At 50.8% G+C, this 498,389-nt stretch overlaps 15 protein-coding genes, 5 long non-coding RNA genes and 1 other non-coding gene across 38 annotated transcripts; 10 read left to right on the top strand and 11 right to left on the bottom strand.

The window, feature by feature from the left end:
* Nucleotides 1-61,096: 61,096 nt before the first annotated feature.
* LLPH (LLP homolog, long-term synaptic facilitation factor) lies at nt 61,097-65,799 on the bottom strand. Its single transcript, XM_062609428.1, has 2 exons — nt 65,583-65,799; nt 61,097-61,571 (listed from the first exon to the last, which is right to left on the bottom strand). Exons 1-2 carry the CDS (start codon nt 65,764-65,766, stop codon nt 61,408-61,410), a joined length of 348 nt encoding a protein of 115 aa, XP_062465412.1. The 5' UTR covers nt 65,767-65,799; the 3' UTR covers nt 61,097-61,407.
* Nucleotides 65,800-66,885: 1,086 nt separating this feature from the next.
* Nucleotides 66,886-75,259, bottom strand: TMBIM4 (transmembrane BAX inhibitor motif containing 4). Its single transcript, XM_062609427.1, has 7 exons — nt 75,116-75,259; nt 72,882-72,990; nt 71,483-71,588; nt 69,939-69,972; nt 68,849-68,966; nt 68,316-68,361; nt 66,886-67,754 (listed from the first exon to the last, which is right to left on the bottom strand). The coding sequence occupies exons 1-7, from the start codon at nt 75,210-75,212 to the stop codon at nt 67,548-67,550; spliced, it is 717 nt and encodes a 238-aa protein (XP_062465411.1). The 5' UTR covers nt 75,213-75,259; the 3' UTR covers nt 66,886-67,547.
* A 34,393-nt stretch (nt 75,260-109,652) lies between these two features.
* On the bottom strand, nt 109,653-148,467 carry FLNC (filamin C). 2 transcript variants are annotated; one of them, XM_062609442.1, is made up of 47 exons: nt 146,898-148,467; nt 144,172-144,420; nt 143,712-143,809; nt 143,187-143,337; nt 142,188-142,306; nt 142,019-142,096; nt 141,106-141,268; nt 140,096-140,296; nt 139,002-139,139; nt 138,164-138,290; nt 136,887-137,023; nt 136,047-136,240; nt 135,399-135,512; nt 134,569-134,712; nt 134,146-134,269; nt 133,305-133,465; nt 133,130-133,220; nt 132,323-132,492; nt 131,660-131,777; nt 130,927-131,189; nt 129,613-130,210; nt 128,758-128,931; nt 127,945-128,107; nt 126,914-127,074; nt 126,260-126,427; nt 125,447-125,570; nt 125,207-125,363; nt 124,501-124,690; nt 123,094-123,117; nt 122,755-123,002; nt 121,557-121,644; nt 121,310-121,450; nt 121,019-121,147; nt 120,723-120,896; nt 119,889-120,050; nt 119,210-119,413; nt 118,279-118,431; nt 118,074-118,196; nt 116,818-117,060; nt 115,565-115,834; nt 114,666-114,803; nt 114,463-114,578; nt 113,795-113,924; nt 112,822-112,998; nt 111,806-112,024; nt 110,665-110,877; nt 109,653-109,890 (listed from the first exon to the last, which is right to left on the bottom strand). In XM_062609442.1, exons 1-47 carry the CDS (start codon nt 147,232-147,234, stop codon nt 109,703-109,705), a joined length of 8,052 nt encoding a protein of 2,683 aa, XP_062465426.1. In that variant the 5' UTR covers nt 147,235-148,467; the 3' UTR covers nt 109,653-109,702. The 2 variants fall into 2 exon arrangements, with proteins under 2 accessions (XP_062465426.1, XP_062465427.1); XM_062609443.1 differs by lacking the exon at nt 123,094-123,117.
* A 4,701-nt stretch (nt 148,468-153,168) lies between these two features.
* TRNAP-AGG (transfer RNA proline (anticodon AGG)) lies at nt 153,169-153,240 on the bottom strand. Its single transcript has one exon. It is a non-coding gene; the product is annotated as a tRNA-Pro (tRNA).
* A 983-nt stretch (nt 153,241-154,223) lies between these two features.
* Nucleotides 154,224-160,146, top strand: OPN1SW (opsin 1, short wave sensitive). The gene is made up of 5 exons (XM_062609424.1): nt 154,224-154,569; nt 155,888-156,056; nt 156,532-156,697; nt 158,351-158,590; nt 159,984-160,146. The coding sequence occupies exons 1-5, from the start codon at nt 154,224-154,226 to the stop codon at nt 160,104-160,106; spliced, it is 1,044 nt and encodes a 347-aa protein (XP_062465408.1). The 3' UTR covers nt 160,107-160,146.
* An 861-nt stretch (nt 160,147-161,007) lies between these two features.
* On the bottom strand, nt 161,008-174,876 carry CALU (calumenin). Of its 2 annotated transcripts, none has more exons than XM_062609485.1 (7): nt 174,775-174,876; nt 170,892-171,128; nt 167,079-167,272; nt 163,468-163,634; nt 163,234-163,294; nt 162,578-162,777; nt 161,008-162,408 (listed from the first exon to the last, which is right to left on the bottom strand). In XM_062609485.1, the coding sequence occupies exons 2-7, from the start codon at nt 171,110-171,112 to the stop codon at nt 162,304-162,306; spliced, it is 948 nt and encodes a 315-aa protein (XP_062465469.1). In that variant the 5' UTR covers nt 171,113-171,128; nt 174,775-174,876; the 3' UTR covers nt 161,008-162,303. The 2 variants fall into 2 exon arrangements, with proteins under 2 accessions (XP_062465469.1, XP_062465467.1); XM_062609483.1 differs by lacking the exon at nt 167,079-167,272 and adding an exon at nt 167,343-167,536 and having other exon boundaries at nt 174,775-174,875.
* Nucleotides 163,641-165,727, bottom strand: LOC134159001 (uncharacterized). 2 transcript variants are annotated; one of them, XR_009962984.1, is made up of 3 exons: nt 164,205-165,727; nt 164,041-164,101; nt 163,641-163,974 (listed from the first exon to the last, which is right to left on the bottom strand). It is a non-coding gene; the product is annotated as an uncharacterized LOC134159001 (long non-coding RNA). The 2 variants fall into 2 exon arrangements; XR_009962983.1 differs by having other exon boundaries at nt 164,041-164,121; nt 164,223-165,727.
* Nucleotides 174,877-183,672: 8,796 nt separating the features above from the next.
* Nucleotides 183,673-191,081, top strand: IRF5 (interferon regulatory factor 5). Its single transcript, XM_062609474.1, has 9 exons — nt 183,673-183,777; nt 186,096-186,287; nt 186,900-187,089; nt 187,669-187,724; nt 187,829-187,853; nt 187,935-188,174; nt 188,712-189,101; nt 190,033-190,151; nt 190,222-191,081. The coding sequence occupies exons 1-9, from the start codon at nt 183,688-183,690 to the stop codon at nt 190,462-190,464; spliced, it is 1,545 nt and encodes a 514-aa protein (XP_062465458.1). The 5' UTR covers nt 183,673-183,687; the 3' UTR covers nt 190,465-191,081.
* A 278-nt stretch (nt 191,082-191,359) lies between these two features.
* TNPO3 (transportin 3) lies at nt 191,360-219,642 on the bottom strand. 3 transcript variants are annotated; one of them, XM_062609452.1, is made up of 23 exons: nt 219,421-219,642; nt 211,562-211,762; nt 210,052-210,125; nt 209,591-209,747; nt 204,798-204,941; nt 202,944-203,119; nt 201,665-201,803; nt 200,007-200,153; nt 199,351-199,458; nt 198,936-199,027; nt 198,080-198,219; nt 197,804-197,995; nt 197,003-197,094; nt 196,027-196,103; nt 195,685-195,745; nt 195,147-195,287; nt 193,583-193,699; nt 193,134-193,228; nt 192,837-192,993; nt 192,487-192,654; nt 192,256-192,368; nt 191,730-191,815; nt 191,360-191,615 (listed from the first exon to the last, which is right to left on the bottom strand). In XM_062609452.1, exons 1-22 carry the CDS (start codon nt 219,541-219,543, stop codon nt 191,755-191,757), a joined length of 2,775 nt encoding a protein of 924 aa, XP_062465436.1. In that variant the 5' UTR covers nt 219,544-219,642; the 3' UTR covers nt 191,360-191,615; nt 191,730-191,754. The 3 variants fall into 3 exon arrangements, with proteins under 3 accessions (XP_062465436.1, XP_062465434.1, XP_062465435.1); XM_062609450.1 differs by having other exon boundaries at nt 191,360-191,595; XM_062609451.1 differs by having other exon boundaries at nt 191,360-191,591.
* Nucleotides 219,643-225,302: 5,660 nt separating this feature from the next.
* LOC134158967 (uncharacterized) lies at nt 225,303-228,323 on the top strand. The gene is made up of 5 exons (XM_062609423.1): nt 225,303-225,376; nt 225,969-226,038; nt 226,730-227,101; nt 227,224-227,343; nt 228,131-228,323. Exons 2-5 carry the CDS (start codon nt 225,993-225,995, stop codon nt 228,196-228,198), a joined length of 606 nt encoding a protein of 201 aa, XP_062465407.1. The 5' UTR covers nt 225,303-225,376; nt 225,969-225,992; the 3' UTR covers nt 228,199-228,323.
* Nucleotides 228,324-229,028: 705 nt separating this feature from the next.
* Nucleotides 229,029-231,820, bottom strand: LOC134159000 (uncharacterized). The gene is made up of 3 exons (XR_009962982.1): nt 231,637-231,820; nt 229,357-229,841; nt 229,029-229,312 (listed from the first exon to the last, which is right to left on the bottom strand). It is a non-coding gene; the product is annotated as an uncharacterized LOC134159000 (long non-coding RNA).
* On the top strand, nt 230,681-233,742 carry TSPAN33 (tetraspanin 33). Of its 2 annotated transcripts, XM_062609479.1 has the most exons (8): nt 230,683-230,855; nt 231,656-231,713; nt 231,818-231,945; nt 232,047-232,121; nt 232,203-232,298; nt 232,415-232,543; nt 232,662-232,823; nt 233,010-233,256. In XM_062609479.1, the coding sequence occupies exons 1-8, from the start codon at nt 230,751-230,753 to the stop codon at nt 233,109-233,111; spliced, it is 855 nt and encodes a 284-aa protein (XP_062465463.1). In that variant the 5' UTR covers nt 230,683-230,750; the 3' UTR covers nt 233,112-233,256. The 2 variants fall into 2 exon arrangements, with proteins under 2 accessions (XP_062465462.1, XP_062465463.1); XM_062609478.1 differs by having other exon boundaries at nt 230,681-230,855; nt 232,415-232,823; nt 233,010-233,742.
* On the bottom strand, nt 233,465-235,468 carry LOC134159003 (uncharacterized). The gene is made up of 3 exons (XR_009962986.1): nt 235,395-235,468; nt 234,460-235,187; nt 233,465-233,577 (listed from the first exon to the last, which is right to left on the bottom strand). It is a non-coding gene; the product is annotated as an uncharacterized LOC134159003 (long non-coding RNA).
* An 861-nt stretch (nt 235,469-236,329) lies between these two features.
* Nucleotides 236,330-244,315, top strand: SMO (smoothened, frizzled class receptor). Its single transcript, XM_062609453.1, has 12 exons — nt 236,330-236,796; nt 238,474-238,679; nt 239,445-239,654; nt 239,734-239,906; nt 240,058-240,277; nt 240,369-240,492; nt 240,575-240,667; nt 240,864-240,972; nt 241,182-241,367; nt 241,665-241,813; nt 242,509-242,643; nt 242,752-244,315. The coding sequence occupies exons 1-12, from the start codon at nt 236,538-236,540 to the stop codon at nt 243,279-243,281; spliced, it is 2,394 nt and encodes a 797-aa protein (XP_062465437.1). The 5' UTR covers nt 236,330-236,537; the 3' UTR covers nt 243,282-244,315.
* Nucleotides 244,316-250,782: 6,467 nt separating this feature from the next.
* Nucleotides 250,783-328,601, top strand: AHCYL2 (adenosylhomocysteinase like 2). Of its 3 annotated transcripts, none has more exons than XM_062609461.1 (17): nt 250,783-251,218; nt 300,768-300,876; nt 304,559-304,702; nt 305,127-305,227; nt 306,246-306,348; nt 307,426-307,520; nt 312,980-313,086; nt 314,580-314,696; nt 318,500-318,563; nt 319,612-319,700; nt 321,173-321,243; nt 321,381-321,475; nt 322,786-322,884; nt 323,321-323,389; nt 323,465-323,543; nt 324,223-324,343; nt 325,934-328,601. In XM_062609461.1, the coding sequence occupies exons 1-17, from the start codon at nt 250,820-250,822 to the stop codon at nt 325,938-325,940; spliced, it is 1,869 nt and encodes a 622-aa protein (XP_062465445.1). In that variant the 5' UTR covers nt 250,783-250,819; the 3' UTR covers nt 325,941-328,601. The 3 variants fall into 3 exon arrangements, with proteins under 3 accessions (XP_062465445.1, XP_062465447.1, XP_062465446.1); XM_062609463.1 differs by lacking the exon at nt 250,783-251,218 and adding an exon at nt 291,263-291,852; XM_062609462.1 differs by lacking the exon at nt 250,783-251,218 and adding an exon at nt 296,456-296,608.
* A 1,598-nt stretch (nt 328,602-330,199) lies between these two features.
* On the top strand, nt 330,200-352,206 carry STRIP2 (striatin interacting protein 2). The gene is made up of 21 exons (XM_062609425.1): nt 330,200-330,370; nt 331,896-331,965; nt 333,276-333,350; nt 333,436-333,570; nt 333,761-333,881; nt 334,582-334,650; nt 334,746-334,852; nt 334,952-335,079; nt 335,666-335,854; nt 337,064-337,287; nt 338,242-338,307; nt 338,895-338,958; nt 339,966-340,037; nt 340,310-340,384; nt 340,875-340,972; nt 341,387-341,513; nt 343,003-343,103; nt 344,286-344,352; nt 347,675-347,779; nt 348,613-348,817; nt 351,810-352,206. Exons 1-21 carry the CDS (start codon nt 330,200-330,202, stop codon nt 352,058-352,060), a joined length of 2,520 nt encoding a protein of 839 aa, XP_062465409.1. The 3' UTR covers nt 352,061-352,206.
* Nucleotides 352,207-358,929: 6,723 nt separating this feature from the next.
* Nucleotides 358,930-363,024, top strand: SMKR1 (small lysine rich protein 1). 2 transcript variants are annotated; one of them, XM_062609494.1, is made up of 3 exons: nt 358,930-358,947; nt 359,864-359,919; nt 362,473-363,024. In XM_062609494.1, exons 2-3 carry the CDS (start codon nt 359,917-359,919, stop codon nt 362,671-362,673), a joined length of 204 nt encoding a protein of 67 aa, XP_062465478.1. In that variant the 5' UTR covers nt 358,930-358,947; nt 359,864-359,916; the 3' UTR covers nt 362,674-363,024. The 2 variants fall into 2 exon arrangements, with proteins under 2 accessions (XP_062465478.1, XP_062465477.1); XM_062609493.1 differs by lacking the exons at nt 358,930-358,947; nt 359,864-359,919 and adding an exon at nt 361,702-361,895.
* A 381-nt stretch (nt 363,025-363,405) lies between these two features.
* LOC134159002 (uncharacterized) lies at nt 363,406-372,137 on the top strand. Its single transcript, XR_009962985.1, has 4 exons — nt 363,406-363,680; nt 366,836-366,995; nt 369,721-369,860; nt 370,941-372,137. It is a non-coding gene; the product is annotated as an uncharacterized LOC134159002 (long non-coding RNA).
* A 655-nt stretch (nt 372,138-372,792) lies between these two features.
* Nucleotides 372,793-388,275, bottom strand: LOC134158999 (uncharacterized). Its single transcript, XR_009962981.1, has 2 exons — nt 388,064-388,275; nt 372,793-373,361 (listed from the first exon to the last, which is right to left on the bottom strand). It is a non-coding gene; the product is annotated as an uncharacterized LOC134158999 (long non-coding RNA).
* On the top strand, nt 374,649-449,155 carry NRF1 (nuclear respiratory factor 1). 8 transcript variants are annotated; one of them, XM_062609465.1, is made up of 13 exons: nt 374,650-374,879; nt 392,695-392,926; nt 399,939-400,053; nt 402,467-402,593; nt 403,165-403,305; nt 411,115-411,273; nt 412,598-412,795; nt 415,220-415,321; nt 417,445-417,594; nt 418,805-418,962; nt 423,971-424,095; nt 438,154-438,210; nt 447,206-449,155. In XM_062609465.1, the coding sequence occupies exons 2-13, from the start codon at nt 392,704-392,706 to the stop codon at nt 447,367-447,369; spliced, it is 1,719 nt and encodes a 572-aa protein (XP_062465449.1). In that variant the 5' UTR covers nt 374,650-374,879; nt 392,695-392,703; the 3' UTR covers nt 447,370-449,155. The 8 variants fall into 8 exon arrangements, with proteins under 8 accessions (XP_062465451.1, XP_062465449.1, XP_062465452.1 ...); XM_062609466.1 differs by lacking the exon at nt 374,650-374,879 and adding an exon at nt 391,956-392,572; XM_062609467.1 differs by lacking the exons at nt 438,154-438,210; nt 447,206-449,155 and adding an exon at nt 428,406-428,810 and having other exon boundaries at nt 374,649-374,879.
* Nucleotides 449,156-463,657: 14,502 nt separating this feature from the next.
* UBE2H (ubiquitin conjugating enzyme E2 H) lies at nt 463,658-490,817 on the bottom strand. 2 transcript variants are annotated; one of them, XM_062609488.1, is made up of 7 exons: nt 490,314-490,817; nt 489,580-489,654; nt 478,459-478,595; nt 477,655-477,694; nt 477,146-477,198; nt 472,319-472,447; nt 463,658-466,029 (listed from the first exon to the last, which is right to left on the bottom strand). In XM_062609488.1, the coding sequence occupies exons 4-7, from the start codon at nt 477,687-477,689 to the stop codon at nt 465,905-465,907; spliced, it is 342 nt and encodes a 113-aa protein (XP_062465472.1). In that variant the 5' UTR covers nt 477,690-477,694; nt 478,459-478,595; nt 489,580-489,654; nt 490,314-490,817; the 3' UTR covers nt 463,658-465,904. The 2 variants fall into 2 exon arrangements, with proteins under 2 accessions (XP_062465472.1, XP_062465471.1); XM_062609487.1 differs by lacking the exon at nt 478,459-478,595 and having other exon boundaries at nt 490,314-490,808.
* Nucleotides 490,818-498,389: the final 7,572 nt, after the last annotated feature.

The following is a 498,389-nucleotide window of genomic DNA, read 5'->3' as shown; positions in this document are numbered from 1 at the left end:
CAAACATATGCTACATTAAGGCACACTATTAAAATAATCAGTGACAGAAAATAACAAATGAAAGCTGGGTGGATCTGAAAAACCAATGGCAGGCAGAAACATTCATTAGCCAGAGAGGAAACCTAGCAAATGCAGAAGTCCCATCGAAAAACAAGATTACATTACGTTATGTATGAATGTCAGCTACAAAACATCGTGTGGGACCACCAAAGATTAGGATTTTAATCGTAGGGGGGTTTAAGTCAGAAAATTAATTAAATATATATAGTCCCTTAAGGCATTTTATTCTTAGTTCAGGGTGTAGGCAGAAAAATAAGCACGTTTTTATTACATTGGAACACATTTGCCATAAACCCACCGTTTTTAGCAATATCACATAATTAAACAAAACAAAAATTTATATTTTAAAACAAATCATCTCAGCAGATGCATAGAAGGAGTTACTTTGGTCCTATGTACCTGAAGAGTATTGTCTTTAAAGCTACAACATAGTCTAAGATAGGGTTTCTGTGAGGCCTGACATGCTCTAAAGGTGTTCACAGTGCATTAACACTCCTAGACTGCAGCTGTGCTTGGGGCCAAGACAAATTAATCTCTATCTAAGCGCTGTTAATAAGACTGTTTTCACCAAAGATTGGTAATGTGCTCTCTTTGGGAAGGTTTAGGTCTGGCATTTATATCCCAACAAACACAGAGCAACTTCCGTGAGATCCAAGGCCTGCGGAATGTCACCTGCTGGCATCTGCCTCTGCGATGCAGACTTTTGGTCTCCCCAAAACAAGGAAAGACGGGAGAAAAGCAGAACCAAATATGGTTGTTGTTGTGTGACCAGCAATGTCCTGGAGATCCACCCCACTGCCCAGTTATAGTCCCCATAGGTCTCAGAGGCACCACAATGGCATGTCAACAGGTCACCTTGCTTCTTTGTGGGGAGAAAGGCGTCTTGCTCTAAACAAGACTGTGCGTGGCAAAGCTGATGGCACAGAGCTTGACTTTGAGGTGGCCATAACAAAAACCCCACTCTCACCTTTACAAACAGTTTCATAGAATCATAGAATAGTTTGGGTTGGAAAGGACCTTAAGATCATCAGGTTCCAACCCCCCTGCCATGGGCAGGGACACCTCACACTAAACCATCTAGCCAAAGGCTTCTTCCAGCCTCGCCTTGAACACTGCCAGGGATGGAGCATTCACAACCTCCCTGGGCAACCCATTCCAGTGCCTCACCAGCCTTACAGGAAATAATTTCCTCCTTAGATCCAATCTAAACTTCCCCTGTTTAAGTTTTAACCCATTACCCCTTGTCCTGTCACTACAGTCCCTAATGAAGAGTCCCTCCCCAGCATCCCTATAGGCCCCCTTCAGATACTGGAAGCTGCTATGAGGTCTCCACGCAGCCTTCTCTTCTCCAGGCTGAACAGCCCCAACTTCCTCAGCCTATCTTCATAATATGCGTCTGTTTGCCTTTGGGTGCATGGAGCTCTACCACAGACCATAATTGTGACTGTGTCTTCGTAACACTTTAAAAAAAGGGGTAATTTTTTTTAGATTTTTCAAAATCTGCTGGTGATTCTCCATAACACATGATTCTGGCACACTCAGCAAAGCGTTCTATTGCACTTAAAACAACAGTACAGCAATGACACAGCACAGGGTAAGAATGAATGTCAGAAGCCTCATGTTATCCAGACCAGTAAGGACATTTGTTTTGTAAATAAGTTTCAGAGCGTCACTATTCACAGTTTTATAGGGGCAAAAGTTACAGCTTCTGATTAAAATCCTTAGAATTACATTGCTTCCTCAGCACTTCATTATCCGTGCCGGGAATGGAAGCTGGCTTCCTTCTGTCAGAATTTGACACAAAACACCTCGATTCAGTTATACGTGTGTATTACATGAGAACAGTCCCCACCCTTCTTAACCAATACGTATGATTAAATGTCATAGCCCTTGATTTTGATAGGAAATAGGCTTAAGAAAGGAAAATAGGAAGTTTTCATTTCCTGTGCAGCACAGGAAGCATTCATAATCTTCTGTCTATCCCCTTTCCCTTAACAACATCAAGGCTGTTCCCATTCTTTTCAGTAATTAGCCTTGACCTGGAAAAGTTGACCTCTACTATTGCAGTTTTTTTTCATGAAGTCTTGACTTAGATCAGCTTGTAGTGCATCGATTTACCTTTGTACCTTTCTGAACTCAGCATTATGGGGAATCTCAAAGGCTTAAATACACACCCGGGATGGGCAGCCCTGCAAGTAACTGTGGATCAGTAATGACTTTTCTGGTAACACCAAAATCTGCAAAATCGTTGAGGCTAAATAGGCACAAATGGGGTGCACATGAATGACAGAGGCAGCGAAGAAAACAGTGCTAGGGAGTTGGCTGAAATCTTACTGGAGTTGCTTATGGCAATGAGTGTTAGCAGTAAGTAATCTCTTTCATGGAAGTAAAGACCAGCCAAAGTTGCAACCTCTGTTCTGTATGCAGAAACTAGTGAGAGACATTTTATTGTTATTACAGTAAATTATATGCAAAAAACCCCACCCAAAAGGCAAGAGAAAAACAGAAGCAAAGAAAGGAGCAACAGAACAATTGCAGACAGCACCTGGAGCATTGCCAGAGGAAAGCTTAGCAAGAGTGCTTTTGTGAGACCTCACCTGGAGTATTGTGTGCAGTTCTGGTGTCCTCAACATAAAAAGGACATGGAACTGTTGGAACAAGTCCAGAGGAGGCCACGAGGATGATCAGGGGACTGGAGCACCTCCTGTATGGAGATAGGCTGAGAAAGTTGGGGCTGTTCAGCCTGGAGAAGAGAAGGCTGCGTGGAGACCTCATAGCAGCCTTCCAGTATCTGAAGGGGGCCTATAGGGATGCTGGGGAGGGACTGTTCATTAGGGACTGCAGTGATAGGACAAGGGGTAACGGGTTAAAACTGAAACAGGGGAAGTTTAGATGGGATATAAGGAGGAAATTCTTTCCTGTTAGGGTGGTGAGGCACTGGAATGGGTTGCCCAGGGAAGTTGTGAATGCTCCATCCCTGGCAGTGTTCAAGGCCAGGTTGGACAGAGCCTTGGGTGAGATGGTTTAGTGTGAGGTGTCCCTGCCCATGGCAGGGGGGTTGGAACCTGATGAACTTAAGGTCCTTTCCAACCCTAACTACTCTATGATTCTATGATGATTCTATGATCTAAGAGCAAACTACAAAGACTAAACCTATGAGCAGAGAAGCTGCACATGGCTCCTTGGTCCATTCCTTCTCTGCTCAGGAGGCTGGATTCAGTGCCTTCCTCATAAACACACAGGCTGAGGTCAAGCAACCCCTGACTTAATTTGTCTTTGTAAATGAAATTAAATCCAGTACCCTAAATTTTGGCTAACTGCTTGGCTTGGAAATGGAAGAATCTTCAGTCATATGTCCATATGCAGAACAGACCAGAGGGCATTCCAGAGTGTATCAGCAGGTTGGGACCGCTGCCCCTATTTACACCAGCTCTTTGAGGTGGAAGGCTGCTGGTACTGTTCTGTTTACACATCTTATTTCTCCTCTGCTCAACTACTTCATGGTAATTCAGAGGCTAACTCGCAGCTCCTAATAAACGTAGCATTCTGCTGTTTGTTTTAGCACAGCTGTGAGTTACTTTAGAAAATGAAAAATGAGGGAACAGGTCAATAAATTATTTAGCAGTAGCTCCTCCCTGCCTGCTCCACACTGTCACAGCTAATGCACCAACTCCATTGCTCTCTACAACAGAGTTGCTTTGAAATACTCTCCCTGGTAAAATCAGGGCTTTCTTCTGAAGCGCCTTCGAAAGCTCACCAAGCATGGTGAGCTTTGTCAAGCATGTGTCACAATGCAGGCCCTCGTTCTAAGTGATGCTGATCATCCTGCCCCAGGGACCTGAGAGACTTAGCACTTTGCAAGATATGGCCTTGAATTTGGTCTCACTTTAGTTCCTTCTCTAAGGCTGCTGTACTGTATATAGAGCATTAAATTGGTTTACATGAGGTTTCCCTTTCTCCCGTTGTTCAGGCCTTCAGTAAAAACTATCCAAGGGAGTCTAAGCAGAGAAAAGCCAATCTTCACCTAAGGAGTTTCAAAAAGTCCTTATTTTTGTAAGTCCACTGCATCAGCACCAGCCCCACAATGCCGTGATGGGTGATTAAGTTGTAGGGATGTGATTTCACACTGCAGGGAAGGTGGTGCACAGAGATGTACCCAAGGTGAACCACACAACATTTTCCAATGACAAAAGTCTGAAGGCTTCCCTGTTCTGAGGGGACTGAGTCCCTCAGTGACAGAGCCCCGAAACAACATCAGCAGTGCAAACCTTTGGGGTAAGCTCTTCTCCCTCACCACGTGCACAAGGGCAGTTATAGACACTTTGATAGAATCAGTAAAATGAGCACGTGTTCTTGTGGTCTATGGAGGTGTAGGGGATTGTACTGAAGCAGCCGCACCGTGCTTTCAGTTGAGGCAAAAAGCCACAAGCCAAGGAGGGTTGACCGCAGGAAGCAGTGGGACAGTCATGAACAAGAGAGTACACTGATGTGTTCAGTGCTGATAGATAGTGAGAATTTTTTCCCCATGAAGGTCAAAAGAGTAGCCAAATTAAACAGGTTTTCTACATTTGGAAGATTTAGTCATTTAAAACCTAGATGTCTCATCTAAGGTTTTCATCAGACAGAGGGCAATTCATTCTTTCCTAAATATATGGATTTGAGCTGGGTGGTATGAATCACCGATCCCCCCCCACTGACTGTTCAGGAAGCTGAGAGAGTGGTGTTAACCTAGCTTCAAAAACAAAAATGGGAATATGAGTCATTTCCAATTACATTGTTGAGAGCTCCTACTCATGGGCAATTGCTCTAACCCTTGCACTCCTCTTCCAGATGTGTCTCCAAAGGGAAATAAGCCACTTGTCGTCATCACATACACAGGTGCATAAAATCCAGAATAGGGTTTAGGCTCTGTGTCCCAGTTTCACAGAAACACCTAACTTCAGGCTGGGAAAGGGACAGTCAGTCTAGACAGACATCTCCCCTCTGAGCCAGCAGAACCCGCTGCCTGGAGCAGGAAGGCATTTCCATACCTGTCCCTTGAATGTGACATGTCAAAGGCTAGAGTCATTTCAGACTTAAAGCTTAGCTTAGAGGTATTTATTCACATGCACCAGTTCCTCTTTTGATGCCCCTAGTAGATTAGGGGCACTAAGATCATACATGCTTTGACATTCTGTCATACAAGGCTGTCACATACCTGCAAGGAGATACTCATTTCTTATATTGTCAGCTCAAGCCTCAAACAAACATAAGCATACATCTAAACCACGGAAATAAAGGGCAAAAATGCATTTTCCACTTAAAATCACCTGGAAGAATTCATTAAATTAGAAAGGCTAATTAGAGGTCTAGACTAAAGAATTTGTGTGTCCTCAATCACAAGCCATTCTTTCAAAGCATACTTCTACACAAAACGGACTTCCTTATCTTCCTAAAATGTCTCACTGTGGTGAATGCAGCACCTACATGACTTAATTTCAGGCTCCTTCTGTCCAGTCGCATTTCTTGCAGGCTGAGGATAAGAAGCAGGAGAAAATGCTCAAGATTTAAAATTTAGAGTGGAGAACAACTATCTCATCGGAGCCCTGCTCCTCAGTGAGTGCACTTGTGTCACAGACATCATAGAATCACAGAATCACAGAATAGTTAGGGTTGGAAAGGACCTTAAGATCATCCAGTTCCAACCCCCCTGCTATGGGCAGGGACACCTCACACTAAACCATATCACCCAAGGCTTCATCCAACCTGGCCTTCAACACCACCAGGGATGAAGCATTCACAAGCTCCCTGGGCAACCCATTCCAGTGCCTCACCACCCTAACAGGAAAGAACATCACGGACAAATAGTTCAAGTAAGATCCAGCAGCTTCTGTGAGACCTGGAAAGTTTCTCAGCGTTGCTCTTCCTGATTTGGAGTAGGTGATGGCATTGGGGTATGGGAGACTGCAAGCCCACACCTGATCGGATTCCCTCAGCTATAGATAATATTGCAGTTAAACATGCCAGCCACTTCCTGTGGTTTGGATTGGGTCATTAAAAACCAATATTCCTTTCTAGCAGCACTGCTGTTGGGCTCTGTCCTGCTGCGCTGATTCTGCCCTGTGCTGGGTTGAGCTTGAGTGAAAACTATATGGTCAAGCCTTTGAAAGGAACCTAAACGTCCATCTTTGCAGCCCATTAACAAGGGTATAAAAGGAGGCTTTTGAATTACCCCTGTCCAGAATGTGATGTCATAACAAAACAACATCGGGAAATAATAAAAATGGGATGCACTTTTTTCACTGTAAATCCTACGTGTCAGCTTCCCAGATGGTGTGAGTCTGTGGAGCTTTGTGAAATCAAGGAAACCACTCTGCCTAATGCTACTGAAGGAGCCGGCCTCGGGCCAAAACACTGAGAAGGGGGATGCAGCAGAAGTCATACCTAACAGTGCTTCCTTGGAGATGGCGGTAGGTTCTCTAAAGGCCCATCTGAACACTTAGACTAGGTCGCAATGAGATCCAGTTGGAAGGCAGAACTGTACCATCATTGTAGAAGGATCACAAGGAATGACCCTGCAGAAACGAGTTGCACTCATTTGAACGCAATACGTATGAGAAAACTTCCAAGCCTTCTGAGATTCTTTTCTTTCAGAATTCATGCATTACACAAAACACATTCATGCTGTCTTAGATATCTCATGGGTTGTGGTATCTTCAAAACCACCCAAAACATATGTTCTGCCTTCAAGTGTTTTCGGAGTCAGAGCCTGAACTTGACAGGATACTCCACACTGGGTGTTACTATGTGGAAACAGTACTTACTTCCCCATATGGAATTAATTTCAATAGGCGCTATCAATTCTATATGAATCAAAAGCCTCCTCTTCTTTCCAGCCTTGGGATGGTCTGGATTGAAAGGCTGGATGTCCTCAAAAGCAATAAACCATAGACAGCAGGGGGTTTCTTTGCACCCTGCTTTGAAAACCTTTTGAAAACCTCTCTCATCTATATGCTGTATCCCAAAACCACGTCCCGGGTAAAAACAGAGATGGTGCCAACCCCACAGCTACACCGCATCCCTGTGCTGCCCCCCCAGCACCATGCACACCACCTCTTCCTCCTCATCCTGAAGGTGATGGTGACACCAGGGCAGGGATGCTGTCTGTCACGGAGGTGGCCAGGCTGAGCACCCCACCAGAAAGCACATTGGGAAGGAAGTCCTGGCTGCAGCGGTGGCCATGGCATCAACAGAGCCGTGCTCTTACCTTCAGCGCTTTGCTGAATCATAACTTTACAACCCTGTCAGATCACAAGAACAAGCGCATATGGGAAAGGAAAGAAAGAAAAGAAAAATACGAACAGGAACACTAAAAGTAATATCTAACAACCAGCTATCACTTTCCAAATATTTTTCTTCTATTAATTTTAAGGGCAAAATCATTTGGTGGTAAATGGGGAATAAACTAAAACCATCTGCACCCTGCTAGGCAGCTGTCAGAAAGCCAAGCGAGCTCTTTGGGTATATGGGCCTGATGTTTAAATCCACTGAAGCTATTCCAACAGTGTCAAGCACACTGGTGAGAGCCCTTTCCAAGCACCACGTGCAAGAGGCCAACTCTATTGTTATGGGAACAATATTGCTAAGATTAGAAAGGTGCGGTAGAAAAACCACTAAAATGATACAGGTTTGCAAGGAATGAGTCGTGTCAGGAGATGAGTCATATGGCATCCATCTATTTTAGAATAAAAGGAAACTAGGAGGGCACAGAAGAGATCTCATGGATTGATGGATAGGATGCCTAACACAGTATGTAATTTAAAATTACAGAGGTCCAGACTTGAGCAGAAAGGGAGGGCAGCCGCCTAGGAACAATTTGAGAAGAATATCTTAATCCAAGAGGTAGTTAGCAGATAGCCTCATGGCTAACTTTGGCAGTTTGATCTAAGCAGCAAACACCAGCAGCCCTGGAGGAGGGAAAGGCTTTTTGAAAAGGAGTAAACTTAAGAGTATGTCCCATCAACTAGATTTTTGAGAGAAGGTTAATGAGGAATAGGTTCATCTGTCCTTCCTCAGTTTAAAAGTGCAGCTCTCCATGGATGGTAAAGTCCTGCCTGGCTGCTAATGCTCGTGTGTTAAGTAAACACAGCTTCTCTTCAGAACATTAGGATAGTGTAACAGTACTTTGCTGGGGCAAATCTAAAAGGTACCTTACTCATTTTACAGGATCCACGTTATCTGGGGAGGAGGCAGAAGGGTCAGAATCTATGCTGCAAGGTACTGAAAACACTTCATCTGAAGATTTTGTAACTCTACTGGTACAACCAGTGATTCAGCTGGAATAAACATAAATATTGCTATTCTCCATAAATTTAATATTTTTATCCTACTGAGCACTCTTTGAGGATGGGTAAAAAAGGATTATTTCTTTTAATCTGTTTTAGATACCCAGCCACCTCCTCTCTCCTTGCTCACACAGTGTAGAGAAGGGCACAGAAAAGTGCTGAGCAGCCTTCCCTGTATCCTACAGCATTGCTGATGCGCACAGTCTGATGCCAGCACCCTTTCTTCACGGAGAAAATAGCACAAGGGTGAAGTGGGAGCCCTCCCATTGAGTTTCACAGGCCCATGCCTCGCCTGCCCTTCTCAGGCCAAAGCCTGGAGTAAATACAGAGATTTGCACTGAACTCCAGGCATTTGGGAATACACATTGCCTGAACAGCAATGCTTTGCCAATTGCTGCCTCTCTCCTTCGCTCTTTCACTGCGCAGCCGGAAGGGGCAGAATAGAAACTTCACTCGCATGCTGGCCACTGTGGTTTGGGCTATCTGTCATGTCTGGTTTCATACAGCTGTACCTTATCCAGAGCCACAGATCCACCTTCCAAACTGGCCTTCACTGGAACACTTAGCTGTAAGCCTGCAAACAGGTTTTCCTGAATGCACAGAGCAAACAGTGCTGGACCAAGGAGATGAAGATGATGGGCTATGGGGAAGAAAATGGTGGGAGGCAACGTGTGAGACAGAGGAAGAAAAAAGCAAGTTAGAGCTGAACCTTCAGGAATCAGAAAGGAAAAAGAAAACCAACCCAAAAGAAGGGGTGTGAAGGCACATGAGGCTGGAGGTACAGAGCCACTTCTGCTGGGCACAAATCTGTGCTGCTGCTAGAGGCAATCCCTCCTCTCCCATCTCCTCAGCTCGTTTCCAACATTTCCCTGCTCAGTATAAGCTGGCTGGACACAAGTAAAACAGCGAAAGTAGAGATGCCATCCTGTGGTGCAGTTCAGGGGCAGCCACGGAATGATCTGTGTGCTCAGGCAGGACCAGCAATGGAGCCAGGAGGGTGGCACTGGATCTGTGACAGATTTGAGTACTCAGAAGCAGCAGGGGCTGTCAGGGTAGCTCTTGTGTGGATGAACAGGACATCCCAAGCCCTGCAAGCACCCACCTTGCCATGGCTCACTACAATGTCTGGAGAAGCCCATCTTAGTCGGCACCGACCTTAATAAGGAAAGCAAACCTTGTGTTTCAATGCACTGATTCTTGGATGAAAGCACTGGACTGGATTTTTCCAGTGAGGACCTTGGGCTCTACAACCACTCTGCTCCCCCTTGGATGCTGAGGTAGCTCCTCCTGGACAATCCCCATGAGCACACACGACTGCACGTACCTGAAGTCACCAGCATTGGCACCCTGCAAAATTTAATAGCCACACCTCCAGACCTCCCCAACTCTGGTGTTGTGCAAACCTGATGAATGCCATGGAGAGAGATGCATTCTCCAGTGCCTATGAACTGGACTGCAGCCCTCAGCAGGAGACACAAATGTTTCTATTAATTTCCAGAGGAAGATTCCTGAACTCTGGGGAACTCCAAAAACACAGCTTTTTTCTATTTTACCCTGTAGAGCTGTTATGTGGGAAAGTGACTCTATTCTGTTTCATCCTGTAGAGGCATTGCATGGGAAAGCGAAGGCTTTATTTTAAAGGTTGTTCCCCTTCTTTCTTCAGCCTCTTTTTGTCAGTGTGTTTCCCAGAACAGGTGCTTGTCTCTGGGCAAAGAGCAGCCTTTTATTAGCACCTCTATTCCATGACCTGCATTAGTTATTGCGACTAAATGAGATTCTCACATGAAGTTTCTCTAGTCAATGTGGGAAGCCAAAGCTGAGAGCCGGCTTGCACTGCACTTGGTGAGGTCCCCATTGGATGTGCTGTACCTAAACTTTCAGAGACCTGGGGCAAACTTTGATTCAAAGGGACTGGGATAGGATAAATTGGAATTTAATTGGAATTAACCTCCCCTCCCCAACCTATTCTTTCTTGAGTTCTCCTTTGACCTTGCAGCATTGACCATCTCTCCTTCTCTTGCATCTGCAAACAGCACCTCTTGCGAAGCTTTCCCGTTAGAGTGCACATAACGATAGCACTTCAGAACCCGTTGTAATGCCCTGGGTTTTCATTACTACTTTAATAATATCTGCTTCTAGCAGAAGGAAGTGAAATTGTAAGAAAAAGGATTAAAACAGCATGGGAGAGAACAAACAATATGGACATGGTGAACTTTTCTTCCTGGGTTTTATTAGTAAACTACAGTAATAGCAGCGTGTTAATTGTTGAGAAATCACCCTTCTGCTCTTAATTCCATGCCCCTGAGCAGAGCCTGTATTGCTGCTGAGAAAAACCATTAGCTCCACATCCATCTGTAATTTGTGGAGACATGCAGTAAAACTGTAGTAATCTTGGATTACAGCAGATTGCTAACTCTCACCACTCTCACCCTCCTGTTCCATGGTCATGTCCTACCCTGACGTTACAGCAGGCAGGGACCTGTTTGTAGCCGCAGGGTTTGTGCTTGTCTGAACCCGGGAAATGTTCAGAAGGGCTTGCATGGACTTGCTGCAGCATTCTGGAAAGCTTTTTAGAACTGAGTATGTGAAATCCCATTCATTCTTTAAAGGGCCAAGCTTTTTAAAGTGTGGTACAATCTCTGACCGAAATCAGACTTCACTATATCGGACGGAAAGAGTCTTCCTAAACCTTTGGGGAGGTGAACCTTTTTGCTCTGGTACTCAGCAAACAGACTTCTTTTCCTAAGTGCTCCGAAAATGGTTTTGCCACAGACCCACTGTATTTCTTGAATCAAGCTATAAGCCAAAAGAACCTTACTGTGAAAGTTCATGAGCATTTTTCTGTGAAGCACAAGTCAAACAACACATCAAAGCCACACACTGAAAAGAAAAAGAATTTGGGGGGGGGGGGGGGGGGGGGGGGAACAGCATGTTCTAGGTGGGAAACCTATTTAGGGCAATTTAGAAAAATGCTTTAATAGCTTCTTAATAAAAAAGGTAATTACTCCACCCCAATGAATACAGTGTATACATATTACTATTTCAGCTTTACAGTAAATGCTGGTCTTCCAGTACTTTAGCAGTCACATCACAGAGCAGTTTGAAAGGAGGTGCAGGGCTTCATACTAACAGCGAAACCCATCTGCTAAATGCTCTTAGAATAAAGCAAACGCCTCTGAGTTTTGCCTGTAAGTTTGCTGGAGCCAGGATTTCCTCCTTTCCTGCAGAGAATAAGGGTAGTTACTGCGCCAGCTGGTTCTGACCACTAGCCCAGCTCCAAATAGAGGGTGAATGGGGAAAGCCTTTTTGCATGGTGGGGAGCAGGCAGGGTTGGGAGCAGCTGTAAGAAAGGGTGCTGGGATGCAGTTTTCCCTGAGCTTCTCCATGCTCCTGTGTTCAGAAACACAGGAAAGGACCACCTGCTGCTCATCCCCAAAATGCAGCCCCTCCATCCTTGCCATGTAAGGATGGAGTGAATGTGTTTGTTGAGGTCCAACGCAATAGTCCAAGTGGTGGGAGCAAGTGATGGGACCCCTCTAACATGTTGTTAGAGAGGTCATCTGATACTTCATACACATGGAGGGACCAACTAGTGGGAAAGCCAGGCTGCCAGACCGAAGCGTGAGGGCAGCATTAGTGCTCGCGACAGCAGCACCATTTGGGAAGGGCAGTGTTAGAAGCACTGAGCAAGACTGGGTCAACGATTTCTGGTTTGTATTTCCCATAAAACGCTAGCTCGGGAATCACGTACAGTATCTCACATGTGGTGGGTTAGGGTAAAGCTGTGGGATGCCTTCCCTGGATGATTTAGGAGCCCACGCTGCAGGCGAAGGCACTGATCTTTATGATCTGCAGTCACTGCCAGTCTCTCCTGCTGCTTGCACGCCCTGCCCAAAGCCTGCTCCCTCCTGGGTGAGGATCAATCCAGCAGGAACGAGTGGTGAGCCCAGACAGATTCCTTTCAGAGAAGGAGAAAAATCTTCCTTTTCCCCCTGATTGGGTGCCATGGCAGACCCTGCACTTCTGGACCAGTGGATCAAGCTGGGCTGCTTGGACCCACCAGGGACGTCAGCAAGACTGAAGTGTTTGGGATCTGCCGTGTTAGCACAGCTCAGGGAATGTATACGGGTCTAAAAAGACACGAGAAAGGTGGCTCTTCCCCTCGCACTGCTCATGACCAGTTCGCTTTGCCATCCCATAAGGATGGACTCTTTTTTATAAGAGCAAATAGTGATAAGACAAGGGACAATGGCTTTAAACTGACAGAGGGCAGACTTAGATTAGATATAAAGAAGTTCTTTATTGTGAGGATGCTGAGGCACTGGCACAGGGTGTCCAGAGAAGCTGTGGCTGCCCCATCCCTGGCAGTGTTCAAGGCCAGGTTGGACACCGGGGCTTGGAGCAAGCTGCTCTAGTGGAAGGTGTCCCTGCCTGTGACAGGGGGTTGGAACCGGATGAGCTTTAAGGTCCCTTCCAACACAAACCAGTCTGGGAGTCTATGATTCTATGACTAAACATGACTCTGATACCAAAGTTATGGTGTTCAGACGGATGGGGTAGGTCTGGATTCTGGTCCCTCTGTGACTTCTGCTTTTCTACCGTGACTCACTAATTACTTAGCATCTGCTCTGGACACTTTGGAAATCCTAATCTTGATATGCCTAAGTACTCACACACCTTCCTGACATCTTCTGCTGGGTGAGACCAGGGCGGGATACCAAAATGGCAGTGTCTAACTCTCTCATGCCATTGGAAAGCCGCCACTAAAGCTGTTCATGAAGTTATTGCTCTTCTCATACAACAGCTATTCAATTGCTGAGTATAACTGGGCTGAACGCATATTGAAACAGCTAAACACACACCAAATATGGCCAAGAAATGCTTGATCATAAATACATCAGTTTTGGAATAGTCTCATAACAGTATGGGATCTTAAAGTTTTTGGGAAAGGAAGGTTATGCATGAGATAGTTATTACGTTGTAAAGAAATTGCATTTCAACTATTAATGGGAAAAATAAATCATGTTTCTGGTACTGTGAAAATAAGATTTTGAAACAAAAAAAGGAGATGAACATAGTATGGGATGGGAATGGGATGAAAACACTGAGCTACACCAGAGCTGGTTTTAAAACATTTCCAGCTGAAGCAGTCACATACTGTTGTCTTAACTTGGCAATACGTACAGAAAATGGCTCCCAGCAAGGACTGAAGGCTGGTTACAGGCTGGCACCAAGCATACTCAAAGGGATGTCAAGGTCTGGATAATCATAGTTAATAACAGTTTACACCAACAAGTCACAGGGGTGCACCCAAATGTGCCTCATATGTCCCAGTCTGCGTAAACCACTAAACTTCTGCGTCAACCCTTTGGACCTGACAGCCCTTTGGGCAGATGCTCACTGCCACAAGCCATCGGCCTGGACATATTGCCACATAGTCCCAATCCATGTGGTGTTTGTGGTGCTTGCTGCCGAGCTGATGGGACTGCCCCGTGCAGCCGACACCTTTAATGTGGACCACTATTTTTTAGTATATTGAAACACTTGTAAAGCACTTTGCAACAATAAATCTTGTCATTATTTATGACATTTCCCCCACCTCATCTCTCAGTGTGATTATATAATTTTAAAATAAATATTATCAGTTTATACTTTCATTAAAAGTCTATATATGATCTTCTACATCCCCAAGGCATTCGCTGAAGTCATAATTGTTACCAGTATGTGACGTAAGAATTCAAGCCCATAAAAACCATTCATAGACACTTTGCAGCATGTGCTGTTTATTTGGGGTTCCATTAAATGTATTTTGTTGCCATACTTTGCAACCATTAAAGAGTAAACAGTTTCAAAGGATTGCTTGATAGGAGGCTTCTGTTTTAAGCGGATCTTGGGTATTTGTGGGAAATCACTGACAAAAATGTGCCTAATTGATCCATCACGGTGTGCATCTTTTCAACTCCTGATTCCGCTCTGCAGGTACATCGCAGTCCTGCAGGGTGTTTTGGTGGGATGGAAAAGGGACTATGTGGGCTTCCCTGTATCTTTTCACTGCTTAGCACAGTGAGGCAAGCATTCACCATGGCTTGCTGTGTCCTTGCTCTGGTTTCACTGGAGAACTGTGGGGCGCAGGCAGCCTTCTGCTGATGGCTGCATTGCCATGCAATGCTCTTGAAACCCAAAAGGTCTCTAGGCCTGGCACATTCCTGGTCCTCTCACAACAGCAAAATATTCATTAGGAATCTTTGTCTTTCGCACCCTTCTGGTTTCTTCATCACAGTTTTTTCCCTAGTTTCACTGCCAGAGGCAGCTTGTCCCACTTTCTGATTCTGAATGCTGCTGCATTTGCAGTGAATGGCTGAACAAGATGAGCAGATGTAAAATTAATATTTCAGCTTTGTTTCTGTCCTGGGTTCAGCATTAGCAGTCATTTTTGCTCCTTCTTAGCAGCTGGTGCAGTGCTGTGGTTTTGACTTTCAGTCTGGGAACAGTGCTGATAACACCGATGTTTTTAGTTACTGCTCAGTAATGTTTACTCTGACCAAGGACTTTCTGAGCCTCATGCTCTGCCAGGGAGGAGGGGAAGTTGGGAGGAAGTAGAGACAGAACACCTGACCCAAACTGACCAAAACGGTATTCCATACCACAGCACGTCATGCCCACTATATAAACTGGGGGCTTTTGAACACATTTTCATAATAGCATCGTGAAAAAGATTTCCACCATTTTACCACCCAAAACAACTAGCCTTGCGAAATCCATTTTTTTTGTCTTACTGAGTTGTATAAAAACCTTGATGAAAGCTGCAAGTCAGTCATATCTCTTCACTTTCAGAGATTGTTCCATTGACACTGTTTCATTATTCAGGCAGTTTTAGTTCTATTTGTTATTATATTGTTATCAGAGATAAACAGAAAAGAGGTAGACTCACATGTAAGCACCAAATTATGGCCCTGGTCAAAAGCAGAGCACACGACTACTGTGACTTTGATGCATTTGCTATTCTTAGGCTAAAGTATTCCTGGATTTTATAAAAGAACAGTTTTATCTCCGGTTTTTGCTTTCTACCAAAGTCCCAGTGCTACAGGCTAACAACTGAATAACTGAATGCACATGGATAATTTCACTAAATTCAATGGAATATGCATGTCTGGAGACTAATGTGTATAAAAATGCCTACAAATGGTGGCTTACACTTTACTTGACTAACAGACTTATCTTTCAACAACGTTTAATACCTAACATTCCTATTACTGTGACATAAAATCACTTAATTTTTTTTCCCCTTTCCTATTTTGGAAGGAAAGTGTGCATAGCAGAAACCTATCAGGAATACGGTTCACTGCTGCTATTATTTTGCCAGACTGCAGAACTGTTCGTTGTAAGCCAACATTTTCCTCATTTGCCATTGTTACAAATTGTAACAGATGAATTTTGTGGCACTAAATCATAAGAGAAAACAAACAACATTGAATTAGAAACCCAACACTTACTGCTGGCACCAAAACCAGCATTTCAGCAGACAATTAGCACATCTGATGTTTGCGGCTCCAGATACATTCTCATTAGAAGCTGGTTCCCAACCAGCATGCTGCTCCAACAAAGGCAAATTAGATACAAAGAGGACCCAATTCTGGTCCTGCTGTAACCACTGGCAAACTCCCACAGTTTTCAATAATCAACTAGATTGGGTCCACAATGCAGACGTTAGATATACCATGAAAGAATGAGTGTCTGGAATTTATTATGCAGCAGATATGCCACCAAACTGGAAATTTCACATAGGGGGAGAAAAAAAAATCACATTGTGCTTTCAGCTTGGATAGGTTGGAAATGATGTAATAGAAGCATTATGATTTATAACAAATTTATGAGCTATGCAAGCAAGCCATTCTCCAGGGATATATGTGGTAAATGAAGAATACCAGTGGCAAATAGAATTTACATCAAAGCAATCCTGCAGACCTTAAACACTTCTTACTCTATTCATGACCTTTGTTAGTACACAGAAGTAGAATGCAGTTTAACATAATGCTAATGTTTACCTAAAATGAAACATTTCTGCTTAAATGGCTACTGAAAATGAGATGAGAACTTCACATAAGCTACACAACATGTATTTTTGACATTATGCACCACTATTTGAAAGCAAGTTGCCTTTAAAGGCTGAAGTAAGCTCATTGAGTCAATACGCTTCAACGCAAAGAACTGCTTTTCTGATGAAATCCCTGCAGTGCACCTCAAAAGGCATGACGTGAAGCTACGTGCAATGTGGATGCAGGCTCAGGCAGGTTTTCAGCTCCCTTTTGCGTGGACGCTAGCCCACATAGCAGAGGGCAGCATGTAATTCACAGCTAACAGCGAACTCCTCCTGCGGGGATATCGATTTCTGTGCCACTGGCCCCAAACTGAAGTTATATGTGCTCCTATAAGGAGAGGACCTGCAGTCACAGGGTAGTTTCCAGGGAATTTTTCCTGCAGTTTTTGTATTACCAGGCCTGGTCTATGAAGAAACACTGTGTAGTAGGAACTACAGGCAATACCAGGCAAAACTCTGCATCATACTGGCACACTAGGCAGTTGGCAAGGGATATGTGTGAAGGCAGAAGGAGAGCTAGAGGGGTGAAAAAGCCTCAGCAGGGCCATGCAGCAGATCACTCTCTCCTTTGCATTGCACTGAGAAAACCAGTGAAAACACTTATCACCTCCCTTGTGCTCTTTCCAAAGCAGGGCAGCTTTATTATGTTTTTTGGGCCTTGCACTAATCCATAGTGTCCAGGCTAGAGCAGTGCTGGCTGTGCCTCACCAATGGTTTTCCTGACCCAGCAATCAAGGTCTCTTGGTTTTTTGTGGATGATGTATGCATCTTTCTTGCACAGGCTCAGAATTCTGAAAATTCTCTAGAAAATTCCCTAGAAATTCTGCTTCCTTTTCCCCTCCTCGATAAAGGTTTATAGATCAAGAGGTATTTCTTTTGCCAGTGTTGGACTTGTTTGTCCAAGCATCAGTGAATCCAGGATATGCTCTTTGGCTAGGTGTTGTCGGGGAGAACACTAAAACACTGCAAGCCCTCTAGAAGCTGAACTATGTCCAAAGGAACATTGATGGTAATAAACATCTCTTGTTGCCAGCAGGTAAAGGGAGGTGATCCTTTCCCTCAGCACTGTTGGGGCCACATCTGGAGCACTGTGTTGAGATCTAGGGCCCCATTAAAAGAGAGCCGTGGACGTACTGGAGAGAGTTCAATAAAGTGCCGCAAAGATGATGAAGGGACAGGAACATCTTTCCTATGGGGAAATGGTGAGAGAGCTGGGGCTGTTCAGCCTGGGGAAGAGAAGGCTCAGGGGCGATCTTATCAGTGCATATAAATAGCTGAAGGAAAGGTGCAAGGAAGATAGAGACAGGCTCTTTTCAGTGGTGCCCAGTGACAGGATGAGAGGCCATGGGTACAAAATGCAGCACAGGAGGTTCCTCATGAACACCAGGAAATGGTTTTTCACTGTGAGGATGACCCAGCACTGGCATAAGTTGTCCAGAGAGTTTGTAGAGTCTCCATCCATGGAAGTATTCAAAAGCTACCTGGACACAGTCCTGGGGAACCTGCTGCAGGTGGCTCTGCTTGGGCAGTGGGGGTTGGACAAGATGACCAACAAGAGGTCCCTTCCAACCTCAACCATTCTGCAATTCTGTGACAACCCTGGCAGTGTACCTCCTCTGGTGGTTCCACCAGCATCTTCAGAGCCCCAGCCTCTTTTAAAGCCCTTGGGGACCCACTGAACTTCTTAAACACTGAATCCTTTACATAACTACGTATCCTAATGTCTGTTTATCTTTGTATTTGTTCATCGTATCTCTTTAAGCATAAGAAAAGCACTTTTGGTTCTCACATTGAGAAGTGTAAAGAGGAGCTGTGTCAGGTGGTCCCAGAACCTCGCAGCTTTTCATAGAAGTGAGTACATTTGAAAGTATGTTTGTGTGTCATATATCCAGTGACACCAGTAGAGCTCAACTCTTTCTTGGCAGCTGGGACATAGCAAAGGTGCCTGCCAGGCTTATTGCAGCTGTTTCACAGGGAATGAAACTGTGACCTGCTATGCCTTTCACATGTAAGTGGCAATAGATGGTCAGAAAATGAGATCTGAGGAAAAAAAAAGTAAAATTAAATTATCTGTCAGCATCAAAAGGAGCGTGACCAGCAGGTCGAAGGAGGTGATCCTGCCCCTCTACTCTGCTCTCGTGAGACCTCACTTGGGGTCTTGTGTGCAGTTCTGGTGTCCTCAACATAAAAAGGACATGGAACTGTTGGAACAAGTCCAGAGGAGGCCACAAGGATGAGCAGGGAACTGGAGCACCTCCTGTATGAAGACAGGCTGAGGAAGTTGGGGCTGTTCAGCCTGGAGAAGAGAAGGCTGCGTGGAGACCTCATAGCAGCTTCCAGTGTCTGAAGGGGGCCTATAGGGATGCTGGGGAGGGACTCTTCATTAGGGACTGTAGTGACAGGACAAGGGGGAATGGTTAAAACTTAAACAGGGGAAGTTTAGGTTGGATATAAGGAGGAAATTCTTTCCTGTTCGGATGGTGAGGCACTGGAATGGGTTGCCCAGGGAGGTTGTGAATGCTCCATCCCTGGCAGTGTCACCCAGAGCCTTGGGTGAGATGGTTTAGTGTGAGGTGTCCCTGCCCATGGCAGGGGGGGTGGAACTGGATGATCTTAAGGTCCTTTCCAACCCTAACTATTCTATGATTCTAAAAGTCAGATGTTCCAAAAAAGTGGTAAATGCTCTGTTCAGGGCCAGGTTGGACAGAGCCTTGGGCGACATGTTCTAGTGTGACAAGTCCCTGCCCACTGCAGGGGGTTGGAACTAGATGATCTTAGGGTCCTTTCCAACCCTAACTATTCTGTGATTCTATGTGCCTCTGAAAATCACAAAAATGGAAGACTGAAGACTGCTTCCTCCCCTACATCTCTAAGTTGCATTTTCCTAAAACTGAAATACATGCCACCAAAGACTTACACATTTTTGAGCAGAAGCTCCGTGATCAGCTTTCGCAGAAGACCCACAACGATTCAGTGATCACACAAGCCAAATGAAAACAACTGTTGGAAGTTTTACTCATCCCCAAATCCTATAGAACTGCTTCAGACTGCAAATTCTCTCCTATTGATGGAGTTGGGTAGCAATTGTGCAGTTATCCAGTGCCTCCAGGAACTGGGTGCACCATCCTAAGGCACAGGAACTGAAGGAAATGAGAGCAGAGCTTTGAATCTGGATCCCTCCGTCTGAAGAGGAGCTGTCTGAGGGGGTTATTCCACTAAGATTGCTCCTGCCATTCTTTTAACATTCAGTCACCCAGCAGGAGGCTGAACAGTTTTTAAGTCTTCATGAAAACAATGGTATATTTATCTCAGACATAATCAACAAAGGGAAAGAAAGATGCTACAAATGTAAGCTATTCAAACGTAAGTGTAATGTTGGATGTCAAACAATAGCATATTGTAAGTAATATCAGAAAAGGTTTACTCCTATAGCAACATTTAGGGAAAACATATGATAACAATAAAAATTATTTCCACAACCTTTTCACCACTTGTTCCATGTGGGAACAATAAGTGATACTCCTGCTCTACATTTTTAAAGAAATATTCATCACAAATCATACGTTACAAGCTTTGTGCACTGAGCCTCTATTGTGCGTGTCTTCTCCGTTACTACGTTTCTGGAACATGAGATGTATTATGAACACCAATGTGTAAACTCCACTCGGGCTCATTTAAAGCCATTTCAAAGGGCTGTTCTAGCCCTGAGATCTACCAGGATTAAGGGAACTGGTTGGTTTTGTGTCATCTTCCCTTAGTTGCCATTCAGGCACAAATATTCCAATTTGTTCTTTTTTAAATCAACACCGGATGAGACCATTAAATAATATACATTCGTTAAACAGATCATGGTCATGATCTGCATCAAGGCACTGCCAAGAACATATATGTGTGCATTATTGCTTAGTTCCGTGCTCTGGCTTACTTTTTTAAGCCTGTGTCAATTCACAGCAACAGTTTTGCAGCCAGAAGAAAGTGGATGAGCAATGGGTTTTGTTTTATTAAAGGACTCCTCCAGTGGCAAGACACATGCCTCTATCAGTAAGCTCAATGAGCAGAAATATTACAGTGTCTTGCTTTTCTATGCTTTTCATCTGAAGACCACAAAAGCTTTTGCAAACTTGGATTATGTCAGTCCTTGCTACAGCCCTCACAAGAGGTAAAAGCGTACGATGGCTCTTGTACAGATGGCTAAACTGATGCAAAGAGAGCTCGAGGGCACAATTATATGAGCTGCAATCACACCTTTGATGGCAGCATGGATGTTAAGACTTGGTCCAGATCACACAGTCAAACTGTGGCAAAGCTTGACACGAAATCAACAGCAATTCCTTTGTTCTAGTCTGGCCTCCTTGGGCTGGGTTTCATTACACTGCTTTGCTCATATCCCTTTCTCTTAAATACTGGACTAGATCAGACAATGAGATTTTTATGAAATGTAAAGTCTTCTTCTCAACTCCCTAAATCATTTTTAAAAGAGGGATGGTTCAGCGATTGCATCTTGTGTTCGTAGCCTGCCCTCACATTTCAGATAACAAGGCTGATGTTTCTTTCTGCTTCTCCCTGTATTTCATGTTGCCGAAAATAGCTTTTAAATATGAGATTTTTGCCTATATGAAAAGCAGAAATTGCAGCAGAGCAGAAAAGCACAAAGACTCAGAGAAGCGGTGTTTTACTCCTCCACTTTCTTTTCCTCTCCCTCGCTCTCAGAGTTATACCCAGGTTTAACTGAAGCTGGGGAGTGTAAAGGAGCCTTGTTGTAACATTGCTTTCTATGTTCCCTTTTGTATTTGAAGATTTTGAGCTTAAAATCAAAGCCACACATTTGCAAGTGGCCAGACCTAAGTGCCCCTAAGCCTTTCCTAGCCGGAGGTAGTCTGGCAAAAGGATCTACTTCACACTAGGTTATTTTTACTGGTTCATTTCTAAATTCAGAGTTGATAAAGTGTCAATTTTTCTTCTACTGTAAATCAAGGTACCCTGGCCTTTGGAATTAGCTCCAAATTGTTGGTCTGGACATGAACTTCACAGCGAGTTCCTCCTCTATCCTGGCTGACATTTTCCCATTAATTTCTTTTTCCCTTTCATCCATTCATTGGCTGATGAGCCTATAAATACACTTCATCTGCTTTTACTTTGCTTTTTAAGCATAAACCAATACTGAACACATTGACTTGATTATGTCCAGAGGCAAAAGCCTTGCATGTTTCTTAAGTCACAGCAATAGCTTGAAACTTGACTTTTTGCTCCTTTGGTCTTTTAGGATAATCAGTGGGTCACCTCCTTCTACACCCAGAGTAAATAGTGTCATGCAGAAGAAATGCCATCTTTGAAAAGCAATAAACACCATCACCAAACAGAGCAGAGGGCAGAAGAGCACAGGAAAGCAGTAAATAGTGACCAGGTGCTCCCCTGCTCCCTGCCCCGGTACACTTTGCAGGCTGCAGGAGTTTCCTTCCCTGCCCCCCCAGGAGACCTCTGCCCTCCCCAATTTCTCCTGCTGTATAGCAGTCGATTCTTTCTGGGAGGTGCTGTCAATTTTACTCACAGCCTGTGACATCCCCTACCTAAATTGACACTTCCTTCCTCTGATTTTAGTTTCCAGGCACCCTTCTTCAATAGAGTCATTTGGCTCAACACATGCAGAGGGCTAAAACCCCTGTTAGGATCCCAAGAGATTTTCTCCTACCTAACTCTTCTCTGGTGGCAGAGGTTTGGTATCTCAGTGGGTTTTAAAAGCTGCAGTTTGTCAGCATCTTTGACTTTTACATGGTGAGACCACACCACAGGCTCAGCTTGATCAGTGGTCACCACCATAGCCCTGCCTGCAGCTGTAGTGGCTGGAGCTGATCTTGCCAGCAGGCCCTAGGGTGGATAATGCCCCACACAGGCAAGCCATGGCCAAGAAGCTCATAAGGGGTGGCAAAGCATGATGATATGTGACCAAGGCCCTCATTACTTGGAGGAGGCATCTCCTGCTTGGGGAGTGCTCCCAGAGCTGCTCCAGACAAAAGCCCACACTAGACAGGATGCTCAAATTGAGATCCACCAAGTTAAGGAAAAGCTAGGTACACCCGTCTGCTGGAGACAGCCTCTGCAGGAGGCAGCAATGAAGCACAGGGGCCAAGCCAGAGGGATGAGTCTTATCTAGCACGATCACAGCTGCACCAGTGTGGCACACAGAGCGATAAGCTGAATGGGATGTGGCAGGCATAGGGAACATAATGTATATCCTGTTGTGTATTATCACAAGATCTTCTTCTTCCTGCCTCCTCCCTGGAGTTCTTTTAAAAGGAGATTCACTGGGAAGTAGCTGTCCTAAAACAAGAAATGTAAAACCTGTAGTACATTGTGGATAAGAATCGCAGACAGGAATCAGATTGTAGAAAGTGGTTCGCTTCTGACATTGATTAAAATTACATTTACATACATTAAAATTACGTTCTGCATTATCTTTGCTTTCCCAGATGGTTTAGCAGATTTAAGTCCTACAAAGAAGTTAAGTCTCTCGCTAGCAAACGTATTGCAACAAGCTTGATCAAATGATAGCTCTGATTCTTAATGCAAGTACCACAGCAAAAGTAGCATTCCTCATACATCAGCAACTACAGTCAGAGAAATTTATCCAAATCCCAGAGGAATCACAGAAACTTTCTCATTGCTTTCAGGGGGGTTTGGATTAAGTCTTCATTTTGTTTCAAGTCCCAGCCCTCAGCAACGCATGCATCACAAAGGATGATTATAGCCCATCTCCAGACGAGGTTTCCCATGGAAAGCAGCAGTTCAGCCTTCATGATAACAGCAACGCTGCTGGAATAACAGGATGCAAAACATCCTCTGGAAAGTGTGCGAGTGCTCCTTCTCTCTTGTGAGCTTGGCAGCGTGTGTTTAAGCTACTGCTGAGAGCTTTCCTGTAAATTTCATCAAAGGGGACACTGGGTCCTAGTTCAAGCAAATAATCTAAATCATGCCCCTTTCCAGGCTAGAGGACTGTAGTTGGTTTTACTTTGTTTACATTTAATTACATGATCTGTTGTATTCTGGTCATGAATGGCATTAAAATAATCTATCAGTAATAAGCAAACAAATCAAGAGTGAAAGAAGATGAAAAACGGGCCCAAGCTACCAGAATTCCAAGATGAAATGGTAAATAAATCCCCTGTCCTCCCTATCAAGTTTTCACAGATTTCAACAGAAAAGGCATATGGAGCTGAGGCTCTGACAGGGAGCTTGGCCCCTCTTCCCACTGGCCTCCAAGGTACTGGAAGTTTTTTATTCCAGCTGCTTGTCAGTATCTGTAGCACAGTGGCTTCCTTAAAACAAACTTTCCAAGGGAAGTACTAGACTTGTGCTATTTATCTACATTTTATTGTGTGTGAAGATAGCTTCGAAAGCTCCATAGCTTCTGTTGTTGCCTCCCCTTCGTGTAATCAGTACAAATCGCATCTAATTCAATCCCAGCTAAGCAAAAGGGACGTGGATGCCTTTCCTAGATAACGACAGGCCAGATGCTTTGTGGTACCAGTTTTCCCCCCTTGGCACCCTCTTCCAGCAGCATGGAGCCCACGGGCATGGCTCTGTGTGGCTGCGACCCTTCCCCACCCTCACTTCAGTAGTCCCTTGGTGAAAGGTCCCAAAAGGGACCTTCAGCAATTCCCAGAACATTGCCTTCATACAATTGTTTGCTACCTTCTTCCTCCTCTTCTTCTATCCTCATCCCCTCTACACCTGACTTATTTTTCCTGCCTTATTTTTCCTTTAGCTCTTCCCTTCCTGAATAGGCTTCCTGTGACCATGATGAGGGGAGATGCAACGTGCCTTTTGCCACCACCCCTACCTGCGCGGATGCTGCCTGCAGACCCCATTGCACCTTGCGAGCCTGGGTGAGGTGTCAGTGTGAGTGTGGTGGCAAAGGGCTATCTGCAGTGTGGGCTTTGAAACCTCACCGGCAGGCGCTGCCAAGCCAACCCACCAGCAACAGGGTGCAAGTAGCACGACCACGCCATGGTGGTGGGTTCCTGGGGTTCCCAAAACACATGATCTGACTGAGAGCGTGCGTATGAAAGAAGTTCAAATGGCAACACAGGCTTGTCTGCACGGTCCAGGATGCAACAGAACATGTCTCTGGGAGAGCTCAGCATGTGAGCTTTGAGACCACGCAACCCTATGCTCACTACTGTGTCCTTGGGAAGACTGTTCGGCTTTAATATATCTGTACAGCACTTGCATGCCAATAGCATGGCATAAACAGCAGCAGTGTTTTTCAGCTATACAATCCTAGCTCGTGAAATAGCATTAAAATACTTAGCGTGATGTGTCCCTGGCTGTGGCAAGGAGGGGTTGGAACTGGATGATCTCAAGATCCTTTCCAACCGTAACCATTCTATGATGCTATGATTAAAATCCCATGCGGAGAGAAGGAGCGAGTGCATTCTCCCACCAACCAGACTTCGGCTGGCCTTGGAGGGTGTGTGGGTGCCAAGTCTGTGGGAAGATTAAAAACACAAAGTACCCAGTATTGGTATGTCCTTGCAATATACACAGCGCTGTGACATGTCACCCATCCCGGCTGCCCCGTGTTATTTATAACTGCCTACGTGGCTGATTCATGTCTCCTGAAAACTGACTGCCGTGGCCTTGTTTTGAAAGGAATGCAGGGTCCCACTCCCCCAGCAGCTCCTGCCGGACCTCTTCTTCTCTCATTTATTAATTCATTCCCTGCCAAGAACAGCACAGTGATGTAATAACGAAATGTGCTTTGAAATCAACATGATATAAAGGACTTCTGCAAGGCTTCAGGCCGGCAAAGCACTTAAACACACGCGTGACTTTCAGCATGCAAGCGGTAGTCTCGTTGGTTTCAACAACGCTACACATGTGCTTAAGTGCTTTGCTGGACCGGGGCCCACATTTGACAGACAACTCAGGTTCTGCCTCAGACAAAGAACCTCTTTGACACAGGATTTCTTGCAGAAAACCCTGGAGTTTCATGTAATCCTTAGAACCCAGTGCAGAGCCAGTGCTGAGCCCACAGGAGCTGATAGCGGGACTCCCATTGGTTTTGGTGATGGGGGGGCTTTTGCTCGAGATGTAGAGCTGGGCACACATTGATCTTGCTCTGTCCTTCTGACTAGGGAAAAGGAATTACACCGTTAGTTTTTGTCAAAGAATCACAGATAAAAATAACTGACTTTTATTGGTCACAGGCCATGTATGTGGTAGCTGAGCAGACTTTAGCTGTGTTATTCTTGCAGGGAAGTCTAAAGAAGTGATTCTCTTGTCTTACAAACATAGACCTGTCAAGGTTGAACCGTTATGTTCAATGTCATCCTAAGCAAAACTGACGTTCTATTTACTCATTTTGTACCACCAGAGTGTCAGCTCAGCAATGATGAAAGCTGTCAGTAGGATCAACAAACAGTGTAAAAACACTGAGCTGCCAGTGCAAGTTCCTGTTTTGTTGAACATGTTAGCTTGAGTGAAGCCTTGCCTGAATGTTTTGATGGTTTTGTGGCTTATTTTCACTAATCAATTGCTCGGCTTTTATCCTCTGGAGGCAAACAAAGTAATTGACAAATAAAATGGCTCTAAGTCAGTCAGTCAGTCAGTCCTTCTGCCAAGATGTCGAAAGTCACCCTCTTAAAGAACAGATTAACCCAGGTCTAACCTCAGGAAGATGGCGCGCTTGAAAGAAATGACCTCTGCTGTTCACCTGTAGAGAAGGATGTGTGCTGCAAAGGCTGTTGGAAGCTCTGCCTCCATCCGTTTATTCAAAAGGAAGAGGAAGGGACAAGAAGGGAAAGAAGGGGAAAAAGCTACTCAGGCTTTTCAGACTTCTTCTCAAACCTCAAAGCTTAACTTAGGTTGGCCTGCAAATTTTATTGCTTTGTTCACACACAAAATTTAGTGCTGGAAGCCCCTGAGGCAGGTTCAGACAAATAATTTTCTCTTGCTGCCAAAGAGAGAGAAGAACTTTTTCCTCAATTACATGGACATAGAACGCGACGCCACTAAATCCAAGACTTGCGAAAAGACAGATACGGGGCTGTCGTTCAAGATGGGTCACCAGTGGGGTGTTTCTAGACAAAGAAATAGCATTGCGCTCTCTGTCCTATAAGTAAAAATAGCTGGGGCTTGCTCTGTGGTGAGTTTTAAATCACTTTCATGACAGCTATTGCCTTTCCTGACAGAGAAGACCATCAATAGAACTAAAGCTGCATGGACTTTTTACGGAAGAAATGCACTTGCTGCAATGCATTTCTTGAGGCAAGCATCAAAACAATCAAAAAAGCAATTGTATTTGCACGCAGGCAAGGCTGATCCTGCAGGAGAGCACCTGAGCCTACAGACACAGCCGCTCCTGGAATGAAAACTCCGTGCAGGAGGGCTGCATGGCACCACCAGCGCTTGCCTTTATGTGCCGACTTTGTTGGCAGGACCTGCCCTTTTGTCACAATGCTTACATTAGGCCTGGTCAAAAATAGATCATGTAAGTATGTCACTGAATGTCTGATGTTCACAGGCTCGTTTTCACCATGGTAGCAGATTAGATTTCTATGGCTTCAAGTAGTCATACCCTAAGTACCTTGCGGCATTCGGAGTCAAAAGTTTATCTCATTCTTCTCAAAAAGTCCAGAAGCCAGGGAGAATTTAATTTCTTTTTCAAAGTCACCTTGCAGTCGTTACTTGCCATGCTTATAAAAGCTCCTGGAGCAAATAAAAGCTCTCTGCCCATCCTAAGCCAGAAACCTCTCCTTTTGCTTACAGAAATTTACATAAGATTACTGAAAAGGGTAAAGTCTGAAAATTATTCCATGTTTTCCAACTATGAAACACTGTTTTAATTATAATTTCTGTCCATAAGCCCACCGCATTTATATTCTTTTACCATGAAAGTTACAATAACATTGACAACATGCAAGTGATGTTTTTGAGTTTAATGCTGAGTATGTAAAGACAGGGTCATGAAAGCTGCTTCCAGAGTAACTTTGGGTCCAGTCTGGATGCAGGTTTTTTATTCAAGATTCTCTTTATCATGCAAAGTTTCAATTTTTTTTCTGGTAGGAAAGAAAAAAAACAAATGAAGTTTTCTTTGTTTTGTGCCCTTAATGACGATGATTTTTGCTGACCAGGTAAAATCTGGTAACAGTCTGATAGTTTGTGCCAGGGACGAGCAGCCATTGATACACTTGATTCTCTCATGTAGGGGACACTTCTATTTGGTTCCCGGAACATCCCTAATTTTAACAAAAAAAAGTCTTCTTAAATATGCTTTCAAAGCATTCCATTGCGATCATCTGCACAGTTTGTTCTGTTCCTCTCATGCTTCCGTGCTGCTGTAGCACTTAGTGTGAAGCATGCTTTGTAGTGACATTGTTCAGCAGAAGTCCTCAGCAGATTCCTTTAAGCCTCAAAGTCTTCCCTCTATAAGAGATCAATAGCAGGGGTCTGTACTCCTCTCAGAAAGCAACAGGATTCTATCTATACTAAACAGCCATTTTCCAGAATGTCCTTTTAATATTTTGTTGTTGTTGTTGTTCTTAAAAAAATAAAAAAATAAAGCAAACAGAAAAAGGAAAAAAGGAGAAATTATTTAGTCTGACAAATGCTCTAACGGGGCATACTTGGCTTTACCTTAAGTGACCACCTACTCTGTAGGTATGTAATGAAGCTGAAGTATCAGAGGGACAACATCTGGCAAAGGCTTGTGAATTACAGTTTTCTTTTGCAAGTGGAAAACCATATCCTGCACCAGGTCTCAGTGGGGTTTAATGCTGTCAGAGCATACAAGGTTTGTTTTGATCTGTTATGGAGTAACACACATAGCTTTCAGTTCACACTAATAACATCCCTGTGCCTGGGGTATACTCCAATCCAGAGGCTACTAATTAAAGGTTAGAATTAACCAAACACAGTTCCTTCACAAAACATATGAAACTTATTAAAACTTAAAAGTGACAGCTGGTTCTCAATATAAGCAAAGCAAAGAATGCAAGAGTATTGTGGAGGGTTATTTAAGCCCATTTTATTTCAGCATATTAAAAATTTCCTGTGTCTGCCAGCTCAGCACATAACATTTTAATGTTTCATGTGAAAACACAGCAAACTTTTAAAGAATCAATTATCAGTCCTGCATATCATAAAATAAATCCTGTTTTCAGCTTTTTATGTTGTTGTGATCTGAAGGATCTTGGTTTTTTTTGAAAGTTCACAATGCAAAAAAGCAGAGCAGCACAACAGTGTTGAGAGCCACCTTTCATTTATTTCAGTTACCAGCCAAGCATCTTGGGTTCTAACCTCACAAAAAGGGGTACTCAGACAAATGGGGCTGTAGCAGCTATTTAAAGTTTATAATGCAATTTCAATGGGTAAGAACAATCAGGCACTCCTATACTAACAAGACTTGATCTAGAAGCAGAAAACCCCCTTGAAATAGGGGGAGTGACCTACAAAGAGGGTAACCTGCTTTTATGCTCTTTGCTTCCGTAAGCCAGCGCTGAAGGTGTGCTACAAGTGTTATGCAATTTATGTGCCCACTAGATCCTCCTATTTATGTTTTAAAAATGCACCCTCATTAAGCCCTCCAGTGTTATCCATGATCTTTGAAGTAAATGCTTTTGGTGCAGATAGGCTATCTCTGTTGGCAGAGCCTCCTTTCCTCAGCAGAGAGTGTCTTCAGCATGTTGCAGCCTGTACCCTCAGCCTGATAATGTCTTCACGTGGAGCTTAATGAACTCATTACTCTTAGTGCTGTTGTAGCAAGATAGCTTGTAAATGTACTTATTTTTAATTAGGTCTATTTAGCTGTGTGAATTTAATTATATAAGACTAATTAATTAATGTAATTGAAGACCTCATAAGGATAGGGCTTCTCAAACTGGCAAAACACACCTTTGTCTGATCCTTCTGTTCCCAAGATTAATTAAGGGAGACCTGGAAATAGCAGCTTCCAAGCTGGTAGAAAAACTTAAAATCTGTTGAGGAATAATAGTTACTGTAAGGGATTTTTCCTTAACAGTGATTTTTCTCACTACTTCACCTCAGTAGAAAGAAAATAAAAGGTAAGACTACAAAATCTGCACTTGTAAGCTGTTTAAAATTGGGTTAGGGTCCTATAGCTTCTAATTAAAAGATAAGAGCTGAAATCACTGAACATAGATGTATGTTATTAAACTGCGCACGTGTTGGTTTACAGCCAACACAAACCTTCCTCCCACAGGCTCCTTTTTTTCTTCGGATCAAGCTGAAACATTACAAAATCAACACCGCCGCACATTCATGCAGCTCCGAGCACAACGGGGCTCTGCACCGGGGCTGGGGCTCCTGGGTGCTATGGGAAAACTATTAGTCCCCAGTAACAAATGCTCTTAAACATAGCAGTGAGTGTTACACCTCTCCTAGCAGAGCTGGACCCCAAAGGCCATAGCTAAGACAGGGAGATCTTCACCACTGCATGAGGTTAAACAGTGCTTTCTTCTAGCAAGTTGGTACAATTTAGGTAGCATTGAATATGTGCAATAATGTAGGCTCTGAGAGTACTAGTCTGGTTTTTACCTAACAGTAGTTATCCTTGTTATTCTCCTTAAGAACAGGTGGAGTGTTTTAAAAGTTCTGAAAACAAACCCAACATGAGAGGAAAGGTGATAGTTACATAGCTCTGTCCTTCCTCTCCTTCCCACTGCCAGTTCAGCATGGACAAACCTCATCCCCTGAACTGACATCATCGCATCCTTCAGATCAAGCCCCTGTCTCAGCCTGGATAATAAAATCTGCCAGACAACGGTATGGTCCATGGTCACGAGGGCCGCTGTCCAGAGGGAAAAAGGACCTGTGTTGCCAGCTGATTCCCTGAGGACTGCTGATAGCTACGTGCTAGCTGGACCACAGGCAAGCTGTGTGATTGAAGAGCAAGTTTAACCATTTAAAAGGAAGTGGTAACATGAAAAGCCATTTCAAATAGTGTGTCCTTTAGGAATAAGCAGGTGCTGAGGCTGTCTGTTTCTGGCTTTCGCAAGAACACAGTATACATACCATATGCCTACCATAAATTAATGTCTATATGCCATTTTAGCTATTACCTATCACACATTAGCATCACCTACACGTAGCAGGCTGGAAATGAGCTTGGATCTTTGATGGAAGAATGAGCATTCAGTTTCCTGAGTGCATCCCACCTCTGAGATCCATGAACCAGAAAACATACACTGCTTTAGGTTAGAGATTATCAGGAGCTACCCACAGCTACGGCAGCCTTGGGTACCACACTGAGGAAAGCCTGGGTGAGCTGCTGCTGAGTGCTCACACATGGCGTGTTCCAGCCCTATTGCAAAGTATTTGGCATGGGGCTTCCTTGGGCACCATGTCATAATGGTAGCTTTTGGTAGCTTTTTTGATCAAAGTGCCCAAAATAACAAGAACGCTCTTCTGCAGGCTGTCAGTCTCAGTTTTATAGCATGACATAAGGATGTATCCCATCACATCCTATTGGGCTTGGTAGGAGGGTGCATGGAGATGCTTGAGGGTTCAAAGTTTCCTTTGATATCCTCCATGTAGAGGAAGCTTTTATGGCTAAATAAACTCACAAAGGGTTGGATAGTTCAGAGTCTGACAGGGTGACAAAGTATGCAGTAGTATTCAGCTCTGTATTAAGTTCTGCCACTTTCCCATTTACGATTTGTTATTCCTTTTCATAGTTAAGACTGTCTTAGAAGGGCTTAATATAGAAAGTAAGGTTTGTTTTCTTTTCTTTTCTGTCCTCAGCAAGGAAAAGAGATGTTTATATCTGATGTATTGGTTATTGTATTGCCACATTTTTCACTCCAAGGAATTGATCTCTCAGAGGCTAAACATTGCAATAGGTAAAAACCTAAACGCTCACCTGCAGTGAGCTTCAAAAAGTTCTCTCCATTTGAGCTGTCAGTCACGTACTGGGGAATGAGCATCGATGCATGGTGATGAATATGTTCTTTCTGCACAAAAAATGAATATTATGCTAAAGCAACTAGCCTCAACCTAAAAGAAATACAATTTAAAATTGTTATGCAACAGATCTTAGCCACCATACTACAAAGCAAACTACAAGGGAACGTAATGGTGCATTGCTCCTGTCAGTCAACACTCTTCTCTCTGCCAAGCATTTCTAAATGTCACAGGAATGTAGTTCATGTGTTTCACAGATTATGAGCTACTTTTCCCAGTGTTTTGACCACCAGAAACAACAGCATCCAAATGCAACCCAATGGTAATTCAAACAAGACTGCAGTCCCTATTACATTATAGGTATAGCACTAGAGTGGGAAAAAATAGATGTGTGACTGTACAAGTCCAAAGAATGCCATAATGATTTCTACCATACGGAAGAAAAGTTAGAGGAAATAAAGTGGCAAGATGAAGAGAAACACAATTAGCGGGGCTGAGCCTCAAATTGCTTTGATGGATACTGCTTATCTTCAGAGTGAGCTCTGGATGCCCAGCTGAGTACACAGTCTGTATATTGTCTGTAACTTTGATCGTTTTACGGAGAAGTGTGCCAAAACTTTGTACTAATTGCATCTACAGAAAGGATATACATATAAAAATAAATTATATATAGAGAGAGAGAGCATTGTGATATGTCCTCCAAAAAAAGCAAAGAGAGAAGGAAGCACGTTATAGAGGCAGTTCTCCTGGAGACCTGCAGCACTCTGCCCTTCCAACTATTCTGGTAGAGTACGTACACAAAGTCTTACCTTATTATCACAGATAGTTCCAAAGATGCTCTCTGATCACTCCAGTAATGTAGAAAATAATCTTATCCAGGATTATAGACACAGATTTTAAGTAGCCAAATTGTGCCACGCAGGCACACAACTAGCTAATTATGGAAGAGAACATTCTTTAGACAAAAAAGCTTCAGATCATTACTATTATTTCCCCTTCCATACCCTTAACCGGATTGTGAACCTTCCATCCTAAATGTGAATTTCTTGCCTTCCTGGTGGATGAGAAGCTCAACATGACCCAGCAGTGTGCACTCACAGCCCAGAAAGCCAACCATATCCTGGGCTGCATCAAAAGGAGCGTGACCAGCAGGGCGAAGGAGGTGATCCTGCCCCTCTGCTCTGCTCTTGTGAGACCTCACCTGGAGCACTGCGTGCAGTTCTGGTGTCCTCAATATAAAAAGGACATGGAACTGTTGGAACAAGTCCAGAGGAGGGCCACGAGGATGATCAGGGGACTGGAGCACCTCCTGTATGAAGACAGGCTGAGAAAGCTGAGATTGTTCAGCCTGGAGAAGAGAAGGCTCCAGGGAGACCTTAGAGCAGCCTTCAGTACCTAAAGGGAGTCTACAGGAAATCTGGAGTGGGGCTTTTTACAAGGGCATGAAGTGACAGGACAAGGGGGAATGGCTTTAAACTGAAAGAGGGGAGATTTAGATTAGACATTAGGAAGATTAGACTGATTGTGAGGGTGCTGAGGCGCTGACACAGGGTGCCCAGAGTATCTGTATCTGTCCCATCCCTGTCAGGGTTCAAGGCCAGGTTGGACGAGGTTTGGAGCAACCTGCTCTAGTGGAGGGTGTCCCTGCCCATAGCAGGGGGGTTGGAGCTAGGTCCATTCCAACCTGAAACATTCTAAGATTCTATGATTCTTTTTTCTATACACAGCACTTCCAACCAGACCTTGAACTGCAAATATGTAAAACCGGTTTTGTTAGAAGGTGCTTACCCAAATGTCTCTGGATTTAACGTAAGCTTGCTTGCTTAACCTCTCAGAGGTCAAGATGCTTTGTAATAACTAGATTTCATGACAAAGAGGAGGTCAGGTAGTATGGTGAGGACCTGGGTATAAAATCTGGAGGAAGCTTGTGTAATGCCCAAGGGACCGGGAGAAAGAGGAGAAGGAAGAGCCTGGCATTTCCAGGATGAAGTCTAAATTTGTCAGCAGAGTGACTCACATGAGTCTCTGTTTGAAACAGCGTTATAATGGCAGCTATGAGGAAGCACTGGAAAATATCCAAACACTTAAAGAAAGTGAGATTAGAATTACAGAATGGAAAGCTCTTGTGGTCTTTTTTCACAGGAAATAGCTTCTATTTCAGTCCGACTGAATTGCTGAAGTAACTGATATCACGCAGAAGATGTACCTGCTGACACACAGGGTTTAGGTGGTGCCCTTCGTTTACCTTGACTTGCCCCATATGCTACAACCCCCAGGTCACCGACAGTTGCATACGAAAGCAATACCACTAAAGCCTTCAAGGGCCCCAAATGAGTCACTGCTCCATGTTTGTGTTTTCTTTTGTCTGTATTTAACAGACGTGGGGAAGGTCTTTTCCAGATGGCTTGCTCTTGTGACGTGCAATACTGACCATACACAGCAGATCTGATGGCAGTTTTCAAATGTGATTACAAACCATGGATGAAGGCATGAAATTAATCTCTGTTTGAAGCTAGCACCTACCCGTCTGGAGTGGTCCAGAGTTAATCCCTGGCCATGACCTCAGCACTCTTCACTGCTCTGCCACTTTAAGCACCTATTCCCAGCCCCCAGGGAGACTGTGGCTGGGAAAATTCACCCTGAAGTGTCCGAAGTGGTGTTGAACACACCGTGCAAGTGTCTCCTCTGGTCCCAAGGAGGCATCCCTGTACCTCCTTTACCAATGGACTTCTTTTGCTTGGTGCCCTTGGGCCAGTGCTGCGGTTGGCTGAGTGGATGTGGTGCAGCAGGAATGGTAGAAGAAAAATGGTGTGTCCCAGGCCCTGCTTCCCATTGTCTTTATCTACAGGCTGAAATAAATTCATAAGGAGACTTGGAAATGGGGACCAGACCAAGAGGTTGCCCTGCTTCCAGTCAATGTCCTTTACTATAAGATTAGAGAAATAGCTTCTCTTTAGCAGGATCTTCCAGATCCACGAGGTTTTAATATCTCTCTGCAGCTTCAGTGGGATGCTTTGCTCTAGAATAGCCTAAATCTGGTGGCCAAAGCACTCGGCTGAGTACTGAAGCTGAAGTTTCAGGCCCCTTGAACCTAGGAGAACCTAGAGCAAACATCTCCTTCCTGGGCAAGCCACCAAGCCACTCTGTCAAAGGGGACAAACAGCACTAGTGTTTCCAGAGAGACCAATGATTATTATGAAACTTATGCCTAAAAAATTGCTTTTATTTGCTGAATCTCGCTTTTGCAGGTGCGGCATTTCTCACATCCACAGTCAGCAGGTTCTTCACTGCAACTCTGGCCTGAGCACCCACAACCTTCCTCTGTCCCCTGCCTGTGGTGTCCATCTCAGCAACCCCAGGGCTTCACCTACACCACTTCACTGACTTTTCATCGTGATGTTAAACTGGCAGTGTCTCTGGCCATGCACCAGGGCTCCCAAACCAGGACCATGCCAGAAAGATTTGAGGTCTTCAGCGTTCAAGTAGAGCTGGGAAGAAGGGAGAGGAACTCCTTAGGTTGCTGTGACAGATGTAATCTGCACTTCAGGTCCTGATGCTAAGAGTTAACTGATGTACAGGAGGTTAGGGTTAAGCCGCTTGCTTAACAGTGTTACTGCTCACTTGTGCTTACTCAACAAATGCGTGCTCAACATTTATCGTGCTTGCCGGAACAGGGTGGGAGGACCAAGGCTATTGATAGGAGGAGGGAACGGTAACTCCTGTTCTCTGGACCCCTAAACTGACTGAAATCAGCTTTGCGGTTTGGACAGTGACTAAATCACCAGGGAACATGCGCAATGACTAGAGATGAAGAGTTCAGGGAAGACTCGTTTACTTCATCTTGAGACCCTCGCCCATGACCACCAAGAGACACTACACAAGCCAGGACCTCTTACCTCATTATAATATGGAGCAGTGGTAGGTCATGAATATGTATAGGTGTGTTGCATGAATATGTAATAGTTTAGAGGATAAATACAGAGAAGAACAACGCTGGGATGCACATGCCTTTGGAGGAGCGATCCCCCATGCGCCTCAGCACTGAATAAAGCATACCTGCTTTACAACTTTAATGAGTTGTGGAGTCTACCCGCACATCAGTCCCAGGCTCATCCCTTCTAACTTAACCCAGGTGCCTGAATTTGGAGCCTGGTCACTCTAGGTTCCCTTGACAGCCCCTGGAGAGAAAGTGGGAGAAGGCAAGCAGGGGGTTGAGGTTGCTACTCTCCTGCCTACTGCTAAGGGAGCCACAGGGCTCTGCCTCTCATTTGGGGAGTCACCACAGCCCCATGGGGAGAGAAGGAGCATGACTGGCGCTGGGAACCTCTCTGAGTCTGGAATTGCTGTTCCCAATCTCCCCCAGCATTTCAGGCCCTCACCATACCAATAACTTCTTTCTTCAAAACAGACCTTTCTTTGCATAGCGGGTGTCTCAATGCAAGCAAAGTTGATAGAATCCAATCCCAGTGAATGAGAGTCTGCCCTTGTTGGGGGACAATGGGTCAGCGTTCTTCCTGCCCGCTGGAAGGTGCACACGCAGCCCTTGCTGCAGCACTGCTCCTCTGCAAAACCTGGGCTGAAGGGGACCCTAACTTCCACAACCCAAAGCATTCAGGTAATTATTCAGGGTTTCCACCAAGGCCCTACAGGGTGGCGGCCCACCACAATTCCATTTTTTACCCCTACACATTTCCTTCCCGGGAAGCCTCCACCCACCATTAACTTTGTCTGAGATAATGCCAAAAGCAACAAAGTTGGCTTTTTTTTAACAGAAAACATTCAAGCCCCTACCACAGAAACCACCTGATGGCTCAGTTTTCGCTCTTCCTTAAAAATCCTGTGGATAACTCCGATTAAATACGAAGGCAAAAGAAAATAGGTGGATTGCTGCGTACAGGAGGTGCAGAACCTGCAGCTTTGCCTCAAACTGGCTGGTTTCTGGCACTACTGTTTTCTGAAGAAAACATCTAGGCACAGAGTAAACAGTTTAGAACAAGGGAGGGGTTGAGGGTGATAGGAATGCCAAGTGGAGGATGAGCCAAATCCACATTTCCTACCAGCTCCTGAAAATAAGTGGAGCTTTCTCAGATCTGAGCGGGTGTAGGTGTCAAATCAGGGGGGGGAAGTAGTGTAATAGCGGGGAGTGTATTAGTAATATGTCCTTAGAAATCATAATAAGGCTGAATCACAAGTTACTCAGCACTTTCCCCATTTATAATCTCGAAAGCTTGTTATGACTAATGCAATAGGCACTGACCTGGCTCAGCATATAGCTCTTTAAACAAACACAGGCGCTGCGGGGCCAAATCACTGTGTGCCAGGGCTTGCACCACCTAATTTGAGTTGCCTGTTACGGATAGGGGAGTCTTGGCCTTTTCCCTGGGTGCTGTGCTCCAGCACACAGGGGGAGTTAGTGGTCTTTGGAGATGCACCAGAAAAACCTGCACTGAGGAGAAAGAGGGTTTGGAGGCTAGCCTCCCTGCTTCAAAAGCAGAGCAAGCCTGCTTTTTTATGCCCTCAACAACCAGCTGGCAGTGGCAGCTATGTTTCTGCATGCAGCAACGCAGGGGCAGGAGTGCTCATTCAGCATGTGGGAAACCCCAACTCGATTTCCATGCCTGCTTGCAGCAGCTCAGGCTCCTGCCCTCCCTGCAGATGGGGGAGCCATTAGGTAAGATGTATAAGATGCTGGAGGAAACGCCTGGATTCCTTCCTCCTGAGGAGCACAAAGATGCATCAGCTCCTTCTTCCTGGCAGAGCGATTTCTACTTTTCTTAAGCAACAGGATTTGCCCCAGCAAGGGCAGAGCACATGGAAAACTGATCAGGGGATTAGCCCCATCTTGCATGCATGGGGTAACCACAGGACAGCCAGCACCATTGTGCTCCTTATCCTGCTTCTGTTGGGTATTGGAAGAGCTGTTGCTGAGTTAGTGAGCGACCTGCTGGATTAGGCACAATATGACAAGGAGAAATGCCTCATGCACAGGTTCCAGGAGACCTTCAGTCCCAGGCAGATGCCCACATGCCCAGACATCTCAGAGGTCACCTTCTCCATGGCAGGAGATGAGCTACCCGTGCCCAGGGCTTGGAAACGGACCGGTTTCGTGCCCTGTGGCACCAAGCAGTGGAGGAGCAGCAGATCTGAGGCTCTCAGCCTTAGAACAGCTTCCCAAATCCTTTCTGATTCCTGTTGGAAGTGCTTGGGCTTACCATGAATATGAGCTTTAATGATTTACTTCTTCTCACCGTTCTGTTCAGAAAGAGCAACCTGCTGTGCACGGCTGAGGCTGCAACCTGCTTCTGTTTTGAACTGCAAAGCTTTTCCCGCTATTACACATGCACAGGGCTGGGTTTTTTCCTAATTCAAGGAAAGGGAATGCACCACAATTAAAAATATAAAAGTTCTATTTGATTGCTTTCAGTTGATGCACTTTCTGCAGAAAAGGATTAGTGCCGTACTGCAAACACACCCTCCTCATGGAAAAATAAGTAGGAATTCTTGTGTTTTGCCACACACACACATTTAGTGGTTCAGCAGGCAGTATCTGAATCTCTCTCCACTGCTGCTGCTAACTTCATGCACAGTCTGCATTAGCAGAGACACCAGCTCCAAAGATATGTCCGTAAGTAACCATTTGTAGTACACAGCTTCAAAAAGGAAGGAAAGATGTGAAAATTAATCCAGTTGCCTAGGAATCTGCATTTTCTCCATCCCTGTAACACCTGAGCACCTCACCACCAGAAAGGCCTTCGTTCTGCCACCATCCTCATGTGGCAGGGAAGTGCTATTATCCTCTTAACGCAGTTTCCTTGGGAAACCAGGTTTATGCAACCACAGCACCCACCTGCCTGTCAACTTTTGGCCAATTTCAACCGAATTTAACATCATTTAACAGGACCACGGCTAGCTCAGCCTGGGGCACACAGGGTGTCCCTGCCTTACCGGGGTGCACACTCAGGGGTGCAGGCACAGCTTGAGCAGCAGCTGCCTATGAACCCTGTTTGCTTGTGTGAAAAGCAGCCAGGACAGGTCGGGAAAGGTGTCTCAGCTGATTCCTTTGCCCAAGGCTGGTTACCTGCTGCCACCATGAAGGCAGCTGAGGTAACAGGGTATGTCCTCCCCACCTATGCTGTGGCTCAGTGCATGCTTGCATCAGTGTCCATAGGAGCAAGAGCCTAAACTTTCTCCCCAGTGTTACTAATGGCATTGCATCCGTGTAATGTCAGTGTCAGACCTACATCTGCCACAGGGGATGCTTGTATCCCAAATAGCATGCACCATGGCAGGAAGGTATTTGTAGCAGAATCAGGAACTGAGCCCATTGTTAAGCAATTCAGATCAGTGCCTTAACCTCAAGCCTATCCTGTTTCTACCTTTGTACATTGGCAATTAAAGGAAAAGTCAACAATAGAATGATTTTCTGTGGGGACACCATTCTGTGCTTTGCTAATTGTGGATGATCCTTAGGTACTGCTGTGTACTTGGTATGTCCCAAAGGAACAGACTGCCTGCAAGAAGCTATCAAACAAAACAGGGTCAGACCTTCAAAATGTGTTTTGCTTATCAGTCCTTATAATTCACACACTCATACAAGGAGCCTCTCCACTGCCTTTCCCTAATCCTCACAGGTAAAATGGCAGAGAGCATACATGCGTAGCACTATGTGATGGATGTTTCTTAGGCCTGTGTTAGAACTCTTCCTATCAAAATGAACAGTCACCACATATACATATACTGAGCAAATGAATGGAAGTATTTTGCTTTTTGTCTTTGTAAATGGCTTAAACAAAATTCAGCGATCTGTGACAAATTAGGATTAAAATTAGCAAAATCATAATTCTATAATATAGCACCCCCAGATTTCTTCACAAGGCTGAAGTTCTCCATTACCTGCTCTGAAGAAAGATAAGAAAAACACGACATCCTCAATGAATTAGAAAGAGTCTTCAGTATTTACCTGTCTGACAGATGAAGGTTAAGTATTCTTAGGAGTGTGGTATTCTGACATCAGTTTGACAACACTACGCTCTGAACTGTACTTAAAACTAAATCCTTCCTTCTTTCATTATTCCGTCATGATGATAATGTGACTAATGTGAACTACAACACTATACTTCATGTCCAAAGCTAAAAAATTGATAAAAATGGAGGGGATATATTTCAATCTTTGTTAATGGGCCTGTCCTTTTTTTAACCCCACCTAAAATGCAACCAAAATAAAACAGACACAAGGACTGGTCCACATAGCACTGACAAACCTTGCTTTGTTGCAGTGAATAGATCTTGCTTAAAGCACGTTAGCTGATCTGCTGCTATTTTATGCTGTCAACATAAAACACACCCTAGTATAAGTGTACAAAAAAAAAGGGATTGTTTTGATTCCTCATGAAGCTCCATCTTCATGGCATGGCTACGCATTTTCTGCTGAAGATCGTCTGAAGTTTCGGTTCTAAAATTGCTAAGCATTTACTCAAAGCAAGCGAGTGTTTAAACAGTGTGTGTCTTATGTTTTCCTGTATCACATATTATAATTCCCATCTGATTTAATATAATCCACTTCTAGTAACTTAGAAACTAATTCTCTTTTAACTGGGGGTCTCAGAGAAAACATCAGTTTTTATTTCATTTTGTATTTTCTTAACAGCTAAAATGTACTTAAATAGCCAAGAAAAGGAATCTGAACTTGTTAGAACATATTTCCACTTAACACAAACAAATAATTCTTTTAGATAGATTGGATATAAGGAGGAAATTCTTTCCTGTAAGGGTGGTGAGGCACTGGAATGGGTTGCCCAGGGAGGTTGTGAATGCTCCATCCCTGGCAGTGTTCAAGGCCAGGTTGGACAGAGCCTTGGGTGCCATGGTTTAGTGTGAGGTGTCCCTGCCCATGGCAGGGGGATTGGAACTTGATGACCTTAAGGTCCTTTCCAACCCTAACTATTCGATGATTCTATGAAAATATTCCATTTATTTTCCAGCTGGAACTGACCCATTCTATTTTATGTGATGATTCAGTTACAACTCAACAAAACATATGGGCAAGGTCAGATTTTATTTTGAAATAGGATGATCTCTACATTGTGGTACCTTTAATGGCTTGCTTATAGCTTTTTTCCTTCCCTTTCTTTTACAAATCACTTGTAGTTTCTTAAAGTGTCTGTTTAAAAGCTTCCCTGCACAAAAAGAAAGAGCATGAAAGAGCTGCTTATATCTTTAACATCAGGAAATGCATGTAGTAAGAACATAATAAGTAATAAAACCGGTGTTGCTAGAGAAATAAATATAGCACTTTTGCCTGGGTTAAAAGTCAGATGTAAGGAAGTGCTGAGCATCCTTACTTCCTATAGAATCACTCATCCTTCCTCTACTGATCCTGTTTCCAGAAAGGCTGTTAATAAGTCTGAGAAAGGATGTGGCAGCAAAAGATGGTAAAACACTCGAACACATGTGCATTGTACACCTTTCTACTGAGAGCAGCATTTACTTCACAAAGAGAGAAAAGCAATGTCCAATGAAGAAAAGTAACCCACCGGTTTCCATAATTGCAGTGAGGCTTAGGTAATGCGCTGTGCACTGCTTGATTTAAAACGTTCAAATATTAGAAGAAGTTTTCTATAGCATAGTGTTCCTATCAAAGTGAAATGACTCATAAGAATGCTCAATTCAAACCAGATGGGCATAAACACTCACGGAAAAAAATCCAGATATTTCGAGGTCAGCATGGGTCTTCGTAAAAATGAAGACCTTGTCTGAGTTACTGAGAAATGAACTTCAGTGACAAAAAGGAAAACAAGAGAAAGTATTAGTGATTTTATTTTAATTATACAAGCCACTGCCAATTAGGAGAACTAACATTTACAGGACTTTACATTGCCGTTTTAATTTGAAAAAGATGGCTGTGGCAGTCCCCAGCCTTCAGACAAACAGCAGCACGGTGTCCCCGCACGGGGAGGGAGCGAGGGATGTGGGAGCTCAGAAAAGCCAGGCTAATATTGTGCAACTATCCCTGTGCTTCCCACCAAGGAGTAACCCTGATTATGGATTTATACGGGACAGAAATCTCCCGCCCCAGCCCAGCGGCATGATGCCAGCCTTCTCTTCCCTTTGAACCAGATCACAGAGGGGGGAAAGAACTCTGATTCCTGCTATCATAGCAAAAAAGTTCATACCACCCAACACTGCTGCTGCTCTGTTGTCAAACGTGTGTGTTGTTCTGTTTTCCTTCCCTTGTTTCATCCGTCGCTCTCGACCATTTACAGATTGTCTGGAGCATGTGCTTATTTTAAACTTTTATACCGTACCAGAAGAAAAATATGTGGGCTCAAAATTAATATTGTTTTTGACTTATGGTGAAATTCCAGTAATGTTTAACTTGGATCACTAGGCCTGCGCATTCTACAGAGAGGAGAAAGGAATAGTCTTTGAGCTGAAATGTGTAATGGGAGTTCCCTACTGTTTTGTTGCTCAGTTCTTGGACAACAAGAAAAATGATGAGCATATAACTTATTCCTTTTAAAATATACAGACTAACTAAGTGGAGAAAATAAGGGATCTACCCATGCCATAAGCTATAAAGGCTTATGTTTGCATCCCTGTTCCCTGATTAATTTGTTAACCGCTACCATTCAACCTCCTAATAAAAAATGATTGTTCAATGCATATTACTGTCAACGATTTTACATTGCAAACCATAACCTCTTGGGGCACAAGTCAGCAAAAGATATGTGTCGCTTCCATCGTGCAGAAGCCCACACAACGCCGTGGAAAATGATATTTCTGGGGCCTCCTGCGAGAGGAACATCATTTTATTTTGCAGAAAAAAAAAGATGCCTGTATTTGGCCTGTGTGTTACTGCCATTAGCAGCATTCTAAGACCAACGGTAAGGGGTAAAACTTGGCCCCATCAGCATCATTCAAGAGCTTTGCTGGTGGGGTTAGGGAAGCAAGCGTTGCCTGCAATGTGCAGGGTGATGTTTTGCAGGGCAAGCTCCAGAGCTGTCATTACAGGATCCTGAAGGCTGCATAATGCAAATATTATTCATCTTCCCTTTGGTGGCTCTTTAAGACTGATCCTTTGTTTTGCTGTAAGTAAAAACACTGCTTGGAGATCAGACCTCTTCACCAAGAATTGCTGCACACATCTAATTAGGACGCTCACCTTTCAAATGTTTTGGGTCCTGACAGATCTCTTCAGATTAAATGAATGACTGTCACAAGTGGGATACTTGGAGCATTTGTTCTTAACAAAAATGCTTTCATGTTTCACTTTCTAAGACATTGAATATCGTTTGTATTCTCTCACTGCAAAATGACAGTCCTCATCCACCAACCCACACAACTACTCTATTACCCCTTTGTTTCATCTTCATACTGCTTTGAGTTGAACACGATTAGACATCATTTCCTGTTAATATTATTACTATGGTATAGAACAATTATTGGCAAATGTTTTGCTAGCCTCCAGTCCAAAATGTCCTCTTCATGCTGTTCAGGTCCAAACCACCAAAACCCCTCCCTGACAAAGGATATAAACTGTCAGAAAGACAACAAAAGAATTCCCCAGCTCTGGCACATCACAGAACCAAAAGAAAACCACAGGACTCTTGGCACTTCCAAAAAACCATGCAGTGACTGTTCATTTCACTGTACCTCATAGCTGGCACCTGGTCTAGCACAAGAAGTCCGCATACACGCATAAATACATATATGCATACGCATGCATAAATGCACACCCTTCTGTAATGAACATTGCTCCTCCAGCATCCCCATGGATAGGCCTAAATATTTCAGAGAGGAACGGGAGAAAAACATGATGGTCTGGGACATTCAGACGAGCACTGTGAGCTGGAAAGTTAAGGGACTTTGTGTATGATTTCGTATACCTTGGCATTGCTAAAGGTGTAATGGAACTGCTATCCCAAATGAGAGTGGGAGCACACAAGGCACCTTCTCTGAGCACCCTGGAAGTCACTGGGGTCAATCAAAACAAAGCTGACCATAATGATGCTCAGAAGCCTGAGGGCGAGGGAAGAGCGTGATAGGGAAGAGCTAGCAAAGTCAGACCACCAGAGCACACCCTAGAAGAACTGGCAGGAGAGCCCAAGTGCAGGCTCTGATGGGCCAGAAAACCAAGGCACAACTTCCAAGGAGGTAAACTTTGGTGTCCCCAAAACTGTGGGCAGGTCATGGGAACGGTTAGAGAGATGCCAGGCTCAGCAGTCAGACACAGCAAAGGAGCACTGAGATCACTGCACACTGAAGGGCTGTCAGAAGGCTGCTGGGGTGAAGTAGGTAAGGGAGGACTCATCTCTCTGCTCCCTGAAAGGACACAACTGCTGACAAAAGAAAGACATAATAACCTGGCAGAAAAAGAAAGGCTGTGGGAGGGAGAAGACATCAGGAAATCAGTCTGTGTGCAGAAGACTAGCAGGTCAGCTGTGCTGGCAGCATCTTCATAAATATTTCTCTTAATGCTGAAGCAGTTTAGTTTTATAAGCATGGGATCCTCTCATGTGGTTACTGAGCAGGAATCAAAGACTTTGTGGCTCAGCACTGCCCTCTTTTTTATTGTGCTTTCTTGAACATCCTGGGGTCACGCAGCCTCAGCAATCACACCAGGGCTGAAGACTGGGACCACTCCCTTCTTCTCACACCGCTCCCCCAGTGAAGGGGACCAAGGGTGGGCAGCCCTGGGTCACAGAAATCCCCCTGAAAGGGGGATCTGAGGAGGAAAATGAGACCAGGAGGCTGCTGGGGGGAAATGGGCAGGAAAATATTCTGCAGAGCTACAGAGCTCAACTGAGATGCAGCAGCTCGGGCTCAGCGTTGAGCATCACTGGGGGATGCTGTCCTGTCCTCATCCCCCTGCCCACCCAGCTGGACCACTACAGAGGGACAGCCCTCCTGCCTGCACCAGTTGTCCTCCTACTTCTCATCGCCATCTCCTACTTCTCCCCACCTCGTGTCGTCCTCATGGTCCCAAACCCAGGAGCAGCACTGCAAAAGGGGAGCTAGGCAGAGCCAAAAGCCCAGCAAGGGCAGAGCATCCCTAAAGGACAGAGAGGACAAAGCCTAAGAGACGAGGATTGGCTCTGGGACAAGCAGAAAAGAGAATGTGTGTGCCATCTGAAACCGAGGGAAAACCAAGGAGAGCTGGCCGTTCATTTTTCTTGCGTATCTGGCTGGTGTCACTTTCTGGTTTTCTTGACACAATTTTTGAGCTACAACTAATGGGAATTTTCCAACACCAAAAAAACAAGCAAACCAAACAAAGCAGCCCTGCAGGATTATTGCAACAGGAAAGGGGGAGAGGCAGGCTTGTGAGGAGGAAAGAGCAAGACTGCAAATGGAACGCCCTTATCTGCTCTTTTGTTAGATGATTTTAAAATAGCTGTGACCCTTTTTTAGTTGTTATTTCTTTGTTGGGGTGGTAAAAGAGACAAAAACCTGTGTTTGAGCAGGGCTATGCCTAAGCTTATTTCTAATTTCTGGTTCATAAAATGAACCAAACAATTCTGGTTCCCCAATTGCTCTGACCAGTGTGCCTGAGCCCTCACCTGCCTCAGGACATGGCTGGGGAGGCATCATGATCCCCCTGGTGGGAAATACCTTTAGGGAAACCACATGGCAGTGATGTGCTAGCTCCATCTGCAAAACACCCATGGGGCTGCTGTAGTGCCATGGTCTTCCCCACTGCCAGCGTGGAGAGGAGAGGTCTTCTCTGGAGAGCTGCAGGCAATATAGCCTCCTTCACGGTGAATCCCCAGCCCTGCTGAGGAAAGGACCCTAGCAGTCCATCGGACATCAAGCAGCCAAAGGTTTCACTCCACCACTCGATTACTAACACGGTTTGTAAAACCAGAATAGATATGGTTCAGCACACGTCTCCGGGTGATCTCAGATGGCTGCTTCTCTGTTCTAGGAAAATTATTTGCTATCCGAAAAACGCCTCCCAAAGTTTCACACCTTTGTCTTTTTTTGCATCCTCTGTTGTTATTTAAAGCCTCTACAGATGGACAAGACCCCAGTCAGGTCAGCCAGCACGCCGGGGCAGCATAAGGCTGTTCTCCAGCAAGCATTTATTATGGTCTTGTTTAGACTAGTTTCACATGATCTGAACAACGAGGTTTCTGCCACTTCCCCAGGGAGAGCAGTCAGCAAGTTCATACCACTGACCACAGGAAGGCTTCTCCTCATTTTCTTCAGCCCTTACCTTCCTTTTTCATACGTTTCTTTCCGTTTACACTCTTATGTCTATTTATCGTGAGATTTTCCCCTCTGTTACACCTATCGCTATAGCCCCCCTTGCTCCATGGAACACAGAGTTTTTAAGACCAGGTATGCTGCCAGCATTACCCCTACATGACCCTCTGTGTAATCCCCACTACAAGAATGAGCATCCCTTTCTCCCCCAGCTGTCCCTGTTCTGGCGTGCTCTTCTCTAACAATTCCTTGGATTTTACAGTGCTTTCTGTTAATCACTGGCCTGCAGTACAGAAGCGGTATCGCAGGTGTGATCATACAAGGCAAGAATTCCTTCCTCCGCTCACCTGTATGCTGCCTTTTGAAACACATACCCAGACTCCAAAGAGAGTTTTTGCCGGCAGAAGGCATAAGAGATTCACTTCTCATTTACTGCCAGCTACCTCCACCAAATGTCTCTTGATCATCCTGCTTTCTGTACTTCCACAGCCGACTGAATGTGTTTCAGAGTATTCCTGTCCCATGGAGTCACTTGGGTTTTTCCAGCTCACTGCAGCTTATAACTTCTTAAACATAAAAAAGAAAGTTGCCCCGTAATTGTTTATTCTCTGTAACAAACAGTGAACAGGGAAGCAAATGAACCTTACATAAATAAAACACGAGGTATGAGTACAACATATATAGAGACAGGGCTAGCAGAGTAACTTCCTCGTAGGAGGAATGTTTGGGCTTTGCCAACACTAAACAAATCGGACAGATTCTATTAATGAAGTCACTCGGAGTGTCAGGTCTTAGGAGTCAGCCTTCCTCGGTTGTGTTATGGAAAGCAGAACCTGCTGTTCCAGGACCACATGAAGTAGGAGTGTCAAGAGTGTTAAGCATTTCTCCATTGAATTAAAATACAAGTGCAGAGGCAGCGCTAAACAACACGTCGGTTTACAGGAAACATGTTGCACGTGTTCGCGCAAGAAAAACAAACAGAATCAAAACATAAAGAAATCATTTTCTGTGTCTGCTTCGCAATCAAGTGTGCAGAGCTCCACAGTTTGCTCGTACTATTTATAAAAGAAAGTAACGCAAAGCTGGTGAGTTGAAAACAGAGGGAAATCAAGACAAAAGCTAGCCCAATAACCACAAATGGAAGGGATCATCTTGTCAATTGAGAAGAAACATGAGGAATTTGAGTATCAGTTTTTTCCCTAAACCCTGAATGCTGATGGCTCCATCATGCTTTAATTTTCTACCCCTACACATGCCCTACACTTTCACTTCATTTCAAAGGGGAGTCCCTCTCTGAAATGGCACTGTAAACATTTCATTGTGGGGTCCCACGCTGGACGTCTGTCAGTGATTTTCAAAGCAAAACTGCTCTGTTAACAAGTAGAAACCAGATTTCTTTCTGTTTATTTCTCAGCATTGTAGGCAGTATGAAAAGCAAGCTCGATGCTTTCAGATTCATAGAATCATAGAACAGTTTGGGTTGGAAAGGACCTTAAGATCATCCAGTTCCAACCCCCCTGCCATGGGCAGGGACACCTCACACTAAACCATGGCACCCAAGACTCTGTCCAACCTGGCCTTGAACACCGCAAAGCATGGAGCATTCACAACTTCCATGGGGAGCCTATTCCAGTGCCTCACCACCCTCACAGTAAAAAATTTCTTCCTTAAATCCAATCTAAACTTCCCCTGTTCAAGTTTTACCCCGTTACCCCTTGTCCTGTCACTACAGTCCCTAATGAAGAGTCCATCCCCAGCATCATCCTCAATAAAGACTGGCATTTGGGGTGAACCCACTGATGGAAGAAGGACTGGATTAGGATCTGGTTTGCCCCTCTGCTGCAGGGTCACCATGGCTGAGAAGGATAAACACTGCCAGGGCAGTGTGGACTCCATACTGCAAACCTCTGATGGTTGCTTGAAGTCCTTTTTCCATGAGGTTATCATTCATGGAGCTCTGCTGGCAAAGCGGTGGTTTCAGCACTCACTAATCCACTTTCATGCAAACTCTACCAGGTTAGCTTAGGTGGTTTAAACTGAATTAGCCCTGCTGCTGTTGCCTAAAGCAAATTAGGAGATACTTATATCATTTCTCCAGCCAAAAAGAGTTAACAGGGAGCAGTGAGAGGAGGGAAGCCTTTTAGCAGGCGCTGAGAGACCTAGAAATCATCACCCTGAAGCCTTAGCCTTTGGCAGGCCACAACTCAACACCCAGCCAGATGGCTTATCTCCACTTGCCTCCTTACCTGTATAACATCACTGTCCTCCACCTGGACATTTCCAGAGCTCCAGTGAATATTCCAGATTTCAGTAACCAGAAACCATTTGGAGAAGAATCAGGATGCCAAATCCTGGGGAAAGAAGGGCACGTGCCCTGTGGCCATCCAGTTAACAGAGCTATGATGCTGTGGAAGACCGCTTGCTCAGATTAGTGATGTTTACCATCATAACAATACCACTCTCCAGGCTGCCCAGCTCACAGCTAACTGGCATCCTGACTTCTCTCCAAGGCAAACAATTATCATGAGTGGAGAGAGGAAAGGGAGAAGAGAAATCACAGTGTGGAGAAAATGGGAGGTACTGGTACGGAAAGAAGGGGCTCGGAAAACCCTTCTGTAAAGGTATTACACTGGATTTTGCTAATAGTGTTTGCAAGGCAGAGAGACTCATGTTAGTCCCAGCTCAGCCACCCAAGCATTCGCTCCTGTGAGCCTAATTTAAACACATCACATACTTGCATGTCTCACCGAATGACATCCCAACACTGCAAGTACTAGTCACGACACAAAATAAAGTGCATTCCCAAATGTTACAGGAGCTAGGATGGACTTGGGCTTGTGTTGAAGCACTTTGCTGAACCAGACAATAACAACACTACCATTTATAACGTTTGATAAAGAGACATTGTGTAATGTGGTAAAGATGAGAGAGGAACTAAAAACTTACCTCTCTAATAAGGAGCTATGCTACTAGTATTAAGGTAGATGCTTCCACCTAGTGACTTACAGCAGTAGCTTATAGATTTTTACTTCAGAAGGCTGGACAGCAGCTGCAGCAGAAAATGAAATTATAGAAAATTATAATTCATCTTCTGTAGTCAAGAAGAGACACAGAAACATACCTGATAGAGGAGGTCTGTGCATTCAGACACCAGGAATACTCAGCGCATCCTTCCCACAGACAGCGCTGACCCAGTGCGCGCACTCTGATTCACCCCTGGATAAACGGCCACCCCCCTATGTCTGGCTGTGCTACTGATAATTCTGCCTCCTCCAAGCCAACACATGGCAGAGCAGGAAGGATAACTCCCGGTGAGAGGAGGTGTTTCTGACATCCAGCAGCAGGGAGGTCACCAGGATGGTGACTCCATCAAAGGTACTGCTGAACTTTCCCTTCAGTTTTAAAACGTGAGAGCTGTAGGGTTTTTTGTGGTCTTTAGTAGTACAAACACACATGTGCTAGGGCTGCATTAGCAGCAGCAGCAGGTTCAGAGGTCAGTACTGTTATCCTCCTCTACGCTATCTTCCTCTTCACAGACTCACGGGAATTATACCCATCTGCATGTGTAAAAGTTACTGACTAGAGTCCTTACAGTGAACCTCAGCAAAAGACGTAAGTTCCAAAACAGAGAAGTGCTCAATGTTAAGCTTCCAGATCACACGCTTCAGCAGCGATCTTCAGGCTTTGATGCCTAATGATGCTTTACAATCAACAGGGAGCAATAAGCAACTCTGCAACAAAGAGTCAGAGTCTGCTGATCAGGCAGCTGCCTAAAATCAATCTCATCTACTTCAAGATGTATCCTGAATCCTGTCCTTCTCTGGAAGTGCCACACAAACAGGAGATGTCTCTTCACCTGGCATCCACCAAGAAGCTCTCTAGAGGACTGGCTCCTGCTTACATCCTTTCTCCTAAAAACTTCACTTGTCATTTCAGACACTGACAGAGGAGAAGCCCCACTAATGCAGTAGTTTCAAAGTTAACATAAGACATAAATTCTGCTTTCAAGGAGTCAAGCCCTTCTATCCTGTTACCCTATGGCTTCAGCTACCAGGTTGTGGCTGGGAGGGAAAGAGGAAATTCTGGGGGAGAAACATGGGCATCCCCATCCTAAAGGTCTAACCTAAGTAACTCACCCAAGGCTTTCACTGTAGTTAGCAGACAGAAGTGGGCAGAGGACAACACGTCAGTAGATGCAGAAGTAGTCAACAGAAATTAAATATCCCCTTGAGCTGTCCCTTATTTCCTCCGCTGATTGAAAGGAGAGCTAAGGATAACCAGCTCTGATTAAAGTGTCTAACATAACGAACCTCAAGCTGGAGCAAATGCATGCTGCTTTGATTTCCCAGCTGCGTTTAAGTGCTATCAGTCTGCAATAATTTTGGACATGACCAGAAACACCATTATAGGCACCGAGTGAATATGAGAACCCAACAGAGAACAATGTAGGAAGCTTTGGGAGCAGCTGCTGGGTCTTTTTGTCTCACAGTTTTAAAGCTAGGGCTCCCATTTCTGTACAGTTCCTCCTCTGTATTCCTGGTTTCCATCGAGCCTCATTTTTCTTTGGCTCTGACTTTATTCCCTGTGGTCATTGGGACTGACCTATAAGGCAGGGAGCAATCTACCCTGAGCAGATAAGTACCAACCTTATCTTGAAGCTATGGTTTACCTGTTTGAAGTTAAACAAGTATCTGTATGTTTAGCTGACTCAGGACCTAAACCAGCAAACAAATGGCACTGACAAAAGAACTCAATGACCTTGCCTCCCCCAGGGTGAGAAATCAAAAGACAGTGGCAAAAAATACTCACTTGAAAACGTTTATAAAGTTTGAAGTTAGTAGGGTGCCCCAAAGTATGACAGTTTTTATGGAGAAAACAGGTTTACTCAATTTGATAGGTGATGTATAATCCGTACATAGCTTCACTTCTCAGGAACTTCTGTAACAAAGCCAATTCCCATGCTAAAAGGCTCGGGGCACTCCCATCATTTAATGTATTCCTATTCTCTTGTTGTACAGCTGTACTTGTTGCAGTGTTAGTGGTTTTGCTAGCTTGTCCTCTCTCATTTATGCTTTGCTGAACCAACGCATAAGTATCAGCCAGAGCTTCGTGAACACTGTTTGCTAAAACACTGCTCTAGATCTCGCTGGGTTCGGGAAAGAAGGGAATGCATATTATCATCTGGCAACTTCTTGCTATTTCATGCAAATGGCTTGTTAGTTGTACTCCAATAAGAGTGTCAAGGCATCTCAAAATGTAAACAACCCAAAACGTCACCATCAAGCACGGAGAACTCGGCAAAGTTGTGTGTCCTCGAGATTATTGCTGGTCATTTCAATGAGGGCAGGGAGACATGGGAAACAACCTTCTATCAGCTGTGTAGGGAAACAAGGGCTTTGGTCACCACCTCCCCATCACCTTTAAAGGTCATTGCCTTTAACGACCACAACCTTCTGAGCTACTCACCAGTCGCGAAGCCAAGCAGGGCTATGTCCTTCATCCCATCAGAAGCACTTCAAGCCACTGGGGGAAATGTAAAACACTTCTTCAAAGCTCTTGTTCTCCCAGATTTATACTGTACTCAAATTCTATCTACGGTTACGGAAATCTCTGTATTTTATTAAAGTAAAAACTTTGAATTTAGAATGTTTGAATGTTTAACAATACTACTGTGTGGGTAATGCATTCACACATGCATAGGCACACATATGTTAAGGTGGGGTGTTTTTAATGTTATAATCTATAAAAACAAAACATAATTTATTGACGTGCAGAAGATCTATTTTCGTATCCCTTCTTCTGACAGTTTCTCCCTCATGCACATGGGTTGCATGAATGATATTTATAACAGCACTGTTTTGATCTGATAGAGCTTCGGTGAATTTACTGCTGTGCCTGTCCCACTGTAATTGAACATGACGAGAACCAGAAGAATCTGCAGTTTTATTTTGGGCTGTATAGGGGGTTTTATAGTTTTTTTCTATGGTTTTTTATAGGTTTTTTTTTAATAGTTTTTTGCTCACTCCCTTTTCTCATGGATGGGGTCTGCAGCTAAGGACAACCTGCACATTCTGCAACAACAGAGAGCTGTTAGGCTGCAGGACTTGCAGGCTGAGATGAATTGCTCCTTTGATCAAAACCAGAGTCAATTTGCCCTGGCTAATAATTGGTTTGTCAAGGGTAAAAAAAAAAACAAAAAAAACCAAAAAAAACCAGCTTTTTTTTCTTTATGAAAGAAATGTAATCTGTCCCTGCATGTAATTAATAGTTGTAGTGCTCACAAATAACATACACTGCATACAACCATTTGTCTTCCTATTTTAAAGGTGCTGCTGTATTTCCAAGAATTTATAGGATTTTTAAATGCACGAGCATTTCCTCTTTGTTGAGGGAAACGTTTCCTCCTCTTCAGATTTTCTCCCTAACACTGCATATAAATACGAAACAATTGTCTCAATTGCTTTGGATGGCTCTGAGGAAAGATAAATAGAATTGAGGTTTCACCCCACTAAGGGGGAAAGCTGCTTGGGCACTCACTTAGTAATTAAAGTTTTAATTTTAGGGTAAGCACTTGGCAGCTACAATCAAATGTAAAATGCCTTTCAATGATTAGCTTTGCTTTTTCTCAGAAGGGTTTTTACCCAATAATGTATTTTTGCTGATCTCAAACACAACCATATTGCAAAAAGCAATTGCTAAAGAACAAAGGGATTAACTGAAGGCTTCTGTCAGGTGAGCAACGTGTTCCTTTTGTCAAGTTTGAAGGTACTCCCCACTCAGCTTCCCTGAAGTGCACGAACAAAACTGCAATCCCAGTAATTCCTACTAGAATCCAAGCAAGCTCTTTGTTGTTTTCCAGAACATATCCAACTTTATTAGCAATCACCAGATGGGATCCCAGCGTAACCTCAGGGAAGAAAACTAATGGCTCTCCCATCAAGTCGTATTTGGATATGATCCAGTCACTGTTAACACACACAAATTCACCAGGAGTCCCTGAGTCCAAACCCTGCTCAGTGCAAAAAGATACTTGGGAAAGATCATTTTGAAAATCATTTTGTTTCCTTCCACAGCAAATTCACGTTACAGCTAAAAGTGAATGAAAGCTCGGGGTCCTCTGTTTCTCATGAAGCGATCTCTAAAGAGATCAGAGCAGACCAGAAGCTGCATTCGTTGGGTTGCATTTTTGTGTTAGTGAGGTTTCTGACAGAAATAAGGTCCTAAAATGTAGAGCCTGGGAATGGAAAACGACATTATAATAATGATATTTTGAAACTTGTTTCAAATGCATTTAGGAATTTAATTTGCATTTGAAAACGTTTTACAAAAACTGTTCGCACCTTTTGTCTTCATTTGGTGCTCTTTAACGAAAGCTGGAACTTCAGCTTCTCTATTTCATTTTTATTTCTTAGGCTTTAATCTTTGTTTCCTGGCAAACCAACAGCAAAACTCCCATTCACCAAAACTGGCAAATCCAGTCACAACATATATTTAGTTTATTTGTAGAGATTTATGCAAATTAAATCTAGCTGTAACTCACTCGTTTTTTCAAGTACGAATCCACTTCTCCAAGGTAAGCAACATTCATTTTCTTATAGCCTAAAAAATGTTTTTCAGGTTCAAATATTATTCCATAAATTCATTCAGCTGTAACACCGTGTATTTGGCTTTTTTTAATCAGTGTTTAAACAGAGTCTTTGTTCTCTGCGGTTTTATTACAAAGTGAATCTTGCGTTTCAAAAACGTTTTTTCCTCTCTAATAATTTTATATTATTTCACATTATCTTACTCCTGAAATGCTTCAGATTATGTTATTTTTCTCAGCTTCAATGAAAGCCCCAGGAATGGATGCATTTGTTGTAACACTGTTTGTTGGTAGAAACCCAATTTTTTTCCCCTTATACATCCCTAAAAATAAAACCACCTTTTTGTGTGCGTGTGCAAAAGCATAGAAAACAGGTTGTGTAGGCTGAAAACTAACCCTGCCCTAACACAAACAGTTATCCCTTTTGGTGTTTCTGAGGTTACTTTTAGAATTCTAAAAACCCCAATTCATTTTTAACCCTGCGAAAGTGCTGGTTTAAATTATTGCACGTAATTACTCTGGGACAATGAAAACAACCCAGGCATTTTTTACTTGTCTCTGGTCAGCTTCACTCCTGGGTTTCCCTGACACAGGGACCCGAGTTGAAATCACCACGTGGAGGCTTTAAAATCCAAATAAACCAAGCAACTATAAAACAACGCTCTTTCCACCGGGGTTCTGAAATGTTCACTCAGACTTGATAAAAGGCTTTTCAAGAGCCTTCCTTTTAAACAGAAAATACCACCTATCAGGAGAAATCACGGATCCCTTTGTGTCCTTGCCTGGAAGAATTACAAGTTTAAGAAAAAGAAAGGAAATGGGAAAGGATTGGTTTGCGGAAGCATTCACATCAAACAGCACTTTCAGTGTATCTTCAGAGGAAAGCTGAAATCCGTAAAAACACGAAGTGGTTTTGCACATTTAAACGTCGTGGGTTGTTTTTTTAATCGGGACAAAACATCTGACGATAACCCCAGCAGCTTTCCAGGCAGGCGGGGAAACAGCGAAGCCGTGAGCACCAGAAACACGCACAGCAACGCACCCGCGGAGGCTATCGCAGTACTCTGCAACACACGCAGCCCGAAGCGTTTTCCCGCAGGTCGTACACGCCCCGATTGGAAACGAATGATGTTTCTTAAACGAAAAAGCGCCGTTCGGGGCGTTAGGGATGCGATCTGTCACACAGACGGACCGCGGGCTGCGGACGCGATCGAAGGGCGCCCAGAGGCTGCTCGGGCTCCCTCCCGCCGGAGCTCCCCTCTAGCGCCACCTACCGGGCAGCGGCTGCCAAAGCAAAGCCCGTGGGGTGCGCGGAGGGGCCCGACGTGCCTGGCCCTGCTCCTAGCTCAGGTAGCGGTCCTGTCGGCTCCTGGTCGGTGGGTCAATAGTCACAGCATCCTTCTCAAGGCGTCCAGAGCCGGTGCGCTTGGTGGTGCCAGTAACATGTGGAAGCCCCTAACTCATCGCTGTCACTGTTGAATTTGAATGGCTCATTGAGGAGGTGATGCCATCGAGCACTGTGATGCATAATCCAGTCTATCTGGCGAATTTGGATGGTGCTGTTACGTACAACGTGATACACTGCCTGGCACGCTTCTTGTTTCCTTCTCCTCCCATCACCATTACAGGAGAACCACCAGACACGGATTTAGTTCTCACGGCTGAGAGCATGTGTCAGGAACTGGTCAAGGAGATACACAAAAAGCTTCTTTTCCATAGGGGGAAAATATATAAATAAATAAAAAAATACGTCCTCAAACTCTAATCTCTCTACAATTAGCAGGGATACAGTTCTGGAGATAAACTTTGACAGCATGGATTAAGGACATGCATTGGCTGTTAGCATCTTACTGGTTGGCAAAAGAAACAGAACTGCAAGTTGGTTTGGTTTTTGTTAAGTTTTATAACAATCTTTCTAAAATACCAGACACTTAGAGGGTTTAGCAGATTAGTATTTAACTTAAACAGCAAGCAAAACAAGAACAAGATATCCCCATGTAATTTTCTCCCTTAAGAGAGACAAAGAGAAGGCTTACGGCTTGACTTGCACTTGGTTACCTCTTTAAAAGGGGTGGATAAAAACACAGGCTTACATAAACACACCATACACCATGTCCTAAAGTTGTTGCATCAACAGACCAACCCATAATCTTTCCCATGGATGATTCTACACCCTGGTCTTCCATTCAAGGAACTAGTTTTTTCCCCTCTTCAACAGAGCAACAGCTGATGCCCAGATGAGCAGCCCAGGGAACTGCTAGTACATGTCCCTTGCTTTGGCTGCAGTTGCTCTAGGATAAGCTTGCCTAACCTTGCATCATCTTCACAAGAACCCAGAAGCCTTAAGATCATTTAGGAGAGAGAAAATAATCCATGTGTCTGAGGACATCAGGCTGCAGTTCAGGTCAATTTGCAGCTCCACTATCAGCTTCCCACATAACCTGGGGCACTTGGGCTCTGGCTTCTTCCTTTGCATCCCCTGACAATGTCATGGGGGGGCAGGAACTTTAGGAAAAACAACTTATCTTACCTTTCTAAATTATTCTTCACAAGCAATTTAAACATCTTTTTGCATATGTTCTTTATATTCATGCCCTAAGTTGGATTTTGCATTTGGGGTGAGGATATTCGTGATCACAATCTAAACCTGAGGCTCTGTGAGCAAGAACCTGTTGATGCACGGCCCTCCCTGTAATTCTCCACAGGTTATCTTTTGAATTCACTTGGGAGACAACGTGCAGCTCTGATCTGCTCTGCACCAAGTTGTGTCCCAGTTTGCAGAAGCAAGACAGGCATAAATTAACAGCAGCAGGCCAGGAAGAGCAATCAACAGATGGAGAAAGCTCTTGTTCCATACACAGACCTTACAATCCATCACGGCCGAATATACAGAATGTCTCTTGTCAAAGGAATTCAGACTCAGGGCAGCAAGCTGCAACACAGAATAGCTGTTGCACCTACACGTTATGCATTTGTCAGGCTTCCAAAAAGAGACATTATGTGTGTTTCACGTAACAGCAACAGGTATGAATGGATCAGCTGGGCTGAGTTGGATGAGCAGTACTGACACAATGCATACGCTTTTGGTTGCTGAAATACTGTTCACAAACCTGATTTTCTGGTTAAAGGCTAAAGTTTACAAATGCTACAAAATCTACATCTAGACTTCAGAAGCCTTGCAAGAAAACGAACTGGAATTAGAGAGAAAAGATGTTAAATAACAGTTTACCAAACCAGAATCTAACTCATAAGCTTCAGAGTCTTCTGAATGGTGACTAGACTGAAATTAGAAGAAAACAAGTCACTGACTGTTTGTTGTCTGCTCACAAGTCCTTCGTAAAGCAGGCCTCGTGCTACCTTGTGTAGGACCCTCGCCACAACTCCCTCTGTTGCCATACCACGTGTTGTTTCTAACATTTCAGACCTCTTCTATCAATACGTGTGCACCAGAAAAATTACAGACCTGAGAGAGTGACGTTAAAGCGATTGGGAAGAGGAAAAGGGGCAGCACAAAAGTCATCCTCTTTCCATTCTACCTTCTCTTTTGCTCTGAGTACTGCTTCTATTGATAAGGGAAAGCTGAAAACGGAACACCAGAATAGGGCAGGAAGAATAAAAGGACACTGGCATGGGGGCCTTGCCACAACCATTCAGTGTTTATTAAACAGAAGAAAGTTGTCAGTTCTCTCTCTTTTTTAGCTCAGGAAAAAGAATTAATATCCCAAAGTCTATTTCACCTGAAGTAGGAAATCATGAACTGGGCTGTAGAGCTGGAGGAGGGAAGGGGAAACGTTCCTGCAGCAGTGAGCTATCAGATGGCTCCCTGAAGCTTAACCCTTAGATAAATTAAAACTGATGGCAAAACCCTGGTCTGAAGAGAGCAGTTCATAGTTACTGCTTCAGACTCTAATCATCCCCAGAGCTGCCCTAATCCAATGAAGACGATGTCACGAGAGGAATGCATTGTCCCGAACCTCTCAGGTTTATGCAGTGCTAAGGCTGTAGTCCTAAAATCTCTAGTACCAGTCAGGTTCACACTACAAATCTGGTGCAGGTCAGACATTCAGCTTCCATCAAATTCACTAGAACTCATGTGACTCTTTGAGCTGCAAGAGGAAAGGGTAGCACGGTAGAAACAGATATACAGCATGGAACCTTTGTATAGATAAAGGAGGGCTACTTCTGGTTTTGTTGCTTTGGTTTTTAAATCCTGTGACCATGCATCAGAGGAGCACTTTGCATCAGGTGGCTATGACATTCTTCCTCCAATGCCAGACATCTCAAACCAGATTCAGTGTACTCTATAACCACAACATGGGCTGCAGATAAACCCAAAGATAAAGCAAACTGAAAGACTCCCTAAAAGCTTGCATCTGACTATGTACACCAGTGAAGCCTATGTTGTCAGAGGGCTACAGGAAAACTTAATGTGGACTGTAAGAACACTGACCTAAGTTATTCCAACACCATACCCTCCTGTGAGCAACACTTTAAAACCCACTATTCAATGCATTTGCTTGACTTCATCTCCGGATCCTCTCCCTGTCTGCAAAACATTGCACTGCATGGTGGCTGTGCTGCTAGAGCCACAGCAGAGAAGGTAGCACAGGATGTCAGAGCTTAAGCAAGGAACTGTCTCACACAACCCTGCCTTCCCCAGCTATTTGTTCCCAGTCTCACATTGCCTCCTACTGACAATGCTTCTTTTGTACAGTAAGGCTGTAAACTGATCCAGATTAAAAATATGGGGGGAAATAGGAATATTTTTAATGTACAGGATAGATTAGGTTAGATAAATTAGATTTTTAATGTACAGGATAGAGTAGTTCCCCCAGTCACCTGACTACACAACACAGAAAACGTGGTGTTCCAGAACTCTGGAACTCTACCAGAAAACCCAAGCCCATGAACTGCATTATCACCACCACCAGTTATTTTAGGGACTTGAAACAACTCAATTTAAAACCAAGACTTGCACACTGTGTCAAAAAGGGCAGACCATTGTTGTCTTCTGCCAACACTCTGCAGGACGTTTAGCAATTTGTTAATGCAATTTTTATACTGTATACATACACATTTTATACACATACACTTCAATAAAATGGCAGCATGTAAACCTTTCAGTTCTGACATTAATGCTTGTCGTTTAGAACACCCCATATTATTTCCCCTACCTTTTGCAGGTCCATGAAATGCAACTACCACAGCACTTTGCAGGTAGGTGGCAGCTGCAGCCATAGGAGATTTCAACAAAGCAGTTTTGTAATAGCACAGTTGTTAAGAAACCAACCCCAACTCTCACACCACAATGTCAGTAACACACTTTTAGACCTGCATCAGTTTGTTTAACTGCAAACTCTTCTCCCTCAATCGCAACCTAAAAAAAAAAAAAAATTAGTTTTAAAGATCAACAAATTATAACTCCATTAGAATGCTTAGAGGCAGATAGCTTATTTTGCAAGTCCCTCTGAAGACTTTAAAACATGTATTTCAGCCCAAACCTGTTTTATTTTCTAAAGAAACACAAATTATTTTTTTCACTAGCTGATCAAACAGAACATGTTTCAGATTCAGTGATGTAAATCAAACACCCACTGACAACTAAAGATTTGGTATTCATATCCAAAAAATACAGCTGTTGAAGGACATTCCAAATACAGAATTGCAGCAGCCACATGCAGTACATGTGCTGTATGTGTATACCTACAAATCCTAGCAGGCAAAATTTCCCTGCTGCATCTATGACTCCACCTGCGAGGTTACACCTCTGCTGCACATTAACCAGGTCCTGCTGCCTGTCTACAAGGGAGCCTGCTGCCCAGTTTACAGATCCCACTCAACCAGCCTCACAGCATACTTCCCAACTCACAGAGCACTCTGTAATACTGCATGCAGCACACCGGTACTAAACTAAGACCTACCTCCCAGTAAAGACTGGGGTTTATTCCTTTCTTATTCTCTGTTTCAGCTCAAAAATCAAACAGGATATCTCAAAATATCTGTAGTTTAAGTGAACCTGTTTGACTTTATCCTGGACACCATAAAGGAAATACCTCACACAGCCAGTATTGTTTCAGCTGGTAGGAAGTTAACTGCTAAATAAAACATCAGTGCAGCATCTGCTGTCTCACTTGAGATTCAAAATCTTAATCTGGTCATAAAAGCAGTAACTAATAAGTTTGTGCAACCAAGCTCTAGGGCAAAGTCATAAAAGCAGAAATGAGCGTTCAGTTGTGTAGGCAATTTTATCTGTGAGAAAGGGGCAGACGGAGAACTGGAACACCTCCGGAGAGGAGTGGGTAAGGCAAGTACAGTTGTGGCAGCCTCAATCAAGATGAGAGTACGGCTGTGTACCTAAAGAATGAAAATAAACTGGCTCTGAAGCAGTACAGTTAAATGGGACAACTTTACCAGTGTGACTATCTCCAAGCAGGAAAACCAGTCTCTTTCCCCAACAGGAGGTGCTTGAAAATCTGATTTACAAACAAGCATGTCAAAAAAAGCACTGTGCTTACCCCATACAAAAAACCCCAAGTCGTGAGTGTTTAAACCCAAGCAGCTTATCTGTACAACTCTCCAAAGCACACCCTAAGCAAAATACATCATTAAAACAGTAAAGAAATATAAACTGACTGTTCATTCAATTTCTGGATAATAAACCTTAAATAAAACTTTCCTGTGTTCGTAAATTTTAAAGTAGCACTAATCTAAATGCTAACATTTTTTATACCAAAATCTAGACCCACTTAGTCAATAAAAAATTGAGACTGGAATCTGGTTTTTAGCAGGTTATTATCAACTTAATGGAAGTACTTTTAAAGTACAAAGTTATTAATCCTATATAACTTGGTAAACTTTGACCTATGCATCTTAACCAAGTGTCATTAACTGTCAACATGTGCGAGAGAAAAGAAGATGCACTGGTATTTCCTCCAACAAACTGTAGTTCTTTACCTGAGGAACAGAATACTTTTCTCCTAACAAAAAGAATACTAAAAACCCCACTGTATTTTTCCCAAAAAAACTAGATTTTCTATCAGGATGAGTTGTTCTTGGTGGATTTTAGCATAGTATAAGCTAGTGTGATTACTTTTAAAGCAATATATCCTATTTCATGTGCCCAAGTTACCACAACAGGCACATATCACAATTTGTGGTCCATTACAAAGCATGGATTCCACCTTGGATGAAGCTGGACACAGGTTATGCTCTGCACTGATGAATGGTACTTCAACAGGCAACATCCAGCAGGACTGGTAGTGTAATTGTTTCCATCCTTGAAATGAGAGACATTTTAAAAACACAAGCTTTCAGGGCAACTAGTTCGTGCATCTGTCATCACATGTTATTGCCAAGTAATATGCAACCAACTGTAGCTGATCACACATAAATGGCATCTGTTACGCCACCATGCAACATTTTATCCTATGCCCACCTTGTAAAACATGACAGACAAGTACCATTTTAGGAAGAACAAAAACTGTACTAAAACTTGGAAAAGATCTTAAATAAAAACTATTTTATTTCCAATCTGTGCATTTGCATTCCCTCATATTAATGATTTTTACTTTCAGTTATTTAGTTCCTACAATATTTCAGTTGCAGACAGCAGCAAAATACTTCTTTGTTCCAACAACCTTCTCTTTGCGAGCTGAAGTCAGTAAAAAGACAAAGTGTCAGCTAACAGAAGTTTTACAAAGCCGTGGAGTTGGTTTCAGTGTATAATCTCATCCAAATTGCATGTCAAAAGCCCATTTTCATTAAATACCAGATGTTAAAGGCAACACAACTGCACAACAAAAGTGATTTTACAGAAGAATTTAAAGGTTATGGTGACTTTACACAAAAAAATCCTTTGGTTAAATTTACTAAAAGATAAGTTACACTGACAAAGACCACAGTATAAAAAACATTTACAGCTTTATTATTTTTAGGATTTCCTTCAGCATTTTCAACATTACAATATAAAAGATGAAGACCCTTCCCCCTCAACAAAACAGATCACAACAGACAGTCTACTCAAAGGCACTCAGCTTGATTTAAGTTTGTTAGACACCAAGTTGATACTGCTGTCATCACTTTCTGGCCCAACACTCTCTTAAAAAATTCATGCAACACAATGTATTATATTTGGTGGCCAAGCACAAAAATATAATGTATTATTTGGGATAATTATTTTGCAAGTAAAATATTCATGATCTTACAAAACTGCAATTTTACCAGACTAGGCCTTTGGCCAATTTTGATTTTTTTTTCCCCTTAACACGCTGTGCCTTAAGCTTCTTTCTCTGCCTGGAATTCATCCATATTGGGTACTGTCCATGCTGGTCTAGAAGAGTTTTTTTGTTCCGTTTATTATCTACGTCCATTTTGCAGTCATCTGAAAAAAAAAAAGTTATTTGAGTAAAATGAGTAAAATACATGAATCAGCTTCACAGAAGCTATCTTGTTACCAGATTTCCCAAAACGATGAAAACATACCTCCACACAAGAGTATCTGTATGGAAAAAGCTGAAAGCTTTATACTCTGAAAGCAGTTTCCAAACCAATACAACTGCAACCCAGGAACTTCAAGAGCTGATAGTAAATATGCAGAATTTTCCCTCAAGACCCATGTCTGGGAAAAGCACCTTATACTTTCACTGCCATCTGCTCCAGTACCATGTATAAAAACATTGTGTGTGGTCTCCATCAAAAGCTACAACCAAACCGGAAGCTACAGGCTTACTGAAACATATGCACAATTAAATACTTTTTATGATGTAATCTAAAATTAATTTGAGTGGAAGACAAAGAGACAGGTAACGATAAAATAAAAGGAAAAGCTAAAATACAATGATGGTATAAAGCACAAGGGAGACAGTGAGGCTGTGTTTGCCTCAAGAAGTCAGCACAAGGTCAAGTCTAATATAGTCAGAGACAGAAATAAAGGATTAACTCAATATGTCCCAGCAGTGTGTGTTCACAGCCCAGAAAGCCAACTGTATCCTGGGCTCCATCAAAAGGAGCATGACCAGCAGGTTGAAGGAGGTGATCCTGCCCCTCTACTCTGCTCTTGTGAAAGACCTCACTTGGAGCATTGTGTGCAGCTCTGGACCTGCTCAAGCGAGTCCAGAGGACACAAAAGATCATCAGAAGGCTAGAGCACCTCTCCTATGAAGACAAGCTGAGAGAGCTGGGGTTATTCAGCCTGGAGAAGAGAAGGCTCCAGGGACACCTTAAAGCAGCATTCTAGCTCCTAAAAGGGGCCCACAAGAAATCTGAAGAGGGACTTTTCACATGGGCATCTAGTGATAAGACAAGAAAGGGTGCCTTTAAACTGAAAGAGGGTAGTTAGATTAGATACTAGGAAGAAATTCTTCACTTTGAGGGTGGCGAGACACTGGAACAGGGCTGTCTAGAGAAGCTGCGGCTGTCCCCAACCCTGGAAGTGCTCAAGGCCAGGCTGGATGGGGCTTTGAGCAGTCTGGTCAGGTGGAATGTGTCCCTTCCCATAATAGGGAGGCCGGATCTAGGTGATCTTTAAGGTCCCTTCCAACACAAACCATGCTATGATTAATCTCTAGGACCAGGAAGACAGCTGGTGACATGGTCATGCTCAAGAACAGTGCCCCCAGTTAGGTAACACCACATGAATGCCATGTCTCATTCCATGTACAACTCTAAAGGCTTTATCCCGAGTTTTATGAACAGGAAAAAAAAGACTTTATCTTCTGCCTGTTGGGAAGTTGGGAAACAAAAAAGTCCAACAAACTACTTGAAGCATGCTGACAGTCTACCTGGATGTGCAGCACAAGTCTGTGCTTAGGGAACCCTGAAGTTGAGATACAAATACTTGCAGTCAGCAAAGAATCAGCACACAGGCCTGCTGGCACAGCCAAAGCTGATCCAGCATGGGACAGGCAGCACAAAAAGTCCCAGCTCCAGAAACCTCCTGAGATGTCAGAGAAACACATGAGACTTTCTTAACAGCAATCTTTTCCAAATGTCATGGGAGAGATGGCCTCCAACAACAAAATACAAGAAATCCTACCACCCCAAGAAAACCAGCTCTACGTAAGTAATCTTCTCTGATTCTTGTCCTGTCATATGACTGAGGTTCACTGTTAACACAAATTCTGACTGCAAAAAAGCACACCCACAGTGTCAGCTACAACACAGACTAAATGAAGAAATACTTCTGGACAAAAAGTACCTGTTGCTCATGCAGCACAACGTTTTCATCATACTTTGCAATCTCAAGGATGCTACGGGAATTGGCAATAGGAAGAAACCTACTGAACAGAAGTGGTGCAAGGACACAAAGAAAACCTATCAAAAGGTTTAAAGACAAAAAGAAAATGACCAAGAAAAAACCCAAAAGTTGTAGGTTATCCAAGCACACTCAATAGATATCATTATAATGAAAAAAATCTGTGCCTGCCCACAAAGTTTTAAAAAACATTTTTGACCAAAGGCTATCCAGATCTTATTTTTTTTTTCCTAACAACAAAAACTGAAATTATTTCACAAGACAAGAAAATGTCCCTAATGTACACCTATATATTTTCTTGGGCTGCAAAATTATTTACCTGTCTACAAAAAGTGCATATTCTGAATGAAGCTATCATCTACTTCAGTCCTTACAACTATGTGAATTCCCCTGCACAGACAGCTAGTGCTGAAAAGTCCTCTCAAAGAAGACACTATAATTTTCACAAAACTTGTAGATGCTTTCTGAAATATATGTATTCTTAGGTATGTCTAAGGCTGCTATCTCTCTACAAAGGGCAAGTGAAACTGGCCACTTGTAGAAAAGTTGCCAGCAGAGTTGGAAGGGGGTGCAGGAATGACAGCCAGCCAGGCATCTGCTTCAGAAACTAGGTTTAAGACAACACTGTTTCCTACAGCTCCAGCATCAGAAGGCTGACAGTGTTTCAAAACATTCTGGAAAGGCAATTCTAATAATCCCATAAAGAACAACTTTTACATCTGGCACACAAATCAGAACCATGGATAAAACTACAAATTATACTCCAAGCCACCCTTAACTGGGCAAGTACTTTTATATAGCATTCTATTTCCATTTTCAATACAGTTCAGAGGGTCTGCTATTCAACCTCACACCACCTGTTTCTCCTAATGCCAGAAGCACTGACAGAACTGGCTGCATGACTGACAGTGACTACTAGCATTATTCTATATCCCCACTGTGACCTCCCAAGAGTCTTCTGCATGCCACATAAAAAGCCCATATGTGCAATATCCTAACAGCTTAAGTGGCAAAAACTGGAGAAGCAAAATGTACTATGATTTAGTCTGGACTGCAGTTTTGGAAAGAGAATGTGTCCTTCTGACTCCTGTCCAGTACATACCCACTTAAAACCTTTGTTTCCACTTCCTGGATTACTTCCTTTACATCCTACCCACAGACCATACAGGAAGGTGGCATCATCCCTAGACAGCTAACAATACCCGTTCCTGCACCATGTGCAGTGCAGCATTAATTAGCACATAAAACCAAGGTCCTTGCTACACTTACCTTGAAACAGTACGTTTAAAAAAGGGGGAGGAGGGAAATCACCCTATTAATGATAAAATATCCACAAAATTACATTACATTTAGGTCCGACTTTTATAGAATCATAGAATAGTTAGGGTTGGAAAGGATCTTAAGAGCATCTAGTTCCAACCCCCCTGCCATGGGCAGGGACATCTCACACTAAACCATGCTACCCAAGGCTTCATCCAACCTGGCCTTTAACACTGCCAGGGATGGAGCAGTCACAACTTCTTTGGACAACCCATTCCAGTGCCTCACCACCCTTACAGTAAAGAACTTCTTCCTTATGTCCAATCTTATATCCAGTTCCTTGTATGTTTAGTGTCCTCCTTAAACTAGGAGGGAATTAATACCCTATCTCCACTTTAGCAGCAAATACAATGCTGTGATTAGAACAGCTTCTAAACTGTCTCCACAAAGAAACGACTCTTGATAAGATACTACATATTTTAATCACGCTAATAAGCTTGTTCCACAAGCGACTGGATGCACAGAGAAGCCATTATGCAAAGTGACCAGATTCAATGATTTAAATAGCATCTTATGGCCGTAAAAGATAACGATTTGGTCTTCCAACTCAGTAATCCCAACCTGTACTAACTGTATGCACGATCACGACAGTGGAAGTCACAGGAACACCGATAAGCAATACCGATAAGCAAGGACGCCCCGACACGTGGATGACTGCAACACAAAAAAACCCGTGGTACACCGAAAACCACGCTAGAAACGGCGTGGGAGAGGAGGCGGGGAGGGCCTGGGCCCGCTCAGCTCCCGCCGCGGCCCGTTCCGGTTGGCGGCGGGGCCCTCCCCGCGGCTGAGGCAGCGGCCCGCGAGAGCCCAACTCACCGCGCGGCGGCTCGAGGACCTTCTGCGGCGGCAGCACAGTCGCCACCTCCTTGACCTCCTCCATGACGACATCAGCGTTGGCTCCCAAGATCTTTTTCAGCCTCTCCAGCTCCTTGGGCGCGTTCTTCTTCCTCTTCTCGGCCCGCATCTTCCTCCTCCACTTGCTCCTCAGGCTCTTTGCCATGTCGGGAGCGCAGGCCAGACGGACGCGGCGAGGGAGCGCGCGGCACAGGAGCCGTTAACGGCGGCGCATGCGCCACGGGCACACGGCCCCCAGCCGACCGCGGCCCCGGTACGTTGCGCTCCCTGCCTGCGCATGCGCGGGCTGACCGGATAAGCCCCGCCCATCCAGCATGGCGCCGCAGGCTCTACCGTAATACTCCGCTGCCGCCGCTCTGCCCTCGGTGTGTGTTAAATACACACACGTACCCCTTCGTGAGTGCAGTTTTATTCGTAGCTGCTGCCACACGCGTCTTAATGAAACCCCAGCAGAGGAGAGAAAGCCTCATGCTTGCCCAAAGCAATCTGCACTTGTGCTTCAGGGGGTCCAGGAAAGGGCAACGCAGTCTGGAGAACGTGAGGAACGGCTGAGGGAGCTCGGCTTTATCTTTGGAGGAGGCTCCGTGGGGACCTTATGGCTCCCTACAACGACGTGAAAGGAGGCTGTAGGGAGGTGGAGGTATGTCTCCTTTCTCACCTGACAAGTGACAGAACAAGAGGAAACGGCCTCAAGCTGTGCCGGGGGGGTTTAGGCTGGATATGAGGCAAAATCTCTTCACCAAAGGTGTGCTCAGCTATTGGAACAGGCTGCCCAGGGCAGCGGTGGTATCACCATCCCTGGAAGTGCTCAGAAAACATGTAGCTGTGGCCCTTAGTGACATGGTTTAGTGGTGGACTTGGCAGTCCTGAGGTAATGGTTGGACCTGATGATCTTAAAAGGTCTTTTCCAACCTGGTTGATTCTCCGATTCCATAATTCAATAGTCAAGTTCCAGCATGGAAAGCATCCATAGTGACTTCCTGTGGCAGGACATGTGATGTTTACCAAGCCCTGCATTGTCTTTTTGTTAACCTGGCAGGACAGGCAAGCAGGAACAACACCTGGACTTCAATACTGTGAGGCAACAAAGCCTTTCAAAACTGTTTGTACCCTGCCTGCCATTCCAGAAGCTCAACAGGTTGGAAAGCAGCCACGTCACAGCACCATTTCCCTGCCAGCACAAAATGCCTGTCAGGTACAGGGCCATTGTGCTCTGTCCTTTTCAGCATTCTGAAGTTCTCCAGCCTCAACTGCAAGAACAGACTGAAGTTATTCCGATTTTTATTGACAGGCAATTAACCTTCATCTACATAAAATGATAAATGCCAGAATCCATCTCCAAATGATTTTCCAGAACACTAAAATTAGGCAATAAATAACACTTCAATGAAGAACATTCCCTTTAACCTCTGAGCTTCCAGAACAACCTGACAGCCCGGAACAAGAACAGAGTATCTCTTTTACAGAGAGCATTCCATTTTACCAAACAAAAACTAGAAACAAAAAAAAAAATTAGCTTAGTAAAACATTGCAAGATGGTAAGCTCAGGCTACCCTTACATGGTACACATGCTTGTAATACCATAGGAAACATTTCTAGCAGCTACAGAACAGCAGACAAGGCCTTCTTCTAGAGCAAACAGAAGCTGGCAAATTTTTAATCATGAATTCTGTCAAGTGCAAAGGAAGTGATTCAAAAAGTGACTGAAACGACGACAGCATGGTAACTACATAAAATATATAATCTAAAAAAGAACCGTAGCTACATTAAAAAGCCTTTTCTTCTTTTCCTAAGGAGAGAGAAATATTCATGGAATGAAAAAGTAATAAAGACTCAGACTCTAGAAGGCTCTAGAACAACACAGTCTGCAGACCATCCAAACGCCTCACTTTTCATAACGCTATAGGCAAACCACATCGCCTTTGACTATTTTTTATTAAAAGCCTCCAGTAAGCGTAGTAGGTGCAGGAACAGGTTGATGATGTCCAAGTAGAGGTTGATTGCAGCCAGTATGTACTCTTCAGGGGATAATTTGTGCATCAGCAAATGAGTGTCATAAATAATAAATCCACAGAATAGAAGAGCTCCAGCAGCAGCAAACACCAACTCTATTGTCTCACTATAGAAAAACAGCTGGAGGCAAATGAAACAGAGAAAAAAAATTGTAAATGTAATTTTCTTTTTAATATTAAAATCCCTGCATATTGATATGTCACACTTAAAATAAGGATGCACACTTTCTTTTTACTGTTATGGACACATAAATATGATATTGTGATGACATTTCAGTGTTCTTATTTCATACAGTCCTCAGTTCCACAATCTCTTTAACTGAGTAAAAATGTCTCCACTCAAAAGAGAGGAAGCTCTGGTCTCCAGAGTATTAAGAGCAGAAAAATCAGAAGAACAAAACACAATTAAACCCCCAATCTCCTTTCCATTGTCTCAATCAAGTAGTGGGTCTCAACTGATAAATTTTGTCAATTGATGCAAATACTTTTACATTAAGAACAGCATCCAACAAAAATCTGAACTAGAAACAAATGGTTAAAAGATCACCAGCATGATCTATAATGGATCTGGTTAGGGATTTTCATTCATTAAGTTATATTGCACTGTCTAAAACCTTTTTGTTACACTAGAATAAGAGTTTTATGTTAAAGAATATTTTTTAACCTTGAAAAAGTATCTTACCCTCAAGAAACCCGACAAGATTAAAATCCACAAACAAGTGAAGAGGCTGAAAAAAACACATCCAACTGTGAGCAACAATACATTTCCTTTTAAATTTTACTTACAATCTTTTCCCTTCTTCTAAGACCTCTTCACATTATATTTGGTAAGTAACTGCCTACAATTCTTAGATGCCAGGTTTTCATTGGTGTGAGCAGTAAAACTCAGTTTTATAAAGCTGTCAAAAGCTATGTTCTAACTGCTTTTTAAAAACTATGTGGAGCAGCTGCCTTCTCACTCAGTGAAAAACCCAGATAAACTAGTTTTCTAGTCTAATAGTACAGTTTTAGGATTGATAATCACAGAAAATAATTTCTTACCAAGAAAGCAGAACCACATAAAATTAATAATTTACTGAGTTAACACCCTCACCCCCCTTGAAGCAGGTTCTATTGACCTGCATTTCTTATTATATCTGCAAAGCTCGCTTTGAAAAAGGAAAAATCATCTGAACAAAACAAGAAAAAAAAAAAATCATCAATATGACAACATACCCTGCTCCAAATCTGCTGAAGTCTCGCTTTGACTGCAAGGTATATGCAGTCAGTCCAAGAAATACAGCAGTAGTAAGAATAAAGGCTTGCAAGACGATGGAGACATCATAGAAACTCACTATAAACAGAAAAAGTAAAGTGTCATTTAAAGAACACTATACTACATATTTGTGAAGTTATCTTTTGAGGAAACAGAAGTTTAAACTTTCACAGACAGGAAAAAAAAATCTTAACTGTGAACAAAAAAAAAAAGTAAATTATGCCTGAATTTGTCTTTGCACTTCAAAATCATGATCATAGAACTCACAGACCTTGCACTAGCTAAGTTTGTCACCTTATAGCTATAGATTCTTAAATGGAAATAATAGATCTTCCCTAATCGCAATTAAAAAAAGAAAAAAATGTATTTTAAGCAGAGATGTGAGAGATCTTAAAGGAAAAGCTATCTGAATTTTTCATGATACTGAAACAAGGGAAAAAAAAATCAGTCCTATGCAAAGGCTCATAAAGTTTTGCCTAGACAGGAAAGATAAGAAAATAAGTGGAACCTTTTTCTTCCCTCCTTCCTCCTTAATTCTTCCCTCTTTCCTTTCCCTAAACAATTATTTTTTTTTCCTCAGGAGACCACAAGCCACAACAAGGAGGTTTCATCTTAAGCCAGAAGCTGTAGTGGAAGGTGATGACTTGCCTGCACGCTGCTCCATCTCAACCCTGACAACAAAGTACAGAACTCTCCAAACTCTGGAGGAAACTGAGGGAGAAAATAAGGATATTTCACTTGCCGATCAGCTCTGCTCAGAGCTGCTTTACAGGAAAGAACAGATGACTGACTCTACAGAAAGAACAGATGACAGCTCGTTTCTGACTTCAGGTTTGTACAGTTTCAGTTCTGGATCAGAATCCAGCTTCCTCCCTTGATTCCCTGTTTTTTGCTAAACTCATATCACTGTCATTAAATTTTTCAAACAAATATTCAAAATATTATCATTTTAGTCACATCTAGGAAATCTCAGATGCCAGTTAGTACAACATACTGGATTCCTCTTCCAATTTCCTTATGGAATCAGACAACAGGACGGCTACCATTTACCTGTAATAGCAACTGTCAGTGCTTCCAGCAGGGTCTACAAAAAGTAAAAACAAAAAATTACAAGGATGAAAAAAAAACCAACAAAACAGACCACAAAACACTTACATGGAGACTTCACGCACAATGAGTCCATTCTGCTACATAATCCCAGCATGCATTACCTTAGCTCTCTTGCTAAATCTTTGTATATGAAAACACGTTTAGTTTTCAACAAGAAAATGGCAATCATAGTGTCCAACTGTGCCAGAAGCTGTTGTGCTACATACAAAGAACACAACATAAACTGAAAATGAATGAGAGACAGCCCCTATACAAAAATGCTATTTAGATTTTCCACTCAAAGCACACAGCATTCTTATCACACTTCTTACACACTATTCAAGGGGCTATAAAATTAATACACTCAATGTCTTGTTAGACAGCTAAGTGTCTGCATCAGCTTCCTTTTCCCACTTGGCCTTGTTTTGAAAGAGCTAACTTTAAAACCACACATATCGATGTCTGGGCTGAAGGCTAGTATGGGCCCTGAGTTTTTCTAAAAGATAATTTCAAATTAAGTTTCATTACAATAAAATGTGAGAAAAGTCTCTATGTTGCGAACCAAGAGCCCAGAAATAACAGAATATTTAACCCATATTCTGTTTAGATTGATTTATCACAGGTTTGACTCCTACTATTCCTACACAATGTAATATTTACACTGTCATACCACAAACTCCCACATCGCATTTGGCCAAACTATTACATCACTCCTTGTCACAGCTGAACTTGCTGAAAGTTTTTAAACGTTTTACTCTCCTGCAAGAGTTCAAAACTCACGAAGCATACAACTGTGTTACCATTAGTCTTATTTACTTACACAGCAAACCCTGTTGTATCACAAATGTAATTCAGGCAGCTCCTAAAGCATCAAATTCTAATTGTGCTACTGTGACTTCTTTCCAAAAGACTGATTTGCTACATAAGACAAAATATCCAAGATCAACATTCAGCCCGTATCTAGAAATCTGCAACATCAGGCAGGAGCCTGGAATTTGAGGACAGCTCTGAGTGACCTGTCTGTGTTCAAACCATGCCCAGAATTCAGCATCAAAAAGCCAACAATTAAAGAAAGAAACACGTGTGGCTGGTTGTATTTGGATCTTTGCTGGAGGCTGGCCAATAAATAAGGTGACAGAAATGCCTCCTCCTTTCCTACTGAGCAATATAATAGAAAAAAATCACTAACTTAACAGAACAATGAGAGCAGATGGACAGATATAATTAAACACACAAAGGGTAGGCAGGGGGAAGCTTGCTCAATCTGATTCCAAGTTCTAACACTCTTCCTAAAAAGATACTGGAAGAAACCTGACATAGAGGCTCTCCAGAAACAAGTTGTGAACAGGATCTCCAAGAAGTAACTCAGGCTTTTGGAAGTATATAGGGCATCTTTTGAGGAATACAAGAAAAACCAATTACCCACCACTAGTTTGCTTCAAGGAGTTCATCACAATGAAAGATATTCTAGGGACTATTAAAATTGAATTTATATAAATACTTACAAATCCAAAAAGCAGGTATAAATTAACAGGATGCTGGTGTCTGTAGAGGGTCAGTGCCACTATTATAGCCAAAGATCCCAAACCAGATAGCAAAAGCAAGGCAGGCCTGTAAAGTTCCATGCAAAAAGTCATCAAAATTTGAAAGAAGCATCTGGAAGACTAAAAACCAGTTTATATCAAAGTAATTTTTAAGTGATCACCTAGATAAAGTACTGCTGCATATAGCTAAAGGAAATGTAAAGCAAGTTTTACAATAAAACTGATTGAAAACATACCACTATAATCAGTTAAATATAGTACAATCACAAGACATTTTTTTCATACTGAAACTGAACACTGGGCAGGAGTTCATCACCTGGAAATGAACCCGTATGAAGAAGAAAATCCATCTGTGCTAAACAAACAGTATTAAAGAACATGTAATATTTTAACCTATTAAGAATGCCACATTCAGGGAACTGGCTTTAGTAAGCACCTGAGTGCAACAAACGTGGGCACTAACTGCACCAAAGGAAATTAGTACTGAACAGTAAGTACCCCTAGAATTAAATCATCCAAGCAGCCCTCCAAACAAAAACTGCACCATAATCAATCACAAAATTGCAACACTTCTAAGTGAGCAGGATGATTTGAAATAATCAGATTTCAGTAGAAAACTGTAGTTTTACAACCTCTGTTGCATACAGTACAGATTATACAGAAACATTTATACAGCATTTAATACTCCTTTTCCATCTGGGCTTTGAAATGAAAGCAAAAGCAAAGTCTGAAAGTACACTTGGGCAAAACCAGAAACTGGATTCAGTGCTCTCCACCAAGTTGTTCTTTACCCCTGCCCATCCACCACAGTTTGGGTTTTGAGACTTGTTTTTTTCCCATGAAAATCTGAGAGGCAGAAAGAAGTAAGCCCACGGGAATTTTAGCAGACCAGTTTTCTGGAAATCAAAAACCAACAACAACCAAAACAAAACAAAAGAAGATGGGGGAAGGGGAGAAAAAAGACATGATTCAGCTTTTTGGAACAGGTACCTAAACAACAGCATTCCAAACAGATGAAAAGTAAAAGTAGATACTTAGACCATAAACCAAGAACTGTCAATAATTGAGATGTTCTCCAATTCATATATAGGTTTTCATAGCATAATTATTATACCAAGCACTATTAACAAAATATTGATTAAAATAAACTTTTCTAATAAAGATAAATTCTAACAATAAACCAAGGGGGAAAATGTCAAGAGAAGAAAAGTTACTTCCTAATCAGGTTACAAAATTTCTATCACAGAATCAAAACACAGGGTATAAAAATGATTAGTAATATGAAAGTGTTCCAGAGCAACAAACTACATAAACTACACTTAACACAGGATAAGCAGCTCCATTTCATTTTAGTATTTACCTTTCATGAACAAATGCCTGCACTCCAGTATAGTACAGAAAAATTGCTGATGTTACTGTGGTCAGAAGAACTTGAATGGAAAGAATGCTGTAGACTTTTCGTAGAAAAGCTAGAATAAGGAAAATAAAAATGAAATCATTTTTGATTTACACTTACAAAGTTCAATAGTAATTCAGATAAAAGTTTTCTATTTGGTAAGGAATCACTAGAAACTATCCAGTGAAAATGCAGAGCTAAATGGAAAGAAGCTCTTTCTCCTTAAAAAATTGCAAATTCCAGGAAAATTACATTTATTCCTGGACAACAGTATTTAAACAATAACAAAACAAATGCAAAAAACATTTGCAAGGAGCTTATTTCAGACTCTTTAAAAAACTACATATACCTAATTTCACTAAGAAACTGATAACAGTGTAAAATCTCCATCACGTTAGTGGTATCTAATGGACATAAATGAAGAAAGATTAACTAGCAAGTTCCCTGGAAGACAAAAACTGCCATAAAAGTTGGAAAAACATGTACGGTAGTATCTATCTGATTGAGCTTTCACCATGTTAAATGTAATTTATCATAATATGTAACTTGCATCATACTGAACGGGTACATACAGATACAGACTTAGAAGAATAAAAATTAAAAATCCCAGAATTAAGCCAACAGGCTTCATAGTTCTAGAATTTTGAAGAGTGGTTTGGCACATGCAAATATGTCATACAGATACTCCCCATACGGAAGGAGACCAAACCCATTAGGTAAAATGCTCTGAAGAGTAAGCTTATGGAGATAATGGATTCAGTCTTTAGTAGCACAGCCTAAACAAGTTTAAAAGCACATACTATGAGAAGCTGAATAACCTGTGTGCAGCAGGAAAAGTTAAACATACTTGTAAGCCATGAGGGACTGGGGCCTATTTTGTTCTAATAAACTGAACAAACCTGGAAGCAGCCTGCTAGCTACCACAGCCTTCTCCCCATATTACTAAATGCATCGGCAATTCTGCTGAATGCAAGAGCTCTTTTATGTTGTTTATTTTCCAAACAAGATAAAACTTTATTTTCATAGGAAAAGGCCTCCAGTTTATCAGAAATATCTAATGAAAAATTCACAGCACACAGCTGTTTTTATTCCAAGATATACCAAATAACCCCCTAACTATTCCACCAAGAATCGCTGATTAGACACCATATACAAGAGCATTTGAGACCTGCGTATTAACAGCAAAGCAATACTTCACAACCACTAGTATGAAAAGGACATGGAACTGTTGGAACAAGTCCAGAGGAGGGCCACGAGGATGATCAGGGGACTGGAGCACCTCCCGTACGAAGACAGGCTGAGGAAGTTGGGGCTGTTCAGCCTGGAGAAGAGAAGGCTGCATGGAGACCTCATAGCAGCCTTCCAGTATCTGAAGGGGGCCTATAGGGATGCTGGGGAGGGACTCTTCATTAGGGACTGTAGTAATAGGACAAGGGGTAACGGGTTAAAACTTAAACAGAGGAAGGTTAGATTTGAATATAAGGAGGACATTCTTTGCTGTCAGGGTGGTGAGGCACTGGAATGGGTTGCCCAGGGAGGCTGTGAATGCTCCATCCCTGGCAGTGTTCAAGGCCAGGCTGGAGAGAGCCTTGGGTGCCATGGTTTAGTGTGAGGTGTCCCTGCCCATGGCAGGGGGGATGGAAATGGATGATCTTAAGGTCCTTTCCAACCCTAACTATTCTATGATTCTATGACCTTATAGCACACAAACACTTCAGTGGAAGAGACAGCATTTCAGCCCCTCACAGATAAAACTCATCTCTGTCAGTATCCTGCTTAAACTGCTCTAACAGGCACCAATTTTGGCAGGTATGCACCTCATGCATGATGTCTGGGCTTCAAAACGCATCACTTCGGGGAAAATAAAGTTTATTATATATTGGTTTAATCCCTCTGATAATAAAACGTGCCCCCTCTACGCTTAATGACAGAATCTATAGCCGGAAACTGATCTTCCTTGCTGCTACCTCCGCCTCTATCACTGACAGTCAACCTGGGCCAAGCAGGGCCCTGGCTCCCCACTCGCAGGTGGTTAAAACACCGCGCAGAACCCGAGCCCAGCGGAACGCCACAGACGGCGGGGCCAACAGACAGCAACAGCGGGAGCGCCGGGGCACGACCCAGCCGGGGGGGACGGGCAGCGGGGCCTGTCCGCAGGGGCCTGGAGGGGGGGTGTCGGTCTTATCCCCGGTCCCTACCCATGCGGATGTGCACGCTGGCCGAGGCCACGTTGCTGCCATAATTGAAGTCATCTTCAATGGAGCTCCGCGGGTAGAGCTGCTCCGCCGCCGCCATCGCCGCCGCCGCCTCCCGCACCAACGGCCGCAACCTCCCCGGTTCCGGGCGGGGCCGTCGCACACCGCACCCCGCCGAGCAGGGCTCTCTGTCGAGCGGCCGAGCTGCTCGATCGCGGCGGCTTGGCCCGCCCAGGGAGCGCTGTGGGGCGGCCGTGCCCCGCCGGTAACAGCGGGGAGTTGCGGTTCTGTGCGGGGCGGGCAGGGGCTGCAGCGGGAGGGAGGATGAGGAGAGCGGTGTGCGCGGCGGTGACACCGCGAGGGGAGAGCCACCCGCGTCGTTTGGCCTTCACGTGCGGTGTCCGCGTGGGTAGAGCGGCACTGGGTTTACTGTGGAGACGTCTGCTCACACCGGGCTGCACCAGAGCTGCCCTGAGCGCTGCGCCGCGGCTCGAGGGAGCGCGGTGGTTGTGTTTGCCTGGAGGGGAGGAGGCGCAAAAGCACACAACGAAATCGGTTCTCAGTAACGTTAATTTTGATGGTGTGGAATGGAAAATAACTGCGGTGCTTGAAGGGAGTTGACATAGTTTTAGGTCCTTAGTACAAAAAGTGTATGAAAAGCAGAATAGAAGAACAGGACCTGGGGATGGGGAGTGTCTGGGACTAGCAGATGTTTAGGATGGGAGCAGTTTAACTGATAAGTAGAAGGACAGGATGATTGCTATGTCTGTAATGTTAACTAAGCTGGTTATGAAGATTGTTGGGAAAAGTAAACGACCCTCAAAGACCACCATCACATTTTTGTATGGATGCCGGAAGCTGTCCGGGAAATGATGTAATTCTTGTGTAGCCTCATCAATATGTATGTATGCCCAGGGACTATATAAGAATGGCCTGAGTAGCAATATGGGGTCACACGTTAGGAGGAGCTATCCCCCGTGTCTCCTGGCGCTGCAATAAAGAATACCTGCTTGTCAACTTGAAACTCTGCTGGCGAGTTTGTGCCTGGAGATTTCCTTGAGCACCGCTTCCTGTGTCTGTTGTGGGTATGACAGGTCTGGAAAGGAAGTTCCAGTAACTTTTTACCTTGTGAAAAGTGAACAAGTAAGCAAACTTCACTTGTGTTCACCTGGGATTCACGTCTAGCTACCATGCAGAACGAGTTCTCCAGCAAGCCGGGGCTGTCCCCAGCTGCAAACACACAACTGCAGTCAGGATTATCCAGTAAAAGAAGCTTCGGGTGTTAATGCTCTCTCTCCCTCAGTGTATATCCCACTAGAGATGCGTTTCACTTCCATAAACCCTTACTACAAAAGAGCTGTCTTCTCATTTTGTGTCCTGTCCTTCAAAGTCAACTCAGTTTCATTCAGTAGAGCACAAAGATGCTCAATGTTTCTCAGATTACCACGTAGCACTTTGTACAATCAGATTTTGTACTCATGGAATTGCTCCCGTTTCCCCTCCCTCCTCCCAATTGCCCAATATGGTAGCTAGCATTTAGGAATCCACAAAACGCAAGATTTTGGGATGTGGGATGGGGAGTGCAATATGTTATTCTTTAACTTGTGAATATCACCTAATGCCTACCAAGAAACTGAAGTGATAGACACTTTAGAAATGTATGCAATAGATTAGACTGAATGTGCTTTTAAAAATTGGAAAAAAGGTGGAAGGAGGTGATGCTGCCCCTCTACTCTCGTGAGACCTCACCTGGAGTATTGTGTGCAGTTCTGGTGTCCTCAACGTAAAAAGGACATGGAACTGTTGGAACAAGTCCAGAGAAGGGCCACAAGGATGAGCAGGGGACTGGAGCACCTCCTGTATGGAGATAGGCTGAGGAAGTTGGGGCTGTTCAGCCTGGAGAAGAGAAGGCTGCATGGAGACCTCCTAGCAGCCTTCCAGTATCTGAAAGGGGCCTATAGGGATGCTGGGGAGGGACTCTTCATTAGGGACTGTAGTGACAGGACAAGGGGTAACGGGTTAAAACTTAAACAGGGGAAGTTTAGATTGGATATAAGGAGGAAATTCTTTCCTATTAGGGTGGTGAGGCACTGGAATGGGTTGCCCAGGGAGGTTGTGAATGCTCCATCCCTGGCAGTGTTCAAGACCAGGTTGGACGAAGCCTTGGGTGATATGGTTTAGTGTGAGGTGTCCCTGCCCATAGCAGGGGGGTTGGAACTAGATGATCTTAAGGTCCTTTCCAACCCTAACTATTGTATGATTCTATGATTCTAAAATAGTGGCCTCTGCTGTATTCAGATTCTCCAGGGAGAAGTAGATAAATCCTATGATTCCATGATGAAATAATTTTGAGCAAAGTTCTACCGAGTTGACTGAAGATACTACATTTCAGTTGCAGATACGAAAAATATGAGCATGACTCTATAATCTGGGAGGTGATACCTGGGAATAAAGGGTTAATATCATGCCTGCTTGCTTAAGCGGTCATTGTGCTTGGTGAAGCAGAACCATAGGAGTCAAAGTTGCTAGAATTGTGAAGCGGAATTGTAGGAGTTACAGCTGCTAGGCAGAATTGTAGTAGATAAGATTCATAGCTTAACGTTTAAAACATTCTTATTTAAATAGCATCCATAGAAAGAAAAGGAACAAAAGATAACCAGAGTAACAAAATTTGCAAACTTGACAAGTTTCTGCTTTAAGATACATAAAACCAGCTTGTACCAAACCTGAGGTTTGGACAGGAGCTGAAACCCTATTGAGTCTGCTTGAAAGCAAGAGGTTGCTCGCAGTGATGAAGAGGAACTACAGGCCTTCATCCCCACGACCCCCTAACGACCACCACCAGGAGGCACTGCGCAGGCGCATCAATGGGACGAATGCCAGAAAACTAATTATAATACTAGACGGGAATAGGTTTTGCATATGTATTAGGCGTGAAGCAATCTCATTTTTTATGTAATCATTATATGTAATATAAACAAACTGAGTGGCAAAGGAAGGGCGCGCATGCCTTTGGAGGTACAATCCCCCATGCGCCTCAGCGCTGAATAAAGCATACCTACTTTACAACTTCGATGAGTTGTGGAGTCTGCCTGCGTATCAGAGGTGTTTATGGTTTTCCTAATGTCATTTTGCATTTTTAGTTGCTGCAGACCAGTATCTTTCAGCGTCAATCCTGAATTTGGAGATTTATGCTTTGCTTTCATTGCTGAATAATAGCTTTTGAAATAATGATGCTGTCTGCTTTCTTGTGCATGGCTCTGCAGAAGAACAGCACTGATGTTTTCCCAGAAGAAGCATTTAGAGTTCTGGACAAAGCATCCAGGGTTGCCTTCTCCTAAAACATGCAGTGCAGTTTTCTTTAAAATGCCTGTTAGAGGTAGCCTCATTTCTGTGTGAGAAACAGAAAACTTCAGAGCATTGCTGCGGGGTTGACTCCTGCAAATAGCTTAGGCCTGGAGGTGGTTGGAGGAGAGATGTTAATAGTCATCTTCAAGTCCTTTTTAAAAGGCTGTTTCAGTTCTCCTGCTGTGGAGAAAGTAGGACCACATAGAGGTAGCGCGGCTTAAACTGCAGGAAGGAAGATTCAGGGTGAAAAACTGAGAACTTTTTGAGGGTAATCAGGGCAAAGCTGTGGAACAGCTAGCCTGGGCTTTAGGCACAGGCTAGGAGATAAGAGGTTGCAGGAAACAGGCATGTGCGCCTTTGCTCTTTCACACACCCACCTCCTGCGTGGAAGATGTTGATCTGATGTAAGCCAGTGGGCTTATTTCAGAAAGGCAGGAGACAAAGCAGCAAATGATGCAGTGACGTTGCTCACAAGCACAGTCTGCCAGGGTGGGAATGGAAAAATTATTTGCATCTGCAATACTGATAAAGCCTGCAATTTTCGTGCCGAAAGAGAGCATCATTTGTGTCTTAAGGTATTTTTCTGTTACCTGCAGGCTCACACAGAATGCACTGTGCAGTGAGCAGCTCTTTGGAGTCACTGAACTGAATGAAGGTATAATAACACCGAGCCTGGCTGGGTTTTTTCAATGGCTTTGCAACTTTCCATTCCTCACTTGGGAAAGTATACCTTATAAAATGCTAAATATGCCTTATAAAAAGCAAAGTATGTTTTACATTGCTTTTCTTTTCTGTATTTGATGTTTCCATAAACATACCTCCATTACACTGTTTTTATTTGAAACCACTGCAGTCCCACAGTGACTTGCTTGGGACTGGCTAGACGCTTCCACTCTGCGTGCGTGCATGCAGGGATGAAAGAGCTTTCTGTTCTCCAGGTTCTGGTTTGGACTCCGGTATGGGGAAAGGAAGCTCGCTCTGACTAGAGCCCTGGTTGAGGGCCACAACCTCCTCTGTGCCTTTTGTCTGCGTTAGAATTGGTGGCTTTGCTGGAAAAGTCCATCTGGTGCTCGGAGGTCCTTGGGAAAGGTACTTGGAGCGTCGCCAGGATTCTGCTTCTTTCCAGAGGATTGTTTTTAAGTCACTGTGCCAGAGCCCCTTTGCTTGCTGCAGCTTCGAGCAGTGCTCCTGGAGTGACCTCTCTCAGCATCGCTTTGATATACATCTGTGTATCTTCACATCATCGTGACTGTTGTTGAGGCAGGACACAGTGGTCTCCTCTTCCCAGACTGCAAAGTCTGTGACCTCTGCATGGCTCCATACAAATGCACGAGGCACAACTGCTGTAATGCTGCTGGAGTGCAGGGTGTGCAGTTACAGGAGTACGTAGTCACACGTGGGGCCCTGTGGCTGCCTGCCAGCCTTTCAACAAGGAGGTAACATCCAGGCAACCTGTGTTAGGAACAGCACGGTGTACACAGTTCAGATGCGGAGTGATGTGGGAAAACAGAGAAGTTTGATTATATAGGTGCATCCGCATGACCATTAACCATTAATTTATCCCCAGGTGAACTTTGTTCTCTTAATTTTGAAACAGCTGGTTAGTTAAGCTAGAGGGATCATTTTATTGTGTGGCCCTGAGGAATCTTAATTTGGAGAAACTTTGGAGTTACTGTGACATCATCGTTGCACTCAAAATATGAAGTTTTCCATAAGAAGTGGAGACAATCGTGTAATTGAGAAGTTCTTCCAGATTATATTTCAAAATACACAGTACATAGCTGCAAAAGTGTCATGATGTTCTTATGGGGCAGGAGAATAACTGAGAAACTCAGGGACAGATGTGCCATCTGTTGTTCTGAAATCCCTGATAGTGGCTTTTCAAATCCACTCATCAGGGGAAGAAAGTTTATCTTCTTTAGTACTTGTAGTTTTGTGAGAAAGGCTCTACCCTCTCACAAGTAGGTCACCAAACCAACCTTTCATTATTCCAGAAGGAAAAGCATCTCCCAATGTTCTTTCAGTTTGCTTGAGCCCTCATCTTTGCCTAATGATATGTATAATCTTTTTTCCTATTAAATCCCATCTCCCATATGTATTTTTTCGTTATACCTAGCCATACTGTAACTTGATTAGCTCCGTTATTTTTTTCACTGTGTTTTGTTGGTAAAACACACCAGGTTAGTTTTGGGTCGTGGAGTCACTGGAGGATAGAAAAGAAATGAGTTGTGGCTAGGAATGGAGCTAGCTGGTAACCTTAGTCCATGAATGTGAGAGTATATGAGCTTACCTGCCAGGGAGCACAGTGAGGAGGTTAACTCCCTGGACCTCTATTTTAAGGTCTTGTAATGGATGAGGGAGTTGATTTCCTCTCATGACTGAGAACCGTAACGAAGGATGTTGTCTGCCGCAGTGTATTCGGCAGAGTATATAGGTTTGTGTTCATCATGACTGTTTGTTGGAAAGAGGCAGGAAAACAGAGGTGTGCAGGTGGTTTCATGACCTTCATACCTGGCCAACGCTCTGAGAGTGGACAACAGTGAGATCATGAGAAACTGCACTGTCCCACGAGTAACCGATTAGAGGTCTGGTATAAAGCTGTAAAAGCAGGACCCTCTTGTGGCCATGAGAAATGACTCGCCTACGGGTGGAAGCAGCGCATAGGGATCTTCCCCATTACCTGAGACTCCTGGCATTAGCTGCAGTGGGGCTTCCCAGCTGGAAGTGTGGGCCTGGATTGTGATTCAGTGGTAACTGGTGATGTATTTCTTCTTAATCTCTGTTCTCTCTGTACAGTACTGATCTAATGCATTGCTAACTTTGGTACTTTACTTACATAGCTATATCTCTGATTTGCCATATTGTGCTTATTCACTATATACAGGGAGAGATTTACCAATTCACATTAGTGTGCTTGCTTTTAGCGTGCTTATTGGCTTTAGTGTGCTTGTTTAATAAACTCTGCATATTATACAGCTAAGTGTGTGGTCACTTTGTGGCGTACCCTGTCAGCAGAACAGGACTTGGAACAGCTTTTGAACAGACATGTTGGTTTGACTGATGCAATTTGGCGAGACATTTTGAGTGCAGTCAGTCTGGGTATGTTTCCCTTTGAAAGCAGGACTTCAGGATCAATATATCTCTGCAATTAATAAGGTAGTGCTGGTTGTTGATAAATTAATACTAACATTAAGCCTTCTTCCAAGGTGTTTGTCCATTTATGCAAGTCTCATTTTTCAAGGATGCAATCTTATTTTGACAAAGTGAGGTTTTTTATATTTTAAGGTCAGGATCCAGCTGGAAGTTGTCCATGCTTGTAATCCCACCTTTGTTATTTTAGTAACTGCTGAAGTATAAAGAAGAGCATTGTCATTTTATTCCACATGTAAGACTGGATCCTGTGGAAATAAGAGTGCTAACACTGATGGCTCAGTTATAGGCAAGAAGGTGGTGGTGGTGTTGTTTTGTTTTGTTTGCCATGGAGGTAATGTTACAGACTGCCTTTGTAGAAGAGGAAGCAATCTTGAATTTGTTTCTCTGGGTGAAACATCAAGACATACCCTGCTTCGACTCTGCTAATATTTATCTTCCGTTTCAGTTCAGTAGTGAGAGCTGCTTGAATTTTGGGAGTGTCATATGGAGTCTGTTTATAAAACACTCCTTTTTCCATACAAATTCCAATGGACTTTAATTGTCTTCACTGGACAGCCTATGTCACCTGCAATGGCTAGTCATTCTGCCACCTAAAACCCGACTCTATTCATATCAATTAGTTTATCTAAACCTTTGAGCTTGTTTTGACAGAAACACTTTAAGTTCTGAACCAGTATTTTCCTGGCATTTTGAAAAGCTTATTTCTGTTTGAATGTCTGGTAGAACGGGATCCTGACAAGAGCCTCCACATGGAACAACAGTAACAGTCTGTATGATGTTAAAGGAAGAAAATACTGCCTTTAAAATGCTTTTGAAGCTGTTGTTCAGATCTGCTCTGCAGAGATTGAAGAGCAGCTCCAGATGATGATAGCTCCATTTGATAACTCCTGATGATGATAACTGCATTTAGGTGTCTAAAATAAGGCATCTACATGCGTACACACGCAGGTTAACCCCAATGTGGCTACCTGCAACTCCTGCGATTCCCTGAATAGGGTCTGGGAAAGACAGCTGAGATGTTCAGTCTTTCACTTGCCTTAAGGCAAAAATGACAAGGGCACCAAGAGGACTTTGGGCCATGAGGTGCTGTTACCCATTGAGTAGCCCTTAGCTTTCCCACAGTTTTTTTCCACAGCTAATGGGCTTTCAAGACACTTGCTGGAGCTTCATGGCATTGAAAAATACAGAGGGAAGGACAAAAGTGGTGTGAGGGGTTTGTTCTGGTGCTGATGGAACAGAACTGCTGGCAGCCTCATGCAGGCTCCTCAGGAAGTGAGTCAGTGGCAGATATCCTTTGCTTATGCACAAGGTTAATTGTTTAGTTGTGTGAAGCAGACCAGCATTAAGTCTCAATAGACATGTGCCAGATATGTAGTTACTACTCATCTGCATGAGGCAGAAACAAAGATCCTAATGCAGATACTGCAAATTACTTCCATGTTGCTTCAAGGTGCCTTTCTGGAGGTCAGAAAAGAATAGCAGAGATCCCTAAATACCACACTTGGGCCAGCAAAAGTGAAAAGAGTTGAAGAGAGGTCTCTCACCTGAGTGGTAATTAACGTTTAAATACCATTTTTAAGAACATTAGTGAGTCTTGTGTAATCTTGACATTCTCAGGTACTAGTAGGAACAACAGCGGTGGATTAGTCAGCCAGAGGTTTGTGAAATCACTATTGAATTTTTAGCTAGATCTAGATACTCCTTTCGAAACCTGCTTTTGAGTGATGTGCCTGAGAACTGTTATTCATTGATGTGTGTAACCTTCGTAGAGATTATGGCCTGGGCAGTCATCTTTGTTGAATCCAGCACTTTGTCAGCACTCGTCAGCATCATCCCCGCTTGTCCTCTGAAGATGTTTGGACAAACCCTGCCTCGTGCAAAAAACTTCCCAGATTTTGGTTTGGAAGTGGAATTGGGGTAAGGTCTTTCCAGAGCTTTTAAGGACTAAGATGTATTAACGCTAAGGGTTGATGCTGTGACTTGAAAAGCAGAAGCATCACTTCTGCAGTGACAAAGCAGCTCAGCCGGCCCTGCTCATTTAAAAAGAATGTATTATGTATGACACTCTATGTCCAACCTTGTAGGTTTTTGCCTCCAAGGGTGTGTGTTGTCCAGTTCAGTAAAAAAATCAGCTGTGCTGCCTTCTCCAGAAGGATGTCTCCACTAAAAGGTGAGCAGTCTAAAGAGTGGATTTACACTCCAGAGACCTGTGATCTCTGTGGTAGCTGTCAGCCCACTACCACTTGGGATCAAAACGTCCACACTGTGGTTGTTAACATCCGCCTTTAGAATATGTGCTAGTTGAGTGGACTGTAGCATGCAGGTCCTGCCGTGGTCTTGCAAAAAGGGTCCTGTGCTAAGACAAACAGCTGTGCTTGAGCTCTCTCACTCCTAAAAGGGAGGCACCTAAGTTATCTAAACAGGGGAAGGAGAGATACCCTTTATGTCTTTTGCTTTTCAGGAAAGCACAACTGCATCAAATGTACAGGTCAATTTAATTTAAGGGAAGATATTTTTGACAGTAGTGTTTGATTTTAAACCTGTTTCAGAAAACGTTGATGCTGAGCATGCACAAAAGCAGCCAGAATTATGTAGTGGTGGTAGTCGTGTGGAAAAAATGAGTGACCCACGTAAATTTCTGCTGTAATGAGTGAGATCTTACTGACCATTCTGTAAGCATGCATCATTTGGGGCACATCTGCATTGTATTACATCCTAATCCAGGTATTCGACACTGCTTTGGGGTTTTACAGATTCTTGCCTGAGAAAAACAGGTTTAAAAATTATTTTAGACAATGCTTGTCTCTGTATCTTAATGAGTCAGTCATCAAAGTGATTGATTCATTAAATCGAATACTTGGTGTTAGACATCTAATCTAATTAGAAATGTAATATCTCTGCTAAAATATCGAACACATTCATTAATGCTTGCCAACAAAATAATCGTACCTGCAAGTGAACCCATTCAGTGGTGCTTTTGTGGCCAAAATACCTAATTGTTCACGACTGTTGTGCAGATCCTTTCCTTAAGTACTATGTCCAAAGTTAGCAGCCATGTTTTAGATGCGACCATTTTTCCTTCAACTGAAAATCACACCTGAGACAGGATTCTGCTTAATCATCTCTGTGAGGCCTCTGAAGGGAAGGACGGATGTGATAGTTGAAGTATTAACGTAACTATAGTTATTGATGAGTCTTCCGATTACCTTAAGTTTTGGGGTACCTGGCCCTTTGTATTCAAACATTAATTTCTCCTTTTCCAAGCATAGCTATAACAAGGAGAGAGGGATCTCTCAGCTGGCTTCCGAAGCATCACTTTCAAGGTCTTTTGTAAGTAGTGGATCTCAGTCTGAAGACTCCCATGCTCTACTATATAGCAAGACTGAAATACCTGATTATATGTGACTGTGGTGCAAGTCGTTGCAGGCGTGTTTTACCTTCATAAACTACCCCAACTATTCTGTAGCTTTTCTCAGAGAAGCGTGGAGCAGCAGAGCTTTGGGCACATACACGTTCTGCTTGGGGGACCGTTTGTAGCAGTGGTTATGAGGATCTGGCTGCTTGTAGACAAGAGCTTTCTGGAAGCCACTTTGCAACATACACCTTTTTTTAACTCATGTTTTTATTTGGCTGTGCTGAATTTTGTAGAGAAATTAAGGCACTTCACAGGAATTGTAATGGTGCACTGATAAAAACACATAGAACTCAGTGGGGTTTCTCTCTTTTTTTTTTTAGGAAGCAATTAGTATAGTACACATCCCTGAATCTCATCAGTAAGGTAGAAAATACTTAAATACACTTTGATTGACAGTTTCTAGCAGCACCAATGTGGGAAAAGATGCTTTTTGTCAGCCCCACATGCAATTGTAATTCTCACTGAATTTTTTTCTGTAAATAGGTTGATGCTGGGAATCTAGTTTGAGAGGCTCACATGCTGTCCTGAAATTTATGCTTCCCATGATGGCAATAAATTACAAAACTCATGTTAAGTGCCTTGGGGTTCTCAGAATACAAATGCGGATTTTTCCTTCGGAGGCTTACTGTCGCTCTGCATATGTGAAGTTTGTTACTTATATAGAGAGCAGAAAGCAAACACAAAACTGCTGCATTTTTGTGATTTTACATGTTTTAATTCATCAACAATCTAGCAATGTGTAGACACCATTTATGGTATCACTGATAGTGTTTCTAAACACCGACTAACCTTAGCACAGTTTTATTTTGGCTGTGAAACTGTAGCTTCATCTCCTAGCTACATCAGCCTAAGCATTAGATGTGTACCACTGTGTCCCGTCCCACTGATACCGCTGTCCTGAAGTGACAAAGGATAAAGATTCTACTTTAATCAATAAAAATTAACACTGGGACTGAGTTTTTCTGCGATAGAAGTGTCTTTTATGTGAAAAGCTCTTGATTAACAAAACGCCAAACAGGTTTCTGACAATAAGAAAGGGGATTAGTGCATCAAAATATGTATTGCTTTCAAGTGCATTTTTTAAATTAATATATATATAAAATACATGATTTTTAAATAGCAGAAAAAGAAAAGATTTTGCTTTCCTGATTAAGTCCATTACCAACTCAGCAGCATCACTCTTGTGACACAGATGAAAAAGTGGGCTGGTGTGAAACATCTCTGTGATATTTGTCTTTGTGAGATATTCTGGATACACACCCAAAGGACGAACAAATCATCCACTGTATCTCTGGCAACATAAACCACTGAACAGCAGTAATGCTCTTCTGTTTACATGGCTTCATTTCTTTGCATTTGGTACGTTCTAAAAATGCATTACCACCTCGTTGAGTCCCAGCAGTGCTTGCTCTTGATCGCGGTGCCAGTGCTGTGACCTGTGGTATCTGACAGAGGGAAAATCCCCTGCAAGGAAGTCTCACTTTTCTCTCTGTGTCACAGTCCCAGAGCAGCTTCAGCATCCTTGTACCACTCTCTTTTCAATTTCCCTATTTTTAATCCCGTGGACGCATCAGTGGAAAGACTGTAATAGTGGTGACAAAAACCTTACAGCGCCATATCAACTTTCAACCATCAGAGATACAACAGAAGAATTCAGTGGAAACTTGCTGGCTGGAGAGGAAAAGATTTTTGGAGTCCACAGAGCTGAGACTCAGAATCAAAACTATGCTACTGATTGTTTTGAAGCAGGTATAAGGTAGAAATAATGCTGCTGCATGAAAACAAGGTTGTTGCCTTAATAAGATCTTGCTCAGTATTTCTCTATCAGCTTAACTTTCTTAGGCAATGTATCTTGTACATGGGTAAGTGAGGGCTTCCAAAGAATGGCTTGGTGCTGAAGATACTACTGTACTGTTTCTGGCAGTGGTTTTGATCTGCACTAGCTTTAAGGCTATTACCTGGGCAGTTTCAAAGACTTCACATGGAAGTGTTGGACTGGATCCAACAGTGGGTTATGGTAGTCCAAAGTGTGTTTAAAATACAAATATAAATAACAAATAAAATAAGGTTGAATTTTGGTTTCATATTGACAGTTGAATGTTTTAATAATCTGTGATCCTTCTTAATGTCCAAAACATTCATTTTTTTGCACAGTCCCATTCAGGAATCGTATGCTGTTTCTAGTTTTCTTTATTTGCCAGTGCTTAGGAGTACAGTAACCCAGGGACTGACCTTGCTCTAATTCAAAGTATGCTCAGGAACAGCTTGAAAACATCTTGGAAACAGTGCATGTGTCAGCCTCAACCCTCCTGGTCATGTTGAGGTTAGACTTCAGTATGCTTTAAATGATAATAGTTTTCCTGCAAGTCTGGCTAAAAAGAAACATCACGAGCAGCGCAACATTAAATAATACAGGGTTTATGCAGTTTGGGGTGAGTATGTACTCTGTACAGATGGGGGCTAGGATAACGAAGTGGGGTTCAGTGGAGCTGTGCCCTCATAATCCACCATGCGTGTGTGTGGTCTTTGGGTGGCAGCAGTGGTAGCCACCCCTTTGAGCTAGCAGGCCAGGCAGGTGGTGCTGTGTGTACTCGGAGTCTTAATTTTATCTATGGTTTTTTTGATGTGGGCTTTTGGAGGTTCCAGGTGGATTTAATACGAGGAAAATTTTCACTAAATGACTTGAAGTTTCACTCCCTGGGATAAATGTGTGGAATACAACAAGAGAAGAAGGGAAACTTGCCTTTTGCTGTCAAGAATGTTACAAATAACTCAATGGCTAGTGGCATTTGGAGGTGATAGAAAATATCTGCACATGGCTTTATTTAATTGATGTACATATGAAAATACTGTAATGATTTTCTTGGGCTTTGTTATGTGGGGTTGTCTTGCAGTTTTTCAGCAATGACTGAGAATTAGAATCATAGAATAGAATCATAGAATAGTTAGGGTTGGAAAGGACCTGAAGATCATCCAGTTCCAACCCCCCTGCCATGGGCAGGGACACCTCACACTAAACCATGTCACTCAAGGCTTCGTCCAACCTGGCCTTGAACACTGCCAGGGATGGAGCATTCACAACCTCCCCGGCCAACCCATTCCAGTGCCTCACCACCCTAACAGGAAAGAATCTCCTCCTTATATCCAGTCTAAACTTCCCCTGTTTAAGTTTTAACCTGTTACCCCTTATCCTGTCACTACAGTCCCTAATGAAGAGTCTCTCCCCAGCATCCCTACAGGCCCCCTTCAGACATTGGAAGGCTGCTATGAGGTCTCCACGCAGCCTTCTCTTCTCCAGGCTGAACAGCCTCAACTTTCTCAGCCTTCCTGAGGAGGCTGCCATTGAAGCTTAAGAGCCACAGGCTGTTTGTGTGCTGGTTCCTGGGGGGACTTGCTATCAGTCTGATTTCTGTTAAAGATTGCTTCATTAAAATGTAATTGCAGAAGAAACGGTACTAATTAGCATACATGTGCTCCCATGAACTGTAGTTTATTCCCATTCATTATGGATAAAAGTGTGACCTGGGTCTCTGACAGCCGTCCTGGAAACATTCCCAACACGAGCCCTCCTGGGATCTTGTGGCTGCCTGCAAGCAAAGGAAAAGGAAAAGGAAAAGTCTTTGGTATCTTCCCTGGCATATGTTTGTTCTTACCTTTTGTTCTGGCAAAACCACTCTTCTTCTGTGTTCCCCTGTGGCCCAAGTATTGGATGGAAATGAGGTAAATGACTTTGCATTTTCCCTTTACGATAGAGGAATTGCATCCCACATTAACAAGTCTGAAAGACATCTGTGCACTGTAATTCACATACTGATTATGTATGTTTCCTGGCTAATAGATAGAGAAAACATGAAGAAACAGTGGAAACCCTTTCATTCAGAAACTGAAGTGTTGCAGTTGTGAGTTGATCTTATGTTTCAGCTTTTCCTTTTCACATTAGCTTCTTGCCAAGCTGCATGTAAACCTCCTTTGTCTACAAAATGCAACCTTTCCAGGAGTGAAGTATTCCAGGGGTTAGCTGAAACCAGTCTTAACAGTGCTATTCTTCTGGCTTCATGCCTATGGAAGTTGTTAATGGCTGGAATTTATGTCACAGAACACATAATAATTTGTTAGAAGAAACTGGATTCAGTCACAGCACAGGCATTTTTCTCTTCCTGTCATTATATTTTGTGAGGACTTACTTATTTCCTGCAGTCCCAGCCCATGTGAAGAAGAGAGTGATAGAATTTCTGAGTAATTTTTCTGAGAATACATTTATACTCCGGATGACCTTTGGAGCAAACTTGAACTATGAGATTTTCCCACATATTTATAGCCCTGGCCATGCATCTTTGCCAGCAAATCTTACAGGCTTTATCCACCAAACATTTATTTATGGTAAAAAAACAACTTGCACGTGAAACGCTAAAGTAGAAGCTACATTACATTTGAAGTTAAGCTTGCATTTATAGTCTTATTTTTTCTGTATCGTCATCAGCCAATGTTAAATTCAAATTCATAAAACATTTACCTAAGATGACTCTTTACTTCATTTAACGACTTTCTGTGCTGATAAGTCCATGGGTCCTGATGAGATCCACCCACGGGTCCTGGAGGAGCTGGCAAATGAAGTTAGAGAAATCATGGCAGTCAGGTGAAGTTCCCAACGACTGGAAAAAGGGAAATATAACCCCCATTTTCAAGAAGGGGAAAATGGATGACCCAGGGAATTACAGAGCAGTCAGTCTCACCTCTGTGCCTGGCAAAATCTTGGAGCAGATTCTCCTGGAAGGCATGCTAAGGCACATGAAAAACAACAAGGTGCTTGGTGACAGCCAGCATGGCTTCACTAAGGGGAAATCCTGCCTGACCAGTTTGGTGGCCTTCTATGATGGGGCTACAGAACTGATGGACAGGGGTAGAGCAGTTGATGTCATCTACCTGGACTTGTGCAAAGCGTTCGACACTGTCCCACACGACATCCTTGTCTCTAAATTGGAGAGACATCAATTTGATGGATGGACCACTCAGCGGATAAAGAACTGGCTGGATGGCCGCACTCAAAGAGTTGTGGTCAATGGCTCAATGTCCGGCTGGAGACCAGTAACAAGTGGCATCCCTCAGGGATGGGTGTTGGGACTGGTCTCGTTCAACATCTTTGTCGCTGCCATGGGCAGTGGGATTGAGTGCGCCCTCAGCAAGTTTGCTGATGACACCAAGCTGTGTGGTTCGGTTGATACCCTGGAGGGAAAGAATGCCATCCAGAGGGACCTCGACACACTTGTGAGGTGGGCTGATGCCAACCTCATGAAGTTTAACCATGACAAGTGCAAGGTCCTACACCTGGGTCAGAGCAATCCCAGGCACAGCTACAGGTTGGGCAGAGAAGAGATTCAGAGCAGCCCTGCAGAGAAGGACTTGGGGGTGTTGGTTGATGAGAAAATGAACATGAGCCGGCCTCAGTGTGCACTTGCAGCCCAGAAAGCAACCGTATCCTGGGCTGCATCAAAAGGAGCGTGACCAGCAGGTCCAAGGAGGTGATCCTGCCCCTCTACTCTGCTCTCGTGAGACCTCACCTGGAGCATTGTGTGCAGTTCTGGTGTCCTCAACATAAAAAGGACATGGAACTGTTGGAACAAGTCCAGAGGAGTCCATGAGGATGATCAGGGGACTGGAGCACCTCCTGTATGAAGACAGGCTGAGAAAGTTGGGGCTGTTCAGCCTGGAGAAGAGAAGGCTCCAGGGAGACCTCAGAGCAGCCTTCCAGTATCTGAAGGGGGCCTACAAGGATGCTGGGGAGGGACTCTTCATTAGAGACTGTAGTGACAGGACAAGGGGTAATGGGTTAAAACTTAAACAGGGGACATTTAGATTGGATATAAGGAGGAAATTCTTTCCTGTTAGGGTGGTGAGGCACTGGAATGGGTTGCCCAGGGAGGTTGTGAATGCTCCATCCCTGGCAGTGTTCAAGGCCAGGTTGGAAGAAGCCTTGGGTGATATGGCTTAGTGTGAGGTGTCCCTGCCCATGGCAGGGGGGATGGAACTGGATGATCTTCAGGTCCTTTCCAACCCTAACTATTCTATGATTCTATTATTCTATAACTATCATCTGTGATTTTCCTGAGAGCACACTGGCCTATATAAAATACTGGTCCTTTCTACAGAGTGATCAAGGATTCAAAACTGCCCCATGCATAGGTTTCTTCATCCAAGCTTACTTGAACTAGGTGGATATTTCTCAGAGAATTGGCTGTTCTGTTTTATATTAAGAAAAAGCAATGTAGAATTTTCAATTTACAAATAAATACTGTCAAATCCATTTTGTGTCAGACTTTCTAAAACTATTTGCTTATACATTACAAGGTATCCTGCTTCTGAAAATGTTTGCTGGAGACCACTTTTGCTTTGAGAATTTGTTCTGGATTTATGGTTGGGATTTTCGGCTTCCATGTGTGGCTACACAGCGCTCTGTACATCTCTTCATGCTGTTGGCAGCAGGGCTGTTAACATTCCTTCCACCCTGGGCAATGCCCGTGTAAGCTGGTTCTTGGTACGTATCGCCAGATGATGCTCCTGAAGAACCTTGAACATGCATGAAGGAGGAACACTCACATGTGATTGAGCAGAGGCCTCCATGGAGCGATACCTGAAGAGTCCAGGGGCAGACTGCGTTGGGCAGTACAGCTGTGCTACAGGCGAGAGGCATGGAGGAAGTTCTGCTCTCCAAAGGTTTACATTAACTCATGGTTTCCTTGAGCAATGACCGTGAAAGTCTGTTCAGGCCACAACCCAGCAGTGCCATTAAGAACTGTTTCTTTTCAGACATACCTTTAAGTCTGGTCTCAAAATACACATTGAAGTGCTTTGCTGAAGTGGGGATTTAGTGTAACACCTGTGATACCTTATAGGCTGGGTTTATGCACCGCAGGCATTGAAGAGGGTCAAATGGGAGATCATTTATCCTAATTACTGTGATGTAAGAGAAGTAGCAAGGGGTAGAGAGGCAAAAAATTATTTAATCTTGCCATATACAGACCAAAAGCATTTTCAGCACCCTTTCAAGATGTGTGATGGCACTTAATCTTCCATGTCTGTCAGTCCTTTTATACTGTGCTAGAAATGGATTTGCCCTGTCAGCATTAGCTGAGAAAGCCTTGTTGCCAATAACTGAAACCTGCAATAGCAATAGATTTTTCCTGAGATTAAATGGACTTTGAGCACAGCTTGATGTAAAACACTCTGTTAGCACTGGTGTTCGTACTAACCCAATCTCTTCAATGTCTGCTTTAAGGATTTCTATTTCTCTAAAGGTAAGAAGGTGTTGAGAGTCTTACTATTGCGAATTCATCTGTACTTCTTCAGCAGTACTGTCATTATTTTGTATTGAAAAAGAGCAATATGAACTTCTGCCCCACCTGAAAACGTTGCAAGGTTCTTTCTTATTTTTGATGATAAAACTCAACTGTGTGGAATGTAATGAAGAAAACAAACCATTCAAGTGGAGGGAATGTAGAGCAGAATGTACATCAAAGCCCTTCAGTGAACACCCAGTCTATATTCAAAACCAGAGGGGCAGCAACTAACATGCTGGGGGGGTTAAGATTGTCATTTGTTGTGCTTTTTGAAGTGGAATTTTTGTATTATACAGAGTACCTACATCCTCAGCGCGTCTGTTTTTACAGTGAAGGTCCTAGCAAACAAGTGTGAATATATCAATAGGAGTAGCAAAAGCTTTTCAGTGTTTGCATACTATTCAGGTCTGCACTGGTTTATATGTGGCAGAATAGCAAGGTGTGTCATAGAAATGACATTTTCCTCTATGGTACATAGTATGCATACATGGACAGAGCAGTAGAAACTAGTATGGTACGACACGTATGTAGAAAGTGACTGCTCCATAGAGTACAACTGTTTAATTCTGTTCAAAATTGTTTGGTTTCTGATGTTTGGGTAATCATTTACTCACTCAGTGTGACTCAGTTGTGTAGTCTTGTGAAGAGCTCTTAGCATGAAAGGCATTGAAGTGACCTGGTGCTCCAACAGGGGACCCCAGCTGAGCTCAGCCAGGTAAGATAGGTAACATACAGGTGGTCCTGTCCCCAGCCCTGTCCCTGGCTGTGGACCCTGAACAATCAGGGGTAGGACAAGGGGTGATTATTTAAACTGAAAAAGAGTAGGTTTGGATGAAATATAAGGAATAAATTCTTCCCTGTGAGGGTGCTGAGGTGCTGGCACAGGGTGCCCAGAGGAGCTGTGGCTGCCCCATCCCTGGCAGTGTTCAAGGCCAGGTTGGACACAGGGGCTTGGAGCAATCTGCTCTAGTGGAAGATGTCCCTGCCCGTGGCAGGGGTTGGAGCTGGAGGAGCTTTAAGGTCCCTCCCAACCCAAACCATTCTATGATTTGATGAATTATATAGCCAGTCTAAGCCTCTTTTTTCAACTTATGCCACTTGTCTCTTGTTCTTTCACTGTGTACTGCAGGGGAAAGCCTGCCTGTCTTCCTGGTAACCTCCTCACAGGTACTGGATGAAGTCCCCTGAAGCTGTGTCTTTCCCAGGATGAGGAAGCCCTGATCTCCCAGCCTCTTTTCCCCGTGCAGGCTCTCCAGGTCTGACTGTTGTGGTGGCCCTGTGCTAAATTTCCTGCAGTTTATTGATTTCTTCTTGCACCGGGGGACCCAGGTCCAGGTGTGTTATTCTAGATGCACTCTAAAAACCACTTGATTTTAGTTGGGCCATCTCTCTGATTTGTCTCAGCCAAAGGCTGCAAAAGCACTGGTGCCAGCGAAAGTCAAGGAGGAGAGCCAGGCTGCTAAGGGCAGTGAGGAGAGCAGAACTGCCCTTGCTGGCAGCAGTGTGTGCTGAGAACACCTTATACAGCTCTTGCGCGGCGTTGGGAAAGGTGTCAGCTTGGGGTTGCCCGTGAGGACAGTCTCCTCTTCTTGCACTGGGGAGGCAATTCAGGCACTAAAGGGCTTTGATTACCCGTTTCCATCGACTCCCCAAGTTTCGTGCCATCTGTTCCACGCACGGGTTGTATTTCCAGAGGTAAACCCCAGGCGGCAGCAGCATCATAGCTTTTGTAGCGGATCCTGGTCTTGGAGCGAGCCTTCCTTGTGCCACCGCGCATTAGAGCTTGTGAACGAGAGGTCCTTGTGCTAAACAATATTAGCAGCTCATCAGCCTACCGAGGAGTGAACCCTGGCTGATTTAGTGATGCGCAGATGTCATTTGGATGTGCTGCATCCACATTTTAAACACTGATCCAAACAATGCATGTCTTTATATCATGTAAGATGAATTTGAGTTACTTTGTGTTGATAATGTGCTTGATCTGAGTAAATTCCCTTAGAGCACTCTGTGAAACATTTCCTGTCTCCTTTGAGCTAGATAGTGGTCCAATTCCTGATCTCTTCTATGTGACCATTCGTGATCAGAAAGGAAGGAGGAAGGTATTAAAAGGATCACTAAAAGGGCAGAAGGAAATACAGAAGGGAGAAACCTGGGAGTGGAACAAGCAACAGAAAGTTAGAAGAAAACATGTTGGAAGATGTAGGAACTCAGATGGAGAATACACAAGGGAGGAAAAAGCTTGAGCTTGGTTGGAGTAAGAGCTGTTTCTCAGAGCTCCTTTGTTGGGACTCTTGAACACCTGCAGTTCCCTTGCACTGGTTGAAGACAGTGTCACAGAGATCAGCTTTGGGATGTCCGGCTCTTGCAGTGACTTTGTCTCTCCATCTAATTGCTTTTTGAGGCAGTGGGCACTGGAAAGTTCTCCTGTACTTTGAGTTTCACTGCCACGATCTTTGAAGTCTTTCACACAGTTTCTTCTTTCAGGCTCCTGCCATTCAAAGTGTACCTGTAGAAAACAATAAGCACCAAACCTTTCTGTTCTCTTCTCCCAAAGCAGGCAAGTGAGCGAAGAGCATTCCTCCTGAGCGCAGTGGTCTTGAATTCGTATTCCTGTGACTGGGCAGAAACAGAAAACAATTTAAGGAACAGCAGAAGAACTGCCACAGAAAGGGGACTGGGAATGGGCCGTTTCTCAGGCCTAGCCCCCAAAAGACCCTGCTTCCTGATACCCACAAGAGCTTGCAACCTGTTTTTTTACTTGGCTGCAGCATTAGAAAAAGATTCTCATAGTCTTATGGCAGTGAATGGACACCAAATGACTGGAAAAGGGAGAAAATAATGAATTTATACAGTTTTAATGGACTCTGGTGTATTTTTGGTACATCTGCTGTGCTTGATGGTGATGACAACAGTGGTTTTGATGCTGCAGTGTCCATCTGTTCATGTCACCTTGGCCTGATTTAGGTGCAGGTGAAGCTGGTATTTGGAGAAGAAAGCGGGTGTAAGGGGACCGCGGTCTGAGAAAGGGGCAGTCCCGCTCCCTGCTCCTACTTTAAGCTATCCCTCAGTGCAGCACTAGAGAGGGGAGTAGAGAACTACAGCCTTAGCTGTATCCTCTGCCAAGGACTAGGATGAGAAACAAGGGACTAGTTTGCGTCCACATGTACCATCTCTTGCTGTGTGGGACTCGTGATGGGAAGGAATGGTAGTACACTCCATTGCTGTTTTAGAGACTGCTGACAGGTATGGGTAATGCTGCTGCTCAGCACAGTTTGCAGAATGGATCTGAGAAGCAGAGAAAGTAGGATGGAGTGATGCTGTGCAGTGTCAATGTGATGGTGGCATCTCAAAGCTGCTGGGGGTTTTTCAGTGGTGGGTGATCTCAGTAGGTCTCCCAGGTCAGCATCCTAAAAACCCTGCATCTTGTCGTGCAGCAGGCAGGTAGGGGAGCAAGGCCAGATGTCTCAGGTGGTGCCCTGAAGATGCAAGGGATGCCTATGGACAGAACACCACCTAGACCGATGTCATACCTGAGCAGACCCTACTTGAGCCCCTGTTGCTCAGATCAGCCAGGCTCTGACCTGGGAGAGGTCCCACAGGCAAGAGCAGCTGCTCGATCTGCAGCACAGCCAGGCACAGCCACAAAACTGGGTGGGCTCCCTGGACCAGGGCTGCTGAATCTCAGTGCAGAACAGAGCAGGGGTCTAATTGCAGTGCTGTCTGCTGAACCCATCCTCCTCCAGCACCGCTGCTCCTCTCTCTGGTCCTTCTTGTCCTAGCCACCAGTGGTGGTGGGAAGTAAACATTTCCTCTGGGCAAGATGATAGGTGATTTTGCATCGCAGGTGAAGTATGTATGGCTCCAGTTGCTTCAATACTGGGAAGAATGGGATGAAGGGTAAAAGAACCTCACAGGAGTATTTCCTCCCATAGGAGGAATAACAGTTTTCTCCATATAACAGTTTTCTAGAAACTTCTGAGTTATTTCTGAGTAACACGTACAAATAGCCCTTTGTAAAAATTAATTATTCACTGGAGATTATTTTAGGTCATTTCATAAAGGCATGGCCTAATTAAAATACAATTGCCCGTCTATTAAATACCTGATTTGCCTGTATTTCTTTATGTTTCATTATTAAGAAGCACAGTGTTTTAAACTGTGACTTGGCTTCAGCATGGGATTTATATTAATGTATCATTGTTGGGTTTACTGGTACTTGTGAGAATTGTGAGGTTTCCTTGGACAGCCTAAGAGATCTTTTGCACAAACTGCTTGTCTGCCCTTTTAAACTTGCGTGACTTCTTCCACTTTGGGGAGAAATCATTTAAAAGTTTCCAGATTTGCATGCATTACTGCACATGAATGAGCACTTTCGTTTACTTGGAGTCTCTTACAAGGTTGTCTGTGCTCCCACACACTGTATCTTGCTCTTGTGTATTTGAAGGGAAAGTTTCTAGAAAGCATTGGTTAAGTCACTGTGAAGTATGAGGCAGTCTACACAGGGGAAAGGACTTAACTCCAGTAAGAAAGCTAAACTGATTAGAAAGTAGGAGAAATATTTGGATGAATCTGGAGTGTACAAGGTGACTCAGACTGGTTTCCAGCATGTTGTACTTCTGCTGCAGTGGGAGGACTACAGGGTCACAAACGGCCATATAAGTATGAGCCCAAGGGAAAGGCTGTTTCCTTGCGATGTGAAGCCCAGCATCTCCGGCTTTCTCTGCAGTGGGAAGTTTTAGAGGTGTTTTAGCAATGTGGCAACAGCACTGGTGCTTAAAATGGTGCAGGCGCTGCTGCGGATAGGCTTCGGGTGCTGCAGCAGGGCGTCACAGGAATCTGTCCACGGCAGGTCCCCACATCGCAGCTCCTATCAAAATCCCCCGGCTCTGCTGCTGGGCTTCACCAGCAGGAAAACCAGAGGGAATGCCTGCTGCGGAGACACTGAAGGAGCTGCCAGGAGCTTGGGGATGACCAGCGCATGTTTAAAGCAACAGCCACGGCACAAGCGTGCCTTCGGGCCAGTATGGCCCAAGGAACAGCATAGATGTTTTCAGGTACATAATTACTGTCTCCAACTTCATCAAGACTGCTCGGTTTAAGTTTCCAAAGGGCCAGTGTCACAAAACTGTGACAGCTCTATGTCTCATGCAGGACTGATTTGTGACAGAATGGCCAAGAGCTTTAAAAGGCTCTGGCTTTCCAGCCCTCTTCCTTGGAGGAAGGGGAGCATCTTTCTCTAGAGAGACATGAGTTTATAGGATGCATTTTACTATTGATTCAGACACAGTGATAAGCAGTGCATACACATATATATGCACTCTTCCCCCTTTTCTGTCAGTAGTTATACATGAATTTTAGATGTATACAGAGAAACAGCAAAGTCACAGAAGCAGAGCACAGCAGAATAAGTCCTGCAACAGCTGAGACAGGCTGTGGTCCAGAGCCTGCCCTGAGAAGGTACAATCAATGCAGAACTTCACTGATTTCAATGAGACGGCACACACGTTCTTCACAAATCAGGATTTTAAATAAGGTGGAAGAGGATACAGTGAAATGAAAGACATAAAAACCCTCCAAAACCAGAACAGCACAGAGATCACTGTATGCTAGCACAGATCGCAAGAGAGAAGAGAGGCACCATACAACAGCTACCCAAAAAGTTGTGGGGAAAATAGGAACTTTCCAGACAGTTGTCCTGGGTTCCGCAGTAGCAGTCATGTTTTTCCTTTGTGTTAACTGGTACAGTGCTGTGTTTTGACTTCCAGTTTGAGAACAGTGTTGGTGAAGCCGATGTTCTCGGTTGTTGCTAAGTGATGTTTACCCTGACCAAGGACTCTGTGAGGCTCATGCTCTGCCAGGGAGGAGGGGAGGCTGTGAGGAAGCAGAGACGGGGCGCCTGACCCGGGCTAGCCGGGGAGGTATTCCATACCACAGCACGTCATGCCCGGGGTGAGGGGTAACTGGGAGTGACCCGGAAGGAGAGGGGTTTTCCGGGGGGAGCTCGTTTCTCTTGGCCGGTGGTATCGTATTCTCTTCCCTTGTTATTTTCCCTTATCATTGTTGTAGCTGATAGTAGCGGTGGTGATTTGTTGCTGGACTGTTTTTGTCTCAACCCGTAGGAGTTGCACTCTCTCGATCCTCCTCCCCGTTCCTCCGGGAGCGGGGAAGGGGAGAGCCCCGGTGCGGGGAGGCGGGGGGGGGGGGGAGACGGACACGGACCTCGATTGTTGTCAGCTCGGCACCACTCACTGGGAGTGAGTGAACAAGCTACCTGACTGGGTTTAAACCACGACAGTTCTTTTTGGCGCCCAACGTGGGGCACGAAGGGTTGAGATGAAGAACCAATGAATTCACCACCCGGTCCAGAATCTGATCAGGAGTCATCATCACATGACGAAGAAGAAGAAGAAGAGGTAACTTCTCGACCTCGGACCTCAACCGAGCTGCGGAATATGCGAAAAGATTTTACCCGTCAACCAGGGGAGCACATCATCACCTGGTTACTCCGATGCTGGGACAATGGGGCTGATGGTCACGAACTAGAAGGTACAGAAGCCAAGCAGCTGGGATCACTTGCTAGAGAAGGGGGAATTGACAAAGCAATTGCAAGAGAGAAAAAGTCCCTCAGCCTTTGGAGGAGGCTCTTGGCAGCTGTGAAAGAAAGGTTTCCGTACAAGGACGATGTTACGAGGCGTTCGGCCAAGTGGAATACTATAGACAAAGGCATCCAGTCTCTGAGGGAATCGGCCATCGTAGAGATGATCTATCACATCAAGCCGAATAACGGGGATACACCTATAGATCCAGATGAAGTTGAATGTACACGACCCATGTGGCGAAAACTTACACGGAATGCACCGTCATCATATGCCCATTCATTGGCAACAGTAACCTGGAATGACATAGTACCACTAACAGTGGATGAAATGGTTCATAAACTCCGAGAGTTCGAAGACAATCTCACCCCTTCCATCATCTCAGCTGTGAAAAAACTGTCCCAGGACATCGAACAATTGAAGGACAATCTATCTGATTTATCCGGCTCCTCACGTGTACCAACACGCGTCTCAGCTATTAACAAAAGGCGTCCTATTGTTCAAGAGAGGAGATACAGGAGGTATACGCCACGGGGTACCCTATGGTTTTACCTGCTGGATCACGGAGAAGACATGACAAAGTGGGATGGAAAACCTACTTCAGCTTTGGAGGAACGGGTGAGTGAACTGAAGAGGGGAGCAAGGGCCAAGACTGATCGTCCCATGAGAGCTACGGCTTCAGTCTCTGGTGATCAGTTTCCCAGATGGAGTGGAAGAGCTGATTTTACTCCAGCTCCTGTGATAACGAAGAATAATCCCTTTCAACACGACTTAAGTGTCCAATGCTGTGACGACTGTTAGAGGGGCCCTGCCTCCAGCCAGGTGGAGGTAGGGGACAATCGGATTTACTGGACTGTGTGGATCAGATGGCCTGGCACATCAGTCCCACAGAAGTATAAGGCTCTAGTAGATACCGGTGCACAGTGTACCCTGATGCCATCAAGCTGTCAAGGGGTGGAACCCATCTATATTTCTGGAGTAACAGGAGGATCCCAAGAGTTGACTGTGCTGGAGGCTGAAATCAGCCTGACTGGGAGGGAATGGCAAAAGCACCCTATTGTGACTGGTCCAGAGGCTCCATGCATTCTCGGCATAGACTACCTCAAGAGAGGGTACTTCAAAGACCCAAAAGGGTACCCGTGGGCTTTTGGTATTGCTGCTTTGGAGACTGAGGAAATTGAGCAGCTGTCCACCTTGCCTGGTCTCTCAGAAGATCCCTCTGCTGTGGGGTTGCTGAAAGTTGAAGAACAACAAGTGCCAATTGCGACCACAACAGTGCACCGGCGGCAATATCACACCAACCGAGACTCCCTGATTCCCATCCATCAGCTGATCCGTAGACTGGAGAGTCAGGGGGTGATCAGCAGGACCCGCTCACCCTTCAATAGCCCCATATGGCCAGTGCGAAAGTCTGATGGAGAATGGAGACTAACAGTAGACTATCGTGGCCTGAATGAAGTCACACCACCATTGAGTGCTGCCGTACCGGACATGCTAGAACTTCAGTATGAACTAGAGTCAAAGGCAGCCAAGTGGTATGCCACGATTGATATTGCCAATGCATTTTTCTCAATCCCTTTGGCAGCAGAGTGCAGGCCACAGTTTGCTTTTACTTGGAGGGGTGTCCAGTTCACTTGGAACCGACTGCCCCAGGGGTGGAAACACAGCCCTACCATTTGCCATGGACTGATCCAGAATGCGCTGGAACAGGGGCAAGCTCCAGAACACCTGCAATACATTGATGACATTATTGTGTGGGGCGATACAGCGGAAGAAGTCTTTGAGAAAGGGAGGAAAATAATCCAAATCCTGCTGAAAGCCGGTTTTGCCATAAAACGGAGTAAGGTCAAGGGACCTGCACAGGAGATTCAATTTTTGGGAATAAAATGGCAAGATGGACGTAGACAGATCCCCACAGATGTGATCAACAAGATAACAGCAATGTCTCCACCAACTAATAAGAAAGAAACGCAAGCTTTCTTGGGTGCAGTGGGGTTCTGGAGAATGCACATCCCAAATTACAGTTCGATTGTAAGCCCTCTCTATCATGTGACCCGGAAGAAGAATGATTTTAAATGGGGCCCTGAGCAGCAACAAGCCTTTGAGCAAATTAAACGCGAGATAGTTCATGCAGTAGCCCTTGGACCAGTCCGGACCGGACCAGATGTAAAAAATGTACTGTACACTGCAGCTGGGGAGAACGGTCCTACCTGGAGCCTCTGGCAGAAAGCTCCAGGGGAGACTCGAGGCCGACCCCTCGGCTTTTGGAGTCGGGGATATAAAGGATCTGAGGCCAGCTATACCCCAACTGAGAAAGAGATACTGGCAGCCTATGAAGGGGTTCGAGCTGCTTCGGAAGTGATTGGCACTGAAGCACAGCTCCTTCTGGCACCCCGGCTGCCCGTGCTGGGCTGGATGTTCAAAGGCAGGGTCTCCTCTACACATCATGCAACCGATGCTACATGGAGTAAATGGGCTGCACTAATTACACAACGAACTCGAATAGGAAATCCCAGTCGTCCAGGCATTCTAGAAGTCATCATGGACTGGCCAGAGGGCAAAGATTTCGGAATGTCACCAGAGGAGGAGGTGATGCGCGCTGAAGAGGCCCCGCCATATAATAAACTGTCAGAAAGTGAAAAGCAGTATGCCTTGTTTACTGATGGCTCTTGCCGTATTGTGGGAAAACATCGGAGATGGAAGGCAGCTGTATGGAGTCCTGGACGACAAGTTGCAGAAACTGCTGACGGAGAGGGTGAATCGAGTCAGTTTGCCGAGGTGAAAGCCATCCAGCTGGCCCTGGACATTGCTGAACGAGAAAAGTGGCCAGTACTTTATCTCTATACTGACTCATGGATGGTGGCAAATGCCCTGTGGGGGTGGTTGAAGCAGTGGAAGCAGAGCAACTGGCAACACAGAGGTAAACCCATCTGGGCTGCTGCACTGTGGAAAGATATTGCTGCCAGGGTGCAGAACCTGGTGGTGAAGGTACGTCATGTAGATGCCCATGTACCCAAGAGTCGGGCCCCTGAGGAACACCAGAACAACCAACAAGTGGATAAAGCGGCTAAGATTGAAGTGGCTCAGATGGACTTAGATTGGCAACATAAAGGTGAATTATTTTTGGCCCGGTGGGCCCATGACACTTCAGGCCATCAGGACAGAGATGCAACATATAGATGGGCCCGTGACCGAGGGGTGGACTTAACAATGGACACTATTGCCCAGGTTATTCATGAGTGTGAAACATGTGCTGCAATTAAACAAGCCAAGCGGTTAAAGCCTCTTTGGTATGGAGGACGATGGTTGAAGTATAAATATGGGGAGGCCTGGCAGATTGACTATATCACACTGCCACCAACCCGCCAAGGCAAGCACCATGTGCTTACCATGGTGGAAGCAACCACCGGGTGGCTGGAAACATACGCCGTGCCCCATGCCACTGCCCGGAACACCATCCTGGGCCTTGAGAAACAGATTTTGTGGCGACACGGCACCCCAGAGAGAATTGAGTCAGACAATGGGACTCATTTCCGGAATAACCTTATAGATATTTGGGCCAAAGAGCATGGCATTGAGTGGGTATATCACATCCCCTACCATGCACCAGCCTCTGGGAAAATCGAACGGTACAATGGGCTGTTAAAAACTACACTGAGAGCGATGGGTGGGGGAACTTTCAAGCATTGGGATACACACTTACCAAAGGCCACCTGGTTGGTCAACACCAGAGGATCTGCCAACAGGGCTGGCCCAGCCCAGTCAGAACTGTTACATATTGTAGAGGGGGACAAAGTTCCCGTGGTGCATATGAAGAATTTGCTGGGGAAGACAGTCTGGGTAATTCCTGCTTCAGGTAAAGGCAAACCCACTCGTGGGATTGCTTTTGCTCAGGGACCTGGATATACTTGGTGGGTAATGCGGGAAGATGGGGAAGTCCGATGTATACCTCAAGGGGATTTGATTTTAGGGGAAAACAGCCAGTGAACTCAATTGTATGCTGTTGCCTGCTGTGTAATGCTTTTATAGCCCATCAACTAGATGTCTCCAGGTCACCAGCGACTGGCCCTGACTTCCCTCCAGCCATCATCCCAACAGAGAATGAACTTTGAACATCATGGACCGAATGGACTCGGCAGCATTATAGGGATTGGTCCATGCACTAAGAAAATTATTTTTCCTCTTGGTCTGTATGTATATGGATGTATATATGTGGGAGAGCGATGGTGTATTGAAAATGTGGGATCTGAGCACGACGTGAATGGTATGGAATAAGGGGTGGATAATGTCCTGGGTTCCGCAGTAGCAGTCATGTTTTTCCTTTGTGTTAACTGGTACAGTGCTGTGTTTTGACTTCCAGTTTGAGAACAGTGTTGGTGAAGCCGATGTTCTCGGTTGTTGCTAAGTGATGTTGACCCTGACCAAGGACTCTGTGAGGCTCATGCTCTGCCAGGGAGGAGGGGAAGCTGTGAGGAAGCAGAGACGGGGCGCCTGACCCGGGCTAGCCGGGGAGGTATTCCATACCACAGCACGTCATGCCCGGGGTGAGGGGTAACTGGGAGTTACCCGGAAGGACAGGGGCTTCCGTGTGGAGCTCGTTTCTCTTGGCCGGTGGTATCGTATTCTCTTCCCTTGTTATTTTCCCTTATCATTGTTGTAGCTGATAGTAGCGGTGGTGATTTGTTGCTGGACTGTTTTTGTCTCAACCCGTAGGAGTTGCACTCTCTCGATCCTCCTCCCCGTTCCTCCGGGAGCGGGGAAGGGGAGAGCCCCGGTGCGGGGAGGCGGGGGGGGGAGACGGACACGGACCTCGATTGTTGTCAGCTCGGCACCACTCACTGGGAGTGAGTGAACAAGCTACCTGACTGGGTTTAAACCACGACAACAGTGAAAGGAGCAATGTAAAATCACAGTTCATAGCACAAGACATCATACAAGCACAATTAAAGCTGCCCAGTAACACTGGCTTATAGTTTTGAAGCTGCAGAGCTGCAGCCTGTATAAAAACGTTCCATTTGATACATAGCTGCAACAGATGTACAAACCCTGTTTCCTAAGATGTGAATATGGATGTATAATGGGGTAGCATCAAGCTAAAACAATCTCATCTTGCTGAAGCTTCCGCTAACTGTAAAGCAAAGTGAACACCAAGGCAACGCTCAGTGTTGGCCGGGACCCCACTGTACTTGGCACACTGTGAATGGAGACCCTGAAAGCCCAGTGCCTTAGAGAGTTTACAACCTAAATAAAATAAACCAGGTGTTAGAAATCAATCCATGACCCATGGAAATTAACACAAGGTTTGCACTGATTTCAGCGAGGCTGGGTATTAGCCAGGCTCTCTGTGCAGTGTAAGGAGTGCAGTGTAAGCCACTTTGTTATCCAGCCTTTCTCCATAATGCAAGATCTAGGATTTCCTTAAATCCTTTACTGCTATTGACCTCAGGTGCAACTTTTAGACAGTACCATTTTTATTACTCATATTGGCAAAGAACTCACTAGTTTCCTTAGGAATGGGTGTATTTAGCAACGATTCACAGTTTTCCTCTTGAGTCCACCTTTTAACGCATGACAATGGCATCTCTTTAGCTGCTTAGTCAAAATGTCACACTAGGTCATGCTTCACACAGGCATCTATACGTATTACATTCATACCATTCCCATACCCCAAATAAATAGAGTAAAATTCACCTAAGAACATTGTGAGCCAAATAAACAGTTTTCTGGCAGGCAGGCAAGCAGAAATGCAAAGCAGTTCACAGAATAAGGGACAAGAAGGTAATTTACCAGAAGGGGGTCATCCCAGGAAGGGGAGAAAACGTTCAGCAACAAACGGATGTGTGCAACTCGGGATGCATGCGGGTTAGGAAGAACAATCCAGGTAGGATTTAGACACAGTATTAGGCAAAACTTTAGGAAGATGATAGAAGGAACATCAACTCCATCCCCAACCTATTCGAAGTAAAGACCTTCCATCGAATGCTGGAACGGGAAACATGCAGCCTTAAGATGTGAAAAAAGACTCATTCCAGCTGAAGAATGGGACCAAGGAAGAAAGGAAGATCTGTAGGATTTTTCCCCTTGTTTTTTTGTATTTGGGGTTTTGTTTGTGGTTTGGGATATTTTTTTTAGTAAAGCTTTCTTGTGGCATTGAAACGAGAATTGACCCAAAGTTTCTGCCAAGGCAATGACTGCGGGTGAGGAACCACGAGCCGCTAGCAACGCAGGAGCGAGGTTAAGGATTTAATAACACTTCCAAGATCACAAATCAGCCCTCTGTGAATGTACACTCCTGTAAAGGGTAATCCAACGACAGGAATCTGAGCTGGGACGTCGACACTGAACTGAGTATTAATGTGGGCAGCAGCGAGGTCCATCTAAGTAAGGCAGATATGGAGATCTATGAGGTGCAGACCTTGCCCATACAACAAAATCTTCTCTCGCTTTATTCCTCACTGTGCTCCCCTCATCTTTCTTGAACAAGCAACATCTCTGTTTCAAGGTCTTATCCAATCCCGGGGGGCCTCAGGGTGCCTGTGGGGTGCTCAGGTTCTCCCAGGTCTGTTTCAGGAAGGGGAAGAGGAAGAGGATGGTGGAGGCCATGATGAAGAGGATGGAGGGCTTGAGGCTGATGGTGCTGTCTTGGGGAGGGACAGGGACAGGGTCCATGATACCGCACACGGTGGCTCCCCCAAACCCCTGTGTGCCCCCCCCCCACCCCGTAACTGGCCCAGGGTCCCCTCGTGGTTGGGGTCAGAGACGTCAATGGAGTCATCAAAGCAGGGGGAGATGCTGAAGGGGTTCTGGCCCCCAGGGCACCTGCAGGGGGCAGGAAGTGGGGGACAGATGCAGGCATGTGGGGACATGGGGACATCGGCAGGACTGGGGCACTGGGACATGGCCAGGGGGACAATGGGGACATGGGGCAGAGGGAAATGGCTGGGGGGTACTGGGGACATGGACAAGGGGACACTGGGGACAATGGGGACATGGCCATGGGGGCAATTACAGGGACAAGGGGTACCTGGCCATGGGTACAGGGGGGACATTGCCAGGGGGCATTAGGGAATATGGACAAGGGGACAAGGGGGACATGGCCATGGGAACAGGAGCCATTGGGACATGGTCATAGGGACGGGGGGGTACATGGGCTGGTGGGACATGGCCTGGGGGCAATGGGGACGTGCAAGCTGTTTGTTCACACGTGCACCCGGCTGCACCTCTGCACACACGTGTGTGTGTGACCCCTCACGTGTGCATGTGCCCTTCACCCCCTCAGTACCCCCCCTGCTCCCTGGGGTGCGGGTGTCCCGCATAGCATGTCCCAGCCCAGCCGCCCCATGACCCATAGTGTAACCCTGCCCCATGTTCCTGCGCCCCATAGAGTGTCCTTATCCCGCCCTCCCTGTGCCCCAGTGAGTTCCCACCCATGTCCCAAGCCTTATAGCTTGTCCCCACCTCATGGCGTGTCCCTTCCCTGTGCTCCATAGTGTGTTCCTCCCTCACCCTGTGCCCCATAGCATGTCCCCATCCATGTCCCTGTCTCCTTGTCCCCCATAGAATGTCCCCACACTATGTCCCTGTCCCCCCCATGCCCCACCGCCCATCTCCCACCCCCCGCAGCCCCACAGAGCACAGGAGGCCACCAGTGGTGACAGCCCGTGTTGGGGCCGCGTGTCCCTGGGGGGGGGCCAGACCCGTTTGGGGACAGGGATGGGGCAGGAGTGGGCATGGAGCAGGCAGGGAACGGGCACGGACCGGCAGGAGGGGACGGGGAGCAGGCAAGAACGAGGCAGGGATGGGCAGGGAGCAGGCGGAGTGCGGCAGGAGCAGGCAGGACCAGTCAGGATCACACAGCATCACCGAGGATCAGGCAGGATCACGCAGCCCTGTGGCAGCACTTCCTGTTCCAGCGCTGCTGACCCAGACTCACGGGAGCCTCAATGCCCCCCCCCCCCCAAGTCAGCACCGCAGGGGGGGTCTGAGGCCCCAGGGGAAGGATTAGGAGCCCTAGGGAGGAATTTTGGGGTCCAAAGAGGGGATTTGGGGGTCTCAAGGGGGGTTTTGAGGTCCATGGGGGCTTGTTGAGTTCCCCGGAGGGTGCTGATGACCCCGCAGGTGGGGTTTAGGACCCCGGGAGTGTTTTGGAGTCCCCAGGAGGGTATTTAGGACCTCTGGGGGTGTTTGAGGCCCCGGGGGATGGTTGGGGTCCCAGAGGAGGGGCTTAGGACACCACAGGGGGTTTAGGACTGGTGTGTGGGCAGACTCCACAACTCATTAAAGTTGTAAAGTAGGTATGCTTTATTCAGCACTGAGGCGCATGGGGGATCGCTCCTCCAAAGGCATGCGCACCTCAGCGTCGTTTCCCCTTTACATTTATCCTCCATGAGGTTGCATAACCCACCTATACATATTCATATCCTATCCCTGCTCCATATTACAATGAGCTAAGAAGTCCTTTGCGCCTGCGTAGTGCCTCCTGGTGGTCGTGAGCGAGGGACTCGAGATGAAGTAAACGAGTCTTCCTCGAGCCTGAACTCTTCACCTCTGGTCATTACGCATGCTCCCTGGAGCCTTGGTCATTGTCCAAAGCGCAGAGCCAATTTCAGCCAGCCTAGGCGTGCAAAGGACTGGAATCAAGTCACAGTCCCTACTTCTTAACAATAGCTATGTCCTTGTATCTTGTTCTAGCATACACGGCGAGCACTGTAAGCATGAACAAGCAGTGATATTGTTGAGCAAGAGGTTTGACCTACCCCCTTGTACATTGCAAATACAATAAGCACGAGCAAGCAGTAACACATAAGTAAGCAGCTTGACCTACCCCCCCGTACATCGGTTAACCCTTCGCATCAAAGACCTCAATGGGGAGGAAATTGGGTTTCCCAGGCAGGGCTGAGGTCTCCCGGGGTGGTTCCAAGGGGGCTCCATGGAGGTTGATTTGGAGAAATCTCCAGGCACAAACTCACCCACAAAGTTTCAAGTTGACAAGCAGGTATTCTTTATTGCAGCGCCGGGAGACACGGGGGATAGCTCCTCCTAACGTGTGACCCCGTATTGCCATGCAGGCCATCCTTATATGGTCAGTGGGCATACATACATATTGATGAGGCTACACATGAATTACATCATTTCCCAGAGTTTTTGCTTACAAAAATGTGGTGGTGGTCTTTGAGGGTCATTTACTTTTCCCAACAATCTTCATAACCAGCTTAATTAACATTACAGACATAGCAATCATCCCGTCCTTCTACTTATCAGTTAGTTAAACTGCTCCCATCCTGGACATCTGCTAGTCCCAGATACTCCCCATCCCCAGGTCCAGTTTTTCTATTCTGCTTTTCATACACTTTTTGTCCTAAGATGCTAAGGACCTAAAACTATGTCAACTCCCTTCAAGCACCGCAGTTATTTCCCATTCCAAAGCCATCAAAATTAACGTTACTTAGAACTGATTACACTGTGTACTTTTGCGCCTCCTTGTCTCAGAGGGGATCTCGAGCACGGCGGGCAGCGCCCGGCAGTGAGGCCCCCACGGCGTGCCCGGATGGGCTCGGCCACGCACCGGCTGATCAGGATGATGCCGGTGTCCTCCCGGCTCAGGAAGCTCCTGCGGGCGGGCCGGGGGCTCCCATCAGCACCCGGACCCCCTCACCCCTCCCCGGTGTGTGTGTGTGTGTCTGTGGGACCCCAGAAGTTGGGCTTGCGGTGCTTGTCCCGCTCGCCGATGCCGCCCAGCAGGAACCCGCTCACCGTGTCCTCACCGCCATCAGCCCCCCGCGCCAAGACACGGCGGCGACCGGCACTAGGACCCGGCCGCCACCGGCGCCGCCGGGAACCGGGGCAGGCCACGCCCCCTGCCCCCCCCCGGAGCCACGCCTCCACCGCGATGACCACGCCCCCCTGTCGGTCGCTCTCCCGCGGGTACCGCCCCTCCCACACCCATGGCCCCGCCCCCGCGGGTCCCGGTGTCATCCGGAGTCACCAGTGGGTCCTGGCGGGGGCTCAGCCGCACCCCAGCACCCTGCCCTGGTGCCCCAGCACCCCAGCATCCTGCCCCGGACTCCCCCTCCCGAGGACCTCCTCTGAACCCCAGGGCTCTACCATGGCCCCCCCCCCCCCAGGACCCCACTATCCTGTCCCAGACACCCCCTCTGCCCCTCCTGGACCCCAGCATCCTACCATGATGCCCCCCATATCCATTCAGTACCACAGTATCCTGCCCCAGAACTCTCAGGATCCCCCTGGACTGTGATAGCCAACGGGAGGACCCCTCCCCTCCTGCCCCAAACACCCCATCACCCCAGTATGCCCCCTCACGACTCCAGTACCTCACTCCAGCATCCCAGAACCCCAGCATCCTGCCCTGAAGCCCCCCCATATCCTGTCCCAGACTGCACAGCATCCCTCTGGACTGTGATATCTTAAGGCAGGATCCCCAACCAGGACCCAACTGTCATGCCCCAAACCCTCTGTCACCCCAGTATCTCCCCCGAGGACCACAGTATCTTGTCCCACATCCCCCTACTCCCTTCTAGGACCCCAATATCCCACCCCAGTACCCTACTCTATGACACCTATTCTGTCCTGGATACCCCCAGCACTCTCAGGACCCTAATATCCTGCCCCACACTCCCTTAATGCCCCTGGTACCCCAATATCCCACCCCATATCCCCCAGTGACCACAGCCCCCGACTCTCCCAGTGCTTTATTGGTGCCCCACACAGCGCTAGGTGCCAGGGGTCAGGGCACAGTGACGCGGTAGGGGCTGCCAGGGACATTGTCCTCTCCCCAGCGCAGGATCAGGACGTAGTCCCCCTTCTCCTTCACCGTGTAGGTCACATTGTAGACCCGGTTGCCCACGTGCTTGACGTACACCTCCTCGCAGGGGGTCTTGGGGCCATGCACCCCCACCATCAGCATGTTGGTACCTGGGGGGGGCAGAGCCGGGCCCTCAGGATCACCTGGAGGGGCTGGGACACACACACCCCCACACACCCCACACTGGAGCAGGGAGACCCCGACCACAGCATCTGCTTCTGGGACACCCTGAACCATCACAGCCCCTGCTACAGGGCCCCCAAAACCCATCGTATCCCATCCCAGGATCCCCCAGGTCCTCCTTGGGACCCCCATGACCCATCACCTCTTCCCCCCAGCGCCCCCGGAACACCCCAGGACCCCTTTGGGATCCTTCCTGACCCATCACGTCCCCTTCCAGAACCCTCCAGTATACCCTTGGGTCCCTCCCAACCCATCCCATCCCACCCCATCCCAGCACGCCCTGGGACCCTCCTAACCCATCCCATCCCATCCCAGGATCACCACTGGACCCCTCAGAAACACCTCATGGGTCCCACCAAAACCCATCCTATCCTCTTCCAGCACCCCCTGGGACCCCCAAACCCATCCCATCCCCTCCCAGGACCCCCTGGCATGCCTCAGAACCCATCCCGACCCCTTCTAGCTCCCCCAAGGACCAATCACACTCCTCCTAAGACCCCCCCAAGGACTCATCACATCCAGACCCAGGACCCCCCAGAGCCCTCTTGAACTCATCATATCCCCTCCTAAGACCCCCCCACGACCCATCACATCCCCTTCCAGAACCCCCAAGGACCCCTTTGCCCCCCCCAGCCCCATCATATCCCCTCCCGGTATCCCCCATAGCCCATCCCATCCCCTCCCCGGACCCCCCCACGCACCGGCCTTGCTGCAGTCCACGGTGAAGTGGTTCTTCTGGCCCAGGAAGGCGGTCGCCAGCCCCGGTCCCCGCGCCACCACCTTGCCCGCGTCCGACGAGAACTTGGGGAGCGCCCCGAAGGCGGGGGGGGCCCGCGCTGCCCCCCCCCGCGTCACCGTCTCCACCAGCACCGTGGAGGTCTCGTGCAGGCTGTGACCCCCCGAGAGGCGCGGGCCTGGGGAGAGGGGGGGCAGCGTCATCAGACACCCCCAAACCCAATGGGAGCACCCTCAAATCCCATAGGGACAGTCCTAACACTGTGGGGACACACCAAACCCCATAGTGACACCCTAAACCCAATGGGGACACCCCAAATCCTGTTGGACACCCTCAAACCTCATGGGAACAACCCCCAGCACCATGGGGATGCCCCAAACCCAATGGGGAGACCCCCAGATTCCATGGAGATACTCCCAAACTCCATGGGGTCACCCCAAATTCCATAGGGACAACCCCCAGCTCCATGAGGACAACCCCAAACCCTATGGGGACATCCCTCAACTCCATGAGGGCATCCCCAAACCCTATGAGGACACCCTCCAACTCCATAGGGACACCCCTGTCATGTCAACTTGGGGGTTCTCCATCATGTCACCACAGGGAACCTCGATTATGTCACCCCGAGGACCCCTCAATCATGTCACAATGGGGACCTTGGGGAACCCCATCATGTCACCTTGGGGAACCCCACTGTGTCATCCCAGGGACTCCCCATTATGTCACCTTGGAGCCCCCCCCCCATTGTGTCAACCTGGGGTCCCTCTGCCACAACACCCTTGGGACCCCCCATAACATCACCTTGGGGACCCCCATCATGTCACCCCTGGGGTCCTCCATCCCATCACCTTTGGAAGGGACCCTCAATCCCACCACGCTGGGGATCCCCCACCATGTCACAATGGGGAGCCCCTGTCACAACACCTTTGGGGCCCCCCCATCTCATCATCCTGGGGCCCCCAAGCATGTCACAGTGGGGACCCCCCCCATTATGTCATCCTTGGTACTCCCTTTCACATCACCTTGGGGTCCTCCACCACACCACCCTTGGGTCTCCCCCCTCCACCCCAGGCACCCTCCATGTGTGTCCCCCCCCGTATCCCTACCGGTGACCTTGGCCTTGAAGGGGCTGCCCACGATGTGGTGGGGGCCGCCGTACTTGATGGAGATGAGGTAGTTGCCGGGGGCCATGGGGGTGTAGGTGACGCGGTGCCCCTCGGCGCACTCCACGCAGTCCAGCTTCACCTTGGAGGGGCCGTCGATGGTGACGGACAGAGCCCCAGGGCCCGCGTTGGCCGTTTGCACCAGGAACTCGGAGCACACCCCTGCGGGGACAGCGCCATGGGTGGCACCGCCATGGGGACACGGCACCGGGGACACCAGCCTTGAGATGTGGCCCCACTGACACCAGCCCAAGACATGGTCCCGGTGCCACCACCATTGCCACCAGACATGGCCATGTCCTACAGTGCCATCACCCTAAGACATGGTCCCATTGACACCACAAAATGGCCGTGGCCCCAGTGCCACCACCCCAAGATGTGGCCCCATTGTCACCAGCCATGGCCTCATTGTCATCACACCAAGCCATGGCTCGATGCCAGGTTGTGTCCTCACTGCCACCTTCCCATGGCCACATCCCCATTGCCACCACCCCGGGCTGTATCACCGTACCATGGCCATGTCCCTGCTGCCACCACCCTATAGCTACACTCCTACAGCCACATCTCATTGCCACCACCTCAGAGCCATGTCTCTATGACCATGGCCATGTCCTCATGCGCATGGCCACATCTCCATCGCCACCCTCCACGGCCACAGCATTAACCATGACCATGGCCATGGCCACCACCCCATAGCTACACCCATACAGCCACATCTCATTGCCACCACCTCAGAGCCACATTCCTATGACCATGGCCACGGCATTGACCATGACCATGACCATGACCATGACCATGACCATGACCATGACCATGACCATGACCGTGGCCACCACCCCATAGCTATAACCCTCCAGCCACATCCCTATGGCCATGGCCATGTCCCCATCACCACCCTCCATGGCATTAACCATGACCATGGCCACCTCCCCAGTGCCATCGCTGCCCACGGGGGTCACCTGTGACGCCGCCCTCGAGGCCGGGCCCATAGGCGGTGACGAGGCCGGGGTCCCCGGCCTGGCCCTGCTCCCCGACGCGGATGTTGAAGGGGCTCCCGGGTACATGGCGCCCATTGAAGCGCAGGTCAATGGAGTGCACCCCGTTCTCACGTGGCAGGAACCCGATCGAGTACTTGTCTGGGGGGACACCGGGTCACACACTGCCATGGCCCTGTGGCACCGTGGCCCCACACATCTACATCTCCATACTCCAGCATCCCCATGTCCCCCCACACCCTCTGTCCCTGTGCTTGTGTCCTCATGTCCCCACACCCCATGGCCTTGTTTCCTGTGTGTCCAAGCCCCATGTCCCCATGTTCCTGTATTCCCGTGCCCCTTATCCCCATGTCCCCACACCACGTGTCCCTGTGTCCCGATGCCCCCATGTCCCAACACCCCATATTGCATGTCCCCAAGTCCCATGTTCCAGTGTTCCTATGTTCCCATCCATATCCCATCTCCCCATGTCCTGTTATCCCCCATAATGCTGTCCCCATATCCCCCCACTGTCCCATGTCCCATAACCCCCCTCATGTCCCATGTCCCCATGTCCCATGTCTCATATCCCATATCCCCCCTCATGTCCCATGTCTCATATCCCATATCCCCCCTCATGTCCCATGTCCAATGTCCCATGTCCCATATCCCCCCTCATGTTCCATGTCCCATATCCCCCCCCTCATGTTTCATGTCCACCTGTCCCATATCCCCCCTCATGTCCCATGTCCCATATCCCCCCCATGTCCCAATTCTCATATCCCATATCCCCCCTCATGTCCCATGTCCCATATCCCCCTCATGTCCCAATTCTTATATCCCATATCCCCCCTCATGTCCCATGTCCTATGTCCCATGTCGCATATCCCCCCTCATGTCCCCATATCCCCCCTCATGTCCCATATCCCCCCTCATGTCCCCATGCCCCGTGCCCCACCGCTGTCCAGCTCGCACACGCAGCACTCCTGCACCGTGCCCCCCGGGGTGTGCACTTTGGCGTCGATGACCCCACGCGCCCCATTGAGCTGCACCGCGAAGGACGCGGGCTGGTTCACCGTCACCTCCTCCTGCGGGGACACACGTGGCACCATGGACACAGCGGGGGACTCCGGTGTGGCACCAAGGGTGGCGTGGAGGGGTCCCAAGGGTGACAGGGAGGGGATGGAGGTGGCATCAAGGGTGCCACAGGGGTGCGCGGTGGCCCAGGGGTGGTGTGGAGGTGATACAGGGGACACCCAGAGGTGACACAGAGCACAGAGATGGCACCAGGGAAGGGATGGAGAGGTCCCAAGGGACACGGGGGACCCAGGGGTGACACAGGGTGGTACCGGGGAGGGGCCCAAGGGTGCCACAGGGGTGCTAGAGGGTGACACCCGGAGGTGCCACAGGGGTAACATCAGGGGTGGGATGGGGATTCCCAAGGTGCCGTGTGGGCTCAGAGGTGGCACCAAGGATGCCATTAGGGCATCCTAAGTGTCCCATATGGACATAGGGTGGCCCAGGTCTGACCTGGCTCTGCCTGGGGACCCCATGGGCTCAGCGTAACATGGGATGGGGGTGACACCGGGATGCCCATGGGGGGTGATGCTGGGGGTGCCCATGTACCTGCAGGCTGGTGACAGTGAGGCGCCGGGCATCGTCCGAGGGCGATGCCACCGGCACCACAAAGGGGCTGTCGGGGATGTGCTCCTCATTGAACTTGATGGAGACCTCGTAGTCACCTGAGGGGGACACACAGGGGTCACCCTGGCTCTGGGGGGCTCCAAGCACCCCGGGGAGGGGGGGTCAGGGGGTCCCCATGCCCATACCCGGCTCCTGCACGAGGTAGGAGACGCCGCAGGACCCGTCCTTGCGGTCCTCAAAGGAGATCTCGGCCTTGCTGGGCCCTTCGACGGCGATGGAGAGGCCCCCGGCACCTGCCTCCCGTGTCCAGATGCTAAACTCGGCTGGGGGGGACATAGGGGTGATGAGGGGGTCCCCCAGCACCCTGCACCGCATCCCACCAGTGCACACATAGCACCCCCATAAGCACCCATATAACCCTCATTGCACCCTTATCCCCCCATTGCACCCATAAGCCTTCCATTGCATCCATATCCACTCACTGCACCCATATAATGCCCGCTGCACCCATATATCTCCCATTGCACCCATAACCCCTCCATAGCACCCACATGCCCCCATTGTATTCATCTCCCCCCATTTCCCCCATATCTGCCCATTGCATCCATCTCCTCTTATCCGCTCCATACCTGTCTCCTCCCATACTCCCCATCTGCCCATACCCTCTATCTCCTCTCTATCATCCATCTCCCCCCATAGCACCCATATTCCCCATTGCCCTCACACCCAGTCTTCCCCCCAGCATCCATATCTTACCTCACACCCCCATCTCCCCCCATACCCACCATATCCGCTGTGCCCCATGTCCCCATATCCTCATCTCTCTCATACCCCCCCATTTCCCACCGTACCCTCCTATCACCCCTATCCCTCCCCAGCACCCACCTCTCCACATAGCACCCATATCGCCCCAAGAACCCATATCCCTTCCACACCTCCCATCTTCCCCCATACCCCCCAGCACCCATCTCTGCCCATAACCCCATCTCCCCCCATACCCTCAATACCCCCCATTGCACCCATATTCCCCATCCCCAGCACCTATCTCTCCCTATACCCCCCATCTCCCCCGTACACCCCATACCTGGCACTCCGGCGACGCCACGCTGGAGGCCGGTGCCCCCCGCCCGCACCTTGTGTGCGCCGCCCTCGCCCAGCGGCCCCACGGTGAACTGGAAGGGGCTGCCGGGCACGTGCTGCCCGCGGTACTTGACGCTCACGGTGTGCGGGCCCATCTCCTGCGGCACGAACCGCACGCTGTACACCCCGGCGGCGCCCGCCACCACCTCGGCCTCGAAGCGCTGCCCCGAGGGGCTCAGCACGTGCGCACACAGCTCCTGTGGGGAGCCCTCGCCTGTGGGGGGGACACACAGAGAGTCACCAGGGCACCAATGGCACCCCATCAACCCATCACCGCAGTGCTGGGCCATCCCAGTGCACAGCAACACCAGTGCCAGGACACCCTGACACTAGGGCACCAATGGTACCCCAGCACTCCATCACCATGCACCCCATCATCCCAGTACTGGGACAACCCAGCACCCAGTACCACAGTACTGGGGCACCCCAGGGCATAGCAACACCAGTGCCAGGACACCCTGACACTAGGGCACCAATGGTACCCCAGCACTCCATCACCATGCCACCCCATCATCCCAGTACGGGGACAACCCAGCACCCAGCACCACAGTACTGGGGCACCCCAAGGCACAGCAACACCAGTGCCAGGACACCCTGACACTAGGGCACCAATGGTACCCCAGCACTCCATCACCATGCCACCCCATAAGCCCAGTATTGGGACAACCCAGCACCACAGTACTGGGGCACCCCAGGGCACAGCAACACCAGTGCCAGCACACACTGACAATGGTACCCCAGCACTCCATCACCATGCCACCCCATCATCCCAGTACTGGGACAACCCAGCACCCAGCACCACAGTACTGGGGCACCCCAGGGCATAGCAACACCAGTGCCAGGATACCCTAACACCAGGGCACCAACTGAACCCCAGAACCCCATCACCATGCACCCCATCACCCCAGTGTTCAGGCACCCCAGCACATGGCAAACACAGTGCTACAGCACCCGGACACCAGGGCACACACCACCCCGTCACCCTGGCACCCCATTCCCCCATCACCTTGGTGCCAGGGCACCCTGACATTTCAGCACCATGTCACCCTGGCACCCCAATACCAGGCACCAGGGGGGTGCTGGCCCTTGTGCAAGGGTACAGAGTCCCCATGAGCACACACGGCCCCCTTGCAAGGGCGCTCTGCTGCACCCAGCCCCGGTCCCTTGCGCAAGCCCCCGGTGCCCCCCTGCACGCACCGTCCTGGCTGCGGGCGATGGTGCCGAAGGGGCCGAGGCCGTCACGGGGCAGGAAGCTCGGGAACGCCGACGGGAAGGGGTCGGCGCCGACGCGCGTGGACTCCTCGACGCGCACCTCTCGCGTGGTCTCCCCGCCCCGGGTCTTGCTGATCTCGGTGCGCTCCGTGCGCGTGTACGTGTGGCTGCTGCGCGTGAAGCTGCGAGAGAGCCGCTCCTGCGCGGACACCATCTGGAACCAGCTCCCTGCCACGGGGACAGAACGGGACACGGGGACATGGAGCCATGGAGGAATGGAGATGGGGATGGAGTCATGGAGAGATGACAACAGGGATGGAAACAGGGATGGACATGGGGATGGAGATATCAAGGGATGGAGAGGTGGAGGGATGGAGACAAGGATGTTGAAGAGGATGGAGGAGGGGAAGGAGACAGGAAAGGAAACGTGGAGGGATGGAAATATGGAGGGGTGAAGACATGGAGGGGTGAAGACATGGAGGGGTGAAGACATGGAGGGGTGAAGACATGGAGGGGTGAAGACATGGAGGGGTGAAGACATGGAGGGGTGAAGACATGGAGGGGTGAAGACATGGAGGGGTAGAGATGTCAGGGACATAGGGATGGAGGCAGGTGAGGGAGACGCGGATGGAGACAGGGATGAATGGAGACAAGGATGGAGATGGGTTGAAGACATGGAGGGATAGAGGCATGGATGGAGGCATGGAGGGACATACAGATAGAGGCACAAGGATGGACACAGGGATGGATGCAGGAATAGATGTGGATATGTGATGGATAAAGGGGTGGAAGGATGCGAGGATGAATGAAAACAGGGATGGTGAGAGACAGGGTTGAAAGCAGGGATGGAAGTAGTGGTGGATGCAGGGATGGGTAGGCACAAGAATGGAGACATGGATGAACACACGATGGACATGGGTATAGATACAGGGGTAGAGAGATGCAGGGGTGAGTGCAGGGATGGATGGGCACGGTGATGGTCACATGGATGAACAAATATTGGGTGGATGGGAGCAAGGATGGATGGAGACAGTGATGGATGGACACACAGATGTGTGGACACACAGATCACCACCAGCACAAGCAGCCACACATGGACAGACCCACCAGTGGATGAAGGCACGAACAGATGAGGAGAGAAGGAATAAGAAGGTGGAAATCAGCTGGAGTGGTCAGGATGGGTCCCTGTGTCCATCCCTACAGAGGGTGATGATGAGGAGGAGGATGGGGCCATTCCCTACCTGGGATCTTGAGGTTGAGGTCGCAGGTGCTGCCGATGGTGGCAATGGAGGGCGCCTGCCGCCGGCGCGTGATGCTTTCCTTCATGCGGCCCTCACCCGTCACCTTCACCGTGAAGGGGCTCCCTGTGGGTCACAGGCACCTCAGGACATGGCCACCAGGAGGGGCCCCATGTCCCCAGCCCCCAGTGTCCCCCCGTGTCCCCACCTGGGACATGCTTGTCAGCGAACTTGATGTTGATGATGTAGTTGCCGGGCTCAGTGGGGCAATAGGTCACCTTGCAGGTCCCATCCTCCATGTCTTCGCAGTTGATGTCCACCTTGCTGGGGCCCTCAATGGACAGGCCCAGCCCGCCATAGCCTGGGGAACCACAGGGACATGATCAGTGGTGTCCCACTGATAGTGTCACCATCCTGGCCATGGTCATGCCATGGCCACCATCCTCATCCTATTCCATCCCATCTCATCCTGACCATAGCCATGCCACAGCCATGGTCACCACAGCATCACCCTCTAGGCTATGGCTACACCATGGCCACCATCCCTTCCTGTCCATAGCCATATCATGGCCACCACCCCATGCTGGCCTTGGTCACCACCTCATCTGGGCCTTGGCCATGCCACCACCATGGCCACCATTCACCTTCTGCCTCAGACACCATCTCACATTGGCCATAGCCAGTACTAGACCCAAGCCATAACCATGGCCACCATCCCATCCTGGCCTTGCCCATGTCTCCATCCCATTTCAGCTGCGGCCATGGCCACCATCTCATCCCAGACATGATCATCATCCCATCCTGGCTATGCCCACCATCTCATCCCAATCACAACTAAAGCCATCATCTCACCCTAGCCATGGCCATTGGTCACCATCTTATGCCAACCATGATCGTGGTCTCCATCCCATCCTCACTGTGGCACACCACAGCCATAACTGTGGCCACCACCCCATACTTATATTGACCACAGCCAGCACATGACCATGGCCACCATCCCATCTTGGCCATGACCATGATCACCATTTCATCCCAGCCATGACTATGGCCTCCCTCCCAACCTGGCCATGGCCACCACCCCATCCCACTGACCACCCCACAGTCCCCCCAGCCCATGGCCCCATGGATCATGGTCTCACCAGCACTGCGTGTGTCCACAATGAACTCAGCCACCTCGAAGGTGTGCCCTTCCACCAGCCCCTTGCCCCACACCTTCACCCTGCTGGCGTCCCCGATCTCTGACTGCCCCACCAGGATCTTGAAGGGGCTGTTGGTGACGTGCTGCCCACTCTTCTTCACGCTCACCACGTGCTCACCCACCTCCTTGGGTGTGAAGGAGATACCTGGAGGGGGGAAACACCATCAGACACCTCCATCTGCCCATGGCCTCCACCTCCAGCCTCTGGCCATCTCCAGGCCCTGGCCACAACCCCCATACGCTGACCCATGGCCACTGAGCCCTGGGCATCCAATACCCCAAAGCCACACATCCATCTGACCTACAGCCCTGTTGTCCCCTGTCCCACATCCCCAGGTACCACATCCCCATGCCTGTGTACCCACTACCCCCTCTCCGTGTCCCAGTTCTTCTGTCCCCACATCCCCATGTCCCATATCCTCACATCCCATATCCCTATGTCCCATGTCCCCATATCCCTAAGTCCCATGTTCCCCATGTCCCATGTCCCCCATGTCCCCATATCCCCATGTCCCATGTTCCCCATGTCCCCATATCCCAAATCTCCATGTCCCATGTGCCCATATCCCATATCCCACATCCCCATATCCCCCATTCCACATATCCCCTGTCTCCCGCACCGATGTGGCGGTTGGGCAGCCTCTTGAGCAGGCAGGGCTCCTCGGTGCCGGATGGGGCTCTGATGCTGGCCGTCAGGAGGCTCAGATCCGTCTCTGTGATCTTCAGGGACACATCCGTGGAGGTGCCCACGTTGAGCTGGGACGTCCGCATGGAGTCGTCCCCTGGGGAGCTGCTGTCAGTGGGGCCATCCACATGGCCATGGGATGGGGTCCCCAAGGGCCAGCAAGATACCTGTGGCCATGGGATGATGTCCCCAAGGACCAGTGATGTCCCTAGGGCTATGTTATAAGGTCCTGGTGGCCAGGGATGGACAGGGGCACCACGGTTTTTTGATGGGGTCCCAGTGGCCATGCAGGAGTCCCCATGACCACGTAGATGTCCCCATAACCACACAGGGGACACATAACCATACAGAAGACCCAAGGACCTTGGTAGGACCTCCAAAGCCCCATGAAGTCCTTATGGCCATGCGGTGGTGCTCTGGTGGCCAGGGATGGACAGGGACACCACGTCTATGTGGTAGGTCCCCATAACCACACAGGGGTCCCCACGGCCACACAAAGCTCCCAGAGGACCTTGTTGGAATCCCCAGGAACATGGCTAGTCCTTCCTCACCAGTGATCTTGGCAATGAAGGGGCTGCCTTTATGGTGGCCACAGCCAACACATGACCTTGACCACCATCCCACTTGGCCATGGCCACCATCCCATCCTTGCCATGGCCATGGTCACCATCTGATTCCAGCCATGACCACGGTCCCCATGACCCTGCAGGTGTCCCCATGACCACACAGAGCTCCCAAGGACCTCAGTGGGCCCTGGGTCCCATCTCACCAGTGATCTTGGCGGTGAAGGGGCTGCCCGGGATGTGTTTGTCATCGAAGCGCACGATGATGTTGTAGTCCCCGGGCGCAGTGGGCAGGTAGGACACGGTGCACGTCCCGTCCTTGTTGTCCTGGCACGTGATCTCCGCCTTGGATGGACCTTCCACTGCCAGAGAGAGCCCACCTACGGGACACAGCGTTGCCAGTTAGGAGCCACTGAGGGTCTCCAACCCCTTCCCAGCCCTTTACTAGTGTCATTGAGGAGGTCCCAGGACCCTCTTGGTGCCTCCTTTGGCCACTGCTCACCCTCGCCAGCGTCCTTGGTGACGATGGTGAAGGTACAAGGCTTGTTGACCATCCCATGGCTCAACCCTGGCCCGTAGGCGCTCACATGCCGGGGGTTGATGGCATCCACATAGAACTGGAGGGGACTCCCTGGAGACACAAAGAGCATTGGTCAAAGCCCCCCGTGGGGACACCCCACACCATGATGGGCTGCTCAAGGCAGGGCTGCTCAACCCAAGGTGGGATCCACCTTGCTCAGCCACCTTCCAGTGCCCCTCAGTGCCTCCCAGTGCCCCCAGTTTGATGCCTCACCAGGGATGTGGTTGCCATCATAGCGGATGTCCATCTCGTGCAGACCCTTCTCAGTGGGAGCGTAGCGCACAGTCACCGTCCCGTCCTTGTTGTCAGTGATGTTGGGTCGTGCCGTCTTCCCCGAGGGCATCCGCACCTCCCCTACAGTCACCAGGTCAACCGGTTGTCACCATGGGGCTGGGTCCTGCCCCACCATGCCCTACGGCGTGGTCAGTGCCCCCCACACTGAGGTCTCTCCACCCCGTACCTGTGATCTCGCCCTTCTGCACTGTGAAGGGGATGACCAGGTTGAAGGGCCGCAGGTTCTCAGTGGTGGCTGGGGGCTCTTCTGTGGCCTGAGGTGTGGGGCACAGAGGAGGGGTGAGGAACCAGGTACCCATGGGGAGCTGCCAACACTACTGTGCCCATCGTGGACCCAAAGCTCTGCCCTATGGTGTCCACCATGGTCTCCCAACTCTATGGTTATCATCCTGGCCCCAACTCCATGGTGACCATCATGGTCTCCCAACCTCATGATGCCCATTATAGCCCCAGATCTCTGCCCCATCATGACCACCATGGTCTAAACTCTTCACCCCACAGTGCCCACCATGGATCTCCTAAATCTAGGATGACCACTATGGCCCCAACTCTTCCCCAAGATCTCTTCATCATGATCTTCCAACCCTACAATGGCTACCATGGCCCCAGCTCTCTGCCCTATAGCACTTATCATAGACTCCCAACCCCACAGTGCCCACCATGCTCTCCCAACTCCATGAAGACCACTATGGCTCCAGCTCTCTCCGCCATTGTGCTCCTCATGGTCTCTCAACTTCATGGTGCCCCTTATAGTCTCACAACCCCATGATAAATCCCACCATGGTGTCAGCTTTCTGCCCCATGGCACCCACCATGCTCTCCCTCCTCCATAGTCCTCATTGTGATCTCCCAACTCCTTGGTGCCCATCATTCTCCCAAGGCCACAATGGTCACTTTGGCCCCAACTCTCTAGCCTACAGCACCCGTCATAGACTCCCAACCCCTTGGTGCCCACCATACTCGCCCAACTCCATGAAGACCACCATGGCCCCAGCTCTCTGTCCCATGGTGCCCACCATGCTCTTCCAACTCCATGGTGCCCATTACGGTCTCCTAACTCCATGGTGCCCATTACAGTCTCCCTACTCCATGGTGCCCATTACGGTCTCCCAGCCCAATGACATCCACCATGATGCCAGCTCTCTGCCCCATGGCACTCACCATGGTCTCCAAACCCCATGGTGCCCACCAAGGTCTCCCAGCCCTATGGTGCCCATCATGGTCTCCTAGCTCCTTGGTGGCTACTGTGGCCCCAGCTCTATGCCCTATAGTACCCATCATAGACCCCCAACCCCATGGTGACCACCACGGCCCCAACTCTCTGCCCCATCCTCCCAACCCCACATGGCCCCACCATCACGCACCAGGACGTGGAAGGGGCTGTTGGGGACGTGCTCGCCCCCGAAGCGGATGGTGATCACGTATTTCCCGGGCTCGGGCGCTGTGTAGTAGATGTCGAAGGTGCCGTCGTGGTTCTCCACCACATCCACGTCCAGCTCAGCCCCGTCGGGGGTGGACACTTTGCAGGTCACCTTTCCCTGCCCGGCCGCTTTGGCGTCCACCGTGATCACCGTCTCCTCCCCGATCTGGATGGTGGGGCCCAGGCAGGCGCCTGGAGCAGGTTTGGGGGGGGGGTCACGGTCATGGGGACACATCTCTAGCCCCACAAGTGACCTCCCCAGCCCAGCCCCGGCAGCACTTACCCAGGCCATGGCCCCCAATGGACACTGCGGAGAGACCAGGGAGAGGCACGTGAGAAGGGGCAGGAGCAGGGAGGGGGCCATGGGGCAGCACAGGGGGATCCATAGGGCAAAGTTGGGAGCCAGGGATCAGCACAGGGATGCCATGGGGCAGCAGGATGTGGCATGCAGATGCCATGGGTCAGTAAAGGATGGCATAGGGAAGGATGGAGATGCTACGGGGCAGCCCAGGGATGCTGTGGGTCAGAGAGAGCTGTTGTGGGGCAGAGTAGGGGTGCTGTGAGACAATGAGGAGATGCCATGGGGCATTGTGGAGATGTTGTGGGGCAGCACAGGGATGCTGTAGGGCAGTACAAGGAATACCGTAGGGCAGCAAGGGGGTACCATGAATCAGCAGGGGCTGCCATAGGACAGTGAAGAGATGCTATAGGTCAGCCATGGGGCAGGGTAGAGATGCCATAGGGCAGCATGGGGATGATATGGGTCACTGGAAGTCAGTATGGGTCAGCAGGGGCTGCCATGGGGCAGTGGGGGGACGCCATAGGGCAGGATGGGTCAGTGTGGGTCAGCACAGGGCTGCTATAGGTCAACATAGACATGCTACGGGTCAGTGTAGGTCAGGATGGAGATGCTATGGGTGAGCACAGGGATGCTATCATCAGTGTGGACACACCGTGGCTCAGTGTGGACATGCTGTAAGTCAGCACAAGGCTACTATGGGTCAGTATGTGTGCTATGGGGTGCTATATGGGTCAGTGTGTGTGCTATGGGGTGCTATGGGTCAGTGTGTTTGCTATGGGATGCTATGAGTCAGTGTGTTTGCTATGGGATGCTATGGGTCAGTGTGTGTGCTCTGGGATGCTATGGGTCAGTGTGTGTGCTCTGGGATGCTATGGGTCAGTGTGTGTGCTATGGGATGCTATGGGTCAGTGCGTGTGCTATGGGATGCTATGGGTCAGTGTGTGTGCTCTGGGATGCTATGGGTCAGTGCGTGTGCTCTGGGATGCTATGGGTCAGTGCGTGTGCCATGGGATGCTATGGGTCAGTGTGTTTGCCATGGGATGCTATGGGTCAGTGCGTGTGCTCTGGGATGCTATGGGTCAGTGTGTTTGCCATGGGATGCTATGGGTCAGTGTGTGTGCTCTGGGATGCTATGGGTCAGTGTGTGTGCTATGGGATGCTATGGGTCAGTGTGTGTGCTATGGGATGCTATGGGTCAGTGTGTGTGCTCTGGGATGCTATGGGTCAGTGTGCTTGCTATGGGTCAGTGTGTGTGCTCTGGGATGCTATGGGTCAGTGCGTGTGCTATGGGATGCTATGGGTCAGTGCGTGTGCTATGGGATGCTATGGGTCAGTGTGTTTGCCATGGGATGCTATGGGTCAGTGTGCGCTGTGGGTCAGTGCATGTACCTGTGACGAGGCACTTGCTGGCGTCGCCCGCGGGCACGGCGTGGGTACGGAAGGGCGAGCGCGGGATCTCGTCACCGCCGTACTTGACGGTGCTGGTGTAGCGCCCGGGCAGCGCTGGCACGTAGGACACCGCGTACGTCCCGTCCCCATTGTCCCGGATCGATGACGCCGTCGGCTGCCCCTCGGGGTCCTGCAGCACCCAGCAGGGTCAGGGCACACGTATGGGGCACAGGTGCCCTCCAGGGCTCAGCACCCAATGGCATGGGGAACAGGGCTCAGGACCCAAAGACAGGTGCCAAGGCACTTTATGGGTCCCAGCACCATAATGGGTCCCTGCCCGATATGGGTCCCAGCACCCAACACAGCATGCAATGGTGTGGGTTCTAGAGCTGCATATAGGTCTCAGCACTCAATGGCAGGGGTGCCAGGGCACCATATGGGTCTCGGCACCCAATGGCATGGGTGCTAGAGTTACATATGGGTCTCAGCACCCATATGGCCAGGTCACCACATGGGTCTCGAGGCCTAGTGGTTTGGGTGCCAGAGCTACCTGTAAGTCTCAGCACCCAATGGCACGGTTGCCAGGTCAACCTGTGGATCTCAGCACCCAATACAACGGGTTCTAGAGCTACACATGGCTCTCAATACTCAATGTCATGGGTGCTGGAGGTGTACATGGGTCTCAACGGGTCCCATGGGTGCTCACCAGGATCTGGACAGTGAGCAGCCCCTCGCCGGCGTCGCGGGCGTCGATGGTGAACTCCACGGGCAGGCTGGCAGGGACACCGGTGGGGCTGAGCCCAGGGCCACTGGCTCTCACCTTGCTGGCGTCATGGCCCGGCACTGCCTGCAGCTTGAAGGGGCTGCAGAGGACATGCAGGTCAGTGGGGTGCTGGGACCCACAGCCCCTGGGGGTCCCATGGTCACCCCACAGCAGGCTCCTCACCTGCGCGGGACCTCCTGGTCAGCGTATTTGATGGTCACGGTGTAGGGGCCATCGGTGGACGGGGTGTAGTTGACTTTGTGGGTGCCATCACCATTGTCACGGACCTCAACCGGCTCTGGTAGACCTGGGGAGAGGCGGTCAGTGGGGCTGGGGGACCCTAAGGAGGGGGCGATCTATAGGGTTGAGCACCCTATGGAGCAGGACAACCTACAGAGAGTAGGATCGATGGAGCTGGACACCCTATGGAACATGGGGTCTATGGAATTAGATACCCTATTGAGTAGGACACTCCATGAAGAAGGGCATCCATGGGGTTGGACACCATATAGAATAGAACACCATATGGAGCAGGACAGCCCATAGAGGGTTTCAACACCATAGATCCCATCCTATCGCATAGATAGAACATAGATGGTGTAGAACATCCTATAGAGGGTGGTTCTGTGGGGCTGGAGACCCTATGGAGAAGGTCATCCATGGGGTTGGACACACTATAGAGCAGGAGACCCTACGGAGCATGGGATCTATGGGGTAGGACACCCTGTGGAGGGTAGAATCTATGAGGTTAGGCATCCCTATGGAGAAGGGCATCCGTGGGACTGGACACCAGGGAGTGTGTGCTCTATGGAGCAGGACATCCTACAAAGCACAACACCCTATAGATGGTGGGATCTATGGGGTAGGACAGCCCATGGAGAAGAGCATCCATGGAGCAGGATAGCCCATGGAGCAAGACATCCCAAGCACAAATCACCCATGGTGACCACCCTCCCTCCATGCCCCCCATCCCCACGAGTTCCCGTCCCCATGTACCAGAGGGTCCCAGCAGGGTGACCTCGAGCGGCGCCAGCCCCGCGGCACTGCAGTCCACTGTGAAGGTCTGGGGCACCCGCGCCCTCACGGTGGGGCCCAGACCTGGCCCCGAGCACTTCACCTTGCTGGGGTCCACCACGTCCTTCACCGGCACCCGGAATGGGCTCCCTGTGGGGTCAGTGTGGGCAGGGGGACAACAAGGGCATGGGGTCAGATTGTCCATGGGATCAGAGTGCCCATGGGGTCAACATGGCCGTGGGATCAACATATCTATAAGGTCAACATGGGCATGGGGTCAATATGTCCATGTGGTCATTGTGGCCATGGGGAGAACATTGCAATGAGGTCAACAGGGCCATGGGTCAATGTGGCCATGGGATGAACATATTCACAGGGTCAACATGGCCATGGGGCCACCAAAGCCATGGCCATGCGGCCAGCACAGTAGTGGGGTCCACATGGCCATAGGACCAGCCCATGGTTTTGGGGTCGGCATGGGGTGGACATGGGGCCAGTAAAGCCACATGGTGGTGGCCATCAGGGGTCAGCACACCCATACCCACCCCCAGCACCCAGGGAGCCCTTTCCAAGCCCCAGCCCCATGGAGGGTCCCACAGCCCCACATTCCCCCCCAGGACCCCACTGCCCACGCACCAGGGATGGGGTGGCCGCCGAAGGTGATGTTGACATCGTAGTCGCCCGGTGTGAAGGGGATGTACTCCACCATGCAGCTCCCGTCCTTGTTGTCCTTGCAGGACATCTTGGCCTCGGAGGGACCCTCGATGGCCAGGCCCAGCCCTCCGGTGCCCGCGCCCCTGCAGAGGGGACACAGATCAGGGGGGTGCCAGGGGTGGGGGGGATGTAGACATAGTGGGGAGATGGAGGTGCCACATCCAACATAAAGGACAGAGGTGGCACAGCCCCATTGCAAGAGGATGAAGGTGTCAGGTTAGTGGCATGGGCATGAGGCGGCACATGCACGGGAGGGGATGGAGGTGCCACATCACATGCAAGGGGATGGAGGTGGCACATCCAAAGGCAAGAGATGGAGGTGCCAGGTTGGTGACACAGCAAGGAGGTGGCACACCAATGAGAAGAGATGAAGGTAGAAGGTTGGTGTCATGGTGGATGCACCTCCATAGATGGAGGCACCACATCCAATGGCAAGAATCAGAGGTGGCACATTCATAGAGTGGGATGGAGGTGGCACAATAAATGGCAAGAGACGGAGGTGATGAGTTTGTTACTCGAGTGGGATGGAGGTGGTCTCTACTGTGAAGCTCTTGGTGTGTTGGTGAGTCAATGTGTTGGGTTGTTGTTGGGGTGTTGTTGATGTGTTGGGTTGGGGGTGGTGTGCTGGTGGTGGTGTGCTGGAGGTGATGTGCTGTGGATGTGTTGGGTTATTGTTGGGGTGTAGTTGGTATGTTGGGTTGTTGCCAGGTTGGTGTTGGGTGGTTATTGGGTTGCTGTTGCATTCACCTGGTCTCCACAGTGAAGTGATTGGGTGTTGGTGTGCCTATGTGTTGGGTGGTTGTTGGGCTGCTGTTGTGTTATTGGTGTGCTGTTGTTGCTGGGTTGCTGTTGGGTTGCTGTTGTGTTACTGTTGCGTTGCTGTTGATGGGTTGCTGTTGTATTGTTGTTGTTGGCTTGCTGTTGTGTTATTGATGTGTTGCTGTTGCACTCACCTGGTCTCCACAGTGAAGCGGTTGGCTTTCCCCACAAGGCCGCCCTCCAGGCCAGGCCCGTGCGCCCTCACACGAGTGGGGTCACAGCCCTCGGCCACAGCCACGCGGAATGGGCTCTTGGGCACCGGCACCTCATCGTACATCACCTCCACACGGTGCACACCTGGGACACGGGGACAACAGGACACAGCGTCAGAGCAGGAGGACACGGGGTATGACCCTGGTTGGGTTCTGGGGGGTCTCAAGAGGTTCTGGGGTCCCTGGTTGGGTTTTGGTGGGTTTCAGGGAGTTTGAGAGTCACTGGATGGGATTTCTGGGAGGTCTCAGAGGGCTTGGAGGTCCCCGGTTGCAGTTTAAGAAGGATCTTGGTGGTTTGGGAGTTCCCTGGGTGGGTTTTGGGGCATCTCAAGGGCTTTGGAGGTATCTGATTGGTGTTTGGGAGGGTTTCAAGGGAATTTATGGGTCCCTGACTGTTGGTTTGGGGGATCTCAAGGGGTTTATGGGTCCCTAGTTGGGTTTTGAGGGATCTCAAAGGCTTTGAAGGCCCATGGTTGGGTTTTGGGGGGTCTCAAGAGGTCTGGAAGTATCTGGTTGAGTTTTGAAGAAGATCTCGGTGTTTTGAGGGGTCCCTGGTTAGGTTTTAAGGGATCTCAATGGCTTTGAAGGCCCATGGTTGGGGTCTTAGAGGGTCTTAAGGCGTTTTGGGCATCCCTGACCATGCTGCTGCATGATCCCTGGCTCTGGGTGCCCATGGGGATGTCTGTGGCCAGGGGGCTTCCCACAGGACGTGACTATGGGGTGCTGGAGTCTCACCATCCTCGTAGGGGGTGTACTCCACGCGGTAGGTGCCGTCGCCAAGGTCGGTGACAAAGGTGTCAGTCTTGGCGCCCGAGGGGTTGATCACCCGCGTGGTGACATGGGGCCCCCCCGTCTTGGTGAGCGCCCGTGCGTCCACCGTGAAGTCGGTGCTCACCTCACGCAGCACCCCTGCAAGACAGGACTCAGCACCCACCCGGCGAGCACAGTGGGTGCCCACACAGGGGTGGTGCCTGTGGGGCTGCCCTAGGGGGCTCTGTGGAATGGGGAGGGCAGGGGTGGCCATGGGGGTGAGATGGTCATGCAAGGGTATGGTGGCCATGGGGAGCTCCATGAGGAGAAGACATCCATGGGGAAGGCCATGAGGTGGACCTGTCCATGGGGAGGAAACAGCCATGGAGATATCCATGGGGTGGACAAGTCTATGGGGATGGCTATGGAGAGTAGATAATAGGGATGGCCATAGAGATGGCCACGGGAAGGACATGTCCATGGGGATGGCCATGAGGAGATGGCCATTGGGAGGATGTGTCAATAAAATGGACATGGCCATGGGGAAGACATGACCATGAGAATGTCCATGAAATGGAGATGGCCAAGGGGAAGATGTATCCATGGGAAGGACATGTTCATCAGGAGATGGCCATGGGTATGGGTAGGACACAGACATGGAGAGGACACGAGGAGATGACCATGGGAAAGAGATGGCCATGGACAGAAGACGGTCATAGAGAAGACATGCCTATGGGAATGGCCATGGGGAAGACACATCCATGGGGAGGAGATGGCCATAAGCAGAAGGTGCCCATGGGGAACAGCTACCCATGGGCAGGACCTTCCTCTTGCCCTCACCTCGTGGTTCCACTCCTTTCCCATAGACCTTGACACCGCTGGTGTCCACAGCCGGATCCACGGTGACGTGCACTGGGAACTTGGGCACAGCGCGCCCCCCGTACTTGATGGTGATGGTGTAGGCGCCGGCGCAGGCCGGGGTGTAGGTGATGGTGTAGGTGCCGTCGCGGTTGTTTTGGATCAGCACCTCCGCCTTCACCCCCGCTTCTGAGATGATCTCAATGGTGAGCTCAGCCTCGCCGGCTTTGGAGCAGTCCACCATGAAGGTGGCCACCTCGCCTGCCTTGCCGTGCTCCAGCCCGGGGCCGCTGGCCGTCACCTTGTCCGGGTCGAACACCGGTGTGACCACGGCCTTGAAGGGGCTGCCCGGGATGTGCTGGTCGGCGAAGAGGATGTTGATGGTGTAGTCGCCGGGCTCGGTGGGCAGGTAGGACACGGCACACGAGCCGTCCCCATTGTCCTGGCACTCGATCTTGGCCTCGCACGGACCCTCCACCGTCAGCCCCAGGCCCCCGGTGCCGGCACCTTTGGTGTCGATGGTGAATGGGGCCGGGGTGTTCACGCGCCCGCCCTGGAGACCCGGCCCAAAGGCGCTCACCTGTGAGTGTGAGAGACAGGGGATGAGGATGCAAGGAATGGGGTGACCATGGGGAGGGTTCAAGGGATGGAGGTGAGGTGGGGAGGGTGTGAGGGATGAACGTGATGGAGGTGAAGGTGCAAGGGATGGGATGGCAATGGGAAAGGCGCAAAGGCTGGGAATCTGAGAAGGTGGAGTGGTGCAAGGGATGGAGACGGTGGTGAGCATGCAAGGGATGGACATTTTGGCATTAAGTGTGCAAGGCAAGAGCCTGCCAGTGACAAGGGTGCAAGGGATGAGTGTGCCGGCCGTAAGTGTGAAAGGGATGGGGGGATCTGAAAAGGGGAGGTTGCAAGGGGTGGAATTCGGCAGGTGACTGTGCAAGAGATGGAGTGTCAATGGGGAGCGTGCAAGGGGCGTTGTGCTGGTGGTACGCGTGCAAGGGATGGAGCGATGGAGGGGAGGGTGCAAGGGATGGGTGCTAGAAGTGAGTGTGCAATGCAAGAGCATGCCAGTGGTGAGGGTGCAAGGGATGGGGTGACAACGGGGAGGGTGCAAGGAGCACCCACAGGCAGCGTGAGCGTGCAAGAAGCACAAGGGGCTCAGTGGTGCCCATGCTGTGGGTCAGTCGTGCGAAGGGGGTATCTCTGGTGCCCAGAGGGGATCAGTGGGTGCCCATGGTGGGGTTCAGTTGTGCAAAGGGGGTGTCAGTGGTGCCCCGGGGTCCTCGCACTCACCTTGTGTGGGTCGGGGGGCAGCAGTGCCTCCACGGGGAAGGGGCTCCCGGGCACCGGGTGCCCATCGTAGGTGACGTGGACGCGGTGGGGCCCCTCCTCGGAGGGGGTGAAGGTGACCGGGTGGGCGCCGCCGGGGGGTGGTGGGGCCACCCTACAGGGCACGGGGCGGCCCGAGGGGCCGGTCACAGACACCTCCACCCGGCCCTGGCCCCCTGCGCCCTGCGCCTGCACCGAGAACTGCTGCGCCTGCCCCACGGACGCCTCTGTGGGGGGATACGGGGGTCAGGGGGGATCATCATTGACACAGGGGTCCCACCACCCCAGAGCGACCATAGACAAGAGGGTCCCACCCCAGGGGGCACCTATCCCACAGAATACAGCCATACCCAAGTGTCTCCAAACAAAGGGTGCACCTTACCCAAGGGTGCCCCCCCCAAGGGTGCACACCATAACCAAGTGTCCCACCCATGCTGTACCCCATACACAAGTGTCTCCCCACCCCAAGGTTTCTCCCACTCCATAGTGCAACTCACACTTAAAGATGGTGTCCCCCGCACCCCATGGTGCCCCATAATGAATAGAGCACTCTCCAAGTGTCCCCTCCACTCCATGGGACACCCCACACACCAGTGTCCCCCTCACCCAAGAGTGTCCCCCACCACCCCAGGGTGCCTCATACCCAAGGGTATCCCTACCCCAGGGTGCCCCCCAACCGCAGGGCCCCATCACTCACTGCTGTTGAGCCCCTGCACCTTGACCTTGCTGAGCTGCAGGGGTGGGGCCACAGTGACAGGGAAGGGGCTGCGCGGGATCTGGTCACCCCCATAGGTGACAGCCACGGACAGGGGTCCCTGCAGGGGGTGATGGACACAATGGGGATGGGGTGTCAGGAATTGGGTCAGTTGCGTGCCCCATGGGGAGGGGGGGGTCAATGAGGGTGCCTTTATGGGGTGCACATGGGGATGAAGTGCCCATGGGGTGCCCCATGGTGGTGAGCCCACAGTGGCACCTCATAAGGGCAGGCCTGTGAGATACCCCATGGGGATGGGGTGCACATGAGGATGAGGTGTCAATGGAGATGGGGTGTCAATGGCACACCCCACAAGGATGGGGTGTCCTTATGGCGACAGGGTTGCCCATAGGGGTGCCCCAAGGGGATAAGGTACCCTTGGATGCCCATGGGGTGTCAATAGGGATGGGATGCTCATGGGGATGGGTTGTCAATGGAGGTGCCCATGAGGATGGGGCTCCCCAAGGGGATAGAGTGGCCCGTGGGGATGGGGATCCTCACGGGGATGGAGTGGGCAGTGGGGATGGGGTGCCCATGGTGGTACCCATGGGGGCAGCCCTATGGGCGTGGGGTGTCCATGTGGCACCCATGGGTGCCGGCCCATACCTGCTGCAGCGCCGTGTACTTGACAGTGTAGGTGTAGTCGTGGTTGTCGATGAGCTCGAAGTCGGTGACAGCAGGGCCCGGCCCCGGCCCCCCAAAGTGCACGTCCAGGGGGGCTTTGCCTGCACCCCGCGTCTGCACCGTGAAGTGCGTCGGCTGCCCCACCTCCACGCCTGCACGCGGGGACACAGCATGGGGACAGCATCAGCATCATGCTGAGCGCACACATGGACCCACAGCACCCGGACCCATGGCACCCAGCATCCCTGCTCTAGAGCACCCAACTGCACGGCAGCCAGCACCACAGCGCCCAGAGCCACATAAATACAGAACCCATAGACCCCACAGCACCATCCATCTATGCCCCACAGCACCCACAGCACTCACACGCATAGCACCCGTGTCCCACAGCACCCTGAGTCTCTGCCCTACAGCACCCAACCCTACAGCACCCAGAGCCACATACCCACAGCACCATTCTCCCCACAGCACCCATCTTCACAGCACCATCCAAGTCCAGCCCCACAGCACCTAGCCCTATGGTTAGGGTCTCAGTCCTATGGCACCCATCCCCACAGCACCCAGGGTCCCTCCCCCATGGCACCCAGCCCCACAACACCAAGGGATCTGTATCCAAAGCACGCAACCCCACAGCACCCATAAGACATTGCCTTACAACATCCATCCTTACAACACCCATCCCTATAGCACCCAGAGCCACATCCCCTCAACACCCATCCCTACAGCACCCATGGTCGCTGCTCCACAGCACCCACCCCTGTAGCACCCCTCCCTGCCCCATGCCCTCACCTGTCCGGCTGAGCCCGGGCCCCTCAGCCTTGACCTTGGAGGCGTCATGGGATGGGTCCACCTTGATGCGGAAGGGGCTGCTGGGGATCTCCTGCAGGACAGGCAGTGGCTCAGTGGGGGCGGGGACACCCCTATAACCCTGGGGGGTGACCCCGCGCCGTGGGGATGGGGGTACCTGGTTGGCAAACAGCACCATGATGGTGTAGAGCCCCGCGCCCGGTGGCGTGTACTTCACCGTGAACGTGTCGTTGTCGTTCTTGATGATGTCGAAGTCGATGTCGGCCTCCACCGGCCCCACCACACCTGGGGCACACTTGATCCCGATGCTCACATCGCCTGCAGGGTGGGCACGGAGGGTGTCAGGGATGGGTCACCCCGGGGTGGTGGTGATAGAGGAGGGGAGAGGGGATGTGACGTGGGATTGGGACTGGGGATGGAACAGGGACAACTGGATGAGAGGCCAAGACCAGGGATGGCGGACCAGGGACAGTGGACCAGGACCACAAATAATGAACCATGGATGGTGAATGATGGTCCAGGGAAATGGATCAAGACCATGGATGATGGACCAGGAATGATGGATCAGGATCAGGGACGTTAGACCAAGTCCAGGGACAATGGACCAGAGATTATGGACCAATACCAGGGATGTTGTACCAGGAATGACAGACCAGGACCAGGGATGATGGACCATGACCATGGACAATGGTCCAGGAGTGATGGACCAATACCAGGGATGATGGACCAGGACCGGGGACAATGGACCATGACCAGGTACAATGGACTGGAGATGATGGACTAAGACCAGGGATGATGGACCATGACCATGGACAACGGTCCAGGAGTGATGGACCAAGACCAGAGTTGCTGGACCAGGACCGGGGACAATGGACCATGACCAGGGACAATGGACTGGAGATGGACTAAGAGCAGGGATGATGGACCAGGGACACTGAACCATGTCAAGGGGCCAGGTTGCAGTGCAGTGCCCACAGCGGTGTCCCAGGGGTGCTCACCCTGCCCGGCCTCGCTGCAGTCCACAGTGAAGTAGGTGGGTTCATTGGCCTTGAGCCCTGTCTTCTCCACACCCGGCCCATAGACCTTCACCCGCCCAGGGTGGCTGCCCTCGCCCACCGCCACCTGTGGGCACGGCACTGGGGTCACTGCTCCTGCCAGCACCCCATAGACAACAGCACCCCAAAGACCACACATCAACACCCCGCCTGGCACTCTCAACCCCACCTCTGACACTTCATGGGACTCCCAACACCCATGAGACCTCCATGTCCACCACATGGGACCCCATCCCTCCCCAGCACCCCACAGGTCTGGGATCCCCATCTCCATGGCCATAGGATGCCTATCTCCATCCTTAGCACCCCATCCCTATAGGACCCCCATCTCCATCACCCCTCCAACCAACACCCCATGGCACGCACCCGGAAGGGGCTGCGGGGGGTGTTGACGCCACCCCAGGTGACGATGATGGTGTGCTTGATGGCCTTGGTGGGCACGTACACACAGTGGTAGGTGCCGTCACCGTTGTCCTTCACCTTGATGTCGATGGGGAAGCCCTCGGCGTCCTGCAGGCATCAGAAGAGGTGAGGGGACCCATTGGCACCCAATGGTGCCCAATGGGACCTACTGGAACCCAACAGGACCCAATGTCACCCAATGGCTCTCAGTGGCTTGCAACAGGACCCAACATCCCCCACTGGAACCCAATGGCTCCTAATAGGACCCAATGGCTCCCACCAGGACCCAATGACACCCAATAGCACCCAGTGGCATACAATGGGACCCAAGGGGACCAAATGACTCCCAATGGGACCTAACAGCACCCAATAGCTCCCAACTCCCAGCTAGATCCAATGACACTCAATGGCTGCCAACAGGACTCAACGGGGCCCAGTAGCACCCAACGGCATACAATAGGACCCAATGGGACCAAATGACTCCCAATGGGACCTAACAGCTCCCAACTCGCAGCTGGATCCAATGACACTCAATGGCTGCCAACAGGACTCAGTGGGACCCAATGGGACTCAAAGGCTCCCAATGGCTCCCAGGGGGACCCAACAGCACCTGGTGGGACCCAACACCACCCAGTGGGATCCAATAGCTCTTAACATGACTCAGAGGGACCCAATGGCTCCCAACAGCACCCAATTAGACCCAGCGGATTCCAATGGCTCTTAACAGGACCCAGTCGAACCCAATGCCACCCAAAGGGACTCAAGGGCACTCAATGGCTCCACCATCTCCTTACCTGTGCATAGAGCTTGAGAGGCCCTTTGCCGGCGCCGCGGGTGTCGATGGTGAACTCTGCCGGGCGCTCCACGATGCAGCCGCTGGGCTCCAGCCCCGGCCCAAAGGCCTTCACCTGTGAGTGGGGATCAGGCTGGCTCCGGCACCTCCAGCACCAATGGAGAGTGCAATGGGGTGCAACGGGGTGCAGTAGGGCACTATGGGGCACAGTGGGGTGCTATAGGGTGCAAAGAGGTACACTGGGGTGCAGAAGTGTGCTATGGGGCACAGCTGGGTGCTATGAGGTGGTATGGGGCACATGAGGGTGCAATGAGGTGCATTGGGGCACAGAATGGTGTTATGGGGCATAGAAGGGTGCTATGGGGAATAGTGGGATGCTATGGGGTACCATGGGTTGCAGCAGGGTGCTATGGGGCACAGCAAGGTGCAGTGAGATGCTATGGGGGTGTTATGGGGAACAACAGGATGCAATGAGGTGCTGTGGGTTGTAATGAGGTGCAATGAATTGTTACGGGGTGCAGCAGGGTGCTGTAGTGTGCTATGGGGTGCAATGAGGTGCTATGTGGCACAGAAAGGTGCAATAAAGCGCTACGAGGTACAATGAGGTGCTACAGGGTGCTATGGGGCTCCATGGGGTGCAGGGCAGCACCTTGTCAGGCCAGGAGTCCCTGGGGGCGGGCAGGATGTGCGCGATGAAGGGGCTGTCCTTGATGTCCTCGTCGTCGCACACCACGTGCACGGCGTAGTCCCCGGGCTCCGTGGGCCAGTACCGCACATCGCAGGAGCCGTCCCCGCGGTCGTCACACTCGATGCGCGCCTGTGACGGGCCCTCGATGGAGAACCCTGCGCAGGGCGCCAGGGGTAACCCAGGGACAGGGTGGGGGAACCCGTGTCCGTGTCCCATCATGGTGACACCCCGGCCACGGTGACCCCCTTCCCATGCCCATGTCCTCACCATGTCACCCACCCCGTAACCGCATCCGCACCGTGGTGTCCTCCAACCCGTACCCGTGTCCCCACCGTGGTGTCACCCACTTGGTGTCCCCACCATGGGGTCACCCACTTGGTGTCCCCACCTTCGTGTCACCCACTTGGTGTCCCCACCGTGGTGCCACGCACCCTATGATGTCCTCCAGCCCATGTGCGTGTCCCCACCGTGGTGACACCCACCTTATGGTGTGTTCCAGCCCATGCCCACATCTTCACCATCCCATGGTGTCACCCACCCCATACCCATATCCACCACCCCATATACCCACCCCACGGTGCTCCCCACTCCACACCCACATCCCCATTAAGATGTCACTCGATCTCCGTGTCCTCACCATGATGCCACCCACCCCATGTCTACCTCCCCACCATGGTGTCCCCCACCCCATGTCTGCACCATGGTGTCCCTGCCCATGATAGCACCTACCCCATGCCCATGTCCCCACCACATGCATCCCACCCCACACCCATGTCCCCCCTCAGTGTCCCCATGTCTCACCCAGGGTCCCCACTTCGGTGCCCACAGCCTCCACCACGAAGTCAGCCGAGGCGCCCACGGTGCCGCCCTCCAGTCCCGGCCCCCAGGCCCGCACCTTCTGCCACCCGGGCGCGGGGGACACCTGCACCTCGAATGGGCTGCGCAGCATCGCACGCATGTTACATGTGTCATACGTGTCACACGTGTCATACGTGTCACACATCACATGTCACGTGTCATATATGTCACACGTGTCATAGATGTCACACATCACATGTCACGTGTCATACATGTCACACCACATGTCACATGTCATACATGTCATACATGTCACACATCACATGTCACGTGTCATACATGCCACACATCGCATGTCATGTGTCATACATGTCACATATGTCATAGATGTCACACATCGCATGTCACCTGTCATACATGTCACACGTGTCATAGATGTCACACATCACATGTCATACATGTCACACATCACATGTCACACATGTCACGTGTCATACATGCCACACATCGTGTGTCATACATGTCACACATCACATGTCACACATGTCACATGTCATACATGTCACACATGTCACACGTGTCATACATGCCACACATCACATGTCACATGTCATACATGTCACACATCACATGGCACGTGTCATACATGTCACACGTCTCATACATGTCACACATCGCATGTCACGTGTCATACATGTCACATGTCATAGATGTCACACATCGCATGTCACATGTCATACATGTCACACGTGTCATACATGTCACACCTCACGTGTCATACATGTCACGTGTCATACATATCAGATGCATCATGTCACACATCGCATGTCACGTGTCATACATCGCATGTCACATGTGTCATACATAGCACACATGTCATACATAATCACACATTACATGTCACATGTGTCATACATGTCACACACCACATCACATCACACATGTCACGCATGGCCTCATGCAGCCCTTGCACACCCAGCACACCCCACATGCCCCTTGTGCACCCCACTCATTCCTTATGCACTCCTCACCCCTTGCACATACTGCAACCCCCTGCGCCTACCACATGGCCCATGCACGCCCTTTACACACCCCTCATGCCCCCCACTTGCTCCTTGTGCGCCCCCTCACACCCCCCTTGCACCTATAACAACCCCTCGTTCCGATCACACACCCCTTGCACACCCCCCCATGCACACCCGCCCGCCCCCGGGGTTGACCCACGGACGGGGATGTCCCATGGGCGGGGGGTGACCCACGGATAGGGGGTGCTGACTGACCTGCGGGGGATGGCGTAGCCCCCCCAGGTAATGGCCACCTGGTACTTGCCGGGCACCAAGGGGCGATACTCGCACTCGTAGACGCCGTCACCCACGTCCCGCACCGTCACCGGCTCCTCCGTGCCCTCTGCGGGGGAACGGGAGTCAGTGGGGGCACCCCCATGGGGCACCCCACAGGGGGCCCACATGGGGGATCCAATTACACAGCCCTGATGGGCACCCACTGAGGTGTCCACCAACCACCGCGTGCATGAGGACCCCACAGTGATGGACCCCACCCTGGGCACCCCTATGAGCCCTCCCAGCCGTGCACCCCACTATGGGCACTCCCAAATATGCACCCATCCCACCCATGGGCACCTCCATGGCGATTCCCAACCATGGGCACCCCAATACTGGTCCCAAACCACGTATATCCCTCCATTGGGACTTCCCAGTGATGGACACCCCAACCCCAAATCTGGACACCCCTATGGACCCCACCAACCATGAACCCACCTGCGGGACCCCTATAGCCCCACAGCCATGGCCCCTCTCAAAAACCCCCCTATCATGAACCACCCATGGGATACCCCAACTAGGGGCACCCCCAAGACACCCCCCAACCATGTGCATCCATCCCATGGGCACCCATATTGCCCACAGCCATGAACTATGGATGCCTCCACCAGTCATGGACCCCCAACCGTGCACCCACCCCACAGGCACCTCCAAAGCACCTCAGCCATGCACCCACCACCCGTGGGCACCTCTGTTGCCCCCAGCCATTAACCATGGGTACCACCCAACCATGAACACCCCCATGTGTCCCCCGCCATGGGTGCCCCCCATCACTCACTGGGCCCCTTGACGACCACGCGCAGGTCCCCGGTGCCGGCACCCTTGGTGTGCACCTTGAAATCGGCCACTTCCTGCACCCGAACCCCCTTGGGCTGCAGCCCCCGGCCCGTGGCGCGGCACGCGGATGGGGTGCACGCTGCGGGGGCGCAGGAGACATGGAACAACATGGAATGACATGGAATAGCACAGAACAATGGGGGGTGATGCGGAGTGACGTGGCACCAAATGATGCAGCATGATGCACGATGACGTGGGATAACATGGCACCGAATGACGTGGAATGACATAGCATGACATGGCACAGAATGATAGGGGATGGCATGGAGTGACATGGAATGACACGGGATGACATGGCACCCTCAGCACCCACACCACCTGGGAGCCTGGGAAGGGCTATGCGACACCGGGGTAGGAGCATGGGGGACACTCTAGGGACATACGAGATCCATGGGGACACCCTGAGCCATAAGGGTGCTGTTAGGGACACCCCGGTGACACCCTGTGCACAAACAGATCCCATGGGAACAGCCTGGGCACAGAGGGGTGATACCCGGGGACAGGGGTGTGGGGATAAGGGACCCACAGGGACACCCAGGGCCACCTTGGAACCATGAGGACAACCTGAGGACAACGGGGTGCCCTGGGGCCATCTTAGGGCATAAGGGACCCATAGGGACACCCTAGGGATAGAAGGGTGCTATGGGGTCTCTAGCTGCTTTAGGGATTCATGGGGACACCCTGGGGCTTTAGAGACCCACAGGGACACCCTAAGGACAAGAAGGTGCCATGGGATCTTCAGCAGCATGAGACCCATGGGGACACCATAGGGACATAAAGATGCTATAGGGATTCCCAGGGGACACCATGGGAACCAGTGGGTGCCATGGGGCACTCTGTGGACATAAAGGTGCTATGAGGTCCCCAAGTACTTAAGGGTGCCATGGGGACACCCTAGGGCACAAGGGACCCATGGGGACGCCCTGGGGACATGAAGATGCTATAGGGTCCCCAAAGGCATAAGGGCACCTTGGGGACAGCCTGGACCCATGGGGACACGTGGTGAGACGATGGGGACCCTGGGCCAGGTCTCACCTTCAGCCACGTGGACGCTGAAGGGGCTCTTGGGGATGTTGGAGCCGGCGAAGGTGACGCAGACGGTGTGAGTGCCCTCCAGCACGGGCCGGTACGTGCAGCGGAAGATGTTGTCCCCCTTGTCCTCCAGCATCACCTCCACCGTGTCCCGCCGGCCCTGGGGGTCCACGATCACCACCCCGACATCCCCTGGGCCAGCACCTGCGCCGCAGGGACACGCTCAGACATTGCCACGGCACCAGTGCCACCGGGAGAGCATGGGCTCAGAGCCACGGGGACATGCAGTGGCCATGGCACCACAAGGACATGGTCCCAAGTGTCACCATGAGGACATGGTCCCAAGTGTCACCATGAGGACATGGTCCGGGAGCCACTAAGCCTTCCATGACCATGTTATCATGAAGACATGGCCTCAGTGCCACCAGGCCATGCCATGTCCATGGCACCCTGAGGACGTAGTCTCAAGTGCCACTAATCCACACCATTTCTCATGCCACCACGAGGATACAGCACCAGAACCACCAGGCTATGCCACAGCCATGTCGTCACAAGGACATGGCCTTAGTGCCACCCAGCACCTCCATGGCCACACCATCACAAAGGCATAGTCCCAAGTGCCACTAAGCCGTGCCATGGCCACACCACCGAGGGAAGAGGGCACCCAAGCCACCATGCCATGGGCTGGGCCACCACATGGCCATGGCCTTAGTGGCACCCAGCACCACCAAGAGGACACGTCCCTCCAGCCACCAGGTCATGCCATGGCCATGGCATCATGAGGACATGTCCCCATGGCACCATGAAGATGTGGCCCCACAGACACCAGGCTACACCACGGCCATGCCACCGTGAGAAACAGAGCCATCAGCCATCCCATGGCCACGGCACCATGGGGACACGGCTTCGGTGCCACCCAGCACCACCACGTCCATGGCACCAGGAGGACACGGGCTCGATGCCACCAGCCCCGCCATGCCCACAGCGCCAGGAGGCCCAAGCTCAGCACCCACCCGCGGTGTAGATGTCGAAGTAGGTGGGTTTGTTGGCCACGTTGCCGGTGGGCTCCAGGCCGGGGCCGCGTGCCGTCACCTTGCCCGCGTCGCCCAACGCCATGGCCACGGAGACCCCAAAGGGGCTCCTGTCGATGTTCTGCCCCGCGAACAGCACCGTCACCTGCAGTGGGGAGGCACGGAGGTCAGGGTGCCCTCGACTGGCACCATGGGGGGACACAATGGGAACCCCGGTTCCATGTGCTGAGGGGTGGCCCCAGCACTGACACCCAAAGGTGCCTTCATGGACACTAATGGGAACCCCAAGGGACACCCCTATTGCATTGTCCCCTCATGGACCCCCATGAAACCACCCAGGACCCTTCAGTATGGCCCTCAGGGAGCCGCAAAAGTCCCCTCAGGGTTCCCCTATTGCAATATCCCCCCCCAGAGACCCCCAAAGGCCCTCCACTGGACCTTAATGGGACTCTAAAGGTTCCCCTATTGCAATGCCCTCCCCCAGCAACCCCCAAAGACCCTTCAATGGACCCTAATGGGTCCCCCAACGGTCTCCCCAAGGTTCTCCTATTGCAATGTCTCCCCAAGGATCCCCCCGAAGGCCCCCAGTGGACACCCAGAGACCCTAATGGGACCCCAGGGGAATCCCCAGTGCAATACCCAAGGGGATCCCTAATAGGGTCCTTATGCCACCCACCCAGAGACCCCCCAAAACCCCCCAATGGACCCTAATGGAACCCTCTAGTGGTCTCCCCAAGGTCTCCCTATTGCAATGCCCCCCCCCCCCGCAACCCCCGCAACCCCCAATAGACCTTAGTGTGACCCCAAAGGAACCAGTGCAATACACAAGAGAGATCCTAACTAGGTCCATATGCCCCCCGCCCATAGACCCCCAGCACCCATGGGTGCCCCTCACCTTGTGCATCCCAGCCACCTTGGGCACATACGTGACGCTGTACGTCCTCTTCTTGTCGTTGTTGGGCACCACCTTGGCCTGGGCAAGGGGGGGATCGCAGAACAGGGGTGATGAGACCTGGGTACCCAGTGGGGGGGGAAGGGGGGGGCACCCCAGGGGTACCCCTTACCTCCTCGGTGTGGCCTTCAGGGTCCTCCACGTAGACCAGGACCTCACCGACACCAGCGTCCAGGGTCTCCACCGTGAAGTGCGCCGGCTGCAGCACCACGTTCCCCTGCGGCTCGATGCCTACGGCGCCAGGGGGGAGTCAGGGGGGGCCCACAGGGACCCAGGGTGGGTGCCAGCACCAGGGGCACCCATGGACATCAATGGATTGGGGTGGTGTAGGGGGGGCAGAGGGACCGGGGCAGCCTGGGGATCCAAGGGGGTCACTGGGTATGGGGGGGACCCTGGTTACCAAACAGGGGGGGTCTCTGGGTATGGATGGTACTTTGGGATGTCACTGGGCATAGACAGGACCTTAGAGTTCTTTGGGGTGTCCCTGCACATGGGGGGGACCCTGGGGCGGTCTAAGGGTGTCCCAGGGTATGGGTGGCATTTTGGGGGACCCTGGGGTGTCCCCACATGTGGGTGGCACCCTAAGGGGTGCAAGAGTGTCATTGGAGGACCCTGGGGTGCTCCTGCTCATTGGGGGGGGGGGCCTGGGGTACCCCTTGGGTATCCATGGGTATAGATGGCACCTTGGGGTATCCCTGGTCATGGTGGGGACCCCGGGCATAGGTGGCACCTTGTGTGATCCTGGGGTGTCAATGGGCACGTAGGACCCTGGGGAGACCCAAGGGTTGTCCCTTGGGTACCCTTGGGTATAGGTGACACTTAGGGGTGTCCTTGAGTGTGGGTGGCACCATGGGGGACCCTGGGGTGCCCCCGGCTTGGGTGATACCTTGGGTGTCAAGGAAAAGGTCCCTGTTCTTGGAGTTCCCCATCCCACATCACCCCACACCCCCTCTTCATGTCCCCCTGTATCCCCTTGTTTCCCCCCGTGTCCCTATGTCCCCACCAGTGTCCCCCCTCTCCCCATGTTTTCCCCCCGGATTCCCTTGTGTCCCTATGTGTATGTGTGTTCCCAATGTCCCACCCAGTGCCCCCCATGTCCCCATTCCCATACCGGGCCCATATGCACGGGCACGAGCGGGCTGGGGCTGCCGTGGCCTGAGGGGCGCCCCGGGCTTGAGCTTGGCCTTGGGGAACTGGGACAGGTAGGTCATGACCGAGTGCTCGTCCACGTTGGGGTCCACGATCTCCTCGGGGGCGATCACCTGGGGGCACCCAACAGCACCCGTCAGAGCGCCTGGGGCACACAGCGACCTCTATGGGGACCCCCTGCACCACCCTCCCCAGCAGCACCCACCCAGGGGTGGTTTGTGTCATGGGGCACCCCAAGGGACCACTCTGCACCCCCCAGGGCCCCCCTAAGCCCACGGGCACCCCCCCATACCCAGGGACAACCTGAGGACCCTCCTGTACTCACAGGGACCCTCCATGCCCATAGATCCCCCCATGGAACCCCAATGATTGGGGACCCCAACACCCAGAGACACCCCCGGGGACCCCCCAGTTCCCCATGATGGGACTCCCCAGCACCCCCTGCCCCATGCCATGGGGACACCAGTGCCCCCAGTACCCCCCGCACCTGGGGCACCCCGAGCCAATCGTCCGCCTGCTGCATGGCCTCGCGCGCGTTCTGCACCGGCTGGTTCGGGTCCCAGCTCTCCCAGTCTGGGCACAGGCCTGCGAAAAGGGGGGGGTCAGCACCACAGGGACACCCCCAGAGCTCTCCAGTGTCCTCCTCACCCCTAAGGTGCTCCCCAAGACCCCTTTACACACCCCAGCCACCCCCCAAGCCCCATCTGCCCCCAATCAGACCCACCTAATACCCCCAAAGACCCCTCTAAACCCCCCCAAGACGCCTCTGAGCCCCCGATACACCCCAAGACACATCTAAGACGCCCACAAAGATCCTTCTAAGCACCCCTCATCTAAGACTCCTCTACCCACCCCAAGACCCTCCTAAGCCCCCTCTGCCACCCCTCTAAGACCCTCCCCAGCCCCACCTGCCCCCCATAGCCCCCCATGCCCCCGTGGCCGCTGACCGGGCGCGCAGTTGTCCACCAGCGCTCCCAGCGCCTTCCCGTCCTGCCAGTCCCGGTGGAAGTTGGTGATGGGCAACTGCGGGACCTTGTGCTGGATCCAGCCCAGCAGCCGCTGCTTCGGCGTCTGCCGCCGCGCCTCCTCCTCCTCCTCGTCCTCCCACATGGGCATGGAGATGGAGTAGTGCAGGATCAGCGTCCACACCAGCCCCAGGATCAGCTTCAGGTTCCCGTCCACGATCGCTTTGCTGTCTGTAGGGCGGGGGAGCCGTCACCCACCGGACACCCCCATCGCCGGCATCGGGGCGCCCCACACCGTGGGAACACCCCAAGACAGCAGGGCAGGGGGGTACGGTTACCCCATTGCAGCGGGAGGAGGGGGGCACCCCAAAACCATGGGGACACCCTGAGTCCATGGAGCAGGGACCTGACACCATGGGGGCACCCCGAAACCATAGGGCAGGGGCTGACAGACCATCGTCAGCACGGGGACACCCCGAAAGCATAGGGTAGGGACCTGACACCACACCACCGTCATCGGGGCACTCCAAACCATGGGGAAGGTACCTGGCACCATGGGGACACCCCAAAACTATGGGAACACCCAAAATCCCTGGGGAAAGGGACCCTGAACCCTTTGGGACACCCTAAAACCATGGGACAGGGGCCCTGACACTATGAGGATACCCCAACACCATGGGACAAGGATGAGGGGTTCCTGTGACCCTGGGACACCCCAAAACCATGATGGGGACATCAAAAAACCCTGCGACAAGAATATGGGGTCCCACCACCCTGGGGCAGCCCAGAACATGGGAAAGGGTCCCTGTCACCCTCGTATGAGGCTGCGGACACCCCAAAACCCCCAAGGCAAGTATGGGGGCCCCTGCCACCTTGGAGACACCCCTAGAACACGGGCAGGGGTGCCTGCCACCCCAATACCAAGAGGGGGACACCCCAATACCCCCCCCACTGCTCCCCTGTCTCAGCAGAGCACCCCACAGCACCCCGACCCCCAGACCCCCAAAATCCCACCAGACAGTGCTGGGGGGGGGGGGGGTGACGGGGGGGGGGGTCACACCCTGACAGCACCATGGGGGTCCCCCCACAAAGCACCGTCACAACAGCTTGGGGGAGCTCTAAACCCCCCAGCACCATGGGGATCGCCATCAAAGCACCGTGGGGGCCCCTTGGCCCCTCCCCCAGCACCTTAGGGTTCCCCCCCATACCACTATGGGGGTCCCATGACCTCCCATAGGCTCGGGGGTCCCCCCACAAGGCACATTGGGGGTCTCCCTGCGGTGCCCCCGCAGCACCCTGGGGACCCCTGACCCTTGCGAGGGGTCCCTGGATGGGGAAACTGAGGCATTGGGGGGGGGGGGTGAACAGAGGGTGGGGGAGGGGAGCCCCAGGCATTCCGCCCCTCCCCCCCTCCAGCCCTGCGCGCGGACCCCGCGTACCGGCCCCTCCCCCTCCTCCACAGCCCCTCCCCCCAGCCCCCCCCCATCAGCGATCGTGTTTCGGGCACGAACCCGCTGCAGATGCGGCCCCCCCCAACATCTGGGCACGAGGGGGGGGGGAGGGGGGAGTGTGCAAGGGGGGGCACGAGTGAGTGTGCAAGGGGGGGGGGTGTGAAATCGTCACCCCCCATGAGCAGGTGGGTGGGAGGTGAGGGTGCAAACGGGCGTGCAAGGGCCCTGCACACGAGGTGAGCGTGCAAGGGGTGAACCCACCAGCGCAGGCCCCGAGCTCAGCGCGGCCGCCCCTTGCGTGGCCCCTTTGCACACTCACCCCCGGCTCCGTTTGTGCTTGCTCTTTGCTCTTGCACGCTCAGCATCACCCCTGGCCTCGCACACTCACCCTTCATTTCACCCCATCACCCGCACACACTCACCCCTCACTGCCTCTCGGCCATCACTCCCACCCTTGCACACTCACCCTTCTGCCACCCCTACCCTTGCACACTCACTCCACCCCAAACCCCTCACCTTTGTACACTCACCCCTCTTAACCCCTCCATCACTTCTACCCCTGCGCGCTCACCCCTCATTTCACCCCACCACACTCACACTCACCCTTCTATCACCTCTGCCTTTGCACACTCACCCTTCATTCCCACACCACCCCAACGCTTGCACACTCACCCCACACTCTCACTCCTCTGCCAACACCATCTCCTCTACCCTTACACAACCACCCCTTCCCTTGCACACTTATCCCTCACTCCACCCCATCACCTTCACACACTCACCCGTCATTCCCACTTGTCCATCAGCCCTGGCCTTGCACACTCACCCTCACCCCTTACTCCCACTCTTTCATCACCCTTATACTCGCACACTCACTCCCACATCACCCCAACCCTCACACACTCCCCCTTCACTCCCACTCACCATCACCCCCCCTTGCACGCTCACTCTTGTCCATCACCCCAACCCTTCACTCTCACCCTTACCCTTCTATCACCCCTTTCGCACTCACCCTTTACTCCCTCTTATCCGTTATCCCTTCCCTCACACACCCACCCTTCACTCCCAAATCACCCCTTCCCTTGCACACTCATCCCTCATTCCACCCCATCACCCTCACACGCTCACCCTTCACTCCCTCTTATCCATCACCCCAACCCGTGCTCACTCACCTTTCTATCATCACCCCCCTTTCACACTCACCCTCACTCCATCCAAACCCTCTCTCCCATCCCCATCTCACCCCCGTCGCACGCTCACCGATGGACACCAGCTTGATGTGCTCCCGCTCCAGGAACTCGAGGGCCACGGAGACGTTCTCCAGCTTCATCTGTCGGAAGTTGGGGCGCGGGTGGTACTTGCGGCCCATCTTCTTCTGGCTGAGCACCTCGAGCAGCGCGATGAGGCGCAGCCCGTCGCTCAGGTCCCGCTGCAGGTCCCCGATGCGCTTGTGCACGCACTTGAGGTGCTCGTTGCACCAGCGCGTGAACGTGTTCTGCTGGATCTTCTTCCACGGCGCATCCTCCGCCAGGTCCTTCTCGGTGGCCGGCAGCTCCTCGGGCTCCTCGCCCGGCTGAGCCTCCAGTGTGGAGTTCATGCTGCTGGCGATGGGGGGCCTGGGGGTGATGGGGTGGTGCTGAGGCCCAAATGGGGGAGGCTTGGGTTGGGTGTTGGGGTCCTTATGGGGGTGCTGAGGGAGGGTCAGTGTCCCAGGAGAGGGTCCTGGGTGGGTGATGGGGGTCCTGTATGGGTAACAAGGTCCTGGGTGATGGTTCTAGGTTGATATTGGGGTCCTTATGGAGGTCCTGGCTGTGTATCGGGGTCCTTATAGTAGTTTTGGGTTGGTATCAGTGTCCTTAGCGGGGTACTGGGTGGGTATGAGGGTCCTTATGGGGACCCTTATGGGTATCAGGGTCTTTATGGGGGCCCTGGGTGGGTATCAAGATCCTTATAGAGATCCTGGGTGGGTATTGGGATCCTTATGGGGGGATTGGGTGGGTATCGGGGTCCTTATGGGGGTCCTAGGAGAGGATCAATGTCTGCGGGGAGGACCAAATGGGGCCCTGGGTTAGTACCTGTGTCCTGTGGGGGGTCCTGGGTTGGTTTCGGTGTCCTGTGTGTGAGGCCCAAATAGGGGTCCTGGATCAGTACTGGGGTCCCGGGTTGGGGGTCAGTGTCCTGGGTGGCGGTTCCAAGTTGGTGGCCCAAATGAGGGTCCCGGATGAGAAGCCGAAGGAGGGATCCCGGATCAGTATCAGGGTCGTGGGTCAGTACCCGTGTCCTTGGGGGGGGGGGGGGGTCCCAAATCAGTGCCGGTGTCCCAGGTGGAGGTCCCGGATCAGTGCCAGTATCCTGGATGAGGGCCCTGGATCTGTATCGGTGTCCTGTGGGGGGTCCCAAGTCAGTCCCAGTGCCGGGAGAGGGGTCCCGGATCACCCCCGGTGTCCTGAAGGAGTCCTGGGCCAGTCCCAGTATCCCAGCTGGGGGGCTCCCTCCTCAATCCCGGCGTCCCGATGAAGGTCCCGTCTCAATCCCGATATCCCGACTGGGAGGGTCCCGGCTCGATCCCGGTGTCCCGGTTGGGGGGGGGGGTGTCACGGGCGGGTCCCGGTTCCCGGCTCAGTCCCGGTGCCGGGGGCGGTTGTCCTGGGGCAATCCCGGCGCGAGTTCCCGGTAGCGGAGCTGGTTCCCAGTGGGAGCAGGGTCCGGTCTGATCCCGCTCTGTTCGCGGTCGGTTCGCAGCCGGAGCGGGGCTCAGTGGGATCCCGGCCGCAGCAAGAGCGAGGTCCGGTCGGTTCCCGGTGCGTTCCCGGTCGGAGCAGGGTCCGTGTGTCCGGTGTGTCCCGGGGGGCGGCGGCTTTAAGCGCTGCCCCGGCCCGCCCCGCATGGGCCGGCCCGGGGGGGCGGGAGTGACCGCACCCGCTATTTATAGCCCTGCCGCACCCCCCTGGGCCCGCACCCTCAAACCAGCACCAACCGGCACCGGTACCCCCAAACCCCAGACACCGGCACCCCCAAACACCGACACCCCCAGACACCGGCACCCACAGACACCGGCACCCCCAAACGCCAACACCCCAAACACCAGCTCCTCCAAAATCTGTCAAGCTGAAACACCGGTAACCCCAAACTTTGGCACCCCCGTACCCCGAAACCCCCGTGCCCTGAAACACCAACACCCCAAACTCCAGCACCGCAATAGCCCAGACACCCCAACACCCCATTATCCCGATCTACCCGTAGCCTGACACCCCAAAACCCAGCACCCTGATACACGGGTACCACTCTGGGTGCCCCAACACCCCAGCACCCAAGGAACCCCAATAACCAGCACCCCGATACCTGGCACCCCAATATCCTATTACCCTAGCTATTAGGCACCAGGGCACCCCAATACCTGGCACCCTGAGCACCCCAATACATGGCACCCAGCACCCCAATACCCCAGCACCCTGACACCTCTGGCACCAGGGCACCCCAATACCTGGCACCCAATACCCCGGGGCCCCTTGAGCACCCCCTTATCTGCCACCCAGCACCCCAATACCATGAGCACCCCAATGCACCCCAGCACCATTCACACTCCAAACCTCCCCCCAGGAAACTCACTCACTCTGGACCCCCTAAAGCCTGCTGGGCTCCCCCAGTGCCCCCCAACATCTTGGTGCCCCCCCCTTTGGTGCTTGTTTAAGGGGGACACACTTGGGTGAGTGCCCAGTGCTCCACATCCGGGTCCTTCATGGGGGGTGATCTGGGGGGGGGATGATATCAGCTTCCCCCCAGTTCCGGTGTGTCACCAGCCCTGGAAGCTTCCAGTGGGTGCAGGGGGAGCACCCATGGGTGGTGATGGGGGGGGGGGGGTTCAGGAGTTGGGGTCCTCCCCATGGCACCCCCCCACTTTGTGACTCAGTTTCCCTGGGGGGGGGCACCCTGCAGTGATGGGGGGTGACAAAGAGGGTGACAAAGGGGGTGACAAAGCAGGGGGTGGCTGGGAGGGGGCACGGTCCCTGGCGCCTGCGCCAGCACCTATAAATAACCCATGGAGTCACAGCCACGCACCCGGCACCCAAAATACCCGGGGAGGGGGGGGACAAGTCCTGGCTGGGGGGGGTCACACACACACACACAGACACATTGGGGTGCACTCATGGGTGACACCCCCATCCCAAGGACAGGGAACGGTGTATAGGGTTCAGGGTGCTCCACTGGGGGGCAGTGGGATGGGAGGTGGCCAGTTGCTCCAATGCTTCAGGAAGAGGAAGATGATGGTGGAGGCCATGATGAAGAGGGTGGGGGGCTTGAGGCTGATGGTGCTGTCTTGGGGAGGGACAGGGACAGGGTCCATGATACCACACACGGTGGCTCCCCCAAACCCCTGTGTGCCCCCCCCCCCCACCCCCCGTACCTGGCCCAGGGTCCCCTCGTGGTTGGGGTCAGCGAAGTCGATGGAGTCATCGAAGCAGGGGGAGACGCTGAAGGGGTTCTGGCCCCTGGGGCACCTGCAGGGGGCAGGAGGTGGGGGACAGATGCAGGCATGTGGGGACATGGGGACACCAGCAGGACTGGGGCACTGGGACATGGCCAGGGGACAATGGGGACATGGCCATGGGGCAGAGGGAAATGACTGGGGAGTACTGGGGACATGGACAAGGGGACACTGGGGACAATGGGGACATGGCCATGGGGGCAATTACAGGGACAAGGGGTACCTGGCCATGGGTACAGGGGGGACATTGCCAGGGGGCATAGGGGATATGGACAAGGGGACAAAGGGGACATGGCCATGGGAACAGGAGCCATTGGGACACGGTCATGGGGACGGGGGCGGGGGAACATGGGCTGGTGGGACATGGCCTGAGGGCAGTGGGGATGTGAATGGGGCCATACCCAGGAGGGAACAACCATGGGGCCATGTAGGTCCTGGGGGGTCCCATGGGGTCTGTGGGTCCAGTGAGTTCGATGGGTGCTGTGGGTGGTACCGGTGGCAGCAGACGTGGTGGCAGTGCTGAAGCTGCCCTCCCCTGGGCAGGGTGCTGGGGCAGAGCTGCAGCGCACAGGGCTCCTTCTCCAGGTTCCTGCGGCACCGGCGGCAGCACCAGCTCCTCTGCACGGCCCATGAGGCACACCTCAGCCCCACAGCACACACCTCAGCCCCACAGCACCCACCTCAGCCCCACAGCACCCACCTCAGCCCCACAGCACCCACCTCAGCCCCACAGCACCCACCTCAGCCCTACAGCAGCCCCATGGCACCCACCCCATGGCATCAGCCCCGCCATGGCAAACACCCCCTGTACCACAATGTCCACCACCCCACCACCCCATGTCCACCACTGCCCCGTGCCATGCCCACCACCCCATGAGCACCATCCCACCACAGCTACCGCTCACCACACCATGCCCACCACCCATCCCACTGCCCCACGTTCACCATCCCGTTGCTCAATGACCACGTTCTCACCATGGCCACCATCCCACCACGCCATGCCCACCATCCATCCCGCTATGGCAACCTTCACACCCCACAGTGCCCCCCATTGCTCCTCGCGCGGGGCTGAGATCCCGTCCCACAGTGCCTGCAGGCTCTCTGGGAGCACTGCTACTGACACCGCATAGCTCTGCATGGCACCCACCTCGGGTACCTGCAGCACCCATAGACCTGCTGAACTCAGTGTCCCTGGCACTGGCACCAGCACTGATACCAGCCTATGGGTGCCCCTCCTTTGGGTGACCAACCCTGGGGTGCCCACAGCGCCTACAGTCCCACTGGGAACAGCGTCATCAACAGGGGATGGACATGGGGACCAGCACCCACCCACGGGGACATCCTCGGGGGGGACCAGCCCTGTGGGGTACCCGCAGCACCTGCAGGTCCGCTGCGCACAGCATCACCAACAGGGTCACCATCACCAGCCCTGTGGGTGCCCCTGTTTAGGGTGACCAGCCTTGGGGAGACCAGTCCTGGGGTGACTTTTACCCTGAGGTTGCCAATACCTATGGGTACCCCTCTTTGGGGTGCCCATCATTGAGATGTCTATCCATAAAGGATGCCAATATTATGGGTGACCCTCTTTGGGGTGTCCCTCCTTGGGGTGACCACCCCTTGGGTGACCAGCAATGAGGTGACCATTGTTGATGTGCCGTCCTTATGGGGTGCCAATAGTAATGGGTGCCCCACTTTAGGGTGCTCATCCCTGAGGTGCTGGTACCAATGGGTGCCCATCTTTGGGGTGCCAGGCCTAGGGGTGTCAATACCTATGGGTGCCCTTCTTTGGTGTTCCACTTCTTATGCTGTAGCCTTCCTTATGGTTGTCCCAAGTATTGATGCTCATCCTTATGGGATGTCCCTCACCCTGGGGGTGCCAGTACCTGGGAGTACCTCTCTTTGGGGTGCCCCTCCTTATGGGTTTCCCTGTTTAGGGTGACCAGCCTTGGGGAGACCAGTCCTGGGGTGACCTTTACCCTGAGGCTGCCAATACCTATGGGTGCCCTTCTTTGGGGTGCCCATCATTGAGGTGCTCATCCTTATTGGGTGCTCCTGCTTAGGATGCCCATTGTGGAGGGTGCCCGCTCCCATGGGTGTCCGTTTTAGGGGGTACCCATTTGGGGGTGCCCTCCCTGGGTGGGGGTCCCACTGCAGCACTTACTGCCCATGGACGGGGACTCTTTGAGCTCCATGCCCACCCCCCCGCCCGCAGACCGGGTGTTCCTAAGTCATGGGGGACTGACCCAGTACAGCCCAGTACAGCCCAGTATGACTCATTACAGCCCTATATGACCCAGTACAACCCGTATGACCCACTCCAACCTAGTATAGCCCAGTCCAACCCAACGCAATATGGTACAACCCGGTGCAGTCCAGTCCTGTATAACCAAGTACAGCCCAGTACAGTGTGTTTTGGTACAGTACAACCAGACCTGACCCAGTACAGACCAGTACAGACCAGTACAGCCTGGGACAGCCCAGTATGTCCCAGTAAAGCCCAGTAAAGCCTGGTATTCTCTAGTACAGCTCTGTACAGTATGGTTTGGTACAGTACAATACAACCAGACCTGACCCAGTACAGCCCGCTATGACCCAGTCCAGCCCAGTCAGACCAGTACAGTATGGTACAGCCCAGTACAACCCAGCACAGCATGGTTTGGTACAGTACAACCAGCACTGACCCAGTACAGCCCAGTATGACACAGTATGGTCCAGTATAGCCTGGTCCAGTATGGTACAGTCCAGTACACTCCAGTACAGCGTGGTACATCCCAGTAGACTCCAGTACAGCCCAGTACAGCATAATACAGTATGGTTTGGTACGGTGCAGCACAACCACCACCCCACTTCTCTGCACCAGCCTTTATATGAACCCCCAAGCCCGGGGGGAGCGGGGTGGGGGGGGGAGCCCAAACGCCCTTAATCCCCCCGCTAAGAGGCTTGTGCTCATGCTTCCTGCCCCACTGAGGCCCCACGGCGAGGGAGGGACAGGAAGTGGGGTGCATGAAGGGGGGCGGAGGGGGGAGAAGGAGAAGAAAAAGATGTGGGCTCGTCCGGGATTTGAACCCGGGACCTCTCGCACCCTAAGCGAGAATCATACCCCTAGACCAACGAGCCGCTATGTGGGAGTGCGGCGCGGCTGCGTGCTGCGGGGGGGGAACGAGAAACACCCGCATGGCGGGGACACCCCTGAACGTGAATCCCAAATGAACCCCCAATGAACCCCAAATGAGCACACACCCCTGCAGGGAACCCCAAAGTGACCCCTAAAAGGGCACCCCAAAATGAACACACAGACCCGGCAGTGCAGCCCTAAAGTGACCCCCCCCAAAAAGTGCACCCCAAAGTCATCCCCCCATCAATGCATCCCCCCGTAATGCATCCCCGATAGTGCACTCCTCAGCGCTGCACCCCCAAAGTGAATAAACAGCCATGCATCCTCGGCCCTGCACCCCAAAGTGATGCCCCCTGAAATGCACCCCCAATCGTGCACACCCAGCAGTGCACCCCCAAAGTGATCCCCAGCCATGAGCTCTTCAGCAATGCACTCCCTAGAAGTGCACCCCCAAAGTGAATGCTCCCCTGCAGTGCACCCCCAAAGTAACCCCCAACTATGCACCTCCAAAGTGCCCCCTCATTAATCCCTCCCCCAGGGTCCTCTCCACCTCTACCCATCCCCTTGGGGCTCTAGGACCACCCTGAGGTTGCCCATGGTCCCACACTGGGGGCACCCCATCACCCCTTCTCCCCCCAAGTCACCCCTGACCAACATCACCCACCTTGGGGTCCCTGCTGTGTCCCTGGGGTGTGAGTGCCCCAGACTCCTCCTTTACTCCCCAAATCCCCTTTACTCCCCCCAAACCCTTTTTTACTCCGCCTTTACCCCCCAAAATCCCTCGGGAGCCCCACAATCGCCTCAGCCCGGGTTAAGGAGCAGGATTAGGACCTGAGCCGGGCTTAGCCCCTCCTAATCCCCAAGTTTGCCCCTGGCTGAAGCCCTGATCCCTCCTCAGCCCATAAGCGGCTTTGGGACAAGGGTATATGAGAAGGGGAGGGCTGGGACCCCCAAGCCCCCCCCCCCTTCAGCCACCCCGAGCACGATGTCGGGTGAGGAGGAGTTCTACCTGTTCAAGAACGGGTCCGTCGGTGGCCCCTGGGATGGTCCCCAGTACCACATCGCCCCGCCATGGGCCTTCTACCTGCAGACGGCCTTCATGGGCTTCGTGCTCCTGGTGGGCACCCCCCTGAACGCCATCGTGCTGGTGGTCACCATCAAGTACAAGAAGCTGAGGCAGCCGCTCAACTACATCCTGGTGAACATCTCCTTCTGCGGGTTCCTCGCCTGCATCTTCTGCATCTTCACCGTCTTCGTCTCCAGCTCGCAGGGCTATTTCGTCTTCGGCAAGCACGTCTGTGCCTTTGAGGGCTTCATGGGGGCCACTGCAGGTAGGTGGCCGGGGGGGTGGCCATGGTCATACAGGGGAGCTGGAGGTGGGGGTGACCACTGAGGGCTGGAAGAGTTGGGTTGGACACCATCAACTTGTAGGGTTGGAGGAGTTGGGGTGACCACCAGGGTCTGGGGGGGCTGGAAGACAGGGTGACCACCATCATCTAGTAGGGTTGGAGGAGTTGGGGTGACCATGATGGACCGATGGGGGTGGAAGACTTGGGGTAGACACCATCATCTTGTAGGGCTATAGGATTTGGGGTGACTGTCATGGTCTGGTGGGGCTCACGGTAGGGTTGACGGTGGTCTGGGTGGGTTGGAGGAGATGCGGTGACCACCATGGCCTAATGGGGCTTGACCACCGTGGTCTGCTGGAACTATAGGTGTTGAGGTGACCACTATAATCTGGTGGGGCTGGAGGAGTTGGAGTGACCACCATGGTCTGAGGTAGGTGGTTGAGGTAGGGTTGATCTCCACGGTCTTGCAGACCTGTTGGAGTTGGGGTGATCACTATAACCTGGTGGGGCTGTAGGCAGGGGTGACCACCATGGTCTACTGGGGTTTAGGAGTTGGGGTGACCCCCATCATCTGGTAGTGCTGGAAGTAGGGTGACTGCTGGAGCTCTGGGGGTTGAGGTGACCACTGCAATCTGGTGGACTTGGGGTGATCACTGTGCCTTTCTACACCTGTAGGAGTTGGAGTGACCATGATAGACTGGTGCGGCTGTAGGTAGGGGTGACCACCATCATGTGCTGGGGCTGTAGGAGCTGGGGTGACCATCATGCTCTTCTGGACCTATAGGAGTTGGGGTGACCACTATAACCTGGTAGGGCTGGAGGAGTTGAGGTGACCACCATGGTCTGATTGGGCTCGAGGTCAGGTTGACCACCATGGTCTACTGGACCTATAGGAGTTGAGGTGACCACCATGGTCTGATTGGGCTCGAGGTCAGGTTGACCACCATGGTCTACTGGACCTATAGGAGTTGAAGTGACCACCACGGTCTGATTGGGCTCAAGGTAGGGTTGACCACTGGGGTCTGCTGGACCTGTAGGAGTTGAAGTGACCATGATCAGCTGGTGGGTAGTTGATCATGGTGGGTAGTTGATCATGCCGGTAGGTAGGGGTGACCACCATCATCTGATGGGGCTCAGAGGTGTCGGGTTGGTCTGACTGGGATCAAGGCAAGGTTGACCACCAGGGTCTACTGGACCCATAGGAGTTAGTTTGAACCCCATGGTCTGGTGGGGCTGCCCGAGCTGGGTGAGCTTGTGCTGGCTCCGATGCTGGTCCGAGCCTCCTCCGCGGTGTCCCCAGGGCTGGTCACGGGCTGGTCCTTGGCCTTCCTGGCCTTCGAGCGCTACATCGTCATCTGCAAGCCCCTGGGCAACTTCCGCTTCACCTCCAAGCACGCACTCGTGGTCGTGGTGGCCACGTGGGTCATCGGCATCGGCGTCGCCATCCCTCCATTCTTCGGGTGGAGCAGGTGGGACATGGGGGTGATAACATGGGGGGACAGGGGGGGCACTGGGGGATAGAGAGGGGTATGGGGTGACATTAGGGTGCCATAGGATGACATAAGGGTGCCATGGAGTGCCACTGAGGTAGCATGGAGGTGACACAGGATGACAGAGGGTGACATGGAGTGACATGGAGGGGTATGAGGTGACGTGAGGTGACACGGGGTGAAATGGGTAGCACTATGGTGACATAGGAGTGACACAGGAGAGTCATAAGGTGACATTAGAGTGACACAGATATGCCATGGAGTGCCACAGGGGTGCCATAGGGTTCCATGGGAATGCCATAGGGTACCATGGGAATCCCATAGGGGTGCCATAGGGTACCATGGGATACCACTGGGATGCCATAGGGATACCATAGGGTGCCATGGGGATGCCATAGGGGTACCACGGGGTGCTGTGGGGTGTCAGGTGCGGTGCTGAGTGCGGTGCCTACAGGTACGTGCCCGAGGGGCTGCAGTGCTCCTGCGGCCCCGACTGGTACACGGTGGGCACCAAGTACCGCAGCGAGTACTACACATGGTTCCTCTTCATCTTCTGCTTCATCGTGCCCCTGTCCCTCATCATCTTCTCCTACTCACAGCTGCTCAGCGCCCTGCGTGCCGTGAGTGCTGCACCGGGATGGGACAGGATGGGAGGGAGGGATGGACCTGGAGGGATGGAGACTGAGGGATGGGGATGGAGGTGGAGATGGTGGAATGAAGGAAAGTAGGGATGGCCAAAGGAGGAGAGAGAGTGCTGCTGGGTAGGAGGGAGGGAAGGAGTGATGGAGAAATGGAGATGGAGATGGAGGGAAGGAGAGATGGAAAGATAGATGGAGCAATGGAGAGATGAAGGGAAGGAAGGAAGGAGGAAGGAGAGATGGCCAAAGGAAGGGAGGGAGGGAGGGAGCAAAAGAGGGATGGGAAGCAGCAGAGATGTAGGGATGTAGATCTAGGGAGAGAGACAGAGGGAGGAAGGGAGGTGGGATGGAGATGGAGATGTGGGGAAGGAGAGATGGAGATGGAGGCAGGATGGGGCAGGAAGGAGGCAGAATGGATGTGGGATGGATGCAGGTGCCCGCGGGTGTCCGTGCCTGGGTGGAGGTAGGATGGATGTAGGTCAGATGAATAAATACAGGGTGGATGGATGGATGTGGGATGGATGCAGGTGTCGGTGCCTGGTTACAAGTGGAATGGATGGATACGAGATGAAAATGGGATGGGTGGATATGGGACAGATATGGGATGGATGGATGCAGGATAGACACAGGTGTTGGTGCCAGGGTGCAGGTGGATGGATGGAGGTGGGATAGATGCAGGATGGATGGATATGGGATGGATGGATACAGGATGGACAGAGGTAGGATGGATGCAGGGTGGATATGGGATGAATGGGGGTGGTTCCCATGGGTGTCAGTGCCCAGGTGCAGGTGGGATGGATGAATACACGATGGATGGATACTGGATGGATGGATGGATGCAGGATGGGTACGGGATGGATGGATGTGGGATGGAAGGATGTGGGATGGGTACAGAATGGATGGATGCAGGATGGGTACGGGATGGATGGATGTGGGATGGGTATGGGATGAATGGATGCAGGATGGGTATGGGATGGATGGATGTGGGATGGGTATGGGACAGATGGATGTGGGATGGGTATGGGATGAATGGATGTGGGATGGGTATGGGATGGATGGATGTGGGATGGGTATGGGATGGATGGATGTGGGATGGGTACGGGATGGATGGATGCAGGACGGGTATGGGATGGGTGGATGTGGGATGGGTACACGATGAATGGATGCGGGATGGGTACGGTATGGATGGATGGATGCGGGATGGGTATGGGATGGATGGATGCAGGATGGGTATGGGATGGATGGACGCGGGACGGGTACGGGATGGATGGATGCGGGATGGGTACAGTATGGGATGGATGGATGTGGGATGGGTACGGGATGGATGGATGCGAGATGGGTACGGTATGGATGGATGGATGTGGAATGGGTACAGGATGGATGGATGCGGGATGGGTACGGGATGGATGGATGCAGGATGGGTACGGGATGGATGGATGCGGGATGAGTACGGGATGGATGGATGCGGGATGAGTACGGGATGGATGGATGCGGGATGGGTACGGGATGGATGGATGGATGTGGGATGGGTACAGGACAGATGGATGCAGGATGGGTATGGGATGGATGGATGTGGGATGGGTACAGGATGGATGGATGGATGCAGGATGGGGTTGGTCCCCGTGCCTGGCGCAGGTGGCTGCACAGCAGCAGGAGTCGGCCACGACGCAGAAGGCGGAGCGGGAAGTGTCGCGCATGGTGGTGGTGATGGTGGGGTCCTTCTGCGTCTGCTACGTGCCCTACGCGGCCCTGGCCATGTACATGGTGAACAACCGCGAGCACGGCATCGACCTGCGCCTCGTCACCATCCCCGCCTTCTTCTCCAAGAGCTCCTGCATCTACAACCCCATCATCTACTGCTTCATGAACAAACAGGTGACACCCAGGGACACGGACACCACGGGGCACGGCAGGGACGTCCAGGGACACGCAGGGAAAGCCGGGTGGTGGGGACAGCACAAGACACATGGAAAATGGGGACACCATGGGACACAAGGGCAACGGGGACACCCCGGGGCATCCAAGGACATCTGGCGAGCAGACACACCCCAGGACACCCAGATAATGGGAACATCATGGGATACACAGATGATGGGGACACCTGGACAATGTCCTGTCGTGAGACACCTGGATAATGGGGACACCATGGGGTACACGGACGATGGGGACATCTGCTTGAGAATATGTGGGGACCAGGGACATCATGGGATATAAGGATGATGGGAACATCTAAGCAAGGTTGGGCTATGGGGACACCACAGGACACAGACAGTGGGCACATCCAGGGACACATGGACAATGGGGACATCCAGGGGATGGGGAACATCTGGAGACCAGGGACATTCCTGGACACATGGGCAATGGAGCATTGTGGGACACAAGCATGATGGGGACATCCAAGGAAACCTGGATGATGGGGCCATCATGACAATGGGAACACCCCGAGGTGCTCAAGGACATCTGGGGACCTGGGACATGTGGATGATGGGGACATCATGGGACACATGGACAGTGGGGACACCCAGGGGTTCAAGAACATCGGGGGACATAAGGATGATAGGGACATGCATAGAAACCTGGGTGATGGGGACACCCAGGGACACACAGACAGTGGGCACATCGAGAGACATCAGGGCAATGGGGACACATTGGGGTGCTCAAGGACATCTGGGGAGGGGGCCACCCCAGGACACCAGGGGAATGGGGACATCACAAGGCACACCAGTAATGGGGACACCATGGGTTTGATGGAGACATCCAATAGCTCAAGAATATCTGGGGACCAGAGGCACCATGGGACATAACGATGATGGGGACACCCCTGGCTGCCCAAGTATATCCAAAGACACCAGGGCAACGGAGACACCACAGGACACATGGATGATGGGGACATCCCAGGACACCAGGGCAATGGGGACACACTGGGGTACCCAAAGACATCCATGGACCAGGAATGTTGGGGACATTTTTGGACCAGGATCACCCAGGGATGCCTATGGAGACCAGGGACACACAGGGACTGAGGACATGAAGGAGCACCTAGACACCGGGGACACCCTGGGTTGCCCATGGGGACAAGGATGACTCAGGGATGCCCATGGAGTGGGAACCATGAACACCTTGGGATGGGCACGAGGGACACTTGGGCATGCCCAGGCCATCTCCACATCCTCTGAGCCAGGAGATGGGACCAAGGTGCCACCAAAGGGGTAGAAGATGGTGCCAGGGATGGGGACCATGGGGCTGATCCCCTCCATTCCCCCCGCAGTTCCGCGGCTGCATCATGGAGATGGTCTGTGGAAAGCCCATGACGGATGACTCGGATGTGTCCAGCTCTGCCCAGAGGACAGAGGTCTCCTCTGTGTCCTCCAGCCAGGTCAGCCCCAGCTGAGGAGCCGCCAGCCACAGCCCCCCCCGCTATGGGGCTGGGGCCACCCCAGGATGTAGGTGCTGGTGGAACAATAAAGCACCACCCTGGTCCCAATTCAGTGAGGAGCTTCTGTGGCCCCACAATGGGGTGGGGATGGGGGGACTATGTGTGGGGCTCAGCCCCACAGTGCTGTGTGCCATGGAGGTGTCACTGTGGGGCTCTGCACCATTGGCCTGCCCAGGACACACAGGCAGGGATGTGGGATGATGTCCACCATCCATCCATGCGGCTGAGCTGCTCATCTGTGGGGCTGAGGTGGTTCTGGACCCCTCATCCATGGGGCTGGAGTGCTTCTGGATCTCATCTATGAGGCTGGGGTGGTCCTGAGACCCCCACACATGGGGCTGGGCTGGATCCCAGCATGAGATTGAGGCAAGGATGGATCCCATCCATAGGGTTGGGGTGAAGCTGGGGCCTCATCCATGGGGCTGTGGTGGTTCTGAGCCCCATATCCATGGGGCTGGGGTGGTTCTGAGCCCCACAGCCATGGAGCTGGGGCAAGACTGGATCCCACCCATAGGGCTGGTGTGCGGTTGAACCACATCCAAGGGGCTGGGGTGGTGCTGGGAGCTCATCTATGGGGCTGGAGCAGGACTGGATCCCATCCACAGGGCTGGGAACCAGTGGGCAAGACCCCCCCAGCCCCACACATTCCCTCATGGTCTCTGGACCCCCCCATCCCAACTCATGGCGGGGGTGGGAAGCGATTCTGGAGCCACATCCACCCTCTCCAGCCACGTAACCACTTCCAAAGGAAGCGATGCCATTGGTGCCCATCCTGCTCCAGGCAAGCCAAGGGGTGGGCACCCCTGCAGGGCCTGACTTTGGGATAAAGCCAAAGGAATTCCATTAGGAGGCAGCGTGGGGTGGATGGAGCCGGGATTTATTGAGCCACAGTTGGACACAACTGAACCCATCCCAACAAACACCCAGGGAATAAACATGGTGGGATGAGGGGACAGGAATTTGGGAAGGAAATTAGTGTTTGGAGTCATTAATGCTGCTCCCAGTTTCAAATCCATTTGGGAAGAGGAAGTTGGAGTCAAATCCCAGACCGGGATCACTGCATCCACCACTGAGCTCTACCCAAATCCAACTGGGAAGAGCACCTATCCCTGTGGTTGGTGGTTTAACCCCTGGAGTGGGATTGAGGGCAGAATCCGGGTGGATTTTCCATACATCCCCTCAACCAGTGACTGGCACCAACCTCTCAACCAGAGTCAGATCCATGTTGATGCCAGCTGGTGCCAGGATGGAATCATGACATTCCCGGATCCACGTGGTTTAAAAACAAGGGAATTATGGATAATATTAATATTAACATTATTCATCATCATCCTGCCCTGGCTGGGCCGTTTCTCCTCGGAATGGGGGTGTTTGGCTGGATTAAAGGCACTTGGAGCAACATTCCGGGGTGGAAAAGAGGGAAAACACTTGGATGGGCAACAAGAAGCCACCACCACATTGATGGTTCATTAACAGGCCCATTAATGACTGGAGGACACGATGGTGGCCAACTGAAGCCAATGGAGAGGGAGTTTGGTGGTTCCAGCTCTTCCAGCAAGACAAGAGCGGTTGGGTTGGCCAAGCTGGGTCCATCCCAATCCTGGCTCTACTCCAGCTCTGGTTTAGTGCTGGGTTTCCATCAGGTTCAATGGATTTTGGGCTTAGTAAAGTCAATTACTTGGGTCTTGATTGGTTGAGTTTGTTGGAGTCCACCCCAAGGAGGAAAGGCCAAGAGCGAGGGTGGGTGAAGGGGAAGCCAGGAGGTGGCTTCCTGGGAGGAGGAGGAGGAGGAGGAGGAGGAGGAGGAGGAGGAGGAGGAGAAGTTCCTTCACGTCACACGGAACCCTCCTAGTATAAAACCCAGACAACGTGGCTCAAACCACTAGAGAATGAGTCAATCTAAAAAAAAACACCCCCCAAAAACCCCCAACTGAACCCCAAAAGCGCCGTTAAGAAGTGTTGGGTCTCCCAACGGCATCTCCCCATCCCTTCGGGAAGGAAGGAGGAGATGGAAAGAGGACGGGAAGAGAGGGTTTCGTTGGCGACATTGCACCTCAGTGCCTGACCCCACCGGGCTCGGGAGCCCCCAAACGTTTCCGACCATCAATCCCAGGAATTGGAAGCAATAAATTACGTGGGAATGGCTCCAGGCTCAGAACTCGTCGTGTCTCACCAAGGCCTCCCCGAAGTCCGTGGCCTGGCTCCCCACAAACAGGTCGTACTTCTCCACGATCTCCTCCTTGGTCAATTTGCCATCCTGCAGGGAAAGAGGGATATTCCCATCCTCAGCCCTCCATCGCATCCCATTTTCCCATGGTTCTCCCTTCTTTTGGTCTACCAAACCCAACTCAACCCCTCCATGGATGCTCAGCACAACGCTGGTGGGACACCCAAGCGTCGTCCTCACACCACGGTGCCATTCCCACCTTGTTCTGGTCGGATTCGTAGACAAGGTGCCGCGCTTCCGCCTCGGCGTGGTCGTAATCGGAAGGGAGGATCCAGTCTTTGGTTTCCTCTTTGTCCATCCTGCCGTCGTGGTTCTTATCCCGGAATTCCACAAACTGCTCCCGCTCCGTTTTCACCCACTCGGGTTCGTCGGCATCACCGTCGTGGCTGTACATGTCACCTATAGGACACAATTATCTGCTTGGACACCATCCCAACACCTCTTCCCAAGGGAAGAGCCACCGCTGAGATGCCTCTGTTGATGGACACGTTGACAAGATGCCCCCTTCCACCTTCAAGTATTCACTTTATATCCCTAAATCCCTCTCCAAACCCACATGGAAAGGAAAGCAGCATTTCTCCTGATGTATTTTGGAGTTAGCAGCCCCCCACCACGGATAAATCCCAAGTTTTGGGCAGATATAGCCATCCCTCTGGGATCTGGGAGCTGCTTTTCCCATCCTGAGCCCCCAGTACCAGGATATAACACAGGAATCCCACCATGAGGTCAAAGCAAGGTCTAAAGTCAGGAGGTCAAGAGAGATAAAATTCCAAGGGGGGAAGGGATGGGACAGCACATTCCAGCAGCAAATTTCAGGCTGGATGAAGCAAAGAAGGGACAACAGTGATATCTCACCTATGTACTCCTCCAGGTCAATGAAACCATCTCCATTCTTGTCTATGTCCTCCATGGTTTCCTGCAAGGAGAGGATGGTGGGTCCCATGGAATCCCCCTCCTTTCCCAGCACTGATCCAGCCACAGGATGTCCAAAACCCCCCAGTATCCAGGATCTTACCACAGGCCAGCTCCTGGTGCCCACCCAACCTTCTCCATCTGCTTGCTCAGTAGCAGCAGGAGGAGGCCACCCACCTGCACAACAATGTCCTTCATGTAGTCGTACTCCTCAGGGTGCAGGAAGGCCGTGAACTCCTCCTTGGTGGCTGTCAGGTCCCCATCCTTGTCAGCCAGCTTGAAGCGCCGCTCATCCCGCACCATCATCTGCTTGTAGTTGAAGCCATCGTCAGGGTCCGGGTCATCTGAGGGGAAGAAAGGAGCCAGGGGTCAGCTTGGTCAGGGGGAGGTGGCTCATGGGCATCAGAAGCACAACACAATATCAGCAGCGTGACCTGAGGCTCCTCAATGCAACTTCAACATCCTCAATGCTCAACCCAACCTCAACCTCTTCAATGCAACCTCAAGCTCCTCAATTCAACTCCCTCAACCTCAACTCAATCCCAATGTCTCAATGTCCTCCACTGAACCCCAAACTCAACATCCTCAATTGCCTCAACCCAACCCCAACCTCAATCCCAGTATCTCCAACTTAACCTTCTCAACCCAACCCCAACATCCTCAATCCCAACACCTCAATATCAACTTAACCTCAACCCCAACATCTCCAACTCAACCTTCTCAACCTAACTCCAACATCCTCAATTCAACCTCAACCCCAATATCCTCAATGTCCTCCACTGAGCCGCAGCCTCAACATCTCCAACCCAACCTTCTCAGCCCAACCCCAACCTCAACATCCACAACTCAATCCCAACATCTCCAGCTCATGCTTCTCAACCCAACCCCAGCACCCTCAATGTCCTCTTCTGAACCCCAACCTCAACCCCAACATCTCCAACTCAACCTCAACCCAACCCCAACATCCTCAACATCCTCCACTCAGTTCCAACCCCAACATCCCCACCTCAACCCCCTCAACCCAACCCCACCCTCCTAACCCCTGTCCACAGCAGCCTCACTTTTATCTGCCAGCAGCTACCACATCCCTCCTGCACCAGCCCCAGCAGGAGCTGCCGGGAGCAGCATTCCCAGATCCCTGCTGGACCCAGGGAGCCATGGCAGGGTGGGGGGGGGTTATTTTGGCTGCCACGGGCCCGGCGGCTCAGCCCGGGCTATTTCTGGAGCAGAATGTGTAAGGGGATATTGCTCCAAAGCCCGGGATCCATCACCCACAGCAGGAATAGCTGGGCACATATGGACACCCGATATAGCCACAGCGACAGCAGGATACCGGCAGCAGCTTTGTTTGGGAAGCCTATAGGGAAAAGAGGGATGGAAGAGGCTGGAGCCGAAGGTGAAGTTAAGCAAGAGCCAAGGCCTGGACTAAGATCAGGCTCAGTCCCTTCCCTGTTTGCATCCAGTACAAAAGGGGGGATTCAGCTGCTCTAAAGCACAATTAAACCTCATGTTTCCTATTGTATTCCCGAGGTTTCACCCCAAAAGCAAAGGAAAACCATAGGATTGGATTGAGCTTTAACTGAGAAGCGAGCAAGATGCTGGTTTAACTGGATTTGGGGCTTAAGCTGCCCCCAAATACTTGGAATTTTAGTCCCTCTGACCCTGGTGGCACAAGGGAAATGTCTTCCAGGGCAGGTGGAGGGATTGAGAGCCAGGGAATGACTCTGGAGCAATTCCACAAGCTCCAGTTTTATAGGAGAAACAGGGATATTTGGGGTTTAGCAGCCAGCAGTGAGAGCCTGGGGGGGGGCTGAAAGAGGGAAAAAATATGTGTTATTATTATTAGAGTTCCTATTTTCAGGAAGTTTTAAAGGGAGTTTCACTCCCAGATGCAGCTTTGGGACTCTTTCCACTTCAGCATCACATTTTATCTTTGGATGCTTGGGAATGGATTGAAACCTGGCACCAACTTGCTCTGAGCTGCTTCATCCCGACAGCGGGTGACTAAAACCATCCCAAATCCACCCAAAAGCATTGCTCCAGGATGACAAAAGGCCGGCATTCCTGCAACCCTCAGCAGAGCAGCAGGGAGGGAGGTGCCTCGGCTCCCACGCGCCGGGATTGGGATGTGCTCGCTCCAGGCCGGGATCAGAGGCCTCTTGGCCGCCTCTCAACTCTCCCGAGGTATTTCCAGAGGCATTTCCAACGCTGCTCTGGGTGGAGAGGGGAGCAGGGAGGGGAGAGCTTTGTGCTCTGCTCCAGCAGAGAGGAGAGGTGGAAAAGCGATTCCAGCTGATACAAGGAGCGTGGAAGCGCGGCATTAGGCAGGAGAATGGGGAGATTGGGATGCTCCCGGTGTTCCATATGGGTAAATATGTGGGAGCAGCTTGATGAGCATGTGCCAAGGGCACTTGGCAGCAGACACCAGGCCTTGGTGGCACCTGAGTGCCCTGAGGCACTCCCCTCTCTTGCTATTGAAGCTTAGGAACTGGTTTCCTCACCGAGGTTCTCCTCACTAAGGGGGTTTAACCCATTAAGGTGGGGTTTATGAAGGATTGTACACCCCCAGCTCATAAAACCCACTGCATGGACCCCAAAAGGCACAATCAAACCATCCTAGGACCTTTCCTCCTGCTTGAAGCCTGGATTTAGAGGAGGAGATAGGCCAGACCTTCTCAACACCCAACTAATGGATAAGAGAAGCTGTCCCAGCCCTGAGGAGCTCAGTGAGACCTGGTGGGGTTTTGGGGGGCTCATTTCTCCAGCCAAACCTCAACCTTCCCCCCAGTTCCTTCCAAAGAAGCCTAGAAACAGGGATGATGGATGAGGCAAGAGCCTCCATAGGTCCTGCAGAGCATTTGACCATCTTTGGCAATATTTAGTCAATGAAAACCTTATCTCATGCTCTCAAGCTGGAGCTCATCACACCATATATGTCAGCGTTCCAAGAGGCAGGAACAACTGGCAGAGGAGCTGGGAGAGCTTCCTCATGTCTTAACCCCCGAAGAGCTTCTTCTTACTTCACTCCTTGGGGTGGTTTAAGTCCTCATGGGGGCTCCTGACCTAAGTGGCAAAACCTACAAGCTCTGTGGATAAGGGGAATAGATAGGGGGATATCCCCTTGATAAGGGGAAGGAGGGAGATGTGCACAAGGAGAAGACTCTTTGCTAAAGATCTTCCAACGATTTAGGTGGAGACACCCAGAAAGAGGCTTCTACAGCCAGGGGTTAGTTGGTGTCTCTCTGCAGGGGCTAAATGCCACCAGGAGCTTGAAATTCAGAAGCAAGAAGGTAGAATTTAGATGGGATCTGAGGGAGTTCTTCACTATGAGGGTGGTGGGACACGGAATGGTTTGAACTCCAGCTGCCCCATCCCTGGCAGTGTTCAAGGCCAGGTTGGACACAGGGGCTTAGAGCAACCTGCTCTAGTGGAAGGTGTCCCTGCCTGTGGCAGGGGGGTGGAAATGGAGGAGTTTTAAGGTCCCTTCCAACACAAACCATTCTCTGATTACATAATTCCATGCCAAGAAGCACTCCACAAGGGCCTTGCCCCCAACTGAGCGTTGAGCTCCATTCCATAGTGAAGCACATCAATAAAGCAGAGTTAAAGCCACGTGCTGATGCCCAACTTCACTCAGGGGATGGTTTCTCCCCCATCTTTAGTTTTCCCTTTGATTAATGCCACCAGAAGGTCAATTTGGAGTTTTGGGAGGGGGGAGGCTGGAGCTCCTCATACCTCTGCTTTATTGATTCGAGCCCACCACCAGCCGGGGCCACCTCGTCCCTTACCGAGGTACGTGCCATACGTCACGTTCCTGTACTCATCCCAGGAGATAAATCCATCTTGGTTCATGTCAAACTCCTGCCACTGCCGTTCCACACTGTCATACACGTATTTCTTCTGGGCCTTCTTAATCCAGGCTTTGAGCTCCCCCTCGGTCACAAACCCATCCTTATCCGTGTCTATTTTAGCTACAATCACTCTACAAAAACAAAACAGCAAGTTTCAAGCGCCGGCTCCATACAGGTTGTATCCCATGAGTAGGAACCTACCTAAGATGTAGCCGTAGGTGGCATTTTTATACTCCTCCCATGAAATAAGGCCGTCCTCATTGAGGTCGTGCCCCTTCCACTGCCGCTCTACGTCCTCGTAGATCCACCGTTTTTGGGCAAACTTAATCCAGGCTTTGAGCTCCTCCACCGTTACAAACCCGTCCTTGTCTTCATCTATCTTACTTACAATCTTTCTGTGGGGAACGCAGAGAAAAATCCAGCACAAGTTAAAGGAAATGAAGGGGTTGGGTCTATACGGACAGGCCAAGGTGGTTCATCCCCGTGACCACATGGAGAACTTGTCTGTACAACTAAGGGGTGGCTGAGGTGGTTGAACCTCCTTTGCTCACTGCTGAGCACATCAGGGGTTGTGCTCTTTGGGAATGAGGTGTTTTAGGGCGGAATGTTTGCTCCTTAGACATTGGGAAATGAATCTGTTTACACTTCGGGGTGTTAGTGCATGAGAAGCTCAACAGAATCCATCGTGTGCTGCACCCCCAGAGCGTGAGCAGCAGCTCAGGGAGGGGATCCTCCCCCTCTGCTGTGCTCTGGGGAGACCCCCCCTGCAGTCCTGATCCAGCTCTGGGGCAGCAGCACAAGAGGGACGTGGAGCTGTTGGAGCGAGTGCAGAGGAGGCCACGGAGATGCTGCGAGGGCTGGAGCAGCTCTGCTCTGGAGCCAGGCTGAGAGAGCTGGGCTGGGTCAGCCTGGACAAGAGAAGGCTCCTGAAGGGGAGACCTGAGAGCAGCTCCAGTGCCTAAAGGGGCTGCAGGAAAGCTGGAGAGGGGCTTTGGACAAAGGCCTGTAGGGACAGGCCAAGGGCAATGGCTTTAACCTGCCAGAGGGGAGACTGAGATGAGCTCTTAGGCAGAAGCTCTTCCCTGTGAGGGTGCTGAGGCGCTGGCACAGGGTGCCCAGAGAAGCTGTGGCTGCCCCATCCCTGGCAGTGTTCAAGGCCAGGTTGGACACAGGGGCTTGGAGCAAGCTGCTCTAGTGGAAGGTGTCCCTGCCCGTGGCAGGGGTTTGGAATTGGAGGAGCTTTAAGGTCCCTTCCAACACAAACCAGTCTGCGAGTCTAAACTGGGAAGGAACACAAAGGCTGTCTCTGGGGCTGAGCACACCCTCCCAGGGCACTGGTGGGACACATCCAGGTCCAATCCCACCCGTTTATCCTGAGGCAGAAACCGGAGCCGCTGGCACGGGGCCGCTGTTATTTATAGCAGCAGCTGTGAGGGAGGAATGTGGATCCATAGGCAGATGCACACGGGCCAGGAGGGGGGAGAGGGTCTGCTTCAGCCTCACCATTCCTCATGGTTTACTCCTAGGAGCAGCCGTGGGGTTTGCAGGGTGCGGGGCCGGCACAACACATCACAGTGCTGGGTGCTGAAGCCCAGGGATGAGAGCTCCAAAGTGTTCTTATCACACAAAGCAAAGCCCACAGATGGCCCAAAGGGCATTCCCAAAAGATGGAGAACTGGGATAAAACCATTAAAGATGTTTGGGTTGCTTAGAGAAGTGTCTTTACACTCAATTTAACCAGTTTGATGACCATGCACCGTGTTTTGGATGCCAGAACCACTTTAATACACATTATTCCTGACTGGTGGGCATCATCCTTCTCTGGATTATCCCACAATGGGCTCTGAGGACTGGACTCCCTGGGGAATTTCCCCCAGCTGCTTCTCGGTGTTAAATCAGAGCCATTGTGGTTTCTGTGATACCAAAGTGCGTGGTGGTGGCAGCAGCAGGAGGTGACAGAGCAGAGGCTACACCAGGAGGCTGGGACAGGGGCAGATACCACATGAACCCACTTTTTGTGGGAATTCTGGCCAGGAATGATGGAACACAGCCCCCAGCTGCAACCTAAGGGGCTGCTGGGCACCGGGACAAGGCTACATTGGAGCAGGACCAGCCTTCGAGCTGGTCTAGCGGCTTCGTGCCCAAGCCCGAAGTTCCCAGGCCGGTTTCCCAGGGCAGGAGCCACCAAATCCATGAGTTTTAGGCAAAATAATCCCGTACTCTAGCACTTTGGTCACGGAGGGAGGGGGTGGCAGCAGCTGCTCTGCAGGGCAGGCAGCTGGAAGGAAGGAAGAGGATTTGTGTGCTCTGTGCTATCACTGAGAAACTCAGAGCATTCCCAGAGCGTTGCCTTGATCCTGAAGCTTTTAAGGAACAACCAGAGCAGGGGAACGCTGTTCTGAAATCCCGATGACCTCAAGAAACAGGGAAAAGAGCCATAGTGAAAGGAGCCTGGAAAACCAGGTCCTTCCCACAGCCTTAAAGCCACGGCGCCATCAAAACATTCCAAGTGGAAAGTCTGAGGCAGCCCCGCTCCCAGCTGCCAGCTTGTTCCAGGAGATAACTCAGCAGAACAATGGAATTACAAAGCGTGGAGCAGTGAACACAGCCTCAGGGTCAGGAAAACAATCCCGGGAGGGGGGGAATTCCCAGTGTATCCCTATATCCCAGAGCTACATGTTGCCCTTTTGCATCCGCTCCGGCTTTTAGGGGGAGGGAGAGCTTCTTTCCAAGCTGTTTTCCTTGTAAAAAAACACCTGGATTGTCAATTTTGAAGTTTCGTGGCTGATATGGACGGATCCAAAGGGGTTTTCCCAGTTTAGAGCCTCAGGGTAGGGGGGAAATTCCCATTCCAGCCTCTAGAAAAGCCTCTTTTATAGGAGGTGGCATTGGCTTTGCCTCACCTTTAGCATGAGCCGGCAGCCTGGACGGTCCATATGGATGTTAAAGCACATGGGAATGCTCAGGTTTTGCCTGGCAAATCCAGGGCTGGAATTAGATGAGCTCTAAGGCCACTTCCAAGCCAAACCGTGGGGAAAAAATAGGGAAAACAGAGGGAAACCAGGCAAAACTGGAGGGTTAACAGGCAGTTTGGATGGTGACAAACCAAGACCTTCAGCCTGACATGGTGAGGAACATCCCACCACAAAGCCAAGCCTTTTCCATAGGTTTAAGCTTTCCTAAGCCCATTGGGAACAACTGGGAGAGCAGCTGCTGTCGGGAGCACAAAGGAGGAGGTTGTAGTGCTCTGGATCCAGGGATTTGCCAGGGCTGGAGCTGGGAGTCTCCAATAACCCCCGCTGCTGATGGCTGCAGGTGGGAAGGGGGGAAAAAAACACTGGAGGAGAAGTCAGTTTTCAAGGGATTGCCTGTCTTCCCTGACTTGTGGCTCTCCAGCTGCTTCCCAAGTGGGAATAACAACATACAGGAATCCCATGGGCCTTCCAGTGGTAACTGGAGCCCTGTGAGGTCATTTGGAGTACGGCAAAGTGGGGGACGCTTCATATCACATGGAATTCCTAAGGTTTGGGGGCTTAGGAGCAAGTGGGAATGGTTGGGATGACTCAAATTGACCTTGAAGGCCAAGCCCAACATCTCCAGTGGAGAACTCAGCACCCTGCATGCTAAAATGATGCTTTCATGGGTCTACCCGAGACAGCTCAAGGTGCAAAAGACAGAGGTGAAGGCCAAGGTGAGGGTCATGGCCCAGGTGATCCATGCTGGATCGGTTCCTTCCCAACGTGGCCTTACCCCAGCCTCTCCTTGCTCTCCTCCGGCGTGAGCTGGTCGAAGGTCTTGGCCTCATCAGCGCCCAGGAAGGCATCATGGTCATAGTCGAAGCTCTGGGCATCGTCGTGGACCTTGTCGCTGAGCTGGGGCTCGTGGTGGACTCGGTCCTTCTTCTCCGTGGGCTTGGAGGAGATGCAGAGCATGGACAGAGACAGGCACAGCAGGAGCTGAGGGATGCTCATGGTGGCTCCGAGGCACCTGCGGGACAGGGAAGATCCAGGAGGTAACTAAGGGAGGATAAAGGAGGGATTCTGGCATCAGAATGGGCAGAGATGAGGGGTTGGCGCTGGATGAGTGCGAAAAGTAGAGTTCATCCAGGTTTTGCACTCAAAGTGAGGCGTTACTGTGGGATATGTCAGGAAAATGATGGATTAATCCGGGTTATGTGGGAAAATGATGACTTCATCCAGTTTATATGGGAAAAAAAAAAAAGGAATTAGTCCATAATTATCTAGGTAAAATGAGTTAATCCAGGTTATGTGGGCATAGTGATGGATTGATATGGATTATCCAGGCAAAATCATGATTAATATGGATTATCCAGACAAAGTGATATATCAGTGCAGATTATCTGGGAAAAAATGATGGATTAATGGAGACTCTATGGGAAAAATCATTAATCCAGGTTATCCAGGCAAAGTGATGAATTAGTTCAGTTTATGCAAGCAGAATGAGGAATTATTATGGATTACCTAGGAAGAAATGATGAATAGATCCAGATTATGGGAGCAAAATGATTTATTAATACTGATTATCCCAGCAGAATGACGAATCCAGGTTATCCAGGCAGAATGATGGATTAATCCAGGGCATGTGGGCAAAATTCCTACAGATTTACCAGGTAAATTTATATACAGATTATATGGGAAAAGGATTATTTAATATAGGATATCTGGGCAAAATGCTTATTTAAATCAGGTTATGGGGACAAAGTGAGGAATTAATGGGGATTATCCAGGTAAAGTGATACATTAGGACAGATTATCCAGGGAAAGTGATGAGCTAACACAGATTATGTAGGAAAAACACTGAATTAAACCAGGTTACCCAGCCAAAGTGATGAATTCATTAAGGTTATGTGGGCAAAGTGATGAATTAACACAGGTTAACTGGGAAGAACAGTGAATTGATCCAGTTATGTGGACACAGTGATGAATGAATCCAGGTTATCCAGGCAAAGTGATAAAATAATCCATATTATATGCTCAGAACAATAAAATTAATCCAGTTATGTGGGGAAAATGATGAATTAATCCAGATTACTGGTGCCTGGTTACAGACAACACAGGTCTCAGAGCTTCCTGGTGCCCACGGAACCCCTCTGAAGTGCCCCATCCCACCTCATTCTCCACATAGAATTCCATTGGTGTGATCCTGCCCCAAAACTGCCTAAATTGATATTTTCCCCGGTGGAAATGAGAAGTTTAAGTGTCCATGCAGCTCAAATCACTCACAGAGGTCAGAAAGGAGAAGCAGGAGAGAGGGGGGAAGTGTTTCTAATGGAATAAAAGGAGTTTCCTGCCTCGAGGGGTTACTCTCGGTGTGAGGGCAAAGGAATTCCTTTTATTTAAGTCATTCCCATTAATCTGTGCTTGGGATGAGGTGGAGGAGTCCACTGAATCCCCAGGGATTTATCCAGATGCATTTATCTGCACAGGCTGAGGCACTGAAGGAGAGAAGCCAAATGCTGAGGAGGCTGGAGCATTGCCAGGTTTCCTGTTGGGAAAGCTGGAAACCAGGAGGAGAACCCAAAAGCAAGAGGAATCTCATTGCCACGACGGCATCCAGCAACATGAGGATGCTGAGGGGAGACGGATGGGATGAGGGTGGAAGGCTGAAGAGAATGAGGAAGGATACGTGGAGCCAACCAGAGGGGGAATTATGACATTGGATGTAGGGATAGGACACGGTGAATGGCTTTAAATAGGACAGCAGGGAGAAGATCTTCACTATTAGGGTGGTGGGACACAGAGAAGCTGTGGCTGTCCCATCCCTGGCAGCATCCAAGGCCTGGTTGGATGGGGCTTGGAAGGACTGGAAAGGGGATGAGGAACAACCCTCTTTGCGATCCAAGCTCAATCCACATGGAAAACCCACAATTCCCATCCACCTCTGATGCAATTCAGCATGGCCATGACCTCGGGAATGCCACCAGATCTGTATTTACACACAGACCAGGCTCTGGCTCGCTCTGAGCACATCCCAGTGCTGAAACCTCCTGCTCGTCCCAAGAGCAGCCCGGCCTGGAGCATGGGCTGACCTGGAATACTGGAAAGAGCCTGATTTCTATCTCCAATGTCCACACGGAGCAGCCTGGAGATTGCTGAAAGGGACAACCTGACCTCAGAGCCACATCCTGGCCTGGTGCCAGGCGCTGGGAGGCAGGAGCCTCATCTCTGCAGGTGGAAGATGCAGGTTTAGTGCTTGCAATGATGAAACCCCCACAGATCAGCCCATTATGCATCATCAGTTCACAGTTGTGCTGCTCCACCAATGGGATTGAGTCCCAAGATCCCAAATTTTCCTTGGAGCTCTGCGTTTTAGGAAGCAATGAGGCTTTGAGGGGTGTTACATGTTACTCCACAGGGAAGCAAACCACAAACCAAGGATATGGTGGCAACGCTTCCCCCTGTTCCCAGATAAAAGGGTCTTGGCAGCAAACCACAGGGAAGTGGGAAGCAGCAATTAGCAGTGGGAAGTGTTCCCTTGGAGCAGGGTCTCCCGAGGAACTGGGGACTGTGGCTGGTTTGGCTGAGATGCTGCTGGAGAAAACAGGATTCCATGCTGGGCTTGGGGTTGATGTGATATTCCAAGTGGATCCACAGGTGAAAACCCCTTTGGAAGCCTGGATCCAAACCTGGAAGCTCAGCTAACCTCATGGAATAAAGCCCTACAGAGGAGAGAATTAGGCTGAAATTTGGCAATTAGAAGCTAGTTTGGTTTGGAAGAGGTTCAGGCTGTCAGGTAAACCTGGCTCACCAGACAATGGGCTGAACTGGGGAATTCCAAGCATCTGTTTTGGCTTGGAAAGGGTCTGGGCTGCCAGGTAAACCTGGACCACCTGCTAACTGGCTGGAATGTGGGAATTAGCCCCTCTTTTGGCTTGGAAAGGGTCTGGGCTGCCAGGTAAACCCAGGTCACCTCTGCAGCGCCCGTTACAACCAGCCACAGCACCGAACGGCCAGGGGGATACAATGGGAGACACGGTGGGGGGTACACAGAGCCCTGCACCGGTCACAGCTCCTTCGGAAGTCCCTTTGATAAGCTATCAGCAGCGTGTGGTATCACCAGCGGCACCGACTGAGGCCTTATCTCACCCATGGGGCTTATCGGGCGCTAAAATATAACAGGGAGGTGGGGGGGAAACCCCATTTGCACCCCAAAACAACCGCTCACAGAGGAACCGGCCGGGCCCCGGTTGGTCACACTGAGGATGATGGACGGCGGGGGACGAGCCCCCCACACCCCCTCTGCAGCCCGTTATCCCGGTGCTGGATGGGGACACCGGGATCAAGCACCTGGGCCGGGGTTCCAAGATGAGGACGGACCCCGTCGTTCCCCCGGGATGCTTCAGGGACCGCGGGAGGGAGCAGCCGGCTGCTCTGCCCCCAATCCCTATGGGAACAACACTGGAAATGGGGTGCGGGGGTCACACAGTGATGCCCCCCCCCCCCGCCTTGTTCCCATAGCGACCAGCCCCGGCGGCGCTCCGAGGCCCAGCGCGGCCGGTCCCGCGGCACCGCTCGCACACAGCGGTCCCGGCCGCTGCCTTCCCCCCGAGGGCCGCGTCCCGCCCTCCCCGGCCCCGCTCCGCTCCGCTCCCGCCGCCCGGCCCAGTCCTCACCGTGACCGGAGCCGCCGCCGCCCGCTCTGCCTCAGCCGCTCCCGCCGACCGGAAGCAGGCGCCGCGCCACGCCGCACGGAACCCCCCGACACCGCGCGATGACCAATCAGAACGCCGCTCCGCCTCTCCCGCGGCTACGATCCGCGTTCTCATTGGTGGGTTCAGCTGTCCATCCTCTATTCCGCCCGCCCACGCTCCTCTCTCCCCCCGCCCCTTCGCTCCGGTTCACCGCCACCCCTCCCTGCGCCGTAGCCCCTCCCACCCGGAGGGAGCCGCGGACGTTGATTGGCTGGAAAGCGCCACGTCCTCACCCGCGCGCCGGCAGGCGGCCACGCCCACAGCTCTGGCGCGCTCCTCACCGCGCATGCGCCGCGGGAAAGTTGGCGCGGGGGCGCGGGCTGCGGTGGCGGGAAAGGGGGTGAGGCGCCACGTTGTGCGGGTGAATGGCGATGGAGGCTGTGGGGTCCAGGCATTAACACTGACCGTGCCATAAGCACCGCATCCCTGCCCTATAGACCCTGAAGCGGTGGTGACCCCACCACAGCCTGTCCCAGTGCTTCACTTCCCATTCCATGAGGAAATGTTCCATAATCTCCAGTCTAAAACCTCCCTTGGTGCAGGTTGAGGCAGTTTTCTCCCATCCTGTGTATAGAGTTGAGTCACCTCACGCTGCTTTGTGTCTGTTTTGTCTCTAGCCTCTATGTATCCCATTCCATGTCCCATAGCAATAGAAGCAACAGACTCTGGGCTGCCTCGTGGAATCTCTAGGGAATGGGGATGCTCTCCTTTGTATCCCATTCCCTGCCCAGAGAAGCCTCCAGACCCATGGAACCTACTACCTCCTTCATCCTCCCGCCTCTCCCGTGTCCCTCCCTATCCCCATTCCTCTCTGAAGCCCCTTCCCTGATGGAACCCAACACAAACTCAACCCCAGCACTTTCTTTTGTTTTATTTGGGAAAAGCCCTGGAATCCAGGGTCAGTTTGACTGTGTACCTGCCCTAAAACCCTGTTCAATGTGGATCTGTGCTGTCCCATCCCTGGCAGTGGTCAAGGCCAGGCTGGATGGGGCTTGGAGCAACTTGCTCTAGTGGAAGGTGTCACTTCCAACCCAAACCATTCCCTGATGTTTTGTGTCTGCCTTCAGCCTGTTCCCTGGCCCTGCTCCATGTCATTCCCAGAGCGCAGGTCCATGGCATGGAGCCCATCACGAGCGTGTGGTGACTGCATCGATCCCAAAAATAGCTCTGGAGAGTGCGCAGGGATCCAATGCCGGGAGCCGGGAGCCACAGCCCCATCACTGCTGCGTGACCCCATCAGGAGGGAATGTCTCAGTCTAGCACATCCCCCCAGCAGCATCACATCACCATTTCACTCCATGACACATCCCGGCTCCCAGTCCAAATATCAGCGTGGATGAGGTCAAGCCTTAATCCCGTTGGATGCGGTTCAGGCGATGAGACGCGTGTGTCCACATCAGCACTGGCTCCTCTTGGAGTCACTGGGAAGAAATAGGCACTTTCCAGGGCATGATTCATCTCATCCCGCAGCAAATGCCTAAATTAGGGCAGAGGAATGATCCCAGAAGAGCTAGTTTCTCTGGAGGGAGCTGATCCGCACCATCCCTGGCAGATCCTCATACCAGATAGTGCAGGACGCTGAGATAATTCCCACCAGGATCAAGCTGACACATTAAATCCCATCCCAACCATTAGGTCATGGGCTCAAAGGGCTGGTGTGGAAGTTCCTTAAAGCACTCAACGCTTCATCCTCCTTTGGTATCTCTGAATATTGGAAGATCTCAAGGAGATAATGGGATGTGTAAGGATACATCCCTGTTCCACACTGGGGGTTAATGGTATGTGGTGAACCTGGTATGGGATCAGAAGATAATGGGTTAAAACTGGTTTAGATTGGATGTAGGGAAGAGTTACCCTGTGAGGGTGCCTGGGACAGGGGAATGGGATGATGGAGAAGCTGCCCCATCCCTGGCAGTGCTCAAGGCCAGGTTGGACACAGGGGCTTGGAGCAAGCTGCTCTGGTGGAAGGTGTCCCTGCCTGTGGCAGAGGCTAGAGCTGGAGGAGCTTTAAGGTCCCTCCCAACCCAAACCATCCCAAGATCAATTCTGTATAAGAATCCTGGTTTTCCAAGGATTGATCACACATTGGACTCTTCCAGAACCATGGAATCAAGAGCACATGTTACTGATTAACTGGCTTTTCATTTGTCACCATGTTCACCTCTGCTCTGGGCAGCAGAGGGTTTGGACCCATTGACCTTGGTGCCTGGACAAAGCAGAGGGAATTCCATCATCCCATTGGCCCATCCATCACCACCCCCACCCCCTAGCACCAAGCCATGGACCTGGCTCAGGTGCTGGTTTCAGCTCAAAATCTTTGTGAGCCCCTAGAGAAACATCTCTGGAGGTGAATCCATGATGGAGAGGGACCAGGAGCCTCCTGCGGGCTGACCCAGCCCAGCTCTCTCAGCCTGGCTCTAGAGCAGAGCTGCTCCAGCCCTCACAGTATCTCCATGGCCTCGCTCCAGCAGCTCCATGTCCCTCTTGTGCTGCTGCCCCAGAGCGCTGAGCCCCTCACTCACCAATCCCCAAAGTCAAACCTGATTCATTCCCGATGTCTATGGAGCAAACACTGCCCCTAAACCACCTCAGTCCCAAAGAACACAGTGAGCAAAGGGGGTGCCACCACCTCAACCATCCCTTGGTTGTATGGATGAGTTGTCCATGCGGTTGCATTCCCATCACTGGGATTAAACTGCCTCAGTTCACCCCAACAAGAAACCAACATATAAGACTGCCCAAACACACTCCAGTAGCTCATTCCTGGTTTATTTGGGAATAAGGCTCCTGAAGGGGAGACCTTAGAGCAGCTCCAGTGCCTAAAGGGGCTGCAGGAAAGCTGGAGAGGGGCTTTGGACAAGGGCCTGTAGGGCCAGGCCAAGGGGAATGGCTTTAACCTGCCAGAGGGGAGACTGAGATGAGCTCTTAGGCAGAAGCTCTTCCCTGTGAGGGTGCTGAGGCGCTGGCACAGGGTGCCCAGAGAAGCTGTGGCTTCTTCCCATGACGCCTGTGTGACAAAGCCTGAACCCAGAGCCAGGCCCTTGGCTCCTCCCGGGATCCACGTGGATAAATCCTTGCTCGGATCAGCCCCGTCACCGCGCTGGCACTGGGGGGGGGTTATAAATACCCTCCATGAGCCGTGCCAGGAGGTGCTGAGAGGGGACAAGCACAAGCCCGCCCTGGGAACAGGCGCAGAACAACCCATGGGATCACGGCATGGGATGATGGGAAATTAAAGCTCCTCCAGTCCCAACCCCTGCCACGGGCAGGGACACCTCACACTAGAGCAGGTTGCTCCAAGCCCCTGTGTCCAACCTGGCCTTGAACACTGCCAGGGATGGGGCAGCTTCTCCATCACCCATCCCAGTGTCCCGGCACCCTCACAGGGATAACTCGCCTCTGATTTCCCATCTCAACCTCCCCTCTCTCAGCTCGAACCCATTCCCTGCTCTGTTCCAGAGCCTGGGGGTGTCGGAGGAGCCAAAATCCCGCTGCCCGGAGCCGGGATGAGTGCAGGCTTTAATATAGCCATGAGCAGCACATCCCAGGGTCAGCGCCCGGGGGCATAGGAATGCCCCAGCTAATCCCGACGGCTATTTAGGGAAGCAGAGCAGAAGGAGGCCCTTTGCACAGCGTCCTGGCATTCCTCCGCGTCCCGCCTGGCTGCATTCCCAGCCCGGCACCCGCTCCTTCCCGGCCGCTCCGGGACCAAACCAGCACGGATCCGGGATGGAGGGGAGCGGGCCCTCACCCCACAGGCACTAACATCCATAGGGATGGGTGAGGAGCGGGTCCCCGGCCGCTCCTCCGCCCTCCCGCGGCGCTCGGGGCAGTGGGATGATCCGTCGGGAAGGCATTCGAAGCCGGTGATCTCAGGGAGCAGCAATGCGAGGGAGCTGCCAACGCGCTGCTGGAGCCCCGGGAGCGCCGCTTCCACAGGGAGAAATGTCCTTGTCCGTGCACGGAGCCGTAACCGGGCACTCGGAGTGGGGCTCCGGACAGGGGATGAGGGTGGGAATGATGCTTCCAGCTCATCCCTGCTCCCACTGCGAGCAGGGTGCGTGCCAAAGGGGTGCTGAACCCCCCAAACCCCTCCTGCTTCCCATCCCAAACAGCTTGCTGCGGGCACAGTGGAGGGGAGCACGGAATGAGTGTGAAATGCCTGAAACTTGGATTAGGATTTGTTTTCCTGGGTGGTTTTTTAAGGAATAAAGGAGTTCTGTGCTCTTGACCTTGCCCCCTCCACTGGGACGTGTCCTCTTCCCGATGCTGTTGAATGAAGCTGCCTTCCCATGCTCCGGGGTGTTGGATTTTCCCATCCCCTGGCTCTCTGCTGAATCAGGGATCTTAAGCCAAAACCAATAGAGAAAACAGGGAATTCCTGTTTCCGGAGTAGATTGATTGAATTAAAGCCATTTAAATCATTCCAGTGAATCTCCAGCTAAACCCTCCAATGAATCCCAGCCCGTAACCGTGGTGTTTGCCTGTTTTAATCAGTTCCTTATGGATACTACCAGGGAGCAGCGACCGGGATGTGCCCACATCCCAGCGCAAGGGATGGGAATCCCCTGAGGCCAACCGTGTGTCCCCAGAGGGGCCATCCCAATGCTGCAGGATACCCTGGACTCAATCCATGGATCCCTCCTCCACCTCTGGTGCTGAGGAGCCAAAGCAAAGCTGATCCAGTCTCCCTCTCCTGGAAAACCGGGATATTTCTGCATCATTTCAGCCTCTCAAGCACACAACACCCTTAAGGAGCTCTTTGCCGTGGTGCTTCCACGTTATTCCTCCAAAGGGAAGACAGCAGCACCCCAGTGGCACATGGGGTCTGGTGCTGGTGCCTGCCACATGGGGACCCCTCTTGGTGCTTCCTGACTGAGCTCATCCCTTAAATCAGTGCCGGGATCCGGCCTTGGGATGGATTCAGCCGCCGGGAGTTAAACACAAGCAGCTCCTGCCCATAAAAAGAAAAGGGCTTTGGGCTTGGAATCACGGAGCCGCGCACGCAAGCAGCGGGGAATGCTCCCGAAGGATGGGTGCTGGGAGAAGGGACCTGGCACCGGCCTCACAGCGGGGCTTCATCCCTGCCCTCCGAGGGGGAAACACGCTCAAAGCTTCACTTTGTGTGATTCCACTCTTTGGGAACACGGTCCTGCTGCCCAACACGCATCCCGGACCTGGGGTTAGGACTATGGAAGTGGTGGTGTCCATCTATTCATCAAGCGGGCCACAGATTCCTGCCTATCTCATGGCACTGGGGCAGAGCTGCTCCAGTCAGGGCACAGCCCAAACTGATGGTCCCTGGGAGCCGACTGGACATTCCCTCCTGGAATGGGGTGAGGAAACCAGGATCAGGACACCAAATCACCTGCAGAATCAGCATTGGGACCCACTGGAGGAGCCTGAATGAGGGGAAGGAAAAAAAGGAAGTCATTCCCATTGGAAAGCCACATGTTCCAGGCAGGAAGACGAACATCACCTCGCTGGAGACATGGCCCGGGAGATCAAATCCACACTTAAAGGGTTGGGTAAGGAGGTGTTTGCATGAGAACAAAGCCAATCCCACCGGTGACCATGTATCTACTGCACAGGAAAACGAGGTGCTGAGGTTCTCCTCATGGATCTCCTCATTGTCCTTGTCATTAGCACTGGGTGCAGTGCTGGTGTCCTCAGCATAAAAAGGACATGGAGCTGCTGGAGCAAATCCAGAGGAGGCCACAAGGATGCTCAGGGGCTGCAGCACCTCCTGTATGGAGACAGGCTGAGAACACTGGAGATGTTGAGCCTGGAGAAGAGAAGCTGTGTGGAGACCTCAGAGCAGCTTCCAGTGTCTGAAGGGGGCTCCGAGGATGCTGGGGAGGGACTCTTCATTTGGGACTGTAGTGACAGGACAAGGGGTGAGGGGTTCAAAGTGAAACAGGGGAAGTTCAGGTTGGAGATAAGGCAGAAGTTCTTCCCTGTGAGGGTGCTGAGGCGCTGGCACAGGGTGCCCAGAGAAGCTGTGACTGCCTCATCCCTGGCAGTGTTCAAGGCCAGGTTGGACACAGGGGCTTGGAGCAAGCTGCTCTAGTGGAAGGGTTGGAACTGGGTGAGCTTTAATGTCCCTTCCAACACAAACCATTCTGTGATCCGTCCTTTCCTCTTCTCCTTCATTCACCACCCACAACGCCCTCAAGCACTTCCGATGTCCCCAGGATCCATCCTTCTGTCCACCCTTAGGTTGATCTCCACCAGCCGGACGGCACGGAGCAGGACAGCGACCTGGGAGCAGGCATGGGCCAGGATGTCCATGAGGGGATCCCCCAGGTCCTGGAGGCCACGGAGGAGCTGGAGCAGGAACAGCAGCAGTGGCTGCAGGAGGCTGCTGAACGTGGCCACCAGGAGGGGCTTCAGGACGTGGTCACCAATGGCTGTCACCAGCCCCACCAGCAGCACCTGCAGAGAGGGGGGTTTGGGTTGAAATACTTGGGTTTGGGGGGTATTTGGTGGCTTTTGGTGGCCTGAGGCGTGGTGGGGACACTGTGAGGAGCAAGTTAATGGCAAGGACCTCCCCAGTCTTCTGAGAGACACCAAAACCGAGACCAAGAGGCAAGAATCTCACTATGGGAGAAGATGGAGGTAACTGAAGAACATGCAGCTTCTCCTCCCAAAACTGGAGTGTTCTGACATGGAAATACCCACAGGAAAGGAAGGAGAAGGTTCGTCCTCAGGGTGGTCACCACCCCTCATCACCTCCTTTTGCCTTGTCCCCACTGAGCCACCCCAGACCGGGCATATCAATGGTGGGATGGTTCCTGGTTTCGTGATGTCACCGGGGGGGTTGGAGAGGAAACCTTCTGGGGCAGCCTCAAACACGGTTCCCGTTGCACCCAACCTGCTCAAGGCCAGGCTGGACACAGGGGCTTGGAGCAACCTGCTCTAGTGGAAGGTGTCCCTGCCCATGGCAGGGGTTGGAACTGGAGGAGCTTTAAGGTCTCTTCCATCCAAAACCGTTCCATGATTCCACCATCAACCATTTTGTCTTTCTGGCCTTGGGGCTTTGGGTTTCTTTAGAGAACAAGCCCATAAACATCTCCACGCTGAGCCTGAGCTTCAACAAGCCGCAGATCATCAAGGCAAAGGGGACTGATGGATAAAACTCAACAGAGATTCAATAAGATGGAGGAGCCTCCATTTGAGGCTGGAGGGACCAAGTTCTCACCTGGACCACGGATTCACCAAGGAACCGAACCAGCTCGAGCAAGAAGGCAGCGAAACCATTGACCAGAAGCCGTGGGATGGCGAAGCATTCCCTCAGCTTGTGCTGAAGCATCTGCTTGGAGCTGTCATGGAGAGAAGGAGACGTGAACCCACGGAATGAATGGAGCCCAGGACAGCAGCGGTCTTGAGGAGCACTTGGATGTCACAGAAGCCTGGAATGGTTTGTGTTGGAAGGGACCTTAAAGCTCCTCCACTTCCAACCCTTTGCCATGGGCAGGGACACCTTCCACTAGAGTAGCTTGCTCCAAGCCCCTGTGTCCAACCTGGCCTTGAACACTGCCAGGGACGGGGCAGCCACAGCTTCTCTGGGCACCCTGTTGTCTCACCAGTGCACACTGGAGCATCTCCCACCCAAGCTGGTTTTGAACCATCCTGGAGGCACCATCCCCAGTGCTGCGGGACCTGGATAATGATGGGATGCCTGGAAAACCCCCTGGAAGAGAGGTGTTTCTCATCCTGCATCCAGCTCTGGGGCAGCAGCACAAGAGGGACGTGGAGCTGTTGGAGCAAGTGCAGAGGAGGCCATGGAGATGCTGCGAGGGCTGGAGCAGCTCTGCTCTGGAGCCAGGCTGAGAGAGCTGGGCTGGGTCAGCCTGGAGAAGAGAAGGCTCCTGAAGGGGACACCTGAGAGCAGCTCCAGTGCCTAAAGGGGCCAGGTTGGACGGGGCTTAGTGGAAGGAGGCCATCAAATCCGGGATGAGAAGGAGCCAAAGGGGGTGTCTTACCGCCCTTTAATTAACTGATGATTCAGTAACTCCGTGCCCTGAGGCACCCGCCGCATTCCCGGAGGTGGGAATGCCGCGCGCTCCCTCTCACGGCCGCCGGGAGAGACTGAACCGAGATTTCCCCTGCCATGAATACAAACAGGGCTGGAAAACGCTGGGAGGGGGGAACCGGTGCCGGGTCGGGAGCAGAACACGCTCTTGGGGACGGTTTCCGTTCCCGGTGGATGGAGCGAAGGGGGAAGCGTTTCCTCTGGGATTTCATGCGGATAACCCCAAAATACTTTTTTTTTCCCCGAAAATAAGAAAATGAAAAGGAAAGTGAACTCTCTGCACTTCCCGGAGCGGGTGGGAACGGGGGTGGGGAGGGGGAAACCCCCCGCCCGTCCCGTTTCCTTCCCCTTTCCCCAACCCTCTGCCCGGAAGCACCTAAAAATACGTGGAAAAGCCCCAGATTTGCAAGTTAAAACCGCGGTTCTCCCCAGAAGGGGAAGCGCGCCCGGCCCCGCACCACGTCACCCCCAGCGCCCCCCCCCCGGGACACCCCCGGTACCGGTCTTGGGGTCTGCTCCAGGGGCCGGGACGGGGGGAACCGGCGGGGGCCCCAACAGCATCGCGCTGACGCCGACGGCGGCGTGGCGCGCCATGAGCCATGAGGGGGGGCGCGCCACTGGCTAAGCCACGCCCACACGGCGAGGCCACGCCCATCATGCGCATGAAACCACGCCTACCACTTGAAAGCGTATTCATAACCCAAGCCACGCCCATCACGTTGCCAGGCAACAGCCCCCGCTGATGGGCGGGGCTAAGGGGTAAAGACACGCCCACGGGTGCGTGACAGCGAGAGCAGCCAATGAGAGCAGAGGGAGAGGCCCCGCCCTCGCCCCGCGCCGCGCCCACGCGGAAGCGCCGAGCAGCGGCAGCGAGCGCGGGCTGGAGCGCGGTGAGTCCCGGAGCCGGTTCCGACGGGTGGGACCGTGTGTGACCGTTTGTGACCGTGTGTGACCGTGTGTGACCGTTTGTGTCCGTGTGTGACCGTTTGTGACCGTGTGTGACCGTTTGTGACCGTGTGTGACCGTTTGTGATCATGTGTGACCGTGTGTGTGTGTGTGACCGTGTGTCCATGTGTGTCCATGTAACCGTGTGTGTCTGTGTGTGACCATCTGTGATCATGTGTGTGACCGTGTAACCATGTGTGTCCGTGTGTCTGTGACCATCTGTGTGACCGTTTGTGATCATGTGTGTGACCGTGTGTGACCATTTGTGTCCGTGTGTGTCCATGTGTGACCATCTGTAATCATGTGTGTGACCGTGTGTGTGTGTGTGACCGTGTAACCATGTGTGTCCGTGTGTCTGTGACCATCTGTGTGACCGTTTGTGATCATGTGTGTGACCGTGTGTGACCGTTTGTGTCCGTGTGTGTCCATGTGTGACCGTCTGTGATCATGTGTGTGACCGTGTGTGTCCATGTGTGACCGTGTAACCGTGTGTATCCGTGTGTCTGTGACCACCTGTGTGACCGTTTGTGTCCGTGTGTGTCCATGTGTGACCATCTGTGATCATGTGTGTGACCGTGTGTGTCCATGTGTGACCGTGTAACCATGTGTATCCGTGTGTCTGTGACCACCTGTGTGACCGTTTGTGATCATGTGTGTGCCCGTGTGTCTGTGTCCATGCCCTGTGTCCCAGTCCCATATCCCCATATCCTCATGTCCCCATATCCCCATGTCCCATATCCCATGTCCATGTCCCCATTACCATGTCCCACGTTCATTTCCCCACACGCACATCCCATATTCCATGCCCGTGTCCCCATGTCCCATGCCCATATATCCCCACACCCCCTTGTCCCCCATCAGTTTCGTTTCTCTGCAGCAGCTGCAGGTTCTGCTTTCGGGTGCTGGCTCACGCGCGTGCCCCCACCCATGCCATGAGCTGCCCAGGCCTCAGCCCTCACACACGTGTCACAGGGCACATGGGCCTCAGCACCTCGTACCCCCGCACACACACCTCACAACCCAGCCAGGCTTCAGCCCCTCACACGTGTCATGAGCCACGTGGGCTCAGCCGCTCGTGCACACACACACACACACACACACACACACATTGCACACACACATTGCACACACACACATTGCACACACACACACACACACACACGTGTCATGAGCTGGCAGAGCCTCAGCCCCTCATTCGCACCTGTCACAAGTTAGCCAGGTCTCAGACCCTCACCCATGTCCCACAGCTGTGTCCTGTGTCCCTTAGCCTGTTATCCTGTATCCGTTAGCCCGTGTTATCCCATGTCCTGTGTCCCTTAGCCCATGTTATCCTGTGTCCTGTGTCCCTTAGCCTGTGTTATCCCATGTCCTGTGTCCCTTAGCCTGTTATCCTGTATCCATTAGCCCATGTTATCCTGTGTCCTGTGTCCCTTAGCCCGTGTTATCCCATGTCCTGTGTCCCTTAGCCCATGTTATCCTGTGTCCTGTGTCCCTTAGCCTGTGTTATCCCATGTCCTGTGTCCCTTAGCCCATGTTATCCTGTGTCCTGTGTCCCTTAGCCTGTGTTATCCCATGTCCTGTGTCCCTTAGCCTGTTATCCTGTATCCGTTAGCCCATGTTATCCTGTGTCCTGTGTCCCTTAGCCCGTGTTATCCTGTGTCCTGTGTCCCTTAGCTCGTGTTATCCTGTGTCCTGTGTCCCTTAGCCCATGTTATCCCCTGCCCTGTGTCCCTTAGCCCGTGTTATCCCATGTCCTGTGTCCCTTAGCCTGTTATCCTGTGTCAGTTAGCCCATGTCCTGTGTCCCTCAGCCCATGTTATCCCATGTCCCTTAGCTCATGTTATCCCATGTCCCTTATCCCATGTTATCCCGTGTCCCTCAGCCCATTATCCCATGTTCCTTAGCTCATGTTAACCTCTGTCCCTCAGCCCATGTTATCCCATGTCCCTTATCCCACATTATCCCGTGTCCCTCAGCCCCCGTTATCCCATGTCCCTTAGCTCGTGTTAACCTGTGTCCCTTATCCCACATTATCCCATGCCCCTTAGCTCGTGTTAACCTGTGTCCCTTAGCCTGTGTTATCCCATGTCCCTCAGCCCATGTTATCCCATGTCCCTTATCCCACATTATCCCATGTCCCTTAGCCTGTGTTAACCTGTCCCCCTCAGCCCATGTTATCCCATGTCCCTTATCCCACATTATCCCATGTCCCTTAGCTCGTGTTAACCCGTGTCCCTCAGCCCATGTTACCCCTGTCCCTCAGCCCCCATCACCCCACGGGATGAGCGCCCCTCCGCGCCGCGTGCGGCTGCGGCCCTGGCTGGAGGCGCAGGTCAGCAGCCGGCGCTTCCCGGGCCTGCGCTGGCTCGACCCCGGGCGCCGCCGCTTCGCCATCCCCTGGAGACACGCGACCCGCGGCCCCCCGGAGCCCCCCGACCAGCACAGCATCTTCAAGGTGAGCGGCGGGGGCACGGGGGTGACAACGGGGACACATGGGCGGATACGTGAGGGAGGCGATGGGGTGAGAAGGGGACATAGGGTGACAATGGGGATGGGGGATAGGGGTGACAAGAGGGACATGGGGGACGTGGGCTGGGGGTAGTGGAGGGACAATTGGGATGTGGGGTACAAGACGGAGGTGATGACATAGGCTAGGAATGATGGGGTGACATGGAGAATGGGGTGATGAGGACATGGTAGATGAGGAGATGATGGGGTGACATGGGAAACAGGGAATAGGGGTGATAGTGGGAACCCAGGATTGGGTGACAGGGAAGATGGGGTGACAAGGGGGACGTGGGGGACACAAGATGGAGGTGACGGGGTGGCAAGAGGGACACAGAACGGGGGTGATGGGATGACCAGGGGGATGTGGGATGACAGCGAGGGGGTGATGAGGAAGAGGTGGGAGATGGGGGTGATGGGATGAGAAGGGAACTCGGGCCGGGGGTGCAGGCACTATGGGGTGACCATGGGGACCCGGCATGTGGGTGCAGGCGCTATGGGGTGACCGTGGGGACCCGGCATGTGGGTGCAGGCGCTATGGGGTGACAGTGGGGCTCCGCAGGCGTGGGCACAGGAGACAGGGCGGTTCCGGGAGGGGCAGGACGAGCCAGACCCCGCCAAGTGGAAGGCAAACCTGCGCTGCGCACTCAACAAGAGCCGTGACTTCCGCCTCCTCTTCGATGGCACCAAAGCGGTGCCGCTGCGGCCCTACAAAGTCTATGAGCTCTGTGACCGGCCCCCCCGTGGCACCGGTAACGGGGGACAGGGGGAACTGGGGGTTTTGGGGCATCCCGGGGCGGGGGGGCAGCACCACACAAGGAGGCAGCACCCTCTGAAGCTCCAGCACCCCATAAGGATGCAGCACCCCATGAGTCCCTCACACCCCATAAAGATCCAGTACCCCATGAGTCCCCCACATCCCATAAAGACCCAGCACCCTACAGTACCCCAGCACCCCAGGACGCTTCAGGTGCCCCATAGTGACCTGACACCCCATGAATCCCCTACACCCCAAGAGGCTTCAGCACCCCAAAAAGCTTCAGCACCCCACAAGGACCCCACATCCTGCGGTGCCCTAGCACCCCATAGGGACCCAGGACCCCTCAAAGCCCCTGCACCCCAGAAGGCAGCATAACCCTATGAAGCTCCAGCAAACCACAAGTCCCTGGCACCCCATGAGGTCCCAGCACCCTACAAGTCCCCAGCACCCTGTGGAGCCTCAACACTCCACAAGTCCTTAGCACCCCACAGCTCCCCCTGCACCCCAAAATGCCCCAGCACCCTATAACCCTCCTGCACCCTAAGCCCCCCCCATCCATCTCCCCTTGCAGATGGGGGGCCTGAGGACGACTACGACTATGCTGAGGAGGAGGAAGATGTCAACCAGGTACCTGGTGATGAGGTGTCAGGGTGGGGGGACCCCAAAGTGGGGACCCGTTGGGGGTGTCCCTGCACCCCAAATCCCCATAACCACCCGTTGTCCCCCTGCAGCTGCAGATGACAGCTCTGAGCATCAGTGGTGAGTGGGGGCAATGGAGGGACATGGGGAGCATCAATGGGACCATGGTCACCCTCTGACCCCTGCTCTGTGCCCTAGATACCCATCACAGGGGGGGGGACCTCCTGCCCCCTTTCAGCAGTGGCTGCTCCATGGGACCCTTCTTGCCACCCCCCCTGGCTGCGGAGCTGGGGAGCACGCATGGGACCCTGGTGGAGTTAGGGGGTGCTCACGGGACCCCCAAGCTGCCCCCCCTGGGGCCGCCACCTGCCTGCCCACTGGAGCCACCCCTGGAGGACCCCATCCCCAACCTGCTCATCAGCCCCCACATGCTGCCACGTGAGGACAGGGGCACTGGGGGGTGGCCATGGGCATGGGGTGACAATGGGTTGGCCACGGGTGGGACTGGCTATAGGGCGGATGGTTGGAGGTGGCCATGGAAGTGCTTGGAGGTGGATGGTTGTGGGTGTGGGGTAGTTGGATGGAGGTGGCCATGTGCATGGGGTGGCCATGGAGTGGCCATGGAGTGGATAGATGGAGGTGGCTGTAAGTGTGGGATGGCCATAGGGTGGCTGGTTGTAGGTGGCCATAGGTGTGAGGTGGTTGCATGGAGGTGACCATGGGTGGTGGGTGGCCATGGGGCAGCTGAAGGAGGTGGCTGTAAGCGTGGGGTGGCCATAGGTGGAAGGTTGCCATGGCTTGTCTGGAGGTGGTAGCCACGGGGTGGCCACGTGTATGGCGTAGTTGGATGGAGATGGCCATTGGTGTGGGGTGCCTATGGGTGGCAGGTTGCCATGGGGTGCCTGGAGCCGGTGTCCATGGCTGCGTGTGCCCATGGCTTGCTCCCCACCCCTCACCTCTGCGTGGCCCCGGCAGTGACAGACCTGGAGCTGCAGTTCCAGTACCGCGGGCGCCAGGTCTGCGTGCTCACCGTCAGCAACGCGCAGGGGTGCCGCCTGTTCCACGGCAGCCTGGAGCCCAGCGCCGCGCAGGAGGAGCTCTTTGGGCCGCCGGCGCTGGAGCAGGTCCGGTTCCCGGCCACCGACGCCATCCCCAACGAGAAGCAGCGCTTCTACACGCACCAGCTCCTGGACGCGCTGGACCGCGGCCTCATCCTGGAGCTGCAGGGCCAGGATCTCTTTGCCACGCGCCTCTGCCAGTGCAAGGTGTTCTGGACGGGGCCCTGCGCCACGCACCGCGCCGGCCCCAACCCCATCGAGAGGGAGAAGAAGACCAAGCTCTTCAGCCTCGAGGGGTTCCTCAACGGTGGGAGGAGAATGGGGCTACGTGAGGATGTTGGGGGAGATGGGGGGGACACGAGGTGGCACATGGGGATGTGGCGGGATGAGGTTGTGATGGGGAGATAGGGCCATGGTGGGACCAGCTTGGAATGGGGGACACCAGGTGGCCCATAGGGATGTGGTAGGAGCAGACTGGGATGAGAGAACACCAGGCAGAACATGGGAATATGGTGGGACCAGGTTGGGATAGGGGACACCAAGTGGCAGACAGGGATTTGGTGAGACCGCGTTGGGACAGTGGGACACCAGGTGGCCCATAGGATGTAGTGGGACCAGACTGGGATGGGAGGACACCAGGCAGGATATGGGGATGTGGTGGGACACCACATGGCATACAAGGATGGGGTGGGACAAGGTTGAGATGGGGGACAACAGTGAGGATGGTGGTGGGATCGGGTTGGGATGGGGAACACCAGGCAGCACGTAGGGACGTAGTGACACCAGTATGGGATGGGGGACATGAGATGGCACATAGGGATGTGGTGGGACCACAGTGGGATGGGGAGACACCAGGCAGCATGTGGGAATATGGTGGGGCACCATCTGGCACACAGAGGCGTGGTGGGATCGGGTTGGGATGGGGTACATCAGGCAACACATGGGGCCATGGTGGGACCAGGTTGTAATGGAGGACACCGGTGTGGATGGTGTTGGGACCAGGTTCGGAGGGAGGACACCAGGCAGCACATGGGGATGCGGTGGATCCAGGTTGGCTTGGGGGCCACTATGTGTCACACAGCGATGCGGTGGGACAAGGCTGGAATGGGGAACACCAGGCAGCACAAAGGGACATGGTGGGACAAGGCTGGGATAGGAGCACACCACCAGAGATGCTGGTGGGACGCACCGATGGGATGTCCCATCCTGCCCCTCACCACGGTGCCCAACCCCTGCAGGCCTCATCCTCTTCCAGAAGGGCCAAACCACCACCCCCCCACCCTTTGAGATCTTCCTGTGCTTTGGGGAGGAGTGGCCGGACCAGAAGCCCAAGGAGAAGAAGCTGATCACGGTGCAGGTGAGGGGCCGGGAGGACACGGGGGGGGTCCCGGGGTCGCACCGTGCTGACCGTGGTGGTGATTCCCAAGGTGGTGCCAGTGGCGGCGCGGCTGCTGCTGGAGATGTTCTCGGGGGAGTTATCCTGGTCGGCCGACAGCATCCCGCTCCACATCTCCCATCCGGACCTCAAGGACAAGATGGTGGAACAGTTCAAGGAGCTTCACAAGCTTTGGCAGAGCCAGCAGCGGCTGCCACCACCACCACCACCACCACCGGTGATGGCACAACCAGCGTCTGGCCCCGCCGCTGGTACCTGGGTGCTGCCCCAGTGATGTGGAGGGACACAGGGAGGTGGGAAGCACCACCATGAAGGCCTTTGGGGTGGTGACCCTCCATCCTGGCACCATCCAGGGCGATGGAGCTGGGCCACCCATCCCGATCCCTTGGGTGCCACCACCTCCTTGGTGCAGCGTGGAGGTGGGATGAGGCCACGCTGGACCTGGAACCCCCTCAAGCTGGAGTTGTGGCCACCAGCTCAAGCTCCTCAATGAGGAAGCTCCCATGAGCTTGGAGAGAAGACCCAGGGCGGGATTTGGGGTTTTCAGTTCTCTTTGTTCCAGGTTTTTTGTGGTTTTTATTGTTCTCGAGATGGCTACAACACCCCTGGAGGGCCCAGCATGCGCCCCAGCCCCGGCCCCGCGCGCAGCTCCACCCCGCCATGAAACCCAGAGAACCCCAAATCAAACCAAAGAAAACCCCAAAACAAGAAAAAAAAACCCCAAAATAGAATATATATTTCAAGAGTCTGGCCTGCCTGCGTCTTCTCCAGGAGGTCACCACCAGGCAGGACGCGGCAGCGCAGGGAGGACCGAGCCGTGGCCTTCCACTAAACCTACTTTAAACCCTGACCTTGTCTCAAATAATGCTCAATTCTTGCTTTTCTTGGTCATTTTTTGCTGCTTTTCCAATTTTTTTTTGGTGTGTCTCCATAGCACAAAGTTCTTCCTCTTCGTGCTCTTCTACCGAGCGAATCCGTTTCCCTCTGGTTGGTGTTTTGGTGGTGAGGGGTTGGTTGAGCTGGTTGTTGAGTTGAGCTGGTCGTCGAGTTCAGTTGGTTGCTCTGTTGGTTGTGTGGTTGAGTCGGTTGGGTTTGTTGAGTTGACTGGTTGACTTGGTGGTTGAGTTGGCTGGGTTGAGTTGATTGGTTGGTTGAGTTGGGCTGGTTCATTGGTTGAGCGGTTGACTGGGTTGGGTTGAACTGTGGTTGAGTGGTTGGTTGGTTGGGTTTTCTTCTCCCCTCCCTATTGTTTGGTTTCTCGTTTCGGGAGCCGACCTTCAGGAAGTGAATCCGCCGGGATACTCGCGCTGTCCTCCCGCCAGCTACAGGCAGTGGAAGAGCCCCGTGGCCACGATGAACTTTGCTGATGGTGGGACACATTCTTGGGGTTTTCTTTGTTTCCTGTCTTTGAATTCGAAGACATTCCTGGGCATGTTGGGAAGAGAAAGGCAAGTCCCTCTTCCCATCTGCCTCTTCTGGGTTGGCACAGCACCATGGATGTGACCAGCACCCACTTGTGGTCTCACTGGTGGCTCTTACCTGGGAGACAGGCGCCATGCCGGAGCTATCGGAACAGGCGGGTGAAGTCCCTCAGAGCCCAACACACTTGTCTACATTCCTCACCGCTGCAAGACAATGGGCAGGACATCAGGGAGACATCATGGGGTGATGTTAAGGGGATATTTGGGAAGTGGGAATGGTGTCCTGCACCCGGCATGGGACGTCTTGAGGGTACACGATAGTGACCAGGAGCATGGCAGTTTGGCACTGGGATGGTGGGCAATGGCAAATGTTGGATTTGTGGTCAAAAGCCCCCATGACCATCACTGGAGGGGACACATAACACGAACCCAGCTCTGAAGGGCTCATAAGACCAGATAAACATGCTCAGTGATGGAAAGGGCAACATTGTGCCCCTCAAAGCAAGGCTTTGGGAGTGTTCAAGGCCAGGTGGAACGGGGCTTGGAGCAACCTGCTCTAGTGGAAGGTGTCCCTGCCTGCGTCAGAGGGTTGGAACTGGATGTTTTAAAGTCCCTTCCAATCCAGCCCATCCCATGACTCTCACCTCGTGACCTGCTTGTGGAAGTCCGTGAGCTGTTTGTGTGTAACCTGGATGGCTCCTCCCGTCGTTTCCTTTGGTAGACCCTTCAGTGAGTTCTCCAGCCAGCGACAGAAGGTCTGCAGGAAGCAGGACATAACTGAGGCTATGGAGCCACAGCCAGCTCCTGCATCCTGGTTTGGGGAAGTTTTGGGATCCATCCATGCCCGTCACCACCTCCCCATGCTGTCCCCTCACCGGCCGGTCGATCTGCATGATCTCCCAGAGCACCTCGGCGACGTCAGGCAGGGTATAGGGTGGGAGGCAGAAGCAGCACGTGTGCAGGAGCTGGTTGACAAGCTGCTGGCCCAGTTGGTTCATCACCTGGTTGATGAGCTCCTTTCGCACTTCAAAGTCTTCCTCATGCTGCGGGAGGAAGGAGAAAGGGGGTGAGAAGAGCCTGGGGATGGGGACACGGTGCTCCTTGCTTGATGGCTTGGCTACAGCAGTGGGACAACGCTCATGGGGGACCACAATGGCAAAGGATGATGAGAATGGCATTCCAGCTCCATGGAGGAAGACCTTCCCCACTGAGGAACACAACTCACATCATTGGCCACCCCGGTGTGGATGAGATCCCGTAGGAACTTCATAACGCTGCAGTTGGCATCCCGGTGATCCAAGGTGGTGGCAGCAATGGCCCATTGCAGGATGGGGATCATCACTTGGCTCCGTAGCAAGGTGACAGGGCTGCGCTGGATAAACCTGGCCAGGAAGAGCACACACAGTCACCACCACCCTGCCCATCCCCAGGAGAAGGCAGGACCTTCTCCCACTCTATGACTGCCCCCATGGGTGCTTGAGGACCAAAGCTGGGGTGTCCCGGTGCAGCAGAACGTGGTTACCTGGCTGCTAGTCGAAAGAGGTCATCCACGGTGTCGGGGTGGTTCTGAAGGCCGTTGGGTTGCTCTAGGAGTTGGAAGGTAGGGATGCACAGAGCCTAGGACAAGGGTTGTGGGGAATCCATTAGTTGGGATTACACACCAAACTGCTCTGATCTCTCTGACAGGGAGATGTCCAGCATGGACCACAACAGAGTGGATCAGGCCCTGGGTTCTCCCAACAGCCACCATTTACATTGGATATTAGGAATTCCTTCACCCAAAGGGCTGTCCAGCATTGAAAGAGGCTGCCCATGGCAGTGGTGGGGTCATCATCCCTGGAGGGGTTTAAGAGACGAGTAGATGTGGCACTTGGGGACATGGTTTAGTGGTGGGCTGGGTTAATGGTTGGACTCAATGGTCTTAAAGATCTTCTCCACTCTGTCCACTGGGTGGTTGAGGTGGGAACCCACCTGCAGCATGTCGAGCAGCCCCTGCCTGCAGCCTTCCTCCATGCCGTACTCGTCCACCAAGATGCTGCCCAGGTAGAGGAAACAGGAGTGCTGGTGGGCCCTGTAGACATTCACCATCTGTGGGGAGACACAGGAGACACTCCATGGTGAACCATGGGAGGATGAAGCCATCTGGTGACCTCCCAGCATCTCGAACAGGATCTCCATGATGTTCCCACCATCTCCCTTGAGAAAATCCAGCTCTTGTTGAGCACCAAGACAACATCCCAGCTTGAAAGACCTTCCCCCAGCCCCATGGGATGGTCTGAAGTACTTGCTCTGGTCTCAATCTGGTCCTTCAGAGCACCTCCATTCTGCAGCTCCCAAAGCCAACACAGCTTCTCCTTGCTTTTCACCCTTCCTTAGCCCCATGGAAGCACAAAGAGGACACCCAATGTCGGACTGAAGAGTCACCTCTTCAAGGAGCCTCACCGTATGGAGTTTCACACATACCTTTCAAATCACAGCTACACCTACAGGGCTCCAGCCTACAGAGCTCCAGGCAGAGCTCAGCTCTTTCCTGCAGCTAAAAGGCTCTCTCTGCTCCTCAAGGATTTATGTAGGAGCTTCCCAAGACCACCAGCATCTACCACAGCCTGGCCATGCACCACTGTGTGACCAGCTGCCCACACGACCAACTGGAGACTGGTAACAACTGATGTCCCTAGGGGGTTCGTGTTGGACTAATCCTGTTCAACATCTTTGTCGTGACATGGACAATGGGATCAAGCAGCCTCAGTGAGTTTGTGATGACACCAAGCTGTGTGGTGTGGTCAACGTGCTGGAGGGAAGAGATGGGATCTAGAGGGACCTGGACACACTTGAGATGTGGCCAGTACTTGAGCTCAGAGTCCCCTATGTGCTGGGCTGCATCAAAAGGAGTATGAGCAGCAGGTTGACGGAGGGGATTCTGCCCCTCTGCTCTGGTGAGACCCCACTTGCAGCACTGTGTGCAGTGCTGGTGTCCTCAGCATCAGAAGGACATGGAGCTGTTGGAGCAAATCCAGAGGAGGCCACAAGGATGATCAGGGGCTGGAGCAGCTCCTGTATGGAGACAGGCTGAGAACACTGGGGCTGTTCAGCCTGGAGAAGAGAAGCTGCGTGGAGACCTCAGAGCAGCTTCCAGGGCTACGAGGATGCTGGGGAGGGACTCTTCATCAGGGACTGGAGTGATAGGACATGGGGTGATGGGTTCAAACTGAAACAGGGGGAGTTCAGGCTGGAGATAAGGCAGAAGCTCTTCCCTGTGAGGGTGCTGAGGCGCTGGCACAGGGTGCCCAGAGAAGCTGTGGCTGCCCCATCCCTGGCAGTGTTCAAGGCCAGGTTGGACACAGGGGCTTGGAGCAAGCTGCTCTAGTGGAAGGTGTCCCTGCCCGTGGCAGGGGGTTGGAATTGGAGGAGCTTTAAGGTCCCTTCCAACACAACCCAGTCTGGGATTCTGTTGTTCTAAGAGGTTTCTGGATGCAACCCCCAAGCCAGGGGTGTTGGGGGGGAGAAGAAGGTGCTGAGGAGGTGGTGTCCATACCTGGGTGACGAGGGGCTGCAGCAGGGCAGCAGAGCCTTTGCCCACGCAGCGCACGGCAAAGCGCAGGCAGCGGCAGCACCGCTCCACGATGCGGTTATCGGCACTGTGCTTGTTCAGGGTCTCCGACAGCACGGGCCAGATCTGGGGGTGGGGACATGGGAGAGGGGTTAAAGCTCAACCTGGTACATGGGGTATCCCCATCACGTCACCCTCATCCCTGTACCCTCACGTAGATGCCACTCGTGTCCCAAACCGAGGGGCACCTCTGTTCTGGGACACATAAATCAGCTTTATGGAGGAGTAAGAACCTCAAGAGTAGGTTAACACCTCCAGTGCTCCAAACCTCACAAGAGAAGGGACGTTAAAGAACCTGGGACATTCCCAGGGTCAGGTGGGGTTTGAAGACCCAAATCCCTGCTTCCAGGAGGGAAGGGGCTCCACCAGCAGCTCCTCTCCCCAATACAGAGGTGATGTTGGAGACTTCCATCCATCCCCCTGTGGAAATTCCTTCCCCAAATCCATCCCCAGCAGCACTTACTTCCTGAATGACTTTTTGGCACGGATGGATCTGTCCATTTTCTACAATGGGGTTGGTGTGTCTGTGGAAAGGAGTGAAGATTCCATGTTATCTTTATCAAACGCGTGGGTTTGGTGGCCAGAAGATGGGTTTGGAGCCCCAAGCACCCACCAAGGCTGCTGGAAAAGGACCAAAAACTGCCTTAGAGGGTCTGGAAAACCTTCAACCTGGTAAAGAAGGCCATAAGAAGAAGAACTCCGTTCTTTTTGGGTCTAGAAGGAAATGAGCCACCACTAACTGGGTTTAAGTCCTGGGACGGTCAGGTTGGACTCACAACTCATGTCCCAGCCCCTTGTTCCTTACCTAAATATGACAGCGAGTCGATCCAGGGGCACAGTAGGGTCTGAGGAGAGGCCATTGCTTGGCTCCTGAGAGAGCAGCTGGAAAACAAGGGAAAATAATGGGATCTGGGGACTTTGGGCAGCCCCACTCCAAATGAAGACTGAATAAACACTGCCTGGCACCAGAGCCCACCAGCAGCACCTTCACATCTCCTCTGGACCCGAGCAGAGCAGACAGCTCCTCAGCCCTTACCCAGGCAGCTCCTAGCCTCAGCCACATGCATGAGGTTATTCTGAAAGCTCAGAGCAGCTTCTTTTCACCTCCTCCCCATTCAGAACCTATTCAAAGGGGTCTCTGAAGGAGAATGGAGAAGAACCAAGGTGGAAGAGAAGCCTGGGAGCTGCTAGGAGCGGGCAGGAGCTCTGCGGAACCCCTCTTGTGCAGCTCCAGGTCACCCTGAAAAGACACAGGATGGACACATCCCTTTTCTTGACGCTTCCCTCCCTCTTCCTTGCCATTATCTGAGATTTCTACTCTGTTATCGTGGATCTGCACGGAAGTGTCACTAAGGGCTACCATGTTTTGGCGACAGGCGGAATGTGACCTTCTGGGACTATGTGTGCAACAGGGGGGTCAAATTCCCATGTCCATCCTGGAGATGCAGGGTAAATAAGAGCTGCCAACTGCATTCAAGGTAGCTTCAGGAAGGCTTTTTGGCTTCTAGCACCTAAACTGACGTCTAGGGACTATTTTCTTCTCATTTAACCCATCCCATGCTCTTCCAGCTATATAGTTCTCATCCAGAAGAGACTTAGGGACAAGTTTGGTCTCAGTTCTGGTCTCCTCATACACCTCTGACTTTGAGGACACACAACTGCTGCAGCAGATCAAGCCACCAGGCAAAGATGGAACCACAGCAACTTGATGGTCTCCATCCATCCCACCCAAACCAGTGATGGACAAGGAGCAGGTCAAGGTAGCTCCAACCAGGATATACCTTCCTGAGCGCCATCACTTGCACGGCACAGAGTTCACTGAGGCATTCTGCTATCTTCTCCAAGGGGAGCCTGGCCAGGACCAAGGCTGTCCCTGCAAGGCAAGACAAGACAGGCTCAAGGAGCAGGAATGCAATGTGGGAATGTGGCTGGGGAAACACAGCATGAGGGAGGTTCTCAAACAGCTCTAGGGAAAATCTTCCTGAGACTGAAACATGCTTCTGTGCAGCCTGTTCTTGGATGGAACCAGACACCAAAATACCTCTGTAGGGTGAGAAGAAGGAAGGGAATCTGGAATGTGGGAGAATTCGAATGATCCTTGACAGGACAAGAGGAAATGGCTTTAACCTGCCAGAGGGGAGACTCAGATGAGCTCTTAGGCAGAAGCTCTTCCCTGTGAGGGTGCTGAGGCGCTGGCACAGGGTGCCCAGAGAAGCTGTGGCTGCCCCATCCCTGGCAGTGTTCAAGGCCAGGTTGGACACAGGGGCTTGGAGCAAGCTGCTCTAGTGGAAGGTGTCCCTGCCTGTGGCAGGGGTTGGAAGTGGATGAGCTTTAAGATCTCTTCCAACACAAACCATTCCAGGATTCTATGATTTCAAAGTGTTTTCCTCTTACATTTCAAGTTCAGAGCAGGGATGGAGATAGATAATAAACCCATGAAGTGTCTTTTCTACCTCCTAACCGAAGAGAAGACTAAAGGGGACACATGGGGTGCCTCAGGACAAGCTGAGCCACTCTCATCGAAGAAAACCCATGTGAAAACAGGCTTGACCCCCAAAATACCCCCAGCTTGATGTGCTCACCCTTGAGGAGCCCCACAGCAGCCTCTGGGGAGAGCGTGAAGGAGTCGAGGGACCGGGCGATCTCCAGCAGCCCATTGAAGTGCTGAGCCATGTGGTCCCGGCACACGGAGCAGATGTTGTGGATGGCCTTGGCCGCCGCTGAAGCCAACCTCCTGTCACACAGCCCCTTCATCAGGTACCCCAGCACGGGATCTGCAGAGGGAGGGAGGTGAGGAGGGTCCTGGAGCCCCTGCCTGGCCATGGGGCAGCGCGGTGGGGTGGCAGGAGGAGACTCACCCAGGAACTGAGGGTTTCTGTCCACCACCTCGCTCATCTCGCCCACCAGCTCGATGCTGGTGTAGCGCACGGCCGTGTGCACTGTCTCAGGGAGGCGAACCACTCCCTCCAGCACCTCCACCAGCGTCGGGTTGTTCTCCCTGGGCAGGGGAAGAGGCAGCCAAGGTGGGCTCCATGGATCAGTTCCATGGGGAAGGTGTTGTAATGAACATGGTCTGACTGCTGGGTTGCTTGGAACCAGCTGGGTAAACACTGTGGTGGGGTGGGTGTTGTTGATGTGGGTTGGGTACAAGCCTCCTGGGAGACCTTAGAGCAGCTCCAGTGCCTAAATGGGCTGCAGGAAAGCTGCAGAGGGGCTTTGGACAAGGGCCTGTAGGGACAGGCCAAGGGGAATGGCTTTAACCTGCCAGAGGGGAGACTGAGATGAGCTCTTAGGCAGAAGCTCTTCCCTGTGAGGGTGCTGAGGCGCTGGCACAGGGTGCCCAGAGAAGCTGTGGCTGCCCCATCCCTGGCAGTGTTCAAGGCCAGGTTGGACACAGGGGCTTGGAGCAAGCTGCTCTAGTGGAAGGTGTCCCTGGAGGTTGGACTCAATGATCTTTAAGTTCCCTTCCAACCAAAACCATTCCATGATTCCATTATTCAAGTCCCCAGTGCATGCAGAAGAGACCCAAGAAGGCCCAACTGCTTCACACAGTCCCAGCTCCATGCTGGACCCATATTCCTGGCCAGGAAGCTGAAACCTCCAAGAAAGAGCCATGCTATGATTCCATATTAGTGGTGTCCCCACAAAACTCACTTGGAGGCAGGTCCTGACCCCACAGCCCCTACAGACACGAGCAGTGTGGTCATCACTCACTGGTCAACGCTCTTGGCTATGGAGGCCATGATGAAGAGGACAGCTTCCGTCACCTCCCAGGGGGGGTTCCCATCCTTCAGCGTGGCATAGAGCTGCAAGGGAGACGATTGGTCATAGAAGAAGCTACAAACACATCTCAGGGATATGTGGTTGTGAATCCCACCCTGTGAGAGCACCACGTGCTCCTCACCTCCTCCCATACACCTGAAACACCAGGCTCCAGGCGTGGACCTGCACAATGCACACACAACCCTGGAATGCTGGGACCACAGGAGCTTTCCCATGTGGTGTGAGGCCTCCTGATCCTCCTGGAACTGTCTCCTCCACCTACTTCACTTCCTTGTGCATGAGATGTGTGTGACCTCCTCCTCATCCCAAAGGCCATCAGTGCTTCATGATGCTCCTGCAAACCCACCTGAGCAAAGCACTCCACTGAGCCCACCAAGAAGATGAGGTCTTTGACCAGGTCCGAGACCCGCATCCGGAACTCCCCAAAGTCATCTGTCTCCTCTGGGACACCTTCCTAAAGGGATGAATAACAGGGTGTGAAGCTCAGAGGAATCCAGGTTCTCACTCAATCACAGAAGATGATCACAGAAGATCCATCATTCCTGCCCTCTTCTCCCTGGATTAAGCTACTGAAGGGTATTTGAAGGAGATCCATGCACACACACTGTGTATTCCTGCTCCAAAACATAGATGAAGCGATGGGAATCAAGGGGATGAGGAGCTTCAAGGAGGATAAAGCACCCCACAAGGAGGAAGAGCTGTGACTTATGCAAGCTTTATCCTGACCAAAACACCCCTGAGCAGGGAATGAAACAAGTCCCAAAGTGGGAACAACCTAGGGGAAAGCAGGAGAGGGTCATCCTGCAGGAACCAGACACCAGGTAGCTCTGTTAGGACAAGACTTCATGAGAAGAGCTTTAACACAACAGTTCTCATCACTCCCAATTGTCCCTCTCTGCGGTAACTCCTGAGCCCTACAGCTATGGAAGGTCAGCAGTGAGGATGGGCACATCCCACCATCCCAGCTGCTTCTAGAGGGAAGGAAAACCAAGGCAGCCTTACGTGGTCTGAGTCAAGCTGGCAGTGTCTGGCCAGGGCATGGAGAAGGCGCTGGATGTAGGCTTTGAAGATGCTGTGGATGATGGCATCATCCGTCTTGTAGAGGTGCTCCCCAAGTCTGTACCAGAAGTTAAAGGAAATTTCTACCACCTATTTGGGGAGAAAACTTGTTACCAACACAATTCTCTCTCCTCTTTGCTCTGCTGATGCTCCCTAAACCTCTCTGCATCTGGGGTACCACCAAGTCCAATCAGTGCTTCACCACGAGGAGCAGCTCCAAAAGGGATCTGAAACAGGCTGAGTGCACCTGAAAGCCTGTGAGCAGTGAAGCTCTTCTGCAAACCTAACACTGGAGCACAAGAAACATCTCTTCCTGCCATCACCTCCTTTCACATCATTAAACCTGCCGGGAGGAGGTTTTAATCTGCCTGATCCTGGCAGGATTTGTGCCCTTCTGCTGTCTCTGCTCATCCATCAGGAGGTGTTTAACACTTAGCCTGACCCAATGAGCTACAGAGCATTTTGCTCTCCCCACCAGAGCCACACTGGTGGAAGGATTTCACCACCTACAGCTGATCCTCACCAACCACAGCCTTGCATCTGATGGCCTGATGGCCACCACGGGGTTGGGCTAACAACATGAGGGAGATGGCAACACCATACAGAAGCAAACATCTCCAAGAGAGCAGCTCAGGCTGGAATGGGATGTTGCTCCAAAGCCTGCTCTGGACAGGGCATTAGCTCAGTCTAGACCCACCTCCCATCCATCACTTGAGGGACTGCATCCCCCCCTTAAGTACAGAAGGAAGGACGAGCATCCCAAAAATCCCAGTTGGCACCCCTCTGCTCCCCACATTGGATTGAGCCCCTCCACAAAGGAACCTCCATCTGCTGAAGTCTTACAGTGCCTAAAGGGGCTGCAGGAAAGCTGGAGAGGGGCTTTGGACAAGGGCCTGCAGGGACAGACCAAGGTGAATGGCTTTAACCTGCCAGAGGGGAGACTGAGATGAGCTCTTAGGCAGAAGCTCTTTGCTGTGAGGGTGCTGAGGCGCTGGCACAGGGTGCCCAGAGAAGCTGTGGCTGCCCCATCCCTGGCAGTGTTCAAGGCCAGGTTGGACACAGGGGCTTGGAGCAAGCTGCTCTAGTGGAAGGTGTCCCTGCCTGTGGCAGAGGGTTGGAATTGGAGGAGCTTTAAGCTCCCTTCCAACACAAACCATCCCGTGAAATCACCCAGGGATCAGCTACTAGGATTTAGCAAAGCTTTGGAAGAATAAATTGGGGTTTTAAGGAGCTCATCTTACACATAAAGCTCTGTACTTAAGGCAGGGTATTTGGGAAGCTCTGATGCACAACGTCTTTTCACTTCCTCAGAGGGCAAGTTTCCCTGAGCCACACTGCAACCCCCACAGAACTTCACTTGCACACGTGCAGAGAACACTAGGGAGGGTTTTGGTGCTGTACTCACAGCCCCACAAATCCAGAGGCTGGGAAAGGGAAGCAGAGCTGGATTCCTGCCTCAAAACCCAGAGCTGGTGCTCCAAAGCCAGCAGCTCACAGGAACTGAATCCTCCCAAGAATTGGCCATAGAAGAGGAAGGTTTCCTTCCTGCTGACTCAACTCTGGAGCAGTGAGAGCTGGTGAGGACAGGAACCCTGACTCACCTCGTACTGCGGGTGTCCCGCACAGATGAGCAGCAGCTCCAGCGTCCTCAGGTCTCCCAGCCCTTGGCCTGGGGTGCACACTATCTTATCCAGGAAGGTCTCGCAGAGCTCGGTGAACACACGGCAGTAGTTGAGCACCCTGGGGAGGAAAAGCAGCAAGTCAGAGGGATGGACGTGGGATCACGCAGCCCAGCACGGAGAGGTTGGGGCTGCGCAGGTAACACACTCCTGAGCTTCAGCTCAGGCCAAGAAACACCAAGTTCTGCTTCAGCTTTCAGTTAGCAGCTGGGAAACAAAAAGGGGAACTTGGCTTTGCTCAGTTAGGTGAAAACACCCAGTTCCAGTCAGCAAATGTTATGAAATTCTCACATCACCCATTGCAGCTGAGAAGACTTCTCTAAATCCACAGCATGGGGCAGGGGGACATGTGAGCAGCTTGGGTCTAAGGCAGCCCCATGAAGATGCCAAGTTTCAGAAGGCAAAGGTACAAACCTGCTTTAAAAGTACACCCAGAATGTCCCGAAGCCCAAGCACTGGGTGGCACTGCTCTTCTGATAGAAACAGTTCAGTGCTGGAGTTTGAGATGATCTATGAGCCTACTCTGCTTGAACATGGTAATGAAGGCAAAGGGGAATGGCTTTAACCTGCCAAAGGGGAGACTGAGATGAGCTCTTAGGCAGAAGCTCTTCCCTGTGAGGGTGCTGAGGTGCTGGCACAGGGTGCCCAGAGAAGCTGTGGCACAAACTGGCCTGGAATCAACTGGGGCTGAAGGTCGGGGGGGGCCCATCAGAGCAGCAAGGTTTTGTGGCTGCAAACATGCGTAGAGCACGCAGGTCAATGTGCTCCATCAAAGTATGATGGCTTCTGTTTCTCCTGAGACAAGAATGAGGAGCTCTTGACCCAGTGGCACATCCAGTGGGAATAGCTGACCTGGGTGTGGGTATCTGGAACAACAGGTTGCTTCTAAACTCTATTTTAAGGCTGGTAAAGCATCAGCTGCAGCTCAGGACGCTTCCTTGCACTTAACCAGCCCCAGGGAACACCAACACCACACCCAGAGCTGCTGACAGTCCAAACTTGAGCCCAGCCTCATGCCTGGAGCATAAACTGGTGCACCAAGGCCAAGGAAGTCATCTGCACACTTGTCTTTGCTCCACAGACACTTATTTGCATTGCAGACTTCAGAGTGCTGCATGGAAACCAACACCAACTGCATACAGGTGCCAGCACAGTTAATGCTGGTGCTTCTCCTCCCTTCCCAGGTTGGAGGCTCACTCACTTGTCCAGGTCCTCCCGTGCTACAGCCATGTGATAGGCACTCTCCAGGGTGAGGACCCCCTGGAAGAGCTGCAGGGCCAGGGGCAGGTTGGTCTCCACGTTCTCGATGGCATAGAGGGCTGAGCACACACAGTCCGAAGCAGCTTCATGGAGGTTTGATGATGTCTTGTCTTGTTGCTGCAAGGAAGGAAGGAGAAGAGCCCAATGATCGTGTTCTGGAGTGACATGGTGATGGACACACAGGGGTTTGTTCTTCTTGTGCCCAAGATCCATTGTAGAGGTTCAAAACTCCCCACAACTCACTCCCACCAGCCCTGCAAAGCCTGTGCTGCTTCACCAGCCTGGACGCTTGAGGTCCAAACTGACCCCATCCCACTGAGTCTTCCTTGAGGGAGGGGAAAACCCCATCTGAAATCCATGGAAGCTCAGAAGGAAAGAAAACACAAGTGCTGTTCCTCAGGGGTTGCGTTGGGACTGATCCTATTCAACATCTTTGTTGATGACACAGACAGCAGGATCGAGCACCCTCAGTGAGCCTGCTGATGACACTGAGCTGTGTAGTGGGGTCATGCAGGAGGGAAGGGATGGGATCCAGAGGGAGGCAACTGAATCCAGCTCTGGAGCAACAGCAAAAGAGGGACATGGAGCTGCTGGAGCGAGTGCAGAGGAGGCCATGGAGATGCTGCAAGGGCTGGAGCAGCTCTGCCCTGGAGCCAGGCTGAGAGAGCTGGGCTGGGTCAGCCTGGAGAAGGCTCCTGAAGGGGTGAAGGGGAGACCTTAGAGCAGCTCCAGTGCCTAAAGGGGCTGCAGGAAAGCTGGAGAGCGGCTTTGGACAAGGGCCTGTAGGGACAGGACAAGGGGAATGGCTTTAACCTGCCAGAGGGGAGACTGAGGTGAGCTCTTAGGCAGAAGCTCTTCCCTGTGAGGGTGCTGAGGCGCTGGCACAGGGTGCCCAGAGAAGCTGTGGCTGCCCCATCCCTGGCAGTGTTCAAGGCCAGGTTGGACACAGGGGCTTGGAGCAAGCTGCTCTAGTGGAAGGTGTCCCTGCCCATGGCAGGGGTTGGGACTGGAGGAGCTTTAAGCTCTCTTCCAACACAAACAAGGCTGGGATTCTGTGATCTTGTACTCTCTGCTGCTGAGTGCAGTCCATGGAGGTGGAAGGCTCACTGATGGCAGCACAGCAGGAAGGTTCCTGCAGCCCAACACCTCCCTCTCTACAGCAGCTCTGCCTCAGCCCAACACACTACAGGCAGCAGTGACCTCTGCTGTCCCCAGCTGCTTGTGTCCTTCCAGCTCCACAGGAAAAGCCAAGATTCCCAGGGGAGCATGGAATGATCTCATAGGGGTGGGCTGCTGAGCTGGGTGGTTGAGTTCAATCAAGTCAGGGCATCTGCTCAGGAGAGATGTCACAGTCTTTCCAAGAACAGGGAATGGTTCTCAGCTCTGGGCTCATATTCCCTGGATCAATCCAGAAGAAGGGCAGGAAAGAGTAAAACCAAAGGAGCTGCAGAGCCTCTTCCTTCCACACAAACAGCCAAACACACATGATGTTCTGCGATGTTCTGCAAAAGCTCTCAGAATACTTTTGGTCCATCAGCTTTGTCTCCACATCAAATTCCTGCACTAAGGACCAAGTACACAGGCAGAGGAAACTCCTAAGGGTACTTTTGGTTTCTCCCTTGGGAGCTTGCTCTTCCCTGCCTGCTAGCAGAGCAGGCAACCTGCCTTGCGGAGCTGATGGAGGTAAAAAAGCAAGCAGTGGATTGCTACTCGAGAGAGGAGGGATGAAACCCACCTTCCCCACCTCCTGGTCCTCAAAGCCCATCAAACCCTCATTGCCAAGAGGAATACTCACCAGCACCTCGAACAGGAGTGACAGCAACTTGCTGTTTGCCATGAAGGTGCTGTCCAGGACGCCCAGGTTGAACCAGCTCCCCAGGCACCGGAAGATCTTGATGAGCATCTTCTCGTCATTGCCTGCTTTCTCCACACATGTCATCTACAGCAGGACAAGGAGGAACCAGTTAGGAACCCAACAGGTAACCCCACAAGCAAAATAACATCTAGTTCTTGGAAAGCCATCCTGGAGTGTCCACAGTTAGCATGAAGAACTCCTCCATGAATCTGGCAAGACAAAGGGAGCCTGGGACAGTCAGGACAGACCCCTCCAAGAGCACACACAGCATGAGTTGGGGCAATCCCAAGCACAAACACACGCTGGGAAGAGGATGGATGGAGCAGCCCTGAGGAGGATTTGGCTGCCCCATCCCTGGCAGTGTTCAAGGCCAGGTTGGACACAGGGGCTTGGAGCAAGCTGCTCTAGTGGAAGGTGTCCCTGCCCGTGGCAGGGGTTGGAACTGGAGGAGTTTTAAGGTCCCTTCCAACCCAAACCACTTTGGGATTCTACGAGTGTCCTATCAAGCAGCACTTTTAGACCCATGTGGAAGCAAGAAAAGCACTTTGAGTGTTTTCACTCATTCCCAGTTTCCTACAGGATCCTATCTCAGACCAGTGGAGCATGGACACAAACGAGTTTCCTACATGATAAGCCCCTAAACTCAATCCCATCTCACTTTACGTTTCTCATCACAAAACAACCATTGCCAAAGAGAAGATGGGTCATGAGGGTCAGATTCACCCCAAAGGCCACCTTGATGACCTGTGAACCATCCTTCCCTTGCCAGGCTGAGGGAAAGGAAGAAGAGGTGGACAGGAAGGACCTGGAGAAGGATCCCAGACTCCCTTTCTCCCAGAAGAGAGCCCGGATTGGCCAAGCAATCCTGACCAGGAGATCCTCCTCACTTGACACTTCAAGCCTGAAGGTAGAATGTTGCACTTCATCACAGTATCCTTTCGTAGATCCCCTTTTTGTCACTCAAGAAAGAGAATTTAGCATTTAAATCCTATGGAGAAGAATTAATTTTGGGATTTACTATGAAAGCTCCTGGTAGAAGCAGAGGAAATCTGAACAGAAACTCTTATGACAGCACTATGTCCCTTGGTGACCCTCACATTGTGCTGGTGAGGCTGGGAGCAGCCAGTGCAAGGTGACACTGCCTGTCTCACTGATGTGACAGCCAGGCTTCTCCCACATGTCCTAGGGAAGGGCTGGAAATTGCTGGGAGGGATGGCAGGACTGCAGGAGGGATGGTGCAGGGACTGCAGGAAGGTGAAAAGGGTTTCAGGAGTGAGAAAGGACTCATACAAACTCAAGCCTAAGGAAAAGGTGACACGGGGCTCCCCCAGTGGCTGTGCTGGTCATGGCATGGAGCTCTGCTGGGGAAAATACAGGGGGAAGAGTCTTCTCAAGAAGGTCTGAGCTGCTGTGGAGCAGAGGGAACAGCTCAACTGTGTGACTGCATGTGGAGGATAAGAGGAAATGGCCCCAAGTTGTGCCAAGGGAAGTGGAGACTGGATATGGGGAAAAATGTCTTCACTGAAAGCACGGCCAGAGGAGGCCATGGAGATGCTGCGAGGGCTGGAGCAGCTCTGCTCTGGAGCCAGGCTGAGAGAGCTGGGCTGGGTCAGCCTGGAGAAGAGAAGGCTCCTGAACGGGAGACCTGAGAGCAGCTCCAGTGCCTAAAGGGGCTGCAGGAAAGCTGGAGAGGGGCTTTGGACAAGGGCCTGTAGGGCCAGGCCAAGGGGAATGGCTTTAACCTGCCCGAGGGGAGACTGAGATGAGCTCTTAGGCAGAAGCTCTTCCCTGTGAGGGTGCGCTGGCACAGGGTGCCCAGAGGAGCTGTGGCTGCCCCATCCCTGGCAGTGTTCGAGGCCAGGTTGGACACAGGGGCTTGGAGCAAGCTGCTCTAGTGGAAGGTGTCCCTGCCCGTGGCAGGGTTGGAACTGGAGGAGCTTTAAGGTCCCTTCCAACCCAAACAAGGCTGGGATTCTGTGATCCTCAAGAGCACAGTTCCTTCTATCTACATCAGCTACAACTCAGGGAACACTGACCAGGAGGATGGGAATGTGGGTGGAAGAAAAACGGGTGACCACAGACCCATGAGTGCAGGGCAGCCAAGCACAGGAAGATCGGGCTGCAGAGCAGAGGAACGGCTGCTGATGAGGTGCTGCAATGGAACACCCCAAACCCTGAGTCCATCTGGAGCCTGGTGTCATTCACAAGTAGCTCAGTGGAATCACAGGCTTGTGACATGCTGCTGAGGGGATGTCATCTTTCTTTCTTTAGATAAGCAGCATGAAAGGGTAGACATTGATGGGAAGCTCTAGGGACTATGGCACATGCTCCATTTGAAGCCTGAGACAGGGTTGGCTGCTCTTTTATGGGGTTGGATGCTCTTTTATGGAGCTCAAACAACACCAAAGAACACGAGAAGCTTCCCTGGCAAGGCAGGAGCTGGCAAGGAGCATTTCTTTTCAGTCCACGAAGAGATTTATCTCAATGCTTATTCTCTGCTCCCCAAACTTGCTTTCTTTTGGGGTCCACAATAGTCTTGTTCTTTGAGAGCAGGAATAGTCCCTGAATGGAGAAACCTTTGGAGAACCACCAGGAGATTCAGCTACAGTGTCCTGTTTGCCAAACACCAAGCGTAACCTGCAGCAAATGTATAACCTCAGCTTACCACAGCATGGTCAGAAACTGGGCATGTTCTTAGGTCTGAAAGTGAGAAGACAGAGAAAACCCAGGGTTTTAGTATCTGAATGCCTTGCTTCTAAGATACTTGAAGTTCAACAAGGCCAAGGAGCTACAAGAAACCTGGAGAGGGGCTTTGGACAAGGGCCTGTAGGGACAGGACAAGGGCAATGGCTTTAACCTGCCAGAGGGAAGACTGAGATGAGCTCTTAGGCAGGAGCTCTTCCCTGTGAGGGTGCTGAGGCGCTGGCACAGGGTGCCCAGAGAAGCTGTGGCTGCCCCATCCCTGGCAGTGTTCAAGGCCAGGTTGGACACAGGGGCTTGGAGCAAGCTGCTCTAGTGGAAGGTGTCCCTGCCCGTGGCAGGGGTTGGAGCTGGAGGAGCTTTAAGGTCCCTTCTAACACAAACCAGTCTGGGATTCTGTGATATATCAAGACACAAGATGTCTTTGGGGCAGAGTCTAGTTGGAGGCCTGTAACCAGTGGAGTGCCTCAGGGGTCAGTACTGGGACCAGTATTATTTAATATATTCATCAACGATTTAGATGAGGGAATTGAGTGTACTATTAGCAAGTTTGCTGATGACGCTAAGCTGAGAGGAGTGGCTGACACGCCAGAAGGCTGTGCTGCCATCCAGCGTGACCTGGACAGGCTGGAGAGTTTGGCAGGGAATAACTTGATGAAATATAACAAGGGAAAGGTTAGAGTCCTGCATCTGGGCAGGAACAACCCCAGGTTCCAGTATAGGTTGGGGAACGACCTGTTAGAGAGCAGTGTAGGGGAGAGGGACCTGGGGGTCCTAGTGGACGACAGGATGACCATGAGCCAACACTGTGCCCTTGTGGCCAAGAAGGCCAGTGGCATCCTGGGGTGTATTAGAAGGGGGGTGGTTAGTAGGTCGAGAGAGGTCCTCCTTCCCCTCTACTCTGCCCTGGTGAGACCGCATCTGGAATATTGTGTCCAGTTCTGGGCCCCTCAGTTCAAGAAGGACAGGGACCTGCTGGAGAGAGTCCAGCGCAGGGCAATGAAGATGATTAAGGGAGCTGAGCATCTCCCTTATGAGGAAAGACTGAGGGAGCTGGGTCTCTATAGTTTAGAGAAGAGGAGACTGAGGGGTGACCTTATTAGTGTCTATAAATATATAAAGGGGGAGTGTCACGAGGATGGAGCCAGGCTCTACTCAGTGGTAAACAATGATAGGACAAGGGGTAATGGGTACAAACTGGAACACAAGAGGTTCCACTTAAACTTGAGAAGAAACTTCTCAGTGAGGGTGACGGAACACTGGAACAGGCTGCCCAGGGAGGTTGTGGAATCTCCTTCCCTGGAGACATTCAAAACCCGCCTGGACACATTCCTGTGTAACATTATCTAGGAGTTCCTGCTCTGGCAGGGGGATTGGACTAGATGATCTTTTGAGGTCCCTTCCAATCTCTAACATACTGTGATACTGTGAAGATGTGGAGATCTCAAGATGATGACCTAGAGACCTACATACACACACCCATAATGGGCTGAAGTAATTTCTGGCTTAGCCCTCAAACAACACAAAACTAGTGCAGCCTGCACAGGAATCCCAGCTTAGCCAACGACTGGACCTAAAATCTAGGAGACTAAAGAGCTCTTCCTGAACTTACAGCACAGAATGCTGGAAGAGAAACCTCCATACTTGGTTCCACCAATGAAATCAACGCAGTGCCCACAGGGACACTCTGGTTGAGAGGATGAGACAGCTGAGTTCCCAGAACTAGCTCTGTTATCAAACCAGTGCTGACAACAAGAACCTGACTCTGATTTTGTTCTGCTTGGAACTGAAATATATAAAACCATCTTGTTTCATACATCCAACCTGGAATAGCCTGGACCAGTGATGTGGAGGGGGAGAAGAATGATGGAGCCTCATCTACAAAACCCATGTAGATGAGGCCCTCAGTGCTATGGGTTAGTGGTGGCCTTGGCAGTGCTGGGGAACAGTTGGACTTGATGATTTGGTTCCAAGAAGCTGGATGAAACTCCCCAGCAGCTGACCACTGCCTGGTCACTCTCTGGTCTCCTTACCAGCAGAGAGACGACCGTGCTGGAGTAATAGGCCAGATCCTCTATGATCTCGGTGCGGCGGTTGGCTCCGATGCGCAGGGACCGGCTGTGCACCTCCTCCGGCAGCACCGTGAGGATCTCCAGCAGGAAGGGGAGTGATGTGACATCATTGCTGTACCTGGAGCAATGGGGAGGGAGGACGGGCTGTGAGGGCAGGTGACAAACAAGTGCTCAAGGCCAGGTTGGACACAGGGGCTTGGAGCGATCTGCTCTAGGGGAAGGTGTCCATGCCCATGGCAAGGGTTGGAGCTGGATGAGCTTTAAGATCCCTCCCAACGCAAACCAGCCTGGGATACTATGAAAGAAAAGCTTTCTGTATCATGGGCTCTTTGCTGCTGGCGGCCTTTTTGGACTATGCAGCTCCACCCCCTCCCCAGTTACTCAAGGATCAATTTAAGAGTTTGATACAAAGATTTACTCACTTTTCCACCAGTGTTTGTACGCAGCCTTTCCAAGAAGCCATCTGCAGGGCAAGGTCTGCTATTGCTAAAGCAAGCTGGAAGGAGAAGAGGGAAATGGGTTCAAAGTGAAATAGGGGAGATTGAGGTTAGATCTTAGGCACAAGTTCATCCCTGTGAGGGTGCTGAGGCACTGGCACAGGGTGCCCAGAGAAGCTGTGGCTGCCCCATCCCTGGCAGTGTTCAAGGCCAGGCTGGACACAGGGGCTTGGAGCAAGCTGCTCTAGTGGAAGGTGTCCCTGCCCGTGGCAGGGGTTGGAACTGAAGGAGCTTTGATAGGCTGAGAAAGTTGGGGCTGTTCAGCCTGGAGAAGACCTCATAGCAGCCTTCCAGTATCTGAAGGGGGCTACAAGGATGCTGGGGAGGGACTCTTCATTAGGGATTGTAGTGGTAGAAGGGGTAACGGGTTGAAACTTAAACAGGGGAAGTTTAGATTGGATATAATGAGGAAATTCTTTACTGTAAGGGTGGTGAGGCACTGGAATGGGTTGCCCAGGGAGGTTGTGAATGCTCCATCCCTGGCAGTGTTCAAGGCCAGGTTGGACAGAGCCTTGGGTGACATGGTTTAGTGGGAGGTGTCCCCACCCATGGCAGGGGGGGTTGGAACCTGATGATCTTAAGGTCCTTTCCAACCCAAACTATTCTATGATTCTATGATTCTGTTCTATCTTAAGGCCCTTTCCAACCCAAACCATTCCATGATTCCACATTTCTATAAATAAAACAGCATATTAAGTGTCGGGACTGATACAATCTGCCCAACAGCTCAGGAGAAGGGGTTCTGTGACCATCAGAGCAGTGCTCAGCATGGGATACTCATCCACATTATCCGTGCCTTGTGCATGATCCCTGTGGAACACCCAGCCCCAGTGGGGTGGTATTACTTGATGAAGCTATTTAAGGGTTGAACAGGCAACTCTGCCTCAGTCTGTGCAGTGTCGGACACCCCTATGCCACAGGAATTTATGGATAATGAGAATGAAGGGATTTCCAAGGACATGCCAGCACCCTGGGGGAAATCCTCCTGGATATCCAGGGCGCTGCTGGGCAGATCACTACTCTGTCTGCATTGCAGAGCACAAAGGACAGACCAGGAAGAGTTATTCCTCCTCTCAGCCTCTCCAAACAGCAAAGAAGAGGATAAAGGATTGATTTAACCAAAGGAACTAAATAATGAAGGAATTATGTACTGGGAAATGCAATGGAGGTGGCTGCAGGCATCAACCTTCCCAGTTGTCCATGATGGAGAAAAAGCAACCAAGGGGTTTGCCTCAGTAGAAGTCAAAATGGCAAGAGGTGGAGGTGGCCACCATCAGCATCAATTCTTCCTCCCTCAAGCACCCCACTGGAATGGCTCTGGCAGGGCTGTGACACCCGCCTGGTACCAGCCTGCTCCCAGTGGGAAGTTAGGACCAGCCCTCGCTGGTCATGGACATTGAGAGCAGCTTCTTCCACGCCTCTGCTCAGCACCCACCTGGGTTACGATGACCGGTGACAGGTCTTTCAAGTTCTGGATGTGGGACAGCAATGAGTCCCGTAGGGAAGCGTGGGAATCCGTGGGGAGTTCATAGAAGGAAGTTTGGATCTTCATCTTCATGGTCTGTGCCGCAAAGTAGCAGGATTCCACATCCTGATGGATCTGCAGCAGCTGGTCAGAGATCTCCCAAGCGTGGACCTGCAGGAAGCACAGCCAGTAAGTGAAACCCAAATTCCCTTTGGGAATGATGACGAAAATGGATCCTCTCCCCCAAAATCCCACCCTGATTCTCATCAGGAGAGTCCATTCGCGTTGCCTTCACATCTCAAGTGATGGAGCTGGTTAATGAAGGCACTGGGGCTGTGACACCCACCCAAGGAGCTGAAGGAGCTCCCAGCACCAGTGCTGATGCTCATGGCCTCAGTTACCACAAGCCCTTCAGGAGAGCAGGTTAGAGAGTGATCTGATGCTCACCCTTGCAGTGAAGAGCATGGAGAGACGGTTTTGGGCTAAGGTGGACAATTTGGACAATTCTTGAGCCCATTACACAGCAATGGAAGCAGAAAGAGCCCAGCAAGGGAGAAATGGGGAAAGGATGGGATAAAAACCTCTTCGGGTCACAGTAATGGCATGTAATTGCAAAACTGAAGCCACCAGCCCTGTCCAAGAGCACAGGCTGGGACTGGAGAAGCTGCTGCACATGATGGATGTGCCAAAGAGTTTGGAGGAGGGCCAGCAGTGAGGGAGATGAGCATCTGCCAGGCCTGTGTGAGACTGAAGGCACCAGAAGTTACAAGGAGAGCACTGGGTGAGCCACAGGACCCATAGGCACAGCCCGCGCCACCCTCACCTCACCAGGGTGGGCTCCACATCACAGCACAAGCACTGTTCAGAGCTGCTGAAGCACTCACTACCTAGGGTTTGGTAGGAAAATGAAGCCAGGAAAGCTTGGCTGGGTCACCAATTGTCACCAAACCCCACCACTGCCGCAGCACATCAGCATGGCTTGGGAAGAAACACTTGGATTAAGGGTCTCCTGTTGAGGAATGCTTCAGAGGACTCAGATGATCCAACTGTCTTCCCTTCCCAAACATCAGCAATATTCCAGCTCTGGAAACATCATTCAGCTTTTCCTTAAAAATTAAGGTTTTATTTTTCCACAGCACTTGAAATCTGCATAGTTGATCTTGAAATAGTCAATCTACATCATGTGTGTGACCAACACTGAGCGCCTCGGCCAACTCCTTGGACCAGCACCCCAAAAGCTGCTACACACAAGCCATGGGCACCCAGAAGGAACACGGTGACCACGTCCAACACTTACCAGACTGTTTGCTATCACTATAATCACTGTTAGAAGGAACCTTAAAGCTCCTCCAGCTCCAACCCCTGCCACAGGCAGGGACACCTTCCACTAGAGCAGCTTGCTCCAAGCCCCTGTGTCCAACCTGGCCTTGAACACTGCCAGGGATGGGGCAGCCACAGCTTCTCTGGGCACCCTGTGCCAGCGCCTCAGCACCCTCACAGGGAAGAGCTTCTGCCTAAGAGCTCATCTTAATCTCCCCTTGGGCAGATTAAAGTCATTCCCCTTGTTCTGTCCCTACTTTCAATAGGTGCTCACCAAGCTTTGAAGCCCATGATGGTCAAGGAGAGCATCCTTCCAGAGCTGCCTCCTTCCAGACATGCTCCTTCCCTCCTACCAGGCTTTGATCCTTCTTTTCCAGCTGCCTCTGTGCCCAGGGGCTGTCAAATGAGCTTTCTCCTTTAACTTCAGCTATTATTAGTTTAGCTTTAAGGTCCCTTCCAACCCAAACCATTCCATTCATATCGCTTATGTGTTGGCTTATGCACCTTTAGACAAAAGGTTCCAGAACTTTGTAAGGAGGAAGTTCTTTACTGTAAGGATGGTGAGGCACTGGAATGGGTTGCCCAAGGAAGTTGTGAATGCTCCATCCCTGGTGGTGTTCAAGACCAGGTTGGACAGAGCCTTGGGTGACATGGTTTAGTGTGAGGTGTCCCTGCCCATGGCAGGGGGTTTAGAACTGGGTGATCTTAAGGTCCTTTCCAACCCAAACCATTCTGTGATTCTAAGAGCATCCTCCATTGGAAGATGATGTCCTGTGGCCATCAGGCTGTGTGAGGAGGATCTTCACCAACCACCTCAAGGCCTGTGGGTGATACTCACCTTCCTACTGAGAAGATATGACATCATGGGGTGGAAGAGGCTGCTCTGCAAGCCTACAATCCACCTTGTCTTGGCAGATTGGAAAGGAAAAGCTTGTTCCTTGTTTCCCACATGAACTCTTGGCTCCAGCTGGATTTCCAGAGTTCCATGAAGATGAACCAAGCAGCCTGGTGACAACATCCCCTTCCCTACCCACAGACGGTGACACCCACAAGGACCTTGTAACTGCTAGTTCAAACTGAAGCAGCCTTGGCTTTCCACCCAAATTACATTTCAGTTTGGTGGCCCAACACCTTCAGCATCCTACCACATGGACCCTTCCAGAGTAAAGGTGCTCATCTGCAGACTGTTGTACTTGAGGGTCAACACCAACCCTGTTATGAACAGCTCACATGTGATGCTACTAGTATTTACAAAAGGATTTTTACCTACAGTCGAGGCTGTTCTTCAGTCAGAAGCAAAAGTGATCCTGAAGAGACACAATGAAGCTTTCATGGAGGAAGGAGCTGCTGTTCCCACCTCTATGGATGAGTCCATGGGCTTCAAGCTCACCTTCCTCCAGTCCCATGGGATCTATGTGCACAGAGTCTTGCTCACAAGTGTAACATTTATTTTTACCATTGATCCAGCTCCACACTGGGGTTCAAGCCTGACTTTTCATGTAAGAATTGAGCAATAAAAGAAGGCACATAAGGCAAGAAGCCAGCTCAAGGCCTTGTCACTGAGCTCTGAAGACCATCACCCAAAGAGCTCTGCCCAGCACCCACCTTCCAGAGGCAGATAAAGCCCAAACCCCCACATTGAAGGGTGGAATATCTGCAGCTTAGGGTTGGAAAGAACCTTAAGATCATCAAGTTCCAACCCCCCTGCCATGGGCAGGGACACCTCCCACTAAACCATGGCACCCAAGGCTCTGTCCAACCTGCCCTTGAACACTGCCAGGGATGGGGCAGCCACAGCTTCTCTGGGCACCCTGTGCCAGTGCCTCAGCACCCTCACAGGGAAGAGCTTCTGCCTAAGAGCTCATCTCAGTCTCCCCTATTTCACTTTGAACCCATTTCCCTCTTCTCCTTCCAGCTTGCTTTAGCAATAGCAGACCTTGCCCTGCAGATGGCTTCTTGGAAAGGCTGCGTACAAACACTGGTGGAAAAGTGAGTAAATCTTTGCATCAAACTCTTAAATTGATCCTTGAGTGAATGGGGAGGGGGTGGAGCTGCATAGTCCAAAAAGGCCCCCAGCAGCAAAGAGCCCATGATACAGAAAGTTTCTCTTTCATAGTATCCCAGCCTGGTTTGGGTTGGGAGGGATCTTAAAGCTCATCCAGCTCCAACCCTTGCCATGGGCATGGACACCTTCCCCTAGAGCAGATTGCTCCAAGCCCCTGTGTCCAACCTGGCCTTGAGCACTTGTTTGTCACCTGCCCTCACAGCCCGTCCTCCCTCCCCGTTGCCTGAGGAGATCCTCAGGCAGCCTCAATTATTACGGCTCACTTTCAGGCCAAAGCTGGTTTGAGCTGTGAAAACAGGAGGATTCCCACCTGAGAGGTACCCACAAAGTGTTCCTCTTCCAGAAAAGAGCTCTCTGTGTCCACTCCTTGGCCAAGCAGCATCTCCAAGATGCCCAAGGTCACGATTCCCAAGCCAAGGCAGCTGCAAACCCTTCATCTATTGAGCAGCCTCTCCCTAAGGTCTCATAAAGGCTTTTGAAGGCCGGTTCTAATGGACATCACTACACTGAGCTCCAGCTTTAGGCAGAGAAGGAGCCTTCCAAGACAAGTCTTCTGCTCAACAAGACTCTGAAGATGCCTTGAGAGGGCCACTCAAGGTGACACCTTCCAGGGGAGACCCTGACAGCCAGGCTTGGGTCTGTTACAGAGGAATACAGACAGCAGCTTGTGTGCTGGAGAGGTGGTGGCACCACGAAGCTGGGGTTGGTCATGGATTGGTCATGACTGGGGTTGGTCATGGATTCCAGCAAAGAGCCCTGGAATATCCTTCCTTTTCCAAATGGAAAGGGAAGAATGGGCCTATTGAACACCAGACAAAGAGATGGACACCAAACCAGCACAAAGTGTGAGTTGTAGGTGCTGTCAGAATCAAGAGCTTCCACCTGAAAAGGAAAGTTTTGCTGTGGAGCTGCAGGTAAAGCCTTCTTGCAGAGGCAGCTTTTCCTTCTAAACTTCCACCAACTGGTTTAACTTGTCTGTTCCCCCCAAATTCCTCTTCCCTGGAAGGATTCAACTGCTTCCATGGGCAAGCTTCACCACGGAGGATCTATGTTGTAGCCAGGAAGACTTTGAGAAGACAGCAGAGAAACCTAAACCACAGAATCAGGTGGGAAGCAGCAGCCTGGAGGTCTCTGCTCAAAGCAGAAGCAACTTCAGTCAAGCCCATTCAGGGCAGCTGTGAAGATCTCCAAGGATGGAGACTTCCTCACCCTGGTCTTTGTGCCAGGGTTTATCCACCTTAATGCAGCTTAGGGGCAACCTGGTCTCCTAAATCCCAAACCCCACTGATTTCCATCCGGTCATCCCAAGGCTGATCCATGAGGTGTTCATATCCAGGAGAAAGGAATTTGAGTTGGCCTTTGATGTTGAAGTCCCTGTTTCTCCACCCAACCAAGATCCCTTGCAAGCAGCCCTGCCTCCAGAACATTAACTGCTCCTCCAACATGGCACCATCCATGAACTCGCTGTGGTGGATCTGTCCTGTCATCCAGTATCTACACTATTATGGATCCTTGAGGAATGTCACTTAACTGGCCACCAGCTGGACTTCAGGTCGATGACCACTGCTGTTTGAGCCCAACCACCAGGTCCATCTCTCTGGTTACTGCAGGACAATGTGTTGGAAGCCTTGCTAAACGCCACGGAAAAGGACATCCATTGCTCTCCCCAGCCACCACATCAGCCAGCTTAGCACAGGAGGCTACCTGGGTGGGCAGGAAACGTGTGTTCTCCAATGCCAGGCCAGAAGGCACGTCATTCTCTCTGCCCCAGCCTTTCCTACCCATTGCTTTTGATATGAGCAGCTCATGAAATGATGCTTTGAGACCCGTGCTGCCTCTGGATGTGCCCAAATGGACTTCCAGATGTCCTGCCACAGCTTTAAGGTCCCTTCCAACCCCAACCAGTGTGGGATTCTATGAGCAGACAACCCCAGACCTGCAGGGTGATGCTGCTGAGATGCAGCTTCACCATAATTTCACCTCTATACCCACCAGTAAGACTCCAAGGGATGTTCTACCACAGTCAATGGTTCCTTGTACCCCACAGCTCCCATCTACCACAGGGTTAAAACCACTGATGCCACCACAACAATTACCACCTCAAGCTGCTTCAGTAGGTCACTACAGAGCTCCCAGCATCACCTCTTCTTTTCTGGCCTTGAGCAGGTCCCATGTGTTATCTGTCTGGATGTTAATGCTATCAAAGTGCTCCTGGAAGTTGGAATACACTCAGTGAAGAGGTGATGGATGAAATCAGGTGATTTCCCAGAGCATCCAAAAGGCTGGGAAATCACTGGGATTAATCCTAATTCTGAAAGGATCAGGCCAAATAAGCACAACTAAAACTGAGAAGCAGAAATGCTGTTAATCTGGAGTCAAACTAAGGCACTGCTTGAGTTTAAACGACCCTGGTACATACAACAGTCAGTCCAAGGAGGGAAGAGATTCCTGAAAGCATTTCTCTTGAGTGGTATTCCTCTCTGAAAAGGAAAGGGATCCCTTTGGTTTCCAGGGCACCCATGGTTTACATTAAAAACAACCTGGATGACACAGAGAAGAGCCAAAGAAACCACAACAGAGCAAAACCAACCCCAACACTTGCCACAGAAAGAGAGATCCTGACCTTACGGGTGCTCAGGGAGTTAAAAGTCCTCAACACTCCCAGCTCTGCTCCTGGTGGGACACTTTGTACCCAATGTATCCAGTGTTTGTATCCAGTGTGTGTGGATAGAGATGAGCTCTTAGGCAGAAGCTCTTCCCTGTGAGGGTGCTGAGGCGCTGGCACAGGGTGCCCAGAGAAGCTGTGGCTGCCCCATCCCTGGCAGTGTTCAAGGCCAGGTTGGACACAGGGGCTTGGAGCAAGCTGCTCTAGTGGAAGGTGTCCCTGCCTGTGGCAGGGGTTGGAGCTGGAGGAGCTTTAAGGTCCCTTCCAACTGCAGAGTCAATACCTCCCCTTGTGCTCTAAGGTCAGAGTCCTTAGGGTGCTCTGGGTGCCCTCAGGCAGCAAGCATAGCACTCACTCCCGCAAGCACAGATTTGGGTGGTTTCTGGAACAAAAAGTAGCTCTGAAATAGTAATTTCCCTCTTTTTTTAACCCAAATGAGATCTGTATAATTTCTAATGTATATATCTGTATATTTATAATATATACATGGGTATAACCACATCCAGCAGCGCTCAGATCCACCAAAGAACCACCATAGGATTGGACCTACCACTGAGCCCCCCCATGGGACCCAAATTCTCCCCAAGTGCTTTCCAAACGACAAAGCCCCTTCCCAAGAGGATAACACATGGGAAGCAGCTGCTTAAATCCACAGACACACACACACACAAGTGATGGGTTTCCAGGTGCAGAAACAAACCCTGCTGCAAATTCAGGGCGGAACAGGAGTGAAGTAGGAAGGAAAAAAGGGGAAAAACCAGGAGTTTGTGTAAAAAGAGATCCAACAGCCCATGGGAAGCTGATGGAGATGATGGGGCTCCAGGAAGCGTGTGTGGGAAGCATGGAGGGAAAATATCCCATAGGATGAAGAGCCCAGCAGGGAGAAAAGGGAGGAAAAGGGGTTGTGGGGAAGAGCAGAGGGGGAAAACTGCTCCAGGGTGGCACAGGCTGGGAACAAGGAGCGATGCTCTAGGAGGAGCTATGGGCTTTGGAGAGGAGAAGCAAAGCCACCTCCAGGTTACAACCCAAAGGGAGCAAATCTGCTTCCACCAGGATGACGTGAGGAAACAAAACACACGTCAGCGCCCACATTTAGGCTCTTTGGGGTGAAGTTTGGAGTGAAGGAGCTCACTGTGCATCACATAGAGACTCCAGAGAGCAGGAATGGGGCTTTGGATCCATCATTGACAGAAAACAGACGTTATCTCCCAGGTTTCGCTCTTTAGAGTGAAGTTTGGGGTGAAGGAGCTCAACATACGCCACATATCAACTCCAGAGCGCAGGAATGGAGCTCTGGATCCATCACTGACACATTAATTCCCAGGTTTAGGCTCTTTAGGGTGAGGTTTGAGGTGAAGCAGCTCGCTATCTGTCACATAGGAGACTCCAGAGCACAGGAATGGGGCTTTGGACCCATCACTGACCCCTCAATGCCTCTGGGACAGGCGGGCGATGCCCCCCATCTCCCTCACCCCAAACAGCGGGATACGCTCAGGATAAATCCACATTGCAATCCCCCACACCCCTCCTGGCACCATTTCCTCCCCCCATGCACAGCGAGGGCTCATCCCAACCCCCTCATCCCGTCATTCCCGTTGTTGTGTTGGGAAGCAAACCCCGATCACAAGAGGGTCCGGGGGGGGGGGGGGGGGGAAACGGGGGGGGTTATCCCCAAAGCCGCGTTACCCCCATAACGCCCCCAGGGAGCCCGGCCGCGCCTCACGGGCACTGCTGCGGGGATGGAGCGGGGGGGATCACCGGGTCCCCGCCGGGCCTCACCGATCGCTGGAGCTCTCCCAGCCAGCAGCTCGCCCGCTCCTTGCCGCTGGGGTCGGGGTCGTGGTAGAGCGCCTGCACGGCCTGGTACACGACCTGCAGCCCCGGCTTCCCGCCGCCCTCCATGGCCGCGTCCGCTCAGCGCCAGCCTCCGCCCGCCGCCATGTCCGGGCCCCGCGCTCCGGTACCGGGCCGGGACCGTGCACCCGCGCAGCGCGGCACTCACCCCCCCACCCCCCCCCCCGGAAACACGCGGCCGCTTCCTTCCGTTCCGCTGCGATCCGTTCCGCTTCCTCCCGTCCTTTCCGCTTACTCCCGGCACCGCTCGGTACCGGTACGATCAAACCCGGAGCGGTGCATCCACGCTCGCCCCTCGCCGTTAACCGCCGGTTCCGCCCGCACCGGCTCCGTCCGCACCGGCCCCGCGGGGCTCCTGCGGGTGCGTTGCTCAAAGCTGTCCGGGCGGGCGCGGCCACACGCGGAAGGAGCCCGCGGGCACTCCCCAACCTGCGGCGACGGCACCGGGGGGCTCCGGGCGCAGGATGGGCCCGTTACCGGAGCTGTGACCCCCCCATCCGGACCGTGACACAGCACCAGACCGGGCACGGTGCTATGGGACCGGCCACCCCTGGACACATAGACCGGGATGGGGGGGTCCCACCGCCCCCCCCCCCATCAACCCGTCCCATGGGGCCCTACTGGGGTACCACCGCCCCCCCAGTCCTGTCACTGCCTCCCACAAGGGCTCTGTATCCCCCAGTCCTGTGCCTCCATCCCACCACACCTCCCAATGCTGTCACCATGTGCAGCCGGGGCCCCATTGCCCCCAGTCCCATCATCCCATCCCATTGGAGTCCCACCTTCCCCCAGTCCCGTTAGCCCATGCAACCAGGGTCCTGTCACATGTCACACCCCCCAAATCCCATCTCTCCATCCCACTGGGTGCCCCCACAACCCCAGTCCCATTACCCCATCCCCTCGGGGTCCCACATCCCCCCTCACTGTTCAATCACTGCATCCCAATGCCCTACTGCAGCCCCATCTCCCCGTCCCACTGGAATGCCACAGCTCCCCCAGTCCTGTTACCCCCTCTCACCAGGTACCCACTGCCATCCAATCCTGTCACCCCATCCCAATGCCTCCTCCAGGCCCAAGGAGGTTCCACCAAGGAGGTTCCTCCCAGTCCCATCTCTCCATCCCACTGGGTGCCCCCACACCCCCAGTCCCATTACCCCATCCCATTGGGGCCCCACTACCCCCAGTCCTGTTCCTCCACACCCCACACCCCACACCCCCCCCCGAGTCCCATCACCCATCCCAGCCCCATCACCCCACCCCACTGGGGTCCCACACTCCCTGTCACCTCATTCCACTGGAGTCCTACCACCCCCAGGCTCCCATCCCAGCCTGGCCCACTGTGCCCCCACCATTCCCGCTGTTCCCAACAGCCCAGCCCAGGGTTATCCCAGTCTCCTTCCCAACTCTATTCCCAGCCCCTGGGGTCCCCTTATCTCCTGCAGTGGCCTCCCATGAGCCCCCCAGCCCCATAGGGCCACCTCAGCTCCACAGGTGCTTCTCTCCCTGTTTTAGGGAAGGGACTGACCTGCGAGATCTCCTCCCCAGAGCCCTCATCCCACTGAAAACTGGGGAGGAATAACAGGATCTGCAGGGATGTGACCCCAGGAAAGAAGATGGGGTTGCACTTGCAGGTCCAGACCAGGTCCCCTTGGAGTGAAGGAGCTGCTGCAGCAACCCCAGGCTTTGGCTCTGCTTTGTCCCAGGGGATGAGGCTTTGACTCCAGGGATATGGAGTGAGCAGAAGCCCCACATTGGGACTGATGCTGATTTTCCTGCTTCCCTTATGTCCCCCTCCCCAGCAAACCCCTCATGGTGGGTCCATGTGGTGTTTCCATACTGGACACAGCACCAGAGTCACCAGCCCTTCGCCATCCAGTGGGATCTTTGGGTCTGGATTTGACTCGTTCCCATCAATGTGTCCAGCCAGATGATGAGAAAGAGCAAATCCAGACCCCAGTGTCCCACTGGGGACACACAGTGAGCCAGATCCCCCGTTCCCAGCACTGAGCTGCCTCCAGGCCCATGTTCCGGCTCCAAACATGGATGTGGGGCTGATCCAGACCCGAATTCCACCTCCAGTGGGGGACTGGCGCCCCTTTGTCAAAACCAAATGATCTGGCACAAAAAGGAAGGAACAAGACCCAAAATGGAGCCATTTATGGGGTTTCCTGCAGGAAGAGTGGGGGAGACGGTTTAGTGTGAGGTGTCCCTGCCCATGGCAGGGGGGGTGGAACTGGATGATCTTAAGGTCCTTTCCAACCCAAACTATTCTATGATTCTATAAGAGGGTTTGGGACTGGCCAGTCAAGCAGCTTCCTGCATCCAGAAACTTTGGGATCCATCCCAGTTATTATATCAATATATTCATGAAGGATAAACCAAATCCCAGAGCAGAAGTTCATGGGGCACTTGGGTGACAAATCCTGATCAAATCCCAACAAATCGCACTGGAAATGCATCCAGGTGGTATTTAAGGGAATGGACTCTCCTGGTAGGGTCTGGAGAAGGTGTAACCACATCCCAGCCCATCCAGAAGGGAAGTGGGTATCCATCAAGCCATGACCCAACCTCTATTGAGTCCTCTACATAGACCTCTTCAGCCTACATGGAGGAGTCATGGAAGGAGGATGCCATCGGGATTGTGGCAATGAGCTCCCCATAGAGCCCAGTTCACTTCTATATGGTCTGGGTGCACCTTGGGGTGGCAATATTCTCCATGGTGGTGGTCACCATGGGATGAAGCTCTGCTGGCTTCCTCCCTGTTGGATACTGGAGCCATCGCTGGAGATGCACCCTTAAGTTATGGACCCTGTTCTCCATCCTTGAAAGACGGGGGGATTCTTCTTCTCCCCAGGGAATTACACAGCCAAGCACAATCCAGACGATGCTGATGCTCACAGCGCACCATGATGGGTCAAAGAGGACACCCAGGACGTGATGGCTTGGTCTGATGATGCAAGTCTAGGGCATGGATCATGGATCCAGGTGGAACCATCAAGCAGATCCCTTGTCCAAAGGACCTTGAAAGCGTTGGTGTTGGTCTCTCGAGGAGCACACTCACTCTCCCCATCTCCAATGGCGCAATGGTCAGGCGGCTCTGTGCCCACCTTAGGACAACCTGAGGGCTGGTAGATCCTTGTGGTCCTCATGGCAAGTATTTGTAACATAGACTCCCGATAAATGGGAGGTTTGGGATTAGGACCATGGTTTCTACCCCATCAGACAATGGATCCTGTTTCTAAAGATGGACAGAGATGGGCTGAAGCCCAAGGAATGTGGTGCCTCTCCAACATCCCTCATCATCCCCAGCACAATGGTTTTCCTGAAGGGACTGCTTAAAACTCAACTGTGAGTTGGCTCTTGGACCTGGGAGCCCCAAACCTCAACCACCTGTATGATGGTTATCTTGATGGTAGGGTCACTGCTTTCGCCAACTGGTAGACTATGATGGTCTTCATTGGCTGATCTGGACAGCTTTTGATGACAACTGTGGTGGAACCTGGACTTCAGGTATAAATGATCATAGGATCGTCGAATCCCAGCCTTGTTTGTGTTGGAAGGGATCTTAAAGCTCATCCAGTTCCAACCCCCTGCCACAGGCAGGGACACCTTCCACTAGAGGAGCTTGCTCCAAGCCCCTGTGCCCAACCTGGCCTTGAACACTGCCAGGGATGGGGCAGCCACAGCTTCTCTGAGCACCGCTCCATAGTAAAGAATGAGGACTATCAGTTGCCTGCTGGGTGAACCATCCCGGCTCATCTCCACAAGAAGACCATTCTCCTTCCAAACACCTCCTTGCAGCTCCACACGGGAGGTAGGCAGCTGTCGGAGAAATGAGCATCTCCTTCCCCAGCAGTGGGCAGTGAAACCATCTGTTGTTACTCAGGTTGTCTCCCCCAGATCCTTGGTCTGACCTTATCCCTCATCCTCCTCCTTGGCAATGAGCCTGGAGCCGAAACCAATGTGTGGGCCACCAGGAGCACCCGAAGGAGAGGAGTTTGAGGGAAAACTCCTTTGATTTCCTTGCCCTCTCGTGATCGTTGTTGTATACTGATCAGATCACATCCAGTGATGACAATCATGCTCCTGCCTTCTCCTGATTCAATCAGGCCATCAACCCGTCAGGCACCAGCACAGGTTATCCAAGGAAGCTGTGAATGCTCCATCCCTGGCAGTGATGGATAAATATATAGTGTATGCTATATACTATCTACTATGTAATATATAACATATAATAAAAATACAACTACTGCGTATGTTCTATGCAATATAAAAAGACCAAGATTCTAATTTCTGCCTGAAACACACAACAAATTATTATCGTGTATTTTTGGCAGCGTTGCATCCACTTACATCACCAGCTGCAATTATCCAGTGACTTATAATCTGATGATATTGGCTTTATTCTTGGTTTTGTATATACACATATATATGTATCCACTTGCTTTCCTAGTGCTAATTTTGTAGTGACTTGCAGTAGAGATGTGACATTATTATTTTCTACTCTATTCTATTTGAATTCCACCATTATATTATATATTATAATACATTATTACATTATATTATATTATATTATATTATAATGTTACATTATGCTATGTTACATTATATTATACATTCTATCTCATTATATTACATCTTTTACATTGTAATATCATATCCTCAATATGTTATTTTGCATACAGTGTGAAAATATCAATATAATACTTTTTGTATGTACCATGCAACGGGTTGTTGCTGTACAGTTCTGTAATTAATGCCACCAGTTTGAATTACCTAATAACTTGCAATATATATTTATTCTCTATCTCTAGGTCTATATCTATATCTACATCTTTATCTATATATCTACATGTATCTTTATCTCTCTATATATATTTGTATCTATATATCTATACCTATATCTATATGTCTATATACACACACTTGCTTTCCTGGGGTAATTTTGCACTGACTTTAGTAGACAGATGTGATACTATTCTGCTCTGTTCTGATCTAATTTTAGAGCATATAAATGTATATTTTATACCCTAAGAATATAAGTATTTTCTGTTATGTGTTCAATATGAAAATCGAAATATTCTGCTGTTGTATGTAATATAAATCAGATTGGTGCTGTATGTTTTTGGAAGTGTTGTATCCACTTACATCACCAGCTGCAATTACCTAATAACTTGTAATACATTCATATTTACTTCATTCTTGTTATATCTGTATAGATTAAATATAGATATATTTATAGATTAAAATTAAATCTAAATATTTATTACATTAAATGTTAAATATATATAAGATATAAATGGCCACATTTATATCTTCTTATCGATATATTTATGCATGTATCTGTATCTCCTTGCTTTCCTAGAGGTCATTTTGGGGTTATCTGTAATAAAGGTGTGATTTATTCTGTTCTGCTCTTATGTGTCCCATTTATTCTGTCAGAGTCTAGTCTCATATCGTATCGATTACGTTGTATTAGGTGATGTGACGTACTATGATGACGTCATGTGACGTAACGTGACGTGTCTCTCCCGTCACGGACACACTGGAGCGGTCACCCCCGGCCGCGGGCAGCAGTAGGCGGGTCTCACCCGTGGTGGGCGGGGCAAGGACGGGGTGGGGTCCGGGCCGTATATGTGGGCGTGGCCTATGGTGAGAGGGGCGGGGCTTTGTAATGATGGGGCGTGGCCTCGGGGGGTTCGGACTGCGCCTGTGGGCGTGGTTCAATCTTGCGAGAGGCGGGGCTTGGCCGTGGAGGGGCGGGCCCGGGCGGTGGCTGTGGGCGGGTCCTGTGCATGAAGGGGCGGGGCCGGACGGTGGCGCCGCCGCGGCTCTGGGGGCTCAGCGCGACGCCGGAGAGCGGGCGCGTCCGGACACCACGGTGAGGGGCGGGGGCGGGAGCGGTTCCGCGTGTGCCCCCCCCCGCCCGGCTCCGCTCCCCAGCCGTGACGGGAGCTGCCGGACCCCAGAGCATCCCTGGGGCGGGAGCTGCTGCCCACTGCCCGGCCCTGTACCGCCCTATAGATACCCCAGACCCACCCCTATAGACCTGCCCCAGACCCACCCCTATAGACCTGCCCCAGACCTGCGCTATAGCTGCCCCAGCTCCTGCTATCTGACTGTCACAGACCTTCCCCTATATGTACCCCATAGACCCTGCCCTTTGTGTACCTCAGACCCTTCTCTATAGCTGCTGTAGCGTCTGCCCTGTAGGTATACCAGACCCTCCCCTATAAATACCTCATCCCCTGCCCATTAGCTGCCCCAGTCCCTGTCCTATATGTACCCCAGACCCTGCCCTATAACTATCCCAGACCCTGCTCTCCAGCTGCCCCAGACCCTGCTCTACAAGCACCTCCCCTGCCTTCCCCAGCCGTACCCTGCCCCTGCCTGCCCCAGCAGGTCCCCCCTCCACCATGGGGATCTGATTTCGGGGTGTCCCATTGATGGGGGTGATACATTCGGTTTCTCAGGTGGTGGGTCCGGATGCCGGCAGGATGGTGCTGGTCCCCATCGTGGTGCTCTGGGCCCTGGCTGCTGCAGGTACCCCCGAGCAGTGGGGTAGGGGGTCCAGGACAGAGCCCTCCCATCACCCCTCCCTGAGGACCCCCATATGTGGGCACGATGGAGTCCCAGGGGCAGGGGCGAGGCGGCCGCAGGCAGGGGAGCCGTTCCCTGCATGGTGGTGACTCATGGGGCGGCTCTTGGCATCCCCGGGCTCTCGGCCTTGGCAGGAGCCGCTGCTCAGCCCTATGTGCCAGCACCTGGCTTTAATGGGTCCCCTGTCCCAGCCCAGTGCCAGGACCCAGGATCCAATGTGTCCTGCTATCCTATGGGGTGTCCAGCTCCATCCCACCCCTATATCCCCATATCTGGGCTCCTGGTGGTACTGGAGCATGGGATGGGTGACCCCACTGTGTCCCCCCAACCCTGTGCCAGGACCCAGCATCAATGTTGCCCCTGTGCCAGCACCAAGGATCCAACAGGGTCCCCCGTGTCCCACTATCCCATGGGGTGTCTTGCTACATCCCACCCCTAAATGCCCATCCCTGGAGCATGGTGATCCCACTGTGTCCCTCCAGTCCTGTGTCAGCACCCAGGATCTAACAGGGACACCTCTATCTCACTATCCCATGGGGTATCTGGCTCTATCCCACCCCATATCCCCATCCCAGGGCTCCTGGTTGACTGGATCATGGGATGTGTGACCCCACTGTGTTCCCCCACCCCACAGACCAGCCCCCCGTCACCATCACCGCGTCCATCGGGGATGACGCCTGCCTGCCCTGCAGCACCCAGCCTTGGGGTCACCTGCGGGGGGTCACCCTCAGCTGCACCCACCACAATGGGACCCACCAACCCATTCCCGTCCTCCGGCACCGCCTGGGCTGGCTCCCACCGGAGCCGGGCTGGAGCCCACCAGAGGAGCCCGACAACCGCTTTAGGGGCCGGGTGTCCTTCTGCGCCGGGGGGCCGGAGGGCGCCGGCCTGGCCCTGCTCCTGAGGAACCTCAGCGATCCCGACTTCGGGAATTACTCCTGCTACGTGGCCGGTGCTGCCCCCCCGCAGCTCCTCTGCAGCCTGGTCCTGCAGCCCACGGCGGGCGGTGAGTGGGGCTGGTGATGGGGAGGCGAGGGGGCAGCACACGGAGCAGCCGCTGGGTGGGATCTGCACTTTGGGGGTACCACAGGCTGGGGGGTCCCATCCTGTCCCTGTGATGCTCCGCAGAGGTGCCCAGGGGCGCGGAGCCGGACATGATCACGGTGGTGTGCGTCCTCGTGGCTGCCTTCACGGCGGTGGCCATCGGGGTGGTGATGTGCTGCCGCTGCGGGTGCTGCGGGAGGCGAGGTGGGTGCTGCGGCGGGGGGGTGTGTGGTGTGGTGTGTGTGTGTCCATTGGGGACATCCCGTTTGGTTGGCGTGGGATTTGGGGAAGGGGGAGTGGTCTGATCCTGGATGCTTGGTGAAGGTAGAGCTGGGATGGGGAGGAGACGGGGATGGGGTTGGGATGGAATGGGGACAGATTAGAATGGGAACAGGGTCGGGATTGGGATGGGATTGGAATAGGGACTGGGGCGGGATGGGATGAGGACAGAGATGGGGACGGGATTTGGATGGGGATGAGACTGGGATGGGGATGGGCTGCAATATGAATGGGAACAGGATAGGGATGGGTATGGGGACAGGCTGAGATGGGGACAGGGATGGGGAAGGGATTAGGATATTGATGAGACTGGGATGGGGATGGAAGCAGGCTGGGATTTGGATGGGGACAGGATGGGGATGAGATTGGCATGGGGACGGACCTGTGATAGGGATGGGAATGGGATGGGTTTGGGAGGGGGACAGGATGGGAATGGGATGGGATTGGGATGGGGACAGGATGGGAATGGAGATGGGCTCGGTGGAGATGGGATGGGGATGGGCTGGGATAGGAATGAGATGGGGATGTGGATAGGGACGGGAATGGGGACAAGGATGGGAACAGGATGGGATTAGGAATGGGAACTGGGATGGGGATGGAAACAGGACAGGGATGTGGGTGGGAGCAGCTCTGCGTGGGGCACCCATGAGTGGCACATGGGGGTCCCACGGTCCCGTCTCACCATCACCCCCATCGCGGGTGGGCGGAGCAGGAGGAGGAGGAGCAGGAGCAGGAGCAGCACCGGTGGCTCTGGGTGACATGAAAAGTTCCAGTGTCTGAGGCCACCCCAGCCCCAGCAGCTCCGGTGTGCCCAGGACAGCATGCGGCCCCGGCTCCTTCAATAGGATCTGGGGGGACAAGGACCCTGGGTGGGGGGCAGGATGGGTGCTGGGGGTGTGGAGGGGCAGTCCCCAAATAAAGCCATTGCTCTGGAGAGGGAGATGACCCCTCCTTACCGGGGCACCCCTGCCTGCACCCCACATTCCAGCAGGGTATAGGGGTCCGGGAGCAGGGATGGGGAAAGGGGGAGCTGGGGTCGGGAAGGGCTGTGAGGGTCCCGGGGGGTGGGGATGGGACACGGGGGTCCGGGGGGACATGGGGGGTCTCGGTGCTGGGAAGGAATGTGGGGGTCCCGGTTGACGGGGGTGTCCCCAAGCTCCCCCGAAACCCCGCGCCCGCCGAGCCGCGCTGACGACGGCGGGAAGGGATGGCCACGCCCATGTCCCCGCCCCATCCAATCACATCCTGATCACGGCCCCTGGTCACGCCCCCTCTGCCTTGGCCACGCCCCCGTCCTTGCCCGTGTCCCGCAGCGCGGTGGCGGCAGCGGGGCGTTTCTGTCCGTGAGCCCCCGTGTCCCCTCTCGGTCCCGGCCCTATCCCGGTCCCGGCCCACCCCCGCAGCCGGTCCCTCCCTCCCGCAGCGGGGTGCACAGACCCGTCCGTTCAGCGGCGCAGCAGCGCCCGCCCCTGGGCACACACGTGTGCAGGCACACGCATGGACAGGCACACACGTGTGTCCAGGCGCTCCCTGCCCCACGGCCAGCCAGCTCCCGGCTTCCCGGGCACGGGGATGTACGGGTCTGACGGGTGGACACAGAGTCATAGAAACACAGAATCAGCCAGGTGGGAAAAGCCCTTTAAGCTCATCCAGCCCAACCGTTCCCAGCACTGCCAAGGCCACCACTAACCCATGGCACTGAGGCCTCGTCTCCACGGTGTGTGAACACTTGCAGGGACGGTGACTGCAGCCCTGCCCTGGGCAGCCTGTTCCAATGCCTGAGCACCCTCTGGGGAAGGAATTGTTCCTCAGCTCCATCTAAACCTGCCCTGGTGCAGCTTGAGGCCGTTTCCTCTTGTCCCATCCCTTGTTCCTTGGGAGCGGAGATCTAGATCTGATGGATGGACACAGAGATCTGGTGGGTGGACACATAAATACAATGGGTAGACACACAGATCTGCTGAGGGGTACACAGATATCACATGTGGAGGTACAGGTCTGATGGATGAACGGATAGATGTGATGAGAGGACAGTGCCTCCTTGTGCCAACACAGGCACCTTCATCTTCCTCACAGGGGCAGAACCAGTGCTGTGAGGACCAGGGTACGTTCAGCCCCACCAGGACCTCATGGGCTGCCCGAGGTGGCTCTTTGGAGACCCACAGCCATCACTCATGGCATTCTGGGGCCATGGGGGGGTTCTTCCATCAGCATTCATAGCAAACACCTCCTGGGGTGGTGGGGCCAGGGAGTGGCTCCCTGGTGACATGTGGTGGATGCCATCACTGGTGGCCTTGGTGACCCTAAGAGCAAGAAGAGGGGTTTTGGTTTCAGTTCCTCTGCCCCAAGCTCTGTCCTTCCTCTGGGAAGGGCCATGATGGCACCAGCGGCTGCTCCTTGGGGATTTCCAGCCCTAATAAACCCTGGGGGAGAAGAGTAACAGTAATAGATAGGATAGTAAATAGGATAATAGATAACAATGTGAGGGGACTCTCCCCTAGGCAAAGAGGACCCGCCCCATGTGCCTCGGGGATAGGGCAACGGGTGTGTGTGTGTGGTGTGTGACACAGCAGACACACCAAATTAAGGGAAATGGGAAGAAAACCACCAAAACTTCCCATTTTAAACTCAGCTCATAGATTTTAGCAGCAGGGAGAGGAAGTGCCAGGCTTTGGCCTCCAAATCCCCCATATCTGTGAGGTCACTGGGACAGAGCATCAGCACTGTTGGGTTTGGGGTGATTTCTGCAAATCCGGGGTCAGAGGCTCGGCTTTGCCCTTTCAGGGAACTCCCAAATCTCCCCATCTGGGTGCGTTTCAGGACTGAAGGATCTCCTGCACCCCAGCTGTCCCCTTGTGTCCCCCTGAGGGCTGTCACAAAGCCATCCTGCCAGGACGGGGGTCTCTGGGGCAGGGACAGCATGATTCGGGCGGTTTTGGGGCTGCGGGATCAGCCAGGAGGGATTCAGCTTGTCAGTCAGCAATGATGGACAAACAGGGTGCGCTGGCCCTTTAAGGCGGAGGTGCGCTGGCCCTTTAACCCGTGAACAGGTGCGGCGGGGGTCTGTGTGTGAGTACCCGGCGGCAGCTGAGCGACGGAGCGAAGAACCAATAGGACAGCAGAATAGGCTGGACGGACCAATGAGCGGAGCGGCCGAAGGAGGAGGCGGGCCCTGGTGCTCCCCAGCGCTGCGAGGTCTGTAGGCTAGGGGACTGGTTCGGTTTCGTTCGGCTCCTTTCGGTTCCGTTCGCTCCGCTCCGTTCGGCCTAGTTCGGCTCCGTTCGGCTCGGCTCGGTTCCGTTCGGCCCGGTTCGGCTCCCCTCGGCTCGGCCATGGAGAGTCCGGAGGCGGGGGCCACGGTGTCCCCCGAGGAGGATTTCTCCTTCGTGAGCCCCATAGTGAAGTTCGTGCTCTTCTTCTTCAACATGCTCTTCTGGGTGAGTGACACCGGGGTCCCCCATACCAGGGGGGTGTCACCGGGGGCCCCCCATACTGAGGTACCCACCAGGAACCCCCATCTCGGGGGCTCACCAAGGACCCTCACCCTTAAGGCTGTCCCAATTACTGCACCCCATGGGACACCCCCATCCCAGGATTCCCCCCATCCCACGACTCTCTTTATCACTGGGGCTATGCGGGGGTCGGCTCGGCTGGGTCCCCCCACCCCACAAGGGCTTTTGGGGTACCTTATGCTCATGCTGTCACCCATGGGTGCCCCCCGTGGAAGACACCCCCCCAAACCTGTTGCTTTCTGCACCCTTTGGGGTGCCACAGCCCTTTTGAGGGTGTCCCCCATCCAAAACAGGGCCACTGGGGTGAGTGGCTGTCACCCATTAGGTGCCATCGACACCCAAACCACATCTCTTGGGCACCTTTGGGCCCCCCATGAGCAATTTGACATGTTGGGGGGGGTGTGAGTTTATACATTATTTTTTCTTTTATATTTTGGGGGTATTTTTTAATGTTTTAATGGTTGTTTTTATAGTTTTGGTTTTTTTTTGGAAGTGGGGACTTTCTGGAGGGGTGTTTCCGTGTTTCAGATCCCATCTTTGAGGAAGCTTCTTGCTTCCGACAAGCCACATCCCTGTGTTGGGCTCTGTGTCCCCTCCCCAGCCAGCTCCATATGGGGTATACAAGGGGAGACTGAGGCAGCAGGTCTGACCGTGAGGGCCCACTTCCAGCCCTGAATCCATGGGGATGGCAGCCAGTGGTGCCCACCCATGGTCTTGCTCTGCAGGTGATCTCCATGGTGATGGTGGCAGTGGGGGTCTATGCCTGGCTGCTGAAGCACGCAGGTGAGGTTGGGGGGCTCGGGGGGACACAACACTGAGGCTCCTCAGTGCCCCCCCTGCTCTGGTGGGGGTGTTGGAGTGCCGGTGGTGATGGCTCACCATGGCAGAGGCGACCATGGCGTGCCTGGTGGTGGACCCCGCCATCCTCCTCATCGTGGTCGGTGTCCTCACCTTCCTCATTGCCTTCTGTGGCTGCATTGGCTCCTTACGGGAGAACATCGTCCTGCTGCAGGCGGTGAGTCCATGGGCACGTGGGGACCTCCCCTGGGCCACCCCACGAGACTGGGGCCACTTTGTTGTGATCCTCCCTGGCCATCACACTCCTCTCGCCCGCAGTTCTCCATCTGCCTGGCCATCATCTTCTTCCTGCAGCTGGTCGCTGGCGTGCTGGGCTTTGTCTTCTCCGATAAGGTGACTGCTGGAGGGGTCAGGGGCTGAGGGACCCCAAGCCTGTCCCATTGGGTGGTGGCATCACTGATGTCCCTGTTGCAGGCACGCGGGAAGGTCAGTGAGATCATCAATGGTGCCATCGTGCACTACCGGGATGACCTGGACCTGCAGAACCTCATTGACTTTGGGCAGAAGGAGGTGCGCGGTGTGGATCTCGTGGCTCAGGCTGAAATCCATGAGGTCAGGGATGTCAAGTGACTTCTCTGTGGGGATTTGGGGTCATGGTGAAGCCCCGTGTCCTCTCTCCGTCACAGTTCAGCTGCTGTGGGGGTATCTCCTACAAGGACTGGTCCCAGAACATGTACTTCAACTGCACCACGGACAACCCCAGCCGGGAACGCTGCTCTGTCCCCTTCTCCTGCTGCCTGCCGGATGACGACGAGGTGAGGCTGGTGTCCTCCTGGGAGATCTGCTCCTCCTCTTCCATTCTGTGGATGGGGGCAGAGCTCCCAGAAGAGGCAGGGACGCCCCAGTCCAGCCGGGTGCGGTTTTTGTCCCCAGGTTGTCATCAACACCATGTGTGGACATGGCATACAGGCCATGGGCTATGTGGAGGCCAGCGCTGTCATCTACACCCATGGCTGCATCGACAGCTTGGTCAACTGGATCAACAGGAACCTCTTCCTGCTGGGGGGCATTGCGCTGGGGCTGGCAGCCCCACAGGTAACGGGGGGGGGGGGGGCATTTGGGAGATACCTTAATGATGTGTCACACTGCAGCCCCAGGGGAGGCAGGGTTTGGGGTGGTGGGATGTTGTCCTTGCCAGGAGCCATGTCACCCACTTGTAGGACAGTGGGGTGATATCCTCCTGTTGTACCCCGTCATCTTCTTCCTCTCCCTCATCCACAGCTGGTGGGCATCCTGCTGGCTCAGATCCTCATCAGCCAGATCAGAGACCAGATCAAACTGCAGCTCTACAACCAGCAGCACCGGGCAGACCCCTTGTACTGATCCCAGTGCATTGCAGCGTCTGTCCCTGCCAGGACATCCAAACCCTGGATCCATAGGAAGAGCTGAAGGGACTGTGCTGGAGAAGAGGAAGGCTGGAGCTATGGATGCTGGATCTGTGCACTGTGGCCGGGCTTAGCTGGGACATACCAAGCTGCTGTGCCCTGTTTGGGGGACCAAACTGCTGTCTCTCTGTCTGTCCTGGGGGACTCCAAGCTGGTGTGCATATTGTGCTTGAAGCACTGGGATGTGCTTCCCATCTCCGATGCCCTCGTGGAGATGGGCATTTGTCTGTCAGTCCGTCCATGCCCTGAGCTGCCTTTATCCGGGCCACTTCTGGCTCCAGAACTGGGTAAGTTCTTCCAATCACTGGTGCCACAAACCCCATTGGCATCCTGCGGGTGACCCATGAGACAGTTGAGGGCTTTGCTTGCTGGCTGGGAGCAGGAGCCATCAGCAGTGTGTCTACCTGGAAGAAAGAGGAAGAGGAGGGTGTCCTGCCCAGTGCTGACCCATGGGTGCTTCCTTAGCCCAGGGCTGGGGTCCCATGTCTGCCCCCAGGAGGGCTCAAACACCTCCATGGGGTGCTGAACCCCTTGTGGAAGGGGGAATAAAGAGATGAGGCTGGGCCCTGTGGTCCTGTGCGGCTCTGTGTGGTGGTGACAGGACAATGGCGGGGGGGGACGGCGGGACGGCACTGGGGGACAAGGTCCTTCCTATGCAGCACCCCCATCACCTCAGTAGCGTTATGGCTGCAGCACCTCAAAAAGAAGGGGGATGAAGGGGACAAGGGGCAGCACAGCCAGGGAGAAGACATCAGAGAACCCTCTGCTGCTCGTTGGAGCCGTCACAAACTCTGTGAGGAGGGTTTGCCTGTTTAGTTCTTTTCCTCCTCCTCGGGCTGGGTGGTCCTGTCACGGGGGGAGTCGGGATATTGGGATGCGGCCGGGAGCTGCCAAGTGCTGGCTCCCGCCTGTCCCTGATCCCCTCTGCCATCCCCTGTCCGGGTGCTGCAGGAAAACTATCCCAAACTCTGCCCCTGGATGATGTTCCCCCCCAAAAAAGGGGGTTTTCACCCCAAAGAGCACCTTCTAAAAGGTGCCCCCCCCAGCAACTTCTCTCCCCAAAAAGCAGTTGTTCTCCCCCCACCCAAAAGCCACTTCACCCTGTACCAAATGTGACTTGGCACCCAAAAGAGCAATTTCACCCCCAAAAGTGATCACTTCTCTGAAGGACAACCCCTCCAAAGAGTGTGGAGGTTTCTTCCCCCCAAAAAGTGACTTCTGCCCAAAACAGTGAGTTCTCACCAAAAAGTAGCTGCTCTCCAAGAATGGTCCCCCTCCCAACTTACTTTTGTCTCCAGAAAGGGACTTTTCTCCCCCAAAAGCAGCTCTGCTCTCCCCAAGAGGGACTTTTGTCACTAGAAAGGAACTTTTCTCCCCCCCCCAGAAGTTGCTTTTATCAACAAAAAAGTGACTTTTCCTTCCCCAAAAATAACTTGTCTCCATCCCCAAATAGTTTCCTCCCCCTAAAAGGGACTTCTCTCCCAAACATGCAACTTCTTTCCCCCACAAAAGTGGCTTTTATTTCCCAAGGTAACTTTCCCCGCCCCCCAAAACTTTGCTCCCCCTCCAAAAAGGATGTTTGTCCCCCAAAAGCAACTTTTCTCCTCCTGAAAGTGGCTTTTCTTCACCCCAAAATGACTTTTCCTCTCCCAAAAGTAACTTCCCCCTCAAAACCAAGTGTCTTTTCTCCCTGAAAAAGCAATTTTTGTCCCTCAAAAGTGACTTTTCTTCCCCTAAAAGTAACTTTCCTGCCCTCAAAAGGGACTTTCCATCCCCAAACTGCCTTTTGTCCCCCAAAAGTAACTTTTGTCCCCCAAAACCAACTTTTCCCTCTGCAATAGTGACTCTTATCCCCCAAAATGTGATTTTTCTTCCCTTAAAAGTAGCTTCCTCCCCTCCAAGTAACTTTTCTCACCCAAGAGTGTCTTCTCTCCCAATAAAGCACCTTTTGTCCCCTAAACCTGACTTTTCTCCCCTCCCAAACGCAACTTTTCCACTCCAAAAAGCGATTTTTCTTCCCCAAAAGGAACCTTCTTCCCAAAAAGGTACTTTTTTGAATAAAAAGAAACTTTTCTCACCCCCAAAAAGGACCTTTTGTTCCCTAAAAAGCAACTTTCGTCCCCCAAAAGTGGCTTTTCTCCCACCAAAGTAACTTCCCAATCCCAAATGCAGTTTTTGTCCTCTAAGCAGCAGCTATTCCTCCTCAAAAGTAACATTCAACCCTCCCCAAAAAGTTACTTTTTGCCCCAAAAAGAAACTTTTCTCACCTAATAAAGCACCTTTTGTTCCCCAAAAGCTACTTTTGTCCCCAAAAGTTGACTTTTCACCCCCAAAGTGCTTTTTCTCCTTCAAAAAACCACCTTTTCTTCCACAAAAGCAACTCTCCCCCTGAAAAAAAGTGAGCTTCCCCTTCCCAAATCTAACTTTCCTCCCCTAGAAGTGACTTCTCTCCCTTGAAAACAACTTTTCTCCTCTGGAAAAGTGACTTTTCTGCCCCAGAAAGCAACTTTACCCCCTAAAAGTAACTTTTTTTGTCTCCAAAACAACTTTTATCCCCCTAGAAAAGCAATTTTCCCCCTCAAAATCAGCTCCCCTGTCCCAAATCTTTCCTCTCTCAAAACTAAACCCTTCTCCTCCAATCCCAAACTCCTCCCCTTCCAAAGCCGCTCTTCCTCTCCCCAAAGCGCCTTCTCCCTCCCCAAAAACGAGCTTTTCCCTCACAAAACCCAATATTTACCCCTCAGAACCCCACTTTCCCCTCCCAAAACCCCATCATTTCCCCTCCCCAAACCCAACATTTCCCCTCAAAAACCCACTTCCCCATCACAAATCTCCACTTTCCACTCACAAACCCCAACATTTCCCCCTCAAACCCCAACTTTCCCTCACAAACCCCCACATTTCCCCCTCCAAACCCCACTTTTCCCTCACAAACCCCATCCTTTATCCCTCAAACCCCACTTTCCCCTCACAAACCCCATCCTTTATCCCTCAAGCCCCAACTTTCCCCCCTCAGGAGACCACCCCTTTCCCTTCTCCCCGAGCGCGACCCCCCGCCTCAAACTCCACTTTCCTCCCCAAAACCCCTCCCCTTCCCTGTCCGCTGCAAGAAAAAGTAACTTTTTCCTCACAAAAAGGCACTTTTTTCCCTCACAAACACCCGGTCCCCGCCCCGCTCTCCTCAGCCCGCCCCGGCGGGGGGCGCGGGGCCGTGGCGGGCCGGGCCGCGCTACGCTGAGGGGGAAGAAGAAGAAGAAGGAGGAGGAGGAGGAGCGGGGCCGCTCCGCTCCCCTCCCGGCGAGCTCAACAAAGGGCGGCGGGGCATGGCGGGCGGCGGGGTCGCGTAGCGCCGGTGCGGGCCGGGATGGCGGCGCAGGGCGGCGGGTGGCGGTGGGCGCTGGCGCTGGGCATGGCGCTGGCCCTGGGCGGCCGCCGCTGCCCCGCCGCCCCGCTCCTCAACGCTTCGGCCGTGCCCGAGCGCTGCCGCCGCGCCGCGTCCTGCGAGCAGCTGCGGTTCGGCTCCTGCCTGGGCTCGGCGCTGCCCTACGCCGCCACCTCCACGTTGTTGGCCACGGACTCGGCTTCGCAGGAGGAGGCGCACGGGAAGCTCCTGCTCTGGTCCGGTACGGGACGCACCGGGGCGAGGCCCGCGCCGGGCCGGGCGCTGGCGGGGAGCGGGGGCTGCGGGCGGGTAAAGGGGAGCCCGGAGCGCTGTGGAGGAGCGCAGGGGGTGGAATGCGGTGCAGGGAAGCACAGCAGGGGCATGGGGAGGGGGCTGTACGGAGCGGGATTGGGATAGGGATAGGTGCAGCATAGGAAACTCGGTAACGGGGGCCTGGAGATGGGGACAGTGTAGAGGGGAGCTGTATAATGGGGGATAGTATAGAGAGGGAGCAGTAGAGATAGCTGTATAGTAGGGAATTGGGGATGGGGACAGTACAGAGGGGAGCTGTATAGTGGGAGATGAGATATGAGTATCTTACAGAAGGCTGTATGGACTGGGCTGGAGATGGGTGCAGTGTGCAGAGGGAGCAGTATAGCAGGGGACGGGATGGGTGCAATACAGATAGCTGTATAGCAGGGAATTGGGGATGGGGACAGTACAGAGGGGAGCTGTATAGTGGGAGATAGGGGACGAGTGTCTTACAGGAGGCTGTATGGATGGGGCTGGAGATGGGTGCAGCGTAGAGAGGAGCAGTATAGTGGGGAGCAGTCTAGGAAGGTGTATAGAAAGGGACTAGAGATGGTACAGTGTAAACGGGAGCAGTATAGCAGGGGACTGGGGGACACATACAGTATGGAAAGTTCTATAGCAGGGCACAGGGGATGGGTGCAGTACAGATAGCTGTATAGCAGGGGGTTGGGGATGGGACAGTATAGAAGGGAGCAATGTGTAATGGTGGATAAGGGATGAGTATGGTATAGAAAGGTGTGTGGAAAGGGACTGCAGCTGGGTACGGAGTAGAGGGGAGCAGTATAGCAGGGTATGATACAGAAAACTAATAGGGGACAGAGATGGGACAAAGATGGGTGCAGTATGGGGGGAGTAGTATAGCAGGGGATTGGGGATGAGTACAATATAGGAAACTATAGTAAGGGCAAAAGATGGGTACAGTGTAGAGAAGAGCTGTATAGTGGCGGATTTGGGATGGGTACAGTATAGAAATCTGTATAGCAGGGTTATGGAGATGGGTACAGTGTAGACAGGGGCAGTATAGTAGGGGTCTGAGCTGGGTACAATATAGAGAAGGAGCAGTATAGCAGGGGACAGGGCATGAGTATGACAGAAAGCTGTATAAAATGGGCCTGGGGGTGGGTACAGTGTAGAGAGGAGCAGTACAGCGGGGGACTGTGGATAGGTACAGTACAGAGGGGAGTAGTATAGTGGGGAACAGGGGATGGGGTATAGCATATAAGAGAGCAGTATAGCAGGGAACTAGGTACAGTATAGAGGAGCAGCATAGCAGAGGACTGGGCACAGTATAGAGGGTAAGGGGACTGGGGATGGGCACAGTCATGGGGACAGTATGGAGGGGAGCAGTATAATGGGGGACCATGAAGGGGTACTGTACATATACCTGTACAGCAATGGGCCGGGGATGGGTACAGTATGGAGGGCAGCAGTAGAGCAGGGACTGCGGCTGAGTCCATGTGGCAGGGGAACAGCACCCCAGAGGTACCATAGAGGGGTCCTGGTGCTGAGCTGATGGGTGCATGGTGGGGCCTGCCCCATCCCATCCCCATGTGTGGGGCCACAGCAGCCATGTCCATGCAGGGTGGTGACAGCGTTGTCCCCACAGGCCTGCGTAACGCCCCGCGCTGCTGGGACGTCATCCAGCCCCTGCTCTGTGCTGTCTACATGCCCAAGTGCGAGGACGGGCAGGTGGAGCTGCCCAGCCAGACCCTGTGCCAGGCCACCCGGGCACCATGCACCATCGTGGAGCGTGAGCGTGGATGGCCAGACTTCCTCAAGTGCACCACAGACCGCTTCCCTGAGGGATGCCCGGTACGGGGGGACACCACGGGCTCCATGTCCCATTTAGTGACAGACCTGAACGTGAGCTTGTGCTCAGGCGGCCAAGGAGCCACCAGTATCCTGGCCTGTACCAGCACCAGTGTGGCAGTAGGGCTAGGGCAGTGACTGTGCCCCTGCACTGGGCACTGGTGAGGCTGCACCTTGAATCCTGTGTTCAGTTCTGGGCCCTTCACTGCAAGAGAGACATTGAGGTGCTGGAGTGGGGCCAGAGAAGGGCAATGGAGCTGGTGCAGAGCCTGGAGCACAAATGTGATGGGCAAGGGTTGAGGGACCTGGGGGGTTCAGTCTGGAGAAGAGAAGGCTCAGGGGGGACCTGATGGCTCCCTCCAACTGCCTGAGAGGAGGATGGAGCCAGGAGGGGCTGGGCTCTGCTCCCAAGGAACAAGGGATGGGACAAGAGGAAACGGCCTCAAGCTGCACCAGGGCAGGTTTAGATGGAGCTGAGGAACAATTCCTTCCCCAGAGGGTGCTCAGGCATTGGAACAGGCTGCCCAGGGCAGGGCTGCAGTCACTGTCCCTGCAAGTGTTCACACAGCGTGGAGACGAGGCCTCAGTGCTATGGGTTAGTGGTGGCCTTGGCAGTGCTTTTCCAGCCTGGCTGATTCCATGATTCTCAGGGAGCAGTAGGAGCAGGGAAATGCCATCTGTTCCCAGCCCTCCATGGGGGACTGGTGTCCACACCCTTCACCATGAGGGTGCTGCCTCCTCCTCATGGCCTCACTTCTCCTCCGGCAGAACGAGGTGCAGAACATCAAGTTCAACAGCTCGGGGCAGTGTGAGGCACCGCTGGTGAGGACAGACAACCCCAAGAGCTGGTATGAGGACGTGGAGGGTTGTGGCATCCAGTGCCAAAACCCACTCTTCACAGAGAAGGAGCACCGTGAGATGCACGTCTACATCGCTGCCTTCAGCTCCGTCACCATCTTCTGCACCTTCTTCACCCTGGTGAGACATGGGGGGACATAGGGTGGGGTCCCCAAAAGTGGACCGGGCTCCAAGCTGTCCCTTTGTCCTCCTCCACCAGGCCACATTTGTTGCTGACTGGAGGAACTCCAACCGCTACCCAGCTGTCATCCTCTTCTACATCAACGCCTGCTTCTTCGTGGGCAGCATCGGTTGGTTGGCGCAGTTCATGGATGGGGCCCGTGATGAGATCGTGTGCCGGGCTGATGGCACCATGCGGCTGGGAGAGCCCACGTACGTGTCACCTCCAACCCCATCCCACCACTGCCACGTTCCAGAAGGTCTCCTCTGGCTCCTCCATGCCTCTTGGAAGGGGTGGAGATCTCCTTCCTCCTCCCTGTCCTGTTGTGCAGTTGGTGATGCTCTTGTCTCACCTCATCCATAGCTCCAACGAGACGCTCTCCTGCGTCATCATCTTCGTCATCGTTTACTACTCGCTGATGTCGGGTGTCATCTGGTTTGTCATGCTGACCTACGCCTGGCACACCTCCTTCAAGGCACTGGGCACCACCTACCAGCCGCTGGTGGGCAAGACCTCCTACTTCCACCTCATCACCTGGTCCATCCCCTTCGTCCTCACCGTGGCCATCCTGGCCGTGGCACAGGTACCGGCACTGCGATCCTGTATCCTGGTGGTGACATGCACAGGGAGAGGTGGCCACAGCCACCTCACTCCTTTTGTCCCCATCTCCCCAGGTGGATGGTGACTCTGTCAGTGGCATCTGCTTTGTGGGGTACAAGAACTACCGGTACCGGGCCGGCTTTGTCCTGGCGCCCATTGGGCTTGTCCTTGTCGTGGGTGGCTACTTCCTCATCCAGGGTAGGTTTGGGCTCACCCTGCCATGGGGATGGGGTGACTGTGGGTGTCCCCTAGCCCTGACCACCTCATCCCTCTCCCACAGGGGTCATGACGCTCTTCTCCATCAAGAGCAACCACCCTGGGCTGCTCAGCGAGAAGGCAGCCAGCAAGATCAATGAGACCATGCTGCGCCTGGGTGAGTGCTGCTCCACAGGCACTGTTTCCATGGGGATTTGAGTGGGAAAGGGGACATCGTGCTCCCTGGAAACCCCAGTGGTCCCATCCCACATCCTGGGGGTGCCTGCAGTGGGGGATGAAGCTGTAGTGATGGATCATGGCTCCTGTTGTCACTGGGGTCCAGCTAAACTGGGGATGTCCCACTTCTCTTCCAGGCATCTTTGGCTTCTTGGCCTTTGGCTTTGTCTTCATCACTTTTGGTTGCCACTTCTATGACTTCTTCAACCAGGCGGAGTGGGAACGCAGCTTTCGGGAATATGTGCTGTGAGTGGGACAGGGACAAGGATGGGGATGGGGATGTGGACGGGAACAGGAGGGCAAGTGGGATCCTAGGACGTTGAATTTAGTGGTGGACATGGAGAAGTGGAGGAGTCCCATGTCCCCCACCAGCATTCCCACCACATCTCACTTTGCAGAGGTGTGTCACTGGGTGTCCCCTCCTTATGGCCAGCGTCCCCTGTCTGTCCCCGCAGGTGTGAGGCCAACGTGACCATCGCCACGCAGACCAACAAGCCCATCCCTGACTGCGAGATCAAGAACCGGCCGAGCCTGCTGGTGGAGAAGATCAACCTCTTTGCCATGTTCGGCACTGGCATCTCCATGAGCACATGGGTCTGGACCAAGGCCACGCTGCTCATCTGGAGGCGCACATGGTGCAGGTAGGACCCCAAGGATGTCAGCCCATCCTGCCCCATCCAGCATCCTGAGACGCTGGAGCTTGTCCCCAGGCTTTTGTCCCTCAATGAGTTGTGGGCTCACAGTAGGTGGCAGTGTAGGAATGGGGTGGCCTCTCTCACTCTGCAGGCATCTCATGTCCTCCTTGTGGGACACCTCCATCTGCAGGGGACCCATCCAGCTCAGTCCTATCACTTAGTGTCCCTGTCCAGAGGGAGATGGGGAGGGTCTCTTGTGCCTGGGCCACCCCATATCTCTGCTGTGACCTGCTGTGTCCCCAGGCTGACGGGGCAGAGCGATGACCAACCCAAGAGGATCAAGAAGAGCAAGATGATTGCAAAGGCCTTCTCCAAGCGCAAGGAGCTGTTGCGTGACCCAGGCCAGGAGCTATCCTTCAGCATGCACACCGTGACACATGATGGCCCTGTGGGTATGTGTGCTGGGCTGCATCAGAAGGAGTGTAAGCAGAAGGTCCAGGGAGGTCCTGGGAGCAGGTCTGGGGAGATCCTGCCCCTCTGCTCTGCAAGACCCCACCTGCAGCACTGTGTGCAGTTCTGGTGTCCTGAACATAAGAAGGACACAGAGCTGTTGGAGCAAGTCCAGAGGAGGCCACGAGGATGGTTGGGGCTGAAGCAGCTCCCATATGGAGACAGGCTGAGAACATTGGGGCTGTTCAGCCTGGAGAAGAGAAACCACGTGGAGACCTCAGAGCAGCTTCCAGTGTCTGAAGGGGCCTACAAGGATGCTGGAGAGGGACCCTTCATCAGGGACTGGAGTGATAGGATAAGGGGTGAGGGGGTCAAACTGAAACAGGGGAGATTGAGATGAGCTCTTAGGCAGAAGCTCTTCCCTGTGAGGGTGCTGAGGCGCTGGCACAGGGTGCCCAGAGAAGCTGTGGCTGCCCCATCCCTGGCAGTGTTCAAGGCCAGGTTGGGCACAGGGGCTTGGAGCAAGCTGCTCTAGTGGAAGGTGTCCCTGCCCGTGGCAGGGGATTGGAACTGGAGGAGCTTTAAGGTCCCTCCCAACCCAAACCATTCCACGATTCTGTGTTGGAGGGGCACATCTCAGCAGCTCCCTGGTGTCCCCATTATCCCCCATTGACCAGGCTCTCTGTTGTCCTTGCAGCCGGTTTAGCATTTGACATCAACGAGCCATCAGCTGACGTGTCCTCAGCGTGGGCCCAGCACGTCACCAAGATGGTGGCCAGGAGGGGAGCCATCCTGCCCCAGGACATCTCCGTGACACCCGTGGCAACACCTGGCAAGTCCTTGGGGACCATGTTGGAGGGGAGGGATGAGGAGGGCTGGGAGGTGCTGGGGGGACACAGGGCAGCATGTGGCCACTCTCACCCCATTCCACATCCCACAGTGCCACCAGAGGAGAGAGCCAACCTCTGGGTGGTTGAAGCCGACGTCTCCCCTGAGCTGCAGAAGCGCAGTGGCCGCAGGAAGAAGAGGAGGAAGAAGAAGAAGAAGGGGGTGAGCCCGGACCCCGAGCGCTGCCTAGGGGGTTCCGCAGCCCCCTTAGCACCCAGCACCGTCCCCCACCTGCCCCGGCTGCCACCCCAGCCCTGCCTGGTCACCTTTGACCCCGACATGCTCCCGGGGCTCCCACCTGAAGCCGCCTTCGCCGGGCGACCATGGGACAACCGCCGCAGAGCCAAGGTCCTGCACCTCATCAGCAACCCCTTCTGCCCCGAGGGCGGCTCCCCGGAGGAGGAGAGGCCCAGCCCCAGCACCGGGCACCAGCAGCACAACGGGGCTCCGCTGTGGCTCCCCAGGCCGGACCCCCGTGCTGGGGGGATGAGGACTCAGGGCCGTCGGGCCGCCTTGGGCCCCATCCACTCCCGGACCAACCTGGTGGATGCAGAGCTGCTGGATGCTGATTCGGACTTTTGAGCTTGGTGGGATGTTGTGAGCAGATGGGGGTGGCCCTAAAGCCTCATCCAGTGCCAGCAGCTTGTGAGGAGACTTAGAAGCCCATCCTGACCCACTGAGCTCGGTCCTGAGCATCCCTCCAGCCTGGCCACTGCTGATTTCAACCCTTGGAGGACTGTGTCACTCCCCAGGCAGACTCAATTCACATCCCAGCCCAGCGAGATGCCAAAAGAAAGGTTTTGGGGTATCCCCACGGCATCACTGTGAGAAGAGAAACTGCATGTTGGTGGAACAAACCCCGTCCAGGTCCTGCAGGGATCTATGGAGAAGGGGGACACTGCCTTGCCCCCCAGGACAGCGGTACCAGGCAGCGGGTGAGCGCAGCTCAGGGTGGATTTTGGGGAGCTGCATCCCACACCTTGGGGTGCTGGGACCTGCTGCCACCCCTCACTCTCTCCCCCACTGTGAGTAGATGGTACGTAGAGCTTCCACACACGTGTGCCAATAGTTGTGTAATACACCGAGCCGTGGTGCTGCAGCTGAGTGGGATGAGCTGATCCCTGCTCACAGGGTGTAGCAGCACCCTGGGGTGCGCCCGTTTCTCTCTGGGTGCACCCCTCATTCCTTCAGGGGTCCAAAAGTGCCTTCCAGCTCCCCAGAGAGCTGCACCAGACCTATACCACAGGGTTGGTGGGCTGGTGGTCCCTGACCAGGGGAGGTGGGGAGTCACTTTGGGGTGCTCCCTGAGCCATGATGCCTAAACCAGGACCCAAACCAGGCGCTCTCGGGGTGCACCCACCCCCTGAGCAAAGCTTTTTGTTATGTTTTTAACTAAACCTCCCCCAGTTTACACTAAACCCAGACAAGTGCTGGGGTAGGAGGGCTCCAGTCCCTGCTGGTGTTTTCTATTTGTCCATTACCCCCCAAATCATCTTTATCAAACCCCAGTAGGCTCCTGGTGTTCCCTCTATCCCAGTGACCTCCATGGGTGCCTTTTTTTGCTGTGTAAAGGAAAACTCTCCTGTATCAGTATTAAATTTACCACATTTCCAGTGCCAGCGACCGCCCTGGGCTCTTTGGGGAGGGGAAACGTTGCTGACTCCTAAAAGGGCTCCAAATGCCCTAAAAATGATCTTGGACTGTTTAAACCCAGCTTTAAACTGCTTTAAAACCGGCTTTAACACCCGGTCCTGGCTATTTTGCCAGCAGAAGGCACATAGGAGGGGCTGGAAGTACCTGTGGGTGCTATGAGGACTGTTTGAGGGGACAGTTGATGGGTTTTGGCAGCAAACTGGGGAGGTGGGGGGGGTTCCATTGCCAGCAGATGGCACTAGGGGTTTAGATATCCCCACACCCACCCTGGACACCCCGGTTTTGGGGTGCTGTGGGTGCCTCAGGCAGAGCAGGGACACCCCCGTGCTGTGTACATGGTACTTTTGGGGACAGAACGTTTGCTTTTCAGAAGGTCCTTTTGATTTCACGCGGTTATCCCAGAGACCAGGGACCTCTTTTGAGATTTGGGTGGAATTGGGCACTGCAAGTTGCATTTCCCAAGGGATTTGGCCACTTTTGCTCTGTCCTGGGGTGGGTAAGCAGCGGGAAGGCAGACAGGTTCATCCAGGGTGAAGCTAAATGGTTTTCTGTCTTGTCTTTGTTTTTGTGGGCATTCTTTAATCTCTCTATATTTTAATTTTAGGGCCATTTCCCCCCCCCTTTTAATCTATATTTTATTTTTATGGACTTTTTTATCCTCTTTTTCCATCTCTATTTTATTTTTATGGGTTTCTCTATGAAAAACAAAACGAGTTTGTAGCAGCTGCTCCTCACTGATAATGGTGTTTAGAGACAAATAGCTAAAATCCTTAATTCTGGAAACAATAGGAGACATCCCAACCCCACCACATTCCTTCTTTTCATCCCAGATATCAAAAAAAAACCCTGGATTTGGCTTGGGCACATAATGTGGGACCGGGAAGGGGATGGGGTACAGGGGACAATCCTGCTCTGCACTGTGTCCTCTGAACCTCTCCCCAAGAGCATCTCATCCTTTGGGCTCCCTCAGTGTTGGGAAGTTTTAAGGACCTGAGGGACAAATCTTGTAACAGTCTTCCAAAACCTAAAGGGATGAGCTTTAGGGTCCCTTCCAACCCAAACCATTCATGATTATGACTCTGTGACCCTGTGCCTAGACATGGAATCATAGAGTCTCATTTCCTTATGAAATTGGCTTCAAATAATAACTGGAAGATACTAAAGCTGTTGCACACTGGGAGGTAGGCAGAGGGAAGGGCTCTTTGCTGCTTTGTAATGTAAAGCGGATACTCAAATACTGCTCCTCACTGAAAGGGAAAAGGATAATAAGCAGGAGGATGCTATTAACGTGATCATTTGAGCTCTCCCCTTTCCTACCTGAGGATGCTCCATGTACAGCTGAGGAAATTAATTGGGTTTGGCCAATGAAGAGGCTGAGCAGGTGAAACCTGCAGATACATGGAATAACAGTATCCCAGACTGGTTTGGGTTGGAAGGGACCTTAAAGCTCATCCAGTTCCAATCCCTGCCATGGGCAGGGACACCTTCCACTAGAGCAGCTTGCTCCAAGCCCCTCTGTCCAACCTGGCCTTGAACACTGCCAGGGATGGGGCAGCCACAGCTTCTCTGGGCACCCTGTGCCAGTGCCTCAGCACCCTCACAGGGAAGAGCTGCTGCCTAAGAGCTCATCCCAGTCTCCCCTCTGGCAGGTTAAAGCCATTCCCCTTGGCCTGTCCCTGCAGGCCCTTGTCCAAGGCCCCTCTCTGGGTTTCCTGCAGCCCCTTTAGGCACTGGAGCTGCTCTCAGGTCTCCCCTTCAGGAGCCTTCTCTTCTCCAGGCTGACCCAGCCCAGCTCTCTCAGCCTGGCTCCAGAGCAGAGCTGCTCCAGCCCTTGCAGCATCTCCATGGCCTCCTCTGGCCTCGCTCCAACAGCTCCACGTCCCTCTTGTGCTGCTGCCCCAGAGCTGGATCAGGACTGCAGGGGGGGTCTCCCCAGAGCACAGCAGAGGGGCAGGATCCCCTCCCTGAGCTGCTGCTCACGCTCTGGGGGTGCAGCCCAGCACATGGAGGGGTTCTGGGCTCAAGTGCACACTGAAGCCAGGTCTTGGGGAGCCTCTCCTCACCCAGCACCCCCAAAGTGTTGTGCATGAGTCTGTCCATCTGTCAGGCGTCCCCTGTGCTGTGCTCAGTGAGAGGCTGTAACTGACAGGTGAAGACTGCAAAGACTTCATATAAATTAAGTGTGGTGAGAGGAATTCCACACTCGTGGGCATCCCTATCCCAGTGTTCTGCCTTTAAGTGGTTTTGGAGGTTCGGGAGATGAAACCACAGAGGGTCTCCCATCTGAACAGCCCAAGAGTGTTCATCAGGGCCAGGCAGGAAGTTTCTAAGGAATGTGGATCCTATTCATGAGGAATACATTTAACCATTTGCCCCTGGGGACAGACGTTGGCACTGTCTGTCCATCTGATTGCCTTTGCTGTAATTAAATGAGTCAAAACTACTACAGCGTGGGCTGGTCCTGGGGACGTGGCCAGAACAAATCAATAACTGCAGGAAAATGGGATTGCTCCTGTCAAATATCCAAATGCCATTAGGTGGGGATGGGCTGAATCAGCTGATATTCCTATCTGTTATCCCAGAGGTGTAGTTAGAAGAGCTGATGTTGTAGGGTGGTGTTGACTTCTGGTTTGGGATTATATATATCACAGTGAGAGCACAACCATGTCTTTCATCTTACAGTGGGGTATTGGAGTCTTGAATTGAGAAACTTCCATAGAAATATCCTTTTTCCCCCTTTTCTTCGTGTCTGGAAGCTTCAGCCTTTGTAGTGGTGCTGGGTGAGCTCTGCAGCTGGATCTTCATATGCCACAGGGCTGTTCTGTTCCCTTTAAATGGGATCAAGGAGGCACAAAGGATCCATACGAGCACTCCTGCCCGCCATCCCAAACCCCAGCACACATCTGGCTGCTGGCTCCATGTTCCAGGGCTGCTTTTAGGATTGAACATCACAAGAATGGGCAAATCCAGACTGGGAAGGTCTGTTTGTGCTCTGCTGACCCAGTAACTAGCCTGGTTTTCTCCCAGTCAGGTGCCCAGCATCACCATACACCTCAGATGCCCTGCCTCCATTCCAGGATCCTGCAGCTATCTGACTCCTGTCTATCTTAACTTCATTTTTGTGGTCATCCTTAGGCTGAGAAAGGGCTGTTGAGCCTGGAGAAGAGAAGCTGCATGGAGACCTCAGGGCAGCTTCCAGTGTCTGAAGGGGGCTACAAGGATGCTGGAGAGGGACTCTTCATCAGGGACTGGAGTGATGGGACAAGGAGCGATGGGTTCAAACTGAAACAGGGGAAGTTCATGTTGGAGATAAGGAAAAAGTTCTTGCCTGTGAGGATGCTGAGGCGCTGGCACAGGGTGCCCAGAGAAGCTGTGGCTGCCCCATCCCTGGCAGTGTTCAAGGCCAGGTTGGACACAGGGGCTTGGAGCAAGCTGCTCTAGTGGAAGGTGTCCCTGCCCGTGGCAGGGGGCTGGAACTGGAGGAGCTGCAAGGTCCCTTCCACCCAAACCATTCCATGATTCTCTGATTCTACCCTTGGTAGCAGAAACCAGCCCATCACCCATGCAGATCTACACGCAGCCACGTCTCTCAAGGCACAGACTCACCTCTCAAAGGCTGCTCTGTGTGAAGGTGTCCCACCTCTCCCAGGCAGCAGCACTCCTGCCCTGCTGCCCGTCTCCGGTGCCTGTGCCGTGCTGCACACAGGGAAGGAGCCAGGCTCTCACAGAGCCCCGATTGTTCCAACTGCTCCATCCTCCCTCAAACCAAACGGCCTCCTCCTTCCTCTCCTGATAGCCCTTGTTTTCCCAGATAAATCCTCCAGCCCAGCCCAGCATATTGCTCTGGTCGTGTGGGGTGTTTGCTGGAGCTTTGGCAAGCTCTGATGGCTTGATCATTCCAAAAGGAGAGAGGGGGGTGAGTGTGGAGAAGATCCTGTACTGAGCCGGGACCAAACTCAGGGTCAGGATTTTGCCCAAGTATCAGTTTCCCCCTCCGGTCAGGCAGGTTTTGGTCAGATTGTGGGATCCACAGCACTAGGAAATGGTAATATCTGCAGGATTTCTGCCTTGGGCATCAGGACAAGCTGCACTCTGCAGCAGAAGCACAATGCTGCAGGAGCTAGGGCTATACATGGATCCTGCTCTTCTCTGATGGCTCAAGTGTGTCTCTAGGGGAAGGGATATTCATCTTCTCCCACTCCAAATCCCTCCCACAGCAGCTTTTAAAGAGTTTTGTTCTCAGAGACCCTTTCTGAGCCTGCAATCTGCCTGAGACAGCTTTCTGATCCTAGGGAATGCTGTGCTGTGAGACCCGCACACACATTCTGGTTTCACCACAGAAAGGAAACGGCATTAGTTGGATGAAGTCAAACCTTCCATGCACAAAGGGATGTGCTGCTTCTCCTTTAACTTCAATCCCCTTCACACATTCCTCCCTTCATCCTCTCCCTGTCTCTGGTATTGTTCTGCTCACCTCCGTCCAGTTCAGCTGCTACCTGGATATAATATAATCAATATTAGATATAATATTCATATAATATATATGATATATAACATATATATTGAAAGCATTTTTCCTCCTGTTCCCAGTGAGTTTTTACAAACTGGTCATCAGCTGCCAACCAGGTTCTTTCTATCCAAGCATCAAACCCTCCTTTGGCTTCTTGGGTCTTGCTGCCCCTTGATTGCTGCCTCCTGATTTAGCGGGTGCTTCTTTGGGTTCCTCCTCTCCCTGTGCCTCATCTCACAGCCAGCTCATCCCAACCACAGCTCAACTCAAAGATTCCGGGCAGCAGGTGGTAACTTGGGAATCAGAAACTCTCCTGGTCATTGCAATCTTGTCTTAATTTTATCCTTAATGTTTCTGATTCATGGGGGTTCTGGTTGATCCTGGTATTCCACAGTATTTCCTGCTTCTCCCTTTAACAGCGTCTTGTTGCACTTGGGCCACACCAACCCCCTGCAACGCTCCAGGCTTGGGGAAGAGTGGCTGGAAACTGCTCATGGAACAGGACCTGGGGGTGCTGAATGATGGAGCTGAACGTGAGCAGCTTGTGCCCAGGCAGCCAGGAAGCCACCAGCATCCTGGCCTGTACGAGCACAAGTGCGGCAGCAGGGCCAGGGCAATGACTGTGCCCCTGCACTGGGCACTGGTGAGGCTGCACCTTGAATCCTGTGTTCAGTTCTGGGCCCCTCACTGCAAGAGAGACATTGAGGTGCTGGAGCGGGGCCAGAGAAGGGCAATGGAGCTGGTGCAGGGCCTGGAGCACAAGTGTGATGGGGAAGGGCTGAGGGACATGGGGGGTTCAGTCTGGAGAAGAGAAGGCTCAGGGGGCACCTGATGGCTCCCTCCAACTGCCTGAGAGGAGGATGGAGCCAGGAGGGGCTGGGCTCTGCTCCCAAGGAACAAGGAATGGGACAAGAGGAAACGGCCTCAAGCTGCACCAGGGCAGGTTTAGATGGAGCTGAGGAACAATTCCTTCCCCAAAGGGTGCTCAGGCATTGGAACAGGCTGCCCAGGGCAGGGCTGCAGTCACCGTCCCTGCAAGTGTTCACACAGCGTGGAGACGAGGCCTCAGTGCCATGGGTTAGTGGTGGCCTTGGCAGGGCTGGGAAGGGTTGGGCTGGATGAGCTTAAAGGGCTTTTCCAGCCTGGCTGATTCTATGATTCCATGATCTGCCACACCTCTCCTGCTTGGCCACTCACATCCCCTTTGATATCAAGGAACTTTCCTTTTGCTTTCAACCATCCCAATACGTTGGATACGAGCTCCTGCCCTTCAAATGAGATAGTAATATGGAATACAGCCCAAAATGCACAAGATTTCAGTCCTTGGCTTGTGCCTAGAGACCACATTAATCCTAATATGATAAAAGTAAGAGGATGTGTATGACTTCCCTTTCCCTAAATGAAGCTTACCTGATGAGCCGGATTTAGGCCATCGGGGGTCATTAGTGACATTTGTCTGTCCTTGTGCCCCTGACCCACAGAGGGGCCCTGTGGCAGGACACCGCGTTTTCCGGCTATCCAGTGTGAGCACCTCTTGGTTTCCGTGGGGTTTTGCTTGTGAAGGAGCAGTGCCAGACCCCTGTCTGGTGCTCACACACCTGCGGCAGCCAAAACACATCAAAATCCATTAAAACGTGAAAAACCACCCAAGTTTCTGCACAGGGCAGGGGGCGGTGAGGACAACTCCTACCACGGCTGCACCTCCTGCCGCCGCCGCCATTTTGCGGCTCTGCCCCCTCCCCACCAGGCGTCTCCCCCTTCAGGACTACATTTCCCAGAAGCCCCCGCGGTGCAGCGCGGGCCGGTAGGGCGCTGGGAATGCAGCGCGGAGGCTGCAGGGAGTTGTAGTCCCGTCGCGGTGGCGGGCGGGAGGACTGCGGGTCCCGGCATATCCCGCGGCGCTGAGGGGCGGGCGCGGGGCGGTCCGCGCTCGGTAGAGCCGGAGGCGGTGGCGGCGATGTCGGTGCAGGTGGCGGCCCCGGCGGTGGAGCTGAAGGAGCTGAGCGGCCCCATGGATAAAGCGGCGGGGCCGCCGTGTGAGCCGGTGACCGCTCACCCTCCCGGGCACGGCGTGGCCGCGGCTCCCTGCCCGCTGTCGGCCACCGAGCGTGAGGCGGCCCTGGCGCCGTCGTGCAGCGAGCGGCCTCCCGGGAGCGGCTGCCCCGGGCTGTCGTCCTCCGCCGCCGGGCTGCCTCCGGGAGCCGCCAAGGTGCCGCAGGCTTCCGCTATGAAGCGGAGCGACCCGCATCACCCCCAGCACCGGCACCGCGACGGCGACGACAGCAGCGGGGCCGCGGCCGAGGCGCTTGTCAGTCCCGACGGCACCGTCAGCGAGGCGCCGCGCACCGTCAAGAAGGTAACGGGGAGGGATGGGAGGGAGAACCCGTCCGTGGGCGTGGGGAACCCGCACCCGCACCGGGCCATCCCCGGCGGACACCCCTACACACTGGAGAGGGGGAACCGTCCCGGTGCATGGGGACACGGTGTTGCCTCCCTCCCCACAGGGCCTGGCGCGGTGCGGGGGTCCCGGTATGGGGTGTTGGTGTGCCCCGGGCTGCACCCTGTGGCCGTGGGTTGCTTCTAAGCAGTGGCTGTGCTTTGGGGACATGCTCCTCCGGGGCCATGGGGTCCCATCTGCTCTTTGTGTGCCTCTGCCCTTGTGGATATATGTGGGGTGCACATGCAAACGTGGGCTCTGGATGTGCCCATGGACGTGTATGACCAGCAGGTGAGGGTCCGTGTTAGTGGTATGTATGCCTGGAGATGTGCCTCCCTTGTAGGGTGCGTGCTTGCTTACTTGCACAGCGGTGTACAAGGACTGTAGGTGCACAATGGTTGTGTGCACACCCTGCTCTGGGTGTGTGTGGGTTGTGGGAAGCACCGGTGCCAGGTACGTGAGCTCCGGGGTGTGTGTGGGTTCACGTTGGGTTCATGTCCCTGGGGTTATCTGCTTGCTTGGAAATAGAGATACGTGCCAGATAAAAACCTATAGAGCTGCCTGTGCCACTGGTACCCGAGGGATAACAAGGTTCCGGCTTGGATGTATGTGTGCACAGGCGTGTACCTGTGTGTATCGCTGTGTGCACACACCCGGGGTGCCCTGTGCCTGTGTCCTGGCGCCGGTGTGTCGAGGTGCGCATAGAGACCACGTGGATCATTGTCTGCCTGGTGACTGTGCACCTATGGACGTGGCAGAGCAGCACCTCTGTGCATATAGGCACACATGTATGTGCGTGCTCAGGCGTGCGCTTGTGCCTTTACATGTATGTCTGTGTATTGCTGTATCCTCACAGACACAGATGGGTTCAGACGTGCGCAGGCAGCCCTGTGTCATGTGTAGGCATTTGCAGGCAGATGATGTCCATGCTGTGACCTGTTTGTGTAGATACATCCATACGTATCTGAGCTCCTCAGGTGGATGTTCCCATGGATGGAAATGCTCCCTGTAGCAGGGGTGTGTATGTACTCTCCTGCAGATACGGCCATATGTCCTTCCATTGATGGATGTAGAGAAACTCATGTTTTCCACAGAGTGGAAGCAACCTGAGGGCACCTCTCCCTTTGGAAATCTTGGGAGAACGATTTCTCCACCATGGTGAAAGAACCTTTTGGGGAATATAGGGGGAAAAGTGTTGTAATGGGAGCCTCCTGACTTGTGAAACTTTGAGGTGAAGACTTCATGGACATCTGGGTGAAATTCCACCCTCTTTCACCATCTCCCTAATACTTCCTCTCCCTTCTGAAGGCCAGGATGAGGGAGTTTGTCTCCATAACTGTGTGGCTTGCCTGAAATTGGAGTCTCTCGTACAGGCTCTGTAGGGAGGAATGTGTCCCTGTAAAGAGGAGACTGAATCAAAGGCTTCTTCATCCATTTAGAACTCCCTGCTGGGGGGACAGTTCCTTGGTAAAGGACATTTTTCCTCTAAGACTGTGATTTCCACCACTGGTGTCTGGAGCTCTCTCCATTTCATACACTAATCCCATATCTCTATTTTTAGAGATGCTCCAGGGTATTCATACTTATCCTCAAGTGTCTTTAATACTTCTAAACCCTTAGTCTTTTTCTTTGGTAAAACAACAGAAAGGGGTTTCTCCTTGCACCCCCTCCTGGAGTCCAGCACACCTCTGGTGAGAGGAGACCAACATCAGATGACACGTTTGTATCACTGACTCTAGGAGTGAAGGGCTGTATTGATGGGATTGAGCACCCTCATCAGGTTTCCTGGTGACACTGAGCTGTGTGGTGTAGTCAACACACTGGAGGGAAAGGATGGAATCCAGAGGGATGCAGCTGCATCCAGCACTGGGGGCAACAACATAGGGAGCTGCTGGAGTGAGTGCAGAGGAGGCAGCAGAGGTGCTGCGAGGGCTGGAGCAACTCTGCTCTGGAGCTAGGCTGAGAGAGCTGGGCTGGGTCAGCCTGGAGAAGAGAAGGCTCCTGAAGGGGAGACCTTAGAGCAGCCTAAAGGGGCTCCAGGAAACTTGGAGAGGGGCTTTGGACAGGGGCCTGTAGGGCCAGGCCAAGGGGAATGGCTTTAACCTGCCCGAGGGGAGACTGAGATGAGCTCTTAGGCAGAAGCTCTTCCCTGTGAGGGTGCTGAGGCGCTGGCACAGGGTGCCCAGAGAAGCTGTGGCTGCCCCATCCCTGGCAGTGTTCAAGGCCAGGTTGGACACAGGGGCTTGGAGCAAGCTGCTCTGGTGCAAGGTGTCCCTGCCTGTGGCAAGGGGTTGGAACTGGAGGAGCTTTAAGATCCCTTCCACCCAAAACATTTTGTGATAGTGGGTTCGAAGGAGGTGATCCTGCCCCTCTACTCTGCTCTCGTGAGACCTCACTTGGAGTATTGTGTGCAGTTCTGGTGTCCTCAACATAAAAAGGACATGGAACTGTTGGAAAAAGTCCAGAGGAGGCCACAAGGATGATCAGGGGACTGGAGCACCTCCTGTATGAAGACAGGCTGAGGAAGTTGGGGCTGTTCAGCCTGGAGAAGAGAAGGCTGCGTGGAAACCTCATTGCAGCCTTCCAGCATCTGAAGGGGGCCTATAGGGATGCTGGGGAGGGACTCTTCATTAGGGACTGTAGTGATAGGACAAGGGGTAATGGGTTCAAACTGAAACGAGGGATGTTTAGATTGGATATAAGGAGGAAGTTGTTCTTTACTGTAAGGGTGGTGAGGCACTGGACTGGGTTGCCCAGGGAAGTTGTGAATGCTGCATCCCTGGCAGTGTTCAAGGCCATGCTGGGTAGAGCCTTGGATGACATGGTTTAGTGTGAGATGTCACTGCCCATGGCGGGGGGGGGGGGGGAAGGACGGGATGACTGGAGGAGCTTAAAGTCCTTTCCAACCCAAACTATTCTGTGATGGGGCTGTTGTCTTAAAACGTCTTGAAGGAATCTGCATCACTCTCCCTGGTTGCCCCTGACAGCAGCAGAGGGTGCCTTGTTAAGAGAAGTGCTGGATGCCAGGCTTTCAGGAGAAGCCTGGATGCGGGAGGAGCAGCCAGGGAGCTGATGGAGCAGCACAGCTCCCAGCTGGCTCCCGCTGCGGTGGGTGCTGGGTTTGGTTCGGAGCCGACAATCTGGTCTCTGAAGGAAGCGGGATGTGTTGATGGAGGGTTTCTGGGAGGACGTACTGTTCCCTCTCCTTCTCCTCGCTATTGCTGCTTTCCTCTGTGTGTTCCAGAAACAGGAGAGGCTGTTGGGCACCTCATTTATCAGATTTATGAGTCCCAAGTCCTTTCTGCTGGTCCTTAGGAAGTCCTGTTATTTAAATACACCATCATATTTGGTCGCCATGAAAGTGTTCCCATCCCTGTGCCTGAAAATTGGGCACGTGGAGCTGAAGCATCTGTTGGAAGAAGGTTCAGTACAAAAATAAGTCTAAAAGAAACAGATAAATTTCCTATTAGTTGGATGCCGTAGATCTTTAGGACCTGGAATAAAGGTGAAAGTCTGTTTAAAAGAGATAAGAAGGTCATCTCAACTTGGTAGTGAAATGAATTGAGCTGTAGTTCTTCACAGTGTATGCCTGGAAGACAAAATTTCTGTAGTTTTTTCTTGACTGGTTAATAGATTGAAAATACTGGGGTCTTGTGTTGTGTTTTTTATCCCTTTCCTTGAAGTTTTAACATGTGTTCTTGGAAAACTGTGACCAAATGTTTATTTCATAGGTCTGACACCAGCACAGAGTTGCCGGTGAATAGCTGTGATTGTTCTTTCTTTTACCACTCCCAGTTGAAAACTGTTTGTATGTTGTCCTGTCCCTACAGGCCCTTGTCCAAAGCCCCTCTCCAGCTTTCCTGCAACCCCTTTAGGCACTGGAGCTGGTCTGAGGTCTCTCCTTCAGGAGCCTTCTCTTCTCCAGGCTGACCCAGCCCAGCTCTCTCAGCCTGGCTCCAGAGCAGAGCTGCTCCAGCCCTCGCAGCATCTCCATGGCCTCCTCTGCACTCGCTCCAACAGCTCCACGTCCCTCTTGTGCTGCTGCCCCAGAGCTGGATCAGGACTGTAGGGGATTCTCCCCGGAGCGCAGCAGAGGGGCAGGATCCCCTCCCTGAGCTGCTGCTCACGCTCTGGGGGTGCAGCCCAGCACATGAGGGGGTTCTGGGCTCAAGCACACACTGAAGCCAGGTCATGGGGAGCCTCTCCTCACCCAGCACCCCCAAGTCTTTCTTCTCAGGGCTGCTCCATCCAGTCTCCCTCCCCAGCCTGTAGTTTTCCTTGGAAACAAGATCTCTGTAATCATGTTTTTGTTCTCTTTGTGTTCCTGCTGTTGATCTGCTCTCTCAGGAAATGGCTAGAAGGCCTCATTTCTGAGATGACATTGGACTTGACTTTTACAGCCGTCTCTGACTAATGGATGTGGCTGTGACCTTTACGTGCATCGACACAGGTAGATTTAGCCAGCCGCTGGTTGTCTGCCGCTGCCTCGGAGCTCGCTGCCTCTGACGTGGGCTGGTGAGAGGCTCTTTGACCTGTAACTGAGGTGTGGGCTCATGGCCTGAGCTTCAGTGGTGGCTCAGATCTTTTCCTGCCTCTGGCTGCATATCCTGACCCTCCCTTCTTCCCCTCCTGCCAAGACCTCACATGGCTCCAAGATGAGGCAGCTCAAACTGCATTAACCTTTCACTTGGGGTTAGTTTTCTCTTGGTATGATTCCTTCCAATGCGGGGTCAAGGAGGAGCTGGGAATGGTGTGGGAGAAGCGGGAGGGTGATGGGAGGGATGGAAAGGCCTCTCCAGCAGCGGCTGGATGCTGATTTGGCTTGGTCAGGACACCAGTCTGTGTGGTGGGATGCTGCAGCAACTGCCTGGGGTGACTCAGGAGATGCGTCCTCATTCCTGGAGCCAGGGCAGCCATGGAGCTGAGTAACAGTTCCAGGTGTCTTGGGCTAAACTCATTCTTGATGTGAGTCAAAGCCCTGAGGCACATGAACCGTTCAGTGCTTTAGATTTGAATGGGGTTTTGATGATTAGATGATCATTCATTCGCTTTAGGGGGTGGTGGCCATGTAAGTTTTGGGCTGATTCTTGAGGCATTCCCAGATCAAAGCATCCAAAAGCAACAGAACTTGTGGAAACACTGGTATGTGTGGGAGCCAGCAAGGAGCTGTAATTAAGCCTCCCAAAGTGATTAGCTGGGAGGTCTTAACCTTGTAATGACACTCTGCCCCCATAAGAAGAGCATGCATTCAACCAGATGCACTTCTTGGTTTAATGATTTTTAACTACTTGGCAAGTGAGGGTTGCTGAACACTCCTGGGACAGCAATTGTGTGGCTGTGAGTTGTATATTAAACACATACCAGTTAAAAGCAAAAGGTTATTATTTTATTGTCCCAGCCACTCTGTATGGAAAGCTCAGGCAACTCTTTGAATTTCCAGCTGTGTCCCTTTGCTCCTTGGCATCATTAACGCAGAGGGTTTAGCACTGGAAGGGATTGATTCGCTGTTGTTGCTGTGGACTTGTTTAGAGTGGCTTGAGCAGAGCACAGGTTGTTTTCCCAGTGCTCTGCCTCCTCTGCAGTGCCAGTGGCTGTGGAAAACTGAGGTACAGTTTCATGAGGTGCATAATGTCACTGCTTGGGGATAACCTTCCTGAAACTCCTCACTCGAAAAGCCTTTGGAGAAGGGATTACAGCACACTAAATGCCTGCTGCTCGCTGCACTGGTGCATCAGCTGACTGAAAGCTGCTGGGAGGGCTCGTTCCACTAAGACCAGCCGTGACTCTCCTGTGGCTTGTCTAAACGCTGATTCTGACCTTGGCTCCCAGCAGGTTTCATTGCCTGCAATGAAAACTGAGCTTTTCCCTTGTGAATAGAAATTCCTTGTGACATTCCCATGTTGTTTTGTGGGGCAGAGGGGTTAGTTTGGCTCCGTGCTTGTGCATTGGTTCTCTGTTGTGTTTCACTCTAACCCCTAGTGATCACTTCTACTGGGTAATAAATGTTTCCCCCTGAGGCTTAATGCCCAAGAACTGCTCGTGATGAGTGTGGTTTGAATTCAATTTAGGAAAATCTTATCATTGGAGGCCATATGCTTTTATTTCCTTTAATGCTCGGGGTCTGTCACCCTGTGCGTGTGTACAGGTTTATTTTAGAAGGTGTCTGCATGTGACTGCTTGGGGTTGTGGAGAGATCAATACATCAGCCTTTGGGATGGAGGCTCAGAGCAGAAAAGATGTTGAGGGGAGAGAAAAGGATAGGAAAATACTGGCTGTGAATGGGAGTAAATGCCAGGTTGTAACACTTCAGTAACACTGAACTGAGAGGCTGGGTGCAGTCCAGGGCACCTCAGACTTTCCCACTGTCAGTGGCAAGCTCATGTTTGCCAAGAGGCTGTGGCACTGTAGCTCTGTGTTCTTCTCAGGTGTTGAAACACATCACGATCTTTGTGTCTGTATCTTTCCTGGAGGGACAGAACCTTCTGTTTGAATTTACAAGCAATTAAAAGTCTTGTCTTAACTTTGCCCTTCACTTGATGCATGAAAGATGAGCAAGAGAAAGCAATTGGGACTTTCAGAGCCATGTTTGACCTTTTAGGCTTTCTTTTATACTCTAGTGACTTGTAAGCCAGTGTGGTGATTTAAGTCAAACATGGGAGAGAAGGAGGTAAAACTGCAAAGGAAGGAACGAGTTCAGCTGGGACAGGCAGTTTGGACCTGCAGTGCTGGTTACATTGAAGGAAACCAAAGATTGAAAGGATGGAAGTGCTCCAAATGTGCAGACCTGCTGCAGCAGAAGGGCACAAACTCAGCCACATAATTATCTTGTAGATCGTGCAATTATGGAATGGTTTAGGTTGGAAGGGCCCTTACAGCTCATCCATTTCCAGCCCCCTGCCACGGACAGGGACACCTTCCATTAGAGGAGGTTGCTCCAAGCCCTGTCCAACCTGGGCCTTGAACGCTTCCATTTCATTCTGTGGCTTCTCAAGATAGAAATTGAGGCATTTCAGTGCCTTTTTTTTTTTTTCCTTTAACTGCAGACCTGAACACAGAGGATTTGATGCAAGAATATTTAAAGCCTATTTTATCCTTAATTCACCCTTTTCCTCCTGTTGCTCACTTGAAGCCCTGGAACATGACAGTTCTGATGGGACTCAAAGGAAGCAACCTCCAGTGTTTTTATTTAGAGGCTGGGCCTTATTTCTGGGGCTGTCTCCCTTCCATTCATCATTCAGATTCATACCTTGCCTGCAGCTCCTGTCTCTACATTGGGATTTTAAGAGCCCAGCTATTGCACTTCAAGGAGGATGTTTCCTTCACGTGGCTGAGGTTCTGCTCATGGACCTCTGCTTTCAATCTGCAAAACTGAAGAAGAGAGCAAATAGCAAAGCAGGAGCCTTCCAGTGCCTAAAGGGGCTACAAGAAACCTGAAGAGGGGCTTTGGCCAAGCGCCTGTAGGGACAGTACAAGGGGAATGGCTTTAACCTGACTTGTGTGACTTTCCACAGACTCAGTGACCAGCAGAACATCCCTGAAGTGAAGGACATTTCCAGGCTCTTTCCCCAGAATCAAATGGTCAGGCTTGTGGTCTCTTTCTGCCCAAGATGAAAGGCTGCACATGTAATACTGGAGGGCTGCAGAAGCAGCCAGGGTGGGTGAGAGCCTGGAATTAACATTCCTCTGCCCCCTTGAGAAGCTCAGGAATGCTGAATGTGTGTTTTCCAGCCTTTATAGACATGGAGTCGCTTCATCTCGGGTTGTAGCACTGAATTGATTGATGCACTGAAATGCCTCTTGTCCGTATGTTTGGGATTTGATTATGAAGTGGAGATGCTGTGACCTTTTTCCCCATGTGTGTCACTATTAAATACCTCTGTCATGGAAGGATAGTTCCCACCAACTTCACTTGGAGCTGCAAGTGCTTCACTTGTCTCCTACTCCTGGATCGGGAGCCATGACGTGATGATGATCTTACAGTTCGTGGTCTGATGTGAGAAGCTGACGGAGGGTGAACTTTTCTGCCTGCTGTTGCCTCAGACGTGCCCAAACAGATGCAGCCAGAGCAGTTCAGCTGCACATGCTGAATTGGTCCCAGATGAGTCACTTTGTGTCTTGTTCCCTTCAGGATACATCAGCACAATGCTTGCTGTGAGCCCACAGCAGCACTGTGCTGCTTTTGGACTGGAGCTGGCATCTGTCCATCCATCTCCAGCTCCAGTCTGTCTGCACCTCCTTGCATAGACTTGTCTATAACAACTCTGGCAAATTAAAATAGAGAATTTAATTACATGGATCATCATTTAACAGCTTAATCAACCCCCTCATTCTTCTTGAAGCCTCCTGCCTCTTTCTCTCTGTCCCTTTGCAGATTCCCAACAGCAAAGCATCAGCAAATCCAACCCTAGTGTTCTGTCCACTGATGGAGATAAGTTCTGTGTGTGTGACTTCAGGCTGAATGATTAACCTTCAGTCTGTGTTTTTGGTCAGCTTTAATGTTTTTCTAAAAGCATTTTAGCATTTTCCAATGTGAAGTGTTGAGTACTGCAGTGCTCAAACCTTGCTTTAAATTGCAGGGGTGGCAGCATTGGAACTCCAGGTATTGTTCCTTTCTCCTGACAGGCAGCTGCATTTTTCATGAGTGTCAGAAAGAGGAGGGAAGTCAGTTGAAAAATGCACTGCTTTCCCAGAAGTGCTGAACCACTCTTATTCCCAATTTTATTCCAAAAACATGTCCTTAAAAACAGAAGCAGCATGACCATGACTTCGGCTGGCAGTTAGGAAGCTTTGCTGTTTGCTTTGCAGAGGTGAAATGATTGATGCTGAATCCTCAAGTTGTGTGAGAAAACCCTGGGAATGGTCCGTTTCCATAAAAATGACTCCAAGACCAATTTGACAAACCAACTTTAATGTGGTCCATGCTGGTATCTGTTCCCATCAAGCGTTGTTCCCAGCTACCCAAAAGCTTGCTGACTCAGATTTGGAGTTGTCTCCATGACCTCAGTGTTTAGGGAGGTGGGGAAATCTGCTTGGATCCCTTTCAGCATCAGACAAGAGCGTTTATTGGTTGCAGAATGCGCTAACATGGGTTTGTGGATTTTGTTATTTCTTACTTTAAACCCCAAATTTCTACCTTCCAGGATGAGGGATTGCTGCTGTAACTTCCAGGATTTCACATCCACCAGCTGGGTGTTAATGGAAGTGGCTTTCTGTAATACTAAACTGCCCTGATCTTTCTGCTCTTCACTGGCATTAAATCTCACTCCTGACTTGGTATCTGCTGTTATTATCTGAGTAGATAATAAAATCAGAGAATCCCAGACTAGTTTGGTTTGAAGGGACCTTAAAGCTCCTCCAGTTCCAACCCCAGCCATGGGCAGGGACACCTTCCACTAGAGCAGCTTGCTCCAAGCCCCTGTGTCCAACCTGGCCTTGAACACTGCCAGGGATGGGGCAGCCACAGCTTCTCTGGGCACCCTGTGCCAGCGCCTCAGCACCCTCACAGGGAAGAATCACTTAGGTTAGAGAAGACCCTTAAGATTGAGTCCAGTTATTAACCCAGCACCGCCAAGGTCACCACTAAACCATGTCACTAAATGCCACATCTACATGTTCCCATCCTCCAGGGACTGTGACTCCACCACTGCCCAGGGCAGCCTGTTCTAATGCCTGACAACCCTTTGGGTGAAGCAATGCTTCCTAATCTCCAGTCTAAACCTTCCCTGGCACAACTTGAGGCAGTTTCCTCTTGTCCCATCACTTGTTAAACTGACCCTGGGCACTGAGGCTTTCCAGCCTTTTCATGATGTAGGAGGAGATGGGGTATGGACACAGAAGGTCTTGGCTTGGAAAGGAGCGGATAGACAATGTGATTGATGTCCTGGTCTGGTCAGAGATGGAGGATTTGGTTGAAGGTCCTGCAGTGCCGAGGTGTTCACATCAGGATGCAGCTCCCAAGGGCTGGAATATCAACTAATACTCTTTTCCCATTTCCTCTTTCTGCTTTAACCCAGCTATTTTTCTTCTCTAGAACCTGAAGTTGGTGGGCTCAGCACTGCTGCAAAGGCTGAACAAGCAACACTTTCTCCTTGTAAAGCAGTGACTTTATTGCAGTATCCCAGGCCTGGATCCTTCCAAAGCAGCATTCCTTTTACTGCATTTGGATCAAAGTCATCATAACTTACCTGTTAAGAGCTAGAAATGATTTTGAATGTGGCCAGAAATGAAAGATTCTGAGCTTCCACGTGACAAAGCTCTAACAGCATCCCAGAGCTCTGCAGGAATATCACCTCTTTCCTCTGCTTCCTTCCTCTGTGATCTATTCCCTGTGCTCTGATGTGTGTTGGGTTCTAACCTGCAGCCACTGAGGCTAATGACTGCAGAGCTGCAGCTTAGGGGCAGGTATTTCAGACTGCAGTGTTTTGAACACTGCTGAGAGATCTACATGGAAAATGTTATTTAAAGCATGAAGAGAGGACTCGGGAGGTTTTGGTACCACTTTGGCTTCCTGCTGCCATCATTATTTCCTAACCTCAGTGTCAGTTTTAGCTGGTGGGGAAAACAAACAGCTCTGGAGAGGAGAAAAACCAGGCAACAGAACACAGTGCAAGAAATGCTGAATATCAGACTGTGCCTGGTTTTGTTGTCTTTGTAATGTGTTTGAATAATGCATAGATGAGCACAACACGAGCAGAACAAATGAGGCTTCAGTGCACGGTTGTGGGAGGGGAAGTCTCATAAACTGCTGTTTTCTTCCTTGCTGGAGCAGTGTCCAGGTAACGTCCCCAGTGCTCCTGGTGTTCAGGACTCCTCTCAGGTTAATGATACCTACTCATTCTATCAATGCTTTTGAATTTCTTCATAGAATCCCAGGAGAGTTTGTGTTGGAAGGGACCGTAAAGCTGACCCAGTTCCAACCCCTGCCACAGGCAGGGACACCTTCCACTAGAGCAGCTTGCTCCAAGCCCCTGTGTCCAGCCTGGCCTTGAACACTGCCAGGGATGGGGCAGCCACAGCTTCTCTGGGCACCCTGTGCCAGCGCCTCAGCACCCTCACAGGGAAGAGCTTCTGCCTAAGAGCTCATCCCAGTCTCCCCTCTGGCAGGTTAAAGCCATTGCCCTTGGCCTGTCCCTACAGGCCCCTGTCCAAAGCCCCTCTCCAGGTTTCCTGTAGCCCCCTTAGGCACTGGAGCTGCTCTCAGGTCTTCCCTTCAGGAGCCTTCTCTTCTCCAGGCTGACCCAGCCCAGCTCTCCCAGCCTGGCTCCAGAGCAGAGCTGCTCCAGCCCTTGCAGCATCTCTGTGGCCTCCTCTGGCCTCGCTCCAACAGCTCCACATCCCTCTTGTGTTTTTACAGACCTGAGGCCCCAAAGCTAGACTAGAATAGATCTTGGGGAGTTTCTTTGTCCAGTTTGTTGCTCATTACAGTTGCATTTAGGTTACAGGAATATCTTCCAAACAACTTTTCCAGCCATGCTGTGGAGCAAAGAAGAAACTTTGACATTGCAGTTTGAAACCTCTTCATAGACTCTTGTGGCAAACATTCCATGGTCCCTGCCCATGGCAGGGGGTTGGAACTAGGTGATTTTAAGGTCCTTTTCAACCCTAGCTGTTCTGTGGTTCTATGTTTGATGCTCCAGGGTTGCCATGTTGGTTCTCCTGATAACCAGGGGTAGATCTTTTGGCAATTTTGACTTGATAGGATGTCGTTGTACTTCGTTTTCTTTGTAAGAAAAGTGAGAGGACCATGTGTGACTAAATAGTATTTAATCCTGGTTCTGCTCTGCCTTGGGCTCATCCATGGTTTCCACATAGATAAGAGTAATGGAGCACTGGCTGGAGACAGAGGCAAAAGAAACATCTGCCTGGAATAAAACAGGTTTGGGGTATTTTTTTTCCCCCTTTTCCTTCTTTTTGCATCAACATCCTCTGCAATAATGAAGCTTTGAAGTTGGTTTAAATTGGGTTATTCAGTGCTAATGGGATGCAAGATTCCTGATTAATGGTGTGGAGTTGGGAGACTACCTGGAGCTAGGATGGAATTAAAGTCACCGTGGCAACCATTGTAATGAAAATAGACTTCCTTGGGAAGCAGGAGTGTGTGTCCCAGTATGTGTCCCAGTATGTGTCCCTGTGTTGGCTCCATTCCCTCCTGCCCTGGTTGTATGAAGTAGTTGGTGTTTGGGGAGACTGTGCTGATGTTTGAGCGCATCCTTTGTGAGCTGCCCTGTGCTGCTACTCTGCTGCTTTTTACCCGCTCCACCTCCTTCCAGTTCCCATCTGGAATGATTATATCTGGATATTCCAGCCCTTGAATCCAGCTTGTTGGAATGAGCTCAGTGTCTACCAAAGCACACGAGTGTTGTAACGGTGAGGATCAGTGTGTGGGTTTAAGGTGGTGAGGATCAGTGTGTGGGTTTAAGGTGGTAAGCACAGCTCACTCATGCCTAAAGGCTCCTCCTTTAGGTTGTGTAATTGAGGCCAATGATCCCATCTTCTGGCATTGTGAAAACACACAACACTGGTTTGGTGCTGTTGTTTGGCAAGTTCAACCATCTGAAGTGGCTGTTGCCATAAGGCTGCAGAGTGGAGGAGCAGCACAATAATGATGGAGAAATCCTGAAATGTCAAAGGTTGTCTGATTTTTTTTCAGGGTAGCCTCATAGCATTGAAGTGTTGTCATGCTACATTGTACTTTCAAACCCCCAAACTTCTTTTCTGTATTTTTTAACCTGTTGTTCATGTGCAACTTGTGTTATTTACAAGTGAAAAATCATCTGGACATTTCTCTTAATGCCTTCAACATGTTCAGTGGCTCCTTCTTCCTTTTATTTATCAACCAGTATTTCTCACTTGTGACTCCTCAGTTGATATTTAAATGTTTTTCTGTTTATGGAGCAAGTAGTTTGCTAGCTTCATAGAATCACAGAATCCTGGAATGGTTTGGGTTGGAAGGGACCTTAAAGCTGGTCCAGCGCCAACCCCTGCAGGGGGACACCTTCCACTAGAGCAGCTTGCTCCAAGCCCCTGTGTCCAACCTGGCCTTGAGCACTGCCAGGGATGGGGCAGCCACAGCTTCTCTGGGCACCCTGTGCCAGCGCCTCAGCACCCTCATGGTAAGTGTTACAAGGGCCTGTAGGGACAGGCCAAGGGGAATGGCTTTAACCTGCCACAGGGGAGATTGAGATGAGCTCTTAGGCAGAAGCTCTTCCCTGTGATGGTACTGAGGCTCTGGCACATTTTGCCTTCATCACTGGGAAGTGCTTTGCACACAAACCACTCTGTTAACACCTTTCACACAGATTGTCTCCCATAATGTTTAAGCTGAATATGCTCCAAATTGATACAGCAGAGGGAGGAAAAGAAAAGGAGAAAATAAACCCCCAGCCCTAAACTAGCTTCAAGTCTCACTTGTTCTTATGTTAAATCCCCATCATCTGAGATGAGGAGGAGTCTGGGAAAGCCTCCTATGTGGTGAGGGCTGTTTTAAGAGCAGTTGCTGGGTGGTGTGGAGGGATCAGGGAATTGCATTGGTAGGGAAGAGGTGGGAGGCTGGAATGGATCCCTGGGGAGACTTCAGCAATAAGAACAACTTAAAGTGAGCAGCAATCCAGGAACGAGTCCTGTTTTGTTGATGAATGTGTTTGTGTGGCTGCAGCCTGTGTTGGTACTGCTATCAAGAGCAGCTCTGTGCGTGTCGTGGGTGCAAAAGAGCTGAGGTTAAAGCAGAGCAGGCTGTTTTAATGGCATTTCTGGGGTGAGGTGCTGCAATCCTCATGTTCCAGCTCTGGTTTTCTGACCCCTGACTGACCACTGGTAATCCAACTGTGCTGTCAAATAGTGCTGGGTTGTAGCTGCAGTGTGTCTGAGCAGTGCCGAGAGCTGCAGCAGGGCAGGAAGCCTTCAGCAGGGAGCTGGGCATGTGTCACACTGGAAAACAAGAAGCATGTCCCTTTAAAGGAGGGCTGTGTGGAATTCCTACAGGAGAAGCATCTTAAGAGATAAGTGCATCCTTCATCCTGCAGTTAACAAAGAGAGGAGCAGAGGAGTGGGTGCCAAATGGGTCTTTAAGTGGAAGCAAAGCCTGAAGCATTGGGTGCTGAAGGTTGTGTCTCTGCTCATGTAGTTTGAAAACTGTTTCTGTGGTTACAGAGCAAACAGGATCAGACAGAGGCAGAGCATGTAACAGAGCAGAGGAGGCTCATTGGTGGTTACACTGGGGATATGTGGGCTGGAGAAAGGGCTGCCTGGCTACAGATGAGGACTTGCATGTGTTCATGGCTTGAGAGACCTCCAGGTGCCTTCAAATGGCCAAGGAGCAGAAGACCTGGGAAGCAGAAGTTGCTTTCTGGCCTCCGAGGAGGGGGAAAGAAGGAGAATCAAAAGAGAACTGCAGTGTTGTGAAGGGAACTGCTTCAAGGGGTTGCTTGAGGTTGTTCCTTCTCCCTCACTGACCAGCACAGAAGGGCTGAAGTGTCAGTTCCCGAAGGAAGGAGCTTTCACAAACCTCACTTCCCTCAGTGTTTTCTTGGCTCATTCGTGAGCACAGCACTGAAAGCCTTTTGTTCCTGTGCTGTTCAGTCCACTTGTGAGGTGGAATGCAAGAAAGAGTTTGCTGTGGTCTGTACTTCGCTGTGGTCTGAGGCTGGACGTGCAGCATCAGTTCTCAGCCAAGTGGCAGAGAGAGGAATTGCTGCGAGGGTGGTGGGGCGCTGGCACAGGTTGGGACGAGCCAAGGGGGAATGGCTTTAACCTGCCAGAGGGGAGACTGAGATGAGCTCTTAGGCAGAAGCTCTTCCCTGTGAGGGTGCTGAGGCGCTGGCACAGGGTGCCCAGAGAAGCTGTGGCTGCCCCATCCCTGGCAGTGTTCAAGGCCAGGTTGGACACAGGGGCTTGGAGCAAGCTGCTCTAGTGGAAGGTGTCCCTGCCCGTGGCAGGGGTTGGAATGGGATGAGCTTTAGGATCCCTTCCAACTCAAACCATTCCTTGGCTCTATGAAGAGATAGATTTAAACTCTCACTGTTGAGGACTGAAACCTTCTGCTGATCTCAGGGGTAGGAAGAGGCTCTTGGAAATGGGAAAGTAAGGAAGCGAGAAGGAGAGAATCTTCCTGTGACTCTGAACTTTGCTGTCTTATGGTTTTGAGATGACCTTGAGCAAATTGCTTTAGCTCTGTGTACCTTTCTGTTATCACAAGATGAGATGATATCAGTTATCTCTTACAAGCAGAGTGGAGGCTGGATGAGCACTTACCCTGTGCTCTGAGCTGGGTTTGCTGCTGGTTGAAGACCGTTTGCAATTACAACAGAGATGAAGTGATAAATCCAGTTGATGCTTCATTTTTACCCGGCATCTCACTGTAACTCCATGTGCCTTCCCAGCTCTGTCTCCTGAAACACTTATGTGTCTGCTGAATTATTCCACACTCCAGATTGCTTCCTGCCTGTTCCTGTTTTGCCTGGACTCCAGCCAGTTCTCCTCTTCTACCACCACCACCGGGCCAACACAGGCTTTGGGCCTCATTTCCGGACATCCAAGGAGTTAAGGGAAGGGTGAATGTATCCTGAAGAGATAGGAAGGAGCCATTTGGGTGTGGAGACGCTTCGCTTTCAGCTGCCCTGTGCTCATGCTGTTCCAGGATATCTTTTGAGCTTTTAATAGGGAACAGCCCCCTGAATTCCAAAGATTTGAGTTCTAAACCAGTTACATTAATTGGGGATGACTCAAACATCCATAAAAGTGTCTGTGATAAATCTCTACCTCTGAAGCTCTGCAGTTTATTGCTTATAGAAGTCATTTTAGTGGGGCTCAAAGTGGAATCGGTGTCTTTGAGGCAGTGAAGTGCCCTGTGTGGAGCACAGCGTTGCTGCACTGATGGAAGGATGATCTGGGGGTTCATACCATTTGACTGCAGGAATGTGGTGCCCAGCCACTGTCCTCCAGAGGCTTTTGGGTTAGCAACCTGCTTATCTCCTCACCACAGCAAAGATGCTGCTCAGCATCTAAAGATACACGGACTTTGAGTTTGCTCTTCAGTTTTCCTTCACTTTTTATTGTTAATCTAAACAAGCTGCAACATTTTCTGGTTTCTCTGGGGCAGATGCAGCAAAACGACCACAAATGAGTCATGAGGCTGCCTGAACATGCATTTTCACTCAGTGTTGTTCATGATACAACCTCCATGCTATGTGTTCTGATGCCTCAGCTGACTTCAGAGAGATGTTAGTTGCTAACACAATGATTAAAACACACCGAAGATGCTGCTTCTCTGATCAGTCACATGAAAACTCCAACCAAAGTGTGTTTGGGGAGCACTTGTGGGGAAGTTTGGACAGTAACAATGCTCTGACTGATGCACCAAGTGATTTTGGGGCATGATTTTGGGATTCTCTGCCTCAAGTAACGCAGTGGCAAAGCTGGGGAGGTGTGTGTGGACCTGCTGAGAGCTTCCTGGCTGAAGCTGAACCCAGACAATGGTCGCTTTATGCTTCAGGGACTCTGAGCTGCTTTTTTCTCGTGTTTATTTGTTCTTTGTTTCCTGCTCTTTGTCGTTTGTCTGAAGGAACAGAACGTTACTGCTGGTGGCATTGATTCAAGGGACCATTTGGTAGCATTACTGAGGCAGCATTGCTGTATTTACGCGCACAACCAGGGGACTGCATCAGGTGGGGCTCAGGTGCTCCACAAATGAGTTAAAAAGGCACCCTTGAAAATACCTTGGAATGAGGCCTTCATCTTCATTCAGCAGATGGAAGCTGTTATGGGTTATATTAAATGACCTTGTTTTTGAGATTGTCTGAATTCTGCTCTTTCAGTGGTTTCTCCGGACTTCCATAACTGGATTTAGGTTTCTATGGTAACTTCTTCTCAGACTGGTTTGTGTTGGAAGGGACCTTAAAGCTCCTCCAGTTCCAACCCCTTGCCACGGGCATGGACACCTTCCACTAGAGCAGCTTGCTCCAAGCCCCTGTGTCCAGCCTGGCCTTGAACACTGCCAGGGATGGGGCAGCCACAGCTTCTCTGGGCACCCTGTGCCAGCGCCTCAGCACCCTCCCAGGGAAGAGCTTCTGCCTAAGAGCTCATCTCAGTCTCCCCTCTGGCAGGTTAAAGCCATTCCCCTTGGCCTGTCCCTACATCCCTTGTCCCAAGCCCCTCTCCAGCTTTCCTGCAGCCCCTTTAGGCACTGGAGCTGCTCTCAGGTCTCCCCTTCAGGAGCCTTCTCTTCTCCAGGCTGACCCAGCCCAGCTCTCTCAGCCTGGCTTCAGAGCAGAGCTGCTCCAGCCCTCGCAGCATCTCCATGGCCTCCTCTGCACTCGCTCCAACAGCTCCACGTCCCTCTGGTGCTGCTGCCCCAGAGCTGGATCAGGACTGCCGGGGGGGTCTCCCCAGAGCACAGCAGAGGGGCAGGATCCCCTCCCTGAGCTGCTGCTCGTGCCCTGGGGGTGGTTGGTGCCAAATTGTGGGTGTTTTATTTTGTATGTAGTTTTGTAGGCAGGGGATGAGCATCCTTGTGTCTCTGATAGCTCAACTTTGCCTTTCTTTGTGAAGCATTCAGACACATAACTGCCTTTAACTGTCCATCCCTCGACCTTGCTGGAGGCATCAGGGAGGCTGGATCTGTCTTCACCTCTGACTTACAGCAGACTATGTTAAATTGACTTTGCCTACATGTTATTAACTTAGCATGCTGGTGAAGTGCTGCCATTAGCTTCTGCTGAGTTTCCTGTAGAAATGGTGACCTCAGGTGGAAAGGGTGAGGTAGGAATCATTGTTATAGCCACTATTCTGCCAGTGAGAACCTTCTCCCCTCTTCACCTCAGAGTTGGGCAAGAGTGTGAATCATCTCGACCCCTTACTACTGCCTGAAGGAGACCTTGCTCCTACTTGTGTGCTCCACACCCTTCCTCATTGCTGCATTGCTCCATGGTTTTACTGGGTTGCCTTGCAAAAACGCATTGGAGGCTTGGTGGGGAGGATGTCAGTGGAGCTGGGATGAGTTGAATGGGTTTATAGAAGGCTCTGTTGGATGCAGAGCTAATCAGGAGAAGAGGAGGAGGAGGAACTATTCCCTTTTGGTGCCATAAGGCTGCTGGATTGGATCAAGCAGCCTCATAACTTCATCAAGTTTATTAACATCAAGTGCTGGAAGAGCTCTCACATTACAATGGAGTGAGGGTGTTGTGAGCTTTGAAAGGCTGTTGTAGAAAGTTCTGAGCGTTGGAGTTCTCTAATAAATGTCCCCCCATTGCTGAGGAGCTCAGGGACTCAGTGATTTATGTTCTGCAGCACCTATATTTAGGTGTGAGCAAGAAGGTGAAGAACTGCTGAAGCTGCCTTTGTATTCTGAGAAATAGAAAGGTTTCGAGAAGCTGGATAATCCTTAAATCCACCAACACAGCGGCCAGGGCTTAATGGTTCTGGGAAGCTTTTTGGAGAAGTAGTAGTTCACAGTGCCCCTGAAGCCACCATGGCATGCGTGCATCCAGGTGATTGAAGAGCACCTGTATTAAAGTCCCTCTTGATTCTGTGCACAGCAGATAGCATTTTAATGGAGTTCTGAACCAAAATGTGTTTCTTCTTGAGATGGATCCTTTTGCCTCTTTAACAAGTCCAGATCCTTATTGTCCCACCTGCTCGGCTGTCCTGTAAATGAGTGATGGTGTTTCGCTAATAGAATCCCAAACTGGTTTGTGTTGAAGGGACCTTAAAGCTCCTCGAGTTCCAACCCCCTGCCATGGGCAGGGACACCTTCCACTAGAGCAGGTTGGTCCAAGCCCTTGTGTCCAACCTGGCCTTGAGCACTGCCAGGGATGGGGCAGCCACAGCTTCTCTGGGCACCCTGTGCCAGCGCCTCAGCACCCTCACAGGGAAGAGCTTCTGCCTAAGAGCTTATCTCAGTCTCCCCTCTGACAGGTTAAAGCCATTGTAATGCATATAGACCATAATGGTTGAGCATCTAGTTGCACACTTTCCTTCTGCTTTTGTAGTAGCAGGTGCAAATTGAAGGTCTGGAAGAAGGTGGTGGGTAATACACTGGAGGAGACTTCAAGAACTGTTGAGGCTTTGATTATTTTGGGGTATTTGAATATAATTCCATGACTATTTTGATGAGATCTTTATGTTTTAAAGACCCCAGTTTCTTATTGTCTGTCATCTTACTTGCTGCTACCACAGGTGAAAGAGCTGATTGTTCTTCATGAGGACAAGGAGAAAGTTTGAATATTTCACTTGTGTTCCCAAGTTGGGTGTTGAAGTAAGTGTTACCTCTCAGGGAGGCTGGAAAAGGATGAGAAATGAGATGGAGTGTATAGAAATTCAGGTGGCACAGGGTTATGTTGGTTGGGTCCTCTCCATCACAGATTGTCCTGAGAACACTCTATCTCCTCTGACCTAGGAAGAAAATGAACTCTATCGTAGCCAAACCAGGGCATCTCTTATCTTTCTGTGGAATTTTGCCTTTGTTGTTCATCTCTACAGGTAACTTAATGCTGGCAGAGGTGATTTTCCAGCATCATCCAAATACCTCTTTGGTAACTGTCCCTTTTTAGAATCATAGAATCATAGAATAGTTTGGGTTGGAAAGATCATCAGGTTCCGAGCCCCCTGCCATGGGCAGGGACACCTCACACTAAACCGTGCCATCCAAGGCTCTGTCCAACCTGGCCTTGAACACTGCCAGGGATGGAGCATTCACAACCTCCCTGGGCAACCCATTCCAGTGCCTCACCACCCTTACAGTAAAGAACTTCTTCCTTAGATCCAATCTAAACTTCCCCTGTTTAAGTTTTAACCCGTTACCCCTTGTCATATCACCACAGTCCCTAATGAAGAGTCTCTCCCCAGCATCCCTATAGGCCCCCTTCAGATACTGGAAGCTGCTCTGAGGTCTCCACGCAGCCTTCTCTTCTCCAGGCTGAACAGCCCCAACTTTCTCAGCCTGTCTTCATGCAGGAGGTGCTCCAGTCCCCTGATCATCCTCGTGGCCATCCTCTGGAATTTTTAGCCATTTATTGGGCTTCTTCCAGGGAGAACAGACCATGTTTCTGTTTGTAGCACGTTCTGTGTTGGGTTCAGGTCTGACGGCATTTGCATCTTGGGGGCAGGATGAGCTGCTCAGTGTTGTAGGGCTGTGTTACCATGCACATTGCTATAAATCTTTTGCCTTTGAAAATTACATTTGCTGAGACTATTATAGTATAGAGCTGCCAGGCTGCAATAAAGCCCATCATTTCTGTCTGCATTTATCACTGATGTGTGCAAGAGGAAACCAAACTCGTCATTTCATCCCTCCCTGTTGCCCACTGAGGCTGACAGACTCCACTCACTAAAAATATCAGTGCTTTTGGGTTAACTGCTTCAAGGGCTGGTTTCAGCTTTGCTGCCAAATGACCTTTTGCTGCCTCTAAAAGAGCAAACCAGCAGAGAAGCACAGAATGGTTTGGCTTGGAAGGGACCTTAAAGCTTATCCAGTGCCAGAGTAGTCTCTTATTGTCCCATGGAGGCTCATTTAAAGCCCAGCATCACTCCAGAGCTCACTTTAACCATTAGTGAGAGAGGATTGTGCAAGATTAACACCATCTATTTGATTTGAGGTAAAGCTGCTCGGAAACAAGGTGTTACCCTGCATTAGCTCCTGCTAGAGCCATTATTTATCACTGCAAGTGTGATGACTTTGCAGTTCCTTTTAACAGGCTATGTTCACCAGAGGCTGTTTTGTAAGTGCTTCACATGGGTATGATAAATAGAGGGATGATAAATAGGAGCAGGGAGGCTGCATTAGCTGTGTTGCTGCTGCCGTTTCAGAGTGCTACTCCATCAAAAGGAGACCTGACAGTGTGGTAACTGCTTTGGAAAAGCAGTAGCAGAATAAGCCCCAGTGAAGGTGCACAGCTGGTGTTTGTGATACAGAGAGCTAGGGCTCAGGAACTTGTGCTGTCATTGCTGTCAGCTGACACAAGAAATAGCAGAAAGAAGCATGAGCAGCAGCTCAGGGAGGGATCCTGCCCCTCTGCTGTGCTCCGGGGAGACACCACCACCCCCCCCCCCCCCAGCAGTCCTGATCCAGTTCTGGGGCAGCAGCACAAGAGGGACGTGGAGATGTTGGAGCGAGTGCAGAGGAGGCCATGGAGATGCTGCGAGGGCTGGAGCAGCTCTGCTCTGGAGCCAGGCTGAGAGAGCTGGGCTGGGTCAGCCTGGAGAAGAGAAGGCTCCTGAAGGGGAGACCTGAGAGCAGCTCCAGTGCCTGAAGGGGCTGCAGGAAAGCTGGAGAGGGGCTTTGGACAAGGGCCTGTAGGGACAGGCCAAGGGGAATGGCTTTAACCTGCCCGAGGGGAGACTGAGATGAGCTCTTAGGCAGAAGCTCTTCCCTGTGAGGGTGCTGAGGCGCTGGCACAGGGTGCCCAGAGAAGCTGTGGCTGCCCCATCCCTGGCAGTGTTCAAGGCCAGGTTGGACACAGGGGCTTGGAGCAAGCTGCTTTAGTGGAAGGTGTCCCTGCCCATGGCAGGGGTTGGAGCTGGAGGAGCTTTAAGGTCCCTTCCAACCAAAACCATTCCATGATTCTATGGCAGGTTTTATTTGAACCTGAAACCTCACCCTTAGGTGGCTCCAGCTGATGCACAAATGCAGTCTGCTTGGAGAACACCGAGCTGGCTTATCAGCTCTCCATAAAAGATCAAATCAGATTTAAGGTCTTGATCCTTTTCTTCATGGTAATCCCCAGCCTGATCCCAGGATGTCTAGATTCCTGCGTGGAATTCTCCAAGGAACATTTGATGAGCTTTGGTGCTATCAAACCCTTTTCCAGTAAGGATGGCTGTTTTGTTAGGGATCTGATGTCATGTTGCTGAACCACATACACAGCAGCATCTGAATTACAGAACTAATCCATAAACTACTGATGGTGCCAAAGGCAAGATGCATTTCTTGGGGAAGAAGATGAAAACAAACTTGACAGACGTGGAGAAATGTAACTCACATTATTGGCAAGCGCAGAGCTCTGGTGAGAAGCACTCTGTAGATGCCATGCATGGTATGACAATTACTCAGATAAGGCTTGATGCTTTGCAGACCTCTGCTTGATGATATTCCCAAATTGCCGAAGAGGCAAGGCATGTGTTTGCTGTAGGAGATCATGAGAGCAGCCTTCAGGGGAGAGCTGTGGGCATCTCCTCTCGCTGGGCATCTGTGGATGAATGTTTAACACCTGTCCCTTTGAGCACAGATCTTGTGCTCCATAGTCTCCTGAGCTTAAGGGATCTTGTGGTGCTCCAGCGCAGTGAATCCTTCTGCTCCACTGTCGATCTGTGGCGTTTCATTGTGGTTGGGATATATTGACCTTCCAATGCAGTTGTCTTCTATTTGCACTGCAGGCATCCGTTAGTTTCTTCCAAGAAACAGCGTTTTTTGCCCAAGCAGTCAAGAGGGAAAGCTCTAGGGGGACAATGGGGAATGGCTTTAACCTGCCAGAGGGGAGACTGAGATGAGCTCTTAGGCAGAAGCTCTTCCCTGTGAGGGTGCTGAAGCGCTGGCACAGGGTGCCCAGAGAAGCTGTGGCTGCCCCATCCCTGGCAGTGTTCAAGGCCAGGTTGGACACAGGGGCTTGGAGCAAGCTGCTCTAGTGGAAGGTGTCCCTGCCTGTGGCAGGGGTTGGAACTGGAGGAGCTTTAAGGTCCTTTCCAACCCAAATCAGGCTGGGATCTCCAGATTTTGCAGTAGAGGCACAAGCCATTCATCATGAGGCTACCTGGGTACAGACCTTGCTTTCTCTTTGTGCTCTAGGTTATAGCCATTGCTTTCTAATAACTTCAGGTGACTTTCACAGAAGAAATGTCTTTAAATTTCTTTCTCCAAGTGCAGTTTGGTGTTAACTTTTCCTAAGTTAGTATCAGTGATGCGACTAGTTCAGCTGCCCCCAATGGAGCACTTTCCTTTCTAGTTCTTACTTGGCTTTGAAGGTGGTGGCAGAGTAAATAAAGGAGAGTGGAGCAGTGATGAGCAATGATGTGGAGCTGATATAATCCCATTTACTGGAACCCTTTCTCTCCTATTGGTGACTGTCACCAATGGTGTTAGGGAAAGAAACATCAAAGGGTTTGATAGCTGAGTTGATACCAGCTGTTCCTGAGGGTGAAGAACTGCCAGTTAACTGAGTCTTCACCTTTATCTCCTCCCCCAAATGAACTGGGAAGCTGAATATAAAGTGGTATCATAACCTGTGCCCAAGTGGAGAGCTGCTTTAAAACAAGCTTTGTCTTTCCTTTCCCTGGAGAAGGCCAAGTAACCAACTTGTTTTCACTCCCATTCCTCCATGCAAAGGTTGCTTTGGGTTTTATATGTCTCTATTTAAATTAACCACAATGAAAACGCAGTTGGTGCTTTTGCATTTCATAGAGATGACTCTCTATGCCCTTGAGGGCAGTGGGTCACTCCCTGTTACTTAACTCACCCATGGATTTCTGACCACCTTCAGCAGCACAACAGGGATGTGCATTAATCCCAACCACTCTTATCTGAGGCTTGGTTACAGCTCCTGGATTAAAAAGGGGTTGGATCTCTCCTGCTCATCCAAGCACTGGCATAGATGGACAGGCAGAACCTTCCGAGCACCGAGGTGCAGAGTCTGTGCGTTAAATAGAACTGCTGGGCATGCTCTTCAGTGCAGAGCACAGTCTCTACAAACAGAGAATCATAGAACCCCAGATTGGTTTGTGTTGAAGGGACCTTAAAGCTCATCCAGCTCTAACCCCTTGCCATGGGCAGGGACACCTTCCACTAGAGCAGGTTGCCCCAAGCCCCGTCCAGCCTATGTGTAAAATGTTGGTTTAGGTTATTGGTCCCAGTATGAGGTTGTTCTCCATCAGGTGAGAAAGATGAAGTTAGTCTCGGATCTGGAATTGTCCCCTTGTTTCCAGGATAAAGCAGGCTTTCCTTATTTCATCCTTCTCTCCTTCTGAAATATTTCCAAAGGCGTTTTGGACCCAAACCTGATCTCAAGAGCAACTTCCTGAGGCTGTCTTCTGTAAGGCTCTGAAGAAATGGGGGTACTTTTTTAGGGGTGAGCCATCCCAGGTTGTACCCTGGGCTGGGAATGCAGAGGAAATGCTGCCCTTTTCCCAGACTGCTTTAGCTAGCATTTGGGATTCAGCAGTGTGGGATGCTCGGGTAGAGATCAGTGGTAAAACCCCCTCAAACAGTGTTCTTCCAAAGCCATTTGGAGCAGCAGTTTATGAAGTGTGGCTGCAGTAGAGGGAATCACCTCTTAGTCTAATGAGAAACCACTTGGAGCAGGTAAATTGTCACAACCAGCTTCTGATATTCATAGATGTCCTTGTACAGACAGTTTTGGGGTCTGGATTATGGCCTGTTCCTGTGATTTGAGTGCCGTAGACAAATGATAAAGGCACTTAAAAGTATTTTGGTGTTTCTTTAAAGGATTTGGCTGCTTTTTCACTATAGAAGTAGTATTTTTACACTGTGGTTGATCCTAAAGACTTAAACTGAAATCTGAACCTTACATTGGGTACAGATGTGGAACCACATCTCAGAAGAGCTTTCAGGACACATCCAAAGCCTGGTCTCTCTTCTGGACTAACAAGTAAGTGGAGCCTTTGCAGCAATCCCGACTAAATGGCTCTTGAAAGTGGACTGTAAAGGTCTTGCTGCAGCTGCAGTTGAGTGAACAGGAGCTCAGCAGTCGGGTAATTCCCAGTAATTCCAATCCCCTCTTCAGAGCTGTCATTAGGGAGGTTTCTGTGCTGCAATACAGCCTGAGCTGCCCACACCCGGGTTCTTCTGCAGAGCAGGAGCTGCTGGAGAAGTCAGGAACAATGTTGGGGGGAAAGCGTTTGGAGCTGCTTTGAAAGGAAACCATTGGGGCCTGAAGGTTAGATCTGTATTAACCACAGAAAGGGTCACTGGAGTACTTGGTTGTGCTGTGAGAAGTGAGATAAAATCTGGGCGCACCTTCTGGAGCTGGTCTTTATTCACAGCTCCTCAATGCTAAATTGCTGCTGCTATTGTTGAAGGGCTCATTCTCACTGTTCCTTTCCTTTGCTCCAGAGATTAGGACACACCCCAACCCCCTTTTTAATCTTTGGAGCTCTTTAAACTGCTTTGTTTGATTCTGCAGATGCAGAACACGGGAAGGGTAAGTTGTTCCCTGTGAGGTTGGTTCACTCTGTGCTTCTCAAGAGCTGCTTCAGCTCCAGCCTCTTCTGATGCTGTCCTGAGGCAATGGGCAGAGGTGGGTGATTGTCGCTTGTGCCACAGCTTCTCTGCCAGCGCCTCAGCACCCTCACAGGGAAGAGCTTCTGCCTAAGAGCTCATCTCAGTCTCCCCTCTAGCAGGTTAAAGCCATTCCCCTTGGCCTGTCCCTACAGGCCCTTGTCCAAAGCCCCTCTCCAGCTTTCCTGCAGCCCCTTCAGGCACTGGAGCTGCTCTCAGGTCTCCCCTTCAGGAGCCTTCTCTTCTCCAGGCTGACCCAGCCCAGCTCTCTCAGCCTGGCTCCAGAGCAGAGCTGCTCCAGCCCTCACAGCATCTCCATGGCCTCCTCTGGCCTCGCTCCAACAGGTCCATTATATATATATAATAGACCATATAATTACATGGTGTATTCATGCATAGACCTCATGTGATTCCTGCTGCTATAGTGAGTGGTATCAAGTGAAATCCTAGGCTTTTTTTTTTTTTTTGACTGTTGTCATCAGTTCTTGATGGTTTTAATCTAAAGGCCATTTAATTTCTCTCATTTATTGTTTACTTTGGCATCTCCTGCTTTGTTTCCACAAACAATACACTATTGTTTTTTAATGTATAAATCGTTTATAAATGAATGAACATAGTTGTGAGCTTAGATCAGTGTTTTGGGGGCAAACCTTTAACCTGGTGCAGTCCAACTCTTCCCTGTGAGGGTGCTGAGGCGCTGGCACAGGGTGCCCAGAGAAGCTGTGGCTGCCCCATCCCTGGCAGTGTTCAAGGCCAGGTTGGAGACAGGGGCTTGGAGCAAGCTGCTCTAGTGGAAGGTGTCCCTGCCCGTGGCAGGGGGCTGGAACTGGATGAGCTTTAAGGTCCCTTCAACCCAAACCATTCTGGAATTTCATGTAAGACATTGCTGAGGTGATATTATTTGTTTAACACCTTTTCCTTGTGTGTATTACAAATAGTTAATCAGCCCTTTTTAAGCTCCCATCATTCTGCACATCTCTTTATCTCAAGTAGGAACATCAGAGGAGCTCACAAACATCAGATGCATTTTCTTCTGTTAGGGAGATTATAGACAGATACTTGCTGAGATCCAAATGGTTCAGCTCTTAACCTCCCTGTGCAGAGGCAGTTCTGATTACCTCTTCCCACATCCCCATTAACTTGGCCTTTTCACCAGGCTTTCCCTGTCCCTTTATTAAGCCCACACACATTTTGATGCTTCAGACTTTCTCTTCCATTATCTCGGTAGGTTACGTTTAAATGTGTGGATGTGCTTTGTTCAAACGGGTGGTACTTAGAAATCTTTGTCTTTTAAATTGCTCCTTTCAATTTTGCTTCTGCCTTATTCATTAAAGCCCATTTCCATCTCCTTATTCATTAAATCCATTTCTAAGCATCTCCTACGAACCCTGCTGAACACAGAGACAGAGCTGAAGTTCAGCTACAGGGAGTTTTGCTGTGGCACTTTTAAAGGGCTCAGATTCTCCAATGAGCCATGAAAATTCCCAAAGACTTTGGCTTCCCAATTTTCTTGGAAGTTATTATTTTATTGTCACTTTAGGGATGGGGGAGCTGAAATGGAGAGAGACTGAAGGTTCTGAAGGAGGTTTTGATGCCCATTCAAACCAGAGATTATCAAAGTATATTTGACAGGCTGAGAGAGCTGGGCTGGGTCAGCCTGGAGAAGAGAAGGCTCCTGAAGGGGAGACCTTAGAGCAGCTCCAGTGCCTAAAGGGGCTGCAGGAAAGCTGGAGAGGGGCTTTGGACAGGGGCCTGTAGGGACAGGCCAAGGGGAATGGCATTAACCTGCCAGAGGGGAGACTGAGATGAGCTCTTAGGCAGAAGCTCTTCCCTGTGAGGGTGCTGAGGTGCTGGCACAGGGTGCCCAGAGAAGCTGTGGCTGCCCCATCCCTGGCAGTGTTCAAGGCCAGGTTGGACACAGGGGCTTGGAGCAAGCTGCTCTAGTGGAAGGTGTCCCTGCCCATGCCAGGGCTTGGAGCTGGAGAAGCTTTAAGCTCCCTTCCACCCAAGCCATTCTATGATAAAATGACTTCCATAGTAGGTTACCAAGCCAGCTCATTCTGACATATACCACCACGGACAGATGAAAATATCTTCATCCCTGTGTGACATATCAGACCTGCAGCACTTTGGGGAGACAATTTCAGTCCCTGGGGGAATCTGCAGTCTCTATAGAAATCTGTGGATGGGGGAGCAGCACATATGAAGGCAGCGAATTGACATGCATGGCAAGACTTGCAGCATTAGTCATGTTCTGCTTGAGAAGGGGCTATTAACTGGAATATCTGTCTTCGAAAGATCTGTACACAGCTGCCAAAATTGTCTGGAATCTTGTCTTTTTAAAGTGGTATTTTATATAAGCAGACAATTCTGAATCCAAGGTAATTTTAAGACATTTAGAGTCTTAAATGGATAGCTCAGGATCAATAGAATAACTCATAGATTCTCCTTGTGATCAACATGGACATTTTACAGAGCAGGGATGAGAAGAGAGGAGGAACTCAAGCACCAGCTTGGCCACTACCTTGTTCTGCTTGCATAGCCAGTCCCTTTGGAAAACAAGCGATGCAGGTTGCTCCTTCAGGGCTCAATGTGCCTCAGGCCTCAGTTCCCTCACCATGACCTGCATGTGTGCATGGAAATGGATGAGGAAAACCACGCAGTGCATCACCTCCTCCTCTTCAGCCCCTTTTCATGGGGTGATGGAGGCCTCAGTATTGCAGGGGGGATCTCCCCAGAGCGCAGCAGAGGGGCAGGATCCCCTCCTTGAGCTGCTGCTCACGTTCTGGGGGTGCAGCCCAGCACACGGGGGGCGGTTCTGGGCTCAAGCACACACTGAATCTGGGTCATGGCGAGCTTCTCATCACCCCACACCTGACTTCAACTCATTTGGACTAAACCACATGGGGAGCACCCAAAAGTCTTTCACTGGGCAGACTGGAGGTGCTGTTACATTGACTGGGTTGGCTGCTATGAGTGGCCAGGGGTGGTAACATCAGCTCTTGTACCTGCAGTCACTGTGCATCCCCAGTCCTGCCAAAACCCGTGGGGTTTAACATTTTTTCCATTAAAACCAAGGAAGTAATCCATAAATAAAGGCTGTGTTACAATGAAGACTCTGTAAGTAACGGGATGCTTTTAGCAGTCATTTCTTGGTTAGGATCTGGTACATGCAGTACCTACTTGGTTTCTGTACTGATTCGCTTTCATAATTGTCTGTGTATTAGTACAAGAGCAGGGACAGTTTGACAGAGGAAAGCAGATGGAAGAACACCAGATTTGAGGAGACCACAGGAACAGGGAAAGCTCTGGAAAAGGACACCCAGTACTTGTAGTGAAGATAACCAGGCTCTGAAACTCTCCTCATTATTTCCCCCTTAAATTATTACATGCTTTTAGTTGTAAGTGGGCATGAAAGCTGAGAATAGCTTCTGATTTAAATACATTCCAACTGCTCTGGGTCTCAGTATGGCTTTTTAATCTGGGAATAGTGCTCCATTGCAGGTGTGGGAGCACCATGTCCCACCCAGCACAGAGCCTTTGCTTTGTCCCATCAGGTACCTCCTTTCAGCTCCAGTCTCTTACATGTGTAACCAACTGTACAGTGGGTTTTCTGTGTGGAGCATTAGGGGAGTTACCCACAGGAGCCATAGGGAATCCACTGAGTTTTCCAAGTGTATAATGAAGCTGTTGAGTGTTGATGTGTGGAAATGGATACTCTGGGTCATGCAGCCCTGTGGCTGTGTTCAGCTGCACACTGCGGTATGCAGTGAGGTTTCAAACCAAGTGACACTTATGGAGGTGAAACCAGAGCAGCAGCACTGGGAATGGGGCATCTTAGTGTTGTCCATACTAGAATTCCCCCTGGAATCCCCAATTCAGGTGTAACTGTCTATGTAATGTGTAGTGTTGTGAGCACTGTAGGAGCCATCTTTCTGCAGTACATTACTGGGACAACATGTCCATGGGGTTTTGGTCGTCACTTGAGAGTCTGCAGCCTCGTGATACTCTGTAGATGACTACAGAAAGGAAATGTGTTATTGATAAGATAATACGTTTGGGTTTGTGTAGTCAGTAACCTGATATAGTTGGTTTTAAGTTAAATCATAGAATGGTTTGTGTTGGAAGAGACCTTAAAGCTCATCCAGTTCCAACCCCAGCCATGGGCAGGGACACCTTCCACTAGAGCACCTTTCTCCAAGCCCCTGTGTCCAACCTGGCCTTGAACACTGCCAGGGATGGGGCAGCCACAGCTTCTCTGGGCACCCTGTGCCAGCGCCTCAGCACTCTCCCAGGGAAGAGCTCCTGCCTAAGAGCTCATCTCGGTCTCCCCTCTAATAAATATACTCCGTGAGTAGCTCAGTCATCACAAAACCCAATCCCTTAAGGCAGGGTTTCCCATTTCTTCACATCCCTGGGGCTTGCAGCAACCTGCTCTAGTGGAAGGTGTCCCTGGCCGTGGCAGGGGGTTGGAAGTGGGGGAGCTGTAAGGTCCCTTCCAACCCTTTCTGTGGTTCTATGTTATTCAGGCAAAAGCTTTTCAATCTGCAGTTCATTAAACCCCAGTGCTCAGCACCGGGCATGCTTCAGAACCAATCTGTGTGCAGAAATCAAATCCATCACCCTCACACACTACTCAACCTGCCTGAAAGCAGTAGATGTTCCTGTGTGTAACGCTCCCTGCTCCCAGCCCACAGAACTCCCCCTTTCTCCAGGAGGCAGCGACTCTGATGTAGTCCCAGGCACCAGCTCACCCAGACGCTGCCGCACGTGTGGCTGCTGCTTGGGAACCGCATGATGCAGAGCTCCAGGCAGCGAGGACACCGCGTCCTGTGTAGGAGGCAGGGAAGGTGGTGATGAGTGCTCTGCTCCGCTCCTTGCCAGCGTGCGTAGCGGTTACTCTAATAGTGATGGGAGAACAGAATGAGGGGATCCATCACAGGGTTGATAGCAGAAAAGCCACAGCGTGCGTTCCTATGTGGTGCTGCTCCAACAAAGCTGAATAGCTGTGTGTGAAACCAGGAATCCTGTGCTTCCAATATGGAGCCAGGCTGAGAGAGCTGGGCTGGGTCAGCCTGGAGAAGAGAGGGCTCCTGAAGGGGAGACCTTAGAGCAGCTCCAGGAAAGCTGGAGAGGGGCTTTGGACAAGGGCCTGTAGGGCCAGGCCAAGGGGAATGGCTTTAACCTGCCAGAGGGGAGACTGAGATGAGCTCTTAGGCAGAAGCTCTTCCCTGTGAGGGTGCTGAGGCGCTGGCACAGGGTGCCCAGAGAAGCTGTGGCTGCCCCATTCCTGGCAGTGTTCAAGGCCAGGTTGGACACAGGGGCTTGGAGCAAGCTGCTCTAGTGGAAGGTGTCCCTGCCTGTGGCAGTGGGTTGGAACTGGAGGAGCTTTAAGGTCCCTTCCATCCCAAACCAGGCTGTGATTATATGATTCCAAGATCTTAATCTAAATTTACCAAGATCTCACACCAAGAGAGTAAAGCTTAAATGGTTTTAGAATGTCATTAGAGCTCCCTCAATCCAGTTACTGCTTCTGTGTTGCTCCGTGTAGTGATGGTAGCAGTTGAAGGACACAAGGCAGGGTATGTGGTGCCTGGACACTGAGTATCCTGTTGGATCATTCAAGATTTACAGCACTGACATCTCGTCTTCTGCAGGAATATCCCCTTACATGGTCTGTAATATATGCTGTGAATGGTTTATTCATTCCTGCAAGGCAGTATTAGCATCTGAGCTCTGATCTCATCTGTCACTCTGGAAACAAGCCCTTGGTTCAAAGTCAGCAGCACCTCAGCACATGCAGCAGCTGTAGGTGATGTGCCCTTTGCTCTCACATGGTCAGAAGCCACTTGGGTCATTCTTTGGGTGGAAATTGCTCTTGAACAGACATCAGTTGGGTTTTGTGTTGGTGCAGGCAGGGCAGAGAAGAGTCATACTCTGCTGCTGCAGCGTGAACCTGGAGTAAACTGATACTGCTGCTCTGGGGTTATGTAGGGCAAAGCCTGGCATGTTCTTAGGACCTGTTCTTGCAGGGGGTGTTTCCTAAACCGCTCATGAAATGCCTCTGGGACTGGGAGCTAATATTAATTTACAGCTTGGCTTATCCTTAAAAACCTTCCCAAGTGTGAGTGACAGCAAAGCTTTAATCTGCTGGAGGCAACTTGTTTCTGTCACGAAGGCAACGGCTCTTGTTCTGCTGAGTCGAGTCTTTGGCAGTTCATGGGATCCCAGACTGGTTTGTGTTGGAAGAAACCTTAAAGCTCCTCCAGTTCCAACCCCTGCCACAGGCAGGGACACCTTCCACTAGAGCAGCTTGCTCCAAGGCCCTGTGTCCAACCTGGCCTTGAACACTGCCAGGGATGGGGCAGCCCCAGCTTCTCTGGGCACCCTGTGCCAGCGATGGTTTGGGTTTCCTGGGCTGGATCAGGTTTGCTTTTTGCAGAGTCGGAGACGACTTGTCCTGTGAGAGCCAACCTGCCCTCAGTGATGGCACTGACCCTGAAAACGCAGCCCTTCCTGGGAGTAAAAGCAGCTATGGCTGCTCCATCCCTGGCAGTGTTCAAGGCCAGGTTGGACACAGGGGCTTGGAGCAAGCTGCTCTAGTGGAAGGTGTCCCTGCCTGTGGCAGGGGTTGGAACTGGATGAGCTTTAAGTTCCTTTCTAACCCAAACCATTCCATGATTCTCCAAATATTAAAGGACAGTTTCTTCATTGGATTTTTTGCTTCCTTTAGAATTCTCAGTCCTTGCACCATGAATTCCATGTGTTTTAACCACCTGTCACCTCATGTATCCCATTCCCAGGCATGGGAGTAAATGCTAAACCCACGTACAAAGACTAAAGCATTTTCCTTTTAAACTGTCAGAGCGTTCTGGTTTAGAGAGAGAAATTGTTAGTAATCCCTCATTAGTCTCATTTGAACTATCCCACATGGATTTAAATGTTCTGCTTGAGCTTTCAGTGCCCTTGAAGAAAGCTTCGTTGATTTACCTGCACCTCTCATTCCTCTTTGCCTATAAAGTTGGGTTCATTACACTTTGTTGGAGCGTTTGGTGGCTCTCATTGCAGTGACATGAGGAGAGCTCCCCTTTGCTCCAAGTGGGGTGATGTCTCCACACAGAAACTCAGGGGGCTGTTGACTATGCAGGTTTTGATAATGGCTCCTTAAGCATCCAAAGTATAAAAATACCTTCATTTTCAACCTGATTGCTGTTAGATTTGGTTAGAACAACTTGCAAAGCGTGGGTTGTGATGGGTTTTACTGAGGGTGGGAGAGGAAGGGAGTCTCTGGTGTATCCCAGCCCTTGAGAGCTACAGGGGGGAAGGGAAATCAGGAACCAACAGGGTAGAAAATCACTGTAAGTGGGATGGAAACGTGCTGCTGTGTGTGTTTTCCAGAGCTGTCTTCAAAAGAAGGGCATAAATCTGATGAGGAAAATAATTCCCTTGCTGTTAAGGTCAGGTTTCTGATGCAGTGTTTTAGATAGATCTGGTTTTAGATGTAGCATCATTGGTGGATGCAGTTGGTTCATGACTGCTTGGGATGAAGAGACAAGCTGAATAAACCATTCCTGACCCTGAGGAGTCTGGAGATCCCACGTCCAGCCCTTGGAAGCAGGAGGTTGTTAGAGAAAATTCATGTTTAAGAGCAGGCTTGAGCTTCTCAAGGGCTTTCTGTGGACTGAGGCATTGAACAGAAGTGTTCACCAAGAGCTTTTGTTCCTCTTGGGCTGTTGTAGCCAACACACGTGCTCCCTGTGTTGTGCTGGATGCTAAAGGCTTGGAATGCCTCAATTAATGGATGTTAATGGCCCTTGTCAGACTTGATTTCACTGAGGCCTCATTAACCTGGAGGAAGTACAGAGCAGAAAGCTCCCTTGTTTCATTTACTGGAGCCGCTTCCCTCCCTCTCAGAGGACATTTATTCTGTACCCACTGGGGTTTGCTTTATTTCCCTTCCCAATAACTCTGTATTAATAAAGGGAGTTTGTAATTACTGTGCTCTGTTCATAAAACACAGACTGGTTTGTGTGGGAAGAGACCTTAAAGCTTCTCCAGTTCCAACCCCCTGCCATGGGTAGGGACACCTTCCACTAGAGCAGCTTGCTCCAAGCCCCTGTCCAACCTGGCCTTGAACACTGCCAGGGATGGGGCAGCCAAGGTTCTCTGGGCACCCTGTGCCAACGCCTCAGCACCCTCACAGGGATGAGCTTCTGCCTAAGAGCTCATCTCAGTCTCCCCTCTGGCAGGTTAAAGCCATTCCCCTTGGCCTGGCCCTACAGGCCCTTGTCCCAAGCCCCTCTCCAGCTTTCCTGGAGCCCCTTTAGGCACTGGAGCTGCTCTAAGGTCTCTTCAGGAGCCTTCTCTTCTCCAGGCTGACCCAGCCCAGCTCTCTCAGCCTTTCCTCACACACTGCCCAGTCCTTGGATTATCTTTGTGTCCCTTCTCTGTACCCTCTCCAACCCATCCACATCTTTTTCGTATAGCAGGGACCAAAACTGAGTACAGTACTCCAGGTGTGGCCTGACAAGCACTGAATAGAGTGGACATCTTTATCTCTGCTGCTGATGCCCTTGTTGATGTTCCCCATTATCCCATTGACTTTCTTTGTTGCAGCAGCACACTCTTCCCCCATATTGAGCTTGTGTCCTACAGGACCACCAGATCCTTTTTTCCAGAGCTGATCCCCCAGGTAGATCCCAACCTCTGCTGCACTCCTGGATTGTGTTTTCCCAGGTGCAAGACCTTCTGCTTGTCCTTGCTGAACTTCATGAGGTTCTTGTGAGCCCACTCTTCCAGCCCAGAATGACTGCTGTGACAGAAAGCTTGACTTAGAGCCTTAAAGAATAAAGAATCCAAACTGGGGAGGGAGGGAGGGATGGAGGGATGGATGGATGATAGCTTATATTTTAAGTATTGATAATGTGGTTTCTGCAAGTATCTTTATTTCTGGTAGCAGCAGTTAACCCACAGCATGTCCCAGGAGGTTCATGGAGTCTTCATATACTGAAGAACTTCCCTTATGCCAAGAGGATGATTTTGCTGAGGGTATTGAGCAGACTCAGTAGGAACTTGATGACAAGGGGGACCCAACAGGCCAAAGTAAAGGCAGGAAAACTGGTAATCTGGTGGTTTATAACGGAAAGTTCTAAATGGGATTAACCCTAAGGGTAAGCAGTCAGGGGAATTAGTGGAGGAAGATGTGTGTGAGCCAAACATAGGCTTATAGACCTGGCTTAGATGTGCTAAACAGGGGTCAGCTCTGTGGTCAGTTGGGTTTAATACCCATTAAAGATGTCACATGGTGGTGGAGCATAGTTGAGATGGGTTGAGATGGTTCCAATTCGGACCATGGGAAAGTGAAGACCCAACATCCATCACTGGGGATTGAGGTGCTGTCTGAGGCTCTAATCTCCATGTGATCAAGGACTTTTAACGGGATTAGTAAAGACTCCTTAACACTGGGGTGGGATGTACTCAGTGGTGTAGAACTCATGAGCATCTTGCCTGGACAAAGCGCTGTGGCTCTGCCCTGAGGAGGTGCCAACCTCCAGAGGCTGAGTGAGATCATGGGGCTAAACCCTGTGTTTGGGGTAGATTTCAGATAAACCCTCGGTTGTGTTTGCCGCACACTTGACTCAGACTGTGCCTCACGTGTCTCTGTGTCAATCTATGAGCACAACAGCAATGTTAGATGAACAAAAATTCTTTCTTCTCCTTACTGCAGCCCCTGCTGTTGGATCTCCTCCTGCCCAGTTGCTTTCTGCCCTTAGAGACTGTGCAGGATGAAGCAGTGTTTGGAGCAGAGCTGCATTTGAAGCTTTTCCTTTTCAGACCCTATAGCTTCCTTCCCATGGGAAAACAGAAAGCCAGGGAAGGATGCCCTGTCATTACGCGTTCAGGGGCTGTTTCTCATTACACCAAGGTCCACTGGTTAAAGCTTTGCTCATTCACTTCATTTCCCTCTTTTGTCTGACAGCACTGAGGATTGGCATTCCCAGCTCCGGTTCGGCACGTTGGCATTTCCCTCAGCAGCCCGGGATCTATGTGTGGGAGGTGGGATTTCTCAGGGATGCGGGAAGCTGGAGTGAGTCTGCAGTGAGACAACCCCATCAGTCTGCTGCTGTCATCTCACAGCTGGAGGGGACGTGCTCTGCTGCGTGACGTTCCTGGGACTAAATGGGGATCTGCTTATGGAGATAGGCTTTGTTTGCATGGAGTCATGGAATGGGTGGGTTGGAAGGGAGCTTAAAGGTCACCCAGTTCCAACCCCCTTGTCCAAAGCCCCTCTCCAGCTTTCCTGCAGCCCCTTTAGGCACTGGAGCTGCTCTAAGGTTTCCCCTTAAGGAGCCCTCTCTTCTCCAGGCTGACCCAGCCCAGCTCTCTCAGCCTGGCTCCAGAGCAGAGCTGCTCCAGCCCTTGCAGCATCCTCATCATCATCTTCATTCAGTAAGAGATTTGTAGCTGTTAAATAACTCATGTCCCTTGAAGCTCATGTGCAAGTCAACATCTTTTGTAGATATAAACACAATACCTAGACCATTATATACTTAAATATATACACATTAGTTACACCATTGTAGCTAAATATGATACCAGGAGCTACTCCTGTCTGTGAAGATGGTCCTTGCTTGGACTTCAGCCCTAACTGGAGATCGTCCTACCTAAAACTAAAGCCCAGCCTTTAGTTTCTGCACGCTCTTTAACTAAGCTTAGTTGATGGTTCAGAGAGTCAACAGAGCTATGGGTATTCAGGGATTGGGCTCTCTGCAAGGCAGAGGGTGAGACAGAGCTGCCAGAGTGGAGTAAGTTGGCAGTAAAATGAGTTCTAGTAAGTATTTTAGTAGGTGAGGAGGGTGAAGAGCTGATATGAGCAGATTCTGTAGGTGTCACTGAAGAGCCTAAAAGGGAAGAGCTTCCAAATGTAGTTTTCTCCTGTGGGGAAGAGGATTTGCTTTACACTGCCTCTCTCATGCAGTAACTTGTACTCTTCTTGCCTGTGGGGCCAGGCGGTGACCTGTTTGTGTTAAAAATACCAACTGTCTTTCTATCTGTTGTGCTGTGCTGGAGCCCTGAGTTGTTCCCTGGTTCACTGCACCCACATAGCCCCAAGGATGAGTGAAAATGGTTGTAAAACCACTGCTGGAGTCTTGGAAGAGCTTTGTGCACTAGTATTGCAAAATGGGAGAGACTTTGGACAAGGGCCTGTAGGGACAGGCCAAGCGGAATGGCTTTAACCTGCCAGAGGGGAGACTGAGATGAGCTCTTAGGCAGAAGCTCTTCCCTGTGAGGGTGCTGAGGCACTGGCACAGGGTGCCCAGAGAAGCTGTGGCTGCCCCATCCCTGGCAGTGTTCAAGGCCAGGTTGGACACAGGGGCTTGGAGCAAGCTGCTCTAGTGGAAGGTGTCCCTGCCTGTGGCAGGGGGTTGGAACTGGAGGAGCTTTAAGGTCCCTTCCAACCCAAACCAGTCTGGGATTGTATAATGGAAATGCTCAGTCCAAGGTCTTAACAGTCTGGGCTGTAGCAATATTCATGGTAAACTGATACTCCATAAACCCGAAAGTTCTGTAGGAGTTATGTATCTCCTGTAAAGACAGTGCTGATGTTAACTTGGCAGGAAGGCTTAAAACGGGACAATTCAGAACCTGCTCTTTGAACACCAGCACTGGGAGAATGGAGGCATCCCACGTTCTCCGGGTGCTGCTGGGAGGGCATCTCCCACCTGATTGGGTTGTGCCACAGTGGGACGAGGGGTGAGGGTTTTAGGAGAGTTTGAGACATCCAGGTTGTGTTACCATCAGCTCAGGGACACCAGGATGCACACAGGGACTCATAGGTGAAGGTTACTAACCTCTTGCCGATCTCCACTGATTCTCCAAACAGCTCATGCTTGAAGGTCGGAAGATGCTTCTACAAATGCCCCCACGTGAAGCCGATCAAAGGCTTCTTGGTTTTCTTCCATTTCCCTTTACAGCTCAGGGCTTAAACTTGGTGACCTTTTCCGCAGGCTCTCGCTCCCCCTCGTGTCTGAGCAAGGCTCATGCAGCCCTCCATCCTGCATGGATTTCTCACCACCTGGTTCTTCCACCACGGGCCATCCTGTTCTCATGATGCTGCTGCAACAGCGCTCAAAGCAAGTCACTGAATTAGACCCAGCTTCTCAGCAGAGACATCAAAGCGCATAGTTAGGTGTATTTGAACAATAATTCTGATTCTCTGCTCAGGGTTTTGCTCCTGTTTAGCTTTCAGTGCCTGGAAGGTTCATTTGGCCTGGGGACCATTTCATCTCTGCTGAAGGAGGTTTTTCAAAGCTTTTCCTAGTTGTTAACACTTCTCCTGGAGCTTTTCCTTAGCACTGAGCAACATTCCAAGCAGGTCCATGCTGATATCCTTTAGTGTTAATAATGAATATTGATTTGTGTGATGGATGTTAGAAGCCACCAGCCACAGGCAACATTGGGGAACATCAGGTAGAGTTTGTTTCAGTGTGGTTTCAGTGTCTTCCCCTCTCACATGAAGGGAGAGGTGAAAGTTAAAGCCCCTGTGTCCAACCTGGCCTTGAACCCTGCCGGGGATGGGGCAGCCACAGCTTCTCTGGGCACCCTGTGGCAGCGCCTCAGCACCCTCACAGGGAAGAGCTTCTGCCTGAGAGCTCATCTCACAGTCTCCCCTCTGGCAGGTTAAAGCCATTCCCCTTGTCCTGTCCCTAAGGGAGTGTCTAGGATAAGGCTGCTTGTGACTGTCTGTTGCAGCTCTAGGCTCTGAAGGTCCCTGGAGCTGGTGGTGGTGGCAGCTGTTGTAAGGAACAACCTTTGCTGTAAGAGTAGGTAAGACAGCATCTGATGGTGAACCTTAAAAAGAAGTTTTGGAAGGTATGATTGTTATATGGGGGCTGAGATGGGGTTTGCTTTAGAGCCAGGAAGGTTTATGAGGGTGCTGAGGCACTGGCACAGGGTGCCCAGAGAAGCTGTGGCTGCCCCATCCCTGGCAGTGTTCAAGGCCAGGTTGGACACAGGGGCTCGGAGCAAGCTGCTCTAGTGGAACTGGAGGAGCTTTAAGGTCCCTTCCAACCCAACCCATTCCATGATTCTGATGTATTGGAGGAGCCTGGGGGATGTTTGTGCTGGGACAGCTCATGTTCTGGGAATCACTTTGCTGGCTCTATGGGAATATGGATGCTGTGCAAATCCAGTACATCTGGTGCCTGATGGTGTGTTGGGTCTGGTGGGAACATCTGAGATGTCTAACCCATGCAGGACCAGGGTTCAGTGCTATGTCCTGGTACAGGAGGGGATGTTACCACCCTCCACAGCTGAACTGCTGTGTGAGTGCCTCCATAAAGAGTTTGTCCTGGCTCAAGTTAAGCTCAGTGCATTGTGGAGATGGGAATGTCATGGCTTGAAGGCAGCACAGAACGGAAGCTTCTTTCAGTCTGGTGAGCTTGCCAATAGAGTGAAAATATGGCCCTAAAAAATAACAAAATCCTCTCAGTTTATTCTACCAGGCTGAGGAAGTGATGGAGGCAAAGCAGATCTGCTCAGCCTGGGTTGTGTGGGGTGTGTACCCAGAGCTGAGTCACCCCTCTTGGACTTGTTCTCACCTGCAGCCTCCTGCCACCCTGTGTAGCCAGAAGCAGCACCTCCAACATCTCCAGTGTTTGAATAGTTCAGTTGATGAGAGTGAGGAGGGAAGTGGGAGCTGCCTCTGTCTATGCAGGTGTGCTGGGAGCCCAGTTGAACGTGTCTGCTGGTGGAGTGCAAGAAGGTGGCTCACAAACAAGTGAGCAAGTTCTTTGTAGCGTAGGAGGAAGCCGTGGAAGGGGGGTTTGTGTCAGCGGATGTCCCAAGTGAAATGCTTTTTGTGAAGAAAAGTAAACCGAGGCAATGTTTGTGCAAGCTGAGGAGCTGCCAGAAGGGGGATCTCCATGAGCATCTGTGGTTAGATGCTGCTAGCCCCACCTTCACTTCACCCTGTTTGCTCTGCAGGTGGAAATGTAGTGATGAAATCCCAAAGTGGGCTCAGAAAACAGTCAGAGGTGGCTCATGAATTCCTGAGGGTGGAATCTGTTACTTGGGAGACCTTAGAGCAGCTCCAGTGCCTAAAGGGGCTACAAGAAACCTGGAGAGGGGCTTTGGACAAGGGCCTGTAGGGACAGGCCAAGGGGAATGGCTTTAACCTGCCAGAGGGGAGACTGAGATGAGCTCTTAGGCAGAAGCTCTTCCCTGTGAGGGTGCTGAGGTGCTGGCACAGGGTGCCCAGAGAAGCTGTGGCTGTCCCATCCCTGGCAGTGTTCAAGGCCAGGTTGGACACAGGCTTGGAGCAAGCTGCTCTAGTGGAAGGTGTCCCTGCCCGTGGCAGGGGTTGGAACTGGAGGAGCTTTAAGGTCCCTTCTAACACAAGTCTGGGATTCTATAAACTGGAGAGGTGTCAGTTGATTGCAAACCTCAACTCAGCTCTTCAGCACTGCAAAGAGGCAACATGTTGTTTGTATCCCAGTCCGGGCTGTTGCAGAGCTGCTGGCTTTGGACCTTTGGAGGAAGAGCAGGAGATCTCGTTGCGATTGTTCTGTCCCCAAGATCTTCCTTTCTGTGCTGTTTGCCTTCTGCAGAGCAAGGGCTGCGTGTGCTCAGCAGAGGGAGCTGCAGCCCACCAGCCTGCTCCATCCCTGATCCGTCCCTCAGACCTAAATGTGAACCACTTAAAATGATTCATCTGGTTCTCTGCGAGGCCACGGGGTTCTGAAGTTCATTTCTAACTCCGTGGAGCTTGAAGCTGGAAGCTCTTCAGCATTAGAGGAGTCCAAATGCTGTTTTATTTGCAGTTGCATGTAGTTTTGATGGTGATAGTCCTCATTGCAGGAGACTTAAGTATAGCTCTTAGATCTTGCTGCTATATGGACCAGGGCATTAGGATTATGGTGTCACAGTGCTAGGGACAGAGGTAGGTGATGGATGGACATCTCCACGCCATGGTGAGGTTGATCCTGTTTTCTCTCAACTCAACCATGGAGCAGAGCCGGGGACAGTGAAATGACGGCTGCAGAAATGGGCTGGATCTGAGCTCTTCATCCAGGGCTGGACTGTGACCAGAAATGAGGAACTGAGCTGCTCATCTCCCCCCTGGACACTTGGCTGGTTCCTAACGAAGACCTCAGTTGGGGGAAGATCTGTCCAGTGAACTCCTGGTGAGCAGCTCAAGAGCAGGGAGCTTTCTTGGCTGCATCCCGCTGCATCCAGCTGCATCCCCTTTACCAAACAAATGTGAGTGTGGAGGGTGTCACCTATGGAGAAGTGGGACAGCAATGCCTCTGCTTTCCATATCCCTGAGTGGATGGTGAGTTATTTAGCTTCTTACATAGCTGATGGCTGCTTCATGTCAGGAGGGATCTTCAGATCTCCACCTTGGGATGCGGTGGTGTTTAGCTGGAATGAGGGTCCTTAAAGTCTGATATTATGAGGACCCTTAGATGTCCTCCCCTGCCAGCACAGCATCGTTCTTCAGCATGAGCTGAAGGTGAAGAAGTGATGGAGGAATGGTCCCCAGGGGCCACCCCACCACCCATATTAAGAACTGATCTTTATAGCAGTTCAGGAGCAGCAGGGAGCAGGAGAGGGAGAAAGCTCAAAGAGACTTTGAATTTCATCAGGATCAACACAGCAGATCCTGTTTTTTTTTTCCACCTACTTTAATTTTGATTATCAATTTAGATCCTGTCATTGGAGTGAACCCTCTAAAACAAGACACCCGTGAGGCCACTGTGTGCTGCTCAGCTTCCATTTGGTGGTTAAACTGGGTAGGAGAGATACCAGCAAATACGAAACCTCACTTTGCGCCTCTGGTGGCAAGAATTCCCAAAGCAGCTGAAAATACAGTGACATTGCTCCAAAAAGCAGGATGTGCTGCTCGGGAAGCAGGAGGTTGTGTGGCAGCTCTGTGGGTCTCCCGAGGCTCTCTGAGGTGTCCTGTGCTCCAGAAATGCTCATGGTACTTGAGAAGCACTGAACTCCTCCATCAGGGTTTTTTGTGCTTTCCCAGGTCTCTGCTCTCATCTCCCACTTCTATTTTTGAGCTCATCCCTCTTGGTAGTTCTAAAAATACTGAAATCACTCCAAAAGTGGATGTTCTTGTGCTCCTGGAGAGGTGTTGCTGCTTTGATCTCTATCTGCAGAGCCTGTGCAAGGTGATAGGATTCAAACTTTGCTATTCCCTTTTATATCCAAATTGATTCCCCCCCCCCCCCCCCCGTCATGTTTTTAAGCTTTATTTGGGTAAGATTACACTTTATTCTGCTTTTCATTCATCTTTTACAGACTGAATTAGGACAAGGGGTGAGGGGTTCAAACTGAAACAGGGGAAGTTCAGGTTGGAGATAAGGCAGAAGCTCTTCACTGCCAGGGTGCTGAGGCGCTGGCACAGGGTGCCCAGAGAAGCTGTGGCTGCCCAATCCCTGGCAGTGTTCAAGGCCAGGTTGGACACAGGGGCTCGGAGCAAGCTGCTCTAGTGGAAGGTGTCCCTGCCCATGGCAGGGATTGGAACTGGAGGAGCTTTAAGGTCCCTTCCAACCCAAACCAGTGAGGGATTCTGCGAATTCCAATGTGGATTTCTCAGTGCTGATCGTAAAACGTGGAGTTCTGCTTCAAAACAAGCAGCAAACTTCTCCCTATGGATCTGTCTCCCTCTGTAATAGTTTCCTTTATGGAACTGGTGCTGCTGGGGCAGGACCAGATGACATTAAGTAGACCTTATGGCCACAGCACTCCTCCTGCGGCATGGGTATATGACTTTGTATGTGCTTTACAGCTGCTGTGACATCCAGCTCCATCTCAAAGGCCTTAAGGTCATGTTCTGCAGCAATGGTTTTAATCAGGGTTGTAACATTTGCATTTCATGTGGTTTCTGAACAGCCACATTGCAACAAATAATCAGCTTAAGCTTTAAAATGTTCATTATCTTTAAAGGTCATTATTCAAATGGACATCTATGTCTTGATGTTCTCACCAAGGTTGAGCATTTACTGCAGACACCTCTTGTTATTAACCAAATATTGACAAAATGGATTATTAAAGGATAATAATAATCCCTTCTGCATTGCTTCTTGGAAGAGGAGGATACAATATGAGTTCTCCGTGTTCTGTGGTTCTAATGGTTGAGAGGAGATTGATTGGTTTTAGGTCTTCAGAACTGCATCAAGGCTGTGATATAGAGGTTTGGGGTTTTACAGACCTGAGCAACAGCATAAGCTGAAGTCATTTAATGTGCTGTGAGCCAAATATGGGGTCAGAGTGCTTCACTTACTGGGTAAACCCCTGAACTTTCTGACTAAGAGAAGCTGCATGGGGACCTCAGAGCAGCTTCAGTGTCTGAAGGGGGCTGCAAGGATGCTGGCCTTGAGCACTGCCAGGGATGGGGCAGCCACAGCTTCTCTGGGCACCCTGTGCCAGCGCCTCAGCACCCTCACAGGGAAGAGCTTCTGCCTAAGAGCTCATCTCAGTCTCTCCTCTGGCAGGTTAAAAATCAGCCTTAACTCCACATCCTCAAGCTGTTTTCCAGAAGGAAGATGCCAAAGGGTTAAGTGTTTGTGTTAATCCCAGAATTGGGTTCCATGTGACCTTTCGCCTGGAGAACTGGAATCTTAAACACTTTGAGCTCCAGTGAAAGTTTTGGCTCAGTGAGCAGCACTGTCAGGATTACATATTAGTTTAAGGCATGTGGAACTATAGAACAAATGAGTTTGGACAGTCCCTTTCTTGAAGTGATATGATCTGGGAGGTGGATTAGCAGAACAGGAGCTGCCTGCGTTGTTCAAGCTGATGGTTGCCGATTGTTTCAAGCATCATGGAATCACAGGTTGATTTGGGTTGGAAGGGACCTTAAGGCTCATCCAGTTCCAACCCCCTGCCACGGGCAGGGACACCTTCCACTAGAGCAGTTTGCTCCAAACCTTGTCCAGCCTGGCCTTCAGCATGCTCAGTTGCCTTTGAGATGCCAGCACCCCATTTCTCCATGCACATCTTTGGTTTCACAAGGGAAAGTGGAGCAGGAGATGCAGTATCTGGCTTGGGCAGGTCACGTGCTGGAGGAAACCAGCTTTTCCTTCATGAATAGGGATGAGAGGGCAGGAGGAGGTTTCATATGGGAGCTGCAAGCCCTGGTGAGACATCAGAACAGTTGCGTTGGTCCTTTCCATTCTAGACACTGTGAAATCATTTCTCTTACAATCTTCATACTTTTTTATTTAAACAAAATAACAATTAAATTCACCTTATCACTTGGCATAGAATCATAGAATTATGCAATGTTTTGGACTGGAAAGGACCTTAAGATCATCAGGTTCCAACCCCCCTGCCGTGAGCAGGGATGCCTCACACTAGACCATGCCACCCAAGGCTCTGTCCTGCCTGGCCTTGAACACTGCTAGGGATGGATGAGATGTTTTCCCTGGCAGTTTGTCACATGAGGAACCCAGCAGTGACAGCTCTTGAAGACCACAGACTTGACCTGCTCTATCGTACACTGGGAGATTTTAATCAGCTCCAGAACTTGCCTTTTATGTCCCAAGGTTGGTGCAGGGGGATTTGAAAGGTGTAAGCAAGGCTGGAGAGCTTGTGGGATTTAATCACACAGAAAACTCTTCTTTCCTCCCTTTGTTCCTTCAAAACAAACAAATATCCATGGCTAAGAACACATTTAAGACACTGCCACTACTGAAACACTGCCTTGTGTAATCCAGGCGTTCAGAAAGATGGTTGCTCCTGCACATTGCTCAAGTGATGAAGTGTGAGCTCAGAGCCCAGAACCCCACTGTGTGCTGGGCTGCACCCCCAGAGCATGAGCAGCAGCTCAGGGAGGGGATCCTGCCCCTCTGCTGTGCTCTGGGGACCCCCCTGCAGCCCTGATCCAGCTCTGGGGCAGCAGCACAAGAGGGACGTGGAGCTGTTGGAGCGAGTGCAGAGGAGACCATGGAGATGCTGCAAGGGCTGGAGCAGCTCTGCTCTGGAGCCAGGCTGAGAGAGCTGGGCTGGGTCAGCCTGGAGAAGAGAAGGCTCCTGAAGGGGAGACCTGAGAGCAGCTCCAGTGCCTACAGGGGCTACAGGAAACCCAGAGAGGGGCTTTGGACAAGGGCCTGTAGGGACAGGCCAAGGGAATGGCTTTAACCTGCCAGAGGGGAGACTGAGATGAGCTCTTAGGCAGAAGCTCTTCCCTGTGAGGGTGCTGAGGCGCTGGCACAGGGTGCCCAGAGAAGCTGTGGCTGCCCCATCCCTGTCAGTGTTCAAGGCCAGGTTGGACACAGGGGCTTGGAGCAAGCTGCTCTAGTGGAAGGTGTCCCTGCCTGTGGCAGGGGTTGGAGCTGGAGGAGCTTTAAGGCCCCTTCCAACCCAAAGTAGTCTGGGATTCTAGGAGGAATGGTCCAACATGGGAACAGCAAGGTGGGTGTCAGAGTCTGGACCCTTCCAAGGACGAACTCTGCACTTGCTGCCACAGGGGGCCAACATAATTACCCCCCCCCCCCCCTTTTGCTATCTAACAAATGCCTTTTTGTTTTAGTTCCTCATTAGTTAATTTTCTCTTAATGAGTCTCTGTTAATGGAACCATTTGCCATTGGGGAAAATCAAAGTGGAGGGGGAGAGCCCAGGTAGAAAGGAGCCTGATTAGCAAGTAAATTGCAGTGAGCAGGGCAATGTTCTGGCTCTCTAAACCAGCTATTATTATGCACACACCAGCCAGGCCACCTGGAACACGGACACGGAGTGTTTGGAGGTCAGGAAAACTCTGTAATTCACCCTAAAACACAAGTAGGGCTTGTTTGGTGTAATGCCTCTTTGCATCTTAGGGTCCTTTCCTGCCAAACTAAAGGTTGTTTGCAAATCCCAGCAATTCCCCATCCCTCCTCCCTCCTTCTCTCCCTCCTTCCCTCCACCCTGCAGCTGAAACCAGAGCAGGCAGGATCGGGCTCGGCAGGGCTGGGAGCTATAAATGGGGGGACAGCCCTTGTCCTGGTGGGACACGGTGCGGAAGTGCTGCGCTGGTGCCGTCATGTTGAGCAAGAAGAAATACAACGTGAACGGGGACTCAGGGATTAAAGCCCAGGTGAGGGCACTATTTAGTACCAAAATAGCACTTTTCTATTTAAAAGTACATTTGTTTCTCTTTATATCCTTCTTTCCCCCCTCTTTTCCTTCCTATTTCCCCCATTCTGGAGCTGACTTCCCCCCTACTTAGAGAAAATCCCAATCCCCAGATCACTTCATTTCCCTTGCAAGCAGGAGGTTCGAAGTGATGAAGTGTTGAGGCAAACATGTTTCTCCAGGGTTGTTCTTCAGAGCACCGTGATGGAGGAGTCCATGAGTAGGGAAATAACCCAGGAAAACCTCGGATGATGAGACTTGGAGCGCGGTGAAGGAGCATAGAGCAGCTCTTTGTGGTAGGAACCCCAGGTGGAAGTGAGACTGAACTCATGTGAAATGTAATGAGCACCTGCAATTAGAAGCCATTAACCCCTTGTGCCTCTGCAGGTGAGCTTTGCAGCTTCAACTGGGTTTATTCCTGCTGCAAGCTGAAAGCAGCAGCACTTGCGTAGCTGCAGAACAGGTTGGACTCCTAAATTCAAGCTGCTGCAGCCCTCAGCGGCTTCACAGCCTCTCCTTTGAGCTTTAGATGGGCAAAGTTGCCTTTACCTTCAGAAATGTTTCAGTGTGAGCTGAATGAGTGTAGCCTGGAGCCAAATCACGCTTCTGGTCCCTGTCTTGAATGCCCCCATCTTTAAAGCAAGGCTGGAACATGGTGTGTTGTGTTGTGTTGTGCCATCAGTTGCCTTGTGCCATTTGGTAGGGATTTAAGCCAGAGTTTTGGTCTGGGTAAGCAAGGTCTGGTTTGCTCCTTCTGGCGGGATGGAGGGTGCATTGCTGAGATATCAACTCAAAACCAAAGATGTGTTGTGAGAACTGGCTTAAGGGTTTATTCCTACTGGTACCTTGTTCCTTTCACATGGCCATGGAATACGAAACAGCATTGGTACTGAAGATATCCTAAACAAATCAAATTCCAGTGTCCGTGCCGCTGTCTTTGTTACTCAGAGGATAAAGGCAAAAGGTGGTGGTGACCTAAGATCAGACCTGAGCCTTGACCTGGCCTCCTCTTCTGCTGTTTCCTTCCATCTTGGCAGTCAGTGCCTTGTTCAGCTAGAGCCACTCCAGCCTGTGGCAGCGTTTAAAGGGTTGAAACCCTTAAAGGGGTGGGGGCAGGGTTTATTGTAAAGTCTGGTTCAAGAGGAGAAAGACTTGGGGGTGCTGGCTGAGGAGGAGCTCCCCATGACCTGGCTTCAGTGTGCTCTTGAGCCCAGAACCCCCCTGTGTGCTGGGCTGCACCCCCTGAGCGTGAGCAGCAGCTCAGGGAGGGGATCCTGCCCCTCTGCTGTGCTCTGGGGAGACCCCCCCTGCAGTCCTGATCCAGCACTGGGGCAGCAGCACAAGAGGGACGTGGAGCTGTTGGAGCGAGTGCAGAGGAGGCCACGGAGATGCTGCGAGGGCTGGAGCAGCTCTGCTCTGGAGCCAGGCTGAGAGAGCTGGGCTGGGTCAGCCTGGAGAAGAGAAGGCTCCTGAAGGGGAGACCTTAGAGCAGCTCCAGTGCCTAAAGGGGCTGCAGGAAAGCTGGAGAGGGGCTTTGGACAAGGGCCTGTAGGGACAGGACAAGGGGAATGGCTTTAACCTGCCAGAGGGGAGACGGAGATGAGCTCTTAGGCAGAAGCTCTTCCCTGTGAGGGTGCTGAGGCACTGGCACAGGGTGCCCAGAGAAGCTGTGGCTGCCCCATCCTTTTAAGGTCCCTTCCAATACAAACCAGTCTGGGATTCTATGGTTGATTTTTGGCACATCCCTGCCTGTGGGTCTTGGCTGTGGTACAACTTTGAGAGCTCTGAATGCAATTCCCAGTCTTAATGTATCACTTGAAATAATTGCATTGAATGTCCTTGAAGAGATGATATTGGAAAGGGAAATATTAATTATAATAGGAATTATTCCTCTTTTGCTACACTTCCAGCCCATCTCCCTTTGCCAGGAACATCAGCTCCCTCAAATACCCTGATGTTTGATGAAGCTGCTGAGCTGTCGAGGGATTTGCTTTACAGGAAGCAGAACCTAAACTAAATCCCTCCAAAATAAGGTGATTTCAGGCCAACAGCTTCTCAGGCAAGGGATATAAAGAAAGCTGGGGGGGGTGTGTGCAAAGACCCAGTTCCACCAGGATCAGAGGTGGAACCACGACTCCTGGCTGTAATCTGAGTTTGATGTGGGGGGTTTTCCCTCCCCTGTGTGTTTCCTGAGCCAATGTCCTTCTCTTGTTTGGTTTAAGATTAGCAGGAGCAAGCCCCCATGTGCTGCTGCAAATCCTCTCCCAGGTCCTTGCTCCAGCAGCTTGGAATGGCTGTCCCTGGGCCAGCTCGCATTTGGGTTCACAGGGGACCCTGCATTAGCCACCTGAGAGCCCCCCCCCTCCTCACCTTTGTCCTTTACTTGGTGGCCTGAAAGCCAGGTACTAACTGAGCATCACCAGCCCTGCTCAAGGGCACTGTCAAGTGTCACTGCTCGAGCTTAAATTGGAGTTCCCAGAATGGGATCAAATTCTTTCTGGTTTGATGACTCCTTTAAAACTACTCAAAATACCCTCAAGGGGTTGTTAATGCACTCAATTAAAGGCTTTAGTGTTTGGGGATGTGAATACTTAACCCTGTTGGATCAGATGGAGTCAGTTTCTACTCATAGCAAAGTCCAAGGAGATTTGCAGTTGGAAGTTGTGTTTCCAATTTCACAAAATCCCAGACTGGTTTGTGTCAGAAGGGACCTTAAAGCTCCTCCAGTTCCAACCCCTGCCACGGGCAGGGACACCTTCCACTAGAGCAGCTTGCTCCAAGCCCCTGTGTCCAACCTGGCCTTGAACACTGCCAGGGATGGGGCAGCCACAGCTTCTCTGGGCACCCTGTGCCAGCGCCTCAGCACCCTCACAGGGAAGAGCTTCTGCCTAAGAGCTCATCTCAGTCTCCCCTCTGGCAGGTTAAAGCCATTCCCCTTGGCCTGGCCCTACAGGCCCTCTCCAAATAACGAAGGAGTTCCGTCTCAGGAATCCATGAGCTGTCTCTGACCATGATCTGAGCCCACTTTGGGATTCCATCACTACATTTCTACCTGCAAAGCAAACAGGGTGAAGTGAAGGTGGGGCTGGCAGCATCTCACTGCAGATGCTCATGGGGATCCTCCTTCTCAGCTGGGAAGGTCTCGCAGCTCATCAGCCTGCACAAGCAGTGCCTTGGTTTACTGTTCTTCACACAAAGCATTTTATATGGGGCATTAGCCTGGTTGTGCTCAGCTGCTCCTAAACCCGCTGCGGGTCTTGGGGCTTCACAGATGTTCATCTGGAATCTGAAATCTTCATTCCTTGGTGATGACTGACATGGAAACAGGCTTGAGTCTTCATCTCCAGTTGAGCAGGTTGCTGTTTGTCACCCACAGCAATGAAACGAGCTCCACTGCAACAGGATAGACACAAAATGCCCCAAAACATTGGTGTTAGGTCCATGGCTGTGGTGTTATTGTAGGTGTTGCTGGTGAATGATAGTGCAGGTGCTCTTCAACTTGGATAATTACACTTTGCCAGCCTGTGTATCGATTCATTTACACACTTTATCCTTTATGTCTTAACTTGTATAAAGTTGTGTCCTCTTCAATACAATACTCCCAAATACTTGTGTTCTCCAGGCATCCATGCTCCCAACTGTCACAACAGCCTTGAGTATGTACCTAATATCAGCTGGTTCTTAAGACAGAAGTGGTATCTGTTACTTGAAGTGTTACTTTTGCTTTATGTGTTTCATACAGCAATTAGGGAACATCTCAAACTGGTCACCACAGTAAACGGTGGGAGACAGGTCGGTGTCTGCATCAGCTCTGCAGATGCTGGTGGCCCTAACAGAGCTTCTGTTGTGTTAAGTAACCTAAGTTGGGTGGAGAAGCTTTCTGATTTGTCTAGTTAAAAGAGAGCATTAAGGTATTTGGAAGCCAAATCTGTGGATGCTGCACCTGTGGAGGGTCTGATACTAAATGAAGAGTCAATTGAGCATACCCTGTCCCTATAGGAATTGTGATTTAACCCATGACTGAGATGGTGTCGGTGTCTGCTCAAGGCTTTGGGACCTTGAGATTGATCTGTCTCAGACTGTGTTTTCCACCTGACTGAGCTATCCATGTCTCTGAACAGATCCAGTTTGCTGACCAAAAGCAGGAATTCAACAAGCGCCCGACGAAGATCGGCCGCCGCTCGCTGTCCCGCTCCATCTCACAGAGCTCCACAGACAGCTACAGCTCAGGTGGGTGATGTTGGCTCTGGTGACACCACCTCTGCAGGCTGCTGGGCCTGTCCTGCCTCTTGCTCCAGGATGAACCACAGCTGCGGTGTAGTTAGTAATGTCAGAGGGAAGGCATGGAATGGGGGTTGTTGCTTTTATTCCTCATCTTTATGTGTAGTTGGGTAGAAAATTGAGTTACTCTGGTGCTCTAAACTCTTCTGACATCTCCTTATAACCCTCAAGTGCAGTTGCTGCTGCTTTTCCTCCTCTCTTCCCCTTCCTTTTCCTTCCAGGCACAGCAAAACAGTTTTCCCATTGTCTTTTGCTTCCATGTTATCTTCCCTTCCTGTTCTTGAATAAACCCACATGGATCCCACACAGATTTAGCCTTAAACTCACCCGTTGCACATGAAATTGGAGTCTTTGGAAGAGCAGCAGTGACATCTCAAGGCCACACGTGTGTCCTGCTACATGAAGAACATGCTAGATGAGGACCAACAAGCTTCTCACATTTTCAGCTTTAGAAGAGCAAAGGTGGACAAGCCGTGACTATTGGGTCTTGTCTGCTTCCAGCAGAGGCAGGTGCTTGTCTCCAGGAGATACAACTGCTGGAGGCTGTGATCTGATCCTGGGCACAGAACAGTGAAAGCCACATGCACAGTCTCATGTCTTCACCATGGTTCCTGTGGAACAAGCGGCTGTTCTTTGTCTCCTTTCCCAGCTTTTGGGTTGCTGCTTCTTCTTTCACGCTGCCTTGCATGCTTGGAGGAACCTCCAGAGGCTTAGAAGAACCCCCCAAGGTTGAGGAAAACCTGGGTAACCCCTGCAGTGGCTGCATTTCCACCCAGAGGGCTTTTAGGAGAAGCATCCTTTCCATAGAGACGTCAGCATGGGCTTTGTATGCACTTTGTAATTCACTTGGCTTATGTTTGAAATGTCGTCTTGGGTAGCCTGGTTCAAGCTGGAGTTTATGGTTAGACTTCTTTAACAAAGTCTGGGATTGATATAGCATTCCTGGAGGTTTTCCAGCTCCATCTGATACCTGATCAGCAGGACATGGTTTCTGACTGTCATGTTTGAAGACTGATTAGCCTGGCTCATATCATCTTGTTGGCTCCTAATTTACAGCTGGAAGAACTTGGAGCAATTTGGGGGAATTCTCCACCCATTATACTTCACATCTCCCATAAAAGCATCAGCAATTGCAATTAATTAGCTCCTGAAAGTATTATCTCTCCCTCCTAATGAAGCTGCTAGACTGGCAGTCAGGATGGAAGACCTGCGGCCCCACAGCAGTTGTAAGATGGATAGATAAATCCCATTAGTACCTCTTGGCATGGATATTTGTCATTCTCCTTTCAGGGCTGAGCAGTAGCTCAGTCAGAACAACACATTAAGCCCTCCTGGGATGGGAAAAGGTTGGAAAAGAAGAAGGAAGAGCATAGAGATGAGAATGGAGGGGAAGAATCATTTAGATTGGAAAGAAACACATCATCCAGTCCAACCATTCCCAGCCCTGCCAAGGCCACCACTATCCCATGGCACTGAGGCCTCGTCTCCACGCTGTGTGAACACTTGCAGGGACGGTGACTGCAGCCCTGCCCTGGGCAGCCTGTTCCAATGCCTGAGCACCCTCTGGGGAAGGAATTGTTCCTCAGCTCCATCTAAACCTGCCCTGGTGCAGCTTGAGGCCGTTTCCTCTTGTCCCATCCCTTGTTCCTTGGGAGCAGAGCCCAGCCCCTCCTGGCTCCATCCTCCTCTCAGGCAGTTTTAGGCAGTGATCAGGTCCCCCCTGAGCCTTCTCTTCTCCAGACTGAACCCTTATCTCTAACCTAAATCTCTCATGTTTAAATTTGAATCTTAGTTCAGTGGTTCAAGATCTGTGGTTTTAAAGAAGCCTCTGCACGGATCAGCTGTCTTCAAGGAAACAATTTTCTTTTAACTATTTCATCCTTTCTTCTGTAGTCCTTGATAGACAAGAGCTTGGTATTATACAAGGTGCTCTTTTGTCCTTAAGCCAGGCCCCTGGTCCTTCCAAAGCTGTTGTGGAACTCTGAATCCAAACTGAGTGTGCAGTTTGCAGGGTTGGATTTGACCATGCTGGTGAGGATGGAGTCTCTGGAGAGGAATTCCAGCAATGTCTTATTCTCCTCCCTGAGCAGATTATGATGTGAGCAGGTCCCTTGGAGCCTGGCACACCGACAGCACCAGCGCTAAGCTGTTGTTCCTTGGCATCATTCCAGTGCTTCATGCAAGCCAGAAGAGAAAGTAATCGGCTTGGTGGGTGCTGTGGGAATGATAAATCCATGGCCATGATGGGGGAAGGGTTAACTCCTTGTTTTGGGGTTCTCTGGTGTGAAAATGCCACCAGAGCCATTGAAATGCTGGGTAGAGGTGGTCTGCCTCTACTCCAGGTTCTCTTGGTATCAGATCTGAGGTCTGTATACCCTGGAGAGTTGTAGCTCTTTGGGAGTGCTGGTGGGGTAGTTGATAGGATCCTGTCCTATGGTAGGTCCTATCCATGGGTCCGTGCCATTTTTCCCATGTTCACCCTTCCTGTTAATTCCTTTGGCACAGAATTGGGGTAGAAGGTTGGGAATCTCTACTGACAAATCCCTTGGGTGTTTGGTGTAGATCATTCCCTCTTGGAGACTGCCTGGGAATGGAGCTAGCTCACACATGGAGCAACTCCGGCCAATAGCTGTTGAGTTTGACTCTGCAATGTTTCCTAGGCAAAGTTTCAACCATTTCTTTCCTGTTGTGGAAGAAGGAGAACTCATCATCATCTGCACCTCACTTGGTAGTGATGTGTAATATTGGCTACCTCCAGTGATAGTGCTGCTCTACGAAGGTGGTCCTCTTCTGCTGTGACCAATTGATGCCAGGTCTCTCATGTCCAGTTTAGAAGTACCACGAGGCAGAAGGTAGAGACTTGGAGTAAAACTTCAGGGCAGTTTCAGGAGAAACGGGGGATGATTGTGTGGATGAGGCTTTGAGTTGGGGTGGAAAATCCAAGGGGGCTGGATAGAGCTGTCTGTAGATGTGCAGAGATGTTGGTTGGAAGGAACGACCATGGTCATCCCTGCCCACTCAGAGCAGGACATTGCCAGCACAGCATCAGCTGAGCCATGGATCTCCCTAACCAGTTCTTGAAGTCCTCCAAGGATGGAGCCACCACCTCTCCAGGCAACCTCTGCCAATGTGTTGTCCTCCTGATGAAGAAGTTTCTTCCCAGCATCCCATGTGAGCCTCCAAAGCAGCCATTGCCCTTACTGAGGAGTGTTGAAATAGAGCAAATCCAGGAACTGGGAATGCCACCGTGCTTTGGAAGTACTCAGAACATGAATAGGCATTTTTGATAACTATCTTAAAGCTGTAAAGGCTTCGCATTTGGGAAGGGAGATGGGAGAAGGCCGCAGAAGAGCTGCAAAGCATGAGGAGATGAGCCTGTGGAGGACATGGGCAGTACTCAATCTAATTACCTCTGGTGTGGTGTTGAACTAGAGGTAGATGAGAATGAAGAACTCGCTACAGGTAAAAGCTGACTGTGGAGATACATTCATTGTAAGGAGAAAGGTTGATCCCAGCTGAGGATAGAGGGAGCTGCCATGTGCCTATGGAGAAGCATTCAGTAGATCTCTGTGTCCTTCCACTGCTTTAGGGAATGCTGTGTTCTGTTGCTGACCTCCTTTTCCTCCTCCAGCTGCCTCCTACACAGATAGCTCTGATGATGAGACCTCCCCCCGAGACAAGCAGCAGAAGAACTCCAAAGGCAGCAGTGATTTCTGTGTGAAGAACATCAAGCAGGCCGAATTTGGGCGCCGGGAGATTGAAATCGCTGAGCAAGGTAAAGGGGGCACATTCGTCAAGCTCCACCTTGTCCTATGCTGTCCTGTGGGGTTCCTCTTTCCCCCAAATCCTCTTCTTGTGAGGGTCAGTGTATTGGTGATTCCTGGACACGGTTCCTGTTGGAGATGGGAAGCTTCTAAGGGATTTTGTGGGATGGGAAGGAGTTGCAGGGTTATGTCATGTAGCTCCAACCAACCAACTCCTGAAGGACACCTTATAGTCAAATACATGTTGTTAAAATCAGTAGAGAAGGTGAAACCCATCACGTATGTTTCATTTAGCATGATAGTGTCCAGAAATCCATAGCAAAGGCAGTGCATGTTGAGGAAGTTGGACGGCAAGAAATTATGCTGGGTCTTTATTGTCTGCTCATCCCTCTTCCCATCCCACTGATGGACTTCCTTCTTTGTTTTCCCTTTCAGAAATGCCTGCACTGATGGCTTTGAGGAAGAGAGCTCAGGGAGAGAAGCCACTGTCTGGTGCCAAGATTGTGGGCTGCACACACATTACAGCACAGACGGCTGTAAGACCCCATCCATGAATTCCAGACAGGGATTTCCCACTGCTCCTTCTCCAAAATAGACCCCAAGTGGTTCACAGGGAGATGGGGTCTCTGAGTCCAGTCGCTTACACCAATTAGAAGAGGATGGTCAATTATGTGAACGTTTCTAAGCCTAAGCTTAAGGGTGATGTAAAGCATGTTCAGCCTGCAGAAGAGAAGACTTCTTAAGGGGAGACCTTAGAGCAGCTCCAGCCTAAAGGGGCTGCAGGAAAGCTGGAGAGGGGCTTTGGACAAGGGCCTGTAGGGCCAGGCCAAGGGGAATGGCTTGAACCTGCCAGAGGGGAGACTGAGCTGAGCTCTTAGGCAGAAGCTCTTCCCTGGGAGGGTGCTGAGGCGCTGGCACAGGGTGCCCAGTGAAGCTGTGGCTGCCCCATCCCTGGCAGTGTTCAAGGCCAGGTTGGACACAGGGGCTCGGAGCAAGCTGCTCTAGTGGAAGGTGTCCCTGCCCGTGGCAGGGGTTGGAACTGGATGATCTGTTCCAACCCAAACCATTCCATGATTCCGTATATCTGTAGGCATTGTTGGAGTAGTGATAACTAAGGAAATGGAATTACTTGCATCCCGTAAGCAGAAAGATGTTGTGGTCCATGATCAGTGCATTTACACAGTTTAAGAGCTGTGGTTTCTCTTCCAAATGTGGGACAGGAGTGCTTTCCCCTGACTAGATCTGGAGCTTTGCTGATTGAAATCTACGTAAATATATACTTGTATTTCCCCACGCACATATATATGCTGCATGGAGAATATACTTTGAATTCTGACTTACTTCATCCAGTTAAAACTGTAAAAAAAAAGGGAAGTAATGGCACAAATGTTTTCTGTGCAACTCCAACAACCCTGATGCTTCTTAAACCCAACTTTAGATACCCCCCAGGAGCTCTCCCATAAATATCAGGTAGAAATCCCAGTTGTGTGTTGCTCCGTGGACTGTGTATTGCTCTTTACATTGTTCTTTCTGGTTATTTTTGTTTAAATCCAGGTCCTGATGGAGACTCTTGGCGCGTTGGGTGCTCAATGCCGGTGGGCTGCCTGCAACATCTACTCTACCCTCAATGAAGTGGCTGCTGCCCTTGCTGAGAGCGGTAGGAAATATCTCCCACTTGCATCTTTCTGGGTTTCAAAGGATTTCTTCCTCTCCCATCATATTTAGTCTACTTATCAGTGCTTAAATTCTTTTTCCCTTCAGTTTAGTTGCTTTTGAATAAAGCTGTAGGGGGTAGAAAGCTCAAGATCAGTCCTTCCAGATGGTCTGTTCAGACCATCCTGATCTGGAAATCTTAGAATGACTTTTCTCTGGAGCATGAGTATACATAGTACAAATGATCCTGATGCACGTTACCTGATGAATGTGCTACATGAAACTGGGAGTTCTGCTAAGAGAAACAAAGCTCAATTTGATTTCATTTCTGTCCATTTGAGTCATAACTTTGACTAAAGAGAGAATTTTGGGGGGATATAATACACAAAACAAGCTGTCCCTGTTCCTGCTCACCTCAGAGGTGCCTTAATCCAAATCCTGTTTTGCCTGGGTCAGGCCAGGGGTTTTACCTGAGAGCTGGAGACACAGAAGAAGCCAAAGCCACCAGCTTCCATGTCTTGCTCATTGAAGCTGAATAACAGTTGTTCATGAATTAGAATACATTAAAATTAACCTATGGGTAATGTGCCTGAGAGGAAGGTAAAACATCTAACTTGAAGTGAAAGCTTGAATTGCAAACAGATAGAATCCCAGACTGGTTTGGGTTGGAAAGGCTCTTAAAGCTCCTCCAGTTCCAACCCCCTGCCACGGACAGGGGCACCTTCCACTAGAGCAGCTTGCTCCAAGCCCCTGTGTCCAGCCTGGCCTTGAACACTGCCAGGGATGGGGCAGCCACAGTTTCTCTGGGCAGCTGTTACCCTCGAGATCATGTTGTCCTCCCAGCTGGTGGCCAGAGCTTTTCCCTGGGGGAGACGAAGAAATTTAGGAAGGCTGAAGCTGTCTCCTCTCTGCTGCCTTCAGTGTGTGTCTCCGATGTGAAGGTAGATGTTGAAAAGTCAGACTGCAAGCAAGAACTGCAGTCATGTCAGGAGCCTGGTTCCTCACATGTGGACATAGGGGAGAGCTGATCCCAAGGGATTGGCTAAGGCTGTGTTAGCACCCATCTTCTTCTCTGTGCCAGGGTTCCCTGTCTTCGCCTGGAAGGGAGAATCTGAAGATGACTTCTGGTGGTGCATCGATCGCTGCGTTAACGTTGAAGGATGGCAGCCCAACATGGTGAGACGAGGCTGGCTGTAAGATGCTTTGAACCATGGGTAGCTCTCATCTAAAGAAGAGGAGGAGGGTTTCGTGATGGTCTAAATGTGAATCTAGACCTAACTTAGCAGTTCAGGCTTGGTTTGAGCACAGCACTTACATTCAAAGTGTTTTACAATTAGCTGTGCATTGCCAGAGATTAACTTATCTCAGATGTAGAAGGTGGGTTCAACAACTGCTGCATGTGGATCAAGCAAGGTTTTGCTGAACTGCTTTATACATAAGCACAGCTGTGTTAGTGCAGAGCTTATCAGGTGCTTGTTTTGCTTCCAGTTTACAACCAAACTCACTTTATCGAAAGCAGCTCAAACTCAGTGTGTTCTGAAAAGGGCTCCAATCCTTGTCACCATATTCCATTCAATTCACAGCTTTGCTTGAGGTGATTTTCCTTAAAGTCTCTCTGAACAAAAGTTGGATTTCGAGGTGATTTCTACACTTTAAGCCTGCTCTTACCATATTAAAACAAAGCCTCAGGTACCCAACTCTATTTTGCTGCTTGATTCTGCCCTTGTTTCTAGGGAAAACAGGGTGAGTGGAGGAATCTGCAGCAGTCAAATGTGCTGCTTTCATCATGCTTCCTGACAGGTTTTGAGTCTTATGACCTACATTAGATGACAAGTACTGAAAGGTGGAAGACAGGGGAGTATCTGTATGGTTGGTTTGCCAAAATCAGCTTGTTTGAGGTGGGTTTTCTGTCCCTTCCACTCTCCACCTGCTCATTTCCTCACGGAATGTCAAGAAATGCACCCTTAAGCTACAACTCTGAGCCTAGACACAATGGCAGCTTTCTTATTACTATTGAGGAGTGATTTCTCCTCAAAAATGACGGTAATTAAAGAGATCAGTGTACCAGAATACACATATTATACATTCACAGCATCTCTTCGGACCTCTTGATTCTGGGATGTGTCTTCAGCCATTAGTGTATTTTCGGACCTGCTTCTGGAGCACAGAAGTTGGGGAGCACCAAAGACCTTGGATCTAACAGTTCCCAAAGATATGCACACTGGATTTTGGAGGTCCACATTATTAGATTAAGAAATAGGATGTTGGACACTTGATGAAGAGATGTGGAAAGGATCTTCTTCATATGGGTCCTCAGAAGAGAGGAGCTGACAAACGTGGCCAGAGAAGCAAGGGGAAATCTGCCTCTCTTGTCCATCTGGTCTCAAGGCTGAAGCACGATGGACCTACTCTTCTCCTTGTGCTGGTGGCAGCTCTATAGAGCATGGATCATATTTTTTCTCTCCTGTTGAGACAGAATATGCCCAAATATCCTGGATCAAGGAGGTATGTTCCCAGGTTGTAGGGCTGAGCCTGAGCTGGTGCTCCTGACAGTCCACATCCTTTCTATAAACCTAAATCTGATCTCTTTTCACAGAGCCATGGAATGATTTGAGTTGGAAGGGAGCTTAAAGCTCCTCCAGTTCCAACCCACTGCCACGGGCAGGGACACCTTCCACTAGAGCAGCTTGCTCCAAGCCCCTGTGTCCAACCTGGCCCTGAACACTGCCAGGGATGGGGCAGCCACAGCTTCTCTGGGCACCCTGTGCCGGCGCCTCAGCACCCTCACAGGGAAGAACTGTCTCTTCTCTTCCCATCAACAAAATGCCAATGATTTCAGCATCATTGGTGGTTGTTATTGGCCATACAGTGCTTTGTAGATGTGAAAAGTAGTTTAGTAACATGTCTGTCTCTGTCCAGCATAAAATAATTGATTAGGAGTTTCATAAAGCATGGGGCAACTCAGAGTGCAAGTATCCAACTTGTACTCATTGATCCCAGGTGAAAGTAGCGTAAAATACATCTTAATTTTCAGGCTTCATCTTTAAACTCAATAAAAAAGAAGGACAATCTCTATTTCTCCTTAAAAGAAAGCAAGATCATAGAATCAAGAATGGTTTGGGTTGGAAGGGACCTTGAAGATCATCTAGTTGTTGTTCAGCAGTAAGTCATATTGACTTAATGGCAGGGTTTGACATACACCCAAAGAGACCTGTTGAGCATTGCTTTGCTGGCCCCCACCAGTCCTGTGTCCAGGTAGGCACTGCAAGGCAGGATGGAGCTGAGCTACACCCCATGCAGAGAAATAGGGATGTCTCACATTCCAAACCCCTGAATATTCCATGGTGAGGCTTCTGTGTGATGCTAGTCCATGGTAACAGTTATCCATGAATACTGAGAGTGTCCAGAAAAAGTCACCTTGGGTTTCCTGATGGGATTACAGACCTTCAGAGGAAGCAGATTCCTGTCTGTGTGAAGACATGGTTCAGAGTTGGGTTCCTTGGAATCTGAGTTTGGTTTCCTTGGCAGCATAAACTAATCTAGGACCACTGAGGGATTTTGATGCCACCTCCATCCAGGTCTTCCTGCATCTCCCTGTGTTTCCACCAGTTCATTTTCTGAACCAGGTTATTTTCAACCATGCTTATGAGCTAATCCCAGCTGATTTTAATGAGCTTGGGTTTGGGAAGATCAACCATGTGGTGCTGGCTGTTGCTCCAACAGAGTTGGAAGTGGGACAGGGTGAGACATTTGGTGGCAGTGGGCTCTTAGATGGGTTTAAGGAGGTTGTAAATGGCACCCTGGGACACCAGTTGCTTTCATGGAAGAGCCAGAGATTTTCTGCTGGAGAAAACATTGCAGCCCTTCTGTGCTGTATGAAATTGGTGACTTAGAGAGAAAAGCATTGAAAGAAACATTTACCAAGGAGATATGGAGACACCAAATCTGTCATAAGTCATAACAATTCAGGGTGAGTAGTGCTGTGGATACCTCCTGGTATTGGGTCAGAGAATGGTCCCATCTCCAAACAGAGATGTCCCTGCAGCCCTGGGGTGGCAGGAGGATGTTTTTTACATGTGTGCTGACTCCAGCATGCTCTGCTCCCAGATGGAAGTGCCAAAATCAAGAGGGAGGTTGATGAACCACCACCGGGAACATTGGTTTGCAGATGGTGCCTCTCAGGGTGGGTGTCAGGCAGCAGCACCCAGAGGCAGAGCAAAGCCCACGCCTGTAACTGCTGCTTTTCTGCACAAAATACTCTTTGCACATCAAATAAGTGCTTTATCCCCAAAAAACTCTGCCTGGGAAGAACTGGAATGAAGGGGATTTGCCTTTGGCTGTTTGGGGCTGCTACATGAAGGTGACCTCCTATCCAGAACTGGTTCGTGCACTGATCTGTGCTGGGTTTTCTCATCTCCTGCCCTCCTAGGAAAGAGGTAACTGCCAACCCCTGAATTCTCTCTTGGAAAGAGGATTATGGGTCCTATTAAATGGGGATTAATGAAATGAAGACATCCTGGGAGCCAGGCTGCTGAGTTCCTGCCCAGGAGAGCTGCTCAGCTCACTTAACCCTTCACTGCTTGCGCTTCCCAACCTGTTAATGGGAGTGGATCTGAGGGTTCCTGGAGACTCAGGGGTTGGGTCTGCGTGGAAGATGTGTGCTCTGTTCTGGCAGGACAGCACATGTTCTCCAGACACTCATGGAGGAGCAGCTGGAAACCACAGCATGTGCTTTCAGTGGAAAATCCTGCCATTTAGAGAGAAAAAGGTTGTAATGGTACAAAGCATTCCTTGCCCATGGATGTCAGTGTGGTGGCTCCATGAAGCCACCATGTCATGTCATGGCAAATCATAGAATTCCAGACTGGTTTGTGTTGGAAGGGACCTTAAAGCTCCTCCAGTTCCAACCCCTGCCACAGGCAGGGACACCATCCACTTGAGCAGGTTGCTCCAAGCCCCTGTGTCCAACCTGGCCTTGAACACTGCCAGGGATGGGGCAGCCACAGCTTCTCTGCACACCCTTTGCCAGCACCTCAGCACCCTCACAGGGAGGAGCTTCTGTCTTATCTCCAACCTGAACTTCCCCTGTTTCAGTTTGAACCCATCACCCCTTCTCCTGTCCCTTTGGTCCCTGATGAAGTCCCTCTCCTGCATCCAAAGCTCAGGAACATCATCTTTGTGCCCACAAGGGGGCTTCTACTGCAGGAGCGTGGAGAGAGTATTAATCTTTCCTGGCCGGCTGCAGGTGCTGGTGGGAGAGCTGCAGACATGGGCTTTAGAAGGTCCTGCTGAGCTCCAGTACCGGCCAGTGAGCAAAGATGCTTCTGCCCAGGTCTGACACTTGCATTTTAGGACACACACAACACACAACACACAACACAATAAGGGCTGGTGTGGAAGTCTTTGACGTTGGTGTAGGGAATATGCAAAGAGGATGCTAATGATGATAGGGAACATGGAAAGGGGATGGTGATGATTCAGTCAGATGTCTTTGAGTTGATGTAGGGATAATGGAAAGAGGAGCATGATTTTGATGTGGTCAAAAGTCTTTGGTGGTGGAGGAGGGGATATGAAAAGAAGACGATAATGGTGGTGGGGAACATGCAAGTAGAATGATGATGATGATGATGATGATTCAGTCAGAAATCTTTGACATTTGTGTAGGAAACATGCAAAGAGGATGATAGTGATGATGATGATAAGGGGCAATGTGGTCTCAGCAAGCTCAGGTCCTTGGCACTTCACCATCCGCTTGTTGAAATCTGCTCCCTGTCTTTTCTTGACTCGAAGTTTAACAGGAGGTGTCACACTTCCCACCTGCTTGGGCCACCTGTGGCCATCTGGATGGCAGGAGGACCTGGGGAAACACACATGTTTGGGATTTTTTCCTTTCCTTGTGCCTTCTTTCCCAGACACCTCTTTATGGTACCCCAGTGGGTCTCTGAAGCATTCAGAGCTCAGCACCCTCCCTGGGTACAGCTGTGTGTTGAGATGCAGGAGGGAATTACCCAAATGATCCTCCTTCTCCATCCTTCTCCATCCTTCTCCATCCTTCTCCATCCTTCTCCATCCTTCTCCATCCTTCTCCTTCATCCTCCTCCTCCTCCATTCTCTTTCATGCTCCTCTTTCTCCATTCTTCTCCATCCTCCTCCTCCATTCTCTTCTTCCTCCATTCTCCTCCTCTATTCTCCTCCTCCTCCATTCTCCTCCATCTTCCTCCTTTCTCCATCTTCCTCCTCTTCCATTTTCCTACTCCTCCATTCTCTTCCTTCTGCACCCTTATCCTCCTCTGTTCTTCTCCATTAGCAGCTATTAGAAAAGCTGATGACTCTTCATGATTCAAAGGCTTTTCCACCCGTGCTTTCTAGCTTTGATGTTTCTTCTGGTGTCGTTATAAACCTCAAGTTCTGCCATGTTGGACCATTGCCTTTCCAGCACACCTTCAGTGAAGCAGTGCTCCTGCTCTGAACTGCCAAGCAGAACAGTCTCACCTACACTGTCACGATGTGGTACTTGAGATGCCAAACCAGGGGCTTGCTTAGGAGTGATTTGAGTTTGTGATTGATCCCTTTTTGGTCCCAGCAGACCTTCCTGGATCTCCGGAGCAGTGACTTTGTGGTTACTTTGATTACAGATCTTGGATGATGGAGGAGATCTCACTCACTGGATTTACAAGAAATACCCCAACATGTTTAAGAAGATCAAGGGGATAGTAGAGGAGAGCGTGACCGGTGTCCACAGGTAATGGGCCAGGCTGGACGCTGAGCATGGAGATGTGTGGACCAAAACATCTTCTGGCACTCATAACAAAAGATCTCCAAGCTCTAAGATGCCACAGATGAGTGTTGAACCTCATAAAACATGCTCTGTGGATTTCCTTCAGCATGGGCTTGGCTTTCCCTTGAGAGGTAGTTTAACTGTCATATAGTGAAAGCAATAGACTTGGAACTGCTGCTCTGAATTCCAGATGAGGAGCAGAAGCATCTGCTGACCATTGCCTGGGTGGAGAAAGTGCACAAGGCCTTGTTTTCCTGAGGGGCAATGGTTATCTCACTTCATTTTGCATGGAAAAAGGAAGGGGTGAGGCTGTTGCACAAGAAGGGCTCTGAAGAAGGTCAACAGCATCATCCTAAACTAAATCTATGGAGAAAAGTGAGATTTGGGAAGAGGAAATGAGTCTCTAGTTAAGATGAGAGTCCAGGAAGGGAGAACGACAAAAGACTGAGATCCATCCAGTGTGTGGCAGAAGCAGAATTGTGATGGTGTCAGAGGGGCTGCTCAGAACAGGGAAATGGAATGTTTGAAGTAAGGAAGTGACCAGTTTTGCAGCCACAGGGGTCAAGAAAAGGACTTGGTCATATTTTTGGTACTGGGAATTTTCCCAAGATGGGCAAAAGAGATGTGCAAAACCAAAGCAATGGTCAAAACTGCTCCCCATGTTCTTGTGCCAGGAGCAAGGTTGTTTCTGAGGTTGGTGGTATTGATGCATGTGTGCTCCTTACCTCCAGGGGACAGAAAGCGTGGCGACTGAGGCTCCCAAGATGGCACTGGAGGTGGTCCCTAGGGCCTGAGCAAGGGAGCATGTTCTCCTTCCCGAGGTCTGGAGCAGGGAAATGATGTTCAGGTTCTCTTTGTAGCCACAATGTAGAGTTGAGATCCATTTCTAGTGGTTTTGCTGCTTCCAGGAGTTGAGTCTGCTTTCAGGAGCAGGAGGTCAGGTTGATGTGTTCCCACCCTGGGTACTTCTTGCTCTACAACTCAGTGATAACACTCCTGCTGCTGTTCAAACTGATGTTTTGCTGCAGGAGTTGGTCACAGCAGCTTCACATTGCTGTGATGTTACTCTCCTGTGGCCATTCCTATTTGTCATGAGCTGGAAGAGCTTGAGGAATTAGAGGAGCTCCCATTTTACGGTATCTGAAACAGGATTTGGAAGTTTTGTCATGTTGAGGGCATCAGAGGGTTATTGTAATATCAATGGTTATGAGGCAGATCAAGTCCAGAGCACCTTCCAGTCTGCTATTTGCCATTGTTATGCAGTAGGGAAGGAAAACAGATGCAAACATCTGTGGAAGCTCCTCCTGAAATGAGGAGCTCCCAGTAAGAGGTTATCTTTGACCCTCCAGATGTCTACTGCTCACCCCAGTGAAACAAAGACCTCAAGAGCACGCCACAGTAGAGCACAGGGAAAGACTTCTCCGTTGATGACCTGTTTCTTCCTGTATTCCTTCCAGGCTGTACCAGTTGTCCAAAGCAGGGAAGCTCTGTGTCCCAGCCATGAATGTCAACGACTCGGTCACAAAGCAGAAGTTTGACAACCTGTACTGCTGCAGAGAGTCCATCCTGGACGGGTATGTACATGGCCACCAACAAAGGGCTGTGCTTCTTGCTCATGTCACATTGGATACCACGGGGAACTGGGTCCGTGGGTCTGTCCCACCTCCCACTTGAGATCATTTTAGGTCAATGAGAACAATCAGCTGTTGGAATAAGATCCCCAGGGAAGTGGTGGGCTCCCCAATGCTGGACACTCCTAAGATTGGGCTGGACAGGGTGCTGGGACATTTTTGTCTGGAAAGGTTGGACCAGATGACCCTCGAGGTCTCTGCCAACGTGATAGTCTGTGATTGTACGAGTTGATGTGTTAGAGGAGAACAAAGACCCTTTATTACTTCTTGTCCGTCCTGTCAAAGATGAGAACCTGGAAGGCATTTTGAGACAGCAGCTGTGTCTCTGTGGGTCAGAAGACCCTAGGACTTTTACTATTGGTTGTAAAGCTCCACAAACACACCACAGAAAGCCAACGTTGAATCTTGTGTGTGTAAGAGAATGATCTTGCAGCAAAGACTTTAGGTCTCCAGAAGTTCTGTGGTGATGATTTGTGCTCTCAGGGTGATGTTGCCCTTTATGTAGGTGAGTCGTGTGCATTTTCCCTTCTCAGTGAGTGTGGCTGGAGCTGTGTTCAAACCCTGCACCTTCTCTGTGTGAGGGCTTTGGAAGTCTTCATGTATGGCTACAATACTCCTTCCCATTCCTCTTAAGCTTTGTGGCATCAGGGTAAAGCCCATCTGTGTCTGAGGGGTGTGTGTGAGTCATCCAGCTCCTTCATCACAACATCTTCTTTCTCTGCTTGACCCTGGTGAGGCCACATCTGGAGCACTGTGTCCAGTGCTGGGCTCCTCAGTACAAGAAAGACAAGGAGCTACTGGAGAGGGTCCATCAGAGGCCACAAGGGTGCTCAGAGTCTGGAGCATCTCTCTTATGAGGAGACACTGCAGGAGCTGGGCCTGGTCAGTCTGGAGGAGAGCAGACTGAGAGGGGATCTCATCAATGCAGACCAGTAGCTCAGAGGTGGTGCCAAAAGGATGGTGCCAGACTCTTCTCAGTGGTGCCCAGTGACAGGATGAGGAGCAATGGCCAGCAACTGAAACACGAGTGTCACCTCAACACGAGGAAAAACTTCTATACATTAGAGCACTGGCACAGGCTGCCATGGGGGGTTGTAGATGTCTCCCTCTCTGGAGATATCCAAAACCCACTGGGACATGTTCCTCTGTGACCTGCTCTGGATAGCCCTGCCTTGGCAGGGGTTTGAACTGGATGATCTCCAGAGCTCCCTTCCAACCCTAATGAACCTTCTCTTCAGCTGACCATAAATAGGTATTCTGAATCCTTTATCCACCTCTCCCCTCCTTGCTCCTGCAGGATCTCCAGTCATGTGCCATACAAGCAAGCAGAAGAGTGTTTGCTTCCCTCTGGGCTCCCTCCCCCCTAGAATCCCAGTGGGCAGCCCATGGGACTGGGAGCAGGTCTGCAGCAACCTGATGATGCTGTTCTTTTCAGGATTGGATGGGAATAGGTTGCTGACGAATACGTGGGCACTGGGAACATGATGTATCTTCTGAGACTGCTGATCTTGAAATGCAGTGCAAACTGCTTGAAGTTGTGATCTAGAGAGTGTAAATCTCATCTCAGGGATATTTTTTCCTCTCTGCCTCCCTTTATTTTCCTTGCTTTGATGGAATTGGGCGCCCATGTCCCCACCACCTCCAGCACCAGATCTTGTCAAAGCCAAATGAGATTAGGAAGACTTATTCCCACAGTTAAAGCTATGAGATATTGCACCAAGTAGTGGTCCCAGTAGACAAGTAAGCACAGAGCAGGGACAAAGTAGTCTTTCCAGGCTGGTGCTGATGCTGCTGAGATGGACACAGAGGAAAGGTCACCTGCTCTGTGCCAGGTAGTACGGTGCAGAGGAGGAACCCACCATGGAGAAGACAACCTGCTTCAAGAGAGAAGACTGTTTTCATGGTTTAAACAAACCTTGAGCTGCAGTTGTCAGCTCCTCACCAACGCAGGGATGTCTCCTTCTGTCTAATCAAAGTCCATCTGTCAGTCTCTTGGTGTTTAGCTGAGCTCCTGCTGCCTTCAGTCTGGTGGCACCAGAGCTCAGACACCCAGCATATGCTTCCCTGTCAATGGTAGCCTGTGCTCTAACATCTTTCTCCCAGATCTTTGTGGGACGTGTAGTGCCTCACTCATCATCTCGGCTTTGAAGCAGTCTTCCTGGTAGTGGTCATCTTGACCAGGAGAAATGAAGAAGACTCATGTTTGTCCAGATACAGGGGCATGAAGATGACCTTTAAAGTGTGTACAAGTGCCATGTAGGTTAGTGAACCACCAAATGGGCTTCAGGATGATCCACTGCATGTGCAGTTTCTTCTCCACATTTCCATCGCATGTTGTTCTAAAAGACTAACTTTTGGGCTCCTTGTTGAGCCCAGCAGTGATGGAATCTGGCTCTTCCCTGCCAAGATGTTGTATTATGAACAACCTGCTCTAGTGGAAGGTGTCCCTGCCTGTGGCAGGAGGTTGGAACCGGATGAGCTTTAAGGTTCCTTCCAACACAAACCAGTCTGGGATCCTATAAAAGCAACTTGATTCTTCTAATTACATAGCCCTTCCTTCTTTTTCATGGCCATGTCTCTGCTCAATGTTACAGGATTCAAGCTGCACAAGGCAGCCTCTGTCACAGAGTCATGTAATGGTTTGGGTTGGAAGGAACATTAAAGCTCACCAAGTTCCAACCCCCTGCAGGGACACCTTCCACTAGAGCAGCTTGCTCCAAGCCCCTGTGTCCAACCAGGCCTTGAACACTGCCAGGGATGGGGCAGCCACAGCTTCTCTGGGCACCCTGTGCCAGCGCCTCAGCACCCTCACAGGAAGAACTTCCTCCTTATCTCCAACCTGAACTTCCCCTGTTTCAGTTTGAACCCATCACCCCTTGTCCTATCACTCCAGTCCCTAATGAAGAGTCCCTCTCCAGCATCCTTGTAGCTCCCTTCAGACACTGGAAGATGGGGGTCAGCTGCCCAGTGAAGAGTTGCCCCCAGCTTCTGAGCTAAAGGCACAGCTTTTAGCTCCATGTTGCACCAGATGCTCTCCGTGGCTAAAAACATGAAAATCTTTATATCTTCTTTATCCTGTCATGATGGATGATGGACCTCAGGGGTTGGGCAGTTGGGATCTGAGCTAAGTCTGGCCCAGGCATCTAAAACTGGGTCAAGGGAAGCCTGAGCAGAGGTGCTGTGGGTTTTATCTCTCTTGGAAATGTGAGGGAATTTCACCTTCCCTGCACTGCTAACCTATTTACTGGTGTGCTAAAAATAGTCTGCAATGTAGGGCACTCTTAGGGAGAAAGCAGAAGGAATCCAAGTGGAAGGGAGAGCTTTATTTGTGGAAAGCCCTGAGATTCGGGCAATAAATTACCACTTTCCTGTTTCTTCTGGAGCTATTTCTGGGGGTGTTTTGAATGTAAAACAACAGAAAGAAGAAGGAAATATTTTTGGATAAGATCTTAAATATTTCTGGAGTCCAAAACAAAGGGATACAACAACAGAGCTAAATAAAACAAGGATCCAAGCCCCAAATCTTCCATATTTGTTGTGTTTCCACAATGACCAAAGGAAAAAGTCAGGTTTTAGGAGCCCTGTGGGTCCTCTCTGCACCCAGAATTGCTGTGTCTCTTCAGGGATACAGGGTACACCTGTGGTGTTTAGGAGGAGCAAACCAGGAATCCACTGCCCTTCCCAGCCTCAGCAATGGAATAGATCTTACTGCTGGTCCTTAATGAAGTCGTCTTCTTTTTCCTCAGCCTTAAGAGGACAACAGACATGATGTTTGGAGGGAAGCAAGTAGTGGTTTGTGGCTATGGAGAGGTAAGGGGATCGCAGCTTACCTGCAGGTTTTGCATGTAAAACTGGCACATCCTTTGCATGGCTTTATCCCGCAGGGCTTTCCTGTCCTTGGGGCTTGTCTCTGCATCTGCAGGGACCTTCAGGCCTGATGGGTTGGCCCAAACTGGAAGATTTTCCTCATTTCCACTGTATTTCTTTAGTATTCAACAGATGACAAACCTGAATCTAAAGAGACATGAATATGGACTATTCTGAATAGCTTTAATATCTGAATATTGGCATATCCAGACATTAATAGATCGTATCTTTTGTATTATATTCTTTGTAATGTAATCTTAAGACATTTGGAGGCTGGGTTCTGCAGATGTACTGTGCAGCCATAGTGATGCATGCTGAAACGTGGTCAAGATAGGGAAGTTAATCTTGACCTACCCCCGTGCTTTCATCCCCAAATAGAATGATCCTCTCTGAAGGATGGGAATAACCACCCTTGTCAGGACCCATTCACACCAGCTATGGTGGGCTGTGCTGTGGGAGCTGCACTGGGACTGTTTTTTTTTCCCCAGAAAGATGCAATGCGATTATTTCTTGATGTGTAATCACATTTTTTGGGAGCTCTTGGTCATTTAACCATTGCCCTCAATTCCCCTGTGAGCTTCACTGTGTGCTGTGTAAAGGTTAAAGCTCTTTAACCCTCAGAGATTAAACCATTAAGCTTCCTAAACAGAGGAAAGGTTACAAGAGACTCAAACTCTCCCTGAGATAGGGGTAATCTCTTGTTTTCATAGTACTTTCTAGATACCAGGAAGGAAAAACAACTCCCTGGGGCCAAAATCAACATCACTTTTACATGTTTTAGTGCCTCGTATCTAAGCTGGGTCCTAAATGACTCCAAATCCATGAATTTCATGCACCCAGAAGCTGAGTATATGCAACCAGAGGGCTGCAAAGGCCTCTTGGGGCTGCAGGAGACACGTGGAGTTGTACATCCCCCATGGCCGTATTGATGCTCAGCATCTCCTGAGCCCTCAGCATCTCACTCTTCCTCTGTGCTCTTCTCCCTCCCCAGGTTGGAAAGGGCTGTTGTGCTGCTCTGAAGGCCATGGGCTCCATAGTGTATGTGACAGAGATCGATCCAATCTGTGCCCTCCAGGCCTGGTAAGCACTTGCACTGAGCCCAGCTGCTTCTTTAGCTTCTTTTATTCTCCCAGGAAAACCATGGCCAGAAACACTCAGCAGTGGTCCCTACCCAGGGAGACACTGGTGGGGGGTTTGTAGCTTCTCCATAGCCTTGGAAGGACCCACAGCTCTGTCCTACAGCAGAAAAGAGCTCCTGCACTAAAGCCTCACCCAGTTTATCGGTATCCCTTGTGCCAACTTGCATGATCCTAACTACAGTGGCCAAGAGTTTAATGATAATGGCTTGAATGAGTTTAATGATAACAGCTTGAAAGGATGTTGGGAGTGAACTGCAACCTTTGGAGTGCAAACTCAGGCTTTACTGAGCTGTGCACACACTTCACCAGAGGGATATTTGGGGTTCTGTGATCACCCACCCCTCACAAACCTCTCCTTGCTAACACTGGTACCCTGACACAGGGCTGAAAGCACGTGGCTGCCCCCTCACATGGGCACACTATGGTTACACCCAACCTCATTTCTTCCAGGTAAAGGTTGTTCTGGTGCAGAGATGCTGCTTCTGCAGCTCAAGGTGTGAAATGGGACATGAAAGCAGAGTCCCAAAACCACATAGAGTCTTATTAAACCTTCATCCTCTTCCTCACAGCCAGCTTTCAAAGGCCTGTCACAGTGAGGGAACTCATTAGTAGAGCTGATCAACTTCCAGTTTGCTTTGTGACCTCCACAACCGGTCCCAAAGCTTTCATGGTGACTTTGGTGGCTGCAACAACCCCAGACCTGCCTCTACCCAATGCAGCACCATGCAGCCCTGCTCATAAGGACTGTAGAGTGGGAGGGAGGAAAAACACAATAAATGGGACATAAAGCAGGAAAAATGACTCCTTTTATAGCACCTACAATTCTGCAGCTTGTGAGAGCCACAGGAATCAGTTCTCAGGAGCAAGGTCAACAAATCCTAAAAAAGCACCCCTCCTGCCCTTGTTATGTGCTGAACACACCTTGCTGGGTGAAGTCAGGAGAGACCTGCTGAGCACCCAGCACGTCTAAAGATGCTGTAAGTGCCTAAATCTGGATTGCAGCATGGATGACAGACATCTGTGGGCTGGGGCTGTTTGGGTTTTATGTTTCTGAAGATGCTCTAAATCTGTATCAGAAAGGCTCCTGCAGCAGGAGGGGGATCTGCAGCTTCTGGATGTACTTTGCAGCATTAAAAACGCCATCTCGATGGAAAATGTGTCTTTGCAGATGTGGGGGCCTGGATAGAAAATGTGAAATCCCCCAAATCTCTTTTCACTTCTCCCCACAACAGTCCCAAATCCTCCAAAACCCCTCCAAATGCTGTGGGGGATGTGGCTTCTCAAGTTCTGCCTTGCTGTTTGTGGCATTAGAAAGTTCAAGCGAGTACCTAAGAATGACTTAATGGGGTGTTTTTCTATTTTGAGCATGGTTTTGCTGCTTCTCAGTCTACTTTTTCCTCCCTCTTCTCCTAGCATGGATGGATTCCGGCTGGTGAAGCTCAATGAGGTCATCAGACAGGTTGACATCGTCATCACCTGCACAGGTACGTGGACCCCAACACCAGGGATGGGATCCTCAGGGATGCACACACATAACTGGGTCCATCTTTTCCCAAAGGAAAAGGCGGAAGGATGGGGAAGGCAAACAGGGTGTTTGTTATGGGGTTTTGCTGTCTGGCAGGCAACAAGAACGTGGTGACCAGGGAACACTTGGATCGGATGAAGAACAGTTGCATCGTCTGCAACATGGGGCACTCCAACACCGAGATCGACGTGGTGAGTGCAGGAGCGTGCCTTGGGCGTGGGACGATGGTGGGCGATAGAGTCACAGAGTGGTTTGGGTTGGAAGGGACATTAAAGCTCATCCAGTTCCAACCCCTGCCACAAGGAAGAGCTTCTGCCTAAGAGCTCATCTCAATCTCCCCTTCAGCAGCTCTGTCTGACCTGGGCTGCCTTAGCAAGCACGTGGGGGCAGACCAAATAACCCAGTGCCCTTCTGTCTCAGTAGACATTGTCAGACATGTCTCTGTCATTCCTGCAATCCCAAAGCATGCCAGTGAGACAGAAAAACTGCTCCAGCCTCCAGCGTAGTGTTTGGTGTCCACCAACATTATCACTTCCCCTTGAGAGTTGAGTGGATTGCCCTCTCCAGCCCAGTCCAACCCAACCAAGAGTTCATCTTGCTGCAGCACAACTTCTTATGCTTTATAGAGCAGCACCAAAATCTGCTCCTCTATGCTTTGACATGAGTACAAAACCAAGAGAATCTTGTCTCAAGGTCAGTGGAGAATCGCTTGACCAGACCCATGGGTTTAAAGCCATTTAAAGAAGTGATCCCAGCCATTCAGAGTTAGTGACTGAATCCTCTTCAGCCAGAAGACCTCGAATCACAATAGTTGATGCTGGAGTTTTGATGTATTGTAATCATAAAAATAGGTCCAGGCTATGATTCATAAAGGTTTTGTTGGTCTGGGACTGTGACCAGATCCAAGGGAAGATACAAGCCCAGGAACATGTTGGACACTGCTGGAGCAAGTCCAGAGGAGGCCATGGAGATGCTGCGAAGGCTGGAGCAGCTCTGCTCTGGAGCCAGGCTGAGAGAGCTGGGCTGGGTCAGCCTGGACAAGAGAAGGCTCCTGAAGGGGAGACCTTAGAGCAGCTCCAGTGCCTAAAGGGGCTGCAGGAAAGCTGGAGAGGGGCTTTGGACAAGGGCCTGTAGGGACAGGCCAAGGGGAATGGCTTTAACCTGCCAGAGGGGAGACTGAGATGAGCTCTTAGGCAGAAGCTCTTCCCTGTGAGGGTGCTGAGGCGCTGGCACAGGGTGCCCAGAGAAGCTGTGGCTGCCCCATCCCTGGCAGTGTTCAAGGCCAGGTTGGACACAGGGGCTTGGAGCAAGCTGCTCTAGTGGAAGGTGTCCCTGCCCGTGGCAGGGGTTGGAGCTGGATGAGCTTTAAGGCCCCTTCCAACACAAACCAGTCTGGGATTCTATGATGATGTCAGAGTGCTTCCTCTTTTAATTCCTATTATGTAGCTCTTGGTTTATGGTCTTTTACCAGTGCTTTAACTACTTTAACATCGTGTTTCAGGCCAGCCTGCGCACACCTGAGCTGACATGGGAGAGGGTGAGGTCCCAGGTGGACCATGTCATCTGGCCAGATGGGAAGAGAATAGTCCTTCTGGCAGAGGTGAGTTGAGGGTGAAGGAGCAGGAGCTTCAGCCTGCTCTCTGCTTGTGGAGGAGGAAACCAAGGGCTGGATGAGTGATGGAGCTGAAGAGGATCCAGACATCACCTCCTTGGGCCTCAGCAGCTCAGGAGTTTCTGGTTGAAGGGCTTGGTGTAGGCCTGGTTTGGTTCATGAGTTACTGGGACACTGAAAAGCTCCTGTGTTTTCCTTTATCCTACTCCAGAGTGTCTCCCACAGGGTATTTTATCAGATTTCTGACTTCTAAATAGTTTTGTTGAGTTATAAAACCAACCAACATCTTGGGCTTCAAGGGCATGTGATAAAGGGACACATTTCACTTGTGGGTTTTGTATCTTCTAGTGGTTCTTGTGCCTTCTCAAGGGTTGTGAACTGGTTTTGGTGCCACATTGAGATAACCCCAGTCTTTGCTTCCCAGGGCCGCCTGCTGAACCTGAGCTGCTCCACTGTCCCCACCTTTGTCCTGTCCATCACTGCCACCACACAGGTGAGTAGGGTTTGGGCTGAGCCTAAAGCTCCGTAGTGGGCAGCAGTCACTTACCTCAGTGCCTTCTCCATCCAGGCTTTGGCTTTGATAGAGCTGTACAACGCTCCCGAAGGCCGCTACAAGCAAGACGTGTACCTGCTGCCTAAGAAGATGGGTAAAAATGCTCTCCTTGTCTTCTCTTCCTTGGTGTTGAGATTGAACAGAAAGGAAGTTTTGCTTGGGCTGGGCTGGGGACAAAGGGGCATTGCAGCCTCCTGGGCTCTGCCATGCTCGGGGACTTCCAGCAAGCTCTTCCCACTGGGTCTGGGGTCTTCAATAGGTTGGATGTGTTGTTTCTCCATCTCAACTGGGGAAAACAGGCTGAAGCACTTGGCTGACCACAGGAGCCTGTCCGTGCTGATGCAGGGCTTCTGCCAGCAGAGCTGCCTCTGTTGGCTCTGAAGACATCCATGACCAACAGCTCTGCCAGCAGAACCCCCCTCCTGAGGATGCAGGCTGCAATGACCACAGTTTTTGCTGCAAAACTGAGACTTATTGGTGTTAGTTGTATATTTTGCGACAAGGTGCAGCTTATCCCTAGCTTGGGTGGTAGATGTCACCTACTAGGAATGTCCACTGGCTCCTGGGACACAGCAGCAGATCCAGGACCCCTCCTAGAAGGGTATTTCAGAGGAAGGTTTGCCCCAAACACGTGAGAGTTTGGTTTTCCTCACTCAGGGTGAAATCAGTTTAGCAGCAAAGACCTGAGGAGTGCTGCACAGGAGGACCTGCTGCGCAGAGGGGACTCGTTGCCTTCTCCACACCCATACTAATGAGCCTTGCAATCATTCCAGATGAGTACGTGGCAAGCCTCCACCTCCCAACATTTGATGCCCACCTGACAGAGCTCACGGATGAACAAGCAAAATACCTGGGACTGAATAAGAACGGGCCTTTCAAACCAAACTACTACAGGTGCTGCTCCTCACCCTCTCCCCTTCTTCTGCCAGGAGGTGGGGTACACATTAGGGGTGCTGAGGGGATGGGGTTTAATCCCACTGGGAAGATACCATGGGTGTCCCGCTCATTCCCATCACCATATGGAAAGTGGGAAGGGGCCAGAGTGGTTGGAGCTGTGCCACAGAGCACTTGGCAGGGCACGAGCCCTTTGTACATGGCAGCAGCTGTCACCAGAGGTGGCAAATGGCAGAGATGCCACCCCCAACTCAGACACAGCTTTATTTTTAACGGGTGATGAAGGATGAGGTGGCTCCGAGCCCTGGGAGCTGCTGGGATGGGCTCAGCTCCGTGGTTCTCATCCTCCAGCATGGGCTGATCCCAAAACCCAATACTAATTCCCAATCTGAGCCCCTGGATCGCTTCCCTTCCCAGGCTTATGTTTGTAGCCAGCACTCCGAAGCATTTTTTATCATGAGAATGAATTTGCACAAGCACACATCAGCTTGTTGGGGGTTGAAGCCCAGATCCTTTCACAACCTGCTCTAGTGGAAGGTGTCCCTGCCTGTGGCAGGGGGTTGGAACTGGATGAGCTTTAAGGTCCTTTCCATTCCATGATTCTATGATCCATTTCTTGCAGGAAAAGGTATTTTCTTGGTGTGCAGATTCTTCAGCACTCCCACAGGAGCTCAGATTTGGGGGGTGCAGTGGGATTTGCCAGATCCTGAGCTTTATTTCTTGTTCCTGCCCTGTGTTATGTGCAATCACCATTCCTGTGGAGGAATCTCCTCCAGTTCCGTTCTCATTGCCCAGTTTCAGTGCCCGGCTGTAGTTACAACCCTGTGGGGAGGGTGGTTCATCCCACATGTGGAGAAGTTGGGATAAGTCGAGGGTCATAGCAAATTCCCTGCATTGAGGAAGAGCCATGATGACTCAAATATCCTCCCATGCACCATGGGGTGGAGATGTGCTCAGACAGCTTCAGCTTGATGTCCTGCAGGAATTGAAGCCTCCAGATACAAAAAGGAGACTCGAGTTTTCCCAAGTTTTGTATTTTGATGTGTAAATATCATGGAATCCGAGACTGGTTTAGGTTGAAAGGGACCTTAAAGCTCATCCAGTTCCAGGCTGCTCCAGGCCCCTGTGTCCAACCTGGCCTTGAACACTGCCAGGGATGGGGCAGCCACAGCTTCTCTGGGCACCCTGTGCCAGCGCCTCAGCACCCTCACAGGGAAGAGCTTCTGCCTAAGAGCTCATCTCAGTCTCCCCTCTGGCAGGTTAAAGCCATTCCCCTTGACCTGTCCCTACAGGCCCTTGTCCAAAGCCCCTCTCCAGCTTTCCTGCAGCCCCTTTAGGCACTGGAGCTGCTCTAAGGTCTTCCCTTCAGGAGCCTTCTCTTCTCCAGGCTGACCCAGCCCAGCTCCCTCAGCCTGTCCCTATAACGTGGTATTTATGGGGTGGGAGATAAAGACAGTGTCCTTTTCTAAATCATTTCCTTCCTTGGTGTCTACCCCTCCCAGAACACACCATGTCAGTGCTGGGGCAGCTCCATGTCTCTTCCACAGCACCTCCCAAAAACCTCCTTTTCTCTTCTCTTCTCTTCCCCAGATACTAAGTTCCTGCCACTGTATCCCGGAGAATTGTGAGGAACAAGACCCCAAGTCTTTTCTCAACTACTGTACAGGATTAAACAGCTCAAGCTCCCTAAGCTAGAGCCGGGCTTGCTCTCGTAGTAGACAGTGTGTTAGGTTATTTATTTATTGAATAGAACACTCTCCATGCGGGCTCTGCCGCCGGTGCTCGCTCTGCTGCGGCACTGAGGGAGACGCTGGATTTCTTTCCATTTCTTTCATTTTATTCTTTGGGTTGTTCTTTTCGGGGCTGAGATGATGAGGAAGGAGGTGAGGAAGAAGCTGTTGCAATGGGATGGCTGTGATGGGCTCGGAACAGCCTGTATGCACCCTTCATCCGGCGCATACAACAGGAGCCGTGGGTTCCCCCTTGGAGGTTGTGGCTTGCGGGTTCCTTCACATCCCAATGCTTCTTCCAGGATCCCACCAGCCACAAGAGTTGGATGGAGGGGGGATGGGTTTGTGTTTCTCATGCCAACACAGCTAAATCCATGCTCCAAGCGCTGCCGACCAGCCGGGTGCCACCTTACTGGAGGAACCTCTCATAGTTCTGCTGAACTTCCCAAGGGATGGTTCCATCAGCGAGTGGATGAACTTCGCCTTAGCACTGCTGAAAGCTGTAATGAAGGGTCTGGTTGTTAGTGTCAGCCCATAGCAGGAGCTGGGAGGACAGGAGCAGTGCCTGCTCGGAGGTAGACACGGTGGTGGTGGGGTAGGACCCACCACTTCTCCCTCCATCCCAGCTCCACAGTGTTTTCCTGCTGCTCACATTACCAGTGCCAACCTCCCATGGTTCAACCAAAGTCATGATCCCGGTGGGGCTACAGGGTGCTGGTGGAAGAGCCCTGGATCCTCACCCAACAAATGCTGCTCACGTGTCGGGGAGCTCTTTCCAACCCAAGCAGAGCTCGTCGGCCATCCCGCTGGGAGGACCCGTGTCCATGTGAGGTCTTTCTCCAGCTGAATTTCAGCCATTAATGGGAGTCTTAGGAGTTTTATTTTCCAGTCATATTTGTAGGATAAAATCTGGAACCCCCCTTTGAGTGTATGAGATGAACACCAGAGTAACCCCACACTGATCTTCTGCCTGGGGAAGGGTTCAGCATCACTAAGCCCCTTCAGTTGGCTTGACTCTTGATGCATCAGACCCAATGGAGAGCAGATCTGCCAGAGTTACCTGGTTTAGCCCAGGCTGTCCCACTGGAACACTTCCCAAGGTGACTTTCCAAGTCTCTGTGTCTCATCAGAGTTACTTTAATGGTTCACATAGAGAACATGGTCCTTCTAAAATAGAATCACCCAACCCCTGTGAGCGCAAAAGCCTTTATCCCATGGTGGCTGCTTTGGTACCCAAGTCCCTCATCAGCTGCAGGTTCTTGTTTTGTCCTCATGGACTTTGCCATCATGGAAAAACCCTTTAGTGGCAGCTCGTTCACGCACAAGAAAGGAAAACTGGGGGATTATGGTCTTGGAAGCCAAGTCCTCAGAGCTCTTGCTGCTGAGGGCTGGAGGCAGCTTGACTGGGAGCTGCTCACCTACAGAGCCAGGTGTTCTCATCTGGTCACTTCTTCCAAGTTTCTCTTTGAAATTTCTCAAAGCCTGGAAGGAAAACCTTGGGAAGACCTCTGAAAGACCTTAGGGCTTTGGGAAGACCTTAGGGCTTTGAGAAAGGAAGACCTTGAGAAGATCTCAAGAAGACCTTAAGGCTTCTAGGATTTGGTAGGGCTTTCAGAAGGCTTTGAGAAGACTTTAGGGCTTCAAGAAGACTTCATCATCCATCACTAACTGCAAAACTGAAATCATCTCTCCTCACTCCGGAATTTCACCCAGATCCCGAGATTTTGGGGTGAGTCCTTGGAGCTATTGGAGATGCTGCTGGATGACCTCTGTCTGCACCAGCCACTGAACCCGGGGTTCCTGTTGTGCTCCACAGCCTGAAATCCCACTCCTGGTCAAGGTGAAACACAGATGTGGGATTCCCTGGAGCAGAGCAGCCTTTGGAAAACAGGCTCATCCCAACCACAGCCACTCCTGCCCCCGGGAACATCCCGTTGCAGCCACAAGACCCTTCGGAACCGCTCATGCAGCCGCTTGACCTGCCCTGTGTCCGTCGCCTGTGCAGCATTCGCTGGTGCTGACCCATCCGTGAAGTCCTTCGTGCCCATTTTAATCCCAGTTTATCTTCCAGGTAGCTGATAGGAGGAACAGGAAATCATCAGAAGAATAAGAAGCTCCCAAGTGGCTTTTCCCACCTCGATTTCAAACGCTCTTCTCCATGTCCTGCTTCTTCTGTAAGCTGTTGGGCTTGCTTGGCTTATTCCTGATCAATATGGAATCGGATTCCATGATCATCTTGAAATTAAACGTGTCGGGGTTGGGTTGGGAAGATTGTCTTTTTTAATGTAACATGTTTTTAAAGAAATAGGAATTAAAAAAAAAGGAGATTTAGGCAACACCAGCAAAATTGTGTAAGGAAACGGTTCTGAACATGGGAAACAAGTGAGACCGAAGCTGTCATCGGCGAGACGAGACCTTCGCCAGCGTAACATGTTCAAAGGATGTTTTAATTATTCATGTCTGAGTGATTGTATTAGATCAGCAATAAACTGTAATCCCAAACCACCAATAAAACATTGGGAAACTCAGCGGCTCCATGGGGTCTTTGCACAGAGCTATGGGATGATTTGGGTTGAGAGGGACCTTAAAGCTCCTCCAGCTCCAACCCCTGCCACGGGCAGGGACACCTTCCACTAGAGCAGCTTGCTCCAAGCCCCTGTGTCCAACCTGGCCTTGAACACTGCCAGGGATGGGGCAGCCACAGCTTCTCTGGGCACCCTGTGCCAGTGCCTCAGCACCCTCACAGGGAAGAGCTTCTGCCTAAGAGCTCATCTCAGTCTCCCCTCTGGCAGGTTAAAGCCATTCCCCTTGGCCTGTCCCTACAGGCCCTTGTCCAAAGCCCCTCTCCAGCTTTCCTGCAGCCCCTTTAGGCACTGGAGCTGCTCTAAGGTCTCCCCTTCAGGAGCCTTCTCTTCTCCAGGCTGACCCAGCCCAGCTCTCTCAGCCTGGCTCCAGAGCAGAGCTGCTCCAGCCCTCGCAGCATCTCCGTGGCCTCCTCTGCACTCGCTCCAACAGCTCCACGTCCCTCTTGTGCTGCTGCCCCAGAGCTGGATCAGGACTGCAGGGGGGGTCTCCCCACAGCGCAGCAGAGGGGGTTTTTGAATTACAGAGGGGTCAGAGATGCTGCTGCCCTGGGGTGGGGATGGGGACATTGTCCCTAAATCCGGTGCTGTATCCCGGAGCTCCCACTGCTGCCTTGTGAAATCATCGGGGAACGTTGCTCTGGGGGCTGCGTGTCCTTGGGGCTGTTTGGGCTCCGGGCGGCTCTTTGAGCTCTTGTTGCCGCTGTGTCCTTGGGGAAAGTGGGATGAGGCGGGATGGGAAATCACCCCCTTATCTCCCCTGCTCCTGACGCGGCTCCTCGCTGGGTGCTGGGAGGGAAACAGCCCAAACACTTTGTCCGGTGGCTGTGAAGGACACGAGTGACACCGAGCTGGGATGTCCAGCACCCCCCCCCCAGACACACACAGTGACCCCCAAAGCAACTGCTCCCCTGTATGGGGTGCAGAGGGGGGATCGGGGGGGATGGGGATTCCCAATTTCTGCCACTTCCCAGTTTCCAGCCCCCCAGGAGCTGCTTTTAACCAGGATTTGCACAAAACAACTCAATGGGTGATGCTGGGCACCCCTGATGCCAGCAGGACCCCCTGATGTGCCCCATGGGCAGCTCTTACATCCACCACCCCCATAATCCCCAACCCATCACCCCTAGCGACACCCCTCACTCTCCATGGGCCCCCCCCGTTTCCATCATCCCTAAGGACCCCCCATAACCCCCCTTTGTTGCATTTCTAGCTCCCAGCACCCCCAGGGACACCCCATGGACCCCCCCAGAACATGTCACCTCCACTGCACCCCACATTCCCACCCCAAATCCCCCTGTTCCCAGCACCCGCCATCCCGAGGGTACCCCAATAGCCCCCGAACCCCAACAGTCCCAGCACCCCATGGGCTCGCCCCCCAAGCCCCTTCTGGCCCCGCCCCTCACCCAATGGCGAGCCGGGGGTGTGTCCTCAGGCCCCGCCCCCTGTTGCTGTAGACCAATGGGCGCGGCGGGGCGGGGGGCGTGGCCGGGCCGCGGGGTTCCGTCCCCCACGTGCTCGGGCGCTGCGGCGGGGCGCGGCGAATGGAGGCTGCGGGAGGCGCGGCCCCGGCCCCGGCCCCGGTCCGGGCTCTGCCGGCCCAGCCCCAGCCCCAGCCCCAGCCCCAGCCCCAGCCCCAGCCCCAGCCCCAGCCCCAGCCCCAGCCCCAGCCCAAGGGCCGGGACCTCTTCAGGAGCCAGCGCAAGGAGTCCGAGGTGAGGGCTGGAGGCGGCGGTGCCACCCCCTGGGGTCCCGGCGGCCGCTGATGGGGCGGGGTGGGGCGCCCCGATGGGGTGCGGGGGGTCCCTGCTCAGTGCTCGGGGCCGTGCCCCGGGTTTGGGGTCCCTGCGTTGCCGTGGTTGGAAGAAGCCTGGCCCTGGGTTAACGGGTTCGCGGTCCTGAGGGTGCTCCCCTGTCCCTGTCTGGGGTGCTGAGGGGTCCCCAGTCCGGAGTGGGGGTCCCCATGGAGGCTGCCCCTGTCACAGGCACCTGCCTGCCCCGCTCCCAGAGCTTGCAGCAGGGCTTGGGGTCCCAGCAGGTCCTGGGCTGCTCCAGGCACCCACTTGCCCCCCCCCTCCCCGCAGGGTCTGGGGTCCCCGCCACCCTTCATCCCTCCTGCCCAACCAACCAGCACCGATCCCCCCGATGCTCACTGCCCCTGCCCCGCTCCGGGCTCGTGGTGCCCGGCTGGGGAAGCAGGACCGGGCTCTGGTCATCAGGATCCAGCCCTGGGCTGATGCCGCGGCCACCGTGGGGCCACGGGGATGGGAAGATGTTGCCTCGCCACCGAGGAGCTGCGGGTCGAGGGGCTCCCTGACCCAAAAAGGGTCCCCTTTCCCCAGGGGACGGTGTCCGAGCGGCGGCCCCTGCGCCCTGCCCTGGAATTCCGGGGTTGTTTTCCCTGGCTCAGGCTTTCCAAGCGGATTAGCACCGAATTCCTCATCGGCTTCAGCCCCCGGAGCCTCCCCACGGGTCCGGCTGCAGAAGCGGGCTGAGAAACCAACGCTTCTGAGCGAGCCGGAGCTCGGGGCTTGGCATCCTCCGGGGTCATCAATATTAATAGGGCCGATGCGCATCGCTCCCGGCCGGGCTGCCCGGGGGGATGCAGGGATTCAGGCGGAGGAATGATGCTCATTCAGTGATCACCCATCCACGGGTTCCCGGTGCTGCGGCTGCTCCTGGCCCCGCTTAATCCTCCGGTGAAGTTTCATGCTCCAGTTCCTCATCTGCAGGGAAGCGGGGGGAGATCCACAACACGCTTCATGCTCTAGTGGAAGGTGTCTCTGCCCGTGGCAGGGTTGCAGCTGGAGGAGCTTTAAGGTCCCTTCTAACACAAACCAGTGTGGGATTCGAAAGGGCTGGAAAGCTGCTGGATCTGGGATGGCAAGGAGGGAGCACGGGTGGTTTCTGCGGGGCACTTCTGCAGCCAACCAGCCCCAGACTTTGCTTTTAAGGCTCTGAAATACCTCAAGGATCCCCTCTGGATCCTGCCTCTGCTTCCCCTGGGATTTGCTCAGCGCTGGTTTTCCACTCCCCTCCCAGATTCACACTGGGTTTTAAGCACCCTCATGTAAATGTCGCGCTCTGGAGACCCAGATCAGGATCACCCCTGCACCAGTGGCTGCTCCAGAGGCTGGAGGAGCTTTACTGCAGGGCCGGGAACGCTGGCAGCCATCCCCCCTCCCGAAATACCCATGGGGATGTGCCAGCCTCCCCCCCGTGCTGTTCCCATCTCCGCAGGGCTCCGTGGATTGTCCCAACCTGGAGTTTGAATACGGGGATGCTGACGGCCACGGCGCTGAGTTAGGAGGTGAGATGGGCTTTGGTGCTGTGCTGCTATTAATAGGTGCCTGCTGGGGAGGGAAAATTCCCGTGGGGAATTGGGCTCCCGGGATGGGGGATGGATGTCGGGTGGTATCATCCTGGTGATAATAGAGCAGGAGGCGTTTATTAATAGAGGCAATGAGCACAAGGGACGTGTGGGGACAGCGGGGTTGCCGGGACACAGGGGTGCAGGGGTGACGTGTCCAGGCTGGGGAATGTCACCCGTTATCGTGGGCGTCGCGAGGGGCAGAGGCCTCATCCTGTATCCTCCTGCTGCAGGACTGCCCCGTCACCCTGCGCTCCCCCAGCAAAGGGTTATTTATAGCTGTGAGTGTCGGGGCTGAGCTCGCTGGCCTGGCTAAAGCACGTTTGCTCTGTGAGGGATCCTTCCTCCTCTGTTTTGGGACCATTCCTGTCCCTCCTGGTGCTGCTCAGCACTGTAGGACTATGGGGATTGTATAGGAATTTATAGGAACAGGCACAGTGTTGGGTCCCTCCAAGTCCAGCCCCAAAATGTCCAAGTCGCTGGATGTGACAGGGGGGCTCCTGTGGTTCCTCCCTGCGCAAACTGGGACAGAAAAGTGCCCCTTGGAGATGCAGCTCAAGCATCATCACTGTGGGGTCAAGAGAGACATTGAGGTGCTGCAGTGGGGCCAGAGAAGGGCACTGGAGCTGGTGCAGGGCCTGGAGCACAAGTGTGATGGGGAAGGGCTGAGGGACCTGGGGGGTTCAGTCTGGAGAAGAGAAGGCTCAGGGGGGACCTGATGGCTCCCTCCAACTGCCTGAGAGGAGGATGGAGCCAGGAGGGGCTGGGCTCTGCTCCCAAGGAACAAGGGATGGGACAAGAGGAAACGGCCTCAAGCTGCACCAGGGCAGGTTTAGATGGAGCTGAGGAACAATTCCTTCCCCAGAGGGTGCTCAGGCATTGGAACAGGCTGCCCAGGGCAGGGCTGCAGTCACTGTCCCTGCAAGTGTTCACACAGCGTGGAGACGAGGCCTCAGTGCCATGGGTTAGGGGTGGCCTTGGCAGTGCTGGGAACGGTTGGGCTGGATGAGCTTAAAGGGCTTTTCCAGCCTGGTTGGTTCTGTGATTCTAAGGGGGACACAGGGAGGAAAATGAGGAGTTTGGCAGCACTGGGTGTCCCCAAGTTGCCCTCTGGAGCTGCAGAAGGGCTCAGGGATAAGTTTAGGTCTCTGCCCCACATCTCCTTGGGTGCTTCAGGGCCCCCCAAGGAGCTTGGCCGTAAAGAGGAGGGTGAAGCTCCTCCTGGCCCCTGCTGACCCCTCCCTCACCAGAGCTGTACAGCTACACCGAGGAGCCCGAGCTCGGCAGCAACAGGAGATGCTTCGAGGAGGATTTCCATGCTCAAGGTACCAGCTCTGGGCTCAGCTCGGGGGCTCGGGGTGCGAGGGGACCCCCAGGGGGGCACCCCTGGTTGTGGTGTCCCTTTCCCAGCGCAGGGCAGGAGGTGGCTGGAGCTGGATGGGGCTCAGCAGAGGGCCTGTGTCATGCGCCTGCTGGATGGGCTGGAGGTGGTCAACAGGGACAAGAGGCTCAAGGTGGCACGAGCCATCCTGTACCTGGCACAGGGTAAGGACCACATTCCCCAGCTCTGGATGTGGATGGGTATCTGCTGCCTGGCTTTGGCACGGGGGCTTGGGAGAAGCCTTCCGTTGGGTTTGGTCATTGCAGTGAAGCCCCTTCCCAGGGTGGTCCCGTGGGCTCCAGGGGCTCAAAGGCAGCTCTCCCCTAACCAACATCTCCCTCTGGGCCTCTCCAGGGGTCTTTGGAGACTGCGATAATGAAGGTGATGTCCTGCACTGGTCTCGGCACAACTGCTTCCTCCTGTACCAGCTGGGAACCTTCACTGCCTTCCTGGAGCTCCTCAACATGGAGATTGAGTGAGAGGTCCCCACTGCCCGTGCTCTCGTCACCCTCCTTGTCCTCTTCTTCATCTTACTCTTTCTCCTCACCCTCCACTTCTTCATCGTCTTTCTCCCTATCATTCTGTCCCTCTTCTTCCATTCTCTTTGTCCCTATACTCCTCGCCCTCTTCTTTCATCTTCATCATCGTCTTCTTTCTGCCCATTCTCCTAACCCTCCTTCTCATCTTCTCCCCATCTTCCTGATGCTCCTCTTCTTCCATCCTCCTGATGCTCCTACATCTTCTCTCCTCATCCTTCTCACTCTCCTCTTTCTCCATTCTCCTCCTCCTCCTTCGTCTTCTTCCTCCCCAGCCTCCTCACCCTCTTCTCCCTTCCCCTTTGCCCTCCTCTTCATCTTCTTTCTCCCTGTATTTCTCACCCTCTTCTTCTGTCTTCTTCACCCTCCTTCTCCTCACCTTCTTTCTCCCCATCCTCATCACCTTCCTTCTCATCTCCCCATCCTCTTCACACTCCTTCCATCCTCCCGATGCTCCTCTTCATCTTCTCTCTCCCCATCCTCCCCCCCGCTCCCCTTTCCCCTTCCTCCTCCTCACTGAGGACCAGGGAGGTGCCACAGCCCCAGCAGTGTCCCCACCACTGCAGACACAGGCTGGGCTGGGGGGTGAGGAGCACCCTGTGCCCGTGGCTGGCTCTGAGTGTGCCCCCTTCCCCGCAGCAACAGCCAGGCCTGCAGCAGCGCGCTGCGGAAGCCGGCCATCTCGCTGGCCGACAGCATGGAGCTCAGGTACCCACCTCAGCCCCACGCGAAGGGGGAGGCCATGGGGACAAAGGGACCCCCTGGGGCCGGCAGCGTCACCCACTGCGGTGCTGCCCCGGCAGGGTGCTGCTCAGCGTCATGTACCTGATGGTGGAGAACATCCGAGTGGAGCAGGAGACGGATCCCCCCGAGTGGAAAACCTGCCGGGAGACCTTCAGGATGGAGCTGAGTGAGCCCCAACGTTCACTGTGCCCTAAGGAGGTCCCTCCGTTGTGTGGATCACTGGGGATGGGGAATCCGCTCCGACCCTGGTCCCTCTCCCCACCAGGTTTCCCTGTGCACACTGAGGAGCCGTTTGCTCTGCTGCTCTTCACGATGGTGACCAAGTTCTGCAGTGGCCACGCTCCGCACTTCCCCATGAGGAAGGTTCTGCTCCTGCTCTGGAAGGTGCTTCTGGTGGGTGCAAACCTTTCCTTTTCTTCCCAGAAACCGATCCTTTTGGGAATATGCAGCTTGGATGCTCCCCACTGTGCAACCATAATGAGGTTATTTGGGATGGCACAGGAAGCTGACACCAGTTTCTTCTGGGATGGGGGCGGGATGAACCATACAGGGGATGGGGGGTTGGGGAGAAGTGTGGAGAATGAATGGTTGGCCTTGATGATTTGGAGTCATAGAATCATGGAATGGTTTGGTTTGGAAGAAACCTTAAGATCATGTAAGGTCACGGACAGGGACACCTTCCACTAGAGGAGCTTGCTCCAAGCCCCTGTGTCCAACCTGGCCTTGAACACTGCCAGGGATGGGGCATTTACCACTTTTGGGGGCAGATCTTGAAGGCCTTTCCCAACCTATCTGGTTCTATGGTCCTATTGATTCCGTGACCCAGCGCATGGTGTCTTCATCCTCAACCATGGCATGGGGTTTCATCCATCTACTTTGATGGCCTCCACGTGCTGCTCCCCTGGAAGCCCCCCAGAGCCGCGCAGCCCGGGTGGGCTGTCTCTGCTCCGGCTCTCTCACGTCTCCCCTTGGTCCCTAGTTCACGCTGGGTGGATTTGAAGCCCTGCAGGAGCTGAAGGTGCGGAAGCGCGAGGAGCTGGGGCTGCCGCCGCTGCCGGAGGACAGCATCCAGGTGATGCGCAGCATGCGCGCGGCTTCGCCTCCGACCTGCTCCATCGAGCTGGTGGAGCAGCAGCAGCAGAAGCGGGGAGGACACCGCAGCCGCAGGGTGAGAGCAGCCGCATCCTCCTGGAGCATGGCCCAGGATGTGCTGACAATGGGGACCATCATCAGGTCAAGAGTCAGTCTGTGCGTGGGAGCGTGGTTCCCTTTCCTCCCCATGTTTCCAGTTTCAGGGAATCCCAGACTGGTTTGGTTGGAAGGGACCTTAAAGCTCCTCCAGCTCCAGCCCCTGCCACGGGCAGGGACACCTTCCACTAGAGCAGCTTGCTCCAAGCCCCTGTGTCCAACCTGGCCTTGAACACTGCCAGGGATGGGGCAGCCACAGCTTCTCTGGGCACCCTGTGCCAGCGCCTCAGCACCCTCACAGGGAAGCTTCTGCCTAAGAGCTCATCTCAGTCTCCCCTCTGGCAGGTTAAAGCCATTCCCCTTGGCCTGTCCCTACAGGCCCTTGTCCAAAGCCCCTCTCCAGGTTTCCTGCAGCCCCTTTAGGCACTGGAGCTGCTCTCAGGTCTCCCCTTCAGGAGCCTTCTCTTCTCCAGGCTGACCCAGCCCAGCTCTCTCAGCCTGGCTCCAGAGCAGAGCTGCTCCAGCCCTCGCAGCATCTCCATGGCCTCCTCTGCACTCGCTCCAACAGCTCCACGTCCCTCTTGTGCTGCTGCCCCAGAGCTGGATCAGGACTGCAGGGGGGGGTCTCCCCAGAGCACAGCAGAGGGGCAGGATCCCCTCCCTGAGCTGCTGCTCACGCTCTGGGGGTGCAGCCCAGCACATGGGGGGGTTCTGGGCTCAGGTACACACTGAAGCCAGGTCATGGGGAGCCTCTCCTCACCCAGTTTCAGTTGCAGCTGATCAGTCCTGTGGTGCTTTTGATCCAGAGGAAGCGAGAGGACGTCCTGACCTTATGGCAAAGGGCTGATAAGCACCAAGAAGCAAACTGCTCCCAGCAAGCTCGTCTTTATTTAGCTCCACTCTCCGAGTTGCTGTGCTATGCTCTGAGGATGAAAATGCCTCTTGCTGGGGGAGAGATGCCGGGTGGTAGATACAAAAGCTGAGATGGAAAATGGGGTCACACCTCTTAGAACAGCAATGTTAGAGGTACAGAGAGGGTTATTCCTTGTCCAGGCTCTGGGGACAAGAGCTAGGAGGGGAACCTCATCTGGGGAACATTTGGGAGTTAGATCCTTCCACTATGGAATCAGCTGGGAGGGAAATAACACCCATGGAGTGACTTGAATTTCTCCTTCCCCTTGTGCTGCAGCCCCTGGTGAAGCAGGACAGCCTGGACATCTACAACGAGAGAGACCCCTTCAAGCACGATGAAGCAGGAGTGGATGAAGAGGAGAATGATGATGTGGACAGCGGGCTCGAGGGGGAGCTGGACCTGATGGAGCGGGATGCGGTTATCACCGCCATGCCGGCTCAGCGCCTGCCTATTGAAAGGGTGTCATTCCCCAAAGGGCTCCCCTGGGCCCCCAAAGTCAGGTAAAAGCCTCTGGTATCCCAAGTGGCCTTGCTCTAAGGTGAAAACTGGGAGAGAAAAGATAAAGAGGATCTTTAAAGAAGGATAAAGAAGTTGGTGCTTTCCCTTCCTAAGACCTGCACATGATATGGGGGCGCATTAGGAAAAGGAGGTGACAACCTCTGCCCCCATCCCTCTAATCCAAGTGAGCTTTTTTGCTGTTGATCCAAAACCTGGATTTAATCCAATATCTTTAACCCACAAAAGCATCTTTCTGATGTGAGAGCAGTGCCGGGGCTAAGCGTGTCCATCCAGAGCACTCCTCGCACGGACACAGCAAGAGCTGGTGTCCCGTGTGGGTCTCCGTATGCGTGGTGCTGTCACTCCATGTAACTTCATGCTTGTTTGCCTGGGCTGGTGCCTGAAGCCCAGCTGGGTTCTCTCTGCCTGTGGGAGCCTTGGCTCTGGCTTCATGTCCTGCTTGGAGCGCTGAGACCCTTGGCAGGGTCTCATGAATGATGCTCAAAGGTGCACAAGGTGCCTGGTGGCTCTCGGAGCAGCTCGTGCTGTGCCACACCGCAGAGACAACATTTGGTCACTCAGAGGGAGCAGATGCTGCTTGGAGATGCATGCGGTGGAGGCCTTGGCAGCTTGGATTCAGTGGTCTTAAAGGTCTTTTCCAAGCTGGTTCATTCTATGTGCTAGGAGTAGAGAGTGGATTAGAAGGAACTGGTGGTAGAGAGCTCCTCTCCGTCTACTTGCAGCTCCCATGGGGTTGCACACCAAAGACAACTGGTTTCAGTTCACGTTGATCCCAACCTATGAGAGCAATGGGGGTTCTGTGCCACTATTAAGACCCCTAGAAATCAATCCTAGACAGCTCCAAGGCTCTTTGCTGGCCCCACACTGTCCTTTCTGAGCAGTGGAGGCTGCAATGTGCTGTAAGTCCAACCTTCTCCTTGTGTTTGCTCCATCAGACAGAAAGACATTGAGCATTTCCTGGAATCAAGCAGGAACAAATTCATCGGATTCACGCTGGGACAGTGAGTGTTTCATGTGTGGGTCCAGCCAAGGCTGTCCCATGGCTCCCATCAGTGCAGTCTGACTGGTGAGAGGTGTCCACAAAGGGTTTATGACCCCAACCAGCCCAGGGCACGGGTGGGACGAGGCAGAGCTGGGTTCACTGCAGCAATGCACTTGGGGCTATAGAAACGTGTTCCTGGAGGTGCTGGTCCCCAAGCACCTCTTGCTATTAAAAGTGAGACCTAGCCCACAACGGGTGACCCCTGGCCCAAGCCCGAGATGGGTTTGATGTGTGACAGGGTCAGGACAATCTGGTACCCACAGCAGATGCCCCAGTTTGAATGCATCGAATCACCCTGGTGTGGCCCTTTTTAGGTCTCTGTGCAGAGAGCTGATTTCACCCCAGTTCTTCACCCTCATGTCCTCTTCTCTAGTGCAGGCTTTGCTGGGAGGAGGTTGGGCAGCTCCGGCCACCTCTCCCAGCCCCTGACCCATGTGGGATGCATTCAGTAGACTCCAGGCTCCCTCTTTCACCCTGCCTGCCATGGAAGTGTTTGAACACAGATCCCCTTCCCAGCCTTGGATTTACTGTTTTCCTCCTCCACAGAGACACTGAGACCCTCATAGGGCTCCCACGGCCCATCCATGAGAGTGTGAAGACCCTGAAGCAGGTGAGATGGTGGCTCCATGCGTGGTGCAGCAGCCCAAAAGGCCTCGCTGAGCAGCAGGGCAGCTTCTCTAACCTCATTCCCTGCTAGTTTTGCTCCCTGGCACTCAGGAGATGTTCTGAGGTGGGATCAGACCCATGGGGATCGTTGGCCAAGGTCACTAAGGTCCATGGGGAACTGTAGGGCATCAGGTTCTTATCCACATCAACTTAGTGAAACAGGACTTAGAAGGAGTTTCAGCTTCCGAGGACGTAGGTTCTCAGCCCACAATAAATGGGAATTTCATGGGAATTTAGTCTTCTACTCCTCTTCATTCAGTCTGAGCTCTTCCCCTCCCTGCCTTGGGAAGTCCATCTGAATCCAGTCAAGGTCCGAACAGCTTGAGAGGGGCTGGATGTCCAGCACATGCAGTGTGGGATCCTCATGGCTGGAGCACAGTTACTGGAGGGAGTAAGAAAATCCCTTCTAGTTCATCATCCCAGGAAAAGCTTCTGGAGCTCTTGCAGGAATTGGGGCAAAGGAAGGAAAACTGAGTCCTCACTGCAATTCCAATTGGATTGTCCAGCACTTGGACTTCCCCTTTGTGTAGGGATATAGCATTGCTGTGTCCTGGTGAGCATTTACCATGTGCTTTGAAGGTGACAGACTGGCTTTGGACATGCAAGCCCAGAGCCGGGCTGTTCCCCAGGGGAAGCATGGCCAGCCTTGGCTCCTGGAGCACTCCACATGGAATGAGACACCTTCAATTGCCTGCTGGCCCTATCTAAGCTCTGGATTACCTTTTGGAGATTGTCCCTCTCCATTTACTTACAGGGAGATGCTGGAAGGAGTAGGTGGAAGTAATCAAAGGCATCGTGTGAGGGGCTTCGGGGACAGGGATGTCCACACAAAGATGAGTTCTCCACACACCTAACTCAGACATAGGTGAAATGAGCAACTGTTGTCCTCACTGCCTGTGTCCCATCCCTCACTTGTGGTGTTCCTCTGCCTCTGTCTGTGTGTTTTGCCAGCACAAATACGTTTCCATCTCAGACATCCAGATCAAGAATGAAGAGGAGCTGGAGAAGTGCCCCATGTCTCTGGTAAGAAGTTGCTGCACCCCAGCACTAGATAGATGTGTTTCCAAGGTGTCACAGAAATCCATATGTCTCCCTCATCCTTAGGACACACTTTGGATGCTCTTTATTCTAGAGGTCCATATCTTGGTCGAATGTAGCAGTGGAGAAAGGCCTGGAGCTCCCTGCGGCCAGCAGACAGCTATGTCCAGTCCTCAGGCTGGGTTTGATGGAGTTTCTGACATATGGACTGGAAGTGCTTCATCTTCCCTTGTTTCTCATGTTTCCCTCTGCTACAGGGGGAAGAGGAAGTCCAGGAAACCCCCTGTGAGGTCTTGTATCGAGCGATGTTGTACAACCTCCCCCAGTATATGGTAAGATCGTGGTTCTTACAAGCAAAGAGCTTTTGAGTGAGGAACGATGCCAAGCTGTGAATTCAGAGCTTAGCATGGGGCTGAATGGACAGGAATGGTGGGATTCTGGTGCATATCCAGAGCAGAGTTGGGTGGAAAGCACAGTCCAGGAGGAGGGATTCAGAGGATCAAGGTGTGTGGATCCACAGGGACACGGTCAGATGGTTGGAGACAGGTCAGTGGTTGGAAAATGAGCTGTCTGCAGAGGAGGGGGAACAGCGCTGCCCTGTGGCAGGCAGCTGGAATTAGATGATCTTTATGTCCTGGCTGTGCAGGGTATAAAGAGAGAGGCTGAGCCTTGGCTTAGTCAGTCCATCACGGTGAGCAGAGCTTGGGCTGGTGAAGCCCTACTGAGTTGGCTTGAAGTTGTGTGGTTCCAGCAAGGGAAGGAGAAGGAAGGAATGAATGTCCCATCCTGGGACCATCCCTCTCTGCCTGCCCTCTCCTGCAGATAGCGTTGCTGAAGATCCTCCTGGCTGCAGCTCCCACCTCCAAAGCCAAGACTGACTCCATCAACATCTTGGCAGATGTGTTGCCTGAAGAGATGCCGTGAGTCCCTGACGGGGTGGTCACCATCCATCCCAGCTCTGCCACGAGGTCTTGGGCAGAGCAGGAGAGCTGGGGTTTGCCAATAGGTTTGGGAGGCTCCAGATTTGGGGATAGCTCTTTGGATAGTGGAAAATGCCCCATCCCTGGCAGTGTTCAAGGCCAGGTTGGACACAGGCGCTTGGAGCAAGCTGCTCTAGTGGAAGGTGTCCCTGCCTGTGGCAGGGGTTGGAACTGGAGGAGCTTTAAGGTCCCTTCCAACCCAAACCAGTCTGGGATTCTCTGAAATGAGAATCCAAGGGGGAAGCAAAGGTCCCCGTTTCCCTGGAGCTTGTCCAGGTGAATATGAACCCTCAGTCCCTTTGTCCTCCTCGCTCCCATTCCCACTGTGCTGTTGCCTTCTTCCCTCCATCCCAGCATCACCGTTCTCCAGAGCATGAAGCTGGGGATTGACGTGAACAGACACAAAGAGATCATCGTGAAAAGCATCTCGGCTTTGCTGCTGCTGCTCCTCAAGCACCTCAAGCTGAACCACATCTACCAGGTGAGGCTCAGCCACCGCCAAGTCATCTTGAAGCCACTGGGACCTGATAGACCCTGTTCCAAACAGACCTCTCCAGGATGGGTTTCCATGAGGAGCTGCAGATCACTTTCCATAGCAGTGAATCCTGGTTGTGGGCCAGGATTTGTGTTAGGGATAGGGTTGCAGGCAGGGATAACCTGCTGCAGTGTGTCTCAGACTGTGTTTTGGCAGGATTGTTTCCACTCGCATGGAAGGAGTTTTCCAGGTTCTGGACAAACAACGTGGCTGATCTGGGAGCTATCACAAGCACAAACCTCCCTGATCGAGGGGGAAGGGGACTGGGGTTAGACAAGGCTGCCTTTTGCTCTGTCATCTCCAGTGACCAGAAATAGAGCTGGGCAGGACCTCATGGGGTCAGCTAATCTGGTCCTGGGTCCCTCGACGGGATCAAGTGCTTGGGCTCCATTTTCAACACAGGCTCTTAGATGCAATCTGATTTCTGTTTCATCTGCTTGGCACCCATTGAACTGCACCCACATGAGGGTTTTGAGCTGTGGCCTGGGCCCACTTCCCACCATTTTCCAAGTCAAACAATGAGTTTTTAATGGTTTTACCTTTCTTGTAAAGGTTTCGGCATGGTGCAAACACGCCTGTGTTGGGAGGCCCATGGATAGTTACCTGAGCATTAGAGTGGATTAAATAGTATATATTGATGATAGCTAAATGTTACATATTGAATTGGATAAATGAAACAAGCCCCCACTTCTTCACAACCCTACATTGGCTCTGGGTGCCCCAGATGCCTTCACTGATTTTTCTCACTTCAGTCCCAAACCAGCTCCTCTCATTATTCCTCCATGGCAGGACCCTGGCGGTCTGTGGCTAAGTCTGGAGAAGGCTGGGGGGGGTTTCTCCCCAATTCTGCTTTTGGGTCAGCATTGGAAGCAGCTTCCAGTGTCTGAAGGGGGCTACAAGGATGCAGGACAGGGACTCTTCATTAGGGACTGGAGTGACAGGACAAGGGGTGATGGGTTCAAAGTGAAACAGAGGAAGTTCAGGTTGGAGATAAGGCAGAAGCTCTTCCCTGTGAGGGTGCTGAGGCGCTGGCACAGGGTGCCCAGAGAAGCTGTGGCTGCCCCATCCCTGGCAGTGTTCAAGGCCAGGTTGGACACAGGGGCTTGGAGCAAGCTGCTCTGGTGGGAGGTGTCCCTGCCTGTGGCAGGGGTTGGAACTGATGAGCTTTAAGGTCCCTTCCAACACAAACCAGTCTGGGGTTCTACACTACTCTATGTGTGCCCACTCTATGCAGAAAGAGTTTTCCATCTGGTGGGAGCTGCTGTACATGATGCAAACCTTATACAGCAGCTTCTGCAAGGGGCAGATGGCCTGTGAGGTTCTAGAGAAAACCACCAAGACTCCTTTACTCCTTGCTGGAAATGGGTTTCCATTCCCAGGTGATGCTCCCAGTTATTCTAGCAAACCTTTGACCCATTTCACTTCTCTTCCTCAGTTTGAGTACGTGTCCCAACATTTGGTGTTTGCCAACTGCATCCCGCTGATCCTGAAGTTCTTCAACCAAAACATCCTGTCTTATATCACTGCCAAAAACAGGTACAACCACCTCTGGGGAACAGGGAGGTGATGGAGAAGGGGGGCTTTGTGCATGAGGAACCCTAACATGTGCACACGTGGTGGGACCAAGTGACCTCTGGTCCCTAGCGTGGCTTTGGGGGATACACTCTCCACTACAGGAATGTGCTGTAGGGGAGCAAATCCCTCCTGGTTAATGGGCAGGACCGAATGGGGGTTCCCAGTCTCTCACTGGACTACTGCAATACACACAGACCTGTCTCCCTTGCTGCAGGGGGCTTGTTTTAATCTTTACATGGACTCCTGGAGAGCAGCCCAGTGCCAATGGGCATCTGCGGGCCACAGCTTCCAAAAGGCCAGATGGGATGGAGTGTTCTAGGTCCTTTGTACTGCCTATAATTCATCTTTCCTGGCTTCTTCAGGTTTTGCATAGGTGTTTCTTACCTCTGGCCGTGTTAAGTCTGTGTAGGGGCTGGCTTGGTTACTGCAGGTCAGTGGAAGAAGGCCCGCATGAAAAACAGCAATATATTGATTCACTTGGTAATAATAACTTCTGCTTTCGGTTCTGTGCCTTAACATCACCTAAGTGATGAGGGATCATAGCTCAGGAGCGCTTTGCTCCCTCCTCTGCTTTCTGATGGAGGCTGCACAGGCAGGATACGCACGTGGAAAATGACGTTGGGTTTGCTGCTGGATGCTGTGATCCAGGGAGGTTCAACTGCTCCTGCCGGAAACCAGATGTCCCCGTTGTACCCTAAGACCTGTTTTGTTGTTGGGTTTCCTTCCTTTTGTTAAATACGTATATGAAAAACTGATCTATCATGTCTTAATGGATCCAAATCCTTCGAGTCCCTATTAAGGTACTCAGGATGTGCATTGGAGCCAGGAGGAATCAACATGCTCCATTAAGCTGAGCCACAAGACAGTGGTGAGGCTGGGAGCCCATTTGGATGCCATCCGTGTAGTTGGAATGCAGACGGAAGCACATCCATGGCACTGGCTTCAGGCTGCTTCACATGCCCAGTGTGGAGATGGGATTCCTCCCAGCCCAAACTCCTTGCTGCATAAGGCAGCGCTGCCATTGCAATTCCAGCCGCAGGGACAGTGAAGTTACACATTGCTGGGCACAATCATGGAGATCATCAAAAGCTGCTTTCGTGTGTACCTGGTTTTAACAAGTCCCTTCTTTCCCACCTTCCACAGCATCTCTGTCCTGGATTATCCTCATTGTACAGTCTATGACCTGCCCGAGCTCACTGCAGAAAGCCTGGTAAGCAGCACAGACAGGGTCCTATTAACTAGTACTGCTGTATGTGAGAGGGTGAGGAAGGATTTCTGCTTCCTCTTTTCTATCTTCCTTTTACTGTAATCCCAAACATTCCCAAAACTAGACTTTTTTTTCCCCTCCAGACCTGACAACTCCTCCCATCACTCACTATGAGGAGGAGGCAGTGCTGGTGTTGTGCACCCCATGTAATAGTTGGGTTTAGAGTTTCCCCTTTGGCTTCTCCAAGAGAGAACCAGCTTCTTTTAAAAGGATTTGCCCAAAGGCCATTGCCTCCCAGGTTTAAATTGCTGGGAGTGCTCCTAAGAGGCCAGTAGATTAAGGAATGAACCAAATTCCCTATGGAGAGGAGCGTGGGTGTCATAGAGAAGAGCCTAAGTGTTATGGACACCAGCCAGCACAATGAGCTGTGTGGATACACACACTACAGAGGAGACATTAATGCTGGTGGGTTCCTACCTGCAGTAATTCAAGTGCAGAGAAGGGTGGACTTGGAGAGGGAACAGAGCAGGGGAAAGCTTTGGGGTTAATGGGGAGAGGGAGCAGAGGGAAGTGAGACCATAAATGATGCAGGGATCATTAGGAAAGGGCCTGACCCAAGCCAGTCTCTGCAGGGATGCTCTCATCTTGCCTGGCTGCTAACATCTTAAGCCTGTGTTGTTTTCCTTAGCAGCATATAGGGCAAAAATCATTTAAATAAGTGATTTTCCCTTGTTCCTGTGAGCCAAAGTTACTCCTGAACCCCTTCAAGGCAGAGCTCAGCCAGCAGAGCCAAACTGGTTTCATTGGATCTGTAGCCACAGTGTTTCTGATGTGCCGCTGTGATGCAAATCCCTGCTGTGAGCTCATTATGCCACATCAACTTTATATCAAACCCTGTTGTGGCTGTGGATAGGTGTGGGACCATGAGATCCCAGACTGGTTTGTGTGGGAAGGGACTTTAAAGCTCCTCCAGCTCCAACCCCTGCCACGGGCAGGGACACCTTCCACTAGAGCAGCTTGCTCCAAGCCCCTGTGTCCAACCTGGCCTTGAACACTGCCAGGGATGGGGCAGCCACAGCTTCTCTGGGCAGTTCCAGCGCATCCTCACACACGGGCAGTGTGCTGGTTCCTCACCACTGTCCCACCACCTTCCCACCAGCGCTTCTTGCCTCCCTTTGGGTGCCTGCTCTGGGCGACAGCTCCCGGCCATCACCTCCCTCCTTACCAAAGGGGTCAGTGCACTGTTCCGTGCTGCTCCATGCTGGGGGCTGGCTGTCCTGCCCAGGCTCCCGTTCCTCCAGCCCTGCCAGGCTCCCAGCAATCCTCTCCTGGCCCGATGGGGACATCTAGTGACACATCGCTGCCTGCTCCGGTGCCCCACGCTAACCCTTAACGTTTACAATCAGCTTTATGGCTGTAGAAGACTGAGCTTCTTAGGGAAAATATTCCCAGTTATCCCTTCCCAGTAGGGCCTAGTTCCCAGTTTGGGAGCTGGGGCATCAATGGACAGTGCCTCATGGGCGCATCGAGGTATTAGCTTCATGGGAGACTGATTTCATTAGGAAATATGAGGAAGCCAACTTGAATTTTACCACCTGCGTCCATCTTTGGGAGGACACCCACAAATGTAAGGATTTAATAGACAGTAAAAGTTAAACATAAAGCAAGGACAAGCTTTGGAGTTAGCAGGGAGGAGGATCAGAGGGAAGGGAGACCATAAACGATGCAGGAGTTGTTAGGAAGGAGCATGCACTTGCGCACGTGTTCGTGTTTCTTCAGCCAGCATTTTAGGTGTTGTTTTAGTGATTTTTGAACACTCTGATGCAGTGATTTTTAACATCACAGCTGTAACTCGTTTCTTCGCTGATGGTTAAAACAGGCTGAGAGAGCTGGGCTGGGTCAGCCTGGAGAAGAGAAGGCTCCTGAAGGGGAGACCTTAGAGCAGCTCCAGTGCCTAAAGGGGCTGCAGGAAAGCTGGAGAGGGGCTTTGGACAAGGGCCTGTAGGGACAGGCCAAGGGGGAATGGCTTTAACCTGCCAGAGGGGAGACTGAGATGAGATTTTAGGCAGCAGATGGAAAGACTCTCACTTGAAGCTATAGAGACAACGTGACACGGGAGACAGAAATAAACCCAGCGGCCCATGAGATGGGAATTCGCTTGTTCTCCTGGGGTCTGTTTGGAAACCTACTTGGTGCAGAGGGAGCAGATTAGGAGCGGGCACAGGTATGAAACTGCACAGCCCCTGCTCCTGAGCTGGCACCCCCAGAGCCGCGTGCAGCATCCATGGGCACCTCAGTGACATCCCCGCTCCTGTGCACAGGAGCCTCCAGCACAGGCACAGCCTCTGCTGGCAGGAAGGTGCTTGCTCAGGGTGGCTTTTACCAGCTCCCAGCATTAAGTGAACAAGAAGTGCCTCTGCCTTAGTTTGCCTCTAAACATTCTGCGTACAAAAGCATTTTACTGGCTTACTGAAGCGATGGTTCGGTGCTTAAGAACAAAGGCTTGAGGCTGGCAGGTTTACTGTGGGTAAATCACGTTTCAAAGCTGGGTTTGACACCACTGACAGGAGGAGCTCCTCCCGAGGATGCCCAGAACGGGGAGCCCGCACCAGGCTGCTGTTTTGCCGTGCGTTGTCAAGGCTGGAGCTTGCTGTAACCTCTTCCCAGCCTCATCCCCAAAGAGGGGACACTTGTGCTGTGCTTGGTGCTGCTCAGACATAAACTGAGTTACTGCAGGGATGGAATTGCTGCTCACAGGCACTGTTAATACAAGCTGGGGCTTGGGGTGCTTCTATTAAACCGATATCTAAAGCAATCCATCAGCTGCCCTCCAGCTGATCTTTGTTACAGCCAAGCCTTGTCCTGATGCAGCCCCTGCTGTGTCACCCTGCGTGGTTGTGTGATTCCCTTCTATTTGGCTGTAATATGTCCACCAAGCATGTGGTAATTCATGAATTAATGCTATATAACTGACCAAACCTGCCCTCTAAGCACTGGGGAGCGCTGTAATGTGCTCTGTGGCTGTAAACGAGGAATTCAAATGTACCACAATGGAGGTTTCCCATGCTGGGATAATGTGATTTATCTGAGCTCTGACTCAACATGCTGATCGCATCCCAGCCTTTCTGAATGGGTTTCCCTGGAATCTCCTGCCTTGTCAGCAGCTTGATGAGAAGCCAAGCGAGGAGGCAGCTCCTCTGCTCATCTCCAGCAGAAATGAGACTTGTGCAGGCAGCGATAGGGAAGGTTTTCTGCACAAGGGCATCACTGTGGCGGTGCTGTTGAACCCTGCACTAGGGTTAAGCTTTTCCTTCTCCCCTTGCAGGAAGCTGGAGACAACAACCAGTTCTGCTGGAGAAACTTATTCTCCTGCATTAACTTGCTGAGGATTCTCAACAAGCTGACCAAGTGGAAGCACTCAAGGACGATGGTGAGGGGATGTCCGGCCTTCCTGAGCCCTGCTGTGTGCTGCCAGTGTTGAACCTCGAGTGTGTCCTGGCTCTGTGCTGTGGGCTTCAGCCCAGCCTCCCTGCTGAGAGCTTGTTCTGGCAGTGCTGGAGCTTCTGCTGCTTCACCATGTGCTCATTTTTCTGTCACAGATTGAGCTATAAATGCAGAAGTAGGATTTGGTCTGCAAACAACACTGATTTCTATGACCCATAAGCTGCAGGCAGCAAATGTTGGTTATGTTCATAGAATCCCAGACTGGTTTGTGTTGGGAGGGACCTTAAAGCTCCTCCAGCTCCAACCCCTGCCACAGGCAGGAACACCTTCCACTAGAGCAGCTTGCTCCAAGCCCCTGTGTCCAACCTGGCCTTGAACACTGCCAGGGATGGGGCAGCCACAGCTTCTCTGGGCACCCTGTGCCAGCACCTCAGCACCCTCACAGGGAAGAGCTTCTGCCTAAGAGCTCATCTCAGTCTCCCCTCTGGCAGGTTAAAGCCATTCCCCTTGGCCTGTCCCTACAGGCCCTTGTCCAAAGCCCCTCTCCAGGTTTCCTGGAGCCCCCTTAAGCACTGGAGCTGCTCTAAGGTCTCCCTTTCAGGAGCCTTCTCTTCTCCAGGCTGACCCAGCCCAGCTCTCTCAGCCTGGCTCCAGAGCAGAGCTGCTCCAGCCCTCTGATCATGTTGAACCCTCCTGTTCTTCCTGCTAGGGGTTTGGACCATTTGTGTCACAGGTGTTCATGCCCAAAGAAGCCTCACAGGCAGTGCTCACATGGCTTCCTTGAACACACTGCATCAATCCGTGCTGATTTCTTGACAGATGCTGGTAGTCTTTAAGTCAGCCCCGATACTGAAGCGAGCTCTGAAGGTGAAGCAGGCCATGATGCAGCTCTATGTCCTCAAGCTGTTGAAAATCCAGACCAAATACCTGGGCCGCCAGTGGAGGAAGAGCAACATGAAAACCATGTCAGCCATCTACCAGAAGGTGCGGCACCGCATGAACGACGACTGGGCTTACGGCAACGGTGAGTAGTGCTGGGAAGCATCCCCCCTGCATGTGGAGCTGCAGTTGGATCACAGGGGGGTTGTGGTGGTTTGGATCCCATAAACTTCTCTGGGTCAGTGTTGGGGATTGATTTCTGAAGCTTTAAGGCACCTTTCAGCGCCATCAGGCGGGAACAAATTGTTGGCATGACGAAAGGTGGGAATAATCAGATTGCGATGGGCACAGTCGGCTTGGGTCTCCAAGATGAGTTTCTACCAAGCCCAGGTGTGTGGTTTTTGCATTCCCAACTCACTTTGGCCATCAGGATGCTAAATGACATTGGTAATCCCACCACATGTGTGTGCTTCTGATGGCCATGGGGTGATAATCTGACCGATGGCTCTGCAGATCACACCTGAGAAACAACAGCGTTTGTGTCCCAGCACTGTGGGTGCTCGGAATCCTTGAGCTCCGCCTAGATGTGCTGGTCTGTTTAAGCAGCTCTTACCTAGTCTAAAGCTGTGGGGTTTGATGCAGTTTCTGATGTTCCTCATGTATTAATCCATGGGATGCATCAGACCACGTATTTGTATTCCCATGTAGGTACACTCAGTTGCTGCAACAACAGACCCAAACTTAAGAAGAGAAGGCAGTGCGGAGACCTCATAGCAGCCTTCCAGTATCTGAAGGGGGCCTATAGGGATGCTGGGGAGGGACTCTTCATTAGGGACTGTAGTGAAAGGACAAGGGGGAATGGGTTAAAACTTAAACAGGGGAAGTTTAGATGGGATATAAGGAGGAAGTTCTTTACTGTAAGGGTGGTGAGGCACTGGAATGGGTTGCCCAGGGAGGTTGTGAATGCTCAGTCCCAGGTTGGATAGAGCCTTGGATGACATGGTTTAGTGGGAGGTGTCCCTGCCCATGGCAGGGGGGCTGGAACTGAGTGATCTTAAGGTGCTTTCCAACCCAAACCATTCTGTGACTCTACAAGACAGGAGTAGAAAGTATTAAAATATCTTTTTACCTCAATAAGACAGACTTACATTTCTGCTCTGCATCTCCTACTTAATAACAATTAAGTAGAAAAATTGGGCAGCATTCCTGCTTCAAAAGAAATCAGAATTAAAAGCCTCCTATCTTCTTTATGAGAGAGGAAAGCACTATGTTAGGGTGCTCAACTGTAAAAGATAGAAATCAATGTTTGAAGCCCTCTGTGCTTTTGGTACCAATGATACCACTGTGACATTAATACAGAAGAGTTAAACATTAGACTTGATACTTTTAATTTCACTTTAAGGATAGTGGAGTTCCCTACATGAAGGGACTGACTCTGGAGATTCCAGAGAGGAAATCTGCATCAGGGCCTGTAAGGACAGGCCAAAGGGAATGGCTTTAACCTGCCAGAGGGGAGACTGAGATGAACTCTTAGGCAGAAGCTCTTCCCTGTGAGGGTGCTGAGGCGCTGGCACAGGGTGCTCAGAGAAGCTGTGGCTGCCCCATCCCTGGCAGTGTTCAAGGCCAGGTTGGACACAGGGGCTTGGAGCAAGCTGCTCTAGTGGAAGGTGTCCCTGCCAGTGGCAGGGATTGGAACTGGATGAGCTTTAAGGTCCCTTCCAACCCAAACCAGTCTGGGATTCTGTGAGTGGGGATTTCCTTCTGTCCTTTTACTGGGATTTCTGTCCTGCCTTTCTCACGTGCTGGTGGTTCCCTGTGGGATATAGCACACCAGAAGGGCTTCTTTTTGCCACTAACAGGATACCACCTGCCTTATGGGACTTAAATAGCTTGAGCTCTACATGTGCCAAAGCAGCAGGAGAAGACTTACCCACGTCAGCTGCCCTGGAGCAAGGGTTTGCCCGAACAATGGAGCTGACATGGCAATACTGGGAATACCGCGATTTTAAGGCAGATGCAAAGCATAAAGTGCTCCGTGTGTCCCTCTTCACCCAAAGGAGTTGATCCCCAACATAATGCAGCACTCCGTTGCACAGTTCACTGCATGGAGGCTGCCTCCTGAGCTGGACACTGCCAGGGAAGCACTTGGCTCTCGGAGGCACGAGCTGGAAGGGTTTTTCCTGGAGTGTTTATTTCTGTCTGGATTCAGCTCGGACCTCCCCCTCCCTCGAGCATGGCTGAGCTTTGCCAATGAATGTACTGAGCCTTTATGGAGCAAAGGGCTGTTCCATATAGATTTAGAGCTCAGAAAGGCCAGCTTTGGAAATACTAATGGGTCCACGTTGCACATGTACCGAACGTTACAGGTTTAAGGCGGCGTGGCTATTGCAGGCAGTTGTCAGCTTTTTAGCATCATGTGTAGTTCTACTTGTCCAAATCTAAGCAAAATGAGTTGTCAGTAGCTCGTCATGAGCTCACCAGGTTTTAGCATTAAATCCCAATCTCTGCTTCAGACATCTATGGAGATTTTCAGGAATAGTGGTGGGGCCTTTCCTGCAAAAAGCAGGCGGTTGGTACTGACAGAAAAGTGCTTAAAGCAGAGCAGGAATTATTGCATTTCTATAGGAAGCTTTCTGACTGCTTAATTTACACGTGATTTTAACATATTGCATTTAAATACCTTAAATTATAATATATACATGATGAGAATGATTCAGAATAATAATTAGGAATAACTGGCTAATGCTCTGGTCAATTCATGTGGTTGCTGTAAAATCTTCAACCTTTCTTTTGATAGAATCACAGACTCACAGAATGGTTTGGGTGGGAAAGGACCTTAACATCATCCAGTTCCAAGCCCCTGGCATGGGCAGGGATGCCTCACACTAGTCCATGTCCAAGGCTCTGTCCAACCTGGCCTTGAACACTGCCAGGGATGGAGCATTTACCACTTCTCTGGGCACCCTGTGCCAGTGCCTCAGCACCCTCACAGGGAAGAGCTTCTTCCTTATCTCCAACCTGAACTGCCCCTGTTTCAGTCTGAACCCATCACCCCTTGTCCTAGCGCTACTTTTGCTCCAAGTTGATCAGAGTTATTTTTTCCACAACCCTTTGGTCTTGTTTCTCCTTCGAGGCAGATATTGATGCAAGACCATGGGATTTCCAGGCGGAAGAATGCACCCTGAGAGCCAACATTGAAGCCTTCAACAGCCGCAGGTACGACAAGCCTCAGGACTCGGAGTTTGCACCGGTGGACAACTGCCTGCAGAGCGTGCTGGGACAGAGGCTGGAGCTCCCCAAGGACTTCCACTACTCCTATGAACTGTGGCTGGAGAGGGAGGTGTTTTCCCAGCCCATTCGCTGGGAGGAGCTGCTGCACTACCAGTGAGAGCAACACCTCCATCTGCCCCAGACCCACCTTGGTAAGGACTCGGGGTGCTACAGCCTGCGGAAGGGAAGAGCGTTTCGGACCTGGGTGTTCTTGATGGTAAAACAGAAGAGTCTTTCCAAAGAGACCAAGCCTCTTTGTGTCTACTCCAAAGTGTGCAATTCCCATCATTTTGGAGGTCACCCCTTCCTTGTGACTGCTTGGAGAGCAGAGACCCACCCAGAGGCCATGGAGCAAGTTCCAGGGTCACACTAGTGGCAGCGTTGAGGGAACTTCTCTGGTCTTTAGTGCAGATTGATGCCAGTGTATGAGAGCTCACAGTCCAGGTCTGCCTCAGCTTGGTTCGTGCATGTAAGTTTGGTGTTAAGAGCATCTCGGCTGTGGAAGGTTTTCATCTCTCCCGAATGCCCCTGGCTGTGCATAGTTTGGTTTGGTTCATTCACTTACGGCTGTCTGCTAACGTGCTTCGGACACCCAAACCACAAGCAACCTGCTCTGCCTGCCTAATGAAGCTGAAAACAAGACATGGTGCTGTCTGCAAGTCTCAGAGGCCGCAGGTTGACTTGGCCGAAGGAGATGACATTGCTTTGTCACCCCCAGTCTGGCATTGCTGCTGCTGCTGCTGGGATTACACAACCCCATGTACAGAGCTGTGCTTCCACAACTGACAATCTCTGCATCATTCATAGTAATCCATCACCTCTTCACTGCTCTGCTTCCCTCCACCATTCCATTCATCTTGCCATTTGTATTGGAGTGGAAGGATCAGTAAGTTGTGTAGTGTTAGGACAGAGGCTGCTTGCCACATTTCTTTGCACCTGGTTGTTTTTGAAGGATCGTTACTCCGACATTAGGTTTTCCAGGGTTTTGGAAGGATAATTGCTTGTGGACTGACCTGCTGAATGAATCTCAGCCCTTGGTACCGAGCAGGGTGATGTTCCCTTCTCCTTGGCCACACTGAAATGGGAGGTTTGGCTTTGTAGTTTGGCATTATGAAAACTGTATCTTTCTCTACAAAATCTTATCAGTCCAGAACAGGGAATCCTGGATCAAACATCCCTCCCCAGCCATGAAACCAGGAGTTTGGCTTTTGTCAAAGACGTGTGTGTTAATACAGTGCAGGCAAACACTTTGGCTACAGTTATCACTATATTGAGCACACAAGGGATGAGACCACCAGTATTTGTTAGGACATGCTTATTGCTGCGGAATTCAACTGAGGACATTTGTGTAATGGGGTTTTGTAAAAGGTGTTTTTAGCATTAGTAAGTCCATTCCCTCTTTAAACTTGCTTTTGCTCAAAATCAGCTTCTCAAGCACACACATTTACTTCAGTTTTCTCTTCCTGTGCCTTGATTTCAGTGCTTCCTTTGCTGCTTTTGGTGTTTCTAAAGGATAAAACCATCCCTCACAAACCAACCCATAAACTCAGCTCTCACCCCTGCTCCTGCCTCTGCTGTGAAGGGCATCTGTCTGACACACTCTGGATGTTCTGTTGTGATGTAGCTGTAGAACTCGGGCAAAGAAGAGCGGGTTTATGGGCTGTGGCTGTCTCACAGTGCTTGTGCTTGTTGTAAAGGAAAATGTTATTTAAAACTAAATAAAGCCCACATGGAAACCAGACACACACAATCCATAATGGAAGCGGGGTGCTGCCCTTAGGGAATCCCAGAGCTGGGCGAGCTCTGTAGCTCCGTACAGGTCATTTCAGTATTGACTTCAGCTCCCTAACATACAGCACCCAGCATTCCCCTATGCTCCCTAGAGCCCACTGGGAGTAAATAAAGATTGAAGAAAGAGAAGTAAATTAGCAAACCCCAGGTAACGAAGGGTCTGTGAAGTAATGAAGTAGTAGAAGCACAGTATAACTACTGTGATTTTCAGCATGTTGTAGGGTCCAGAGCTCAGGAAGAGCTGGAATGTTTGGGATTGTCTCTGTGATATTTTTGTCTCCTATTTCCCTACCAAATGTGTGATTTCCCCTTTAGGCCAGGGTCCTGGGAATGTAGCAGTATCCCTGTGTGCTCTTGTGCATCCTGGCACAGGGGACACCCCTCCAGCACTGTTGGTTCCTTGTTTCCTTATAGAATCATAGAAAGATAGAATAGTTAGGGTTGGAAAGGACCTTAAGATCATCCAATTCCAACCCCTTGCCATGGGCAGGGACACCTCACACTAAACCATCTCACCCAAGGCTCTGTCCAACCTGGCCCTGAACACACTGCCAGGGATGGAGCATTCACAACCTCCCTGGGCAACCCATTCCAGTGCCTCACCACCCTTCATAGCAGGAATGTTGGTTCATTTTTTTCCTTCCTTCACATGGTGACCCCACACTGAAAGAGTCTGGAGTGTCTTTTTCTGGTTAACCACATCACCTCCCTTGCTTTCTGACTCCTCTGGTATCCTCTGGTTTAGGGTGACATAGAAAACAACCTAAGTGCCCAACAACCAAGTGAATGTAAAGGAAGCACCATCAGTATATCCAAATCCTGTTAACCTTAATAAATGGAGGTCATGGAGGTATTTCTTCAAGAGGAAAAGGGAATGAACGAACGAACGAATGAACGAATGAACGAATGATGAAAGACTCAGAAACTTAGGAAACCCCTTGGTAATTGGCTCAAACCTTTTTTCCCCTTCCCGTGTCTCTTTCCCACTATGTTTATAGCAGAGAAGAATAACCAGCACTTGTTTCTGCATTTCATATTGACCCTGTGCTTCACAGAAGGTTTCCGTGGCTTTCCAGTGCCTGCTGCTTTTACTGGGGTAAAGCTTGAAATACAAATCATACCTGAATGTGTATATGGTAGAGGATGGTATAAAGTGTCGCCTTTGAATGCTACTTATTTCCACCCCAAGTTCTGCTTCCTAGATACAGCTCTATACAAAATGTGAACCTCTGTATGCAAAAGGAACTAAGGAAATGCACACCTCTTAACTAAACTCTTTGTGTCCCATCACCTGTTCGCCACCAAGTCTGTACCAGTGAGATGTGCCTCGCTGGGTGAGGGTTTCATCCAGAAGCTGTGGGGTTTGGTTCCTGCTGATAAATCCTGCTGGCCCCATGCGGGGCAGCCCAGTGCTCTGTGGAGCAGCTGAGGGGCTGCGGTGCCAGTTGAGCAGGAACAGAGGGAACCTCTCTTGTAACGAGCTCTTTCCACTTCCAGACATATGTGAGGGATTGAGATACTTCCCCTCGAGGTGTGTGAGCAGCACATTAACTGAGGCCCTAGTGGAAAACTCCCTTACTGGTACTGGGCAGTCTCAGATGCTGCTTCTCTGGCAGTGCCAGAAGACTCCATCCATTGTCTTCATTATACACGATCGGACAAGGGGTGATGGGTTCAAACTGAAACAGGGGAAGTTCAGGTTGGGGATAAGGAAGAAGCTTTAAGGTCCCTTCCAACCCAAACCATTCCATGGTTCTATGCCTTCACTTCTCAAACTGCAGCAGGTCACAGTTTAAAGCTTCTTTGCTTCATGGTGAGGATTTTCTTCTTAACAAAATAACCACAAAAGGACCAGGAGTCAGCAATTCAGGAATAATCATTGTGCTGCATAGCAAGAAAGTTTCAGAACAAAGTTTCTGTGCAGCTGAAGGAACGTGTGTTATCTTACCCAAACACGCCTGTTGATTCCAGGAATGCTCCAGTGTTCTCAGTTTCTACTGGAACTGAGCTTTGTTTTCAGCCTCCAGGTGCCTGCTGACAGTTTTGCTGTTGGTAAGTCATTTTCTTCATGCCTTAGTAGAGATTCTTCTATTTTTAACTCTGTTTTCCAGGGATAAAAGGCACACGCTATAACACTAATATGTTCTTCGTCCTCTATATCCAACGTCAAACTTCAAGGGGAAAGAGAAAGAAAGAAAGGAAAGGAAGGAAGCAAGGAGGAAAGGAAAGCTTTCATACAAATCTGAGCAAAGCATGAGCATAACCAAACATCCCTCCTTTCTCTTATGTGAATATTGCCATAATGATGCTGAGATGTCCTGGCCTGACAACTGCCAGAGCTAAAGCACTCGTTACTGACCCGGTTCTAACTACAGCAGTGATGTTATGAGGCCAGGTTTATTATACTCATAGCTTGCAGAAACCCCCTTCATTCTTCATCAAAAGCCCCGTGTCTGTAAGCAGTGGCTTGTTTTGTAGCCGGGTCCAAGCATCCTTACAGAATACAGCTGTGACTGCACAGGCTCCTCCTTGATCTAATATCTGAGGCACACTTGCCACTATTGTTGCTTCTTTTCAGCCTCCATAGTCGCTCTAATGCGGTCCCTTGCCAGTTGTTTTTGCTGACTGGAGATAATGACTATAATCAGGATTGCTTCTTCTATGCCAGTGTGGCTTGTTAATAAAAACCATGCAAACCAGTTTTTCCCTGAACACAACAGAAATCAGCTATTCTTTATTTCAGTGTTCGTTACCCATCCCAAGGCTCATTCAAAGGGGTCAGAAAACCTGCAGACCTTCTTTCTGAGCTGCACTACCAAGTCTTCCCCTATTCTCTCTTTGTCTTTTGCTTCTTTCGCTGTCTTTTTTGGCTCCTTCTGATCAGGTACCAGCATTCCTTGGAGGTTTCCCTCGGCACTGAATGTCCTTCTGGCAGGGCTATTTTAATCTCAGATAGCTGATTCCATTGCCTGTGGCCTTGTAGAGAAAGGAAAGGGAGAGGAAGACCAGGAGCTGCTCTGGTAAACTTGGCCACTGAAAACAAGACTCAAACCACAGACGTGCCTTGGACAACCAGAGATCAAGGCCCTTTCAAATGGCAAAATCCTCTCTATAATTCCTCCTCCCCATGGCCCTGACAATGGCCTGCAGACAGGGTAACTCTCCCTTGTTTTCCTTCAACTTTACTCTGTGTAGAAGAGAGCTGATGTGCTCATCAGCCCCAGCAAAGTTCAGATCCTCACTGCTCGGAATGCAGTTCCCTCTGGATATAGCACGTTCTCCTGGATCCCACTCACAGCAGCAGAGAACAGGCACAGGAGAGAAAGGGCTGGTATTTTCCACAGAAACCAAATTATCCATGATAAGCAAAAGCCTCTGGGATGTGTTTCCTACCCTGTCTTATGGCTTGTTCCTGAAAGCATGTCAGTTGTCCCGATTGCAGCAGAGATTCCACTGGATTGAGAGGTCTGCACGGTATCGGTGGTAACAGCACTGAGCTGGTGAGACACTCAGACACACGAGTTTGGACAGATAAAATGGTGTTTCCATGAACACAATCCCTTTCTGCTCAAGGCAAATAAATCCAATTGTTTCCACTCTGTTCCAAAACACCCTCCTCAGTAGCACCCTGCTCCCCACCAACACCCACACTCAGCTTCAATGTCGGGTGATGACCCAACTGTATTATTCCCACTATTCCTGGTCTCATTTCTCCATCCAACCTGCGCCCACCGTTCCCTTCTGGTAGAAGATAATAATTAGACCTGTATTTTCCCAAGGAATGCCTTTGCTCTTTGCTTTCTCTATTCCTGAGCCCCTCTCAACATCAAGTGGTACTTTTTGCTGTTGCTCATCCCTGCCATTTAGCCTTCTTCTGATACCTGGTCTATATGCAGTGATAATTATTTTCCTTCAATGGTTTCCTTCTTTCTTTCACTGATACCTTTGTTTCTCTCTGTGTTTTATTAGGTTGTTATTTTCTGTGTTGGTCTCATCTCTTCTTTCATTCTCATTTATGGGAGTTCTGACCATTCATTCTTCATTAAAACACATTTTACCCAATCACTGACCCCACTTATTCTCTATATACACTTACATTTTCGTGCTGAAATACTGTCCCTGCACACATTTGCAGCACTTCAGAGTTGTTCTGTTCCCCTTCAGTACATTCATAGCCAACTACATCCACACTTCTATCATCAGTATTAAGAAAGCTCCTTTAGGGTCCACGTGTTCTCACCACCGCACCGCTTCAGTGTCCAAAGCGACGGCTGAATCCTTGTTAATGGTTGTAACTCTGTTAGATGGAAAACGGTGTTTGTAGTAAAACAGTCCCTGTGGCTGCCAGGAACAGTGGGGGAGATGGTTGGGTGTTTTGGGGATGTTTGTACAATGGCCTTGAACACTGCCAGGGATGGGGCAGCCACAGCTTCTCTGGGCACCCTGTGCCAGCGCCTCAGCACCTTCACAGGGAAGAGCTTCTTCACTATGACACAGAAGCATGCAGATTGGACACCCATATCCTATCCTTCTCCAAAGTTTGCTTCCATTAAAGGGGTATTTATAAGCATTAATACCTTGGTTGTGAAACGTATGTGTCTAAAACAAGACGAAGGGCAATAGGATGAACCTTTCGGCTGCTTCCTCCCACCCACCCCTCTACCACCAGCACTAACCATAGAGCTGACCTGTAACCGCTGCACACGGGTTACTTGAAAACACCCCAACCCTACTACGTGGTGTTTTTGGTGCTGTTGTACAGAAGGGTGGCTCTCGAAGGAAGCACAAGCTGGGTCTGAAATGTCAGTGTGGTCCATGCCCCATCCCTGTGGGGCATAGTGTGCAAGGCCAGGCTGGACACAGGGGCTGGGAGCAAGCTGCTCTAGTGGAAGGTGTCCCTGCCCGTGGCGGGGGTTGGAGCTGGAGGAGCTTTAAGGTGCCTTCAACCCAAACCATTCCGTGATTCCAACGGGCCCTGCCTCAGCTCCCACAAGCAGCTCCCCCGGGCACCCCCTTTCCGCTCCGCTCCCCGCTAACCCGGAAAGGCTTTTCCCGCCAGTCACGGCGAGCACCGCCCCCTCCGCTCACCCCGGCAGCTGATTGGAAGAGGGGCGGTCCTTCAGGGGCAGGCTCCGCCCCTCTACGGCTTTCCCGCCTTCCTCTGCGCCTGCGTGGGGAACCGGCCGTGGCTGCCATGGCAACCCGGGGCGGGAGGTGAGGGAGGGGAGGCCGCAATGGCCGCAGCCCTGAGGGGGGAGAGGGGCAGGGGGGATTGGTTGTATTTGGACGTGGGGGAAGCTTTCCCACCCAAAGGGGAGGATGCGGCGGTGGGCGCTGTGGAAGGGAGGGAAGGTCCTGCCGGTGGTACACGCGGTGTCCCGCAGGGATGGGGCCGGTGGGTGAGGTTTGCCTGGAGCAGCCCTGAGCGTGGGGCTTTGGCAGGTGCTGACACCGGGTTGAGGTTCAGGGTGTTCATTTTGTGCTGTCTTGTTTTGTTAGGGGAAATCTCAAGAGTTTCCTTGAAAAGCTCCGGAGTTCTGGAATCTGAAAGTTAAGAGGGGTGAGGCAGCTCTGCTCTGGAGCCAGGCTGAGAGAGCTGGGCTGGGTCAGCCTGGAGAAGAGAAGGCTCCTGAAGGGGAGACCTTAGAGCAGCTCCAGTGCCTAAAGGGGCTGCAGGAAAGCTGGAGAGGGGCTTTGGACAAGGGCCTGTAGGGACAGGCCAAGGGGAATGGCTTTAACCTGCCCGAGGGGAGACTGAGATGAGCTCTTAGGCAGAAGCTCTTCCCTGTGAGGGTGCTGAGGCGCTGGCACAGGGTGCCCAGAGAAGCTGTGGCTGCCCCATCCCTGGCAGTGTTCAAGGCCAGGTTGGACACAGGGGCTTGGGGCAAGCTGCTCTAGTGGAAGGTGTCCCTGCACGTGGCAAGGGGCTGGAACTGGATGAGCTTTAAGTTCCATTCAACCCAAGCCATTCCCTGATGCTATGGTTTCACAGCTGATACAGTGTGGCTCACCTTCCTCCTGCTGTAAGGACTAGCTTTAAGTAGTTTTTATTTCCCCTCTTTCAAGTTGAAGAGGAATGACACCAGTGCTTTGTACAGGATGTAACCTGCTGCATGATTATGTGTTGCAGGGTCCATCTTCAGAGCTTGATGTGGAGTCCCACCACTCTGTAAAGACTTAGCCATGGTAATGCAGGTTTGATTCTTCTGAAGAGTATTGATACTGCTTTTTAAGGGAATGGAAATTAACATCCAAAAGGTTCCTTCCCAGGGCTGCAGGGCATAAACTGACCTGCCCAGATTCACTTTTGTGTGCAAATACGCACTGAATGAGTAGCTTTTCTTGTTCTTGGTTACAGGCTGTAAAATGTAACACAAATCCCATAAAGCCTCAAATCCTGATGCTTGTATGGGAATGAAGGTGCTGCACACACATGGCTTTCCCAGTACATTTGAAGAGTGTTCAGAAGTCACACTGGGCTATAGTTTAAAACTCATAAGAGATCAGGGTGAGAAGTCTGATATGTGTGACTACCATCTCTATACACTGAAAAATAACAATGCTCTGTTCAGCATCACACATCCTCTGGCTGCCTGATAAATCCTTAAGGAATACTGGGATTCCTTACGGAATTGGAATTCCTTAAAGAGCTGTAGCACCAAGTTGGCTCTGGCACCTCTGAAGGTGCATGCACACCCACAGGGTGTTATTTCTGACAGGCTTTGTGATGCTGTAGCTTGTTGGCTTCCTGTGTTTCTTGAACCCCTCCTCTTAGGTTGTTGCTCCCATGTGTGAGCTGACTGCAGGTTACAGCTTACAGATGCCACATCCCATGAGAGATGGCAAAGGGAAGACAAGGGAGTTGCTGGCAGTGCTGGGGAGCTTTTCAAGTCTGGAGGTTGGAGGTACCTGCTGCAGAGGGGCAGCAGGAGCAGTGAGGGTGCTGTAGGCAAAAGGCAGTGCCTGCTCCTCACTGCAGACTTGGACAGTTTGTCCTTACATGTAAGCACCTTTATTCTTTGGAAAGATGAGCTACAACCAAATTGTGAGCAGGAGCCTCCCTGTGCTCACAGAATCCACCAGAGGCCCTGCTGGAAGCACGTGAACAGGGAACGTGATTCAGGTGACTGCCTGAACCATCTGACATAAGCATCTACTCTATGAAATGTGCACATTCCAGCACGTGGAGTATTCAACACATTCTGTCCAATTGAGGTCTGCAAAAAAGGCTTGTCACCTTCTCCAATGCATGTCTGGGTTCAGGTGGTTTGCAAGCTGCAGGGCTGAAGGTCTGGGAAACAATCTGCCCTCTGCCACAGCACACACTCTATTTTCTGTCTTCGTTTTCCCTCCTGTGGGTAGTGCTCCTATGTCCTTTATATGGAAATCTTGACTTTGTTTCTTTATCTGTACATATGTCTTCACATTGTGGTCCTGGCTGACTCTGAAGGTTGTACCCTGACTGTTCTCACAGCTCAGAGCACAAATGTTTGTCTCTTTTTGCACTCTCCTCAGCTGTAAGGGACTTGTTAAAACTGATACCGTGAAAAATGCCATGTATATGGCTTTCTCCTAGTTCATGCCCAGTTGGCAGTTACCTGTGGCCTTTCTGGCTGTGTCTGTGCTAATTCTTCCTAATGAAGTGCTTGGATCTGTTTAATTACAGTGTGCAAGCAAGGCAAGTAACAACAGTAGCTGGACAGATGCATTGAGTGACTTGGTGTGTACTGAAAGTGCTCTTGATACTGGACCAGAGATCAAATCCTTCCAGTTCCTTACAGTGTGTAAATACTCCTATTCAGCCTTTTCTCTGGGCTGTGGCTCCATCCTCAACATTCCCGGGATGCTGCCCACCTCCTGGCTCCATGTTGCCATTGCCATCACCATCACAGCAGCAATGGGAGATCCCTTTGGGTCCCTCGCCCTGCTTTTTGTGGGTCCCTCGCCCTGCTTTTTGTTGCTCTGTACCTGCAGCAGCATCTTCCACATGCACACACTCTGGGCTTGTTGTGAGGAGTGTCCAGGATGGATGAGAGAACAATCCAGCGAGTGAATTGGGCTCTGGCAAATCTCTATTGGAAGCAAGAGGCTGGACTTTCAGGCACCAGCACTAATCACCTGGAGTTAACAGGAGCATTCTTTTGCCCTGCTTTATGGCTTTGGTGAGTCTTGGCAACACCTTCCTACATAGAGAGTGGCAGAGCTGCTCTTTCTGTTTGTGGTACTGCTAATAGCACAGAGCAGCTGTGTCACAGAGCCTTGGAAAGGCCACAGCTGTGGAAAGGAGACCTGCTTTTCTGGTTTATGATCCAGAGCCACAAGTAGACATGTAGTAGTGGATGAACAGAGGCTTAGTTTGCATCAGGATTGTATCTTAATGCATTAATTACAAAAGCTATTGGGAAGAATGGATGATTTTCATTGTGCAAAAGGCTTTTTTTTAGCCAGAGAGAAGCACAAGGGAACACTCATTAGCTCTGTCTGATGCTTTTAAACATTATTACAGCCTATAGAGCAAATATGGATTTGGTGAAAGTGTATTAATACTTGTGAGTCTGTGTATAAAATCGCCACAAAGTACAGGAGTCTGTGGTGAGGGGCTCAGAGCTATTACTGTGAGTCAGGACTCCCATGCAATGGGAACAGTTGTTCCAGGATGAGTAGGGATCCTCTACTGAGAAGTGAGACAATAAAGATGTGGATTAATGGAGTCTTTCTGTGCTCATTTTCTCTCTGCAGGCAGGTAAACGCAGCAAACCCAAGCGTGGCAAAGGTAAAGGCGCCAGTAAGAAAGAGCAGAAGGTGGTGAAGGAAGTGGATATCCTCAGCCCAGATGCCATGCTCAATGCTTACTACATCTGCCACAATGCTGCTGCCTGCCTGGAGTTACGGGGCTTTCCCTGGCCTGGCTCCCCCAAAAAGAAGAAGAAAAGAAAGTAACTGTCTGGAAGGTGAAGGACTTGGAGAAAACCAGGCTCCCCTGGGAAGAAGAGACATTTCTGTGGATTAGACTCTAGTGATTAGCTCATATTTGGCCTGTTGTGTCCATACAAAGACACTCTTATTATAGCTCCAGCCTAGATTGACAAATGCTGAGTGACGCTGTGCTGGTGCATTTTCAGCTGTGGCATTTTACCCTCTGGTTCCGTGTGGAATAAAACTTGCTCTCTGTAGTCTGAAGGGTTTGTAGTGAAGTTTGCTTTACCCAAACTGATGTTACTCTTTTATGGATGGGACATACTTCCCAACAGTGTTGGTGGAAAACTGGGTTCAGAAAGTGGATACCACAGACTGACAGTGTTATGATTTCTAGAACATCATTTTATCTGTCAGTCACCTGACACTCCACCTCTGGGTCACCAAAGAGCCATGAGATGCCATCTATGTGGTTCACCTCATTCTGAACGAAATGGCTACATTTGGTCAGATAAACTGTACCTGTAAATTACCACCAGCTCTCCTTTGGCTGTAGTTAAAATCTGGAGATCTAGCTTAGATGTTGTCAGTGATGCTGTTGCACACAGTCAGAGGTGATGATGAATTTCCACACCCTTAGGGCAATAGGTCTTAGCCCAAAAACGCTGTTTGGAGATCACAAGCTTTGTGTTGCAGTTGGGAATTGTTTCACTCCATTTCCTCCATGTGTGTTTAACATAGCCTTTGGTCTGGAGGAATAGTTGGGAAAAGAGAATCTGCAATAGGCTAGAGCTGCTATAAGGAGAGACGTCCCAGTTCTCTTGGATACCTGAGGGACTGTGAGTATGCAAGACTGCTCTCCACATCAAGCAGCACTTTGATGTGCACAGAAGTATCACATCAAGATTTCAGTTGGTTTCTCAGGGCTGAACATCTGTGGTGGCAACCTGGCAGGGCAGCGAGCTGGCTTTCCAGGCCATTTCTGCTTGACTCCCCTGCAGAAAGAGGTGCAGCACCTTTCCAGCTTCCAGGTAACTGTTATGGATAACGGAAGAGTCAGCTATTCCGTGATTGATCTAAACCGATAAAGGCCTTGTTCTGTATCTCAAGCTTAAAATGTTCCCTCCATCAAGAGGTGTAGACAAGGTAAAATAGTTTTTTGGCACTGCTTGTAGGCCAACCACCATCATTATGTACTGCACTACTCCACTCATTTCATAAAATCCCAGACTTGTTTGGGTTGGGAGGGACCTTAAAGCTCATTGAGTTTCAATCCCAACACCTTCCACTACAGCAGCTTGCTCCAAGCCCTGTCCAGCCTGACCTTGGACACTGCCAGGGATGGGGCAGCCTCAGCTTCTCTGGGCACCCTGTGCCAGCACCTCAGCACCCTCACAGGGAAGAGTTTCTGCCTTATCTCCAACCTGAACTTCCCCTGTTTCAGTTTGAACCCATCACCCCTTGTCCTATCACTCCAGTCCCTGATGAAGAGTCCCTCCCCAGCATCCTTGTAGCCCCCTTCAGACACTGGGAGCTGCTCTGAGGTCTCCATGCAGCTTCTCTTCTCCACGCTGAACAGCCCCAATGTTCTCAGCCTGTCTTCACGAGGGAGGTGCTCCAGCCTCGGTGTGTCTTCATCTACCTGTCAAAGAAGTCATGATGGGTATCCCATTTCCTTCCTAACTAGTCTGCAGTTGACATGTTCTGCTGAACCAGATGTGGTTTGCTGTACCAGTTTGTCAATGTTGTACATCAACGTGTCGTCCTTGGCATTTACTCCTGTTCTTGCTTCCCCATCACCCACCAGGAAGTCTCTGGTCACAGCATACACTTGCAGCTATTTCCTCTATCAGTGTTCTAAAGGAAGAGATCTCTTGCAACCACCTTGAGCTAAATGTTTAAGAGTAAATTTACCAACGAACATTTCATTTTTGTATGATTATTTACCACACAGAGCTTTAAGGGACTGTTTCTGAGCACTGAGGTAGGAACTGCTCAGCATCATGGGGCAGCTCCCACCATCACTGTCAGTGTGGGTCCCAGGGGCAGTTTTGCAGGAGAAGTTGAAAATGAAGAACCCACTTTAACAGCAACTGCAGCAGAGCAAGTGTCTGGGGAAGTAACTTCCTTCTGGGCAACTTATTTCTCTTCGTCAGGGACTGTAGCGATAGGGTGATGGGTTCAAACTGAAACAGGGGAAGTTCAGGTTAGATCTTAGGCAGAAGCTCTTCACTGCGAGGGTGCTGAGGCGCTGGCACAGGGTGCCCAGAGAAGCTGTGGCTGCCCCATCCCTGGCAGTGTTCAAGGCCAGGCTGGACACAGGGGCTTGGAGCAAGCTGCTCTAGTGGAAGGTGTCCCTGCCTGTGGCAGGGGTTGGAGCTGGATGAGCTTTCAGGTCCCTTCCAACCCAAACCAGTCTGGGATTCAATGATTTCTCTAGTATCAGGGCTCCCTTCGTGTTGCTGGTACCAAGCAGTCGTGCACAACCTGTTGCTCTGGGCAGATGAGGTTAACGTTTCCTGTAGGAAGCTGTACACCTAAGCTCTGTGTTAAATATACTCTGGATGTTGATGTGCATGTTTGTGGGTGAGCTGCAGTGATGTGCAAAGTCACAGGACTTTTATGTGAGTGACGCCTATATCCATATAAAGTTTAAAAAGGTATTATTCACCACATTTGGTATTTCAAGCTGTATGTGAGCAGTTTCCCTTCTTTTACTCTTTCATTCAGTCAGCATTTCTGTACTGCCTGGCATCTCCTGTTGTTTATTTTCACATTAACAAACACATTGTGGTTCTTTATGATAAATAAGAGAGGCTTGAGAAGTGACATGGATCCTTTTGTCTCACTTCTCATTTTAAGAAACGCTCTGGCTGTCATTTCCTGACTTCAGAGGGGAATTCTGCTCATAAATGGTATCTCCATAATGAAGAGGAGGTTCCTATGGTGAGTTCCTAAAGAGAAACTTCCATCCAAAAGGCCTTATTAGATGTTGGCACTACACAGTGTCAGAAGAAGTAAATAAAGTTTTCAGTAAGTTAACTCCTGTCTCATCTACTCATGGCTGTGGCTGCCCCATCCCTGGCAGTGTTCAAGGCCAGGTTGGACACAGGGGCTTGGGGCAAGCTGCTCCAGTGGAAAGTGTCCCTGCCCGTGGCAGGGGTTGGAACTGGGTGAGCTTTAAGGTCCCTTCCCACCAAAACAATTCCATGATTCTATCTATGGCTTATTTGATCTTTCTTGGTCTGAAAAAAAGGTCTGCAGAATAGATCTACCCCAAACCCTCATCTGATCGGATGGATGCACAACCACAGTACATATCTGAAGGGGTCCTATAAGGATGATGGGGAGGGACTATAGTGATCGGACAAGGGGTGATGGGTTCAAACTTAAACAGGGAAGTTTAGATTGGATATAAGGAGGAACTTGTTTACTGTAAGGGTGGTGAGGCACTGGAATGGGTTGCCCAGGGAAGTTGTGAATGCTCCATCCCTGGCAGTGTTCAAGGCCAGGTTGGCCACAGCCTTGGGTGACACGGTTTAGTGTGCGGTGTCCCTGCCCATGGCAGGGGGGTTGGAACTTGATGATCTTAAGGTCCTTTCCAACCCTAACTATTCTATGATTCTATGATGCAGCACTTGGCATGTTGGATACACGGTAAGAACTACTTGGATTGCCCATTCCATAGCAGGAATGATCTGGCTCTCTTCTTGTTTACACAAAATGTTACTATCTGTGATAACTTCTGTGGGTTTCTTTTCATGGCAGTTCAAGATAGGCTGACCAACCTTCTTGAAACCATGATGTGCTTATATATGCAGGGAATTTGTGTTCTGTGACATTGGCTTTTGATGATGGTGGGAGTTTCCCATCCTAGATTTAACGCATCCTTCACTAGATATGATTGTGGAAGAACAAGGGGAGATGCTTTGCATGTATAAGATGGATTTTTTTACATCGGAGAACTGTTGGTAATTCCTATTTCATGCCTGCAGGGTTTGATTGGGATGTAAGTAGGTTTTATCAAGCCCCCAAGACAGCAGAAGTGAAGGCTGGATCACAAGGGATGCAGGTGAATGATGTCATGTGCCTAGTTTTCTTAATCTTTCAGGGGAAAGTGAAATCTCTTGCAACATCAGTTGCTCCATAGGAGAGCTTCCTAAGGAGAGTTGTGGTTGGTTTACAGCTTCTGACATGACTTGCAGTCTGCTACTGGCAACAATCCAGTGCTTGAAGAAAATGCCAACCAACCCTTATGAAATCACTGCGTCTTCTATTACTACTGATAGTAGTGTCTCCTCGAGTGATCTGTTTTGTAACCTCACCTTATACTTCAGCTCTTCAAGGTAAGTAATGCTCCACTTATTATTTAAAGCTGAAGCTTCCACTAGTGATATTCCCCCATCTTGTGCTGGGGTATATCAGAGCTTTCTAAGCATGAGGCTCTTTGTCTCACTCCAGTAATAACCACTGAGCTTGCTATGGTGTCCCAACTCCTTTCAAATGGTGTCCTTGAAAGCAGGAGTCCTTCTGTCACCTGTTGTATTGGGTCCTGGGATACTTTATCCAGGAAGCCTGGCACCTGAAAAAATAGATACAATATTCTAGGAGTACCTGATAATTATAGCTCGCCCTTTGGGAACTGTCCAAGGAGTAGGTCTGTGTTCTTAGAAATGCTTCTATCGATGCCTCCTCCTTCCCCATTCTCTTTATGCATGTGGCTTGCATAACTTCTGTTGGCATCACCAGAAAGCAAGATAGCAGAATAGGAAACATTCCAGGCTCTTACACTGCAGCTGGTACTTTGCTTTTCTTGCCTAGAACCACAGTTAGGGTCTGCTGCAATGCTTTGACAGGTCTTAAACCCTTCACAACCTGGCACTGCAGGCTTACCTGGAAGAGATCAAAGGAGCTTTAATAGTTTGTGGGATTTCAGTCCAGGGACTTTTGGGGGTGTCTCTGGTGAGCTTCTCTTGTCATGTCCCAGGGTCATTCAGCTCTCAGGTAGCTCTAGAACTGTTCCAACACCTACAGTGGCAGAGCCTGAGCTCACCAGCAGCCATAACCCACAGTTCATTGCTGTCTTTACAATGACCTTTCATGAAGCGAAAGTTCTGTCTCCTTTCTCCTAAAACTTCTTCCTTTCAGCTCTTTAGGGTAAGAAATGCACTATTCCAGCCTTTCATTCCTATGCTATAGTTTTTAAACCTGTTATTCTTGTTGCTTTCCTCGGTGCTTCACCAATGCTGCTGCCTCATCAGCACAAGGAGACAATTCACACCTCCAATGTGCAGGTTTTCTTCTCACATGTTGCTACATGAGAGTCATAAAACTGAGACTTATGGGATTAAACTCTCCTAAATCTAAAGCCTGCATCAATGCGTGGACTAGTCCTTTAGATTCGCATAGTGAGAGCAGTGCAGGATGCGATCCCTCAGATTAAATGTATGCAGAGGCTTAAAGCACCTCTGGGTGTGTTGGTTTAGGTACAGAAACACTGAGTGAGCTCTATCCCACTCTCTATAGGTTCATACTGAAAAAGAAAATTCAGATTTAGTGTGAGTACAGAAATGTGATTAGTTCAGGGAAACCAGCATGGCCATGGCTTGGGGTCCTAAGGAATTTGGGCTGAAGGCCATAAAAATGGGTATGAGACTTCTGTGACTTCAGTGCCTTGGATGCTGAAGGTAGAATTGTGGGGATATTCTCTCTGTCTGAGCTGTTAAAGGAAACCACCCGGCCTCGGCATCCTTGTAGAGAGAACAAAAATACCTCCTGCCTTGAGCATGGCGGCGGCTCCAGACGCGGAGGAGCAGTTACACAGTTCCTTGGAGAGGAAGCGCCGTCGTCTCGAGCTTATCGCTCCTGCACAGTTGTAAACTCAGCCCTGCTCACTCTTGCTAATAATAGCCAAGTGTAATTGTGTGCAGGCAGCCAGACCAGCCAGGGGAAAACAGCCTCTTTAGCCAAAACTAGTGGAGTAATGAAGAAAAGCAAACATAAATATCCAACTCGGTGTAGTCAGTCTTCAGTGACTGCTTGGGGAGTTTATATCCCTAAGAAAAGCAGATTGGACATGAACAAGGACTTGCAATGGGGGGATTTGCAGCCCTGTGCAGAGGGCATTGCAGCAGCATGTTCTTCCTAATGCACTGCATTAGGAAGACAGGAGCTGATCTGAGGAAGTGGCAACACTGGGGCTGGACACCCAGGCTCACCAGAGCAGTGCTGTCCACAGCCACTCCCTCCAGCTCCATCCCACAAGTGAGGACTCCAGATCATCAGGCTTCAGCAGCAGCACAGTGCTGGTACAGGACAAGCCTAAGCATCAAGGCCAGGTTGGACAGAGCCTTAGGTGACATGGTCTAATGTGCAGTGTCCCTGTCCATGGCAGGGGATTGGAACTAGTTGATCTTAAGGTCCTTTCCAACCCAAATCAGTCTAGGATCCTATGGAAATGAGATACTTGAGTCAGGCTGCCCCTGTCCTAAGAACTCATTAAGTCTTCACCAGTGTGCTTGAAAATAAGCTGCAAACAAAATGTGAGGAGAGAAGAAAGCCTCCCTGCCAACAAGTTCCCAGCTCATTTCTTCATCTTTTACAGTTTCATCTTTCTCTCCCATTATCTATTTTTGCTGTAAAATCTACTGCAGTTTGGTGCTTAGTTGCAGGGAACATTGCAATAGGCACTGAAAAGCTATACATAATAGCTTAAGTGGGCTCTTATGTGCTACTCCCTCTCAGTAGTTGTTACTATTACTGCTTTTACACAGAGATGAGAGAATGGCACTCATCCAGCACTGCTGCCTCTTACTTTTAAATGCTCTGGGTACTGGCAGAATAGAAACAATCACTAGTTGTGAGAAGCAGAGAAGAAGTTGGCTGCCGTGGGGCAAGCCCAAAACCCACACTACTTTGGTTACTGGTTGCTGCAGACAGAAACCACAAGTGAAGCTGCTGTCTCCAAGACACGTCATATGTCACTTCTGTTGCTGCACGTTCAGACCCCATTTTGTTGTATAATCAAATGCCAAAACAAGGGTCTTAGCCCCAGTATTGGGTATCTTCTAGATCTTCACATCATGCAACCCTTCTCTCTGCTGATGAGAGAACTGAGGTCTCCAGAGCCCACGGCATGGATCCCCTTTCTGCTGTAACTCTCCCTGCTCCCAAGGGAGGCTTAAGGCTGTCTCAGAGCCCTGCTGGTCTGGGTGAGTATCCAAAACAGAACTCCAAAAATAGGAAGCAGGGCCCTAAAATTGTTTATTGTTGACCAAGAAAATGAATGTTGACATTAACTATTGAACCGGGGCCTACAAGAGACCTGGAGAGGGCCTTTGCACAAGGGCCAGTAGGGACAGGACAAGGAGAATGACTTTAACCTGCCAGAGGGGAGACTGGGATGAGCTCTTAGGCAGAAGTTCTTCCCTGTGAAAAGTGAATCAGTCACTTTTCTATGGGCTTAAGATGAGAATAAAAACTCTGTATGGAAGAAGACCACTTTTTTTCCTGATGATATAAGATGCCAAGAGCCCGAGACTGCACCTCTTCCAAGCACAGGCAGCCACCAAGTGAAACCAGGCAGCAGAGGTTTTAACTCTGAGTCAGCTAGGCCATTTTGTGGCATGAGAATTGCTGCCAGGAACACATCTGCTGCATGAACACATGCAGCTCCAGCGTGCCAGGGATCAGCCTTCCCATCTAAGCCCAGGAAGGTAACAGACTCTTGTTTGTTGTGATGTTTGTTATAAAATGAGCAGGAGTTGGTCTGTTCAGGAAGTCCTAAAGCTTCCCTGAGAAACTTTTTGGACACTCTCCCTCCTGCCCACATTGGCTGAGGTGGTAGGAGCAATGTGTTGGATTGACTTGCTCCATGAGATGTGCTAAACGCACCATCAAGTGCCACATCAACTTAGGAATACTTAATCTGTTTGTGGTCCCTACAAGTCAATACCAGCTTTTCCCACTTGTAAACTTCATGGTTGTAATGCAGCCAGTCCCACAGGAGAAAAGCCTTCACTGGAGCCAGGGCTCTTCTTTGTGCATGAATCCTACTATGGCATCCAAACCCACACAGAATCTGTTGCCCAAACCTGGTGGCACTTTCAGGCCAGACCTGCCTGAGGCTGTTGGCCAAAGCTCGGAAGCCACTTACACTGCTGGTAATAAGTCCCCCATGTCACCAAGCAGCACCAGCTAATTGACTCAGGCACTCCCCTTTATGCTTTCCTGGGGATCATTTCCTTGGCAATCCTTCCTTGTTACTCATCTGTTTTCTTGTTCTGTCCCAGAAGTCACCAACCAAAGACAAGGTGAGCTGCTAATACACCTGTACCAAGTCTTCTGACCTCTCCCCCATGGCCTCAACAGCCCCTGAGCCAACACATCCAGCAGGTAACTTGACAGCATTGTCCTCACGTTATCCCTTCCACATTTTCTCTTTCCAGCCCCAGAATGTGGACGGGTAAAACTTTCTGTGTCTGCTCCATCATCAGAGCTCCCTTTCCTCACATTCCTACATTGTTCCTCCCCAGTCTTTCCCTGAATGCTGATTATGACATGTGCTAACTAGCCCCTGGCATTCCCATGGGTGTACAAGCCAGGCTCCCTTCCCTTCTCCTGGCCAAAGGTACATTTTTACTTGAAATTAGTCTTTTCCCAAACCTTTTGACATAGGATCATGGGGTACAACAGAGTCTGGATGAACATGAGGACCTGGGAGACAAGTGCTGATGCTGGTTTTTAAAGAGAGAAAGTTACTTTGTTCATACTGAGAAATGCTGCCTCTCAGGACCTTTCTGGTACATCCCAAATGTCCATGCTGTTCCCTAGAGAGAGGCTTTGGTCCCGTGTGTGCTCTTCTCTTCATGTAACTAAGAGCACTTTGAGAGGGGTGGAAAAAGAACATTGTACCAGTCTCAGCCCCCTCAACAGCCACTGACTCATAAATGTGCACTTTGACAAGCCCGTGATTTGATCTGCCCATTCCAAACCCCTTAGCAACATGTGGCCTTGGAAATACCCACCTGGATGGGACCCCGAGACGTCATGTCATACATCCTTCTCCCCGAGGCAGGAGCAACTCTACCTGCAGCATTCCTGAGTGGTATTCTGTCTAACCTGTTCTTAAAACCTCCAACTAAAGAGCTGAGGAGGCTCTGGGGGAGAATCCAGAGTGTTCCAAGGCTCTTCCAGTATTATCATATCCCACCATTATGAAATGATCTTGGTGGCTCTTTTATCTTCCTGTGATGTACCAGGAAGTGACCTTCCGCCTGCATTGATTCTGGGTCACTGTGGGTTGGTTACACCAGGGCTGTTGCGTGGCACAGTCCCAGGTCTCAGTGCTCGTGGCCCTGCTTCAAACCTACTGATTACCACAAGGGAATTCCATTGCTGTTACAGTCCACATCAGCTGCCTCCACATGTCTGCCTGCATTGGCACTCCCTCCCCCATCTTCAAGGAGCACCAGCCCAGCCAAAACACCTTCCTGGCTCTGCAGCAAGAGTTACATTCATCTGGTGTAAGTCATCATCTAGCCTGGATCCACATTTCATACCTACGGGAGGCCAGTGGCAGAAATCCAGAGCACCCAAAACTCAGAGTAATTGAGCCTATGGGCTAAGACACCATTCACACAAGCAGCAGAGGTGTTATTTTATCCGAAACGTGCATGTGGTAGCAAAGATTCCCCCTCCCCAAAATCCAGGGGCACTGCTGAAGCAACAACTGGAGTGTGACTGTAGAGTGGGCAGTCGATCCCGAGCTGAACTGATACACATGCCAAAGCCTCAGATGGCTCTGCAGATGCAGCACACCAGTTAGTGTGTGTGTTCCACACCACGCTTTCCATAGTCTTGCACCTTCACATGGGTATCGTAGGGTCATCACTTCCTGCCCTAAGAATTTATCTACTATTGCTTTATTCTATTTGTAGATGGAAAAAATTGATGGCCATCACATGAAGTTACTTCTACATTCTCTGTATTTGCCTATGAGTAAATCTGTAGAGTGCCCTGAGCTGTCCATGTTGGACACATTCCCTTCTACAGGGCCTGGAACTGCCTGCTTCAAGGGAACTTGTAAAACCCCAGCAGTGGATGTTAGTGCAACGACAACTTAGCATTTTCAGTACACTGACATACTCATGGAAGAGGTTTTTACTAGGCACAGATGGTCCTGAAATGAAACAAATTACATGCATTTTACAGCAACCAAAATAAAACTATGATCAATATGAAAGTGCAGTGAATTTCTGATCCACCAAATCTTTAGCAGAAAATGCATAATAAACATTTAAGATCCTTAATGAAGGAATATTACTGAAAACATTTTGCTTTCCAGGCTGCTCTTAACCAGCTTCAGTTGTCTCTTCTCCTAGTACCTGTCCTCATTCTATTTTCCATGTCATCCATTGGGTGTGGGGAAAACAGCTTCAATTTGACAGCTTCAGCGCATCAGACGTCAAGTCCCATCTTAAGGCTCCCTCCTACAAAACACAGATTTATACCCATTTTTTATCATTTCCCTCTGCATGCAAAATCCTTCTTTACATTTCAGGTTCCTACTGAACCCCCCAGGCTGCCTGGGGACAGCGGCTGCCTTTAAGGGGAGGGACTCTTCATTAGGGACTTTAGTGACGGGACAAGGGGTGATGGGTTCAAACTGAAACAGGGGAAGTTCATGTTAGATCTTAGGCAAAAGTTCTTCCCTGTGAGGGTGCTGAGGCGCTGGCACAGGGTGCCCAGAGAAGCTGTGGCTACCCCATCCCTGGCAGTGTTCAAGGCCAGGCTGGACAAAGGGGCTTGGAGCAAGCTGCTCTAGTGGAAGATGTCCCTGCCCGTGGCAGGGAGTTGGAACTGGATGAGCTTTAAGGACCCTTCCAACCCAAACCACTCTGGGATTCTCTGAACACCTTCTCCCAGTACAAGGCTGTGACCCCAACAGCTGTCTCTAAGCCCTGATGCGATGATACAAGAAACCTTTAGCTTCTATACACCAGGAAGAGTAATTAGTGGGGCTAAAGATGAGTTTGGTTCATTGACACTCAGAGGGCAGCCATGGAAACGACCAGCTCTGTGGAGCCTGCCTGTGGCCAGGGCAGAAAACGGGCCGTCAGTTGCTTGAAGACAGCTTTATCCGTGTTTAGCGAGGAGCCGCAGGGACACCCTTCCCCTTGGCATGAGCCCAAGCTGCGTTTGAGGAGCTCCAGCAGCACAGGAGCCCCAGCTGCTTCCCGCCGGCGGCCCCACTCTTCACAGCTCCAAACAGATGGCCTCTCGCACAGCCGCCACCTCCCGATGTCTTCTTCTTTTAATACCTCTTTAACCCCACATCAGCTCAGCAATACCGTTTCTCCTACCCCAGACCCACCAGGGCGGTGTGCGGGTAGGTAAACCGCAGCCACGCCGCACAGCGGGATGGTTTCAGCGGGTTTTGTTCCACATAAAACCGCGCTTGGGACCACAGCCCACGCCGGGCTCCGCCGCCCCTCAGCGCTCTCCCGCTCGAACCCACTTCGGCGCTGAGGGGGGAGAAAAGGCCGCAACCGCCTCAAGATGGCGCCCGCACGCCCTCACTCCCCCCATAGCCCCCCGGCTGTGAGCATGGAGGCACGGCTCCAGGGCTAGGGTACAAGCTGATCGTTTATTACAAGGATTACACGGTATTTATATGCTTCCAAGCACATCTGCGTCTGCCTTGCGGTTACATTTACGGTATCAGGCAAAAGGTCTATCTGTTCTTATCAACGTCCAACAGTTCCAACATCTTCCAAGCACCAGCCAGGGACGGGTCCCTCCTAACCGCCTGCTGTGGCTCCTCCTTCCTACGGTCTCTGACCGTCCCGATGCCTTCCAACCCTCACACCCAGCTCCGCGGGGCAGAGGCACCGCGACCTCCCCAGCATGGCGCCGGCGGCCGCCCGCTCCCCCTCGCCGCCGCCTTCACCTCCCGGTGCGGCCCTCGCCCTCCTCATGATGGCGGCGGCGCCGGGCTATGACGCCATACGTCGTCGTCGTCGTCCTCCTCCTCCTCCCCTCCCGCTCTCTCCCTCTCCCCCCCGGCCTCCTCCCGCCGCCGCCGCCGCCGCCGCCGGTCTCCGCCTCTCCCGCTCGCCATTGCGGCGGCTCAAGGCGAGCCGCGCCGCGTGCCCGCTCCGCTCCCTCCCCGGCCTCCGCCCGCCACAAGGCTCCACGGCGCAGGCCCGCCGCAGCGCAGCCGCTCTGAGGTGAGTGTCCTACCGCGCAATCTCCCAGCTCCTCCAGCCCGGCGCAGCCGCAGCAACGCGGGGGCCCCCGCCGGCCGCCCAGGCACCCCCGGCTCCGGCGCCCGCGCCTCCCCTCCGCGCCGCCGCGGGGACGCCTAGGCCGCGCTAGGCCCCGCTGTGGGGAGCGGAGCGGAGCGGAGCGCGGGCCGCTCCCGCCCGGCCGCCGAAGGGATGGAAGCGGGGGGGGTTGGCGGCGGGGCGGTGGCCGCGGGGCCTGGCGGGGGCATCACCGGGCCGAGGGCGGTGGAGCCCGGGGGGACCGAGCGGCCTCCCACGGGGGCGGGGGGGGGGGGCAGGCAGCGGGGCGGGAAGCGAAGCGAAGCGAAGGGAAGGGAAGGGCGGGCGCGGGCCTACGCGTCTGGCCGGGCCGGGTGTTGCGGGCTGCGGGAGCAGGTTGCCCCGGCCCCGCTGTGAGCCCGTCCCGCTCCGGGGAGGGGAGTTGGGCCGCGGCTGCGGCCATTTGCGGTACTTTGCTTTTCTTTTCACCCGTTTGTTTTCTTCCTTCCTTTTATCCCTCCCTTTCCCCCCCCCCTCTCTTTTTATTATTTGTTTTTCCTTTCCATTTTTCTGACTGCAAATGGATGCCTTGTGGCAGCGTCCTGGGCCGGCGCTGCCCTTCTGAATATGAGTTGTGGAGCAGGGCAGCGAGTTGAGATGCTGTTATTCGCGCAAGCAGAGTGATCTTTTTCCTCTCTAATATACCCCCAAAAAGGGGTATAAATTGTATCTCTTTGTTCTTGGGTTATACAACATCTGGCTCTGGAGAGAACCTGGTTCACGATTTAGTGTAAATAGTAATTACAGGGCAGAAGTGTTTGGCTCAAAAGCCTTCATAGGTGTGGGGTTACTCAGTCTTGGCTTTCTTGCAGCTACAGATAGTTTCTGTAGTGTGGGGAGATGTTTTCTGTGCACAGCTCCAGGATTTGGATTTCTGTTCTCTTTTTTTTCCTCCTCTGTTGGAATTATCTTCGTTATTTCCAGAATTGAGGATTTTTATCATAGGAAGAGCACTGCTGTTGTGGTCTGTGTGTCTAGTGCGTTAGCCGTGCTGCTGTCCAGGCATGGGTTTAGACCCTCTTCCCGTGTAGTGGGCATGGTGAGAGTGTTTTCAGTGTCGTCGTGGCTGTGTGTAGTCGTTCGTTTTGGGTTTCATTCAAGACATCATGGCGACTTGTGTTCATCCTTACTTTAGCAGTGGCATCACCTCGTCTTCTGGTTCATCTGCATCACGGTTGCTTATCTTTAAAACCTGTTATATTGAACTTTTAATGGCCTAATACTGAGGAAATAGATGAGAAACTGCTTATTTTTCGTGTTGTATTTTCCTTCTCATGATGAAACTGGGGAGCAACCATTTTTATATATTGAAGGTGAAAGAGAAAGTACGAGGGTGGTAACTTTGGAAAGGTCAGGGTTATATTAACTCTTGTTTCAGGGTTTTAATCTTGCCCATCATGGATAAGTGGCATAGTGTAGCCTTTAATTAAATAATCTCATATGTAATGTTCTACATGTGTTTACTCTTTGTAGAGTGCTGCAGTTGGGCTTTACTTTATTTTACTGTATTTCAGTTTTTCAGAAGTCTCGCATCATTAATGTACAGGCTTTACAATGAGGTATGGGCTCCTACACACAGGCCATACATAGAGTGAGATGGGGAACCCTCTGCCTCATCCAGTACGTGTTTTGTGCAGTCCCTACAACTCCGTGTACTGCAGTAGTATCTGTGCCTTGCGAATTGTGTGGCCTGGTGTATGTTCACGTTGTGTAGGTGGAATGGAGCACGGGTCTTGTAAAGTGGTGTTGGTTGTCAGCCTGGATAGAGCCCGTGTTGGAGTGTGTGTGTAGGCACTATGATTTTTGGCATGGAGCCTTTCGGTTCAATCAAAGTTTTTCTGTGGACCCTGTTACCTTGTGGTATTAACATCATCCACGGATGCTTCTTTGGAGGTAACTTGGCTGGGCAGTGCTCTGTGTAAGTGTGTAAGTTACCCTGACACAAGTCTGTGTTGTGGATGTGGACTGTGCCATCCCAGCTGAGCCGCCCAGTGTGCCAGAACAACAAATACCCCTGACCCCAGAAGCAGAAAAGCCTTCATAGCAAAACACCAGCTCTAACAGCAAGAGTCCTGTGTGTTGTGTCAGTTGGTGGTTGCCCTTCTCTATAGCTCTGTTGGGAAAGTGTGTGGCATAAACTTACTCACGGAGGATTAAGCTGCAGTGAGTGAAGGCCGCGTTGATTCTGAGTAAGGTTGGCCATGCAGGGGCTTTACATGCTGTAATATTGCACTTGGATTAATTGTCTCAACTTCCTTGGATAAAAACCCCCACAACTGCTTGGTTGCGGAAATGTCGCCTTTCAGAATCCAGGTGTTTTGGTGTGAGGACTTCTTCAGGTGTTGGAATTCCATAGTTTTCATGTCACTCAGGAGCCTCAATCATCTTAGACTTAAACCAACAAGTTTCACTTCTGGCAAGCTCAAGACTGGAAGATTTCAGCCTCCTAAGTGAAAATGAAGAGCCCCAAATGGCTGCAGGAGCTGGGGTTGGGAGCACTGGGGCTGCCTTTGTTGTAAATCTTGCTTCTAGGCTACATCATGTCAGACTTGCCATTTCCATGCTCTGGGAATGTTTCCATTGCTGCTTGTACCTGCTCTTCATGTGCCAAATGAGGGAGATTTCCATGCAGCCTGTCAGGCTCTTGGAGGCGTTGGGAATTCCTATTCTTTGCCCTTACTCTGATCTGGGAGTGTATCTTCTAGGAAGGCGCAGAATGCAGTGACTCTGCTGTGCCCCTGGATCCCTTTTACCAGGAAAATATAATAGAGACTTTCATATGCTGCTTCTGTTGATGATTTTCAGTACAAGTAGTACTGTATCATTTAGCTTTGGACATTATATTTTTTGTGCTGCTTCTGGTAGATCCATCTTATGCTGCTTGAAGTACATACATAGGAAAAAATACAGTGAAGGTTTCTTGTATTGCTGGTTACCGAGTGCTTGAGTTACTAAATAAAATCATTTTAAAAATACAACCCTTGGTCTTTTTGAATCTTTTAACTTCTGCTGCATGGTGGGGATTTTACTCTTACTATGTAGTAGCTGCTGTAGTAGAAAGATTGAAAATGGTGCACTTGAAAGTGCGCTGAGGTGGCACTTGAAACAGATACTCGTGACTCACACGACTCCTCCAATGAATCATAGAATCAGAGGATGGTTTGTGTTGGAAGGGGCCTTAAAGCTCATCTAGTTCCAACTCCTGCCATTGACAGGGACACCTTCCACTCGAGCAGGTTACTCCAAGCCCTCTGTGGCATGGGGTTGGAACTGAATGAGCCCTAAGGTCCCTTCCAACCCAAACCATTCCATGATTCTACGACTCTATGCACGCAGACACTCACCCCTGCCCCAGTGTGTTTCTCACTTGCTTTAATGAGTGAATTTGTGTGTCAGCTATTGTGAACCTCTTCATCAGTTTGTTTTGCATGTAAATCCAAGCCAGGTAAATAAATCCCAGCAACCCCCTGGTTTTCAGGCATTGCAAACCATAAAATGCTGAACATTATTGGCATGTTCTCTTTTCCACCTGAAACTTAAGTTTCCACCAGGAACTCTCACTGCTTTCCAATGTAAAAGCTGTGCCATTAGCACTGGAGTGTGGAGAAAGGTTTTAAAGTCAAGAGTCATACAGGGCTTTGTACCATGGGTAGCAGGAACCTCTTAACTGTCCAAGCTAAACCTGGCCCATCCTGCTTTGTGGAGAATTCAGGTCTATCTATATTCACTGCAGCAGCTGCAGTGGTTTTCAGTATTCGTGGCATCTTGCTAATTCTGCTCTTGTTGCCTTTGCTTTGTCCCAAAAATTAATGGGGCTGAACCAGTTTCCTGTTGGACAGTTCCATGGGAGGCTCGAATGGAGCCATACATGCTTATGGGATAGCAACACTTGCTGGGAAACCTCAGAGCCCACTATCCTTGTGGGAGTAGTACAGTTTATAACTAGGAGCAGACCTTGTGTTCTCACTAGGAGTGTTACTAAGAGGAGCTGGGAGAGGATGCCCAAGTGATTAATGCTGTGCGCCCACTTGGTTTTGGAGGTCACCTGAGGTGTTCAGCTTCATGGGAAGGACTTTTCTGTCTAACACTGGTTTTGTAGCAGATGAGTTGCCTGCCAGGCTCCAAGGAGGAGTTCCTTCTATTGACAGTAGGAAATGGGGAGGTGGAGGCTATATTTGGTGGAGCACGTAGGAGAGTGATAGGCATCTCCATGCATGTTGACATTTTGATGTCAATGAAATACCGTGGTGGGGTTTTTTCCTCCTGGAAGAAGGATATAGCTGCACAAAGACTCTTAGGATGCTTCTGACAGAAGGTTTATTCCGAGTGTTGACTCTATAGGATGAGAATTCCAGTGTCTCCCCTTCTTGCTGTTCATCATCCTTTCTTAGAGAACGTGCTGCTTTCAGTGGATAAGGGAGCCTATTTTTGTGCTGAGGGATGAAAGCAGGTGCCTCCTCAGTATGGGACGTGGTGCGTTCTGTCCTTGATGCTGAGCTCTGCGCCTCTGCTCCTTTACACACATTATTTTTGTTGGCTGTAGGTTGCTTTCTGCCTCTCTGAGGCTGTGTGTAAGGCAGATGTGTGAATTATTTTAGCTGTTTGCTCTGTGTGCTGGCTCTGTAAATAATAGATGGATTGCTCAGATGCTGCACTCTGAGCACGAGTTGGAGGGTAACTCAACTTTGTCAGACCCATTACAAAATTCATAGAATGAATCATAGAATCCTAGGATGGTTGGGTTGGAAGGGACCTTAAAGCTCCTCCAGTTCCAGCCCTCTGCCACAGGCAGGGACACCTTCCACTAGAGCAGCTTGCTCCAAGCCCCTGTGTCCAACCTGGCCTTGAACGCTGCCAGGGATGGGGCAGCCACAGCTTCTCTGGGCACCCTGTGCCAGCGCCTCAGCACCCTCACAGGGATGAACTTCTTCCTTATCTCCAACCTGAACTTCCCCTGTTTCAGTTTGAACCCATCACCTCTTGTCCTGTCACTCCAGTCCCTGGATGAAGAGTCCCTCCCCAGCATCCTTGTAGCCCCCTTCAGACACGGGAAGCTGCTCTGAGGTCTCCACAGAGCTTCTCTTCTCCACGCTGAACAGCCCCAGTGTTCTCAGCCTGTCTGCATACCAGAGGTGCTCCAGCCCCTGATAATCCTCACGGCCTCCTCTGGACTTGCTCCAACAGCTCCGTGTCCTCCTTATCTTGAGGACACCAGAACTGCACACAGTGCTGCAAGTGGGGTCTCAGAACAGAACAGAGGGGCAGGATCCCCTCCCTGAGCTGCTGCTCACGCTCTGGGGATGTAGCCCAGCTTACCAGCTTCTGGGCTCATGTGCACACTGAAGCCAGGTCATGGAGAGCTTTTTATTGTCCAACACCCTCAAGTCCTTCTCCCCAGGCCGCTCTGAATCTCTTGTCCACCCAACCTGTAGCTGTGCCTGGGATTGCCCCAAGGGCAGGACCTTGCAATTTGCTGTGTTGAGTTCCATGAGGTTGGCATTGGCCACCTCTCCAGTGTGTCCAGGTCCCTCTGGATCCCATCCCTTCCCTCCAGTCTGTCAACCAAATAAATTCATCTGACTTCAAATACATAAGCAGAAATAACACGACAGTCTATTTTCACTTAACAGAACATGCCTCTTGCTTATAACCAGTGTGATCATGACATGCAGTCCTAAAGAAACCAAGCCCCTCTCCCTGTTTATGACATAACCATCTACTTAAAGTAATCAAATGGGAATGGCTTCGAAGCTTGGAAAACTTCCTGGGTCAAAAAATACTTCCAAGACCACACCCCAGAGTCTCTGCTTTATTTATATTGCAGAATCCTTTATAGAGAAATGGTGTGGAAGTTAATTCTGTTCCCCTAAGTTTATTTTTGGTGTCTGCTATTAGAGTCTCCTGCTGCTTCTGCAGCCACTATCTTGGGCGCAAAGAAAATCCTTTTAACTCTGGTTCCCTTTAGGAGAATCATGGAATCAACCAGGCTGGAAAAGCTCTTTAAGCTCATCCAGCCCAACCGTTCCCAGCCCTGCCAAGGCCACCACTAACCCGTGGCACTTGAGGCCTCGTCTCCACAGTGTGTGAACGCTTGCAGGGACGGTGACTGCAGCCCTGCCCTGGGCAGCCTGTTCCAATGCCTGAGCACCCTCTGGGGAAGGAATTGTTCCGCAGCTCCATCTAAACCTGCCCTGGTGCAGCTTGAGGCCGTTTCCTCTTGTCCCATCCCTTGTTCCTTGGAGCAGAGCCCAGCCCCTCCTGGCTCCATCCTCCTCTCAGGCAGTTGTAGGGAGCCATCAGGTCTCCCCTGAGCCTTCTCTTCTCCAGACTGAACCCCCCAGGTCCCTCAGCATTAGAAGGGACTTCAGATAGTGCTGCTCCTTTTCCTCCCTAGAAGCTCTTAGTTGCATTGGGTTGCAAGTTCTATTCTTTTTCAGGCTTTTTTCTCCTGCAGCATGAGTTTTAATGGTGATTTGCAGGTAAATCAGTAAAATTTGGTCTCTTGCTCGAGATGAAATGGTGTGTTTTCCTGTGATAGTTGTAATACCCAAACCCTGATAATGCAAAGCATATGTAGATGGAGGAGGTGGTGAAGAAATGTGAAAGACATCTGAAGTACAAAATGCAGCAGCAAATAAAAATTCATGTCCCAGTTTCAGTGTATCAGATGCATGGTTGTGAGCTACAGGAAAAGCTTTGAATTCCCACAGGATTTGCATAGTGTACTGTGTATTCAAAGCAGGAAAACCCCACGAGTGCTAACTTAAGGTGGGTCAGGATGAGAAAATCATGATGGCTCTATCTTGGATGTTCTCCGCGTGCACGGGATTTTGGTGGAGTAGTGATCTTGGAAGCTAAACTGACCTGTGCCCCTTCTCAAACCCTGATCTTCATCAGGGCCTGTAGTGACAGGACAAGGGGGAATGGCTACTTCCAGGGGAGATTCAGGTTGGATATGAGGAAGTTCTTCCCTGTGAGGGTGCTGAGGCGCTGGCACAGGGTGCCCAGAGAAGCTGTGGCTGCCCCATCCCTGGCAGTGTTCAAGGCCAGGTTGGACACAGGGGCTTGGAGCAAGCTGCTCTAGTGGAAGGTGTCCCTGCCCGTGGCAGGGGGTTGGAAGTAGAGGAGCTTTAAGATCCCTTCCAACCCAACCAGTCTGGGATTCTATGAAATAACTGTGCTTACGAAGGAGAGTATAAGCAGGTGTTCTCATCTGTGTGTGATTGTTATAATCCTGCTTCATCTTGTAACAAATTCCTTGGGTCTTGAGTGTTCAGTTCTGCCTTTGGAAGACAGCTCAGGAGTTAGCCGGATGCTTGGAGAGCACAGTGATGTCTTTAACAGGCACTTTGTCAATACTACAGGGAAGAAATGCTTGAACCAGTGTTTAAATCCAGCATTCAGTCTTCAATAACTCACAGACAAATCTCTTTGATCGAGTTGGGCTCTAGAAGCACATTTTATTCCTCCCAGAAAACACAAATCTCAATCCTGCTCAATATGCAGCAGCAGCAGCAACCATGACACGTCCTAGATCTTCTCTCATATGTGATGCTTCTTTAGAGGTGACCCTTCCCCTTCTCATCTGCTGCTCCTTGTTTCCAGTTTGGAAACTCCATGCCCATTAGTTTCCAGTTTTGCTGGGGAGTTTTGGCTCCTCACTGCAGTCTTTTGCAGGGCAAGGAGCAGATGTGTTCTTCAGCCACAGAAAACCTTTGGGAGGGAGCCTGGCCTTTCCTTTTTCCCAGTTGCGGGTGCTAAGGGGAGGAGGTATCCCACTTTTACTGAACCTAGGCTCTCTGTCACCCCAAGTGCCTTGCAGGGGCACCACAGGGTAACCCCAGATGCTCATACTTCATGTGGCTGGAGGAGAATCCCCACATTCTGCCCCATGTGAATGCAGATCTGGTGGCTGATGTCAGGAGCTGTCTGCAGGCTGTGAATGCACATCCCCTCCTCCTAAAATGCTGGAGGAAAAACCCAAACAAATCCAAACTTACATAGAATAAGACCTTGAAAATAAATGCTGTCGTAGGGTGTTTTCCTTACAGGCTGAGAGAGCTGGGCTGGGTCAGCCTGGAGAAGAGAAGCCTCCTGAAGGGGAGACCTTAGAGCAGCTCCAGTGCCTAAAGGGGCTGCAGGAAACCCAGAGAGGGGCTTTGGACAAAGGCCTGTAGGGACAGGCCAAGGGGAATGGCTTTAACCTGCCAGAGGGGAGACTGAGATGAACTCTTAGGCAGAAGCTCTTCCCTGTGAGGGTGCTGAGGCGCTGGCACAGGGTGCCCAGAGAAGCTGTGGCTGCCCCATCCCTGGCAGTGTTCAAGGCCAGGTTGGACACAGGGGCTTGGAGCAAGTTGCTCCAGAGGAAGGTGTCCCTGCCTGTGGCAAGGGTTGGACCTGGATGGGCTTTGAGGTCCCTTTCAACCCAACCTGTGATTCTAAGATTATGTCATCTTGAAGGCTGCATCATTAACAGAACTGTCGTCTAGAGGTGGGCCACAATTGCCATTTTGGGGTGCAAGTTAGAGAATTAAATGTGGTCAGGGCTGAATCATCTGTCTTTACCATATGCTGATCCTATTGAATTAGTATATGAGGACCAAGTCCACCTAGCCAGAGTTGAAGACAACATCCAGGAGGGACAAGGGCTGCTATGGTTAATGTGATACTTCACACCTCTAAGTCTTGGTCTAGCCGTCACCACGCTCTTGCTCGAATCCTTTGCTAAAACACACTTCCTTTATGTTTTTATGGTAGTCCAGCAGAACCACTAATCCTCCCCCTCGATAAAAGAGGATTAAAACTGGGAACATTTGCACCTTCATGCAGCCAGCCAGGGCCGCACTCTGTCTTTTAGGCAGTAATCCTGTTGGAGCGAGGGCTGTGCCTTTGTGCAGTACCAGGAATGCTGTCAGCGATGGCAAATAGCAGCTCCCTGGGCATTTGTGCTTATTGGGTTTGTACTTCTTAAAAGACCATTTTGGTTGGTAATTTAAAAAGCTGAATCAGCTGGAGGTGACCAGCTCGCTTCACGCTGTTAAAATGACTCTGGGCTCTGCAGGTCACAGTAACATAATTCAAAACTGGGATTTGTGTGTGGTTCTCTAAGTAAAAATGAAAGAATGTAAGTTGACAAAGTATTACCTTGGAGAATGCCATTTATAGAATCATATCTCAGAAGCTGACATATGAATGCATGGAATGGTTTGTATTGGAAGGGACCTTAAAGCTCCTCCAGTTCCAACCCCCTGCCACGGGCAGGGACACCTTCCACTAGAGCAGCTTGCTCCAAGCCCCTGTGTCCAACCTGGCCTTGAACATTGCCAGGGATGGAGCAGCCACAGCTTCTCTGGGCACCCTGTATCAGCGCCTCAGCACCCTCACAGGGAAGAGCTTCTGCCTGTCTCCTCTCTGGAAGCTCATATTTATCACATGTTATCTCTCCTAGACTCGTTTCACACTACACATCCTCCAAAAGATTTAGGGAAGAAGGTTCTGCCCCAGATGTGGATACTGGTGAGGGAGCATCCCCTCTGGATATCACACCCCAAGTGCTTAACATGAAACCAGCAGGGCCTGAGGGGAAGCACGGGAATGCTAAATGAGAATTCCACTCCTGCTTTACAACTTTATGGTGTAGTTTGACTTAGTTTTGGATTACACTCACTTGCAGGCTGACGTGGATCGAGATGTGGTGCTGTGCTCCTGTTCTGGATGCTAAATGTGTGCTAACCTTTTGCTTGGTGTCTTCATGGGGGGGATTGATTCCACTGTAGAACTTTATCTTTTTAACTTACATAAACTGTTTAAAACTTGAAAATATGGAGTCTAAACCATGGGGTGCTCCTGCTTGTCTGTGCTGTACTTTCCCTGTCGTCTACCACTGCTCTGCTTGAGTACTGCAGAGGAGCAGGGTAGAGCGCTGTGGTGAAGCCCTCCCCACGCTCCCCATCGTGCCAAAGCCTGAGAAGAGGCTTCAAGTAGAAACCACCTCATCCTCACGTTGAGCCCAGAGCTTCCTGCCAGCCTCTGCTGCTAAGTAAGTCAAGTGCAAAAAGGACCCGTTGTAAATTGCATCATAGGTGGTGAAATGAATGTCCCGTCCCATTGCCAAACAGTGGCTTTCAGCAGCAAACAGGAGGGTTTGTGCCTAATAAATATGTGTAAAATCCCATTTTTTTTCCAGCCTTTCTGTGCATGGAGTTTTTCCTGCAGTGTGACGTGGTTGCTCTTTTGTGTGAGATGCTGATAAAAGAGCACATTAACAGAAGGAGTTTTGTGTTTGCTTTCTAGAATCAGCTGTATTTTAGGTCTTTTCATGCTGACACTGGGTAGCATAGGGAATTCTTACCCCATCCTAATTAAAAGGAGCCTTATATTATGCCACAGGAGGACGCTGTGGAACCAGAGCTACTTTGTGTAGTTCCTCTTCGTGCTTGAGTTACTGCATCCCTGCTGACAAGCAGCAATGTCCCCGTGCTGCTGTGCACCAGCGTGAAATAAGATGTTGGCTTCAATCTTGATAGGAGAGGTGTAAACTGACGTGTCTTATCTTGCCTTTGTGCAGGGTAGCAGTTGCTGCTGCTGACAGGAGGCAATGTCTCAAGTCCTGGGAAGTCAGTCCCATCTAAAGCCCTGCAGAGTTTCCAGAGTGACGGATGCTTCACCACAAAAAAGCTGGGGTTTATTGCACTGAGGTGTAGGCCAGCAAATTCTCCCCATGAGCAAGGGAAGACTTCTTCTGCACTCATGGGAAAATAGGATTTGGGGGTTAAATGTGCATTTTAAATGAGTTGTGGTCATAATTAAGATATTAATCAAGCCTGTCCCTGGTGAATAGCATTGTTTCCTTATCAGACCTGCAGCGGTAATTCCCTCTGGGCACAATTTTATACAACAACAGCATCAAATTTATCCTGAAGGTGAATTAACAGATAATATTTAATCAGTGAGAGATGCCAGTTTGTGGAAAGAGCTAAATCTCTGCTCTCAGGAGTCTGAAACAATCTGCTAGGGAGGACCTGAACATCCTCACCAGGAGAAGGTCTGGATCTTGGTTGTTGGTATGTAGTGCAAGTGAGTGATGGGAGATGGGGGCTTTCTATGTGCTGTTGGTTGTAAGCTGCTCTGAGAGAAGCCAGTGCAGTTGTAATTGGCTGGTGTAGTCCTCTTCCATCTCCCACTTCACCTGAAAGTGGTTTCTTAACCAGCATCATCAGGAAATGCTGTGAGTGAGCTTGGTGCTGTGCGAGTAAGGACTGGCTGGGAGATGAATGTCTTTGCACGAGTTGTTGCTTCCAGGTATCAGCCAACATTGGCCCACATGGAGCTGAAACACAGCCAGGACAGCACCAGGCCAAGACTCATGTGTCTCCTCTGTTAGAGGTTGTCTTCTAATCTTTCCTTCAGCTGCAGGTTTGCAGCTCCTGTAATTCAGACCATGGCAGGAGCTTGCCCCAGAAGCTGTGGCTGCCCCATCCCTGGCAGTGTTCAAGGCCAGGTTGGACACGGGCTTGGAGCAAGCTGCTCTAGTGGAAGGTGTCCCTGCCCATGGCAGGGGGTTGGAACTGGGTGGGCTTTAAGGTCCCTTCCAACCCAAACCAGTCTGGGATTCAGTGTAAACTGGACCGTTTCTGGCTGTTGTAACCAGAGAGTAGACACAACTCTCTCCAGTCTGATGATGTCTGATGAACACCAGTGATTTTAGCTATGGCTCCATGTGAAAATCATGGTGTATGATCTCTGTTTGTGTTGCTGGTGTTTCTGAGTGAGGTTTTGCCATAAGTGTAACCATTGAAATCTGCTGATCAGAAACCAGCTGTATCAGGATGTGTGTACTTGCTTTAGGGGGCTTGGTGCCAGAATAGCACAAAGCAGTTCCAGACAATTTCAAAGGTGTAATTACAGTCAAACAGGGTTTGATTTTATTAGTAAATGGCAAATGATTTCTTCCTTGCTGGATCAGTTTTCACTTATGAATTATTCCAGGCTGTCTTTGTAGGGAATTTGGAGTTTAGCTAGAGCCAGAAGTTTGAAACAGCTTTTAAAATAACCCATTCCAACCCTAACTATTCTATGATTCTATGATTCTTATGTCCTAAGAGCATAGGAAGTGCTGTTTAATCTGATTGAATACATGAAATATGAAACCTGGTTAACTGAAAAGCCTCCTTCACATCTTGTTGGCTCAGACCATCAAAGGTATTTCAGGTCCCTTCTTCTCAGGAGATGACACCAGCGCCTATGGTTGTTGTGGCAGCAGATGAGCTGCTGCAGCTGCAAACAGTTGGTCGTTCCTAAAATAACCCGGGGTGGTGTGGTCTCCCCTACCCACCACAGCAGGCTCTTGGGAGTGAGAAGGGACATGTTTTGCATGTGGGAAGCCCTGTGTGCCACCACCATCATCTTTGTGACCTGTGCTTGAAGCTCTGCTCTGATGGCTGAAGGATGGAGACGACACAAAGCAGTGCTGAGCATCACCCCTCCCTCCTCGCAGCATCACTAGAGAAGCAGTTTAGAGAGTAATCTCCAAGCTAGGGAAGGGGATAAAGCAAACTGAGCAGCTCAAAACTGACTTAGAGACTCATTTCCCAGCAGAGGTGCTGGTCTGCGCAGCTGAACACCACTGGAGAGCTGCAAGAAAGGGCTTAGGAAGTGGTGACTGATGGCAGCAGCCACCCTGCAGCCCACGGAACTGCTGCCTGAGGATTAACACACCCGGATCACAGGAGCCCCGTTGATTAACTCACCACAAGAACAAAAGTGCCAGTGTGATGCCGGTGGTTTAATGCAAAGCAAAGGACTTATTTACAGCAGAGGCTTGAATCCATTAAGGGCACATTAAATTCCAGATGCTTGCCAGCTTCACAAGAAGAGGGGAGGGAAGGGAGGAGGTGTTGCTTGTTTTCTGGAGAACACTCAGCTCACTGAACATGGAGCAGTATTTCATTGACGTTAAAACCATGAGGAAGGTGACCAGCTTGAGTGATGAACAGGTTATTTCTGGTTCCCTTTTATTTTCTTTTTTAAACTCCATTCAAACTGAAACAGGGGAGATTCAGGTTGGATATAAGGAAGGAATTCCTTACTGTGAGGGTGCTGAGGTGCTGGCACAGGGTGCCCAGAGAAGCTGTGGCTGCCCCATCCCTGGCAGTGTTCAAGGCCAGGTTGGACACAGGGGCTTGGAGCAAGCTGCTCTAGCGTGAGGTGTCCCTGCCCGTGGCAGGGGTTGGAGGTGGAGGAGCTTTAAGGTCCCTTCCAACCCAAACCAGTCTGGGATTCTATTTTACACAGATCACAAGACTGCTGTCTAGTGCCAGGCAAAGTGCTACGTGCTGAGTTCCTGTGTGGAGCAGGGTTGTCAATAAGGAATTGGTGCTGTCTACAGTGGAAGGATCAAACAGAAAATGGGCTGGAAAAGGAAAAACTGGGAGTGTTTCCATTCCTTTGAAGCAAATTAGGAAATGAGCCAGAGGGATTATTCTGGAGAGTGGATATTGAGAATTGGCCTTCTCAAATACGTCCTCTAACTCATTTAATTTAAAAAGCAAGGCAAATTAGAAAGAAACAGGAAAAATAAAGAAACCCCAGGAACAGCTGATATTCCCTGGGCCAACTGAGCAACCACACACTGGTTTGTCTCTTCCTTTCTTCTTACTTTACAGTATGCTGAATACATACTGTGTTGGAGAAAACACCATTATAAAGTCACCTCTACAAGGGAGTGTTTGAAGGCCATGAGGCTTCATCAGTGCCCTGCTCTTTGTGTTTTGGTGGGTCCATCACTAGCTAACAGGCTGGTTTGTTCCTTCTTAACCCGTCCATGCTGCGGAGAGCTGGGTCTCTGTGGATACCAGCCTAGACCTCTGCATGTGCCTTTGTATGTTTAGGTACCGACCCCAGTGATGTTTAGGTGGAAGGAGGAGCTTGAGGAAGGCTGGCTGGCCTTTCTCAGAGACATGAGCTGATGGAAGCTTATCACCTCTCTCTCAGTAGTTACTGTGGCTTCCCATAGCCTCTGGTTTGCTTCTGTACCATCTAAATTCAACATCCTTTCATCAGTTCAAAGGCAATTCTCCAGAGGATGATAGGTGGGTCACGTCATGCAGCCTTTCTCCTGAGCCTCATCACTGGGAAGAGAAGGTTGGTGACCTGACCAGCCTGAAACAAGGCTGGGGACAGTACCCTCGGCTGGAAAGGTTAACGTGTCTGTTAACCTAACTGCTGGCACTGACCACTTATAAGGTGGATTCTGAGGAACTGTGTGTATCTGTTAGTCCCCTGTCCTTCCTCTTTTGTCATTTATAATCCACTCTAGAAGGCAGAGCTGCTGCATTAGCTCAGCATGTTCATCACACATTGGGTAGTTCCCCAATGGAGCAGTGCCCTGCAGCTGCCTGGGATGGGATTTCATTCTTCCCCAAACCTTTGATTAGGAGAAGTTGTGCCACAGCACACTGAACAGGCTGTGTGAGTTGGCCTCTATCTGCTATTGGTGCTTAGCTAATTCTTGTATGTTATACAATGTCATCCTCATCTTTATGTGGATGCTGTTACAGGATACAGGTGAGCTCTTCCCTTGTGTTCTGCTTATAGTGGTTACTCCTGGTATCAAAATATGAAGCCTGAATTTGGACAACCAGGGTTATTTACAAAGAAAATGCAAAGCTTTTTATTTACAAGGACAGCTCACCTTTCTTCACTGTGACTTCTTGGGCTGTGTGGTGTTGGCTTATGTAGGAGGGCTTTGCTCCTCATGTGAGGTCTGTAAGGCACAAGAAGAAGGAAGGTTTGGTTGCAAAACTTGGCCAGGAGAACTTTATATTTGGTGTTTTGGATTCTGACGAGGCTGTTACCTGTTAGCACCCCCTTTCAGAATGGTAGAATCATAGAATCCCAGACTGGTTTGGGTTGAAGGGACCTTAAAGCTTAGCCAGTTCCAACCCTTGCCACGGGCAGGGACACCTTCCACTAGAGCAGGTTGCTCCAAGACCCTGTGTCCAGCCTGGCCTTGAATACTACCAGGGATGGGGCAGCCACAGCTTCTGGGGCACCATCCCAACCATAAAGCCTTTCTTCCTTATGTCTGATCTAAATCTCCCCTCTTTTCATTTAAAACCTGTGCCCCTGCATTCCCTCAGGTCTCTCTCAGGAAGGATCTGAGCACGTGGCTGGAATGATCTGTGTGTGTGCATGGGAGAGCACAGAGCAGGTCTCTGTCAAACCGTTCTGCATCTCAGCCCTTTTCCTTCTGTCTTCATTCAGATAATTCCTATTTGCATCATTTAAACTGCCGAGGAAGTGAGACCCAGTGATTCTTTCATGCATTGCTCATCTGAGCAGGGGTTTGGGTGAATTGGGCATTATGTTGGATGAGTGATTTCCAATGCCAGCAGAGTGCTGCTTGTCTCCGAGTTAAGCCTGTCTCAGAGGGCAGTGTCTTGTCTTCCACAGCATCTGAACTAAAACCGCTTCAGTGGTCTAAAGGTTAAAAATAAGCCCTGGCCCTGTCTGTGCAAGAGCTTTTCCAGTCATGCTGATGAACCTCATCCTTTTTTCTGCTGTGGACTTCATATTTTTGGCTCAGTTTAAAGCACCCGTGAGCAACATTAAACCAGATGGCGATGACAGAGGACAGTTTCTACAGTGGTTTTGTACGGGTTGAGTTGTATCTCTTTACAGTCACACCACAGATTACACTGAGCAGACAAAAACTGCATTTTAATCCATGTGGGTTTAAATTTAATGTAGATTTTACGGCTTTTCTCTTCAGTTTCTGTTTTCTGCTGGTTTGAATGGTTTGGCTTCTGCTGCTTTAGCTTTGTTCTTCCTGCGTCTGGTGTTCTTCCAGCGATGGTGTCAACAGCCATTGATTGTAGTTGACAGTACATCAAAGGAACCCCTGACATGGTCATGAGGCAACTGCACTTTGTGATGAGAGGACTTTATCCTCATATTTTTTTAAGCAGTTTAAATGGCTTCAAAATCCTTCTGGGCTTCTGGACTGAGCTGCAGCTACCAGGAAATGTCTTTGCAGGCATCATCATACCTTTAGGGTTTCCTTACACCTGAAAATGTTCTGGTGTCTGAAGGAAAACAGGAATAAACTTTCTTTTTTTTTTTCTGGAATGATAAATGGTCATCTCTGAAATTAACCGAGAACAACTTTCCTTTCATCCCCTGTGCCTGCATCCCTGTTCAAATCCAAGTGTGGATCCTTCAGATGCATAACGGGTGCTTTGCTGCTGGGGCAATGGTGGGATCATAGAATCTCAGACTGGTTTGTATTGGAAGGGACTTTAAAGCTCCTCCAGTTCCAGGCACCTGCCACGGGCAGGGACACCTTCCACTAGAGCAGCTTGCTCCAAGCCCCTGTGTCCAACCTGGCCTTGAACACTGCCAGGGATGGGGCAGCCACAGCTTCTCTGGGCACCCTGTGCCAGCGCCTCAGCACCCTCACAGGGAAGAGCTTCTGCCTAAGAGCTCGTCTCAGTCTCCCCTCTGGCAGGTTAAAGCCATTCCCCTTGGCCTGGCCCTACAGGCCCTTGTCCAAAGCCCCTCTCTGGGTTTCCTGCAGCCCCTTTAGGCACTGGAGCTGCTCTAAGGTCTCCCCTTCAGGAGCCTTCTCCAGGCTAATGACATGGCTTGCCTGACTCCATAGAGCAGTTACCCAGCCATGTACTGAGACCACTCTGTGGCTGTATCCATGTTCCTAGCTCTTTCCTCCTGACAAACTGAAGAGGTTTCCATGAAGAGGGTGTCATCAAGAGCTTTAATTTCTATGACTGCACTTACAGGATGAGAATTTGCTGGGTATATGTTAGTGTTTTCTACAGGTGATCATGTGTTTCCTTCTGCTGTTTGTCCTGGGGGGGTTTGGGGATTGGCTGATGTCCTAATTCTTCTACTGTAGTTTGAAAATATCTTCAGGATGTGATGTCCCTTTTCCACACACTGAAAATATCCGTGTATCTCCTGTCTTGTTCCTTCTGCACAGATTTATGTTCAGGCCGTGTGGGCCAGTGCCCTGCTCAGTGTGTAAGCAGCTGCTTTGCTCAGTGGTTTACCACTAGATGCATGAAATAAATGTGCTTTATCTAATGTTTGCGCTTGGGTTGTAATGATTTTGCCTCCTTCCAGACTCTAAATAAGTAATACAACAAAAATGGCCTCCAGAATGCAACTTGCTGCCACTAAACTTCTGTTCTGGGATCCTTGTTTATATTCTGAGCTACTGAGGTTGAAGGACAGGGATTGCGTAACGCCCTCGAGCATCTTAGAATCACAGAATAGTTTTGGTTGGAAAGGACCTTAGGATTATCCAGTTCCCATCCCCTGCCACGGGTCAGGACACTTCACATCTGCCCAGAAAGCTGAAGTGGCAAAAAGAAGTTCCAGCTTTGATCAGACCTCTGAACATGTAGTGGGTGAGTGGCGCATCTCAGGGTACAGAATCCATTCCAGCAAAGATGACTGTCTGGGTGCTGTGCCATGTTGTTTGGAAGTATGGAATTTTCAAACCCATACACTTCAAGCTCCTCTTCTGCTTCACGGTGTAGCTGTTATTTCCCTGTCAAAGACCACTGTCACTTGGGAAGGTAATCTCTGTTCCCTTGCGGTCACATCCTGCTTACCCAGCTGGCTGAGAAACCTTTGGCTGCCCATGCTTACCTCGATGTCAGTAACCCCTTCCTGTGATTTCTTTTGTCTCCTCTGACAGTGGTTATTAATGGATGAACACGAGGTGACCCAAACAGAGCACATGGCCACCATCGAGGCCCATGCGGTGGCCCAGCAAGTGCAACAGGTCCATGTGGCCACCTACACAGAGCACAGCATGCTCAGTGCAGATGAGGACTCACCATCTTCACCAGAGGACACGTCCTACGATGACTCTGACATCCTCAACTCCACAGCTACTGACGAAGTCACTGCCCACCTGGCTGCAGCAGGTACAATCACTGTTGTTCATTTAACATGGCATTCATAGAATCCCAGACTGGTTTGGGTTGGAAGGGACCTTAGAGCTCCTCCAGTTCCAACCCCCTGCCATAGGCAGGGACTCCTTCCACTAGAGCAGCTTGCTCCAAGCCCCTGTGTCCAACCTGGCCCTGAACACTGCTAGGGATGGGGCAGCCACAGCTTCTCTGGGCACCCTGTGCCAGCGCCTCAGGACCCTCACAGGGAAGAGCTTCTGCCTTATTTCCAACCTGAACTTCCCCTGTTTCATTTTGAACCCATCACCCCTTGTCCTATCACTACAGTCCCTGATGAAGAGTCCCTCTCCAGCATCCTTGTAGCCCCCTTCAGACATGGGAAGCTGCTTTGAGGTCTCCACACAGCTTCTCATCTCCAGGCTGAACAGCCCCAGTGTTCTCAGCCTGTCAGGCTCCAGCCCCTGATTATCCTCACAGAGGTTGCAAACAGCGCTTGTAGGTGGGTGGTGATCTTGCACCCATGGGATGTTCTGAATATCTCCTTATTGCCTTTGCTTATTGACCTTCTTCACAAGGCCTGCCAGCTGCTTCGATATTGCATCACTTTATCTGTGTGTAAGAAGAGGCATAAGAGACTGGTTTGTGCAATAAGGAGGGTCCTTGGTAAGTGCTGCCTCAAATAATGAAGCTAAAATGTATGTCAAAGAGCAAGCTTATTTCAAGCCTGTATAAACAACAGCAAAAATAACCCAGGAGTGCTGCACTATCTTGCTTAGCCAAGGAGATGACATTCACATGCAAGGCCTCTCTCAAGGAGACGCTACAAAGGGTCCCCAGCATATCTGAACTGGGAAAGCGTTACAGAACCACAAATTCCTTTCAGTGAAGCCAAATGGCCTCCTCATTTGCCTTGTACCAGATCGACCTCATTAGGAGAAAAATGCAGTGATAAAACACTCAGGGTCTGACCTGACTCTGTATCAGACTTTATCTGCTGAACAGAGCTCTTGATGTGCTTGACTGAACCTGCAGAGTTCCACCATCACACTGAGCATCCCTTTCCTTAGGAATTCTCAAACCTCAGCTCCTGTAGGATTCTTTTCCCCTTCTCTTCTAGCACACAAGCTTTTCAGGCTTGGGTGGTGTTTGCAGGAGCCACATCTGGTGGCTCCATATGCAGGGGGTGTCCAGTACCCCTCCAGCCACTGGCCAGAGGTTGGCAGCCCATAACAGGAGCTGCCTCACTTCTCTAGGGCAGGCACTGACACATCACAGAATCACAGAATCCCAAGGGTTGAAAGGGACCTCAAAAGATCATCTAGTCCAACCCCCCTGCAAGAGCAGGGTAACCTAGAGTACATCACACAGGAACTTGTCCAGGTGGGCCTTGAATGTCTCCAATGTAGGAGACTCCACAACCCCCCTGGGGAACCTGTTCCGGTGCTCTGTCACTCTCACAGTAAAGAAAGTTTTCCTGATGTTCACATGGAACCTCCTATGCTCCAGTCTACACCCATTGCCCCTTGTCCTATCACTGGACATCACTGAAAAAAACCCAGCTCCATCATCCTGACGCTCACCCTTTACATATTTATAAACATCGATGAGGTCACCCCTCAGTCTCCTCTTCTCCAAGCTAAAGAGTCCCAGCTCCCTCAGCCTCTCCTCATAAGGGAGATGTTCCATTCCCTTAATCATCTTTGTAGCCCTGCGCTGGACTCTTTCAAGCAATTCCCTGTCCTTTTTGAACTGTGGGGCCCAGAACTGGACACAATATTCCAGATGCTGCCTCACCAAGGCAGAGTAGAGGGGAAGGAGGACCTCTCTTGACCTACTAACCACACCCTTTCTAATGCACCCTAGGATGCCATTGGCCTTCTTGGCCACAAGGGCACATTGCTGGCTCATGGTCATCCTCCTATTCACCAGGATCCCCAGGTCCCTTTCCCCTTCACTACTGTCCAGCAGGTCAGCCCCCAACCTGTACTGCTACATGGGGTATTCTTCCCCAGGTGCAAGACTCTACACTTGCCCTTGTTGAATTTCTTCAAGTTTCTCCCTGCCCAACTCTCCAGCCTGTCCAGGTCTCGCTGAATGGCAACACAGCCCTCTGGTGTGTCAGCCACTCCTCCCAGTTCAGTATCATCAGCAAACTTGCTGAGGGTACATTCAGTTCCCTCATCCAGGTTGTTGATTAAAATATTAAACAGCACTGGTCCCAACACCGACCCCTGAGGGACTCCAGTAGTCACAGACCTCCAGCTAGATTCTGCCCCATTGACCACAACTCTCTGCCTTCTTCCTTTCAACCAGTTCTTGATCCATCTCACTACCTGATCATCCAGCCCACACTTCCTTAGCTTATCTGTGAGGATGCTGTGGAAGACAGTATCAAATGCCTTACTGAAATCAAGAAAAACCACATCTACCACTCTACCATCATCCAACCACCTAGTTACTTCCTCATAGAAGGCTATAAGGTTGGTCAAACATGACTTCCCCTTGGTAAAGCCATGTTGGCTGCTCTTAATGACCCCCTCATCCTTGATATGCCTAGAGATGGTGTCAAGAATTAGTTGTTCCATCACCTTTCCAGGGATGGAGGTAAGGCTGACCGGTCTATAATTACCCAGGTCCTCCTTCTTGCCCTTCTTATAGACTGGCGTGGCATTTGCCATCCTCCAGTCCTCAGGCACCTCTCCTGTTTCCCACAGCTTACCAAAGATGATGGAGAGTGGCTCAGCAATGGCCTCCACCAGCTCCCTCAGCACCCACGGGTGTATTCCATCCGGACCCATCGATTTATAGACGTCCAGATTACTTAACTGATCCCTAACCCAATCCTCATCCACCAAAGCAAACTCCTCCTTTATCCTGACTCCTTCTGGGGCTATAGGAATCTGGGTCCCCTGGGGAGAGTCTGCAGGAGTAAAGACAGAGGCAGAGAAGGCATTCAGCACCTCTGCCTTCTTTATATCCTCTGTCTGCAGGGCACCCACCTCGTTCAGCAGTGGGCCTATATTGCCTCTTGTGTTAGTTTTATCTGCTATGTATTTGAAGAAGCCCTTTCTATTGTCCTTAACCTGACTTGCAAGATTAAGTTCCAAGGAGGCCTTAGCTGGCCTAATTGCCTCCCTACATCCTCTAACAACTGTCCTATATTCCTCCCAAGTGGCCAGCCCCTCCTTCCATAATCCATAGATTCTCTTTTTCCGCATGAGTTTGCCCAGCAGTTCCTTGTTTAACCATGCTGGTCTCCTGGCTCCCCTAATTGACTTCCTACCCATTGGAATACTCTGATCCTGAGCTTCGAAGAAGTGGTCCTTGAATGCTGACCAACTATCTTGAGCCCCTTTACCACCTAGTACCCTTTCAATCAGTTGCCAAGGGAAGTCTCATGGGAAGAGGCCAAAGTTGGCACTTTGGAAATCCAGAATTGTGGCCTTGCTACGTATTCTATTCCTCCCACACAGGATCCTAAACTCCACCATCTCATGGTCACTGCAGCCAAGTCTGCCACTGACCATCACCACTTCAACCATACCCTCCTTGTTGGTGAGTACTAGATCCAGCAGCGCTCCTCTCCTAGTTGGTTTATCCACCATTTGCATTGAGAAGTTATCATCAATGCACTGGAAGAACCTCCTAGACTGTGAATGACTGGCTGAGTAAGTCTTCCAGCAAATATCAGGGTAGTTAAAATCCCCCATGAGGACCAAGGCATGTAGTCATGAGGCTGCTTTCAGTTGCCGGTAGAAAGCCTCATCAGCTCCTTTGTCCTGATCAGGAGGTCTGTCATAGACCCCCACAACTGTATCACCCGTACCAGCCTGTCCCTTAATTCGCACCCACAGACTTTCCACTTGCTCCTCATCTGCCCCCGGACAGAACTCAATACATTCTAGTCTCTCTCTCACATAAAGAGCAACTCCACCACCTCGCTTTGCTGACCAATGTTTCCTAACAAGGACATAGCCATCCATGACCACATTCCAGTCACGTGAGCTGTCCCACCATGTCTCTGTAATTGCCACCAGGTCATAACCTTTAGACCGCACACAGACTTCTAACTCCTCCTGTTTATTCCCCATGCTGCGTGCATTGGTGTGCAGGCATTTCAGGGAGTGAGCAGAGCACGCTAGTGGCACCCCTGGGAGGCGAGAGGCCTTCTGGTCTTCATTCATACTAGAACAATGCCCCACTAGTTCAAACCCAGCTACAACCCCCTCACACTTTGAATCTAACCTAGAGCTCTGTGTGTGAGTTCTGCTAACTCTTGCCCAAGTACCCTTTTTCCCCTGCAGGAGAGGGTCTAAACAACTATCCTTTCCCTCAAATGAAACAATAGATTGAGAGTCCTCCCTCGTCTGCCATCCTTCAAGCCCTAGCATGTTTCTCTTGGGCTTGTCCCCAACAGGCCCAGTTATCTCCCCTTCCCCCTTCCTACCTAGTTTAAAGCCCTGTCAATGAGTCCTGCTAACTCCTGCCCCAAAAACCTTTTCCCCCTCTGGGACTGGTGTATCCCACCTGCCACCAGCAAACCAAGTGTCTCATATAGCAGCCTGTGACTGAAAAACCCAAAACCCTGCCTTTGGTACCAGTCACGTAGCCATACATTAATCTGGAGACTCTTCCTATTTATCTTTTCACCCTTGCTTGTAACAGGTATGGAGGCAAACACCACTTGCGCTCCAGACCCTCTAACCAGCCGTCCCAGGGCCCTGAAGTATCTCTTCATTGCCCTTGCCCTCCTTGTAATGATTTCATCACTGCCAACCTGAAAAACCAGCAGTGGATAGTAGTCAGAGGGCTGCACCAGATCAGAGAGTTTCCTTTTAACATCTCCAATCTGAGCCCCAGGTAGGCAGCAGACTTCCCTGTGGGATGGATCAGGTGGACAAATGGGCCCTTCTGTTCCCCTCAGAAGGGAGTCACCCACCACAATTACTCTTCTTTTCTTCTTGGTTGAGGAAGTTCTAAGGCATGGGGGTGAGTGAGAAGCCCTAGGTGACTCACTAGATAGATCTACCCCTCCATCTCCATTTACCTGGCCCTGTAGTTCCAAGACCTTGTACCTGTTATTCAAGGGCAACTGGGAGGGAGAAAGGGACTGCGAGGGTTTTTGCTTACCCCTCCGAGGAGGGACCTCCCTCCGTACCTCCTTGTCCCTTAAGTTCACTCCTTCTATCTGATGGTAGGAGGGAAGGGGATCCATCACTTGTTCAACCACTTCCCCCTGCCCTTGCCTTAGGGCATGGCTCCACCAATCAATTTCACTTTCACACTCTCTGATGGCTCTCAACCTTTCTACCTCCTCCCTCAGTTGAGCTGCCTGCCCGAGCAGATCATTTATCTGCTCACACTGCACACAAGCGGTGGCACTGCCTCTCTCCACTGCAAGTGCCGGGCTCAGGCATTTACTGCAGCCAGAGACCTGCACGGCTGCATGTCTGCAGGAAGGCTCAGTCTGGGTACCCATGTTATTCCTCACTACAGCTTTTGATCGTGTTGTGACCATGATTTGTCTGAGCCATCGGTCCATCTACGTCTCTCCGCACAAGCAAGCAGTCCCTCCTCTTGACCAGGCGGTCACCCTGCTCGCCTGCCCGTGCAAACTGCTCCGCCGCGCTCCCTGGGCAGGTTTTTACCCACTCAGGGCTGGTGCCACTGCTCCTGGCCCCTGTGAGTCAGCTCCTCGCGTGAGCTGAGCTGAGCTGCCGGCTCCTGGGCAAGCCCTGTCGAGGACTTGAGGCTCCCTCCTTGGTGGCTCTTGTTGCTCTGAGGTGAGGCTCCTGGACACTGATCTCCCCCGGCTCCGCTCTGGTGTTGCAGGCATCCTCTCTCAAGCTACTGACGTCCAGCCCAAAGCTTGCCCAAGAGCCCAGTGTGGCCTTTCCTCACTTCTCCAGAGCAACTGTTCTTCCAGTCCCCCAAATGACAGCGATTTTATCCTATTTTTCCCAAGCACAGGATCCTTGGAGCAGTGTGGAGCAGTTCTGGCCATGGTAGTGCTCAGGTAGTTTGTTAGGAATTAACAAAACCTGGCTCTGCAGTGTCACCCAGAGCTCTGTCCATGTACTGTCTCCCAGAGCAGTTGGTTAGAGAACTTGTATCATCAGACACTACTTTTGTTATCATCTCCCAGCTTCCACTAATCATTAGCTGAGGACTTCCTGATCCAGTAGCTGCATCTTTGTTAAACACAGAGTGCTTTTATGATGCCCGGTGTGATCTTTGACCTCTGATACATGGAGGAACCACACAAAGAGTGCCTGAGGTCTGCTCAGGAGTCACAGGCACGACCTTGAGCCTGCAGTAGACCCCAGGGCTTTCTGATTCTGACTCTGCACTCGTTTCTGGGCATCACAGATAGAAGCACAACCCATTCCATGTTACTTGATTTACTTCCAATTAACTTAAGGAAACTTCCCCTTCCATAGAGTCTGTGTCCAGAGTTTGATCACAAAAGCAATAGCACTGCCCTGCTGTGGTCCCCACTATTCTTCAGGGGCCTGTTGTAGGATGCTGCTGGGAACTCTGGATTACCAGTACTTTCCTATTAGAACTGGCATTTAATGCCTAGGGAAAGCTTTGGACTCCTGATGCTGGAGTTGTGTCCAAGAGGATTCATAGTGTTTTACCTGGCCTCTTCTCCCTTGCTACTGGAATCTCCTCAATTACAGTCAGTTATTTGAAGTCTTGATGTACTTGAGAGTTTTTCCATCTCTTTGGAAGTTAAAGTACATAATTACATGACTATAAGGGATTCTTTGGACTGACATATGTGGCTTTCACCTGGGACTGAGCTGGGATTTGCCAGTCTTGGGAATGGAGCCTTTTGACACACACCTGTGATACTGCTGGAGAGGAGGGATTCAGCAGGGAATTCACATCACCCTGGTCTGATGGGGAGGCCCTTGAAGCTGATCCCTTGGGACCCATCCTGCGTGGGGAGCAATGGCAGTGTCCCTCCTGGCCAGTTCCTGAGCCCAGTGTGCTGATTGACCCTCTGTGGTTTGGTTTCCAGGCCCTGTGGGGATGGCAGCAGCCGCTGCTGTGGCGACAGGTAAAAAACGGAAGCGACCACACATGTTTGAGTCCAACCCATCCATCCGCAAGAGGCAGCAAACACGTCTGCTACGGTAAGAGCTCCTCCTGCACTCTGACACCTTGGTCTGCATCCCTGGTCTGTCTCCAGTGCTGTCCAGAAGTTGCCCAGCTTGGGGTTTTTTGGTGGCATCTTTTCTGCAACCCAAATCTCTGTTGAAGAAATCGGTTAAGTTGCAGCTCTGCTCATCTTCAGTGTGATGTTATGATCACTAGGACTGTCGTGAGCATTCTGGTGGGATCCAGCATTCTGGTTTTACCCCAGTTGGTCACAAGGTGAATCTGTCATTGTAACGTTGCCTTGTAAGATGTTCACAGTGGCCCTAACAGCAGCTGGCCTGAGAATCTGGAGCTACAGCCATATCCCAGCTCTGCAGTGGCACAAAGGTCTTGTCTACCTAATGTATCATGGAATGGTTTGGGTTGAAAGGGATCCTAAAGCCCATCCAGTTCCAACCCCCTGCCACAGGCAGGGACCCCTTCCACTAGAGCAGCTTGCTCCAAGCCCCTGTGTCCAACCTGGCCTTGAACACTGCCAGGGATGGGGCAGCCACAGCTTCTCTGGGCACCCTGTGCCAGCGCCTCAGCACCCTCACAGGGAAGAGCTTCTGCCTAAGAGCTCATCTCAGTCTCCCCTCTGGCAGGTTAAAGCCATTCCCCTTGGCCTGTCCCTACAGGCCCTTGCCCAGAGCCCCTCTCCAGCTTTCCTGGAGCCCCTTTAGGCACTGGAGCTGCTCTAAGGTCTCCCCTTAAGACTGAAGTCTTACCCAGCCTTTAGTTCACAGTTTTGGGGGAGAATAATGAAGGGGAAATGCATGCCAGAGCTGAAACACTTCCTTTGGCTTCAGCAGCTTGCTCTGCAGACACCAAACCTCCACAGCTCTTCAGGTGCTGCATTACAGGTGCTCTGAGGCTGTCTGCCCGCCTGATGGCCACCAAGGAGCGCCAGTGCTGAGTTGACTACACATGCTTCCCGCAAGTCTGGAGACATCATCTGCTAACCCATCAGGAAACACTTGCAAATAGCAGTTGATATTATTTACTAGGATTTGGAACAAAGGAGGTTTTGCCTTTTAAACTGATTTGGATGTAACTGGGTTATGTTAGAGGAGGCAGGGGTATTTGACACTGTTTCTTGCTGACTTCCTCTTGTGTGTACACTAAATGCACTGGAGTAGTGCTGGACAGAGGTTTGCCTTATTTCCCTCTCTCCTGTAATTCTTAGTGAGAAATTAAGTTGGTTTCCTTATTCTGCTTACTCCTCTGCTGAGTCCCACAGCACCCTCTGCACCAGATCTAGCAGGAGCCAAGTGGAACAGAGCTAGTGTTAAATATTTCCTGGGAGCGGATTCCCTTTCTTTTATAGCTCTATTCTACTTTTCCTTCCTTCTCCCAGCTTTGCTGACTGAGCTGTGTTCATTGCAACTTTTCTGAAGAGCAAATTCTTTTCTCTCTTGAACTGTGAACAATATTGTTTTAAAGAAACTCCTCTGTAAAGGAATTCTTTCTCCTCCCTTCGTGCAACTGCTTCGTGTGACTACATTTCAGAGAGTGACAAAATGCATGTTGTTTTTTTTTGCACTCTGATTGGTTTAGCACATTTTTGCTTGATTTTTACACCACTGAATCAAGTGGGAAGTTACAGCTTCTGGTTTTGGGATCTCTGTAGCGGATGTTGGTGCTTCTTGGCAACAGGTCTGCTGTAAACAGCGGGTTCTGAAGTCCCAGGGTCGATATTGCACTGTCACCATGGAGTGCTGAGGTTACCTGTTGATAAACTCTGCTTCTCTCTTGAGTTTCTGTCAGTATTTCTGACACATTCTCTTCCATTGCTTTAAAGGGAAGACGAGGTAGAAAGTATATGATGGAACATTTTCTTCCTACAGAGAGATCGTTCCAAAGGGACTTGCTGATATGGCTCCTGTCTCAATACTCGGGTTTTCTGTGCTGAGCTGTTGTAATATTTCTGCTTCTTGGCTGTCCTGTAGTTGAATTCTGATGGTCCTGGTTTGAGCAGGACTTTAGTACTACAGAATTGCAGTGCTCTGTTACAAGGTTGATGTGAAATAACCTCTATTTGTAGTCCTCTTTTGTTGAATCATTAAGTTCTTCCAAGTTTTGTATAATACCCTTTGGTGACAGAGGGGATATGAAGACTCTTGCTGTCCTGGCTTTGCTGCTCTGCTGATTTTGTTTTCCTTTTTACATCAATGGAAAAAGGAAAGAAAGGAGAATAAGTGATATTTGAGCTGCTGGTGACTGCAGGGAACACAGCAGGCCTGCGGGAGTGGAGGAATAAGCAGGATGTGGGGCTGGTCTGGCCATCTGGGGTTCCACTTCTCACCTGGTTTCTGAATGGGCAGCATTAAGAAAGGGAATTTACAATGTGAAGGGTTGTGTTTCTGCAGGGCTTTCAGCTGGTTTCACGGCTTTCTGCCTGTGTTTCAGGAAGCTCCGAGCCACGCTGGATGAGTACACCACCAGAGTGGGGCAGCAGGCCATCGTTCTCTGCATCTCACCCTCCAAACCCAACCCTGTCTTTAAAGTATTCGGTGCTGCACCCTTGGAGAATGTGGTAGGTGTCTCTAGGAAAAGCTGTGTAAGAAGTTGTTCACCTTCTCCGCAGGTTTCTTTCTGCTCCAGGCAGCTTTGCAAGGCTGGTAGGGATCTGAAAGTCATGTTTAAAACCCTGGAAACAGGAATTCAGATTCTAAGGACATGAGGATAGCACTGAGGTCCTGACTTCTCTGCATCAGTGGTTGCTCAGCTCAGCTCACCAGGGCTGAATATCCTGGATTAAAAGTCAGAAGGAGCCCATAGTGATGATGTGCTTGAGCTCAGCTCAGCTGTCAGTGCTTGCACCTTGTTGCAGACCAGAAAGTAAATGGATCCTGACCATGATAACTCTTGCTTCAGAACTTTTAATCCCTTAAATACTTTCACTTGCCAGTGTTACTCGATGTTTCGTCAGCAGCTCTTTAATACAGCTGAGTCCTCAGGGCCAGTGGGTATGTTTTTCTTGCCAGCTTCTTGTTTGCTCCTTCTGTTCCACAGCACCTTGGGGAAGGTGGCTGGCCCTGCATCCTCGCCCTCACCTCTCCTGGTGCTCCCTACCTTGTTTACCTGAGCTTAATGATTCCCTACAGGTACGCAAGTACAAGAGCATGATCCTGGAAGACCTGGAGTCTGCGCTAGCGGAACACGCTCCTGCGCCTCAGGAGGTTAACTCCGAGCTGCCACCCCTCACCATCGATGGCATTCCTGTCTCGGTGGACAAGATGACCCAGGTAAGCGGCCAGGCATGGCAGAGCCAGAGAGAGAGAGATTTGGCATCTTGCAGCCACATCCTGTTATTTTGCAGTGGAGCTTATGTCTGCATCTCCAGGGGATGCATTTGATCTCCTCTTCCCCATGGGAATGTAACAGCTCAGATAGTAGTTAGATGGGAAGCTTTGTTACTGGTACTCATTTTCTACATGAAACAGTAGAAATGCTGGTAAGCAGATCAGGCTGCTGGGAGATTCCCTCTTTGTCATCTCCCATAAGCTGTGAACAGGGAAGATATTTGGCACTTCACAGTGATTTTTAGGCTCTGAGATCAGGAAGGTTGCTGGTGGAGAACTGTTTTGGTTTATGCTCCTTGGACCGTTTTTGTGCGCTCGAGTTCATTCCCTGCTTTGTTTTCTGCTGTGGACTGGGGCAGAGGGGAGCTTGACGATGGTTTAACTCCAGATCAGACCTTGTGTGAGAGTCTTCTGATGAAGACAAGGAATTATTTGCTCTAAGCATGTGGGGGATTCTCTTTCTCTTCACGTTCAGCTCTTTGCTGACCTCCTTATTGCTAGGAGAAAGTGGAGGGGGACCCCCTAGGGAAGCCTTCTTGGTGTGGGAGGGATTGTCTGTAGGGAATTCTCCTTCCCCTGGGGTGCAGGAGCTGAATGGAGGCAGATGTGCTTTGCAGGAGACTCTGGGTACATTCAGTCTGATACACCACAACTCATTTTAAACATTGAAAGCTAGTTCCTTTGGAGGGAGTAGTGAGATGGAAAGGTCAGAGGCTTTGGACAATGTACAAAGAGGTGTTGTAGTAGAGCAAAGATGTGCGGATTTCCTCTGTGCTCTGCAGAAGATCATGTTCTGGTCACAACATCTTTTCCATTGAGTTGGAATCAGACGAGCTCACACTTCTAATAAAACTTCACAAAGAAATCTACTGTGCCTTGACTGGTAACAGAACGTGTTCCTAATCCATGGCAGCATGAGGCAAAACATAATTGCTGGATTTTTAAGCCATTGCTAAAGGTGGTGTCTGCAAGAGCTGTTCACAGGCAGCTTTTGGTTTGTGTCATTAACAGTTTCCTATGGAAATGGGAAAGTAAAAACTAGAAAAATTGTACTTTGAAAGTAAAATCAGAGCCTCAAAAGATCACAGGAATGTATCTGAGTTCATTTGTATTGGCAAACAGCATGCTTGTGTTTATCTAACTTCTTTATGGCCTTATCATTGTAGTAATTAAGCTCAGTAACAGCAGAAGTGCTTATGGCTTAAAGCAAGGAGAAGGAGACATCTATGTGGAGATTTGCTGAAGGCTATCATAGGGTGATGTGAGTAGTGAAGCTGGAGGTACCCATACCCACAGCTTGTGGGCTCAGAGGAAGGCACAAAGACAATGAGCTGATGCTGGTGGAGTGCTGGAAATGAGAGAGAAGTGAGTGTGGAGGAATGAGAGCAGGACGTGGGGTGGTTGCAATCCAGGAACACATCTGAGAAACTTCTCTGGTTTGCCCTGTGCAGAATGTGTGTGCATATAAAAGGGCCAGTAAAAAGATCTATCAAATGTTTGGCTGCTCGTGTTGCACATGCCATGAAAGCAGCAATAAAAGTGACAAACTCTCACTTCACAGGAGCCTTCAGCTGGATTTATAGTGCATGGTGTTTGGTTTTTGTGATACACTTGGATATTAACTATTTTAACATCAAAGGTTGCTGAAGTGTTTTCTGCTTCCATTTTATGGATAAAATACTAGTATCCATAGAATTCCATGGGTAAAATACTAATACTTTTCATGTTAAGCTAAAAATAAGGCTGGAGATAGAAGCACAGAATGGTTTGGGTTGGAAAGGACCTTAAGATCATCCAGTTCCAACCCCCTGCCACGGGCAGGGATGCCTCACACTGAACCATGTCACCCAAGGCTTTGTCCAACCTGGCCTTGAACACTGCCAGGGATGGAGCATTTACCACTTCTCTGGGCATCCTGTGTCAGCGCCTCAGCTCCCTCACAGGGAAGAGCTTCTTCCTTATCTCCAACCTGAACTTCCCCTGTTTCAGTTTGAACCCATCACCCCTTGTCCTATTGCTACAGGCCCTGATGAAGAGTCCCTGGGATATTTTCCTGCAAGCATAACATGGCCTTGGTCTTCAGGAAGCCTTACACAGAGATCTGGCCAAGCCAAGCTGCCCTTGGGTTTTGACTGCTCTGCCTTTCCACATGTGAAGCAGCTCTCCAGTCCAAGGCACAAGCTGCTGGCAGGGCTTTCCCCCCCCACCCTTATACACAACACTCCTGTGTTGTCAGCCTTCTTGTGCCTCTGTTAAACGAGGAATGTCTTTTCTTCTCTGTGCTCTGCATGCCCTTTGGTCAGCAAGCATGCAAACTGCTGAAGCAACAGCAACGTAGAGCCTCTTATTTCAAGCCATCCCATGCTGCATTATGGCAACCCAAGTTATCTTTTCAGGAGTAGTCCTCACCTTTTTGTTACAACGTGGTAACTCCAAGCAGCTTTGTTAAGGTTTCGCCTGAGCTGTGGACAGGGTCCATGCTCTTTGTGTCCCATTTGGCTAGCTGTCACTGCCTCAGCCCAGCCACTGTGATGTGCACATGTTGTGGGCACCCAGTGCCTCAGTTTCCCCACTTATCATAGAGAGATGCTGCTTTGTAAATGTCTTTAATGTTTTTTGAGGTCCTTAAATGGCTGCAGGCCACTTGAGGACACAGCATTAGAATTAACGCTCAGGACTGCAGACTCCTGCGTGGATTACATCAAGGAGTAAGATGCTGCATGTGGTGCTTGGAGATGATTTTGCTGCTGAAAGCATCCAGCTGCTTAGTTTTGACAGACTTGGGGAGAATCTTTGAATAGAGCAAAGCACAGATGTGCTGAATACAATGAGGACATGATGCTGTCTGCTTTTTTTGCCACAACTGCAATTTGAGATACGTTCATTTGAGCAAGTGTAAGAGAAGAACTCTGACTCCTACATCACTGCAACCTGTTGCACTGCTAGAGGTGCCATTAGGTTTTTGGAGGCACCTTGATTCCCAGAGCTGCCACTATAGTTTCTTTGTCTTTTGTAACAAGGAAGGAGCTTTTTCAACCCACGAACCCAATGGAAAACTGAAATGTGTATAGATATAAATTGGGCAGCACAATTAGGAGCTGTGTCACAGGGAGTGGAAACATGAGGCCTCTGCTTACAGGAGCTGCAGTTGGTAGAGGTGTTACCTCCTCAGTGAGGAGAGGAAAATAACTTTTCTAATTGCTCTGCTTCCCTGGAGGTCTTGAGGAAAATAAAGCCTTTGGTAGCCGGAGCAAAGATGCTTCTATATTGTGAGTAGAGAGAATCACCCACCTTGGTTGTGCATCAAAACCAATGTGTTGCAATGGGGTTTTCCCCTGCAGAGAAATCTTGTTGCTTTATGGGCTTTGGCCACATTGACACGCTATGTCAGAGCTGAGTTTGCCCCTAAACTTGTTCTGAGTTGCTCACTGATATAACTAAGGAGAAAGTCTGGGTAATGCTGAGATTAATGCTTCACTGAGGTCACTATCTGGATTGAAATTCACTAGGATTTGTATTCTGAACAGGTGATTGTTGCTTTAATCTGATGTTTTATAGACTTAATATGCCCCTATTACTTGCAGTCTGCTTATAAAGGCCAACAAAGTTTATCCAGGCCTCTCAGAAATCATCTTGATGTCTGTTTGCATACGGACTGCAAAAACCTGCAAAACCCAGCATGTGGCAGTTTGTATTTAGGAGAAGCCAAGCATTGAAAGGTGGCAACTTGGTCTGTGGCTATCAGATTCTCTCTGTGGTGGGGCAGGGATGATCTTGCAGTGCTGGACCCATTGCCCAGGCATGAGGCTTACTGGTGCTCCCTTCTGCTCCACATCAGAGGTGTGATGTGAGAACAGCCTCTGTTTCCACTCTCCCGGCAGGGCATTGGCCTGTGGCAGAAGGAGCATCCTTGTTTTTCAGTGGAGGCACCCAGAGTTAGGAATCAGGTTTGCCGCACAGCTGAGCTCCAGCACTGGATGGTTGTTCCAGCAGTGGAAAGGGCAGTGAGTCCTGCAAGGTCCTGGAAGCAGGGATGAGTGTGTACTTTGAACTCTCATGCAGGCAGCTGCCTGCTCTTACAGCATTTAAGCTCAGTCTGCATCATGCCTTGTTTCCAGCAAGACCAGTCATGTCCAGGTTCATACCTCCAAACTCTACTAGGAGGTGGTGATCCCACAGCCTGGTCCCCAAGCATGCCCCTCTGAAACATTTCAGGTGGTCTCATTCTAACAGCCTGATCATGGTTTTGGAGTGGAAGAGAAGAAAGATTTGCATAGAGAGTGAAGCTGTGAGCAGACACGTCTATGGGGAGCCCCACAGCACCTCCTGCTTTTGCACTGGTGACCAGGATATTAATATTGGGTTTGAGTCCTATGGCCAGGCATAAACTATTCTGCTGAGTGCCATTGCTTCTGATTAAAGACATGCAGGCTGATCCTGCACCTTATCTTCGCTGGAATGAATTTATGATGGGGAGATCATTCTCATCCCACCAGTGAGACCTCTGAGTTCCATCAGGGCCATGTGGGTTCTCATAGCAGGAAATTCCTGGTGACAGCCACCTTAACAGAAGCCTGGATTTTTAATCTGAGTGTTTAAACATTAATTGGAATTTTTCAGCTTAACATTTAGTCTCAAATTGGCTGTTGCAAAAAGAGGGGACCATGAAGGAAATACCTTGGTGCTTTGCTGTAATTGCTGCTTTGACCTCTTCCACTTTCCTCTTCCCACGTGGACTGGACTTTGCTTTTCCCATGTGCTGCTTTTTGGAGATCCTGAGGCTGAACTATGGGCAAAGGTAACAAATCTACAGCCACAGGTTTTGCTCCCTTCTAGAAACCACTTCCCGTAGCAGGGCATAAACCTTGAGACCAGAGGATTGCTTGATGCTCTGAGTGCAGGACAGCTTGTTTCCAGCACTAGAGTGCAGTTTGGGCTAGTGCAAATGGTAGAATCAGGATTAGCTCAGTAGCACTTGAGCTTGATGTTAGAATTTAGGAGATACTCAGTCTGTGTACCAAAGGGTGAGAAAGAATCAGTGCTTATAGCTTCTCTCAAACCATCCATACTGGCGATTATACGGGCCCTTTCCAGAGCTGCCAGCTGTGGGAAGTAGAATGTGCTGCTGTCTTTTCTTAGCAGAGATTTGATTTTGGGGTGGTTCATAGATGGAGTCAGCAGAACCGTGGTTCCTGGTCACAGCAGTTCCTCCCACTGTGTCCTGAGGGATGTGTGGTCTTTGTCCTTGTGCCATTCCCTGTGTCAGAGCCCTGTGAGGGTGAGGTTTTGTTAGGGCCCTAATTAGAGAAATGCTGGTGCTGGAGCAGGCTGTGATGCTGCTGCTGATTGTCTCCCTGGTGGATTAGTGGCAAGTCCTCCTTAACAAGTGCCTTGAGTAGCTTGAGCTGCTCAACTCCCTGGGACCAGTGATTAATCCAGCTGGTAACAAGGAGCGTGGCTTGTACACAGTGATCCAGGGAAGGAGCTTTTAACTATTTTTGCACCAGAAAACTCAGTGCCAGGAGCAGGGTTGTATGGATAATGGGGCCTCAACCAGGGAACCTCAGGTGACTCCCCCCTGCAGTCCTGATCCAGCTCTGGGGCAGCAGCACAAGAGGGACGTGGAGCTGTTGGAGCGAGTGCAGAGGAGGCCATGGAGATGCTGCGAGGGCTGGAGCAGCTCTGCTCTGGAGCCAGGCTGAGAGAGCTGGGCTGGGTCAGCCTGGAGAAGAGAAGGCTCCTGAAGGGGAGACCTTAGAGCAGCTCCAGTGCCTAAAGGGGCTGCAGGAAAGCTGGAGAGGGGCTTTGGACAAGGGCCTGTAGGGACAGGCCAAGGGGAATGGCTTTAACCTGCCAGAGGGGAGACTGAGATGAGCTCTTAGGCAGAAGCTCTTCCCTGTGAGGGTGCTGAGGCACTGGCACAGGGTGCCCAGAGAAGCTGTGGCTGCCCCATCCCTGGCAGTGTTCAAGGCCAGGTTGGACACAGGGGCTTGGAGCAAGCTGCTCTAGTGGAAGGTGTCCCTGCCCGTGGCAGGGGTTGGAGCTGGATGAGCTTTAAGGTCGCTTCCAACACAAACCAGTCTGGGATTCTGTGATTCTATGACTATTGGCCCTGCAGTGGAAAGTGCACCGTGGATAGGTTTGGCCTGGACTGGGCAAATGGGCACCAAAATGGGCTTTTTTTGTGCTTCCATTTATAATTCAGGGTTTTGGTATGGCTTCTGTGAGATGGTTCAGCATGTCCATTAAGTAGGAATAAAATATAGCTGCTGAGCAGGAGTGATTCTTCTATGGTGAGCAGCACATATGCTATATATGGACCCAGAAGCACACTGGATTTTTATTGCCTTTAGTGTCCTTTTATTGCCTTATTGTCCTTCTTTGCAGAGACCCCAGGGACAATCTGCAGTTTCCTGTTCCTCTGGAGCATTCCTCTGTCAGACTGATGTTACAGGGGACTTTGTACATGCCCCCTGTACTAACATGAAAAGGCAGTTTGTACATGAGTTGATTTTCAGCTTGAAGCCAGTGGTTGCAATATCCAGACTGGAACCAGGATGTCATTCAAGCAGGATTGTGTCTGGGAGGAAGGGACACTCTTATGACAGAAGATCAGGGATGGGTGAGAAGTCCTCCATGAGCTGCCCCATGTCTCTGCTGGCTGGGACCATGTCATGGCTGTGGCAACAACTGATGCTGGCCCTGGCGTGCTCATGCATGGCTGTGCTCCAGAGCCATGAACATGCAGGCAGCTCCAGGTTGTAAGGTGGCCTGAGGACTCCCAGTGCCACCATCACCAGTTCAAGTAATTTGCTATTAAAGCCATGAAGAGATGCAGGGGGATGTTCTTAAATGCAGCTATTCAGCTTTAAGTCAACATAGTTTTCTCTGATGTATTTGGATTTGATGATCTTAAAGGTTTTCCCAACATAGCTGATGCTATGATTTGGTCTTGAGTGCTCCTTGTCTTCCTGCTGCTGTGTTCTGCAGCTGAACCAGCCTTGTCCTGGCATTCCCTGGTACAAACCCCCCTGTCTCATAAACCCCTGTGTGAGCTTCATGTTCTCTTTGATAACACTGAGGATATTACTTACTCTGCTTGATTTGCTTTGTGCATCTATTTTAAGGTATTGTCTCCTGCTGGTGCAGGTGGTCACTAGTTGAGCAGTTTTTGTGGGTGCTAAAGAGAAGCAAAATCAGGTTGAAAAGTGTCCCCACTCCAGAATGGTTACAAATAGATGCAGAAAGTCAATCCAGTGTGCATTATGTTCTGCAGGGGTGGAGAAGTTATGTGTGAGGTTGGTTTTTAGTGGCTCCCCAAAGCTCCACCACCATTGCAGCATCTCTGTAAGACGCCCATCAGCTCAACTCTGAGTTCCTGTCACTGTGGGGATATCAAGTGTGGGTTTTTCTCTGTGTTATTTGGATTTACATTTTTCCCCTCCCTTTCAGGTTGGCAAGGTCTCCTCATGGTAGTGTTTGTCCATGAACTGTGCTCATGCAGTTTGTGTTTGTGCCGTATCGTATTTGGCTGATTTAATTGTGTTTCTGCTCTAAGCTGTTCTCAGCTGAGTCTTGGGAGAAGATGGTAAAGTATTTGTCCATGTTCTTTAGGCATTCAGGCCTCTTTCCAGTTGATGGTTCCAACAGGCTGGAAGTTAAATGTAATAACTTTCTCTACGCACCTTAAGCCTACCAGAGATACGAGTTCCTAAAAACACCCTCTCAACAGTCTTTTACGCTTTGTTCCAGGCACAGCTACGAGCTTTCATCCCTGAGATGCTGAAGTATTCCACAGGTCGTGGGAAACCAGGCTGGGGCAAGGAAAGCTGCAAACCCATCTGGTGGCCTGAGGACATCCCATGGGCCAACGTCCGCAGTGATGTCCGCACAGAGGAACAGAAGCAGCGGGTGTGTATCTGCCACATCTGCTGCCTTCAAATGGAGCACAGAGGCTTGGAACCAGGTTGTGTGGGAATACTTCGCCCCTCGAGTGACAGAAGAAGCTACAACATTGGCCTTTCATAGGATCACAGAATGGTCTGGGTTGGAAGGGACATTGAAGCTCATCTAAGCCAAACCAACTTGTGATTCAATGATTTGTTAATATAGGTCTGCTTGGATGGGGAGGGATGCCTGGTGAGGCTGGAAATGGTGCTGTGGCAATCAGTGCTTTTCTAAGTAGAGATGATTTTCTACTTCTCAGTCCCAGTACCTTGGTTAGAATTCCTTGAAAGCTGGTGAGACATTTCTTTGCGAAGCTTCCCTTTCCCTTAGCCAGATGTGCTTGTTCTGTATCATTACACAGCAACACAAGAGCTCTCCAGGGTGATTTCCGAATCTTGGGGAAAGGAGGGGATGAGAGGGATTAGGTATTGGGGCGTTTTGTTAGAGAATTTGTTGAAAATGGCCCGAGAAAACCCAGTAGGTGTTCATCTGCAGCCTGTTGCTCCAGGCTTGGAGAAGAGTGGCTGGAAAGCTGATTGGTGGAAAAGGACCTAGGGGTGCTGAATGATGGAGCTGAACGTGAGCAGCTTGTGGCCAGGCAGCCAGGAAGCCACCAGCATCCTGGCCTGTACCAGCACCAGTGCGGCAGCAGGGCCAGGGCAATGACTGTGCCCCTGCACTGGGCACTGGTGAGGCTGCACCTTGAATCCTGTGTTCAGCTCTGGGCCCCTCACTGCAAGAGAGACATTGAGGTGCTGGAGTGGGGCCAGAGAAGGGCAGCGGAGCTGGTGCAGGGCCTGGAGCACAAGTGTGATGGGCAAGGGCTGAGGGACCTGGGGGGTTCAGTCTGGAGAAGAGAAGGCTCAGGGGGGACCTGATGGCTCCCTCCAACTGCCTGAGAGGAGGATGGAGCCAGGAGGGGCTGGGCTCTGCTCCCAAGGAACAAGGGATGGGACAAGAGGAAACGGCCTCAAGCTGCACCAGGGCAGGTTTAGATGGAGCTGAGGAACAATTCCTTCCCCAGAGGGTGCTCAGGCATTGGAACAGGCTGCCCAGGGCAGGGCTGCAGTCACCGTCCCTGCAAGTGTTCACACAGCGTGGAGACGAGGCCTCAGTGCCATGGGTTAGTGGTGGCCTTGGCAGGGCTGGGGAGTGGTTGGACTTGATCTTAAGTCTTTTCCCCCCTGGTTGATTCTATGATAAGCACACAGGTCATGGCCGTAACAGCCCTGCAGTGCCTCAGAAAGCTTTCTTACACAGTCTCTTCACCCTCTCACTCTCCTGGCAGGTATCATGGACCCAGGCACTACGGACAATTGTGAAGAACTGCTACAAGCAGCACGGGCGTGAGGACCTGCTCTATGCCTTTGAGGATCAGCAGACACAGCAGCAGACGACGACCACACATAGTATAGCACACCTTGTGCCATCACAGACAGTGGTACAAACCTTCAGTAACCCTGATGGCACCGTGTCCCTCATCCAGGTGAGTGAAACCCTCTGGTTTTGCCATTTCCAACACAACTGAATTGAGATTGAGTTGTCTGCATCAGGGAGGTGGTTTGGAGCAAACTCCTTTTGGTAGCTTAATTTGTCCTTCAAGATTGTTGTCTTTATCTGTATGTCTCAGCCCTCAGGCTTGTTAAACCAGTACTCCCACCCAAAGCAGCAGCCTCATCCTCTCTTCCCCATTCCCATCTCTTGGTCTTCTCTTACGGCAGCACAAGGATTCCTGCAGCTATTTGGGCAAGTGATTCAGGGAGTTGACCTGAGTTTAATTAACTCATTTATGAACAAATACAATTCATGATGTGGCCACACAAGGCCTGTGCTGGCAATGGGAGGGAGTGATGGGAGGAGAGGTGGTGGGACTGCCTTTCTCTAATGGCATGAAACAGCTTAATCTATGTTATTAAGTATTTTTGTACCCTCTGATCCTCATCTTACACCTAAAGTATAATAATATATATATTACACACACTGAATATATATTTGTCTTAGGATTCTTATTCCTATGATTCTGTGATCCTCTGTGGTAAAGATGCCTCTTAAACCATTTTAGAGAAGGGGATTCAGGGCTGAAGAGACTGCGTTCAGCCAGGGGCTCAGTGGTGCTGCTGTTTTCCCAGTGTCCCCAGTGTGGGGAGGCAGGTTCTGGCAGCTCAGGGTGTTAAAAACTGAAGTACTCCCTTGAAACCTCCCAAGAGCCCCTTGTGGATGTCAGATTTGAACCTCAGCTCCCCCTGTGCCCCTGCCTACAAACCACCACTGCCCTCTGGTACCCAGCTGTCCCAGCACTCTGTCCCTCTTGAGCATCATGGTTTTAGTGATGTCTAAAGGTCTCTTCTCACAACCCTGAAGATAAAACCCATGGTGTGGGGCTTTGTTTTGGTCTTGTTTGTTTTCTCAAATGAAAGCTTGTCAGCAGTTCTTAAGCTTTCTGTTCTCCCACCAAGGCCAGGCAGACTTGCCAAGCTGGTTCTGTTTGCTCACCTGCTAACACATGTTTTCCCTTTGACTGGTGTTCTTTTAGATGCTGGGCACCTGAAACCATTGAATTTCTGGCATTTATAGGTTTAGTTCTCCTTAGAAACAAAGCTACACCTCCCTGCCTTTGTCCTTTCCCAGCTGTTAAATGGGGAAAAAGGTAATTTCCAAAGGCAGTGGGGTATTGAGCATGTGCTAATGTTTGACAAGTGCCTGGAGATGAGAGACCCAGTGTATGGTAAGGAAGGAGAGTTATAAATGAGGGCTGATGTGCAGGGTGTTCTGAGCCAGGACTACTCAGTGGTTTAAGTAACTCCCACTCCATAGGAGAAGCATCCTGTCTCCACCAACGCATCATGTTCACACCTGGGAATGACAGCAGTGTCCTATTGCTGGTCCCTGTAAGAAGGAGAATGGGAGAATAGTGAGGATTTGTCTCCTACATAAGCATAAGGGACAGCACAAGGGTTGTGCGAAACTTGCTTGTGGGCCATATCCACTGTGCAACTGCTATAGATTAGCATGGCTCCAGTGATTCCTCCACCTGGGTGGGGGCAATTCCAAGCATAGCTACCGGTTGGACAGAGAAGCACTTCTGGTGTTGGGTGAGAAGCTCCCCATGACCTGGCTTCAGTGTGCGCTTAAACCCAGACCCCCCTGTATGCTGGGCTGCACCACCAGAGCGTGAGCAGCAGCCTGCCCCTCTGATGCAATCCAGGGAGACCCCACTTGCAGCACTGTGTGCTGTGCTGGTGTCCTCAGCATAAGAAGGACATGGAACTGTTGGAGCAAGTCCAGAGGAGGCCACGAGGATGATCAGGGGCTGGAGCACCTCTCGTATGGAGACAGGCTGAGAATGTTGGGGCTGTTCAGCCTGGAGAAGAGAAGCTGTGTGGAGACCTCGGAGCAGCTTCCAGTATCTGAAGGGGGCTACAAGGATGCTGGAGAGGGACTCTTCATCAGGGACTGTAGTGATAGGACAAGGGATGATGGGTTCAAACTGAAACAGGGGAAGTTCGGGTTGGAGATAAGGAAAAGTTCTTCCCTGTGAGGGTGCTGAGGCGCTGGCACAGGGTGCCCAGAGAAGCTGTGGCTGCCCCATCCCTGGCAGTGTTCAAGGCCAGGTTGGACAGAGGGGCTTGGAGCAAGCTGCTCTAGTGGAAGGTGTCCCTGCCCGTGGCAGGGGGTTGGAACTGTATGATCTTGAGGTCCTTTCCAACCCAAACCATTCCATGATTTCCTCCCCCAGCCCTTTGAGACAGCCCCATATTTTCCATGAGCTCTGCAATTATTACTCAGATCATACTCCCTGTAGATGTGATGCTTTTGAATCTGAGAACATTTGAGTGTCCCTTTGCCTGAATCATGTGGACATTTTCCTTCAATAACAAATGTATTCGCTGCATTTTGTTGACTCCCATAGGTTGGCACCGGTGCCACAGTTGCCACGTTGGCTGATGCCTCAGAGCTGCCCACCACAGTCACCGTCGCACAAGTGAATTACTCTGCAGTGGCTGATGGAGAGGTAAGGACCTGGCTTGTGTCTGTGGGGCACAAAACAGAATTACCCTCTTTGAACTTCAGGGAAGTGAAGTATTTCCTGGAATTCAGGGGTCACAGAAAGCACCAAACCTTGCTTCCCCATCCTGCAGTGTTAACAAACACGGGACTGTTAAAGAGCTGGACTGTGGTCCCTTGGAGTCAGGACTGTACAAATGCAACTATGGTGCAAGCCTCAGTTCTGAATTTTATACATTTTATATATGTATCTTCTATAGATGATATAATTTGTGAGCTCTGCTGTAGCAGATAGGCTTAATGACATACACAAACACACATCCATGTATTCATCTTGAATAGCTCTTCTTCTGTGTGTGCTGTACATCCTTGTTTGTCAGATCAGGGTTGGGAGTGATGCCTGGGATAATCTGAGGCTGTGGTTAGCAAAGGATATGGCCTGGTTGTGGGCAGTCCCTATGCATCTTTGGCCACTGATCTCTGGATAAAATGTGACTCTTCCCTTGCTGCAGCTTTAGGGAGGTTTGCAGGGAAATCCCGGAGAGGGCTGTGTAAATGTGAGTAGTGCAGAGACAACAGGAGATACGGTGCAGTTACTGTTCTGTGTACTGGGAGAGTTTCTTCCACTGCTTTACAACTTGGCAGACTTGTTTCTGTCAAGGACTTGATCCTCACTGTGATTCCTAAATTTGCGTGCATTTATGTTTTCACTTTTTTTTTAATATTTTTCTGTGTTTAAGAAACATTTCTTTAAGATTTAAGAGGCAGCTCCCAGTGCCTACAGGGGCTCCAGGAAAGCTGGAGAGGGGCTTTGGACAAGGGCCTGTAGGGACAGGCCAAGGGGAATGGCTTTAACCTGCCAGAGGGGAGACTGAGATGAGCTCTTAGGCAGAAGCTCTTCCCTGTGAGGGTGCTGAGGCGCTGGCACAGGGTGCCCAGAGAAGCTGTGGCTGCCCCATCCCTGGCAGTGTTCAAGGCCAGGTTGGACACAGGGGCTTGGAGCAAGCTGCTCTAGTGGAAGGTGTCCCTGCCTGTGGCAGGGGTTGGAACTGGATGAGCTTTAAGGTCCCTTCCATCCCAAACCAGTCTGGGATTTTGTGATTATGATGATGATTATTATTATTATATTTTACCCTCTTTACCTGCAAACCCCTCTTTACATCAGGTCACTTTCTGTCCCTTGGCTGCACAGCAGAATTCCTGGCTGGACGGTGAGGTCTGGTCCTCTCTCATGGATGGGTTTTCATGGCGACAGGTGGCAGCACAGAACAGCTTTGCTCTGCTCCAGCGTCTGCTTCCACCTCAGCCCCCCAGTGAAAGCTTGGCTCTGGGGCTGTGATTTTGCAGCATTTTGCAGCTGCTTTGGTGGTTTTCAAGGACCAGTTTTATCTCTTCAGATCTGAAAGAAAGTTTTAAAAGGCACAAATAAGAATCAGAGCAACCCAGGCATCCAATTCCTAACGTGAACAGGACATCTAAGGGATATCTTGGCCAAAATAAAGATGCAACAGTAAGTTTGCTCTGGGGATGGGTGCTATTTCTCTGCAGAGATAGACCCACAGCCTGCTGGCAGCCTCTCCAGAGGCGTTTTTGTCCTGCTGTCTCTTGCCATATGAAGAAACTCAGAGTAAATCCCTGAGTTTATAGGACACTAAGCAGCATGGAGCAGGGATGCTGACTGATATCTCAGCAGCACAACCTTTGTGTTAGTATGGAGAAGGGCCTGGACAGTCCCCGCTTCTTTTCCAGGCCTTACTCCCTCCCAAAGCAGCTTAGGCATCTTTGCAGGGGACGGTTTGTCACAGTGGAGATCTGCTTTATTATACAAATGTGTGTTGCCATGTATTGAGAATATGTATGTCTGTTCCTCTTGTGCATGGCGGTGGGAAGGGTATCTTTTTCCATCTTGGGCTCACTTCCCTTTGGTTTTGGCATGGCTAATGAGTACCACAAACTCGATCTGACTCAAGTCTTGAGTTCTTCACCACCTGCAGTTCTTCCTCTCTGGGCACTCCAGCTAGGTTGCATCTCTCCTAAAAGACGTTGCCCTCTCTAAAATCAGCTGCCTTTCTCCTTTTTTGCAATGCACTATCTCACTGCTTCCTCCCTGCTTTGGATCCTTCCGCCCAGGGCCAGCTCTGGGCACAGGAGAATGAAGCAGTTGCCTTGAACGTCAGACGGCTGGGGATGGCCAAAGAGCTTCGACGAGCGCCAGCTTTGCTTCTGCCCAAGTGCTGGAAAACCAGACTGGCAGCTGCTGAGGAGTGTGTGATAGCAGATGTGAGTGAGAGCACGACAGGTTCTCTCTCCCTCTCCATCTTCTGATGGGACTAACCCTTCTCTTGCCCAAAGGCAGCAAGATTTACTCGAGCCTTAAGCCAGCTCTGTCTCTATGGACTTTTTAGCTTTCTCCATCTGAACAAGTTGAGTTTGGGGTTTATTTTTTCATCACCTTCTGTGGCATTCTTATTTGTGTGTCTCAGCAGGATGGTGAGTAGCCTGAGCCATTTATGGGGCTGAGAACAGTGATGGGAGGGTGGGAGAAGATCATCTTACAAAGCAGGCAGGATGATTTGTCAGCTGGTGGACCTTCATCCTCCACTTCTTTAATTGTCTTGGTCCAGTGTGTATTTCTAGTTCACATTGTGGTGGATTTTGGGGCCATACATTCATTATCTCATGAGCTGTCAAGTCCCAAATGGAGAAATGTGGGCAAATGAGCAACTGAGACTGAGTGAACCTTTAAGTAATGTGTAACTGTCTACATCAAGGTTTGAGATAGGGGAATTGAAAGTACCTGAGATATATGAACAGAGCACTTCCCATCTGCCATCTTCTTTCATTAAGTATATTGCTGCAGCACAAAGAAATTCTGTATGGCTCAAACCCATCTGAGTTCACAACTGCTGTACAGATAAACCCTGAATGGGAACAGGAACTGTTCCCCAGAATGACAGTGGATGGGAGCAGTGAGGCAAGTGCATTCCCGTGGGACATGATCCATGCTGGAATTCCAGCATGGCATGTTACTGCTTGAAGTGCCCAGGCTGGCAGGCAGTGATCAGAGTACAGCAGTGGTCAATGCTGTCCCATTTTGTTGTGGACTTGGCTGGATAAGAGGGGTCTGTGGGATGTGAGGGGCTGCACTGATGTTTATTGGGTGTGCTTTCCATGTGTGCGAGAAAAGCAGAGTTCTTGTTTGAACATATGTTTAAAGTTGTTGTTGGACATATGGAGGGCAGAAACTAAAATCATGGGCTATCTATAGAAACTTGCTATCATGGCTGAGGGGGCTGAGGGCTGTAGTGCCCAGCGATGTTCTCGGGTGGATCCCAACTTCCTCCTTCTTTTACCTGTCTCTCAAAGTCAGAGCATGTGCAGGATTCTGCAAAGACCTCTTGAAACTATCTGGCTCTTTCACTTTAGGGCACAGCCATTTGCTCATGGCGTGAATCCAATCTTAGGGCCTCTCTTTTTGGTTTCCCCTTAGGTGGAGCAGAACTGGGCCACGCTACAGGGGGGTGAGATGACGATCCAGACGACGCAGGCATCAGAGGCCACGCAGGCGGTGGCATCATTAGCGGAAGCAGCAGTGGCAGCATCTCAGGAGATGCAGCAAGGAGCAACTGTTACCATGGCACTCAACAGGTATGGCTGAGAATCACACGTGCATGACACTTCCTTCTAGGCTTTCACTCTAATGGTGCAAAGACCAGTGTGTCCCTTTTCCTTAGCAAATTCCTATGGCAGTGAGTGTCCAGGTGTCTGCAAGACAGTTCCTGATTTCTGCTGTAACCACAGAACACTACTAACATGGAAATTTCCTGGCATAGGAAAAGATGGCTAGTAACTTTATCCTCTAAACTTAGTCATACATCAAGAGTCCAGTTACAGAACTGAGTTTGCTAAGCAAGCAAGAGTCATGAAGTGCTAACAGCACCTGAACTATGTTTTTCTGGGTCTCCCTCAGTATTATTAATGGTTCCTACTAAAGGCTAAGGCTGAATTGCTCTGTTGTGTGACACTATGGACTCTCTTCAGAAATCAGAACCTCCTCCAGAGGACAGTGGTTTGGGGGTTTCTCCCAAGTGTGTTTCTGAAGTAGAAGGTGAACAAGCTGCAGTAGTAATGCTGCTGCTTCATCTTGGAACAAGCTCTGTTAGAGTTTTGGTTGTACAAGGTCTGCAGCATAGTTCTCGACAATCCATGCAGCAGGAAGCAGTGTCTGTGCTCAGCTCTGGTGAGTTGCTTAAGCTTTGCCTGCTGTGTGGCATGCCACAGATCACCCTGAGAGAGCAGGAAGACCGCAGGAAACACAGCATCAGCCCCAGCAGCGTGGGAGGTTTCACATTGAAGTGTAGATAAAGTATTTTCCTCATCCAAATCAAGATTCTGGTCTAGGCGCTGTTGACTGAGCAGCCATGGGTTAGGAGAAGGCCCAAGTCCACATTGATGCTTGGAGTAAAGCTCCAGGACCTTGTGAGATACACAGATTGCTAAAGGAGCCACTCTGGGACTTTCAACAGCTTGCTTCCAAACTGCTGTTGCCACTGAATCACAAACACACCTAGAACTGTTCCTTCTGTTTGTGGTCCAGATTCAGGTCCATCAGATATGTTCTTTTCTGCACTACAATGCAAGGTTGGTTAAATAGGCTTTTTTACTAATAGCTTCACTGTAAAATTGCCTTTTAAAACAAGTGATCTTTTTAGGACACTAAGAACAACAGCTGAAGTAACTAGGTATGGAGTTGCAAGAAAAGCCACGTCTTCTGGAATGTGACTTTCATTTCATCCCATCGCTCATAGTTTTAGCTCTTAAGGTCTCAATGAGCTCTTCCTTTTCCTGCATTATAGAATCAGAGGATGGTTTGGGTTGGAAGGGACCTTAAAGATGCCCTAGTCCACCGCACCCTGCCATGGGCAAGGATCTTCCACTAGTAATAGCTGAAGAAATTCAGAATCATTAAGAAAAATAAGAGTTGTTAGAATTAAGAAGAGCCTCCTAGAAAATATGACTGGAAGAGCCTTCAACAACTCATTTAATCTCTCCTGTGCCTCAAGACAGGATCAGCTTTCATTATACCCAGAAAAGCTCTGTGACAAGTCTGGTCAAACAGCCTGAAGTTCAGGAGTGATGTAAAGGTTGTAGCAGCACTGCAGTGGGAATCACAGAATCACAGGTTGGTTTGTGTTGGAGGGAGCTTAAAGCTCATCCAGTCCCAACCCCTGCCACAGGCAGGGACACCTTCCACTAGAGCAGCTTGCTCCAAGCCCCTGTGTCCAACCTGGCCTTGAACACTGCCAGGGATGGGGCAGCCACAGCTTCTCTGGGCACCCTGTGCCAGCGCCTCAGCACCCTCACGGGGAAGAGCTTCTGCCTAAGAGCTCATCTGAGTCTCCCCTCTGGCAGGTTAAAGCCATTCCCCTTGGCCTGTCCTGTTTAAATTTGCTAGCTTGTTGTCACCCTCTTTATCTACTGACCATAAGTACTGGAGACCTTTCTAGGTGACTGTCCTCCAACACCCTTCCATGTGGATGAGATGTACCTTTGCCACAAAATGCTCCTTGTTGCTTCCAGCTGTGGAACTGGAGTCTTTCCCCTGCCTGTAGGAAGGTCTCAGCAAGGTTCTGGTCTTTGAAAGCTGGTGGCTCATCCCAGCTCTGGAAACTTGATGCCTAATTTAGCTGAAAGCTGCCATCATATAGATGAGGCCCTCAGTGACCTGGTTTAGTGATGGCCTTGGCAGTGCTGGGTAATGGTTTGACTTGATGATCTTAAAGGTCTTTTCCAACCCAGTTGATTCTATGATTCTGTGATCTCTGAGCCTTGTTCTATTGGCTGCTGATAGAGTGTAGTCTTTCACAGCCCCACACAGAGTAGTACGTCTACCAGCAACATGACATGATGGATGATGCGACCTCTGTCAGCTTTGAGGATGGGATATATTAGGCCTTCTAGTAAAGAGGACAGAGTTGAGGTGGGTAATTAAATCATTGATTTGAACCAGTTAATGTCTGTGGAACACACTGACTGGAAAAAGCTTTTATGCTGCACATCATTATTATTTCCAGGGATGCAGCTGTACCAGATGATTAAAGTGCTCAGTTGTCCTTGCAGGTGGATTCAGCTAAGTGCTGTGGGTCTGGGAAACAGGGTTCCACCAGTAAATGCATGCTTACCCCAGAGTTGCTGTGCTGGGGTTGGACTTCCTGCAGTGTAAATGCCTTCATACAGCTGCAGGTTCACTAGGGAGATTATCCAAAGGGAGTAAGAAAGCAGAGCAAGAAAATATTCCGGTTCACTAACAGTGTGTAAGAGCTACTGTGAGAGACAGAAATGAAAATACACCCTGAGTGAATACACTTAGAATGTGAACAGCATCTAAGCAGGAAACCAGGGGAAAAAGAGTGGGAAGTACTTGGAAAATATTTGAGTCAATTGGTCTACCAGGGAATGAGTTAAGGAAGAGCATCCTAGGGGAAGCTAAAGAAAACACCTCCTTTTTTAGTTCATTCAGGTAAGAAATGGTAGGAGATTCAGCTGCAGGGAGATGATGGCTTTGGAATAACTTTGTGGCTAGCAGCAGGTCACCAGAAGTGGTGAATAGTCATCCAACAGGTCTGGAGAATTCTGGATTGCTGCTGAAGGATGCTCACAGCACTCTGATGATGCATCTAAATGGGAAATGAAATGTGATGTCAATAAACGGCAAGTGATGCACATACATGTATCTCCAATAAGGAGCTATATGCTGCAAGTGACCATTCAGAAAGCATTCAGGGGACTATCCTGCAGGAATGTTTTGTCACTGATGAATAAGTATTGTCAAAAGAGTAAGCTGAATAATAGGAATTCTAGGGAAAGGTATAGAGAAGAAGGTGGGATGAGGCCCCTGGACTAACTCATAGAATCATAGAATCCCAGGCTGGTTTGGGTTGGAAAGGACCTTAAGATCATCCAGTTCCACCCCCCTGCCACAGGCAGGGACACCTCACACTAGATCATGTTGCTCAAGGCTCTGTCCAGCCTGGCCCTGAACACTGCCAGGGATGGGGCAGCCACAGCTTCTCTGGGCACCCTGTGCCAGCACCTCAGCACCCTCACAGGGAAGAACTTCTGTCTTATCTCCAGCCTGAACCTCCCCTGTTTCAGTTTGAACCCATCACCCCTTGTCCTATCACTACAATTGCTGATGAAGAGTCCCTCTCCAGCATCCTTGTAGCCCCCTTCAGACACTGGAAGCTGCTCTGAGGTCTCCACACAGCTTCTCATCTCCAGGCTGAACAGCCCCAATGTTCTCAGCCTGTCTCCATCTGGGTGCTGCTCCAGCCCCTGATCATCCTCGTGGCCTCCTCTGGACTTGCTCCAACAGCTCCATGTCCTTCTGATGTTGAGGACACCAGAACTAACACGTAGTGTGTCTGCATCTTGAATAGTGTGAGAAATGGTCACCCCCCTCAAACAGATATCTTACATTAGAAAAAGTCTGGAAAGGGCAAAGTGATCAGAAGCCAGAAAGTCCTTGGACAGGGAGCGCACTGTGGCTCTGCAGCTTGTGAAAGAGATTACTGGAAGTCTATGAAATCATGAGGAGAACAGAAAGGGCACAGTTATTCTCTGTTTCTCACAATCTCAGAGTTAAAGGCTGCCCAGCCAGATTGAGACAGTGCTTTCTGGAGTACCATGGTGCATTTTCTCTTCACACAGCATCTAATGAAATGCGGAACTCATTGCTACAGGATGTTGTGGAAGTAGAAAGTATAAATGGGTTTCAAACAGGATTAAACAAATCAAACCTGATGGTCCAGATGCAGTCTCTGATGTAGGAAATCAATACACCACTGACTGATGGAAGCTGAGAAGGTGTAGGAAGGGAAGGATCATGCACACTCCTTCCTAAAAGTCTGACCTCATTTGTATGGAGAACTTTATCAATACTGCGCTAAGCTGGGGAGAAGTGCTCCATCTTAGCTAAGTAGAAAGCTGATGATGTGATCCTGGTGAAGCTCAAGGCCTGTTTCAGTGCAAGGTCATCTGGCAGAAGCAGTAGTGAAGGGGAGAGCTCTCAAATATATAGAGACCTGGAATGTGGCAGTGCCAAAAGGGTGAGTTTTGTACCAGAAACCAGAAGCAGGAAGGAGCAACATGGTGTATATATAACTACTTGGATGGACTGAAAGCTTTAGTGAAGTCCCAGGTAAAAGGATGTGAAGGTAAGAAGGCAGGGATGTTCTGACATAAGAGATGTGCAAGCTGGAAAAAGCCAGTGGAAGCTGCTTCTTCCCTTATATTCCTCCCCTACTATAGGTTTGCTGCTCTGAATAACTTCATCTGAGCAGAGTAAGAATCATAGAATGGTTTGGGTTGGAAGGAACCTTAAAGCTCCTCCAGCTCCAGCCCCCTGCCATGGGCAGGGACACCTTCCACTAGAGCAGGTTGCTCCAAGCCCCTGTGTCCAACCTGGCCCTGAACACTGCCAGGGATGGGGCAGCCACAGCTTCTCTGGGCAACCTGAGAATGCCTGGCTATCCCAGTTCCTCCTTTCTGGATTTGTTCTCTTTACACATTGCCTGGGTAAAATGGATGCTATTGGAGTGGAGTTATTTCTGTGTTTGGTCTTCTAACCCTTCTTCCTCCTTTCCTGTGCCCGCAGTGAAGCAGCCGCCCATGCAGTAGCCACGCTTGCTGAAGCCACTCTTCAAGGGGGAGGACAAATTGTCCTGTCTGGTGAAACAGCAGCAGCAGTAGGAGCGCTTACTGGAGTCCAAGATGCCAATGGTAAGGCTGTTGGGAAGCTTTTACTCTCTCTGGGGTTTTAATGAGCTCTTAGCTAGGGGTTTTCCTTTCTTTAACTTGAAATACCAAGTTTTTGCTAGTTACATAGTTCTGCCTCACTGCAGGTGGTCACTAACTAGGTTGTGACTTGCAGTCTCACAACAAAATGGTAGCACTAACCTCTTGTTAACTTCCATAATGCTGATGGCTTTGCTCTTTTCCTCCTTCTGCCAGCTTGCTCTTTAGCTTTAGTTTTCAGGGGCAAACTGCTCCCCACACTCCATCTATATAGTGCCTACCACAGGGAGGACCAGATTTGGTCAACCAACGCAACTAGTCAGTGCCATGTTAAACTCATCTCCAAAACACTTCACTGTGAAGTGGCAGAGAGTATGACCAACATTTTGTTACCCATTCATTCCCCTCCTTTCTCAAGGCTATTTTTGTGTGTTTGATGGCTGCTCTGGAGCAACTGTTGGTTTTCTGCTTGGGTGACACCTTCCAAGTCATCCCTCTTCTGTCAACATCAGGTTGTTTGCCTCCTGCTATGTTTTCCATCTTGCCATCACAGTCAATACCTTAGTTCTAGGGATGCTATATAGCATTTTTCACCTATTACCTGGATGTCTCTTCTGCCAAGTCTGGTGATTTTTGCAGTTGTTCAAACTAAGTTTGTAGTGGATAAACCAGTAAGTTCAAGAGGTGATACTGGAATGTACAACGGTGTCTAGTAGATGCTCATCCACTGCCTCCAGTCGTGCTGTACTTCTGCCTGATGCCTTTACCAAGTGCTTTCCGAGTTCAGATATGAAACTCACTGGTTATTTCGATTAAATGGATGGAAATATATCAAAATAAGCTCAAAAAGGATGTACAGTGTGAAATTAAAAGGAAACGTCACCTTGAGGATGGGGCTGTTTGAGCTCTAGTTGTCAAAGGGGGAACAAGCATGTGCAGTCGGATAGCAGAGCCATGACTTCTTTGCGTGTGAAGCAGGAGTCTGTCAGATGAGACCTCGAGCTTGACTTGCATCAAAATCCTCGTCTCATAGGGCATGTGATCATTTTAAAACATCACTATTTAATTTGCAGCAAAACCAGGGAAGTGGAAGGAAGAGTAATTTTACTTGGGGTGTTCAACTTGATGTCTCTTGCTGTGGGGTCAGCCAGCCTGAAGAGGGAGCAGAAATGAAGTGAAAGCCCTGTCCTCGGAGCTGGGAATGCATCTGATGCTGAGAGAGAAGTGCTGTGCTCTGCTTTTCCAGCAGCCCGGCACGAGGGGGATAAGTGACGTGTGTTTATTGAAGGAAGGATCTGACCCTGGATGCTCAAAACCAGCAACTAATCAGATTTGTCCAAGCACGTTAGAGTCCTTTAGCAAATCTGCACCCCTGCCTCCTTTTGGTCTGCATCCAAAATGCTTTCATGGTCTGGATTCCTCTGGATGCTTCCACTGAACAGCACTCCTTCCTGAGTCACTCCACCTCACTCACCCACTATTAATACCATTTTAATGCAGGCTGGGCTGTTTCTTTTGTCCTTTCTTTTTCCCCTTTCTATTTTTTTAGCAGCAGAGTTGGAAATCAGATGGGATTTTGAGTGCATTAAAGGCAGATGCTGCAGCATCTCCTCTGTGCAAACCTCACCCGCAGCCCCTCGCCTTGCTTCCACTCCTGTTCGATTTGCTCTAATCTCCGGTGGCATTAGGGGAAGGGCTTTGTCGGCACAGGAGTCCTTGGAAGCACCATGCTGTTAGTTTTATTACATAACCAGCTAATATATCTCCCTTAGGGATGGAGGAGATGTTGGTATCTATTCCTTCTGTCTCTGTCTGGGGATGGAGAGCAGATGGATTTTCAACATTGGCTCTGGAGGGGAGGATTTGTCTGCCTTCTCCGTATCCTGAAGCCCAGGGTGTGAGTGTGAGCATCCTCCTGGGTTATTCGATGCAGTGCCCTTCTGTTGGGGGGAGATGAAAAACAGGGAGTGATTTGGTGCAATTGGCAGCAGGAAGGGGAGGGGGAAAACGTCTGCCAGAGCCATAATGGCATTAACCAGCAAATTCCCCCTGCTCACTATTGCTTGCAAAGGCTTCATTTGCTGGTATTGCCAATAAGCACTTCTCTCTAGGACTGCTCTTACCCTTCTGTAGGTGCTTGCTGAGGGATTTCAATCTCTCACTCACTCCATTTTCCCTGGAATGGACATAAATTTATCCCATTTTATTGATAGGAAAAGGAGACAGTAGTTTAACAGAATTGCTTGAAGTCAGCTAAGATGTTTCATCCCTGATTTTAGCCGTTAGATGTAATGATTCTCTTTTTGGTTTCTATCTTGATATGATATTTTCCCATCCATTCTCTGGCATCTGAATAATAATTAAGTGATCCAAGAGAACCAAGAGGGCTAAAAAGAGGCAACTTCTTTATGTTCATGGATGTCTTGGAAGCTAGGGCTGAATTCAGCCTTGCAGGGAGCCCGGGAGCGTGGCTGAACTGCAAAAGGGCTGTGGATTATCTTCTGATCAGTTAGTTACATTTATAGCTGAGGGAAATAAGATCTCCTGCTCCCATGCAGTGTCAAACTAGCTAAGTGCATTATGGTTTTCTTGCTACTCTGGAGCATCTGCTCTGAGTGGGGATGCTGGAACCAATGACCCCACAGTATGAGCCTCAGATGTTTGGTTCTTAAGTGACTGGCATTAAAGCAAAGTAATATTCAAAGCAAGCAATGGGGATTGTAACAGCACCACTTCTGAAGTCAGCTGGAAACTGGAAATGCTGCTGTAAGAGGAAACTCTGCTTTGGGCAGCTCCATGGGATGGGCTGGTGCTGGAGCCATCCCAGCTCACTGGGGCCAGAGGAGAGATACTCAGCGTTGGGAAGGAGAGGTGACATTGCCAGCCTGCAGCCTGGGCCTCGCTTGCTGGAGCATCCTCATCCTGCAGTCTTTTGTTTGACATTGATCTGATCAGGGTCTTGAATGCTGCTGCTTGAGCTACAGGCTTCAGCTTGAAATATTGATGAGGCTTTTGCCTAAGCAGTACCTGTGTGGGGCTGTAGCAGTGCATAGTGCTGCTTGTGAAGGACAGAGCAGGCTCCCTGCCAAAGGAAGGCTGGTTTCATGGTCTCAGCGTCATCACAAGCCTGGGGTTGTTGTGGTTTTGTGGGGCATCTCGGAGGGCTGGTTTGAAGGCAATAGGGATGGTGTGCTCAGAGCTGGGGTTTAAAACAGGACATGGAAGGAGGTGCAGGGGAAAGCTGGTGTTGGGAAGAAGTGGCAGTGGAAAATGTGACATCAAGTTGTGCCCAGGGAATTAATTTAACAGACCTGATTTAGACACAGCCAGATGAAACGGATCCTTGTTTCTCCACCTTAGTCCTCACATGTGGCACCTGCTACCCTTTTCTCAACCCTAAACCATGTTTTACTGATGTATCTTCTCCCTGTGCTGCTGGAGATGCTCCTGGCACCACTAGTGTGCCTGGTGGTGATGTGGTATTGTAGAAATGGGCACTAAGAGGAGCCTACAGGAACGCTTGCCCTTCTCCATCCCAAAATCCAACTGCAATTCTCCGTACAGCCAAAGGGAGCCGTGCTTACAGCTGGGGCTGAGCCAGGATTATGGAGTTGTGATGGAAGCCCAGGGAGAGCATTAGGACTCTGACGTGGGCAGAGGGGGATTAGCAAGCTCTCTGCTTTCGCAAACAGAGGAAACAAGGCGTCAGTGCAGAGTATCCTGCAAGTTAGCACAGGATGAACAAGCCCAGAGCAGCGCTGAGGGTAATGGAGAACTTGCTGCATGGGAAGAGCTGTTCCACTTGGTGACTTCTGTTAGCAGCAGCAGTTGAAATACTGGGAAGGCTTCAGCTCGGGGTGAGGCAGCCAAGCTTCCTACATGGAATCAATACAGTGCCAGGTGGGAACCTGTCTCCACCCTCACTGTGCAGATGGGAGATGGGGAACCCTCCTCCTGCAGCACAGAGACCTCCAGGCCAGTCCCACCCCTCTCTGTGTAGGCTTTTTACAGCTGAAAGCACATCCAGGAAGGGAAGGCAGGAGCCGAGACGTTCTCTGGGCTGTGCATGTCTCCATGAGTGTGAAAGCAGTCAGAGAGCAAAGGGAACTGCCTGTTGTTCTTTTCTGTATGCCTGGAGACAGGGAAGTGTGGGACACTGATCCAGTGGGAACTGATAGTTCTCTTTGCAGGAGAAAACAAAGTAATAATGACATGGAGGGAGGCTTGGAGGTTGCAAGTGCCAGTCTTTAAAAGAAGTTTAATATTGTTTTCCCTGTTTGATCGCCTTTTTTTAGGGAAGATGGACCCAAATGAGTCGCTAGCAACTTGGCAAAGTGCAGATCAGCTTGTTTGCATCCAAGTGGACCAGAAGGAAAGAGTTGAGCCTTTTGTAGGGTCTTTCCACTGGGAACACATCTTTGCTGAAGTGTTTCCCTGGAACAGGTATGATTTAATCCCAATCTGAAGGAGAAGTGAGGAAAATCAGTGTTGCAGCTACGTTTCAGATGACAGGGTAAGGGAGAGGCCAGCACAGAGAGCTGAAGTGGATGAGAGTGAATTCCTGGGTGCATGCACCAAGCAGAGCCAGGAACAGGGAGAGGTGTTTCCTAGAGGACAAATCACTGCCTAAGTGAATCATTGTCAGCAATGGGCTATGATGTACTCTGAGTGAAATACATTGGCATAAGCCTCAGTTAAAATGAGTTTATTCTGTGTCAAGTACATGCAGTTCCCTACGTGTGCCCTGCAGAGTGAGTACTCGACTGCAGCTCAGCTCTCTCTGCATCTGCACCATTTCCATGTCAGCATCTGCCTGTCCGGGGAGCCCTGGGGTGGATGGTGGGGAATACACAGTGTTAGGATGTGGCACAACAGGTGGCGTGGTGCTGCTAGGTTCCCAGGACAGTGAGAGCCGAAGAATTCCAAGAACCAAAACAGCTCAGTGTGGACCAGCACAAGTGACTTCTGCTCGCTTTGGCACGGCTTACCTTACCTTGCCATGCCACTTTAAACCCACCATGATGGATCTCCTGGGTTTGCTGCTGTCCTGCATTACTCCTGGGCACTAATCCCGGGCAGCTCAGGCTGTCCTGACGCGGGGCTGTCGTGGGCACTGCGCGGCTTTGCTTTGACATCTTGGGACTGATGACGAAGCGGCTGCCGCTCGCGATTAGGATTTGTCTGCCCACCAACCAGGGCTAAAAATAGTGGCTCAGACAGGTCCGTCTTGTACTGCAGCGGTGGCCAGATTGTCCCTTCAGACCAACTACCCAGGCATTACCTGCACCAGCGTTGCTGTTGTGTTCCATGGAGCCAGCTTCACACAACAGGTTGGGGTTGTTAGAGCAGGAGGCTGGAGGTGGATGCCACAGCACTTGAGTGCTGCTGGCTTTAGGGCTTCTCCTGGCTTGTTGAGTGACCTTGGTCAGTCAGTTGTACATCAGGCCAGTACTGTTTGGCTTCTGGGGCAGAGGGGCTCACAGGTTCTGTTGTTTTATTTCCTTGGGTGAAAGCCACAGAACCATAGAATGGTTTGTGTTGGAAGGGACTTAAAGCTCCTCCAGTTCCAACCCCTGCCACGGGCACGGACACCTTCCACTAGAGCAGCTTGCTCCAAGCCTCTGTGTCCAGCCTGGCCTTGAACACTGCCAGGGATGGGGCAGCCACAGCTTCTCTGGGCACCCTGTGCCAGCGCCTCAGCACCCTCACAGGGAAGAACCTCTGCCTAAGAGCTCATCTCAGTCTCCCCTCTGGCAGGTTAAAGCCTCATGATGTACCACAGGTCTCTTTCCTCTTTGCAAAGGCAGCAGTGTTAGAAGAGCATGAGGAGAACCTCATGGATGGTTTGTGCCCCCATTCTGTATCCAAGTCTCGCATGAAGTCTAAGAGGCTGCTTTTTATCTCTGAAACATGCCTTTAAGTTCACAAAGAGAGAAAGCAGCAACACCGGGAGTTGCTTAGTTCCTGCCATGCTCTGTTGCTGTCCCCTAAAAGACACTCTCCTTCCCTGCTCAGCGTGTGTGAGGTGGTGCTAGCGATGCCCCGAAAGAGAAGCCACCTTCATCAGGGGTGGGGAGTCACTGCCAAGTCTTTCGCTGCTTCATCACTTGTAACGTTTCTTCAGTTCCTCTTGGTTTCAGTGAGCTTCCATGCAGCAAATTGAGCTGTGCCCTGCCTGGCCTCATCTCTGGGCTTCTCAATGACCTTAAGGCATCTCCAGCACCTCTCCTGCCCTCCCCGTTTCCCCTCCCCTGGTGAGTTTTGACATCCATTCCTGTTATCAGGCAGTTGAGACTTACAGGCTCTCCAGCTGTCACAGCTGATGCTGGCCCGGTTTAAGCAGAGGCCATTTACCTTCCACGTGTCCTGAATTAGGGGAAATGGACAGGAGGGCTGGGTCTGTTTAAAAATTAAAGCTGATTACAAGGCATTAACATTACATTTAAAGAAACAGGCAGCAGCTCTTCTCCTCTCAGCATAGTTGCAATATGTTCCCTTTTGTTCTGGCCTGGAAGAGGAAGCAGGACTGGTGACGAGTCCAGGCTGGGCAGGATTTGTTTATCCATATATTTAGAAAGAGAAGCTGCCTGGTGTCTGCTGCAACACTTACAAAGAAGTCCTGGTCTTAGTGCCTAAAGCAGTTCCTATCCTTGCAGTCATAACAGAAAGGTGACGTTCTTTCTGCTGCTCTTGAATTAATTCAGATCTACTGACACTGTGTTCATCGATCTGGATTGTGTGGGGAAGTTTCAGATTTGAGGGATCCCGGTTGTGCATCCACGCTGGTGCCAAAATGCAGCCGTGTCAGGGGCAGCAGTCAGGAAGAAAACTTGGTTCTCTTTTTTTCCCTCTGTAACGGCCCAGCTTCCCTGGAACAGATGGATTTTAAGGAATGTTTGCTTCGAGATCTTGAGGGCTGAGAATCAAAGGGATGTGGTTGCTTCATGCACAGAAGGATGGAAACCTGAGTGTGTTGGGTGCAGGAGGTGCTGTCCTACCATGCCCTGGCCTGGCTGCAGTGTGGGCTTGACTGGGGATGAACATGGGTTTAAGGAAGCAGACAGGTGGTGTCCTCCAGAGCTTTGCTTACAGAGGTGTTTCCACAAGGGCCTTCATGACATGGCTTTCCTCCTCCTCTCCTCCTCCCCCGTGGTTTCTCATTGCGGAGGGTTGTTGCTTTCCCAAGATTGAGCTTCCTTCCCATGGTGACCCTTCATCACAGAAGAGTAAGAAGTCAGTCAGGCTGGGAGTACTCTGAATGTGCTGCTTGACTCAGAATTCATTGTGTTTCGAGGTTGGATTTGAAGCCTATTTATCTGGTGTATCTGGATGATATTTGTCCAGGCTTCTGCATCGTCATCTCACAGTCCCTCAGTAATCTGTCTGGCTTCAGAAGGAGCTGCTTAGTGCACGACACTTACTAAAAAGAGGTCAAGCCTTTTGGCAAGTGAAGTGATATATGTAGCTTATATTTGTGTTCACTGGATCTGGCTTTCCTCCATCTCTTAATGAAACTTCTCATTTGAGATGGAGGATGGAACCTGTATTTCCCAAGTAACAAGTGACAGGACAAGAGGAAACAGCCTCAAGCTCCTGGGATGAAGTCTGTGTGTGATGGATTGTGCCACCTTATCCAAACCTACACTGAGTGTGTCAGCCCCACCTCAGCTTCTTGAGCCCTGTGGGACATTGGGTGTTGTAGCCTATCTCTGGGAGAACTTCCATCTTAACAGCAGACAGGAGACAACTAAGGACAGCTACATCCTACTGGCACTATCTCTGCTCAGTCTCCTCTTCCAGATGATCCCAGAGGAGAGGTCCCAGCTCACCCTTCTCACATGCTGGCATGGTGAGCCTCTTCCCAAAGCAGAGCAAGACTTGCGTCCTGAGTTGTAGGGCATCATTTCCTCTGCAACTGATCCCAACTGCTGCCTCACGGCCTGGGGGGAAGGACGGGCAATGGTCCCTGCTGTGGAGCAGCTGCAACATCTTTGAGTACATATTTTAGGTGAACAGCCTTCTTAGGGAAGGAGCATCCCCTCATCCTTATCTATATAGTGATGGGTGAGTGCCTGGACCACAGGCAAAACTGGGGCTGCTGCTGCTGGTTTTCTACCTGTGCTGTACCACTTTTACCCCTTTACACCCCTCCAGGGCTTGGGGAATTGAAGGAGCAGCCTGTGATTACACTGAATCAGGGCAGATGGAGAGGGGCTTTCTAATCCCCCCACGTCACAGCAGAACTGGGCTGCAATCTGCTGTTTCATGACAGCAGGGCACAGTTCTTGCCTTCCCTCACAGGTATGTTTGTGTCTGTGAGCTGGATCAGGCCACCCTGTCCTGTGTACACTGGAGAGCTGTGGAAAATGTGGCTGGGCTTTGAATGGATGGAGGCTCGTCTGACCCGAGGGCAGGCTGTGAGCTTCAGGCTCTTAATGGCTGTCAGTGGGCGTAGGGTGCAATCTGATCCAAATGGGAAGCTGGCTGGAATCCCAGCAAGCTGTTGTTATGTGGGAGGCATCTTAGGAAATGAGATGGGCTTTGGGGACTCTCCGCTCGCAGTGCCGGGCACCCCAGTGGAAGGAGAAACACCCTGTATAAGCTATGCTAAAGCTGAGGCTTCCCCAGGTACAGCTCTTCAGTGCATGGAGCCATGGTTTCTGTGTCTCTCCATTTAGGAAGCTCATAATCTTGCGTATTAGACTAAAGTTTCCTCTCTACAGCGTATCCTCCTCCACTCTGTACTCCTCTTTGGGCTGTGCATTCCCACTTTCCAGGCACCAGATAACGGAGGAGACATCTCCAAACTGTTCCAGTGCCTGTTTGTATTCTTTGCCTTCAAAAGTGCTCTGCCTCTCTATGAAAACAGCCTCAGCTGCTTTCTGAACAGGGTCTGACCTCCTGAAGTCCTCTGTTGCTTCTTTCTGAGCATGGCTGGAGGATCGTTCTGTGCCTCTATTTATACTCTTCGTTGGATCTCCATAGCAGGGACTGATCTGAAAGCCTAAAAGCACAACCCCATCTGTCTTGTGCCCCTGGGGCACAGTAAAGAGCCACATCCTGCAACCACTGAGCCTGTGAGTGATCTCTTGTAGAAATGTGTTCATTGTCACCAGACTGCCTATGGCAGAATGATGAAGATGGGAGGTTTTAATGCTTTTTCCCAAGTGGACACGCTGAACCTTCAGACTTCTGTTTTTCCAAATGAAACTTGCTCCTTTTCATTGGCCCTGATGTTCAGTGGTTAGATTTTGGGTTTAAAAAGGACATTTTTTGCTGTAGGATTGATTCATGCATGCTTTGAGGCATCGGCAGGTTGCACGAGAGCCTGGGGTGACGCAGCTCTTCCACTTTGGCATCCTTTGGCTGGTGACACTTGTCCAAGGCTAGTGGCCTTGTCCAAGAGGTTGGTAGAATGGCCTCATCTGTGGGCACACAAAGATGAGACAGTAAATCTGTCACTGTAAGGACTGTTCCAGCCATCCGGCACCTTGATTGCAGCCTGGTAAAGAATAGCTTGAGACCGGAGGTATCCCTCCTCTCCCCTTTCACTGAGTGAGTCCTAATGGTAATGAGGCAGAGGGCTTGAAGGTAAAACCAGTTCTCATTGCCCTCTGACTGGTCAGGGATGCTTTTCTTGCCGCCTGGGTCACTCTGGGAGGTAAATCACAGCCGCGGTAGAGGTTGGTGTGTTTGTCCCTGGAGGCCCGTGTCTCCCAGTGACCTTCTCAGCTCATGAAGACAGCTTGGCTTTGCTGTAAAGCAGCTCATGTGACAGCAGTAATCCGCAGCTAGTACCCAGCTGTGCAGGAAGATTGCAGGGGAATCGCCCTATTTTCCCTGCACTGCAGACCCTGGCAGCCCAGCACAGGAGAGCAGGATGTGGCTTCTGCTTGCTGCAGGATGCCTGTCGTCTCTTTGGCTGCCTGAGCCCATACATCAGCAGGTTGGGATGCTTGGAGCTACAGCAGCCCCTGCTGCAAAGCCACGCTCCCAGGTCAGGAGCACACACGTCCTTCTGTGAGTCAATGGGAAGCTTTGAAATAGGTTCTTAGGAGAAAAAAGAACATTTTCAACTGAAGTGGCATTTCTAAGCCTGAATTTATCTTGTTCCTTCCACCTCCCATATCCTTTGTCTTAATTTATTCCCAGGTGTGTCCAAATTCCTCTCCAAGTAACACTTTGTGGTGACTTATGTCGGCCCCTTCTGCTCCAGGGACACTTGGCCACTGATGGACTTTTGCCATGTGCCCTACAGAAGGTTAAAGTGTGTCCCTGAGAAGACACAGACTGCGAGAAGGGAAAGACTGAGGGAGCAGCAGCTTGGGTTTGGTTTAAAATTAGTCATGGTATTACTTGTTATACACAGCTTACAGACTGATGCAGACTTTCTGATAATGGCTTTAACCTGCCAGAGGGGAGACTGAGATGAGCTCTTAGGCAGAAACTCTTCCCTGTGAGGGTGCTGAGGCGCTGGCACAGGGTGCCCAGAGAAGCTGTGGCTGCCCCATCCCTGGCAGTGTTCAAGGCCAGGTTGGACACAGGGGCTTGGAGCAAGCTGCTCTCGTGGAAGGTGTCCCTGCCCATGGCAGGGGTTGGAGCTGGAGGAGTTTTAAGGTCCTTTCCAACACAAACCAAACCATTCTATGATCCTATGGGTTTGCTGCCTCCTTATTGTCACAGATCCCTGATCTTCCTCATCTCCATTTCCCCCACAATTTTAATCTTCGAAACCTCAAATGCATCCAGAGGGAAGTTCAGTGGGCAGGGGCTGGCGCTGACGAGTGGAAGGAGCTGATGGCAGCTAAAGCAGGCAGGCTTGGACTGAGATCCGGGCTTGTGCAGCCAGAGGTTCCTGCACTGCGCAGGCAGCAGCAGCCCTAAGCTGCCAGCAATTTGCCTCGATTCCCTCCAGGAAGGAGGTGCCTTTGATCAGGTAGGCAGCAGTTGCTTTGTACCTGTGTAATCCCTTGGTTTCTCTGCCAGAAACCACCAGCAGTGTGTTTGTGGCTTCAATAACTTGTCCACCAGTGGCCTAAGACAATCCCTTATTTCATGTAAGCTACAAACCAGCCTTCAGAAGTGGCCATCTGTTACCACTGGTCTATGACAGATTTGAGCACGAGCCCCACAGTGAAAGGCTCTCTCTGCTATTCCCCTGAGCCGGCTAATCTCTTCCCTTCCACCCCTTCCCATCAAAAACAGGAGGAAAAAGAGAAAGCTTTGTACTCCCAAGCATTAGGGGGCTCTAATTGGTGTGTGCACGACAGGACCACTGCGTTTAAATGGTGAGCATAGAGCTAATGGAAGCTGAGCTTTATTGCTGGCATAAATATAGTGTGTTCAACTCCTTTGAAGTCACAGGGAGCAGCAGCCGGGGGTGCTTGTGTTCGATTAAACCCCATCAGTGGCTTTGGCCTGTGGTTGTTCCCTGCTGCTCTGACCCATGGATGTGTTACTATGTCCTTGTGTGCCAGATCTTCTCAGAGGTTCCTGGTACAAAACAGGGTCCAAGTAGCACTTCCAAATAGGAGTTAAGAGGTTTGAAGTCTCACAGGAAATAACCAGGACTTGGACTTGGCTGAGTTTTGGGCTTGCTGCTGTCAGGGATGTGCTTCCTTGCTTCTGGTGTGACGGACCTATGGTCTGAGCTAGAGCAGCCTTCCCTACAGTCAGTGAATGGGACTCTGGTCTGACAGGCTGAGAGAGCTGGGCTGGTTCAGCCTGGAGAAGAGAAGGCTCCTGAAGGGGAGACCTTAGAGCAGCTCCAGTGCCTAAAGGGGCTGCAGGAAAGCTGGAGAGCGGCTTTGGCGAAGGGCCTGTAGGGACAGGTCAAGGGCAATGGCTTTAACCTGCCAGAGGGGAGACTGAGATGAGCTCTTAGGCAGAAGCTCTTCCCTGTGAGGGTGCTGAGGTGCTGGCACAGGGTGCCCAGAGAAGCTGTGGCTGCCCCATCCCTGGCAGTGTTCAAGGCCAGGTTGGACACAGGGGCTTGGAGCAAGCTGCTCTAGTGGAAGGTGTCCCTGCCCGTGGCAGGGGTTGGAACTGGATGAGCTTTAAGGTCTCTTCCAACCCAAACCAGGCTGTGACTCTGTGAATCACCCACAACAGATGCAAAGCAGGAAGGATTCTCCATCCACCACAGCTCCTTTCACTCTCAGGAAGCACTTTCCAGCCTGTTGCGTCCTGCCCGGGCAGCCACAGGACAGGCTCTTACACAAGCGGCTGCTTGATTCTTCTTGCAGCTTTTGTCCATATGGGTGCATGTGCCACAAGTCTCCCCTTTGCAGGCCACTGCATGCTGGTGGGATCCACTGGGACAAAACACCTGGAAAACCCTTGCTTCCTGCAAAGCAAATGGTCATTTCTCTCCCTGCACCCATCATTGCCTTCTCTTGGCATTCAGAGAGGCTTCCAGCCACCTAACCAATGTTCTTGTGCCTTCAGTCACCAGGCCAGAGTCCAAGCTTGTTTTTCTATCAACAGATGTGCAGGGTTTAAAAGGGAGGAATCTGCCAGAGGCAGTAGCATACCAGGAATAAGTACTCCTGGGAGAGAGAGCTAGGAATCCATCCCACTTGCTGTGCAGCCCAGACAGTGGATGACAGTGGTGTGTATGTGAAAAGGAGGAATGTGGACTGTAAAAACTTGCTCTTTACATGATACATTCAACGCCCGAGTTGTGTGCTCACCATGATTTACTGCTTACCTTGCTGAGGATGGGACGCAGAAGAAAAAAGGGGAGGATCTGTGCCAGATGGGTATGTGGTCCTATGAAGAGGACAGCCTGCAGACACCAAAGCACTGTGACACTTAACACCATTGCAATGAGAGGATGTGCTGGTTTGTAGCAGGGATTGCTTTTACAGTTAGCTTGGAAGGATATGCTTTGAAGAAGAGGGAAAAAAGGACTGTTAAGGTGTGCATCTACCCCTTTTTCCCCCAAGAAGAAACGAAGAATGCTTACCTCCTTCTAGCTAGTGCTGGAACTAAAACAGGTAAGGCTCAACCAGAGTTGCAGCTTTCCATATCTGCAAGGTAAAGCTTTGAACAGCTTCCCAAGGCGTTATCCTCCTCCAGAAGCTGTGCACCTTTCTGGGCTGGAAGTTCATGTCACTTCTCTTGGGTTAAGAGCACCATTTCACCCATCAGAGAGGTGTAGGGGATGGGAGTGGGGCACTGGGGGAGAGAACCCATCACTTTGGACCCATTTGTTGGCCATGAATGTGCACTCTGTTGTAGCAGAGAGGCTCCAGCGGACCAAGTCAGGGAAATGCTGGGAAAATGGTTTTTAGATGAAGCCAGGGACTATCTGGTTACGTATTACCTTACTACCAGAACAATAGCTGCTTTATAGCTCCGTGTGCTAAATGCTCTGTAGTATATGCTAATGTTCGTGTTCGCATGTGATCTGTTGCGCAGCATATGAACTTCTGAAACTCATTGAGATCCGAGTCTGTCCGAGCCTTAAAAATACATCAAGTTCCTTTCAGAGGACAATGCGCGCCTGGATTTCATGAACTTTCCAGCCTTGTGCTCTTGGGATACATAGAAATGTCACTTTGGCACCATTTCTGCTTCTCATTCATTTCTCATCCCTCTACGTGGGGGAATAGTGGAGAGCTTTACTGGAGGTAGCCTTAGCTTCTCCAAGATGGATTTTACTACTCTCACTTCAGTGCAGCCATTTCTCATCAGGCCCCTCTGGTCCAATTGAACCTTTCATCTGAATAGTTGTAAAATGCAGTACAAATACCTGCAAGTATCTTATATTTGCCTCCCCCTTACTCTACCTCCCACTTATGCACGTAATGTTCTGTATAGAGGTAGAAATGTTTTAGTTACTGTGCCTAATATTGGGGTGTTACTCATATGCAAACATAGTAATTTCTACTCGTATGTGGACACTGAGTATTTTAATTCACTTAGTAAGCAAAAAGCTGTATTTCTTATGAATATATTATTGACCCCAATTAATCTGCCTCTCCCCAGTTGTAGTGTTTGGCTTTTGTTCAGCCTTTTACACTTGCATTTTATTGTCAGGCTTCCTAACAGCAGACTATTCAGGTTGCAAGTGGAGCCTAACAGAGTGTTCACCAGGTGAGTGGATTTTTGTGATGGTAGTTTGGAATAATGGGATGTAACTGGTCTTGTCACTTGGTCCTTTAGGTTCTTGCCTGTGGTGTTTTTGGGGTTTAAAGGGGTTGTACCCATCTGTCTGCATTTTGGTTTTCTCCTCCTTTCACACTTCCAAGGGGAAGATATCACATGTCAGATATAGATTTACATCCAGGCATCCTGTAATGGCTGTCTGAGCCGCTGCTCTGGGCATGGACACTGTTTTGGCTGTTGGGTAGAGGTCTGCAATGCCTTTGGGATGTTTGAGTATCTTACAGCCCCATCCTGTTAGCCTTAGGAAAGCTGAGCTCTCTTAATGATTACTTAAGTAAAGACTTAGAAGCAGGCAGAGCTGGGCCCAGAGCCTGTGTGTTAATAACACTCCAGAAGCAGTTCTGTGGTGATGGATGGGGTTGGGGGGGGGGGGGGGGTGTTGGGGGAGGATGTTTGGATTCTTGGATCTAATAAATGTGGCTTTCTAAAGGTTGTGGATGAGATGCAGAGTTAAAGCAGCAATGCAAAGGAGAGAAAACCCCACAAACACCCTCTCAGCACCCATTCAGCTTTAAGAAGCTATAGGCTGAATGTTGTTAACAGTAACCTAAGTGAAGTAGTAAGTGGTGCCCTGTCTCAGACAGCCCAGGAGGATACATACAAGAGCTTGTATGTGAGTGACCGTTGAAGCTTCTGCTGATGGAAGTCCACCAGCTTTTGGACTGTGGACACAACTGCCTTTTGCTATGCAACTGTATTGCCTTTATATGCTATTTCTCATTTACAAGGATGCCCAGAGTATTGTTCCTGCAGAAATTCAGCCAAATAGTTCATTAAAAAATGTGATATTTCAGTGCTTAAAAAAAAAATAAATCAATTTAAATGACTTTATTCCAAAATGGACTTTTGCCATTCAAGTAATATAAAATGTTATCAATTCTAGATGGTACCCTCTCTTCATTCTCACAGTAGCTTGTAAGAAAATCTTATAGAAGATACAGGACTCTAAAGGCTGTTTTTAAAGGTGGGATAAGAATCAGTCTCAATAGGCAATTCTTCTTCTGGAAGAGCCCCTGTAGATGTTAACAGCGTAGCAGCAAGTCAGGAAAGTATTTATGGCAAAATGTAACAGGGATCCCTATTAGGTGATTGCTCAGAAATATTAAGGTGCTAAGGGGAGACTGAGATGAGCTCTTAGGCAGAAGCTCTTCCCTGTGAGGGTGCTGAGGCGCTGGCACAGGGTGCCCAGAGAAGCTGTGGCTGCCCCATCCCTGGCAGTGTTCAAGGCCAGGTTGGACACAGGGGCTTGGAGCAAGCTGCTCTCGTGGAAGGTGTCCCTGCCCGTGGCAGGGGTTAAAGCTGGAGGAGCTTTAAGGTCCCTTCCAACACAAACCATCCCGTGATATTGCCCCCTTGTCCAATCATCATTTTAATATCTGATTTCTCGTAAGAGGAGCAGACTAATTCACTGTTAGATGTCTCCTACCTCTACTTCCTGAGAAGCTTGGCACTGATGACACTTTCTGCTCCATCTCTTTGTTGGCAGGCAAGAGATTGAAAGAAAAGCAAATCCCCACTGAAGCAGGCACTGGGGGTTGCTGTACTTCCTCTATTTTTAACTGTGTTTCCTATATACATAACTGACCATGATAGACTGCTAATCTTATCAGGTGTACCGTTCTCTCCACAGGCAAGTCAGCCGATCAGGGAAGCTTAGAAGGGTTATTCACTAAGCTTTCATCTATGGAGTCTGGTAAAAAAAGCTTTCTTTTTGCAGGAAGACGCACGCACACCTCGTGTTGTCACCTCCCCTACACACTAAATTGGGTTGGGTTTAAAGTGCCATGTCCTGGGGACCCAGGGCTAGCGTATGAGGTCTAGGTAAGAACTGAGGTTGAAGCAATGCAGCTTTACACTGCCTCAGCTGGTGCCCAGCTCCTGTTATCAAGCTCTAAATTCAGCCTCAAGACCCCCTGAAGGGGAGAGGGAAGGACAGGTAACCTTCGATCCTAGGCTGAAGGCACGAAGCTAATCCACCATCAGGATACCAGATTCCCTCTTTGCCTTCTTTCCCAAGCACCCTTTTCATGGGAGTTTTCAGCTCCATCAAAATGAGACTGAACCAGGAGGTATGGGATTTCAGATTAATCATTTCCAGTGTCAAAAGGAATTGCAGGTTTTTCCTTATGTTACTACCCTCACGGCAGATGATTGCAGGTGGAAGAGTTCTGGTAAGTCAGGAAAGGGCTGCAAAGACAGAGGTGCATGGCAGTGGTGAAGTGTCATCAGTGAAGGACACGTTTGTCACCACTGCTTGAAGACACCGAGTCTTTGCTGTGCCAGGGAAGAGTCTGAGTACCAAGTTGGCTCACTGGGATCTTCCTCTTCCCGTGGAAATGCTGGGGCTTCAGAGGAGGTAATTCCATGAGCACCTGTCTGTATGCAACTGGGTAAGTTGTATAGACCTATAGCAACAGGGACAGTAAATCAGGAATCCCAGACCCAGAGTTTTTGTCTCAAGGTACTGCAACTTAAAAAGAACTCCCAAAAAAACAACCCCAAAACTCAAAACCCCCAAAAGCTGTGGAATTGTCTTCAGGAATCTTGTTATTTATTTGACAAGGGAGAGTGATGTCTGCCGTGTCATCTTTATGGGATGAAGGCTGGGCTGCTCTATTCCCTTAGATTGTGTATTGAGCAGAGTGGGAGGTGCTGCTGTCGTCTTGCCCTGCTGTGGTCTGCTGAAAGGAGCCACAGGTAACTGAGTGGTCCCTTTGTGAGGATGGATTGCCTGCTTCTGCTGTAGAGGCAAAAGTAAAAGACCAAAAATCAGGGAGATTAAGCCAAAGGTGTTTCAGATCTTGGCTAAACTGTGACCTTTCCCTCCTTCTAGAGAGGAAGAAAATAGATATGTATCAAAATGCAATGAGCTGTCCTCTTGCAGCTAGAGAATGAAGGTTGGTCTCTTACTGGGACCTGGGGATAAATAAAACCCAAACATCCAAACTTGGGGTTTAAACGAACACCTTGATAGAACATAACAAGCATTTAGCAGTCTTTGCTGAAGCTGACTGAGCAGGAGGAAGAATGAGCCATAGAAACATGGTGTTGCACCTCTGCCTTTCTGATGGTAGAGGGCTGGAGGTCCCAGGTCAGTTAGACTTTATGGGTCATTGAGACAGCAGCTCCCATTGCTCTGAATGAGCAGAGAAGGAAGGTTCATTGAAGCACAGCAAGAGGAGCTAAGGAAAGGACAAGTCAATGACAATATTAAGCAGGTAGGTGACACCCAAGGACAATCTGAGAGACTGAGATGTGGTCATGAAGATGGGGTAGATGCAAGGAAGGAAACAGTGGCACCAGGGCTGTCCTTCCTCCATTCCATGCAGTTACTGTTGGAAATGTTGCATCTTGGTTTGTCTCCTGTGCTTATCTTCTGTTCTGAGGATAAATTAAGGCTATGAAGTAACCTACTAGATTGCAATACTCAGTTTAGTGCTCCATGGTTCAGCTTTGCTATCAAAACTTGGTGCCTTGGTGCCTTTCTCTTTATTATGGTTTTGACCAGAATAGCATTTGAAAAGAAAGATGCTGGATGATGTTGAGGTGAACCAGCAGAACAAGGGCTGCAGCAGCTTTCACATTAGCATTTGGTAGAACAATTCTTGTGTGTTGATATGAATGGCGCAGAGGATGTACGGGGGAGAGCTGTGGGTGTTGTGTGCCTAGGAAGTTCTCAGAGCTGAAATCACTGCATGGGCTTTTTGTGAGCTGTCAGAAAGCCAATCCTGATGGTGAAAATTCTTCCAGTCATCATCTTCTCCTAAGAGACATCTAATTTGAGTTACTCGTTGATGCTCGAGCAGTAGTTGGGGAAGAATAAGAAGGGCGTGCTTTCAGAAGATAGTTTGTCTTATCTTCAAGTAGGTGCCTGTGCTAAGGGATGTCTTCTGCTTCCTTTGTCACCACTGAGTGCGGTGGGATTCCTGAAATGCTTGATTTCTGCAGTGGGCTCTGGGTGAAATCCCATCCATGGTGTCGTGTCAACACCTCGGATGTCGAGGGACACCTTCAGTTTGTGGATGTTTCTTCTCTATGGTCACAGGATTTTCAGGGTAACGTGACTTTGAGAGCACTCATTTCAGCTGCTGTGACTTGAGCTTGTTAAGGAGATCTGGGTTGGTTTTCTGAGTACACATCCTCATGCCCATTGCCTGTCCTTCCCCCCACCAGAAGGCTCTCCGTTCAGTCCCCCAGAAGGGACATGGTGAAGATGATAGTTTCTGTGAATCTTGGCAAGGCAGGTTTCCATGCAAAACAATGTGGATTTAATAGAAGTCTGTTGTGGGAGCTTTTAATGTGCTTGCTGAACTGTTTTGTGTCAGCAGGAATGCACCAGGTAGTCTCCAGCACTGTGGTTATCTGTCTTGGAGAGGATGGGAATGGTCTTTGCTGCAGGATTCAGTTGAAGGACACGGTTGCTCTGCAGTTATGTACTGGTGGTGGTGTCAATACTGGTAGTCAATAATACCAGAACACACCTGACTCCGAATGAAGCTGCTCAAGGTTAGATACAAGGAAGAAGTTCTTTAATGGAACAGGTTGCCCAAAGAAGTGGTAAATGCTCCATCCCTGGCAGTGTTCAAGGCCAGGTTGGAAGGGAGCCTTGGAGAACATGTCCTAGTGTGAGGCATCGCTGCTCCTCATGGCAGGGGGGTTGGAACTGGATGATCTTAAGGTCCTTTCCAACCTAAACCATTCTATGATTCTAATATGTATGACTGTCCTTTCTAAAACCAGGAGCACAGTGGGGTGTAAGAGAGCCCCTTCTGGTTTGTCATGTTGCTAAAAGACGTTATGCGTGGCTGGGAGAATAAGGTGTATCTCATGGTTGACTGTGAGTCAAGTTTACTGTCAAGAAATACCTCTAGTGCCAACTGGTTTGCCAGTATGTCCTAGCACTGTCTCGGATTTGCTTACTGGGGATGCTACCACCAGTGGACCAAAGCTTCTCTACTAAAGGAGAGCCACTGGAATCTTGTTCACATTCAAGGCTGAAAGGGATTCAAGTGATCACTTACACCAGCCCCTTGCCTGAGCCAGCATCAGTCTTAGATGGCTCTAGAAGACCTCCAGTGATGGAGACTTTGCTCCAGAGCTTCACCAGCCTTATATTTAGCTGTTGTCTGGGTTCCACCACCACCCCCTCACCCAGTGCAGTTTTCCATGCTGTGCTTCATGTTCAAATCTTATTCTGTCCCACTATGGATAAGACTATCAGGTTATTCACTATTTATCTGCATCAGTCCTGATGTATTTCTGGACTATCCTAGGTATAGAGATCAAAGCATGCCCAGTGCTCTTTCACTGTGCTGCCCACCAAGGGCTAATGTTTCATTGTTTGGAGATCTACTGATGCATTTCCCTGCTTGAGTTGTGTGCATTAAGATGCACCCTGGTCCTTTTGAACTGTCTGTGAGAATTCTTCCATCATGTCTTCAAAAGTCACCTTTGGCTCTGTGTGGAACAGTATCTGCTAACCTGGGTGCTAGGGCCCTGTGGTGCATTCCTGAGCACAGGAATTTGGGTTGGATTGCTCAGCCTGATGCCTCTGGAGGAGGGGAAGAAAGAAGTTGCAGGAATATCTACTGTGAAATGCTACAGCTTTAGGTTGGTTGTACCTTTTCCTCGTGCTGCACTTGCTGTGATCTCAAGGGTGAAGAGGTGTTAAAGTAAGGCAGAAACAGGCACTGATGACCCTGGTCCCCTGAGCATCAACTGTCCTGGATCTCCAGGGCACTGCTCACCCACTGACCTGACCTTCTCCCCCAAAGCCCTTTGTGGTGATCTAATCCAGTCACCTGCAATTTAGGATCAAAACTGTTCTTATGCTGCTGCTGCTGCTGCTCTGCCTCCATGCCAGGTAAGATGTCTCTATCAGCCATTGTGTGATGTTTCACCTCTGAATGGTGCTGCTCTCTGGTTGCAGGTAGAGCCTAACCCTTACCTTTCTTCTCCTGGGAGCTCTAATGTCTTCTCTGCTGAAACAGCAGGAGTTTCATTATCTCCTACAGCTGTCACAGTCCCCCAACTAAAATGCAGCCACTAATATGATCTGACCCAGCAGTGGAGTCCAGCTGCAGCCGTCTCTAATCCTTTGATTCGTGGTGGCTATCTCAACCCCTAAGGCTTGCCACAGCCTTGGATTCTCACCCATTCCACTCCATGGCTTCCAGGCAGTGATGGCCATGCCATAGCCTCCTTCCCAGCAAAGCCAGCTGGTCCTCCACCAACTTAACCTGACAGGCTGCAGGTAAGTGAAATGCAGGACCTTGGTGCTGGCTCTGCCCCAGCTCTGTGTGTAAGTGTCCTTGTCCTGGAGCTGGCTCCTCATCCTTGTCAAAGACAAGTGCTGGCAGGTAGGTGAGGTTGGTGGCCAGGAACGGGTGATTCAAAGGGGACAGAGATGCCTGGGCTTCATGTCTTACCCACCACTCGCACATGGACTTTTAGGGTGGCTTCATGAAGGGGAAGCAAACACACAGCCTGGCTGCATCTTCCTGCTTGCCAGGAGCCTGTGGCCATGATCAGTTCCTCCTGGCATGCGATTCATCGCATCTGCTGAGGCAGGAGCTGTGTGGGATCCAGTGGGATCCCTCTTCCCTGACTTGGTTCTCCTGTGTTTCCCTGTTCCCAGCTCCACTGTCTTTGTTCTTCAAAGACTCAAGAAGTTGGGGGTTTTATTGTCTAATGGATTTCCTGGTTTTAATACAATTGAAAGGGTCTGAAATCCATGCTTTAGATTAACATATGCCAGCTAGATTAGGGCTAATCAGGGTGCAGGTCTGAGCAGATGCAGTGCAGGGCCAATCCTAGGCCTGATTACAGCATCTCAATGCTTTAATCGTCTCTCTCCCAAGGGCGATCAGCTCTGCTTTAGTGCACAGCAGACTTTGCAGCCCTCTCCTCCTTTGGGTTGTCACCACCCCTGGCAGGAAGGCTGCTACGTCAGATGCTGAGGCGATTTAGTTTAATCCCATGCAGAAAGGGAGCTGCGTGTTGCTGTCTCTCACCGAGACTTCCCTGCTTTCCAAGATGTGCCAAACCTTGGGTGACGTCAATCAGGGAATCCTAAAATGGTTCGGGTTGGAAAGGACCTTAAAGTTCACCCAGTTCCAAACCCCTGCCATGGGTAGGGGCACCTTCCACTAGAGCATGAACTCATCCTTTCCAAAGAAGACCCCCACTGGGTCTTCACATCTCCCCATCTTTTGGTAGAACCCGTCTTTGGCAGCACCCCTCCGCTGGCCGGTGTTCAATGTGTATGAAGAGCATGAAGGGATAAGGCTTTTCAGGTTGCACACTCTGTGGTCCAGGAGGGTAGTGGTGACTCTGCTCTTTGGCTTGGCCATGGGGAGTAGACTCATTTGAGACCTCCAGCAATCTCCTTCAGGTTAGCAATGCAAGAAACCCAAAGGGCTTAGTTGGGTTGTTGGTCTGGAGTGGGGTTTTTAGGTGCATCCCAGGCCAGTTCCCCATATCTGTGCCAGCATCTCCTTCAACCAGGATGTGCTTTATTTCATTGAAGGGTCTGATATAGGAGATTTCTTCAGGAGGGTTGAGTGTGAGCTCTCATTTCAGTGTTTTGTTTCCTGAAAACTCCCATCTATTGGAAAGCATCACGGGACCTTTTCACCTTCTGACTCCACACCATTCGTAGCAGTCAGTGCTGAACCTTCCCACCAGGAAAGCAATTCCTCCCTTGGGCTGTGAACTGCACAAGTGTGGTTTGGGGATCTCCTGGTGTGGGGCAGCCCTTTGGCTGGGTGGATCCTGACATTTTCCAACCCTCAGGGTGCTTTGAGATCCCGAGAGGAGGGATGCTGAAGGGCTCCAAGGCTCACTGTGCTCTGCTGGGGTCACCCACCTGGTCAGCACGATTAACTCGTAAGCTTTCCTGTCTGTACTGGAAGTTATCTAAGGACACCAAGCTTGGGATATTAAACAAGTGCCCTTGGCAGGACAGAGCCTGCTCTCTGCCACAGAAACCTGAAGCAAAAGAGATTGGGCTGCTTTTTTGGGAATGCTGGGTCAGGAACCTGCTGTCTTAAACCATTTCAATGCTGTTTCAGGGCTGGGCATCCAGTGCTGCTGCCTGGAAGGATTTAGTGACCTCTAAATGCTGTTTTTTCCCCCAACAGAGGTGGGGATAGGTTGCATAATGTCATGTACAAGGTGGCTTTTAGAGGTTCACTTGTCTAAATCAAGCTCTGCCAAGCCAAAGGCAGTGGTGAGTACAGGTAGGTAATATAGGAGTGGGAATCAGAGAATCATGGAAGAGTTTGGGTTTGGAAGGGAGCTTAAAGCTCCTCTGGTTCCAACCCCCTGCCACAGACAGGGACACCTTCCACTAGAGCAGCTTGCTCCAAGCCCCTGTGTCCAACCTGGCCTTGAACACTGCCAGGGATGGGGCAGCCACAGCTTCTCTGGGCACCCTGTGCCAGCGCCTCAGCACCCTCACAGGGAAGAGCTTCTGCCTAAGAGCTCATCTCAGTCTCCCCTCTGGCAGGTTAAAGCCATTCCCCTTGGCCTGGCCCTACAGGCCCTTGTCCAAAGCCCCTCTCCAGCTTTCCTGCAGCCCCTTTAGGCACTGGAGCTGCTCTAAGGTCTCCCCTTCAGGAGCCTTCTCTTCTCCAGGCTGACCCAGCCCAGCTCTCTCAGCCTGGCTCCAGAGCAGAGCTGCTCCAGCCCTCGCGGCATCTCCATGGCCTCCTCTGCACTCGCTCCAACAGCTCCACGTCCCTCTTGTGCTGCTGCCCCAGTGCTGGATGCAGGACTCCATCAATCCAAAGGATCATCTCTGGAGCAGCACAAATGCATCCTCCAAACCCCTTGGGACCTCAGCTCATGGCCACATCCGCCTCATCTCCCCCCCGGCTCTGTTCCTTCTCTCCCAACCAGTTTCCTTCTCTTGTCTCCTCAGGTCTCGTCCAGATCCCCGTCAGCATGTACCAGACCGTGGTGACCAGCCTGGCCCAAGGCAACGGCCCCGTTCAGGTGGCGATGGCCCCCGTTACCACAAGGATAGGGGACAGTGCTGTCACCGTGGACGGGCAGGCAGTGGAAGTGGTCACCTTGGAACAGTGATGTTCCCCGAGCCAGGATCACGGTGGTTTTCCTCGTCTCTCAATGCGACTTAGAAGTTTTTTACGCCTCTCCAGAGATGCATTGAGGTGGCATCGAGTCTCCAGCTTTGGAAGCAAAGGGTTTGAAGTTTTGTTAACTTTTTTTTTTCTTTTTTAAAAGGAAAAAAAGGAGGAAAGAAAAAAAAAAAAAAAGGAAAAACCCGGGAAAACAGGAATAATCTTAGCAGAGGATGTGTGTAAAGTGCGTTTTCACAGCGCCACTCTGCTCTCGGAGGAGAGAGAAGCCAAATTGTGACGGGACTTTCATTGCGAGGAGATCTAAAACGAAAGGAAACAAGCCCCTTATTCCCTAATTCCCCACTACAGGATGGAGCAGGATGAGGCGTGGAGGGGAATGTGGATACCCTCAGCCGAAGCTGCTCCCGGGCACGGCCCTCTGCACTTGGCAAATTAGATTTCAAACAATTTTAACGTGGACTTTTATAATGACAGCAAAATGAAATAACCGCAAAAAAAAAACAAAAAACAAAAAAACCAGGAAAATATTTTGGGAAAAGGCTCCTCTCTTGGGATAACATAAAGGAATGCATGTGTGACTGCAGGGGGGCGGCAGCCTTGGGAAGGGGGTGATGCTCTTCCAGGAGCCAGCGGAATGCCGCCCTCCCCTCGCCGTGCTCCGCTCGGCTCCCCTTGGTGCACACTGGAGACCTTGTTCTTACTCTCTGCTCTCAGAACGTACCTGCCATTGTCCATCTTCTTCTTTCCTTTATTATTATTATTATTATTGTTATTATTATTATTATTGCCCATTTTTTTTTTGTGGATCTAAACCCGAGTGGGAATGCCTCTGGAGGGGCTCTGGCTGCGTTCTTCCCTGCTTGCCCAGCGCCTTCCCAGCACTTCCCTCGCCAAAGAGCCACCTTGGGCTCATCCCAGTCCCCGTTATCCCCCCAGGACCCCACATCCTCCCTTCCCATCCCCGGAGAGTCCAGTTCCCACAGGAAAAGGTTCACTTGAAGGTAATGGGGGGGCTACACGCGCAGCCCTTTCCCTTTGGGAGACCCCTTCTCCATCCCCAACCTTCCAACCTATCCCTTCCCCTGCCCTTTGTGCATCTCCAAAGGACTTTTAATCCCCAAAACTTTTCCAGGAAGTTATAAATAGGCCTTTGGAGTGGAATATTTGGGGGGGGGGGGGGAGGAACTTAACGTTCCCATAGGCCAAACCCTCCCATCCCAATGGATCTTCCTCAGCCGCAGCCCCCCCAACTCATGAAGTTGTGCATCTTATTTAATTCTGGAGTTGGTTTGTTGTTTTTTTTTTTGGGGGGGGGGGTGGTGTTAAAGTTTTCTTTCCACGTGCCCATTCACAGATTCCTCCCCATCCCGCTCCACCTTTGAGGGAGTCTTCAGGTTTTCTTGTATTCCCTTGTTTTCTATGGACAAAAAGAAGCGATCCCAAACGTTCTTTGTACACGTTCCTTCCGTGCTGTTCGACAAGGGGGAGGGAGATCTTCCCGTCGAGGCAGTCCTGGTTCTCTCCCTGTGGGTGACCACCGTGCGGAATTCTTTGGGAATGATTATTTTTCTATTGTCGTTGTGAAGATGTCGGTGGCTTTTCCAAGTCAAGTGCTCCTTTGGCGATGAAACGATGCCCTTTGTCCCCCTGCCCTCCCCACAAAGAGGCACAAACCAGGCAAGTAGCAGAGCATGGACCACCCCCACCCCCCCTTTGTTTTTCCAGTGTCTATTATTGCTTCATTCAATAAATTGTTACAACTGTGTCTACCCCTGCCTCCACCTCTCCTGTTTTGGGGGGGTTGGGGGGTTTTGATGTATTCTGCCATCTCCTCCATCCCTGGTGGGTGTTTTGGGGCTGGTCCTGCACCCCCCGGCGCTCCCCACGCTGGTGATGTTTGGGCTGGAGAGGAGCTGAGCACAATGGGATGATGTAGGGGCTTGATCCTTTCTTTATCTCTTTCTTTACTCCTTTTGACTCTTCCAGCAGCAACCTGGGGCTGGGTGGGAACCATGGGGGTGCTTGAGCATCCCCGCTGTGCTCCCACCAAGGGCTGAGCTTTTGGGTTGAATTCCTCCATTTTCAGCCCAGATGCTCTCACCAGCGACCTAGGATGTGTTATTTGGAATGCCCCATCCCTGGCAGTGCTCAAGGCCAGGCTGGACACAGGGGCTTGGAGCAAGCTGCTCTAGTGGAAGGTGTTCCTGCCCGTGGCAGGGGTTGGAGCTGGATGAGCTTTAAGGTCCCTTCCAACCCAAACCATTCCATGGCTCAAACCCAAAGAGGAGCAGGGGAGGCAGCGATGGGTTTCAGCAGCTTTATTTGAATGTGGGTGCAGGATCAGTGCTCCAGCACAGGGATTCCTGGGACTTCTTGTAGCCTGGGACAAGGAGGAGAGCAGAGGAAAGCCGGACAGAGGGAAGGAAGAGGTGAATGTGGCTGTGTTCCAGGCATCCCTGACCAAACAGGGAGCCAATCCCCATCCAAGCTCAATGTCCTTGGACATTAAAGATGCTGCATCCGATGGGAGGGCAACCCGGGCATCCAGGCACCCCTGGGGACCCCAGGACATCCCTGCCCATGCTGGGATGCCCCAAAGAGCCCCAGATCTGGCAGTAATGGGGCGGTTGGGGGGGGAGCAGCTCGGCCTGGCAGACGCTGCCATGAGGCTCTAATCTCTGTTAATCTCTGTAATAAGCAGGTCGGGGCCTCCCGCTGGGCTCCCTCCCTCCAGCTTCCCATGTCCCGGCTGGGAAGAGGCTGCTGGGGCTGGGTCCTGCTCCTCTCCCCAACCCGGGCACTAAGGGGGGGGTCCTACCCCCCCCCCATCCCGTCCCGTCCCATCCCTGCTTTGCTTTAGGATAGGCCCCAAATGGCAGGATTTGACCCATGGTGGGTGCCCATGGGGGACTCGGGGTGATGGGAGGGCATTAGGGGTGCCGCCCTTTGAGGGGTGGAGCCTTTGGGAAGGGGGTGGGGCTTGGAGGTGGGGCCTTGGGGGGGGGGGGGGGCTTGGGGGATGCTCCACCCCTTCCCCCCCATTGCTGAGTCGACTGGGGGGGTTAAGCCCAGCACTGGGGGGGGGAGGGATGGACAGACAACAGGGGAGGTGGGGCAGTGGCTGGCTGGCTGGCTGGATGCATGATGGATGGATGATGGATGGATGGATGTTGGATGGATGGATGGATGGATGGATGGATGGATGGATGGATGGATGGATGGATGGATGGATGATGGATGGATGGATGGATGGATGATGGATGGATGGATGGATGGATGGATGGATGGATGGATGGATGGATGGATGGATGGATGGATGGATGGATGGATGATGGATGATGGATGGATGGATGGATGGATGGATGGATGGATGGATGGATGGATGGATGATGGATGGATGGATGGATGGATGGATGGATGGATGGATGAATGGATGATGGATGGATGGATGGATGATGGATGGATGGATGGATGGATGATGGATGGATGGATGGATGATGGATTGATGGATGATGGATGGATGGATGGATGGATGGATGGATGGATGGATGATGGATGGATGGATGGATGGATGGATGGATGGATGGATGGATGATGGATGAATGGATGATGGCTGGCTGGCTGGGTGGATGGATGGATGGATGGATGAATGGATGGGTGGGTGGATGGATGGATGGATGGATGGATGATGGATGGATATCTACAGGACAGACCAGTGGATGGATGGAGAGATAGATAGATATCCACAGGACAGACCGATGGATGGATGGATGGATGGATGATGGATAGATGGAAGGATATCTACAGAACAGACCAGTGAATGGACAGATACGCGGATGGATGGATGGACAGACATATCTACAGGACAGACCAATGGATGGACAGATGAATGGACAGATACATGGATGGATGGATGGATGGAAGGACGGACGGACATGTCTACAGGACAGACCAGTGGATGGATGGACAGATAGATATCCACAGGACAGACCGATGGATGGATGGATGCACAGATGGACAGATAAACAGGTAGATGGAGCAATGGCTGTCTGCCTGGACAGATGGGTGGGTGGGTGAATGGCTGTACATACAGGCAGATGGGTAGACGGACGGTTCAACAGCTAGGCAGACAGACAGAGGGACGTATGGACAGAGGGATGGATGGGTGCCTGGCTGACCACACAAAAGGATCAGTGACCACACAGGCAGCCTGTGCCGCCCCACAATCCCTCCCACCTTCCCCAGGAGGGCGATGGAGACCCCCGTCCCTCCATCCCTCCCACCCCCCGGTGCAGGAGGATGATTGGAGCCTAATCCAGCGTGATCCAATCTCCGCGGGCTTATGCCGAAAGCCCCGTAATCACCCAGCACTGCCCTACATATCCCGACAGCCGCATCCCGATGGGGGGGTGCAGAGCCCCCCACCCCCCAACGTGTCAGCCCCTTCCCACACTATCCCTGTTTCCCCCAAAACCTGTCCCTGTCCCTCCTGCACCAGGGATATGTGGCAGCTGCTTCAATGGTGCCTTGGTTTCCCCATTTCCCCAGCAACAGGGGGGCTGGGTCAGGGATGGATCCAGGACCAGGGGCTGGATCCAGGGCTGGGGATAGGAGCTGGACACCCCTAATCCTCCCCCCCAGCTGCCCTGCCCACATCATGGAGCCGGATCAGCCCTTAATGCCTGGAGTCACACAGGGACACGTGGCTGCGCTGCTCCAATGATCGGTGCCCGGCAGATCCCTGTCTCCATCCATGGAGATGCTCTGGGATGCCGGATCCCCTCTATGGGGGATGCTCACCACCACCTATGCCCAAACACCCACTGCATCCCCTCACATCCATATGGATCAGGACCCATCCATCCCAGCCCGGCAGCACCCATGGGTAGGTGGGTTTGGGATGCACAGGGTGCCCAGCTGCACCCATGGGTGCCGGGGGGGGGGGGGGGGGGCATGTCCGCGGCAGTTCCCCAGGGCTGTAGTTGGCAAGTCTAGAACCACCGGATCCTGCTACCGCACCAGTGTGAGTTCTACCATTGCCAAAGGCAGCCCCAGGGCCGGGCACCACCGGCCCCGTCTCTGCAGCCAGGCCTCAGTGTGGGGATGGGGGGGGGGACACGGACATGGTGCCAGGCCTGGAAAGCTGCAAGAAATAGGGAAAAACACATAATTCCACCCCCCATAGCCAGAAACACCCGTTCATGGCCCCAGCAGATCCCCCAGGGGGATGCTTGGCTCAACCCCAGGGAGATGCCATCAGTGTGGTCCAGGAGCGGAGAAGGAGCAAGGATCCCATCCTGCTTGTGACAACCACCATGGGGACATGGCCTAGATGCCTCCACAAGCTGGGACGGACACCCCGTAATAGCACCCATGGACGGGGTCTGACATCCATCCCTGCACCAATACCGGGCTGGTTCCCACCATCCCTCAGCATCCCCGCACCGCTCCCACTGCCCAGCACCGATGCTCATCCGCGTGTGTCCCCCCCCTCCCGGTGCTGCTCTCTCCACCCTCTCCCATATTGGCACTACACATAATTGCTCAAAGGCTACAAACAGAAGCAAAAATGTGCTAGTGCCAAAGCGGGCGAGGGGACGGCGGCGGCGGCGGCCCCGTGGCGCTCGCGGGTCTGTCTCTGCTCTGTTTATGGCCCTATGGTAATTCACTGACCGCGGGGTTGCACAGTGAATTCTACCAGTGCCATACACAGAACAGGAGTAGCGAGCTCGCACCTTCTCCCATTATCCCTTCGCCCCCGCCCCGGATACAGGGAATGTCCCCAGCCCGAAACGGCAGTGGAAATAAAACGGGGATAAAGTAGCTTTGGAAGCTGCCAGTGAAGGGAGATGCTGGTCCCGATGCTGCACCTCCGGGAGGATGGGGAAAAGCCGGTCCCCAGCGTGGCTGGTTTGGTGCTGGCTTTTGGGGAATGCTCCACAATGGGATGGGGATGAGGGAATGCCAGGATCTGCCTTTGGAAGCCATTTCCCAGCCATCACCATTGCAGAGGGCTCAGCCCCAGGTGCTGCTGGACGGCTTCAAGCCCCGCTCCATGACTTGAGGCCCCCAAAACAGCCCCAACCCCCCCGATGGTTGCAAACCCCTCGGATGGATGCACCCCCCCAAAAGCTCTCACCCCCCTCATGTTCCCAACCATCCGCACGGATGTAACCCCCCTGAAACGCTCCAAACCCCCCAAAGGTTGCACATAACCGGGGTGGCTGCGACCCCAAAAGCTGCAACCCCTCTGCATGGGACAAACCCTCCTGATGGCCCCCACATCACTGCCAACCCCCTGAATGGTGGCAAACCCCAACCAAGCTTCTTGATGGCTGCAGAGCCCCCAAGAGCTTGTTCCAACCCCCCGGATGGTTCCAAACCCCTTGAATGGCCAACACCCCCCCCCCCAAAAAAAACATTGGAAACAGCCCCATGGGAGGTGGAACACCCCCCACCCCCCCCCAAAGGGCACCTGCAGCACTGCAGCCCCCACTGATGGCTCCAAACCCTCCCAGAGGCTTGTAGCCCCTCAGATGCTTGCCAAGCCCCCCCCCCGGGTGGCCGTGACCCCCCCCAGGCCACGCCGCTGTGGCCATGGCAGCAGTGCAGGAGGAAGCACAAAGTCTCCTTTGTGTCCGTGAAGCCGAGGCCCTATCGAGCCCAAGCGGATTCGGGATGAGCTCCGGGAGCCCCTGATCAGGTCAACGGGACCTGAACCCCATTGGGGATGCAGCCACCGGCCCCTCCATCACATCCAGCCTCAGACCTGGGGGCGAAGATGAGCGGCACTGGCACGGCTCGGCCATGCCATGGCTTGGGCAGGGCTCCGCATGGAGCAGTTACTGCTGGTGGGGATGAACGTGTGCCCCCCATCCACACCCGCCCATGGGCTCCATCAACCCAAAACCCTGATGGACCCCCCCCCCCAGGTCATCCAAGCAGCCCAAAAGCAAGAGAAGCCCCCCAAGGCCATGGTGATGTCCTCACCGTGGGGTCCCCAGGAGGCCATAGGTGTCATGGAGCCCAACCACCATCCTTGGGGTGACATTGACAGCAATGGCTTCGCCCAATCCCCGCGTGGCCCCGGAGCAGCGCCGGCCAGGATCCGGCCCTTCCCCATTGACCCCAATGCATGGAGCTGGGGCGGCAGCTTTGGGGGTGCCCCCATTGTCCCCGTCCCCCCCCATTGCCTCCGCCCAAGGCCACTGCAGCAGCCCAGGGACCCCGGCAGGGCTGAGCCTGCCCCTCTGCAGAGGAGCCCGCTCGTGACGTTGGGAGCTGCCGCATTGCGGATGCGGCTCCCCCCGGGCCCCCCCCGGCTCCTGCAGCCCCTCCAAAGGCTCTGCCGCAAGGCCCAGGAGCTCCAGAACGGGGATGGGGGGGGGGGGTCATGGTCCCCAGGACATGTTTTGGGGCCCAACGGGGCAAAACCCCATCCCCAGCAGGCCACTGGGGATCCTGGTGGCATCGGCGGCTCCAGGATAGGGCTGGGGCGCTGGCTCTGCCATGGGCAGGGATGGGGGACGGGCTCTGTGGTGGCCTGGGGACATGGACACTGCCGATGGATTCCCCACCATTCCTTAGGGAGAGGGCACCTGCCCGATTCCATGGGTGCGGGTCCCACCTCTGTGGGCATCGCCAAGGGCAGCTGGGGAGAGCACAGGTGGGAATGGGGATGGGGATGGGGATGGGGAAGGGGATGGGCACTGGGGTGTGGACAGGGATGGGGACAAGGACAAGGAGGTGAAGGAGGGATGGGAACAGAGACAGGGATGGGGATGAAGATGGGGATGAAGAAGGGGATAGTGATGGAGACAGGGATAAGAAAGGGGATGGAGACGGGGATGGTAATGTGGACAGAGATGGGGATAGGAATACAGATACATCAGGATACAGATGAGCATGGAGACAAGAATGGGGCTGAGGATGGAGACAGAGAAGGAAAGGGAATGGTGGCGAAGACAGGGATGGGGAAAAGGATAAAGATGGGGATGGAGATGGGATGGGAATGAAGACGGAGATAGGAATAGAAATGGGAACAGGGATAAAGATGGGGATGGAGATGGAGACAGAGATGGGGATGGAAGTGGGGACGGAGACGGGTGGGGATGGGAATAAAGGTGGGGATGGGGTTGAAGACAGGAATGGGGTCGAGGATGGAGACTGAGACGGAGACAGGGACAGGGATAGGAATAGAGACAGGGATGGGGATTGGGACGGAGATGGGGACGGAGACAGGAATGCAGTCAGGGATAGAGAGGACGACGACGAGCGTGGGGCTTGGGATGGGGACAGGGATGGAGACTGAACCGAGGATGGGGTCGGGGGCAGTGGCAGCGCTGCCGCGTGCACCCTGGAGCCCCATCTGGGGCTGATCGGGGACCCCCATGGCCCCACAGGTGCCCCAGAGCACGGGGGAACCCTCCTCTACCCCCCCAGCACCTCCCAGCCCGGGCAGGACCCCACCCTGCCCCCCGACTGAGGGCTCAGTGTCCCCCCCGCCGGGCTTTCGTTACGGGCTCTATTGAGTGACACCGGAGCTGCCATCGGGGCTGCAAAGCGGCCACACTGCAATGGCGGGGGTGAGGGGAGGGGACCCTGAACCCCCAAATACACACCCCCCCCAGGCCGAGGGGCAACGATGGGGCTGGACCCACATTTCGTTGTCACCCGCTTCGCCCCGGTGCGATGCGATTGCTGCGACATATCCCCCCCCCCCCGACGGCAAAGGTCTGGGGTGGCCGAGGAGGATGGGGGGTGAGTGTGAAGTGGGGGGGGGGGGGGGGCTCGGCCCCAATGGGGGGACCCCTCGTAGAGGAAAAGAGGGGAGAAAGGAGAGGGAAACGCCGCAAAGGGGCGACAGGGGGGGAAACGGGACCTGTGGGGAAGGACACGGCTAAAGGGGGGTCCCTGAGCCCCGGGGGGGCCCCAACCGGACCCGACACCCTCCCGGGGGCGCCGCACTTACCTCAGCTCCGGGCGCTGCTCGGCTCCGAGCGGCCACAGCGGGACCCGACGGGGGGGGCACCCCGGGGCTGGGAAGGGCACGGACGGACACGGGACCCCCCCACTCGCCCTCCATACCCCGGGGGGGGGGGGGTCCCGCCGCCTCCCGCAGCCCCGGCGCTCGCCCAAGTGGCGGGGAGTGGCGGCGGCGGCGGCCTTAGCCCGGCCGGGGGGACCCCCCCTGCGGCTCCCAATTGGCCCAGGTGCCCCGGAAGGTGGAGCCGGGACCGGGGCGGGGGGGGGGGGGGGGGTTGGACGGACGGGACGGGGACGGGCTCACCTTGGGCCACCCACCCCCCGTACCCCACCCCCGGGGCCGCCCCGCTGAGGCTGCTCCCCGATACCCCGAGGGGTGCTGGTGGTGGGACCCCTCCTAAAGCTCCCATAGCTCGGGGAGGGGGAGGGGGCTTAAACCGGAGCGACCCCCCCCCCCCCCCCCCCCCCCCCCCCCCCCCCCCCCCCCCCCCCCCCCCCCCCCCCCCCCCCCCCCCCCACCTCCTGCTCCAATCCCTTCCGTTAATGGGCTGGGAGGCGGTGCCCGCCCATCACCGCGGCCTCGGGCGCGGGCGGCTCCGTCCCGGCGGCGGCAGCGGGCAGGGATCTGGCGGGGAGGGGGGGTGAAGGCTGAGCCCGAACCGGCGGCTCCTTCCCCCTGGGGGGTACTTTTATAGCCGGTGCCGTCCCGTCCCGCCCCGGGGCCGCCGTCGGGGCCGCTCGCCGGCTGTCGGGACACCGGACACCGGCGGGAGGCGGCAGCGCGGCCGCGCACCTGAGCCGCCCCTGCGCCGCCGACCGCGATCCGGTTTCCCGAGCCCTGAACCCCCCCTCCCCGGGAGGGAGATGGGGGGGCACTGAAAATGATCCCGACCCGCAACCCCCCCCCCGAACACCGCAACTCGAGAGGCGCCGCCGCGCCCGCAGCTGCCGCCGCCCGCCCCGAGGGGACGGGGATGGGCGCCGGGGATGGGGAAAAGAGGGGGTACGACCCCACTGTGTGTAATGGACGGGGGGGGGGGCTCCCTGTTTGTCCCAGGGATGATTGGGGAGGGGGCGGGGGGGTGTCCACCCTTGTATTTAGCCCTGAAGCTACGAGGATGGCCCGCACCGGCGCACACCCCTCCCTTTAAGATACACTCCCCCCCCTCCCAATTGTATACCCCCCCCATTAAATCCGCTCCCACATCACACACAAACACCCCCCAATGCACCCCCATCGACGCAAACCATATATAACAATATATAGAGAGATAAAGGGGGGGGTCATTGCAGATTCAGCCCCCCCACCCCACCCCAAAATGCTTGTGCAGCGCTGGGCTCCAGTGCAGGAAACCAGCCCGACCAGTTTGGGGCCTGGCTGCCCGCTGGGACCGGGATCGGGTTGCCGGAGGCCTCGGGATGGAGGTGGGAGAAGCCGGTTGGTGCCTCCCTGACGGTTTTGGGGGGTCAAATCCACTGGGAAGAGGAGTTTGGGGATGGGGAGCACAGGAGGAATGTGGGGAGCGGCCCCCCCCCCCCCCCCCCCCCCCCCAAGGAGATGGGGGGAATAGGACACGGAGAGGGGCAGGTTGGGGGTGAAGGTGTCGGGTCTTGGGGTGGCTATTGGTCTGGGGTTGAGTTCAGCCCTGCAATGGGGATGGGGGATAGGGATGTGTTTGGGATGGTGACGTCTGTGGCACCCTGGGGTGCTGCTGGAGAAAGGAGGGACCCTGGGATGGTTCCCAAGCCCTGCAATGGCCCCCAAGCAGGGAGGTACCCCAGATGGTTCTGAAGACCAGGGACGGTCCCCAAGACCTTGGGATGGTTTCCCAAGATCCTGGGATGTTCCTCAAGCAGGGAGGCACCCTGGATGGTCCCCACCCCTTGGTATGGTCTCTGAGACCCCAGGATGGTCCCCAAGCAACAAAGCACCCTGGGTGAGTGGTCCCCAGGAGCCCTGATGGTCCCTGAGAGTCAGGGATGGTCCTGAAACAGAGAGCCCCCTTGGATGTTCCCATTTACAAGGATGGGCTCCAAGACCTTGGGATGATCCCTAAGCAGGGAGGTGCCTTGGGTGGTCCTCAAGAGCCCAGGATGATCCTGGAGACTCCAGGATGGTTCCTGTAACTCTGAGATAGTCCCCCAGAAGGGAACAGCCCTAGATGGTCCCCAGGAGCCAGGATCATCTACAAGACCCCAGGATGGTCCCCAGACAGCAAAGCACCCTGCATGGTCCCCATCCTCAGGGATTATAGAGCGGTTTGGGTTGGAAGAGACCTTCAAAGCTCATCCATCCAGTCCAACCCCCTGCAGTGAGCAGGGACATCTTGAGCTAGGATGGTCCCCAAGCAAGGAGGCACCTGGGATGGTCCCCATGACCAGGGGTCCAAGGTCCAAGCACGATGTGGCCCCCCTCCCAGCACTGAGCTCATCCTTCTCTCCAGCACCATCAATATTTGGGCTCCTCATGGAGCCAAACCAGGTGGAGGCCTCATCCTGCGTAAACCGAGCGGCGCAAATGGCCCTGTTTAAACATTTACATCAACTTCTTCTGTTCCTCACCCGAATATTGGATGTGGATGGACCTGGAAGAGCCTCTGGAAAGGTCGGGGGGCTGGGCAGAGCCGTCCCACTGGCATGAGGACCTGGACAAGCTCCTTTCCATGGCGCCGGGCCGGGCTCAGAGGGGGATGGAAACACTAATGCAATATTGATGTGTCGGGATGCGGGAGCGCAGCCGGAGCACATTAGTCAAGGAGACCTCCTTGGAATGGTTTATGGCACTGGGGAGGCTGGAGCTGGCTAAATCCCCCCCCTCCATGAGACCCCATGGGGTGAAGCTCAGGGGTGGGGAGGTTGTCGCTGTTCATCCTGGTGGCTGTCATCCCGAGGTGGGATGTGCAGGGATGAGCATCCCACCCCGGTCGGCTGGATAACCCTGGCTTTGTGGGGAATCTTGGTCTGGGATGGAGCTGCTGGGTCGGCATCATCGCGCTCAGATGGGGAGAGGAAAACTGGGAGTTTGGGAAAAAGAGCTAAAAACTGGGAAGGAGCAAAATGGGAAGAATGGGTCAAAATCACGGGTTATGGGGAAAACCAGAGGGTTTTGCCAGCAAACATGCACCAAGTTGTGACTGTTCTCTGCAGGACCGCTCCTGGTCCCCTGGGATGCGGCAGGGGTACCGGCACCCTTCCATTTGGCATCACGACACCGTGCTCACGCTCCACGTGTTGCCCAGGCACATCCAGCACCAGCATAAGGTGATGCTCAGGGCCTGCAGGAAGCAAAGAGGGAGCCAGGCCCTTCCCCAGCCCTGGCTCCATCCCTCTTGCCCTCCCCGAGGGGTGCAGAGAGCCCGGGGGGGGGAGCCGCTGCAGGGGTCGGATGCAGCCGTGTCCCATGGGAGCATCATGCATTAGTAATGGCCACCGATCCGCCGGCGCTGACGCCATTTCTTCCAGCCGGGAGGAACAATCCGGCGCGTAACCGGAGCCGGAGCGGGCTCAGGTGTCCCCCGGGGCCTTGGGGTCACCAGCGTGGCCCCACCTCGGTGCTCGGAGGTGCACGTTCCATCCCTTCCCCAGGGTTGTAACCCGCGGTGGTGGTGTCCCAAGGGATGTGCTGCACCCCACAAGGTCCCTTTGGGTCCCCTGCAGTGGTTCCTGCAGTGGATAAAGCCAGGATGGGAGGGAAGACCCCGCTCACCCCATGGACCAGAGCCCTGAGCGCCTGTCCCCATCCATCACAGGGGCTGTGTGGCCATGGGGATGGCACCCAAAGCACTTTGGTGAAAGCAATCAGAGCATGATGGGGGTAGCAACCAAAGCCCCACAGGGATGCCACCCAATGCCTTGTGATGAGGGCACGCATAGTCCCTTGGGAATGGCACCCAGAGCCCCTTGGGGATGGCACCCACACCCCCCTGGAGATGACACCCAAGGCCTTGTGATGAGGGCAACCAGAGCGTGATGGGGTTTAGCACCCAGAGCCCCTTGGGGAGAGCACCCAGACCTCTGTGGGGATGAAACGCAGAGACCCACAAGAATGGTACCCAAAGCCTTTTGGTAAGAGCAACCAGAGTCGGATGGGAATTGCACCCAAAGGCCCTTGGGAACGGCATCCAGACCTCCATAGGGATGCCACCCTATGCTCTGCGATGAAGGCACCCAAAGCCTCTGGAGCACGGCACCCAGAGGCCCATGGGCATAGCACCCAGACCTCTATGGGGGGTAGCACCCAGAGCCCCTTTGAGATGGCACCCAAAGCCCCTTGGGCATGGCGCCCAGAGCTTCACAGGGAAGGTACGTGGAGCTCCGCAGGGATGTCACCCAGGACCCTTGGGGATGGCACCCAGAGCCCTACGGTGGTAGCAGCCAGAGTCTCTTGGGGATGGCACCCAAAGCCCCTTCCATGGGGAAGGTAACCAGAGCCCCACAGTGACGGCACCCAAACCCCCATGGGGAAGGGTGCTCAGAACCCTGTGAGATGGCACCCAGCGCCTGGTGGTGCCTTGAGCTCCTGGTGGGTCCCTTGGCTCAGGGCTTTGCCCTTTGGTGCCCTTCAGCATCAGCACAAACAGGGCAGGGTGAGGCCCCTGGATGCTCCAGGGAGCAGCACCCTGGTCCCAGTCTCCCCCATCACCCCAGCACTGCCCGCCCCACACACACACAAGCAGCCCCCACCTCCTGTACCCTGTGTGAGCCTGGCCAGGCCCACGGGAGGATGTTTGGGGCAGCGGCTGGCGGCGAGCACACAGGGGACAAGGGGCAGAGCAGCGATGGGGCCGCTGCAGAGGGCACCCAGAGCCGGGTCCTGCTCCACCCCGCACTGGGCAGCGGGAGGCTGCGGTGGGGCACGGGGGCCACCTGCTGGGCAGAGGGGGCAGCGCCACCCCCCGCTGGCTCTGAGAGCCCCCTGCAAGAGGTGGATGCAGGGATGGAGGGTAAAGGGGTGTCTGTCCCCCCCCCCCCCCGCCTGCTCCCTCCCCATAGCGATGGCTGCCCCAGGACGTCCCCATCCCCTGTCCCCGGCATCCCCGGGGGTGCTGGGTGCCAGGCTGGGTGCTGGCAGCAGATGGCACTGGCACCGCGCCGAGCCGCCGCCCTGTCCCCAGGCTGGGTGCTGCGGGGACAAACGGCCCTAGGCGGGGAGGAGGATGGGGACGAGGGACATGGCAGGGCGCTGGCCCCTTCCCTGGCTCAGCCATAGCCCCAGAACTGCAGCTCGGGGGTCCTTGGGGCTGTTCCCACTGCCCGTGTATCCGTGATCCCAATCCCCAACAACAGCGAGCCGAAAGGATGTGTGATCGCACAGGAAGCAGCCACCTCTGCCACAGTCCCCAGACACAGCTCCCATGACGGCAGCATCTCAGGCAGCGTTCCCTGCAATGACTTGTCCCGCTGCATAGAGAGAAACCCAGCCTGGGAGGCCGTGGGTGGAGGATGGATGCTCACGGATGAGCTGATCCCTCATCTCCAGCCCAACACCCTAACACTCAGCTCTGGGGCCAGGGCCGTGGTGATGGCGCATGGAAGGACAGCACCCAATTGCTTGCAGGTGGCTGGACAAGGAGCTGGTCACCGCAAGCCCCACACTGGGTGTGCACAACCACCTCTACTTCCATCTCCAGGCAGAAGGCAGGCTTCGAGCGGGAATTCACGGGCCATGGGATGCGGAGTCAACGCCACGGGGTTCAGGGTCTCCCCTGCAAGCCCCAGTGGCCAAACACCAGGCGGGTGTCAGGGTATAGACATGCTTTACACAGCAAAGGGTTACAGGTCTTTCACTGTACACTGCTGCTGGGGGTTATCCTCTGATGGGGTCAGGGCGGCTGCGGGGCCCACGCTGCAGCAGCAATGCAAGAGAAAGAGGATGAAAGAGGTGCCAAAGGGCAAAACACCCCGAATCTCTTCAAGTATCACCGGACAGGTCCCAAGCCAGGCAGGGAACCCATGGCCATTGCTCTGCTGCTGGCAGCCTGCGGAAGCACCAGCAGGACTTGGGTGAGAAGGGTGAAAGGAGGATGAAATAGAAGCAGAAGTGATCAAATGCCTCCCTGATGGTCACTGAGGAGGGTCCCTGCTGATGGGGGACATGCAGCAAACGGGATGGAAGGGGAGCACTGTCTCAATGGTGTGTGTTAAAGGATGGGTTGAGTTCAACCATGGACACAGACACTGGGCTGATGGCAAAGCTCTGCTCCAGCCCTGCACACCGGCATCCTTCAGTGCCCACCGGTGAGGAAGACCTCTGCACAGCCCCAAAGCACCAGTTCCCACCATTGAGGGACACTGGTGCTCAGCTCTTCATGGCACTCAAACACCTCACTGCCGAAGGAGAGACGACAGGAACAGAAGCCAAAGGCTGTTTCCAACCAGCACCGAGGGGCTGGGACAAGTTGTGGTAATGGGCAACTCAACCTGGGATCCATCATGGGTGCCCCATCACCCGGACAGGGCACAGGGTGACACCAACACTGTTGTCTGAAGGAGAAAACCCCCAAATGACCCAAAAGAGCAGCTACCTTGCTGCAGCAGGGCTCCACCTTCCATTCCAGGTTATGTGAGTGCAGCTGGGAGTTACAAACAGGGAAGTTTCTTTTGGGAGAAAGACAATTCGGGGATAAAAGAGGTGGGAAATGATGGAGAAGCAGCAGAAGGCGCAATGGGGCTGGAAGCAGTGCTCCCAGCTTGCAACATGAAGCCCGCTCCACACCATTCCCTAAAAACACCTTACATCCAGGACTGACATCCTTCACAAGCAGCATTTGGGTAGCTGAGATTACCCCACACTACCCGCTGCAGTGTTTCCAGCACTTGGGAATGTTGGGAAGAGCCGGGGTATGATTGTTTGTGACTCTGGACCTATTGAGCCCCCAGTCCACAGTGCCTGGACAAGCTCAGTGATCCCTGCTGCATCTGTGCACCCAGAGCAGGAATCGTGGCAAAGCTGCAGCGTTCCTGGTGGGTTTATTTTGGAGGAATCCTTGTTTAGCAGAGCATGGATACCCCAACAGGAAGTGGATAACTCCACGTTAGGGGATGGAACGCTGCTGTAGGGTGACTGATGTGCCCACGCTACAGCACCAACACAAGAAGAAGAGGATAAAAGGAAGCTCAAAGAGGTGCCTAAAGGGCAAAACACCCCAGGGATCTCTTCAAGCATCACCCGATAGGTCCCAAACACAGGCAGGAAACCCGTGGCCATTGCCATGGGGAAGCACAACCTGGAAGGGGGGGGGGGGGGGGGAAGGAGGGGGTAATTAGAACACTGTTTTTATACAATATTGAAAAAATACAAATTTTTATTGTGGTTTTTTGTCCTTTTTAATCTTTGAAACTGCAATCACCACCCAGCACTGAACTCTACTCCTAAGTAGCACCTACAAGTAAAGGTTATAGCACAAGCAAACTGCTAGGGCAGCAGGTAAGCAAGTTAAACAGTGCCAGCAAACCCTGGCCCCTCCCTCCCCAAAGTAATGAGAACAACAGCGTGCTAGATAAGAGTTAAGGACACCATAACATGTTAAATAGTTAATATTACCCTTCCCACAAGCCACAAATGCTAGATAGAAAACTTCAGCACAGTCACTAGCCACAGCCCTAACATTACTGCTTTAAAATCAAAAAGGGGGGGGGGGGGAAGGGAGGGGAGAAATAAAAACCTTTGCTTCATGCCCATCATTAACAGAAAGGATTTGGTTGTAGGGTTTTATTAAGGAAAATCATGCTAAAGCAAAAGTGGTACTTTATGAGTTGTTTCTTTTCTTCCCTCCCAACTCCCCCCCCCCCACACCCCAAAGAAAAAGGAATTGATTGTGCTTTATGAAGCAGGAATAGGATTGTGACCTTCCAACCCCGACTTGGTGGCATTCCTAAAGAAAAATCCCAAATAAACCCCCAATCATTCTGGGAGAACAACAAAGGAACAAATGTGACGTTCCAGACTCTGCTCCAGAGCTGCTCAGGGTGGGTGGGTTCATTTCTCCATGCTGGTTGCGCCACGAATCAAAACACCTTGTCCAAAACAACACCCCCCAAAAGAATACAGCAGGTAACATTCGGCTTTAAAGGAATCCAGCTTCAGTTCCAATCTCCAGTGTACAATGATCCAAAATCAAGTTACACTGGCACGCCAGGTAGACATTTACTAGATTAGATTTCAGAGCATTAAACCAAACACAAATCTCAGCTTGCTGCAAGACACCAGGAGAAACTCAAAACATTCCAAGTCGGAAGCATCCTGGAATAAAGAAGAAAACAACAAACCAAACCCCAAAACAAACCAGAGCAGATTCACTTTGCTTCCTCAGCGGGTGCTTTTAGGCTCTTTTATTCATCTCAATTATCTTTCTAGATCATATTCTTTTGTTAACTCTTAAAGGAACTTTAATCCTGTTGTACACACACAAGCAGATGGCTACCAAGCTGGTGCAGAAGGGGGAGGCAAAAAGGAAAACAGAAACCAGTGCCGATGGATTCGTGGACTACAGCCAATGGGGCCAATCGCCGTGGATCCGAAGCTCTCAGCCAGGCTAATCCATCTGGTCAGAGGACCCTCTCTTAGGAGATGGAGAGTGCTTGCGAGGTGTTTAACCATACTTCAAGCAAGAGAAAGAAAATAAACCACCACCACCACCCCCCCCCCAAAAAAAAAGCAATCTCGAAGCCATTAAAGGGCAGCAGTTCCAAAACTATGACAAAGGAAGAGTTTTGACTTCAGATGTGCTCCAGCTAAATCAAAGCACTGTTCAGAGAGCATCACTTGTGGTTTGTGTTGTTCTTTCTTGCTTTTCTTCCTCCCACAAAGGGAACAGCTGGTAATCCACACCAAGGAAGTGAGGAACATCCAGACGAAAGGCTTTCTAAAGTCCCCAAAAAGCAAACAGACCAGTGGTTGTCAGTCCCTACAGTTCCGAAGGGCAGGCAGGAGTCCACAGAGGAAAAAACAGCCTTCAAATCCAAGTCAACTTAATTTAAGCTTCAATGCTCTCAATAGCTCCACGCATTTGTATTCTCTCTGATGGGGTTTTTAATGCGAGGATCAGCAAGGTTGACCTGAAGGAGCACCTTTTGATTCCACTGTCTGATCTACACGCTTAAGTGTATCATCCCCCAAACTTTAGGCTTTGAGAAAATGCTGCTCCACGTTAGCATCCAAGGTGGTGTCTTTGGAAACCTCTGATAAAGAAAGCAAACATCTCTTTTGACTAACTCCCTACCTACCAGGGCAGCTGTTTTAGCTGACAGTTTAGTAGCACACAAGTCGACTTGGCCAAACGGAATCTGAATGCATGCATTCGGGCTGCATATTGCTACCAAAATGGAATGTGGGAATATGCTATGCACCTCGGGTTCGAGAAATGACCAAGAAAATCAAGATCTAAAGGGTGATATATATATCTCAATGCTATTATTCATAAAAACCTTGTTTAGTAATAAAAAAAATTGCTTTGTTTAAATATGAATATTATAGTCTGCTTCTTATGGTTAGGAAATTAAGAGTCTCTCCAAAAATCAGGTTGCCTCTTTTACTACAACTCCATATCCTGAGCCTCATCTTCCGAGAAGTCGGACATGGAGCTCTCAGATGAGCTGTCCCCGGTGCCTTCTTCCTGTTCTTTTAGTGCTTCTTCTGTTGCATATTTCTGAATGTATTCTGTGTGTGACAGAAGACAAAAAACACACGTAAGCAGCATATATTCAACAGTCAGAGGATGAATGAACTATGACTAACAGCTGGGCTGGGGCACATCGTGTTTGATAGGTCACAGATACCCATATTTCTTAGACCAAAGGCAGCACAACAACATGTGAAAACAGCTGATGGAGACCTTAAAGACATGCAAGACCCTTGAGAACAAATATGATCCCAAAGCCCCTACATCAGCATCATGTATAATTGTAGCTAGACACAACCTAAGTCCTCCCTGGGATGGTGTTATCTCACTTAACAGGACAGCATCTGATTTACTGCCAAAATAGGAGCTACAATGGGAACCTACAGAACAAGCCTAAAAGCCAGCAAGGTGTCACTATAGAGCCTGACTTTCAGATATGAGTATCTGAGGGTTTAAACTGATAGGGCAGAGCAACCATCATTGAAACCAAGTTGAGAGTCAGACTAAGCTTCCAGACTAAAGTCTGCATAAGCAGAGCGTAAAGAAGGATGGACACAGAAAGCAGAGATGATGTCTACTGCAGGAATAGCTGCATTTATTTATTTAGCCCCCAAATAAACATGGCTCTGCCCCAGGCTCTGTTTTCAAAGCACAACTCTTGCAACCTGCTTCACATCAGAGAGCAGCAATAGGATTAGCTGAGAAAAACCTGCAGGGAACCAGGGCCACCTCACTGTAGGTGACCCATGGAAACCATGTCTCACAGCAGGGTCTAAACCACACTGGCTCTGGGCACCCACTTCAACACCTTGAACTCCAGCCAGGTGCAAGCAGGAAGCTGTACAGCAAGCAGGAAAACTGGTTTACTGGGATTCCTGAAGCAGGTAAAGTAACTGCTGCCAAGTGTGGCTTGTGTGGTCACCTCTGTGCAGAGGAACAGAACAAAGAGGCACCACAAAGTGGGTCAGGTCAGAGTGAGTCTGGCAATCCCTTTCCTCCCTTTGTGGCTGCAGGAAGCTCCCAGCATCCCCTCTGAGATCCAAGCAGGGGCTGGTGATCCCACCTTGAGCAGAGAAAGCCTGTTTCTTACAGGCATGCAGGCCTGCAGAACGAAGCGAGGGGGAAAGCCTGGCACAAAACTGGGCTCACTGGGGAAAAAGGGAATAGCACCAGCCCTTGAAAATGAGCCCCTGCATGGAAATGTCAGTGTCACATCCCACCGCCAGCCCAGCAGCCATCTCAACTGTATGCTCTTTAATTCCTCCCAGGGAATGAGGTCCACAAGGAGCAAGCACCTCTCCTCCAGGAGCACAGATCACTGCATTTTTCATTCCATACTCTATCAGCATGTGGATGCACTGGCAAAGCTGCAGGAGGGCATAGCTAATGCCAGATAACCAAGTGCTACAACACAGGCTTTAAAGAGTGCACGCTGCACAGCCTAAAGCTGTCCCTCCTTCCTTCTGCCCTTCCATCCTTCAGCCTACGGGATACTCTCCAATAGGTCTGCATCACCGTGGAGTTTTCCCACATTTCTGGAGCTGATGTACGGACTCGGAGCCCAGATGTGTTAATCCAGCTTCAGGAGCATAGCGTGACCAAAGCAACCCAAAGGCAGCACTTTATGGAGGAGCTCCCAGGATGCAGCAGCTGGTGGCCTTGGCAGAGCCGCTCCACCCTGGAAAAGCTGGAAGGTGTTTCTGAGCTTCAGCTTCTCCATCTGCTGACACACTTGGCCTTGGTCGGAGTGGTTGATCTACACGACTGACCTGCTCACTCCGACCACAGAAACAGCTGCTCAAATTGGGTTTCCAAGAACTTGTTAAGTACTGATAAAGCACTGAAGGCAGCTATGTAAACACTGGGAAGCATGGAATGCTCAAGGTCTTGGATTGCTCTCAGGCTGCAGTGCAGTATCAAACAGAAAAGCACCTCTGTGCTCCATCCTCAGGTTCTGGCCACTGAGAACCCCTTTGGAAGGTGCTGCCCATGTCACCATTGAGCCCGATCCCACCTCCTGCCTGTACTGGAGAACAGAAGTTGCAGAGTGTAGGGCAGGAAACATCTGCCTAGCATTGGATACTGCAAAGTGAGAGGAACTGGAGTGACAGACCCAATTGGTTTAAAGATGAGAGGAACCAACTGAAGGAGGCATCCCAAAAAGCAGCATGTCTTCAGAGAATTTACATGGGAAGCTGGGTTGGCAGTAGGCGACAAGCAGAGCTAAGGAGATGGGATGCTGAGATGACATATCCTTGTAGGGGCTACTCCCTTCCCACAGTTTTCTGATCTTCCCTCTGGAAAAGGGCTGGTTACCCAGAGAAGTTTATTCCTTGCACAGTAAAGCAAAGGGAACCCAAGTGCCTTTGCTGCAACACTCTAGATGTCCTCAGATGACAAAGACAACCCCTTAGTGGGAACCTTCCCTGTATGTTTACCCCAAAGGCACCAAAACAAATGCTGTAGCTGCCTTGTCACCCCCCCAAACACATTAGACACAGCCATGACCTTGGCACAAGAGACTTCTTCACTGACTGCTTCAAGTGCTCTCTGGGCCACTGGAGATTTGGAAGCCATTGTCTCTGTTGGAAAAGGCCTGCTTGAACCTAAGCTAAACCACAACCTGAAGCACTTTAGAAGTGCTATCTTCTACCCAGGAAAGCAACAAGCTCCTGGGCTGGGTTTTTTTAGAAGGTTTAGAGTGGGAAACATCAAACTTCCAGGGAGCTTCTGTGCTGAATGTTGTGCTGAACCTGGATCTTCTGCTTATCCAGGGAAGGTTATTGTGTGTGTGGTTGGAACTGGATGATCTTAAGGTCCTTTCCAACCCAAACCACTCTAGGATTCTAAGAAAACCAAAATATCTAAATACTGATAAACTGTCTTCTACAGAAGCAGGCTCAGTAAGGGAAAGCCTTGATAAAACCATTCCTCCCAGGGAAACACCACTTGGATTCAGCTGGTTTAGAACCCTGGAGCAACAAGCACAAGCTGTGGTTATGCCCCATGGCTGGTACATGCCAGTGAGCCATACTAGTGTCTCGAAGGACTCCACTGGAACTCCACAGCTGGCACATGGGACAGGAGGACTGCTCCCAGAGGTGTCCTCTGCTCCCTGCAAACACCCAGCCTGCCCCTCAGCACCCTTCAAGCTGCCACCACCACCCTCCCAAGGGAAGTTTCCATGTTGGATCTATCAAAGAGGAAGCAAAGCAGCAGACATGGGAGTTAAGCACCAATTCCCAACAGCTCAACATGAATATTGAGCTGGTTTTATGTAGTCGAAGCCCAATCACAGTTTGTATTGGTAATATTAATGGACATTTACAAGTTGCATGGCAAATCCTCACTTGTTTGGGTCTCACATCAACAACAATCACAGCAACTACAAATCCTGTGCCACATCTCTAAGCTTCTACCCATCAAACAACCATGTCAAACAACTGCTCTATGTGCTCATCACTAAAAAATGAGGAAAAGCAGCAATAAATTATGTATTTGCACTACTGAGTTTCCCTGAGCAGAGAAGCTGCTACAACCCAGTGCATCAATTTTAGCATGTCCAAGGCTATTTTTATACATGCTACAAGATGAGGGATGACGGTGTTGAGCTCTATCTTCTTCCTGGCACGCAAGCTTGGGAATAGACAGAAGAGGCAGGACTCTGGGGTATATGGAACACAAGACATGTTGCAAGCACTTAAAGCTCCTTCCAGATTATCTTCAGAGCCTATACCCGGCTGTCAGGAGGGAAATGATGGAGCAGACTACCCCATTTAGCCTCCCTGAGGGATGTCCTCAGATCTGCCCCGAGCTTCTGCTCTTGCTAGCATCAGTTGATTTGCTTATTTAGGGGTATATCTTCTTTTATCCCTGTTTCATTAAAGCAGAGAGGACACCCAAAGCGTCCCTTGTATTTGCCCCAGGGATTTTATCTGACAAACCCTTCTGCCTGGAAGCGTCTTCATATGGAACAAGCAGCAGTGGACTTCAGGATACTGAGCAGGCCAGATCTGCAGGGTGGTTTTCATGCTCCTGTCATGCAGCTGTCAGAGGAGTCAAGCAAAGTGGGCTGAATAACTCAGCCTTTAAATCACAGCTTTGCTTGGCCTCATTTGGAGTTCCACCCACAAACAAATTGCTGCTGCTGAAGAGTCATTTTGCATCAGAACAGAGTGACCCGAGGTTTAATCACTCCAGAGTGACGTGGCAGAGCCTCCATCACCAAATCCCATTTCTTCCTGGGATACCCGAGTTCTCCAAACACAATGCTGGTAGGAAAGCTGCTATCCCACCTCACACTGGGAAGACTATGGGATTGTGTGGCTCATGGAGGCTGTACTTGTTGATCTACAAACCCTCCTGGCAGGGCTCCTGTGGGCAAACAAGCCTTACGGTTATTGAGTAACAGAAACAAGAATCAGGCAGTCATGGCCCCTTAAAAACTTAGTGGAAGCCTAAATGTGGGCCAAAGGGTGTAAATTTCCCACTACATGAAATGCTGATTGTGTTCACTGGATCAGGGAGCAACTGAAGTCCATGGCTTTGCCACAAGCTGCCACATAAAGGAATCATAGACTGGTTTGGGTTGGAAGGGACCTTAAAGCTCATCCAGTTTCAACCCCCTGCCATGGGCAGGGACACCTTCCACTAGAGCAGCTTGCTTCAAGCCCCTGTGTCCAACCTGGCCTTGAACACTGCCAGGGATGGGGCAGCCACAGCTTCTCTGGGCACCCTGTGCCAGCGCCTCAGCACCCTCACAGGGAAGAGCTTCTGCCTAAGAGCTCATCTCAGTCTCCCCTCTGGCAGGTTAAAACCATTCCCTTTGTCCTTTCCTTACAGGCCCTTGTCCAAAGCTCCTCTCCAGGTTTCCTGTAGTCCCTTTAGGCACTGAAGCTGCTCTAAGGTCTCCCCTTAAGGACCCTAGGACCCTTCTCTTCTCCAGGCTGAACCAGCCCAGCTCTCTCAGGCTGTGAGAATTGGTGCCCTGCTCCTCTCTGCAGGCAGCTGATTCTAGGGAAGGCACAAATTTAAAACACAATTCTCATTTTTTACCTTATTTCTTACATTTGCAAGACTAATTTGTTTCTCATTTACCAGCTCACTAGGACTGTCCTATCACCAGGCTTATCCAAAGTACCTGAGAGTCCTTACTGGGAGCACTGCCTGACCCCAAGGAGGTACTGACTTGTCTAACATGCCCTTCCAATTCTTGTAGTAGCAGACATGGAGTACCCTCACTGGCTCTGCCAGCACTCACCTGCCCTCACCAGTCACTGTTAATGTTTAGCCTAGGTTCCCCCAGCTGAGTTAAATTAAATACCTGTGACCACATCCTGCTCACACTGATCACAAGATAAATCATTCCCTTCTTCTTTGAAGGCACATTTGACACACCAAAGGTCATAACCCCTGGATTAAACCCCTCCAATTCTTTCCCTCTGTCTTCTTAAGACACATCTTCAAGACATTCTGCCTTTCTTATAATGTTTGGGTTGGAAAGGACCTTAAAGCTCACCCAGTTCAAACCCCTTGCCACAGGCAGTGACACCTTCCACTAGAGCAGGTTGCTCCAAGCTCTGTTCTTCTTTATATCTAAACCAAATCTCCCTGTTTCAGTTTGAACCCACCACCCCTTGTCCTATCACTACAGTCCCTGATGAAGAGCCACTCTCCAGCATCCCTGTAGGTCCCGTCCAGACACTGGAAGCTTCTCTGAGGTTTCCATGAACCCTTCTCTAATTGTTATACTCTACCAGACTTCACTGCTCTGCAGCTTTCTTAAATGGCAGCCCCTGAAGTGGGCACAGCCCTGGTAAGCCCTTGCTGGACTAGAAGTACTAAGGAATGATTACTTGCTTTGTACCTAAAACACCTGCTCTGTCACAGTACAAAAGTGCTCTCTGCAACAGCACCACCAGTTCCTTTATTGCTGCTCTCAGATCACTTTCCATGCCACTTTCTATCCATTAATTGTGCAGGTGGATGATCCCATTTAAGTTCAGCCCTTTCCCCTGTCCCTTCTTCAGTCACATACTTCTTATTCCTAATTGTTTCTTCCATCTTTCAAAATCATGTTGAATTCTAACCCAGTTTGCTCACAGCCTTCCCTGCTTAGGGTCTGCTATGATTTAAACCCCTGCCCCACATACTGCAGTGATTCATCTACCCCTTACTTCAGACTACCCCACATAAAATGGATGAGACCTTTGCAATGGGAAGGAATGGGCACTGACACACAAACAGGCAGCAAAGACAGCTCTCACTCCCTCAGGGTGGAATCACAGCAATACCATTCACACCACAATGTGCCATTTATGCACCTACCTTTAATTTTCTGTTTGTACTCTTCTGGTCGGTGGAGGTACATGGCTGCAGCATCACCATTTAGAGGATCTATAGGGTTGGGATAGGCCAGCAGCTGGGGCAGGAACGATTCAAATATATTGGTGAGATCTGCAAGCAAAAGACACAGACATAGCCTCAGAGTAAGCCTCATCCATCAGCCTGCACTGACACAGCAGCACAAAGCTGCAAGCACACTGAAAAGCTGGGCACAAGTCAGAATGAAAGGAAATGGTTTTGGAAAGCACAGACATGGTTGGTAAGAGAGCTGCTCCTGCTGGAGGAATGCTGCAGCTCAGCTAACTGTACCGAACTCAGCATCCCAACAATGGAGATACAGAAGCCCAGACTGGTCTGGGCTGGAAAGGACCTTAAGCTCATCCAGTTCCAACCCCTGCCACGGGCAGGGACACCTTCCACTAGAGCACCTTGCTCCAAGCCCCTGTGTCCAACCTGGCCTTGAACACTGCCAGGGATGGGGCAGCCACAGCTTCTCTGGGCACCCTGTGCAGCACCTCAGCACCACCAAAATAAAGAACTTCTTCCTGATCTGTAACCTAAATCTCCTCTGTTTCAGTGTGAACCCATCACCCCTTGTCCTATTGCTACAGTCCCTGATGAAGAGTCCCTGTCCAGCATCCTTGTAGCCCCCCCACTTCAGATACTGGAAGGCTGCTATGAGGTCAATATAGATATTTAGGGGTTAAGCAAAGCAGCAGAAGGGCACAATTGTATCCTGTTTTTCCATTGAAGCTCAGTCCTAGCTTTAAAAAAGGGTAAAACAAGCAGCGCTGTGCTTCATCCCTCATTGACGTCTTCTGCTTCTTTCTATTAAGTTTTTACGTGTCTTCTGCACCACTGATGTACTGATGACTAAACTGATGTATCCTGAGCACAAAGCATCTTCCAGAGCGCTTTAGATAATTGTGTTACTAGAAAGAGCAACCAACAAGTCCCCCCCCAAACTCAAAACAATTCTCAGAATGTGAAGGGCTCATATTAACACCTTGGTGCCAGTTGGCACCAGTCAATAAATAATCCACAGCAGGAAACTTACTTCTGGTGCTGAGTAATTGTGGATACATGAAACCCTCTTCCCATATCCCTAAGATGAGAAGGGCCACACTTGAGTTGTGGGGGTGTTCAGAAAGAAGCCCTGCATCATCATTCCTCCTCAGGGCCTTCAGGAGGACCACAGGCACCCACACAGAGCCGAGATTAAACCCCCAGGGCAGGGCTGTGGGCCAGGTTTCCCTTTAGCTTCTGGATAACTGCTGATGGAGACAGAGCAGCTTCTGTTGTATGGGGTTTTCTAATGGATTTCATCGATATTCTACACATTTTTCTATCAGGATTCCCCCTTTCCTCCCTAATTAAAAAGTCTTTCATGGTAGCAGAGAAACCCTGCTTTGGATGAGCATCACAAGTCCCATCCAGCATGGATCTAAAGGGAACTATCAGAAGGGAAGCCCAACACTGCCCAGGATCCACCATGTGAGCAGCTCAGCCATCTCAACCTACCTCTGACAGGAACAAGGCTGTGTGACTATTCCCAAGCCCAGACAATGCTGAGCTCCTGGAGCTGCTAAATTCAAGCAGCTCTGATGGTGGGCAGGGATCTCAGAGCCATTAACATTCTAAAGGAGTCGGCACAAATGGGTGGGCAGTTGGTGGGGAGAGATCTCCAAGTGCATTTAGTCCAGCTCTGGGCTGCAGTCATAGAAAACCAGGCTCTAACTCCATCACCAGTGAAGATACAGCCTCAGAAGAGCTGCACAGTAAGTCCAGACAGATCTTTGCTATTGCCCCATGTTACCACCTCTAGAGATCTACCAAAGGATGTGCTTATTTGATCTTACTTAAGAGGATCAAAGGAGACTTGATGTTTTGTGAGTTCCTCCCTCCTCCATCAACACATGCAGGGTGTACAGACACCGTGCTATGACTACTTCAGTCACCCACTCAGCATCAACCCTGCTGAGCAGGAGGAAAGACCATGGCTTTATGTACTCAGGAGCATGCATCACCCAATTCCAAGAAGTAATGACACTGATTGCTATGGAGAGAGATCAGCTGGTCTCCACTATACAGGTACACCACTAAGAAATTAGGCCATTTTACCCTGAAATCTCTGCTATATATAAACTGTTGCCCACCCAATATTGGCTGAGGACAGTGATGAAGCACTTTAGAGCACACATTCTACAATGAAGCACAACAGCAACTGTAAGAAGGATCCTAATGCAAAAAGGAGCCTCAAAAAATGGGGAGTATACTCTATAAGAACATTTTCTGCTGTGGCAGTGGCTTGCCCTTGGTAAACCAGTTAGGCCTCCTAGGATTGGGTTCAGACACTGTCAGCAAGAAGTTGACTTTAGTTTGTGAAAGCACCTGCTTTGGGACAAGCCTCTGCACAGAGCAGGCTTAAATCAAGTACCTCTTTGTGGCCATTAGACAACTAAGATCTCATATAGGCTGAGTAAGCAAAACCCTGGAAGGACATCACAGTTCACAGGACACACTGCAGGGATTTTATGAGACTTCATAATTCTCTTTTTAAATCCCCCAAAGTAGCACTGGTTTAGCAGGAACGAGTTGAACACATGCAGGAAGCCCAGCCACAGCACTAAGGACTTCATTAGGGAAGTACAAGGGATCTAACCATGAGGTCCTCATGAATTCATTAGTGGTTATTCTGGGTCTCTTCCATCTTAACTGCTCCTTGAATTATCTGACCCACATCCTCTGCAAGCACAGAAGTGCTCTGTTTTGAAGGGGTGACTCTCCAAAACAGAGCTGTGCTGAGAGGCACTGGGGAATATTATTTCCCCCTTTACAATGAGGGTGATAAAACACTGGCCCAGGCTGGCCGGAGAAATCAACCCCATCCATGGAGACATTCAGGCCAGGCTGAATGTGGTTCTGAGCAACCTGATCTAGTGAAAGATGTCCCTGCTCATTGCAGGGACTGGACTAGATGAGCTTTGAGGGTTCCTACACCCCAAACTATTCTACAATTTTCATTTCATGTTCAGAAATGGGTCATTTCCTTATGTCACATAAGGATGCAAACCCCTGGAAGTGAAGAGGTGATACAGGTACCCTAGTGTCAATGTCTTCCAAAAGCAGGGGCAGAGAGAATGCAGTCACCCCAGTGTCCTCCCTGCAGCTTCAAGGCATCCTGCAGCAAGGCAAGGGATGTTTGCAATGAGATGACTGTCAAGTGATGCACTTTCTAATGCCATGTTTCACCAGCTGCTTTGGAAAGTGCTCTCCACCTTCAAGCTGCCTAAACACCTATCACAGGGAGAAACGCAGGAGGGTTTTGCAGGCTTGCTGATATGAATACATCCCAAGCACAGCAAATATCAAGCTGGTTTCTTCTACCTTTATGAGCAATGATGACAAAAATACAGTAGCACTCATTAGGAAACCTCTCACAGGAAGCCTTCCTATGGAACTGTTTGGCAATAGTGCAGAAACCCTACTGTGGCCTTCTGTGAGAGCGTGCTGCAGCACAGGGAGGTTATCTGTGCATGGCTTCCAAAGCAGAACCCAACTGAGCACAAAACCAGCATCACACTGGTTGTACTGGGGTGATTTTGTTCTGTCCAGCCATCCCCATGATGCGCAGGTGGTATTCAAGGCTGTGGAACAGCAGCACCAGCTGCAGTGAGCTGGATTCATGCAGGTTCAACCCCAGCAGAGGGCTTGGTTTGCTAACAACTGCCTCAGGCCCTTCCAGGACACAAGAGCATCCTCTTCGTCCATTAGCAACACCACCAGGGTCATGGCTAAGCTGGTCTCTCACAACAAACCCATGTGAAGTGTGTGCCATGCATCTACCACAGGAGGATTTCAGGTGTTCAGATGAGGAGTAAAGTTCAACAAGTTGCTATAGCAATTTCCCACCCAGGATTCACCAAGTCTGGTATTCCCTTACAAATTGGGCTGGCGAGGAAGGGAAAGCAGCTTGTCTCTCTAGCAACTGCTTCAAAGCTTCAACATACATAGGTAAAATCAGCTTTTCATGGAAGAAGGGGAAGGATTTTACGTGCTCGTTCCCCAGATTCTCTTCCACAAAGCGGAATTGGAAGACCTGAAGAAGTTCGCATTTAAACGAAGCCAACCTAGGCTAGATATGCAGCTGTACTCCCTTGAACAAATCCAGCTTGCCCTCAATGCTGTTTTAATGGGCCTTCAGCTACCAACTGGTCTTTTTATGCCTCTAAAAAGGAGAGTTATAACCAGAAACGACCTAATGGGAAACCCAAAACATCCTGCAGCAAGCAGTACAGTCATGAGATGCAATCCCACATCTCAGCCTGCAAGGAAACGATGCTGCCATCACAAACAGGAATGGTTTTTGGTGCCAGCTTCTGCACAAGTAGAATCATAGCCTTGTGCACAAAGAATGCCAGCTCAAATGCATGTGCAAAACATGGATGGGGGAGCTGGAACTAGGTTTACTTTAGATGCAGTCATTCTTTCAATGCTGAATCATGGTGGGGTGCTGTTGTGCAGTTGACAGACAATGCCAAGCAATGGACTGAGCAATCCTTGGTGAAGCTTATGGGATATTTTTGCCTTTCTGGCATAAAAACAGTTTACAAAAGTACCATCACGCGAAAACATTCTTTTTCAGGTGATCCTGCCTCAGTGAGGAGCCTAAAACTTGAGTAAAAACCCCCACCAAACCCAAACAACCAAAGCTGGCCTAAGTTCATGTGTCTCCAGCAAGCTGTGTTGTGTTAACATGCCAAACATAGATGTTCATGTCAGGTGCTTTCAGGGCAATGCCAAACTCACCGTAGAGAGCTGTCCAAGTTTGATTGATTACATCTAGACATACAGTTCCTGACCTGAAACATATGGAAAGGATGGAATTAAACACAGTCACACTCAGAAATACTCTGGGGTTTTAATATCCTCTACTCCCCCCCTTACCCTGTGCCAGTTTTTCAGATAAGCTGTGATTTACTCCTATCTTGTGGTTAAGAGGAGGGACACCCTTTAAATACATGATGCCAACAAGGAGGGGGACTACAACCTTGAGTTTTCTTTAAGTGAAGCCCATTGCAATACAAAGACCATGTCTGCAAGAGAATCTGCAGCATGCAGCTCCCTGCTGTTACCCACGGCCTGACCCACTCCTGAAAGTTAACCTGTGACAACATCCACATCTATCAAATCCCCCAGGCTGGATTCTTAGGTTGATGAAAGCATCATTCAACTCATCAGCATTATTACTGTGAAGCCAAAATGCAGTTACAATTAGGTAACTCCTCAGGAAGCCCACACACTGGGGATTTACTTACGCTTCGTCAATGTTGGGATGGAAAATTTTATTCATGAATCCTGCAAAGAAGAAAACAAAGATTTTTTTCCTTTATTTTTTGTACAAGAGAAGTCTGGAATTCACTGAACAAGGACCCATCTGACTGGTTTCAAAGAGAACCCAGCCTTAGCTATATATAGCAAGGTAACCTTTAAAATACACAGGCAACGTTCTGACCCCAGGGCCCTTATCCATCCCCTTGAAATTCAGCAGAACCCTCTGCTTCCAGTGCAGCAGCACCACAAAGGCGTTGTGGTTCAGCATTACCTTGAAAAGAGCTGCCCATCAGCACAATGGAGCAGCCACATCCAAGGAAGTGTTCTTAAAAGCTGTAAGGATCTTATGAACAAACACTGCACACAAACTGAAGTTTAATATTTGCTTTAAGATGAAAGGGTTGATAATATCTCCCGACAAAGACTTTCTATGAACTTGAAGTTGCACCATTGATCATAGAATCATGGAATCAACCAGGCTGGAAAAGTCCTTTAAGCCCATCCAGTCCAACCGCTCCCAGCACTGCACTAAATGCCTCGTCTCCATGGTGTGTGAACGCTTGCAGGGACGGTGACTCCAGCCCTGCCCTGGGCAGCCTGTTCCAATGCCTGAGCACCCTTTGGGGAAGAAATTGCTCCTCAGCTCCATCTAAACCTGCCCTGGTGCAGCTTGAGGCCATTTCTTCTTGTCCTGTCCCTTGCTCCTTGGGAGCAGAGACCCACCCAGGAGCAGAGAATGAATACTTCAAGTTTTGCATCAATACAGCAATAAATTCATCAGTTGGTACCTCTGGTCTCCTACAAAATAGCTCAGTTGCAAGGTCTACAACAAGAGAGCTCTCCATGGCTTTGTCCACATTTCAGACTTGCAGATTTGACAGTGCTTTCTCTGTTCTGACTTGCAAATTAAGTTGTTAAATAAATCCTGTGGTTTCAAGATGGACAACATCAGGGCAGAAGATGCCTCACACCTGAAGGACTGTATCTGATAACAGCAGCTAGTGATAACCTGTGTCTTCCAGCTGCCTACTTAAACCTCAAGTTCAAGTATGGAACCCCAAAAACACTCCCCTCTTCTCCCACAAACAGAGCTTATAAAACAAAGATACTCAAGGAGTTATAACACACCACACTTGGCACCACAGTCCATGTAGAGGTAAAGCATATAAACCCCAAAAGCAAAGCTCAGTGTTTCAGATGATGCAGAATCCGGCTTCCAAACTCTTCCCTTTCCTTTCAGTAGGAGGAACATAAATAGCTGGGTGCAGGACACATCCCCAATGCACAACTGACATGCAGTAGGGATGGAAAACTGGCTTTTCCAGTTATTTCACTGTCAAACGGATGGAGTATTCCTACACTTCTGTTGGCTTGGCCAAATCATTTGGGCTCTGCCCAGAAGGGCTGCAGCAGCCTTGGATCAGCACCAGGTTCAGCTGCTTCCAGATCCAGAACTTAAAAATAAAACCTTCTTTCCTCTGTTGTACCTCCATTCTGCAGCCTGTAAAGCCCTACAGACATTGTCCACGTGGGAACTGTACCTTCCTGCAACAAGGAATAATCTACTTAAGCCAACAGCAACGATTTCTTCTCACAAAGGTCCATGTTTATATAAATGGGTGAGAAATTTAGGTCTGGGTATTGACTCAATCCATTTCCAAAGCTCCTTCCAGGACTCAAAACCACACAGAAATCTCTCCAGAAGAAATACATCCCTGTGTGTCATCCAGGAAACCCCCTTCCTTTATCCAGCCATTCCAGACGAGACATGGCACTAGCACTGATGCACCATCTCTGCCCAAACAAGCAGCAATCGTGATTTGAGGAACAGCATGGTTCCCATCTGGGGTAAGAGCTGACATATGGATTTAACTCCCTTTCTTTCCACGTATTATGACACAAATATCATTCCATGTTTACTTGTTCTGCTTGGGTTTTGCATAAATACAACAGAGGGCTGAAACGCTGCCCGAAGCCAGAACAATCTCTACAGGAGCCACCAAAACCTGCATAAATAAACCCATGCTAACAAGTATCTTTTTACCCTGCCATCATTCAGCTTGAAACACTGAAGCAGGCTCAAAAAAGGAAGTTCCATCAAATATTTACATTATGGCAGCTCTCACAAGTTTAAATCAGGTCATGGATCCATTATGCTGGCACTGGAGAGCTGCAGAGAGCACTGATCCCGATTCTAAATCCTGGCTGTCTCTTAGGGGAGAAAACAGGAAGGAAAAGTTAAGCTTCTGCTAAAGCAGAACAGAAGAGAGGATGGGGGAAGACACCAAGTAACAAGAATAGGATGGTAATGTGTAGACCTGATGAATTAAACACACTCTGATCTGGTAATCTGGAACACAGAGTGTCTGTCTTTAATCCAGCCAGACACAGGCATTTCTCTGCCTTCTCTCATTTTGGGTTTGTGATCATCTCACCTATTTCTCAGTATCCTCTACCACAGTCACCTGCAGCTGTGCTGGAAACCCACCTGTAAGGTCTGGGTCAACTCCTCCTTCACACACTTTGGCATTTAAGCTGCGCTCCATACCCATGGAGAAGAGATTATGTTGTCTGCTTGAGCAGCTCCTGTGCTAGAGATCTGTAATTCTCTCTCCGTGATCTTTGCATCCACCCAAGCAAGGCACAATCCCTTCTTTCATTTGGAAAGCTTAAGACCAATGACAGTGAGAAACAGTTGTTCTTCAAGAAAGAACACAAACATCCTCTCCCTATACTCCCTACTTCATAGGTTGTTACACCTTGCAACTCTTCAAGGTCCTCCCAATCTCATTCTCCTACAGATATAAACTGCCCAGGCCAAAAGCAGCTATGTTCCTGTTCATATCTTTCTTTTTCCTGACCTAGAAATAAGCCCAAACCATTATCTCCTCCTGTATTTGAAGTGTAAAGCTTCCTGCAGCAGTAAGGCGCCAACATCGCTCCAGTAATCCCAGCTTGCTCTGTTATGTAGCTTTACACCCACAAAAGACAAAGCAGCACAAACATCCATGTCAAAATGAAACTCCAATTTAAAGAGGAAGCCAGGAGTAAGGAAAACCAGCACTCCCAAGCCAGCATAAACACCGGAGCAGGTTTACTGCCAGTCATGAACACAGCACACCCCAGTTAACACACTGTGCACAACTCAAGGCGAGGGGTCCATAACGGGTGCCAAAGGACAGGCGCTTGATTTTGGGCTCTCACCATGGCCTGAAGCACGGAGTCAAGGTCACAGCCTCAGCAGTCGTGAGTCTGGCTGCAGGACTGGTTGTAAACCCTTAATTTAACATTTAAACCCAATGTTCACACTGAACTGCGGAAAAGTCAAAGCTCAGGAGGAATCTGAGCAGCAGAGTGGCTGCAGTCCACCCTTTCCATAGAGGCACTGAGCTCCAGGGTTGGTTTCAAAGGTAGAAAGCAAGACTGCCTAAAATCTATATGGACAAACTGCCCTGGGGTGATAACAGGGTAAAAACCCCTATACATCCACAAAGGGGTTACACACCAGAGAGGGAAGCACCTGTTCTGACACTGGAAGATGCTGAGGCCAATATGCAGATGCTGACCTTCAAACAGGCTGGTATTTCAGCAACAGCTCTGCAGAAATGAGTCCTTGGGTGGACAAAAACCTTTGAATAGTAGTTCTAAATAAAAATCAGCTCACTGAAAGGCTGTCAATCTGCCTGGTGCTGCAAACACAGGGACATGCATAAAGCTCCAGCAGCATCATGTGCTCCAGGGTGAGATGAAGTTCTCTTACTGTGCTTGCACATCAACCATGGATGGGGCTGAACATCAAGGGCCTTGACCTGTAGCTGAGGATCAAGTCCTGTGGCTGGGTGACAGCTGAACACACCCGGTGAGAAAAAACAGAGCAGAAATAGGGAGGAATTGCAGACTTTGGTGCGTCTAAGAACCACTTGCAGGGACAGTGACTCCAGCCCTGCCCTGGGCAGCCTGTTCCGATGCCTGAGCACCCTCTGGGGAAGGAACTGTTCCTCAGCTCCATCTAAACCTGCCCTGGTGCAGCTTGAGGCCGTTTTCTCTTGTCCCATCCCTTGTTCCTTGGGAGCAGAGCCCAGCCCCTCCTGGCTCCATCCTCCTGTCAGGCAGTTGCAGGGAGCCATCAGGTCCCCCCTGAACTTTCTCTTCTCCAGACTGAACCCCCCAGGTCCCTCAGCCCTTCCCCATCACACTTGTGCTCCAGGCCCTGCACCAGCTCCAGTGCCCTTCTCTGGCCCCGCTCCAGCACCTCAATGTCTGTCTTGTAGCGAGGGACCAACTCTTGGACAACTCCAGACTAAGGCTCCCAAGAAATGGCTTGAAAGCACTTGAGAACCAACCTGCTGTCATGAGCTGCTTTGCCAGCACAGTTTCTCCCTGAGAGCAAGAGCCCCAGGATAACTTGGGGAACACAGAGGACTCCCAGGGCACCTCTTGTCCTGTAGTCAGGTTCCCTACTTTGGTAAAGACTCCATGGAACCACAGAATGGTTTGGGTTGGAAGAGACCTTAAGGCTCATCCAGTTTCAACCCTCCTGTCATGGGCAGGGACACCTTCCACTAGAGCAGGTTGCTCATCTTCCGTTCAGCCAAAATGGACTCAAAACTTGGAGATAAGAGGGATCAAAATCTTGGGCTGGAGACTTCCTACTCGCTCCTTCCACAGCTCCATCTGCACAACACTGTCCTGCAGCAGTGGAAATCTCTCTGCACTCCTACATCCTTCTCATCCAAGTCAGGAGCTCGCTGTGATCCAACAAGCAGCACTTCAGCAGGTGGCCTGGTGCTCATCTTACCCAGCTGAGTTGGTAGGTTAGGGTGAGAGGTCCCCAAAAGGGACATTTTTTCTCTCATCCAAGTGATGCTATTGCTGCTAGCCCTGTGGAAGCACGTGGGAGGAAGGAAAAGCAGCAATTCAGTACATCCCAACTTCCCAGCATTGCCTCTTCTTGCTCAGGGGGACCAACCCACACCAACAATCAATGCAAGAGGACTGCCCACTGGCTCTGGGGAATGTGGAGCTGGTTTCTATCTATTCACCCTTCCCAAACTCACCACTGCTTGCCCACATGCTGGCTCTCACTGCTCACATAATAAAGCCAGCTGGGCACTTCTCTACCTGAACAACTTTTGACGGCACATTCATATCTGTGTGACACTATGGTGCCAACAGTTGATGGGACAAGTGTTATGTCACAGCTCCTGACTTTTCAGTGGGGCAAGACTGACCAGCCTCTAAGTTTCCTTTTCCATTGGAGATTAAGGCCAACTGAGGAAATGGGTCAGAGTGGCTGGCTGGTGAGGTGGGAAGGTGGTTGCAGTGAGTTTTAAATGCCACACCAAATCAGTGTGGCTCAGGTGACCACCTGAAGCTTGGAGCAGAACTATATGCAGAGAGATCAGCACACAAAGAGCTTATGTACAGCACAGAGAGGTCAAGAGCAGGCCTTTTCCTGTGCTGCTTTTAAACCACCAAACAACCTGCCTAATGGAACAAGATCACCCATGTACTTGTGCAGTGTTGCCAAATGGCCAGATAAGATTGGTCTAAACTTGATGTTTTTAACTCCCCCCTCCCCAAACACCCCAAAGCCTACAAGGGAACATACATTTAATTATTACTTTTAAAAACACACTGCACTCATTTCAGGGACAAAGTTCTTGTGATCATGAGCCTGCCACGCACCATGGGTTGAGAAACTGTGGTAGGGTATAGGGAGAGGGCACAAGAGCAAGACCTCTGCCCCCAGTACTCAACTTAATACCTGTTCCCCTCTGCAGTGGAGCAACTGGTTTAGCACGTGGCTGTTCACCATCTGAAGGGCACAAGATCATAGAACACAGGATAGTTTGTGTTGGAAGGGACCTTAAAGCTCATCCAGTTCCAGCCCCTGCCACAGGCAGGGACACCTTCCACTAGAGCAGCTTGTTCCAAGCCCCTGTGTCCAACCTGGCCTTGAACACTGCCAGGGATGGGGCAGCCACAGCTTCTCTGGGCACCCTGTGCCAGCGCCTCAGCACCCTCACAGGGAAGAGCTTCTGCCTAAGAGCTCATCTCAGTCTCCCCTCTGGCAGGTTAAAGCCATTCCCTTGTCCTGTCCCTCCAGGCCCTCGTCCAAAGTCCTTCTCCAACCTCCTTGTACACCATGCCCACATGTAGGATCTGCCTACCTTGGTGGTATGCACCTTGTCCAGTGCTCAGGTCACTAAGATCTCACTGACAAAGGCAGATTCCTTTCTTAATGAAATTTGGAAGTTAGGAAACCATTCAGAGCATTAACTCTGGGTTCAGAGTTAGGACTCTGAAGTCAAATACAACACTGTGTGCTCAGCACAGAGGCATTCACTGCATGGCAGTGGTGTGAGGTGCTGTGTAACATCAGCTTGCTAACAGAACTAGAACAATTTCTATTACCACACTCAAATTCTTGCAGCTTTTCAAAACAATACCATAAATAATTCCGTGGCAGCTTCATGAGGCAAAGATCAGGACAGAAAACCACAGCTGCAGCTGATGGAAAATAGCGGCAGAGCTGTAAACTCCAGACCTCCTGCTCAGAGTCAATCACTGAGTGGTCCTTGGAAGCTGAAAAGCTGCATCCACACTCACACTGGTGCTAAGAGCAGCAGTCTCTGGAAGAACATCCAGATCTTAGCACACAGCAATTGCCCACTATCAGTTCATCTCATTGCTTAGGTGCACCATCACCCAGGCTTCAGAGTCTGGCCCAGAACACAGTGAATTTGTGCCAAGTCAGGCTGAAAACACCTACCCCATTTTATCAGTATCTTCCCATTCTCTGACTGTAGCAGGGAGTCTGCAGAGGGGGCAGAGTTGTGCGTCAGACAGGAGTGGAGATAGGGATACAAACTACCTTTAGGTGTCTCATCTTTCCCCTCAGACAAAGCCAAAGCACCTTTGAAAGCAGCAGCATTTCCCCATCACTTATAGGTCAGACTAAGGGGCAACAGAGAGGGAAGAGCAAGCTCAGAATGGTCACAGGCAATAAGTGACTCATGAAATTCTACGCAGCAAAATGTAAGGCAATCCAGAGAGGAGCTGGAATAAAAATAGCAGCTGCAGTTCAAAAGCACAGGCCAGGAGAGATCCGTTAAATCCTGGCTGGAGCTAAACACCTCTTCATTCCTCTATTGGCTGCCACAGTGTCTTGTGATAGATGTACACATCCACACATACTTCCATGTGTTTTGTGCGTATACTGACCATTTGGTTTAGCAAAACACTTTGAGAAAGGTGAAATCTAAATGCAAGCTATCTGCAGCTAACTGGGCCAGAGATGGAAGGAAAATGAGAGCTGGGGATAAATACACAGAAGTGATTTGAGAAATGGAGGCTCTGAGCATATTGTACACAAGCTCTGACATTTGATTATTAAGAAGCCAGTGTTGGCCTAATATTCCTGTAGATTTGAGCAATAAAATAAGTGCCACCGTGCTGTCAGGTAAGAGCCCAGGCTCCCAGGTTCGTATGTTACTACTGCTCTTATCATCTGAGCAGAGCAGGACATTCCCACTGTGCTTCTTTCCATGTTTATGGCATCAAAGAGCGTTAATCTCTGGCTCTTGGCAGGAATATGGACTGATTAAAAACATGCAAGAGTTACACAAAGTCTTCTCATGACCTGGGAGCTCCGAACAGGACTTGAAGTACTTCACAACTCCCCTTTGGAAAAGCAGGCACAGACTAAGCAGAAAGTTCCCCTTAAGATATTCAGTCCCAGAGGGAAGGGAAAAGCAGCGGAGCTGTGCCAAGAGGGTTACTGAAATCATCAACAGCTCAAAACACATTGTCTGGGTGATAGCAGAAACAGAACCAAACATCTAGCAGGGGAGTGCTTTGGGTCCTCATAAGCACACAGGGATCTTTACACTGATAAAAGGCTCGGGAACAGCAGCATTCCCTGGCTTCAGGAATTGGGTTTGTTTTACCAAAGCACTCAAGTTCAGTTTTGTTTCCAACCTGAAGATGTGGCTATTTAGGTATGATGAGTGGAGTTAGTTCATCTCAACAGGAGCACTCGAGCCCAGAGCCAAGATGACAGCCCCACATCTGGCTCTGGTTAGATCTGTGTTCTTCCAGGATGCATATTCCCCTTCTTCCTCTATGTTGTATAGATTTTGTTAGGCAAAAAAATCACCCTGCACCAATATGGGATCTGTCAGATTACACAGCAAAGAGGAAGCAAGGAACAGGCAGTGCCAGAAACACCAGAGAGATACTGCAGGACATGCTGAAACACCAGAACCTCTCCCAGGAATGGCTCTTTTCACAGAGATTCCAGGATTGGTTTAGGTCTTTAAGCAGAGACATTTACCCACACTGCCAGGAGAATGCTGTCGCTGGAGCAGCACCATTTAACAGACTACAGCAATAACTACCAACCTGAGCAGGGCAGGAAGTGAATGCCACATGTAGTTGAGAAGGGAGCTATGGATGGGGAAAGGGAGCTAAGATATGGCAGAAGAGCCACCACACTGAGCAAAGGCTTCTGCTGAAGACCCTCAATAGTGAAGAAGACCACCGCTCATTTAGGGTTTAAGAATAGGGCCTCACCTCTCCAGATGACAAATCTGAAGCCCACTTTAAAACCCTTTTCTATTCAGGTTTGTCAGTCACACTTAGAAGAGAACACCAAGTTTTCATGTACCTTATACTTACGGTGGGATAAAGGCAATTTGAACAGACTAGAAAGCAACTATTAGCAGTTATTTGTCAGAAGCAGCTCTCTAGAACTCATAGATATGCTTCAAGCCATCCTGTTCTTTGTTGCAAAAAGCCCATACCACGCTCAAGACTGCATTAGGATGGAAAGAAAATGTTAGCCTACAGTAAAAGGAACAAGGAAAGCTGCAAGGGCATCACTTCTGCTTTAAGCTTCAGCATAAAAGTGTAATTTATGAAAGGAAAAGAATCTGCTGCATTCTATACTTTATACAAGCTAGTGAGTGACTTCTACAATGTGAACTCTGCATGTCAGCACCACAGTGGGAGCTATGTGGTGGCCAGAAGACAAGGCTTGCAAACAAGCTCCATGTGTGCTTTAGATGACCGTCTGTCTCTACAGAATCTACCACCTCTGAAATCCTTCACTTCTACCTCCTTCGCATCAGAGATTGTCACAGCAAGTTTCTTCCCTACCAATTCCTACCCCTGCGTTATCCGGAGCTCAATCCCAACTCCTGCTAGGTTAGGACACCCTTGCTCATTGGAACACACAGATCTAGGAGAGGATCACATGTCATTTACAAGCCTGTGAATGCTCCCAGCGCAGCTGGGATGAAACCTTGCTCTGGAGCTATCTGTAATGCCAAATCCAGCAGTATCAGGCACTGCACACTGAGCCTGCCCCCAGAGCAGTGGTGTGGAGATCAGGCTGTCCCAGAGGAAGGGGCTGAGACATCACTCAGCCCTGGCCCCTCCAGATAAGCTGGGCTGGGGCAGCAGAGATGGGAACCAGACAAAGCAAAACAAACCTCTTCCTGCAGCTGGCTGGGAGCTCCCACAGGTCCCAGCTCTCTCCTTGGCACTTCCACTCCTTCCTCCTCACAGCAGAGCTGAGCCCTGCTTTGCTAAGCCAGTTCTTGTCTAGCATCAACTGTTTATTCAACCTGAAACCTCAGCTGCACACTGCTTCACTTGGGAGGGAACCTGCACTTCCAGCAGCCCTTGCCCAGCACAGAGCAAGGCAAAGCCCCAGAGCAAGAGCCAGCATTTAGGCAGCTTAGAAAGAAAAGAGGTGGTTTCCAGCCACTGAAATAGACTCACAGGGAGAGAGGGAAGCACGTGAAAAGGTCTCATGAGTCCAGAATAAAACAGTTGCCACACAGTGGGTATAACAGAAAACTGCTGTACTGAAAGAAGACAAAAGCAACATTAAAAGGGCCAAAGCAATGCAGTGAAAAGGGGGAATGGCTTTAACCTGCCACAGGGGAGACTGAGATGAGCTCTTAGGCAGAAGCTCTTCCCTGTGAGGGTGCTGAGGTGCTGGCACAGGGTGCCCAGAGAAGCTGTGGCTGCCCCATCCCTGGCAGCACTCAAGGCCAGGTTGGACACAAGCGCTTGGAGCAAGCTGCTCTAGTGGAAGGTGTCCCTGCCTGTGGCAGGGGGTTGGAACTGGAGGAGCTTTAAGGTCCCTCCCAACCCAAACCAGGCTGTGATTCTGTGATGATTTAAGCAGAAAACAACTCCCTGCACATCCACCCCACCCCGAGCTCACAAGAAGAAAGGCCATCCTCGTGGTGTCCGTTCTGAAAGCGCAGCTGGGTTCACTCTGATCCCAGTTTACTCCCAACCAGCACGAAACAGCCTCCAAGCCAAACCACCCAAAGGTCAAAGCTACCACCTTCCATGCAGCTAACCAGAGCCTAAATCAACAGCACAATGGAGTTACAAGAGCCTGGCCAATGTTCAGCTGAATGCCTTCAAAGGCTACTGGAAAGAAGGTTTGGTTTTGCTTTAAGGCAGCAACCCTCATTTCTAATAAGCACAGACAGAACATCAGGAGAGAGAAAAACACATCTTGAGTAGACCAGCACCAAAGCAATGAACAGCAAGAAACTGGGTTTAAATGGCGAGTTTGTCTGTAGCCAGCCCACATTTCAGATTGCCAGTATGACAGTACCCTGATGCACAGCAGGGAAATGACTGGCACCAAATAACACGCTGTGGATCTCATAAGCAGTCTCTAACCCAAGAGGTCTATAGCAAATTTCAGAGTTGACTCAAGAGGAAGGGCAAAAGGGTTCACATAGTTACAGCACCACTGTGTTGTTACTCAGCTGTGTGCTTGTCTCTGTGGTTCAGTTAAAGTCTCAGCAGTAAGCAAAGCTAAAGGATAGTGTAAACCCAGGGCTGCTCTTTCCAAAAAGGCACAGTTCACATTTGGAACTAGCCAGATTATTTTTCACACCAGAGAGCTTAAATAGAAGGCACTCTTAGTGGAAGAGTATTTTAAGAAAGCAGCTAATACTTATCAACTCCAAATCAGGATGTTGATATTGGAAGGGACCCATCTTGTCCAACCCATTTAGTCAAGTTTCCACATCATTTCTCCTCAGGCAGTCTTCTCCATTCTTTCCAGTCCTCTGTGGCTTGAACCACAAGCACACCCTTCTGATGGAGAAGTGCCATGTCACTGAGTTACCAGCACTTACTTCATAAGCCAGAACAGAGATGTTGGAACTTCATGCATCTGCTCCAGTTTTTCAAGCACTGTTTGCTATTTTATTTAGAGCTTAAGTGACTGCAATAAAGCTGTCTACCGAAGACATCTGAGCACCGTTACCCAAGGACAAAGGCAGCATGGATACAGGCTAAAGAACATTTCCTTATCAAACTCAGAAGTGAAACACGGCTGACCAGTCCAGCCAGTTGCCAGATTTCTTGGGAGAGGTCCCTGCTTCATGTTCTTCCACATACGCTTCATCCAGTCCAAGAAGACAGAAGGTTCACTTCCATCCACTTCTGGACATGCCAAAAGCTAGGTTCACCCCAAGACCACGAACATGCACCAAGGTCTTTGCTCTCCATACTAAGAGAGTCATTTTACATAAACAGGCTCCACCACTCACTGTGGTATCCTGAACCTTTCCCATGAATGGAGCTATAATTAAAACCACACATGGCGAGAGACTCAGTTCATCCACACATAAATGTGTGACCAAATCCCATTTCCAGCTCCTAAGCGTTCAGCCAAAAGACCAAACTTCCTCTCTGCTTAGCATGTGGTATCTGGCTATCTATGATACAGCATTCTGCAGACCTAAAGTAAAGATCTTCTGCTTGCACCGAGGGTTGGTACAACTTCACCGGCAACAGTGCTGCAAGCAGTGATCTCTCCTGCACAAACAGCAACATGATTTTGATTAGAAGTGGTTATTAGTTACCTATAGATGGCGATTTAAAAGGGTATTTATCAGGAAGGTCGACTCTAACTTTCCACACTCCACCTTCATATGGTGCTGCAAAGAAAGAAATGCAGGTGTTAGACACTTCATAGAGAAGAAACAGAACTGCAACATGAAGCAAAACACAGCTTTGGATGAATACTTGGCTCCATCAGGGGCTAAGATTTATATCAAACCTCCTACGGTAAAAGCCTTTTTCCTGTGCTGCCTGACAGGAAATCCATGATTTTAACTGATACTGCAGCAGATCTCAGCACAAAGGCACAAGAGCTTCTTCAAAACACAGACTTTGGAATAATCTACTTACTTTTAGAGATGTTAACTATATTAGGGCACACTGGAGACCTGACTTGTGAGCTTGGCATTAGAAAAGCCATTTGTATTACAAACTCCACCAAAAATTCCGATGACTGATGCAAAATTTATGAGCCAGGTCTAGAAAAGCTAAGAATCAATGGAACAATGCTCAAGGCCGTAGCAGAGGGCGTAGCTGTCCAAAGGCTCTGCTCAGCTCCAAGGGAGATGGTTCATCTGCATTACTGCTCACTGTTGTGTTTCTCCCCGCCCTTGAATAGCCTTCCAACACTGCTACCCTTTGATTTCTCAGCCCCATTTAGATTTGCTCATCACTTCTTCCACTCCCAAGGAATGTGTCATTTCAGTGTTCCCCACCATTAGCTTGTTTTTATAGAAGGGCTGGGTCATACACTTACTTCCTTGTGGTCCATAAAACTTCACAACAAATTCATTGAGTCCTCCTAAGATTGTGACTTCGTGCTTGCTCTCAATACTGATGTATTAAGTAAAGGAAAACATTCTGGCTGGGAAATAAAACCCATTTACTCAGATATGGGTAACCAGAAGCCTGTCAAACCAAATAGTTTCAACCCAAATCTTCAGATTACGCTACAACGTGCAGTTTAAGCATCTTGACACATGCAAGTGACCACGCCACCACAATGACATTAGTAAAAGCCTGTTCTAAGGATAAAGAATCCCTCCCCCTGTGCTCAGCAATCTTGAGATGATTTCTCCCTTCCCCTCCGAGCTGCTCAGTGTTTCCATCTACTTGCATGCAGCGTAAACTCTGATTTAAGAGGACAATGAGTCCCTGTCAGAGGCATATTTGACATGTATTTGGACTGTGGAAGGGAGCTAAAAGTCTAGAACTAGCCCCAAAGCCTCACCATACACAGACATGAACCCAAGGGGCAAGGCTTGGAGGTGAGGTGAGGACTCAGACCTCTCTCCAGTGCTCAGGAGCTGAGCCACAAAGCACAGACCGCTCACATAGAAACCATTCCTCTCTTGCCCTGATGAGAGGAGCAGAACTGTGCTCTGACAAACGCAAGAGCTGATGAACTCAATTCTCCTTGGCTGCCTTCGGCACTGTCAGATGGCCTCCCGCAACTGCGATGCAAATGATGACAATCTCATGTTAATCTGACTTTGTCAGACCAAAAACCTCCGTGTCTTTGGAGACATGGCAGAAGGGTGAGATTATGAGGCACAGTGTGAGAAGAACAAGTGTATTTCTCAACACTGAAAGGCAAGAATCAAAGCAGCAGTGCTTTGGGAAGAAGGGAATATGAACAGAGAGGCAAGAAATCTTCATTTCAAGTAAGGTTCAGTGAAAACAATTAAAGGTGATGTTTCAGCACCTGAGCTTGCTGAAGAATCCTGCTCTAAATCAGGGTTAATGGATTGTGAATAATATCCTACAGCAATTGCCTTTAATCAATAATCTCAATATGAATTATGAGGGAAGCATCAGAAAAAACACGGAGCAGGAGGAAAATCAAAGGTTTATTCCCACCTGAACTTCAGACTGCAGCAGCTCTGCCCCTGTTTGAGGGAAGGGAGCAAGAACAGAGAATATCAAACATGAGATCCTTCACATCACAGCAGTGAGCTTGGCAGAAACACTCAGGCTAAGAGGAACTGAAGGCAGGTTCCCTTTAACAACCAAGACTTTTCACTGATGCAAAAGGTTTTCTGCTTTCAAGGCACAAGATTTGCCCACAAAGCTCTCCCCTGTGTGCCTTCATGGCACTGTGCACACACACATACACTCACTTGAATATTCCTGATCCATCAGGAATGTAACTGCCCAGGACCGACTCCTAGGAGCAAATCTCAGCTCTGGTCTATCCCTGAACTCACATGATGATCTATTAAATCTGCTTAAGGTGCGTCACAAACTAAAAGAAGAGGCTTCTGTATCCCAAAGAACCAATTCGATCCCAGCAGTCTCTGTGTGTGCTCCTCTGGATTTATTACAGTTCCTCAAGTACAATGGCTCCCAGATTGGATGGAGTTTCCCCACAGTGCCAGCTCCAAGAGAGTTTGGATGCAACAACCTCCTTCTTCCCCTCATTCTCATGGGGAGGGAAAAGAGTCTGGTTTGGCTCAAGAGTTCTCTTGGTTCAGCATAAGCTGCTCTGCCCTACAGTGAAATGGCAGCAAGTATCTGGCAGTAACCCAAGAGCAGCTCACAAAGGGCAAATCCATGCCTAAATGCCCCAAATGCAAGTCATTTCTCTCCCTAAAAGCCAACAGGCATCTCTGGGAATAGCTCCATCCCTCCAGGTTTGCAGAGAGGAGCTTAGTGTCATATATATACAATCAAGCATTGCAGCGTGCTTCAGAGCTGGCATTAAGGAACACTGGTCACCAGATCATGTCAGCCAGTGCTACGATAGTAGGTTTTAAATATAGGCTCAACTGAGGTTAAAATGTACACACTCATCTAAGGGATAACTACTCCAGGTTGAGAAACAGGCTCTTACACAAACGTTTAGTGCTGAAGTATGATAACACTTACAGCAGCACCATGGTTCAGGTTAAATACAAATGGTTTGACTTAGGACTAAATCAAGCCCCACTTAATAAAAAGCAGCTCTCCCAGCCTGGTCCTCAGAGCCAGCTCCTGAGCAGCTGAAGGCTGTGATGCTCTGCAAGTTAACACTGACCATAAATTTAAGCAGAGCTTTCTGCACTCAGGCTCACTTCTGGTGTTCCCAACTTCAGAAGACTATTAGTAAGCAACGTGGTGCCATATTTGATTACTGGCCCTGCTGTGGCAAGGGCCTAAAAGTCCTACAAAATACCCCAGTGAAGTAGTAAATGAGTTAAGTTGACAAAAGGGAAATGTATTGGGATGCAGATGGGAGGTTTGGGAACAACCACATTGTTTACTGACATGATACAAGAGATTAAGGACAAAAAAAGTAATTTTCAGCAATAAAGCTCTTGTATCTACACAGGGGAAGTCTCTGGAAATGCAACAGCAGAAATAAGGTAGCTGGGGAAGTCTTTTTTTCCTGGGCACAAGGTGAATTCCATGTGCCAGCATCTCCAAATCCCACCAACAAAGTGATTGAGAGCACTAGTCAGGGAAGTACACGAAGCAATTACAGAAAGAACATTTACACCCTAGGAGCTCCTTCCCTCTCCAAGAAGTCTTCACAAAAGTAAGCACTTGGGACTCCAGGAAGACCGGGAACCAGAGGAAAAGCTCAAGCTTTCCCCATCCCACAAAGCCGGACAGAAAACTCTCTAACAGCACAAGGGAAGAGCACAGAGGAACAGCAGAAGGGACCTGACAAGTTCAGAGGACTCCAATCCTGATCCCAGAGAAAGCTCTACCACCACAGCTCATGGAATGTATCTGAGTAAAGAACACAGGCCCCAACTCAACAATTTTCTCAGCTCAAATACTTTCCATAATCCCAAATGAATCCCATTCCAAACACGTTTCAAACAGCAGTAAATCAACCGTCTCAGATCCAAGAGCTGCCAGTTTGGAGACCCACGAGACTTAAGGAACCAGGTTGTGCCTGGGGCACAATGAACTTCCCCTCCCTAAAGACTTCAACGCTCTCAATTCCAGTGGCAATCCAGTGGTTCATACTGGTACGAGCAGTCTGTCTTATTTCCACAGCAGGGCATGAGCTACACTGTGTGTATATGGGGTCAAAATCATAGAGCTACAAATCCAGTCTGTAACACATCACAAGTGCTAAAATGTTTTAACAAAACCACAGCCAAATCCCTTTCGGGACTCTCGGCTTGCTCCTACGAGTCCAGTGACTTCTGGCCTTGCTGCTTTTATCTCCTTATCATCTCAGGATGCTAATTTGACTTGGTGTCAGATACAGCCAGTGTAGAAGTCAAGGGAAAAGAGGAAAACTGGAATACAAGTCAGGTTTCTAATGGATTAGAAGTTCAAAAGCTTTACCTTAACACCAAAGGAATCCCGAGGACCTGAAGGTAAATTATCTTAGTCCCAAGGCTCTTAATGAGAATTTCAATGACAGCAAGTGTTGAAAATACTTGGATGCTGATATGGAAAGCAAGCTTCTTTTCCAGTATCAGTTCAGAAGGGGTTGCTAGGAGAGAGACAGGAGGGAATTTTTCTGCAGCTGATTACAGGCTCCCTATATAGTGCCTGAAATATGCCAGAAGCGCAAAGGCCAACGGTGGCACGTATTAGCATTACAGTAACATCCACAGCCCCCTATCAAGATCAAGGCTCTATTGTTCAGGCCTGAGCTCGTAGGAAATTGTTTCTTCAGTGAGAATGAGAAGTGATTTAAAGTATTTTGCCTATTCTGCTTTGGGACAAAACCCTTTCAAATGTGGAGAGTGAGACACTGCCTGACCATCAGTCAGGAAGAGAGTGGCCACTGTGGATTTGCCTGTTCCAGGGATGAGTTCCCATTCCCTCATCCTTGTGCAGGGCCACCCACCACTATAGAGCTGGATCTCCCTTGTAGTAATAAAAAAGGTAATGGTAGGATACAACTTCACACCCAGATCTCCCCAAATCCCAGCTAAACATCGCAGCCAATAGATACAGGTCTGTCCGCAGGGTTGAGTGGCTTTTTCCTGGCTTGCAAAACAACTCCAACAAACCCTTCATTAAGTTCCTTTTAAATTAATCTACGTTATAAGCTTGGATACATCAGTTTTCCAGCTAAAAATACTTCACTGACAACATTCTTGCAAGCCTAGCAACACAAATGGCCATGAGCACCCTGCCCTAAGCCGGAAGAGGCAGAGGAGAAAGGCAATGCCCAAGGGAAAAATAAAGTTGTATATTTATCTGTGTGCATCTCAAAGTCACAGACAGGTCAATGGTCACTACCAGAAAGCAAGTTTCTACCTTCTAGGATCTCTGCCGTGCTTTCTGCTACTTAGAGGCTTGGTTACAGCTATTCTTCCAGGTGAAGAACCTCATCAAATAAAACACTCTGAATTTGAGGGAAAAATCAGAAGACCACATTTATGTATCTTTAGAATATAAACAGAATCACAAAACGGTTTGTGTTGGAAGGGACCTTAAAGCTCCTCCAGTTCCAACCCCCTGCCACGGGCAGGGACACCTTCCACTAGAGCAGCTTGCTCCAAGCCCCAGTGTCCAACCTGGCCTTGAACGCTGCCAGGGATGGGGCAGCCACAGCTTCTCTGGGCGCCCTGTGCCAGCGCCTCAGCACCCTCACAGGGAAGAGCTTCTGCCTTATCTCCAACCTGAACTTCCCCTGTTTCACTTTGAACCCATCACCCCTTGTCCTGTCATTACACTCCCTGATGAAGAGTCCCTCTCCAGCATCCTTGGAGCCCCCTTCAGACACTGGAAGCTGCTCTGAGATCTCCACACAGCTTCTCTTCTCCAGGCTCAACAGCCCCAAGTTCTCAGCCTGTCTCCATACGGGAGGTGCTCTGGGCCCTGATCATCCTCATGGCCTCCTCTGGACTTGCTCCCACAGCTCCATGTCCTTCTGATGTTGAGGACACCAGAATTGCATACAGTGCTGCAAGCAGGGTCTCACTAGAGTAGAGGGGTAGGATCAACTCCTTTTGATGCAGCCCAATATAATCAGCTCTGCCACCTGAGCCGCTGAGAACCCATCTCTGAGAAAATAATCAGCTGTATTTTGTGACAAAGGGTGTTTTAAAATGAGATTAATACAGCTGATCTTTTCCTTTGTGATGAGCTTTGCAGGCAGCAAGTGTCACTCCAGCTGCTCGTGGTTCAGAAAGCACCACTCTGCTTCTTTAAGGCATCAGAGGTGTGAATCCTGAAGTATTTACAAGCAGAGTTTTGCAACATAAACAGCCTCTACTATTGGGACTGATGGTTATTCTGTTTACTTTCTTACAAAGGCAGTGTGTTACGCTGTAAGAAACACTCAACTTGCAGTCATCTGTAAGGAGCTTTACGATCAAGCAGCGTTACTGGTTCTGCTGATACGTGGGCAGCAAGAGGGCAGGTCCAGCTCCATCACCTCCCTGCCTCCAAACCTTCCTCACCTCCTCTAAACTCCCTGATACAAGTTACCTGAGGTGCCAGTTGTGCACATGAAACCACATCCAGCAGCTGCACTTCGATGCTTTAACCATTAGAAATATGTATTCTTATTTTCCTCATGTGAAAGCCCCTGTCCTTTACCCACATTTCATGTTCTCCACACTCTCCTGTCTATCCGTGCAGCACACCAGAAGAAAGGACACTCAGAAGTGGATAAGGTTACAAAGAACAAAAAGCTCTCATGATTTCTTTGAGCAAGAAGAGGCAGCACTTTTTAGTCACCCTGTTTGTAGAAAAACTTCTTGAGAAGTCCAGGCTAAACCCATTCAGACTATTAAAACCCATGGATTTTCCCCCAAGCTAGTGATTCCCCTTGTCACAGGGAACCCCTCACAGTTTCCAGCTTTAAGCAAAGGGGTTTTCTAGCACCAGAAACAGGTTCACTATTTGCCAAGGCTGCTGGGTTGCACAATTTCTCATTTCGGCATCCACAGCCCCATGCTCCCTGCACCAGCTCCAAGAAGGGAAGACACAACGGGGGCAATCTGCAGTTTATCTTCACATCCTTGGGGCAAATCTCAGCCTTTCTTCATCTGAACTGGTCTTGCCCAGGAATTCCACAGCTTTGGAAGACATAAAACTCAAATCCTAGAGTGTAAAGGAAGCAAATCACGCACAGGCAGTTGCGGACAGCTCTGAAGACATCCAGCTTTTCCATCCCTTCACCCTCCTGCTGCTCTGACAAGCAAACCAGTGGCTGCATTACACAGAGATGGTTTCACTCCTTACAAGCTGATGGCTAGTTATGATTGCAGCTGAAAATGCTCTGAAAGCAGGGAATAGTGAATGAATAACTGCACAGCAACCTGGGCTTGGTTGCTGAGGTTTTATTTTGTTGCACACAAGTATTTTGTTAGAAATACAGTTTTGCTTTAAAAAAGGCCCAAAACTTACTCCCTGCTCCTCAACCAGCTATTAACTGAGATAAAGAATCCCAAAAGAGCATCCTTACGTTATTCTGCACACACCCTTCCTCATTTCACATCTAATCTGCCCAAGATGGACACCCTGGTCATAGCAAGCCCATCAAAATGCACTTCCCTGCTGCAGCCATGTGTGCTGAAGGGTGCCTTGTGGGTGCTACGAGGGTTTTGAGGAGAAGGAATTGCTGCTCCAGCAAACCCTCCAGCCTGGCTTGCTTTCTTTGGAGCTCTTGATGATTTAAGTCTGGCCACTCTCCACCAGCTTTGTGCCAAGACACTGGAGTAATAAGAGGCAGAAGGAAAAGCCAGCTTTCCCCATAAGACAGTTTGCATACAAGGTGCCTGCTATGAATGATTAGAAGCTAAATCAGCATTTTCCTTACACTCAAGGTTTCCAACCTAGTCTTCCCTCTCCAGAAGTGAAGGGAACCACCAGAAGACAACAACAAGGTGTATCTCATACCATGCTGGATTGCGTAATACCACCCTTGTCCTTCAGAAAACAAATGAATTCATTGTCCTCCCCAGTTCCATGCCGTTCCCTTGAGAAGTTCCAACTTGTTCAGAAAAAGATAGCAGACAGATATGGTTGTGCCACAGAGAAAATAAACTGGAATAAATGTGTTTAAAACCCATTCTCAAGCTGGAGACTCTCTGGATGGGTCAACATTTAATTGCAGTGGTGGCTCCAAAAGCTCCTTCACAATCAGGGTCATTCTGATAGCAGGTAAGTGCTGCAGCCAAACTTCTGTGGTGTTGATTCCTGTGCAATTCATTTTCATTTACAGACAAGGAAGAACACAACATGTACAAGCATCAGGCCCTGGTTTTACCAAGTACTGTTAGCCAGTGCCAGCAGCAGAATGTTGAATTGGTGCTGGTCAGTCACAGGAGCAGCACATTGGAAGGAAACAGCTTGAAATCACTCAGAACTCTGACTTGCACAAGGGTTGCTGAGGTGCTGCTTGAGAAAGGCATGGAGATGCATTAGGCAAGGTCAGAAGAAACTGGCACATGAGGCTTTTATGCATGAAAGGAAGGGACTGGACCTGATGAAAGGGAGGTGGAATGATGTTGTGATCAGTATAGCTTAACTGATGCTCTGGTGTGTGACCATAACATTGTGTTGTCTCCACAAGCACAAGATTCCTCTGAATCTCAGTAAAAGACAGACAAGGATCCAAGAGAATTCCAGTGCAATCAGTCCATAATTGTAAGCAACTCTCAATGAGCAAACTCCTTAAATGGATCCTACCTGGAGATGAGTTTGAGGAAGGCATCCTACCAGAAAGAACTAGCAAGGAAGACAATATGCAGAGCCATGATGCAGGAGTGTAAGGCCACGGGCGCCCCTGGGATAACAGGAGAGGTGGCAATGTCCCATGGCACGACTGCACTGGTCTCTTTTGGCCTGAAGAGTTCAATACAGGCTGTTCACCTGGTGTGAACAAAGTGGAAATAATCTTGTACTCTCAGCCAGCACCAAGCCAGAA

Source organism: Pezoporus occidentalis, unplaced genomic scaffold, assembly GCF_034315485.1.
Source record: "Pezoporus occidentalis ecotype Australia unplaced genomic scaffold, CSIRO_AGI_Poc_V1 ctg138, whole genome shotgun sequence".
NCBI classification, from domain to species: Eukaryota; Metazoa; Chordata; class Aves; order Psittaciformes; family Psittacidae; genus Pezoporus; species Pezoporus occidentalis.
This window is presented reverse-complemented; position numbering and strand designations above follow the sequence as displayed.

Excerpts from the sequence above, each read along its gene's own strand:
- LOC134158967 (XM_062609423.1), top strand. The coding sequence starts at position 225,993 with ATGGTGCTGGTCCCCATCGTGGTGCTCTGGGCCCTGGCTGCTGCAG. Across the intron at positions 226,039-226,729 it reads CTGGGCCCTGGCTGCTGCAG|ACCAGCCCCCCGTCACCATC; the intron begins GTACCCCCGAGC and ends CCCACCCCACAG. Across the intron at positions 227,102-227,223 it reads CCTGCAGCCCACGGCGGGCG|AGGTGCCCAGGGGCGCGGAG; the intron begins GTGAGTGGGGCT and ends GATGCTCCGCAG.
- TSPAN33 (XM_062609478.1), top strand. The coding sequence starts at position 230,751 with ATGGAGAGTCCGGAGGCGGGGGCCACGGTGTCCCCCGAGGAGGATTTC. Across the intron at positions 231,946-232,046 it reads ACATCGTCCTGCTGCAGGCG|TTCTCCATCTGCCTGGCCAT; the intron begins GTGAGTCCATGG and ends TCTCGCCCGCAG. Across the intron at positions 232,824-233,009 it reads TGGGGCTGGCAGCCCCACAG|CTGGTGGGCATCCTGCTGGC; the intron begins GTAACGGGGGGG and ends CCTCATCCACAG.
- SMO (XM_062609453.1), top strand. The coding sequence starts at position 236,538 with ATGGCGGCGCAGGGCGGCGGGTGGCGGTGGGCGCTGGCGCTGGGCATG. Across the intron at positions 239,655-239,733 it reads TCTGCACCTTCTTCACCCTG|GCCACATTTGTTGCTGACTG; the intron begins GTGAGACATGGG and ends CTCCTCCACCAG. Across the intron at positions 240,493-240,574 it reads TGGCTACTTCCTCATCCAGG|GGGTCATGACGCTCTTCTCC; the intron begins GTAGGTTTGGGC and ends CCTCTCCCACAG.
- IRF5 (XM_062609474.1), top strand. The coding sequence starts at position 183,688 with ATGAGAGCAGAGGGAGAGGCCCCGCCCTCGCCCCGCGCCGCGCCCACG. Across the intron at positions 183,778-186,095 it reads CGAGCGCGGGCTGGAGCGCG|CCCCCATCACCCCACGGGAT; the intron begins GTGAGTCCCGGA and ends CCTGTCCCTCAG. Across the intron at positions 187,725-187,828 it reads AGGAGGAAGATGTCAACCAG|CTGCAGATGACAGCTCTGAG; the intron begins GTACCTGGTGAT and ends GTCCCCCTGCAG.
- TMBIM4 (XM_062609427.1), bottom strand. The coding sequence starts at position 75,212 with ATGGCGGCGGCGGAGCAGCTCTACCCGCGGAGCTCCATTGAAGATGAC. Across the intron at positions 69,973-71,482 it reads TATACCTGCTTTTTGGATTT|ACCCTGCTGGAAGCACTGAC; the intron begins GTAAGTATTTAT and ends TACTTTTTGTAG. Across the intron at positions 68,967-69,938 it reads ACTGACAGTTGCTATTACAG|TGAGTTTCTATGATGTCTCC; the intron begins GTAAATGGTAGC and ends TTCTGTTTATAG.
- OPN1SW (XM_062609424.1), top strand. The coding sequence starts at position 154,224 with ATGTCGGGTGAGGAGGAGTTCTACCTGTTCAAGAACGGGTCCGTCGGT. Across the intron at positions 154,570-155,887 it reads CTTCATGGGGGCCACTGCAG|GGCTGGTCACGGGCTGGTCC; the intron begins GTAGGTGGCCGG and ends CGGTGTCCCCAG. Across the intron at positions 156,057-156,531 it reads CCATTCTTCGGGTGGAGCAG|GTACGTGCCCGAGGGGCTGC; the intron begins GTGGGACATGGG and ends CGGTGCCTACAG.
- FLNC (XM_062609442.1), bottom strand. The coding sequence starts at position 147,234 with ATGAACTCCACACTGGAGGCTCAGCCGGGCGAGGAGCCCGAGGAGCTG. Across the intron at positions 134,713-135,398 it reads CTCTCAAGCTCTATGCACAG|GACGCCGAGGGCTTCCCCAT; the intron begins GTAAGGAGATGG and ends TGATGCCTGCAG. Across the intron at positions 133,221-133,304 it reads TGGTGCTGTTTGCCAACCAG|GAGATCCCCAGCAGCCCCTT; the intron begins GTACCCCCATCC and ends CCTGTCCTGCAG.
- STRIP2 (XM_062609425.1), top strand. The coding sequence starts at position 330,200 with ATGGAGGCTGCGGGAGGCGCGGCCCCGGCCCCGGCCCCGGTCCGGGCT. Across the intron at positions 338,308-338,894 it reads ATCGGATTCACGCTGGGACA|AGACACTGAGACCCTCATAG; the intron begins GTGAGTGTTTCA and ends CCTCCTCCACAG. Across the intron at positions 340,973-341,386 it reads GTGTTGCCTGAAGAGATGCC|CATCACCGTTCTCCAGAGCA; the intron begins GTGAGTCCCTGA and ends CCTCCATCCCAG.
- NRF1 (XM_062609465.1), top strand. The coding sequence starts at position 392,704 with ATGGATGAACACGAGGTGACCCAAACAGAGCACATGGCCACCATCGAG. Across the intron at positions 400,054-402,466 it reads CAGCAAACACGTCTGCTACG|GAAGCTCCGAGCCACGCTGG; the intron begins GTAAGAGCTCCT and ends CCTGTGTTTCAG. Across the intron at positions 415,322-417,444 it reads CTGCAGTGGCTGATGGAGAG|GGCCAGCTCTGGGCACAGGA; the intron begins GTAAGGACCTGG and ends CCTTCCGCCCAG.
- AHCYL2 (XM_062609461.1), top strand. The coding sequence starts at position 250,820 with ATGTCGGTGCAGGTGGCGGCCCCGGCGGTGGAGCTGAAGGAGCTGAGC. Across the intron at positions 306,349-307,425 it reads TGCTGCCCTTGCTGAGAGCG|GGTTCCCTGTCTTCGCCTGG; the intron begins GTAGGAAATATC and ends TCTCTGTGCCAG. Across the intron at positions 318,564-319,611 it reads TGGTTTGTGGCTATGGAGAG|GTTGGAAAGGGCTGTTGTGC; the intron begins GTAAGGGGATCG and ends CTCCCTCCCCAG.
- UBE2H (XM_062609488.1), bottom strand. The coding sequence starts at position 477,689 with ATGAATAAAATTTTCCATCCCAACATTGACGAAGC. Across the intron at positions 477,199-477,654 it reads CATCCCAACATTGACGAAGC|GTCAGGAACTGTATGTCTAG; the intron begins GTAAGTAAATCC and ends CATATGTTTCAG. Across the intron at positions 472,448-477,145 it reads AACTTGGACAGCTCTCTACG|ATCTCACCAATATATTTGAA; the intron begins GTGAGTTTGGCA and ends TTTTGCTTGCAG.
- LLPH (XM_062609428.1), bottom strand. The coding sequence starts at position 65,766 with ATGGCAAAGAGCCTGAGGAGCAAGTGGAGGAGGAAGATGCGGGCCGAG. Across the intron at positions 61,572-65,582 it reads GGTCCTCGAGCCGCCGCGCG|ATGACTGCAAAATGGACGTA; the intron begins GTGAGTTGGGCT and ends TTTTTTTTTCAG.
- CALU (XM_062609485.1), bottom strand. The coding sequence starts at position 171,112 with ATGAGCATCCCTCAGCTCCTGCTGTGCCTGTCTCTGTCCATGCTCTGC. Across the intron at positions 162,778-163,233 it reads TGACCTGGAGGAGTACATAG|GTGACATGTACAGCCACGAC; the intron begins GTGAGATATCAC and ends TGTGTCCTATAG. Across the intron at positions 162,409-162,577 it reads ACGAATCCGACCAGAACAAG|GATGGCAAATTGACCAAGGA; the intron begins GTGGGAATGGCA and ends CTTTCCCTGCAG.
- TNPO3 (XM_062609452.1), bottom strand. The coding sequence starts at position 219,543 with ATGGAGGGCGGCGGGAAGCCGGGGCTGCAGGTCGTGTACCAGGCCGTG. Across the intron at positions 197,095-197,803 it reads TGCTGTGGGGCTCCTCAAGG|GGACAGCCTTGGTCCTGGCC; the intron begins GTGAGCACATCA and ends CTTGCCTTGCAG. Across the intron at positions 196,104-197,002 it reads AAGTGATGGCGCTCAGGAAG|CTGCTCTCTCAGGAGCCAAG; the intron begins GTATATCCTGGT and ends CTTGTTTTCCAG.